Source organism: Sus scrofa, chromosome 5 (genome assembly GCF_054392235.1).
Source record: "Sus scrofa isolate SSC_HxYL_T2T_F1_AM1 chromosome 5, Sscrofa_HxYL_maternal_Yorkshire_Landrace_v2.0, whole genome shotgun sequence".
In the NCBI taxonomy this organism is placed as follows: Eukaryota; Metazoa; Chordata; class Mammalia; order Artiodactyla; family Suidae; genus Sus; species Sus scrofa.
This window is the reverse complement of record NC_139387.1, coordinates 85,496,148-86,072,863: the sequence shown is the minus strand read 5'-3', so window position 1 is coordinate 86,072,863 and position 576,716 is coordinate 85,496,148. Positions and strand designations below refer to the sequence as shown.

General features: G+C 40.3%; 15 protein-coding genes, 3 long non-coding RNA genes and 5 pseudogenes across 59 annotated transcripts; 15 read left to right on the top strand and 8 right to left on the bottom strand.

Annotated features, from left to right (window-relative positions):
* Positions 1-9,820: 9,820 nt before the first annotated feature.
* Positions 9,821-11,602, bottom strand: LOC100627368 (glutamate dehydrogenase 1, mitochondrial-like; annotated as a pseudogene).
* Positions 11,603-21,573: 9,971 nt separating this feature from the next.
* On the bottom strand, positions 21,574-38,658 carry C5H12orf54 (chromosome 5 C12orf54 homolog). Of its 3 annotated transcripts, none has more exons than XM_084957318.1 (9): positions 38,182-38,658; positions 36,445-36,559; positions 31,675-31,705; positions 31,143-31,181; positions 28,432-28,464; positions 26,353-26,377; positions 24,685-24,733; positions 22,907-23,085; positions 21,574-21,779 (listed from the first exon to the last, which is right to left on the bottom strand). In XM_084957318.1, exons 2-8 carry the CDS (start codon positions 36,507-36,509, stop codon positions 22,947-22,949), a joined length of 381 nt encoding a protein of 126 aa, XP_084813444.1. In that variant the 5' UTR covers positions 36,510-36,559; positions 38,182-38,658; the 3' UTR covers positions 21,574-21,779; positions 22,907-22,946. The 3 variants fall into 3 exon arrangements, with proteins under 3 accessions (XP_084813444.1, XP_003126685.1, XP_084813445.1); XM_003126637.5 differs by lacking the exon at positions 38,182-38,658 and adding an exon at positions 37,305-37,424; XM_084957319.1 differs by lacking the exons at positions 31,143-31,181; positions 38,182-38,658 and adding an exon at positions 37,305-37,415.
* Positions 38,659-68,602: 29,944 nt separating this feature from the next.
* LOC100156793 (olfactory receptor 8S1-like) lies at positions 68,603-69,520 on the top strand. The gene has a single exon (XM_005664176.3). It carries the CDS (start codon positions 68,603-68,605, stop codon positions 69,518-69,520), a length of 918 nt encoding a protein of 305 aa, XP_005664233.3.
* A 34,971-nt stretch (positions 69,521-104,491) lies between these two features.
* On the top strand, positions 104,492-105,451 carry LOC100155591 (olfactory receptor 8S1-like). Its single transcript, XM_021091249.2, has one exon. The coding sequence runs from the start codon at positions 104,522-104,524 to the stop codon at positions 105,449-105,451; it is 930 nt and encodes a 309-aa protein (XP_020946908.2). The 5' UTR covers positions 104,492-104,521.
* Positions 105,452-106,259: 808 nt separating this feature from the next.
* On the top strand, positions 106,260-129,844 carry LOC100517469 (olfactory receptor 8S1-like). The gene is made up of 3 exons (XM_084957307.1): positions 106,260-106,410; positions 121,572-121,695; positions 125,884-129,844. Exon 3 carries the CDS (start codon positions 125,903-125,905, stop codon positions 126,830-126,832), a length of 930 nt encoding a protein of 309 aa, XP_084813433.1. The 5' UTR covers positions 106,260-106,410; positions 121,572-121,695; positions 125,884-125,902; the 3' UTR covers positions 126,833-129,844.
* On the bottom strand, positions 121,348-282,547 carry LOC146403501 (uncharacterized). 3 transcript variants are annotated; one of them, XR_014804157.1, is made up of 5 exons: positions 282,230-282,547; positions 281,718-281,822; positions 141,297-141,396; positions 138,714-138,778; positions 121,348-126,763 (listed from the first exon to the last, which is right to left on the bottom strand). It is a non-coding gene; the product is annotated as an uncharacterized LOC146403501 (long non-coding RNA). The 3 variants fall into 3 exon arrangements; XR_014804156.1 differs by lacking the exon at positions 141,297-141,396 and having other exon boundaries at positions 124,608-126,763; XR_014804158.1 differs by lacking the exons at positions 138,714-138,778; positions 141,297-141,396 and having other exon boundaries at positions 124,393-126,763.
* On the top strand, positions 151,450-152,286 carry LOC100517280 (olfactory receptor 5BS1-like; annotated as a pseudogene).
* LOC100517094 (olfactory receptor 5BS1-like) lies at positions 177,587-178,533 on the top strand. The gene has a single exon (XM_003126653.3). It carries the CDS (start codon positions 177,622-177,624, stop codon positions 178,531-178,533), a length of 912 nt encoding a protein of 303 aa, XP_003126701.1. The 5' UTR covers positions 177,587-177,621.
* Positions 205,101-209,499, top strand: LOC100516910 (olfactory receptor 5BS1-like). Its single transcript, XM_021092624.2, has one exon. It carries the CDS (start codon positions 207,838-207,840, stop codon positions 208,765-208,767), a length of 930 nt encoding a protein of 309 aa, XP_020948283.2. The 5' UTR covers positions 205,101-207,837; the 3' UTR covers positions 208,768-209,499.
* Positions 222,904-228,010, top strand: LOC100516735 (olfactory receptor 5BS1-like). Its single transcript, XM_021092623.2, has one exon. It carries the CDS (start codon positions 224,635-224,637, stop codon positions 225,592-225,594), a length of 960 nt encoding a protein of 319 aa, XP_020948282.1. The 5' UTR covers positions 222,904-224,634; the 3' UTR covers positions 225,595-228,010.
* On the top strand, positions 249,689-260,138 carry ZNF641 (zinc finger protein 641). Of its 2 annotated transcripts, none has more exons than XM_003126632.7 (6): positions 249,689-249,855; positions 252,517-252,726; positions 253,321-253,412; positions 254,557-254,686; positions 255,314-255,427; positions 256,510-260,138. In XM_003126632.7, the coding sequence occupies exons 2-6, from the start codon at positions 252,543-252,545 to the stop codon at positions 257,262-257,264; spliced, it is 1,275 nt and encodes a 424-aa protein (XP_003126680.3). In that variant the 5' UTR covers positions 249,689-249,855; positions 252,517-252,542; the 3' UTR covers positions 257,265-260,138. The 2 variants fall into 2 exon arrangements, with proteins under 2 accessions (XP_003126680.3, XP_084813430.1); XM_084957304.1 differs by having other exon boundaries at positions 249,723-249,855; positions 256,019-260,138.
* On the bottom strand, positions 267,762-268,755 carry H1-7 (H1.7 linker histone). The gene has a single exon (XM_003126650.4). It carries the CDS (start codon positions 268,690-268,692, stop codon positions 267,874-267,876), a length of 819 nt encoding a protein of 272 aa, XP_003126698.1. The 5' UTR covers positions 268,693-268,755; the 3' UTR covers positions 267,762-267,873.
* A 105-nt stretch (positions 282,548-282,652) lies between the features above and the next one.
* On the top strand, positions 282,653-408,174 carry OR10AD5 (olfactory receptor family 10 subfamily AD member 5). Of its 5 annotated transcripts, XM_084957306.1 has the most exons (8): positions 282,653-282,927; positions 284,938-285,020; positions 333,288-333,409; positions 354,685-354,808; positions 378,849-378,942; positions 388,691-388,812; positions 390,161-390,223; positions 391,104-392,538. In XM_084957306.1, exons 7-8 carry the CDS (start codon positions 390,219-390,221, stop codon positions 392,065-392,067), a joined length of 969 nt encoding a protein of 322 aa, XP_084813432.1. In that variant the 5' UTR covers positions 282,653-282,927; positions 284,938-285,020; positions 333,288-333,409; positions 354,685-354,808; positions 378,849-378,942; positions 388,691-388,812; positions 390,161-390,218; the 3' UTR covers positions 392,068-392,538. The 5 variants fall into 5 exon arrangements, 2 of the variants coding, with proteins under 2 accessions (XP_084813432.1, XP_084813431.1); XR_014804148.1 differs by lacking the exons at positions 378,849-378,942; positions 391,104-392,538 and adding an exon at positions 408,042-408,174; XM_084957305.1 differs by lacking the exon at positions 378,849-378,942.
* Positions 334,899-336,307, top strand: LOC146403500 (olfactory receptor 10AD1-like; annotated as a pseudogene).
* On the top strand, positions 360,501-361,352 carry OR10AD1 (olfactory receptor family 10 subfamily AD member 1). Its single transcript, XM_013997985.3, has one exon. It carries the CDS (start codon positions 360,516-360,518, stop codon positions 361,350-361,352), a length of 837 nt encoding a protein of 278 aa, XP_013853439.3. The 5' UTR covers positions 360,501-360,515.
* Positions 389,681-406,766, bottom strand: CCDC184 (coiled-coil domain containing 184). 5 transcript variants are annotated; one of them, XM_084957316.1, is made up of 4 exons: positions 404,135-406,766; positions 398,429-398,548; positions 391,423-392,502; positions 389,681-390,108 (listed from the first exon to the last, which is right to left on the bottom strand). In XM_084957316.1, exon 1 carries the CDS (start codon positions 406,295-406,297, stop codon positions 405,710-405,712), a length of 588 nt encoding a protein of 195 aa, XP_084813442.1. In that variant the 5' UTR covers positions 406,298-406,766; the 3' UTR covers positions 389,681-390,108; positions 391,423-392,502; positions 398,429-398,548; positions 404,135-405,709. The 5 variants fall into 5 exon arrangements, with proteins under 5 accessions (XP_084813442.1, XP_084813440.1, XP_084813443.1 ...); XM_084957314.1 differs by having other exon boundaries at positions 389,681-392,502; XM_084957317.1 differs by lacking the exon at positions 398,429-398,548.
* A 10,274-nt stretch (positions 408,175-418,448) lies between the features above and the next one.
* Positions 418,449-433,338, bottom strand: LOC100621110 (ERO1-like protein alpha; annotated as a pseudogene).
* Positions 433,339-433,519: 181 nt separating this feature from the next.
* Positions 433,520-441,907, top strand: ASB8 (ankyrin repeat and SOCS box containing 8). Of its 8 annotated transcripts, none has more exons than XM_084957308.1 (5): positions 433,520-433,583; positions 434,460-434,520; positions 436,279-436,442; positions 437,891-437,995; positions 440,076-441,907. In XM_084957308.1, exons 3-5 carry the CDS (start codon positions 436,314-436,316, stop codon positions 440,706-440,708), a joined length of 867 nt encoding a protein of 288 aa, XP_084813434.1. In that variant the 5' UTR covers positions 433,520-433,583; positions 434,460-434,520; positions 436,279-436,313; the 3' UTR covers positions 440,709-441,907. The 8 variants fall into 8 exon arrangements, with proteins under 8 accessions (XP_084813434.1, XP_084813435.1, XP_084813437.1 ...); XM_084957309.1 differs by having other exon boundaries at positions 434,460-434,571; XM_084957311.1 differs by having other exon boundaries at positions 433,520-433,929.
* Positions 441,908-442,959: 1,052 nt separating this feature from the next.
* On the bottom strand, positions 442,960-492,556 carry PFKM (phosphofructokinase, muscle). 8 transcript variants are annotated; one of them, XM_021091206.2, is made up of 24 exons: positions 492,489-492,556; positions 490,441-490,527; positions 465,921-466,013; positions 458,128-458,201; positions 456,769-456,846; positions 455,143-455,332; positions 454,768-454,933; positions 453,989-454,033; positions 453,486-453,594; positions 453,276-453,371; positions 452,946-453,038; positions 452,101-452,226; positions 450,664-450,728; positions 450,163-450,226; positions 449,279-449,428; positions 448,252-448,322; positions 447,801-447,888; positions 447,560-447,712; positions 446,938-447,102; positions 445,650-445,711; positions 445,313-445,424; positions 443,922-444,021; positions 443,737-443,842; positions 442,960-443,495 (listed from the first exon to the last, which is right to left on the bottom strand). In XM_021091206.2, exons 2-24 carry the CDS (start codon positions 490,520-490,522, stop codon positions 443,351-443,353), a joined length of 2,433 nt encoding a protein of 810 aa, XP_020946865.1. In that variant the 5' UTR covers positions 490,523-490,527; positions 492,489-492,556; the 3' UTR covers positions 442,960-443,350.
* Positions 464,648-465,363, bottom strand: LOC146403499 (uncharacterized). Its single transcript, XR_014804160.1, has 2 exons — positions 465,250-465,363; positions 464,648-464,786 (listed from the first exon to the last, which is right to left on the bottom strand). It is a non-coding gene; the product is annotated as an uncharacterized LOC146403499 (long non-coding RNA).
* Positions 476,340-483,987, top strand: LOC146403498 (uncharacterized). The gene is made up of 2 exons (XR_014804161.1): positions 476,340-476,459; positions 483,842-483,987. It is a non-coding gene; the product is annotated as an uncharacterized LOC146403498 (long non-coding RNA).
* On the top strand, positions 491,824-548,389 carry SENP1 (SUMO specific peptidase 1). Of its 14 annotated transcripts, none has more exons than XM_013997976.3 (19): positions 491,824-491,875; positions 496,426-496,473; positions 498,213-498,343; positions 499,538-499,622; positions 500,439-500,480; positions 504,920-505,079; positions 509,103-509,274; positions 519,439-519,542; positions 519,625-519,911; positions 521,777-521,831; positions 523,384-523,422; positions 524,285-524,369; positions 524,853-525,008; positions 526,055-526,186; positions 539,081-539,284; positions 540,688-540,767; positions 541,676-541,760; positions 542,268-542,363; positions 543,327-548,389. In XM_013997976.3, the coding sequence occupies exons 2-19, from the start codon at positions 496,470-496,472 to the stop codon at positions 543,387-543,389; spliced, it is 1,980 nt and encodes a 659-aa protein (XP_013853430.1). In that variant the 5' UTR covers positions 491,824-491,875; positions 496,426-496,469; the 3' UTR covers positions 543,390-548,389. The 14 variants fall into 14 exon arrangements, with proteins under 14 accessions (XP_013853430.1, XP_020948272.1, XP_084813425.1 ...); XM_084957299.1 differs by having other exon boundaries at positions 491,853-491,904; XM_084957298.1 differs by having other exon boundaries at positions 491,853-492,198.
* LOC102162871 (BCL2/adenovirus E1B 19 kDa protein-interacting protein 3 pseudogene) lies at positions 513,921-516,333 on the top strand (annotated as a pseudogene). Its single transcript, XR_014804154.1, has 2 exons — positions 513,921-514,502; positions 515,176-516,333. The product of XR_014804154.1 is annotated as a BCL2/adenovirus E1B 19 kDa protein-interacting protein 3 pseudogene (transcript).
* Positions 548,390-576,716: the final 28,327 nt, after the last annotated feature.

Sequence of the window (576,716 nt, the reverse complement as noted above, 5' to 3'; positions counted from 1 at the left end):
TGCTGTGAGGGTGTGTTCTAGTTTCATTGATTTGCATGTAGCTGTCCAGGTTTCCCAGCAATTCTTGCTGAACAAACTGTCTTTTTCCCATTTTATGTTCTTGCCTCCTTTGTCAAAGATTAATTGACCATAGGTGTCTGGCTTTATTTATGGGATCTCTATTCTGTTCTATTGGTGTATATATGTCTGTTTTGGTACCAGTACCACACATTCTTGATGACTGTGGCTTTGTAATATTGCTTGAAGAGTTATGCCTCCTGCTTGGTTTTTGTTCTTCAGAATTGCTTTGGCAATTCTGGGTCTTTTGTGGTTCCATATACATTTTTGGATTGTTTGATCTAGTTCTGTGAAAAATGTCATGGGTAATTTGATAGAAATTGCATGGAATTTGCCGATTGCTTTGGGTAGTATGGCCATTTTAACAATATTAATTTTTCCAAACCAGGAGCATGGAATATCTTTCCATTTCTTTACGTTTAATTTCCTTGACTAATGTTTTATAGTTCTCAGTATATAAGTCCTTTACCTCCTTGGTCAGGTATATTCGCAGGTATTTGATTTTTTGAGGGTGCAATTTTAAAAGGTATTGTATTTTGTATTCCTTTTCTAATATTTCCTTGTTAGTATACAGAAATGCGACTGACTGATTTCTGAATGTTAATCTTATATCCTGCTACTTTGCTGAGTTTGTTGATCAGTTCAAGTAGTTTTTGAGTTGAGTCCTTAGGGTTTTCTATATATAGTACCATGTCATCATGCATACAGTGCTCTTCTCTTCCTATTTGAATGCCTTTCATTTCTTTTCTCTGATTGCTGTGGCTAGGACTACCAATACTATGTTGAATAACAGTGGTGAGAGTGGGCATCCTTGTCTTGTTCCAGATTTTAGTGGGAAGGCTCTCAGTTTTTCGCCATTGAATATTATATTTGCTGTAGTTTGTCATAAATGGCTTTGATTATGTTAAGGAATGTTCCCTCTATACCCACTTTGGGAAGAGTTTTGATCATGAATGAATGTTGGACTTTTTAAAATGCTTTCTCTGAATATATTGAGGTGATCATGTGGTTTTTGACTTTTTTTTGTTAATGTGGTGTATGATGTTGATTGATTTGCGTACATTGAACCATCCTTGTCAACCTGGTCATGATGTCCGATCTTTTTGATATGTTGTTAGATATTTAATACTGATTTTCATTCTCCTGTCAATTTCTCTTTTTTTCTTTTATGTATTTTATTCATTTTTTATAGTTTTAAAAATATTTTTATTTTTAATAAATATTTTTAGTTTATTTTTTAATAGTTATTTCTCCAATACAATTTTTTTTCTACTGTACATATAAGCATAAGAAATAGATTGTAAGAAAATTGGAATTCTCAGGTCCATTTTAGAACACTGTCTTTCTGCAGGAAACCTATGTGGTTACTAAAATTATTTTGTTTATACTATTTTTTATCATAAAATTAACATTGTGTATTTGAAATATTGATATTCATACAGAGGTATAATATTTTATTCCAGCCACTTGCCTTGGGACTCACTTGAACTCATCTGCATCATGATAGATTCACAGCTCAAGTACGTGCATCTTTTGCTTCTACAACAGAGGATGATCACTAGAATCATAGGATCTTGCTCCAAGCACACACTCAACCGGAAAGTCCAGGGAGCAAATTCTCATGGGGATCATCCTTAACCAATAAGAAATGGAAGCCACTGGATAAATGCCCCAACTTGTCTGTGGGAAGTTTCTGAGGTATGTTCTACATGGTTTCTCTGAGGGTCCTTGTTGGGACTGAACTCCAGTTTCCAACTATAAATACATACTCATTAACACATCTTTTATTGGTTTTCCTCTGTCTTGTCTCATGCCTTCCATTTACTTTCTTGTGCTACCTTGAATCCTCTCCAAAATACGCTACTAGTATCCAAGTCTGTGTGTCTCACTGTGTGCTTTTGAGAGAATGAATGAGAAGACAGTTGGAACTAGATGCAGTCCTGTAGAACAGTAGGATTCTGGTATTACATCGCCTGCTAGTTAAGTGGCAACAGGAACCATTTTTATAGGAGTAAGTAGTGTTGAGATAACCCCTGTACCCATCCAATTACTAGAATTCTTGCCTGTGGTGGATTTGGATGCTGTATATTCAGAAGAATATTGGCTCAGGCAATAACTATAACAATTAAAAATATGTAGATAATGATAATTATAAAGAATGTGGAAAGCCAATTTGTTATTTGGCTTACAAGCCTCAAAATAGAGAATTATATTTTCAGTTAGGACAGCTGTCAACTTAGTTAGCTATCCAAGAGTGTCGTATGGAAGCATTGAAGAAATCCTCATCTCCTGTTGGAGAAGAGGAGACTGTGCTGAACACAAGGCCCTTGATTTGATCTTAAGATGCCTGAGCCATAAGGAAATCTAAATATGCAGCTCTGGAAGGTCTCCTATGTTGAAACTAAGGCCTTGATATATAAGGGATTGATCCCTGAGGTCAGGAATGTAAATATTTTGGTGGACATGTTTGAGAACACTGAACCCACAATTCCTTTAAAGCTTCAAGCCTCCAGAAGAGATCCATGATTTTTAATAAGAGGGAATCATGTTAAATTATTGTATGTTGTCCTGGCCCAAACGAGTTCAAAATGAGTCCTGTGTGTTCACAGGCCTATGCAGCAATGATTTAATAAAGTTGATTAAAGTCTATTACTCTCTCATTGCTTGGATAAAAAGGCCCCACATGAAGCACATACTTTACAACTCTTCAAGCTCTGCCCTAACTTTTCCTCATTGCCTGTAGATCAATAATATGGGTCAGATTTCAGAACTGTCTAAATGGGAAAGTATGGCATCCTTATAAGAAGAAATAGCTTGCTCTCTGGAAGAACAGCAGGATATAGTTAATATGTACTAGCTGGAATTTGGGGAATACACAAGGGGATGTTCTGAGGGTGTTATGTGGGGAGCAATTAATTTATTTAAATGTCATCACTGTCACATAATTTAGAATTTATGTCCTGCAAAGACACAATGGAAGCATCCATACAGTGGAGTAAATTAGGTGGAGCTGCCATAACTGCCTTGCACTGAGGAAGGGAAGATGTGTATGTTAAATGCATTTAGTGTTTAAGACCAGACTACCCATCATCTGATTGTTCCTTTTTTCTAAAGCTCTAGGGAATTCATTACTGAGAAGGGCAGTGGAATCATCAAGGACCTCAGAGGAGTATGTCCTGTGTAGGCCAGGTTTGATGGTAGGAGATGCTGCCATGGAATTGGGCTTCTTATTGTTAATAGAGATGAGATTCTGGAATAGCAGAGGCCAGATGGTTGCTGTCATTAACAGTCAAATGCAATATGAACATAATTACTGTGATGGGAACCAAGATCATAGTGGTAACCAAGGTGTTTTGGCCTGCAAATATCTGTACTGATGTAAACTCACTGCAGTATTCCTAGGGGGATACAGACTGACAAGGAGGTATTTCTTAATAATGACAACCAAACAGGATCAAGAACATGTGATCAAAAGATTTATGTCATCTGCTGCAATGAAAGACTACAACCCATGTCAAGTTTCCAAATGTGGATCAGTTCTAAGACTCAGAGTCCATCTAATTATGGGAAAGCCAGTCACTCTCAAGAAAGGCCCCACAGTTACATATAGAATATTTAATAATATTACCCCAATTCTCTTCTCAAACTGTTCTCTGGCCATTTATCAGAGTAAGTATATACTGAAGCAAGCAAAACATCTAGATCTTTTGAGTGCCATTGTGTACAGGGTCTAAGGTGGACCCTGCTGCCTGAGAAATGAAACACCAAGTCCTCATGTCATAACAGGAGCATATGCAGACTAGGTGATGAATGTTGTACTGGCCCCAGTTATCTCAAAGTGGGTCTTAATTGGTCTGGGGACCTAACCAGTGTGATATCCTCAATCCCTGAAAGAGTAATTGAGGTGGACATACATAGTAGCTGACAGATTTCACACACTATTTCTCTGACCTATGTTATTTTAGCTTTTATAGTAGGAATAGCCAAGAAGAGCTCTTGAATCTGATATCCTTCTAACTTCAGCCAAATTAGTAAACCAAAACTAATATTTCATTCTGCTAGAATTGCAGAGATTAGTGCCTCTCAAGGACAGATAGGAAGGGTGCAAAAGTTGTTTCCATCTTATCTCATTTAATTCGTTGGCATTGACCCTGATTTTGCAGGAGTAGACTTTCTAAATACAGTCAAGGGTTAGCTCCAATCAGAGTCATTCAGTCAGTTGAGTTTCTTTATTAAAACCTATCCACCACAAACTTTGACACTTAATGTAAGGCTCTCAATCTGGGAAATGGACTTTTAAAATCCTTATCAGGGAAGAGGAACAAAGAAATTTACATTCATGTAGTAAAGGTAGAATTTCATTTCATTGCCTTTGATCTATGTTGGGCTACCCACCTGCCTCTGCCATCATAAGAGGCCTTGGTCCTCCTGACATTCTGTAGGACAACAAACTGGACTCCTAATAACTTATTTCATGGTAATTTGGCCTGGTGAAAAGTACCAGCTTCTATGAGCCAAATAATAAATGCTAACAGATTTGATTTCTGCTTCAACTAACTAGAGATTTTGTAGTTTATACTGTACCAGTAACTGCTACAGTTTTCAAAAGGATATCAGTTCTCCTTATGACCCAGTTTCAAAACCTCTCCTCATTGTCTCCAGATTTACAAATGCAGTGAGATCCCAGAATAATCTCAGGTTGTGGAGTGGGGCATAAAGTGAAATACAGGAGAAGAGGGCTCACAAAGGAACTGCAAGATTTTGCTAATTTGTATTGGCATAAACAAGAGTATATGTGGAAATAGATTCTGTGGGTTCTTGACCAAGGAAGGAGGAAGATAAATTAGATCAGGCTGTGTTAACTGGATATGATACCTTTACTCAGGATTCCTTATTAAGTTTATATATATTTTAAAAACCATATGATTGTTGAAGACACCTAGTTCTGAGAGTTCTGGGTAAAGGCATGGAGAACCTCATTTCTAACCTTTGTGATCTTCTCTTAGATTTGTTCATGATTGCACCCAAATTAGAACCATCAGAACCTCCATCTTTTTTTTTAACATTGAAAACATATTAATTTCCCTAAGGATTCTGATACATGACGTCTGTTATATTTGAAGAGAAATCAGAAAGCATATTCAGGGGCCCAAAGTAAACCTTGGGATGGTATGCTGATTCTGTGGCAGAAGGTACTAAGATTGAGTAAAAGTGTAGGCAAGGGAATGAGAAGTGAGAGATATCCTGTGGTGATATCACATTGACTCAAATGTATTGAAGAGAGATGATGCATGAATAGAGGGTCTTGCCATTACCAGCTTGTAGTCAAATGCTGGGCAAGTCCACCATTTGCTGGCTCTAATTATATGCTAAACAGGCTCCATTAGAATTGTCTGCACAGTCTCCTGTAGCAATAATTAGGCAGTATGCAAGAGGACAGTGAACCTCAGCCCTTGTTAAAAAGCAATAGAATGAGGAGTGCAAGTCCCCTCTACCTCTATATTCTTATATGGCTTATGAAAAACACTGCATGAATGACTAACTTTTCAATTTTAACAGTATTTCTTGCCATAGTCTTTGCTGAGCCAGTCAAGAGGAAAACATTTCAACAGTTCAGCAGGTTAAATGTGACTGATTTGCTTAAAGTGACTTGGCTTTTGTACCCCATTCTGGAAAGCAGGTCAAGTACAGTTCCTCTTCATGTGAGATGGACTCGATTACGTTAGTCACTGTCCTTCTATAAGGGTACCTCAATTATCCACCCTGCTGTCACAACCTGAACAGATTTAGATCTGACCACTCTCAAAAGCTGATTCATTACTTTGATAATATTATGATAATCTCTTTGGAAGAGGAAGCCAAAAGCATTTGGAAATTATAGTGTGAAGAAGTAGTTAAGGATGGCTGGCTTAGGGCTGAGGCCAATCAATCAAATATTTGAGAATATCCCAAATTGAGGCCCCTAGGGACATTTCATATATGGTAAAGAACAGATTACTCTCTGTTCTACTAATAAGAAAAGGGCACAAGGTTCTGTGACAAACATAGCACATTTGGGTATCCTGTCTTCTCTCATATAGAGTTAACTAGAGAAAATAGACTAAATTTGAGTAAATTGGAACAAAGGAAATCTTTGAAGATATGCTAAGGTTAAAGGACAAGCTGCACCTCTGTGTCTGTATTGGACCAATGATTTTATACATGTCTACTGCTAAAACTCAGGCAGACTGGAGTCATTAGCAAAATTCTGCCACCCAATGGCAGTTATTGGCATTTTGAATTAGGAAACTATGTATGATTAAGTACAACCCAATTCAGACACAATTACTGGCATGCCCTTAAGCTCTTGTGAGAAACTGCCCATATGGCTGAAGGAAAACCAATTACCAAGATATATATTTTAATATGAGTGATTTAAGAAAGACATTCACATAAAGAGAGCTGTACAACAAAGCTCCTTGATAAAATGTAATTGTTACACTTAGGAATATGCTGAGAGGGAGGGAGTGTATCATATTCATGAGTAGGCAGCCTCTCTCTACCTGCGGGATCAATGACGGAACACCCACTCATGCTTGTGAATGATTTGACTTTATCGCTCCCTTTCCACTGAACTGTAACAGGCTGTTTGCTTACCAATGGGAGCTCTTGAAAAATGTCACTTCATATGGAATTCTCCTTCTGTTTGCCCAGCAGATAGTAAATCCCTCATTGAAAAAATTCAAAGATAATTCTGCACAATGGGCTAAACTGAAAGCAATTCATAAAGCAGTACAAAATAACTTAATTTTGCTCTAGAACAAGGCCCTAAGTAATATAAAATGCTGTATGAAAAAATGAGGATTGGAATTCCCTGATGGCCTAAAGGGTTAAGGAACCAGTGTTGTCACTGCTGTGGCCTGGGTTTGATCCCTGGCCCAGGAACTTCTGCATGCTGTGGGTGTGGCCAAAAAATTAAAAAATCAGGATATCACAGATTCTTAGGCTATACCCTGTGGTCCAATGGTCTAGCTTATAAATGTTTGCTGGATGAACAATTAAATAATACTGTGTGTAAAGAACAGAGTTGTGGAAGGCCTATAGAATTTCAGAAAGAAAATTAAGGTAGATCATATGAGTGCTCACCAAAAGAACCCAATTACGGCTTGGAGAACCAGGATGCCGAGATTATGCAGGCAGCCACTTAGATACATGAGATGAGCAGGCATGGAAGTATCCAAGTCATGCAAAAATGCATGTTACAAAAACATATTCCACTGTCACCCACCAGTCATGCTGTGGAGGTTACTAATGTAATTTCCCGGATGTTAACAGGGAAAAATTACCCAAAACTGCCCTTGGGGAGAATCTCCCAAGAACAAAGAGTGACCTAATGCTGAAAGGTGGTTGACATAGGACCACTGCCAGTGTTTCTGAGGGACTCAAAAGGATTTAAATAAAAACAAGTGCTATTTCTCTTTGATCTTTGCTTACTCTTTAACTGAAACAGGAGCTAAAATACTATCAAGGTCCTGGAAATAGGTTATTTTAAGGACTCTTTAAAACCTATAGAGCAGTGACTTAATTGAACAATTAGAATGGGAAGTTCAGCCATATTTTTTAAAGACATAATCAAATCATAAAAGACTTCCTAGCTCAATTAGGTGGACATGCGTCTAATCTGAAAATGAGAAGATCTCTCCCTTTTAAGAGATTTCTGGATACTGTTTTTTTTTTAAATATTAATTTTAATGTTATTTGTTTTATCAGCTCCAGTGGTCCCAGGTCCACTACATCTGCTTTTTTGAGCCAAAAGAATGTTGCCTCTCAAAATACTATCTCTACTCTTTTGAGTTAGACTGCATATTTCCTAAGGCACGTCTTAGTAGTTAACTGATCTTGCCCTTTGTGTACAAACCAGAATCGATTGTAAGAAGCACCCCACTTCGCTCATCTTATGATGACTTACCTCTCCAACTCTAACATCTCTCCCTGGAAAAGGACAAAGGATAAGCTCTGACAAGATTCCTCTTTTGCTGCCTGACAAGTATTCTTTTTAAATTATTTGTAAGATGCAGCATTTTTCATCTTTTTTTCAACCTTTCTGTACCTGATACCTAAGGTGTAACTCTTTTAATCATTATTTGGTTTATTATCTTTTTGTCAGAGTATTTAGTCCATTTACACTTACTGTAATTACTAATGTAGTTGGATTTAACATCTCATCGCACTACTGTCATACCTGCTCATCTATATTCCTTTTCTTTGCCTTTATTGCTTTCTTTTGGATTAAACTTTAAAAAAAATCACTCAATTCTTTCCTTTCTACCAAGAGGAAATTTTTTACCCTTGTTTTAGTTTTTATCCTAGATATTACCTGGATATGCATCCTATAAATTAGCCTTTTATAGTACTTTAGGGGCAATATAGGGATCTTAACATAGTTTTAACACTTTTTGCCCTTCTCCAACATTTCGTGTGGTTACCATCATGTATTTTGATTATGTGTGTGTGTTTGTAGACATACATATGTGTGTGTATAATGCCTCAAGACATTGTTATTACAGAGCTCAATATACATTGAAAATTACCTTTCAGTTGGTCTAAATTTATTCCTCCATTTCAATATTTCCATTTAGAAATATATTCCTTCTATATGAAGAAATCATTTCAGTATTTCTGTTGCGAAAGTATACTGGTCCCAAAAGTCTTCAGCCATTGTTTGTCTAAAGATATCTTCCTTTCATTTTTTTGGGAAAAGGTAGACTTTAAATAACTGTTTTTATTACCAGGTTAAGTCGTGCAGTTACAAAGTAATTAGAAATTTCTCAAAGAGTATTATTGTTAAAAAAAAAAAGGCTCATTCATTACATAAATAATGGCCAGTATTTCATCGGCATATTGTTGTTCAAAAGGCCTTAACAAAAATATCCCAAACAAAACACGCAATCCAGTGTTTTAAGATCTACTCTGTTAATTAATCTTTAAAGGCCACATTTAAAAGGGATACAAAAGAAGGCAGATCTGGGGACATTAGCAATTCTTACAGCTGTCAGCCAGACTCTAGACAAGTAGTGTTTTCAGGGTTACTCTACTTGAATTATTGTTCAATCACTCAACACAATAGATCATTAGAGAAATGAAAATTAACATGATAAAGAGGTTATTACATTATTTGGACTACATGTCCTACTTACATTTAGCAAATTCAGTTAGCCATAACAAAAGCAGCCTTTATCATCTGCGGTTATGAACATAACAATTATTCATCTAGCTTTTTATGTTTGCTGGATAACAACACAGAGCTGATGATCTATAAATGATACTGTTTTATATCATTAAAATACTAGCTTTTAAAATTCATGTTTATAAGAACTCACTGCTTCAAAGTTAGGCTTATTAAGTGATTTGAGGCAATTTTTTTATGGTGTGTACCTACTTCATTGTAAAAGAATAAAATGTGTAAAGAGAAACAGCTGTATTTTTGTTTGCAAACTGTGTAAGTTATTTTGCTGATATAAAATAACAATAGCTTATTTTAGAACCATACTACTTTCTTAAAATTCAACAACCCACTTTTTAAATGCATCAAAGTTATAGCAGTTTCCATTTAAGACTTGGCCAGAGCAAAAGATTCAAGCAATGGATTACTCAGCTCAAACAACAGCTAACTAACATGCTAGGACCAAGCTTTGGAGCAAGGGAGCATACCTAGATGAAAAGTAACTTTTTACTTAAAATATACCAAATTGCCCTCTGGCTCAGGTAACGTCTATTTCCACACTCATCGACCTGTATATGATCTCCTAACTTCAATTTCTCTTTTCTTAACGGACTGATTTGGATGGACTTGTTGAGAATGATGTCCCTCAGCATTCAAGTAGAGACCAGAAATAACCACAGTGTTCCTCTCCAAAAAAATCTTAGATTCTGGAGCTGTTGGTCCATTGGCAACTTCAGCAATGACCTTGGCCTTGACTCTGAGTGCACTGGATTTGGTCAACTGCTTCTCATTGTTCTCAGGAATCAGTATGTCACAGTCTGCTTCCAAGATGCTTCCTTCCTAAGGCTTTGCCTTGGAGAAGCCCAGGATTGATCTATGTTGTAATCTGAAGTCTTTTAGTAACTTTGGGTCAATGCCATCTGAATTTCAGGTGCTCCCATTAGATTTACCAACATAAGACATTTAGCACCAGTATGGCGTAAATACACAAGCCCCACTGTCAAATCCCTGAATAATATGTTTTATCTCCAAATCTTGGTATCACACCTAAAATGGTCATTTAATAAGTTTCATTGAGAAAGTTTTCAATCCCATGGAAAATACCATGGCCAGTAGCAATGAAACATCTGTGGATACCACCCTGACTGATGGGTTACCAGTAACAACAGGCATGTGCATGGCTAACTAAGTACATGCCTAACGAAGTGCCCTATGGTACCACCACAGGTATCAACAATCCAGAAGATGTCTCATTCTCCTGTGCCCCTAACTGGAGAAGGCACATCAATGACAAGATCAATAAAGCCCTTCTTTGGTGAACTTCTCTGTGATCTGTTCCAATTCATTATCAGCATGGTTCTTAGGATTGACCTTAACACCAGCTTTAGCACCCCCAAATAGCACATCAACCACAGCACATTTATACATCATCAGACAAATGAAAGCTTTTATTTTATCCACATTCACATCTTCGCTGTAATAAATATTCCCTTTGCAGGACATGCAGTGCTGCCTATGCTGGGCCTGGTAGCCCTCAGTGACCTCCCAGGAGCCACTGTTGCCCATGATGAGGAAGAAGAGGATGAGCATGTGGTTGCAGGGCTCAGTGACTCTCCAGATGTTATACACAGGTCCTGCCTCTGTTCCTCACTCTCCTAGGTCTTGATGTCTTCCATCAGCTCATCCTCCAGGATGCTGGTGCCACCACCTTAGAAGCCCTCCAAAATCTTGAAGAAGCTAAGGTTGAATCGCGGTTGCTATGGTTGCTATCGCCCTGTTGGACGGTGGCTGCAGAGGCCAGAGCGTGTGTGGGCGGTGTGGAAGGGTTGAGGGAGGGCTGCACTCTCGGAGTCCTTGAGGCTGGCTGCCTTCTAAGCTTCCTGTCTTGCTCGCTACCCTTTTGGTTCCTGCCACTGGCCACCTGATCTTGAGGAGCTGGCTCAGTCTGCTGCAGCCAAACAACTCTTGGAAACAGAGGGGTGGAACATGCATGCCATTAGGGCCTGGGCCTCCTCCTATCTCTGCCTACCATCTGGGCCTGGAGCAGCAGTGGAGTTCTCCCTTCAATTTTCAGGTATGTTTTCTTTCATTTTGAGGTATCTTGTGATGTATAGAAACTCTAGTTTGCATTTATTTTCTTTCTTCACTTTCAGAATATTAACCTATAGTCTTAAGGCTTTCATCATTTCTGTTGGGAAATCAGTTTCAGTCTAAGATTTGCTCCATGGAAGGCAGGTTCACCCTTACTTATTTCCCTGGTCAAAGTACAAATGGAGGCCCTTAACCCAAAGCTCACTCTTTTCCCACCCTTGGGTCATTCATGAACTGGGAGAGCCTGTGCATGCTTCATAATTCAGCATGCACAATGGAGCTCCTTGCACACACCTCAGGCCTACACACTTGTGAGAGGAGGACTGTGAGACCTGAAAATGGACCTGAGGCTGTTTGGGCAGGAAATTCAAGTCCCTGATCTTTGGCATATGGTTTATGGAGCATTCTGGCTGTGGGTGGGTAGATGAACTGAACTCTGCAGGACCTGCACCTTGTGAAAAATGGAGGTTGGGAAGGAGACCAGACAAGCCCCAAAACACATGTCCAGTTCTGGGTGGCAATTGCCTGTGTCTAAAGGTAGTACTGCTATCTGCCTGGGTTCTTGGACTCTTTAATCAATAGAAATTGATAAGAAGCCAGACAAGAAATTCAGGCAAAGCTTCACTGGGACTCATGCTGTAGCAGGAGAGAGGGAAAACATGTAACAGTTGCCCTTGCTCATTTCCTAAGCAGGGGCTGGGGGGCAAGCTGATCCCTTAAATGGGGTGAAGGTATAGATGGACCTGGGGGTCAGGCAGGAGGGGTGGCTTTAGGTGGTCTGCCACCCTTGGTGGTGCTGTTTTCAGGGATCATGCATAGTACCCTGTTTTTATTCCCAGTACCTCAGAAGTGGCAGTTGGGTTTTAGTCTTTTTATATTTTGTTGCTCAGTTTTCCCCAACTAGACATGTGCACAGTTGTTTTTGTCCCTTGTAGTTTCTTTGTATTCTGTTGCTGGAGGAGATGAATTTCTGGGTGTAAGCACTGCAGCAGAGGGTCCCAGATCCCTGGTCTCATCCTGTATCAGTGCTATTTAAATGTGGTTTGTGTTTCGTCTCAGTCGATTTTAAAATTTTTCTTTCTGTCTTTAGTTTTTGGTAGTTTATTATGATTGTGTAGGCATAGTTTCTTTTGTATTTAACCTATTGGAGGTTCCTGGTGGTTACTAAACTACTCTCTTTTATCTCCAAACCTACCCTTATGCTTTGTGATGTGCGTAATATGAAAAAAAAGAGTGTATTTATTTTTTGACGTCAACTCCTCTGCAGTTGTGGCACTAAAGGGAGGTTACTTGCTGTTTCTGTTAGCATCACCCCAGCAATAGCTGGGCTTCCACTTTCAGCTTTTTCTCAGCACTCCTGGTACTAGGCTTCCCATGCCCTCTCAGACATAGCAGCAGCAAGAAAGCTTCCCTTCCTAGCTCTGTAAGACCCTCTCTCTGAGCTCCTGAGATGGCAGCACAGATCAGTAGCCCCCTCCTTCAGGATCTGAGTCCCAGCTTGGAGAGGAGAATCTTCTTCAGGCTTTAAGTTGTCAGTGATCCAGCCTCTTCTCTTTGTTCCCTTAGCTCTAATTCCTATGATTACTATCTCTGTATCACAATAATGTTCCTTTTGCTTTTCCAGTTTTTCAACTTAACTACATTGTCATATTAAATTATATTGCTCTGTTCCATTCTGCCTGTCCTCTCTTTCTACAACTCTAAATGTATATATCTTACCATTTCCAACAAGACTTTGATGATTTTATGCTGTATTTCTTAATTTTTTGACTTTGTCTTTCAGTCAGGATATTTTCTGTTGACCCACATACTAGTTTCATTAATAATCTCTCTTTCTGTTTCTAATCTGCTTAATTTTGGTTATTTTGTATTTCAATTCTAGAGTTTCTTTTTTTCTTGAATGTAGTTTTCTAGAGACATTCTCCATTTTGCCATATATTTCCTTGCACACGTTAAAGTTATTTAAAAATGCATATCAAAATAGATAACAAGTGTTACCAAGGATGTGGTGAAAAGGGAACCCTTGTGCAGTGTTTCTGGGAATGTAAATTAGTACAGTCATGATAGAAAACAGTGTGGAGAGCCCTCAAAATAATGAAAAATAGGACTGACATGTAATAAAGCATCCTACTTCTGGGTATATCTCCAAAGGAAGTGAAATCACTATTTTGAAGAGATATCTGCACTCCGGCTTCATTGCAGCATTATTCTCAATAGCCAAGACATGGAAATACCCTAAGTGTGTGCCAGTGAATGAATAGATAAAGAAAGTATAGCATATCTATACAATGGAATATTATACAGCAATAAAAAGAAGGAAATCCTACCATTTGTGACAATGTGCATAGACCTAGAGGGCATTATGCTAAGTGAAATAAGTCAGATAGAGAAAGAGTTAAATTCCATAGGCTCTCACTTATGTATAAAATCTAAAAACGCTGAACTCATAGAGGAGGTTGGTTGTTGCTGAGGGCTGGCAGTTGGGGAAGATGAGATATTCATCCAAAGGTAAAAATTTCCAATTATAAGATGAATAAATTCTGAGGACCTAATGTATAGCATGTGACTAGTTAACACTATTATATTCTTTACTTTTTCTGAAAGTAGATCTTAAATGTTCTCAACACACACACACAAAATGGCAATTATGTGAGGTAATGGATGTGTTAATTAACCTTTATCATTGTAATTATTTTGCAATATTTATGTATATCAAATCATCCTATTGAGTGTTTTAAACTCATATGGTATTATTTGTCAATTATAAAAAACTAGGAAAAAGCAAACATTTATTGAACAAATGAATGAATATTAAAACACACTGTCTAGTATCTGAGATCTTCAGTGGTTCTGTTACTTTTTTTAATTTTATTTTTAATTTAATTTTATTTTTCTATTACTCAATGAATTTATCACATCTGTAGTTGTATAATGATCATAACAATCCAGTTTCACAGGATTTCCATCCCACAACCCAAGCACAGCCCCCTACCCCCCAAACTGTCTCCTCCGGAGACCATAAATTTTTCAATGTCTGTGGGTCAGCATCTGTTCTGAAAAGAAGTTCAGTCTGTCTTTTTTTTTCAGATTCCACATGTCAGTGAAAGCATTGGATGTTGGTGTCTCATTGTATGGATGACTTCACTTAGCATGATAATTTCTAGGTCCATCCATGTTGCTAAAAATGCTGGTATTTCATTCATTTTAATGGCCGAGTAATATTCCATTGTGTATATGTACCACATCTTCTGGATCCACTCCTCTGTCGATGGACATTTAGGTTGTTTCCATGTCTTGGCTATTGTAAATTGTGCTGCAATGAACATCAGAGTACACGTGTCTTTGCGAGTCATGGTTTTCTCTGGATAGATGCCCAGGAGTGGGATTGCTGGATCAAATGATAGTTCTATTTTTAGTTTTCTGAGGAATCTCCATACTGTTTTCCATAGTGGTTGCACCAATTTACAATCCCCCCAGCAGTGTAATAGTGTTTCTTTTTCTCCACACCCTCTCCAGCACTTATTGTTTGTAGACTTTTTGATGATGGCCCTTCTGGCTGGTGTAAGGTGGTACCTCATAGTGGTTTTGATTTGCATTTCTCTAATAATGAGTGATGTTGAACATCTCTTCATGTGTGTTTTGGCCATCTGTATGTCTTTTTTTTAAAAATTTTTTTTATTTTCCCACTGTACAGCAAGGGGATCAGGTTATCCTTACATGTATACATTACAATTACAGTTTTTCCCCCACCCTTTGTTCTGTTGCAACATGAGTATCTTGACAAAGTTCTCAATGCTATTCAGCAGGATCTCCTTGTAAATCTATTCTAAGTTGTGTCTGATAAGCCCAAGCTCCCGATCCCTCCCACTCCCTCCCCCTCCCATCAGGCAACCACAAGTCTCTTCTCCAAGTCCATGATTTTCTTTTCTGAGGAGATGTTCATTTGTGCTGGATATTAGATTCCAGTTATAAGTGATATCATATGGTATTTGTCTTTGTCTTTCTGGCTCATTTCATTCAGGATGAGAGTCTCTAGTTCCATCCATGTTGCTACAAATGGCATTATGTCATTCTTTTTATGGCTGAGTAGTATTCCATTGTGTATATATACCCCATCTTCTGAATCCAATCATCTGTCGATGGACATTTGGGTTGTTTCCATGTCCTGGCTCTTGTGAATAGTGCTGCAATGAACATGCGGGTGCATGTGTATCTTTTAAGTAGAGCTTTGTCCGGATAGATGCCCAAGAGTGGGATTGCGGGGTCATATGGAAGTTCTATGTATAGATACCTATGTATAGATACCTATGTATAGGTATCTCCAAACTGTTCTCCATAGTGGCCATACCAGTTCACATTCCCACCAACAGTGCAGGAGGGTTCCCTCTTCTCCACAGCCCCTCCAGCACTTGTCATTTGTGGATTTATTAATGATGGCCATTCTGACTGGTGTGAGGTGGTATCTCATGGTAGTTTTGATTTGCATTTCTCTAATAATCAGGGATGTTGAGCATTTTTTCATGTGTTTGCTGGCCATCTGTGTATCTTCCTTGGAGAAATGTCTATTCAGGTCTTTTGCCCATTTTTCCATTGATTGATTGGCTTTTTTGCTGTTGGGTTATATAAGTTGTTTATATCTTCTAGAGATTAAGCCCTTGTCGGTTGCATCATTTGAAACTATTTTCTCCCATTCTGAAAGTTGTCTTTTTGTTTTCTTTTTGGTTTCCTCTGCTGTGCAAAAGCTTTTCAGTTTGATGAGGTCCCATGGGTTTATTTTTGCTCTAATTTCTACTGCTTTGGGAGACTGACCTGAGAAAATATTCATGATGTTGATGTCAGAGAGTGTTTTGCCTATGTTTTCTTCTAGGAGTTTAATGGTGTCCTGTCGTATATTTAAGTCTTTCAGCCATTTTGAGTTTATTTTTGTGCATGGTGTGAGGGTGTGTTCTAGTTTCCTTGCTTTGCATGCAGCTGTCCAGGCTTCCCAGCAATGCTTGCTGAATAGACTTTCTTTTTCCCATTTTATGTTCTTGCCTCCCTTGTCAAAGATGAATTGACCATAGGTGTTAGGGTTTATTTCCGGATTCTCTATTCTGTTCCATTGGTCTGTCTGTCTGTTTTGATACCAGTACCACACTGTTTTGATGACTGTGGCTTTGTAGTATTTCTTGAAGTCTGGGAGAGTTATGCCTCCTGCTTGGTTTTTGTTTCTCAGGATTGCTTTGGCGATTCTGGGTCTTTTGTGGTTCCATATAAATGTTTGGATTGTTTGTTCTAGTTCTGTGAACAATGTCATGGGTAATTTGATAGGGATTGCATTGAATCTGTAGATTGCTTTGGGTAGGATGGCCATTTTCACAATATTGATTTTTCCAATCCAGGAACATGGAATATCTTTCCATTTCTTTACATCTTCTTTGATTTCTTTGATTAAAGTTTTATAGTTCTCGGCATATAGGTCCTTTACCTCCTTGGTCAGGTGTATTCCGAGGTATTTGATTTTGTGAGGTACAATTTTAAAAGGTATCATTTTTTTGTATTCCTTTTCTAATGTTTCATTGCTGGTATACAGAAATGCAACTGACTTCTGAATGTTAATCTTATATCCTGCTACTTTGCTGAATTGATTAATCAGTTCAAGTAGTTTTGGGGTTGAGTCCTTAGGGTTTTCTAGGTATAGTATCATGTCCTCTGCATACAGTGACAGTTTGATCTCTTCTCTTCCTATATGGATGCCTTTTATTTCTTTTGTTTGTCTAATTGCTGTGGCTAGGACTTCCAAAACGATGTTGAAGAGAGTGGTGAGAGTGGGCATCCCTGTCTTGTTCCAGATTTGAGTGAGAAGGCTTTCAGTTTTTCCCCATTGAGTATTATATTTGCTGTGGTTTTATCATAAATGGCTTTGATTATATTCAGGAATGTTCCCTCTATACCCACTTTGGCAAGGGTCTTGATCATGAATGGATGTTGAACTTTGTCAAATGCTTTTTCTGCGTCTATTGAGATGATCATATGATTTTTGACCTTTTTTTTGTTAATGTGGTGTATGATGCTGATTGATTTGCGTATGTTGAACCATCCTTGTGAACCTGGGATGAACCCAACCTGGTCATGGTGTATAATTTTTTTGGTATGTATGTCTTCTTTGGAGAACTGTCTGTTTAGACCTTCTGCCCATTTTTTATGGGGTTGTTTGTTTTTTTGGTATGGAGCTGCAGAAGGTGTTTATAAATTTTGGAGATTAATCCCTTGTCAGTCGATTCACTTGCTAAGATTTTCTCCCATTCTGTGGGATGTCTTTTTGTGTTGTTTAGGGTTTCCTTTGCTGTGCAGAAACTTTGAAGTTTTATTAGCTCCCATTTGTTTATTTTTGTTTTTGTTGTCAGTACTCTGAGGGGTGGATCTGAGAAGATGTTGCTGTCATTTATGTCAGAGAGTGTTTGGCCCATGTTTTCCTCTAAGAGTTTGATAGTGTCTGGTCTTATATCTAGGTCTTTAATCCATTTGAAGTTTATTTTTGTGTATGGTGTTAGGGAGTGTTCTAATTTCATTCTTTTCCATGTGGCTGTCCAGTTTTCCCAGCACCACTTATTGAACAAGCTGTCTTTTCTCCATTGTATGTTCTTGCCTCCTTTGTCAGTGATTCTGTCTTGATGGTCTTTTTTCTTCTTCCTTTGGTCATTGGTCATGTCTTAAGGAATACTTACCATTTTAAGAAATGACTAAAAATGGCTGATTTTATCTTACTCTGGAAAAAAATGACTTTTGCTTTTGCAGGCAGAGTCAAATCATCTTAATCCAGTCTGTCATTGAACTGTTTCAAAACTGTGTTTCCAAATCGTTGTGAGGACTGTTCTGTTTCTTGTTTAGTATTGCTCCCTGTTAAACTTTTACCCCATTATTTTAATATCCTTTAATAATTTCTTAACTCATTCATTCCTTCTTTAATAGTTTGCATTCTTCTTCAAGTAGGGTCTTTCCTTTTTCCTGTCTCTGTATCTCTGTCTCTCTCCCTACTTTCTCAGTACAGACTCAGGGGTTCTTATTTTGGATTATAATCAATTACTATAATTATTTATCATTATGCTCAAATCATCTTAATATATGCCCAGTTGTTTCCCCTTTAAGTTGACTTGTTTTTCTTTATGCTATGTTCCATCATTGTTTAATCACTTACCTTTATACCACAAAAAGGCTCATCTTGTACTTTCCTTGCCATAGTCCTGAATCAGTCTTTATTCTAAGGTACTCTAGTTCCTTTAAATGGAAAATAGCATTTAGGAAACAAGATCTGGGTACTTGGTGAGCATATTAGTACTGTTAAGTCATGGCACCTATTTTACCAGATATAAATTAAAAAATGTATTTGTGTGTGTAGTTATAAACATCTGTATAAGCATATTATATAAACATACAGATATATCTTCTACCTTTTCATATTTGCTCTTCCTTTTTTTTTCAGCCACATGTGTGGCATATGGAAGTCCTTGGGCTAGGGATTGAATTGGAGCCGCAGCTGGTGGCCTACACCACAACCACAGCAAGGTGGGAACCAAACTGCATCCATTACCTAAGCCACAGCTTGCGGCAATGCCAGATCCTTAACCCACTGAGCAAGGCCCAAGGACTGAATCCTCAGAAATACTAGGTTGGTTTCTTAACCCACTGAACCAAAACAGGAACTCTGATATTTGGTATTCTCTTTTCTAACAGTAAGACCCTTGGCTCCTGTTTGTCTCCAAAAATCCGGAATACATCGAAAGGCATTTCAGAATTTTTGACCCACACCATAGTGAGAAACCTATTAACTAGCTCTCAGTAGTTATTTACCATTATTATTATTCTTTTAGGATTTAAATAAACTTTTGCAGAAGTTATTTTTATAAATAACTATTTAGAATTGTTATTTACAGAAAAATTTAAAAGGCAGTATAGTTTTCATGTTCCCTGCATCCAGTTATACCTGTTAACATCTTACATTAATACAATATATTGTTAGAATGAAACAATATTGATAAATTATTAACTGATCTCCATACTTTTAAATTCAAATTTCTTTAGTTTTTATGTAATGGTCTTTTTGTCGTTCCATGATCCTATCCAGAGACACCACACTATATTGAGTTGTCTGTGTTGCCATAGGATTCACATGGTTGTGACAGTTTTCTCAGGCTTTTCTTGTTTGTGATCACCTTGACAGGTTTAATAGTACTGGTCAGATATTTTTGAAGAATGTCCCTAAATTTGAGCTTGTCTGATGTTTTCATCATAGTTTGATCAGGGTTATAGGTTTTGGGGACCAAGACCACAGAGGTTAAGTATCATTTTCTTTCTTTCTTTCTTTTTTTTTTTTTTTTTTTGCTTTTTAGGACCACACCATCAGCATATGGAGGTTCCCAGGCTAGGGGTCAAATCGGAGCTACAGCTACTGGCCTATGCCACAGCCACAGCAATGCCAGATCTGAGCTGCATATGCAACCTACACCACAGCTCATGGCAATGCCGGATCCTTAACCCACTGAGCAAGGCCAGGGATCTAACCCACAAACTCATGGTTCCTAGTCGGATTTGTTTCCACTGCACCACAATGGAAACTCCTTAAGTACCATTTTCATCACATAATATCAGTACACACTATCAACATAATTTATCACTGTTATAGATAAATTATGTGTATACACATGGATTAGAATGCACAAATCTATTTCCTTGCTATCAACTGAGCAGTCCCATGTCTCAGGTAGTGTTTCTCAGAAGTATCCACTGTAAGTTACTTTTTCCTCCAAGTTGGCTCTGTTTTTGTTTTCATATTGTACCCTTAGGAAGGAAGTCACTAAGTGCAGCTCACAGATATGGAATGAGGAGATATACTTTATCTCCTTGAGGGTAGAGTGTTTTCATAAATTATTTGTAATTCTTCTATGTGGGAGATGTTTCTTCTCTATTTATTTGTCTGTTTAGTCATTTATTTATATCACTATGGTCTCATACATTTTGTGTTTTAAATACAGCACTAGTTTATTTATTGCTCAGATTGTTCTGGCTTTGGTCACTGAGACCTTTTTCAATTGGCTGCTATACTCCTTTGACAGTCACCCATCATTGTGTGTGTGTGTGTGTGTGTGTGTGTGTGTGTGTGTGTGTGTTATACCACTTTCTTACTCTTTGGTTCTATAAGATGTTTCAAGCTCATCTTGTATATTCAATGTCTTAGCCCTAAAATCAGCCAGTTTCTCCAGGGAGCCCTAGTTCCTTTTACTGGAGAATGTGTTAGAAACCAAGAGGTGGAGTTCCCGTTGTGGTTCAGAGGAAACAAACCCGACTGGTATCCATGAGGATGCGGGTTTGATCCCTGGCCTTGCTCAGTGGATTAAGGATCTGGTGTTGTCATGAGCTGTCGTGTAGGTCTTAGATGCAGCTCTGAGGTTTAGATCCTGTCTTAAGGGATTTTATATTTATCTGTTTTCAGAACTGGAAACCAACTGAAACCCTTTTAAATACTGTTGAAGCAGCATGGAAATAGAAGTCATCCTTGTGTAGTTTCTGTTTTCAGTACAACCCTGAAATTATGAGGTCTCTATCATGTGAAAAATTTTCATTACTTTTGTAGTCTTAATTTTAAAAAAATCAACATTTGTCTTTCAACAAATGCCCAGTCATCATCTAATGAGGTGATTTTTTAAACTTTTTGTTGTTATAATGTATTCTTATTATTTTGCTGGTATTGTGACAAATTCTCACTCCTAGGGTTTAATTCTGTGTTGCGTAATTTTTAATATGTTATGTTCTTTTGTCTAAATTTTGTTTGGAAAAGAACAAGTAAGAGCTAAAAACTCCACCCTCCCTGTCATGTCCTATGTGCATTTATATGTGCAAAGGTCACTATCTTTGACAAATATCCTAAATAGCTTTTTCTTGTAGGAAATATTTTGGATGAGTTGCCTTTTTCGTCGTCTTGGGAATAGCTCTGTTGGAATCATGGATTGTGAGACCATCTGGATCACAGGATATTAGAAATGAACCGATAGTAGAATTTTCCAGTTATGCCTCATTTACAGAGGAGGAAACTGAGCGCTGTGAAGCAGAATAACTAGGGTAAAGTCAAAATCCAGATCTTCTCTTAATCTCTTAATCTATGGTATTGTTCTCAGAATCAAATGCAACACTACGCTTGTGCCCAAGCACTCCATTCCACTACCCAGTAAGAACTAATAGGGAAAACATCTTTGGCACCACCTTTATTTTATCAGTTGTTCCCCCCTGGTTTCTTTGCTTGGCTGTTGTGACATGCGTAGGACTCACTTGATTTCCAAGTTCCCCGTTGGAGACATAGACCCTGGTATCGCTGCCCATGAGTATCACTCTTTCTTGTGGATCAGTGGTGATGTCTGCCTAGTAATTTTGTTTTGCAGGCAACCAAAGCTGTACCCTAGATGTTACAGTCACATGGATGGGAATAAAAGAAATTGAGTTTACCAGGCAGGTGACTCTGGAAGTACAATCAGTCCTCTTGGTGATACTTCTGTCCTCATGACCCCATGATCTGAGGATACCCAACACCCACTAAGGGAGGACATCCATTGGTATATACTGTCTTCTTTGTATGTCATGCCCACTCTGTGCTGTCCAACACTCACTGCCTGTGTTGTCCTGAAGAGGAAGGACGTTTCCTGCTTTAATTTACGAGTCAAAACTGAGTTTTGAATGACAGATGTTTTGTAAGTATGTATGTTCTTTCAAAAAGGTGTGATCTTGTTGCCAAAATATTGGGACATTTTGTGTATTTTGCTGGTATATGGGGGAAGTAAGATAAAGTATTTGACTGGGGACTATTCAAGAAAATACCCAGAGTCACTGTACTTAGGCACATGCAGGTGAACCTAATTTTCTCTGTCATTCATCACTCAGATTCGGTTTTCAAAAGGAATTACCAATAAGCCTTAGACAGGGCCAGAGAGAGGATGTTGCTGGCGTAGTCTGTGACCCAGGTAAGCATCTGAGATGGTCTTTTTCTCCTTATGAGATTAGGCATCAGATGAAACTAGTGAGTAGGGGAGTTAAAATGGCTGAGGAAATGACCTATCACTTAGGCAGTCCCTTTGAGGGCAGCATGCTCAAGGGCTTCATTAATGAGAATCCTGACAGTGTAGTCTGTTGTGGATCTACAGTGTTTGACTGCCCTGGCTCTGAATTAAGCCTTAAAGGTTTTGTACATTTCCAGAGCACTTTCCAGAAAGGAATAATGGGTCTCATGTTTCCTAGAGTGTTTTTAACCTTTCTATCTTTCTGTTTCTCTATCCCATAATTGCCTCTGATTCCTGAACACTCTTCCCTATACAGAACTACCCACATATAATATACCCTGACCAAAAGATCCTGGAGTAGCCATGTCCTCAGGCTTATGCCCTCTCACCTATTGCCCTTCATACTGGGCCACACCTGCTGGAGGGAGATGCTGCTCTGCTGTGTTGGGGTGAGAACTTATGAGTCTAGGTTCCTGTCTACAGTGGGATGGGCAGGGCAGAGCTTAGGGGAAAGGCCATCTGGGTGAAACACCTGGCAGAAGCAAAGATGGTCTTCTTCCTTGGTTGTAGGGTTAAGGCTTAAGTGGGTAGCAAGGTGATTGATCAGAGAACTGTCTTCTCAGGTTAGGGCCCTGGACCCCTGGATCTCCAGTGCTTGGCAGTGATCTTCCCAACTTTGGGGTCATCCCAGAATCTGGAGGCTTGACGCTTCTGAGCCAAATAAGAGGAGGTTGTAAATGTATAAGTGAGAGAGATCCCATCCCTGGCCCAACCCCCCCAACCCCCCCCCCCCAGCATCCACAGTCCTTAAGGGCTTTGTTGTCAGACTCCACCAGGAATGGACATCACTGGCTCTGGGAACTGCAGTTCCCCAATGATGCCGTGGCCCATAGGAAAGAGCTCTTGCTGGATGTTAGGGGATGCTATGTTTTAACTTAACAGAGCCTATGTTTTCATCAGGAAAGTCAGAAAAATTCCTCATGTTTGCCTCAGAGGAATATTACAATAAGGTAAAATTATTGATCCAATATGGTTTTGACCAATCATAAGTGCTGCTTATAGGTAAAGGTTTACAGTAATTTAAGATTTATGTAAATATGAGATCACTTATTGCCTTTCATGCTTTCAGTGCAAATCACTTTAAAGTATAATGATCGGAGTTCCCATCGTGGCTAAGTCGTTAATGAATCTGACTAGGAACCATGAGGTTGCAGGTTTGATCCCTGGCCTCGCTTAGTGGGTTAAGGATCCGGCATTGTCGTGAGCTGTGGTGTAAGTCGTAGACGTGGCTTGGATCCTGCATTGCTGTGGCTCTGGCATAGGTTGGTGGCTACAGCTCCAATTGGACCCCTAGCCTGGGAACCTCCATATGCCGTGGGTGCAGCCCTAGAAAAGACAAAAAAATCAATCAATAAATAAAGTATAATGATCTATCTCTTTAAGAGGAATGTTTTTTATTTCACCAGGGCCAACTGTCTAGGATAAGAACAAATTTGGTTGAAACAGGGATCTAGGGAATTCACCTTCTCTATTTCCTCGTTCAGGTGGAACCATAGCTGAAACATATCAAACTGATTTTTTGAAAGTAATTCTGAACTCCTCTGCAGAACATGATGCTATCTATGGTCTTGACGACCCACTATCCTGTTTTTCAATTCTCACTATTAGAAAAATATTCCTAATGCCCAAATTAAATCTCTGGTGTCATAGCTTGATCTTTTTTCTCCTGGGCTTTTTTTTTTAATGGAAAATAAATTGATATCTCCCAATGCTGCGGCATTGATCTTTCAAGTTTTTAAAATTTTCTTCTAAGTTCTCTTTCGAAGTTCCTGATTTTTGCTTCTTTTTCATGGCTTTCCTTTCTTATCCAAACTGCATCTGCAACCTATACCACAGCTCTTGGCAGCGCCAGATCCTTGACCCACTGAGCAAGGCCAGGGAATGAATCCACATCTTTGTGGACACTAGTCAGGTTCTTAACCTGCTGAGCCACAACAGGAACTCCCCATCATTCTATGTATCCATGTTCCCTCAATTGAATAAATAGCATCTCCCCAAATCTGTTATGGTCAAGTCTGAGACTGATCCTAAGATTCCAGAGATTTCTGACGGGGCTGAGGATGGAGGAGGAAACCCTGGCTCTGCGGCTCACCACTAGTTGAGAGTGGTAGACGACCACCTCCTGCCCCTTTAGAAGAGGTGTATATTGAAAGTACAGGCTAAGCTCAGAGTCAGCAATGTTTCTAGCCACTACACCCATATCTGGTGGATATCATCTCCCTTGGGGACTGTCAAAAGAGGGCCACTTACCCAGTCCTGGATACAGATGATATGGGTGTGGTGGAGCAGTTGCTCATCCCTGGGTGGGACACAGGAAGGAATCATTCCATTAGAGGGCTCTGGATATGTCTCCCTAGGAGACCTGAGCCCTGATCACATCCTTAGTTTGGAGTATAGCCAAAGTGGGAGAGGCCAAAACTTGTAGGTAAGCTAAAGACTTATAGGCCTGTCAGAGAGGCAGTTGCAGAATGCAGCACCAGATATCTGGTCACTTACTTATAAAACATATTGAATCATGGGCCCCAGACCCATGTAATCAGTTCTAGGTGTTAGAAGTTAGCCAAATGCCTCAGTCTCAGGGCACTGACACTGTTCTCCTTTTTTGTTTGTTTGTTTAGAAAATGGATATAATGAGACTTGAATTCTCATCCTATTCTGAATTCCCCCACACACCAACCTACTGCCCACCTTCTAGGAAGCAGAGATGCAACAATATCAGTTAAGATCCTACATCCACATTTTCACATTGGGTCATCAAACACGTGTTCTAGCGCTCTGCAGTGACCTATTTGGAAATCCACCTTCCTTGAACAAAAGAGAGCATCCTTCAAATTAATTTAACCTTGGCTCTTTTGATTTGTTGCCCCTTAGGGATCAGTAGCCAAGACAGTTTCCCCTGTCTCTCCTGATGGATTTTGCTTGACCGTATTTCCTTATCATTCTATAATGGAAGTGACTGACCAGGCTTGGAGAAAGATCACAGGGTGTTCTCTCTGGACTGGCCATATTTAAAGAGCTCTAAGAAAATTCAGACTCTTATGAGGTCCATTTTTTGAAGGAGCTAGAAAGGCATCTAGGAGTGCCAACATCCAGAGAAACCCCTTGACTCAGAATCTCCTTTTGATTTCCTCCTCTCTCATTCCTGCATCCATGTATTAAGTCTCCTCTGTCTTTCCAAGGGCCTTGGAAGTCCCTGAATTAAGTCTCATTCATTCTGATGTTAGAGGGTATTTCAGTGGGCTCAGTCATTTATATTCTTGATACTGGATGTCTGATCCCTGAACCAGCAGCTCTAGCATCACATAGGAGCCTGCTATAAATAAAGAATCTCAGGCCTACTCTAGACCTATTGAATCTGCTTTTTCACAGGGTATTCAGGCAATGTGTATACATGCAAAGTTTGAAAAGCCCTGATATCTAAGTTTCTTCTTGGAAAGGAAGGAGCTCCAGATAATGCCTTTTAATGCTATAATTTTAGGCTCTTGGGTGTTTTGAGTAATTTCCCTGAAACACTAAAATTTGCATCTGTGCATTTGAGAACTAAAAATTGACTACCCTGAATAATCATTCCATTCTGACCTCCCCGCTGTTCAGTCCTTCCCTATATCAGCTTTGCCAAACCCTTACACAGAGCTGGGAATCTGCTCACCTCTAATTGTCGTCTCTCCTCTCCTGAAAACTGCCATGTCTGACTGAGGGCTGAGTGTGTTCTCGGGCCCTTAACAGACATCTCAAGGGAGAAAGGGATCCTGCCCTCCCTGTCCAGATAACTGGACCAGACAGAGGAAGACTGCCGATGCCTTAATGCCAGCTTGCAGCCAAATAGAAGTTCCCATGATGGGACTTTGGTATGAACTCCTCCTTATTCCCTCCCACCACTCTTGGTTTATCCAAACCTTGAAATACTGTTTTTTTTACCTCGAGTCCGAGCATCTTCCTGAAGCTGAAAAATAATGAGAATTCAGAGAAAGTCAGAGACTCCGAGGCTGGTCTTTTTGTCATTGTACCAGCTATAGATTTGGTCAAGTGTAGGGATGTCTGTGTGAGGCATATAGGCTTCTTGGGTTTAGAATTAAATTCTAAGTTTTCTGAAAGAATTGTATTGGTTTTGTATCTTTTATACCAAACCACTCAATGTAATGCCATACATATAGCATATTCTCAATAAATGTTTGTTGAATAATGAATAAATAAAAAGGACAAGCTGTGGCCTCTTTAGGGGTGGGAGACACAATTCATTACCTAAAGTCGTGATTACTCATACATTTATTCTTTCTGGCCCCTTTCTGCTCTCCCTTTCCCAGCCCCTTTCACCCTCCTCATTGATTATGCATCGGTTCTCTGAGGTGAATCTTTAAGTATCTGTGAAGGACTTTTTAAAAAATTCCCATTTACTCATCCCAGAGTGAAAGTGATAAAATTTTGAGCCTCCTAAACTCCCACAAGCCTACTCGATGGTGTTTCTGCGTAACTGTGCTCTAGAGCAGGGTTTTAACATTTGCCTCATCAGAAAGAAAGTACATCCTATCTCTCCTGGCTGTTTTTTGTTTGACTTTCTTCTCTCATTATTTAAGTACAAAAATTGCCCTTATAATATGTTTGAGATCAGGGTGTCTGTCAGAGTGAGGGGATGACCTGTACCGGCCTAGGTGATCTGTGAGGGCAAGGACTGTGTCTGATGAACCCCATGAAGAAGCACTAGAACTGGAAGACAGCTTCAGCACAGAGGATGTCAGATCGGACTGGTAACCTTGTTTATAGCCCCTGAGAGGATAGCAATCACATACAAGTCCCACTTGTGGACAAGTCTCCCCCTCTCACTAGCTCAAGTCCTGCTTGGAGGACACTCAGGTCTCAGGGGACTAAAGTTCTGGGTAGGGCAGAGACACCCGGACCCCAAAGAAAACTTGGGTGAAAATATCAAGCTTCTGATCTCTGCCCCCTTTTACCCACGGCTGGGTAGCTGCAAAAGCTGCTGTAATTTTTTCTTACAGAAAGTCCCGGATACAGCAGCAGGATCCAATGGCATGCCTTCTTGGGCTATAGAAAAAGGCTTAGTCCAAAGGCTAAGAGTGGTCTAGATAGTAAAATAGAAGAAATTTCTTTTCAGTGCCTTCTCAGTATCTTTACCCATCACTTTTCTCCACATGGGAAGAGAGAGCTATTTTTCATAAGTCCATGGGAGGTTCATATTATTATTTTTTTTCTGTTATTTTTTTAGATTCTAATTTTAATTAAATAATATCTTTATTCACAGGAACGAAAGTTAAGAAATCTGTACAGAAGTTTCCTAGTTGCCCTAGTTTTATATTAGTATTTGTCCCAAGATATGTCTTTGCCTATGTAAATAGTAAGTTGATAAGTAATTGTGTAGGTAATGCCTATTGTTTTCTGCTCTAACAGACAGCAAAAAATTAAGGTGGGAGAGCAGGCTTGGTAGGACTGAGACATGTCAATACCTGGCACAAGCTAATGTAACTCAGTCTAGGGCTGGCCAATAATATATTGCATGATCGATTGTATTTTTAAATATTTGATCAGTATTTGTGTAGAAAAAAGACTGAAATCTGCATGAAAGAGGAGCAAAAGAGGAGGATTGCTGCACAGCAAAGTTTAGCTTAGTTTAATTTGTACTACCCTGTAATTGATAAACATATTCTCCTAATAAGGCAATTTATCAAGCCATTTGGGATTCTCCCAACCCAGTTATTTATCAGTGTTTCATATAACTACGTAAAATATTCTTGCTGAGAGTAGTTCCCGTAAATACAATTTTCTCTCTATATTATCATATTTTCGCAAGGGAATTGTTAGGCATCTTCTTGCCTTACTTTCTGGACTGACAGATCAGTACTACTCTTTTAAGGGAGAAATCTCTAGATAAAGACCTAAAACTAAAACCTTAATCGGAGGTAACATCACAGCAGGGTATGGGAAATACAGGGGCAAGGGAAATGATGTAGCCAGGGAATTTAGAGAATGGAAATTTAATCTCACCTCCTTTTGTATATCCTTAAAAGCCATTAGCACCTGACAGAAGGCAAAAAAAAATTATGGAAAAATTAATGTTATAGGCTTTACTACAAATGGATTTTATTTTTTTTATTACTCAAATGAATTTATCACATCTGCAGTTGTATAATGATCATCTTTTATATCTAGAATCTCCCGATTGTTATTAGGCTGTAGAGTGTCAATGCCAAGAGACTGTGGCTTCCTAGCTCTAAGCAATAAATCTGTTTAACTTCCACTCTACATATATTTCTGTGCCACCTTTTCTCTATTTGGTCAGTGAGTGAAATACAGGAAGTTATTTAAAGAGGACTAAATTGTGAAAGGAATGTAAATAATTTATTTCATTTCATTGGTCCTTGTTCTGAAGCTAACAACTGAACATAGCTGTGAAAAATCAGCACATTTGTATTTGGATTATAATACACAGGAAGAAAACATCAAGTGTTTATGAATATATAGAACATCTACAACTCTCACACATTGTTGGAAGGAACATAGAATTGTGTCATCACTTTGGAAAAAGCTCTGGAATTTCTTGTACCATGTGTACCTACATTCTCACCCAGACATAAATGGATATAGTGGATATTGGACATCTAAGGTTCTTCATTTGGGGGGAAGGATGAGGACTCGTTGACAGATAGCTGTATGTTATTTGGTGGAAATATAGGTATTTTTTCTTGGTATTCAGGAGTTTCAACATGCGTGTAAGGGTGCATATGGAAGCCAAATAGTCAGTGGGGTGGATTGTGCCAGTCACCAGCTTTTTGCCTCTTAGCAACTCTGTGTTCACCCTTTATCATATTCATCCTTTATTATGTCATAGATATCCAGTTATGTACTGGTTCCCAAAAGGATGGTTTTCTGACTCTTGTGCAAGCAACTTACTCTTTAGTAATATAATAATTAAAGAACATAAGTTATTCTAATGCTTTTCTGAACCTTACATAAGTGACTCACTCTTTAGTAATATAATTTAAGAACATAAATTATTCTAATACAGCATTTTAATTAAGAAGAGTATTTCTTTCTGTAAAACCTGTAGGAAGAGTCATTGAAAGTCACAGAGAATAAAAAACTTAATCACATTACTCATTTCATATAATACTGTTTAATGAGAACTTGCAGGAGAGGCTAGGGAGACTTTCACTTATTTTTTTAAAAAATTAAAAAATTCATAGTCTTTGATTTAATAAAATCTTGTCCTGCTTAGCTTCATATGGAAATTGATATTATAAGTTCAGAAGTGGTCACTTGTCCTCTAATTCTCATCTCTATATCAGAGTTTAAATATACATGCAAATAGAATGTCAAGATTGGAAAGTTGAGGTAGCTGGTATTTTAGGGAGGATCTCAGAAATTCCAACTAAATATCTGTGTTCTGTGAAACTCCACAACCATTTGCTTCAGCTGTCTAAGGGCATGGCTAACTTCTGCACTGGTACATCATTCAAATACAAAGTGAACTCTGGCATTTTCATGTTTGAGAACTGGTCACTTTGGTTGTCATTTTCCTATTTCCGGGAAACCAAGGACATTACATCAAAGTGAAAAAAAAAACACCCCTTTTACGGAATTAAAAGAATTTACTCTCACATCAGTCAAATATAAGTCTATTTTAAAGCAGTTTCAAAAAACAAGGCTTAATTATGTGGATTCTGAGACTAAGTGTTCATGGCATTGATTCAGTTAGAAGACTGAAGGCAACAAATTCCCATTGGCGACCTAATGAAACATACATTTCTTTTTTAATTCATGGTTTTCAGAACCCAAAACACTCTCTTGATAGGATTCAGCAATTTTGTTAATTATCAAATATAATTTATCTTCTACAAAGAAAGATATTTTTGACTAAATCTCTTTAAAACAATTTAAGTGATTTAATCTAATTATCTTGAAATGAAAATATTATCTTTTTTCATAACCACAAAAAGGGCAGTTCTTCATATCCAAGCACAAACTCATATTCTTTTACTTTCTTTTTTTGGGGGGGGGTGCTGTGCTTGTGGCATGTGGAAATTCTTGGGACAGGGATCAAACTGCCCCACAGCAGTGACTATGCCAGATTTTTAACCCACTGCACCACAAGGGAACTATTTTTACTTTCTTTTCAGCACTAGAACTCTCCCATAATGGGTCTGAATCTCTCAAATTTAATAAATTGAAGAACAGGAAAGCTCCAGAAATATTTTTCTACTGTTATCCATTATTCTCAAGGGCCACAGTTAATTATTTGTCAGATAATTTGAGTGGCTCCAGAGGTAAAATCACTTTCTTTCTGATTATAAATGGAGATAAGGTCTTTAATTTTCATAACAAAATGGTAACACTGCCTTCTTCTCATCTGAGAGTTAAAACATATGGCTTTCTGAGTACTTGCCCACTGGTGCTTCCTAGGAGATGAGATTTAAATTATTCATTATACAGTGCTTATTAAAAAATGGGCAGAGAAAACATATTTGAAAGGGCTTCTCTAATGGACAAGTGGGTGTTGAGAATGTGCCCTGAGATACACAGATTACAGGAGGATTTGGGACTAGGATGAGTAATAGAACAAGATGGGAGGGAGCCTGGAATCCTTTACCATCAATAAGCTGATTACTCAAGGGGGAAGAAGTGTGCTCCTTCCTGAAGCCCTCTCTCCCATCTCCCATTTCTCACCATACTGTCTAAGATGACCCCTCTGTACTCACATGGTCCCACAGGGTTTCTGTGATTGTTAGTTCTATTTCCTGTTGAAATAAGAGACAAGTTTTGGGAACATTACCCTGACTCTCCCAGAATCTGAACTGACACATTAAACTGATAGAATACAAGGTATTTTTTGGAATTGAGATAGACATTTGAAATCATTCCATTAGGCAGCCCAAAGTCTTCTTCAGCTCCATGGTATCATTTTCAGCTCATTGTCTATCATCTCTTGATCTAGCCAGTGGGTGAAAGGTGTAGACAGACTCATATGTTTACCAACCTTATTAATACCCCCACAGCCTGCTTGTTTCTGGAGCCATCCAGTATAGAAGTGGTACCAAAGTTGTTACCTAGTCTTGGCAGACAGTGACCCACCAATCAAACAAGAGCACTCTAAGCTATAGTGCCCAAGTCCTCCAAGATATAGTTCTCGTTAGGTAGTTTTCTTGCCTCCTGGCCCCAGCCTTTTCACAACTGCTTTCGCCAGGAACCAGGATCCCCAGAGGAACCAGTGTATTTGGAAGTCTCACCCACCTTTGGTCTCATTGTGTCTTCAATGGATTTTCTGGAAAGAAAGGCGATAAAAATCTGATGAGACACTGCGTAGGCAACATCAGCAAGATGACAAAATAGGGGGGATTACAGCCTTAGTATCTCCAACAGAAACATCAACTTCAACAACCATCTGTGGATGGAATACCTCTTTGGGGAAACTAGGAGTCCAGTGGAGAGATTCTAGCATCCCATTCAAGCAAAAAAAAAAAAAAAAAAATCCCTGAGTAGGTGTGTTGAAGAGGGTAAGAAAAACATTTTCACTTTACCCATGTCGTTCCTCCCCAAAGGCAGCATAGCATAGTGCCAGTAGGGACCCTCTCAGCCTGTAATTTCTCCCATGGGGGGAAGTGAGAATGGAATGAGCACCCTGATTTCCCAGCCTTGTGAGATGCTGACCAAGAGGCCCACTTCTGCCTCATCCCACCCAGGACACTGAGGTGACTGGCACAGCTGAATAGTGTTGGGGCAACTGGAACAGAGAAAAGGGGTGGGCAATGAGAGCTTCCACCACATGGATCTCAAAAACCAGCTGTAGATCCTACTAGTGGTCTGTGGGCTCTACCAAAAGGACTATGCATGAACACTCACCTGCAAAACACCCCCTCAACTGACTGACCCATGCCCCAGCACTTCACATGCACCTTGCAATGGTGCATATTAGCCTCTGCAGATGGAAAGTGCAAGCCTCTCAGATAGTATGTATTTATCACCTGCTGGCTCACCAGTGTGGGAATGGGACAAGGCACACATTCTTGAATGCTCCAGGGCAAATAAACAAGAGGCTTTCAGCTCCCAGACTGACTTTGTGGGATTAAGAAAAGCATAAAATCCTAACCTCTCCTCAAGGGGAAACAAGAAGAGAGTAGTGAGTGCACCCTAGAAAGGCCTGAGAGAACCCCAGAATCTTTAGGTGGGGCAGATGGTGAATATCTTTCACTCATGAAGCCAGTCAGTAAAGATTGAAAGAAAGTTTCTTTAAAGAAATAATGACAAAAACTTCTCAAACCTGCAAAGGGAGATTTACATCTAGATCCATGATGCTCAAAAATTACAAAGAGGCTGAACATCAAGAGATCTTCACTGAGACATTAGCATCGAATTGTCTAATATCAAAGACAAATAGAATTGGGAAAAGCAGCAAGAAAAGTGAATTTCCACATACAAGGGAACTCTCAGAGGACTATCAGGGGACTTCTCAGCAGACACTTCATAGTCCAGTAGGGAGTAAGGGTGATATAGTCAAAACCTGCGAACCAAGAATATTTTACCTGGCAAAGCTACTCTTCAGAAATGTAGAGACAAAGGCTTTCCCAGGCAAACAAAAGCTTTGTCCCCACTAGAATTGGAATTCAGCAGATGCTAAGGGGAGTTCTTCAAGATGAAAGGATATCAGAGAGCAGAATGAAAACATAAATAAGTATAAATCTCACTGGAAAAGGTAGGGTCTAATTTAGAATCCTTTAATACTGTAAGGGTAGTGCTTAAATCATCTTTAATGCTAATATAAAAGTTAAAACAAAAGGTATTAAAAGTAACAATAGCTATAAAAACTTTTTAATAGGTATATATTATAAAAAGAGGTAGGTGTTCCCACTGTGGTGCAGTGGGATCAGCAGCATCTCTGGAGAGCTGGGATGCAGTTTGATTCCAGCCTGGCACAGTGGGTTAAGAATCCGGCATTGCTGCAGCTGTGGCATAGGTCGCAACTGTGGCTGGGATCTGATCCCTGGCCTGGGAACTCCATGTGCCACAGGGCAGCCAAAAAGAAAAAAATAATAAAAGTAAAAAGATGTAAACAGTGACATCAGTAACATAAAATGTAGAGAGCTGAAAAAAATGTAGAGTTTTTGTATGCAGCTGCAATTATCAGCTTAAAAAAGATGTACTATAGAATGTTTTGTGTAAGCCTCATGGTAACCACAAACCTCTAGTAGATACACAAAGGTTTAAAAAAAAAAGGAATCCAACATACTGTTACAAACTTTTGACAAATCAAAAGAAGAGAGCAAGACAGCAAGAAAGGAACTACAAAATAGTCTGTACAATACAACAACATGATAATGGTAATTATTGATAGTTACATATTAATAATTATTTAAATGTAAATTAAATTCTCCAATCAAAAAGAGAGGCTAAGTCAATTTTTAAAAATTCAACTATATGCTATGTACAAGACACCTTTAGCTTTAAGGACATACAGAGGATGAAAGTAAAGGGATGGAAAAAGATAGTCCATGGAAATGGTAAACAAAAGCAGGAGTAGCTAAATTTATATCAGAAAAAAACAGATTTTCAGTCCCAAACTATCATATGAGACAAAGAACGTCATTATATAATTGAAGCAGTGAGTTCATATAGATAAGATGACAATTGTAAATATATATGCACTCAGCATTGAAACACATAAATATATATACATAGCACATATAAACAGAACTGAAGGGGGAAACAGACAGCAATGGTAATAAGAGCAGACTTCAGTACCTCATTTTCCACAATGAAAAGATCATACAGGCAGAATTATGAAGGAAATAACAGACTTGAATAGCATGATTGAAAAAATGGATCTAACAGACATACATAAAACATTATATCCACAGCAGCAAAATACACATTCTTTTCAGGCAAATAGCAAATTCTCTAGGAGAGATCATATGTTGGGCCATAAAGCAGGTCTTAACAAACTTAAAAGGATTGATATATCATCCATCTTTTCCTTACCACAATGGTGTTAAACTGGAAATCAGTTATAGGAGGAAATTCTTAACAACATGTAGAAATTAATACACTTCTGAACAACTAATATGTCAAAGAAAAAAAAGAACTCAAAAGTATAAATTAAAAAGATCACATCTGATACAGAAATAAAAAGATTGTGAGAGAATACTGTGAACAACTATGTGCTAAAAGATTGGATATCTTAGAAGAAATGGATAAATTGCCAGAACGATACAACCTACTAAGACTGAATTGTGAGGAAATAGAAAATCTGAAAAGACCAGTAAGGAGACTAAGTCAGTAATCAAAAACATCACTACAAAGAAAGGCTGAAAACCAGATGACCTCACAAGTGAATTCCACCAAACATTTAAAGAATTAACACCGGAGTTCCCATCGTGGCGCAGTGGTTAACGAATCCGACTAGGAACCATGAGGTTGCGGGTTCGGTCCCTGCCCTTGCTCAGTGGGTCAAGGTTCCGGCGTTGCCGTGAGCTGTGGTGTAGGTTGCAGACTCGGCTCGGATCCCGCGTTGCTGTGGCTCTGGTGTAGGCCGGTGGCTACAGCTCCGATTCAACCCCTAGCCTGGGAACCTCCATATGCCGCAGGAGCGGCCCAAGAAATAGCAAAAAGACAAAAAAAAAAAAAAAAAAAAAAAAGAATTAACACCAATACTACTCAAACTCTTCCAAAAAATTAAAGAGGAAGGTACACTCTCACACTCACTTTATGATGCCAACATTGCTCTCATATCAAATCCAGAAAAGGATGCTGCAATATTGCTACAGGCCAATATTCCTGGTGAACACAGAAGCAAAAATCCTCAACTAAATACTAGCTGAATTCAGCGGCACATTAAAAGGAGCATACACCATGAACAAGTGGGATATATCCCTGAGATGCATGGGTGATTCTACATAAGCAAATCAATAAATGTGAAACACGATGTTAACAGAATGAAGGATAAAAATCATATATATTCTAAATAGATGCAGAGAAATAATTTCATAAAATTCAATATCTATTCAAGATAAAAAAAAAGTGTCAACAATTAGGTGTAGAAGAAATTTACTTCTATTGTAATAAAGGCCACATATGACAAGTCCACAGCCTACATCGTACTCAATGGTAAAAAGCTGAAAGATTTTCCTCCAGAATTAGGAAAAGACCAGGAATCTTAGTCTCATCCTCTATTCAACAGGGTACTGGAAGTCCTAACCAGATCAGTTAGGCAAGAAAAGAAATAAAAGGCATCCAGATTGGGTGTGTTTTATGCACTTTCCTGTATAGAACTCTGAGAGACTCCAATATTTTCACTATTTTCTTCTCATAGTTCTTCAGCTGTCCTGGAGAGAATGCATATTCTTAGATTCCTCCAAGTTTCAGGCTTCTTAGTTCCTCACTGGCTTTCAGACTTGAGGCCCAGTTCATCATTATGAGAACCTTAATAAGATATGCAACCTAGAAACCTAGAAGAACTTTTCATTTTCTTCCTGAATTCCAGCAAACTGTTTCTCAAAACATCTCTTACATAATTCAAAGGCTCAAGCCATGTTTCAATTCCTTTCAGAAGCTTTCCTGACCCATAAACTCACAGCAAGCCTACGTTTTTTTTTCTGATTTTGTGGAGAAAACATTGCCTGCATCTCATATTCAGTCCCAAGCAGTAGATTTGGCCTTTCTCTCCACCCCAGGGTGAGGAAAGCATGGATTTGGGCGTCTGGCCTTGTTTATATTCTAGAGGACATAAGGACTTAGAGAAAGTTGGCCTTGAGATAAATAAATGTCCCATAACTAACTCCTGGAGGAATTTCAGATTGATGCCCACCCTATAAGCAGAATGACAGAGATTTGCTTTTGTTCCTTCCTTTAAGGAGGTGGAGAGAAGAGAGGAGACATGAAAGTGTCAGCTTTCCCCAACCAGGAAGTAGGTGCAGCCATAGGAGGGGGGAAGACAGGGGACCCTGATTCTTCTCGCATAGAGAATATCCTATCTAAAGACTTTTGAAGGTCATCATTAGCCCCATTTACCTTATCCGGTGCCTGGAGGTCCTCCCTGACCTTTGTCCTTGATCTTGGAGGGCATGCTGTGCCATTTGTCTTTAAACTGAGACTCTGAAGCTGAAGATGGAGATAGCTCCACGTCCTGGGGAAGCATAAATGAATAGAGGGAGAAGACAGGTGGATGATGAGAAGAGAAGCACTTACCCATCGGGGAACTACCAGGACAAATATCTCCATAGGTCAGGAAGCACCTGTGTCTTGAATGGGTCAGTGTGTTTGTGTGAATGTGCTTGTGAGAGAGGAGGAGGAGGAAGAAGAAGGGAGAGAAGGAGGGAGAGATTGTGTGTGTGTGCCTGTGTGTGTACACATATGGGCAAAGAAAGATAACGATCAGGGGAAGGAAGTGTTTGCATAAAGTCTCCCTGTCTTCTTTTTCAGTAAGGACCAAAATTCCAGTGTCAAGGTGGATGGAATAAATTATAGAGAAACTAAGTAAAAAATAATAGCTGGCAGGGATTTGGGGTAGGGAGTTGGCCAGAGGATTCTTGAGGTGAAGGTGAGCTCTAGGGCAAGGATAAGGAGTAGTGTGAAATGAATTCAAGACTGGATAATTCCCCATCCCATGCTACCTCACAGTCAGCATCTTCATGGTCAACTAAGGGTAACAATGTACGCTGGAGGTCTCTCAGCTCCAGCCTTCAAGCCCTTTGTAGGGAAGAGGGAAACCCTACAGTTGATACTGTTAAAGACACATGGGTCTGAGGTGTCAAATCAGTGACCAGATAGATTAAATCCTCCTTTTAGAAGTTGCTTCCCAGTTCCCCCTTCCATCTTTCCCACCTCCAAACTCCAGTTGGGAACTAGGCCAATTATGTCCAGAAGCTTACCCAGCTGGGCTCTCCAAATTGCTCTTCTTCCCACCCCTTTCCCCCCTAGAATTTCTCCTCCTTGAGCCCCATCTCACAACAGCCTCATCTCATCAGCCCTCCTACCAACCTAGCCCTTTTCAACTCTTCTGTGACCTCAGCAGTGACTTCATAGATCTGAGACAACTAGTTTTCTCCTCCCACCCTCAGCTTAGGCTTCATTTGATCCAGATGGTAATGATAAAACAGTGCGATAATATCATGAAATTTTAATTTTAACTTGTTGGAATTTTTGCTGCATCGTTGACCTCCACATTAGACATTCAGTACTTTCTAGAAACAAGAATGAGCCCAGATGAATCCATTTTTTTATTTTGAAATTTAAAACAAGGTCTAAAAATGTTAGGCTTTTGATTTAAAGAGCTAGGTCCTTGAGAGATGTGATTGTGTTTTGAATTCCAAAAGTCTGACTTGAAAGATCAATGAAAATTTGTTACTGAAAGCAAGTCCATATGCCCAATGCACAGTGAAGCCAAACAAACTGAAATGAGAGGTTTATTGCAAGGCCATGTAAGGAGACAGGGGGCTCATGCCTTAGAAACTCAAACTCCTCCAAGGTTTTCAGCAAAGCCCTGTTAGAGGAAAGATGAGGGAGGGATGTGGTTAGTTGTTGCAAACTTCCTGGTGGTTGACACTTTGTTCTTGCAGCTGTCCATGTGGGTCAGCTCACAATGTTCCTGTAAACCGCAGTCAAAACAAATGTTGTTCTCTGTTCTGCATCTTTTTATCTAAAGGTGTTATATAAAAGAAAGAGAAGAGGAGGCATTAAATTCTGTCTCCATGTCTCCTTGTGGCTTTTAACACTTAACAAATCCCATATGCAAATCAACATTATTACCTTTGGTCTTACTTGTTCCAGGTGCCAAGCATGGACTTTCACCCTCTGAGGTCTAGATCCTGGCTAAGGGGAGAGGGGCAGAGCACCGGCTGATCATCCTGTCTGGGAGCATTTGTCCTTGACCCAATCTGGGTCCTCCCATTAGCACCCAGGCCTGGCTGAAGAGGCAGATCTCAGCTAGTGGTGCCCTCTAGGCCAGATCCTCAGACCCTGCCCAACAGACAGAGAGGGAGTAAGGTGCCCAGAATCCAGCCAGACCTCAGGCTCCTTAGGCCAAGAAAACAATGGCCAGGTCCTGAAGATGGTTACCCAGGGAGATGGTTGCCACCATTAGATCACAGAGGTGGGCCTGGGCCTGGCCATTGGGCAGCTGTGGTAAGGGCTCTGGAGGTCTGTAGGACACAGCCCTTAGCCTTTCCCTCCCCCTCAGCTCCTCCACTGGCCTGAGGCTAGAGGGCCTGGAGGGCACCCAGGGACAAGGCTGAGATCTGCACCTCACCACTGTCTGCTGTGTGGACCACTGTTAGCAGAGCGGAACTGCTAATGATCACAGGCACTAATGTTCGAGCACTAATCTCACCAAAAGGCTTCACATGCTAAGGGCTGTGTACCTGCCCTGTCCCTGTTACATTTTTAAAGGCAATGTGAGGGAAGGACATGGTTAGTTGTTGTTGTTGCAAACTTTTTGGTGTCTGATTCTTTTTTTTTTTTTTTTTTTTTTTTTGTCTTTTTTGCCATTTCTTGGGCTGCTCCCATGGCACATGGAGGTTCCCAGGCTAGGGGTCGAATCGGAGCTGTAGCTGTTGGCCTACACCAGAGCCACAGCAACGCGGGATCCGAGCCGTGTCTGCAACCTACACCATGTCTCACAGCAAGGCCTGAGCAAGGCCAGGGATCGAACCTTAACCCACTGAGCAATGCCAGGGATTGAACTCACAACCTCATGATTCCTAGTTGGATTCGTTAACCACTGAGCCACGACAGGAACTCTGGGTGTCCGATTCTTTGCTCTTGAAGCTTTCCACATAGGTTAGGTCAAGGTCAGATCACGATGTTCCTGTAAACCCTTAGCAAGAGGTATGTTACTCTCTGGTCATGGTCAGGTGAGATGTTCCTATGTATTTCAAGCTATAGGCAACATTCTTTACAAGAGGTGAAAAGCATGACTAAGCACAGCCTGCAGAGTACAAAGGTTAAAATAAGGTTAGAGTAAAAGTAACAGGTGTAATATGGAGTCACATTTGTTCCTCCCTATTACAGATGGATGAATTATCATGGTTGTTAAGCCTTAGAGGGGATGAAAACACTTTTCCACAGCAAAAAAAAAAAAAGTGATATCCATAGATATTAAAAATAAGTGTAATAGTGCCAAAAAGAAGACAGGAAGTGAATATTAGAGAAAAGTTAGATGTAGGTGTGCATCTCTTGAGAGGGGAAGCTGCTTTTTGGTGACAGTATGTGTAAAATTCCCCATTGTTTACTCCTTCAGGGGAATTCTCCTGTTCTTTTAACTGGGAATGGTTCCTGTGCTTCTTCATTTTGCTTATATTTTTCTTTCTCTGCGAGTTTAAGGGAAGCAGTCTTGGGGGACTGTTTATATGCAGGAGCTTCCCTAAGCTTGTGTGGGATTACTATATTTTTGGCATGAAGGCTGCTTTTGATTTGGATGTTTGCATCTCTTCAGTGTCTGCAGGCTCTTATCCCCTTGATAGTGGGTGTGCAGGTGGATGGCCTGCAGGTGCTTCCAGGGAGGTGGAGGCAGTGGGCAGTGCCTGGTCACCAGACCCTTGGCAGTGGCAGTGACCCACAGGGAGGTGGATGGATTTTTTTTAATGATTTTTATTTTTTTCCATTATAGCTGGTTTACAGTGTTCTGTCAATTTTCTTCTTTACAGCAAGGTGACCCAGTCACACATAGGTGTATACATTCTTTTTTCTCACATTATTATGCTCCATCATAAGTGACTAAATATAGTTCCCAGTGCTATACAGCAGGAGCTCATTGCTTATCCATTCCAAAGGCAATAGTTTGTATCTATTAACCCTCAAGTCCTAGTCCATCCCACTCCCTCTACCTCCCCCTTGGCAACTGCAAGACTGTTCTCAATGTCCATGGTTTACTTTTCTGTGGAAAGATTCATTTGTGCCATATATTAGGTTCCAGATGTAAGTGATATTATATGGTGTTATCTTCCTCTTTCTGACTTACTTCACTCAGTATGAGAGTCTCTAGTTCCATCCATGTAGCCACAAATAGCATTATTTTGTTCTTTTTTATGGCCAAGTACTATTCCATTGTGTATGTATACCACATCTTCTTAATTCATTCATCTGTCAATGGGAATTTGGGTTGTTTCCATGTCTTGGCTATTGTGAGTACTGCTGAAATGAACGTAGGGGTGCATGTATACCTTTCAAGGAAAGTTTTGTCCAGATATATGCCCAAGAGAGGGATTGCTGGATCATATGGCAGTCCTGTATTTAGTTTTCTGAGGTACCTCCATACTGTTTTCCGCAGTGGTTGAAACAATTTACGTCCCACCAGTAGTGAAGAAGGGTACCCTCTTCTCCATACCATCTCTAGCCTTTGTTATCTGTGGACTTATTAATGATGGCCATTCTGACCAGTATGAGTTGGTACCTTATGGTAGTTTTGATTTGCATTTCTCTAATAATCAGTGATGTTGAGCATTTTTTCATGTGCTTGTTGGACATCTGTATATCTTCCTTGAAGAAATGTCTATTCACATCTTTTGCCCATTTTTCAATTGGTTTGTTGGCTTTTTTGCTGTTGAGTTGCATAAGTTGTTTGTATATTTTAGAGATTAAGCCCTTGTCTGTTGCATCGTTTGAAACTATTTTCTCCCATTCCATAGATGGTCTTTTAGGTTTTTTTTTTTATGGTTTCCTTTGCTGTGCAAAAGCTTGTCAGTTTGATTAGGTCCAATTGGTTAGTTTTTTTTTATTTTATTTATTTCTGTTGCCTTGGAGGACTGACATGAGAAAATATTCATAAGGTTGATGTCAGAGAATGTTTTGCCTATGTTCTCTTCTAGGAGTCTGATAGTGTCTAGTCCTATGTTTAAGTCTTTCAGCCATTTTGAGTTTATTTTTGTGCAGGGTGTGAGGGTAGGTTCCAGTTTTATTGATTTACATGTGGCTGTCCAGTTATCCCAGCACCATTCGCTGAAAAGACTGTCTTTTTCTCCTTTTATGTTCTTGCCTCCTTTATCAAAGATTAATTGACCATAGGTATCTGGGTTTATTTCTGGGTTCTCTATTCTGTTCCATTGGTCTGTATGTCTGTTTTGGTACCAGTACCACACTGTCTTCATGACAGTGGCTTTGTAATATTGCCTGAAGTCTGGGAGAGTGATGCCTCCTGCTTGGTTTTTGTTCCTCAGGATTGCTTTGGCAATTCTGGGTCTTTTGTGATTCCATATACATTTTTGGATGGTTTGTTCTAGTTCTGTGAGAAATGTCATGGGTAATTTGATAGGGATTGCATTGAATCTGTAGATTGCTTTGGGTAGTATAGCCGTTTTTACAATATTGATTTTTCCAACCCAGTAGCATGGAATATCTTTCCATTTCTTTGAATCCAATTAATGTCTTTGACTAATGTTTTATAGTTATCAGCATGTCTTTCACTCCCTTGGTCAGGTGTATTCCAAGGTATTTGATTTTTTGAGGGTGCAATTTTAAAAGGTATTGTATTTTTGTATTCCTTTTCTAATATTTCCTTGTTAGTATACAGAAATGAGACTGATTTCTGAATGTTAATCTTATATCCTGCTACTTTGCTGAATTTGTTGATCAGTTTGAGTAGTTTTTGGGTTGAGTCCTTAGGGTTTTCTATATATAGTATCAAGTCATCTGCATACAGTGACAGTTTTCTCTCTTCTCTTCCAATTTGAATGCCTTTTATTTCTTTTGTTTGTCTGATTGCTGTGTCTAGGACTTCCAATACTAAGTTGAATAACAGTGGTGAGAGTGGGCATCCTTGTCTTGTTCCAGATTTTAGTGGGAAGGCTTTCAGCTTTTCTCCATTGAGTATTATACTTGCTGTGGGTTTGTCATAAGTGGCTTTCATTATGTTAAGGTATGTTCCCTCTGTACCCATTTTGGTAAGAGTTTTGATCATGAATGGATGTTGGACTTAGTCAAATGCTTCTTTCTGCATCTTTTCAGATGATCATGTGGGTTTTGACTTTTCTTTTGTTAATGTGGTGTATGATGTTGATTGATTTGCGTATGTTGTACCATCCTTGTGCACCTGGGATGAATCCCACCTGGTCGTGGTGTATGATTTTTTTTTTATATGTTCTTGGATTAGTTTGGCTAAACATCTGTTGAGAATTTTTGCGTCTATATTCATCAGAGATATTGGCCTATAGTTTTCTTTTTTGGTGGTATCTTTGGTTTTGGAATTAGGGTGATGGTGGCATCATAGAATGTCTTTGGTAGTTTTCCTTCTTCTTCAACCTTTTGAAAAAGTTTAAGGAGGATGGCTATAAGTTCCTCTTTGCATGTTTGGTAGAATTCACCTGTGAAGCCATCTGGTCCTGGACTTTTATTTGCAGGGAGTGTTTTTATGACATATTCCATTTCATTTCCAGTGATTGGTCTATTCAGTTGATCTATTTCTTCTTGATTCAGTTTTGGCAAGCTTAAGTGTCTAGAAAGTTGTCCATTTCTTCTAGGTTGTCAAATTTGTTGGCATACAGTTGTTCATAGTATTCTCTCATGGTTTTTTGTATTTCTGCAATATCCATTGTGAATTCTCTTTCATTTTTTTGTTTTGTTTATTTGGGTTTTTTTTTTTTTTTTCCTCCTCTTCTTGGTGATTCTGACCAGGCATTAGTCAATATTGTTTACCTTTTCAAAGGACCAGTTCTTGGTTTTATGATTTTTTTCTATTGTCTTTAAGGTCTCTATTTTATTGACTTCCTCTCTGATCTTTATGATTTCCTTCCTTCTGCTGACTTTAGGTTTTACTTGTTCTTTTTTTTCTAGTTCATTTAGGTGGTGGGTTAGGTTGTCAATTTGAGATTTTTCTTCTTTTATGTTTTTTATTATTTTTTATTTTTATTTATTTATTTATTGGTCTTTTTGCCTTTTTTAGGGCTGCTCCCACGGCATATGGAGGTTCCCAGGCTAGGGGTCTCATTGGAGCTGTAGTTGCCAGCTTACACCAGAGCCACAGCAACTCAGGAACCAAGCCGCGTCTGCGACCTACATCACAGCTCATAGCCTCACGGCAGTGCCAGATCCTTAACCCACTGAGTAAGGCCAGGGATTGAACCTGCAACCTCATGGTTCCTAGTCAGATTCATTAACCACTGTGCCACGACAGGAACTCTGAGGTTTTTTTTCTTTTTGAGAAAGGTCTGTATCGCTATGAATTTCCCTCTGAGCATCGCATAGATTTTGAGTGGTTGTGTCTTCATAATCATTTGTATCAATGTTTTTTTTTAATTTCCTTCTTGATTTCCTCATTGACTCATTGGTTTTTTTAGTAGCTTGTTGTTTGGTCTCCATGTGGTTAATTTTTTCTCATTTCTTTTCCTGTGCTTGATTTCTAGTTTCATGCCATGTTGTCAGAGAAGATACATGATATGATTTCTATACTCTTAAATTTGTTGAGGTTAGTTTTGTGCCCCAGTATGTGATTGATCCTTGAGAATGTTCCAAGTGCACTTGAGAAGAATGTATATTTGATTTTGGGGGGGATGTAATGTCTAGGAAATGTCAATTAAGTCTAACTTTTCTACTGTGTCATTTATTGTCATCTATTGTGTCTGTTGCCTTGTTGATTTTCTGTCTGGAGGATCTGTCTAGTGATGTGAATGGGGTGTTAAAGTCTCCTATGATTATTGTATTCCCATCAATTTCTCCTTTTATGTCTGTTTGTATTTCTTGTATGTATCTGGGTGCTCCTGTATTAGGGGCAGATATGTTGGTGATTGTAATATCCTCTTCTTGAATGGATCCTTTTACCTTTAAATAGTGTCCTTCTTTTTCTGTATGGCCTTCATTTTAAAGTCTATTTTGTCTGGTATGAGTATTCCAACTACTGCTTTTTTGTCTTATTCATTGGCATAAAATATATTTTCCCATCCCCTCAGTTTCAATCTATATGTGTCCTTTGTCCTAAGTGGAGTTTCCTGTAGACAGAAGATTGTAGGTTTTTGCTTTTTTATCCAGTCTGCCACTCTGGGTCTTTTGATTGGAGTATTCAGTTCATTGGCATTTAATGTAATTATTGATAGATATGTATTTATTGCCATTTTAAACCTTGTTTTCTGGTTGATTCTATGTTTCTCCTTTGATTCTTCAATCTTTTTGGTTGGATGATTTCCGTTTATTTTATGCTCGAGTACTTTTCTTTTTAGTTTTTGTGAATGTAATATTTGGTTTTGATTTGTGGTTGCCCTGTTTTTTAAATGTATTAACCCTTCTATGTATCTGCTTGCTTTAGCCTGATAGTCCTAGGCTCAAACACATTATTAAAAAGAAAAAAAGAGTCTAGATTTTCTTACTTTCCTTCCCCACATTCTATGATTTTGAAGTCCTTTTTTAACATCTTCATGTTTTTCCTTTTGCTGTTCCTTGTGTTTATCGTCGCTTTTACAGTAGTTTGTTTTTGTTTTGTTTTGTTTTGTTTTTCCTCTTTTGGATCTGTATGCTGGCTTATTTAAGTGATTGCTTTCCACTTGTGGTTTCTTCCATCCTATTTCTTCTTCTTTTTTTATCTAGAGAAGCCCTTTCAGTATTTCTTTTAGAATGGGTTTAGTATTGCTGGACTCTTTTAGCTTTTGTTTGTTGGTGAAATTTGCTGAGACCAGCTCAGCAGGATGGGGCTGAAGAACGGGTGCTGTGGAACGTAAGGAAAAAAGTTAACATAAAACAAGACACAGAGACAGTAAAGGTGGGAACTGGGGGACTCAAGGTCTCAGGGACGAAGAGCACCGCCTCAAGAAACCACACTGCTTTTATTGTGCTCTTTAGATAACATTAAGTGAGGAGGGGCTATGGGTGGAAGATATGTATTTTATAAGTTCTTTTACTATTTTAAAAGCCACTTAGTTGGTAAAAGGTTAAGCTTTTACTCTGACCTTTAGGCACATAACAGTCTTTGTTCTTAAGCTTAAGTCATTTACCAGCACGGTGACTTTTTCAAGCAGGAAGACTGGATAAAGTAAAGAATGAAGATGGGATAAAGTAAAGAACAAGATGGAGTTTTCAAAGAAACATGTCTCGTGACAGAAATTCTTTATTTCCCCTTCTGTTTTAAATGCTCTTCTGGCTGGATAGAGTATTCTAGACTGCAAATTTTTTCCTTTCAGAACTTTGAATATATCTTGCCACTCTCTTCTGACCTGTAGTGTTTCTGTAGGGAAATCAGCTGATAGCCTTATGGGAGTTCCCTTATAGTTAATGGTTTGTTTGTTTGTTTGTTTTCTTGCTACCTTTAGAATCCTCTATTTATGTTTAACTTTTGCCATTTTTATTATAATATGTCTTGGTGTTGCCTTGTTTGGGTTCAATTTGTTTGGGTCCCTCTGAGCTTCCTGTATCTTGATATCTGTTTCCTTTAGATTTGGAAATTTTTCAGCCATAATTTCTTCAAATATATTTTCAGTTCCATTTTCTTTTTCTTCTCCTTCTGGAATTCCTATTATGTGTAGATTGGCCTGCTGTATATTATCCCATAGGTCTCTTATATTGGTTTCATGTTTTTTCATTTGGTTTTCTGTCTGCTGTCCTGATGGGGTGATTTCCATTATTCTATCTTCCACATCACTAATTCATTCCTCCACATTATTCATTCTGCTCTTTAGTGCCTTTAGCTCAGTTTGCATCTCTGCAAATGAATTTTCTAATTTTTCTATGTTCCTCCTTATATTTTCTAGTTGCTCTCTAAAGTAATCTGAGTTACTTTTCATATAGGCTCTTAATTCCTTGATATTCAGCCTTAATTCCTTCAGTATTTTCACTATCTCCTTTTTGAACTCAGTATCTGCCAGACTGCAGAGGCCTATTTCATTTGCTGCTTCAGGTGAATTCTCCTGTTCTTTTAACTGGGAATGGTTCCTGAGCTTCTTCATCTTGCTTATGTTTTTCCTTTTTGCTGAGTTTAGGGAAGCCAAACTGTGGTCTTGGGTGGCTACTTCTATGCAAGAGAACCCCTTTGTATTTTGTGTGGAGGTTACTATTTATTCTTGGCATGGGAGTATGGATATTTGCTGTCTCTTTCTTCAGTGTGAGCAGGCTATTATCCTCAGGGTGCTGAGTGTGTTTACAGAGAGAAGGAAGCAATGGATAGGGCTAGTAGTCAGCCTGGTTTCTGGGCTCCTAACAGCAGCAAGGACCTGCAGCAAAGTGGCGCAGGCTACTCCTAGTTACAGGGCCCTAGGAAGTGGTAATGAGCCTTAGGCAGATTTATGAGGTTCCCAGAGCATTTGGCAGTGGCAGCAGCAGGGCGGGTGTGTTCCCAGGGGTGCAAGAGCAACAACAGGTGGTGTTCAGTCATAATGCCCTCCTCTGTGATGCCCTCTGAGGTGGGTGGGGCTGCAAGTGGTGCAGCCCCACCTACCTGGTAGTGGTGGGCCACACCCACCTCTGGAGTCAGAAATAACTGTAGTGGTTTGCGCCTGCCACCTGTAGACCATACAGGAAGCACCCTGTCCCACTTAGCCCATGCAGGAGGTTCTGTACCAGCTGTTCCTAATTTCAGGGTCTTGGGAAGAGACAGTGATTAAGTGTTTGGACACTTCCAGGAGCATTTGACAGTGGCAGCAGTAGGGCAGATGTGTTGCCAGGGGAGTGAGAACAACAACAGGTGGTGCTCAGTTGCAGTGTCCTCTTTTTTTTTGCCGATCCCTGAGGTGACTGGGCTACAGGTGGAGACCATTCCTAGGCCCCCAGTGTAGTAGGCCACACCTCCCTCTGGCCTCCGAGATGACCACTGCAGTCCGTCCCTGCTACCTGTAGATCATGCAAGAGGCACCACATCGCACTTAGCCCCCCACTGCCCTTAGCCTACATAAGAGGTGCCTGGCCACCCACAGCCCACACAAGAAGCTCCTGGTCTCCTGTAACCCAAGCTAGTGGCTTCTCACCACCTGTAGCTTGCACCAGAGGCACCCCGCCCTCTGAGAGCCTGTGTGTGTGTGTGGTGGGGGGGGATTCCTATGGCTGTCTGCCCCTCCTCCTCTCACCCTCCCAAATAATGGCACCTTGCTTCTCCTGTGGGCCCAGAGCTCTTCCTTGGTTCCCTTTGCTGTGGTGTTCCACTACCCAACCCATAGCACACTGCTCCTCTGCCCATGGCACACCATTCCTTAGCCCCTCAGGTTGTCCCCACACAGCCAACCCTAGTCATCTCCCTGGGACTGACCTCCAGAGCCTGAGTCTCAGTGCCCAGCCCCACCAGAGCATCTCAGGCTGTCATGTCCGAGGCAGTGGTGCAGATGATCTGTGTGGCTCTCCCTCTGTTTTGCCCTCCTCAGTCCAGCTGCTATGCCTTTCTCGGTGACTTTGAGGTCCTTCCATCTCAGCTGATCTCCCTGTTGGTTAGGTGGATTCCCAGGGTGTGGATTCCTTTTCTCTTTCAAAGCTCCCTCGTGGGAATGCTAGTCCCATTCTGATTCCTTTTCTCTCTGTCTCTTTTTCTTTTGTTCTACCCAGTTATATGGAGGGTTCCTTGCCCTTTTTGGAGGTTTAAGTTCTTCTGCCAGTGTTCAGTAGATGTTCTGTGTGAATTGATTTACATGTAGATGTGTTTTTTTGATGTGTTTGTGGGAGAAGGTGAGTGTGAGTTGTTACTCCTCCACCATCTTGATCCTTCCAGATTTTTTTTCTTATATGCACATTTAATGCTATAAATTTCCCTCTGATTACTGATTTAATTTTATCCCACAAATTTTGAAATATTGCATTTCCATTTTCATTTAGTTCAAAACACTTTCTAATTTCTCTTTTTGATTTTTCTTTGATCCTTGGGTTGTCAGGATGTGTGTAATTTTCCAAATTTTGGAACTGTTCCAGATATCTTTTTGCCATCGACTTCTAATTTAATTTTCTTATAGTTAGACAAAATAATTTTATGGCTTGAATTTTTCTTTTTTTCCAATTTTATTGAGATGTAGTTGGCATACATCACTCTATAAGTTTAAGGTATAGGGCATAGTAGTTTTACATACATACGTTGTGAAATGATTGTCACTACAATTTTAGTTAGCGTCCATCCACCATGCACACACGCACAATAAAAAGAGGAAGAAAAAGAAAATTTTTTCCTAGGCTTTATTCCCTTTAACAATTTTCCTATATATCATACAGCAGTGTTAACCATAGTCATCACGTTGTACACTACTTAAAAGTTTTGTAACTGGAAATGGGTACCTTTGGGCTACTTGCCTATTCCCTCTCCTCTTCCCAACCTTTACCTCTGTTAACCACAAGTCTGATCTCTTTTTCTGTAAGTTTGTTTCTTGCTATTACTTGTTTTTGTTTTGTTTTTTTATATTCCACATATAAATAAGATCGTAAGATACTTATCTTTCACTCTCTCAAAAAAGGCAGGATTTCCTTTTTTGGCTGAATAATATCCCATTGTATATATGGTTTTTTGGCTATATAATATTCCATATACGTGTGTGTGTGTGTGTGTATCTGTTTATTCATCTGACTCTGAACCCTTATGTTTTCCTGTCTTGCTGTTGTAAATAATGCTGCTAAGAACATGGGGGTGCATGTATTTCTTGAGTTAATGTTTTTATTTCCTTTTGCTATATTCCCAGAAATGGAATTGCTGAATCATATGGTATTTTTAATTTTTAATGTTTTTGAGGATCCTCTGTACTCTTTTTCATAGCGGCTATACCAGTTTACAATCCCACAGGCAATGCATAGGGATCCCTTTTCTCCACATCCTTACCAACATTTATTGTCTCTTGTCTTTTTGATCATGGCCATTGTAATAGATGTGAGGTGATAACTCGTAATTTTGATTTGCATTTTCCACATGACTAGTGAAGTTGAGTATCTTTTCATGTACCTGTTGGCTTTTCATATATCTTTTTTGGCAGAATGTCTATTCGGGCCTTGTACCCGTTCTTAAATAATAGTATTATTATTATTATTATTTTTGCTCTTGAGTTTCATGAATTCTTTATATGTTTTGGATATCAACTCCTTATCAGATATGTAGTATGCAGATTTTTTTTTTACCATTCCACAGGTTGTCTTTTCATTATCTTGATTGTTTTTCCTTTTTAGTTTGATGTAGTCCTGCTTTTTATTTTTCATTTTGTTTCTTGTGCTTTAAGTGTCATATCTAAAACGTTATTGCCAACACCTATGTATAGCTTGAAACTTTGAAAATATTTTGAGACATGGTTTATGGCCCAGAATGTGGTCTCTATTGGAAAATGTTCCATGTGCATTTGAAAAGAACATGTACATATTATGCATTTATTAGGTGGAATGTACAGAAATTTCAGTTAGGCCAAGTTGATTCATAAGGCTTTTCAAGTCTTCTATATACTTACTGATTTTCATTCTACTTCTTTTGTCAGTTATTAAGAGAGGGTATTGAAAATTCTTAACTATTTGTGAATGTGTTTCTCCTTAGTGCTCTTAGATTTTATGTCATGAATTTTGTAAGATTCTCAGATATTCTAGTTATGAATTTACCATTTATCATTAGGAAATTACCTTCTTTAGCAGTAGTAATATTTTTTCTGAAATCTACTTTGTCTGATATTAAAATGGCTTCTCCAGTCATGAAATACCATTTTCCATCACTATTCCTTTGATATATTTGTGTTTTTATATTTAAAGTGGTTTTCCAGGAGGCAGCATATAGTTAGGTCTTGCTTTTTTTCTTTAACCTAATTTGGTTATTTCTGCTCTGTAATTGGGAAATTTAGTTTGTATTTGATGCAAATTTTGATAACTTTTGTTTAACTCTGACATTTTGATTTCTTTTGTCTTACCTATTCTTTGTTTGTTTCTCTTTTTGTGTGTGTGTGTCTTTGTGAATTGAGGTTTTTTAATGATTTCTTTTGATCTCCCATCTTAGATTGTTAATTATAACTCCTTGTGTTACTTTAGGGAATGCTTTATGGCTTATAGTTTATATCTTTAACATCTAGAGTCTACCTTCAAGTGATATTATATTCATGTGTAGTATAAGAATCTTACAACAATGTCCTTCCATTTGTACCCAACAGCCTTTGTGCTGTTGTTGTCATATGTTAAACATATGACAAAACATTATTTTCTGCTTTACATAGTCAATTATTTGCAAAGGAGATTTTAAAAGAATAAAGTCTTTCATAATTGCCCATGTAAATATCATTTCTGGTGCCTTCATTTCTTTATGTAGCTCCAGACTTCCATCTGGTATCATTTTCCTTATCCCTGAAGGACTTTTTTTAATTTCTTGCAGTGCAGATCTTCTGGTAATGAATTCTTTCAACTTTTGTATGTCTCAAAAAGTTGTATTTCTGAAATTTTATTTTATTAAATGTAAGTATATAAATTATTCTACCTTTCTGTATAGCTTTTCTTGAAATTTCTTAATTTTTTAGTATAACAAGTGCTTCAAAAGTGGAAGATGACTCAGGTACCTCTAATAAGCAGGAGAAGCTGTGTGACTCCAGGTCAACTCCCTGTGCAGGAAAGAATAAACTCAGCCGGCCTAGATTTAGCAAACCTAGCACATTCCAAAGAAAGGCCTATCTTCAGGACTGGTCTTTGGCTGCTTCCTGGGAGGTAATCTCCTAATCTTTGGAATATTATGGTTGATGAGAGTGTTTTCATAGCCTGAGGCTTTGAGCCGTGTTTAATCAGATAGGTATATACTTATGGTGAATGACTGGGTTTTGTTTTTGTTTTTGTTTTTTATATGGAAGTTCCTAGGCTAGGGGTAGAATTGGAGCTGCAGTTGAGGCCTGTGCCACCGCTTGTAGCAACTTAGGATCCTTAACCCACTGAGCGAGTCCTGGGATCCCACATCCTCACAGGGACAACATCAGGTCCTTAACCTGCTGAGCCACAGTGGTAACTCCTGATTGACTGTTTTTGATCTGGAGGGGACTTGAGTCTGAGTAGCTGAGGCCAGTCACCGCATGTGACTGACTCCCGATAAAAATGTTGGACCTCATGGCTTAGATGAGCTTCCCTGGTTCCCTTCCCTTAGATGTGCTTCACATGTGTTGTCACACATCCTTACTGGGAGAAGTAAGTGTGCCCCATGCAGCTCCACTAGGGGACACCTGGAGGCTTATGCCTGGTTTCTCCTGCACTTTGCCACATGGATCTCTTTCCTTGACTTATTTCTATCTGTTTCCTCTTCTTGTAATAAACTGTAACGATAATAAGACAGCTTCTGGTAATTCTTTAAGTCTGAGGTGATGATTTAGGGAGTGGACACAACCCCCAAATCTCAATAGTTTAAAACTGGAAAAGTTTTTTTTTTCCACATTATATGTCCTTTCTGGGTGGATTTAGGGGAAAGGCTCTGCTCTGTCCCCCTCACTCAAGTAATCAGACTGAAGGAGCTTCTTCATGCTTCAGCAGTTTTTGATGTAGGAAAACAGAAACATGGTGAATCATGCCTGTTTTTAAAACATCTTGCTAAACTGACACATAACTTCCACTCACATTTCATTGGCCCAAACAAGTCACTCCTAGCTTTGAGGTAAGTGAGATGTTGTCTCCCACATATGCTCAGTGAAAGAACTGGAACATTGGTGAATAGCATTGCTAATTACCACAGCATCTGCAGACTGGACAAGTCCTTGCTTCAGACTTCTACAGTTTAGACAGCAGGACCTATTAAGCAGAGAAAAAGAATTACCAGAAGTCTGAGGTAACTCAGAAAGTCCATTTTTATGGTATTCAAGCCATGTCAAGACATCAAAGGAGGGAAAGGTCCTTAAGATATGTCAAGAATAAGATTTTGGTGCATAAATAGTATTCAGTTCCTGAAGAGGAGGGTAGATGAAAGCCAGCTTCCAGAGGTAGTAGAGTTTATGAAAAGAATTGTTGGGGAGGAAATTGTATCAGTATACCTGAACATGCTTTTGAAAAAGCACAGCAGTAGAAATATGAGGAAAGATTTGATAAATTCTACTACACTGATTAGAACCTCTGTTTAAAAATCTAATTAAAGATTTACATGCTTCCGTGAAGACTAGAGGTTGATGCATCTGTTTGTCCATGCTGAGCAAGCTCAGTCTGCTTCTAAAATACAAAGAGAGGTATCACTACAATGGTGGTTTTGTTAAAAAAAACAAATAGGAGCAACTGAGGTGCCTCATGGAGAGGGTATCAGGGATAACACAATAATGACTAGAGATCAGGAAGTAGACATTAACATTAGTTCATTATTTTGTAACTGTTTATTGGGCACTTGCCTAATAATAAACACATTTTAGCACTAGGTTGGAAACTGGGAGTGAATCACTGGAGGAGAATGGTCCCAGTCCTTGAGAAGCTGTTTTGTACCTAAGCAGTAATGCCTGGGTGAGGCTTGCAGTAAATGACAAAGTTAATTGGGGATAGAGGTTAACAGACTGGTGACAGTCACAACAAAGCAGTAGAAAAGGTATGTGAACAATTATGGGAAGGAAGTCTATTCCAATCAAACAACCTGCTAATAAAATGCCATGTATGCTTAATTATTATATGTTTTAAATATTTATAGTTCAGAATCTTGACAATTCTAATTCCTCTCTGTATCAGTCAACAAATATTTTCTGAATCCAGAATATTCTCCCAGCTAGCTAATGAACAATTGCAGTGAGTGAGGCTGAGGGCAATTAGTGCATGTAATTGGCTGTGGCAGGTCACTAGGAAAGCCTCAAGGGTATACCCTATTTTTTTCTTTTTGCATTTCTGTTACTTTTGCTGAGAAGAAGCTGAAGACAAAGTGGGCTTCTGGCCAATTTCTTTGGAAGTCTCTAGATGAAGGAGACTAAAGTTCTCACCCTCAAGCAGTAATTCCTCGGCTCATACAATGAGGAGCTGTTTCCACAAACTTCCTTCAGCTAAGCCTATGATCTGTTGGAGGAGGCAGAAGCTGCAGGAGCCTGAAGTGGCAAGGGTGATTTGTAGCTATAACAGCCGAGACAGCTGGCAGAGTCCTCTTCCCCAATCATCTCTCCCTCTGGTGAATAATGCTCAAGTGGGATCACAGTTTCTTCTTCCCAGGACAATAGTTCAGTATCATTTTGAATGCAGAGAATGCCAGACACAAGAAGCCAAAATCAGAGGTTCACAAGCCTTCTGGGCCTTGAGACAGGCTTACCGGTCCCATTAGAGAGAGGGTCAGATGAGCCAAGGGCCCCAGTAGAAAAATTGCCACTGGCTGAGGCTCTGGAGCCTGCACTTTTTCCACTTAAGTAGTTTTCAAAGTGTGGTCCTCAGACCAGGTGCATCAGTACTGCTAAGAAGTGCTAGAAAGTCGAGTTATTGGGTTCCACTCTGGACCTACGGAATTGGAAACTCTAGGGGTGGGGTCCTGTAATTGGTGTTTTAACACATGACACAGATGCACGCTAGAGTGTGGTAACCACTGCTGCACTGGTTCCTTTTGTAGGATTACCTAACACACAGTGGGAGGGGGTGAGCCATCTAACAGCTATAAGGTTCAGACAAAAACCCCTTTTCTGGCATTCATTTGTCCTTGGCTCATTCCTTTGAGCTCTAGGATGGACCGTGATGATAACTTGTCACCCTAAACCACCCCCAAGTTGGTCAGATTCCATCTAATTCCATAATCTTTGGAATGTCTTCTATGTGCTAAAGACATTTAGACAGAGACCACATGAGGGGAAAAAAACTAAACATTAACCTCAATGTGTGATTTAAGAACTATAAAATGTCTAGAAGCCACCAATAAGGAAAAGATTTTAACAGTTGGGTCATATCTAAATATACAGCATGGCATTAAAAGTTCTTGGGGCGCTCCCTCTGTGGCTTAGCAGGTAAAGAACCTGACGTAATATCCGGGAGGATAGGGGTTCGATCCCTGGCCTCACTCAGTGGGTTAAGGATCTGGCATTGCTGTGGGCTGTGGTGTAGCTTGCAGATGCGGCTCAGATCTGGTGTGGCTGTGGCTGTGGTGTAGGCTGGCAGCTGCAGCTCCAGTTCAACCCCTAGCCTGGGAGCATCCATATGCTAAGGGTGCAGCCCTAAAAAGACAAAAAAATAAATAAATAAAATAAAATGAGAATTCATTAAAAAAAAAAAGTTCTTGGTGCATTAGTCCTCATAATGAGGATGGTATTCTTTCTTGATTCTAAGATGCACATTTTTCATAGTTTAATGTTTCCAAAATCTGATACATCTTACGAGCAATATGTGTGTTTACTGTGGTTAATTCTGCTCAACAAAAAAAAGAAAAAAAATCTAGCAATTAGTAGGTGTTTACTATTTACAGTGAATGACAGCTTAAAAGGAAATATATTAATAATCTAGCACTAATGAGCTACACAGTGTGCGAAGAGGTATGTGCACATCTCATTTAATTCTCACAACCAAGCCCTGATAAGGTATAACCATCAAGTCCATTTTCTAGGCAGGAGCAGAAAGAGACCTCGCTGCCCAAGATCACAAGGCAGGTGAGGAGCAGAGCTGGAATTTGAGTTCATCTGTGTTTCACTCTGAAGTTCCTGGTCTTAATCTCAAAGGTTACACATTCTCTCCCTTTGCTAAACTGTTTCTTCTGCCTGGAAGATTTTTTTTCTGATAGTTCTCTTCCCAAGACTTGGTTATCTAGACAAAGCAGAGTCAAATAGGATCTTTCCTATAAAGAATATCCTGATCATCTAATACAGATGATATTTTTTCCCTCCTCCTAACTCCAGCAGTAATCTGTCATACTGTTAGAATATAAATTACTAGATCGTATTATAGCTGTCAATACAACTTTATACCTTGTTACAGTGTGTAGGTTTTAAAGGCAGAGATGCTCTCTTACTCACCTTTATATCCCCAGAGTCCATCACAGTGTCTGGACAACCATCTTTGCTGGCTGAACTGTATAAATAAATATGTTCCTCCTACTTGATTAAGATATACAGAAAGCTTTACAGACTTTAAAAATATCATTTCTTGAGTATAAATTGCTGAAATAGTGTTAATGAAGAGCTTTACATGATTTATAAATGTCTTGAAAAGAAATATCATGACAAAATAGCATGTGGCACATCATAAAGATGCAAGTGTGTTAATTATTATTATCATTATGCAATGCAAAATTAACTAAACTGAGTAGCAAAACCTCACTGATGTAGTTGCTATGATTGTCAGTATTCTGTCCATAGGGAAACAGAGTAATAGAAGGTTAAGTAACTTATTCACATCCAAATAGACCACAAATGATATTTTTGGGGGTTTGCATATTTTTAATTTAATATTTTCCCATCTCTTAAAAAATAAATTTATTTGGAGTACAGTTGAGTACGTTGGAGTGTTAGTTTCAGGTGTACAGCAGAGTAAATCAGTGCATATATCCATTCCTTTTCAGACTCTTTCCCCATATATGTTATTACACAGTATTGAGTAGATTACCTTGTGCTATACACTAGGTTTTTTGTGATTATCTATTTTATATATAGTAGCGTGACTATGTCAATCCCAACCCTCTAATTTATCTTCCCCCATGTTTCCCCTTTGGTAACCATAAATTTGGTTTCAAAATCTATTTCTGTTTTGTAAGTTCTATTGTATCATTTTTATTGGATTCTACATATCAGTGATCTCATGTGATCTATGTCTTTTCTCTGTTTGACTTTACTTACTACAATAATTCCTAGGTCCACCCATATTGTTGCAAATGGCATTATTTCATGCTTTTTATGGCTGAGTAATATATATATACACTTCATCCAGTCCTCTGTAGATGGACATTTAGCTTGCTTCCATGTCTTGGCTATTGTAAATAGTGCTGTGATGGACTTCAGGGCACATGTATCTTTTGAATTATGGTCTTCTCTGGATATATGCCCAGGAGTGGGATTGCTGGATCATATGGTAGTTCTGTATTCAGTTTTTAAGGCACCTCCATATTGTTCTCCATAGCGATTGCACCAATTTACATTCCCATTAACAGTGTAGGAGGGTCCTTTTTTTTTCTCTCCGGCACTTATTTTTTGCAACCTTTTGATGATAGCCTTCTGCGTGGTGTGAGGTGACACCTCCTTGTAGTTTTTATTTGAATTTCTGTAATAATTACTGATGTTGCACATCTTTTTGTGTACTTTTTGGCCATCTATCTGTCATCTTTGGATAAATGTGTGTTTAGATCTTCTGACCATTTTTAATTGGCTTGTTTGGGATTTTTTGATATAACACTATATGAAATGTTTGTATGTTTTGGAGATACTAATCCCTTGTTGGTTACTTCATATGAAAGATTTTTTTTCCACTCTGTAAGTTGTCTTTTCATTTTGTTTATGGTTTCCTTCACTGTGCAAAAACTTCTAAGTTTAATTAGGTCTGATTTGTTTTTGTTTTTATTTTCCTTACTCTAGGAGGTGGGTCAAAAAAGATATTGCTGCAATTTATGTCAAAGAGTGTTCTGCCTACATTTTCCTCTAAGAGTACCCAATCTTATGTTTAGGTCTTTAATCCATTTTGAGTTAATTTTTGTGCGTGGTGTTAGAGAGTGTTCTAACTTCATTCTTTTACATGTAGCTGTCCATCAAAAAACATATTTTAAACCTGTAAGAAAGTAAGAAATAGACCAGTCTTCTGTGTGTGTGTGTGTGTGAGAGTGTGTGTGTGTGTGTGTGTGTATTACAGTGCTCACAATCTAGACATGATTTAGTGTCTGTTAGTTTTTCTGTATACTCATGCTGTGGATGCCAGTGTCCTTCTGATACTGCTCAACTCCAGGTTTCCTTCTTTATTTTTAATTGAAGTATATTTGATTTGCAATGTTACAGTAGTTTCAGGTGTACAACACAGTGATTTGATATTTTATAGATTATTTTCCATTTAAAATTATTATAAAACATTGGCTAAATTCCCTGTGCTGTACATTCTATTACTTCCTTGTATCTTATTTATTAAATATATAGTAGTTTGTACCTCTTAATCCCCTATGCTTATCTTGCCCTTCTCCCCCACTGGTCACTAATTTGTTCTGTTTATCTATGACTATATTTCAGTTTTGTTATATTCATTCCTTTGTTTTAATTTTTATTTTTTTTAATTTACCATGGTTGATTTACAATGTTCTGTCAATTTCTGCTATACAGCAGTTACTCATATATATATATGTATTTTTTCTCACATTATTCTCTATCATGTTCCATCACAAGTGTCTAGATATAGTTCCCTCTGCAATACAGCAGGATCCCATTGCTTATCCACCCCAAATGCAATAGGTTGCTTCTATTAACCCCAGATTACCAAATATCCCACTCTCTCCCCTCCCCCTTGGCAACCACAGGTCTGTTCTCCAAGTCCATGAGTTTGTTTCTTTTCTGTAGATAGGTTCATTTGTGCCATGTATTAAGTTCCAAGTGATATATGGTATTTGTCATTCTCTTTATGACTTACTTCACTCAGTATGAGAATCTCTAGTTCCATCCATGTGACTGCAAATGGCATTATTTTGTTCTTTTTATGGCCGAGTAGTATTCCATTGTGTATATATACCACATCTTCTTAATCCATTCATCTGCCAATGGACACTTAAGTTGTTTTCATGTTGTGGCTGTTGCGAATAGTGCTGCAATGTACATGGAAGTGCATGTATCTTTTTCAATGAAAGTTTGTCCAGATATATGCCCAAGAGTGGGATTTCTGGGTCAAATGGTAGTTCTATATTTAGTTTTCTGAGGTCCTTCCATACTTTTTTCCAAAAGGTTTTACCAATTTACATGCCTACCAGTAGTGAAGGAGGGTACCCTTTTCTCCACACCCTCTCTAGCATTTATTTGTGGAATTATTAATGACGGCCATTCTGACTCGTGTGAGGTGGTACCTCATGGTAGTTTTGTTTTGCATTTCTCTAATAATCAGTGATGCTGAGCATATTTTCATGTGTCTGTTGGCCATCTGGATATCTTCTTTGGAGAAATGTCTATTTACATCTTTGGCCCATTTTTTCAATTGGGTTGTTGGTTTTTTTTTTTTTTTTCTTTTGCTGTTGAGTTGTATAAGTTGTTTGTGTATTTTAGAGAGTAAGCCCTTGTCGATTGCATCATTTGAAACTATTTTCTCCCATTCTGTAGGTTGTCTTTTTTTAAAAAAAAAAACCAATTGGTTTTCTTTGCTGTGCAAAAGCTTTTAAGTTTGATTAGGTCCCATTGGTTTATTTTTGTTTCTATTTCTATTGCCTTGGGAGAGTGACCTAAGAAAACATTTGTACAGGTGATGTCACCAAATGTTTTACCTACATTCTCTTCTAGGATAGTGTCTTGTCTTATATTTAAGTCTTTAAGCCATTTTGAGTTTATTTTTGTGCATGGTGTGAGAGTATGTTCTAGTTTCATTCATGTATATGCAGCTGTGCCAGCAGCACTTGCTGAATAGACTGTCTTTTTTCCATTTTGTATTCTTGACTCTTTTGTCAAAGATTAATTGACCACAGGTATCTGGGTTTTATTTTTAGAGTTCGCTTATAAGTGAAAGCAAACAATGTTTTTCTCTCTCTGTCTTATATACATCACTAAACATAATATTCTCCACATCTATTCATGTTGTTGCAAATGGCAAATTTCATTCTTTTTTGTGGCTGACTAGTATTCTATTGTATACTAGTCTTTATCCATTCATGTGTTGATGAGCACTTGGGTTGCTTCCAAATCCTGATATTGTAAATAGTGCTGTTAAGAACACTAGAGTGCATGTATCTTCTACTGTACCATCTTCATATCCTTCCAACTCCAGATTTTCTCATTACTCGTGTATTTCCTTCAATCTCTTTGCTCCCATACCTGGGAATCCTGAAAGAAAAACCTGGATATTTCTTTGTTTTTGTGTCTGTCCAAATTTTCTATTCTTCTCATGCATCTCTGAGATCTGTAACAACCCTCTACCCAAAGCCGTGGCTTAGTTGTCAAAGATGTGACTTGAAAAATAAACTTCCGTTAAAAATAAACTTGTCATTCTGGAATTTCACCACAAGGAGGCAGTGGTATTCTAGCCATTAAGTCTCAACCAGCTGGCATATTTACTATTATGTTTCCATAGATTTATAACCTTAAGCTTTGCATATTTCGCTTATCAAAAAAATGTAAATCTCTGTTATGTGTTACTCAAACATTATTATAAAAACATGATATTTGGGGAGTTCTCTTCTGGCTCAGTGGTAAGGATCTGGCATTGTCAGTGGTAAGTGTAGTAGCTTAAGTTGCTGTTGTGGTGTGAGTTGGATCCCTGACCTGGGAACTTCTGCCTGCCACATGCCAGTGGGTATGACAAACAAACAAACAAACAAACAAACAAAAAAAAACCCTATATGATGTTTGGAATCAGTTATAAGAGGAACAAAGAAACAATTCATATGTTATCTCAATGGTGCAAAAAGGCATTTTATAAATTTAGGCACTTATTTAGTGCTTAAATATTAGCACTAAAGGTCTTTGCAATCTGGGAACAGTAGGGATCTTAATGTGATAGAGTAAATATAAAGCCTACAGTAAATTATTGCTTAAATAACTCATTTTGGAAGCTTTTCTTCAATTAAGACAAGACAAGGATGGCCACTCTCACTTCTACCATTTAATATTGGTGTTGAAAGTCCCAATTGATGCAATGAGATAAGGAAATGAAAGAAATTAAAACTTAAGAATTAGAAAGAAAGGGAACAAGGTTAGTTGTTTAAAGATGATGTGCTTTTTTCCCTAGAAAATCCTATAGAATCTACAGATAAACCAACACATAGTCAGATTCTTCTGTGCTCTAATCTTCTGAAAAATACATAAAGAATGGTATATTTATACAGTGGAACACTATCTAGTGATTGAATGAATAAACTATTTACATATCGACATGGATAAATTTTTAAAACATTGAATGAAAAAGAAAAACTCATTTCCGAATGTTTCCTATAGTGGGAGACATTTATAGAGAGTTTAAAAACAGACACATATGTAGTAAAAAAACATAAAAGCATGCATGAAATATATTAGTTTTCTACTGCTGCAGTGACAAATTACCACAAATTTAGCAACTTAATGCAATGCCTATGTATTATCTTAAGGATCTGTAGGTCAGAAATCCAAGTACAGTGTGCTCAACCTGGTCCTCTGCTGAGAGTCTCAGCAGGTGGAAATCAAGGTGTTAGCAAGCCTCCATTCCTCTCTGCAGGTCCCAGGGGTGAATCCATTTCAGGGCTCGACTGATGGCTGAGTTCAGTTTCTTGACAATGTAGGACTGAGGCCCCTTTCAGCTGGGGACTGGGCTCTGCTTCTAGAGGCTGACTGCATTATTTATCATGCTTTCTGTGTATCCCTCCTCATACTTCCAATCTCTTTGACCTCCATTTCTATCTTACCCCTTTTACACCAATGGGAGAAAGTTCTCTGCTTTTAAGAGATCATGTGATTAGCTTGGGATCACCTGGGTTATCCAAGATACTCTCCTTATTTAAATGTCTGCACCAAGTCCCTTTTGCCGTGTTCACAGGTTCCAGAGATTAGAAAGTGAACATTTGGGGGGGGGGGCATTCTACCTATCACAGGAGGCCACTTTCTTACATTAGGATGGTGGTTATCTACAGGTAGGGAGGAAGGGATTGGGGAATGGTTTAAAGAAGACTTCAAATCTATAATGTCCAATGTTTGAAAAGTAATCTGAAGTAAATATGGTAAAAATTAAAACTAGTTAAGTATACATGGTATGTAATGGATGTTATATTTTGAAGTCTTTTATGTAGGTTTGAAATATTACATAATAACATATTTTAAAATGCAAAGCAAAAAACATGGAAAAATACAGAAAATGGTGCTTTATTCACCTCAGAGTTTTAGAACAAATTCATACTGGCTTCAGAGATCATAAATAAACCATAGAGAAGCTTCAGAAGAGTGGTTGGTGCAGAAATGGTTGCCAGGTAATACAGTTATTCAGTATATTTGGGTGTGAGGAAATGAGAGAAGTCAGAAGCTGTAAGGGTGTATCAGACTGGGGAGTAGTTTTAGAAAATAATATATGTTATGAACACACACACACACAAATAGAGAAAATAGTTTAAATGTGCTAAGTGCTAAATGTAAAAGAGAAATGGAGAGGAAAAACTGAATACCAACTAGAAAAATAGCAAGTTGAGGGAGCTAGGTCCCAGAGGAAACAGAATGGGACAGTATCTAAAGCACAGGCAGAGGCATTTGTCTTGCACTGAGATGGACATTTCCTGTCCTGTATTAGCTCAGTCTTTTAAACAAAGTGCCATGGACCGAGTGGTAGAGATTAAAAGAGAGAAGGCTCTCCTGTGTCTGGTAACACACCAATCCCATGGTGAGGGTCCCAGCCTTATGACCTCATCTAAACCTAATTATCTCCCACAGGCCACACCTCCGGACACCATCACATTGGGATTTAGGACTGCAGCATGTGAATTTTGAGGGGACACCATTCAGTCCATAGCATCTACCAAATTGAAGGAGAGAGTAAAAATAGTTGTATATATGAGGTATCCAGTCACAGGAAGATGAGTGAACGTGTTATATATTGGCTGCCAAAAAAATGCATACAGTGAAGTATCCGAGCTCTTAATCTATAGCAAATAGAAAAGACAAATAGAAAGGTAAGGTTATTAATGCAAATTCTAGCATACTTCAGTAAAGACATTCAAAATTAGGAAGGAAAGAAACATGCCATATAAGAGTGGACACCCTTGTTTGCCTTATTTTGTCTTTTTACTTATTGACATCTCTAATTTTATTTAGAAACCCAGCAACAAGAGATGCTTTGTTATTGTCTAAACCATTCACGAAATTCCACTCTCCTTTCCCAGGTAATCAGCTTTCCAGTCTCCCTTGCAGCTAAGTTCTTAAGGTATCTGATACAGTATTACCCAGTGAGTCTAAGGGACACCCCCTGGTGCGATAGTTTGCCCTCCTCTCTAATTTGGATGTGATGTATAAGAATGCGATGCTGGGAGCTACTGAAGCTGTACTGAGACTGTGCAGCAAAGGGCAAAATAACACAGTCACACTGAAACAATAACTTTACTTATCATGGAATAAAATCACAATAAAACTCCCCTCTCAGACTTCTTAAGTAAGAATAATATTCTTATGGGTTATACTACGGCTATTAAGGTTTTGTGTTATTTTTATCCAAATGCATCCTAACTGATAATCAATGCAAAGACAGAGGAAGAAATGAGTCTTGCAAAAAAATTAAACTAAAAAATTTCAAATTCTTTGCATATGCGTCTTTTGATACTAATATGTAATAAGAACATTCATTTCTTTTAAAAAGGGAGGGGGGAGTTCCCATCATGGCGCAGCAGAAATGAATCCAACTGAGGTTGCAAATTTGATCCCTGGCCTCACTCAGTGGGTTAAGGATCTGGTGTTGCTGTGAGCTGTGGTGTAGGCCGGCAGCTGCAGCTCCGATTGGGCCTCTAGCCTGGGAACATCCATATGCCGTGAGTGTGGCCTTGAAAAGCGCAAATAAATAAATAAAATAAAAAGGGAAGGGGATTTCCTATTGTGGCGTAGCAGAAATGAATCCGCCTAGTATCCATGAGGATGCAGGTTTGATCCCTGACCTAGCTCAGTGGGTCGGAGATCCATTGTTGCAGTGAGCTGTGATGTAGGCCACAAAAGTGGCTTGGATCCAGAGTTGCTGTGGCTATGGCGTAGGCCGGCGACTGTGGCTGATTCAATCCCTAGCCTGGGAACTTCCATATGCCATGGGTATAGCCCTAAAAAAAGGAAAAAGTAAATAAAATAAATATAAGGGAGTTCCGCTTGCGGTGCAGCAGAAACAAATCCAACTAGTATCCGCGAAAATGTGGGTTCAATCCCTGGCCTCACTCAGTGGATTAAGAATCCAGGGTTACTGTGAGCTGTAGTGTAGGTTGCAGAGGTAGCTCGGATCCTGTGTTGCTGTGGCTGTGGAGTAGGCTGCCAGCTGTAGCTCCAATTTGACCCCTAGCCTGGGAAATTCCATGCCACAGGTGTGGCCCTAAAAATAAATAAATAGGGAGAGAGAGCAAAGGAAAAAATGTAAAAAATTAGAGAAAAAGGTAGAATAATAAACCAAATGAGGAGTAGAAAATTAAAAAGTCAGCATTATAAAATATGTGAATTAGCAACAGTAATAATAATAGAATAGGAATGGGCTAAAATTATCAGGGACTTCCACTTATGATAACTACTAGCTAGATAATTTGGGCCAACAAACATTTAAAATCTTTTAAAAAGCTGAACAGCATATTTTAAAGATCTGCTCTGAAGGTATTTGAAAGCTATGGAAGCAGTGAAGAATTATGGAGCCATCATCTCAAAGAAGAAGGAAGCTCAGAGGAATAAGCCTTGCATTTAGGGGTTTCTTTTTCCTGTAAAGGTATCTTGAAGAGGTAGTTGAAAATGTGAAGTTATCTTGACAATTTCCTAAAGTTAGTGGGGGGAAAATGGAATCCAAGGACCACCAAGGGGTGGGTTGGAACCTTAAGGGGCCACACTCTGAATAGGCAGAGTGGATTGGAAACAGGCCAGCTTTGTGTAGACTAGAGCCCGACTTCATTTCAGCCCCCAGTTTACATGAGCGATTTACCTGAGAGTCATCCAGGATCATCGCTAATGTCCTTTGCTCTCTGACCGAAGCAAGTAAAATGATTCTCTGGAGAAACAGAATATAATGCAGAACCTGAAGTTATTTCCATCATTTTTCATAATAACATTCTATTCTAAATAGAAAAAATGTAACAGGAATATGGGGAGACAAAAGCTAGAGGCAGTGAAAACATATTCAGACACGTAACTTTAAAATAAATAAAATATTCATGGAGATGAAAGACAAGATTGAGAATCTTGGCATAGTCCTCCTAGAAACTATTTTTAAAATTGACATGAAAATCCCAGAAAGGGAAAACTCAATGGGTGATTAAGATCTTAAAGGATAAATTCAAAGACAGTGTTGATGAGTGTACTAATAACTTGTAGGATGGACAAGAAGAACATATACAGTAAGGCATAGAAAGAATAAAGAAAAAACAGAAGAGTATGAGATACACAATGCATAGAAGGAGAAGAATAAGCATGGAGTCCTAAAGAAGAGAGAGAATTAGGTAATATATAAGTAAATAGGGCACTGTGTGAGGTAATGAATGAAAATGTTCCAAACTGAAAAAATATATCAACTACAAATGTTAGGAATCCTACAGCTAAATCCCAAGTATGATAAATAAAAAAGAAAGTCATAGTTTGCCACATTATAATAAAATTATGAAAATCAAAATATTAAAAGTGGCAAGAGGGGGAAAATAAGACAAATTAATTCCAAAGAAGTATGATTAGACCAACAACTGACTTCTCGAAACATTAAACAAGACAGAAGGTAACGAGGTAATATCTTCAAAGTACCAGATTAAAGAAAAAAACTCTCCCCTGTTAGGATTTTATGCCTGGTAAAACATCCTTTAAGGATGAAGGTAAATAAATATACCACTAGAAGACTAGCACTAAAGGAAAAATTAAAAGGAGTTTTTTTAAGGGGGAAGAAAATACAAGTGGAAGTTCTTATTTTCTTCAGGCCTATCTTCTGAGTCACTAATACCTCCTCAGCTTTGTCTAATTTGTGTTAAATTTATCCATTGATCTCTAGTTTCAGCTGTTGAACTTTCAATTATAGATATAAAAAAAATTGAGCTAAAACCAAAATGTCAAATATATAGGTAAATTTAAATTACCGTTGGCCTATAATTAATTATAATGTGGTATTTAATAATGTCTTTAATATCTGTAATGATTAAATATGTGACATTAACCAAATTATCTAAAGGTAAGCTATGAGTCACTTAGCTTCAATGGGAGTTCCCAGAGGGATCATCCGGTAACTGTTTTTAGCTAATGAGTCCAAAGTATGTATGCTTCAGACTGAGGTTTCCAGCAATCAGAATGGACCTAGATGTCCCCTGGGCTTTCAGGTAACACGTTGTCATCCCATTGGCCACCTTAACCCACAGGCCCTTCTGAATGGTCGACTTGAACCTCCTTGTTAGGATGATGGTCTTAGCAATGTATCAACGGTATTGGAGACGTGTAAAGAGGAGCTCATGCAGTTATTCTAGAGGACATATGAAAGAAGTTGCTTTATTACTTGTTAGGAATTTTAGGTTTTTCTTTTCTTTGTCTTTTTAGGGAGTCACTAAGGGATAAGAGTGCAGTGCTATCAAAGTTCGGGAGAGTTTTCTGAAGTCTTTATTTGCAGGGGCTTTTGAGGACTGAGCTTATGTATTTCTCTTTATGCACAGAACATCTTAAATAGAAAAATCAATGTCAGTTCATATGATGGGATAGTCATGGTGTATTTTTTCTCTTGTGAATTCTCCTGAGCTCAGAGCATGCCTGCCAGCTCAGAGAAACAGGATGTTTTGCACTAGGAAAAGAGAGTCTTGGTAACATTTTTTTTCCTGTTTTCTGATGTTTTGTCTGCCCTTGTGCTCCCTGTGTGAGACCCTCCTCCCCTCCATCCCCAGCACCTCCTAGTACCCTCATCAGGCCCTTCCTTTCTCTTTCCGTTCCCTCATCTTACCTTTGTTCCCCTGGGCTCAGGTAGTGCCCCTTCAAGCATCTCTGATAAGGTATTCACTTCTGTTACCTACAATGTTTTGATCTGCTGCTCAGAATTACTTCTGGTCCTCCTTTGGGGAAAATTAAACATTTGGATTAAAGGTGAAGAAAAGAACCTAATGATTCTTCAGCACCTTAGTTGTCTTCAGCACCACACTTCAGCTAGTAAGTTAAGTCTTCACAACGTTCCCAAGGTGATTATTTTCAGCTTTTGTTTCATTTATGGGACAATTAAGACAAGAGTTTTCCTATGTGGTACTGTATTCCTGTTTCTGGTGCTGAAAGCTCACATTATATCAAACACCTAGAAGTTTGGAGGAGCTAATACTTGAGAGCTGTCTATAAGAGGTGGGAGGAGATCAGGAAAATGATGGACTTTGGGCACCTCATGACTCAACAATAACCCTCTCGGAGCATCCAAACATATAGGGTCCAGAAGATAATTGTGCCTTTAATTACAGGTATTCCCTATAATTATGCAGTCAAAGGTATGTGGAAGTTTAGGATATGAAATATTGCATTGGGTAAACCTCTCCATTGGCAAAATGTTTCTCCAGTGCTCTTCCCACATCTGGTTTCATGCAAGCCCAGGGTGTCTAAATCCCTTACTGATTCCTAATCAGATATGTTTTCTATGGGTAGTAAAGCCCTAGACCATTCTCCTTCTGAGTTTCCTCCATTCACATATTCATCCACTCATTCATGCATTCATTTTAATTGTTAAATAATATTTTTGAACACCTCCTTTGGGCCAGTCACAGTGCTAGGTACTTTCATACGTCTCATTCTACAATGAGCTCAGGCCATCTTTCTTTGGAAATGTGATCTAGTCCGCTAAGTCCTAATTGTGAGGACAACTGAAAACTTATAGCAGTAACATTCTCAGAGCTGTTCCCATTCTCAGTTTGGATCCGAAGCATTCATTCTGAGAAAATGAAGAGTTGGTTATGTTCACTGAGTACAATGAAATTGTAGCTCCAGGTTAAAGAAAAATAATGTTTTTATTTATTTCTGTGACCGCCTCAAATAACACAGCTTACCAATACCTGTAAGGAAGTATGGCCCCTGATAGGGTACAGTTTCTAGGTCTGCCCTTCATGAAAATGCCATATGCAAGATTTTTCACTCTTCAGCTTTTATTTGTAGGATAATAAATTTCTCCAAAGTTTGAGGAATTTCTAGCACTAGTAAGTAGGGCTCCATTTAGAAATGAGTAAAAAATGGAAGGGACCTTTCTTTTTGCTGCCCTCCAAAATTATAATGGGTGATTCTCTGTATGTATTTAATGACTTGATTTCCAGTGTCTCCTGGCAACAATGGGATATTCTCAGGATGAATCCAGGTTGCTGTAGCTAGAGCTACAGTGTTGAGTGAAAGGGAAAAAAATAATAATAGGAAATTATTATAATGCCCACATAAGAGGAGTGTTGAGATTTTTAGAAATAATATGCACAACTCATGCTTTTATTTTCCTTTTTAGAAATCAAGAAAGAGCTCTCTGTCCAACAGGAATTTTCAACTCCATCTTAACAGTGAATTCTCACACTGACATTCAGACTTAGTCATCTTCTGGATCACTGGATATAAAAAAGTTTTTAATTCTGTGTTAGTTATTGCTCAACTAGGTGAGAAATATGAATCTCATTTCTAAGAATAGCCCTAATTCTGGGCATTGTCTGGATAAACATGGGAGAGGACTCAAGTCCTTTAAGAAACTGAGTGTGTGGGTCTTGCAGTGTGAACATGAGAGACAGAGCAGGACGGGAAGGGTCGAGGTGATGGAGTCATAGTGTTGAAGGGTTATCCTGAGTCTGGTTGTAAGTTGGAATAGAGAATAGAGGAAAAGAAGGCCAAACTTGAGAAAGTTATGGATGGCCTATATTTACAAATGGCACGAAGGCACAGGCAAGGGCTGATTGTAGTGCAATCTGCATAGATTGTACATGCTGGGCATGGAGATTGTGAGCAGAGTATGTTCCCATCTTGGTCAGCAGTTTCCTGTGATCAGTTATATGACATCTGGGATATGTCTATGCTGTTTTCGCTCTAATTAATTCCCTTTCTCCCCACTCTGCAAATCTCCAGCCACTGCCCCTCTTCACTTTCCATTAATGACCGTATTTAAAAATTTAGTGAAAAACAAAAGCCATTAGGTGAGAACTGCTTCCTTCCTAATGCCAAATCTCCTGGCTTCATGCACATTTGATGAAGGAAACCCTCTCCCACCTTTGGCCTTGCTCTGCTTCTACTCTGAGACCCAACTGCTTTTGGAGACATCATTTCTGCAATTTTCTCTTATTCTTCCTGCAATTTTCCCTTCTCTACTAGTTTATTCTCAACAGTTTACAAACATCCAACAGTAATTTTTAATAATGAAACAATAACAAACTCTAATACATTAAAGAAAGAACAGTCATGGTGGTAAGGGAGTTGATCTAGGGTTGGGATCCCACAGAAAAGATTCTTATAGGTTTGGTAAATCTAGATACTTAGGGAAGTTTGTCATTTTGGAACATAAATTTTTGAGCAGGCATGAAACTTTGTGAATGGAGAGAGTTAATACACGTAGGTATATGTTAGACCTAGGAAGAGACTTCACTTGATTTTCTTCTTGCATTCCAAAGACAACACTGAAGGCAATGGGAAACCACAGCGTTGTCTCAGAGTTCATCCTCCTTGGACTGTCTGCTGACCCCCAAATCCAGGCTCTGCTCTTTGTACTGTTCCTTGTCATTTACATCCTAACCCTGATGGGGAACCTGATGCTGCTGCTGGTGATCTGGGTGGATTCCCAGCTCCACATCCCCATGTACTTTTTCCTGGGACAGTTGTCCTTCCTAGATCTCTGCCACTCCTCTGTCACTGTGCCCAAGCTGTTGGAGAACCTCCTGTCAGAGAAGAAAACCATCTCAGTAGAGGGCTGCCTCGCTCAGGTGTTCTTTGTGTTTGCCACCGGGGGCACCGAATCCTGCCTACTCACGGTCATGGCCTATGACCGCTTTGTTGCCATCAGCTCCCCTCTGCTCTATGGCCAGGTGATGAATAGACAGCTGTGTATGGGGCTGGTGTGGGGCTCCTGGAGCTTGGCTTTTCTGGATGCTCTCATCAATATCCTTGTAGCTCTCAATTTAGACTTCTGTGAGGGTCAGAATATCCACCACTTTAGCTGTGAGCTGCCCTCTCTCTACCCTTTGTCTTGCTCTGATGTATCTGCAAGTTTTACTGCCCTGCTCTGCTCCAGCCTCCTACATTTCACTGGAAATTTCCTCTTGATATTTTTCTCCTATGTTCGCATTTTGTTCACCATCCTGAGCATCAGCTCCACAAAAGGCAGAAGTAAGGCCTTCTCCACCTGCTCCTCCCACCTCACTGCTGTGGTCTTCTTTTATGGCTCAGGTTTACTCCGATATCTCATGCCAAATTCAGGATCCACTCAAGAGTTAATCTTCTCCTTGCAGTACAGTGTGGTCACTCCCATGCTGAATCCCCTCATCTACAGCCTGAAGAACAAGGAGGTAAAGGCAGCTGTGAGAAGAACATTGAGAAAACGTTTCTAGTACTTCAAATCATAGACTAAAAAAATCAGAATGATGAAGAAATTGGATAGAATTGGCATAAATGGTGCTAAATCTTAAGAAGAATTCTCAGATACAAGGGTCTGCAACATGCCATACAGTTTTTCTTAAAAGTACTTACAAAAAGGTAGTTATTTTCTGGAATAATACCAGTTCAATCCAAGTTAGAGGAAGGAGGATAGATAAACATTTTATCTGGCAGCTTTTCTTACAAAAATATCTAATTTATTACACACAGTATGGTAGACATTGTTATTGCCAGTTTAGGTTATCTTTGTCATTCTTCCAGTAACTAAACACCATGTGTTCATTATGGTTCCAGAGAGATTGTTGGTCACGGCGTCCTCAAATCTTCCCCCTCCTCCTCTCATTATTCACTCATTCTTCCTGACACAGTGGCTGGTAGAGGAATGAGCACATGGTCAATGCGGGACCATTCATTCTCTTAAGATATTTGAAATTGTTCATTGAACTTACTCGTGTCCAGTAGAGACTACAAATAACATATTTATCTACTTCAAACCATTTACCTAATGGCCAACCAGCTCTGGCTGTAACAAGAGCAGATTCCTGGCTCTTACATACTGCTCCACACGTAGCTCTGCCACTCAGCCCTGACAATGCTGCAGAAAAGGCAGATTGTGAGCAAGTCAGCTGCAGAGCAAGTCCTGCACAGGGCCTGTGACAAATGCCAAGGAAAAAATCAAAAGAATTTTGGCAAAGACCCCTTAGATCATGAAACATAGATCACTAGGGAGAAAGAGATTTAGGAGAGGTGTATGAAGTAAAATTATCATGGTCAAAAAAAATTTTTTTTTCTGAAATTACCTTTGGGTTTTTACAGACCATCAGCTGTCATCCTCCGCTTCAGTTTGCATTCCCAAGAAGCAGAGGGTATAAACCCAAGGAGATCAAGGACATTTTCTGGCATCTCCACTACTTTTGCAAGAATATTAAAATAGTTTCAAACATTCTTGTTGCACAATAAATATATTTTGAATGTATAAATCATGAGCAAATAAATGGAGAATATATTTAGCATGAGTTCTCTCCAGAGGGGCCCTACTGCCAAAGCAGTTTGAAATCATTCTATGAGTAGAATAGTCTACTGTGTGAGTGCCATTGTCTTCCTTCCTAGGGAGCCTAGTTCAGGTCCACAGACTCACACATGGTATGGCCGTGGTTCGGCAAGGTCGTGGTTGTGTGAAGGTCCAACAACATTTTCATTCACCAAGGCTGATTTGCTGTTGCCGTTGGTGAAAATTATTTTGCTGAAGAGCACACACGAATTTTGTTAGATGTGTTAAATGTAATTATCAGATATCTTCTATTACTTGTTTCTGTCATGAATTAAAGATTTAATTACATTCATGCTTGGTTACTTCTAGTATATAGGAATGCTGTGGCATTTTGTATACATATATTGTATCTGTCAACTTTGTTGAACTATCTTCCTAGTTCTAGTGGCTTCTTTATGGATACTGTTGGATTTTTAAAATCACATTTTAATTATTTCATCTTAAATAATGAAAATTTTTCTTTCTTTCTTTCTCTCTCTCTACATATGCATAATTCAGTGGTCAGGACCTCTACTACAAGTGTTTATCTATTGGTGTTAATAAGAGTGCTTCTAATGTTTCCACATTAAGCATGTTTGTTCTGTTTCTAATACCTTTAACCTATTACAAGAGTTCTAACAATATTTTGCTAAGAATTGGTATGAAATCTTATCAAATACTTTTCCTGTTTCTCTTAAGGATCAAGAAATTTTTCTCTTTTGTTTACTAATGTGTGGTGTATATTACAGAATAGGCATGCAGTAATACATGTTGATTAAAAACTAAATTGATTAAAATAGTCATATGGTTTTTATGATTTAATTTTTAATAATAAATTGTATTCTGGTAGTAAAGAAATCTTACATTCCTGGAATCACCTTCCCTAGCTAGAGTAGTAAAAATTGAATTAACTTTTGCCAATATTTAACTTAGGAATTTCTTATTGATGTTCGTAAGTGAGATAGTATAATTTTTTTTCTTGGCTTCATCTGGTCTGTTCTTTTAAACAGCTTTATTGAGATGTTTCACACATCACAAAATTCACCTATTCAAAGTGTACAATTCAGGGGCTTCCAGCAAATTTACAGAGTTGTGCAACCATCACTACAACACAATCTCAAAACATTTTTATAACCCAAGAAGAAACCGTGTACCCATGGGCACTCATTATCCATTGCCAACCTGTAACCCAGGCCTCCGCCCTAGGCAATCACTAATCTACTTTTGCTTATATAGATTTAGCTATATTGCCTATATTGGACATCTATCTTGACATCAATAGTAAGCTTTCTTTCACCTTTGTATTTTCTTAAAATACTTGTAAAAAAAAAGGGATTATTACTTCCTTGAAGGTTTTAAAAAATTCACCGATAAAATTTTAAGGATTTCGTGTCTTTTTGGTGTTGTGGAGGAAAAATTTTTTGATTGCCAGTTTATTTCCTAGTAATTAGTGATGTATTGAGTTTTTTATTTGTCCAAGAGGTAGTTTTAGTGATTTGTAATTTTTGGCTGTTATTTATTTAGTGGGTTTTTTTTTTTTTTTTTCTGTTCTTTTTTCCTCCCCTTAAGGGGGTGAAAAGGAATAAGGAAGAGCCAACATTCTTTTTTTTTTTTCCCCCTACAGTGTCTAGTTTTGCTTTAAAAGTCATAGCACAAGCCCTTTGTTTGTTTCTCTAAACCTAAGTCTATGCTGAAGAGAGAATGGCAGGTTTGCCCAGAAGGCCACACGCCTTTTCTGGCCTTCAAGGCCATGTGCCTTCTTTAACAAGCAAAGATTTTTAACACATGGGTCGGAGTGGTGACCAAAAGCGAAAAGAGTTTCCAGTCCAAGCCTCCCAGAGACATTCCTGCCAACCTCCGCTCCCTCTCCCGTCCCAATGGAGGCTGAACGACTAGGAAGCAGATTCCCTGCAAGGCCCTGGTTCTGGGACAGCTGTAATTGGAAAGGGAAGTGAATTGGGAACTTGAAGGTTCCATCCTGCCACTTCCCCCTACTCCCTCACAGAATTTCTCTGTAAAGCCAGATGGGGTTGGGGGATGGGGAAGGGAAGGGGCGAGGCACACCCCCACCCCCTCCCCACCCCTCTCCCCATACCCACCCCCAGCTCGCTGCCAAAACTTGCGGCCCACCCTCCAGGCTTTCTTCCCAGGGTAAGCAAAGGCCCAGAGGACGACCACCTGCCTCTTTCCTGCCCCTTTTCAGGGGACCCAGGGCTCAGCATGCTTTCCCTGCAGGGAGGGGGAGAAAAGACCCTGCCTGGTTGGTTATCAAGTGATGTCAGGAGGCTGGGAGTACTTGCTGGCCTCTGTCCTCACCTGTGAGGGTATATTTATACCTTAATACCACTCTTGCCCCTGCTGCCCCCCACCCCAGCAGCTTTCTTTGATCAGTTGAAGGAGCTGAAGTTTGAGTAATTCCTTTATGGGGTCTTGAAGTATAAGTGCAAGTATTTATTGCGTGTGGCTCAAGGCCTCTGCCTCCAGGGAGGCGGAAATCAGGAGGTGATTGTCAGGGACAGGTCTGCTCCAGGAACACTGTACTCAGCCCGAGCGTCATCCATTGCGCTGGGCAGTTTCGAGTTTGCAATTGGGGTTTTTCAGTGAGCTTTTCTTCTTCCCCCAAGCTAATTAGACATTCTCCTCAACCATCCCTTCCCTCCCCTTTCCTCACATACAGTAGATTGGCTATTAATTACAAGGGCTATTGATAAGGTAGGAGGTGCCCTGGCCTCTCCTAGTTGTCACCTGCCCCAGTCCCCGCTTTTCCTCTGCCCTACCTTCCTTGGCTTCCTTTTGTTGTAGCAGGAATGCTTCCTAATGGGGGGAAAAGCTAATCTGCCTGGTTACAACCATTGTGCAGTGGCAGGAGATCCAGAGCTATTGGCTGCTATTGGCTACTTAAATAGAGGGAAGAGGGACCCATTTAATGTCTAATTTAATTGGCATTTTGCTGGTTATAATTTTAAAATGCTTTTTCAACATTTAATTTAAAAATTAAAAACTTCAGACATACAGCCAAGTTGAAAGCAGTCTACCAGTAAACATCTGTATAATCAAAATCTTAATTTTACGTAAATGCCTTATCACGTACCTATCCATCTATCCGTTTATCAATCCACCTTTTTAGTTTCTTTCTTTCTTTTTCTTTTTTTTCTTTTTGGCCTCACCCTTGGCATGCAGAAGTTCCCCTGCCAGGAATCCAACCTGCACCAAGGCAGGGATCTGGGGCCACACAACCCAGGTATTTAACCTGCTGCCCCACAGGGAACTTCAATCCACCTTTTTCTAGTGCATTTCAAAGAAAGTTACAGATATCAGTACACTTCACTCTGAATACTTCAGCATGCATATCATTAACTAGAGTTCAAATTTTACTGCTCCTCTTCTTTTTCTTTTGAGGTAGTTTTACATCCTGAAGTAGTAAGAGTGTTATTCAATGAGTTTTGATGAATTCAAACTGCTGTGTAATTCAAATCCCTATTCATATATAGGGCGTGACCAAGGCCCAGACTATCTCATGTCCCTTTCCAGTCAATTTTGTCCCCACTTCACTTGTAAACCACTGTTCTTTTTCCACTATACATTAGTTTTGCCTATTGCAAAACACCATATAAGCAGAATCATATCATTATGTATGGTTTTGTGCCAGGCTTCTTTCACTCAGTATGTTTTTGAAATTCATCCATGTTCATGTGTCAGTAATGTGTTTTCCTTTAATTGTTGAGTGATATACCGTTGTATAAATGTATTACCACATGTTTATTCTGTAGGGTTGTTTCCAGTTTGGGGCTACTATGAATAAAGCTGCTATCAACTTTCTTGTAAAAAGCCCTTTTTGTGCACAATTATTTTCATTTCTTTTGGAAATATCAAGTATTAGAATTACATGGTCATAATACGTATAAGTTTTATAAGAAACTGTCAGATATTTCCTCAAAGGGTTATGTCATTCTATGTCATTCTACCAATAGTGTTTGTGAGTTCTGGTTGCCACACATTTTACCAGCATTTGATGTGCTCAGTCTTTCTTTTAGCCATTTTTGTGGATTTCTGGTGAAATATCCTGTGATTTTTAGATGGCATTTCCCTGATGGCTAAAGATGTTGAACACTATTTCAGGTGTTTAATAGGCCTTCATATACTTCCTTATATGAAATAGTTGATCAATACCTTTGCTTGTTTTTGAATTGTATTTTTTATTAAGTAGTAGGAGTTTTTAAATATATCTTGGGGAGCAGTCCTTGTCAAATCTGTTTTGTATTTTCTCCCAGTCTGTGGGTTTTTTTAAAAAATTATTTTGTATTGTCTGTATTGTCTTTTAAGCACAAACTTTTTAATTTTGATGAAATCTAATTTTTTTCCTTTTTTTATTTTAATGATTTTTATTTTTTTCCATTATAGCTGGTTTACAGTGTTCTGTCAGTTTTCTGCTGTTATAGCAAGGTGACCCAGTCACACATACATATATACATTCTTTTTTCTCACACTGTCATGTTCCATCATAAGTATAATTCATTTTTTTCTATTGTACTTCCTATTTTTTTCTACCTTAAGAAGTCTTTGCCTAGCACAGGGTCACAGAGATTTTCTCCTGTGTTTTTTCTAGAAGTTGTTTGTTTTTATTGAGATATAATTGACATATATCATTATATTAGTTTCAGATGTACAACAAAATGATTCAATATTTGTATATATTGAAAAATGATCACCACAATGTAGTTAGCATCCATCACCATATAGTGACAGTTTTTCTTGTGATGAGAACTTTTAAGATTTACTCTCTTAGCAACTTTTAAATATGCAACACAGAATTATTATTAACTTTAGTTGCCATGTTGTACATTACATCCCCATGACTTATTTATTTTATACCTAGAAGTTTGTATCTTTTGACTCCCTTCATCCATTTTGCCTACTTCCCATCACCTCACTCAGGTAACCATCATTGTTTCTGTGTATTTGTGAGCTTGATGAGTTTTTGTTTGTTTGTGTTGTTGTTATTGTTTATTTATTTGTTTTAGAGTCCACATGTGAGTTCCTATAGTCTTTCTTCATCAAACTTATTTCACTGAGCATAATATATATTGTCACAAATGGCAAGATTTCACTTCTTTTTATGGCTGAATAATATTCCATTGTATATGTATATATACAATGTATATACTACACCACACTATCTTTATCCATTCATCCACTGATGGACACTATGGTTGTTTTCATATCTTGGCTATTGTAAATAAGGCTGCAATGAACATGAGGGTACATATATTCTTTTCCAATTAGTGTTTTAGTTTTTTGGATAAACACCCAGAAATGGAATTGCTGGATCATATGGTAGTTCTATTTTTAATTTTTTGAGGTGCCTCTATACTGTGTTTCTTAATGGTTGTACCAGTTTACATTCCTACCAATAGGGCCCACAAGAATTCCCTTTTCTCTATTTGCCAGTACTTGTTCTTTCTTGGCTTTTGATACTAGCCATTATAACATGTGTGAAGTGGTATCTTACAGTGATTTTGATGTGCCTTTACCTGATTATTTGTGATACATTACATGTACCTATTGTCTCTTTGTATGTTTTCTTTGGGAAAATGTCTATTCAGATCTTCTGCTCACTTTTAAAACTGGATTTCTTGGGGTTTTGTTTTTTTTTTTTTTTGCTATTGAGTTGTATGAGACCTTTATGTATTTTGGATATTAACCTTTTATCAGATACGTGATTTGCAGGTATTTGCTCCCCTTCATTAGGTTAACTTTTCACTTTGCTGATAATTTCCTCTACTGTGCAGGCTTTTTAGTTTGATATAGTCTCACTTTATTTTACTTATTCTTGATGTAAAAAGTTTTCCATCACTTTATTTTCTTGTTAGTAATATTTCTATACTCTCCAAAAGCTTTTAACATTTAAAAAAGTCTTTGATACTACTGTTTCACACCCATTAGAATGGCTGTTATCAAACTGAGAAAATGACAAGTGTTGACAAGGATGTAGAGAAATTGGAACACTTATGCTCTTTTGGTGGAAATGTAAACTATTACAGACACTATGGAAAACAGTATGGATGGCAATTTCTCAGAAAAAAATTAAACATAGAGTTATCATATGATCCAGCAATTACAGTTCTGGCTGTATACCCCAAAGAATTGAAACCAGCGCCTTGAATGGATTATTTTACAGCCATGTTCATAGCAGCAATATGCATAAGCATCAAAAGTTTGAAGCAACCCAGTCATCTGTTGGCAAAAGAATAAACAAAATATGGGTATGCATACTATGGAAAATTATTCAACCATAAAAAGGAAAGAAATTCTGACACATGTAACAAAATGGATAAATCTTGAGTACATTATCCTGAGCTAAATAAGCCAATCACAAAAGGACAGATATTATATGATTGTGCTTATGTGGGGCACCTAGAATGGTCATATTCATAGAGATAGAAAGCATGATATTAATTGCTAGGAGGTGAGAGAAGGAAGAATAGGGAGTCATTGTGTGAAAGTTTCAGTTTGGGAAGATGAAAAAGTTCTCCAGATGAATGGTGGTGACAATTGCATAACTATGTGAGTGTACTTAAGGCCACTGAACTATACTTTTAAAAATGGTTAAAATAGTTTAAAACAATCTTTGATATTTGTCAGTTTCAATAGGATATACTTTACTATTGATTTATATTTATCCTGCTTGATATTAATAATATACTTTCCAATAAATAAAATGTCTTTATTTATATAAAGATCTGTGGTTATTTATTAAAATATTTGTTCTCTGCTATTCAGTTCCGTTTTGGAGTTTTTGGAGTCTCAATAGGGCCATATAATATATGCAATTTCCCAATCTTTTTTTTTTTTTAGGCCCACACCTGTGGCATATGGAGGTTCCCAGACTAGGGGTTGAATTGGAACTGCAGCTGCCAGCCTACACCACAGCCACAGCAACATGGGATCTGAGCTGCATCTACAACCTGCACCACAGCTCACAGCAACACCAGATCCTTAAGCCACTGAGTGAGGCCAGGGGTCCAACTTGCCTCATCATAGATACTAGTCAGGTTCATTACTGCTGAACCACAATGGGAACTCCTCAATCTATTTTATATGTCTCTTAAATGTTCTTCCTTTTTAATGTTTTATTTTTCTATGTTGCATTCTCAGAGAATTTTTTAGTACTATCTTCAGAGTCACCCATTCATTTGTAACCAAATTTTATTCTATTACAGTTTTAAATCTTAATGAGAATAATTTTAAAGATATCTAATCATTTATTTCATTAGCTGTTTGATCTTGGTTCATTTTTAATTCTTCCAAAAAATATTTGTAATGTTTAAACTGTATTATTCATTTAATCCCTTTAGTATCCTAAAAGCATGTATGCTAAAGTCTATGTTAAAGGGTTCCAAAATTGTAGTGAATTGATGATTTTGTTGGCTAGATTTTTAGTACTCTTTTCGTGTGTTTTAGAATTTTGGTTGGCAAACTCATTTTAAGAGTCAGAATTTGATCCTTCCCTCCCTCCCTTCTTTCCTTCCTTTTTCTTTTTCTTTCTTCCTTTCCTCCTTCCTTCCTTCCTCCCCCTCTCTCCCTCTCTATCTCTCTCTCTTTCTCAAGATGAATGGGCTTCTTAAGAAGTACATGACAATGTCCACTATAGGGTACCCATTACACCACTCAGATTTACACAGGTCTCACACTAACTTAATTCCACCATATAGACCTCTTTCAAAATTATTTTGGTCATAATTTCTGTAGGAAAAATTTATATCACAATTTGGGTTCTCCAGAAGTGAATGCTGAGTTGGAGCTTGCAGTGCAGGGTAGTTTATTAGAGATTAACACCTGTGACAGCAAGAGAGTAAGCATAATTGGGCAGAGGGAGGCGTTGAACTGTGATGCAGGTGTGATAAAGCTTTAGACGATCCATAGGAATCCTTGGAGTGACTACTGACCATTAGAGTTGTCCCCCCTCAGGCCAAAACAGCCAGGCCTTATACAACTACCTCACTTAACCAGTGGTGCAGTCTGTCCCTAGAAGAACATAACCTTGGGCAAGGTCGCTCCTTGTACCCGAGGCAGATACTGAAGGATTTCACAGCTGGGAACTGTCTGCTAACTGCACTCCCTGCATCTGGGCAGCAGGTCTTATTAAAGTGGAATCTGGACAGTTTATCTTTGTGTCTGCCACAACTACAAAAACAAGACTAATGGGAATTATAGCTCTTGCTGCTATGGTTAGTCCCTAGACCATAATTTATATTCCTCATTCCCTTCCCTAACACATCTGAGGTTCCCTTCACCATCAGCTCACATTTTCCAAACAAAGCATATGAGCCCTAAATTTCTGACCTTGCCAAGTTGGACTCTTGTAACTGCTGTGCCAAGAGACATTCCAAGGACTCTTGAGTGCCTCACATTTTGTTCATTATTCCTGTTGTAGCAACAGCCCTACCTCATGGTGATCATTGGTAATCGCCCTGCCATTCCTTCCTGCATCTCAGAGCTTTCACCTAGGATTAGTGCCCTGTTGCTTCAAGAACACTTCTTAGGTAAGACTTTAACTGCAGAGCTGTTGGTTTTAGAGTCTCTGTTATTTGTTTGTCAGAAATTGCCTTAACTTTACTCTCTGTTGAGAGTTAATTGCATTGAGCCTAGAATTCTAGATATATACTCTCTCTCAGCTTACTGTCATCTGGCTTTTGCTGATGTCTTGGAGAAGGTAAGCTTGGATCTAATGGCCATTCCCATGTAGATAATTGGTCATTTATTTTCTAGTTGCTTTGTTATACTCCATGCATTTGATATTCTATGGTTTCACTATCATGTGGCTATATTTACATTTTTTAAAATAATCTGCTTGGTATTTATTGGAATTCCTAGAATATTATAAAATCTTACCTCTTCTTCATCCTCTTGTGAACTTCTGCAACTCTAATTAGGCATGTTATATCTTCTCACCCTTATCATTGATGTCTCTTACCTTCTTCCTAATATTTTTAATTTGTTTGTTCTTAGAACTGCAGTCTAGCTCATTTCTTTGATTTAATAACACAATTTATCAGTTCTGTCTAAAACTGTATTTAGTCAGTTGTTTAATCCGTCCTTGAAATTTTGAGCTTTAATTATATATGTATGTATGTGCATGTGTGTATGATAGTTCTGTAATTTGTTTTTTTTTCCTCAAATGACTTCATTGTGTTCAATAATTTTTATTCCTTGATTACATCACCAACTTTTCTTATTTATAAAAGTATATTTTATATTTGGTAATTAATAATTACAGCATCAAATATCTTGGTACTTCTGATTATTGATTCTCATTCATGGTGGGATTTTTGTCAGTGTGTTTGATTTTTTTTTTAAATATGTGTCTCATTTTTCCTAGAACTTTATCTGTGGGAATACTTTGAAACTTGGAGTTGTATCACTCTAGTAAATTTGCATTTGTCTCTACAAATTGTCCCAGGATACAGTCAACTTGGAACTACTTAAAATCAAATTTCTCACTTGATATATTTAGAATCACATAAAGAAGCTGCAGTTTAGAAATATACTTTGATGTTATGACCATAAAATTTTCCTTTCCACTGAGAGCCAGTGGTGATACTGCTGCTTACTGAAACTTTTGGGTCCATTTTATACATAATTCTAAATTAAAATCCCCACCAAGTGTAGGCCCCAGGCTAAGGATAATCATTAAAGTAGAGCATATGGAGTTCAACAGAAACCCGTGGGATAAAAGTCAGATTTTGTACTCACATCATTGGGTTCTGGCTTTCATTTTGCTTTGACTTTGCAGAATCCTTCTCTTTTTATAAACTCAGAAATAAATTTTAAATGGTAACTTTAAAATACTATGTCCAGTGATATAACTTTTCCAGTTTCAGTAGTCATTGTAGGTATCCAATCTGCTATACAGCAAGGAAAAGGGATCCCTCTGCTATCAGAAAACTGTTAGAGCTCATCAATGAATTTGGTAAAGTTGCAGGATACAAAATTAATACACAGAAATCTACTGCATTTTTAAATACTAACAATGAAAGCTCAGAAAGTGAAATTAGGGAAACCAGACTCAACCAACCAGCAGGTGGACACCCCTTGTACGAAAACCCCATCCCCACTGCCTGTGGACCCCACCAACCCACCAGAAGGGCAGCACCAGCCTGGCTAGGCCCTAGCCCCACTCACTAGTAAGCCAAAACAAGCTTTGAGAAATGCCAGACCCTGCAGCTAGCTTGTCAGGAACCAGCCCCACCGCCAGTGGTCTGACACCACCTCTGGGACCTCTGGGACCTCTGGAACTCAAGACTTGGTTCTGCCCACCAATGGGCCAGCACTAGCCCCAGGACTTGCTTCACGAATCAGTGGGCAGGGAAAAGCCCCAGGATTTTCTGTATCCTGATTCCACCCACCAGTAAGCCAGCACTAGCCTAAGGGGCCTCCCAGGGTTCAGCAGCCAGCCTCCTTGTGACCCAGCCCCATGAATGAAGCTTTAATCCTCCACCCACGGCAGGGCCAGGTAATCATCTAGATTGAGAGCCAGTCAAGCTACCAGACTACCCAAAGTCATGAGCTTATCACTGAAGAAGGACCCATGCAGCCCACATGGGAGGCACCCCTAGAGCATATTGTTCTGGTAATGAGATAGAAGTGTGCTACTGAGACACATAGGATGTCTCCTACAAAAAGCCACTCTCCAAGGTAAGGAAACATAATCAACCTACCTAATACATAGAAATAAAAACATCAAGTTAGGAAAAATCAGGCGGCAAAGAAACATGTTCCAAACAAAAGAATAAGATGAAACCCCAGAAGAACTGAATGGAGGTAGACAATCTACCCAAGAAATAGTTCAGGGTAATGATCATGAAGATGATCAAAGAACTTAAGAATAGAATGGATTCACAGAGTGGGAAGTTAAAAGTTTTTAACAAAGAGTTAGAAAATGTAGAGAACAACCAAAAGAGGTGAAGAATCCAATAACTGAAATGAAAAATACACTAGAAAGAATCAACAGGTGAATTGCACCAAACATTTACAAAAGAGTTCGTATTTGTCCTTCTGAAACTATTTTTAAAAATTTCAGGAGTTCCCATCGCTGCTCAGTGGAAATGAATATGCTAGCATCCATGAAGACGCAGGTTTGATCCCTAGCTTCACTCGCTGTGTTAAGGATCCAGCATTGCTGTACACTGTGGATTAGGTCATAGATGCAGGTGGGTGGCTATAGCTCCAATTCAACCCCTAGCCTGGGAACCTCCACATGCCACAGGTGCAGCTCTAAAAAGACAAAAGACAAAAAAAAAATCCAAAAAGAAACACTTCCAAAAATCATTCTACAAGGCCAGCATCCCCCTTAATACCAAAACCAGATAAAGATTTCACAAAAAAAGAAAATTACAGGCCTATATCACTGATGAACATAGATGTGAAATCCTCAACAAAATACTAGAAAACTGAATCCAGCAATATATTAAAAGGATCCTACACCATAACCAAGTGGCATTTATCCCAGTGATGCAAGAATTTTTCAATATCTGTAAATCAATCATTATGATACATCATATTACCAAACTGATGAATAAAAACCATATGGTCATCTCAATAGATGCAGAAAAAGCTTTTGATAAAATTCAACATTCATTTATGATTAAAAAAAAAACCTCTCCAGACAGTGGGCATAGAGGGAACCTACCTCAACATAATAAATCTATATATGATAAACCCAGAGCTAACATCATACTCAGTGGTGAAAAGATGAAAACGTTTTCTCTAAAATCAGGAATAAGACAAGATGGTCACTCTCACCATGTTTATTCTACATAAATTTGGAAGTACTAACCATGGCAATCAGAGAAGAAAAAGAAATAAAAGGAATCCAAATTGGAAAAAGAGAATTAAAACTGTCACTGTTTGCAGATGACATGATATTATACATAGAAAATCCTAAAGACACCACCAGAAAACTACTAGAGCTCCATCAATGAATTTTATAAAGTTTCAAGATATAAATTTAATAAACAGAAGTCTATTGCATTTCTATATACTAACAGTGAACTATCAAAGAAAAATTAAGGAAACAATCCTCTTCACCATCTCATCAAATAAAATATAATACCTAGAAATAAACCTGAGGAGACAAAAGACCTATACTCTGAAAACTATAAGACACTGATGAAGGAAATTGAAGAAAACACAAACAAATGGAAAGATATACCATGTTGGTGAATTGGAAGAATGAATATTGTTAAAATGACCATGCTACCCAAGGCAATCTATAGATTCAATACAGTCCCTATCAAAATACCAATGGCATTTTTTCATAGAACTAAAACAAGTAATTTTAAAATTTGTATGGAAACCCCAAAATCCCTGAATAGCTAAAACAATCTTGAGAAAGAATAACAGAGTTGGAGGAATCATGCTCCCCAAGTTAAGACTATACTACAAAGCTACAGTAATCAAACAATACAGTACTGGCACAAAAACAGACACATAGATCAGTGGAACAGGATAGAAAGCCCAAAAGTAAATCCATGCACTCATGGTCAGTTAATCTATGACAAAGCAGACAAGAATATATAATGGATAAAAGACAATCAATAGTGGAATTTTTTGCTATTATATTTAGTAAAGGAAGTCAGAGGAAGACAGATACTATTATATCACTTGTGTGTGAAATCTAAAATATAATACAGATGAATCTATATACAAAACAGAAACAGACTCACAGACATAGAAAACAAACTTATGATTACCAAAGGTGAGGGAGAGGGACAAATTAGGAGTGCAGGCTTAGCATAAACTATTATACATAAAATAGATAAGCAATAAGGATTTACTGTTTTGTACAGAGAATTCTTATAATAGCCTATGGAATATAATTGAAAAAAATGAAATCATTATGCTGTATACCTGAAACACAATATTGTAAATTAACTGTATTTCAATATGAAAATAAAAAATAATAATACAAGAAAAAAATGTTATACTAAAAATCCTACCCAGGGGAGTTCCATGGTGGTCTAGCAGTTAAGGATTCTCCATTGTCACTGCTGTGGCTCAGTTTCAGTCCCTGACCTGGGAATTCTGCATGCCACAGGAATGGCAAAAAAAAAAAAAAAAGTATCCACTATTGAATTATTGAATTTACTTGCTCAGGGTTAATTTGGCAAGATGTAAAAAAAAAAAACAAAAAAAAACAAAAACAAAAAACAAAAAACTACTCGGTTCAGTAAGGAAATTTTAAAAAGACATAAAGGTGCAAAAATAATGTCTTTATCTTCAGATGACATTTTTGAATATACAGAAAATATAGGAGTTCCTGTTGTGGCACAGTGGGTTGAGAATCTGACTGTGGCAGCTCAGGTTGCTGCTGAGGCATGGATTCAATCCCTGGCCAGGCACAGAGGGTTAACAGATCCAGCATTGCTGCAGTTGTAGTGTAGGTCATAGCTGCAGCTGGGATTCAATCCCTGGCCCAGGAACTTCTATATGCCACAGGTTCAGCCATAGAAAAAGAAATTCTAAATCTAAGAATTATTACAACTATTTAGTGCATTTAGCAAGACAATATACAAAAAATGTTTGAGAAAAGGCATAAGAAGATGGTGGAATATGAACCTCCAATAATTACCTCCTCCAAATAAGCAATACCAGCACTGGTAAAAACTGTCAGGATCAGTTTTTATCAGAACTCTGGGAATTAAGCAAATGTTTGCAGCAATCCAGAGGGTGCTGCAGTCCATGAGGATGTGAGTTTGATCCCTGGCCCTGCTCAGTGGGTTAAGGATCCTGCATTGCTGTGAGCTGTGGTGTAGGTTGTGGATGCAGCTCGGATGCCACGTTGCTTTGGCTGTAGTAGCTCTGATTTAACCCCTAGCTTAGAAACTTCCATATGCTGCAGGTGCAGCCCTAAAAAGAAAGAAAGAAAAGAAAAAATAGGCACTCTCAAATAGAAAAGCAAGGTTTGAGATTTTAACTTGTACCGTTTCCATCCTCATTCTCCAGGTTTACGGTACTCATGAAAACTAATAGTCCATAATTGCAGTTAAAAAAACCCATCAACCTGGTAGAGGGCAGGATGGGATTGCAACGTCTTCAAAGCCCCATTTCCAGAGAATTTTTATTTCTTGAATTGTCTGGTGGTGCCCCGGAAGATGCTATTTGTGAGACTATCTTTATTTGACCTGAAACGGTGCTTTCCTTGTGTCAACGGCTCTCCCTGGACATGTTTGCCAAAACCAATTAGATTATATTGTTAGTGATGAAATGAAAAAAACAAAAAAACAAAAAACAACAACAAAAAAAACTAACAAACAATAACATTCTATCCGGCAAAGGTGTCATTCACATTTGAAGGAGAAATAGTTTTACAGACAAGCAAAAGCCAGAAGAGTTCAACACCACTACTTTATAAGAAATGTTAGAGGGGCTTCTCTAAACAGAAAAGAAAATGCTACAAGTGGAAATATGAAAATTACAAAAGGAGAAATCTTAATGGTAAAGGCAAACAAACAGTAAGGATAATATAAGCACCCCTTATAATTACTTGTGGGAAGGTTAAAAGGCAAAAGTAATAAACTCATCTATATCTTCAATAAGTAGATAAGGGATGTACAAAATGAAAAGATGTAAATATGATGGCAAAATATTAAATGTGGCAGGGGAGCAAAAATGTAGGGCATTTAGAATGCATTTGATCTTCAGAGATCATAAATTTAAAATAATCACATATGTATAGGTCATTATATATAACCTGTGGTAATCACAAGCCAAAACCCTATACTAGACACACACACAAAAGAGAAAGAAATCCATATATAATACTAAAAATAACCATCAACACATAAGAGAGCAAAAAAATAAGGAATAAAAATAACTACAAAATAACAAGAAACAGTTACCAAAATGGCAATAAGTATATATCTATCAATAATCACTTTAAGTGTAAATGAAGTAAATGCTCGTTAAGAGATATAGAGTGGTTGAATGGATAAAAAACAAAAAACAAGACCCATGTATATGCTGCCTACAAGAGACTCATTTCAGATTTAAAGACTCACAGAGACTGATAATGAGAGTGTGGAAAAATATATTCCATGCATATGGAAATGAAAATAAAACTGGGGTAGCAACAGTCACATCAGACAAGATAGACTTTAAAGACTGTTGAAAGAGACAAAGAAGGCTGTTATATAATAATAAAAGGATCAATCCAAAAAGAGGTATAAATTATAAATATATATGCACCCAATATAGGAGCAACTAAATACATAAAGCAAATATTATCGATGAAGACAGAAATTAACACTAATACAGGAATAGTAGGGGACTGTAACACCCCAATTTCATCAATGGACAAATCATTCAGATAGAAAATCAATGAGAAAAAAATGCCCTTAAATGACACATTAGATCCTATGAACTTAATAGATGTATATCAAACATTCCATTCAATAGTAGCACAGTAACATTCTTTTCAGTTGCACACATACCATTGTCTAGGATAGATCATATGCTAGGCCACAAAACAAGCCTCAGTAATTTAAGAAAACTGAACTCATATGAAGCATATTTTCTGACCACAGTGCTACCTTAGGTGTGAGTTGCCTCCGAGTCTCATGGCTCAGCTCTTTCTTCAGTCATAGCTGCCCTCACTCCACTGTGGAAATGAACATAAAGCAAGAAATGGCTGAAGCATTTGTTCAACTCAGGATGGGCACATTAGGGAAGTCATGGGAAACTGGGTAGCCACTCTAGCAGTCTACAGTCCACCCTCTCCATCCTGCTTTGGGATTAAGCCAGTGCACACAGGCTCCTCACAAGCAGAGTCCAGCCTTCCCGCAACCTTCCCGTTAGTCCCACTGGCTTTCCAACCAGCCAAGGTGGTTTTCTTCCCTGTGTCAGACTCCAGGACTGGGGCAGCCAATATGTGGCTCCAACCACTCATTCCTCATGGCAGGTGTTTGCCTTTTCATCTGAATCATCTCCCAAGGGCACATGTCCCAAATTGGTGGCTTCCTTCCTTTCCTACCTGATTCTGTGTGGATCTTTCTTACAGCCTTGGTTATATAAGAGTCTTTCTGCAAGTTTCCAATCAATTTTCAGTGAGAATTATTCCACACATAGGTATGTTTTTGATGTGTTTGTAGGGGAAGGTAAGCTCCAAGTCCTGCTGCTCTGCCAGCTTGGTCAGATCCTCTCAACTTTTGCCCTTGCTTTCATGTTGTATGAAAACTGGAAGAATGATTTTTTCTGATGCAAATGGTTAATGACCCATGAAAAATAAGTCATGTGACTCCCAGAGGGAGAATAAAGCCCTGGTTCCCATCAGTGTGGATGTGCTTCTCCCTTAGTAGTCAGGTTGTATTTTTAGCTTTGGCCCCCTTATGTCCCCCCACTCCCGTTCCCCTTTTGGGTTGTGAAGTATAGCTGTGAATGGTTCTGGATTGTCATCTGCCCAAACCTGCCTTTATGTAAAGTTACCCACAATAAACTTCATAATTACACTTCATGGAATTGCTTGCTTCATTTTTTGGTCCCAGTTCAGTGGATATTATTCAGTAACACTGACTTCAAACACAGTTAAATCACAATGAATTTCTTCTTCGCATACCTATGATTTGCTAAAATTTAGAAAGACTACAAAAGATTAACAATAGAGAATGTTGCAAGGATATGAAGCAACTGAAAGCCTCATACACTGGTACTGAGCATGCAAAATTTTACAACCATTTTGGAAAACAGTCAGTTTATAATAAAACTAAACATGTAGGTATGCTATGACCCAGCAATTCCATCCAAGTAATATACAAGGAAATTGAGTACATATGTCTACATAAAAGATTTTTGTAATAATGTCCATAGCTGTATCCATATCAGCCACAAAGTAGCATAATTTAAATATTTATTAGCAGAATGATAGATAAGTTAACTGTGAAATATTTACAAAATTCAATACTATAAGATCAGATTTCAAGTAAGTGGCAAGTTATTTATTTATTTTTATTTATTTTTTTGTCTTTTTAGGGCCACACTCATGGCATATGGAAGTTCCCAGGCTAGGGGTCAGATCGGAGATGTAGCTTCCAGCCTACACTACAGCAATGTAAGATCGGAGCTGCATCTGTGACGTGTTATGTACCACAGCTCACAGCACCACTGGATTCTTAACTCACTGAGCTGGGCCAGGGATTGAACCCACGTCCTCATGATTACTAGTCGGGTTTGTTACCGCTGAGCCCCAGCAGGAACTCCTGGCAAATAATTTTTGTGCTTTATCTGTCATTGCTATGTGTTTGTAGTAGAATAGTGTGTCAAATAAAAAGTGCTTGGTTTTCATTGGAAATCCCTCTTGCAGTTGGTATTGATCTGTGCCAACTCTGATAATAAAAAATAATTATTATGACAAAGTATAAAAATTATTATATCATTTTTTCCTGGTATTGTGCTGATTTAAATATATTGGCTCGGTATTACAGGTCCTCTTTAAGCGGTCTTGTGCTGTAACTGTGGATATATGCAGCTTCCTATTCTCCCCCAGAGGTGAGGAGTTCTCCTTTGAGAGGCTAAATGACTTCACAAACAGGATCTGAGCTTGTGTATTTTCACATTCCTCTTTACATGTTAGCAGCATAAAATTACCATTGATTTTAGAGCAACAGGGCTCTTGTCGAGCCCATACAGACCTCACACTGAGATGAGATAAATGCACAACTAATACACTGATATAACTGAGAGGTGGAGTATGTGAACTATCAAACCAGGTTTTAAATATACATCTCTTTGATAGTGAAGCAGGAATTATAATACAATGCTCTAGATTACAAAATCACTAGCATACATATCCAAAAAATATGTGCAATAATACTCAGTATAATGTTAATTATATTAGATATGATTTGGAATCAGCTTGAATAACTATCAATAGGAGAATGGTTAAATAAAATAAATTATGGTAGATCTAAATTATGAATATCATGCAGGTGTAAAAAAGAATAAGCTGGATATTATGAGTATGCATGAAAAGATCTCCAAAGTAAATAATTAAATGATAAAAACCAGCTGGATCATATATATGGATCCCATGTATGTAAAGAAAGTGCCTCTGAGCATATCTGCTAAATCATTATATCTAGGTGGAAGAGTATAATGTCTGATGATATGACAGGAGATGGTTTCATAAATTCTTGTATGATGAAATACTAATGAAAAGCAAATTTGTCTTGTTTTTATTCATTTGACTATCCGGATGCTCAGCTTAATTTACAAATCTATATCACATACACATGGGAAGATTATCAAGAGGTAAACTCACTCATTTCTCAGCTTCCATGCTAAACCCCAGAGGGTTTGTATTTGCCCTGTGGGAAAATCCTGGTTTCCTACACAGGGAACTAATTTCCTTCTCCCTCCCTATTCCTCTGGAACCCTCATCAGAATTGCAGGATTTGTCATTAAATAGTTCAAAGTGATTGCTTCAACTCAGAATTTCCAAAGACCATGCATAATAAAGTCCCCTGTTGCTCTAAAAAAAAAAAAAAGTTCTTTTTAGTTAATGAGTCCAAAGTCAAACTTTTGAACTACTCCAGGGAGTGCCTAAAATTAGCTAGCTTCCTCTTTGACTCTCCATTTAATTCTTCAAGCTTAGACAGTCTAAACCCAGCTGTTTTCCTCAAGTAAGTTATACTGCAAGATCTTTTATTTGGATAATGCTAACAACAAAATATTAGGTATAGAGGAAATTAAGTGGACAAAAGTTCGTGTGATCAGGATGAAGAAAAATGAGAGAAATTGCTCAAAACTCTGAATATTTCAAGATTATTCTCAGGCAGAATTTAGAAAAAGATTCTGCAAGATTTGTCTACAGGTCTTTTGGAGCCTGGGTAAACATACTTCTTTCTTATCCAGCTTTATAGATTGAAAACCATATCTATTCACAGAGTCGAGAAGTCGTTGTATATCCTCTCTTGATGGAAATCACCTGAGCTGAAATAAGTTTACTTATCATCTCCAAACTCCAGAATACAAGCCACGAGTATAATATTGTTCTCCCTAAATTCTCTGATGTTTTTGTGGCTTTTGACTGACTCCTTGAGCTATTTTCTTCTCCCTTCCTTCCATCCTTCCTTCTCTTTATGGACTTCTGGGATGCTGATGTCTGATTAGAATGTCTGATTCCCCTCATCTAAATTCTTTTTTACAGCCTTAGAGCTCTCCTGCAGTGCTGTGTCCTGTAGGATGACTAGTTTATTTCTGTTCTCTAAAATGTTATGTTCAGCCTCTCAGATGTGCCTTTTTTCTTGTTCCTTTGAAATACTAAATACTTAAATTGAAAACTGACTTTGTGAACGTTCTTAATATATGTAAATTATCCAATCAAATTCTTATAGCAGAAAACAGGATACTGTCATGCCCACATATAGAAGGGTAATTTAAAATTTAAAAAATATATATTTTCAAGCCTCACATATTTAGAAAATAGCAGGGTAGGATAGGCTTCACATATGTGTGCCTCCAAGGAGGTCTAACATGCCTCTGTTGCTTCTCCTTTCCTTTTGGCTTAAAGCCTGCATTTTATCAGGACCTGCAAAGGTTGATGTTATTAAGATTACCATGTGGGCAGGTAAGGACATCAAGCACATAGTTCTAATATTTATAGATTAAAATTTCCTCTATACCCTGAATTCCAGAGAGTTGCATATTTTTTTTTTTTTTGGCAATTAAAAAAATAAATCATAGTATGAGTTCCATGGTGCCTCAGTGGGCTAAGGATCTGGCATTGTCACTGCTGTGGCTCAGGTTGTGGTTATGTGGTGGGTTCAATCCCTGGCCCAGGAACTTCTTTGTGCCTTGGGCATGGCCAAACCAAAAAAAAAAAAATCAGAGTTTGTGTCAGATATTATAGATTTATTCCATGTGAATGTATGCGTTGTCAGTATTTCCTTAAAAACTAACACTATAAAATAATATTTTAAGAAGTATATTTGGTGGGTCTTGTTCTGTAAATGAAAATTTTGCCACTCTGTATTCATATATATTTATAAAATCAAGAAGTAAATAAAGTCAAAATTGGTTATATAGCATATAGTACAATGGCAATGATAGACTTCTAATTCCTTCACAACAGAAGTTGGAATTATTGTCAGCATTAATATATCCTTTCTGGCAATGTGTAGTATTTCTGATATCAACATAAAATGATAAACACAAGAAAAACAATAGAATACATACCAAAAACCCCCACAATACTATAAAACTCGCTCATATGTATTTATGGAGTAACAGAACAATCATCTATTTGTAGGCTTCTAGTTCAACATTTTCTTTTATTCTATACCTAAAAATTATTTAAAATATTTAAAAATCATCAAGACAACCAAACAGTTCAGTAATTCAAAACATGTTTTCCATTTCTGCGATTGACCTTAGTTGCCACTTTTGGACCATTTTGACTGTGAAAATATGGGTTTAAAGCTGCTAACTAAAGATCCCAAGGCTCAGCCGTGTTGAGCACCACAAACTGAGCATTCATTACACCTGAAGATGAAAGCAATTGGTCCAGATACTTGGTTGACATATGCAGGACGAATAACTGGTTGGATTTTCCCTCCACCAGTTGACTTTGTATCCCATTAACATAATGTTAGATCTCTGTTGTTTCAGCTGTAGGGATTTGAACTGTGATTCCTCAGTTGCTTTTCTATTTTGGTCACTTTACCTAGTATGTATTTTACATACATTGGGCAAGTTGCATGTATTGTTTATTCTTGTTTCTAATAGAGATGAGAACTCACAATTTTCACCTAACAAAAACACAAGGAAAAGTACAAAAACAGTTGTCTTGATTATGTATTTGAATACATACTTTGTTTTCATTGTGTTTGGTAGGTATAGAAGGAGTGTGTTTTAACCAAGAATAATGTTTTACTATCAGATTTACATTGCAAACATAAAGGCCTTATAATCAAGAGAAATACACTATAACTGTTTTCTATAAATTATTGTATCTTATGAAATATTATTTAAATTTGAGAGTCCATAGTAGAAAAGTCTATTTAAGTAAAATATAGCCATTACATTTGTTGAGGCTTTTGTTGAAGTATTTTAAAAACATTTGTAATTTTGAAAATTTTTGAACATTTATGAAGTTGAAAGAGTAATACAGTAGTATAACTTTCACCTAGATTCACAAATTGTTAGCATCTTACTACATTTCCTTTATCATCTTATCTCTCTCTCCATATTTATGTAGGTATCTACTATCCATATATTTCCCTATCTATCATGTATTCTTCTGAATCATTGAAAGTAAGTTGTGACACCATGACACTTCATTCCTGAATACTTAAGCTTTCATCTCCTATAAATAAGGATATTTCTCCTACATAATCCTAATCCATTGACACACCTGAGATGATTAACAATAAATCAGTAGTATCTAACATTGTATTTGCGGGGGTTTTGTTTGTTTGCTTTTTAGGGCCGCACCAGGGGCATATGGAAGTTCCCAGGCTAGGGGTCGAATCAGAGCTACAGCTGCCAGCCTACACCACAACAACAGTAACGCGGGATCCTCAACCCACTGAGCAAGGCCAGGGATCAAACCCACATCCTCATGGATGCTAGTCAGATTTGTTTCCACTAAGCCGTGATGGTAACTCCTGGATTTGTGTTTTAACAGATGAGACTTGAAGCCTTTCGAAACAAAGTAATGCTTCCTTGTCCTCTGAGATAGTATTTCAGCTCTAAAGAACTGTGTTAGTGTAATTCTTTTTGTGTTATCTTGTCCATGCTACTAGGGCAAATGTGCTGCTGTAGGGTACCATGGATGTAAATTGGTATGCTTTGTCATTTATTGCTCGTCCTTGTGAGCTGGAACTGGAAACTCCATAAGGTAATCTTAGTTACTGTATAACATATATAGCTAGTCCTCACTTGTGTGGAGTACTGTTAAAATTTTTGTCAATTGCTTGCACAGTGGAAATCATGATTTGTATGTAAATCCTAGGTAATTTTTATTGCAGTCTAATTTGTATAATAATACTATGGATTTCCAGGTCTGTTTGGCAAAGCTTTGCAAAACAAAACCTAACAAAATACCTCCCTTAACCCACCACAGAGAATATGAGATGTCTAACTAAGCAAGGTGCAGATATAAAGCAAATTCAGGACACATTTTTAAATAGACGGTGGTTATCTTTGGCACCTCTCATTTTATGCTTTCCCTTAGTGCCAAGTGCCCCTCATAAAGTGAGAGATTTTAAGCTCATACAGACCATTTAGAAGACTGTGTCTTGGTTTGGCTTGTCTTCCAAAAGCTGTGTCTTTCGTTCATTCACTCATTCATTCATTCATGTTTTTCATTATCACATTCTGAGCAGCACAGGGATTATTATGCTTGATACCCTTTGATTCTAAAATTAACACTTCTCTGTAGGCAGGAGCCAGGAGCCAATTAATATCATCCACATAATGGTGTTAATATTTAGAAAAAGACATACTATGTTCACAAGCTTTTTATTTTAAATTTTAAAATAGAGATTGAAGAAATGAATCAGTAATGGTGGTATTTCTGCCACAGTAAAAATGGAAGTTTTAAAACAATTTTAAAAGCACTTTATGAGGTGTAATTAACAAAGAAAAAGCTATGCATATTTAATGTTTATGACGATGCGTTTGGAGATAAGCGGGCCTATGTGAAACCATCATAACAATTTATGCCATAAACATATCTATAAACCACCAAAATTTGCTCCTACCCTCTATATTATTATTGTGATTTTGTTTGTTTGTTTGTGATAATAATACTTAAGATCTATGCTTGTAACCAATTTTTTTTTGTCTTTTTAAGTCTGCACCTGTGAGCCTCATCTGCGACCTACACCACACATTTCACTGCAATGCCACAACTTTAATCCACTGGGCGAGGCCAGGGGTTGAACATGTGTCCTCATGGATACTATTTGGGTTTGTTACCACTCTGCCATGAGGGAACTCCCTTAACCAAATTTTAAGTATACAATACAGCATTACTAACTGTAGTCATTATGCTGCATAGTAGCTCTCTAGGACTTACTAATGTTGCATAACTAACTTTTTACCATTTGACTAATCCCTCCATGTTTCCCCTTCTTCCCAGACCCTGGCAACCCCATTTTAATCTCTGGTTCTATTATTTTAGATATTTTAGATTCCTCATATAAGTAGTATCATGTAGTATTTTTCCTTCTCTGCTTGGCTTATTTCACTTAACATACAGTTAGTCCTCTAGGTTCATCCATGTTGTTGCAGATGGTAGGATTTCCTTTTCTTAAGGCTAAATCATATTCTACTAGATTTATTTATTGAATTTTTCTTTATCTATTAATCTGTTGGTGGACCCTTATATTGCTACCGTGTCTTGGCTACTTGGGAATAATATTGCAATGAATATGGGAATGCAGATATGTCTTAAAGATCTAGATTTCAGGGGTTCCCTGGCAGCTCAGTGGGTTAAGGATCCTGCTGTGGCTCTGGTTACTGCCGTGGTGCAGGTTCAATCCTAGGCCTGGAAACTTCCAAAACAAAACAAAATACCCCAAAGATCTAGATTTCAGTTCCTTTGAAAATATACCCAAATGATTGCTGGATTATATGGTTGCTCTATTTTTAATTTTGTGAGCAACTTCATAGTATTTTCCTAAGTGACTACCAATTTATATTCCTACCAGCAGCATGCCAAGGTTCCCCTTTTTCCATGTTTTTGCCAACAATTATTTATTGTTTTTCTGATAGTAGCCATCCTAACTGGTGTGAGGTGATACCTCTTTTCTTGTACCTATCGGCCAATTGTATGTCTTCTTTGAAAAAATGTCTATGCAGATTCTTTGCCCATTTTTTAAAAAATCAGATGTTGACGATGGTGATTTGCTCATGAGTAATAATATTCCTTATATATGTTGGATATTAACCCTTTAACAGATCTATGGTTTGCTTATATTTTCTCCCATTCCTTAGATTGTCTTTTCAGCTTGTTGATTTTTTTTTCCTTTGCTGTACAGAGCTTTTTAGTTTGATAGTCTCACTTGTCTATTTCTGTTCTGTACAGAGCTTTTTAGTTTGATAGTCTCACTTGTTTATTTCTGTTATTTCCTGTGTTGTATTTGGGAAAACTCTGCCAAGACCAAAAACAAGATTTCCTGCTGTTTTCTCTGAGTAGTATTACAGTTTCAGGTCTTATATTTAAACTTTTAATCCACTTTGAGTAATTTTTGTGTATGGTATAAAATAAGAATCCAGTTTCATTATTTTTTATGTGGATATCTAGTTGTATTGATGCCATTTATTGAAGAGACTATCCTTTGCCCATTGTGTACTCTTGGCACTCTTGTTGGAGGTAACTGACTTTGATGCATGAGTTTAACTTTGGGCTCTCAGTTCTCTCCCATTGGTCTATTTTTTTTTTCTGCCAGAACTGTACTGTTTTTAATATTGCAGCTTTGTAATATATTTTGAAATGAGGAAGTGTGATGCAAATAGCTTTGTTTTTGCTTAAAACTGCTTTAGCTATTTAGGGTATTTTGTGGTCCCATATGGATTTTAGGATTGTTGTGTTTCTGTGAAAAATGCCACTTGTATTTTGAAAGGGATTGCATTGAACCTGCAGATAATTTTGGTTAACATGGACATTTAAAAAATATTAATTCTTCCAATCCACTTAAATAGAATATCTTTCTGTTTAACTGTGTCCTCGGTTTCTTTCATCAAACTCTTGTTTTCAACATAAAGATCTTTCATCTCCTTGGTTAAATTTATTACTAGGTGTTCTGTTCTATTTGGTGCTATTATAAATGGGATTATTCTCCTAATTTCTTTTTCAACTAGTTTGTTGTTTGTGTATAGAAGTGCAATATTTTTTTATATTTATTTTCTATCCTGCAACCTTACTTAATTCATTTATTAGTTCTAACAGTTTTTTGGTGTTCTTAGGGCTTTCTGTATATAAAATTGTATTATTGGAGTATCCATTGTGGCTCAGTGGTTTAAGGACCCAGTGTTTTCTCTGTGAAGATGAGGGTTCAATACCTGGCCTTTGTTATTGGGTTAAGGATCCAGCATTGCCACAAGCTGTGGCATGGGTCACATATGTGGCTTGAATCTGCTGTTGCTATGGCTGTGGTGTAGGCTGGCAGCTGCAGCTCCATTTCGGTCCCTGGCCCAGAAATTTACATATGTCACAGGTGCAGCCATAAAAAGAATTTTAAAAAAAGGTTGTATTATCTAGCAATAGAGACAATTTAAATTATTTCTTTCCAGTTTGGATGCCTTTTCTTTTTCTTATCTAACTGCTCTGTCTAGGACTTCTCATACTATGTTGAGTAAGGGTGGCAAGAGAGGGTGTCAAGTGTTCCTGATCTTAGAGGGTTAGCTTTCAGTTTTTCACCATTAAGTTTGATGTTAGCTATGGGTTTTTCATATATAGCCTTTATTACTTTGAGGTATGTTCCCTTCAAACTTGGTTGAGAATTTTATCATAAAAGAATGCTGAATTTTATCAAGTGCTCTTTCTGCATCTATTTAGATTATCATGTGGTTTTTAATCCTTTATCTTGTTAATGTGGTTGATTTGTATATATTGAACCATCCATGCACCCCAGGAATAAATCCTACTTGATCCTGGTATATAATCCTTTAAGTGTTGTTGAATTCAGTTGCTAATATTTCGTTGAAGATATTTATATCCATGCTCATCAGGGATATTGGCCTATAGTTTTCTTTTTTTGTATTAACTTTGTTTGACTTTGGAATCAGGGTAATTCTGGACTTATAAAATGAATTTTTAAGTATCCTCTCTTCTATTATTTGGAAGAGTTTAAGAAAGATTGGTACTAATTCTTCTTTAAATGTTTGGTACTAATTCTTCTTTAAATGTTTGGTAGGATTTGCCAGTGAAGCTATCCTACCCTGGACTTTTCTCTGTTGGGAGGTTTTAGATTGCTGTCGCAATCTCCATATTTGTTATTGGCCTGTTCATACTTTTTATTTCTTCTTGATTCTTGGTAGGTTATATGTTTCTGGGAAATTATACATCTCTTCTATGTTGTATACTTCATTGGCACATAATTATTGGTAATAGTTTCTTATTTTTCTGGTATCAGTTATAATGTCCTTTCTTTCATTTATGGTTCTATTATCTCTTTTCTTTCTCACTTAGTCTAGCTAACAGCTGACTTTTATATTTTTCAAGGAAACAGCTCTTATTTTGTTGATTTATATCTTTCTATTCTGTATTTAATTTATTTCCATCTACTCTTTAGTATATCCTTCATCTGTTGATTTTAGACTTAGTTTTTCTTGTTTTTAATTCCTTTAAGTGTAAAATTAGGTTGTTGGTGATCTTTCATTTTTTAAAAAGATGTAGGCAATTATCACTATAAACTTCCCTCTGAATACTGCTTTTGTTATATTCCTTAAGTTTTGGTGTGTTATGTCTTTGTTTTTGTTTATATTGATATATTTTCTAGTTTCCCTTTTAATTTCTTCTTTAATTCATCGATTGTCAAGAGCGTGTTGTTTAATTTCCAAGTATTTTTGAGCTTTGCTATTTCCCTTTTGTTATTGATATCTACTTTCATACCATTGTGACTGAAAAAATAACTTGATACGATTTCAATCCTCTTATATTTGTTAAGATGTTTTAACATATGATCATATGTTCTAACATATGATCTATCCTGGATAATGTTTTATATGTGCTTGAGAAGGATGCCTAGTCTATTGCTTTTGGATGGGATATTATTTATATATCTGTTAGGTTCAGCTCTATTTCCTCATTTTCTGTATAGATGATGTATCCATTATTGAAAATAGATTATCAAAGCCTCATACTATTATTCTTTTGCTATCTGTTACTCCCTTCAGGTCTGTCAATTTTTGTTTTATAAATCTGTATTATCTGATGTATTTATAATTATTATATCTCTCTATGCATTGTCTCCATTCTTATTATGTAATCACCTCTTGTCCCTTCTGACAGTTTTTTACTAAAAACTATTTTTTTTGATACAAGTATAGCTATCTCTGCTCTCTTTTGATTACCATTTGTTTGGAGTATCTTTTCCCATCACTTCATTTTCGTCCTGTGTGTGCCCTTTAAGCTAAAGTGTGTCTCATGTAAACAGCATATAGTTTAATTTTTTTGTTTTTGTTAATCCATTCAGCCACTCCATATCTTCCCACTGGAATGTTTAATCCATTTAAATTTAAAATAATTACTAACAGGTAAGGACTGTTGCAATTTTGTTCATTGTTTTCTGTCTGTTGTGCAATTCTTTTGTCCCTTTCTTCTCTTTTGTCTTTGTTTTTCATTTGATGGGTTTTTTTTTTTTAGTGATATGCTTTGATTCTTTTCTCTTTATTTTTTTTGTATCTACTGTAAGTTTTTTCTTTGTGGGTAACATGAGGCTTATAGAAAATCTCTTCTACTTATAATGATCTATTTAAAGCTGATAACAACCTAATTTTGATAATGTACAGAAACTTCACTTTTAATTCTTTTACTTTAAACTTTTTACTGATGTCAGAATTTACTTTTTGCATTGTGTGTTTATTAACAAATTTTTGTGGTCATCATTATTTTTAACTTTGAGGAATAATTTAATATATATATATATAAAGTATACAGCATGATAATTTGATACATATACATTGGATCAGGATAATTAATTCCATTACCTAATATAGTAAGCACAGATAACTCTGTGTGTGTGTGTGTCTACACAGCAGGAATGCGTAAGATCTACTCTCAACAGCTTTCAGTTATACAATACCATGTTCATTAGTCTTAGTACTTTTATCTTTTAACTGTTATGCTGCAGTTAAAAGTGATTTATGTACCACCATTACAGAATCACATTATTCTGTGATTGTTTATATATTCATTTTATCTATGAAATTAATAATTTTATATGCTCTCATGTTGCTGTTTAGCATTCCTTTGTTTCAACTCAATGAAATTCCTTTAGTACTTCTTGTAAGGCAGTTTTAGTAGTGATGAATTTCCCCATTTTTGTTTGTCTGGGAAAGTCTTTATCTCTCATTTTTAAAGGATATTTTTGCCACTTACAATGTTCTTGATAGGCAGATTTTTTTCTTAAGTACTTTGAAATATCCTCCTCCTCTTTTCCATTCTGCAAAGACACTGCCGAGAAGTCTGCTGACAGTTTTTATGGGGATTCCCTTTTATGTGATGAGTTGATTTTCTCTCGCTGCATTCAAAATTCTCTTTGATTTTGACATTTGATTATAATATGTCTCAGTGTAGACCTCTTTGGGTTTAACCTTTTTGAAATTCATTATGCATCATAAATCTGAATGTCCATTTCTTTCCTCAGATTTGGGCCTTTTCAACTTTATTTCTTTAAATAATATTTATGCCCTATTTTTTTCTCTTCTAGTGGGACACACTTAAAATGCTTTGATATGCATGATTGAGTCTCTTATGTCCCTTAGACTTTCTTTACTATTTTTCATTATTCTTTCTTTTTATTCCTCTTATTGGATAATTTAGTTTGATCTGTTTTCAAGTTCACAGTTTCTTTTTTCTACTTGGTTGAGTCTACTGTTCAAGCTCTTTATATTTCAGTTAGTAATTTTATTCTTCAGCTTCAAAAAATTCTGTTTGATTCTTTTTTATAGTTTCTGTCTCTTTTAATATCAAACTTCTCATTTTGTTCATCTATAATTTTCCTGATTTTGTTCTCTGTGTTCTCTTGAGGTTTGCTGAATTATTTTGAATTCATCGTCATTTCATACATTTCTTTTTTTAAATTGTAATTTCCCCAATACAATTTTTTTTTCTACTGTACAGTATGGTGACCCAGTTATACATACATGTATACATTCTATTTTCTCACATTATCATCCTGCATCGTAAGAGACTAGACATAGTTCCCAGTGCTACACAGCAGGATCTCATTGCTAATTCATTCCAAAGGCAATAGTTTGCAACTATTAACCCCAAGCTCTCAATCCATCCTGCTCCCTCCCCTTCCCCCTCCCCTTGACAATGACAAATCTTCTCAAAGTCCATGATTTTCTTATCTGTGGAAAGGTTCATTTGTGCTGTATATTAGATTCCAGATATAAGTGATATCATATGATATTTGATATGGTATTCGTCTTTCTCTTTTTGACTTACTTCACTCAGTATGAGAGTCTGTAGTTCTAACCATGTTGCTGCAAATGGCATTATTTTGTTCTTTTTTATGGCTGAGTAGTATTCCATTGTGTATATATACTACATCTTCCTAATCCAATTGAGGACATTTAGGTTGTTTCCATGTCTTGGCTATTGTGAATAGTGCTGAATGAACATGCAGGTGCATTTGTCTTTTTCAAGGAGAGTTTTAAGCCATTTTGAGTTTATTTTTGTGCATGGTTTGAGGATATGTTCTAGTTTCATTGATCTGTATACAGCTGTCCAGGCTTCCTAGCAATACTTGCTGAAAAGATTTTTTTTTTCCTATTTTATGTTCTTGCCTCCTTCATCAAAGATTAATTAACCATAGGTGTATGGGTTTATTTCTGGGTTCTCTATTCTGTTCCATTGGTCTGTATGTCTGTTTTGGTCAGAGTACCACACTGTGTTAATTACTGTAGCTTTGTAATATTGCCTGAAAACTGGGAGAGAGGTGCCTCCTGCTTGGTTTTTGTTCCTCAGAATTGCTTTGGCAATTCTGGGTCTTTTGTGGTTCCATATAAAATTTTGGATTGTTTGTTCTAGTTCTGTGAAAAATGTCATGGGTAATTTGATAGGAATGGCATTGAATCTGTAGATTGCTTTGGGTAGTATGGCCATTTTTTATAGTATTAATTTTTACAGCCCAGGAGCATGGAATATCTTTCCATTTCTTTACATCCTCTTTAATTTCCTTGATTAATGTTTTATAGTTCTTGGCATATAAGTCTTTTACCTCCTTGGTCAGGTGTATTCCCAGTTATTTGATTTTTTGTAGGCAATTTTAAAGGGTATTGTATTTTTGTATTGCTTTTCTAATATTTCATTGTTAGTATATAGAAATGATACTGATTTCTGAATGTTAATCTTATATCTTATTACTTTCCTGAATTTTTTGATCAGTTTGAGTAGTTTTTGGGTTGAGTCCTTAGGGTTTTCTATATATAGTATCATGTCGTGTGCATACAGTGACAGTTTTAACTCTTCTCTTCCACTTTGAATACCTTTTATTTCTTTTGTTTGTCTGATTGCTGTATCTAGGACTTTCAGTACTAAATTGAATAACAGTGGTGGGAGTGGGCATCCTTGTCGTCTTCCAGATTTTAGTGGGAAGGCTTTCAGCTTTTCTCCATTGAGTATTATATTTGCTGTGCGTTTGTCATAAGTGGCTTTCATTATGTTAAGGTATGTTCCCTCTGTACCCATTTTGGTAAGAGTTTTGATCATGAATGGATGTTGGACTTAGTCAAATGCTTCTTTCTGCATCTTTTCAGATGATCATGTGGGTTTTGACTTTTCTTTTGTTAATGTGGTATATGACGTTGATTGATTTGAGTATGTTGAACCATCCTTGTGCACCTGGGATGAATCCCACCTGGTTGTGGTGTATGATTTTTTTTATATGTTCTTGGATTAGTTTGGCTAAACTTCTGTTGAGAATTTTTGTGTCTATATTCATCAAAGATATTGGCCTATAGTTTTCTTTTTTGGTGGTATCTTTGTCTTGTTTTGGAATGAGGGTGATGGTGGCATCATAGAATGTCTTTGGTAGTTTTCCTTCTTCTTCAACCTTTTGAAAAGGCTTAAGGAGGATGGATATAAGTTCCTCTTTGTATATTTGGTAGAATTCGCCTGTGAAGCCATCTGGTACTGGACTTTTATTTGTAGGGAGTGTTTTTATGACATATTCCATTTCATTTCTAGTGATTGGTCTATTCAGTTGATTTGTTTCTTCTTGATTCAGTTTTGGCAGTCTGTAAGTCTCTAGAAAGTTGTCCATTTTTTCTAAGTTGTCAAATTTTCATAGATTTCTATTTCTTAGGATCAGTTACTGAATTTTTATTTTGTTCTTTGTTGGTGCCATGTTTCCCTGACTTCCTGATCCTTGCAACCTTGTATTGCTGCAGTAATAGTCATCTCTGAGTCACCCTGAATAAGGAGTCACCTCCTTGAATCTTTATACTTCAGCTTCAGCAAGGAAACTTCTTTACCAGTCAGACTGGCCTGAGATCTGTGTGAGCTGGTTGGTAGGGACCATAAGCAGGAAGCATGTTGCTAGGCTTCATGAGCAGGTAGGCTTGGTGCCACATCTGAAGATGGGCTTGCCCAGTGCTAAAGTCTGTAGGTGGGTAGGCTTGATGCCAAAGTCCACAGGCAGGCCTGCTCTAGGGGGTTGTGGTTTGACCCGGTTTCAGGAAACATTAGTAAACAGGCCTGGTGCTGGGATCCACTGGCAGGTAAACCTAGTGCTAGTATCAACAGGTGTGCTTGCTCTCTTTCCCTCCTAGAAGAACTCATAATCAAAGGTGTCTTTTGTGCCTTCTCTGTGCTGAGTTGGTGAGAGGCTTGACATGGGTAAAATGAAACTTTTTATTCCTTGCCCTTTCAAATGTATCTTTTCTCATTTCTTTGTTCCACCAGTGTCCTATAACCTCTTACTTGGATTCCAGATCTTTCATAAAGGTACTTTTGTCCATATATGATTGTTAAATTGGTTTTTCTTTGGGAGTATGTGGCCTGGGACATTCTAGTCCACCATCTTGCTCATATCACTCCTTAATTTTACTTGAAAAGGATTGCTCTGTGAATCCCTAAATAACTTTAAAGAAAAAAAAAAGCTTGCTATAAAATCAAACCTCTAGCATTGACTTTTATCACAGTGGTCATTTCTATGCAAAATATTGCCTTGACCCAAAGTTGGGATTTCTCTACAGTTTTTGGAATCTCTGGCTCTAATTGGTTGAACGATGTTTGTTGGTGCCCAAGAGGAATGGATTTTATGTGTGTGTGCTGGCCCTGAAATCATACAATACAGGCCTCACCCCTGACTACTGTGAACACTTACTTAGGTTCCCTTCCAGGTTTCAGTGCTCTGGGGTGATCTCAAGATGAGCACTGGGGGGGGGGTGCTTCCCGTGGTGGTGCAGCAGAAACGAATCTGACTAGGCACCATGAGGTTGCAGGTTTGATCCCTGGCCTTGCACAGTGGGTTAAGGATCCAGTGTTGCCGTGAGCTGTGGTCTTGATTGCAGACATGGCTTGGATCTGACATTGCTGTAGTGTGGTGTAGGCTGGCAGCTACAGCTCTGATGTTACCCCTAGCCTGGGAACCTCCATGTGCTGCAGGTGCAGCCCTAAAAAAGACAAAAAAAAAAAATGATGAGCACTGGGAACCCCCATCCACAGTGTTGCTATAGACCAAGAGTGAAAGAGGTAGAATTTAATAAGTTAGCTCCTTTATCCTGATGCTGGATTACTGTAAATAAATGTCCAGATACTATCTACAATTTATCATTTTACATTGTTAGTATTGTATCCATCACAAATGTTAATTTTAATATGATTTTATGTTTCTTCCCTATAGCAGTATTCTCACTGTTGACTTCAGCTTCAGCAGCTAAGCAGTTTTATCATTTACTGGGTCTGAAAATACTGTTGCCACAAACCAGTGTACCACTAACTGAGAATTCAGGTAATTGGGTTATGTTCCTCACCTGAGCTGGGTCGTTCAGCTAGTTAGTCAATAAATGGATAAAAGGATAGGTTTCTGGGTCTTCAATGATGAACTAAATGAACCAGTGTTGAACTAGGACATAAAAGCCCAGGATAGGCCTCTAGATTGAGGCAAGAGGATTGAATAGCTATACTGAGACCCAGGTGAAGTCTAGAATATCAAGACAGTATGGGAATATATATACAAGTATTAAAGTATGAGGACAGAGTTTATGTAACTATGGGGGACATTAAACCTTGCTGTCATGGCTTAAACAGGTGTGATGACTACATCTCTTGGTGGATATATATGTTTTTAGGGTGTATCTACCCAGAGAATTTTTCAGGGAACAGCTGTTAGAGGGAAAGCTTCTCACAACTCATTGTAGTCACAGCATTGCCTAAAAAATCCTAACTAAAAATACTCCTGGGCATGTTAATCTAGGCTACCAGGGTTTTTTTAATTTATTATAATTGTATTAATAAATTTCAAAATTAAATGAAAACATGCCATTAAATAAAATTAAATTTAAAACAAGAAAAATCCAAAGCAATCTAATTCCATATCCAGTCTTTGAATTATTTCATGTCTTATTGTCTGCCTATCCACTAATGGCTTCTTACACTTCACCTTGGCCTCTATTTCCTTGGCTGCACACTTAATTCTATCATTATCAATGCCTTTATAATTTCTTGTGTGCATATGGACATGCTCACATACATACACATGCATGACTAATAAACTCATTTACACTTTATTGAAGACAAATGGAAGCAATTAAATAGAAATTCCCTTAATTTCTTGCATTCTTGACATAGAATAGACAAAGTGCCTCTAGGCCTACTTAAGTCCTTTGCATCTAGATTTAATATGCTCTCTCCATTCTTCAAGTAATTCACTCCTGAAATTTTTTTCTCCACCCTCCTCTCATGTCAGAAAACTTTTTTTTTTGAAAAGTATCACTCTGAACCACTCAAAAATACTCTAGCACCCCAAAAGATTTTAATCAAAAATAATAATATGGTTGATTTAAAATATCAGTGGTATAATGAACCAGGAAGTGAACTTTTAAATATCTGAATATGGATTGTGGGACAATAGTGAAAAAATATTTATGCAGAATGAGACCTAGGTGCTGAGGTAACTGAGAGACATTGAAGAGCTTTTGATGGATCTTACTTTTTTGTTTTCCAGAGAGAACACTTCTCTATATAGCAATGAAAAACTACAGTGCTACCAGTGAGTTTGTACTCCTTGGACTGTCTGTTGACCCCCATATTCAGGCTGTACTCTTCATGCTGTTCATTCTGATTTACCTCCTCACTCTGATGGGAAATTTCTTGATGATGCTGATGATTAGGGCTGATTTTCACCTCCACACACCCATGTACTTCTTTTTGAGACAGCTGTCTTTTCTGGACCTCTGCCACTCATCCGTCACAGTTCCCAAGATGCTGGAGAATCTACTTTCTGAAAGTAAAACCATCTTTGTAGAGAGCTGCCTGGCTCAGGCCTTCTTTGTGTTTGCCACCGGGGGCACGGAGGCCTGTCTGTTGGCAGTGATGGCCTATGACCGCTATGTAGCCATCAGCTCCCCTCTGCTCTATGGCCAGGTGATGAGCAACCAGCTCTGTGTGGGGCTGGTGTGGGGCTCCTGGGGCCTGGCCTTTGTTGATGCTCTCATCAATATCCTCCTGGCTGTCAATTTAGACTACTGTGAGGACCACACTATTCCCCACTTCAGCTGTGAGCTGTCTTCTCTCTTCCCTCTGTCTTGCTCTGACACCGCCACCAATTTCACACTCCTGCTCTGCTCTTCTGTCTTGCATTTCTTTGGCACCTTCATTATGATTGTTTCCTCCTATGCCCGCATTGTCTCCACCATTCTGAGCATCAGCTCTACTTCGGGCAGAAGCAAGGCCTTCTCCACCTGCTCTTCTCACCTCACTACCGTGATCTTGTTCTATGGCTCAGGCTTCCTCAGCTACCTTTTGCCAGCCTCAGGTTCCCCCCTGGAGATGGTCTTCTCCTTGCAGTACAGTGTAGTCACACCCATGCTGAATCCCCTCATCTACAGCCTACAGAACAAGGAGGTGAAAGCAGCTATGGGAAGAATGTTTCGAAAATATTTTCATTCTCTCTTGTAGGGGACACAAAGTGATAATAAAAGAGAAAAACTGATTATGCTACATGATCAGACAATGGACTTTAAGGAGAGTTTCTTGATTTCCCATGATGACAGATGTTACTGGGAACATAGTGGTATTTACTTTCTTGGAAATGCTTCTGAAAAGGACAGAAAACTCTTATTTTAGGTGGGTTCAGATTCTTATTCAGAAAAGGAGAAATGAATCAGATAATCCTTTTTTCAAGGGATCATTTTGTGGATAGCTGTTGCCATTATAGCTCATTATTTCTTCACACTTCTTCAGATAATTATGCTCCAGATCCCTAGGAAAACTGATTCTCTCAAATTTACATCATATGGTGAGATGATTCCATACCCCAGGGGTAACCATTCTGCCCCTTTCTCTTGACAGTTTATTGAGGCCAGGAGTGAAACAAAGACCCAGGTGAGGTTATTTAGAATTGTTTCTCTAGAAAATTCAAATATGGAGTAGGAACAAGAAGAAGAGCTTTCAGAAGAAAAGCAATCTGACTATAGTTCCTGAAGAGACTGTGAAACTCTGTTCTCCTGGCCATTGTCCTTTCTGAGGTCATATTTTTAATAGATATAATGGAACTCGTGAATTTGTTCTGTGGCAAAAGGGACCAGGCAGAGAAAGAAGGCAATAGACCTTAAAAGAGGAAGAGTAGCATAGGTTTTCCAGGTGGGCTCAATGTAATCACAGGACTCCTTAAAAGCAGGGAAACTTCTCCAGCTGTAGGTAGGAATGATGAGGCAGAAGGGGGAAGGTCAGAGATAATATAAGCACGAGGAAGACTCAACCCATCATTGCTGGCATGGGTCCACGAGCCAGAGAGTGTGAGTGGCCTGCAGAAGCTGAGAACCACCACCAGCAAAGAAATAGGAACCTTGGGGCATAGAATTCATGGAACCGAATTTGGCCTTCAACCTGAACAGCATCTTCCCCAAATCCTGCAGGTAAGGCCTGCTGACTTGATTTTTGGCCTTGTGTGATGACCCAGAGTAGTAAAATTGGTTGAACCCACCCATTAAATCATATTTCTGACCTAAAAAACTGTCAGAAAATATATTTGTTGTCATTGGAAACCATTAAGTTTATGGTCGTTTGTTACGACATCAATAGAAAATGAATGTAGTTCCGAAGTTTTATTTTCCTGCTTAATTATCTCAACAGATATGAGACAGAGTTATTATTAGTTTTCATTTACTGATGAGGAAATGAGACTCTGGGTGTCTGTACACCTGTCCAGTGATTAACATCAAGGAAATGGTGGAGCTGGAATTTTAACCGCATGCAATTTGAATCAAGTACACATTCTCAAGCACTGACGTGGCCCTTCCATTAAATCTTTGAGGCTCTCAAGTCTTTTCTATAATGACATTTACTATTGGATTCAGTTGCGTACAACCGAAGCATGGTAACTATTATGGGTATCAATGGTGAAGTTCAAACAACAGAACTTTGGTGAAATGCCAAGTATTTAGAATTAGATATTTGGTTAAGATTTGGGAAAATACAGCAATCACTATGCTTCCCTTTCTCTTCTATTTTGTGAACTATCCTTCCCCCAGCCCCCAAAGACTTATTTTCTCCCTTCAATCAGGTTATCTATAGTCAGTTTCTGTTTCTTTCAAAGATAACTGATTGGTTTTGAAATTGGAACTAGATTGATTTGTAGGCAACAACACTCAAGGACGTGAGGATATGCAGAATTCGTGGTTGTGGTAAGAGGTGCACAGTGAAGTGAGTCAGCAGTTCGTCGTTACTGCTAATGATATGTAATTGCCACTCCTATTTTAAGACCCAGTGCCTGATACCATGGATACTGTGCTAAGCCTTTCAACAAGGAAAAGTTGGTAAAATGAAGCAAGTACAAGAAAAACAGGAATGCCAATACCACAGGGTCATCTGTTTCAAGATAATTGCTTCATTTCTTGACTTGCGATTTTTTTAATTTTTATATAATTTTAAAGTTGCTTTCCATTTGCAGTTATTACAAAATATTAGCTATATTCCCCATGTTGTACAATACATCCTTAAGCCTATCTTATACCCAATAATTGGTACCTCCCAGTCCTCACCCTTCTATTTCCCCTTCTCCCCTATCCACTAGTAAGCACTAGTTTGTTCTCTACATCTGAGATTGCTTCTTTTTTGCTATATTGACAAATTTGTGGTATTTTTGTAGATTCCTCATATAAGTGATATCATACAGTATTTGTCTTCATCCAACTTATTTCACTTAGCATAATGCCTTCCAAATCCATCCATGCTGCTACAAATGGCAAATTTTTTTTCTTTTTTATGGCTAAGTAGAAGTCCATCGAAGAGACTTAAATTCAGTCATTTCACTAGCACAGCAGTTTGCGTATGGGAGAAATGGATGTTGACCAGGAAATTATATAACCTCAGCATCATGGAATAGTAGAATAGTGATATCATGAAGAATTTTGAGGACTTGGAGAACAATGAACCTTTAGCCTGTCTAAAATCACCATGTTTCTCGTGTCTCAGCATACTGTGACTTACTAATAGATAAAAGCTAGTTACTCTGTGAGTCCCGTGTGCTTCCATGTTGCCCTGTTTAGGTCCAGGATTCAAAATCAACATGGCCTAAAAGGTGAGATCTGAATTAGAAGGGAATGGATTACATTGAAAAAATACAGTTAAAGATGAATTTTTATCTCTAATAATCTAGAGAATATTTCTGGGAATAAATTTTTTTTTCTTAACTATGGAGAGTAAATTTAATATCTATATAGTGTTTTTTGAACCATATTTACATATCTTTTTTTAATTAAGTGAATTTTATATTTATAATTGCACAACCATTATCACAATGTAATTTAGAATGTTCCATCCCCAAACCCCAGCCCATCCCTCCCTCCCAATCTGTCTCCTTTGGTAACCATAAGTTTTCCAAAGTCTGTGAGTCTGTTTCTTTTGTGAAAATAAGTTCATTGTATCCTTTTTTAAGATTCCACATATAAGTGAAAGCCGATAATGTTTGTGTCTCACTGTCTAACTTCACTTAGCATAATAATTTCTAGGTCCATCCATGTTGCTGCAGATGACATTATTTCATTCCTTTTACAGCTAATATTCCATTGTATATATGTACCACATCTTCTTTATCCACTCCTCTGTCAGTGGACATTTAGGTTCTTCCATGTCTTGGCTATTGTATATAGTGTTGCAGTGAAAATTGGGGTACATGTATCTTTTCAAGTCATGGTTTTCTCTGGGTAGATGCCCAGGAGTGGAATTGCTGGATCATATGGTAACTCTATTTTTAGTTTTTTGAGGAATTTCCATATTGTTTTCCATAGTGGTTGCACCAATTTACATTCCCACCAACAGTGTAAGAGGTTTCCCTTTTCTCCACACTCTTTCTAGCATTTATTGTTTGTAGACTTTGATGGTGGCCATTCTGGCTGGTATAATGTGGTACGTCATAGTAGTTTTGATTTGCATTTCTCTAATAATGAGTGATGTTGAGCATCTTTTCATGTGTTTTTTAGTCATCTGTATGTCTTCTTTGGAGAATTGTCTGTTTAGATCTCCTTGCCCACTTTTTTATGGGATTGTTTGTGAGTTTTTTTGGTGTTGAGCTGCAGGAGGTGTTTATATATTTTGGTGATTAAGGCCTTGTCAGTCACTTCATTTGCAGATATTTTCTCCCATTCTGTGGGTTGTCTTTTCATTTGGTTTGGGGTTTCCTTTGCTGTGTAAAAACTTTTATGTTTAATTAGTGCCATTTCTTTATTTTTGTTTTATTGTCATTACTCTAGGAGGTAGATGTGAGAAGATAGTGCTGTGGTTTGCGTAGAGAGTGTTGTCCTGTTTTACTCTTAAGAGTTTTACAGTATCTGGTTGTATATTTAGGTCTTTATTCCATTTTGAGTTTTTTTTATGTATAGCATTATGGAGTATTCTAATTTCATTCTTTTACATGTAGCTATCCAGTTGAACCAGTACCACTTATCGAACGGACTCTTTTCTCCCATGTATTTTCTTGTCTCCTTTGTCATAGATCAATTGACTGTAGGTGTGTGGGTTTAATTCTGGACTTTCTATCCTGTTTCACTGATCTATATTTCTGTTGTTACTTCTCTTTTTTCATTTCTAATTTTACTGATTTAAGTCCTCTCTGATTTTTTTCTTGAGTTTGGCTAAGGGTTTATTAATTTTGTTGATCTTTTCAAAGAACCAGCTTTTAGTTTCACTTATCTTTTCTGTGGTTTTCTTTGTTTCTATTTCATCTATTTCTGCTCCAATTTTGATGATTTCTTTCCTTCTGCTACTTTTAGGTTTTGTCTCTTATTCTTCCTCTAGTTTCCTTAGGTATAAAGTTAGGTTGTTTATTTGAGATTTTTCTTGTTTCCTGAGGTAGGCTTGTATTTCTATAAACTTTCCTGTTAAAATGCCTTTGCTGCATCCCATAGGTTTGGGATTGTTGTATCTTCATTGTCATTTGCCTCTCAGTATTTTTTAATTACCTCTTTGATTTCTTCAGTGATCCATTGGTTGTTTAGTAGCATATTGTTTAGTTTCCACGAGTTTGTGTTTTTTGCTGTTTTTTTTTTTTTTCTCGTAGTTGATTTCTAGTCTCATACCATTGTGATCAGAGAAAATGCTTGAGGTAATTTCAATTTTTAAAAATTTACCAAGTCTTGATCTATGGCCCAAGATGTGATCTATCCTGAAGAATGTTCCATGTGCACTTGAGGAGAAAGTATATTCTGCTGACTTGTGGTGAAAAGTTGTATAGATATCAGTTAAGTCTATTTGGTCTAGTTATCATTTAAGGCCTATTGATTTTCTGTCTGGATGATCTATCCATTGCTGTAAGTGGGGTGTTAAAGTCCCCTACTGTTATTGTGTTATTGTAAATTTCTCCTTTTAAGGTTGTTAGCAGTTGTAAATTTCTCCTTTTAAGGTTGTTAGCAGTTGCCTTGTATATTGAGGTGATCTTGTGTTGCCTGCATATATATTTACAATTGTTATGTATTCTTCTTGGATTGATCCTTTGATCATTATATAATGTCATTCTTTGTCTCTTAAAATATTCTTTATTTTAAGGTCTATTTTGTCTGATATGAGTATTGCTACTCCAGCTTTCTTTTAATTTCCATTTGCATGGAATATTTTCTTCCATCCTCTCACTTTCACTTAGTATATTTCCCTAGAACTGAAGTCGGTCTCTTGAAGACAACATATATACACGTTTTGTTTTTGCATCCATTCAGCCATTTTATGTCTTTTGGTTGGGGCATTTAGTCCATTAACATTTAAGGTAATTATTGATATGTATGTTATTGCCATTTAATTGTTTTGGATTTGTTTTTGATGGTCTTCTTTTCTTCCCTTCTCTTGTGGTTTGATGACTATCTTTACTGTTGTGTTTGGATTGCTTTTTCTTATTTGTGTGTGTATCTATTGTAGATTTTTGGTTTGCAGTTATCATTAAGTTTTGATACAGGAATGTATATATGAGATTGTTTTTAAGTCGTTGGTGTCTTAATTGCAAATGTGTTTCCAGTACCCTGAATTTGTATCCTTCTCTTCCTGTGATTTCCGGTTTTGATAGCATATTTGTGTGTGGATGATTTCCTACCTATATGTATGACTTTACTGGTGAGCCTTGTCATGTATAATGCTTTTGTTTCCAGTTGTGGCCTTTTATTTTCCACCTAGGGAAGTTCCTTTTGTATTTGTTGTGAATCTGGTTTAGTGGTGCTGAATTCTCTTAGCTTTTGCTTGTCTGTAAAGCTTTCAGTTTCTCCTATAAATCTGAATGAGAGCCTTGCTAGGTAAAGTAATCTTGGCTGGAGGTTTTTTCATCACTTTAAGTATCTTATGCCACTCTCTTCCGACCTACAGGGGTTTTGCTGAAAACATCTGCTGATAACCCTACTGGGGTTCCATTGTATAAAAGGTTATTTGTCTCTTTTCCTTAGCTGCTTTCATTATTTTCTCTTTGTCTTTAATTTTGTTCAGATCAATTAATGTGTCTTATGGTGTTCCTCCTTGAGTTTATTTTATATGGTACTCGTTGTGCTTCTTGGATTTGAGTAATTCATTCCCCATGTTAAGTAATTTTTTGGCTATTATATCTTCAAATATTTTCTCTGGTTCTCTCTCTCTCTTATCCTTCTGGTACCCCTATAATATGGATGTTGGTGCATTTAAAGTTGTCCCAGAGTTCTCTTAGACTGTCTTCACTTATTTTCAATCTTTTTTCTCTTTTCTGTTCTCTGTCAGTGATTCCTACCAGTCTGTCTTCCACCTCACTTGTTTTTCTGCCACTTGTATATTGTTGTTGGTTCCTTCTAGTGATTTTTTATTTCAGTTATTGTGTTTTACCTCTCTGCTTGCTTAATCTTTATATCTTCTATTTCTTTATTCAGTGTTTCTTATAATTTATCAATCTTTGCCTCCAGTATATTTCCAAGATCTTGATTTCTCTTTACTATCATTAGTTTAAAGTCTTTTTCATGGAGGTTGGTAACCTCCAGATCACTTAGCTATTTTTCTGTGTTTTATTCTTTTTCCTTTATCTGAGTCATTATTCTCTGCCTTTTCATTTCATAATAGGTTTTTAGTATAGTCTCCTTTTTGCAGACAGTAGGCTTGTAGCATCTCTTGTTTCTGATGTCTGCCCTTGTTGCTGAAGTTGGTATGAGGGCTTGCTGCAGGCTTCCTGATGGAAGGGACTATTGCCTGCCCACTGGTAGATAGAGCCGATTCTTATCCCTCTCATGGGTGGGGCTTTGTCTCTGGGTATTATTAGAGGTGCTCTCTGCCTGGGTGTTCCTTAGGCTACTTGTTTGCTGATGGATGGGGCTATGTTCCCACCTGGTTTGTTTTTTGACCTGGGGCTTCTCAGCCCTGATCGGTGGGGCCAGATTTTTCTTAAAATGTCCACTTATAGAGGAGGTCATGTGATGATTATTCCTGAGAACTTTCCCTCCAATGCCCTTCCTCCTCAATGAGCCACAGTCACCCTGTTTTCCTAGGAGATCCTCCAAAAAAACACAGGAAGGTCTGACCCAGATTCCTATGAAGTTTCTACTTTGCCCTGGGACCCAGAACAAACAAGAGCCTATGTGTGCCTTTCAATCGTGGAGTCTCTGTTTCCCCCAGTCCTGTGGCACTCCTGCATACAAGCCCCAATGGCCTTCAATGCTAAATCTCCAGAGGCTTCTTTTCCCAATGCCAGATTCCCCAGGCTTGGGAACCTGACGTGGGGCTCAGAGCTCTCACTCCTGTGGAGAAGCTTCTGTGATTCTGTGATGTAGTTACTTTCCAGTCTGTTGGAAACCCACCTGGGAGGTATGGGGTTGCTTATATCATGTAATCTCCCCTTCTACCATCTTGATGTGGCCTCCTCTTTGTCTTTTGGAGTAGGATATCTTTTTTAGTAGTTTCCAGTCTATTTTGTGGAAGGTTGTTCAGAAGTTGATTGTAATTTTGTTGTTTTCATGAGAGAAGGTGAGCTCCAGTCCTTGTACTCCACCATCTTAATCCTGTCTCCCAGTTTTACATACTTATATTGATTTATTCAGACATCATTTTTCAAAAACATCTAAATGGGGTCCCATCATACAATTTATTTGTTGGTGATTTTTTTTTGGCTTGCCAATATTTCCACATTTTTTTCCTATTTATTCCCCACTCAAGGTAACCCATGTTAACCACAGAGTGTATATATCTATATCTACATCTATATCTTACTTTCTCTGGGTATATAGTCATGCTCAAACTTCTGTGTGTGTGTGTGTGTGTGTGTATATATATATATATATATATGTTTGTTTAAAAACTATATACAATGTACACATTTTTATTCTGTTTGCTACGCTTCATGAGCAGGTAGGCTTGGTGCCACATCCGAAGATGGGCTTGCCCAGTGCTAAAGTCTGTAGGTGGGTAGGCTTGATGCCAGAGTCCACAGGCAGGCCTGCTCTAGGGGGTTGTGGTTTGACCCGGTTTCAGGAAACATTAGTAAACAGGCCTGGTGCTGGGATCCATTGGCAGGTAAACCTAGTGCTAGTATCAACAGGTGTGCTTGCTCTCTTTCCCTCCTAGAAGAACTCATAATCAAAGGTGTCTTTTGTGCCTTCTCTGTGCTGAGTTGGTGAGAGGCTTGACATGGGTAAAATGAAACTTTTTATTCCTTGCCCTTTCAAATGTATCTTTTCTCATTTCTTTGTTCCACCAGTGTCCTATAACCTCTTACTTGGATTCCAGATCTTTCATAAAGGTACTTTTGTCCATATATGATTGTTAAATTTGTTCTTCTTTGGGAGTATGTGGCCTGGGACATTCTAGTCCACCATCTTGCTCATATCACTCCTTAATTTTACTTGAAAAGGATTGCTCTGTGAATCCCTAAATAACTTTAAAGAAAAAAAAAATGCTTGCTATAAAATCAAACCTCTAGCATTGACTTTTATCACAGTGGTCATTTCGATGCAAAATATTGCCTTGACCCAAAGTTGGGATTTCTCTACAATTTTTGGAATCTCTGGCTCTAATTGGTTGAACGGTGTTTGTTGGTGCCCAAGAAGAATGGATTTTATGTGTGTGTGCTGGCCCTGAAATCAGGTGATACAGGCCTCACCCCTGACTACTGTGAGCACTTACTTAGGTTCCCTTCCAGGTTTCAGTGCTCTGGGGTGATCTCAAGATGAGCACGGGGGCGGGGGGGATCCCGTGGTGGTGCAGCAGAAACGAATCTGACTAGGCACCATGAGGTTGCAGGTTTGATCCCTGGCCTTGCACAGTGGGTTAAGGATCCAGTGTTGCCGTGAGCTGTGGTCTTGATTGCAGATATGGCTTGGATCTGGCATTGCTGTAGCTGTGGCATAGGCCAGTGGCTACAGCTTCAATTAGACCCCAGATTCCTTGACTGTCTGCACCAGTGGCAGCAGCTTTTCCTGTATGGCAAAGGAGGGTTTCTAAAGGATGGGTGCATTGTTAACTAGGAGATCATCCTTATGCCTGCTCCTCTAGCCCTTCTTGATGATATTTGTAAGCCCCCATTCCTGTATCAAATGTCTTTCTGTGATTGCAGCTGAACCCAGATGATGCAATAAGTCACAGTTCCAAAATCTTATTAACTCTGTGTTTTCCTTTTACTATAATTGCTTAAGTTTCTAGATATGCAATTATATAACCAAAAGGAAAACAAGAGATACTTTATAGGCTTCTTTTTCAATATCCATATAGTAATTTCATTTCTCTTTTTATTTTGTGAAAACTTCTAAAATAATATTTAATAATTATATCAATGAGCATCCCTGGCCTATTCTTGAATTTAACTGATTTTTTTTTTAGTGTTTAACATTTGCAATAATAACTTCCTGTAATTGTTATTTATAATTTATTTTATTTTAGTAGTTTCTTTCTATCCCTATTTATTAGCAATAGATGCTAAACTTTACAAATTACGTTTCAGCATCTGTTACTATTGCCACACAATGTTACTTCTTTGATACTTATTGTTGTCAAAGCAAAAATTGCACTAAATAAAATACAGAAGCAAAGAAGGCTGTATTGAAGGCCATTGCAATAGGGAATAGAGACCAGAACTGAGTCTGAACTCAGCTCCACTGAAACAAAAGGCGGTAGGATTTTAAGAACTGGGGTGAGGGGGAGATCCTAGGCCATCTGTTCTTCCTTTGGCTTTACCCAAGGGAAAAGTAAACTTTTTTGTATCTTCATGAAGGAAATTGATTTACAACTTTAGAAGTCAGGCTCCTCCCTCCCACAGGAATGGAGAAATAGTTGCTTATCTTTCTTTCTTTTTTTTTTTCACTTTTAAAAGTTTTATTGAGCTTGTCTTTCTTGATGCATGCATTTCAGAGATGGTTTCCAGGTCTTTCAGAAAGACATTCCTGGGTTGTAAAATTGGCAGGACACCTTTCAAAAGATTCACATCTCAAAGGGGTAGAGAAGTGATTCTTAATGACAAGTCTTCTAAAGTAAAATGTCTAAGAAAAGGGAGATAAAGGGAGTTCATCAGGCAGGAAGAAGCTCATCTAAAGATTAAGGCTGTCTTCATCAATGTAATGTTTTTGGTAGTAGACTTACTGATATTGAACCATCCTTACATTTTGGTATTAATCCTTGTTTAGTCTTATTGAATTTTAATTTGATGCATTGCTATGTTCCTTTTGCTAATAGTTTACTCAGAATTTTTGCATAATATTAATAATAGATATTATTCTACAGTTTTCTGGTTATCTTTTTGCATTTTATATTAATAGTATGCACTGTATGTGGTAGAAATTGCTTGTTGTTGCCAAATATCTGTTATCTTTTTTTGCCTCATCACAGAATTATTAAAGTTCTTTATCTAGGCACAGGTGTATGTGGAATAATTCTTTAGCCAGTCTTTCTTGGAGCTATGTGTGACAATGTATTTAAAATCATACCAGTGAGGTACACTGAAAGTTTCAAGGAGTTATCCTTGAAAGAGTGCTGTATATTGCTCTTTTCCATTTTCTTATTCCTTTCTCCTTGTTGTTGCTAGACAGTATTTGTAATGCAGAAGCTGGAATACCCATGTTGTCCACTACATGACTTTGGAAATGGGGGTCATTCATATCAATACACATATGAATTGGTGAGATGCTGAAGATTTGGGGCAGTAGAGCCATCATACCCACCCTGAATTAATTGCAACGTCTAGACTTTTACATAACTAAAATAAATTCTATATTGTTTAAGCTATTATCATTTGAGTCTCAGAGACTTGTAAATTAATTTTAGTCTACGTAATATAGAATTTGATTCCAGGGAGTGTAACAAAACGTATAATATGTGTCTTCAGTTTGGCACAAGCAGTTAAGCAACAAGAAATAAGAAATAAATATTTTGAGACTGCAGATCAGAAAGTACAGCATCCTGGTTAAGCTATAGTAAATTATTTGATCAAAGTTTCATCCATGGAAGCTTGAAGCACAGTCCACATGCTGACTGATGACAAGCATTAGAGAAAATAGTAGAAAAATATAAGATATTTCTGGGGGTTGACTGCCTTCTGCAAATTTTAACAAAGTCCTATAAAAAAATATGTTCTGGCTAGGTAGAAATACCTGCTACCAAAAGCTTACTTTGCTACTAAGGCAGGAGTCTTCACATTCTTTTTTATATTCTTTTCCCTTGTGGCCTATCCCAGGAAATGGGATATAGTTCCCTGTGCTATACAGTAGGACCTTGTTGCTTATCCATTTTAAATGTAATAGTTTGCATATACTAACCCCAAACTCCCAGTCAATCCCTCTCACTCCCCCTCCCCTTTGGCAGCCACAAGTTTGTTCTCTACATCTGAGTCTGTTTCTGTTTTGTAGATAAGTTAATTCATGCCATATTTTAGATTCCACATATAAGTGATATCATATGGTATTTATCATTATCTTTCTCACTTATTTCACTTAGTATGATAATCTCTAGTTGCATCCATGTTGCTGCAAATGGGATTATTTCATTCTTTCTTATGGCTGAGTAGTATTCCATTGTATATAGTACCACATCTTCTTAATCCATTCATCTGTCAAAGGACATTTAAGTTTTTCCATGTCTTTGGCTATTGTGACTAATGCTGCTATGAACATAGGGGTGCATGTGTCTTTTTGAATTACAGTTTTGTCTGGATATATGCCCAGGAGTGGGATTGCTGGATCATATGAGATTCTATTTTTATTTTTCTGTGGAACCTCCAAACTGTTTTCTATAGTTGTTGCACTAACTTACATTTCCATCAAAAATGTAGGAGGTTCCCTTTTTTCTACAATCTCTTCAGCATTTGTCATTTATAGACTTATCAATGTTGGCCATTCTGACTTGTATGAGTTGGTACCATATTGTAGTTTTGATTTGCCTTTCTCTAATAATTAGCAATGTTGAGCATCTTTTCAGGTGCCTGTTGGCCATCTGTATATCTTCTTTGGAAAAATGTGTATTTAAGTCTTCTATTTTTGGATTGGGTTTTTAGTTTTTGCTGTTGTTGCCTTGTATAAGTTGTTTGTATATCTTGGCAACTAAGCCCTTGTTGGTTGCATCATTTGCAAATATTTTCTCCCATTCCATAGGTTGTCTTTTCTTTGCTGTGTAAAAGCTTCTAAGTTTGATTAGGTGCCATTTGTTCATTTTTGTTTTTAACTCTATTGCCTTGGAAGACTGACCTAATAAAACATTTGTACAGTTGATGTCAGAGATTATATTCCAAATGTTCTCTTCTAGGAGTTTTATGGTGTCATGTCTTATGTTTAAGTCTTTAAGCCATTTTGAGCCTTTTTTTGTGCACGGTGTGAGGGTGTTTTCTAATTTCATTAATTTACATGCAACTGGCCAACTTTCCCAGCACCACATGCTGACAGAGGCATTGTATATTCTTGCTTCCTTTGTCAAAGATGAATTGACCATAGGTGTGTGGGTTTATTTCTTGGCCCTCCATTCTGTTCCATTGATTTGCATGTTTGTTTTTGTACCAGTACCACACTGTTGTGATTACTGTAGCATTGTAGTATTGTCTGAAGTTTGGGAGAGTTATGCTTCCTGCCTTGTTTTTTTCCCTTGGGATTGCTTTGGCGATTCTGTGTCTTTTATGATTCCATATTAATTTTTGGATTACTTTTTCTAGTTCTGTGAAAGATGTCATGGTTCACTTGATAGGAATCACATTAAATCTGTAGACTGCTTTGTGTAGTAGTGTCATTTTAACAATACTAATTCTTGGAGTTCCCGTTGCAGCTCAGGGGGTTAAGAACCTGTCTGGTATCCACGAGGATGTGGGTTCCATCCCTGGGCTTGCTCAATGGGTTAAGGATCTGGTATTGCTGCAAGCTGCAGTGTAGGTTGCAGATGCATCTTGGATCTGGCATTGCTGTGTCTGTGGTGCAAGCCAGCAGCTGCAACTCCAATTTGACCCCTAGCCTGGGAACTTCCATATGCCACAGGTGCCACCCTAAAAAGGAAAAAAAAAATGCCAACAACAACAATACTAATTCTTCCAATCTAAGGGCATGGGATATCTTTCCATTTCTTTGAATCCTCTTTAATTTCCTTTATTAATGTTTCATAGTTCTTAGTATATAAGTCTTTTACCTCCTTTGTCAGGTTTATTTCTAAGTATTTTCCTTTTGGGTATAGAATTTTAAAAAGTATTTTTTTACATCCCCTTTCTGATATTTCATTGTTAGTATACAGAAATGCAACTAACTTATGTGTTTTAATTTTGTATTCTGCTACTTTGCTGAAATCATTGTTCAGATATAGTAGCTTTTGTTTGGAGTACTTAGGCTTTTTATATATAGTATAATGTCATCTGCATATAGTGACAGTTTTACCTTTCCTTTCCAATTTGGATTCCTTTTATTTTTCTTGTCTGATTGCTGTGTTAGGCAGACATGATAACCACTGCAGTGTGGAAGCTCTGCCCTTGTCTGATTTCTGTGGCTAGGACTTTCAATACTCTGAAAGTGAACTGGTAGAATGGGCATTTTGTCTTGTTCCAGATTTTAGCAGGAAGGCTTTTGGCTTTTCTCCAAGGAGCATTATATTAGCTGTGGGTTTGTCATAAATAGCTTTTGTTATGTTGAGATATGTTCCCTCTATATGCACTTTGGTAAGAGTTTTTATCATGAATGGATGTTGATTTTTTTTGTCAAATGCTTTTTCTGGATCTATTGAGATGATCATGTGGTTTTTGACTTTTGTTAATGTGCATTATTACATTGACTGATTTGCATATGTTGAACCACTTTTGTAAACTAGGAATGAATCCCACTTGATCATGGTATATTATCTTTTTTATATGTCGTTGGATTTGGTTGGCCAAAATTTTGTTGAGAATTTTTGCATTTATATTTATCAAAGATATTGGACTATATTTTTCTTTTGGTGGTATCTTTGTCTGGTTTTGGTATGAGGGTGATAGCAGCTTCATAGAATATCTTTGCAAGTGTTCTCCCCTCTTCGATCTTTTAGAAGAATTCGAGAAGGATGAGTAAAAGTTCTTCTTTGTATGTTTGGTAGAATTTGCCTGTGAAGCCATCTGGTTCTGGACTTTTGTTTGTAAGGAGGCTGTTCTTTCTTTTTCTTTTTTTAAACATTTCCTATTTCACTTCTAGTGATTGATCTGTTCAAATTACTTCTTGGATTCAGTTTTGGTGGGCTGAATATTTCCAGGAAGTTGTTCATTTCTTCTAGATTGTCCAGTTGGTTGGCATATAATTGTTCATAGCATTTTCTTATGGATTTTTGTATTTCTGTGGTATCAGTTGAGATTTCTCCTTTTACTGGTTGGCCATAACCACAGCATGTGGAAGTTCCAGGGCCAGGGATCAAACAAGAGCTGTAGCAGTGACAACACAATGTAGCTTGGACAGAGGTTTATTTTGTTTACCCTTTCAAAGAACTAGCTCTTGGTTTTATTGACCTCTCTCTCTCTCTTTTTTTTTTTTTTTTTTTTTTTTTGCTTTTTAGGGCCACAGCCACAGCCATGTGGGATCCAAGTCACATCTGCAACCTACACCACAGCTCACAGCAATGCTGGATCCCCAACTCACTGAGCAAGGCCAGGTATCAAACCTGCATCCTCATGAATACTAGTTGGATTTGTTTCCACTGCACCACAACAGAAACTCCCATTTTTTTTCTCTATTTTTTAATCTCTATTTTATTTATTTCCTCCCGCAATTTGCTTAGATATTTAAAAATCACTTATGATCATTCTCTGAAGCACTTATTTCATTAGAAGTTTCAAAATGATAATTTTCTGATTTTACTATTCTTTCTGCATTTATTAGCTGGAATTCATCTGAATAAAATTTAAGTGCTCAGAGTTTCCATAATGGGGCAGCAGAAGTCAATACTTGGAGTTCTTGTCATGGCTCAGTAGTTAATGAATCCGACTAGGAACCACGAAGCTGCAGATTTGATCCCTGGCCTCGCTCAGTGGGTTAAGGATCTGGCATTGCCATAAGCTGAGATGTATGTTGCAGACACAGCTCAGATCCCACATTGCTGTGGCTCTGGCCTAGGCCAGTGGCTATAACTCCAATTAGACCCCTAGCCTGGGAACCTCCATATGCCGTGGTTGCGGTCCTAGAAAAGGCAAAAGAAAAAAGACAAAAAAAGTCAGTATTTTATAACAAACTACGTTCAAAGCAGTATCACTTTTATCCTTGTTTCCTCTGCCCTGTTTATTTTCTCCATGCTCTTGTATGTAATCATTTTGTTTTTATTTTATACCTCCAATATTTCTTGTTTGAAAATTAAGCAGACTATGTGTCTTGTACACACATGGGTATGTGTTTGCTACTCAGAATCAGCATATTATGCAGACTGCTCTACATTTTGCTTTCTTTGTATACTGGAGGTCATTCCATAGTAATACATAGCTTTCCCACTCCTTTCTACAGCTTAAAAGTACTCTATCATGTGTGTTCAATACTGTATTCAGCACATTAAAAAATGTCACGCTGGATTTCCTGCTGTGGCTCAGTGAGTTATGGACCCAACTTGTATCTGTGAGGATGTAGGTTTGATCCATGGCCTGTTTCAGCTGTGATCTGTGGCATAGGTCACAGATGTGGCTCAGATCCAGTGTTGCTGTGGCGGTTGGACAGGCCTGCAGCTGCAGCTCTGATTCTACACCTGGTCCAGGAACTTCCATATGCTGCAGGTGTGGCTGTAAAAAGAAAAAAAAAAAGCCATTGCTGCTCCTGTGTTTCATGGGTCCAGCACCATTCTGATTCCTATGGATATTTTCCCAGTTGCTGAGTATAGTTAGGCCAGGTATCTTCCCCACTATTGGCTCCCTGATCCATGAAGTAAGGTAAGAACAGGAGAGATCACAGAAAAGCTATTGAAACACATTCTGTTTGTACACTTTACCATGACAATGTATTTCTTGTATGATAAAATGCTAATTTAAAAAATGACCTCACTTGATTAATAGTAATACTGATTAACATTAAATCCAGTTGAATTTCTCATACACACGTGAGAAGATATTCTGGTTTAGCTCATTTCAGATCTCAAGTGAATTCTGCAAAGGTCCATGTGGTCTCTGTGTTCCTAAGGGAAATTTCTGTCTTCACAGGTTCCAAATTTCCTTCTTTCTTGCCTCTCTTCAGTTCCCAGAAGACTACGAGTTGAAGTTGATTGCTTCAGTTCACAAGTTGCAAAGGTCACACATGAGAAAAATCCCACATGTCTTTTTAAAAGTACGAGCTTCTTAGCAAATTAGTCTAGACTTTAGCTTCAAGCTGTAACTACTGGGAATATAGATTACTGGGCCAGTCCTCTGGGTTCCTTAGTCCAGCCTAAACCAACTGCTCTCTTGATTGGCTAGATAACAGAATCATTTGTCTACCTAATGCAATCAGCACCATATTTAGAGGAAAACGTGTGAACTAACATTCGTGTACTTATGCAGATCCAGCTTGAGACAGTATGAGACAAATTAGCACAACTTATCAAGAACTTGAAATTTTCAAGACATTTCTTGTTTTTTCTTCAAAGCCATGATGGGGTAAGAGTACAAATAGGATTCTGAACACTTTCTCTGCAAGTAACATTTTTTTTTGAGCCTGAGCTAATGTATTTCCTACCCCCCCACACCACCACTCAGCCTTCTAGAAAGAAAATTATGTCTATTCCCAGAGTTGGGAAGTTATAGTACATTTTATTATTTAATGAATATCACTTGATCCTTGATCTCTGTATCTACTGACCCAAAGCTCCAGGACCCAGAACACCAGGAGAAGCCAAGAGCATGGACATGTTCTACTGAATCCTCTGGTGCTTTATCTCCTCCTAACCTTCTCTTTGAGGTACTTCCTTCCCCCCTACTCTCTTCTACTCCTCTTGCTTCCCAAGAGACTTAGCTTCCCTTTGAAGCCTCTTATCTCCTCACTGTTCTCCAGTGTAAACAATCTCTCCAGATCTAGGGACAGCCTTCTGCATTATGACTTTATATCATCTCCTCCCTAACATGCATTCCCCTGAAGGGTTCCTCCTCCTCCCTTCTTCTTCTTACTCTTTCTGGTCTGCAGTAACGTACTAAATATGAGCAATCCTATTTTCAGCTCATCATGTATAGGCTAATTCAGCCACTTCACATGTAAAATAGATTATTTCCCCCACGTTTACTGTTTACATATGGAAAATTATAATTTAAAAGATCAAACAATATCACAAAAGTTAAACATAGTAAATGACATAACTGGGTTATACCACACATAGATTTGTCTCTAAATTGCAGGATGTTGGCAACATTCTGCTGCACTTACTGAACCTGAGGCAGAAAGCCTGTGTTTTGTCCTAGAGAAGCTGGGTCCACCATCTGAGTAGCTCAGATAGGGATTGGTAGGATGGTAGGAACATATACTATTCTTCATGCCTTAAAAGGCCTCCTCATCAACCATAGTCTTATGAACTTCAGGGAGTTGCTTTATCTACAATTAAAAATAATCTTGTAGGGCAGGATCATGGCACAATCTGAGCAAGATTATAAATACGTTACACCCCTCTCTAATACCTGCTTAGCTCTGGTTTTAGAGTTTTTTCCCTTCATATCAGGCACCTCTTCATAAACCCAGGACTAGAAGCTCCTTCATGACCAGGCTTGTCTTCCCAAGTTGATAATGCGCTGAGCCACTTTCTCCTTTTCCTATTTGTTCATATACTTACTAATATTCTTTGCTAATACTTTCTGATCAACATTATTAAAGTCATATTTCATTTTGCAATGACCAGTTCTTAACTGCTTTTCCTTTGTACCAGATGCAGTGACTGCACTCCATCTAATAATGTTAATATCTGGCAACAAAACTACTATGTCATGCTTTCCAAAGTTTTTAATAATTTATGTTTAGAAATAGCAAAAGAAAGAAAGCACTAATGGTGACACTCTGGGCATTAGCCACAGTAAAAAAGAATTGTTTTTATTATTTTATTTATTTTAAGGGAATTCCTCTGACACTCTGCAAATTCCCTGAAAAGAAATCTGATGCAATGCTTATGCGAAGGCAAGCCCCATGGACAACATTTCTTCCTATCACTGAATTTTATGTGTGCAAATATACTATGCATGCTCATCCCATCTTTCACCTTTTTGCAAGGATTAAATTCTTTCCATAATTCCCTGAATCTTTTGGAGATAATAAGTAGGGATATATTTGGAAGTGGGAGATAGGAAAAGAGGTTTTTCTTTGTATTGCCCTGAAATCACCTCACAGAGGCATGGTAGTCCCTCCCCTTCCACAAGTGGGTAATGTGTACCCTTTACCTGACAAAAGGGATTTCACATTTCATTTCTTTACTAGTTGCTTTGCCCTTATCCTCTGGAGATAATGTGCTGATAAGGTGCCCAAGTGGACACTATAATCAGATCTAAGTTAATGAGCAAAATATGAAAAATTTAGTGATTATTTTCATATTCTATTCCTCAAAAAAAGAAATAAATATATAAGAAAAATGATATAAATAATTCATCCTTATTGCCAGCATAGTTCACCACAAATATTAACAGAATTCTATTTTCAATAGAATTCTTCCCAATTCTGCCCTAAGGCAGGATTCTCAACACTAGCTGCACAAGCTGAATAATTTTCCCTGGATATGAATAAAGTGTCACTGGATGTCAAAGTGTTGTTGCCACCACTTGGTGCTACTGGTCATTCAGACAGGTAATTGAATTTAGCCACCCAATGCTTGGTTAGCAAGAGAAACCCTAATTCTATGTGATCAGCTGTACATAGTTGTCTTGAGTCAGAAGGTGCCAGATTTGGACAGGATTATAGAATTGTTGAACCTATGTAGAACATATATATGTAGAACTTCCTGAGTCTGGGGTTACAAGTCAAGGGTGTCAGAACAAAGCTGGAGAACACAGACAAGCCTTGGAGTGTGAAAATGTAGGTTGGGTTGGCATGTGGACTTCTAGAACTGCCTGAGGCATTGGCAGGAGCAGAGCCTGGTTCTAAAAACTATTAGAAGGAGTTTATACTAGTCATGGAATATGTGACCAGATACTACCTTGTTTGAGGGAACAGGCTTCTCTTTTCAAATGCAAAGAGGTGCTTCCTCCAATAGCACACTGTTATAACTCAAGTGATTTTGTTAAACTGAAGTATTTTTTCATTATATTTTATTTAAATGTTAAAACTGATCTCCAATAAAGGAAATGGAATAAAATTAAGAAAAAAAACCCAAACGGAAAAAAATTCCTTACCAGACTAACTCAGCACTCTAGATTTTGTTCTCTACTGTGCCAGAGACTGAATCTTCTATCCTATCCTAGCCCCTGCTCCCACGAAAACAGCCATCACTTTCTCATCAATACTTATACCCACAAAATATGAATTTCAAGCATCCCTCTAACCACTATCTCCAATTCTTACAACTCGTTTACCCAAGTGTCCCTACAGAAGCAATTCTTCAAACCCAAACCAATGATTTTATGATTTTTGCTCTCATCATAAACCTCTGTATGTCCCCCCATTTAATTCCTTGCCCAGCCTTGTTTCTGTGATTAATTCACTTCCTTGCCTCTACTTTTTTCTTTATCTTTTAATATGCCTGGAAAATAACCAAACCCCATTTAAAACCAAGTATCTAAGCAGTTAAATATCTGAGACATTTGCATACTTGTTCAGTGTGGTCTCAGAATTTCAAATGGGCAAATATATTGCAAGTTTATCCTACTGTATGTCCTTATTAAATTAGCTTTCGACTTGATACACCTGAATTGTGTGGTACTGGTTCATCAAAATCCCTCGCTGCCAACTCAACTAAAAATACATTACCATATACACAGCGTAGATAGGTAGATAGGTAGATGGATAAACTCTGCTCATGGTCTCATCTCACAATTCTTCAAAAGCTTTGCAGCAATCAGTTAGAAAGTCTTTCATACTCCAGCCATAAAATCCTCTAAGATAACTGCTCAGTCTTTACTCTCTTGACCTTTCATGCTATTTACAAAAAAGTAAAGGGCCCCTCCTTCTATCTATAGACAAAACTCTACCTGTGCTGTCTGGATCTCTTTCCTTTTCCCTTTCTCAAAGACTATACTTCTACTGTTAATATCCTATTCTGCTGCATCAATAAATTCTGTTTCCATCAAGTATACAAAATGCTCTTTGCATTAATACCCATCTTAAAAATAAAAGAAACCTCTGGAGGCATAAGACAAGGATCTACAAAATAACATAGGGAGTTGATATTGGGGTGGTAGACTGCCATCCAGTATCAAAGTTAGCATGATGATTCAGAAGTTAGCCTAGAAGTATGTGATCGTGGCTTCCAGTACAGTTATGAAATGATGTATATGAATAAGAGGGCTAATGCGCTGGGGTAATCAGGAGGCACAAAAGGAGTTTTAATGTTTCTCTTTCTTGGATTCCCAGGGTAAATCTTTTTATCACCATGGAAAACCGCAGCATGATCAGTGAGTTCATCCTTCTTGGGTTTTCTGCTGACCCTCAGACCCAGATTCTGCTCTTCGTGTTATTTCTGGTGATTTACCTCCTGACCCTCATGGGGAATCTGGTGATGCTGCTGGTTATCAGGATTGATCCCCACCTCCACACACCCATGTACTTCTTTTTGAGACAGCTGTCTTTTCTGGACCTCTGCCACTCATCCGTCACAGTTCCCAAGATGCTGGAGAATCTACTTTCTGAAAGTAAAACCATCTTTGTAGAGAGCTGCCTGGCTCAGGCCTTCTTTGTGTTTGCCACCGGGGGCACGGAGGCCTGTCTGTTGGCAGTGATGGCCTATGACCGCTATGTAGCCATCAGCTCCCCTCTGCTCTATGGCCAGGTGATGAGCAACCAGCTCTGTGTGGGGCTGGTGTGGGGCTCCTGGGGCCTGGCCTTTGTTGATGCTCTCATCAATATCCTCCTGGCTGTCAATTTAGACTACTGTGAGGACCACACTATTCCCCACTTCAGCTGTGAGCTGTCTTCTCTCTTCCCTCTGTCTTGCTCTGACACCGCCACCAATTTCACACTCCTGCTCTGCTCTTCTGTCTTGCATTTCTTTGGCACCTTCATTATGATTGTTTCCTCCTATGCCCGCATTGTCTCCACCATTCTGAGCATCAGCTCTACTTCGGGCAGAAGCAAGGCCTTCTCCACCTGCTCTTCTCACCTCACTACCGTGATCTTGTTCTATGGCTCAGGCTTCCTCAGCTACCTTTTGCCAGCCTCAGGTTCCCCCCTGGAGATGGTCTTCTCCTTGCAGTACAGTGTAGTCACACCCATGCTGAATCCCCTCATCTACAGCCTACAGAACAAGGAGGTGAAGGCAGCTATGAGAAGAATGTTAAGAAGATATGTTAACATTTTCACATAGGGGACCAGAGAAACAGGACCATGGAGAAGCTAAAGTATTCTATAAGAAGATAAACATGGAAATTAAGGTGTTTTGGGTTTTTTTTTTTTTTTAGCACTCTTAGAAACATTTTTATTAGAGGTGTTCTTAAATCCTTCACTATATGCATTGCAGAATGAGGATCACTTCCATTTACTGATATAATTCTGGTCTGAATGTAGCTTGCAAATAATGTTCTTAGAAACAAGTGATTATTTCTTGATTGACTATTTGCCAGATATAGAAAGATACGTATGTGTGAGCTTCTTAATGCATGCTTATGAAGGCAGCAAGCTCTATCATAGGATTACCATAGGATGTTTAATGGTCGGCTCTCTTCAGAGGCTGAGAAATGGGTCAGGTAATTTTCCCAAGTATTGTTTATCTATGTATGTTGTCGAGAGCATGTTATTTTTGCCTGCTTAGCATACTTCACCCTTCTTCCGGTAACTGCATGCCACTCTTGCTTAGGGAAATGAACACGTCCCCATTCTATGAAGCCCAGTGGAACTCTCCATGGTATCCTCTTTGTCCCCACTCACAAGACATGTGACCTGCAAAAGGTCAGTCATTAGCCCTGCATCCTAACAAGAGACTGCCCAGGCCCTTCTGCTACTAAGATCTCCAGTGATTCCATGCCCACTGGGCTTCCTCCCAGGAGGCTTTTCAACAAGCAAGATAATAATAGCAAACTTTTAATAAAGACCTCTGCCTAAAGGGCTTTACACATATAATCCTCTTTAATTATCTCAGCAATCTTGTATGAACTAAGTACTATTATTCCTGTTTATAAATAAATAACCCAGAACCAGAAAAGTGGCTTGCAGGTGAGGAGGACTAGAATTTCAAGCCAGTAAGTTTGAATCCAGAGTCCATTTCCACAAACCCTTTCTAGAGTCTGGTACTTTGGAAAACATCATTTTCTTTATTAGTGTGAACCAAATTCAAATTATGCTGATAGGGAGAGAAGTCAAAAGTACTCAAATTGGCATAAAAATTAAATTATGTCCTTCAGTTGACCCCAAGTGGGATTTTTTTGATTAATATGCAAGGAGGTACAAAAGACAACAAATCTTCTATTTAGATTCTCTGATGGGAATGTACACACCATGATATTCAATGGCAAATGTATACTTACACCTCTGATCACCTAAAACCATGCACCACCTAGAATGAAACTATAGTGATTAAGAAGCTGCTGCCATCATCCAATATGGTAGGGATAAAAATATTAAGAACTAAGATTAACGTCAAGCAAGACAAGTTCAAATCTGGAAATTTTGACCTTACTACTTGAGCCTAGAGATGACCTAAAGCCAAACTCAGAGGTTGATTCTCTGGCTTGCTGAATTACACCTCCATGAGAATGAACTATCATATTGGGCTACATAAGGAATTAATCAAGATTGAACAGTAATACTTGGGAGTATTTGAGGACTCAGAATAGCAAACCTCCAAACAGCTCAAAACTACCTCCATTGTGTTCCCCTCACCCAAGCTCTTCCTTCCTTGATGGAAAAAGCACATGATTCTTTTCATGTCTATCCTTTCGTGTTACTACGCTAGTTTCCAGCATTCAAAATTAACATGACTTGTGCTAAAGTGAAGAATCAGAAAAGATATTAGGAGCTTTGAATTTAAAATAACAACAGCAGTCCATTAATTTCTATTTTAATACTATGGAGGTAATTTGTGGAAAATGATTTAAAGTATGTTCAACCAAGGAGTGTGGACCTGATGTTTTAAAATTAATTTTAAAATCTTTATACACATAAAGACATGAGTACAATTTTATGAGATCATTTCATGTATAGTGCTTCATGGTAATTCAGTCTTATTTTTTTTTACTTATTTACCCCCAACTTCTATTCTCCATCCAATCTCACTCATCACTTCCTTTTCCACAACCCCATGTTAACTGAATATATTTTGTTTAGTAATTTTCTCTATGCTCATATAATCATACATAAGTGTTCATATATACAGATATATTCATTATTACATACGCATGGCTGTTCTGTTTCTAAAACTACCTTTCGATATGCAGGCTTTATCTTGTTTTTTTCACCAAACAATACTCTGGTAATATTAATCTAGGTCAAATGGTTTAATTGTAATTTAGTCTCTCAAACTGTCTAATATTCCGTGGTAAGGACGTGCCATAATTTATACAGATATCTTTTATTTGGGTATTACCTTTGCATCCAGACACAAAGAATAATATTTCAGTAAACATACTTATATATAAATCCTTAAATTTTGGATGCTTTTGTTTATATAGGAATGATTCTCAAGAATGAGATTCTAAAATCAAAGTGAACATGTATTTTAATTTGAATATATGTTGTTAGATTGCCTTCTGGAATATTCATATTTCTCTGTGTACTCTCTAGATATAGTTGTTACAGATCATTTAAAACTTTCTGCCTTCTTGTGGGCACAAAGTGGTGTCTTTCTTTAGCTTATTCTACATTTTCCTTACTACCAGTGAGAGTTACTATTTTTCATGTGTTTATTAACCATTTGGATTTATTCTGTAAGTTTCTCATTTATGCATTTTGCCTGTTTCTCTTTTGTGTTTGTCTTTTTCTTATCCATTAGCAATATTTTGTATGTTAGCTATATGTGCAGTAGTTTGTAATGTATGTTGGAAATATTGATCCAGATTATTAACTTGTCTACTTCTTTTGTCATAAGAAAGTTTAAATATTTACACAGTCAAGCATGTCTGCCTTTTCTCTGAAAGCATGCAGATGTCCTGTTTTGATTAAGACTTTCTCCAACTACTCAATTGTACATATTATTTCTTAATTTTCTTGGTTTATATTATATTAAACTATTTAACCATTTGGAGTTTACTTATATTCTGGTATAATATGAATGTCTAAATGTATTATTTTATGGATTTAAAGTCACTTAGACAATATTTATTAAATATTACTTTCTTTCCCCTTGAATAGATGACATACATTAAATTCTGTGATCTTTATCTGATTTTTTTTTTGCTGAGTCAATTATTTTTTTCCATTACATTTAACACTGATTAATCTGAAATATCATAGGCCGTTTCATACATCTCTCATTTATCTTTTGTTAACAGCTTTATTGAAGTGTAATTTATATACTATACAATTCACTCCTTTTAAGTGTAAATTCCATGATCTTAGTACATCTACAGAGTTATGCAGCCATCACCATAGTCTGATTATAGAACATTTCTATAACCCCAAAGATCCTTTGTACTCTTTTGTAGTTACTCCTTTCAGTATGCAAACCCAGATACCATTTGCCTTTTCTGGACACTTCATTTAAATGGGACTGTGTAATATGCGATTTGCATCTAGCTTCTTTTACTTAGGATCTGCTCATTTTTTGTTTTCATTTCTTGTTTTCATCAACATATTCCTTTTTATTGAAGTATAATGGGTTTACAATGTTATATTAGTTTCAGGTGTACAATATAGTGATTTGATATATTTATAGATTCTACCCATGTGAAGTTATTATAAAATATAGGATATATTCCTTGTACTGTACATTATATTATATATTAATTTTAGACCTAGTAGTTTGAACCTCTTAACCCCTTCCACTATATTCCCCCCATTCCTCCCACTCCCCCACTGGTGATCACTAATTTGTTCTCTATAGCTATGAGTCTGTTTGTTTGGTTATATTCATTTGTTTGTTTTATTTTTTAGGTTCCACATATAAGTAAATATAAACAGTTTTTGTCCTTCTCTGTATGACTTGTTTCACTAAGTATAATGCCCTTCAGGTTCATCCATGTTGTTGCAAATAGCAAAAGTTCATTCTTTTTTATGGATAGGTAGCATTCCATTTTGTGTGTGTGTGTGTGTGTGTGTGTATCAATCACATCTTCTTTATCCATTCATCTGTTGATGGACACTTAGGTTGCTCCCATGTCTTGGATACTGTAAATAATGGTGCTATGGACATTCGGTACATGTATCTTTTTGATTAGTGTTTTCATTTACATTGGATATATACTGAGGAGTAGAATTGCTGGATCACATGGCAGTTCTCTTTCTAATTTGTTGAGGAACCTCAATATCGTTTTCCACAGTGGCTACACCAATTTACATTCCTGCCAACAATGAACTAGGGTTCCCTTTACTCCATATCCTCACCAACATTTATTCTCTTTTTGATGATAGCCATTCTGACAGGTATAAGGTAATATCTCATGGTGGTTTTGATTTGCATTTTCTAGATGATTAATGATGTTGAGCATCTTTTCCTTTGTCTGTTGCTCATATGTATGTCTTCATTGGAAAATGCATATTCACGTCTTCTGGCCATTTTTTAAAAAGGATTGTTTATTTTTTAATATTGCATTCTATAAGATCTTTAATGTTTTGGATATTAATCCCTTATCAGAGATGTCATTTGCAAATAGCTTCTGCCATTTAATAGGTTGTCTTTTAATTTTATTGATGGTTTCCTTTGCTGTGCAAAAGCTTTTAAGTTCAATTAAGTCCTATTTATTTCTCTCTGCTTTTGTCTCCATTGCCTGAGGAGACAGATACGAAAAATTTTTGCCAAGACAAGGAGTGTACCTCCTATGTTTTCTTTGGGGATATTTACTTTCTAGCTCTACTTACACGTCTTTAATACATTTTGAGTTTATTTTTGTATGTAGTGTAAGAAATTGTTCTGATTTCACTCATTCACATGTAGCTATCCAGTATTCCCAGCACCACTTATTTAAGAGATTATCTTTCTCCATTGTATATTCTTGCCTCCTTTGTTGTAGATTAATTGACCATAAATTTGCAAGTTTATTTCTGGGCTCTCTATTCTGTTCCGTTGATTTTTGTCTGTTTTGTGCCCACACCATACTGTTTTGATTACCGTAGCTTTGTGTAGTGTATTCTGAGGTCAGGAAGCATTTTATCTCCAGCTTTGTTCTTTTCTCAAAGGTTGCTTTTGCTATTGAGTCCTTTCTTGTGCTATAAAAATTTGAGGATTATTTGTTCTAGTTCTATGAGAAATGTCAGGGATATTCTTAATAGGGATTGCATTAAATCTATAGGTTGCTGTGCATAGTATGGAGTTTTAACAATAGTAATTCCAATTCACAAACATGGGATCTTTCCATTTATTTGTATCATTAGTTTCTTCATCAGTGTCTTATAGTTTTCAGATTGTAGTTCTTTCACCTCCTTGGTCAAGTTTATTCTTAGGTATTTGTTTTAATATGATTATATATAGGATTGTTCTCTTTGTTGGAAGTTGATTACTGATTCAATGTCAATACCAGTAATCATTCTGTCCAGATTATCTCTGTCTTCCTGATTCAATCTCAGAGGATTATATGTTTCTAGTAATTTATCCATTTTTTCTAGGTTGCCGAATCTTTCGGCATATAACTATTCATAGTATTTCCCTTATGATTGTTCATATTTCTTAATGTCTGTCTAAAGGCTTATCAATTTTATCTGTTCAAAGAAAGAACCAGCTCTTTCTTTAGTTGATCTTTTCTATTTTTTCCCTATTTTATTATTTCCTCTCTGATCTTTATATTTCCTCCTTTCTGCTGACTTTGGGCCTTGTTCTTCTTTTTCTAGTTTCTTTACATGGTAAGTTAAGCTGTATATTTGAGATTTTTATTTTCTTTTTCAGCTGCATCAGTGGCATATGGAAGTTCCTGGGCCAGAGATCAAATCCAAGCCTCAGCTGTACCACAGCTGAGGGATAGGGATAAAACCCATGCCTCAGCAGCAACTGAGCCACCACAGAGACAATGCTGGATCCTTAACCTGTGGCACCACAGCAGGATCTCCTGGAATTTTTCTTGTTTTTTTTTTTTTGGGGGGGGGAATCATTTACTCTTTTTTACTTTTTATTTGAGCTATAGTTGATGTACAATATTATATAACTTTCAGGTGTACAACATAGTGATTGACTATTTTTAAAGGTTGTATTCCATTAATAGTTATTCTAAAATATTGCCAGCATTCTGTTTGTGCTATATATCCTTGCAGCTTATTTTATATATAGTACTTTGTACCTCATAATCCCCTACTCTTATCTTGCCCTTTCCCCTACCTTCTTCCCACTGGTAAGCACTAGTTTGTTCTTTATATATGTGAGTCTGTTTATTTTTTGTTACATTGACTAGCTTGTTTTATACATTCCACATGTAAGTAATATCATACAATACTTCCTTCTCTCATTTATTTTACTTAGTGTACTACCCTCCAGGTCCACTCATGTTACTGCAAATGGCAAGATTTAATTATTTTTATGGCTGAATAGTATTCCATTGTATATACCTGCCACATCTTATCTATCCATTTATCTGTTGGTAGACACTTAGAATGTCTCCATGTCTTGGCAACTAAAAATAATGCTGCTATGAACACTGGGGTTGATGTATCTTTTCCAATTATCTTGTTTGGTTTTTTATTTTTTAGATAAATACTCAGGAGTGGAATTGATAGCTCATATGGTAGTTCTATTTTTAGTTTTTTGAGAAACCTCCATACTGTTTTCCATAGCAACTGCACCAATTTATATTCCCATCAACAGTGTATGAGGATTTTCTTTTCTCCGCATCCTCACCAACATTCTTTTTGATGATAGCCATTCTGACAGGTGTAAGCAGATACCTCACTGTGGTGGTTCCATTTTTTTTTTTTTTTTTTTTTTTTTTGTCTTTCATCTTCTGTCTTTTGTCCTTTTATGGCTGCACCTGTGGCATATGGAGGTTCCCAGGCTAGGGGTCTAATCAGAACTGTAGCTGCTGGCCTGTGCCACAGCCACAGCAATGCCAGATCTGAGCCACATCTGTGACCTATACCACAGCTCATGGCAACGTCAGATCCTTAACCCACTGAGCGAGACCAGGGATCGAACCCACCACCTCATGGTTCCTAGTCAGATTCGTTTCCGCTGCACCACGATGGGAACGCTCCTCACTGTGGTTTTAATTTGCATTTCTCTGATGATTAGCAGTGTTGAGCACTTTTTCATGTACCTACTGGCAATCTGTATATCTTCTTCAGAAATATGTCTATTCAGTTCTCCTGACCTTTTTTAAAAACTGGGTTGTTTGGTGTTTTGGGATATATTATTGTCTGAGCTATTCATATATTTTGGATATTAACTCTTTATCATATAATTTTCAAATATTTTCTCCCGTTCAGTAAGCTTGTCTTTTTATTTTGTCAATTGTTCCCTTGCTATGCAAAAAGCTTTAAATTTAATTAGATTCCCACTTACTTATTTTGGCTTTTATTTCCTTTGTTTTAGGAGATAGATAGAAAAATATTGCTGTGATTTATATCAGAGTGTTCTTCCTATGTTTTCCTCCTGGAGTTCTATGGTTTCTGGTCTTACATTTAGGTCTTTAATCTATTTTTAGTTTATTCTGGTATATGGTGTTAGAGAATGGTATATAGTGTATTCTTGCCTCCTTAATAGACCATAAAGGCATGGGTCTATTTCTGGACTCTCTATTCTGTTCCATACTGTTTTGATGCCTGTAGCTTTGTAGTATAGTCTGAGGTCAAGGTACACGAAGCTTCTAGTTTTTTCTCAAGATTGTTTTGGCTATTTGGGATCTTATGTGTTTCTATACAAATTGTAATATTATTTATTCTAGTTCTGTGGGGAAATGTCCTTGGTATTGATAGGGATTGCACAGAATCTATAGGTTGCTTTGGGTAGTTTTATAATTTTAAGAGAAACTCATTTCTTTTTTTTTTTTAACCACTCAACTCAAACTTTATTAAATGCCTTTTTTTTTTTTTTTGATTGCCCTCACATGTGGAAGTTATTGAGCCAGGAATCAAACCCACTCCACGGCAGTGTCAAAGCCAAATCTTTAACCTGCTGAGCCACCAGCAAACTTCGTAAATGCTTTTTTAATAAGCAAAGGCAGTTACCTTGTGATTTGTAAAGGAGTTGTCTTCCCCCAGGCTTAACTTGGTTGGTTATTTCTTATTGTAGTCTTTTTTACATAATATTTCTCATAAGGTTGGTTTCATATTGATAAACTCTTTTAGTTTTTGCTTGTCTAAGAAACTCTTTACCTCTCTTTCAGTTTTGAATGTTAACCTTCCTGGGTAGAATATCCTACATTGTAGATTTTTTTTCCATTTAGCATTTTAAATGTATCATGCCACCCCCTTCTGGCCTGCACAGTTTCTCCTGAAAAATCAGCTGGTAGCCTTATGGGGATTCCTTTATATGCGACTCTTTTCTCCTGCTGCTTTTAAAATTCTGTCTTTAACGTCTGCTGTTTTAATTATTATTATTATTTTTTTTTTTGTCTTTTTTGTCTGTTGTTGTTGTTGTTGCTATTTCTTGGGCCGCTCCCGCGGCATATGGAGGTTCCCAGGCTAGGGGTTGAATCGGAGCTGCAGCCACCGGCCTACGCCAGAGCCACAGCAACGCAGGATCCGAGCCGCGTCTGCAACCTACACCACAGCTCACAGCAACGCCGGATCGTTAACCCACTGAGCAAGGGCAGGGACCGAACCCGCAACCTCATGGTTCCTAGTCGGATTCGTTAACCACTGCGCCACGACGGGAACTCCCTGCTGTTTTAATTATAATATCACTTGGTGTAGGTCTCTTTGAGTTCATCTTGTTTGGGACACTACGTGTTTCCTATACCTTGATATCTATTTCCTTCATTAGATCCAGGAAGTTTTCATTCATATGCTGATGAAATATATTTTCTACCCCTTTCTTCTCCTTCTGGGATCCCTAACATGAATGTTAGTATGCTTGATGTCCTGGAGGTCCTTTCAACTATTCTCTTTCTTTAATTTTGTTTTTCTTTTTGCTACTCTGATTGGGTAACTTCTATTAGCATATGCTTTTGAGAATCACCCATGCATGGAATATATCAGTATTTCTAGTCCTTTTTTTTTTTTTTTTGCTTTTTTTTGGCCGCACCTGTGGCATCTGGAAGTTCCCAGGCTAGCTATAGCTGCCAGCCTGCACCACAGCTCATGGCAATGCTGGATCCTTAACCCACCAAAGGCCAGGATGGAGCCCACATCCTCCTGGATCCTACTTGGATTCATTTCTACTGTACCACAGTAGGAATTCTAGTACTTCTAGTCCTTATATTGTTACTGTTTTAGGTATATCTTTCCCCACCTTTTAATTTTCAATCTGTGTCTAATGTGTTTCTTTTTTAGACAGCATATACTAGACCTATATTTCAATCCAGTCTGGCCGTATCAGACTTTTGATTACACTGCTTTATCAATTCACATTTAATATAATTATCAACATGGTTAGACTTAAGTCTGTCATTTTGCCATTTGTTTTCTAAACCTCATGCCTTTTTTGTTCCCCTTTTCCTCTTTTACCACCTTCTTTTGTCTTAGTTAGATATTTTCTAGTTTCCCACCTTGTTTCTTTTGTTGATACCTCTGACATATTTCAAACTTTTTTCTCAGTTGTTGCTCTAGGGTAGTATTTCTCAAAATTCTTCCGCTAAGGGGACACTTGACAGTGTCTTAAGATGAAATACAGAGTTTTTCAAACATAGGAAAGCTGAAAAAATTCATTGTCAGTAGAACTGACTACAAGGATGTTAAAGTAAAATTTTCAAGTAGGATATAAATGATAGCAGATGGAAACTTCGATATACACAAAATTTCCCAAAATGACAAATATTAAAGGCATTTATCTCATTTATTAATCTTCCTAAAGCCTAGATGAGGAGTTCCAATTTTGGCTCGGCAGGTTAAGAATCTGACAGTGTCCATGAGGATGTGGGTTCAATCCCCGAACTTGCTCAATGGGTTAAGGATCCAGCATGACCACAAGCAGATGTGGCTCAGATCCAGTGTTGCCATGGCTGTGGTGTAGGCCTTCAGCTCCAGCTCTGATTCAGCCCCTAGCCTGGGAACTTCTTTATGCTGTGGTGTTGTGTAAAAAGAAAAAAAAAAGTAGTTGGCTGCTTAAAGCAAATATGGTAATTATGTATTTGGGGGGCATATAATTTATGTAGAATTAAAATGTATGACAAAAATAGCATATAAGACAAAAAGAGGGAAATGAAAGTGTGGTATTGTATCTACACCATACTTCCATTAGTAGTAGTTCAGTACTACTTCTGAATTTGTATAATATTATTTATAATAAGTTAAAGACACTGCTAGCATCATAATGCTGAGAAACTCAAAGTAGTCCCACTAAGATCAGGTACAAGGCAAGAATGTCTTCTCCCCTCACCACTCCTTTTCCACATCATACTGAAAGTCATAGCTAATATAATAAGAAAAAGAAATAAAAGGTATACAGATTGGGGAGGAAGAAATAAAACTGTCTTTGATCATCTATGTAGAAAATCCAAAACAATTGACAATAATAGTCCTGGAACTAATAGGCATTTACATCAGAGTTGTAAGATACAAGGTTAATATGCAAAAGTTAAATTGCTTTTTTTAAAAAGAAAAAGCTATGAAAAATTGAAATTTGAAATTAAAATACTATGCCATTTAAATTGATACCAAAAACTGAAATGCTTAGGTATAAATCTACTAAAATATATATAAGATCTGTATGATAGAAATGATAAAACTCTGATGAACACAGTCAAACAAGTAAATAAATTCAGTGATATTCCATGTTCATGGATAGGAACACTCAATATTGCCAAAATGTCAGTACTTCCTAATTTGATATATAGATTCCGTGCAATCCTATCCAAAATTCCAGAAAGTTATTTTGTAGATATTGACAAACTGATTCTAAAGTTGGCATGGAAAGGCAAAGGCCCAGAATAACAAACAAGATACTAAGAGAGAAGAACAAAATTGGAGTACTGACACTTGTTTCAAGACTTACTATAAATCAACAATAATAAATACAGTGTGGTATTGGTGAAATAGACAAATCAATCAATAGGATAGAATAAAGAGCTCAGAAATAGACATATATATGATAACTGATCTTTGCAAAGGAGCAAAGGCAATAGAGTGGAGCAAAGATAGTCTTTTCAGCAAATGGCACTGAAATAACTGGATATCCACATGCAAAAATGCAAAAAAAAAAAAAAAAAAAAAAAAAAAGAATCTAAACACCGACCTTACACCTTCACAAAAATTAATTCAAAATAGATCACAGAACTGAATGTAAAATGCAAATTATAAACATCTTGGAAATTAACATAGTAGAAAACTTCTAAGAGCTTGGTTATGCCTATGACTTTTTTGATGCAATACCAAAGACAGTATTAATGAGAGAAATAATTGATAACCAGACTTCATTGAAATTAAAAACATCTCTGTGAACAATGTCAAGAGTGAGAAGACAGGGCACAGATTATTTGCAAAAGGCATATCAGATAAAGGACTGTTATCCAAAATAAACAAAGAATCCCTGAAACTAAACAATTAAAAAAACAAAAAACAAAAAACCTAATTTAACAATGACCGAGGAGTTCCTGTTGTGGCTCAGCAGGGTAAGCATCCGAAATAGTATCCACGAGGATGCAGGTTTGATCCCTGACCTCACTCAGTGGCTTAAGGATCTGGCATTGTTGCAAGCTGTGGCATAGGTCACAGATGTGGCCTGGATCAGATCTAGCATTGCTGTGGCTATAGTATAAGCTGATAGCTACAACTCTAATTCTATCGCTAATCTGGAAACTTCCATATGCCTCAAGCATGGCTATAAAAAGTAAGTAAATAGGAATTCCCATCATGGCTCAGAGAAAAACGAATCTGACTGGCATCCACAAGGATGTAGGTTCAATCCCTGGGAAACGTAATTTAAAAGATAAAAGATGATATAGTTAATCAAGAGCACAAGTGATAAAGAAGGTGTTGTCAGTGTCTCACTCACAACTCCTCAGGTTTTACCTTCTTACCATTGAAGTAAGGCCATCCTGATAGAGTCCACATTTGATCTAACATGGGGTGTCAGAAACAAAGCCTATAACAAAATGGAAATTAACATATTTGAATTCTCTGAAAGGCAAAAAAAGTACCTTTCCTCAAAAACCATCCCGGGACTGGGGCTTCCACTATTGCAAATGTTCACACTTTCTAAGAAAGTGGTACCTTAAATACCACTTTCTGAGAGATTCATCCTTAGGTGTATATGGCTTTGCCCTAACAAATATGGGAAAACATATGGCCAAAATGACTTCTTAATAGATGTTTCCCATTTGTGTTTTAGTTAATAAGACATGTCTTTCAGGTAGTTAGCAAAGAGTGACTGCTATCCTGGTTACACTAAAACCAAAATTTTCTCTGTCTGCTTCCCTTCCCTTATGCCCCTGTATGTCTCTGCTATGACATATGGTCTCTGACAATGGTGACGTAGTTCTAACCGAACAAAAATTGAGTTTATTCAGTTTGCTTGAAATAACTTATGCTAGAATGATTGTTTCTTCTATTAATATTTTATGTGTTTGGCTGATGCTCTGATAATCCTATGGGTCCTATTAACTCTTTACAGTATTCAACAGTGGAGCCAATGGGAGATTAAGTCAACTCGTCAAGTTCAGAAATCCCAATGGATTTCACTTTAGAATACAGCTGTTAAGACTTTACCTGAAACCACCTTCTTATACAGATCCTTCCCTACACTGGATATAATGGATTCCCTCACTAACTTAACTGATCTCTCTCCAGAGCATTCTCCTTTAAATTATACGCACGTGAACACCTCTCTCAAGTCTCTGGTTCTCTGGAACCCAAGCTGATACTACCTAACCCTCAGTCACACATTCCAAACCCACCAGAGGGCAAGTTGCTACCTGACTGGTGAGTTAGGGAAAAGCAGCATTGCTCAATCCCACCTTTCTTCTCTTTCCCATCTGCCCGTAGAGAAGGTACATGCTAGTTTATTCATGTGGCCATGGGATAAAATTAATGGAGCAAGTCTTGCTCTGTTGAGACATGTCTGTTAACCTGTGCTATCTATGATGGGATGTATAAATAAACCTAATTCAGGGGGAATTTTAGCTACTTGTGACTCAGTAGAGCCATGTGTGTGAGTGTGTGTGTGTGTGTGTGTGTCTGTGTGTGCACATGACTTACGGGTTAGGCCATCTGTATTTACTAACTGTTGTCCACATAAATTAGACTCCTGTCCTCCCACAGAGATTGAGAGACAGGATTGCTGCCTCCTTCAATGTTTGCTTTTCAAAGAGATAATTCCCAGGTCCTTGAGAAAGACAGGCAAGAGGCTGGGAGATTTACATCCATTTTAATGAGGAAGAGAAAGAATTTAAAATCTGACTTTTTTTTTTTTTTTTTTTAAAGCAAATACTCTAAGAAAAGAGAGATCAGGGATCTATACTCAGGAAGAGACCTGTTTAAAAGTTTAGTCAAACCAGGAATGTTAGTACTACATTTCTCAATACACACATACATGCATATAAGGAAACTTCTAAGATAATGAGGTCAAAAATTTGCTTCTGGCTGAATTCAAAGGAATTCAAGGAATCAGCTCAGCTGTGTCCTGGGCTTGTAAGCTCAGCTGCCACCATTGGCTATTTAAATCTAGGAGCTTTTCTGAATGGTTAGATCTGAGAAGACTTTATTTGCATAAAGTCCTTGGAAAAATGTTTAGAGCAGTAAAATAGTGAAAACCAGCTGTATAATTGGGTTTGAAATCGTTTGAGTAGTTGCTTAAAATTTTATATGCTGAATATCAGAATTTTTCAAATTGTACTTTTTTTGGATTCAGAGCAACCTGAGTTTATAAGAATCTAGGAAAAGATTTTGAAACCCTAACCAGAAGGCTGCTGGCCCATAAGCTAATACAATTTCTTCTTTTACTACTGGCATGTAGATAGACAAAAGTGTTTCCTTTGAGAAAACGGTTGCTCTTTTCTTCCTGTATGGTTTATTGAGACAATCAGTTACAGGTCAGAGCATGTAGAGGCCTCTCCCTATTAAAGAAGAGGAGAGCTAAGTCTGTTTTGATAGCTCCTGGGCCACATATCATTTCTCTTTATCCCTTCCTCTCTGTGTTTCTTTTGCTCTGTACTTTGTCTTTTTTTTTTTTTTTGACTGCACCTACAATACATGGAAGTTCTGAGGCTAGGGATCAGACCTGAGCCACAGCAGTGACAATGCAGAGTCCTTAACCCTAGGACACTAGGGAACTCCTATACTTTGTCTTTGAGCTTTCCTGAAACCCTGCCCTTACAGTGAGATTCTCCTGCCCCCCATCCATCTCCATCTCTCCCTCCTTGATGTGTGTGTGTGTGTGTGTGTGTGTGTGTGTGTGTGTGTTTAGGGCCACACTTACAGCATATGGAAGTTCCCCCGGTAGGGTTCAAATTAGAGCTGCAGCTGCTGGCCTGTGCCACAGCAACTTGGGATCCGAGCTGCATCTGCAACCTATACCACGGCTCCCAGCAATGCTGGATCCTTAACTCACTGAATGAGGCCAGGGATCGAACCTGCATCCTCATGGATACTAGTCAGATTCTTACCTGCTGAGCCACAGCGGGAACGCTCTGGTTTTTATTTCTCTGTTTACTAATATGTTCTGATCTGCCCTCAGAATTAACTCTTCTCCTCTCCTTGAGAACACTGAGGGATTAAATTAAGGCAATGAATTACATAGATGTTTAATCATAACCACTGTATGCTGAGCACTGCACATAAGTTTTATAACTAACTTCGTTAAAACCATATAAGAGAAGTATTACTATATACCATTTTATGGATCAGAAAATTGAGATAAGGCTTAAAAAAATTCCCAAAGATCCTACAACTAGTAGGAAATAGGACTAGGCCTTCATTACTTGACCTTAAATATGTCTCAGGCCATGGAAAAGACACAGGAAAGGCTCAGGAAAACAAAATCACAGTACTCACAGGTACTGGAAACAGCAGGCATGGTGGGCCACATAGTGCCATGTGGGGAAGCACCAGCATTGGTGAGGAGACAGAAGGGAAGAAGAGAGAGAGCATGGCCCAGAGCCTTTACTGGGATTTTCACTGGAAGGGCAAGGCAGAGGAAACAGTTTGGGACTGGCTGGTTTGGTGGGGTTTTTTTTGTTGTTGTTGTGTTTTGTTTTGTTTTTTGTTTTTAGGGCTGCACCGGCGGCATGTGGAGGTTCCCAGGCTAGGGGTCGATTTGGAGCTGTTGCTGTCAGCCTACAGCATACCCACAGCAAGCAACTCTAGTTCCGAGCCACCTCTGTGACCTACACCACAGCTCAGGGAAAACACCGGATCCTTAACCCACTGAGCAAGGCCGGGGATGGAACCCGCAACCTTATGGTTTCTAGTCGGATTTGTTTCCACTGTGCCACAATGGGAACTCTGGAACTGGCTAGTTTAAATAATTTCAACAGGCTCTACATTCTAGGGGTGGTCCCTAGTTGTCTCGTACCTGGATCTGGGATGATTAAGGCAGAGAAATATCATTTCCTGGGGTATAATGGCCACATAGAGGAGATATGGCTTGGAATTGGCTAGTGTGATACTAAAGGCATTCCTCCTGCTGACTCGTTTGCTGTATCTAAGAACTGGCTACTCCTGGTGAGAGGCAGCCTCTCCCAAGCCGGCCAGTTTTTTTAAGATGTCAAAACATCACATTATACAGAAAACAAAAAAATATAAACAGTACACTGAGCCAACTCTTGCCTGGCAGTTCTCAATGCAGATTTTACAAGCCAATTAAACATCGTCACTGGATCTGAATGAATTCTGCCAGCTTGTCTACTGATTGCTTCATTGGCTTATGTTTACAGGTTAATTTGGACCTGGTATAGAATAAGGGCTTGATTGCTGTGTAAAGAAACAATAGGAGAATCTCAGTCTTCCTTAAGTAATTAATTGTGCCAGCAACAAGACAGAGGAGGCCAGAATGAACCAGCTGAGCCAACAATTTTGAAGTGATCTTTTTTTTTTTTTTGAGAAAAGAGAACTTTAATACAATTAAAACCTTATTATAAGGAATTTGTTAGAATGTTACTGTTAAACATATCATTGCAGTTACATTAGTATATCGATATTTCCATTTTCCTGTTTACATAGTTGTCAGCATACATGTGGGCTATAATAAAATAATTTTTTCCTACCATTTTTGGTATGGGAAGAATAATTATACTTAATGGTCTTGATATAAATTGGAGTTACAAGATATGTATGAGTGAGGAAGGATGCTTTGAAGATATAATAATTATTTTATTTTATTTTAGAAATGGGCATAATTTCTATGTCTCTACTTACTGGTTTTAATTACTATGTTCTCTTTTTTTATAGTGATTTTTATTTTTTCCATTATAGCTGATTTACAGTGTTCTGTCAATTTTATACTGCACAGCAAGGTGACCTAGTCACACATACATGTATATATATATTTTTCTCACATTATCATGCTCCATCACAAGCAGACATAGTTCCCAGTGCCATACAGCAGGATCCCATTGCTAATCCATTCCAAAGGCAATAGTTTGCATCTATTAACCCCAAATTCCCACTCCCTCCCACTCCCTCTTGGTAACAACCTTTCCACAGAAAAGAAAATCATGGACTTGGAGAACAGACTTGTGAATAGTGATCTTGAGGCTGAGTTTGCGTCTCTGAGTTTCAGGTCAGGGCAGGAGAACTTGGGCAAGTTCTGGGTTAGCATAAGTTAGCTAATCAGGTATGAGAACACAGAAAGCAGCAAGGTCTGAATGTAACCCTATGAAATAGAGCTTAGTTATGGATCTGTAGAGGGGAAGAAGTAATCATGACCCACTGAGACAGATCCCTTCCCACAGAGGAACATCTCTGGGCTACCTTCCTGCGCTCTGCTTTTTAAATTTTAAAACTTTAACATATTTTAAAAGGTTTTGGAGTTCCCACCATGGCACAGTGGGTTAAAAATCCTACTGCAGTGGCTTCAGTCACTGCAGAGGTACAGGTTTGATCCCTGGCCCAGCACAGTAACTTAAAGGATTCAGCGTTGCCACAACTGTGGTATAGGTCTCAGTTGTGGCTCAAATTCAATCCCTGGCCTGGGAACTTCTGTATGCCACAGGTGCAGCCATAAAATAATAATTACTTAAAAATGTTTTAACATCAAGTGACTTCTAGAAGGGGAAAAAATGAACAACTGAAAAACTTTTCATCTCAATTAAAATACCAGGTCTCTGGTTTCCTTATGTCCCTCCTTCCAAGGATGTTTTCCTTCACACATTCAGCCAGGATCTTCAGAAACCTCAATTTCAAATACTCTTCTACCACAGTTACCTCTCTATCTGATTCATTCAATTTACTGTTCCTAAACCAACTGTTTTTCACATGCATTGAAAACACTAATCCTTATGTTGACTACATTTTCATTCTTATGCCACTCTTATCCTTACTGCTGTCATTACCCAGGCAAGACTTGTTCATTTAATCACGTGGGAAATGTCTTAACTCCATAAGCCGTCTCTGCTCTATTTCACATGTCTGATGTAAATGCAGTGACTTACTCTCCACATATACCAAACAGGAGGAAATCACATAAGAGTGATTGCTGGACTCAAGGTTGTAACCAAAAGGCTTGACTAGATTTCACCACTGCAACTTAAACAAAGTAGTTATCTCAGACACCAGTCTCCCCTCTGCACACTCCCAGTGATTACTTTAACTTTCATCTTATCGATGACATAGAAGGAATAAACAGGAAAGTCCCTTCCCTTCCAGACAATGATCTCCCTGTATCTTTCCCAACACCCTTGGCTTTCCTTCCTCTTACAATGGATTAAGCATCCCTGTTCCCAAGGGAAACTGTTCCATTCATTCTCCACATCTCATTAACATTCCCCTTTGCAATAAACTCAGCCCTTCAACCTGCATTAGCAGTTTCTTCCTGCATCAGCAAATACTGTAATCTATCTTCTATCTAAATATTTTATTAAAGATTGAACAGCATCAGATTGATCTAAGGTTGAGGGTATAGAATATAAGAAAGTCAAAGATATTATTTGAAGTTCTGGGGTGAGGACAGAGATAATACTTAGGATATAGGAAACAGGAACCAGTAGCCACTGAGCAAGAAAATCTGGAAGTTTTTGTATCACAAAATCCAAGGAAAAGAGAATGCCACAAGGAGGATATAGAGGTCAGATGTGTTGAATGCCACTGAAAATTCAAATAAGAAGAAAACAAAAAAGTTACTGTTGGATTTTGGAACACTGGTTTTGGAAGTGGTTGAAAATATTGACGAGAGAAGTCTCAGCTAGCTGGAATAAAATGAGAGAATGGCAAGTGAAAAAGTATAAAGAGCAACCTGATAACTTTATGAAAAGTTGCTGTGAAGGAGATTGAGAAAATGGAGCAGTACATTTAAGGAAAATCAAGGGAGTTTTTTGTTTGTTTTTGCTTCTTGCTTTTGATTTTGTTTTTGAGAGGAGAAATACTAAAGCTTGTTCAGGTGTTTGCAGAAATGGTCATATAAGTAATAAAATATCAAGATTTGGGGCAGGATGGAGGCAAACAAACTTTTAAATCAGTTCCACAATAGCTATATGGGGCTCATTCATCAGATTGGAGATTGAAATGAAATGATCCATGTGATCCTTTATGCTCCATACACTCCTGTGATTCTAAAAGTCTGGCTTACCTGTTTGCATCAATGTGAGAGAGTGTGGATAGGAGTATGTGTGCATGTAAGCATACATTGAGGGTGGAGTTTTGTCACACCTGAGGAAGACCACACTGCTCTCCAGCTAACAGAAGAGTTTATAGAACCCCACCCCCACCCCCCCATATGCTCCTCTTTCCCCATTCCACAATAGTGGCAGGAGTTTGTGGGGGTTCAGATAACTGCTGCTATTTCTTCATGAATACAGATAACTGCCCAGATCCCTGAGGCCCTCGTTACTCACTCTCAGTCTTTAAGACCCTGCCTGGCATATGGGTACCAAGCAGAGAAAGACTAGAAAAAATGATAAGAAATCACACTTACTGGCCAGGAACCCTCATTAGAACCAAAAGAGATAAGGGAAGAAGAAAAGGAATATGGCCAAAGCTTCTTAAAGGTACTGACTCAAACCAGAGCCCATGCATACCAACACTTTAGGCCTTATTCAAACTCAACCCCAGGTGACTATTTAACTGCCTTAAGCACACAGTTTTCAACTGGTTGGGAAAGAAAACCAGCTTTTCCTGAGACCTGAGTTCTTTGAGCATTCCACATCATTCACTCTCAAAGTGACACGGAAGGCAATGACTCAGGTCTCCAGGCTACAGGTAGACTCAACAATCCTTCTCAGTGCTTCCCATCCACCAGATGTGAGGAATATTATTAGGCAACTGTTCATACCTTTCATGGCACAGTAGAGGGAACTGAGCTTAAAAAGAAGCAGCAAAAAGTACCTTGCCAAACTCACAAAAGTAGGTTATGACAGAGCTGGGAGGAGATATTTATGAGGTTGAGCAGTTTGCCAGTTTATTAATTTGTAATCTGTCCTTTCCCTTCATTTATAAAACAAAGCTTAAAAGTCCTTTGGGATTGAATGGAGTGAGGGAGCTACAACTCCTGGATGGGCAGCTGAATGGAGCATTTCTGAATTATGGGTAACAGTGAATTTGGAGTATTCCATGGTGGGAGATTTCCTTGCTAAATGCCAGGATCTTAAACTGAAAGTAATGTGAAAGGTCATTTAGTTCAGGACCCCGTCTCCAAGCAAGACCACATCTGTAGAAAGTAGAGCCTAGTTGTGCAGCTCCTTAGAATTTTTCAGAGATAAATTCCTTAGACTTTTTCAGAGATAAATCAAAATCTCTAATTTTCCTTTACGTTCTTGTCAGAAAACAAGATTTTTTGAAAGTTATCATTATCTAAAAGCATAAACACCTTGTGTCTACAAAGACTTACTCAGGGAGACCACAAAGTCTGCAACTGGGGTAAGAAATGGAGAAGAACGAACCCCTTTCATACCTCTTTGTTCTGACTCCACAAGAGCATAGCATCCTTCATTTCAAGACTGTTTCTTCCCTTAAAACACTTCCTGTCCTTCCTTAACAGGGGCCTTTCAATGCAGAGAAACCCTAGCCTCCAACCTGTCCGGTGGCCTCAGGACCACATCTTCCAGTCACATTTCCTAGACCACAAATCTGGGATTAAAGAGCTAGTAGACAAAAGGCAGAATTAACTAACAGAAAAGTCAAATTACTTGAGCCATATCCATTCTCAGCTGAGCATCCAAGACTCCTTCTTGAAGAAATGGCTGCTCAGATCAAGTTCCGTTTTGTTAGAGTATAGACAGCAGAAAGAGAATAGGAAGAGAAAGTGGTTACAGGTATTTTGCTGGAACTTAATTAATTGCTGAGTTTGAAGCAAAAGGGTAGAATGTGGATTCCATATTACTTCCCCCATAAAGATATTTTTCAATGAAAGTAAAACAAGACAACTGTCTATTCTGTTCTTATCCTAACAACTCGGCTGTTTATTTTTTCATTGTTAATTCCACATAAGCCCTTATTGTGTGCATATTTTTACATAATTAATGAATTTATACTAATCATGTATTCTGATCTTTTTTACTAGGTATCATGAATATTTTATGTTTCTGTCTCTCCTCTATAATTATCATTTTCATCATTAGATAATATTCTGTCATGTATTTCTATAAAAAATATAGTAGGTGTTGCCCAGTGATTAGATCTTTTAGGTTGATCCTTGTGTTACTGTCTTTTAAAAAACCCTGGAATATATATTTTCACACACAAGCTTTTTCTCTTCTTTTGAATCATTTATTTATTTAAGATAAAGTCCTAAGAGAGAGCTTAGATTTCATATTGCCAAAATTATTATACCAAATATAATGCTACTAACAATGTATAGGTTCATGTAAGACTAACCAAATCTCATCAGCACTGTGTATTACAATTTAAAAAATATTAATTTCCATATAAATTAACAAATATAAAACAGTATCATCATCTGACTTTAATTTGCAAATAAAGTAGAGATCTCACATATATATTTCTAGTATTTTCATAGGAGTTTAGAATAGTCATGCATTCACTACTTTAATTTTGCCCCAGGAATTGCAGCAGAGAGAAACTGAATACAGACAGGCCACATAAAACTTCTGGAATCAATGCTAGATGATGAATCCGAAAGGAATTCATACAGTAAATACTGTAAATATTGTAGAAGGTCAGGGAAAGAGGGAAATTTTTAAATATTGAGGAGACAATTAAAAGAGTAACAGAAATACGTTAGGTGGAACCTAGGGAGACTGCCCTGTGCCCCGCATCATGTTTAGACTAAACCTAGAAAAATCAATTGACTTGTTAAAGATCATGGCTGGTTAAACTCGTTCTTAGCAGAAATAGAGTTCATATATAATAAATTACTTTTGTTTTTCAATCATTTTTACTCCATTAAGGAAATGTTGTTATCTCTATTTTTTCTAGCAGTGTAACCAATCCTAAGGTAAACTGACAAGTCCAAGGTTCCCAATCTAAGCCAACTGGGGTTGGAGTTAGAACCAGAAACCAGACTTCAAGGCCTGTCGTTATATAGTTTGTCTTGTAAATCTGGGAGATCACTCTAGTGAGAAAACTTTAAGATTCAAATTTGCTCCTCAACCAAAGTCTGACTGCCCCGAGAGTAGGTGAGGCTCACATCAAGTCCTCTGTCTCTTTGTACAGCCCCCTTATCATCAATTAAAGACTGCGACAGAGACCTCAAGCTGCCCTTTCTTTACAAGAGGACACAGGCCATAGAGTGTATGTGACATTTCCCTTCCCAAGGGAGCTTATGGTCTCACTAATGCAGTTGCCTAGGAATCATATAATTATTTATTTTTTTCATTCTTTTACATATTCGATAATTAAAAAATATTTTATGATCACCTATGTGTGGTACATTAAAAATAGAATAGGCCTGTGTGAAAGCTAGCCTTATGGTGCTTTTATACATTTATTTTATAAACTTCTACTAAGTACCTACTAAATGCCAGGCACTGTTGCTACCTTCTGAGGAGATGATGAAAATACTGACATAGTCTGTCTTTGTGGAACTTACTCAAAAATCAGACAAACATGAAACAAATTCATTTGGTCACTCAACAAATACCTACTGAGCACTTTTTACATGCCAGGCACTCTTCTAAGTGCTAGAGATATAGTAATGATCAAAAGAGACAAAAATCTTAAATAAATGTGTTAAGTATCAGATGCTGTTAAGTGCTATGAAGACAAAGCAGGGTAATAGGATAGAGGTTGTCTACAGGAGAAGGATACAGGTGGAGGGAGGCTGGGGAAAACTTTCTTATATACTCTAAAAAGTGGGTTTTTAATTTTTTTAAGGGTGGTGCTATTTTTGATTCCAAATTAAAGTTGGCAGGAAATAAAGTATCATTAAAATTAACAATTCGAATATAAATGTTTTCATCAGTCATGTTGCTCTTTTAAGTCAACTCACAAGTCACCTTCCAGGACCTGAGAGTGGGCTCTTGTCTAACACTAAGAAATGCATTGTCCGAGGAGATAAACGTGCTGACAAGGCAAAAGACTTTACCAGGAAGGAGTGCCTGGGTGGAGAGCAAGGAGCAGGGTGAGGGAACCCAGGAAAACTGTTCTGCCTTGTTGTTGGCAATTTCAGATTTTATGGGAATGGGATTAGTTTCTGGGTTGTCTCTGGCCACTTGTCTTACTCAGCCCATACTTGGTCTGGCTCAGGGTCTTTTTGGTGGTGCGCATCTCTTACCCCTGTTTTTTTTTTTTTTTAATAATTATAACAAGCAAAATAAAAGAGAAACAAGTATACCAAAAGAAAATTACCATGTCAGGATGGAGAGCAAGGGTTTCCCCCATGTCTTGAGCTGAGACATGACAGTTGTTAACAGGATAGGCAGAAAAAGAGAAATGCAGTTGATGGATGGGTTGGTAAGTGCTGGAAGAAGGAGTTACAAGTCATGTCTCCCTCACTGGGCCTCAGTCTCCTCACCTGTAAATACAGAACATTGGGCTCCATGACCTCCAGTGGCCCTTCAGATCAGAGAGGCATAGGTCTGTAATTGGCCATGCTGAATGAGTGCAGGGGTCCTTTGTGAATTTCTCTTCCTCTCTTTTCATTAGATTTTTCTGTTCTATGAAACTGTCCTAGACCATCTTCAGTTAGAAGTCAGCTCTTTCTGGGTAAGCTTGTTGATGATTTTTTTATCGCACATATTCAGCCCAAAATTTTCCTGAGCTTCAAGGACCCAAGCTGCAAGTGCCTCTTGGATATCCCATCACTGTCTCAAAGGCTTATCAAACGCAACAGATTCAAAACTGAATTTATCATCTTTCCCTCAAACATGCTCATTTTCCTGGGTCACCTATTTTAATGAATGGGAACACTTAGTCACTAAAGACAGAAAATTTAGAATCATTTTTTATTCACTTTCTTTCACTCTAACATCTAACTAGTGATGAAACCCTTTTGAATACAACTAATAATATCTTTCAAATCTGTCTCCTCTAATCTTCCCTCACTGCTACAGCCTCTGTTAGCCCCTCACTATCTCTGACCAGGGATACTGCAGTGCTTTCCCAGTTCTCTTTCCACAGATGTTTTTATGGATTACGACCTCACTTCCTTCAAATTTTTGTACAAATGACACTTGGGAAGTTCAGCTAGTCCTTCCCTGACCTCTCTATTTTAAACTGAAAACCTCATGGCCTTCCTCTATCTCCACATTAATAGTCTTTCTTTCCCTGATCTATTATTTTAAATAGCACATAGCATCTCCTAACACATTACAGTTTTGTCTTTAATTTTTCACCTGTCTTTCCCAACTAGAATGTAAACTATATGAAGACAGAGATTTTTGTCTGATGTGTTCAATTGTGCATCCTAGAATTCTGTAACTATGCTTGTCACATAGAAGATACTTGGTAAATGTCTACTAAATGAATGAATTCATTGCCTCCAGCTCACCTTCTACATGTCCAGTGGGTGAATGTTTCTAAATTACCAACCTGATCACATGGCTCTCAGGCTTGGCATCACATGCCCCCTTTTATTACCCCATACCCACCCATACTAAACTGATGAAGTCCTCAGAGAGGTGCTATTATCACATCTCCCTGTATTTGATGACATCATTTCCTCTGCCTGGAATGCCATCTTCCACTTTGTCTATTTAGTGGGGTGAGTATTAGTCAGGCTTAAGCATTTTGCATCTCTAAATGTTTACTAGGTCATTCAGAGGTAACAATTCACATTTGTGCCATCACTGTATCTTGTGTATTATGTTATTATAGCCTTTATTTTGCTTTTTTATGTATCTATCTGCACCTGTCAAGTTCTAAGCCCTTTAAGGGCAGAAGTCATGTTTCATGCAATTTTGTATCCTCAGGATCTAGTACAGTGCCCAGTACTTAGATGCTTTTTAAATATTTCCTGAATAAATGGGTATTAAAGGTGAAAGAACCAATTATGGAGGAGGGACTTTGGAATGCCGCATGCCTCCAGAGTTGAAGTAGTGATAGGGGTGATGGGTGTGACACAGAGGGAAACTCCTTGGCTTCGTAGTTTTTATATTTATACTGTTAAGCTGGAAGTCACATTTTTTTCATAAGAGGCAGTACTTTTCATCTGGAATGACTCAACTGAATTTTATTTCTTTTTAGGGCCAGTATCACTAATCATGAAAAAATCTCACCATCATTACTGAGATTGTCCTCATGGGATTTTCCAGAAATCCCAGATCCAGAGTATGCTTTTTACATTGTTCCTGGTGATATATTTCTTGACCCTGATGGGGAACCTGATGATGATCCTGATTAGAACAGATTCTCACCGTAAAACACCCATGTACTTCTTCCCAGGTCACCTGTCATTTCTGGATCGCTCCCTTTCTTCAGTAACCATGCCAAAGATGCTGCAGAACTTATTAACTCAAAAGAAAACCATCTCTTCATGGGGCTGCATGACTCAGAGTTTTTCTCATATTCTCTGGGAGCACAGAGGCCTGCCTACTTTCTGCCATGGCCTATGGCCACTATGCTGCCATCTGCCACCCTCTTCTCCACACTGTAGTTAAGAACAGGCCTCTCTGTGTAGGGATGGTGATTGCATCGTGGGCAATAGGGCTCTTAAACTTGTTACCAAACAGTCTCTTCACTTACAACTGAAATTTCAGTGTCATCCCTCACTTCTGCTGTGAGCTGCCTTCACTCTTCCCTCTGTCCTGCACAGATCCTACTGGCAATGAGGCCCTTCTTGCTGGGCCATGTGCACAGTTAGGATTTGTAACACTTCCCCTGATCCTCTTCTCTTATTCTATAATCATCTCTGCCATTGTCAGCATCCATTCTTCTGCGGGCCAAGTCAAAGCCTTCTCCACATGTTCTTCCCCCCTCATGGTGGTGCTCTTGTTCTATGGGACAGCTCTATTTAGGTACATGACCCCTCTCTTGGGCTTCATGTTGGAGTGAGTGGTCTCCATTCAATCAGTTGTGATCACATCCTTGCTCAATCCCCTCATTTAAAGGCAGCTCTGTATAGAATATTGAAGCAATAAATGTGCCCCTCTGTGTATGGAGGATTCATGTTGTCTTTGGTCTGAAGACAATGAGAAAACATGGTCAGGGGATGTAGAACATTAATGATTAACTTGATCACTTTAAAAAATTTGCCATTTGGTGAATATAAACTCTTAGGTCTGGGTAACAGAAGTTTAAGTGTTTCCTTATTTTATTGTATTTGGTAAGAAAATAAAATAAAGAAAAATAAAGTGAAGACTAAGAAAATAGGTATACTGGGATAGAATAGTATAGATAGAGTCCAAATCTGTTTGCCTTGTTTTCCAAGTAGTGTGGAGCTCTAAGCACTAAAAGAAAGAAAACAAAACAAAAAGGGAGTTCCTGTTGTGGCTCAGCGGAAACGAATCTGACTAGTATCCAAGAGGAGGCAGGTTCGATCCCTGGCCTCGCTCAGTGGGTTAAGGATGAGGCATTGCCATGAGCTGTGGTGTAGGTTGCAGACGTGGCTCAGATCCCATATTGCTGTGGCTGTGGCATAGGCCAGCAGGTAGAGCTCTGATTGGACCCCTAGCCTGGGAACCTCTATATGCCGTGGGTGCGGTCCTAAAAAGACAAAGGAAAGAAGGAAAAGATGGGAGTATGAAAGTCACTTCAAAGTGAGAACTAGTTACTAATTGAAGATGGATTGAATGAGAGTTGCTTCAGTCACCTCACCCAGAGAAACCTAAAATGTTGATGTGCCTGATTAGAGTTACTAACTTTCTAGTTGCCAAAAGGCAAACACAGCAGTTGGCAGGGACTGCCCTAACCCAAAGGAGTAAGAACTGTGTCACGCGTGTTGGTGGTAACATTTTGAGTGTTTGGGAAGGGATCTAGCTGTTTTGCAACTAGATTGGAGATATCCATAGAGGAGTCCCTGTTGTGACTCAGTGAGTAAGAACCTGACCAGTATCCATGAGGATTCGAGTTCAATCCCTGGCCTTGCTCAGTGGGTTAAGGATCTGGTATTGCTACAAGCTGCAGCTCGGATACAGTGTGGCTTGTGGCTGTGAAGTAGGCCGGCAACCACAGCTCTGATTTGACCCCTGGCCTGGGGATTTCCATATGCCACAGGTATAGCCCTAAAAAGCCACCCAAAAAAAAAAAAAAAGAGAGAGAGAGATCCTTGGAAAACAAAGTAGCGAATGTCTGTGCTGCTTCAAAACCATGTTTTCATTCAACCCAAGAATACCAAATCAATTAATCCACTTGGTGTCTGATGGTCCAAGTCAGCCAAACCCATCTTGAGCCCATTGCCCATTATTGCTTTGACAATTAATGTCATTTGATACTCAATCAAATAAATTAGTTTCTTGTCACAAAAGTTTCATGGGTGAGGGGACAATAAGCTCACAACCCAGGCTGGCTCATATGACTCCTTTAATGAAATAAAATGCATCACTGTGTTTACCCTTGTAGGCATTAAACAAAAGTAAGATTTTTTTTTTCCATTAGCATCTTCTTAATTTCTTAAAACTCAGTAAATATTGTTGGTTTGCTTTTTGTTTTTATCATGAACTTTTAATCTTAAACATATAATAAGTTCTATAAAATTAGTAGGGGGGTGTATACTGGATGAACAAGAGAAGTACTTTTAAAATAATAATTTCAGAAAAATGTATTTCATTTTTAAGTATACTTGTGAAATATGGATAATGGTGATGTATCAATAGTAATTACCTCTCAGGTCAGTTATTCTAAGGATTAATGTCATCTGATTTTTGTCAATAAAAAGGAGTTTTTATACAGATTATAGCCAGTACCTCAAGTGAAGCATCTTGTTCTCCCTTAAGTGATCTGATTTCAAGATATAGTTAGGAGAGAGAATTAACATGACTTATTGACTCCTCAAATAAAGGAACAGTTACTAATAACATCATTCTGCTCCCCCTCCTTTTAAAAAATATTCTTAAGAGAAGGTCTCCAAAGTGGACCTATTTAGGTATTTAGGTATAGTTTATGGACATAATGGGAACGGCATTCTTCCCCAGACCAAACCCTAATAAAGGATATGAAGTCACTTAAACTGGCATCAATAGTATATCATCTGCATCTTGCAACCATTCCGTTCCTCATCTGCACCTTTGAGAGATGGGTCCAAGGATTAATCTATACTTAATCTCCCCTCACTTAGGAGACTGAGACAGTTATTGGCACAAGTTTCTGTGTGTGCTTGCCATCTGCTTCTTTATTTTCAATTCCTCCTATAGGTCTCTATACAATAAGATCCCTCACCAGCCACTCACATATACATTATGAATTAGGTTGGCAAGCGCATGACTTACGCTCAAACTGTGATCCCTTGTCACTCTCAGTCTCCCTCCTATCTTTCCACTGTAAGTATTTTATAATCTTGATTTATATTGCCAATTAGCTTGCATAAATATTGGTATTAATTCACAGTCCAACCAGCAGTATATTAGAGGGCTTGACAGTATATCTGCCAGGCCTGAGAATAATTTTTAAGTCATGTTTAATATTTATCAATTTGAAATGTTTAAGATGCTAATTATTTCGTGTATTTGCATTTATTTTTCATCATAAATAATATTTAATATTTCTCAAATGTCTGTTAAATATTGATATTTCCTCTTTTATTATTAGCATGCCATTTTCCTATTTTCTTACTGCATTCATAGTATTTTTTATTTGATGTGTTTAAGAAGGATATTAATTTTTGATATAAGTTGTTGCACCTTTTCAAAGTTTGTTCTACATACTTTACTTTTTAAATTGTGTTATGTAGTCATTTGTGTTATGTAGTCATATCTATTTATCTTTCCTTTAGTGTAATTTTCTCTGCTTTTAAGCTTAAAAGTCCTTTGCCATCTGTGTCCAAAATTTTTCTTCTAGCTTTTAGGTGTGCTTTTTTCCATTTAATTTATCTGGAATTTCTCTTGCCCATTCCAAACAAACAATTGGTTCAGGGTGGCAAGGCTAGACACAGAAATGAATGAGGAACCAAGAAGAGGCATCCAAGAGCTAAATACACTATTTGATTTCTCTACAGCAGGTTTGCAAATAGAATTAGGAAGAGGCTGCTTAAATAGATCTGAAACACAACTTCTGAATTATTCCCTTGACTTATGTAAGGGTAGGGAGGAAAAAGTGAAGTATGTTTTGATCTACTCCTAGGTCTTAAACTATCAACTATAATCTTAAGATTCCCCCAAACTATAATTCTTTTTTTTTCCTTTTTTAAAAAAAATTTATTTTTATTACTCAATGAATTTATTACATTGATAGTTGTACAATTCAGTTTTATAGGATTTCCATCCCACACCCCCAGCGCATCCCCCCACACCACAACCTCTCTCCTTTGAAACCATAAGTTTTTCAAAGTCTGTGAGCCTGTGTCTATTCTGAAAAGAAGTTCATTGTGCCCTTTTTTCAGGTTCCACATGTCAGTGAAAGCATCTGATGTTGGTGTCTCATTGTTTGTCTGACTTCACTTAGCAGGATAATTTCTAGGTCCATCCATGTTGCTAAAAATGCCATTGTTTCGTTACTTTTAATGGCTGAGTAATATTCCATTGTGTATATGTACCAAATCTTCTTGATCCACTCCTCTGTTGATGGACATTTAGGTTGTTTTCATGTCTTGGCTATTGAAAATAGTGCTTCAAAGAACACGGGATTACATGTGACTTTTCAACTCATGGCTTTCTCTGGATAGATGCCCAGGAGTGGGATTGCTGGATCAAATGGGAGTTTTCTGAGGAATCTCCATACTGTTTTCCACAGTGGTTGCACCAATTTACAATCCCACCAACAGTGTATTAGGGTTCCTTTTTCTCCACACCCTCTCCAGCAGTTATTGTTTGTAGACTTTTTGATGATGGCCATTCTGGCTAGTGTAAGGTGATACCTCGTAGTGGTTTTGATTTGCATTTCTCAAATAATGAGTGATGTTGAACATCTTTTCATGTGTTTTTTGGCCATCCATATGTCTCATTTGGAGAACTGTCCGTTTAGATCTTGTGCCCACTTTTTGATGGGGTTGTTTGTTCTTTTGGTATTGAGCGGTCGGAGGTGCTTAAAAATTTTGGAGATTAATCCCTTGTCAGTCACTTCATTTGCGAAGATTTTCTCCCATTCTGTGGGTAGTCTTTTCATTTTGCTTAGGGTTTCCTTTTCTGTGCAGAATCTTTTAAGTTTAATTAAGTCCCATTTGTTTATTTTTGTTTTTTATTGTCATTACTCTAAGGGATCAATCTGAGACGATGTTGCTGTTGTTTTATGTGGGAGAGTGTTTGGCCTATGTTTTCCTCTAGGAGTTTTATAGCATCTGGTTTTATATCTAGATCCTTAATCCATTTTGAGTTTACTTTTGTGTATGGTGTTAGGGAGTGTTCTAATTTCATTCTTTTACATGTGGCTGTCCTGTTTTCCCAGCACCACTTATTGAACAGGCTACTTTTCTCCATTGTATATTCTTGCCTCCTTTGTCATAGATGAGTTGACTGTAGGTGTGTGGGTTTAATTCTGGGCTTTCTATCCTGTTCCACTGATCTATATTTCTATATTTGTGCCAGTACCATATGGTTTTGATATCTGTTGTTTTGTAGTATAGTCTAAAGTCAGGGAGCATGATTCCTCCACTCCATTTTTCTTTTTCAGGATATCTTTGGCTATTCTGGGTCTTTTGTGCTTCCAAAAAAACTTTAAAATATTTTGTTCAAGTTGATAGGGATTGCATTGAATCTGTAGATTGCCTTGGGTAGTATAGTCATTTTGATAATATTGACTCTTCCAGTCCAAGAGCATGGTATGTCTTTTGATCTGTTTGTGTCATTTTTTATTTCTTTCATCAGCATCTTACAGTTTTCAGAGTACAGGTCTTTTGCCTCTTTAGGTAGGTTAATTCCTAAGTATTTTATTCTTTTGGATGTGATGGTAAATGGGATTGTTTCCCTAATTTCTCTTTCTGATATTTCATTGTTAGTAGATAGAAATGCAGTCGATTTCTGTGTATTAATTTTGTATCCTGCGACTTTGCCAAATTCATGGATGAACTCTAACAGTTTTCTGGTAGTCTTTAGGATTCTCTAGGTATAGTATCATGTCATCTGCAAATAGTGATAATTTGACTTCTTCCTTTCCAATTGGATTCCTTTTATCTCTTTTACTTCTCTGATTGCTATAGCTAGGACTTCCAAAACTATGTTGAATGGTAGTGGTGAGAGCAGACATCCTTGTCTTATTCCTGATCTCAGTGGGAATTCTTTCAGCTTTTCATCATTGAGAATGATGTTCACTGTGGGTTTGTCATACATGGCCTTTATTATGTTGATGTGTTCCCTCTATGCCCACTTTTTGCAGGGTTTTTATCAGAAATGGGTGTTGGATTTTGTCAACAGCTTTTTCTGCATCTATTGAGAGGGTCATATGGTTTCTATTCTTAGGTTGCTAATGTGGTGTATCACACTGAGGGATTTGTGGATATTGAAGAATCCTTGCATCCCTGGGATAAATCCCATTTGATTATGATGTACAATTCTTTTAATATATTGTTGAATTAGGTTTGCTAGTATTTTGTTGAGGATTTTTGCATCTATGTTCATCAGTGAAATTGGCCTGTGGTTTTCTTTCTTTTTTTGTGGTATCTTTGTCTGGTTTTGGTATCAGGGTGATGGTGGCCTCATAGAATGAGTTTGGAAGTGTCCCTTCCTCTGCAATTTTTTTGGAATAGTTTCAGAAGAGGAGGTGTTAGCTCTTCTCTAAATGTTTGATAGAACTCACCTGTGAAGCCATCTGGTCCTGGACTTTTGTTGTTGGAAGTTTTTTCATCACAGTTTCCATTTCAGTTCTTGTGATTGGTCTATTCATCTTTTCTATTTCATCTTGGTTTAGTCTTGGAAGATTATACTTTTCTAAGAATTTGTCCATTTCTTCTAGGTTTTCCATTTTATTGGTGTATAGTTGCATATAGTAGTCTCTTGTGATCCTTGGTATTTCTGTGATAACCATTGTTACTTCTCTTTTTTCATTTCTAATTTTATTGATATGAGTCCTCTCTCTTTTTCTCTTGGTGAGTCTGGCTAAGGGTTTATCAATTTTGTTGATCGTTTCAAAGAACCAGCTTTTCGTTTCATTGATCTTTTCTTTGGTTTTCTTCGTTTTTATTTCATTGATTTCTGCTCTGATCTTAATGATTACTTTCCTTCTGATAACTAGATCTTGTCTATTCTTCTCTCTCTAGCTGCTTTGGATGTAAAATTAGGTTGTTTATTTGAGCTCTTTTCTTGTTTCCTGAGGTAGGCTTGTATTGCAATAAACTTTCCACTTAGAACGGCTTTTGCTGCATCCCATAGGTTTTGGAGTGTCGTAGTTTTACTGTCATTTGCTTCTAGGTATTTTTCAACTTCATCTTTGATTTCTTCAGTGATCCACTGGTTGTTTAGTAGCATGTTGTTTAGTCTCCACATGTTTGTGTTTTTTGCAGTTTTTTTCTTGTTGTTGATTCCCAGCCATATAGCATTGTTGTCGGAAATGTTGCTTGATATGATTTCAATTTTCTTAAAGTTACTGAGGCTTGATTTGTAGCCCAAGATGTGATCAATCTCAGAGTTCCGTGTGCACTTGAGAAGAATGTGTATTCTGTTGCTTTTGGATGGAATGTCCTATAAATATCTATTAAGTCCATCTGGTCTAGTGCTTCATTCAGGGCCTGTGTTTCCTTGTTGATTTGTGTCTGGATGATCTATCCATTGCTGTAAGTGGGCTGTTAAAGTCCCCCCGTATTATTGTGTTATTGTTGATTTTTCCTTTTAAGGTTGTTAGCAATTGCCTTGTATATTGTGGTGACCCTATGCTGGCTGCATAGATATTTAAAATTGTTATATCTTCTTCTTGATCATTATGTAGTGTCCTTCCTTGTCTCTTAAAATATTCTTCATTTTAAGGTCTGATATGAGTATTGCTACTCCAGCTCTCTTTTGATGCCTGTTTGCATGGAATATTTTCTTCCATCCTCTCACTTTCAATTTGTATGTGTCCCTAGAAGTGAACGGGGTCTCTTGAAGAAAGCATATATAGGGATCTTGTTTTTGTATCCATTCAGCCAGTCTGTGTCTTTTGGTTTGGGCGTTTAGTCCACTAACATTTGAGGTAATTATTCATATGTATGTTCTTATTGCCATTTTATTAATTGCTTTGGATTTGGTTTTGTTGCTCTTTTTTCTTCCTTTCTTCTCTTGTTCTCCCCTCTTGTGGTTTGATGACTTTCTTTAGTGTTGTATTTGAGTTGATTTTGCTTATTTGTGCATCAGTTGCAGAGTTTTGATTTGGAGTTGCCCTGAAGTTTTGACATAGGAGTCCTTCTCTCTCTCTCTCTCTCTCTCTCTCTCTATATATATATATATATATATATATATATGAGATTGTTTTAAGTTGTTGGTCTCTTAACTGCAAGTGCATCTCCAGTGTCCTGCATTTGTACCCTCCTCTTCTCACGATTTCTGATTTTGGTAGCATAATTGTGGGTGTATGATTTCATATCTTTACTGCATATATGCCTTTACTGATGAGCCTTGTCATTTGTGGTATTTTTGTTTCTAGTTGCGGCCTTGGCTTTTCTGCCTAGAGAAGTTCCTTTAGTGTTTGTTGTAAGGCTGGTTTAGTGTTGCTGAATTCCCTTAGCTTTTGCTTATCTGCGAAGGTTTTGATTTCTCCTTCAAATCTGAATGAGAGCCTTGCTAGGTAAAGTAATCTTGGTTGGAGGTTTCTTCCTTTCACCACGTTAAGTATATCATGCCACTCCCTTCTGGCCTGCAGAGTTTCTGTTGAAAAATCTGCCCATAACCTTATCGGGGTTCCCTTGTATGTTATTTGTTTCTTTTCCCTAGCTGCTTTCAAGATTTCCTCTTTGTCTTTAATTTTGGTCAGTTTGATGAATTTGTGTCTCAGGGTGTTCCTCCTTGGGTTTATTTTATATGGTACTTGTTGCACTTCCTGGATTTGAGTGAGTGGTTCCTTTCCCATGTTGGGGAAGTTTTTGGCTATCATCTCTTCAAACATTTTTTCTGTCCCTCTCTCTCTCACGTCTCCTTCTGGCACCCCTATAATATGGATGTTTGTGCATTTAACATTGTTCCAGAGTTCTCTGAGACTCTCTTCATTTCTTTTGCATCTTTTTTCTCTTTTCTGTTCTGCATCCGTGATTTCCAGTAGTCTGTCCTCCACCTCGCTTATTCATTCTTCTGCCTCCTGTATTCTCCTGTTGGCTGCTTCTAGTGAATTTTTTATTTCAGTTATTGTATTTTGCATCTCTTCTTGCTTAAGTTTTATATCTTGTATTTCTTTGCTCGGTGTTTCCTGTAAATTATCCATCTTTGTCTCCAGTTTATTTCCAATGTCTTGCATCATCTTCAGCATCAACAGTCTAAAGCCTTTTTCCTGGAGGCTCAGAATCTCCTCATGGCTTAGCTGTTTTTCTGGGGTTTTTTCCTTTTGCCCTTATCTGAGTTATAGTTCTCTGTCTTTTAATTTTTGTAGGTTTTTGGTGTGATGACCTTTTTGCAGATAATAGAGTTGTAGCCTCTCTTACTTCTGGTGTCTGCCCCTCTTGTGGCTGAAGTTGGTATAGGGGCTTGCTGTAGGCTTCCTGATGGAAGGGACTGGTGTCTGTCCACTGGTAGGTGGAGCTGATTCTAATCCCTCTGGTGGGTGGGGCTTTGTCTCTGGATGGGATTAGAGGCGGCTGTGTGCCTGGGGGGGTCTTTAGGCAGCCTGTTTACTGATGGGTGGGGCTGTGATCCCACCTGGATTGTTGTTTGGGCCTGGGGACTCAGCGCTGATGTGCAGGGCCAGACTTTCCCAAAATGGCCACCTGCAGAGAAACGCACATTGATGAATATTCCCAAGAGCTTTGCCTCCAATGCCCTTCCCCACAACAAGCCACATTCACCCCCTTTTTTCCCAGGAGATCCACCAAGAACTGCAGTCAGGTCCAACCCAGATTTCTATGGAGTCTTTGCTTTGCCCTGGGACCCAGGGCATGTGAAAGTCTGTGTGCACCTTTCAAGAATGGGGTCTCTCTTTCCCCCAGTCCTGTGGAGCTCCTACGCACAAGCCCCAATGGCCTTCAATGCCAGATGTGCCAGGGGCTCTTTGTCCCAGTGCCAGATCCCCAGGCCTGGGGATTTGACATGGAGCCCCAGAACTCTCACTCCTGTAGGTGAGTTTCTGTGATACAGTTACTTTCCAGTCTGTGGGGCTTCCCACCAGGGAGGTATGGGGTTGCTTATATCATGTAATCACTCCTCTTACCTCTTGTTGTGGCCTCCTCATTGTCCTCTGAAGTAGGATTTCTTTTTGAAAGTTTCCAGTCCATTTGGTTGAAGGTTGCTCAGCATTTGGTTGTAATTTTGTTGTTTTATGAGAGAAGTTGAGCTCCAGTCCTCAGGAATAAGGTTTGTTTGTGTGTGTGTGTGGCCATTTTCTTGAGCTGCTCCCACAGCATATGAAGGTTCCCAGGCTAGGGGTCCAATCAGAGCTGTAGCCACCAGCCTACACCAGAGCCGCAGCAACACGGGTTCTGAGCCACGTCTGCAAACTACACCACAGCTCATGGCAATGCTGGATCCTTAACCCAATGAGCAAGGCCAGGGACCGAACCCACAACCTCATGGTTCCTAGTCGGATTTTTTAATCCACTGTGCCATGACAGGAACTCCAGGAATAAAGTTTTTAAATTAAATATGTACATCGTATTTTAAACATAATGGTATTACACACTTAATAGACTGAAGTATAGAGTAAATCTAACTTTTGCATGCACTGGGAGACAAAAAATTTGTGTGAATTGCTTTATTGTAATATTCTCTTTCTTGTGGTAGTCTGGAACTGAACCTGCAATATCTTAGAGGCATGCCTGCATACTAGAAAAAGGTAAAGACCTCAAAAAAATAAAAATAGAACTACCATATTACTCAATAATGGCTCTACAAAATAACTACAAAGCATTTAGTAAGATGACATTTAAATACATATCAAAAATAACCCTAAATATATGGGTTGAATTCACCAAGTAAAAGGTACAATGCAGCTGGATAGATAAAAACAAAATCACACCGTATGCTGCCTACTACAGACTCACTTCAGATTTAAGGAGGTACACAGGCTCAAAATAAGGGTTGGAAAAGATATTCCATGCAAGTGGAAACCAAAGGAAATTGGTAGCTGTATTTGTATCAGACCGAATAGGCTTTATGCCCATCACTGTAACAAGAGTCAAGGGAAGATCATTATATGAAGAGGTAAATTCATCAAGAGTATATTACAATCATAAATTCATACATACACACACAAACAACATAGAGCACCTAAATATTTTAAGTAAATGCTAGCAAATTTGAATAGAGACATAGAAAACAATGAACTAATAGTAGAGTTTTTCAGTACCCCATTTTCAGCAATGGATATGTCATCCAGAGCCCCCCAAAAAATCAACAAGGAAATGTTGGATTTCAGTTGAACTTTAGACCAAATGGACTTAACAAACATTTATAGAACATTTCATCCAACAGCAGCAAAATACACATTCTTTTTTTTTTTTTTTTTTTATTATTATTTTCCCACTGTACAGCAAGGGGGTCAGGTCATCCTTAGATGTATACATTGCAGTTACAGTTTTTTCCCCCACCCTTTCTTCTGTTGCAACATGAGTATCTAGACAGAGTTCTCAATGCTATTCAGCAGGATCTCCTTATAAATCTATTCTAGGTTGTGTCTGATAAGCCCAAGCTCCCGATCCCTCCCACTCCCTCCCCCTCCCATCAGGCAACCACAAGTCTCTTCTCCAAGTCCATGATTTTCTTTTCTGAGGAGATGTTCATTTGTGCTGGATATTAGATTCCAGTTATAAGTGATATCATATGGTATTTGTCTTTGTCTTTCTGGCTCATTTCACTCAGGATGAGATTCTCTAGTTCCATCCATGTTGCTGCAAATGGCATGATGTCATTCTTTTTTATGGCTGAGTAGTATTCCATTGTGTATATATACCACCTCTTCCTAATCCAGTCATCTGTCAATGGACATTTGGATTGTTTCCATGTCCTGGCTCTTGTGAATAGTGCTGCAATGAACATGCGGGTGCATGTGTCTCTTTTAAGTAGAGCTTTGTCCGGATAGATGCCCAAGAGTGGGATTGCAGGGTCATATGGAAGTTCTATGAATAGATTTCTAAGGTATCTCCAAACTGTTCTCCATAGTGGCTGTACCAGTTTACATTCCCACCAGCAGTGCAGGAGGGTTCCCTTTTCTCCACAGCCCCTCCAGCACTTGTTATTTGTGGATTTATTAATGATGGCTATTCTGACTGGTGTGAGGTGGTATCTCATGGTAGTTTTGATTTGCATTTCTCTTATAATCAGCGATGTTGAGCATTTTTTTCATGTGTTTGTTGGCCATCTGTATATCTTCTTTGGAGAAATGTCTATTCAGGTCTTTGGCCCATTTTTCCATTGATTGATTGGCTTTTTTGCTGTTGGGTTGTATAAATTGTTTATATATTCTAGAGATTAAGCCCTTGTCCGTTGCATCATTTGAAACTATTTTCTCCCATTCTGTAAGTTGTCTTTTTGTTTTCTTTTTGGTTTCCTTTGCTGTGCAAAAGCTTTTCAGTTTGATGAGGTCCCATGGGTTTATTTTTGCTCTAATTTCTATTGCTTTGGGAGACTGACCTGAGAAAATATTCATGATGTTGATGTCAGAGAGTGTTTTGCCTATGTTTTCTTCTAGGAGTTTGATGGTGTCCTGTCGTATATTTAAGTCTTTCAGCCATTTGGAGTTTATTTTTGTGCATGGTGTGAGGGTGTGTTCTAGTTTCATTGCTTTGCATACAGCTGTCCAGGTTTGCCAGCAATGCTTGCTGAATAGACTTTCCTTTTCCCATTTGATGTTCCTGCCTCCCTTGTCAAAGATTAATTGACCATAGGTGTCAGGGTTAATTTCCGGATTCTCTATTCTGTTCCATTGGTCTGTCTGTCTGTTTTGATACCAGTACCACACTGTTTTGATGACTGTGGCTTTGTAGTATTTCTTGAAGTCTGGGAGAGTTATGCCTCCTGCTTGGTTTTTGTTTCTCAGGATTGCTTTGGCGATTCTGGGTCTTTTGTGGTTCCATATAAATGTTTGGATTGTTTGTTCTAGTTCTGTGAACAATGTCATGGGTAATTTGATAGGGATTGCATTGAATCTGTAGATTGCTTTGGGTAGGATGGCCATTTTCACAATATTGATTTTTCCAATCCAGGAACATGGAATATCTTTCCATTTCTTTACATCTTCTTTGATTTCTTTGATTAAAGTTTTATAGTTCTCGGCATATAGGTCCTTTACCTCTTTGGTCAGGTGTATTCCGAGGCAAAATACACATTCTTAAGTGCATGTGAAACATTCTCCAGGAAAGATCATATGATAGGCCACAGAGGAAGTCTTTGATTTAAGAAGATCTAAATCATACCAAGTATCTTTTCCAACCACAATGATATGAAACTAGATATCAACAACAAGAGGAAAGCTGGAAAATATGCAAACCTTTGGAAACTATAAACACAATCCTGAACAATCAATTGGTCAAAGAAGAAATTAAAATGAAAGCACAAAATATCTCAAATAAATGAAGATGGAAATAAATTCTCAAACACTTCCCAAAAAAAATCATAAAAGAGGAAACACTTCCAAACTCAAAACATGAGGCCAGCATTACCCTGATATCAAAATCACATAAAAATACTATAATAAGACTAAAGCCCAATATTTCCATTAAATACAGATGCAGAAATTATCAATAAGATATTAGCAAACCAAATTCAAGCACATATCAAAAAGTTCAGATACCCTGATCAAGTGGGATTTGTTCCTGGAATGCAAGGATGCTTCAACATAGGCATATCAATAAATATTGTATATCACATTAATAGACTTAAAGATAAAAATCATATCATATCAACAGAAATAGAAAAAAGCATTTGATAAAATTTAGCATCCTTTCATGAAAAAACCGTCAAGAAATTAGTTATAGAAAGGAACATCAATATAATAAAGGCCATATATGAGAAAGCAAGAGCTAATATCATAATCACCAGTAAAAGATTGCAATCTTTTTTTGTTAACCAGGAACAAGACAAGAGAGGCCACCATCACCACTCTCAGGACAGTATTGGATGTCCTAGCTAGAGCAAGTAGGTAAGGTATAGAAATAAAAGGCATCCACATTGGAAAAGAATTAAAATTTTTGTTATTTGCAAATGATATGATCTTATTTATAGAAAATCTTAAAGACTCAACCAGAAAACTGTTGAAACTAATCAACACATTCAGTAAAGTTGCAGGATATAAAATCAACATATCATAATTAGTTGCATTTCTATAAACTAACAGTGAAATAGCCTAAAAAGAAATAAGGAAAACAATAGCATCAAAAAATAAAATACATAGGAATAAATTTAACCATAGAAGTGAATGATCTATATAGTGAAAACTACATATTTTGACAAAATAAATTAAAGAAAACACAATCAAATGTAAAGGGATCCCATGTTCATGGATTGGAAGAATAAGTACTGTTAAAATACCCATACCTCCCAAAACAATTTATACAGTTAATGCAAACCCTACCAAAATTCCAGTGGCATTTTTTCACAGAAATAGACAATTCTAAAATTTGTATGAAACTATGAAAAACTCAAAATAGCCAAAGCATTCTTTTTTTTTAATTTATTTTTTTATAATTTTTTTATTTTCCCACTGTACAGCAAGGATGTCAGGTTATCCTTACATGTATACATTACAATTACATTTTTTCCCCCACCCTTTCTTCTGTTGCAACATGAGTATCTAGACAAAGTTCTCAATGCTACTCTGCAGGATCTTCTTGTAAATCTATTCTAAGTTGTGTCTGATAAGCCCAAGCTCCCGATCCCTCCCACTCCCTCCCCCTCCCATCAGGCAGCCACAAGTGTCTTCTCCAAGTCCATGATTTTCTTTTCTGAGGAGATGTTCATTTGTGCTGGATATTAGATTCCAGTTATAAGTGATATCATATGGTATTTGTCTTTGTCTTTCTGGCTCATTTCACTCAGTATGAGATTCTCTAGTTCCATCCATGTTGCTGCAAATGGCATGATGTCATTCTTTTTTATGGCTGAGTAGTATTCCATTGTGTATATATACCACATCTTCCGAATCCAATCATCTGTCGATGGACATTTGGGTTGAAATAGCCAAAGCATTCTTGAGAAAGAACAAAGCTGGAGGCCACACTTCCTAATCTCAAACTGTACTACAAACTCTAGTAATTTAAACAATATGTCATGGGCATAAAAACAGACACACAGACCAAAGAAGAGAACAAAGAGCCCAGAAATACATCCCACATATATGGTCAACTAATATTTGACAAGGGAGCCAAGAATATTCAATGGGAAAAAGATAGTTTCTTCAATAAATGGCATTGATAAAATTATGTAACTACATGTAGAAAAATGAAACTGGACTCCTATCTTAGACCACTCACAAAAATTAACTTGAAATGGAATAAAACTTAAACATAAGACATGAACCTCTTTAAACTCCCAGAAGAAAACATAGGGGGAAAATCTCTCTGACATTGGTCCTAACAACATTTTTTTGTGTGTATATGACACCAAAAGCACAAACAACAAAAGCAAAAACCAAGAAGTAGGACTACATCAAACTAAAAAGCTTCTACACGACAAAAGAAGCAATCAAAAAAATTGAAAGGAAACCTATGGAATGAGAGAAAATATTTGCAAACCATATATCAGATAAAGGGTTAGTATTTGAAATATATAAAGAACTCGTATAATTCAAATACAACAACAAATAATGATTTTAAAACAGCCAGAGGAACTGAATAGACATTTCCCAAAGAAGATATCCAAATATCCAACAGGTATGTTAAAGGATGCTCAACCTTACTAGTCATCAGGGAAATGCAAGTCAAAACCATAATGAGATATCATCTCATGCCTGTTAGCTTGGATCATCAAAAAGATAACAGATAACAAGTGCTGGTAAAGATGTAGAGAAAAGGGAACACTGTGCATTGTTGATAGGAATGTAAATAGTGCAGCCACTATGGAAAACAGCATGTATGTACCTCAAATAATTAAAAATAGATCTAGCAATCCTACTTCTGGGTAAATAACCAAAGCAAATTAAACAGGATATTGAAAAGATATCCATACTTATGTGCTTATTGAAGCATTATTCACGATAGCCAAGAAATGGAAACAACCTAAGTTCCCATCAACAAATGAATGGATAACAAGTATGTGGTATGCATACAATCAAATATTATTCAACATGACAAAGAGGAAGTCCTGCCATTTGGAACATGGATAGACCTTGATATTATGCTAAATGAGATCAGATAGAGAAAAATACTGTATGATATCCCTTATATGTGGAATCTAAAACAGCTGAATTTATAGAGTATTATTATGGTAGTCACCACGACAAGGAGGTGTATGAATTGGGGGAGATATTGACCAAGATGTACAAACTTACAGTTAGAAGATATATAAGTTCTAGAGATCTAATGCACAGCATAGTGATTACAGTCAACAATTATGTACAATGTACTTGAAAGTTGCTAAGAGATTAGGTCTTAAATGCTCTCAGGACAAAAAAAGAAATGACAGTTATGTGACATCATAGAGATACTAGGTAATACTGTTATAGTAATCATATTATAACATGTAAGTGTATCAAGTCAACACTTTGTAAACCTTAAACTTACACAATATGTCAATAATATCTCAATTTTAAAAAGTCATTGGATAAAGCAGTGCTTTGAGAAAAATTAGAGCTTTAAATGCTTTATATTAGAAATGAAAGAAGTCTAACATCAATGATATAAGCTTCCACCTTAAGAAGCTAGTAAAAGGAAATTATGTTCAAAATAATCAGAAAGAAGAATATTGTAAGGATAGGAATTGAAGTCAAGGAAATACATAATGAACAAAAAAAAAAGGAAAAAATTAAATAAAAACCCTTTCCTTTAAAAAGATCATTGAAGTGATAACCCTTCAGCAGAACTGGTCAATATCAACAATGAAAGGAAATTCAATACAAATTCCACCAGTATTAAAACAATAATTAGGGAATATTTTGAACAACTTATTCTATCAAAGTTGACTACTTAGGTAAAATAGAAAAAATCCGTAAAATATGTAAATTCTCAGAACAGGGAAAAGAAGAAAAGAAAATATCAATAGTCTGATGTCTTTTTTTAAAACTTGAATGAGTAATTAAAAACCTTCCTGCAGTTCCCATTGTGGCGCAGCAGAAAAGAATCCGACTAGTATCCATGAGGATGCAGGTTCCATCCCTGGCCTTGCTCAGTGGGTTGGGGATCTAATGTTGCTGTGAGCTGTGGGTGTAGGTCACAGACGTGGCTTGGATCCTGCATTGCTGTGGCTGTGGCATAGCTGTGGCATATAACTCCAATTCAAACCCTAGCCTGGGAACTTCCATGTGCCATATTAAAAAAAAAAAAAAAAAAAAAAAAAAAAAAGCCTTCCCACAAAGAAAACATCAAGCTCAAATGCCTTCGCTAGTGAATCCTATTAAACATTTAAGGATGACAAAATACCAGTCTCACAAAAATATTTCCAAAAATAGTGGAGACACACACACACTACTGTATCATGCTATTTTTAAGGGATTTTTAAGTATATCAGATTTTGGTATCCATGGGGTTCCTGAAATCAACCCCTGGGTTGGATACTGAGGCATGATTGCTTGTAATATTTGGATGATCATTTCCTTAAAGACTTGGCAGAAATCACAATGAAGTACCCCGAGCTTACTGCTTTTGGAAATGGGAGAGGAGGAGAGACAGGAATGGGAGAGGAGGAGAGGCAGGACCGGGGACAGGAATCAATGACAATTCTTTTCTAATATTTATATTGTAATTATAATATTATAGTGTCTGTTTCTTCTGTATCTGTGGTTAGTTACAGATTATCATTTTTCATTTTGGTGATTTTTTTTTCCTTTTTTATTGAGTTAATTAGGTTTATCTGCTTTCATCATAATTTCTTCATAAGACAAACACTTGGATTTATTAAGATGTATCTTTTAATTGATTTATTTCAGCTTATACTTCCTGACTTTCTTTTTAGTTTCCTCTATTTATTTTGGCAGTGTTTATTTTTATTTTTTGGTCTTTTTAGGGCTGTACCCCTGGCATATAGAGGTTCCCGAGCTAGGGGTCAAATCAGAGCTGCAGCTGCAGCCCTACACCGCAGCCACAGCAATGCTGGATCTGAGCCGCATCTGCAACCTATACCTGCAGCTCACAACAATGCCAGATCCTTGTTCTTTCTTCATGATTAAGTAATTAAGGCTATGAATTTTTCTTTCTATTTCCACATATTAATATTCCGTCATAGTTGATATAAAGTGCTTATCAAAACATTTGCTAGATATTTTCAAATTTTGGTTTTGATTACCTGACACAAGTCTTTATAAGAATTGTACAGATGGCAAGAATGGTTTATTAGTTTGAAATTAAATTCTTGTTTTATTGCATTTGACAAAATGTCATCTATTTTTCTTTTTTTTTTTTCCTATTTGGGAAATTTTATTAAGATATTCTTTCTAGCCAAATAAAATATATAGTTCATCTCTAAAAATACACTTGAGTTACAGAGTTCTAAATCTAATTAGATTTCATTACAAAGATCATCTACATTTTTTTCTTTTCTGGGTCTAGGATGAACTGAATAGTTGAATTAAAGTCTCCTTTTATTGTTTCATTATATTTCTGATATTTATAATTATTTTGGAGGTTTTATTGTTTTTTTTTTTTGAAACAGCTACTCAAGATAATTCTTTATCATGGGGAATAGTCACTGTTAAAAAATGCTCCTTTTTGACATGAGTAATATTTTTAAGAACAATTCAACATTATCTGTTACTAAGATCTTAACTTTCCATTTGTTTCAATTTATTCGGTATAACTTTATCTATCCCTGTACTTTATTATGGAATAATTTTAATTGTGTATATTTCTTGACTATACCGCATCTTTAGGTCTCACTTATAACCTAAAATGAGGCATTTTTATTTTAATAAGTGAGTTTACATTGTTTACACTTATTGATATTGTTCAGGAATAGGATCCTTTATCTGCCTCTAAAGTAGTCACTTTAGTTGTTTGCTCTAGACTCAATTTCCCAACCACTCAATGGTTCTATAAAGACTCAGGATAAACTCTGTTGAGCTCCTTAGTATGACATGCAGAAGGGGTAAGCAAACCTTTTTCTAAAAGGGCCAGATGGCAAACATTTTATGCCTTAGAGGTCATATGTACAGTCTCCACTGTCACCACACAACTCTGCCATGTGTGAAAGCAGCCATATAGCTTGAATAGCTATAAGTCAATGGATTATCAAACCTTGTGCCAGTAAAACTTTATTTTCTTAAAAACAGGCAGGTGAGGAGTTCTCATTGTGACTCAGTGGGTTAAGAACCAGACATAATGTCCATGAGGATGCAATTCCATCCCTGGCCACACTCCATGGGTTAAGGATCCAGCGTTGCCGCTAACTGAGGTGTAGGTTGAAGATTCGGCTCAGATCTGGTGTTGCTGTGGCATAGGCCAGAGCCTCAGCTTCAATTCAAATAGGTAGTATATGTATTAATATGTAAATAATAATGCTGTATGTAATATTTCTAAGCCTGATCCTTAGACAATGTGAATTATTTATACCCAAATGCTACTTTTATAAAATATAAGCATGTCTAAGTTATCCATTCACAATTGGTGTCCTCCAATCTATGAAGAAGTAAAACCCAAGTGCACATCACTGAGGGAAACCACTGCTCCTCCTGATCTGGTCCCATTGGGGAAGAATTCTAGACTCCTTCCAAAGATATACCTATCTAAGGGTTATTTTCATGATGGCCCAAGAAAAAGAATAACTCCCTCTTCCCAGCTTTTTCTTAACTATGTAAAGAGTCCAGAGATTAGATGTCCAATCATCCAAAAGATGAGGACTGAAACAGGTGTTCCTTGCATCCTAGTATCAGGAGAAAACTTCATACTGGTTGTAGAAGTCACCAGGAACAGGAAGAAAAAAGAATGGTCGGTGCAGAAGTCAGAGTGTTGTGTCATGGTAAGTAAGAAAAGCTTGGAGGCAGTATAGATAAATTATACTTTCAGTAGAAGTGGCTGTGAGAGAAGTAGAGTAAGACAATGTAGATCAGTGAAACATGGCGGGGGGAGTCTGCTGGATACTTTTAAATATGGAAGACTTTTTTTTTTTTTGCTTTTTAGGGCTGCACCTGTGGCATATGTAAGTTCCCAGGCTAGGGGTCAAATCTGAGCTACAGCTGCCAGCCTACACCATAGCCACAGCAACGTGGGACCTCACCTGCATCTATGACCTACACCACAGCTCACAGCAATGCCAGATCCTTAACCCACTGAGTAGAGCCAAGGATCGAACCTGCATCCTCATGGATACTGGTCAGATTCGTTTCCACTGAGCCATGATGGGAACTCCCAGGAGACATTTTAACATATTTGTATTCTTGATACAAATGAGTAAGAGAAATAAATTGATGGTGAAAATGTAGCATAGTTGAAAGAGAAGGACCCAGAGGCTTGGGATGGGATGGAGTTAAAGTACAGGTGCCAGTCTTGGATTAAAGGCAGATACTTCTATCAATAAATAAAAAAGGACAGAGAATATATTTATAAGTAGAGTATCAAGAAAGTTAGAGCTGGAGTTCCCGTCGTGGCGCAGTGGTTAACGAATCCGACTAGGAACCATGAGGTTGCGGGTTCGGTCCCTGCCCTTGCTCAGTGGGTTAACGATCCGGCGTTGCCGTGAGCTGTGGTGTAGGTCGCAGACGCGGCTCAGATCCTGCGTTGCTGTGGCTCTGGCGTAGGCCGGTGGCTACAGCTCCGATTCAACCCCTAGCCTGGGAACCTCCATATGCCGCGGGAGCGGCCCAAGAAATAGCAACAACAACAACAACAGACAAAAAGACAAAAGACAAAAAAAAAAAAAAGAAAGAAAGTTAGAGCTGCTTCTTCTTCATGGCTCAAATTTCTCTTACAGGGCCATATGATGAATATGTGCAAAAAGAAAAACTACATATATATAGCACATTTGAAGTTAATTGAATTTGAAGTAAATCCACAACTAAATAGAATGTTAATAGTTTGTAGGTAGCATGTGCATGCATGTGCAGATGAACGCTTGTGCCTCTTTGTGCATACATTTATAGGTTGGACACTGAGTTTTATTTGTCAGATTTTACACTGTCCCTTTGCTTCTTCTTCCAAATCATAGCTAGCCCTTTAAAGTAATCACCAGGTCTCAAATGATTCTGACTGTTGCAGCTTCCCCCACGAGCAGTGAGCAGTTCTAGGCTCTCTGGGGTCCTTACTCTTACTCCTCTCCCAGGGCTATTTTGGCAAAGAAATAGCCAAAGAGAACAGCACTGGAGGAATAGAAGACTCCTACAAATTGGTTAGGAACTCTTCTCAGGACTGAGGTAGGTTCTCACAAGGAGACTGGCAAGAACTGATTATTTTTTTAGCAAGGTCCATGCAGAAACCACTGGCCCTTTAGGATTAAGCTGGAACTGACCACACAGAGTCTGATCCTATAAGCTGTCAGGAAATAAAATTGACTTTTCCTAAGGTTTAGCTAGGGCCCTCTCTAACTCCATGTGCTCAGCTGTGAGGGCAATAGGCCAACCCCAAAGAGGAGCCAGATTTAGAACAGTCCATCCAGCTCACCAACAGGGGTGAAGAAAGAAACTTTCCTAAGTTTTTGCAATTCAGATTCTAACCCAAATTCCTCATGGCAGTGAAAAAGAAACAGAAGTAGTCATAAGGGAGACATCATGGCCAAAGTAAACAGGTAAGACAGGTTTTTTTCCCCCAGGAGTAGACTCTCATGAGTTGTTGATCTTTGTGCACTTCCGTCTATCTGGGATCTTTCTATATCCCCCACTTCATGTCCCTGGTCCCTGACAGAAAAGATCATGTTTTGGTATGGGGTTGGCAGGAGGCACCCTGAAGGGGGACTGGAGGATCATTTCCTCAAATATGTGCCATGGCAGGAGTACAAGAAACAGGAGAACTTCTCATTCCCTCTTGCACAACTTTTGCTAAGAGTTCTAAGAGCTTATGGCTTCAGGGACAGCAAATGATCATGAAGTTGTATCCCCTGCTTCCAAACAAAAATAAAACTGCAGAGAGGACAAAGCTGTAGAGAGGAATTAATCTGGCAGTGCAGTCTTTTGGAAAGTTTCAGAGTGGAGATTTCTCCTAACACCTGCTATGATTGTCAGAGCTGGGAATGAGAATTGAAATCTCTTTATCTGAAAAGCCAAGACCAGTGTTCACAAATATTCCCTAAGAATACTGGGAAATCTTCATGTGCTTAGGGCCGGAAGGGCATAGCTTGCACCTTCTTATTCTCTTCCTTTCTGTTTCTTAGGTAGTCAGTTTCTTTCTATTAAAGCTCCTCTCCCTCCTCAGAATAGTTTCTCCATTGTTCCTTGCCCTGGAATTCCTCCCAGCCATCCTGTCAACTCACTCTGTTCCCTCCCACCAAGATGTCTGAACCTCTCTGGGAAGAATGATTCTGGTACCCAGAAAGATGACTTCAATCTAGGGGACCTCATCATGAGTGGACACCTTTATCTCCTTCTTTAATAAATTGATCCTCTTAAAATTAAGCAAAATGCTTTAGGAGCAAATACATTGTTTGGGTGCATCATCAAAGGAGAAAGGGAAGCAAGTCTGTTGTTAACTAGGTGCACTTTAAGCCAGGGATTTGATGGGGTGTTTGAAGGAAAAAGAGCTGGAGGCTTGAGGAAGATCATGGGGAAAGTCTTGAAGACCAGCTCTAATCATACCAAAGAGAAATTTCTTATTTTTTGCAGCTACTATTGCTACAGCTAATATGGCTATGTTCACATGTTGCCACAGTCTTCATGATTATCATTTTATTGTCTACATAATCTATCCAGTTGGTGTTTAGACATTACAGAATATGGAGATATTAATTTGTTTCAGTTTTTATTGAACATATAACAAGGCAGTGTGAATTAGTTTATTTATCACATCAGTATTTTGAGTTATAGTTTTAGCATAAATCCAAGGGCTGCTGACTCATAGTATGCAGTTTATAATGCCACTAACAATGTATAGATGTTGTTTTAACTGGTTTCCCTAGGATGATTATTGTACACTTTTTTGAAAAATCACATTGGATTCATCTTTTTTTTTCTTTTTTCTTTTAATGACTGCACCCTTGGTATAGGGAAGTTCCTGGGCCAGAACCTAAGTTGTAGTTGTGACCTATGTCACAGCTGTAGATATGCCAGATCCTTTAACCCACTGCACCAGACCAGGGATTGAACCCAAGCCACAGCATTGACCTAAACTGCTGCAGTCAGATTCTTAACCCACTGTACCACAGTGGGATTTATTTTATCTTTTAAAACACTAACTTGATGGACTTCCCACTGTGGCACAGCAGGTTAAAGATCCAGTGTTGTCTCTGGCAGCACAGGTTCAATCACCCGCCTAGCACAGTGGGTTAAGGATCCAGCATTGCTGCAGCCATGGCATAGGTCACAGCTGCAACTTAGACTCAGTCCCTGGCCCAGGAACTTCCATATGCTGTGGGTGCAGCCAAAAAAAAAAAAAAAAAAAACTGAGTTGAACATTTTCATAAATGCTTATCTCTGGAATTTCCTCTAGCATAACTTTTCTATTTATGTCATCATTATCAGGCTTTTCAAGAACCATGGCAATATGGTCTGAGAAGAGACAGAGAGGCTGTGGGTGTTGAGACTAGTTCTGAAAAGACTGCTGAGGAGGTAGTTATAATCCATTTCAGGTTCCAGTGAAAAAATGTGAACATTTTTAAAAGTCCTAGTCTAATGAACATCTCCTCAGAAAAGAAAATCATGGACTTGGAGAAGAGACTTGTGGCTGCCCGATGGGAGGGGGAGGGAGTGGGAGGGATCGGGAGCTTGGGCTTATCAGACACAATTTAGAATAGATTTACAAGGAGATCCTGCTGAATAGTATTGAGAACTTTGTCTAGATACTCATGTTGCAACAGAAGAAAGGGTGGAGAAAAAAATGTAATGTATACATGTAAGGATAACTTTATCCCCTTGCTGTACAGTGGGAAAATAAAAAAAAAAATAAAAGTCCTAGTCTGGACATTTTTGGGTCAGTAAAAAACAATAACAATAGCAAAGTGAAAGGAAGGAAATGAAATACTTTTTTTTTTTTTTTTTTTTTTTTTTGCTTTTTAGGGCTGCACCCATGGCATATGGAGTTCCCCAGGCTAGGGGTCCAATCAGAGCTACAGCTGCCAGCCTACATCACAGCTGTAGCAACTCCAGATCCAAGCTATATCTGTGACCTACACCACAGCTTATGGCAACGATGGATCCTTAACCCACTGAACAAGGCCAGGGATCAAACCCACATACTCATGGTACTTAGTTGGATTCATTTCCACTGTGCTGTGATGGGAACTCCTGTAAATGAAATACTTAATAAGCACTTGATTGTCAGGTTGTAAGCTAAAACCAAGATAGAATAAGCTGATGTCAACCGTGTGAGATAGATAAAATTGTTCCATTTTGTTGAAGTGAAATTTTACCTTCTGAAGGGATAAGTCTTTTGCTCAAGTTCACATACATAGCTTTCATTTTTCAGGTTTAGCTTTTTTTATTTTAGGGACAGTGCTATGTTTAAGATACAGATACTTTGACTCAAAATATATATTGTCCATCTGTTGGGTGTGCTGTGGTGGAAAGCACACTGGACGGAGAACAGAGCATTCAGTTTAATTGCTGGATGTTCTGCTGATAAGCTGTGTGATGTGGAGCAAGGCATTTCACCTCTGTGATCCTCCATCCCCCCTACTCTGAGATGCTGAGAGCCTGACCTTACTGGCCCAAGGATGGAGCAAACTTTCCTGAACCATTCCTACCCAGTCCCACAAATACTTCTCCAGCTAATACATCTTTGGAGAGATAGGGTACTCCTGAAGTGGTCCTGAAATGTTTGGAAAGCCTCTTGCAACCTCTAGTAGCATTATTCAAGTCCCTTTCCCTATCTTCATCTGAAACCCAGAACATCTATGATAAGATGGTGAGTTCTACAGTTCTTGTTTTTATTATCCAAGACTAAATATAAAATAACTTGCAACTAAATGTCTATTTTCTGAAATAGTTTCATTTGAACCACACTGTTTATTCTCATAAGTATACTCTTAATGATTAAATCTTGTCATCTGATTTAGGTTCTAAAGATATGTGCTGTATTCACTGACAGAATTAGTGGGACCTGTTGGGGAGAGCCAAGAAGCAAAAAACTCTTAAAGTCACTTAACGAAGTACTAGAAACTGGGTGGCTTAAGTCAATAGAATTTTGTCTCATAGTTCTGGTCTATAAATTGTCTAAAAGTCTGACAACAAGGTTTTGTTAGGGCCACATTCATCCTGAAACTTGTAGGGAAGAATCCTTCCTTGCCTCTTCCCAGCTACTGGTGATGGCTGTCAATCGTGGCTTTTTTTTTTTTTTTTTTGTCTTTTTGCTATTTCTTGGGCCGCTCCCGCGGCATATGGACGTTCCCAGGCTAGGGGTCGAATCGGAGCTGCAGCCACTGTCCTACGCCAGAGCCACAGCAACGCAGGATCCGAGCCGCGTCTGCAACCTACACCACAGCTCACGGCAACGCCGGATTGTTAACCCACTGAGCAAGGGCAGGGACCGAACCCGCAACCTCATGGTTCCTAGTCGGATTCGTTAACCACTGCGCCACAACGGGAACTCCTCATGGCTTTCTTGACTTGTGGGTGCATCACCCAACTTCTGCTCTGCTATCACATGGCTGTCCTCTCTCTGTGTCTTCTTCACAAGGCTTTCTCCTCTCTCTGATAAGAACATCAGTCATATTGAATTAAGAACCCATACTATGCCACTATGATCTCATATTTACTACATTTGCAGTGACCTGTTTCCAAGTAAGATCACATTGTGATCTACTAGGGGTTAAGACTTCAGCATATCTGCTGGGGTTAGGCACAATTCAACTCATAAAAGTCACAACTGGAATTACTCAACTCCTTTTCCTTTTCTATTTTTAAGCTGAAAGAAGTACTGCTGAGACGTTTTAGGGTGTGGGGATGATATTCTGATCACTAAAAAATTACTAAGATTCTGAAGTGCAGAGGATTTCTTTCTAGGGGTGACATTTATAAACAACCATGAACAACTTCACTTTCTTCACCGAGTTCATCCTCCTCGGGCTGTCTGATGACCCCCACAGCCGGGCTCTGCTCTTTGCGCTCTTCCTAGGAATTTATCTCCTGACCCTCATAGGGAATCTGGTGATGATCCTGGTGATCAGAGGGGATTCTCACCTCCACATCCCCATGTATTTCTTTCTTGGGCACCTGTCCTTCATAGATATCTGCTTCTCCTCAGTTACCATGCCCAAAATGCTACAGAACTTCCTGTCTCAGAAGAAAAGCATCTCAGTGTGGGGCTGCATTACCCAGAGTTTCTTTTTTCTTCTCAATGGATGTACCGAAGCCAGTCTTCTCTCTGCCATGGCCTATGACCGCTATGCTGCTGTCTGCCATCCTCTGCTCTACACCATGGTTATGAACAGGACTCTCTGCAATGCAATGGTCAGTGCAGCATGGGTGATGGGGTTTCTGAACTCATTAGTAAATAATATTTTCATCCACAAGTTACATTTCTGCGGATCCAACATCATCTCCCATTTCTGCTGTGAGCTACCATCACTATTCCCTCTGTCCTGTACAGATCCTGCTGCTAACGAGTTCCTTCTGTCAGGGACCAGTGCATTTCTGGGACTTCTGACACTTCCCCTGATCCTGTTCTCTTACTCCAGAATCATTCCTGCCATTCTGAACATCCACTCCTCTGAGGGCCAAGGCAAGGCCTTCTCCACCTGCTCCTCCCACCTCACAGTGGTGCTCCTGTTCTATGGGACAGCTCTATTCAGGTACATCAGCCCTGCATCAGGCTCAGTGTTGGAGCAAATGGTCTCCATTCAGTACGGTGTGATCACATCCTTGCTGAACCCCCTCATCTACAGCCTCAAGAACCAGGAGGTAAAGGCAGCTCTGCAAAGGATGCTGAGGCAGTGAATGTGCTCCTCAGAGAAGGGATTCTCTGTGTGGTGTTCAGTCAGAAAATGGGGAGGGAGGATACTCAGAAACACTTTGAGAAGAAAAAAAAGACATTTGAGGCCAGTTGTTCTTAAAGTGTCACCCACAGACCAGCAGTATCAGAACCAGCAAGCTTGCTAGAAAGACAGATTCTCAGACCCAACCTCTGATCTACTAAATCAGGAACCCTAGAGCTGGAGCTCAATAATCTGTGTTTTATTAGTCAACCAGGTGCATGATGCATGCTCAAGTTTGAGAAACAATGTTTTAGACCAACTAATGTTTGAGAAAACTGTCCTTGGAAACAGATGGAATACTGACATCTCAACGTGAAGAATCCTACATAATTGAGAAAGGTAGTCAGTGGAGTAGTCGAGAAGAGAACATTTGTCATCTCATGATCTGCTTCACTCTGCAAAACTGTAGTGGTCACTATAGGTGAAACTATTGGGGGGGACTGAAGAATTGAGAAGGTGGGAATAACATCTATACACTGCTGTATAAGACAGATGATTAAGGAGAATCTACTGTATAGCACAGGAAAATCTACTCAATAGTTTGTAATAACTTAATGGAAAAGAAGAATGGATATATTTATATGCTGTACATCTGAAACTATTACATTGTTAAGTCAACTATACTCCAATAAAATTTTTTTAAAAAAAATTGTAAAAGAAAAAAAGGAAAAACCTACATTATTTTAGGGCATTGAAAAGAAGGGAAGAGCTGGACTGTCCACAAAGGCAAACACAGCCTGTTCCTTCGGCCACCATCTGAAGACTGCCATTTTAAAAGATTCTTCAGCACAGCATAAAGCCAAGAGACAGATGCTCCAGAAAAGTGACTAGCAAGCACTTCCTTCACCTCACCTGAGAGGAGCTGAGGGCATTCAACAGCCAGTTTTCCTGCTTAGAGGTCACTAATTTGTCCCAGAGAGCAAGTACAGTCTGAGGCTATGGTGGAAGCAAGATTCCACATGAGACAGCCCCTCAAGTGGGAGCACTTTAACCTAGAAACTCTGCTTCCTGATCTGGTTGCCTGAGCCATGCTGACAGACGCTCTGAGGATTGAATTCTTGCTTCTGTACTTTTGGCCACAAGACTACTTTTTTTTTCTTTTTTCTTTTTTGTCTTTTTAGGGCCATACCCATGGCATAAAGAAGTTCCCAGGCTAGGGGTCAAATCAAAGCTGTAGCTGTCAGCCTACACCACAGCCACATCTGGATCCTTTACCCACTAAGCAAGGCTAGGGATTGAACCCGCAACTTCATGGAACCATTAACCACTGAGCCACAACAGGAAAGTCCCTATTTTTATCTTGTTCTTCCTATAGGACTATAGGCCTCTCTCAATCTTTAACTATGTATGATTGTTACAAAATTATATGTACAATATAAAAAAAACAAAAATAAATCAACTGTGTACTCATTCCTCTACTTAAGAAACAGAACAATTTCAGGGCCTTAAAAGCTATCTGTGTAGCCCCCATCATATTGCATTTTTCCTCTCCCCAGAGGTAACCGATGTCCTAAATTGCATAATCCTCATACTGTTGCTTCTATTTGTAGTTTATCACTTATTATCACTAAATAAGATTGAGTTCTGCTTTAGCAGTTTCTTAACTTTATACAGTAGAATCATACTGTTTGTTTTCTTCAATGACTTGCTTCTTTCACTTAACATTTTTTATTGTGTTTTTAGGTATGTCTTTGTAATTAGTATATAACTGCATTCTGGTTTTCTTTTTAAGAAGAGAGTTTAATAATTATGGTAATTATTGGTAAATTCAGATTGGTTTCTATTTTTTCCCCACATTTTCTGTGTCTTCCTTTTACTTCCTACTCTTTTTCCCATTACATTTTTTCACTCTGCTTAATTCTTTTTTTTTTTTTTTCCTGGCAGCTCCTGTGGCATGCAGAAGTTCTGGGCCAGGGATCAAACCTGTGCCACAGTTACAACCCAAGCTGCTGCAGTGGCAATGCCAGATCCTTAACCTGCTGCACAACAGGAGAACTCCTGCTTAATTTTTCAATGGCTACACTATTTTTAAAATCATGCTGACTTTGCTCAAGAAACCCTAAAGTTAATGTCTTTTTTTTAAAAAATTGAAGTGTAGTTGATTTACAATGTTGATTAGTTTATTGTGTACCCCAAATTGATTCAGATATATATATATATATATTCTTTTTCATATTCTTGTCCATTATGATTTAATACAAGATATTGAATATAGTTCCCTATGCTATACAAGAGGGCTTTGTTACTTATCTAATTTTTATATAAGAGTTTGTATCTGCTAATCCCAAACTCCTAGTTTATTCTTCCCCCACCTTCCCCTTTTGGTAACCACAAGTTTGTTTTCTGAGTCTACTCCTGTTTTGTAAATAAGTTCATTTGTGTCATTTTTTAAGATTCTACATATAAGTGATATATTTTCTGTATGACATTTCACTTAGTATGATAATCTCTAGGTACATTAATGTTGCTTCAAATGGCATTATTGCATCCATTTTTAAGGCTGAGTAATATTCTATTGTATGTATAAGCCACATCATCTTTATCCATTTATCCTGTCAATGGGCATTTAGGTTGTTTCCATGTCTTGGCTATTGTAAATAGCCTGCATCGAACACTGAAGTGAAGTGCATGTATCTTTTTGAATTACGGTTTTTTCTAGATGTATACCCAGAAGTAAAATTGCTGGATCATATGGTAACTATTTTACTTTTTAAAGGACATTCATACTGTTTTCTGTAGTGGTTGTATCATTTAACATTCCCACCAACAGTGCAGGAGGGTTCCCTTTCCTCCACATCTTCTCCAGCAATTCATTATTTGTAGACTTTTTAATTATGGCAATTCTGACCAGTGTGGAACAGTACCTCATTGAGTTGCATTTCTCTAATAATTAGCCGTGTTGAACATTTTTCTTGTGCTTATCGGCCATCTGTATGTCTTTGGAGAAATGTATATTTAGATCTTCTGCCCATTTTTTGATTGTTTTTTGTTGTTGTTGAGTTGTATGAGCCACTTATATATTTTGGAAATTAAGCCCTTGTCAGCCACTTCATAATGCAACTATTTTCTCCCATTCCATAGGTTTTCTTTTCATCATGTCTATGGTTTCCTTTGCTGTGCAAAAGCTTGTAAGTTTAAGTCCAATTTATTTATTTTTGCTTTCATTTCTACTACCTTGTGGAAGTGACTAAGAAATCATCAGTATATTTATGTCAGAGAATGTCTTGCCTGTGTTTTCTTCTTTGACTTTTATGCTGTCATGTCTTATGTTTAAGTCTTTAAGCCATTTTGAGTATATTTTTGTATAAGGTGTGAGGGAGTGTTCTAACTTCACTGATTTACATGCCACTGTCCAGCTTTAACAACACTAACTTTTTTTTTTTTTTTTTTTTTGTCTTTTTGCTATTTCTTTGGGCCGCTCCCACGGCATATGGAGGTTCCCAGGCTAGGGGTCTAATTGGAGCTGTAGCCACTGGCCTATGCCAGAGCCACAGCAACACAGGATCCGAGCCGCGTCTGCAACCTACACCACAGCTCACGGCAACGCTGGATCGTTAACCCACTGAGCAAGGGCAGGGACCGAACCCGCAACCTCATGGTTCCTAGTCAGATTCGTAAACCACTGCGCAACGACGGGAACTCCCAACACTAACTTTTTGAAGAGAGTATCTTTTCTCCATTGTATATTCTTGCCTGCTTTGTCAAAGATCAATTGACCACAGGTGTGTGGGTTTATTGCTGGGCTCTCTATTCTGTTCCATTGACCTATATGGCTGATTTTGTGCCAATACCACATTGCTTTGATTACTGTAGCTTTGTACTATTATCTGAAGTCTGTCTGGGAGGGTTATGCTTCCTACTTTGTTCTTTTCCCTCAGGATTTCTTTGGCAAATCTGGGTCTTTTATGATTCCATATAAATTTTACAACTATTTGTTTGAATTCTGTGAAAAAATGTCATGTGCAATTCGATAGGGATCACATTAAATCTGCAGACTGCTTTGGGTAATATGGCCATTGTAAAGATATTACTTCTTCCAATCCAAGAGCATGAGATACCTTTATATTTCTTCAAATCATCTTCAGTTTCCTTTATCAATGTTTTATAGCTTCTCAGCATGTAAATCTTTCACCTCCTTAACTGTATTCCCAAGGTTTATATTAGGGGTTTTTTTTTAATGTGATTTTTTTAAAAGGATTTTTTTTAACTTTCCCTTTCCAGGATTTCATTGTTAGTGCTAAGAAATGAAACCAATTTTTGTAAGTTAATCTTGCATGCTGCTACCCTGCTGAATTTGTATATCAGTTCTAGTATTTTTTGTGTGGAATTGTTAGAGTTTTCTATATATAGTATCATGTCATCAGCATATAATGACAGTTTTAACTTTTCCCTTCCAATTTGGATACCTTTATTTGTTTTTCTTGTCTAACTGCTGTGGCTAGGACTTTAAATACTATATTGAATAATGGTGAGTGTGGCCATCTTGTCTTATTTCAGCTTTTCACCATTGACTATTATGTTGACTGTGAGTCTGTCATAAATAGCTTTTATTATATTGAGATATGTTCTCTCTATACCTGCTTTGGTAAGAGTTTTTATCATGAATGGATGTTGAAATGTGTCAAATGCTTTTTCTGCACCTTTTGAGATGATCATGTGGTTTTTGTCTTTCCTTTTGTTGATATGGCATATTGCATTGTTTGATCTTCATATGTTGAACCATCCTGGTCACCCTGGGATGACTCTAATTTGATTATGGTGTTCAATCTTTTTTTATATGTTGTTGGATTAGTTTTGCTAACATTTTGTTGGGAATTTTTACATCTATAGTCATCAAAGACAATGGCCTATAATTTTTTTCTGGTAGTGTCTTTGTCTGGTTTTGGTGTCAGCATTATAGTGGCTTCATAGAATGACTTTGGGAGTGTTCGCTCATCTTCAGTCTTTTGGAAGAGTTTGGGAAGGATCAGAGTCAGTTCTTTGTAGGTTTGGTAGAATTCAACTGTGAAACTATCTGGTTCTGGACTTTTGTTTGCAGAGAGTTCTTTTATTACAGATTATATTTCATTTCTAGTGGTCAGTCTATTCAAATTATGTTTAGTTTTGATTCATTTTTGGTGGGCTGTATGTTTCTACAATTTTATCCATTTCTTTTAGGTTCTCCAATTTCTTAGCATATTATTGTTCATGGGTTTTTGGGTTTGGTTTTTTTTTTTTTTTTTTTTTTTTTTTTTTTTTTTGGTATTTCCACAGTATCAGTTCTTATTTCTCTTCTTTCATTTCTTATTTTGGTTCTCTCTCTCTTCTTGGTGAGTGTGGCCAGAAGTTTGTCGAATTTGTTTACACTGCCAAAGAACCAGTTCTTTTTTTTATTATTGTTTATGTAACCTCCATTTTCTTTATTTTATCTCTGATCTTTATTATTTCTTTCCTTCTGTTGACTTTAGTCTTAGTTTGTTCTTCTTTTTCTAATTCTTTTAGGTGGTAGGTGAAGGTGTTTGAGATCTTTCTTTCTTTTCTTTCTTTTTTTTTTTTGAGGAAGGCTTGTATTGCTATGAACTTTCCTCTGAGAACTGTTTTTTTTACTGCATCCCATGGACTTTGTATGGTTATATTTTCACTGTCATTTGTCTCAAGGTATTTTTAATTTCCTCTGATTTTATTGTTGACCCATTTTTTTAATTGGCATGTTGTTTAGTCTCCATCTTATTTTTTCCTCACTTCTTTTCCTATGGTTGATTTCTAGTTTCATGTAATTATGGTCAGAAAAGATGATGGAAATAATTTCTATCCTCTTAAATTTGTTGAGGTTTGTTTTCTGTCCTAGTATGTAGTCTATTCTAGAGAATGTTCCATGTGCACTTGAAAAGAATGTGTATCCTTTTTTTTTTCTGAAGGTAATGTCCAGAAAATATCAATTAAGTCTGTTGTGCTGTGTCATTTAGGGTCTCTGTTGCCTTATTCTATGTCTGGAATATATGGCTGTCACTGTAAGTGGGGTAATAAAGCCTCCTACTCTTACTGCATTCCCATTAATTTCTCCTTTTATGTCTGTTAGTATTTGCTTCATGTGTTTAGGTGCTCCTGTATGGGTGCATATATGTTAATGAGTGTAATACCCCCTTATTTTATTGATCCCTTTATCAGTATATAATATCCTTCTTTGCTTTTCTTTATGGAATTTGGTTTTGTTTTTGTTTTTGTCTTTTTAGGGCCTCACCCACAGCAAATGGAGGTTCTCAGGCTAGGAGTTGAATTGGAGCTGTAGCTGCTGGCCTACACCACAGCCACAGCAATGTGGGGTCCGAGCCACATCTGCAACCTACACCACAGTTCATGGGCAATGACAGATCCTTAACCCACTGAGCAAGGCCAGGGATCAAACCTGCATCCTCATGGATGTTAGTCAGATTCATTTCCACTGAGCAAGAATGGGAACTCCTGGACTTTAAAGTCTGTTTTGTCTGATATGAATATTGTTCCCCATGCTTTCTTTTTATTTCCATAGTCATGAAATATCTTTTTCCATCACCTCACTTTCAGTCTATGGGAGTCCTTTGCACTAAAATGGGTCTCTTATAGGCAGTATCTTGTAGGCTCTTGGTTTTTTAACCAATCTGCTACTCTGTCTTTTAATTGGAACACTGAATCCAATGACATTTAAGGTAATTGTTGATACATATGTAGTTATTCCCATTTTAAACCTTGTTTTCCAGTTGATTTTGTATTTCTTCTTTATTCCTTTTTATCTTTTGCAGTTTGGTGAGTTTCTTTTGTATTATGCCTGTGTTCTCTTCTTTTTGGTTATTGTGAATCTCCTTAAAGTTTTTTGTGTTTAACCTGGTTTTTGAAATTGTTAAACTCTTCCTATATTTATTTGTTTCAGACTGATAGTCATATAGGCTCAAATACAACCTTTAAAAAACTATATTTTCTTACTCTCTTCTTCATTCTCATGTCTTCTTTTACATCTTCATATTTATCTTTTTTCTGTTCGTCATGGTTATCACTTTCACAGAGTCTTTTTTAAATTGAAAACCTTGTGTACTTTAAAGAACCTCCATACTGTTTTCCACAGTGGTTGGACCAATTTACATTCCCACCAACAGTGTAGGAGGTTTCTCTTTTCTCAACAACCCCTCCAGCATTTATTCTTTGTAAACTTTTTGATGATTACCAGTCTGATTAGTGTGAATTGATACCTCATAGTAGTTTTGATGTGCATTTCTGTAATAATTAGCAATGTTGAGCATCTTTTCATGTATTTTTTGGCCATCTGTCTTCTCTGGAGAGATGTCTATTTAGATCTTCTGCCATTTTTTGATTGGATTGTATTTTTTTAATATAAAGCTGCATGGGATATTTATGTATTTTGGAGATTAATACCTTGTCTGTCACTTCATTTGCAAATATTTCCTCCCATTCTGTGGCTTGTCTTTTTGTTTTGTTTATGGTTTCCTTTGCTGTGTAAAAACTTTTGTTTAATTAGGTCCCATTTGTTTATTTTTGTTTTTATTTCCATTAGGAGTTGGATCAAATAAGATATTGTGCAATTTATGTCAAATAGTTTCCTATATTTCCCTCTAGGAGTTTTGTAGCTTCCAGCCTTATGTTTAGATCCTTAATCCATTTTGGGTATTTTTGTATATGGTGTTAGAGAATGTTCTAATTTCATTGTTTTTTTCAATGCAGCTTTACAATTTTCTCAGCACCACTTATTAAAAAGACTGTCTTTCCTCCATTGTATGTCCTTGCCTCCTTCATAAAAGAGTGTTCACCATAGGTGCTTGGGTTTATTGTTGACCTTTCTATACTGTTCCACTGATCTACATTTCTGTTTTTGTGACAGTACCATACTATTTTGATAAATATAGCTTTGTGGTGTAGTCTGAAGTCAGAGAGCCTGATTACCCCAGTTCAGATTTTCTTTTTTAAGATTGCTATGGCTATTCAGGGTCTTTTGTGTTTCCACGCAATTTTTAAATATTTTGTTCTAGTTCTGTGAAGGATGTCATTGATAATTTGATAGGAATTGCATTGATATATGCACCTCAGTGTTCACTGCAGCACTATTTACATTAGCTAAGGCATGGATATAACCTAAATGTCTATCAACAGAGGATGGACAAAGAAGATGTTACATATATACAGTGGAATATTAGCTTTAAAAAACAATGAAATAATGACATTTGCAGCATCATGGATGGACCTAGAGATTATCATACTGAGTGAAGGCAGACAGAGAAATACAAATATAATATCACTTATGTGTGGAATCTAATAAAAATGATACAGAAGAACTTGTTTAAAAAAACAGAAACAAACTCACAGATTTCAGAGCCAATCATGTGGTTACCATAGAGGAAATGATGGGGAGGAGGGAGGAATTAGGTGGATGGCAATAATACACACACACTACTGTATAAAATAAATAATAAATAAGAACCTACTGTATAGCACAGGGAAATCTACTCAATAGTAATAACCCATATGGAAAAAAAGAATATTATATGTATATATGGTTAACTTTGCTATACAACTGAAACTAATACAAGTCAACTATACTCCAATATAAATTTTTTTTAAATATGTATACTGACTTATTTTTGTCTCAAGTGATTTCATTTCTATTTGTGTTCTTTCTCTTTACTGTACATCCTGGCTTCTTTCCTATTGAGAGGAGACCTTTCAATATTTTCTTTTTTTATCTTTTCTTTTTTTTTTTTTTTTTTTTGTCTTTTTGAGGGCTGCACCCGTGGCAAATGGAGGTTCCCAGGCTAGGGGTCTAATCGGAGCTGTAGGTGCCAGCCTACACCACAGCCACAGCAACACCTGATCTGAGCTGCATCTGCAAACTGCACCACAGCTCATGTTAATGCCAGATCCTTAACCCACTGAGCAAGGCCAGGGATCAAACCTGCAACCTCATGGTTCCTAGTCGGATTCGTTTCCACTGCACCATGATGGGAGCTCCCTCAATATTTTCTTTACAACAAGTTTAGTATTGCAGTATTCTTTTTAGTTTTTGCTTGTCTGAGAAATTCTTTATCATTTAGAATAAAGGGAGAGATAATCTTGCTGTGTAAAGTATCCTAGCTTGCATATTTTTCCCTTTCAGGACTTTGAATATATCTTGGCACTCCACACTGACCTGCAACATTTCAGCAGAGAAATTAGGTGATAGCCTTATGGGGGTTTTCTTGTAATTAACTCTTTGCTTTTGTCTTGCTGCCTTTAGAATCCTCTTTAAATTTTGGCATTTTAATTATAATATATCTTGGTGTAGGTCTCTTTGGGTTCATCTTGTTTTGTACCCTCTGTGCTTTCTGTACTTGGATATCTGTGTTTGGGAAGTTTTCAGCCATAATTTTTTCAAATACATTTTCAATCCCCCTTTCTCTTCCTTCTGCTTCTGGGATCTCTGTTATGTATACACTGGCATGCTTTATTTTATCCCATAGGTCTTTTATATTGATCTCCTTTTTTGTTTTTTCTTTTGTCCATCTGCTGTTCTGATTGGGTTATTTCTTTTATTTTGCCTTCCAGATAACTTATTCTTTCTTCTGCATCATTCAATCTACTATATATTACCTTAAGCTCAGCTTTTGTCTCAGCAAATGCGTTTTCTAATTTTTCTTGGTTCCTCTTTATTTTTTAAATTATTTTCCCAATACATTTTTTTTTCTACTGTACAGCATAGTGACCCAGTTACACATACATGTATACATTCTATTTTCTCACATTATCATGCTCCATCATAAGTGACTAGACATAGTTCCCAGGGCTACACAGCAGGATTTCATTGCTAATCCATTCCAAAGGCAATAGTTTGCATACATTAACCTCAAGCTCCCAATCCACCCCACTCCCTCCCCACCCATTGGCAACCACAAGTCTATCCTCCCAAGTCCATGATTTTCTTTTCTTTGGAAAGGTTCCTTTGTGCCATATATTATATTCCAGATATAAGTGATTTCTCTGACTTACTTCACTCCAGATGAGAGTCTCTAGTTCCATCCATGTTGCTGCAAATGGCATTATTTCATTCTTTTTTATGGTTGAGTAGTATTCCATTGTGTATATATACCACATCTTCCTAATCCAATGATCTATCAGTGGACACTTGGGTTGTTTCCATGTCTTGGCTATTGAGAATAGTGCTGTAATGAACATATGGGTGCATGTGTCTTTTTCAAGGAAAGTTTTGTCTGGATATATGTCCAAGAGTGGGATTGCTGGGTCATATGGTAGTTCTATGTATAGAATTCTAAGGTACCTCCATACTGTTCTCCATAGTGGCTGTACCAGCTTACATTACCACCAACAGTGCAAAAGGATTCCCTTTTCTTCACACCCCCTCCAGCCTTTGCTGCTTGTGGACTTATTAATGATGGCCATTCTGACTGGTGTGAGGTGGTATCTCGTTGTAGTTTTGATTTGCATTTATCTAATCAGTGATGTTGAGCATTTTTTCACGTGCTTGTTGGCCATCTGTACATGTTCCTTGGAAAAGTGTCTATTCAGGTATTTTGCCCATTTTTCAATTGGGTTGTCTCTTTAATTTTTAAGTCCTTTTTACAGTCACCTGAATTTACATTGATAGCCTTTCTTAATTTCTTCAGTGTTTTCATCATCTCCTTTTTGAACTTGGTATCTATTAGACTGAAGAGGTCTGTTTCATTGTTTTTTCAAGGGAATTCTCTTGATTGTTTAATTGGGAGTGGCTCCTCTGCTTCTTCATATTATTTATATTTCTTTTATTCTATGAATTTAGAAAAAAAATTATCTACTGTGTTATTGGAAGGCTGTTTTTATGTAGGAATACCCCTATGTAGCTTGCATGGGTTTAATACTTTGGTCCACAGGTTGTTTTTTAATATATATACCTGCCACATCTTTCTTCAGTGTGTGCTGGACATTATCCCCTTGATAATGGGTATGATTGGTGTTATGGTGACCAGAGCCTACACTGGATATTAAGCAGGGCCTCCTCTTTTCTCTGTGGTTGTAAAAACTATTGGGGGCAGCGTCTGATTCCTGGGTTGTTTGAGTAGATGCCCCCATATCTGTTTCTGTGCTGTGGTGTAAGTTAGGCAGAATTGTAGTGCTTCAAATGGGAGAGTATTCCTCTGCTGGTGCTATCCACAAGAGAGGGCACTCTGTGGTGTCACCTGTCAGCCACTGTGCAAGCTCACAAATACACTCAGTTGCACTATCCTCAGCCCTACCTCCACTGTCAGAATGTCAGCAATTGGTCCTGTTTCATAAAGCCACCAGCACAGATCCACAGGTGTCAATCCACTGAAGTCAGTACCAGAACTGTAACAGTCATACACATGGATCTGCCAAAGGCACTATGGAAGCAGCCCAGACCCTGGCCCTGCCTCCACAAGTGAACACCCACAGCACACAGCTATTAAGGCCAGACCCATCCTAGCCACAGAAGCATCCATTTCCCACTTGAATGTCCTATGGGCACTGAGTTTACAAAGCCAGCAGTGGTGGTACAAATCCACAGATTACACAGCCACAGGAAGTGGGCTCTGAGCTCGGCCTCCACATGTGGACAATCCATTGGCACTGGTGCCTGAAAACTCCCGGAGCTTGTGCAGGCAGTGCCAAGAAAGGCTGCTATCACAGGCCCCATCTCTCCCTTCACTCATGCTTAACAATGGCACTTTGCTTATGCCAAGTACACCTTGGGCTGCAGCCTGTACCATACTCCAGCCCCTTTAGGCTTTCTCTGAAGAACTTACCCCAGGCCTCTAAAGCCCAGATTTCAGCACACAATACCTGCATGTCCAGGCAGGCATGCATCTTGGGCTGGGGACTTCCATGAAGTAGCACAGATCCTCTGTGCCAGGATCTCTCTTTTTTCTACACTCTCCTCTGCCTCTGAAGCTCCCTTCTGTTCTAGCTGATCTCCTCACTGGTGAGGGGGCTTCCCAAGATGTGAGAACCTTTCCTCTTTTACAGAGTCCTTCCAGGAATGCAGGTTCTGTTCCACTTACTCCTTTCTTCTTCTTTTTTTTTCTTTTTTGTAAGTTCATCCTACTCAGTTACATGGAGATCTTTATTGTACTTCTAGGTGTCAGGTATTTTCTGACAGCATTCAGTTGGTATTCTGTGAGAACTGTTCCACATATAGATATATTTTATGATGTATTTGTGGGAGGAGGTAAGATCCATGTCTTTCTATTCTGCCATCTTGATTGCAGCCTCATATAACATTTTAAAAAATATGTTCAAACAAGAGAAAATGTAACTTCCTTACTTATAACATGATGAAACCAAACCAAACTTTTAAATTAAACATAACAAAATTTTATAAAACTGTAAAACTCCAACTGACTACATTAATGGGATGGATACTATCATTTATTGTATTTGCTTGCTTTATGTCTGACTGGCCAGATTTATTCATTTGATTCAGAGTATGATGGATCAGCATTTGAAGGCACCGTAGTTATCACTGATATTTTTTTTTTATGGCTGCACCCATGGCATATGGAAGTTCCAGGGCCAGGGACTGAATCCAAGCCAAGGCTATGGCATGCTGGATCCTTTAACCCACTGTACCAGGCTGGGGACTGAACCCACATCTCCACAGCAACCTAAGCTGCTGCAGTTGGATTATTAACCCACTGCGCCACAGAGGGAATTCCTATTTTTAACAATTGATTCTTTTTAGCTCCAATATGCTATTTTGATGAAATAGTCAATTTAATGTAATTTCAGTAAAGTGCTAAAAAATGATTAAAAGTCTTTCATTCATATTTAATGATGCAGCTACTGCTAACTAGCTTTATTTTTTCACTGCACTTCGATGTCTCTCACCCTCCGCTTCTTCCAAGAAATGATTAGTCATCAGTATTTTATCTCATTTGTCTTTGACAATTAAAATGTCCCCTCACTGTGGAAAGGTCTTTTAACTGTAAATTATCACTGTAAAAGAGAAATACATTCTAACTAATAATTAGAAAAGTATTTAATCATGAATAAAACAGTGGGAGAGGATAATTTTATAATTTTTACATTGAACCTGCAAACCGAATAGCAGCTAGATAGCTTAACATATTAACTTTCATTGTTATTTCTTCTCTGATCTGTGGGTTATATTAGATGTATTGCTTTTCCCCCAGATATTTAAGGGTTTTCTAGTATTTTTATTGATTTCTACCTAAATTAGAAAATATATGTGTGTATGTAAATATGTATGTATGTATGTATATACACACTCTGTATGTACATATATATATCCATATATATATATGATATATATGATATATAGATATATATGATATATGTGATATATATAAGATATATATAATGTCATATATATCAGAAGACATTATTGTTTTTATGTTACACAGTCGGTATTCTTTTGGATTTAACAGTGTATTTACCTCTTCTTACTAATCTTTATTCCTTCTTGCTTCTCTGCTTCCATCTGGAATCATTGTCCTTTGTCCAGAAGGACTTGCCTTAAAGGTGCTGGTGATGAATTCTCTAATCTTTTTATTGTCTAAACATGTCTTTAACCTTGGTTTTTAAATAATATTTTTATGGGCTATAGGATTCTTGACAGTTATCTTCTCCCAGTGATGTGAGAATCACAAGACTTTGTCTTTCAGCTTCCACTAAAAGGTTAGCTCCAAGTTTTAATATTGCTAATTAGAAGGTACTGTATCTTTATGACTGCTTTTATTATTTTTTTCATGGTCAGCTGTTTCACTATTTGTCTTGTTATGAGATTCTTTGTATTTATACTGTTGGAGTTTGGAGCTATTCTTAAATCAGTAGGTTGATGGAAGCTTTTGTCAGTTTGGGATAATTTTCTTCAAATATTGCATCTACCTAATTCTCTCCTCCATCCTCTTTTGTGCATTAGATGTTTTCACCATTACTTCCATGTCATTTATGCTCTTCTCTGTATCATTTTCTATTGTATTTTTCTCAGTGCTTGGGTCTGGATATTTTCTTCCAACCCATCTTCATCAAACCTCTCATGTTATGTCTAATATCTAATATGCACTTATACATATTCATTAAGTTATTACTTCAAGTTATTTTTGTTTTCAGCTTGAAAACTAAAATGTGATTTTTAATAGATTTCAGGTCAATCCTAAAAATGTCCATTTTGTTGTCAAATTTCTTAAACATTAATTAGTTATATGTGAATCCATAACTGATCATTTCAACATCTAGATCTCCTCTGGTTCTATTTCTTTTTGTTTTCCCCTTATTTTCCAATCATGTGATATTGATTGGCATGCCTGATACTGTTTTTTAAACTGAATTTTGAGGTTTTTTTTTTTAATTTTAAGGCTGCACCTGCATCATATGGAAGTTGCCAGGCTAGGGGTCAAACTGGAGCTGCAGCTGCAACCTATGCTGCAGCTTGTAGCAACGCTGGATCCTTAACCCACTGAGCAAGGCCAGGGATTGAACCTGCATCCTGAGAGAAACTATGTTGGGTTCTTAACCTTCTGAGCCACAGTGGGAACTCCTGAATTCTGAGTATTTTTAAACAAACTGTGGAAATAATTCTATGCCATGTGATGTTTTCTTCCTCCAAAGAGAGTATGGCAATTAAGGTAGGCAAAAGATAACGTTAATTCAGTCAAATTTGTGCTGCACTAAAGACTGACCATTAATCTTTAATGAGACTGGTCTACTTAGCATGTAGCTCTTTCAAGGTCCTAACTAAAAATCTGGAGTGTTTACCAGATCCTATTTTCTTTTGCTGGTGCTAAGGTCAAATTTTTGTCCTCCTAGACTTATAGGACTGCTTTGGAGTTTGCTTTCAGAATCAACAGATGCCTTAAGGAAGAAAGCAATACCAAATATCATCATACTTCATTTCAGTTATATTGACCACTCACATTTCAGTGGTTTTGCCATATCTCTGATGCCTTCAAAATTCAAAAAGGTGTATATTAATGTATTTATATTTTGTTTAATTTTTAAAGTTGTTTTTGGAAGATTTGGTCTTAAATGCTAGTCTCCTACTACCAAATAAGATATCAAATTTAATTGCTTTGACTTTAATTTGGTATCCTTGCCATAATGAAATCAGAACGCAAACTCAGGTGCTAATATCAAAATCCAATATTCAAATGATTTGGAATTCAAATATTTTTTCTATTGCCTTTAACATGAAAAATTACAATTAAAAATTGTTAAAAAGACATACAGAAATATCAGCCAGATCAGAGAGGAATGCCTGATCTAGGAACTGTTGGTAAGAATACTCCATTTGAAGTGGTGATTTAAAAAACCTGATTAGGAGTTCCCATCGTGGCTCAGTGGTTAACGAATCTGACTAGGAACCATGAGGTTGCGGGTTCGATCCCTGGCCTTGCTCAGTGGGTTAAGGATCTGGCATTGCCGTGAGCTGTGGTGTAGGTTGCAGACATGGCTTGGATCCGGCATTGCTGTGGCCCTGGCCTAGGCCGGCAGCTACAGTTCCGACTTGACCCCTAGCCTGGGAACCTCTTTATGCCACAGGAGCAGCCCAAGAAAGGTGGCAAAAAAGACCAAAAAAAAAAAATCTGATTAGATTCTCCTAATTTATGGAGACTGAAGATAAAAGACATAGGGTCAGTGTTAGAGAAATAATATCCATGAAGAAAGTGATTAGGGCTGCCTCCAATCTGGGCATGCTCCATTTCCAATCCAACAACCCCTTTTATCTTTTCATCTTTTTTTTTTTTAAGTATAGTTGATTTACAGTGGTGTGCCAATTTCTGCTGTACAGCAAGGTGACCCAGTAACTCTCTCTCTTTCACTCATACACACACATGCGCGTGCACACACACACACACACTCCATTTCTTATGTTATCCTCCATCATGGTCTATCCCAAGAGACTGGATATAGTTCCCTGCACCGCACAGCAGGATCTCACCGCCCATTCATTCTAAATGTAACAGTTTATATTTACTAACCCCAAACTCCCAGTTCATCCCACTCATTCCCACTACCTCCCTGGCAGCCACAAGTCTGTTCTCTATGAGTCTGTGTCTGTTTTACAGATGGAATCATCTGTGCCGTATTTTAGATTCCACATATAAGTGATATCATATGTTATTTGTCTTTCTCTTTTGACTTACTTCACTTAGTTATTGTTTATCCTTGTATCCACTGCTTATATCCATGTTGCTGCGAATTGAATTACTTCATTCTTTTATGGCTGAGTAGTACTCCTTGGTATATATGTACCTCATCTTAATTCATTCATCTGTTGATGAGCTTTTAGGTTGTTTCCATGTCTTGGCTGTTGTGAATAGTGCTGATATGAACATAGGGGTGCATGTGTCTTTTTGAATTTTAGTTTTATCTGGATATATGCCCAAGAGTGGGATTGCTGTATCATATGGTACGTCTAGTTTTAGTTTTCTGAGAAACCTTCATAGTAGTTGTACCAATTTACATTCCCACCAGCATTGTAGGAGGGTTCCCTTTCCTCCACAACCTCTTCAGAATTTGCCATTTGTAAAATTATTAATGGTGGCCATTGTGGCCAGTGTGAGGTGGTACCTCACTGTAGTTTTGATTTGCATTTCTCTATTAGTGATGTTGAGCATCTTCATGTGCCTGTTGGCCATCTGTATGTCTTCTTTGGAGAAATGTCTATTTAGGTCTTTTTGACCATTTTTCGATAGGGTTGCCTTTGCTTGTTGTTGTTGCTTCGTATCAGTTGTTTGTATATTTTGGCAATTAAAACTTTGTGTGTTGCATCATTTGCAAATATTTTCTCCCATTTCATAAGCTGTCTCTTCATTTTTTGTTTTAGTTTTTTAAATGGTTTCCTTTGCTGTGCAAAAGTTTATTAGTTTGATTAGGTCCCATTGGTTTATTTTTGCTTTTAACTCTATTGCCTTGGAAGACTGACCTGAAAAAACATTTGGATGGTTTATGTCAGAGAATGTTTTGCCTATGTTCTCTTGTAGGAGTTTCATGGTCTTCTGTTTGTCTTTAAGCCATTTTGAGTTTATTTTTGTTCACAGTGTGAGGGTGTGTTCTAATTTCATTGATTCACATGTAGCTGTCCAACTTTCTCAGCACCACTTTGCTGAAGAGACTGTTCCCCCCACCCTTACCTCTTTTGTCAAAGATTAATTGACCATAGTCATGTGGGATTATTTCTGAGTTCTCTATTCTGTTTCATTGATCTGTATGTGTGGTTTTGTACCAGTACCACACCTTCTTGATTACTGTAGCTTTGTTTAAAGTCCAAGAGAATTATATTTCCTTTTTTCCCCTCAGGATTGTTTTGGCAATTCTGGGTCTTGTATGGTTCCATATAAATTTTTGGATTATTTGTTCTAGTTCTGTGAAAAATGTCATGGGTAATTTTATAGGGATTGCATTAAATCTGTGGATTGCTTTGGGTAGTATGGCCATTTTAACAATATGAATCCTTCCAATCCAGGAGCATGGGATATCTTTCCATTTCCTTGATTAATGTTTTATAGTTCTCAGTGTATAAGTCTTTCACTTCCCTGGTCAGGTTTATTGCTAGGTATTTAACTTTTTGGGTGCAATTTTAAGATATTGTTTTTATATTCCTTTTCTAATATTTCATTGTTAGTAGATAAAAATGCAACTGATTTCTGACTATTAATCTTGTATCTTGCTACTTTGCTGAATTATCAGTTCAAGTAGCTGAATTTTTATCCATTCAAATGGAGTCTTTATGGTTTTCTATATATACTATCATGACATCTTCATATGACAATTTTAACTCTTCCCTATCAGTTTGGATACCTTTAATTTCTTTTGTTTGTCTGATCGCTGTGGCTAGAACTTCCAATACTATGTTGAATAAAAGTGGTGAGAGTGGGCATCCTTATCTTGCTCCAGATTTTAGCAGGAAGGTTTTCAGCTTTTCTCCATTGAGTATTATATTGGCTGTTGGTTTGTAATAAGTGACTTTTATTATGTTGAGGTATGTTCCCTCTATATCCACTTTGGTAAGAGTTTTTATCATGAATGAATGTTGGATTTTGTCAAACGCATTTTCTGCATCTGTTGAGATGGTCATGTGTTTTTTGACTTACCTTTTGTTAATGTGGCATATTACATTGATTGATTACTGTATGTTGAACCATCCTTGTAAACTTGGGATGAATCCCACTTGGCCATGGAATTTAATCTTTTTTATGCGTTATTGGATTTGGTTGGCTAAAATTTTGTTGACAATTTTTGCAACTATATTCCTCAAAGTATCTGTCTATAATTTTCTTTTTTGGTAGTATCTTTATCTGGTTTTGGTGTTAGGGTAATTGTGACCTAAAGAATGCTTTGGGGGTATTCCTTCTCTTTAGTCTTGTGGAAAAATTTAAGAAGGATCAGTATAATTTCTTCTTTTTATGTTTGGTAGAATTTACTTGTGAAGCTATATGGTCCTGGACTTTTGTTGTAGGGTGCATTTTTGTTATATATTCAATTTCATTTCTAGTGATTGGTCTGATTCAAATGTTTCATTTCTAGTGATTGGTTTATTCTTGATTCAGTTTTGGTGGGCTGTATGTTTTTAGAAAGTTGTCCATTTCTTCTAGGTTGTTAACTTTGTTGACACACAATTGTTCATAGTATTCTTTTATTTTTTTGTATTTTTGCAGTATCCATTGAAATTGCTGCTTTTTCATTTCTTATTTTGTTTATTTGGGTTCCTTCGCTCTCCTTCCTGGTGAGTCTGGCCAGAGGTTTGTCAATTTTGTTTACCCATTCAAAGAACGAGCTCTTGGTTTGATTTTCTTTTGTTTTTTTAATCTTTTTATTGATTTCCTCTTTAACATTTATGATTTCCTTCCTTCTACTAATTCTTTTTATTATTTCCTTCCTTCTACTAATTCTTTTAGGGGCTAGGTTAGGTTGTTTGCGTTTTTTCTTTTTTGAGGAAGGCCTATATCACGATGAACTTCCCTCTAAGAACTGCTCTTGCAGCATCCATAGATTTTGTGGCTGTGTTCTCGTTATCTTGAGGTATTTTTAAATTTCCTTTTTGATTTTCTCATTGACTCATTGGCTTTTTAGTAGCATGTTGTTTAGCTTCCATATAGTCAATCTTTTTCTGTTTTCCTGTGGTTGATTTCTAGCTTCATGCCATTGTGGTCAGAGAAAATGCTTGAAATAATTTCTGTACTCTTTAAATTTGTTGAGGTTAATTTTGGGCCACAGTATGTGGTCAGTCCTAGAAAATGTTCCATGTCCACTTGAAAAGAATGTATGTTCTGTTCCTTTTTTAATGTGATGTCCTGAAAATATCAATGAATTCTAACTGTTCTACTGTGTCATTTAGGATGTCTGTTGCCTTACTGATTTTCTTTCTATAAGATCACCCCATTGATGTGAGTGGGTGTTATTCTCTTACTATTGTATATTCCCATCAATTTTGCCTTTTATGTCTGTTAGTATTTGTTTTATGTATTTGGATGCTGCTGTATTAGGGACATATATATTGATGGGTATAATATCCTCTCTTTGAATTGATCCTTTCGTCATTAAATAGTGCCCTCCTTTATCTTTATAACCTTTTTTCTTAAAGTCTATTTTGTTTGATAAAAGTATTGCAACTCCCACTTTCCTGTCATTTTCCATTTGCATGAAATATCTTTTCCAATCCCCTCACTTTCAGTGACCTAAGGTTGGTCTCTTGTAGAAGCATATTGTAAGCTCTGTTTTTTTTTTAAATCCAGTCTGCCACTCTGTCTTCTGAATAGTCTGTCCATTTGACATTTAAAGTGATTTTTGTTATTATTAATGCCTTTTTAGGGCCACACCTATGGCATATGGAAGTTCCCAGTGTAGGGAGTGTAGGGGTTGAATCAGAGCTGAAGCTGCTGGCCTACACCACAACAGCCACAGCAATGTCAGATCCGAGCCATGTCTGCAACCTACACCACATCTCACAGCAACACCAGATCCTTAACCCACTGAGCATTGGGGCCAAAGATCAAACCCATAATCTCATGGATACTAGTCAAGTTCATTACCACTGAGCCACAATGGGAACTCCAATTCTCCTATTTTAAATAATAATCTTGGTGGATAGATCATTCTAGGTTGAAAATTTTTTCCCTTTTGGAATTTGAATATATCTTGCCACTCTCTTCTGGCCTGTAGTGTTTCTCTAAGGAAATCAACTGATGGCCTTGTGTGGGGTCCCCCCTTATGTGGGTTCCCCCCTTATGTGGGTTCCCTTATAATTAACCCTTTGTTTTTCTCTTGCTGCCTTTAGAATTCTCTCTTTAACTTTTGACTTTTTATTATAACATGTCTTGGTTTGGATCTGTTTGTGCTCAACTTGTTTGGGGTCCTCTGTGCCTCTGGTATCTGGATATATGTTTCCTTCTTTAGATTTGGAAAGTTTTCAGCTGTAATTTATTCAAATACATTTTCAATCCACTTTTCTTTTTCTTCTCCTAGAATCCCTAATATGTGGAGATTGGCATGCTTTACGTTATCCCATGGATCTCATACTGCTTTAATTATCTTTTTCATTTGGTTTTCTGTCTGCTTTTCTGATTGGGTGATTTTTACTATTCTTTCTTCCAAGTCACTTATCCATTCCTCTGCATTATTCATTCTGCTCTTCAATGCCTTTAACTCAGATTTTGTCTCTTCAAATGAATTTTCTAATTTTTCTTGGCTCCTCCTGTTTCCCAGTTCCTTTTAAAAGTAATCTGTGTTACTATTTATATCTACTCTTAATTCTTTCAGTATTTTCATTACCTCCTCTTTGAACTCGGTGTCTGTTAGACTAAAGAGATCTGTTTCATTGTTTGTTCCTTCAGGGGAGTTCTCCTGTTCTTTTAGCTGAGAATATTTCCTGTGTTTTTTCCTTTTGCTTATATTTTTCTTATTCTGTGCGTTTAGGGGAAACAATTGTCTACTGTGGTCTAGGAGGGATATTTATATGCATCAGTATTCTTGGGTAGCTTGTGAAGGCCTATTATTATTATTATTATTATTATTATTATTATTATTATTATTATTATTATTATTTGCTGTGAGGGCTGCTTTTGGTTTGGATGCTTGCTATCTTTTTCCTCAGTTTGTGCAGGCCATTATCCCCTTGACAGAGGATGTGAAGGGAGGCTGGAGCAATGGGCAATGCCTACAGGTAGCACCTGCTTGCAGGGCCCTGGGCAGTGGCAGTGACCCTCAGGGAGGCAGGGGTGGCACCCAGAGCCCTTGTAAGTGGTAATGGAGGGACGTGTACATTCCCAGGGTCATGACAGCAACAGGTGGGTTTGGTTGCAGGGCCCTCTGCAGCAGTGACCCCTGAGATGACGAGGGCTGCAAGCAGTGACTGTTCACAGGAACTTTAGTGGTGGTAGGCTGCACCCACCTCAGGAGTCTGAGATAGCTGTGGTGATTTTCACCTGTCCATGTAGCCCCCACGGGAGGCACCCCACCACCCAAGAGCCCATGTATGCACAGAGAAAGATGTTCCTATGTGTCCCACCCATCTCCTGTCAATGGTACCTTGCTTCTCCTGCAGGCCCAGGACTCCTTCCTCACTCCCTTGGTTGTGATGCACCAATCCCTGTCCCCCTCATGGCCAACTCTAGTCCTCTCCTGGGAACTGATCTCCATAGCCTGAGTCTCAGTGCCCAGCCCCCACCCAATTGTCTCAGGCTGTGGTACACCTGGCAGTGTGGTACTGATGGTCTGTGGAGCTCTCTCTCTGCTTTGCCCTCCTCAGTCTGGCAGCTGCACTTTTCTCCAAGGCTTTGAGGCTCCCCCTCCATTCTGGCTGATCTGTCAGGTGGCCTCCAAGGATGCAGATTCCTTTCCTCTTTCACAGATCCCTCTTGGGATGCTGATCCCATCCTGATTCCTTTTTTTTTTTTTCCACTTCTTTTTTTCCCTTTTGTTCTACAGTGATGTGGGGTGTTTCTTGCCCTTTTTGGAGGTCTGTGGTCTTCTGCCAGTGATCAGTATATGTTCTGTGTAAATCATTCTACATGTAGAGATGGGTTTTTTGATGTGTTTGGGGGAGAAGGTGAGCATAACATCTTACTAATCCATCATTTTGATCCCCCCCCATTTTCTCTCAAACTAATCTGAGATACTTCTTGTCCCTAATGATCTTAATATGATAGAAATTATATTATCAATAAAAAAGCAAATTAGGTGTCCTCCTTTCTCATCCTTGAAACATCCATTTCTATTTTTGATGTAAACTAGTAATTTCTTAACTGGAAAAAATAATAAATTCAGCATTTAGCCATGTTTTGTTTCTAATTTTAATTTAAAAATGCCTCTGACAATTCACTATTAGTATGATATTAGATATCAGTATATAGCTCATATTCTTATCAAGTTGTAGGTATTCATTTTTAGTTGTGGAGATACTGTCAAAATAGATATCAAATTTTGTAAAGTAGACTTCCAGCATTTATTGAGATCAAGTATTTCTTCTAATTGGAACAATTATAAAAATTTCTAATCTTAAATAACCACTATATTCCATGAGAAAACCTATAATGGATACACATTTCATATATCATTAAATTAAATTAACATATATTCGGGAAGGGCTCACATATATTTTTACATTTAGAAGTGACTGATATTTAGGTTTCAATAGAAAGATTTTCTTATTCTATTTATTACATGCTCAAATTGTTTGCAGTGTTGTTGACTTTCATTTCATCTGTCAAAGACTAAAAAAGTTTGTTTGCCACCATAATTGTGCCTCTGGCTATACTGCATGGCATTTCCATGTTTTTGCTTCATCCATTTTGAAACTGAACTTTGTAGCTTTAAAAGATCATGATAGCTTTGTCTTCATTGTGGGTTATTTTATAGCTTGTTTTTTCTTTGAATGCCATTTTCTGTGATGTGAGTATTTCCATTTGTTCTTTCTTTTCAGATATTTTCACATATATGTCTTCGCCTATCATTGTAGTTTTAGGGTTTCTATATTATTTTGTTCTATGTAGATTATAAAGCAGCATACCATTAGCTTTTTATTTAGTAAACCTCTGCCTTTTAATGAGACCACTTAAAGCATGTATGTGTAACTGGGTCACCATGCTGTAGAGTAGAAAACTGACAGAACACTATAAACCAGCTACAATGAAAAAAAAAATAAAAGTCATTATTAAAAAATAAATAAATACGGGGTATTTAATACTACTATGATTTTCACATTCACTGTCAGAAATTATTGGTTTACTTTATTCCTAATGTGTTATTTCATAATTTGTATTGTAAGCTTCCTTTCTCTTTTATTTTTGCCATAAAAATAGATAAAAGAGGTATAATTTATCAAGGTATAATTTAGCCAGCAGTGTTCTATATATACTATTTTTTAAAAACTCCTTATTTATTCATTCCAACAACTTTGTAACGTAGAAGTTTCCATTTCATAAACAAAGAAACTGAGGGATACAGAGGCCCTTAACTCGCCTAGTCACTTAGTCAATGAGTGATAGAGTCAGGGCTGATATCCAGGACTTCTGTATTACAAAATCCAAATTCATGACCAATGTGTTTCTCTTTCTCTTTCTCTCTGCTTCATTGTTTTATAATCTGCAGTGAATTGGAAAATATAGATTGTAAGGCTTTGATTATAAAATGGTATACTCAGCATATGATTCAGTCTTTCTTCCAAGAACCAAACCCTGGAAAAATATAAAAGAGGAATTGCTAAGTGAATTCATCTGTTGGCAAATCAAAAGGGTGATTTCTTAGAAGACCAGAAATTAAGACTTACTAAGAAACTTAAAGGAGAAAAACAGATCTGATGAAATTAAAGTGGGAAGATATGGAGGGGCAAGTAGGGATGTCCCAACACAAAAAGGTAGGAGTGACAACCAGGAAGTTTCCTGAATGGAAGAAGAGAAGCCAGGAACAGGGGAAAGTCAAAGGGCACCAAAAGGGACTTTGGCTGGAATAACACCTCAGCAGATACTTATGACATAGAACAGACAACTGCAATAGGGTGACACGTTTCCTTTGCAGGAGCAGAGTTTGAGATGAAGAGAGAGCTCAATGCCTCCATGTGGCTGATGATGTCAGGGAAGAGCAGAAAGTAGTAGTGGAGGCCAGAAGAATAGTTGCTAAAGCACACTATCTGGCAGCATATGCCCGCTTATTATAATCCACTTTCTCTAAAAAGAGTATGAAGCAAAATCCTTGGAAGCTACTTCTACATAGCCCTAAATAAACCTGAATTGCCCAAGCAGAGGTGCATGAGTATGAAGTTGGGAATCTCAATGGGAAAGATTCTAAATAAAATACCAAAAAAAAAAAGTATACACTGATGAAAATGCCTAGGGCCTATGTGAAGCAAAGAAAAAAACTACACTGCAAGAAAAAAAGACTCAAAAGGAAAGAACAAATTATAAAGCTTACTCCTAAATTAATATATTGGTTTAAAAAAAAAAAAACTCCAGTTGAAATCTCAAGGAAATTCTTTTCAAACTAAAAATCTGATTCTGAAGTGAAATTATAAGAAAGCAGTAAGAAAGCAATACCATAAAATACAAAGGGATTGGCACTACCAGATATTAAAGCATATATTAAATGTAAATCATTAAGATAGTATAGCACTACTGTAGAAACAGATCAAGAAAGAAAGAAGAAACCTAGAAATAAAAGTCAGTAAATACAGAAACTTAAAACATGTTTATAAGCCCTCATCTCCAATTTAAAAATCTCTGAAAACCAAACATTTTTCCCAAAACAAATTTGGAGGCAGGCTGGAAATTGACTAATATAAGGCTATTTGTAGCCTTTTAAAGTCCCATGTAGGAGGGTACTCAGAAGTTTAATTATAGAAATTGTAATGTGTTTGACTACAGGTTGTACAGAGGCGTCTCATAAGATGTGGTATATTCCATATGTATTTTTTCTGAAGAATATGGACATCCTCAGAACTGTTAAAATCTGGATGGCTAGGAGTAAAATTTTCACTAACTTTTCCCTTTGTGTCTCAAACAGAAAGGTATCTAAATCTTAGTGTGTCTATGTGTAAAAAGTCTTTCAAGGCAACTGACTTTATCACTCGAGGATGGGCTCCAACAACACTATATTTAAGGCTTCTTATGGAATAAAGGGAGTTAATGTTTCTGCTCTATTTTAAATGCATAAACATAAGTAGTTTCTATGTGTATTAACTGGGTGGAAAGGCTCAAAGAAAGGGGAGGGACAACAGAAGAGAGAGAGCATGGTTGATTCAGAGAGATGCTCAAAGAGAAGGGTCAATATGGGATGCAGAGCAGAGAGAGGCACTGGCCAGAGATGAAGGAGAAGGGTCTCAACCCCAAATTGCAGGAGGGGAAAGAAGAATGTGTAGGGATTAGGGAGTTAGACACATAGGAACAGGGACATTTCCTCTGTGAATTTCAGCTGAGAGTTAAGAGTGTTTCGTTAAAGTAGATAGATTTCGGAGAGTAATGAAATTATTGAATGTGTCACAGTGGGAAAGGATAGTGAGAAAGGATAGTAAGTATACTTGGATGGAGAAAGACAGAGACTGTGTGTGTGTGTTTAGGATGGAGAAAGACAGAGACTCTGTGTGTGTGTGTGTGTGTGTGTGTGTGTGTGTGTGTGTGTGTGTGTTTAGAACCCCAGGACTATCAGGGACTAAAGAAGCCCTGGAATTTACCTGTTCCCTGGTCCCATATTAGCAAAGACATTTATAGCTAAGAACATGCTGCAGTCCTGTGTCCTCCTCTGACCATGACAGTACTAGTAACTTGTCCATGTCTGAACTGATTCTAGCTACTGGAGCCTCTCCCATGGGCAGTGAACTGTTCCTGGCTCCTAGGGGACATCCTTCTTAACATTCCTCTCCTGGGCTCATCTGATACAAGATTACAACAGTTTGATGAAGAAAGAAATATAAATCACATGAACTGGGAAGGAGATTTCCTCAGGACTGAGGGAGAATAAACAAGGGTAAAATGACAAGGAAGCATACTAGATTCTCTTAGCTGAGACCAAAAGACTCAAAACAGCATCAACTGGATGCCAGGACACTTTAGCCTTTACCCAGAACTGACCTTGAGGTAAGCTGCTTTGAGACTGAACATGACTCTAGACCTAGCATTGACTGGAAAATAAGTCAATGCTAGGTCTATGCCAATCTAGCTGGAGCCTTCTTCAGAAAACCCCCACTGCTGAGATTTTTTAATTACATCCTGGAGCCCTGTTTTGTAGGCAGTTGTTGTCAGCCTGGCTCAAATAGAAGAGTATGTTTTGGACCCGGGACAGCCCTGCTCAGTGAGGAGGTAAGTGAGCCATAGATACAGCTAAATAAAAGGATCTTAATGGGCACCAGTTCTAAATTTCTTAGCAGAACTGGCAACTGAACCCAGGACAGGGAACATTACTGCTCAGAGTCAGAAAACTAGGTAGTAACTGTCCTACAAGTTTGAACTTTCTACTCACTTGCCTGTTTGGGATCTTGTTCTGTTTCCTCTTGTACCAGAGGTCTGGACCACACACACAAGCTAGTTTTTTTGGTTTTTTTTTTTTTTTTTTTTGTCTTTTTTTGCCATTTCTTGGGCTGCTCCCATGGAGGTTCCCAGGCTAGGGGTCTAATCAGAGCTGTAGCCACCGGCCTACACCAGAGCCACAGCAACACAGGATCCAAGCCGTGTCTGTGACCTACACCACAGCTCACAGCAACGCTGGATCCTTAACCCACTGAGCAAGGCCAGGGATCGAACCCGCAACCTCATGGTTCCTAGTCAGATTCGCTAACCACTGAGCCACGATGGGAACTCCCACACACAAGCTTTTTTAAGGAGAAAATGGGTGGAGTGGAATGAATACATAGACCAAAGACAGACTCTTTCTCCCTACCTCTGTGCAATGTCACTTGTTTCTAATGTTAACTCATTACCTACATATTTTGTTCATTGAAAAAAAAAAAACCCACTGAATAAGCTACATATGTATCAAACATAAGAGCTCTGGTGTGATCAGAGTACTCAGAGATGGGGTTAGGGAAAGACCCACATACCCGACTAGCTCCTTGGTGCCTATGGTGACCCCTGAAACACTGGGGCAGCACAACTGGGCTCCAGGGAATGCAAAAAATACTCTGGAAAACTTTTGCTACAGTCTGGGATCCTGACAATTTCTAAGGTCATTGACCAGTGTTCTGCCTCCAGATGGGATCAAAATGTAAGCATAGGGCTGTTGGGGAAAGAGTACAATAAGAGTGGGGAAATTTTTTTTTCAGTTAAAGATGCTGCTGTTTTTAGGAGAGAGGAAAAGAAGAGAGTTTCTTTTTATCAATAAATCCTAATCCTTTATGTCTACAATTACTTCCTTGATGAATTAGTGCTAGAACTTCCTCAGAGGCTTCAAGTAGGGAAACAAGGGAGAGAAAAATAGAAGGGCCACCTCTGCTACCCTAATTCCTCTACCTCTGCAGAGTTCTGCTGCTTTTAGCCTGAATTGCTCATAGTCCTCAATCTGGTTTTGCCTTAGTCTTCTCTTCCTGGAATTTCCCCTGGCCCAGAAGCCCCCATCTCTGATCCAAGAGGTCAAATCCCTGAAACCCACATCTCTGTGAGCAGCAGGACATCCTGGGTAAGGAAAAATTTTAGACATGGTCAATGGCCCAATTCCCAAAGCCACCTCATATTTTTGCCTGGGTTCCCAAGTTCCCTCAAGAGAAAAAGCATAACCTCCAAACAGGAAATATTTTCTCATAAGCAAACCTTTGCAGAGCCGCAAAATAGGAAAAACACAGGATTTTGAGTCACAAGAGTTTGGATGTGAGTCCCAACTCCACGACTTTGTAAAGTCTATGACTGTGTATGTCATTTACCATATCTGACCTTCAGAAATGTAAAATAGGTTGGAAAGACCTATTTTACAAGGTTGTGTAAGGATTAAATGGGATCAACACCTTGTTATAGTGTCTTGCAGAAAGACTGAAAGAAGGAAGGAAAATAAGGTTTTTGCTGATGGGTTTCAATATAAAAATGCAAGTGGTCAATCAGTGTATCCCGGCAGGAGATAATGTCTGGGGAGAACAAATAAAGCCTTGGAAATCAGGCTGAGAGGAACTGGGAGCTGGAAATACATTTCCTATTTTAAAAAAATACATTCAGTGAAAAAAATTTCATAGCAATGATTATTCGATTAGGAAAAAGCAATTAGTGTGGATGCATAAGCTTGACATTCCACAGATGACAAATTTTCATTTATCATAAACTGTTTCACTCTTCTAACAGCAAGTGCTGTAGAGACTTAGGGCATATTGCAAATTCAAAGGACCAAGGAAAGTGGAGATCACTCCTGTCCCCCACAAGCCACACTAGTCTCACCCTCAAACTCCTTGAATCCACAAATATTTACTGTCTGGCTGTAAAACACTAGTAAGAGAATTGGTTGTAAAATCAGATCTCCTGGCCTAGTCCTGGCCCTGAAACATCTAGTTATAGTGTGAGACATGTCATCCCCTCTGTGCCGCATTGTCCTCATCTGAAAATATGAGGTCAGATCATGTTTCAGTTGACATTTCAGATGAGATGTACTAAGAATTTAAGCTATAATTGTTCTGACAAGCAACCTCCCACAAAAAGATGCCTCTTGCTTCACCTATGGGTGTCTTTCTACTTGTTCCAACTTCTAGGGTTCAAGAGGCCTTGGATGATATGAGGTATGGAGGAAAAGCTGGGGAGAGCATAAGAGGATAGAGGTTGTGAGGGGTCTGTGTTCTAAGAAGTCAGAAGGATGGTAGCAAAGGGTTAAGAGAAAAGGGATAGCTGAGGAAGCATTCATTCTTTTATTCAGCAAATATTTATTTAGAGCCTTCCAGCTGGGCCTGCTGTAATTTCTGTGATAATTTCCTGATCTTCTTCTCTTAATTAAAAATTGTGCAGCCAGTCACAATTAGTGAGACTTAGGAATGCATCCTTGTTTGGGCACAGGTAGGAGTGGATGAACAGACAATGATCCTTGACTGTATATAAGATAAATTCTAAAGGGAGAGAGAATTTTTAAGTATACCAAATCTATTACCCAATATGTTAGAAAGTTTTATGGGGAAAAATATGAATTCAATAAAGAATACTTAGGCATGAGAAGGAGAACTGTAATATTTAAGAGGTTAATAGGATAGATAATTCTTTATCCTCAGATTCAATTTCTGCTTGAGCCTAAAAAGTGGATCCTTTATAGGTTAAAAAAAAAATATTCACTGAGAATAACTCAGATTATTGTCCCACCAAATAAAAAAGTATTTATTTCTTTCCAGGGATAGTATAGCTAAGAAACCATGAAAAATCTTAGCATTATTGAGGAATTTGTGCTTCTGGGATTGTCTGATGACCCGGATATCCAGACCCTGCTCTTTGTTCTCTTCCTGGGGATGTACTTCCTGACCCTGATGGGGAACCTGACGATGATCCTGGTGATCAGGGCTGACTCCCACCTCTGCATGCCCATGTACGTCTTCCTTGGACATTTGTCTTTCCTAGACATGTGCCACTCCTCCGTCACTATGCCCAAGATGCTGCAGAATTTCCTGTCTCAGAAGAAAACCATTTCTGTGTGGGGCTGTATCATGCAGAGTTTCTTTTTCACTCTTTCTGGAGGCACTGAGAGCTGCTTGCTCTCTGCTATGGCCTATGACCGCTATGCTGCCATCTGTCACCCTCTGCTCTACACTGTGATCATGAATAGACCTCTCTACACGGCAATGGTCAGTGCAGCATGGGTGATGGGTTTTCTGAACTCACTAGTGAATAATCTTTGCATCCAGAACTTACAGTTTTGTGGTCCCAATATAATCTCCCATTTTAGTTGTGAACTGCCTTCACTCTTTCCTCTGTCCTGCACTGATACCACAGCTAACACGATCCTGCTGGCTGGGTCTACTGCATTTCTAGGACTTCTGACACTTCCCCTAATCCTCTTCTCTTACTCAAAAATTATTTTTGCCATTCTAAGTATCTCTTCCTCTAAAAACCAAGGCAAAGCCTTCTCCACCTGTTCCTCCCACCTCACTGTGGTGCTCTTATTCTATGGGACAGCTCTATTCAGATACATCAGCCCCTCTTCAGGATCAGTCCTGGAGCGAGTTGTCTCTATACAGTATGGTGTGATCACATCCTTGATAAACCCGCTCATTTACAGCTTCAAGAACCAGGAGGTAAAGGCAGCCCTGCAGAGGATGCTGAGGCAGCAGATATGGGTCTCAGGGTAAGCAAGGACAAAAAGACCTTTCTATTACAAGGGAAGAAATCTATAAGGAAAGAGAACTTTATAAGCCTAGGGCTCTTGTGGAACTTGCTTTTTAATTAAATTCAACTATACTTGTTTGTTATTCAAAGCGAAGTGATTTCCAAAAGCTGAAAGCAATATAGTCGGAGAAGAACTTGGCCAATCCTGGATCTGAGGGGAAAAGTTCAGAGACAGTAGCTCTTACCACAGCCTTTGAAAACTGATCCAGAAGGGGTAATTTCACTATAGTTGAGTAGGCTGAACAAAGGCTCTGGCAAGAAAAAGATGCATGAGGCCAGAACTTTTACCTGGGAATTACAAAAAGGAGCCCATTTGTAAAAGGGCACAGAACAAGTAAAGTAAACACATATACTCTTCCAGAATGAGACAGTTCAGTACCCTTCATTCACCTTATCTGGGGGCACCACAGGCGTTAAATGGAATGTGTGCCTGCAAAGAGTCAAAGAATAGGGCAAAGAAAAACCATATTAAATGTTCGTGAACATATGAATGGATTAAAAATAAGGTATATACACACAATGGAATATTACTCAGTTTTTAAAAAGGAAATTCTTGGAGTTCCCACTGTGGTATAATGGGATTGGTGATGTCTTGGAAGCACTGGGATCTGGGTTTGATCCCTGGCCCAGCACAGTGGCTTAAGGACCCAGCATTGCCGCAGCTGTGACTTAGGTTGCAATTTTGGTTTGGGTGTGATCACTGGCCTGGGAACTCCATATGCCATGGGGTGGCCAAGAAAAGAAAAAAGAAAATTCTGCAGTGTTTGACACCATGGATGAATCTTGCAGATATTTGTTAAGTGAGATGAGCCAGTAACTGGAGAGAAATCTGTGTAATTCTACTTATATGAAGTATCTAAAGAAGTCTAACTCATAGAAGCAGAAAGTAGAATGTGGAAGGGGCTCAGGGAAAGGGGAATTAGAAAGTAGCTATTCAATGGGTATAGCATTTCACTCATGAAGATAAAAAAGTTCTAGAGAACTTCTATGCAGCAGCAGTGTGCATACAGTCACAAATACTATATGCAGAAACACAAAATTTGTTAAAAGAGGAAAAATCTATATTATGTGCTTCTTACCACAGTAAAAAATAAATAACTAAGAATGAGCATACTGTTACAATAAATATCGGTACTGCATCTTACAACATCCTGCCTAAAGATATTCATAAAATGTAGCAAGTATATTTAAGGTATATACATTTGTAAGCCAGAAAAAATCAGTAGAAAGTCCATAATGTAAATTAAAACATGAAGAGAGAGAACTGGAGGAGACATGATGGTGGAGACAAGAAAGCTCACCTCCACTCACAAAAACATCAAAATCACAACTGCTGAAGAACCATCATCAAAAAAGACTAGAACTTACCAAAAATATATTCTACACCCAAAGAGAAAGAAGAATCCACAATAAGACAGTAGGAGGAGCGATTTTTTTGCAATATAATCAAATACCATAACTGCCAGGTGGGTGACCCACAAACTAAAAAATAACTATATCACAGAGCTCTTCTCACAGGAGTGAGAGTTCTGAGCCCACCATCAGGCTCCCCAGCCTTGGGGGTCTGGCATGAGGAGGAAGATCCCCCAGAGAATTTGCCTTTGAAGGCCAGCAGGACGTGAGTGCAGGAGTGCCACAGGAGTGGGGAAAACAAAGACTTCACACATGGAGGGTGCAAACAAGGTTTCATGTGCACTGGAATACAGAGAAAAGCAATGATTCCATAGGACCCTGGGCCAAAGCTACCTATATAGGTCTTGGAGGGTCTACTGGGGAGGTGGGAGTCAGCTGCTGCTCACTGTTGGGCAAGGAACCTTAGTAGCAGGGGCCCCAGGAAATACTCATTAGTGTGAACTATCCTGGAGGTTTCCATCTTAGCACTATGACCTGGACCACCCAACAGGCTTCAGGCTCCAGTGCTGAGGCACCTCAGGCCAAAACCACCAACATAGTGGGAATACTGGCACCCCATCAGCAGAAAGGCTGCTGAAAGTCCACAGCTACCTCTAAACCCCTTGACATGGAGCTGCTCACCAGAGGGACAAGATCCAGCTCCACCCACCAGTGTGCAGGCACCAGTCCCTCCCACTAGGAAGCCACACAAGTCCATGAACCAATCTCACCCATCTGGGGGCAGACACCATAAGTGAGAAGGACTACAGTTCTGCAGTTTGTGGAACAGAGACCACAGAAGCAGGAAGTTAGACAAAATGAGAAAGCAGAGAAATAGTTTCCAGACAAAATAATAGGATACAACCACAAAAGAACAAATAAGTGACATGAAGATAGGTAATCTGCTTGAAAAAGAGTTGAGACTAATGATAGAAAAGATGACCCAAGATCTCAGAAAAAGAATGGTGGTGCAGATCAAGAAGTTACAAATGTTTAACAAAGAGCTAGAAGGCTTTAAAAAAAAAAAGATGAATAATACAGTAACTGAAATGAAAAGTACAATAGAAGGAAGGAATCAATAGCAGAATAAATGAGGTAAAAGAATAAGTGAGCTGGAATACAGACTGGCAGAAATCACTGCTATGGAACAGAATAAAGGAAAAAGAATGGAAAGAAACAATAATAGTCTAAGAGACCTCTGAGACATTACATGCATCAAATGTAGAATTATAGGGGTTCCAAAGAAGAAAACAGAATAAAGGGCTTGAGAAAATATTTGAAGAAATAATAGACAAAAACTTCCCTAATGTGGGAAAAGAAACACTCATTCAAGCTCAGAATAAACCCAAATAGGAACACACTGACATGTAAATCAAATGGACAAAAATTAAAGACAAAGAGAAAATATTAAAATGCAACAAGAGAAAAGCAACAAATAACACACAAAGGAATCCCCATAAGTTTATCAGCTAATTGTTCAGCAGAAATTCTGCAGGAAGTGGCATGAAACACGTGTAGGGAAACACCTACAGCCAAGAATACTCTACTCAGCAAAGTTCTTGTTCAGACTTGATTGAGAAATAAGAAAATTTATAGACAAGAAAAAACATAAGAGAATTCAGCACCACCAAACCAGCTTTAAAGCATGCGCTAAAGGAACCTGTATAGGCAGAAAAAGAAAGGCCACAACTAGAAACAAGAATATTAAAAATCAGAAGGTTCACCAGTAAAGGTAAACATAGGGTAAAGGTAGGAAATCATCCACACAGAAATGTGATATCAAAACCAGCAATCGTGAGGAGAGTACAAATGTGGATATTGGAAATGCATTTGAAAACAACAGACCAGAGCTTAAAACAGCGGTGGGTGTGTGGGGGGGTGTATTCCTATATCAAAACCTTATGGTAACCACAAACCTAAAATCTACAATACATACACACACACAAAGATAAAGCAATCCAAACACAACACTAAAGATAAGTAATCAAATAACAAGAAAACAAAAGAGAAAGAAAAAAAGACCTACAAAAACAAATCCAAAATAATTAACAAAATGGCAATAAGAACATACATATAAATTACCTTAAATGCAAATGGATTACATGCTCAAAGACACAGACTGTGGATAAACACAAAAACAAGACCTATATATATGCTGTCTACAGGACACTCAATTCAGACTTAGACACACATAAAGATTGAAAGTAAGAAAATGGCAAATGTATTCCATGTAAATGGAAATCAAAAGACAACTATACTAGCAATAAAGAGATAAAATAAACTTTAAAATAAGGAAAGTTACAAGATACAGGGACACTATGTAATGGTTAAATCTGCTTCTAATTTGATCCTTTAACAATTGTAAATATATATGCACCCAACATAGGCACATCTCAATATATAAGGCACCTACTAACAGACATAAAAGGAGAAACTGACAATAACAATAACAGTGGGAGACTTAATACCCTAGTTATCTCAATGGACAGATCATACAGACAGAAAATCAATAAGGAAACACAGGCCTTCCACAATTTATTAGGCTAGATGGACTTGACTGGTATTTATAGAACATTACATCTGAAAGGAATGGAATACACATTCTTCTCAAGTGCACATGGAACATTCTCCAGAATAGATCACGTGCAGGGCCACAAAACAAGCCTCATTAAATTTAAGAAAACTGAAATCATATCAATCATCTTTTCCAACCACAAGGATATGAAATTAGAAATCAACTACAAGAAAAAAAAAGTAAAAAAAGAAACAAAACCCAAACCATGGAGGCTAAACAAATGTCACTTAAACAATGGATCACTTAAGAAAGCAAAGAGGAAATCATAAAATATCTAGATACAAATGAAATTGAAAACATGATGATGCAAAACCTATAGGATGCAGCAAAAGCAGTTGTAAGAGGTAAGTTTATAGCAATACAATCTTACCGCAAGAAACAAGAAAAGTCTCAAACAACCTAACTTTATACCTAAAGCAGAGAAAAGAAGAACCAACAACACTCAAAGTTAGTAGAAGGAAAGAAATCAAAGATCAGAACAAATAAATGAAATAGAGATGAAGAAAACAACAGAAAAATCGATGAAACTAAAAGCTGGTTCTCTGAAAAGAAAAACGAGTACAAATGTTTAATTAGGTCAATCACCCAAGGGAACAGAAATAAAAATGAAAACAAACGGGGAGTTCCTGTTGTGGCGCAGAGGTTAAAGAATCTGACTAGGAACCATGAGGGGTTGCGGGTTGGGTCCCTGCCCTTGCTCAGTGGGTTAACGATCCAGCGTTGCTGTGGCTCTGGCGTAGGCCAGTGGCTACAGCTCCGATTAGACCCCAAGCCTGGGAACCTCCATATGCCGTGGGAGTGGCCCAAAGAAATAGCAAAAAAAAAAAAAAAAAAAAAAAAGAAAAAAAGAAGAAAAAAGAAAATAAACAAACAGGATATAATCAAACATAGAAGTTTTTGCACAGCAAAAGAAACCATTAAAAAAAAAAAAGACAACCCATAGAATAGGAGAAAATAGGTGCAAATTATGCAAGTTGTTTGTATAAATCTCCAAAATATACAAACAACTCTTAAAACTCAACAACAAAAAAACAACCCAACTGAAAAATGTGAAGAAGATCTAAACAGACATTTCTCCAAAGAAGATATACAGATGGCCAACATCGCTAATTATTAGAGAAATGCAAACAAAGACCACAATTCACACAGGTCAGAATGGCCATCATTAATAAGTCTACAAATAACAAATGTTGGAGAGAGTGTGGAGAAAAGGAGAGCCATCCTACACTGCTGGTGGGAGTGTAAACTGATACAACCACTATGGAAAACAGTATGAAAGTACCTCAGAAAACTAAAAATGGAACTACCATATAATCCAGCAATGCCACTCCTGGGTATATATCCAGACAAAACTATAATTCAAAAAGATAAATGCACCCCTATGTTCATAGCAGCATTATTCACAGTGGTCAAGACATGGAAACAACTTAAATATCCATCAACAGATGAATGGATTAAGAAGACATGGTACATATGTACAGTGGACTACTACTCAACCATAATAAGAACATCACAATTCCATTTAGCAATATGGATGGACCTAGAGATTCTCATACTAAGTGAACTAAGTCAGAAAAACAAACACTTATGATATCACTTATATGTGGAATCTAAAATGTGGGGCACAAATGAACCTATCTACAAAACAGAACAGACTCACAGACATAGAGAACAGACTTGTGGTTGCGAAGGCAAGGGGAAGAGAGTGGTATGGACCAGGAGTTTGGGTTTAGTACATGCAAACTATTACATCTAGAATGGATAAACAATAAGGTCCTACTGTACATCAGAGGGAACTATACTGAGCCTCCTGGGATAGACCATGATGGAAGATAATATGAAAAAGAAGTTACAATACACACCACAGAAATACAAGATAAGAGACTATTACAAGCAACTACTGCCAATAAAAAGGAAAACCTAGAATAAATGGACAAATTCTTACAGTGGTACAATCTTCCAAGACTGAATGATAAAGAAATAGAAAATAGGAACAGACCAATCACAGGTACTGAAATTGAAACTGTGTTTTTAAAAGTCCAATAAATAAAAGGCCAGGACCAGATAACTTCACAGGTGAATTCTAACAAATATTTAGTGAAGAGTTAATATCTATCCTTCCTGGAACTTTTCCCAAAAATGCAGAGGAAGGAACACTCCCAAACTCATCCTAAGAGGCCACCATCACCCTGATACCAAAACCAGACAAAACATCACACAAAAGAGAAAATTATAGTACTACTTACAGACATAGATGCAAAAATCCTTAACAAAATACTAGCAAACTGAATCCAATGATAAAAAGGAACATGCATCACGATCAAGTGGGATTTACCCCAGGGATGTAAGAATTTTTTCAATATCTTCAAGTCAATCAGTATGATACACCACATTAACAAATTGAAGAATAAAAACCATATGATCATCTCAATATATTCAGAAAAAGCTTTTCACAAAGTTCAATGCTCATTTATGAAAAAAAAAAACTCTCCAAAAACTGGCCACAGAGGGAACCTACCTCAACATAATAAAGGCCACATACCACAAATCCACAGCTAACATACTCAATGGTGAAAAGCTGAAAGCATTACCTCTAAGATCAGGAACAAGACAAGGATGTCCACTCTCACCACTTTTATTCAACAGTTTTGTAAGTCCTAGCCATGGCAATCAAAGAAAAAGAAATAAAAGGAACATAAATTAGGAAAGAAGTAAAACTGTCACTGTCTGCAAATGACATGACACTATACATAAAAATTCTAAAGACATAAGCAGAAAACTACTAGAGCTCAACAATGAATTTGGTAAAGCTGAAGGATACAAATTAATCCACAGAAATCTCTTGCATTTTTTTTACAACAGCAATGGAAGATCAGAAAGAAAAATTAAGGAAACAATCCTACTTACTATCACATCAAAAAGAATAAAATACCTAGGAATAAATCTACCTGAGGTGGCAAAAGACCTATACTTCAAAATCTGTAAGACTGATGAAATAAATCAAAGATGACACAAATAGAAAGATATACCATGTTCCTGGTTTGCAAAAATCAATATTGTCAAAATGACCATTGGGTCTACAAATTCAATGCAATCTCTATCAAATTAACAATGGCATTTTACACAGAACTAGAACCAAAAAATTAATTTGTGTAGAAACACAAAAGACCTTGAATATACAAAGCAATCCTGAGAAAGAAAAATGGAGCTGGAGGAATCAGGCTTCTTAACTCAAACTATACTACAAAGCTACAGTCATCAAAACCATAAGGTACTGGCACAAAAACAGAAATAAAGATCAATGGAACAGGATAGAAAGCCCAGAAATAAACCCACACACTTATGGTCAACTAATCTTATGAGAAAGGAGGCAATAATATACAATGGAGAGAAGACAATCTCTGCAATGAGCTATGCTGGGAAGGAGTTCCCTTTGTGCATCAGTGGTTAATGAACCCAACTAGTATCCATGAGGATGCAAGTTTGATCCCTGGCATTGCTAAATGGGTTATGGATCTGGCATTGCCATGAGCTGTGGTATAGGTCGCAGACATGGCTTGGATCCTGCATTGCTGTGGCTATGGTGTAGGCCAGCAGCTATAGCTCTGATTCAACCCCTAGCCTGAGAACCTCCTTTTGCCATGTGTGTGGTCCTAAAAAGACAAAAAAAAAGTTGTGCTGGGAAAACTGAACAGCTGCAGGTAAAAGAATGGCATTAGAACACTCTCTAATAGCATACACAAAAATAAAATGGATTAAAGATCTAAATATAAGACTGGATACTATAAAACTCTTAGAGGAAAACATAAGCACAACACTCTTTGACATAAAATGCACCCATATCTTTTTGGTTCCACCTTCTCGGGTAATGAAAATAAAAACAAAAATATACAAGTGGGATCTAATAAAACTTAAGCGCTTTTGCAGAGCAAAGGCAACCATAAACAAAAAGACAACCCACAAGATGGGAGAAAATATTTGCAAATAAAGCAACTGACAAAAGACTAATCTCCCAAATAGAAGAACAACTCATGCAGCTCAGTATCAAAAAACCAAATAACCCCATCAAAAAAACAGGCAGATGATCAAAATAGACATTTCTAAAGAGACATACAGATATCCAATACACACATTAAAAGATGCTCAACATCACTAATTATTAGGGAAATGCAAATCAAAACTATGATGAGGTACCATCTTACATCAGCCAGAATGGCCATCATCCAAATCTACAAACAATAAATGCTGGAGAGGGCGTGGAGAAAAGAGATCCCTTTGGGACTGGCATATACACACTGCGCTACATGGAATGACTGGCCAACAGGGACCTGCTGTACAGCACAGGGAACTCTACCCAATATTCTGTGACAATCTATATGGGAAGTGAATCTGAAAAAAAAATGGATGTGTGTATACATATAACTGAATCACTTTGTTGTATAGCAGAAATTATCACAACACTGTAAATCAACTACACTTTAATAAAACTTTTTAAAATTTTTATTTATTTGTTTGTTTATTCATTTTTGTCTTTTTGCCTTTTCTAGGGCTGCTTCCACAGCATATGGAGGTTCCCAGGCTAGGGGTCTAATCGGAGCTGTTGCTGCCAGGCTACACCAGAGCCACAGCAACACAGGATCCAAGCCGCAGTCTGCGAGCTACTCCACAGCTCACGGCAACGCCGGATCCTTAACCCACTGAGGAAGGCCAGGGATCGAACCTGGCCAGGGATCGGATTCATTAACCATTGCGCCACAATGGGAATTCCTAATAAAACTTTTTTAAAAAAGTCTATCTTGCTATTACCTTGGTGTCCTTTGATGGGCATTCATATGTGACACAAATATCTTCATATTCCTTGACCATTCTGAGTATTTCATCCATACATCTCTTCCCCAGGATACCTTGTACCAAACTTCCAATGGTGTTCCTTCCAAGTCTCCGACTACTCAGCAAAATCATTAGTAGCAATCTATAAAATCAGCATTGATCCACATGTCTAGCCATCTCTCATCCTAGACATAGTGGACAATTAAGTGCAGTGTTTAAATTTTTCCCCACCAAGAGGATTTTCATTTATGATTGTTTTTAGGGCCATGCAGCCTGAGTGGGGCTATGGTGCTTTGGTTGTCTACTTTCAGGTGGTACCAGCATATTATGCACACCCACCTGTAAACTAGATTTGGGTTTTTTTAATCTTAAGTCAACTATTCACATTGAATACTCCAGGCATGGACTGAAGGAGAGGAGGCAATGTAGGAGGTACTGGTATGAAGGAGTCTAAACTACATTTTCATGCATAATACTCATGCCATTCAGATTTGTCCAAGCAGTCTCTTATGAACCATTTCCAGATGATAATAAATTGCTGCTTCATACTTAGTCTTAGGAGTCAGGTGACACCTAGTTCTAGGTGAAATGCTCAGACCAAATACATACCTGAGGTCCATGATTAAGCATTTATTTTCTACCAATGCCCAGTCCCAAGCAAGAGGGTGTTTCAAATAAGAGAATAGTTATTTGAAGCAAAGCATAGAGATTTGCTTCCAAAGCACAGAAAGCTATACTATGATTCCTCTATTGGTTCCATATGGCATCCCTGTTTACCATATGGATGCTCCGAGTATCACTGGATCTTCTAGATCACTAGGCCCAAATGGTAGGCCAGATATATTACAGTTTTAACTTTCTGTAGAGTCAGTCTTCTCTTGCAACTGGCAAGAGAAACCGGCAGTCTTATGGGTGGTTCAGGACCTGGGCTGAAATAGCACAAATAAATATGGCATATGTTGTTTCCAAAATCCAAAAAGGCCTATAAAAACATTGTGTCTCTAATTTGTGGTATAGAGTACAAAATGAATTAACTTATTTTTTGCTTTGGAAGGCATATCCCAACATTTTCCAAACCACCAAAAGACCATAAATTTAGATGGAAGTCACCTAAATTTTTGTGGGTTTAGTCTCCCTTATGTTCATATAGTCTTACTAAGGAATATGAAGTATTTGCTACTTCCTGCTGATCAGATCCAATTGGCATAAATGGATCATGACCAAAAGTCATCAGTGTGGTGGATTAGGATAATTCTTTAAGGAATGTCAATATAGTCAAGGTCCATGCATACTATTTTTGTGACACAAAGTAGAATTGATATGGCCCCAAGGCCAAGTATTCTGTTAGCCTTCCAGGTCAAATCAAACTATTTTGAAGGCCCTTTCAAGTTGGTATGGAGAAAGAGTCATTAGCAGATCAATAACTCTACACCAACTGTTGAAGGCATGTTCACTTTCTCCAGCAAAGATTCTACAACTGTCACAGCAGTTGAAATTATAGGTACTGCTTAATTAAAGTCATGATTAATTAAAGTCATGATTATTTGCAGTCATTCTCCAAGATCCATTTGACATCTGCACAAGTCAAACTGATTAGTCAAATGTATATTTGATTGGTATCACCACTCCAAATTTTTTCAAGCCTTTGATTAAGTCATTAATCTCTGCTATTTCTCCCTGAGATGCAGTACTGCATCTAGGTCCCACTCATGGTAGAGAGGAGAAGATCTAAAGACTTCCACTTGGTCTTTTCTGCATTAGCCCTCATCATCTTAAATAAAAGAGACAATGTGGGTGGTGGGATTCTGCCACCTTACCAAGTATTCATATTCCAATTATATGTTCAGAAGCTGGAAAAAAAATGACATTGTATTGTGGACCAAATGGGTCAACTATAAATCAGCCTTGGGCTAAGAGTCTATCTATCATCTCACCATTTTCAGCTTTCAATTCGCTTTGGGTCCTGAGGAATTTATATCAACATAGGGCCAATGTCTAGTAATCACACACACAAAAAATCTGGTTATTTTCTTTTTGCCAGTGTACAGTCGCTCCAATAAATGGTCCCTCTAAGGAAGTCTAAGGAGAAGATTTAAAGTATGTACTTAGAGCAGTGGTACAGGAAACAGGGAACTTTCAGTCAAGAGGTTCTGTGCGCCAAAGATATCTGAGAGCAGTCTGATTACAGGTACAACCCTGCTGCCCACCTTGTGTTTGGCAGTCAAGTGCTTCCACTTAGGCTCTGTTGATCTGGAATCTCATATTCCCACTGAAATCAGGGATTCTACTTTAATACTAGCATATCTCATAATCACACCTCATTTACAAAGTTATTTTCTCAAACAGAGAGTAGCAATGACTTCAGTATTCCTCTTACTAATGTATTTCTCAATGCTTTCATAAAAGGAATATATTTCTGGCCTTCTCACTGGAATACAGTTGGACCTTGGGGTATCACCCATGACAAATTCAGTCCTAAATGTGTCACTTACATATCATACCAAGGAAGCACTGGCATTTCAACATTATTAAATGTAGCCCATTGAGTTCAATATTCAGGCAGCAAAGTAAATGGCTAGAGCTACCCTCAGTTGCATGATCTTACCTATTAAGTCCAGAATCTCTAGTAACTGTACCCATAGAAATGAAATTGCTATGTATAACCTATTTTTTTATTTCTTGATCCAACATCCTCAGAAGCCATTCCCACACATGTTCTTCTGATGACATATGTTAGCAAAGTTTGCAATTCTTTTGGTGTATAATCTGTTTCCTCCTGGGTCACACTGTGGATTTGTCACTGGGGCTCACCAAGATTTGACCTGAGGTGATAGCTATAGTAGATTTTGAGGTAACCCTTGAGGTCACCCCAGTGTTTTTAAATAAAAGAAACTAGTTTCCTCAAATACTAGGGGGTAAATGACTCCATGGCTAGAGGCTCAATATGACCTGCGGGGGCAATGTTGTCAATGTCATCTAGGTCCCACCATATGTCCCCTTTCCAAGTTTCAGGATTCTATGATTGCATTCTTTTATAATTAATCCTCTTTCACTTTTTACATTACAAAGTTGCTAAGACTGTGAATGTAACTGTCACTGTGTTTCAGCAACCTAAACAGATAAATTTTGTTTGATTTTCAGCAACATGATCCCCATGACTACAAAATATAGGAGTTTCTTTTAGAGCTGGCATGGAGGCACTGTGGTTCTGATATTAACTTGAGTAGAGAGTTAAAGGACCTGAGCTGTCATTTCCACACTCCAAGCAATTAAGTGCACTCAGAAGAATCCATCCACACCATAGAAATAATCATCATGACTGCCATAATGGTCAAGTGCAGCAGCTACCTGAGCTCCTAAGGCAGTTCCTTCACTTGGCACTTCATAATCAATTATGATAATAGCTTGATTAAATATAGTTGCCTCATGCTATCGATTACTAGCACCCATATTCCACTGGCTAAATGCTCAACACTGAGCTCAAACACAAGAGCATGACCAAACCGATCACAAAAGTCAATCTTTATGGTCTTATCTCTTAGGACTACTCTAAGTACGAATCCTTTATCAATCAGGTTCAATTAAGAGACAGAAAGCACACAGTAATTTTCAAAGGAAAGGTTTATTATAAAGAATTACTAACTATAACAGAGGATTGGCATAATGGGGGGGACTGACTAGAAAGAAGTAAAGACAATTCTAAAGAATAGAGGAATAGCATATACTCCTAGGACTGAGATAGAGCAGCAAAAGAAACAACAAATCTGGAATAGCTTATTTCCCTCCTCCATCCCCCATCAACCTACCAGGGCAAAGATCCAGACCTCATTTGAAAGGGAATAGCAAGGCTCACAGGATGTCAGAGAAGTTCACCAAGACAGCAAAGCCACCTGAGTGGATGCCAGAAGAAGCCATTAACAGGATGGTGTCAGGCCTGTAGCACTCTACTACAAAAATGTGCAAGAGTTCTAAGGAGGCCATTCATGGGAGTCTGTACTACCATGTTTCCTTAGCATAGGAGGCCCTTCCCTGTCAATTCCCAGGAAAACCAAGGCTGGTTCTAGGTAAGCTGACTCATTCTGGAAGAAGAAAGGATACTAATTCTGCTCCCTACATTTTTAAATTGGAAAAACATGAGGGATAACCAGTGCTAAAGCCCAACAGAGAGAGGGAGAGATAGAGATACAACAAAATTAAAATAAACATAGAAACATTTCTTCTCTGAAGCAGGATGCAATTGCCTGAGCTAAGAGCTAGAGAAACAGTGTTGAGAAAGGAATAAAACAGCTTCATGGGAGCGGTAAACTTTTCAATTGTGTTGACCTGTGTATATGTGTCTGTGTGTGCACACATGTACTCAAAATCCAAGAGCTGTCATAGATAAGACAAACCCCTTACAAACCCTCCTGATCCCCTCCTTCTTAATTTGTAGAGTAATTTGTGGCCAGGAGCTTTCTCCTCAGCCCTGTCAGTAACCACTCTTTCCCAGGACTAGTGGCTCCTTTGGCTGTGGCTAATGCTGCCTCTCCCGTGGGCAGTGAACACTTCCTGACTCTCTGGAGCCTCTTCTTACCATTCCTCCCCAGGGCCCACCTGGCACAAGATCCCAGGGATTTGATAAAAGAGGAAATACAAGTCACACAAATTAGCTATGAGCTCTCCTCAGGGCTGAGGCTACAAAAGGAGAAAAAAGAAAAAACCTAAGTCTTAAGAGAGCCAGCTCCAAAAGACGCACACCAGAACACTTTGCCCCTTAACCACTGTCTGTCTCTGTCTTTGGTTATATTTTGTTTGCTGGGAAACAAAATCCACTTTTCCTGGGACCTGTCTAGAAGCCTCTCACCTTCAGTTGCTGAAGCCAAGTCTACTTCCAGCAATGGTGCCTAGTGGCAGGCAGCCTGGCTGGAAATCCAGAGGATGTATCAAAACTCTGAGCAGCCCTGCTCAGTAAGGCTGGTGAGAGACTTAGGGGCACACAATTATATGTAACTAGTGAGATATGTACAGACATCTGGTCAAGCCCTTCAGTTTCCACAGGGGGAAACTAGACCCGGATTAGCAAATTGTCTTCCTCAGAGTCAAAACACTGCTACCTCCATTCAGGTAATGGCTGAGCTGGAAGATTGAGCCTTCTGCCCTTTGTCCACTTGGAACCTTCCTTTTGTTCCTTTATGTATCCAGTTCTGGACCACTCCAAAAAAGTTAGGCTTTTATTTGAAATGGGAAGGTGTTACTGTTTGCTTTGTCAGATGAAGAGTAGGAAGGAGATTTCCTGGAGAATAGCAAGAGAGACTTCTTTTTTTTTTTGGCCATGCATGCAACATGTGGAAGTTCCCAGGCCAGGAATCTAACCAGTACCACAGCAGCAACCTAAGCCACTGCAGTGACAATGCAGGATACTTAACTTGCTGAGCCACAAGGACATTTTTATTTCTTCTGGCCATGGAACCCCCAGTTTGCGGAGTTTAGAAAGTATATGGTAATGGAACCCTTTGCTTTGATGAAATCCTATCTCCAAAATCAAATATGATTAAATAGACAGAAAAAGTGAGGCAATCGAGATGGATGTGGGAACACAAAACACCCTTGAACTGTTCACCCTCTTGATACTTCGGGTAGACCCTAAATAACTACCACAGAATATATATGGTTCTATTCAACACACTTTGAAAACACTACCTTGTAGTGTTCTGGGATCCTAGGTCTAGAATATTTCACAGCGGCATCAGGTTCAATCCCATGTACCCAGGTAAAATCACATTACTGAGATGCCCAACAATAATGGGGAAGAGATCACAAAACGATTTGCTCTTTTGAGTCCAGCTTCCTTTGCCCTGGGGCTTCTCTCTCTCTCCATTCCAGTTTTTCCTTTGCCTTTTCTCTCGAGAAAACAAAGCTAAGTTGAGAGTTTCTTGAGAGCCTCCAAGTCTTCTCTTTATTAAAAAAAAAAAAAGTAATCGAAGGGAAAATAATTTTATAACTTTAGAGAAATTATTTAAAAGAAAAAAATGCCCATAGGTCTACTAACCAATAGAGAAACCACTTCTAGTTTTCAGTATTGTTGTCAATCTTTGTTCATACACACATAAAATTGATTTTTGTGCAGTGTATCATGGGCTATATAATTTGCAAAAGTATTTTTTTTCATTTACTCATTTCATAAATGAACAAGGTAAGGCTTAAAAAAACTGAGTAACATTTCCCAGATAACACCATGAGAATATTTGAAACAAGTCTCAACTAAGCTTGTTACTCCAAAACTAGTACTCTTTCCACTGTAATAGCAGCTGTAACATAACTATACAGACCACTGGCTAAATATCAGAGCCAAGGAATCTTGGATATATTTTAGGTGAACTCTCTACTAGAAAAGTTACTTATGACCCCAAATCCACACAAAACTCATCTGAAATAATCAGTTCAAAAACAGTAAGGGTGAGGTGCTAGGATACATAACAGTCAAGTTGGAACATCTGGTCTAATTGCAACCTTGGCTTCACTTTGCTGAGACCTTAGGCAATGCATTCTCCTCATTTTTAAATGAAGGGGTTAAGGTCCATTATGGCACTATTCTGGCATACTGTGAGTCTATGTTCTTACAATTCTAAGAAGGAATCACTTTCCCATGGACCTACCAGCGCTTAACCATACAGGGTTTTCCAGGCTTTACTATGAGGCTGTTCCTCTAGTTTTGTCCAGAACCTACATGTTTTCCTGTGTGTGATATGTTATTATTATTGAATGCATGTGATTTATGATGATGATGATGATGATGATGATGATGATGAGTGATAGAGTAGGGTGAAGGAGTAAAGATCATAAGACAGTGCTAGTATTTAGAAAAGGAGAGCAAGTGAGGAGACTGTATCTGAGAAGATAATTCCTTATCCCGAGTTTCCCATTTTGGTCTATAGGTAAGATGGCATACTGTCTTTGAGTAGAAAACTCCTGTTCACTGATAACCATTCAGATTAATGTCTCACCAAGCAGAGGATCATTCATTTCTTTTGAGGGACAGAATCACTAAGCAACCATGAAAAATGTCAGTATTATTACAGAGTTTGTCTTTCTGGGATTGTCCAGTGACCCCCATATCCAGACTATGCTCTTTGTGCTATTCCTGTGGATTTACCTCCTGACTTTGATGGGAAACCTGATGATGATCCTGATCATAAAGGCTGATTTGCAGCTCCACACACCCATGTATTTCTTCCTAGGACACCTATCCTTTCTGGATCTGAGTTTCTCCTCAGTCACTGTGCCAAAGATGATAGAGAACTTCTTGTCTCAGAAGAAAAGCATCTCAGTGTGGGGATGCCTCACTCAGAGTTTCTTTTTCACTCTCTCTGGAGGAACAGAAGCCTGTCTTCTCTCTGCCATGGCCTATGACCGCTACGCTGCTATCTGCCACCCTCTGGTCTACACCATAATCATAAACAGACCTCTCTGCATTGTGACTGTGAGCATAGCCTGGGCAGTGGGATTTCTGATTTCCTTAATGAACAGTCTCTTCATCCACAAGTTACATTTCTGTGGATCCAACATCATCCCCCACTTCAGCTGTGAGCTACCTCCACTCTTCCCTCTGTCCTGTACTGATCCCACTGTCAATGAGATTCTTTTAGCTGTGTCATGTGCATTTCTAGGGGTGCTGACACTTCCCCTGATCCTGTTCTCTTACTCCAAAATCATTTCTGTCATTCTGAACATCCACTCCTCTGATGGCCAAGGCAAAGCCTTCTCCACCTGCTCCTCTCACCTCACAGTGGTGCTCCTGTTCTATGGGACAGCTCTATTCAGGTACATTGGTCCTGCCTCAGGCTCAGTGTGGGAGCAAGTGGTCTCCATTCAGTACGGTGTGATCACATCTTTGCTGAACCCCCTCATCTACAGCCTCAAGAACCAGGAGGTAAAGGCAGCTCTGCAAAGGATGCTGAGGCAACAAGTGTGCCACAGAGTAAGAAAAAGCTGTGTGATTCTGCTCAGGAAATAGAAAATTTGTCTCTAAAGGAGAAATATTTTTAGAAGTAGAAGGCATTTGGGGAAATTGGACCTCAATTAAATCCAAGTATTTGTTTGGATTTTGAAGTAAATAACCTGCAGAGAGAAACAGACAGGCAGGCAGACTAGGGGAAAAGAGTTTGATGTACAGCCTCCTATCCAGCAGCCCTTTCCAAAATAATCTGAAAGAGGACCCTTGGCTCCACTTGAGAAGATCATGGGGCTGACAAAGATGAAGTATGATGAAACAGAACAGGATCTCTGGCCAGAATGCTGACTTTTTCTGGGCTTTTTCACAAAGGTACACAATAAATACAGGAGCCTATAGTAAAGAAACCAGATATAAATAATAATCCAGAATGGAGTTGCAGTACCTGGTGGTATCATTGGCATCAAACAGCTAGTGTACTTGCATAGGCTTCGGGGATGGTTAGTTAATTTTATGTGTCAACTTGACCAGATTAAGGAATGCCCAGATAGCTTGCAAAACATTGTTTCTGAGTATGTCTATGATGGTGTTTCCAAAAAAAGATTAGCTTTTGAATCAGTGGACTGAGTAAAGAAGATCACCCTTACCAGGGTAGGTGGGTATCATTTAACTGTTGAGGGCTCAGAGAGAGCAAACAGGGTGAATCTGCTTTCCCTGCACTCAGACATTGGTGCTCCTTCAGACTCAGAGTGGATTGTCTATCACTGGCTCTCTTGGTTTTAAAATCTTTGGGTTTAGACTGGAAATATACTGCTAGCTTTCCTAGGCTTCTACCTTGCAGACAGCAGATCATGGGATTTCTCAGCCTCCATAATTGTGGGAGCCAATCTCCCACAATAAATCTCGATTTATCTATATGTATATATAGTCTACTGATTCTGTTTTTTCTCAAGAACTGTGACCAATATGGCAAGGGAAAGTGAAAAAAATTAAATGATTGTCATATTGGATATCAGTATATCATGCCCAGTTATTTTTCCTAAGTTCTCCTACAGCTTAAAAAATATAACATGTGCATTTGATCCAGATACATATTGTTTACTAGTATATGGAGTGAGGGGTAAGCATGAATGATTATAGAAATAAAATTAAAAGACCAATAAGGTACCTCTTTGCATTTATTTAATAAACATAAATATATAATTGCTGCCTACTGAGAAACATTAAAGAAAACCTAAATAAATGGAGAATAATACACTCTTATGATCATAGACTATTGTAAAAATGTCAATTGTTCCCATATTAATTTATATATTTAGTAAAATTTCAATCAAAATTCCAGAATAATTTTTATGAATTTGAAAAGTTGATTCTAAACTTTATTCAGAAGTAAATAGTCCAATAAATGCCAAGCTACTCTTGAAATTAGGAAAATATCAAGATTTATTATATTGGAGTTCCCTTCGTGGCGCAGCAGAAACAAATCTGACTAGGAACCATGAGGTTGCGGGTTCGATCCCTGGCCTCGCTCAGTGGGTTAAGGAACCAGCGCTGCTGTCAGCTGTAGGTCGCAGATGTGGCTTGGATCTGGCGTTGCTGCAGCTGTGGCATAGGCTGGCAGCAACAGTTCCGATTAGACTCCTAGCCTGGGAACCTCCATGTACCAGGGGTGCAGCCCTAAAAAAAGGACAAAAAAAAAGATTTATCATAAAACTGTGTAATGAAGGCTTTATATTACTGACACAGAGGACAAATGTACCAATGGAAAAGGAATAGAACTCAGAAATGGACCCCAAACACAGAAGTGGACAGTGAGATGGCAATTAGTTGAGGGTGGACTTTTCAATCAATACTGCTTGGATGATTAGCTGTTCATGTAGAAAATTAATAAAATTTTATCCTCACCCACCATAAACAAAAACAATTCCAAGTAGGGTCAAGCACTGAATGTGAAGAGCAAGGCTAAAAATCTTTTATAAAATAATATAGGGCAATGTATTCATGTAGAGAAGGATTTACAAAACAAGATACAAAAAGCACTAACTACCAAAAAAGTTGATAAATGCAATTATATTAAAAGTTGGTACTTTGATTTATTAAAAAAACCTAAGAATGGAAAGACAAGCCACAGTGGGAAAAATATTTGCCACACATATGAGCAGCAAAATCCTAGTATCCTACATTATTTTAAAGGATCATTCTGATAGGAAATCGGCAAAAGTCCAGAATAGGAACTTGACAAAAGAGGAAATCCAATTTCCAAATTCTCAGCGTTGGAGTTCTCATCGTGGCACAGTGGAAACGAATCTGACTAGGAACCATGAGGTTGTGGGTTCAATCCCCGGCCTCGCTCAGTGTGTAAGGATCTGGTGTTGCTGTGAGCTGTGGTGTGGGTCGCAGATGCGGCTCAGATCTGGTATTGCTGTGGGTGTGGTGTAGGCTGACAGCAACAGCTCCAAATCGACCCCTAGCCTGGGAACCTCCATATGCCATGGGTACAGCCCTAAAATGACAAAAGATAAACAAACAAACCTAATTCTGAGCCTTAATAGTCATCATGCAAATTAAAACCACAAGGAAAAGTACCATTAAACAGATATCAGAATGGCAAAAATTAATAAGTCCAATAAAACAAGGTATTGGCAATAATGTACAACAATAAGAACTCTCATTTGGGAAAAAGGTTCGATCACCCATTATGTGGTAAAGTTAATTCAGCCCCAAATTCCACTAATAGGGATTTATCCTAGAGAAATTCATACTCACTGAACAAAAATAAATGTACAAAAATGTTCATGGTAGTATTGTTTGTAATAACCAAATACAGGAAATAACTCATGGCCAACTATAATAGAAATTAAAAGATAAATCTTTGTGGGGGTTTTTTGTATTTTTTTGTTTTGTTTGTTTGCTTTTTAGGGCCACACTTGTGGCATATAGAAGTTCCCAGGCTAGGGCTGAATCAGAGCTATAACTGCCGGCCTACACCACAGCCACAGCAATGCTGAATCTGAGCCAAATGTGCAACCTACACCATAGCTCATGGCAACAACAGATCCCTGACCTGCTGAGCGAGGCCAGGGATGGAACCTGCATCCTCATGGATACTAGTTGGATTTATTTCCACTGAGCCATGACAGGAACTCCCAAAGATAAATCTTGATATACCAATACTATGAAGTGAAAACAACCAACAAAAATGAATAAACTATAGTCACATGAAGTACGTGGATCAATCTGATAAGTAAAGCATTATTCCATTCATATAGAGTTCAAATAAAGACAAACAGGACTATATTATTTAGGGATGCATGTATACATGGTAAAACTATTAAGAAGGCAAGGAATCAGTAAGAATGTTAGAGCAGCCCACGTTTTCATTAAGAGGGGAAGGAACAGGGTTCTTATAGCAGAGTGGTATCCATTTCCAGTGCTGGTAATGTACTATTTCTTAGCCTTTAAAACTTCTTTTCTTATATAGTGGTCACATAGTTCTTTGCTTTACAATTATTTGTTAAACTGTACATATATGTTACATGTACTGTTCAGTATAAAAAACTTTTTAAGAAAATGTAAACAAAATAAATGATGAAATACTGAAGCAATTTCTATTAAACCAACAATTGTGCAAAGATGCCTGTTTTCTCCATTATTTCCTAACACTGTTTTGCAGATTATAACTAAGTTAGTAAGACATGACGATGAAATACTTAGAATAAGCATAAAATACCAAATTACTTATTTTGTATGTAAATAATATGATTACAGTCTTTGATTCAACAGGCTGGGGGTGGGGAGTATGAGAATTAGTAAGAGAGGTTAAGTTGGCAACACACAAAATAAATACACAAAAACAGTCTTTCTCTACCCTATCAATAACAACTTTGAACTGAAGGGGGGGGAAATCCATGCACATTAGTAACAAAATCATAAAACATCAGGCGATACATTTAAAACTACATTGAGTGAGGGAGTTCCCATTGTGGCACAGTAGTTAACGAATCTGACTAGGAATCATGAGGTTGCGGGTTCGGTCCCTGCCCTTGCTCAGTGGTTTGAGGATCTGGCGTTGCCATGAGCTGTGGTGTAGGTTGCAGACATGGCTCAGATCCTGCATTGCTGTGGCTCTGGCGTAGGCCGGTGGCTATGGCTCTGATTAGACCCCTAGCCTGGGAATCTCCATATGCTGCAGAAGTGGCCCTAGAAATGGCAAAAAGACAAAAAAAAAAAAAAACCTACATTGACTGACATAAAACAAGATCTGAGTAAATGAAAAGACACACATAATGACCAATCCAATCAAAAAATAAAAGAATCTGAAGAACTTGGAGAATGTCATGAAATCAAAGAGAAAGCTAAAAAGCCAGGCTTTGGGATGTTCATGAACCAGGGCACCTCTAGAGATCTGAGTCATGAAAACCAATGGATGATCTCTTCAGATCACCGTCTGCTGTACATCTAAAGCCTTTGCTGATTCAAGTTCTTGGGTGAAAGGGTCCAACTGGCCTAGATTAAGTCACCTCTTACCTAGGAAAAGACATATAAAGTTGCTCTGTAATGTCGTTTTTTTAAATCTAATCCATCTTTTTAACCTGCCCTTTAGAAGAATTTATTTATAAAACAGAAACAAACTCAGAGTTCAAAATCAAACTTTTGGTTACCAAAAGGGAAACTGTGAGGGGGGAGGGATAAATTGGGATGGTGGAATTAACACATACCCACTCCTATATATCAAAGAGATAACAAGGACCTATTGTACAGCACAGGAAGGTCTACTCAAGGTTCTGTAATAACTTATATGGGAAAAAAAAAACTGGATATTTGTAAGTGTATAACTGAGTTACTTTGATTTAAATCTGAAACTAATAAAACATTATAAATCAACTATACCCCAATAAAAATTTTGTAAATAAATATGTTCACCCCCCCCAAAAAAAGGATCTATAATTCAGCAGTTACAAAAAAAGAGAGCATGGCTGTTTTAGTGAGTGTGAGTTGGCTCAATGCCTAACTTTGATTTGGTTCATGAATCTCAAAGTGAGAAAGTTATAAATTATGCAGCCTTTACATACTTTTCTCAGGCTTTAAAGCTTTTTTTTTTTTTTTTTTTTTTTGTCATTGCTTTGATTTCTGCCAGCTATCATATTCACCTATTTTTCTCAGCCTGCCCGGATGGCCATTATTTCTGGAAATGATCCTGCTGGAAGCCTCCTTGAGTGGCCATGACGGGCCTCCTTCACCTTTCACTTCATCCTTTGAGCTGTGAACAATTTCAAAGATGCCCTTTGCCTTCCTCCTAATCACCAGGATTAGGCCTCCTTAACAGTCCACTCTCCCTACTGCATTTTTTGTGCCAGTAAAGGTCCTACTACTTCCAAGGGCTCAGTAATCTTTTAACTCTCCTTGGCACATAGGCAGTCAACGAGACATACTTAGCAGGCTTCCTCTTGCCCAGAAACAAGATCCCTTCTCTGCCTTGAGATTAATGTGCCTCTAAGAGTCTGAAGGCACAGACTTAGCCTTTCCAGTCCTGGATGTGAATGAATGTGATGCAGCACAAACTGTTATTCTTTTGCTTCACCTCTGATTCTTTTCTCCAATACCCTGTATCCTCAGGCAATGTGTTTAAATTAGGGTTCCTGTATTTCTTTTTACCTCTTACCAAATGAAGTTCTTTTATATTTTATTAGAAATGCAAATGCCATTTCTTGATGAGGCAATATGAAAACACCAAGTTTGGGTGACAATGATTGTGATCTACTCCTCCACAAACCTTGCTTAGTATCCCCAAGTGTTTGCTAAATAGAGTTGATGTCTGGAAACTGATAACCCTTGGAGCCCTGAGAGGTATAGGCTTCAAAAGATGAATAACTTGATCTAGGCTAGGCAGCTAGACAGGATATATAGGTTAGGTTAGCTCTGGCTACCAAATTTGCTACATACATTTCCATGAAAATAGAAATGACAGGAAAGTGGAAATTGCAATACACATATCAAACAAAAAAGACTTTAAAACAAAGGCCATAAAGAAAGATAAAGAAGGACATTATTTAATAATAAAAGGATCAATTCAAGAAGAGAATATTATACTTGTCAATATATATGACCCTAATATAGGAGCACCCAGATACCTACAACAAATACTAACAGACATAAAAGGAGAAATTGATAGGAATACAATATTAGTAGGAGACTTTAACAAACCATTCATATCAATGGACAGATCTTCAAGACAGAAAATCAATAAGGCAACAGAGATCCCAAATGACACAATAGAACAGTTAGAATTAATTGATATTTTCAGGACAGTACATCAAAAAAATAGAATATACATTTTCTTCAAGTTCACATGGAACATTCTCAAGGATTGACCACATACTGTGGCACAATACTAACCTCAACCAACTTAAGAGTACAGAAATTATTTCAAGCATCTTCTCTGACCACAATGGCATGGAACCAGAGATCAATCAGAGGAAAATAAATGATAAAAACTGACTACATAAAGACTAAACAAAATGCTACTAAAAACCAAAGGGTCAATGGGGAAATCAAAAAGGAAATTTAAAAATACCTTGAGATAGGAATTCCCATTGTGGTGTAGCGGAAATGAATCCGACTAGGAACCATGAGGTTGCTGGTTTGATCCTTGGCCTCACTCAGGGGGTTAAGGATCCAGCATTGCCATCAGCTGTGGTGTAGGTTGCAGACAGGGCTCGGATTCTGCGTTGCTATGGCTTTGGTGTAGGCCGGCAGCAACAGCTCCCATTCAACCCCTAGCCTGGGAACCTCCATATGCCATGGGTTCGGCCCTAAAAAGACCAAAAAAAAAAAAAACCTAGCGACAAACAACAATGAAAACAAAACCACACTATATCTATGGGATGCCACAAAAGCAGTTTAGATGGTAGTTCATAGTGTTACAGGCCTTCCTCAACAAGAAAAATCTCAAATCAACAACCTAACCTACCACCTAAAAGAAACAGAAAAAGAAGAAGAAAACCTAGTCAACACGAGAAGGAAAATTATAAAGATCAGAGAGGAAATCAATAAAATAGAGGTTCAAAAAACAAACATTTGATTTTTTCATCAATCAAACCAAGAGCTGGTTCTTCAAAAAGGTAAACAAAATTATCAAACTTCTGGCCACTCACCAAGACAGTGAACCCAAATAAACAAAATATAAAATGAAAAAGGAGAAATCTCAATGGATACTGCAGAAATACAGAAAACCGTAAGAGAATTCTAACAATTATATGCCAACAAATTTGACAACCTAGAAGAAATGGACAAATTTCTAGAGACACACAGCCCACCAAAACTGAATTGAGAAGAAATAGATCATTTGAACAGATCTGTCACTACAAATGAAATTGAATATGTAATAAAAACACTCCCTACAAACAAAAGTCTAGGACTAGACGGCACAAGTAAATTCTACCAAACATACAAAGAAGTGATACCGATTCTTCTTAAACTTTCTCAAAAGAGTGAAGAAGGAACACTCACAAAGACATTCTATGAAGCCACCATCACCCTAATACATAAGCAGAAAAGGATACTACCAAAAAAAAAGTATAGGCCTGTATCTTTGATATAGGTATAGACGCAAAAATTCTCAACAAAATTTTAGCCAACTGAATCCAACAACACATCAAAAAGATCATACACCATGACCAAGTGCAATTCATCCCAAATTCACAATAATGGTTCAATATACACGAGTCAATCAATGTCATACATCACATTAACAAAAGAAAAGTCAAAAAACACACCATCATCTCGATGGATGCAGAAAAAGCATTTGATGAAATCTGACATCCATTCATGATAAAAACTCTTACCAAAGTGGATATAGATGGAACATACCTTAACATAACAAAAGCTATTTATGACAAACCCACAGCCAATATTATACTCAATAGAGAAAAGCTGAAGTACTTCCTGCTAAAATCTGGAACAAGACAAGGGTGTCCCCTCTCACCATTTTTATTCAACATGGTATTGGAAGTCTTAGCCACAGCAATCAGACAAACAAAAGAAATAAAAGGTATCCAAACTGGAAAAGAAGAGGTAAAATTATCACTATGTGCAGATGACATGATTCTACATATAGAAAACTCTAAGGACTCCACATAAAAACTACTTGAACTGATCAACAAATTCAGCAAAGTAGCAGGATATAAGAATAACATTTAGAAATCAATTGCATTTCTGTATAACTACAATGAAATATTAAAAAAGGAATACAAAAGAAAATACCTTTGAAAATTGCACCCAAAAAATTAAATACCTATGAAAACTGACCAAGGAAGTGAAAGACTTATATGCTGAGAACTATAAAACATTAATTAAGGAATTGAAAGAAGATTCAAAGAAGTGGAAAGATATTACATGCTCCTGGATTGGAAAAATTAATAGCCATACTGGATTTCCTGTTGTGGCTCAGCAGGTTAAGAATCCAAATAATATCCGTGAGGATGCAGGTTCAATCACTGGCCTTGCTTAGTTGGTTAAGGATCCAGCATTGATGCAAGGTGCTGCAACAGTCACAGATGAGGCTTGGATCCAGCCTTGCTGTGGCTGTGGCACAGGCTGGCAGTTGCAGCTCTGATTCGACCCCTAGCCCAGGAACTTCCATATGCTACAGGTGCCGGCATTGCCAGAATACACCAGCCAGAATGGCCATCATCAACACTCTACAAATGATAAATGCTGGAGAGGGTGTGGGGAAAAGGGAATCCTCTTACACTGTTGGTGGGAATGTACATTGGTGCGACCACTATGGAGGTTCCTCAAAACACTAAATATGAACCTACCATACGATCCAGCAATCCCACTCCTGGGCATCTATCTGGAGAAAAACATAATTTGAAAAGATACATGAATGCAGCTCTTTTCAAAATTTACAGTAGCCAAGACATGGAAGCAACCTAAATGTCCATCAACAGAGGAATGGTTAAAGATGTGGTGTATATATATATATATATATATTTATATATTTATATATTTATATATACACACACATATACACACATATACATACACAATGGGATATTACTCGGCCATAAAAGAGAATGAAAAATGTCATTTGCAACAATATGGATGGAACTAGAAACTATCATCCTAAGTGAAGTTAGTCAGACAATGAAAAACAAATATATGATGCCATTTATATGTGGAATCTAAAAAAAGTATACAGGAGTTCCTGTCACAGTACAGCGGAAACAAATCCAACTAGGAACCATGAAGTTGCTGGTTTGATCCCTGGCCTCACTCAGTGGTTAAGGATCTGGCATTGCCATGAGCTATGGTGTAGGTCACAGACACAGCTCAGATCCTGCATTGCTGTGGCTGTGGTGTAGGCAGGCAGTTAGTTGTAGCTCCAATTTCACCCCTAGCCTGGGAACCTTCATATGCCATAGGTACGGCCCTAAAAAGCAAAAAGTAGAATAAAATAAAATAAAATAATTTAAAAAGGATACAAATGGACTTATTTGCAGAACAGAAACAGGCTCACAGACTGAAAAACTTATTATTACCAAAGGGGACAGGTGGAGGGGTGGGAGGGATGGACTGGGGGTTGGTATTGGCATATGCAAACTGAGGCATATGGAATGACTAGCCAATGGGGACATGCTGTATAGCAGAGAGAACTCTCCTCAATATTCTGTGATAATCTATGTGGGAAAGGAATCTGAAAGAGAATGGATATGTGTATGTATATGACTGAATCACTTTGTTGTACAGCAGAAATTATCACAACATTGTAAATCAACTATACTTCAAAAAAACTTAAATTAAAAAATGGCCACACTACCCAAAGCAATCTACAGACTTAATGTGATTCCATTATTTATTCATGTGCAAATTACCCATGACATTTTTCACAGAACTATAACAAATAATCCAAAAATTTATATGGAACCATAAAAGACCCAGAATTGCAAAAGCAATTCTGAGGAACAAAATCCAAGCAGAAGGCATAACTCCCCCAGACTTCAGACAATATTACAAAGCTACAAGACAGTGGAGTACTGGTACAAAAACAGACATGGGTATCAATGTAACAGAAAGCCCAGAAATAAACCCAGACACATATAGTCAAATAATCTTCAACAAAGGAGGCAAGAAAATAAAATGTGAAAAAGAAGTCTATTCAGCAAGTGCTGCTGGTGAAACTGGATGGCTGCAAGTAAATCAATGAAACTAGAACAGACCCTCACACCATGCACAAAAATAAACTCAAAATGGCTTAAAGACTTAAACATAAGCAAGATACCATAAAACTCCTAGAAAAGAACATAGGCAAAACATTCTCTGATATAAACTGTCCAAATATTTTCTCAGGTCAGTCTCCCAAGGCAATAGAAATAAAAACAAAAATAAATCAATTGGACCTAATCAAACTTACAAGCTTTTGCATAGCAAAGGAAAGCATTTTTTAAAAAAAAGAAAACACAATGTATGGAATGTAAAAAAATAGTTGTAAACGATGCAACTGACAAGGGCTTAATCTCCAAAATATACAAACAGCTCATACAACCCAACAACAAAAAAAGAAACAACCCAATCAAAAAAATGGACAGAAGCCCTAAATAGACATTTCTCCAAAGAAGACATATGGATAGCCAGAATACACATGAAAAAAATGCTCAACATCACTAATTATTAGAGAAATGCAAATCAAAACTACCATGAGGTACCACCTCACACCAGTCAGAATGGGTATCATTAATAAGTCTAAAAATAACATGCTGGAAAGGGTGTGGAGAAAAGGGAACCCTCCCTCACTGCTGGTGGGAATGGAAAATGGTATAAAGCTTCCACAGAAAACTAAATATAGACCTTCCATATGATCCAGCAATCCCACTCCTGGGCATATATCCGACAAAACTATAATGCAAAATGATACAGGCAAAGTTCTTCCTGTGGCACAGTGGGTTAAGAATCCAACTGCAGCTGCTCTGGTTGCTACAGAGGAGCAGGTTCAATCCCCAGCCTGGCACAGTGGGTTAAATGAGCTGGCATTGCTGCAGCTTTGGCATAGGTTGCAGTTGGGACTCAGATTCAATCTCTGGCCTGGAAACTTCCATTTGCTGTTAGTGCAGCCATTAAAAAGAAAAAAAAAAGCATTTTTTTCACAGCTGCATTAATCACAATAGCCAAGACTTAGAATCAATCTAAATGTCTATCAACAGATGAATGGATTAAGAAAATGTGTTACATGTATACAATGGAATACTAATCAGTTATAAAAAATGAAATACTGCCACCTGCAGCAACATGGACATAACCAAAGATTTTCCTAATAAGTGAAGTAAGTCAGAAAAAGAAAGACAAATACCATATGATATCACTTATATGTGGAATCTAAAATATGCCACAAATGAACCAACATACAAAACTGAAACAGACTCACAGACAGAAAGAACAGATCTGTTGTTGTCAAGAAGGAGCAAGAAGGATGAACTAGGAGTTTGGGGTTAGTAAGATGTAAAGTATTACGTTTAGAATGGATAAGCAATGAGGTCTTACTATATAGCACAGTGAACTATATCCAGTCTCTTATATTATGATGGAAGATAATATAAGAAAGGGAATGTATGTATATGCATGACTGGGTCACTTTGCTATACAGCAGAAATTGGCACAACATTATAAACCAACTACAATTTTTAAAATGGCAATGGACTAAATGCTCCAAAGACATAGGGTGGTTGCTTGCATTTGTAAAAAAAGACCCATCTATATGTCGCCTGCAAGAGACTTAATTCAGAGATAAAAACACAGACTGAAAGTATAGGGATGAAAAAAGGTATTCCTTGCAAACATAAACAGAAACCTGGATTAGCAATACTCATATAAGGCAAAGCAGACTTTAAAACAAAGTCTATAACAAAAGACCAAGAAGGGCATCATATAATGACAAAGTCACCAATACAAGAAGAGGATATAACATGCATAAACATATACACACCTAATATAAGAGCACCTAAATATATAAAGCAAATACTAACAGACACAAAGGAGAAACTGAAAATAATACAGCAAGAGGAGGAAATTTTTAATACCCCTCTTACATCAATGGACAGATTATCCAGACAGAAAATCAACAAGAAAACAATGGCCTTAAATGACACATTAGACCAGTGGGACTTAATAGATATCTACAGGAAATTTCATCTAGAACCAACAGATTACATATTCTTTTCAAGTGCACATGGGACATTCTCTGGGATATCTTACGTGCTAGACCACAAAGCAAGTCTTGACAAATTTAATATGACAGAATTTATATCAGGAATATTTTCCAGGAGTTTCCATCGTGGCTCAGTGGTTAACGAATCTGACTAGGAGCCATGAGGTTGTGGGTTTGATCCCTGGCCTCACTCAGCGGGTTAAGGATCCGGCGTTGCCATGAGCTGTGGTGTAGGTTGCAGACGTGGCTCGGATCCCGTGTTGCTGTGGCTGTGGTGTAGGCTGGCGGTTACGGCTCCGATTCAACTAGCCTGGGCACCTCCATGTGCCATGGGAGTGGCCCAAGAAACAGAAAAAAAAAAAAAAAAAAAAAAAAAAGAACATTTTCCAAACAATCGTATGAAACTAGAAATCAATCACAGGAAGAAAAATGGGGGAAAAATATGTGAAGACTAAACAACATGCTACTAAAAACCAATGGGTCCATGAAAAAAATCAAAGAGGAAATTATAAAATATCTTAAAACAAATTAAAAGGTCAACTTTCCAAAATTATGCAATGCAGCAAAAGCAGGTTTAAGAAGGAAATTTATAGTGACATGAGCATTACTCAAGAAACAAAAAAATCTCAAAAAACTTCAACTACCACCTAAAGGAATTAGTTTACATAAGAAAAAGCGAAGCCCAAAGTCAGCAAAAGGAAGGTAATAATAAAGGTCAGAGAGAAAATAAATTAAAGAGAGGCCAAAAAAAAAAAAAAAAAAAGAAAGAAAGCAAAAGAAAAAGATTAATGAAACAAAGAGTGGGTTCTTTGGAAAGATAACCATTACTGATAAGACTTTAGCCAAGCTCACTAAGAAAAATAGAGAAATGACCCAAAAAATAAAAAATGAAAGAGGATAAATTACAACCAACATCACAGAGATACAAACAAGAGACTACTACAGCTACATGCTAACAACTTGGACATAGTAGAAAAAAATGGATCAATTCCTAAAAACATACAATCTTCAAAATCTGAATCAAGAAGAAACAAATAATCTCAATAGGCTGATTACTAGTATTGAAATTGAGTCAGTAATGAAAAAATTCCCAGGAAACAAAAGTCCAGGACCAGACAGCTTCGGAATGGAAATCTACCAAACATACAAAGAAGAGCTAATACCCATCTTTCTCAGGCTATTCCAAAAATTTGGAGAGGACAGAACACTACCAAATTCATTCTATAAGGTCACCATTAACCTGATACAACAACCAGACAGACACTATAAAAAAAAGAAAAAAGAAAATTATAGGCCAATATCCATGTTTAATATATATGTAAAAATCCTCAACAGTATACTAGCGAGGAGAATTCGACAATATGTAAAAAATCGTATACCATGATGAAGTGGGATTTATTCCAGGGATGCAAGGATATTTTAATATTCACAAATAAATCAGTGTGATATATACCACATTAACAAAAACAAAGGATAAAAATAACATAATATCTCAACAGACACAGAAAAGGCATTTGTAAAATCCAACATCATTTATGATAAAAACCTTCAACAAAGTTGGTACAGAGCAAATGTATCTCAACATCATAAAGTTGATTTATGACACAACTAAAGCTAACGTCATATTCAATGGTGAAATGCTGAAAGCTTTCCCTCTAAAACTGGGAATAAGACAAGGATGCCCCCTCTGAACATTTCTATTTAATATAGTATTGGAATTCCTAGCCACAGCAACCAGATAAGAAAAAGGAATAAATGGCATCCAAAGTAGGAGAGAAAGAGTTCCCGTCGTGGCACAGTGGAAACAAATCTGACTAGGAACCATGAGGTTGTAGGTTCAATCCCTGGCCTCACCCAGTGGGTTAAGGATCTGGCATTGCTGTGAGTTGTGGTGAAAGTTGCAGATGCGGCTCAGATCTGGTGTTGCTATGGCTGTGGCATAGGCTGGTGGCTACAGCTCCAATCAGACCCCTAGCCTGGGAACCTCCATATGCCACGGTTGTGGCTCTCAAAAGACAAAAGACAAAAAAAAAATTGGAAGAGAAAAAATAAAACTGTAACTATTTGCAGATGACATGATGCTATATATAGAAAACCTTAAAGTCTCTATCAAAAAAAATTAGAATAAATTTAGTAAAGTTTCAGGATACAAAATTAATACACAGAAATCTTTTACTCCTCTATATACTAATAATGAACTATCAAAAAGAGGAAATTAAAAAAAATTCTGTTCAAAATTGCATCAAAAAGAATTTTTAAAACCTAGGAATAAACTTAACCAAGGAGGTGAAAGACCTATACTCTGAAAAATATGGCATTAATGGACGAAAGTGAAGATGATACAAAAAAAATGTTAGGATATCCCATGCACCTGGATTGGAAGAATTAATATTGTTAAAATGGCCATACTACCCAGAATAATCTACAGATTTAATGCAGTCCCTATCAAAATATTCATGACATTTTTCATAGAACTAGAACAAACAATCTTAAAATTTATATAGAACCACAAATGACCAAAAAGCCAAAGCAACCTTGAGAAAGAACAAAACTGGAGGTACCAAGCTCCCTGGCTTCAGACTATTCTACAAAGCTACTGTAATCAAAACAGTATGGTACTGGCACAAGCACAGACACATAGATCAATGGAACAGAAAAGAGAGCCCAGCAATAAACCTACACATGTTGTTAATTAATTTATAACTAAGGAGGAAAAAATATACAAGGGTAATAAGACAGTCTCTTCAAAAACTAGTATTGGGGAAATTGGACAGTTACATATAAAAGAAAGAAATCTGAACATTTTCTCACACCATATATAAAGATAAACTAAAAATGCATTTAATACCTAAATGTAAGATCAGAAACCATAAGAGGAAAACATAAGTAGTATACTTTTTTGAAGTAAGTCTTAGCAAATTTTTTTTTAATCTCTCTCCTTAGGCAAGAAAAATAAAAGCAAAAATAAACAGGTGGGATCTGATTAAAAGTAGAAGCTTCTATATAACAAAGAAAACCACTGACAAATAAAAAGGGTAACTGACTGAATTGGGAGAAAATATTTGCAATAGTATGTCTGATAAGGGGTAAAATCCAAAATATACAAAGAGCTCACACAAATCAATATAAAAAAAACACAACAACCTGATTAAAAATGGGCAGATTTCCTGAAGAGACATTTTTCCAAAGAAGACATACAGATGGCCAACAGGAACATAAAAATATGTTCAATATCACTTATCATCAGGAAACTGCTAATCAAAACCACAATGAGTTACCACTTCACATCTGTCAGAATGACGATCATTAAAATGACAACAAATAATAAATCTTTGCAGAAATGTGGAAAAAGGGGAACCCTAGTACACTGCTGGTAGGAATGTAAATTGGTACAGCCACTGTGGAATCAGTTCCAATTCCACTCCTGGTTATATATTCAAAGAAAATGAAAAAAATAAAAGCACTAATTTGAAAAGATATATGCACCTCAGTGTTCATAGCAGTCTTATTCACAATAGCCAAGATAACCTAACCTAAATATCCATCAACAGATGATTGGATAAAGAAGCTGTGGTATACACAGCTATAGATAGATAGAGGGATAGATAGATAGATAGATACAGACACACACACAATGGCATGTTACTAAGCCATAAGAAAAAGAATGAAAATTTTCTACTTGCAACCACAAGGATGGACCTGGAAAGTATTATACTTAGTGACATAAGTCAGAGAAAGACAAATACTGCATATTTTCACTTATATGTGGAATCTTAAAACGAATGAATATAATGAAACAGTAACAGACTCAGAGATACAGAAAACAAAGTAGTGGTTACCAGTGGGGAGAGGGGCAAGGAGAGGGGCAAGATAGGGGAAGAGAGTTAAGAGGCACAAACTAATAGGTATAAAATAAATAAGCAACATGTATACATTGTATAGCACAGGGAATATAGCCAATATATTATAATAACTTCAAATAGGGTATATCTATAAAAATATTGAATCACTATGTTGCATACCTGAAACCAATGTAATTGTAAAGCAATTGTACTTCAATTAAAAAAGACCAAATAAAGAAACTATACTACGTCAATGAGAAATCTGCTTGGAGTAAGTTTCTGTACTCTAAAAAAAAATGGCAATTTGAGATTACACCACTCTGAAGCTGTCCCAGTGTAACATGATATTTCATAAGTGCTTGACCTAGTCTTGCTGTCATAACTAAAACTCTATTCCCCTTAAACTGCAATTTGTCAAGCCCCCATCCCAACTACTTCAGGCTCTTAACACTCCTGGGTTACAATACATACACACCCAATTGCCATAGAACTTCAGTCATCTATACCCAGGGACAGCACCTTCTTTCTTAGACCTAAAGAATTATTCAAAATACCCAAGCCCCAGGAAGCCTGTGAAACCTAGCTAACTCCATCCTGTTTGCACACATAAGCAGTTACAGCTTATTCTTTCTTGTCCCTGGGTGCAAACCCCTGTGTGACCCTGTGTGACAGCCTTCTCTGGTTTGGATCTGTAAGTAACAAAGAGTTCTGCCTTTCATCTATCTGTCTTTGATTGTGTCCCACTATCAAAAAAAAAAAAAAACTTTAAGTCTTATAAAATATCTAGCCTTTACCCTGATTGCAACACAGCTGTCACTGACAGCTGCCTCTACTTGGTCCACTATTTGCAGTGACTACAAATTATTTCTGCCAAGTAATGCCAATTGCCAAGATCTTGCCTTTGAATAGTTCTTTATAAGTTTTACACCATATACCTACATTTTTACTTTAGTCCTCACAACAGCTTTAAAGAAAAAAAAAAAAGAATATTATTCCAACCTGATGAATGAGATTGAGGCTCTGATCTGTCACCCAGAAGCAGTCAGAACTAAAAACAAATTTTTTGGTTCTTAGTTTAGTGCTATTTCTAGCACAACTTTGTGCCCACTATTTAATTTACAAACATTTTAATTAAAATTTTACTACTTAAAGAATACACAGAATTCCTGTCATAGCTCAGTGGTAACAAACCTGACTAGTATTCACGAGGATGCGGGTTCAATCCCTGGCCTCCCTCAGTGGGTTAGGTATCATCCAGTGTTGCTGTGAGCTGTGGTGTAGTTCATAGAAACAGCTCAGATCTGGCGTGACTGTGGCTGCGCTGTAGGCCAGCAGCTGCAGCTCTGATTAGATCCCTAGCCAAGGAACTTCCACATGCTGCAGGTCCAGCCCTTAAAAATAACAACAACAATGACAACAACAAAAACACAAGAAATGTTTACATCCTTATAAGACCACTCCTCTCCCTCTCAAAATCAAGGACAATAGGATTAAGATTAACCACAGAACTCAATCCTTGACACCATCACACTATTGCTAACCATGATTAAATGACTTCTGGAAAGAATATTCCGCTTGTCTTAACTCAGTCCACAATAGGGCTGAAAGAGAGTCTATGAGTTCAGCACACTTCTAGTGAGGCCCTCATTCTACCGCACCCCCCAAAAAAGCCTTACATCTCACATCACCACTGACAAGCTGACCAAGAGACCAGTACCAAGAAGGGGGCTATAATTAGAATTGATTATCCACCTTCCCCCCCTCCCCCCCCCCCCCCCCCCCGACAGTACTAATCCCATGATATCCTATATCTCTGCTTGTAACCACAAGAATCCTTAGCCTCCAGATCATCCCTCATCATAGAGATTCTTACCCTGTCACAGTCTTCCACACTGCCTAATTGGAATGAGACTCCAACAGCAAAACACCTCTAACTCCTTCCACTGTGACCTCTGGAATTCAGTATCTGTCATTAATAAAATCCCCTTGCTATGTATTGAATGCTTGTGCCCTCCCAAAATTCATATTTGAAACCTAATTCCCAGTGGGATGATATTTGAAGGTGGGGCCTTCAGGGAAATGTAATCACCTAGTGGTCATGAGGGCAGAGCCTTCATAAATTAGATTAGTATTAATTCCCCTATAAAGGAGGCCTCAGAGAGCTCCTTTGCCCCTTCCCATCACATGGAGACACAGCAAGAAGACACCAGAAAGCAGTTTCTCACCAGACACTGAATCTGTCAGTGCTTCAACCTTAGACTTCTCAGCCTCCAGAATTGTGAAAAATAAATATTTGTTGTTTGTAAGTTGCTGAATCTATGGTATTTTATTACAACACCAACAGACTAAGACACCCCTATATCATTCAACCTCTTTGATAGATGTTTCTTTCACCTCATTTATCTAACTGAAACCTGGCTACGCCTTGAGGAAAAAGCATGCTTCCTTTGCAGTCCTCTCAAGGGGTGGCTATTTTTTCTCCTACAACTTACATATCAATGCTTTTCAAATGGTAAAGTGCAACCCATTAGTGGTTTATGAAATCAATTTAGTGAACAGAAAACTTTTAGAATAAAGTAAGAGAATAAGAAACATCAGTATATGCTATATGTGGTTAGGGTGAGTATTGTTCCATGAAGTTTCTTTCTTTTTTTTTTATAAATGATGGCTTTCAAATATATACATATATTTTTTTCAAATGTTTCTCATATACAATATACGAAATTTGAAAGCCATTGCTTTATACCCTCTAGGGTTAGAAATGGAATATTCTTCACTCTTCATTGCTGCCTCAAGTACCAATATCCTCCTTCCTCCCTAGATAATGTCCTGCTCCCTGAAGCACATGCCATCAAGCCATTCACACACTACCCTTCCTTGTTATTATCACCTAGTATACTAGTAGTCATTCTCCTTCTTTCATTAAAGACTCCCTCAACTGACTTGCTTGCCTACTCTTCATAACCCCATCATCCTTCCTGATGACTCCAATATCCATGTGAACGATCCATCTTATGCCCTGGGTTACAGTGTACAAGTATGATCATTAAAATATGGAAATATTTTCATAGCCACTAGGGTGTCCAGAACCCTGCACAGCACTACAAGCTACATTCATTTCAATAGATCCATGCCCACACTAGCACGGAGATTCAAATATTTCTATTACTATTCCTGCTAATACCCAGCCTCTCAGCTTGACTTTCTCTTACTTTAAATGATGTTGTCTACCACCTCAGCCACTCTCTTACCTTAAATGATCTTGTCTACTACCTTAGCCACTCACTCCCACAGTCATAGTCTATGTCTAGTTATTGCCAACAATTACAACCTCCACCCTAACTCTCCAGTTAAAGCAACCCACTCTGCCACCCACACCTTTAGCTCACTCTATTCCAAATAATTTGTCTACCTCACTGAGATCCAGGAATAAAATTGACCTTCAATACCATCTTTGTTCTATCCATCACCCTACTAAAGTCCTATTTTCACCCATTATCCAGCTTCAACTCATAGGACTTATTATTTATTGAATTCTTATGATGTATTAAATTGCTTATTTTGTCAACTAAAAAAATGCCCAATTTGAGAGCCGTAAGTTAAGACTTACTGGGGGCAAAATGAGGACTACATCCTGGGAGACAGCCTCTCAGATAGCTCTGAGGAACCACTCCAAAGAGATGGGGTGAGGGAGGTCAGTATATATGTGATTTTGGTGAAGGGGGATTTGTTCAATAAAGCACATATTTTGGTAGAAGGTTGCTGCTAGTCATAAGGAGCAGATGTCTCCATTAATGATTTTAGTGCTTTCCTAGATATGAGACGATACAAGAAATTGGGCTCATAAAATTCTTCTCCCGAAACTAACTATCTGAAGGCCTGTTCTGCCAGTTTTTCCCAGAGCATAGAGGGCCTCATTCCTGATCTCCACCCCAAATTCCTTTCAGGGTATGTTGAAGGTCAATGACTGCAGTGACTGTGACTTAATCCTTGTAGAGGCAGATGGCAAGCAACAACTTTCAGGAGAAAGAGAATGAAATTAGAACATTTTCTAACATCATACACAAAAATAAACTCAAAATGGATTAAAGACCTAAATGTAAGGCCAGATACTATAAAACTCCTAAAGGAGGAGTTCCCATTGTGGTGCAGTGGTGAACAGATCCGACTAGGAACCATGAGGTTGTGGGATCGATCCCTGGCCTTGTTCAGTGGGTTAAAGATCTGGCGTTGCCATGAGCTGTGGTGTGGGTTGCAGACGCAGCTCAGATCCCGCCTTGCTGTGGCTCCGGCCTAGGCCAGCAGCTACAGCTCTGATTAGACCCCTAGCCTGGGAACCTCCACATGCCATGGGAGCGGCCCTAGAAATGGCAAAAAAGACAAAAACTCCTAGAGGAAAACATAGGCAGACCACCCTTTGACATAAATCATAGCGACATCTTGTTTGACCCACCTCCTAGAATAATGACAATAGAGACAAAAATAAACCAATGGGGCCTAATTAAATGCAAAAGCTTCTGCACAGTAAAGGAAACCATTAATAAAAGGAAAAGACAACCCACAGAATGGGAGAAAGTCTTTGTAAATAATTCAACAGACAAAAGCCTAATCTCTAAAATATACAAACAACTCATACAACTCAACCAAAAAAGCCTAAACAACCCAATAGAAAAATGGGCAAAAGACCTAAATAGACATTTCTCCAAAGAAGACATACAGATGGCCAGCAGGTGCATGAAAAAATGTTCAACATTACTAATTATTAGAGAAATGCAAATCAAAACTACAATGAGGTACAACTTCACACAGGTTAGAGCATCCACCATTAACAAAAGTCAACAAACAACAAATGCTGGAGAGGATGTAAAGAAAAGGGAACCCTCCTTCACTGTTGGTGGAAATGTAAATTGGTATAACCACTGTGGAAAACAGTATGGAAGTACCTCAGAAAACTAAATATGGAACTACCATATGACACAGCAATCCCACTCCTGGGCATATATACAGACAAAACTTTCACTCCAAAAGATACATGCACCCCTCTGTTCATTGCAGCACTATTCACAATAGCCAAGACATGGAAACAACCTAAATGTCCATCGACAGATGAATGGATTAAGAAGAGGTGGTACATATATACAGTGGAATACTATTCAGCCATCAAAAAGGATAAAATAATACCATTTGTAACAACATGGATAGAACTAGAGACTTGTACTAAGTGAAGTAAGTTAGAAAAAGAAAGACAAATCCATATGATATCACTTATATGTGAGTCTAACAAATGACCTATCTACAAAACAGAAACAGATAATGGACATGAAGGGCAGACTTGTGTTTGCCAGGGCAGGGGGGTAGAGAGCAGGGCTAAAGGAGAGTTTGGGGTTGGTATATGCAGACTGTTACATTTAGAACAGATGGGTGATGGGGTCACTATGCCAAATGCTCCTAAACCCATGCTAAGACCATATCTATACCTCAGAGTTTAATTGATAGTTAAAGAAATAGCACTTTAAAGCTAACAAGCTAAATTAATAATAAGCTAAAAATAAGGTATTTTACATTTTTCCTGTGTAATTTTAAAAAACAAGGTTCTGGGGAGTTCCTGCCATGGCTCAGTGGTTAAAGAATCCAACTAGGAACCATGAGGTTGCGGGTTCGATCCCTGGCCTTGCTCAGCGAGTTAAGGATCCGGCATTGCCATGAGCTGTGGTGTAGGTTGCAGATGCGGCTCAGATCCCGTGTTGCTGTAGCTCTGGCATAGGCCGGTGGCTACAACTCCGATTAGAGCCCTAGCCTGGGAATCTCCATATGCCGAGGGAGCGGCCCCAGAAAAGGCAAAAAGACAAAAAAAAAAAAAAAGAAAAGGTTCTGGCATAAAATAAATGTTTATTACAATTGTGCCCTTAGGCCAAAGATGAGAATTTTGCCTCCTTTTTTTTTCTTCTTTTTTGATGTAATCTTCCAGCTTTCCCCAAGTATCTCTTTCAAGTAAAGTCAGATTCAGGTGTTTGGTTTATTTAATTTAATTACATGTGTGACAGAGGCAATGCTAATTGTTCATCAAATCCCATTTCCTTTTCTATAGGGGTACACACACTTTACCTTCCAGTCACCCCTGTGGTTAGGTGGAGCCATGTGACCTTGCACCAAAATTTTGGCTAAGGAAATGGGGTGAAAACGATGTATACCACTTCAGAGCTGGCCCCTGATATCTCCCCACAAGTCAACCACAGCTTTCCTCCCTTATCTGAGGCCCATAGTTTGGATGATTCTAAGACAACAGGGGATGGCAGAGCCACAGGATAAAAGAAGCCTGGTCTCTCCATGATTGCAAGGAGCAGACACCCCATGCACTGGCCCCAACTAGCCTGCTGCAAACACTGTGACTTATATGAAACATAACTTTTCACTATGTTAAACCACTGAAATACTGGTATTGTTAACCCACCTAGATTAACACACCTTATATATCTCACCTGTGATAACACAAATGAAAAGAAACTCTGGACTTAGTTCCAGGACCTAAGATACAAATTCTGGCTCTATCATTTCCCCCATATACCTACCCTAAAATTTGCTTTAGCATATGGTCTATACTGTTTCCCAACTGCATGTCTAGTACATTCTCCTCTTTCTCATTAACGGAGCCCTCTTCACCCTTCTCTCTCAAGACTTCTGTCAGACCTTCTCTGACCCCCCCATACATACACGTTCACGTCTCTGCTCCTAATGCAAAGCTTATCCCTCCATTTTAGCATCTGTTACATTTTATTGCAAATATTTATTGGCCTGTGTTTCCATAGACTGAGTTCTTGAATCGACAATTCATTTGGGATCTTTGACTTCCAGGATTTAGTTACAGTGCCTGGCATGTGGCAAAAAGTAAATTTATGTTACATGAATGTTTGTCACCTATGACCTTAGATAGGTTACTTATTTTTTAACTCTATAAAAGAAAATTTTACAGAACTGTTGTGATGATAGAGTAATGAATGGGATTGGTATATTATAAACAGATTAATTATCACAAAATAAAACTCACTTTTTGGTGCATAGTTTTATGAATTTGCTTTGTTTTTTTCAGCCGCATCCCCGGCATATGGAAGTTTCCAGGGTAGGGGTTGAATCCGAGCTGTAGCCGCCAGCCTACACCACAGCAATTCAGGAATCCGAGCTGCATCTGCAACCTGCACCACAGCTCAGGGGCAACGCCAGATCTTGGACCCACTGATCAAGGCCAGGGATCAAACCTGCAACCTCATGGATACCGGTCGGATTCATTTCTGCTACACCACAACAGAAACTTCCAGTTTTATGGATTTTAACACAGTCATGTAACCAGCAGTACAGTTAAGTAGAGTTTCATAACCTCCCCCTCCCAAGGCAAACTCCCTCATTGCATTTTAACCATACCATCCCCTATCCCTAAATCCTTAGCAACAACTGGTCGGGTCTCATGACTATAATTTTGTCTTTTCAAGAGTGGGTTTTTAATAGATTCATTTGGTAGGCCCTTTCTCATCTTGTCCAGTCAAATCAATCTATTAATGTTTCGAGGTAGCTCTGTCCATTGTCCTATAAATCTGGTGTATATGTTACAACACACCTGTATTCAGACTGTGGCTGGTGGCTCCTGCAAACTGGACAAAGCAGCCACAAGACCTACTTCAGACACAGATCTTAGTGAGGTCAACCTTGACTACTGCTCCTTCAGAATTAGTGACTCCTCAAAGCTCTCGCCAGCCCCTTATCATCACCCTCACTATCTGGAAGCCTAGAAGGTGACCTCCTTGAGGAATTCCAGACCAGACCATAGAACTCGCTCGCAAAGCGACTGTTGGCATGTGAGGAGCGGTGATTAAATGTCCAAGTAATTAATGAACCCGAGCGCAAAAGACCCCGTGGGAGGCCGAGTGGCCAGGACTGAAAATGGTCAGTCAGGGAGAAGGCGGGACAAGCGGCCGAGGCTGGCCGACCGGGCGCCGGGAGCCCGCGGCGTCCCCGGGTTCCCGGGGCGGCGGGTGCGGAGGGGCGCGCCGGGGCTGGCAGGGGGCGGCGGCGCTGTGGCCCACCCCCCCTCGCGCCGCCGCGGCCGCCGAGCCCCGGAAGCGGGCGGGGATTTCCTGTGCCCGCCCCGCCCGCGCCCGCCGGGCCGCTGTCTCCGCCTGCCTGTCGCTGCCTCAGCGGCCGCCAGCTCCGACGACGAAGCGAAGGGCGGAGGGGAGGGGCAGGCGGCACCGGGGAGGGCGGCACCGGGCCGCAGGCCAAGCAGACGGGGTGAGTGGGGCCGGCCCGAGGGAGCCGCGGCTGGAGGGAGGGACGCCTGGCTTCCCGGGCGGCGAGTGGGGCCGGTCACCCGTGGGGGCGGGGAGGAGGGTCAGCGCGGCCTCTGGGTCGCTGCCTTTCCCCGGGGTCGGCCCCACTGACATTCCGCGCCCACCCCTCGCCTGTCTCCCGGTCCCCGTCAGTGCTGTCAGGCCCTGCGGATTCCCGCCGCTGTCACCGAGCGCACGTTACCCCTTGGCTCGTTTTTCTTCACTTGCTCCTGCCCCAGTTCAAGGAAACCTTTTTCTGACCTCACTTCCCCTGCTCCAGCCCTGCCTCTCTTGGGTTCTCTGAAATCTGACCCTCTCCAGGGGCACTGTGACAAGGAGGGAAGAAGCAACCTTACTCCGGAGCGGGCGCCCGTCCCACCCACGCCCCGCCCAAGGCAGGGGCCAAGCTTCTCTGACAGCGCCACTGTCCCTGTGCCCTTGGGCTACTCATTTCAATAACCTGGCCCTTTCTCTGTCCAACAGCACTTGCTGCAGAAATCAACTTCTGCGGGTGCCATGCCCTCCAAAGTGTGAGGAAAAGGGGGGAATAAAAGCCCTGGAACCCTGCCTCTAGTAGGCGTGGGATCATTCTGGAACCAGGAGAAACCTGGTTAAGCCTGACACCTCTACTGCCCAGGTGCTGGCTCTGAGAGAGGGAGCATCTTAGCACAGGCAGTCTGAGTACAAGTACCTGCCCCCTCCTTTGCTGAGATTTCTGCTAGCACTTCCACAGGTTTTCTGTCAGTCGTCTAGAGCGGCTCACATCTGGCCTGCAAAAGAGGCTTCCTTCCCCTCAAGGTACTCTGCTGCTAGGGAGGTGGAAAAATGGGTTTGAGACAGGTGTCCAGATATTTAGCAGAAGTAAAGCCCTGAGGGAGGACTTTCCAAGGGAGCTAGAGAATAAGGAAGACTTCTGGATTAGAAGAGGAACCCATGCTTCACATGTTAAAAGTGAATACAGGGGCTGGCATTAAGAGGAGAGAGCTAAAATGGAACTTTCCCTTTATTGCTTTATTGGGATTTTTTCTTTCTCATGAGAATTCTCTGAAAAGGAAACCTCTTAAGCTGGGAATCAGTCCAGGATGCTCCCATGAGGCCCAGAAATGTCTTTGGATTTCTGAGATGAAAGGGAAATTTGTTCTCATCCTATGCACTGAGCTTAAGTTTCCCACCTACCCTCTTTTGTCAAATACAAATGGGTAAGAAAATAAACAACTTGGCATCTGTCATTACCTATCCCGGGCTCCTGGGTTCTTGCAAATGTTGTTAGATGGATGTGAGTGAGCCAGGATAGTTAACCAAGGTTCTGACCTGTTTTGGGGAGCCATCACTGACCGCTTGGGTATTGAATAAGAATCACAAAAATATGATGCTGCCAAGCAAAAAGGGACTCTGCACAGTCCTATAGATGATTTCTCTGCTGAAAGGCAGGGAGACTTCTATCATAACAAAAGTGAGACTTGTCTTGCTCCTAAGATATCCCAAGAAAAGAAGAGCTCTCAAGCAGGTCCTGTGCACTGCAGGATTATTATAATTTTTTTATCTAACCTGTCTTCTCTTATAACCGAGATTTATATAGAGTAGAAAACATCTCTCTTTTTATTCATTGGTAGCGTCATTCATCAGCTTTCTTCCCTAGGCAAGAGAAAACTGTCTGTTGTTTTGAACTTATCCCCAATGGTCATATTTCCCATCCCTTTCCTCAGTTTTGTTTCTTCTGATGGAACACACTCTGGCTTCACCATATCCTTCTTTAAAATTAAATACATTTTTCTAATGAGATCTGCTTCAAGCCTAAGTCAGGCTCTTTCCTGTGTTTTAAATCACAAGGCCGATAATTCACCCCAGGGTCATGTTAACAGCAACTGCTTCCCCTTTTTCTATGTAGGCCAAACTCTTTCTGTTCTTTTTTTCTTTTCCCAATTAGACATCAGCTCCTCACTGACCAACAGTTTTTCTTATCTGTTAGGGTTGCTTTAGAGCCTTATAATTGTTTTCCAAGTTACTGATCTTTCTACCATATTTACTACCAGTTCTCATTTTCTACAACAAAATGACAAGTTCCATGTCTCTTTATTGAGCCCTATCCTAAATGAGGCACTATTTAGTTCAGCTTCATAAAAAAATATACCCTTTGGCTAGAACTTCTACTTATAGTAGTCACTTCATTCTAAACTAACTGATGAGAATGGGATTTGTGGCAGAAAATCTTATGTATAATTACATACATTTTTGTTGAGTGCAAGCCTGTATGCATTCCTTCCTACATATTTCCAAATTGCTTACTCTACTGTATTTTCAGTGGTTGAAATTAATTGATATCTTTTGAATTTCCAGGATTGTTCTTTTTTAAATGAAGTTCTTCCAGCCTTCAGGGATTTTTTTTTTTTTTTTTTTGGTACCATGGGGTCCCCAAAACAACCATTAGTGACTTTGCTATTAGCACCTGCTTATTTCTGGCTCAGGTTCAGTTGACTGGAACATGTTGAGCTTTTAAAGCGCATCTTAGATCAAGCTCCTCTTATCCAGTTTCATCTTTTATCCCTGGCCTGTTCTCCATAATTCCTTAGGAATACCACCCCTTTCCATGTTCATAGACATAACTTATATAAATTTGTTCCAGGTCACAATCTGAGTTTGCAGCAAAAAATGCTTTCAGAACAGACAGCAGCCCTGGGGACAGGATGGGAGTCAGTAAATGTCCAGCTGGATGGAGCAGAGCCCCAGGTGGAAAGGGGAAGCCAGGAGGAGGGGCCATGGAGAACAGCACCAGGGCCACTGGAACACCTGTGCTGTGACCTTGAAGAGGAGCCTCAGTCCCTTCAGGAAAAGGGTGAGAGCCCAGAGCATGGGTGTTGTGGGGGGGAGCACAGTATTGAAGAAGCCGCATTAAAAATCCCCAAATTGCCATGGACTGAACAGCATAGTCAATACCAAGACTAGGCCACAGAAATATAAGGAACTCCTGGACACTGGTCACAGAAATATAAGGAACACTTGTTTTCTGCAAATCACATAACTGGCCTTCTCCTATTTCTTGCACAATCACTCCCTCCACATACTACATAGATACTGGTAGTGAATATGGGAGACAAAGGAAGTGACAGAAACACTGACTACTGTTGGAAAATACACCCTGTAAAGTGCACTTTACAAGATGAAAATTACATTCAAATAATCTAAATTCAAACCACACCTAGTCTAGTAGAGATGGGTAACATAAATGCTCTACTAAAAACCACTCAATGCCCTTTCAGGACATTTTGAGGGAAGATCTCTTCTACTACGTTTATGCATTTGAGTCTTACCAATGGGCATAGATACAAGGGGAAAATGTGACCCTTTAGCCCCTCTAAAATAGGGCACAGGCTCTAATTGGGAAAGGGTGGATGTTCCATCTCTAATGGTTCCCTTCTCTTCTCACCAGGTCAGTCGGCTCCCTGGGCTCCTACCATTCCTCAGGAAGGGAGCACTGGAGATTGGGAGATGGCAGCTGCACTTCTTGCAGCTGGATCACAGGTGGGCTGTGTTCTTTGGCTTCCCTCAAGAGTCTCATTACTTCTGCCTTTCTGTAGCTTCCCATTGTCTGTCATTTCCCATGACCACTAATGGTATGTTCATCTTATATCTGAACAGATTCTATCCCTCTCCAAGGGGTTCATAATACCCTTTAAAAAAAAATGAATGAATGGAGGCACGATGAGAAGAAGGGAATTCCTAGAAGTTAGGTTGTTTGTTTTTTGGCTGTGCTATCCACAGGGGCATTTTAAGAACAATTCATTAATGTCCTTGAAGAAATAAATCTGCAAGGACTAGAATAGAGAACCTGAAGGAAGCTTAGAAGAACATAAAGATGACAAGATTGGGTGGATTGGGGAGCATTTACAGAAGAGAAGATAGAAAGACAGTGAGGCAGACCCCAAGAGAGAGAACATTTAGATTCAGAAGGCAAGGGGAGAGCCATGGGAAGATAGTAAAAACAGTAGTAGTGATATCCATACTCCAGAGTGCTTACTCTGCTTGCTGTTCTCCAAGTGCTTTAGGTATATTAAGTCTTTTAACCCTGAGACAACTCAATTGTCCCCATGTTAGAGATGAGAAAATTAGACAGGAGGAGATTAAGATCCTTGTGTAAGGTCAAACTGCGAATAAGTGGAGAGCTAGGAGTCATTTGGCTTCAGCATCTGGGCTCCTAACCACCACTGCCTTAAAAGATAAGGATATGGAATAATAGGGGGAGGGGGCAAGAAAGAGCATTTTTGTTGATATTCTTTTGTGCTATGAAAGGAAAGGTCAGGTGGAGGAAAGAGGAGCTAGTACAAAACTTCTGCAATGAAATATTTAAGTCAGATGAGAAAAGACTGGGCAGACACCTGTAACTAAACAGAGAGACCAAGCAGTTTGTGGTGTCTCCAACTTATGGTCCCAGCTTGGGAAGCTCCTCTACAGACATTATCCTGGCTCACTCACTGACCATTACCTTTACCCCTTTCCTCATTTTCTCTTCTGCAAAACCATGTGCCCTGCTCAGGGACCTCTGGGCAGTTCTTTTTCTAGATCTTCTCTTGCCCTCTCCCCTCAACTATGACCTCAGCCTTTTATACTGAGATCTCATTTTCCTTGAGGAATAGCTGCTGACAGATGACGCTACATTTTGTTTCAGGGCCTGGTAACCATCAAGGATGTGTCACTGTGCTTCTCTCAGGAGGAATGGCGGAGCCTTGACCCTTCTCAGACAGACTTTTATGGAGAATACGTCATGCAGGAAAACTGTGGGATAGTGGTCTCTCTAAGTAAGTACGACCCTCCCTAGCCACTAAATGATTATAGTATGGGAGGATGGAGCCATCTGCTCCAGGGATGTTGGATGGAGTCTATCTGGGGTTCTTTTCTTGGCAGGGAATCTGCCTAGGCATCCACTAGAGAAAGAACACTAGGGCTAATCCAAAGAGAATGAAAGTAAGATGTCACTTTTTAAAAAACAACCACAAAATGTTGCTGAAGAAATAAAGAGAACTTTAGGCTCTTCTTGGTTGGGAATTGGGAGGTTCTTTCTAAGCATACAGAGGGACACCTAAGAGACAAAACTGAGTCCGTGAAAACTCAGAAACATCTAGGGATAGATGGGAGTGTGGCGAATAAGACAGCTGTACTTGGGCTAATTAAGTGAAGTTATGACCAGAAAGGAGAGTTGGCTGGAAGTATCTAAAATGTGAGAGGAAGAGAACACTCATTGGGAAGAGAGTATGATTTTTCTGGCAAAAAAATGTAGAGGGACTTAACAGAAATGAGAAGGGGGAGAGGGAAAGGCTTATATCTGGCCTTTATCTAGAGTTCTAAGGAATAATCTAGGAAACAGCTTTTTTCGGAAGTGAGAATTACAGTTGAACTAACATCTCTGTTTTCCGTTCCCATGGCAGGATTTCCAATTCCCAAACTGGATATGCTTTCTCAACTAGAAGGGGGGGAAGAACAATGGGTCCCTGATCCCCAGGACTTAGAAGAGAGGGACATCCTGAGGGTCACATATACAGGTAATGACACAGAACAGACTTTGGACCATGGCCTTCACCCCTTCCGAGTTTCAACATTACATGTTCCTCGAATCCCTTCTCTGTCTCAGAGAGTTATAGTATTGAAAAGCTTAGAGGTATTTTTCTTTAAAAACAATAAAGAATGGTTTAGAGTGAAGGCTCTGAAGCCAGACTTTATAAATCTGAATCCAGGACCATATCTTTGGAACCCTGGAAAAATAATTAACCTCTCTTTGGGCTCCTCATCTATAAATTATTATGAGATTTAAATATGTTAACATAGTAGAACAATACCAGGCATGTAATAAGCCCTCAATAAACGTTAGTGCTTTTGTTATTCAGCCTCCCATCCACTGTGGAAACGCCTTCCACAATGTCTCTAGAATTGCTAAAGGTGGTCACCCAGCTAGTGATGACTGCAGCATAGTCCTTAACTCTCTCCATTTGTGCGTAGGCAGAAAGATGGTGATTAACAGGTTTTTTAAGTGCTAAATAAACAACAGTAATAAGCAACAACAATAACAGACCATTTACTAAGTGCTTACTATATTCAGACACTATCCTGTCTTGTTTTTGTTTTTGTCTTTTTAGGGCCACACCCACAGCTTATGGAAGTTCCCACACTGGGGGTCAAATCAGAGCTACAGCAAGGTAGGATGAGCCTCGACCTACACCACAGCTCACGGCAATGCAAGATCCTTAACCCACTGAGCAAGGCCAGGGATTCGAACCCTCATCCTCATGGATATTAGTCAGGTTTGTTACCACTGAGCCATGATGGGAACTCCTATCCTATCTGTCTCATAACATCTATCTTATAATTATTCCCATTTTACAGAAGAAGAAATGAAGGCCTACAGAAGTGGGAAAGCTGAGATTCACAATTGGGTATCTGTCTCCTCAGCCTAGGCTTTTAACTGCTGTACCCCTTGCACAGTCTTGTTCAACATTAAAATCTGTTTTCTCAGCCCTAATGGGGTGAGGTTTAAGCCCTAACAGGCATCATACAGCCTCACCTATCACCTGGGTCCTGGGGTACTCTCTTGTGACTCCCCTCTTAGGGTATTTCCCTTTCTCCACAGGAGATGGAAGTGAGCATGAGGGGGATACCCCTGAACCAGAAGCAGAACCTCCCAGAATGTTATCCAGTGTGTCTGAAGATACTGCTCTCTGGAGCCCAGAGCAGGATGAGCGCTGGGATTCCATGCCCAGGAGCTCCAGAGGCATGCTCCTGGGCCCACCTTTTCTTCAGGAAGATAGCTTCTCAAACCTCCTGTGTAGCACAGAAATGGATTCCTTGTTAAGACCACACACATGCCCCCAATGTGGCAAACAGTTTGTGTGGGGCTCCCACCTTGCCAGGCACCAGCAAACACACACTGGGGAGAGGCCCTACAGCTGCCTCAAGTGTGAGAAGAGCTTTGGGCGAAGACATCACCTGATCCGACATCAGAAAACCCACCTACATGACAAGCCCAGCAGGTGCTCTGAGTGTGGCAAGAATTTCCGATGCAACTCCCATCTAGCCAGCCATCAGAGAGTGCATGCAGAAGGCAAATCCTGCAAGGGCCAAGAGGCTGGAGAGAGCCCTGGGGCTAGGAAACGGCAGCGTGCTGTGCCAGTGCCAAAGTGCCACGTGTGCACCGAGTGTGGGAAGAGCTTTGGCCGACGGCACCACCTGGTGAGACACTGGCTGACCCACACCGGGGAAAAGCCCTTCCAGTGCCCTCGCTGTGAGAAAAGCTTTGGCCGTAAACATCACCTGGACAGGCACCTGCTGACCCACCAGGGACAAAGTCCTCGGAGCAGCTGGGACAGAGGGACATCTGTCTTTTGAAATTTGTTTCTGCTGCAGTTGTAGTCACATCTGTCAGCTGGTGCTATCAGGAGTCTCTGCCAGAGCTGCCCCTCTCCTGTACCCAGTGGCCAGAATCATGAGTCCTGGCCCCATCCCTAAAAAGATGAGGTTCCAGCACTGGCCAGAGCACTTCTCACCAGTTCTGTGAGATGTCACATAAAAGAGTTCTTAGGGCAAAACTTTGGGAAACAATGCTTTTACTACCTGGGCTGATATTCAGCCTGAGCCCATTCTACAGGGTATAGTGGTACCAGCAGTTTGTGGCTAAGGCCCATTCTGATTGGTTGGAGCCTATGCCATACCAGTTGTTAAATATTTTGAGTATTACCTTTGTATGATTTTCTCTCTCTAGATATATATATATACACATACACAGAGAGAAAGACCATATTAGCATATTAAAGGCTCTGAATACTTATGCAGTAGAGCAAATTGTTAAACCCCTTTTAATGCAGTGTTTCCTAAATGTATTTGACCTCAGTATGCTTTTTATCTCACATCCCACAGAACTGGTGACTCCATGAAACACACTAGTGAACACTGAGTTAGAGAGTAACAAGGAAACAGGAAAGAGAAAGTGATCAGGCACCCAGAGCCCCTTTTTTATCCAAATGAAAGCTGAGGGGGCCTCATTCCTGTGTGGGCCCATCACCCTTACCCTGATCATCTGAATACACATCCACACCTCTCACCCCACATGTTGAAAAACAGAAACAATAACCTCACCCCCCCATTTCCTGCTCCCTTCACCCTGCATATACATATATCCAGCTGAGAGATCACATTAGACTGCTAAGAGATGGACCTTATACCCCCAAGTAACCCAGGCCCACACAGAACAAAAATACTGTATCCCCTTGAACAGACCCCTCTCCTCTTGACAGTGTCTATGTGTCTGTGTATCTGTGTGCAGGGTCTTTGAAGAGAGCATGCAAAGTGCTAACTGTATAAGCTAGATTTTCTAGGGGCTGTGTTCTGGGGATGAGGGTAGTGGGAATTGTATGGGGTTTTTTGTTTTGTTTCAAGATAGTAAATAAGCTGAGCGATTAAGGGAGCCCTAGTAGAAAGGGATAGGTTGTGGCAGTTGAGGTCTAAAGTCTTCCCAGTATCACTGAGATCAAGACAACTGTGGACAAATATGTCTAGGTCTGAGTCTCTGGGCCACAGATTCCTTTTGCCTGGGTGGAGAGAAAAAGACAAGTTCTCAGTGGTAAGGTGAGCTGTTTCTTGTTGATTTCAAGCAAAGTGCATCTATAGAAGCTTTGTGCTGAGTGGGTTTTTCGGTCTTGTTTTAAGTGCTGGGAAATTATAGCAGGAGTCACAGTGCCTGCAGGTTGTTGTCATCACTCTTGTTGGACCTTGATAGCCTCATCAAGGGGGAGAGTTATTCTTGAGGATTTCATTCTCCTAGATAAACAGAACTTTAGGGAAAAATGGCTGTGGCTTAGCTTTTCAGCTGATGCAGGGTAATGAGCTTTCCAATTGGTTTTCTTCCCACCTCTGCGAAGATGTCTGCACTAAGACTCTTAACCCCAGAACTTGTATAAGTATTCTAGCACCCATTAGTTGATGAGTTGGTCATTGTTTCTCTTTATTGATGATGTGTTAATACCAATCTTTTTTAAAAATTTTCTTGTATGTCAGTGCAGATTGTAGGTAGGGAGGGAAAAAAGCAAAGAGGATGGAAGTGGGATAGTTCTCTTTAGAGCTTAGAGTCTGGTTTTTCCTCAACACACTTATTTCTCAACCACAGTTGGTGGAATTAATGATAGAGGCAAGAAGAAGTGAGCCACAACAATCTAGTTTAATGACTGTTCCATTTGCTTGGGAAAAGCTAGGTGAATCACAGCTCGTTAGAGTCCTGGGCCCAAATGGAGCCAAAAATAGGGTCATTTCGCTGACTGGGCTTCTTAAGAGTGGATATGACTTGAGCAACCCAGCCCCCATCTCCCCTCTGCTCAGAGCAGCATTCCTTCTTTGCCTGGAATACACTTCTCTTGCTTATGTTCCTATGAACAGAGCAAAATGACCAGCCCCTTTGTAAAGTGTCCCTGTCCCAGGTCCTCAGAGACAGGAGCACTAGGATCAATGTTAGGAGATGCCGCAGGATGCAGGAAAATATTAGACTCCATTTGTAAAACTGGACTATGCCATTTCTTCACCATCCCACATTGCCTCACTCATTAATACAGATCAGCTTTATGGGAGCAATGGTTCAGAACCTGTTTTGGATTAAAACCCTTTTGAGAATCTGATAAAAACCAGAAACTCACTTTTGGGAGAAAAAGACACTGGCAATTTGTTCAGTTTTGCATACACATTTATCAGTTTCGGAGCCCATCTATAAATGTCACTAAATGGGAGTCAAAGAAAGGGGGTTACCCTTACCCAATATGGTTGTTATGTATTTGTGTCAAGAATTTACAAGGCAAGGAAGGATCATTTAACATTTTAAGGATTAAGATACTAGAGGCAGTAGGATATAAGGGGAGAGCCCAGTCTTAATGACCTGAAAGGTATTGCTTACGTTCTACTCTATGAAACAACATGTTTGACATACTGACAGATTTGCTCCTCACAAACCTTGTTTTAAAGACTTGTAGCAGGTGACTCTCCCTATCATCAGCTCACACCTCTTAATAACCAGATGTTAACCTCCAGACTTTGATCTGTTTTAGTAACTGTAAAGAGAGAAAGTGAAGTCCCCCAAGTGTCGGTGCAGCCACGGTGCACCATGGCATCACAGAGCCTAAGGGGCATCCCTTTAGGTCATTTCTGGCATACCACTATCTTCTCTACCTCCGTCCAATACCACTTCCCTTGGACGAAAAATAAAATAAGCAACAGCCATCAGCTGGGTGTAGAGATTGATTTTTTCCCACAGGGAAAACTCCCATTATCATTCCAACTCCCTCTGCCACATGTCTACCTTATCCTATCCCCTTTAAATAAAAATGTCTCTGTGTTCTCTCTGGGCACAAGGTAAAGTAGGGACGTCCATCTTCAGGAACCTGTCACCTTTTTTCCCCTCTGTGTTGTGCCTCTACCCTGTTCAGGGCCCAAGTATCCTTGCCTTTCCACCCTATCAGCAGAGAGTCCCTTGCAATGGAGGTTGTGACTAACCCAAAGGGTTAGCTTTTGGAGAGCCATTTACCTTTCAAGCTGTAGTTCCAATGTGGAAGTGGAAGAAAAAGCTTTTCCCTTGTTAAAGTGATGTTTTCCCTTCAGGGAGCAAAGGGGTGATCATTTGAGATGAAATCCTTCCCTTTCCATCACTCAATCAAACTGTTGTTTTTGCTTCCATCAAGGGCAAAGTGAGCCCTGACCCAGAATCAGAGATGCCAGAAGACAGATTCTTCCCATCTCCATTCAGATGAGTGCACTGCATGAGGGCGAGTGGGGCTGGGCAACAACAGAAAAGTGAAATCTATTCCCTTATGCCCCTTAGAGATCCTGAGATGGCAAAATCTTTTTGTATGGTTTTGATGGTGGTACAAGGCCACTGGTCTCAAAATGCAGTCTTTGGACCAGCAGCATCAACATCATCTGGGAACTAGGCTTAGAAATGCCAATTCTTACCCCAGACAAACTCAATCAGAAACTGTGAGGATGGAACCCAGAAATCAGTCTTTCAACATGCCTTCCAGGATATGTGATGTAGGCTCAGGTTTGAGAACCAGTGGCTAGGATACTGAAGCTCCATTTCAGTCAGTGGTCCCTCACCCTCTTCATACCCCTGTTCTCAGGTTTATTTTCTGCAAATTCCCTAGGCTAGTTGCTCCTCAGTTCTGTTCCTCTTGAGTCCCAAAGTATTCCTCCACACTTAAGTCACTGAAAGAACTAGGTTAGTCACCAATTTTGGAAAAAGTGGTGGGGTAACTAATTGCTTGGGGCTAGAGCTTCTAAAATGGGTACTGAGGATTCACAGGTCTAGAAATCTGAAGAGATAAAAAAGAGCAGACACCTCAAAGAAAGTAAGTCTAACATAAAGCTGAAATGTGGACATTCGAAGAAACGGTCCTCTGCTAGTTATCCGTTCCTTTTTCAGGCCTAACAAGTTGTCCTGGAGGCAGGTGGGATGCGCATTCAGCACAGAGGTAGAGAGAGTAAGGCCAGCTGTCCCAAGCCCTTAAGGACCCCTGTTACCTCTCAACTGCATTGGAGACCAATAGAGTGCCATGCAAAGGATTTCTAACCATGATTTGGCCTACCCGTGGGCAAGGGCAGCAGGAGTATCGGGACATAAGAAGAAACCAGGCTCATTTAGTAAGATATGGCACAAGCAAGACTTGAACCCAGACTCTGTTTATGTGGTAGAGGTTGTAAACAGTGAAGCCATGGCACCTATGTCAAAAATGCATTGTCCTGCTTTGAAGATCCTATACAATTCAGGCTACATAAAGGGATCTGTCTTGCAGGCCATAGCCCTGATTCCTCCACATCCTCTCCTAGCCACACCCACGAGGACTGACTGAACTGACAGTTACAAACCTGCCACCTCTATGGGGCTCTACAAGGTCAAAAGCTTAGGGTGAACACAGGTTTCTTTGGCAGAGGGGATCAGCCCTTCTCCCTCCAGGCAGGGAAGCTTGATTACAATTTTCTTCAATGCCAGGCCTCAAGCTCTCCCTCTCTCCTATCACTTGCCTCCATTTACCCAATAAGCAGAGCTCTTCCTCCATTCCTTGCTCCTACTTCTCTTTTTCAGTGGGTTTGACTTTCTGGTTTGTTTTGCCTGGGGAGTGCCATACCTTCCCAAGGGTATTTGTTCTTCACAATTCCTATCCCTCTTCCTTCACAGTTTCTCTCTGCAAGACTAGCCAGTTCCATTCCATTGTGAGCCCACATGCTACCTGTCCCTCTGCCTATTGTCCAGTTTCCTTTTTGTCATCTTTAGCCTATTAAACAAGGTCCATTCCTCATACTTCCCACTTTCTTCCCTCAGATTCTTGGCTTGGCTATAGCAGCTCAGCAGCCATCTTCACTCCACCCCTCTCTCCTTCACTCCTCCCCACATCTGGACTTGGCCAAGACTGCCTGTATGCCAAATCCAGGCCTTTTACTCCATTCCCCATAGGCTCTTCTTCCCTTGATGCAGTTTCCAAAATGGCTTTTTACTTCTTGCTATCCTGATTTACTTAGTCTCTCTGGTCTTTTTTGGCTCCTTGCCATATATCCACTTGTGATCCGGCTCAGCTGCCCCATGCCTGCCAGATTTCTAGCTATTGTCTAACTTGGTTCCCTCTGATGGACTATGAACTTCCCATGGGTTACCCAATGAGGACCTTCATCTGCATCCTTAGGGATCTATGGTCTTTATGGTCCCTGTCAGTTGAGCAAAGGATGAATTAGCTATGTCACTGATTTCCTCTCTCCATCCTCTCTTCTCCTCTTCCCTCCATTCTCTGCTCTTCTTTCCTAATAAAAAGGCTACAACAGAGTGAGGAATGCAAGACAGCTCCAGGGGGAGTCATGTAGCCATGCAGGAGCCTCCTCACTGACCCTCCCAAAACACATACCTCAAGACCCAAGATAGGCCTCCCCATCTTCCCTCTGGCATCTTGGCTCTCAGATGTTGCTCCTCTGTCAGCTGGGGATACAACCCATTCTGGAGATTGGGGGATCTGAGTGCTGAGCAGGCTGGGCCAGGGTGAGGTGAATGAGGGCCTAGCACATGAGTTTTAGGAAGGCCTTCCACCTCAGGGTTGTTTAAGTACAGACCTACTCTTGGGAGACCCTTAGAGTGCTGAGCCTGAGTCTGGAGACTGAGGTGGTGGTGGTGGTGACTGAATTGACCCCCTAGGCAAGTTCTCTATAATTGGAAGTTTGGGAGGAGCCAGAAGAGACCTGCACAGATGGGGTTATACAAGAACTGGGTCCACCAGATGCATTTACCTTTGAGGGTGCAGAGGATGGGCATCTAATAGAGGGGATCAAGAGGACAGGGTAAGAAACAGTGTAACAGAAAATAGGGAAAGCTGTCATAGGGAAACCCCACCAGCCCGTGACCCACTGACATGGCCTCTCACCCATGGAGCTTTGTGGGGATGGAGAGAGGGAACTGCTTTGTAGGCATTAGGTGCAGCCCAAAGGCTTTGTTCTTCTTCATGGGAGTAACCTTCAAGAGCTTCAATCTTACTACTTTGGGGGTGAACTCCCTCTGCAGCTTTCTGAACACTAGCCAGGCTGTTTTGCCACTTGCCTTGTGCTTCATATGTTTCCCTATTTTCTTGTGTTCACTCTTACTTACCCATGGTCACTTAGGGTAAAACTGACAAGTCTGATCTTTCCTACATCCAAAAAGGGGAAGAGGCAAGTAACTGACAAAAGGGGGAGAAGAAACACAACTGTGTTTGTTCACTGATGGGCCTGTTCTCTCAGCCAGCTCCAGTGGAATACTGAAATCCTGACTTCCTTTTTCTTACTCTCCTATCAATGTCTTCCTCAGCATTGACAGGACTCATGCTGACACCTCGTCAGTCTTCATTCTTCTCTTTCAAATCCTTTGGCTTTTTTTAAAGTCCTTCGTGGACTTTCACTATATTAATTCCCCAAAGACAGGACAGGACCTGTCTTCCTATCCTTGCTAGGCATTTAGGTTTTAGCTGGAGTGATATACAGCCCAACCAGTTTTGTCATGTTAGGGGTCCCCAGAGGAGAAAGAAGAACAGAATAAATCTGCAACTTTGAGACCACTGACAAATGAGATGTTTCATGTTCTAAAAACACACCTCCTCCAGTGTGTTTGAGTACACCTTCCCCTGCAAGAAACCTCTAAATTATTAAAACACTCGAGTATATAAATGAATTCTAAACTTCTAGCCTATACCTATATATATAGTTAATGAGTAGATGGTGAAGCCCCATTCAACATCTATAACTATCTTGACAAGCACACTGGATTTGCAGTTAAAAGTTGATTTCTAAATTGTACATTTTATAAAAATTAGCTTTTTCACTTAAAAACCTAAGAGACTATAGAGAAGTTAAATGAATTAATGTGTGCAAAACTTTATAAAGGAAAGAGCTATAATGGACAATTATGTGTAAGTTTCTACCTTATTTTTGGACAAGTTACAATTAACATGATTATAAAAACAAATACAAAAAAGATATAGTACAGGGTCTTATTTCTAAGTATCCTCTAGAATTCCCATCATTTCCCCCTCACAATAGAGAACTACTTCATTTTTCTGTGTACCCTTCCAGAGTTTCTTTATACAACTGCAAAGAGACATACCTTTATTTTACACAAAAAGTAGTTTGGTATTTTCAACATCTTGAATTTTTTTCACTTTATCTTAGGAAGCTTGTCATAACAAGACATAGAGACTCTCCCCCATGCTATTTCACTTTCACTGTATAGAAGCCTCACAGTTTAATCAATCCCCTAGCAATAGATTATTTCCTTTTTTTTTTTTTTTTTTTTTTTTTGTTACTGCACTGAGTGCTGCACTAAATACCTTGGACATAAGTCTTTTCACAAATGCAATAATATCTAAAAGGCAGATTCCTAAAAATGGTTCCACTGGGTCAAAGGTTATTTGCATTTGTAATTTTGAAAGCCAAATTCCCTCCATTAGAGTCATGGAGAGTTACACTCCCAGGAGCACTGTATGTGTCTATTTCCCCATAGCCTTGCCAATGGAATGGATGTGGAGATTTTAGACTGATTAAAAATGCTATCTTATTGTCCTAATTTGCATTTCTGAGTAAAATTACACTTTTTCATATTTTTAAAGGCCATTTGTATTTGTTTTTTCTTTTGATGGTTGCACCTGCAGCATATGGAAGTTCCCAGGCCAGGGGTCAAATCAGAGCTTCAGGTGATAGCCACACACCATAGCCACAGCCACACCAGACTGAGCTGCACCTGCAACCCACACCACGCTTGCGGCAATGCCAGATCCCCAACCCACTAAGCAAAGCCAAGGACCGAATCCACATCCTCAGAGAGATGATATCAAATCCTCAACCTGCTGAGCCACAGCAGGAACTCCATGTACTTCTATTTTTTTCAACAACCACTGAATATTTGATGCTAAGGGGCATCTAAGGTTTGTTACAACTCTAGAGTCTAACAATTTTCTTATCATCATTACTCTAGGCAGCTGAGATAAAAGGAAAGCAAAGAATTGAGGTCAGGGATGTTCCATTTGCTCTGACTAAAGTTAAATACCCAAATAAGCCACTAGACTGTGGGTGATGAAAGGAGGAAATTATATTTTATCCATCTTTATTCCCAACAAAGGGTTCAGAATCTTGCAGGCACTTAGTCACTAGTGAACACTAAGGATGAGATTAGCTATTCTTGGGAATTTCTTCCACGGAAGTACCCAGTTAGCATTACAACCTAGATAATCTGGGTATTCTATGAGTTAAGGTTATTTCTTATGTTTCATCAGAGTACAGTCACTCTAAAGCTTAACAATGAAAAATAATCTGAAATGACCATTGTTAGCTAATAGTTCAGGGTATGGCACGTAATGTTTGATAAGTTTACTGAGTAAATGAAAGAAATTTGCTTAAACAAAGAAATCATCAGGAGCTCCCACTGTGGCGTAACAGGATTGGCAGCATTTTGGGAGTGCTGGGACTCAGGTTTGATCCCCAGGCTGGGACAGTGGGTTAAGGATCCAGTGTTGCTGCAGCTTTAACTTAGATCTGATCCCCTCAACAGGGAGTTCTGTATGCCATGGGGCACCCACCCCTCCAAAATGAAGAAATCATCATAATACAAACAGAAGCATGATGATTCTTAGGAAATCTAGAAAACAAATTGTTACCAGTGTCCTTTCCATCCTAACTTAGGGGGAAAGGCCAATTCTAGACCATCTGGTTCTTTAGGTAAAAACATCCTGGGACTATAAAGGGGAAATACATCAGGTGCCCATAAGGGCATTGATTAACTTTGCTCTGATTGTGTTCAATAGACAATTTTTGTTACTGCCTCTCTCTTTTCTAGTGGCTATTTTTTGATTGTTTGCTTCATTCTGCCACTCACAGACAATTCAAGTGCACAGTAAACCTAATTATGGCAGGGGAGAATTTCAAAGTTCAGGTCATCTAGAGATGAGATACACTGCAAGCATTCTGCCATTACTCACATTGTATAGGCTTACAGCAGTGATTCTCACCTTAAGGGTATGAGAGTGAATATTAGTATCACCTAAGTTTATTTTAAATACAAATCCTGTGGGGCCCCCCTGCCCTAGAAGATATCACTCTCTCCTGGAAGAGCTTGGTCAGCTATACTCTGAAAGAGCTCCCAGGCTATTCTAACACCTTCCCTCCTCCCACCTTCACTCTCCTCTTTTCAAGAATCAAAAGCACCTCCCAGATGCTTTCCTTTTCCCTACTCCTCTGGCTGCAGCTAGAAACAGCCATTTCCCTGAATCAGCTAATACTTGATGTTCCTAGGGAACCATTTCTGTGTCCTGTCATGCCCTATAGTTTGAGAACTACTCACACTGTGCTTAACCCCTGCTTTCAGAACTAAAAGAAATCATACATTTGCTCCATATTTGGTCTATACTGCTTAACATATGTTGTTTTTCAAGAAGAGCAAAATACCTAGCTATTCAATATTTAGCCTTTCTCATTTACCTATATTTCTGATACGCATTCTGTAAGCTTAACAGTTTCTTCACTAGGTGCTAGTATTTTCCCAGTTGGTAATTCCCTTAATGAATTTTGTCAAAGCATATGCCATATTTAAGTTCCTCTTAGCATTTTAGTTTCACTTCAAACTACCTAAAATAATCCCAGTCCAATCCCCTCCCCCCCCCCTTTTTTTAACAGAGAAGGAAACCAAGACCATGAACGATTAAATAAATAACTCAGCTAAGGTTAGACCTTTGACTAGAATCCCTGTCTCATTAAGTGCTGATCCAGTATAGTTTTCTACTGTAACACATAATCACTCCATCATTACTTATTCATATTTAGCTCAGCGATAAGCACCTACTGTGTGCCAAAGTCTGGGCTAGATGCTTTCACACACACACTGTCATTAAACGAGGATTAGCATATCAGACCTATCTTCTAAATTAAAATGGTTATTAAGTTAGGGCAAAGACTACAAACCCATTACAATCAATTTTGGGTGAAGGGTCTTTTTCCTAAAAAGAATTTCTGGTAAGAACACTTTGGATGAGTGAGACCACTCAACCTAAAGACTGTCAAATCTTCTCTCGCCCCAGTAATGCTCTCATTTCTCTCCTTACATGCTCTTCTCCCCAAAGCTTAATCTGGATTCCCGAAGGTGTCTAACATTAATTTAACACTTCATCTAATTCCATTAACTTGCTGGTTTTCTTCTACCTGTTTCTTTCCTTCTGAAAGGCATTTGCCTGGCTCCTGCAGCAGGAACTGAATCCTAACTCCTTTTACTCTCTTCACTCTACATGCTTCTGCTACAGGTCTCAACACCCACCCTTTCCCTTCCAGCGCGGCAAAGAGAAAAGAGACACCATGTGGTGGAAAGGTCTTGTGAATAGCTTTTCCATTTCAATGAGTGTGGCACTGCTCTCAATGGGGCCTCTGGGGAAAGGCATCTGTGCCTGGAGGAAGGGAAGTTGCTCCCACACTATGGATTCCCGGCTGCATTCCGAGGCCCTTCAGATTTAATGGAATTCTTTGTGCGAGCTGGCCTTGAGTCATGGCTCTTCCCCTGCACATTCGAGGTCCGGTCAGTTTTAACTGAGGATGACTTCTGGATGGTCCGTTTTACCGGCTTCTCTGGGTCCTGCTTCTTCTCTTCCCTGGGCTTCGAGCTTGGCCTCTTCTCCTCTCGGGTCCTAGGCCTGATGTCTTCCTTCTTGGTCCGTCGTCTCCCCTCGTCCACTGCCTTGGCTTTACAGTCCTCCCTGGCTCTGTAATTCACCGAGTCCTTGACCCTGGGCCTTACCCTCCTCATCCTCGAGTCTGCCCTCCAGCCCCGTCTCCACACTTCCCTGGCCTTCTTGGCAGCCCTGCGACGCCCGCAGCAGCGCCTGCGTGGGTTGCGTGTCCCGAGAGGGGTCCTCCTCGGAGCGCGCAGGCCCTCCTCCAACCTCGGGCGTCCTGGCTTTCTCTTGGGCTTTGGAATCTTCCAGACCCTGAAGTAGCCGGCGACGTCGCTGCCGCTAACTCGAAGGAGGGTGCCCTTCACATCGGACTTGGAGGCTTCACCTGAGTGGCGGCCACACTTCCTGCGCACTTCGTAGCCGGCATTCCCAAGCTCCTTCTTGAGAGTTGCCAGAGTCAGGCCTTTGTGCGCAGTGATGGCTCGTAACAACAGCTGGGACACTTTGAGCACAGAGCGGCGGCTCCGCCTCAGCTGCCCCCCAAGGCATTTTTCTGTGGTCTGCTGTGTTTTAACTTCAGCACCTTGGGATTTGTGCATGGGCTCGGCCTCCTCAGCCATGGCCCAGCTCCCGCTTCTGCGGGGCTCTGGCTTTAGACCTCACTCACCAAGGTGCGAGCTAATAAGGCTGAGGGCCCCTGGGCCACGTCACAAAGGCAAGTCCCAGTAAGAGGGTTGCGGATCCCACCCAGGTAGGGGCCCTCTTACTTTTAATAACCAATCAGACTCCACTTCCTTCTAGGTCTAAACCAATCCCGATTTTCAGAGCCTCCGCACACCTAAGAATCACCTTTCTAAATCTGCTCTTTTGTTCACACTTCCCCTTGCTCTTCTCAAATGCTTTCTGAAGGTGACTGTTTTTCTGTGGTCCTGCCCACCCTCCATCCACATTCCTCCAAAGTGAGAGAAACTGCTCCCAACCATCCACAAGTAATGCCACGCCCTTAAAAGTAGATACTGTATTCTAGGAAGCAAAACTCCCCCTTCTAGGTCCTGCAAGATAGATAAAGGCAATCATTCTCCCTGATTCTCTGCGTGGTGGATTTTGTGCAAGAGTATCAAATAAAGTAAAAAACCACTGTGGTCCTCTATCCTGAACATAATTGCCACACCTGGGAAATTCAGATGCCTCATTCAACTGGATTGGAGCAATCCAGATTCCAAATAGCCTAAGAACACTGGTCTAATCCTTACTCTTTGAATAGACTTTGTCTTTCTTTGATTCTTGTCTTCTAGAAGTGCCCATCCCCTCTGTCCAGATAAATCCTGCTCATCTTTCAAAGTCCTGCTAAATGCTTCCTTCACTGAAGACTCTTCAGACTCTAAGGATTTCTCTTAACTACCACAATTACTTCTGCAATCCTGTAGTCCTTTTTATTTTTAATTAATGTGGTATTAGAGGGTACAATGAGGCACAGTATTTTTTTAAAAAAAGAAACCTGGAAGATATGGATACGTATCCTAGCTCTTTAACAGCCATATGACATTAATAATCCTTTAATATTTCTGAATCTGATTTCTTTATCTAAAAAAAAATGCTTAATAATCCCAACCTACCATCATCACAGAATTATTACAAAGGGTCAAAAGGGGTGATGGGAGATGACAAAGGATTACTCAAATATAAGGCATAAAAAGCATAAAGTTATTTTACTCTGAACATTTATATCTTCCAACTAAATAAAAAAGTCCCTGAGAGCCAGATAGTCTTTGAATTTCTATGCCCCAGGCTGTACCTAATACTATTCATTATATACTGCAGACATTTGATTGAGTCTGCTTAAGCTCCTCCCTGGTGAGAAGACTTTCAGAAGGAAACTCCCAGAAAATCAGGAGAAAAGAGCAGGGTGAATTTCAAAGGGCTGGAAGTGAAGGCAACCAAGGAAGCTAACTACTCAAAGAACTCAAATTTTGTACACAGTTTAGTTGGAAATAATTCAAAGAATTATTCAAAGAATATCTCAAATTGCAAAGGATATCCTACTTTTTGCAGAGGACATTAACATATAATCAGCAGTCAAAGGCTGAACCATGGCATAGTTTCTTCCAGGAATCAAAGTTCTAGGAAGCACCGCTTAGACCAGTGCTTCTTCTTTTTTTTTTTTTTTTTTTTTTTTTTTTTGTCTTTTTGTCTTTTTGCCATTTTCTTGGGCCACTTCTGCAGCATATGGAGGTTCCCAGGCTAGGGGTCGAATTGGAGCTGTAGCCACCGGCCTACACCAGAGCCACAGCAAACACGGGATCCGAGCCGCGTCTGCAATCTACACCACAGCTCACGGCAACACTGGATCCTTAACCCACTAAGCAAGGCCAGGGATCGAACCCGCAACCTCATGGTTCCTAGTCGGATCACTGAGCTACGAGGGGAACTCCCAGACCAGTGCTTCTTAAACTTCAATATGCATTTCATAAAGTACAGATTCCAGTACATTAAATCTGGGATGGGTCTAGAGGTTTTACCTTTCCAACAAACTCCCGGGTAGTTCCTGGTTAAAACACAAATGTTGGGAGATGGGGGAGAGTAGACAATGATAATAAGAAGGGAAGTGGCAAGAGATGAGACTGAAAAGGTGAGTTAGGTACAGATATCATAATAATGACATGGTCACACAGCAGTAAGTGGTAGTTTGTATTCAAATCTACGTTTACCTAATTCTACAGCCTGAGTTCTTAACTACAATGGTAGGTTTCCTTTCCTCCAAGGTTAATCCTCCACACCCACTTATATATCTCCATTATAGAGCAGAGGAAAGTTTATACTAACAGCTCAGAATCAAGAATATCTGCAAGCACTCACTATACCTTCTCCTGGTCTTTCAATCAGGGCAGAGTACTGGGATGCTGAGGATCTCCAAGGGCAGGGGCTAAAACATCAGCATAGGGACAGTATACCAAGGAAGAACTGCCAGATGGAGAGGCAGAACCACATGGTACTGGATTTCTCCCATTTCTGTAGTTTCCTGGGCTGGCTATTTTTCCTGGTTGCCTAGGCCAGTGGCCACAGGATGGCGCACCCACCAGAGGAGAAAGAGAGACAAAAGTGTTTGCTTTGCGAATAGGAGGAAAGTAAAGGAAGTCTGACCTTCAAATCAGCTGACCTCAGGTTAAAAACAGGTTGGCTACACACAATGGTATCATCACAAAAGACAAGAACCAAATCAAACAACTGTGTTTACTGTGAATCAGAAAGTGAAGCAGGAGATAGATGGGTCTCAGGCTGAGCAACTACAGTTCCTGGTGGACAGATAACTTCAAGATAAAGATTATGGCAGAAGCAAGGAGGACCTGCATCCTGCTTGAATAAAAGATATAGAATACCAATTTCCCATTCTTGAGGTCAAGGAGCCCTCCTGAACTAAACACCCACAGAAAGGTTCCTTGGTGTTCGAGAAGGGAGAGGCAGCAGACCACAGTACATCCTGTCAGCTCCCCAGAAACCCTGGCAGTAGAATCAGTCTTGGCTAAAAAAATGTACCTGCACACAGGGGAGGGCCCTGAGTCAGGCCAAAGTGGGCTCAAGGCCAGACGAAACAAGATGATTGGCCAGAGGAAGCCTGAAGGACTGCCCCCATGTGAGTGATTTAAACCACCTCCAAAGCATGTGTTGCTCTCTTCTCTTGCTCTGTCTGACTCTCTCTGCACACCTCCCTCTGCCACCTACCCCATGCTTTCTCCACACCTATCCTCTCTCTCTCCTCTCCTGATAAACACTTTATTTGCCTCACTACTCTCAGGCTCTTTGCTGAATTCTTTCTCCAAAGGGACAGGTACTGAGGACCTACATCAAGTGGTTAGGGTTCAGTGTTCTTACCCCACAGCCAATGGAGAACAAAAGGAGGCCAATTATAAATCTTTGGGAGAGGCTAAAATCAAAGAAAAAGAAATACATGAAAAAAAAATCAAAAACACCTATGGCAAAAAAAAAAGAACTTTTTTTTGCTTTGTTTTTTTAGGGCCACACATGCAGCATATGGAAGTTCCCAGGCTAGGGGTCAAATCAGAGCTATAGCTGGTAGCCTAAGCCACAGCCACAGCAGCAACTCGGGATTTGAGCCACATCTGCGACCTATACCACCGCTCATGGCAATGCCAGATCCCCAACCCACTGATCAAGGCCAGGGATTGAACCCATATCCTCATGGATACTAGTCAGACTCATTTCCGCTGCACTTAAGAACAAACTCCCAAGAACAAACACTTTTATTTATGTGTAAACATTCATTTCATTTAGATTTCTGTATAAATATGCTGTGAGTAATAGAGGAATAATAAAAAAAAAAAAGAAAGAAAGAAAGAAAGAAAGAAAGAAAGAAAAGAAAGATTAGGAAACAAATGCCCCACCACCACTCAGCTGGCTCAGAGGACAAGAAAGCCAGACAGATATTTTTCATAAATAAATAAATCTACTTGCTAGCCCTCTTCTTCTGACACCCCAAATGGGAAAGATACTTCAAAAAATGATTTCTTTAGGAAAACAGTACAAACCAACATCATAACTCTAATCAGGTAACACCAAACTCAGCTCCAGAAAGACTGAACTATCCTTTCCAATTGTAATGGTCTATGATTATAAACTAGAAGTTAGCACCCAGAGAGAAGAGCACTACCTGTTGTGAGAAAGAGCAATAGATCTTAATTTCTGGAAGTCCTGGGGGTTGGAGGAGGAGTGGAGGAAGGGAGGAAAAAGGATACCTGGGAATAATGTCTAGCCTAAATCCTTCTTGTTTCAAGAGCAAGATTTTGTTCTCAGTTGGTGACAAGAGTCTTCCTCTAGGGTGTTCATGCCTATGAGGTGTCTAGGGGAACTTGATTTACACAATAAGAACCCTTTAATTACTACACTAAATTCAAAGAACAACAGAGGCTTTATCAATCTCACTCCCTCATAAAGAGTTAAATAGTTCAGCTCTAACTTCACCAAGGATAACTCCATCCTAGAGCACAGCAACCAATTTAGTAGCACACTGTGAACTAACTAACCTCAACTGCACTCAATCTAACTTCAACTATATCTCACTGCCCCTCCCTGATCCACAGGCCTGGGGTTCTCAGGGACTATGTCTTTCTGACTCAATTATCCTTGCATTGATTCAATCTATTTCTCTCCAAACAGAATGACAAAAACCTGTTTAACAAACTCCCCCACCGACCTTAAACTGCCAGGTCTTTTTTCCCCCACAAGTAACTTTCCCTCTCATTTTTGTTTTATATTCTAAAACCCCTTTCCTCTCCTGAATTACTATCATGTCTTCCACTTTACTGCAAATGACCCCACAACAGTCATCTGAGCAAATAAGCCCACCAGTCTACTCATGGCTTTGTGTGTGATACCACACAAAGGAATACAAAAGTAAAATATCAAAATTCCTAGAGTTCCCCTTGTGGCTCAGTGGTAATGAACCTGATTAATATCCAAGAGAATTCGGGTTCAATCCCTGGCCTCACTCAGTGGGTTGAGGACCTGGCATTGCCGTGAGCTGTGGTGTAGGTCACCGAGGAGGCTCAGATCTGGCCTTGCTGTGGCATAGGTCAGCGGCTGCAGCTCCAATTCAGCCCCTAGCCTGGGAACTTCCATATGCCCCAAGTGCAGAGGAAGGATGGAGGGAAGGAAGGAAAGGAGGAGGGATGGACGGACAGACAGACAGACCTTATTAGCATGGAGACAATGTGGCAATTGGGTATTCTCCCTTTTAATCCTCAGCACAATTTTTTAGGAGTACAGAAAATCTAGATCCAGATGATCTTACTGGAAGACCAGGCAAATCTCTCAGCAATTAGCCTACATATATGAAGATCTGGTCTTCTGGACACTTCTCAAGAAGCTCAAAACACACTGTAAAGCTTTGGTAGCACTAAAATCCTAACCCAAACAAAGGTATGCTACATACACTAAGCCTGTCATCCAAGGCTTATTAATAGTTAAATTTTCCTTGGGTCTAAAATATGGCACCTCTAAGAGCCATTCTACTACAGTCAGTTAAATCTCAAGCTGAAAACCCATTTCTCCGAGGATTTATACTTTTAACATGAGGCTTGGGAAATCCCCAGACACAAACTGCAGCCCCCTGATAACACTACATTCTGGGCACCATTCAATTATGTTATAGTAAATTCCAGTCATCCACCACTTTTCAAATTCCCAGAATACTGTACAAACGAAGACAAAGCAGAAACATAGGAAACTGAAAAGTAGCAATCATTTACCATATATATTTAACTCTTGTAGTCTGAGAACTAAAACATCCCAGACCTACATGCCTAATTTGATATACTAATCCTACCGCAGAGAATCTTGTGGCTTTATTTTATTTTATTTTATATTTTGGCTTTTTAGGGCCAAACCCACGGCATATGGAGGCTAGGGGTCTAATCAGAGCTGTAGCTGTTGGCTACAGCCACAGCCACAGCCACACCAGACCTGAGCCTCATCGGCGACCTACACCATAGCTCACGGTAATGTTGCATCCTTGAAACCCGCAACCTCATGGTTCCTAGTTGGATTCGTTTTCGCTGCGCCACGACGGGAACTCCCCAGAGAATCTTGTTTCTATCCTAATCTCTAAAACACCTAAAATTCTACAACATCTCAATTCACTTATTAAAAATTGTTCACCACCAAATTCGGTAACCATGTGAATAAATGTCCATGCTAAAGAATAGAGCCAAAAGGAAGCCTTAGTTGCATTCCCAATATACATTCTAGTGTTATACTGTATAACTTCCCCCATAAAATTCCAGTTTCAAATATTTCAATTCAAAAAACACTTAATCTTCCATTTCCTGGGAAAATCATATGTATTTTTTTAAAATTTTAACCCAACTCTTTTCCCATGGATTTGTCAGCCTTTGATCTACCGAGAGAAGAAAAGCTACTATTTATTGAAGGCCTATGAACCAGGCATTATAATTAGTTGTAAATTATTACCAATTCTCTCAACAACACTGAAATGTGTAATAATATTATTCACATGTACAGATGAAGAGGTAAATGGTATACCTAAGGAAAAATTCAGAATGAGAATTCTCTGTACTTCACAAGTAAACCCAACAAGGATCCCTATTTTTCCACTTCCATCTAGAGAAGAGAAATTGCCACATTATCTCTTTTCTTGTATCATCTCACCAATCAAAAATTTGAGAAAGCAATTCATATCCTCCTTTTCCCACTATAACTTCTACCACACTGGCTATGCCAGTTACCAGTTTATCGCCTCTCATCACCCAATTCACCCTTTCTTGCCAGACACGTGAAAATGGACCTGGACCTTCCAAATATTTTTCTTTTTCCAGCTGGCATGATGTTAAGCTTTGTCAGTAGAGGGCACTGGAGAGACAAGACAGGAGCGAAGGGTTTTCCTCTATGGTTCTGGTTGTCTCTGCCCTCCCCTTCACCAAGTTTCTGGAGCAGATGTGGGAAAACTGGGGCCCGTAGGCCAAATCCAGCCTGCTGCCTGTTTCTACATGGCTTGTGGGCACCACCCAAGTGGACTAGCACTTTAAGCTACAAAGATGATGACAGAATGTCCCCACCTCTATTTCACCCTCCACTCTCTGCATATGCCTCCCTCACCTCAGGCCATGCCTCACTACTCTCTAAGGCCTGTGCCGGTTGCCACCTACATGTTCCACAGGTGACAACTGCCAGGCACCAAATTGTGGAATCTCAGTCCAGGAGTCAAACTTGTAAGTTACCTCACCTTCAGCCAATTGCCCAAATTGATATGACTTGGCTCTTGGGGAGGAAAGAAAGGCATGTTGGGATCTAGGCATTACTGAGGCAGAGAGTGAACTGCACACCACCCCACCACCTTCCTGTCAGGTCCCTCCTGCTTGGGCTGATTGCTTTTTGTCCCAAAAATGTCTCCAGCTGATGGCAAACAGGAAAAGGCTACATGAGCTGAACCCCTATGTCAAATTTGTCCTTCCTTGTTACTCTCCTATAACTGCTTTAAAATTCTTTATATTGGGAGTTCCCATAATGGCGCAACAGAAACAAATCTGAATAGGAACCATGAGGTTGCAGGTTCGATCCCTGGCCTCGCTCAGTGGGTTGAGGATCCGGCATTGCCGTGAGCTGTGGTGTAGGTGGCAGACACAGCTTGGATCTGGCATTGCTGTGGCTGTGGTGTAGGCCGGTGGCAACAGCTCTGATTTGACCCCTAGCCTAGGAACTTCCATATGCCGTGGGAGTGGCCCAAGAAATAGCAACAACAACAACAAAGACAAAAAGACCAAAAAAATAAATAAATAAAAATAAAAAATAAAAAAAAAAGTGAAAGTGAAAGATGAAAAGGAAGAACTGAAAAAAAATTTTATTTCAGGCCCTTGATGCCCACTGTCATAATGCATCACTGGGTGCAGGCCTAAAAAAAGACAAAAAATAAAATAAAATTCTTTATATTAATTTTCTGTTTAAATTACTGTGTCTCCTGACTGGACCAGACTGAAAAAGAACTTTCTTAACAGAGGAATTTTGCAACAATGGGCTGTTCACTACATTCAACTTGAAAAACAAATTTCTACCTTTAAAATAAAGTCCAATACTCAAAATTACTTTATATTTTTAACAAAGACCTTGGAGATTTTATCTGTTTGTCATTAGACCTAATTTTTAACAAGTTAGGAGTAACTTTTAATGAGAAATATATAGGATATAACAGTTAAAAACTGTAAATTTTTTAAACAGAATATTCGTGTTTGACCACATAGTAACAAATTTAAGATGGATCAATGAGTTAAACACAAAAAATGAAAGCAGGGAAATATTTATATGAGTATTTATCTGACTTTAGGAAGAAGAAATATTTTCTAAGGATAAAAGCAATGAATCACAGAGAAAATTTCTAAGAGATGATTATATAAAAATCTTTAAATTTTGTACATTAAAAAATTAAAAGTAAAAAAAGCAAACCGAGGAAAACATCTTTTTTTTTTAAGCCTAGGGGTTACTCCAAAATTAAGAGTAAATCACAAAATTAAGCAATGTGTAAGTGAAAACAATGGTTAACATAAGAAAAACAAGCTCTACCCTCAATCATACTAAAAATACAAAAAAGTTAGAATTTTTGACCTATCGAAGTAATAAAGTAACAAAAGGTTATTTTTTAATAACAACACAGGGGTATGAGATGTCTATTTCCAAAAAAGGCTGATTAATCACTCTCCACTCAACCTTTCCTACAACTAAAAATCTTGGACTACAACACATAAAACAACTACCAGAAGACTCTGAAAAGTACGTAAAAGCAGAAAGATGATATTCAGGATCTCAGGACTTAAGAGACAATGTAGCTGTAAGTTGCTTGGGTTTTCTGTTTTGTCTGATATGTATCCCACCCTGGACACTGGAGCAGCCTGAAAACCTGAACTGCCAATGACCCAGACAGGAAAAACAAAACAAAACAAAAACAAGAAAAATCTACTCTCTAGCTGCAGGGACTGGGAAATGGGAGAGGGAGGACCCTGGGATGGAATTCGACTGATTTTCACCCATCCTATTCCAGTTAATTATGAGCAAGCAAGCAGCACTCCTTCTCTCCCCCACCAGCAGGGAGTGTGGTCAGAGCTCTACAGACTCTCCCTCATCTACACCAAAGAGGTATCAGCAAAGAAACCAGGTCCCTCTCTCTCCCCATCAGCAGTAAGGTGGTCTGCGAAGGGCAAAGCCCTGTTTCCTCCTACTACTCCATAGCTGGCAAGTGCCAGTAAAGAGGTAGAATCACTCTTGCTCCCCACTGCGTGGCAGTGGCAGATTCTGCATAGCAGAACCCTGGCAACAGTGAAAGGAAGGTAATATCCTGGTTTTCTAGCCAGAAGACCTGGAACGGGAAGCCCTGGGAGCCAGAAAGTAAGCAGAGGATCAAGGAAGCTGGAGAAAGAGAACATTAAAACTTGAGTATGGAGTTTGATCTCACCTCCTAACCACATTTGTGAAACTGACTGGAATCAGCAGGGCAAAAGCTCTAAATAAATACCTCATTACACTGAAGACTACCCTCTCCTGGTTTCATACTGGCTGCTGAGGGGGTGCACAAAAAGAGAAGACCAGGAGTTCCCTTGTGGTACAACAGGTTAAGGATCCAGCATTGTCAAGCAGCAGCCTGAGTAGTTGCTGTGGTGTGGATTCGATTCCCTGGCCAGGGAACTTCCACATGTGGCAGGCACAGGTGCCAAAAAAAAAAAAAAAAAAACAAACAAACAAAAAAAAAAACAAAAACACCGCAAAAAGAAGAGAATACCAATGCAAAAGTTTTGAAAACAAAATTAAAAGCTGAACCACGGCCCACAGAAAACAAGCTAAGACATGCGATCAAAACATAACCAGGTTAACTGCCTGATGAAAAAAAAATAAATCAATATTTTCCAGAAGATTTAAATAAGACCCAGAGTCTCATAACATAATATTCAAAATGTCCAGGATAGGATCCAAAATTACTCAACATACTAAGTAGAAAAGCTAAGCAATTCCCAAAAGAAAAGGCAACCAACAGATGCTCATTGCAAGATGACCTGTGTCAGAATTATCCAGGACTTTAAAACAGCTGTTATAACCATGCTCCAAGAAGTTAGGGCTACTGAAATGACTGGAAAGATAGACAGTCTCAGAAAATAAAGAGAAGTTATTTAAAAACAAGCTATTTTTTTTTTTTTTAGGGATGCACTTGGGGCATATGGAATTTCCCAGGCTAAGGGCTGAATCAGAGCTGTAGCTGCCAGTCTATGCCACAGCCACAGTCAGGCTGGATCCCAGCTGCGTCTGTGAACTACACCACAGATCAAGGCAATGCTGGATCCTTAACCCACTAAGCAAGGCCAGGGATTGAATCTGAGTCCTCACTGACACCAGCCAGGTTCGTTACCACGGAGCCACAACAGGAATTCCAAAAGAAACAAATTTTAGAATGAAAAACTTCAGTAAAAGAAATTTTAAAATTCACTAGGGAGACTCATAACAGAATGGAGATGACAGAAGTCACTGACCTTGAAGATACTTTGTTTTATTGCACTTCACTTTTTTGAACTTCACAGTGCATTTCGTATAAATTTAAGTTTGTGGAAACCCTAAGTCAAGCAAGTCTACTGACATCATTTTTCCAATAGCATTTGCTCACTTCAAGTCTCTGTATCACATTTTGGTAATTCTTGTAAAATCTCAAACTTTTTCATAATTATATTAGCTATGGTGATCTGTGATCAGTGACCTCTGGTGTTACTACGAAGGCATTTATAATTAAGGTATGTACAATGCTACTGCACACTTAATAAGACTACAGTGCGGTGTAAACATAAATTTTATATGCACTAGGAAACAAAACTCTCTCCTGACTTATGTTAATGTGATATTTGCTTTATTGCGGTGGTCTGGAACTGAACCCTCAAGTATCTCTTAGGTATGCCTGTGTTCAATTTAAATTAGAGAAGGAAAACAGAGTGAAAAGAATAGAGACCTGTAGGACAGTATCAAAAGGACCAATTTATTGGCACATTTACACAGAAGTTCCACAGGGAGAGGAGAAAGAGATTGAAGCAGAAAAAAAAAATACATACATATAAATACATATTTGAAAAAACAATGGTTGAAAACTTCCCAAATTTGGTGAAAAGTATAAATTTACAGATCCAAGAAGTACAGTAAAATCCAAATGGATAAAGAAACCATAGATACATCACAATAAAACTTTGAATGTCATCAGTGTGAATGAGCCTTCTATTTTGCGCAAGATAGATGACACAACAGGAATACGTAAGGAATGTGTACTCCTCCTCTTTTACACTGGAGAAAATTTCTCTAATGTAATTAGCAGCACTAGCTTCTCAGGCATGTGACTAATGCGGTCACACAGGGCTCCATGCTTGAGGTTTAATACTGAGACTGCCATCTTAAAATTCTTAATTTTATTTTTGAGTTTGTGTTTTGTAAGTGAAATTATGAGATGATGAGGCATGTGCTGGAAGCACAGACGCTCATGCATAGTTCTGTGCCCTGCCCCCCCTTCACACTCACACACACATACACACACACACACACATATATATATATATATATATATACCCTTGGTCTCCTGGGAACAAACTCAATAAATGTAAGAGTTTTGAAATTATTTTTACAGCTAAGTATTATACCAAAAAGTCTCCTTTGACACTAATATACACAAATGTTAAAAAGATGTGCAGCCTTCTCTACAAATTCTAAAAGAAATAAATATGTAAACCTGTGGACCGAGGTTAGAAATCTGGATTATTTACCAACATTATAAACTGCAAGCCAGCTACAAAATAAACAGATTCAAGAGCTAACTTTACAAAGCACTTAAATTGATTCAGAATTTATACTATTAAAAACATAGAATTATATTCATTTATTTTTTATGTATTTATTTGCTTTTTAGGGCCATACCCGAGGCATATGGAAGTTCCCAGGCTAGGAGTCGAATCAGAGCTACAGCTGCTGGCCTACACCACAGCCACAGCAAGTTGGATCTGAGGCGTGTCTGTGACCACAGCTCATGACAATGTTGGATCCCCGACCCACCAAGCTAGGCCAGGGATGAAACCTGCATCCTCATGGATACTAATCGGCTTCGTTTCACTGTGCCACAACAGGAACTCCAGAAAAGCATTTTTTTTTTTTTAATTCCATGGCCACACCCATGGCACATGGAAGTTCCCTGGCCAGGGACTGAAACTGAGCCACAGCTGTGAATGATGCCTCAGCTGTGACAACTTCAGATCCTTAACCCACTGTGCCTGGTGAGGGATGGAACCGGTACCTCCACAATTATCCAAGCCACTACACTGTGTTTCTTAATCCACTGCACCATGGCAGGAACTCCTAGAGAAGCATTTATCTAGCATAAACTGACACGAAATGACAGCAAGTGCTAGGAACAAATCTCACAGTTCAACCCATACCCCCACCACCACCAGAAGTAGTTTTGTCCCTCAACAACTAGACTGCTTTCCTAAAACAACAGATGTAATAATCTAACACCTCAAGGGATAACTCCAACTTAAAACTAACCCAAAGTTTTCACTATGCTAAAATATCTGGCAAGTTTTTCCTCTTACACTGGATTTCTCTTGGCCTAACAGTTTCCACCTTTCTTAAATTTTGAGAAAACGGAGATGCACTTTCTTTGCCACTCATTTCCAGTTTCCCTTATTGGATGCTTGGGAAACATTCCCCTTCCTAGTTCCTGCCCCACTTTCTTATATGCTGCCTCCTTCAACCATCAAAAGAATAAAGTTATAATTTAATTTTTAACTATTTTTTAAATGGGTAAAAAACCTCTAGGGCTTCTATCAAACTTTAGGAGAGAAGAAAGTATGTTAAGGATTAGGGGGGAAAAAAGTTAGGTTTCAGGATTAGTATCCAAAAGCCTTAATTTTCCAGAAGAGGATCCAGTTTCCTTCATCTCATATACCAGAATCTTAAAATATGACGTTCCAGAAGAAAAGGCCCAGACTATAGGTAAAGTGCCTAGTTTGCTGAGAACTATTCTGGCACTTTACAAACTCTCAGACACAGCTGCTCCTTCTTCCTAATCCACTAGTTTTTTTCTAGCCATTCTTCATACACTCCTCACCTGTGTCCTTTTTCCAGGATTCAGTTGCCTTAAGATCCTTAAGATACAGGTACCAAGTCTCTTTGTGTCTGCAGTTGGATAAGGTTTAAGAAGACCCCCTGAGTCCTAAAAAATTGAAACAATATGTTAGATAAACTAATTCTGCCCTGTCTGCAGCCTCTGAACTTCAATAGTTACTTTTCCTTTCAAATAATACTTATATCCTATTTTTCTGATTCATTAATATAGGTGCATTGTAAAGAATGTGACAAATACAAAAAGTGCAACAGACAAATAACAGTGTGAGTATCCCCAAAGGAGCATCCACACTGAAATTGGGGCAGGCCTTTTTTAGAAAGAGAAAATTAAGGGTAAGGCAGGAATGCCCAAATAATACTCCAAGGAGGATTGCTCCTGAATTGTTCACAACAAGTAGGGATTTACAATCCATAAAAGAAAGGGTAATTTTCCCAAAGAAAATGTAATGGGCAACACTCTCCCTGCTTATTCTACCTTCCTCTCTTTCACTTTACCTGCACTGGGCACGTAATGGATCCCCATCTGCCTCTTTCATTCCTGGGGAACTTGCATCTTCATCAAACCTCCATTACCTGGTCTTCTAAAAACCATTTTCAAAAAGTCTTATTCTCTCCCACCTCCAGAAGTAAAGAAGTCTCTGAGTGATGGAGGCAGAAGGCCCCGCCAGGGAGGTTGCGGGGGCCCTCAGGAGATCAGAGGAGCCACATTAAAATGATGCTTCCCAGTAAATCCTTAGAGACAGGGCAGAGCTTCCCAGAGCTCTAACAGGGGAAGGTAACGCCTGTGCCTTGAGGGCGGGAAAACCAGGAGCCCAGGAGCAGCGAAGCCCAGGGGCTAGGCTTCTCCTCCCAGGAGCCCTTGCGGTGGCGGAAGCAAACTTTGGCCAATGAGAGCGGCGTTCCCCTGGCCCCGCCCTTGCTGTGTTCCCGCCTTCCCCCGCCGCAGGTGGGAGGGAGGAAGCCCCTCAGAAGCAGGCGCTTGTGTTGGAAAGGAAATTGGTAACTGCTGGCAAACAGCACGTGAGGCGAGGGACTACCTGGAGCAAAAAGAGACAAATAGTTAAGGGGTGAAAAGTGTCTGTTAGGGTAAGGCCTAAGAGCCTAGAACCAGGGTTATGTCTGCGAGGTTGGGGGAAGACCACGCTGCCCAAGTGGACTGCTGAGGAGACTCCTGAGGTGCGGAGACTCCTGAGGTGAGGAAGAATTGCTTCTCAGAAGACCGGGGTGGGCAGAAAATAGGAAGTAAGGCATTTTAGTCAGAATGGATGGCATGGACGGAGCCACAGGACAGGCTTTCTCCAGCGCATAGACATTTCTGACTAATTAGCAAAAAGTACCCTCTCCCTTCCCGTGTTTCCTCTGTTTTTTGATGTTTTTTCCTCCCGGCGGCTTTCCTTTTAGCATGTTTGTTCTGGCCTTGCGCACTTTGGCTTTCTCCTTACTTCATTCCCCTGCCCATCAGGAAGTTTTTGACCAGCTGTGTTATTGAAATGAACTGCCAGTAATACTGCTTGCTAATGCCTTTGAAAATGTATAAATGATAAACAAGAAACTTGTAAATATAAATATCTTTAAGAGAATTTCCTTTTTTGTTTTTGTTATGGTGGGAACTAATTCTCAAACTTTGGCTCTGCATATCAGAAGCAGTTGAAGAGCTTCTTAAACAGATTGCTGGATTCTACTCCAGAGTTTCTGATTCTGTAGGTTTAGGATGAGGCCTAACAACTTGCGTGTTGTTTGTTTTTGTGTAGTTAACACAGCATTACATTAGTTTCAGGTGTACAACATAATGATTTGGTATTTGTATATATTGTGAAATCACAGTGTAGTTTCCACATGTCACCATATATAATTATTAAATTTTTTTTGTCTTTTTTTTTTTTTTGTCTTTTTGTCTTTTGTTGTTGTTGCTATTTCTTGGGCCGCTCCCTCGGCATATGGAGGTTCCCAGGCTAGGGGTTGAATCGGAGCTGTAGCCACCGGCCTACGCCAGAGCCACAGCAACGCGGGATCCGAGCCGCGTCTGCAACCTATACCACAGCTCACGGCAACGCCGGATCGTTAACCCACTGAACAAAGGCAGGGACCGAACCCGCAACCTCATGGTTCCTAGTCGGATTCGTTAACCACTGCGCCACGACGGGAACTCCTAAATATTTTTTCTTATGATGAGAACTTTTAATATCTACTCTCCTAGCAACTTTCAAATATGTAATACAATATTATTAAATCTAGTCACCATGCTGTACATTACATCCCCATGACTTATTTTATACCTGGAAATTTGCACCTTTTTAAATTTTATTTAATTTGCTTTTTTCCTTTGTCTTTTTAGGGCCGCACTGGCGGCATAAGGAGGTTCCCAGGCTAGGGGTCCAATGGAGCTGTAGCCGCTGGCCTACACCACAGACACAGCAACGCCGGATTCAAGCTGTCTTTGACCTTCACCACAGCTTACAGCACCACTGGATCTTTAACCCACTGAGTGAGGCCAGGGATTGAACCTTCGTCCTCATGGATATTAGTCGGGTTTGTAACCACTGAGCCACAGCAGGAACTCTGAAATTTGCACCTTTTGAGCCTTTTCACTAATTTCAGCCACACCTACTCCATACTTAAGATGGTAAACTCTATGTTATGTGTATTTTTATTTATTTATTTATTTGGACACACCTGAGGCATGCAGAATTTCCTGGGCCAGGGGTCGAACCCAAGCCACAGCAGTAACAATGCCAAGTGCTTAACCACTGGGCCACCAGGGAACACCTATGTGTTTTTTTAACACAGTAAAAAAAATTTGTTAACTACCTTTGCTGAACTGCGTTCCCTCAGAGAGTAACTTTGGGCATATAATTTCACCTTTTTTAAGCCTCAGTATTCTCAAAATGGACAGGTTGGACTACAGCAGTGAGACCATCAAGAAGAACCCTAATTTGTTACTATTTTTCCTTTTCGGGTCTCATGTTTTGAAAGATTTTTGTCTGGTAAAGTACACATTTATTAAGAAACTATTTGTTTTCTGTTTCTTATTAAAGACGCTTTTGTTTCTGATTAGCAGAAGATAACCATGATTGCCACCTTGAGTTTGTATGTCAGCCAAAAGAAAAGAAACAAGATTTTATTTAGCATGCACAGACTTAGGTAGCTCTAGGATTTCTATGAGAACATTTGAAATACTGAAAATTGTTTGTGAACTCCTACAGGTTTGGAGACCACTGGCTTGACATCCTAGAAATGGTTGATTTTCAAAGTCCTTCTTCCTAATACTGTGATTCTCTTCATGAAGGTATGGCTTCCTATGGGCTTAGTGCTGAAATAAGGTTATGGAAATTTGTACTACATCAGTTATAATTGATTTGACCAAGGCTTGAATCTGTAGGATATCTCTATTTCTTTACTTTAGCCCAGAGATGAAATAGGAATGATAAGTGAAAATGGAGTTCATGAAAATGAAATGCAGTTGATATTAACACACTGCTTGGTATCTGGAGCCCAATTTAAAGAGTCAGAGCACAAACTGTGTGGTCCTGAGGCCAGATTCTTGGACCTCTGTCATGTGTGATAAATGGTCACTGTACTTAAGCCAGATACATTTTTTTGAAGTAATTATATAATTTTTAATGAATTATACAGTGGAACATTAGATAACAATGGAAAAAACCTTATTAGTGTGACTCTCACAGACATTATGTAGAGTGAAAAAAGAGACATGAATATGTGTGAGGTTTAAAACAGATAAAACTAAGCTGACAGCATATGCCCAAAATGTTTAGTGTTTCCAATAATCATTATGGTAGTAGTTTTAGTATTGATGTGGAACAAAACAAATGAGTAGTTATGAGATTGTCTAATTTTATCATATCTTCATCCTTAATAATAATCAGGATTATTAATGTAGAAGAAAGGAGATGTTACAGTTGTAATACCAAAAGAGTTAAAAACTCTGCAGTCTTGAATTTGAACTGGAAAAAAATAGTATGAAATCATACGATACTTTTGTATATGTAAATACCCATAACTGCTGTGTTCACCAAAAATACCTAAAAACAATGAGCAAGAGGAAAAAAGCAAAACACAATAAGCAGTGAGCATCCTTAGCATCTATATTATAGTCTTGAAACACCTTTTCATGTTAGAAGAAACCAGGGCTTCTTAGAAAAGTAGCCAATTCTAAGTCTGGAGCAGGAAATGTATGAGATAAGCTTGGAACAGCTTGACACACAAGATAATTAGGAGGCTCTCAGAGACTACTAGGGTCATGTCAAAATGTCAAAAATATACTAAGGAGCCCACTTGAAGGTGCTATACAAGCCAAAGAAGGAATCATTTGAGAGTCAACAAAGACAAGAAATAACATAGATTGAAAGCAATCAAATATGTTTAAATCCATGAGTTCATAATGCTGTTTTAAAAAGAACTAGTCACTCACAAAAATAATAGGAAACCAGTTCACTATCTTGAATGCTGGTAAATGAAAGGATCAAGCATTTATCTGGCCTTTCCCATATGAACTGTACACTGCATAACCAGCTATTAGATGAAATCTCTTTATATAAAAGTATTCCAGGAGTTCCCGTGGTGGCGCAGTGGTTAAGGAATCTGACTAGGAACCATGAGGTTGCAGGTTCGGTCCCTGCCCTTGCTCAGTGGGTTAACGATCCAGCGTTGCCCTGAGCTGTGGTGTAGGTTGCAGACGCGGCTCGGATCCAGCGTTGCTGTGGCTCTGGCGTAGGCTGGCAGCTACAGCTCCGATTCGACCCCTAGCCTGGGAACCTCCATATGCCGCGGGAGCGGCCCAAGAAATAGCAAAAAGACAAAAAATAATAATAAATAAATAAATAAATAAAATCAACTTTAAAAAAAAAAAGTATTCCAATTAAGACATGGAAAAAACCTGAAATAATATCGTCATTTCTCAACTCTCAGTGAATTAAGAGATATATACATGAAGCATCAGTGGCTACTAACATTACAAAGAAACAGCTGGAATCATTTGCCTTCTATAGTCTTGCCAATTACTACGTATATCTTTAATATTCAGATCAAACCTGAGTTTGAGTCTCTAGACCTATCTGCTAATTTGCAGCAAGTGTAGAAGATAAAGGAACATGTGAGATTAGACATGAGTATACAATCAGCAAAATCTAAATTATGTGAAACTGTAAGGCAAATGGGCCTGGGTTGTCAGCATATACATTGTAAGGAAAAAAGATACAGACAGCAGCTCCAAAGATTAAAAGAGACCTAAATGAATGACATCAAATAGTTTTTTAAATGTACAAGACCAAACTGTAGTGACTAGGGATGCAAATTTGAGTGATAAAACTATTATTTTGAAAAGCAAGTGGTGATTACTATAAGTCAAGATAGTGGTTACATATGGAGATACAAAGAAGATTATGCTAGGGACAGGGCTAATAGAAAGGGTTTTTGGAGTGAGTGACAAAGTTCTTCACCAGGATTTTGCTCGTTGTAGTCTGTAAAGTACTGGTTCATATTGTTGTCTACATATGCTAGTCATATTAAGTCATATAGTTTGTGTAATTATTTAATTTGTGTAATTATTTAATTGATGTTGAATTAACATAATTAATATTACAGTCTCAAGAGAGACATTACACATTAAGGGCAAAAAGTACCTAGGAAGATGCTAAATTTTCCCGCCACCTATTACGCACCTAGTTTTAAGGGGTTTTGATGTCTGAGGGACACTTGCCTGTGTGTGTATTAGGGAAAGGTAACACAATGACATATGTTTTAATTTTTAACAATAAAGTTATAAACTTTAAATTCGACTGAGTCTTTGTCATAAAGGTTAGTTTCTTTTTAGATTTAGTGACACATTAAATTCCCTTAAATATTTAACACCATTTACAAACTTTATCTCCCAAGTTAAAATCTATTATACATTGAAAGTGTTCCGAATCACTTCTCTGACCTGAAATTATACCACTTTTCTCTTTCATAATTCTGATGTATCTCATGAACCAACATTTTCTGGTCACTTTGTTGAAATCTGCTTCCTTCAAAAGTAAATTATTTCCCTGGCCACCCTCCCTAGAGATCCATTTCTTCCCATGAAGAGCCCTTCCAATTAGAGTAGACATTGATTATTAGTGGGTAAACTGTATTGGACCTTTCTCTGGTCAGTGTAAATTAAGTAGAATATTTGTCTTTAAAAGTACCTTGGGGAGTTCGTGTCATGGCTCAGTGGTTAATGAATCTGACTAGGAACCAAGAGGTTGTGTTCGATCCCTGGCCTCACTCAGTGGGTTAAAGATCCAGCGTTGCCGTGAGCTGTGGTGTAGGTCGCAGACACGGCTCGGATCCCGGGTTGCTGTGGCTGTGGCGTAGGTCTGCGGCTACAGCTGCGATTAGACCCCTAGCCTGGGAACCTCCATATGCTGTGGGTGCAGCCCTAGAAAATGACAAAAAGACAAAAAAAAAAGGAAAGTTCCTTGGTTACTGGTATCCTCAAATATCTAGAACTCTTCCATGTATTAAATAATTACAATATTCTTATCCAGACTGGCCAACTTCTTTTTCTTCCTGTTGTTTGATTTGTTTGCTTGCTTGCTTCTTTTTAACAACTAACTGAGTTCAGTACATAAGTGGTTTAAATTGTAGCTGTTAGGTCAACACTGGAGGACATCAAGGCAGAGTTGCCATGACCCACAAAGCCTGACTTGCACTGTTGTAATGGTTAAGAGGATAGACCTTGGAGTCAAGCAGACTTGAGTTTGAGCCATGGCTCTGTCACTTATTTGCTGTGTGACCTTGGGGCATGTGACTTAACCTCTCCCAGTTTCATCTATAAAATATAGACATTTTGAGGAATAAATAAGGCTAATATTTCTAGAGCACTTAGTACTTTGTATACAATGTTATCAATTAAGAAAGCAAATATAAGTCTTTTATTTTAGCCCTTAATATCCTCTAATTTCCATATGTAGAAATCATAAATCCTCTTCAACTTTGGAACTAGTCTCAGAATCCACCTCTTCATGAAATTGTCCTGATTCCCTCAATATAATATAACCTTTGCTTCTGCTTAAAATTCAAGAATTCTGTGCCTCATTGGTGTGCTTATTTATACCTCAGCAGATTATAAGCTCCTTGGCACAAATACTGCCTAGAACCTAATACATTACCTTGCATATAATAAAGGCTCAATAAATGTTTAGCAGAATTTATTACCAGTTACTTTTTTAAATAGAAATTAAATAGCATTTATCTAAAGTTTCGAATTAGAGTATAGGAGAAATCACCTACTCAGTAAAAATGCAGTCTGGGGGAGTTCCCGTCGTGGCGCAGTGGTTAACTAGGAACCATGAGGTTGCGGGTTCGATCCCTGCCCTTGCTCAGTGGGTTAACGATCCGGTGTTGCCGTGAGCTGTGGTGTAGGTTGCAGACGTGGCTCGGATCCCGCGTTGCTGTGGCTCTGGTGTAGGCCGGTGGCTACAGCTCCAATTGGACCCCTAGCCTAGGAGCCTCCATATGCCGCGGGAGCGGCCCAAGAAATAGCAAAAAGACAAAAAAACAAAAAAAAAACAAAAAAAACGCAGTCTGAATTTTATTTACAATAGTAAAACTTCAACCTAAATACTTCAGAAATGGAGGATTTAGTTGATTTAACTTTCCTAATTAAAATTTAAATATTAATTATAATTAATTAATATTTAAATTAATTATAATGCCTATTCTTGAAATGTCTTTTTTTCCTCAGCAGTTACTTTTATATTTATGCTGTTAATGTCCTTCAGCCAAAAGCTACAGAACACCAGCAGTTAAATAAGTTGAGTCTATTACTCATTGTAGCAAGAGAGAACATACCATGGGAAGGTCTGTGGTGTCTCAGTAAAAGGATGTTAGAACTTATTCTGGGATTTAGACTTTGATTGGATAATTTTGGGAAGAGTTTAAGGAAGCAGACTTTCTAGATTTGGTGGTGTCAAAAAGCAAGGGCAACACTATAATTGGATATCGCAATAAATTTTATCTATAGGGAGAGCAGACTAGAACAAAGATAAAGCTATAATGGTAAAGAGATAGCAGTCATTCATTTAGGTGACAGGGAAATATTTGGCATTTTGTGGGGTTATAGAATAATCTTATCTGAATTGTATATTCTTGTGAGATTGTTTTATGTCCCAGGACAACATAGCTTAGCTATATCAAATCAGTTCCTAGATACTAAGGGTAGTTTTTTTTTTTTTTTCTTTCTCACCTCATTTGATGTTTCTCATTCAAAAATTATATAAGGTAATTTTGGAGTTTCCACTGTGGCACAGCAATAACGAACCCAAGTAGTATCCATGAGGACTCAGGTTTGATCCCTAGCCTCGCTCAGTGGGTTAAAAGATCCATCATTGATTGATGTGAGCTCTGGTGTAGGTCAAAGATGTAGCTCAGATCTGATGTTGGTGTGGCTGTGGCATAGGCTGGCAGCTACAGCTCTGATTTGACCCCAAACCTGGGAACTTCCATATTCCCTAAAAAAAAAAAAAGAAAAAAAAATTGTATAAGGTAATTTTGCTTTGCTCTTAGTTTTGAACTCTAAAATTCAGCTATCACAAATAAATGTTGGAGGGCTGTCTAATTGGTCTTAGACCCAAGAATAATTTTTCCTTTTAAGTTATGGTTGGGAACATCATTCCCTCTTCAAAGGATACTGCATTTTGAGCAGTATACAAAGTCCTTAATGAATTCCTACTATGGCGCAGCAGTTAAGATCCAGCTTTATCCATCCTCTGCTGTAGCTATGGTATAGGTCACAGCTCCAGCTCAGATTCAATCTGGATTCTTGATCCCTGGCCTGGGAAATTCTGTATGCTGTGGTGCAGCTGGGGGAAAAAAAAAGTCCTTGACATATATGTAGATAGAAATATTTTATTTGCCTCTATCATTAACCATGATCATCATAAAGGTTTTAAGGTGACCTTGGGGTCAGATTACCTAGGTTTATTTCTTGACTCTGACACTTGCTAGCCTTGTGATTTTTAGAAAGTTATTCCTCTGTTCCTCAGGTAACCTCATCTATAAAATAGGTTCAGTAGTACTTATGAGATATTGTTGGAAGGATTATACAGGAAAACTCATGAGATATACTAGAAAATAAGCCCAATGAGAGCAAGAATCTTGTCCAACTTTTTAACCACCCTATTCTTAACTAGCACAGTGCCTACTAATACATACCAGGTACTCAATAAATATTGGTTAAATGAATGAATGTAAAGCATTGATCATAGCTTTACAACAAACATTAAGCACACAAAAAGTTGGTTCTTTTATTTATCACTATTACTATTCTCATAAAGATATGAGAATATCCTTTTACTCAGATGAAACTGCTGATTTTATCTCACCCATTAGAGTTGTACCAGCAATATAATTAGAACATTGTTTGGGTCCAGTCATATTACAGCAGCGCTACTTTGTTTATATCTTCTAATTGGATCTAAACTCTTGAGTATGCTCTTAAGCTTTCTATCATCAAGTTTACCTGTCATCACAATGTTATATAGTGAACTTCAGCAAAGTCACTGAAGCCCCCACTCTTATCCCTCTCTTTAAAACCAGTTCAAAGTCTATGTGGCAGTTTCACTTGAGGCCCAATCCTTATCACACCATAACCTTGAGATATGTGTAAATCCTGCTCTAACTCCTCTTTACCAGTTGGACCTCCTTGTACTTGCTTCTTGATTATATTTTTAATTCCCTTCTTCTTGATGGTGGATTTACTAGATGAGATCTGCAATTTGTGGAATACCCTTTTGTCATAATTTTAAAAGATCTAGAGTTTGATCCCATTATTTTCAAAGTTCTGTGTTAATTATTAAATAATAGTTATTCTGAGAGGAAATAATATATTTAGTTTTGAGCATTTTGAATTTGAGTTAATAAAAGGAGATATTCCAGAAAAAGTAAAAATATGAAAGTGAAAGTGAAGCCTATAGAAAGTTTTAATTTTTTTTTTTTTTTTTTTTTTTTTTTGTCATTTTGCCTTTTCTCGAGCTGCTCCCGTGGCACATGGAGGTTCCCAGGCTAGGGGTCTAATCGGAGCTGTAGCCACCGGCCTACACCAGAGCCACAGCAACGCGGGATCCGAGCTGTGTCTGTGACCCACACCACAGCTCATGGCAATACCAGATCCTTAACTCACTAAGCGAGGCCAGGGATCGAACCTGAAACCTCATGGTTCCTAGTCGGATTCGTTAACCAATGTGCCACGATGGGAACTCCCCAAGAAAGTTTTAAATATTTTATCACGAATAGATTTATAAGTATATTACACATTTTCCTCTGACTTCATCCCTGCACTCTCACCCAGTCCTTGACCCTTTCTGGAGAAACTCGGAATTAAACCAAGGTTTCAGGTAAGGCTCAGCAATAAAATAAGAGGACCTGATGCTTGGTAATTAAAAATAAAAGCTTTTAAAAGCAGTACTAACATGTCAACAAGATCACTAAATCAGCTTAGAACATGGTAGCACCTGTGCATAAGAGTAGCCAGACTCCGAAGTTCTCCTGTGGTGCAGCAGTTTAAGCATCCAACAGTGTCACTGCAGCAGCTCGGGGCTGCTATGGTGTGGATTCGATCCCTGACCCAGGAATTTCTGCATACCCAGGTGTGGCCAAAAAAAAAAGAGTAGCCAGACTCTTCTTGGAAGCCTCTCCAGTAATTTTAAAATGGGTAACAGAGGAGCTCCCCCTGTGGTGCAAAGGGATTGGGGGGGGTGGCTTGGGAGTTCTGACAATCTTTTAGCCAGGCCAGCTAGGGTAGATTAGTGGATTAGTACCTGCTGACATAATGGAGGCTGCTACATTTGTTAATGTTGTTATTCATTCTGAAGAAAAATGCATGCTAATAAATCACAGTTTAGAAATACTGAAAATTAAGAAGAAGGGAAATGATTACCCATAGTCCCACCATCAAAATATTATACTATTCATATTTAGAAGTATTTTCTAAATGTTCTTTTCCTTTAGAAAGTGTTTTTAAAAACAGAATCACATATAATTATGAGTGCTACTTTATTAAACATTATGTCATAATTATGTTCCTTTGTTGCTACTTAGAGACATATTGACTTTCAGTTTTTTTAAATTATATAACAGGTTTAGATCAAACTTAAACTACTGTGTAATATTCTGGAGTTTATTTAATATTCTCCTTGTCAGTTATTTAGGTTTTCCAGTTTTTACTTTTATAAACATACTATAATAAATATCCTTTATATTCTTCTTTGTGTACATGTGCATATAATTCGCTAGGAGAGATTTCAAGAAATGTAATTCTTGTTTGAAAGGTATATTCATATAGTCTGGTATATATAATCAAATTACCCTCCAAAAAAACTGGACAAATTTAAATTAACACCAACAGTGTTTTACTATTTTAATTTGTATTTTTCTATTAGTGTAGCTGAGCATCTTTTCATGTGTTTAATTACCCATTTTTATTTCTTCTTTTGTGAGTTGTTGCTCCTATCTTTCCCTAATGTTTTATTGGGTTGTTTATTGTTTTGTCACTGATTTGTAATTCTACAAAGAACAAAAACAGCAGGTATCAGATATGAGGAGCTAGCCTGCAACTAGTACCTAAACAACTTATCATAAACAACTACAGAGAACTCCAAAATTAGACAAGGTTATTCTGTGACTCTGATGGAGCAAGACAAACATTTAGCCACAGTGTAATCATGTCTGAGCACAGATTAAAAACAAGAACACTGTACAAATCACAAAAAAAGGACCAAACATCCCCTTCTCCAAGTAACAGGAGGGCCTATTGCTGCTTTACCAATTATAGCTTTTGCTCCATTTGATTCTTCTCACTTCCTAGATAATAATTAAGATACCCAATCATAGACTTGCCCTGACTTCTGACAGACTCTCCCCAAACCTATCACAAGCCTAAATCACAAAACAATCCCTTCTTAACCCGCTCTTACTGAAATGTCCCACAGGTTCCCCATGGTGTGCAGTCCTTCTTGTTACAAGTATTAGACCCAATTCCATTTACCTACCATTGGTTTCCTGGTACTTTTGGCTGGTGGGAAGATTTCTAAATCTTGATTGCTCTCATGCATGACACACACATTTTTCCCTTGTCTTTCTCTTGTCTCTTAACCTTGCTTATGGTATTTTCTGTTACTGATTAGTTTCTAATTTTATCAGTTTTATCGATTGTCTCCTTTATGACTTCTTAGTTTTGTGACTTGTTTTTTGCCTTAAATCATAAAAATAGTATCCTATATTATCTTTTAATACTTTTACTTTTTATGTTTAGGTCTTTAATCCACTTGGACTTTAATTTTGTGTGCAAACAATGAGAGCTAAAGTTCTTTCCAAATCTCGGACACGTGGGGGTTTAATCACACCCATCACTTTCTCTGGACTGCTTTCCTTGTCTCTTTCCTCCTCCATTTCAACAGACTGTGTTAGGAGTCTTTGAGCTCTGTTTCCATACCACACATCACAGCAATTATCGCTTTTGTCTTAGAATAGTTTGCTCCAGAGCAAGGAGAGCGTTTCACTTATTGTTTTACCTCCTTGGCTAATATGTTGCCTACACAGGAGTTTAATAAATATTAATGATTGACTGTCCTCTTTACTTTGTCTCCTAGAGAACAAGGGGGAGATCTTATTGGAAGGGCTAATACCAGTGTTTGTTGATTTGAGAATGGAAGAAAAAAATTTTTGTCCTTGGGCTATTTTGGTTGCCATGGTAATGGAGCGGGTTTTTCAGGCCTGCCATAGCAGTTGTACCTTAGGATTGGATAAGAAATTGAGTGCATATCTCACTCCTGCTAACAAATTTCTCCCCACCTACTATACTTAAAGCTAAAATTATGCAGGCTGCATGAATAATTTCCTTCTTTTTGCCCTAAGCTGAGAGGACGTATGCAGTGAGGTCTCCTCTTCAAGGGACAACAGGCATCGAAAGGGGGACCATATGGAGTCCTGGGGCCACCAAATGAGGAGGTGGAGAAATAACAGGCACCTGAAGTGGGTAAAAGCCAACAGGTCCCTGGTTGTTGCTCACCCCTTTCCGGTACTCTGAAGGCTAGATGGGTCTAGTATGTCTAGTAATCCAGTGGGGGGCGGGAGGGAAGGGTGTGGAGGTTCTGGGAGGGGGTGTGTAGAATCTGGGGCTAACGTCAGGATATGCAGCCCCTCCTCAAAAAAGCTTGACTGACTTGGAAGACCTGAGTGGAGCAGTATCTTCTTGGAAGTGTAGTCTCAGGGCTTCTTTTGTCTTGTGCCTGAGATGGAGCTTAAGAGGCTGCTAAGCCTCAAGATGCTGTTGTAATCATCTGCCTCTGAAGGGAAAGGCTTTTGTGCTCCTTATTAATGAGATATAGAAGAATAATAAGTGGGTGAGAGGACAGCTATAGATAATCTGGAGTAGAATTTGGAAGCCTCCTAAATCTAACCCTTTTGAAGAACAGACCCTACTTTCTCTTTCACTCTCTTTCCTTGAAACTGCTGAGGGTTCCAGAATCTGACTAGGACTTTTATTTTGTTCATCTAAGCATTATAATGGGAAGGAGGTGGGAGTTTAGTTTTTGTTTCTTTCTCCCTGAGAGTGCCAACTGAAAGGCCCCAAATATGTGAAGAAGCTCAGCATAGTACTCGGCACAAAGAAGCTAGTAGATAATGGTGTTCAGTGAATCTAACATGGTAAAAGACTCTGGGAACAAAAGTGACTACCCATTATGAGTTAGAGACTTGGAAGGAAGGCATATATGGTGTGGGCCAGAGGCCTTATGGGTCTGTCCTTGTCTATTGCTTGGCAGTAAGTCTTGGCCAGCTCTCTCACTTCTGAAACTGAGAGATAAAAGGCCCTGTCCGAGATTCCACTACTATATAGCAAAAACATTGAAATGAGTACCCAGGGCTCTCCCTCCAGTGATTTACCTCCAAGTGAGCCAATGGAGTATGGAGGTAAGCTTCTCACACCCCTGAGGATGGATAAAGGCCCGGTAGGCAGTGTCAAGGAAAGTGATTTTAGAATCTGGCCTTTCCTCCTAGATAAATGGAAGTCTCCTGCTTGTAGGGAATATGTTGTGTAGCTTAGCTGTACAAAGAGAGCTTATCCTTCCTTTGAGCTTCAGGTTGGGAGGATTACCTTTTTGAATTCCCAGGGACAAGGAGGCTGGGACCTGTGAAACTGGTAAAGTGGACATATTCAATTATATCATACAGTCCTGCCTAAACTATACTATCTCTTCCATTCCATTTCTCCTCCTCATAATGATTATTATTTTCAATTCTAAACCCACCTCTGAAATGATGGAGTTAGAAGATTTCATTCTTTGCTTTCTAAATACCTTTAGAAATTGAATTCCTAATTAACTGATGACCCCTGTCATGAAAAATAGAAAGAACCAGAGGCTTTGGCCTTAGAAAAGCCTATATTCAAGTCCCAGCTCTATTGTTAAATCTGACATGTTACTTCTCTGAGTTTTCTCATCTGTTAAATGGGAATACTTCATAAGGCTGTGGTAGAACACAATGGTATTTTTTACCAATGGTATTTTTTCCCTAACCTGCAATCCATGAACTGTCCCCTGGCCACCTGTGCCACTTCTCTCCGTTTTGCTCACCCTGCTCCATCACTCTAGTCTTTCTGTGAACTCACTAAGCTCTCTATTCTTTCTGCCTATAACCCTCTGTTCCAAAATCTTCGTATTTGCTCCTTCACATCATTCTTGTCTCAGGTCATTCCCTGACCACACCGTCTAAAGTAGTATAAAATTTTTTTTTTTTTTTTTTTTTTTGCTATTTTTTGGGCCGCTCCCACGGCATATGGAGATTCCCAGGCTAGGGGTCCAATTGGAGCTGTAGCCACCGGCCTACACCAGAGCCACAGCAATGCAGGATCCGAGCCGCATCTGCAACCTACACCACAGCTCACAGCAACGCCGGATTGTTAACCCACTGAGCAAGGGCAGGGATCGAACCCGCAACCTCATGGTTCCTGGTCGGATTCGTTAACCACTGCGCCACGACGGGAACTCCAGTATAACATTTATTATTAGCTGAATAATATCCTATGTGTTTACTTATTGATTTGATCGTTAACTTCCCCTTCCTCTAAAATCTACAGTCCAAGGGACTTGTATGTCTTCTTCATTGACTTGTCTGTCTTCTTCATTCTTCAAGAGCAAGGGACTTGTCTGTCTTCTTCATTGCTTCATTTTAAATCTTCATTTTAGATCTGCATCTAAAAGAGTGGCTTGAGCACAGTAGATGCTCTTTGAGTATGAGGCTGAATGCCAAATATTTAAAGTTCTAGAGAATATGGTGGTCTAGAAGCCCAATCTTCACTGCCCCCTAATGGATGGATAAAGGAGGGAGCCCATAAATGTGGCAGCATGTCAAGACTTAGGGATGTCTTTCTTCCAAAAAGAATGCAAGAACAAAATTTCTCAATCAGAACTAAGAGGGCCTCAAACAAGAGACCTGGTGAGATATTGTTTCACTGGATAATGATTTGTCCTAGCTTTTTTTCATGAAGCAAGAGCTGACTTTCATTTTCTGTAAATCAGAGAGAATGGCCTATGACTAGAAAAAGAATTATTAAAAATTTACTAGAAATAATTGAGCAGTGATTAATCATTAAGGGGAAGTCTATGACAATAGAAAGTCTCTGCCCCTTCTCTTCACTCTTGACTTTCCTTAAAACTTCTTACCTTCCATTTGGCATTCACCTCTTTTGCTTGCTGCTTCTTTGCTTCCTTTTAACTAGATCCCTTTCCATTACTTACACAACAACTACTTGAATTATAAAGAGAGATTTGATTTATCTGTTATACAGCATAGGAGTCATTAAATACTACTGTACTCCTGAAGTGTTAAATCTCAAGTTGATTTATCTTTGTGCATTAAAAAAAAAAAAAAATTCTGTAGATATTTGCCTTTCTGCTACTTGAGGAAAACATCCAGCTAAGGAAAGAAAAAAATAAGGAATTTTTAAATACTATCAAGATTGTGGGCGGATCTCACATGGGGGTCAGTTGTAAATCTTGTGGGATAGTACCAGGCAGGAACTATCTAATGTTGATCTTCCTTCTGAAACTTCATTGGGCCTATTCATGACTGACTTCATCTAAGACTCCAAAGGAAGGAAAGTGACAGAATGGGAATCATTAATTAGTTGAGTCAGTGTCTAAAAACTCCTATTATAGGACTTTCTGGTAAATTCTGGATTATGAAGGATGTCTTAGGCAAAAGGCTTAAATGGGGGCTTTCTCTTTCTGCTAATCCCCAACTCTAAAATTTTTGGAACCTAAAGTTGCAAGTGTGCTTGCAAAGAGAAAGAAAATAATGTGGCTCCCTGAGAGGAGATCCTAAGTCCACTTTTGCATTTAGCTCTGTGTTAGTAAGAAATGTTAGTTAATAAGGGTAGCTGGCCTGCCCTCTAGGGACTAAGGTCAGTGGAGGAAAGAAGATGAGAGGGTGCATGGGTCATTAGAGCTTATATAGTTTCCACGGTTTCTAAAGTTTCATGCATAAACATGAAAACAAAGGCTTTTTTTTTTTTTCTACAGACAATGAATACACACTTCTTTGACTATCATATAATAAGAAAATCCCTACTATCATTATAAAACAAACTTGCAATAACAAAATCCATGTGATGGGCCGTTGTAATGTATCATGGAAGGAAAAAGTGGCCAAGACCCCTCAAACTAAATTCTGAAGTTGGGCTAGAGAATTAATAGATCCCTGAGGTAGGACAGTGAAGGTGTATTGCTTGCCTTGTCAGCTGAAAGCAAAGTGCTCTGATAGTCCTAACTAACAGGTGTCAAGAAAAAAGCACTTGCCAGATCAATAACTGCATACAAACTTATTTTGGTCAAGCAGTGAAACCACATCTGGTACAGCAGCTGCAATTGGAGTCACCACTGGTTAAGCTTATGATAATATGCTCTCATTCTCCAGGATCCATTTGCATTCTGCATAGACCACATAGGAGAGTTGAATGGGGCTGTGAAGGGAATCACCACTTGAATTCTTCAAGTCCTTGCTGGTGGCACTAATCTTTGAAATCCCATCAGCAGTGTGGCAGTGCTTTCGATTCAGTATTTTCATAGGTAAAGGCAGTTCTAGTGGCTTCCAATTTGCCTTTCGCATCATAATAGCCCTCACTCCACAGGTCTGGGAACTAAAGTGGGGATTCTGCCAACTGCTGAGCATGTGTTTTTGAAATGGAGAAATAACCACGAGGTTGGCTTGACAATACACTAGATGGATCTGAGCTCAAACTCCATTGCTCACCTAAGCTCTGTAAGCCCCTGTTCTGCCTGGTGGACCACAGTGATGTATTGGATCTCCTGGAATTTGTATCAGTTCAGAGTTAGTGTCCAGTAATCCCTGAGAGATCTGATTATATCATTTTCTCCACTGCACAGTAACTCTGGTAAAAGGCCATGAGTCCCTTTGGGGAAGACTGGGAGAAAGGTTAACAATATAAATTTTGCATATCTTAAGATGTTTATTATGAGGAACTGGCTCATAGGATTATGAAGGCTGAGAAATCCCACAATCTGCCATCTACAAGCTGGAGACCCAGGAAAGCTGGTGGTGTAGTTCTAGTGAAAGTCCAAAGGCCTGAGCACCAATGATATAAGTCCTAGTATAAGGGCAGGAAACGACCAGTGCCATAACTCAAACAGTTAGACAGAGAGAATGAATTCTCTTTTCCTCCGCTTTTTTATTTTCAGGCCCTCAACCGATTGAATGATGCCCACCCACTTTGAAAAACACTATCTGCTTTACTCAGCATACCTATTCCAACGCTGATGTCTTCTAGAAACACCCTCACTGACACATTTAGAAATAACACTTAACCAAGTATCTGTACATCCTGTGGACTAGTCAAAATGACCCATAAAATTAACCATCACACTTCCATTGCTCCCTGTTGCCCCACTAGCCCAGGTTACCACAGCAAGCCTCTCACAATCAGATGTTTCAAGGCAAAACATAAGCACACATCTTTAGGAACATGTAAATGTGACAATCTCCCCCCCCAGATATGATGGTAGCATCATCAGTTCCACCATTCTGTGAGCATCCAATCAGAATTATGCACCTGCTTCCCATTTCTAAATACAGCCCCTAAAACCTACTGGCAGTTTTCCTGGGATCTCCCTCCTCACTTATCGTGGGGTGTTGGTGGAGAAGTTGCTTTGTCCTCTACGAGAAAGAAGCTGCTTAGGATGAGAATAGCTGGAAGAGGGACTAGAGCAAGCAGTCACAGGCCTGGGATGTCTGCTTATTTCCTTTCAGTGTTTTTCACACTCTTGATCTAACCTCAAGGTAATACCAGAAAAACAGTCTAAATTTGTGAGGATGGGAGTAGGGACTAGGAGCACAGATCTGCTGCTAATGTGCATTTCCAAGTACAATTTAGAAAACACACCAAGATCTCTCTCCTCTGCAGTTGAGATGCCTAGCTGTAGATCATATTAAAAAGTTTTTTTTATTAATTGCTGAATTTTTGTTCCTCTGATTTTTCAAGGCATTGTTGGATATTAAAAAAACAGACCCTCTCTCACTGTTAGGAATTTATCATACAGAAATAGTTGTTTAACTGTATCAAGGAAATGTGTACAAGATGTTCATTTATTTGTAGCAGTGAAAGTTTAGAAAACTAATTATTAAAAAAACTTAATTGTCAAGTAATAGAAGAATGGTTCAATAAATTCTGATCCATCTGTGGAGGCAGTACATGAGCTCTGGAGCTAGAATGTCTGATTTATTTATTTATTTATTTTTTGTCTTTTTGCCATTTCTTGGGCCACTCTCATGGCATATGGAGGTTCCCAGGCTAGGGGTCGAATAGGAGCTGCAGTCGCCGATCTACGCCAGAGCCACAGCAACACAGGATCCAAGCCGCGTCTGCAACCTACACCACATCTCACGGCAACGCTGGATCCTTAACCCACTGAGCAAGGCCAGGGATCGAACCTGCAACCTCATGGTTCCTAGTCGGATTCATTTCCACTGCGCCACGACGGGAACTCCTAGAATGTCTGATTTCGTATTTTGGCTTTACTATTTCTAGCTGTGTGACTAAACCTCGATTTCCATATTTATAAAATATAGATACATTAGTCCCTACCTAATGTAGTTATTGTGACTTTTATATATTATTTCCATCTGCTTGATCCCATTTTTTCACCTGTAAAATAAAAGTGGTACTGTCTATCTCCTTGGAAAGAAAATAATGACTGTGTAAGTTGCCTAGTTTAATGTCTGACAGTAATAATAATATCTCGGAGTACCCATCGTGGTGCAGTGGAAACGAATCCAACTAGGAACCATGAGGTTGCAGGTTCGATCCCTGACCTTGCTCAGTGGGTTAAGGATCTGGCGTTGCTGTGAGCCATGATGTGGGTTGCAGATGTGGCTCAGATCTGATGTGGCTGTGGCTGTGGTGTAGGCCGGTAGCTGCAGCTCCGATTTGACTCCTAGCCTGGGAACCTCCATATGCCTCAGGTGTGGCAGTGAAAAGCAAAAAAATAAAAATAAAAAATATAATAATATCTCACAATTATTGCACACTTGCAGTGTGTGCAACATTGTTCACTTTATGTACATCAATGGATTTAATCTTCACAAGAGGTATATGACATTGATATTATTATTAATCCCATTTTGCAAATAAGAAAACTGAAGCAAAGAGATTAAATAACTTGCACAATGTCGCAGACTTTTTAATAAAAGTTAGATACTCTGCATGAGATGGCTGCTGTTTAACAAATAAGTCACACTATTATCTGTTGGGATACTTTTAGTTGAATGTAATATAAATTCAACTGAAAGTGACACAACAGTGAATACATTGTTAAATCATATAACAAGGACTATAGAGGTGGATGATCCAGGGTTGGTTAATTCAGCAACTCAGTAACTACATCAGAACCCCCGGAGTCTGCTAACTCTTTCTGCTCTGCCCTCTTCATTTGGTATTGGTTTGCCTTCTTAGTCTGGATGCCCACGTGTCTCCAAGATGACTGATATGGTTCCAGACATCAAATGCAAAAAAACTGCATTCAGAGGGGCGGGAAGTGTCCCTGTGTTTGTGTCCCTTTTAAGAATGAGGACAGTCTTCTCCTCCCAGGAGATTAGCTTCACATATATTTTACCAAAATTTTATCATACTCTATACTTCAAGTAACTCTTGGCAAGGTTTACTGGAAGCATTTAATCATTAAGAAGAGGGGGAACAAAATTAGGAATCTATAGAAAGAAAGGGAGCATTTTGCTCACATTCTAATTTAATTCCTTCCCCTTAAGTGTGGACCGGACCTACTGACTTGTTCCTAATGAATTCAATACAGGAAAAACGATGGTATGACACATCCATGATTGGGTTATAAGAGACTCCAACTTCCATCTGGCTCGGATTTTCTCACATATGGAAGTTCCCAGGCTAGAGGTCAAATCAGAGCTACACTGCCAGGATGTGCCACAGCAATGCAGGATCCGAGCCATGTCTGCGACCTATACCACAGCTAGCTGCAATGCCAGATCTCCGACCCACTGAGTGAGGCCATGGATCGAACCCACATTCTCATGGATACTAATTGGATTCATTTCTGCTGCACCACAATAGGAACTCCTTTTTTATTTTTTTTTTCCTCTGGCTCTTCTTGAGTTCTTAACTTTGATAAAGCAAAGAGAGGCCAACATGGCAAGGAACAGCCTCTCAACAACTACCAAGGAGGAACTGAGGCCTCAGTTCAAACACACAGATATCCCTAACACTAAATAAATATCCAGTGTTCTGCATAGCTTCGTTTTGCCCTTAAAAGTCCATTCCCCACCCTGCTCAGTGTTCCCAGGGGATGATGTGTATGGTCTTTATTATAGGTTCCCTTGCCTTCTGGCTTTCATTTGGGTTCTACCTTTTGGTTAGAGATGAGAAGAAGAATGGAGAGTAAAGTGTGGGCATTTATTCTCCAGGCAACCTCTGTGCATGTGACCTTATTTGGAAATAGAGTCTTAGAAGACTTAGTCAAGTTAAGATGAGGTCATACTGGATTAGAGTAGACCCTTATCTAATGACTGGTGTCCTTGTAAGAAGAGGAAGATTTGGACACAGACACACATGGAAAAGGCCATGTGATAATGGCCACAAGCCAAAGAATGCCAAGGATTGCCAGCCACCACCAGAAGGAGAGCTGTATGGAACAGATTCTCTCTCAGAGCCTCTGGAAGGAACCAACTCTGCTAACACCTTGATTTTGCACTTGTAGCCTTCAGAACTGTGAAAGGATAAATTTATGTTGTTTTAAATTACCCAGGTTTTGGTAATTTGTTATGACAGCCCTAAGAAACAAATACATTAATCAGTCTTTTTTTTTTTTTTGAAGGTATGTTAGAAAATCCTAACTCTGTGCTGAATGACTCCACTACCATTTTAATGTGATTTTCCTGATTATAATAGTATTATATGCTATTGAAATTTTAGAAAAGTTTAAAGAAGAATAACACGTAGGAACTAGTATCCATAATACTTCCGTGGTTATCATTTTGGTGTATTTCAATTTATTCTTTGCCTAAATGTGATTTTTTCATAGCTTTTTCATATGATATATAGAATTTTCCCCCTGACTTTTCACTTACAATTATAGGTAAATAGGTGTTCATGGAGTAAACATTTCATCATAAGTATTTTGATGACTACATAAAATGTCATTATATAAGTGTTCCATATTTTACTCAACAGTTTCTCCATTGTTAAATAATTGTATGCTTTTACTTTTTTGTTATTAGAAACAATCTGTGATGCAGGGTGCAATGAGATGAAAGTCTTGTTTACAGAGGGATTTAATCTGGCTGTTTGTGATTGGGATAGATTAGAGAAATTCACTTTACCAGAGATATCCCAAGGTCAGAGATCAGCCTCTTCCAAATAATACAAAAGTGACTGCAAAAGAAAGATTTAAATTTAAGATGAGAGTAGAGAGAGCCTTTCAGGGATAATTTTTAAGTTACATAGCAGGGAAAGTTTGCCCTGGAGTTGCCAGGCTACTCAGGATGTTTGGAACAAGATCTGCAGGGACATCCTGGACCTAAGCCCTTTTCTCACTCTTTTAATAAATCCCAGCCACTCCTGATCCTCTTTGGTCTGTCACTCTGGGAGTTCCCATAGGCCTCTTCCTAACTAACCTCTTGAGACTCATTTAGAGTAAAAGCAACACTCAGGCTGGCTTTAATTGTTCTGAAATAATACTAACTGTTGGGATGTCCATACTTGGGACCTCTGGGAATCTGTAAGTAACAAATGCTAATGAGTCTCTAAGGATCTCAGTTGGACTCTACGTTCTCCTCCCCTTAAACCTATTCCCATACACACCAAAGAAGGAGGGAGGATGAGGGGCTCAGCCTAGGCAGAGACTGGCTGGGACCCAAGTGCTTCCTCAGAGTGTGTTCAACACTATTACTAGGTTTCCCCAGGGAGACAAGTTTGCAAGTTCACTGTAATTTCTATTGGTCTTACTGGGATGTACTGGGAAACACTCTGTATCATAATTCATTAGGGGAAATAGCAAATTTTTTACTTGAGATTATTAAATCTTTTTTATTATTATTAAAGGTCAATTCATTATTTGTATCTTCTTTGGTCTACTTCAGAAAGTGATGTATGGCAAGCTCGCGCCCTGGGCAAAGAACTTTTGTAATGAGACTGGAAAACTTTCAAGCAGGATGGGCCCTTCCCCAAGAGGCTGAGTCACAGGGAAGTTATTCACGTACCCAGTCTTTGAGGATCCCTTTCCCTCATCCTTTCATTCAAAATGCATAGTCCACTATTTGCCAAATAAAGTGCTACTTATTATGGGAGATAGATAAGTAAAATATAGTCTTTGCCTTAAGATTGGTAAAAATCTGACAGATAAGTCCAAGACAATCTGGACTTATTGGACAAGAATTAGGGCATGTTAAGTTCCACAAATAAGGCACAAACAGAAATTAAAGGATGTTCAGCCATGGCAGGAATACTATACTCAATTTTTTACTGGAGAGAAAAGGGGACGCCTCAGGAAGGAGTGTGTATTTAACCTGAGTCTAAAAAGTTTCGAATGTTCTTCCTTTCTTTCCACATAGCCACTGCACTGGATCACATCTTCGTTATCTCATTTATTCATTAATACACTCAGTCAACATTTTTTTATTTTTTAACATGTGTCTGTACCCACAGCACATGAAAGTTCCTGGGCCAGGGACTAAACCAGAGCTGTTGCAGAGACAATGCTGAGTAGTTATGCTGTGAGCCACAGAGGAACTCTCAACATATTTTTAAACCTACAAAGTACCAGGTCACAGCCAGGTATGGGCATACAACAGTGAGCAACATAGAAATGGTTCCTGTTTTCAGTTTGCTTACATTCTAGTTGAGGAGATAAGTAAACCAACAAATAAGAGTTATGATAGAATCAAACAAAAAACCTAGGCAGATAATAACAGGGGGACCAGCTTTAGAAAGGAGTGTCACAGAAGGCCTATCTGAAAATGATACATAAGCTAAGACTTAAGGGAGATAATGAGCTTGTCATGGAAAAAATCAGGCAAAGAGCATTTTAGGGAGATGTAAATTTTTTTCTAAATGCATAGAAAGCCATTTTTTGAGGGAATGAGCAGTCCAAACTGATTTACATTTTAAGATGAGTCTTGCTACAATGAGGAAAATTGACAGGTGGAAGGTAAGAGTAAAAGTGAGAAGACCAGTTAGGAGACTCTTGAAGCCCAGGCAAGAGATGATGGTATTTTGGATTAGGGTGGCGGAAAAAAATGTTTGGATTCTGTATTCACTTTGATAAATGATTCAACAGGATGCCATAATGAAGTAGATGTGGGGAGTGGGGAAAATGGAGGAATCAAAGGAGACTCCTAGGTTTCTGGAATGGCAATTGCATAGATTGCATAGATTGATTTAATAGACTAGTTCCTGTCTCCATGCAATAGAATAAAAATTCCCTTCCATTGTCATGTGACTATACATTTATACTCCTGTATCTGAACTTGATTATATGACTTTATTTGACCAATAGAATGTAGCCAGAAGTGATAGTATGCTGGTATCCTCAAGGTCTCCTTGTTGCAAAGAGCTTTTGTTGTCAGTGGTTTCAAGAAGGGAAGAATAAGCAGCTTGAGGGGCCAAATAAAATTAGTATAGATAAAAGAACATCTACATTGTTGGAGACTTTAAAGAAAACAGTTCCAGAGGAATGGGGGATGGAAGCCAGACTACAATGAGCTAAAGAAAGAAACATGGGGAAGTAGAGATAACTTATACAAGATAATCATTTAAGGAGAATTCCTTTTAAAACTGAAGGGGAAGTTCCCTGGTGGCTCAGCGGATTAAGGATCCAGCATTATCACTGCTGTGGCTCTCATTACTGCTGTGGTATGAGTTTGATCTCTGGCCTGGGAACCTCCACATACATACCATGAGTACAAACAACAGCAACAACAAAAATGAAGGTAATAGCTGTAGGGAATTGAGGTAGTAAGTGGAGGGAGAGTGATGTCAGTTGAGAATTTTTCCAAAATTATGAATACTAGATCGTAGCCATTTCCAGGTATAATACTATTTACCTCAGTCTCTTCTACCCTACACAAATGTCTTGCTTTCAACCAATAATTAGAAATCATGTTTAAAAAAAAAAAAGAAAAAGACAATCAGAAGATGAACCCCAGAGGTTTACTTTATCAGATAGGGAATTTGAAATAACTGATTAATATGTGAAAAGCTGTAGTAGAAAAGGTGGGCAATATACATCAACAGTTGGGTAATTGCAGGACAGAAGTGGGAACTATAGGAAAAATGCAAATAAAATACTAGACAAAAATTTTAAACCATAGTAATTATGATGAAGAATGCCTCAAATGGGCACACAAGTAGACTTGACATCATCAAGGGGAAAAAAATCAGTGAACTGGTAAATAGGGCTCAATAGAAATTACAAAACTGGAACATAAAAATTTTTTTAAAAGTGAAAAATATTCAAGAGCTGTGTGACAATATCAAACAGCATAATTTATATGTAATTAGAATTTTAGAAGAAGAGAGTAGAAAAATATTTGAAGAAACAATGACTGAGAAAATTTTTTTAATACTGAAAGATGACAAACCACAGACCCAAGAAGCTCAGAGAAATATGGTGTGTACACACACACACACACACACACGCACACACACACACACAATTGGATTCATATATTAAACTATGGAACTCAAAAGATCAAGAAAAAACTTTGAATGCAGCCCGAGAAAAAGACATTACCTACATACATAGGAACAAAAGGTTAAAGTTGCAACATACTTCTAATCAGAAATGAAGACAGCAGAGTGACATATTTAAAGTGCTAAAGGAAAAAACTGTTAACAGAATTCTATATCAAATGAAAATATCTTTCAAAATGAAGAAATAAATACATTTTTTTAAAAACAAACAAAAACAGAGACTTCATTTCCAGCCATTCTACACCATAAGTAATGTTAAAGGAAGCTCATTAGGAGGAAGGGATATAATTCCAGACATATACTTAGAACCATACAAACATCTCTGGAAATTGTTAATATTAAGGTAAATATAAAATATTTTTTCTTATTTTTCATCACTGTATAAGATAATTTACTGTCTAAAGAAAAATTGCTAGCAATGTACCGTGAGTTTAGTGCATATGTAAAATTAAAGTGTATGACAATAGTACCACAAAGAATGGGAAAGAAGAATTAGAAGTATACTGTTATAAAGTTATGATTCTATACATGAGGTGGCATAATATTATTTGAAGGTAGACTGCAATAAACTAAATGTATCTATTAATAATTCTAGCCCAATCACTTTTAAAAGATTAAGGTATAAATAATAAGCATCTGGTGAAGGTAAAATGGAATCATGGGAGTCAGCATAATGACAGGCTGAGGTATTCCCTTTGTCCCTTCACTTCAGTCTACAGTGAGTAAAATATCCATAACTCAACAAATGTTTCTATGCCCAACACAGCAAGATGTCAAAGGGTTCCACACATCTGTACATCTGAAGATTGGGGAGGCAGGGGACTGTAACATAAAGGAGGCAGACTAAGGGAAAAGCAGAGGCAGTGTCTGTGATCTCAGCCCACCTCAGTAGTACCTTAGCCTTCAGCCACAGAGAATCTGGTAGCAGTGACAAAGGTGGTACACATAACTCCAGCCTCTCAGCCACGGAGGGGTCCACAGTAGCAGCACTGGATTCCGTGATGCCAGTCCCTTCAGCTAAACAGCATACACGACTCCAGTCCCCCCACCCTCAAACCCATGGCAACAATACCCAGAAACCTGCAACCCTGGAGGAGGCAGAGGCACCCATGACCCCACCTCATGGGTGCCTCCATCCTTTTTCTCCCTTGCACCAAGGGGCATGCCTGCAATCCAGGTGACCACAGGTTATACCAAAAGTGCCTGCCACACTAATGTCCCAAGCAATAACACCAGTGAAAGCAGCAACATTGGCAGCAGCAAGGCACAAGTGAACCCAGGGGCACATGCAGCAACATCGAAGTCACTGGCGATGCTCTGGCAGAGGCAGAGGAGTGTGGAAAGTGTTGATACTGAAATATAGCCAGAGGCAGCTCAGATAAGAGAAGCCAAAATGTATGCTATTATGCCACCTACTAAAAAACAAAAGTAAGACCTCTGATTACAAACTTGTTGAACTGTTAAAATCAAAGTAAACAAAGTCTTACCTAAATAAGAAAAGTATTCACTACTTAAGATGCACTAGCAAAGTAACACTTAATAAGCCACATGAAAAAGAAAATCACAATAACATAGTATCACAAAAAGAAAATTAGGTCTCTAGAAACCAAACTTAAATTCACAGAAGATTGTGATCTAATTGATAAAGAATTCAAAATAGCTGTCATGAAGTAACTTAAGCTACAAGAAAACTCAGGCAGTTCAATGCACTCAGGGGTAAAATTAATGAACAGAAGGAATATTGTACCAAAAAGATTGAAACTCTAAAAAAGAACCAAACAGATTCTAGAGCTTCAAAACTCAAGAAATGAAATGAAAAATGCACTGCAAATAGTTCAGACCATACAGAAGAGGGAATAAATGACCTTGAAGTTATAAATTTAGAAATGATACAGGTAGAAGAGAGGGAACTAAAGTTTCTTAAAAATGAAGAAACTAGGAGTTCCCATCGTGGCTCAGTGGTTAACAAATCTGACTAAGAACCATGAGGTTTTGGGTTCAATCCCTGGCCTTGCTCAGTGGGTTAAGGATCTGGCATTGCCATGAACTGTGGTGTAGGTTGCAGATGCGGCTCGGATCCCGCATGGCTGTGGCGTAGGCTGGCGGCTACATCTCTGATTAGACCCCTAGCCTGGGAACCTCCATATGCTGCGGGAAGTGGCCCTAGAAAAGGCAAAAAATAAAATAAAATAAAATAACTAAAAATGAAACTATTAGAACTATGCGATTCCATTACAAAAAGCCAACATAAAGATAATAGACATTCTATAAGGAAAAGAGAGGGAGATGAGAGAAGAGATCTTAAAGAAATAATAGCTGAGAACATCTCAAAGCTGGGGAAGGAATTGGATATACAAATCCACAAAACCAATAGAATACCTAATTATCTCAACACAAAAAAAAAAATTCTCCAAGACACATATTAAAACTGTCAAAATTTCAATGGTAGGAGTTCCCATCATGGCTCAGTGGTTAACCGAATCCAACTAGGAACCATGAGGTTGTGGGTTTGATCCCTGGCCTTGCTCAGTGGGTTGAGGATCCACCATTGCCATGAGCCGTGGTGTAGATTGCAGATGCTGCTTGGATCTGGCATTGCTATGGCTGTGTGTAGGCGAGCAGCTACAGTCCGATTAGACCCCTAGCCTGGGAACCTCCATATGCTGCTGGTGCGGCCCCAGAAAAAAGACAAAAAAAAAAGTTTCAGTCGTTAAGAGAGAATTTGAAAGACAGCTAGGGGAAAAAGTAACCTTAAAAGTACCCCCAGTCCAGCTATCAGCAGATTTCTCAGCAGAAATTTTACAGTCCAGGTGAGAGTGGAATGACATACACAAAATATTGAAAGATTAAAAACTGCCAAAAATATCCTGCAAAATTATTCTTCAGATATAAAGGAGAAATATAGGCTTTCCAAGAAAAACAAAAGTTGAGGGAGTTTATCACCATTAGACTTTTGTTACAAGAAATATTTAAAGGAGCTCTTCTACCTGAAATGAAGCAGCAACATTACACAAAACTTTGAATAAGATGATAAGCAGACAGATAGAATTAGAAAATTCCAACTCTTTATCAGAATAGGTTGTTAAACATTTTATTATAGCATAAAGATTACAGGGGAAAACTTTAAAAATAACTAACTATTTCAATTTGGTAACAAATTCACAAAATAAAAAAGGATAATTGTTACCAAAAAACAAAATGGAAAGAGGAAAAGGACAGTGCCTATATAAGTAAATGAAAATAAGATGCTATTAGCACAAAGATGACAATTTTACCTATAAGATATTTTATACAAACTTCACTGTAACCACAAAACAAAAATCTGGAGCAGGGACACAAAACAAACAAACAAAAAAGATGAAATGAGAAAAACATCACTGAAAACCATCAAACTAAAATGGAAGACAGAAACACAAGGGAAAAGGACAAGAGAGAGATAGAGCAACCAAAAGACAAAAAAATAAAATGGCAGCAACTATTACTCATATATCAATAATCACCCTAAGTGTAAATGCATTGAATTTGCCAATCAAAAGACACAGAGTAGCTGGATGGATTAAAAAGCAATACCTAACCACATGCTACCCCCAGGAAACTCATTTCATCTCTAAAAACAAACATATACTCAAAGTGAAGGGATGGAAGATGATACTCCAAATTGCAGCCAAAAGAAATTCTCATATCAGACAAAATAGTTTTCAAGCCAAAAAGGTAACAAGAGACAAAGACAGACATTATATAATGTTAAAAGGGACAATCCATCAAGAAGACATAACATTTACAATAGATGTAATATACATATGCACCTAATATGAGAAGAACAAAATATGTACAGCAATTACTAATAAATATAAAGGGGAAAATTGATGGCAATACAATAATAGCAAGGGATATTAACACCCCACTTAAATCAATGGATTGATCATCCAGACAGAAAGTCAACCAAAAAATAGTGGCCTTAAATGAAACATTAGACCAGATGAAATTAATTGGCTTGTATGAAACATTCCTTCCAATGCGGTAGAATGCACATTCTTCAAAATGCCTATGGAATATTTGCAAGGATAGGCATATGTTGGAACACAAAACAAGCCTCCATAGGTTTGAGAAGATTGAAATCATATCAGGCATATTTTCCAACTACAATAGTATGAAACTAGAAAGCAACCACAGAAGAAAGCTGAAAGAATCACAAATATGTAGAAACTAAACAACATGCTACTGAACAACTACTGGGTCAATGAAGAAATCAGAGGAGTAATTAAAAATACCTGAGGAAAAGTGAGAATGAAAACGCAGCATAGCAAAATTTACAAGATGCAGCAAAAGCAGAACTAAGAGGGAAATTTATAGTAATACAGGCCTACCTCAAGAAACAAGAAAAATCTCAAACTATTTAACTTTACACCTAAAGGAACAAGATAAAGGGGGGAAGAAAAGTCCCAAAGACAGTAGAAGGAAGGAATAATAGAGGTCGGGTGGAAATAGAGAGTAAAAAAGAAAATGAAAAACGTTAATAAAACTAAGAATTGATTCTAGGAAAATATAAACAAAACTAACTCATTAAGAAAGAGAGAAGGCATAAATCAGTAAAATTAGAAATGAAAGAGAAGTTACAATAAATATCATAGAAAAAGAGAATACTGTGTTAAGCCATACACCAACAAATTGGACAACCTAGAGAAAATGGATACGTTCTTAGAATCATACCACCTTTCAAGACTCAATTTTGAAAAACTAGAAACATTGAGACAGTTCACTAATGAATATATTGAAACATTAATCAAAAATCTCCCAAAACGAAAGTCCAGGACCAGATGACTTCACATGTGAATCCTACTAAACACTCAAATAAGATTTAATTTGAAGATGAGGGAAGGCTACCTAATTCATTTTATGTGGCCCATGTCATGATACCAAAACCAGCCAAGGACAACATGCACAGTATAAGCCAATATCCCTGATGAACATAGATGCAAAGAATCCTCAAAAAAATTAGCACATTAACTACAAAAATACATTAAAAGGATCATACACCATGATGAAGTGGTATTTATTCCAGTCTAACATTTTCAGATGTTAGATGGCCTAACATTTTCAGATCAATCAATATGATATATCACATTAACAAAGGAAAAAATAAAAATTATACGATCATCTCAATAGATGCAGAAAAGCATTTGACTAGATTCAACCCATTTATGATTTTTTTAAAAAACTCAATAAAATGGAAGGCACCTCAACATAATAAAGGCCCTATATAATAAATCCACAAATAACTTTATACTTAATGGTAAAAAACTAAAGCCCATTCTTGCCACTCTTACTCAATGTAATATTGGAAGTCATAGCCAGAACAATTAGGTAAGAAAAAGTAATAAAAGTCATTCATATTGGAAAGGAAGAAGTAAAGCTGTCACCATTTGTGGATAACATGATTTTAAATAGAAAACTCTAAAGACCCCACCAGAAATTCTTAAAAATAATAAATGGAAGGAGAGATCAAGAAGGCAGAATAAGACTTGAAGATTACCTCCCCTAATGAACACATCAAAAATACATCTACAGTGGGAATAATTCTCACTGAAAACTAACAGGACTCCTGTACAACCAAATCTATAAGAAAGATGCACACATAATTGTGTAGAATGGGAAGAAAAGTGATCAGGTCAGAACCTATGCCCCTGAGAGGGGACTCAGAGGAAATGGGGATCATATGAGGTAGACACTTCCCTGGGGAGTGAGTAGGTGAGCCATACACTGGATGTCCCAGTCTTGGAGTCCAGTGCATAGGAGACAAGCCCCCTTGATTGGTTGGAGAACCACTAAGAGAGATAGAAAGGCTGAAGAAGTCTGAACTCCACTTGTGATGAGTGAGTGGGTGCTCGCTTGCCTCAAAGCAGAGTGCAGAGAGGTCTGCCCTAATGGTTTTTGGTTTCCTATGACCAACTTGCCATTTTTTTCAGTCCAAGACAAGCAAACACTCTAGTCCCATTCACTCCACACCACAGTATATTACTGGATCTGGGATAGCCACAAGTGGGGATAAGACACAACTGTGGCCTTTGTCTGAGCAGAGCCACTGATGCCTATATACGTACCATATCTCTGTATATTCATGAGACCCTTGTGCTTCAGTACCCCCTTCCTGTGGACTGAATGTCCCAGGGCAGGGAGAAGGAAAACACATACTTAATGTGAATATAGCTAGCTCAAACCTGACCCTCAGGGTTTCTGCTCCAGCAACTTGGGATCAGACACCACCTCTGACAGGACCATTATGGCCACCTAGCAGAGAGGAAGTCCCACCTCACATCTTGTGCAGGCTCTAACCCCTTGATCTCCATCCCAGCCACTATCCAGATGTTAGGTGCCAGCACACCCTGAGGAAAAATGTGATTCGCATCCCCATCAAATCTAACTCTCCCACGAAAAGCTCTGGTCTATATAGAGTCTATATAGAGATCCTCACACATAAGAACACCACTTAAAGACCGCAATAGGGAACTGTTTCACCTAAATTCATAGAGGCAGGTAAAGTAAGGTAAAAAGGCAAAGGAACTACTCTCAATTGAAAGAGCAAGAAAAAAAAAACCTGAAAAATTAAATGGAACAAAAAAAAATAATATACTAAATAAAGAATTATAAATATTGATCATAAAAATATTAACTGAATTAGGGGGAAATGATCACAATGGTGATAATTTTAATAAGCTATAAAATATTTAAAAGACCCAGGGAGTTCCCATTGTGCCTCAGTGGTTAAGAACCCAACTAGGGATTTCCCCTCATGGCTTAGCAGTAACAAACCTGACTAGTATCCATAAGGATATGGATTTGATCCCTGGCCTTGCTCAGTGGGTGAAAGTATCTGGTGTTAACATGAGCTGTGGTATATGTCAAAGACATGACTCAGTTCCAGCATTGCTGTGGTTGTGGTATAGGCTGGCAGCTAAAGTTCTGATTCCACCCCTAGCCTGGGAACTTCCATATGCTGTAGTTGCAGCCCTAAAAGACCCCCCCCCCAAAAAAAAAAAGAACATGGCTAGTATCCATGAGGATGTAGGTTTGATCCGTGGCCTCGCTCAGTGGGTTAAAGATCCTGCATTGCTGCAAGCTGCAGTGTAGGTCACAGATGCAGCTTGGATCTGGCATTGCTGTGGCTGTGGCATAGGCTGACAGCTAAAACTAATTCAATAGCCTGGGAACTTCCATATGCTGCAAGTGCAGCCTTAAAAAGGAAAAAAAGACAATCAATAAATAAAATTAAGAAACCCAATCAATAAATAAAATTAAGAACAGGAGTTCCTGTCCTGACTCAGCGGTTAATGAATCTGACTAGGAACCATGAAGTTGTGGGTTTGATCCCTGACCTTGCTCAGTGGGTTGAGGATCCAGCGTTCTGTGAGCTGTGGTGTAGGTCGCAGATGCAGCTCAGATCTGGCATTGCTGTGGCTCTGGTGTAGGCCAGCAGCTACAGCTCCGATTTGACCCCTAGCCTGGGGACCTCCATATGCCACAGGAGCGGCCCTAGAAAAGGCAAAAAGACCAAAACAAACAAAAAAAGAAAGAAAGAAACCCAATCAAAAATATAATTCAATATCTGAAATAGATGCACTAGGATGTATGAATAGCAGGCTAAATGATACAGAAGAACACATACGTAATCTGGAAGATAGAATGATGGAAATCACCCAATCAGAACAGCAGAGAGAAAGACAAATTTTAAAAAATAAAGGCAATCTATAAGATCTTATAAATAACATTAAGCATATCTACATTTGCATTATAAAAGTTCCAGAAAGAGAAGAGAGACCTTGTAAATCAACTATACTTCAGAAGAACTTTAATGAAAAGAAAGGAGAGGGAGGGGGATTGAAAATGTATTCAAAGAAATTATAGGACAAAATGTCCCAAACCTAAAGAAAGAAAAAATACCCAGGTATAGGAAGCACAGAGTCCCAAACAACATGAACCCAAACAGACCCACCCCAACGAATATCGTAAATAAAATGGTAAAAGTTAAAGAGAGGGATCTCTAAAGACAGCAAGAGAAAAACAGTCATATACAAGGGAATCCAATAATATCAGCCGGTTTTTGCTGCCAAACTTTTCAAGTCAGAAGGGAGTGGCATGAAACATTCAAAGTGCTAAAAGGGAAAAACCTGGAACCTACTCTACCCAGAAGGGCTATCATTTAGAACAAAAGAAGAGATAAAGAAGTTCTCTGACAAGCAAAAATTAATCCATCAATACTAAATCTACCCTAAAAGAAATGTTAAAGGGTCTTTAAATGGAAAATAAATGACAATCTATAGGAAGGGGAAAGTAGGAAAGGCAGATACATAGTAAGAATTGAAGATTACTTAAGCCAGCATGTAAAGTAAAAGACAAAAATTGTCAAAACAACTACAACCTCAATAAACAATTAAGGGATAAAGATGCAAATGTAAAATATAACATAAAAAGCAAAATATGGAGGAAAGGAGTGAAAAATGTAAATCTTTTAGAATGTATTTGAACTTTAATGACTACCAGTTTGAAACCAGTAGATATAGTTATAGGTCAACATATATGAACCCCATTGTAACCAAAATCCTGCAATAGATACACTAAAAACAGAAAGAAGCTTAAGAATACTACAAAATAAAATCATCAAATCACAATAGTATAAACAAAAAGAAGAAACAAACAACTACAAAAACAACTGAGAAATAAATAAAATGGTAATAAGTATATACCTATCAATAATTACTTAAGATCAATGGACAAAATCCTCCAATCAAAAGGCATAAGATGGCAGGTTGGATAAAAAAAAAAAACAAGACCCTTGGATATGCTGCATACAACAGATTCACTTCAGGTCCAAAGAAACACAGACTGAAAGTGAAGAGATGGAAAAAGATTTCATGCAAATAGTAACAGTGAGAAAGTGAGGGTAGCAATATTTGTATGAGACAATATAAATTTTAAAATAGAGGCTATTCCAATGACATCTTCACAGAAGTAGAACAAAAATATTTTAAAATTTGTTTGGAAACACAAAAGATCCTGAATAGCAAAAGCAGTCCTGAAAAGGAAAAAGAGAATTGGAGGAATCGGGCTTTCTGACTTCAGACGATGCTACATAGCTACAGCAATCAAAGCAGTATGGTACTGGCACAAAAACAGAAATAGAGACCAGTAGAACAGGATAGAAAGTTCAGCAATAAACCCAAGCACCTATGGTCAGCTAATCTATGACAAAGGAGGCAAGAACATACAGTGGAGGAAATACAGTCTCTTCAATAAGTTGTGCTGGAAAAACTAGACAGCTGCATGTAAGAGAATGAAATTATAATATTCTCTAACCCCATATGCAAAAATAAAGTGGATTAAAGATCTAAACATAAGGCCAAATACTATAAAACTCCTAAGGGAATACATAGGCAAAACACTCTTTGACATAAATCACAGCAATATCTGGCGGTTTAATCCACCTCCTAGAATAATGAAAATAAAAACAAAAATAAACCAATGGGATGTAATTAAACATAAAATCTTCTGCTCAGCAAAGGAAACCATAAACAAAATGAAAAGACAATCCAGAGTGGGAGAAGATCTTTGCAAACAAAGTGAGCAACAAGGGATTGATCTCCAAAATATACAAACATCTCATGGAGCTCTATATCAAGAAATAAAAAAGCCCAATCAAAAAATGGGCAGAAAATTTAAACATATGTTTCTCCAAAGATAGCCAAAAAAAGAAAAAAGAAAAGAAAAGATGCTCAACATCACTAATTATTAGAGAAATGCAAGTCAAAACTACAATAAGGTAACATCACCTCACACCAGTTAGAATGGACATCATCAAAAAGTCTACAAGCAATAAAGCTGGAAAGGGTGTGGAGGACAAAGAAGCTTCCTACACTGGTAGTGTAAATTGGTGTGACCACTATGGAGAACAGTGTGGAGGTTCCTTTAAAAACTAAATATAGAACTACCATATGATCCAGCAATCTCGCTGCTGGGCATATATCTGAGGAAACAAGGCTCAGAAAATTTTTTTTGCGGGGGAGCTTTTTAGGGCCACAACCACAGTTTATGAAGTTTCCCAGGCAAGGGGTCCAGTCGGAGCTACAGCTGCAGGCCTATGCCACAGCCACAGCAATGCCAGATTTGAGCCATGTCTTCAACCTACACCACAGCTCATGGCAACGCTGGATCCCTAACCCACTGAGCAAGGCCAGGGGTCAAACTCACATCCTTATGGATCCTAGTCAGGTTCGTTAACTGCTGAGCCACGGTGGGAACTCCCTCAGCAAATTTTAAAGGATAGAAATTATATTAAGCATAATTTCCAGCGCAGTGCTATGAAACTAGAAATCAACTACAGAAAGAAAAATGGGAACAGAACAAATGCCTGGGGATTAAACAACATACTACTAAAGAAAAAAAAAAAAGTAGATCAATAACGAAATATAAGAGGAAGCAAAAAATACCCTGAGACAATTGAAAATTGAAACAAAACTTTCCAAAATCTATGGAGGTTGCAAAAGCAGTTCTAAGAGAAAAGTTCATAGTGATGCATGCCTTCTTCAAGAAAAATGGAAAATCTGAAATAACCTAACCTATCGTCTTAAAGAATTACAAAAAGAAGAGCAAACAAAGCCCAAAGTCAGCAGAAGGAAGGAAAGGGTAAATGCCAGATAAGAAATAAATAAAATAGAGATTTTTTAAAAAATGGTAGAAAAGATCAATGAAACAAAGTACTATTTGTTTTTTGGGTTTTTTTGGAAATGATAAACAAAATTGATAAATATTTAGTCAGGCTCATGAAGAAGAAAAAAAGAGATGACTAAAATAAAATAAGAAATAAAAGAGAAGCAGTAAACCATTATTACAGAAATACAAATGCTTATGAGATTACTATACACAGTTATAATACAATAAATTGGACAACCCAGAAGTGGAAAAATTTCTAGATACATACAACCTTCCAAGACTGAATGAAGGAGAGACAGACAATTTGAACATGCAAGTCGTTAGAAGTTAAATTGAATTGATAATTTAAAAACACCCAGCAAACAGAAGTCTGGGAAGGGACAGCTTCACAAGGCAATTCTACCAAACATATAAAGAAGAAATAATACCTATTCTTCTCAGACTATTCCAAAAAATTAAAGAGGAGGGAACACTCCAAATTTATTCCATGAGGTCGCCATTACCCTGATACCAAAACCAGACAAAAACACACAAAAAAGAAAGAAAGAAAATTATAAGCCAATATCTTTGATGAATGTAGATGCAAAAATCCTCAACAAAATATTAGCAAACTGAATGCAACAAAACATAAAAAAGATCATGGAGGTTCCCTTGCAGCATAGTGGGTTATGGATCCAGCATTGCCAAAGTTCTGGCACAGGCTAAAACTATTGGGGCAGCTCCCTGGCCCAGGAACTTCCACATGCCATGGGTGCAGCCAAGCACACACACACACACACATACACACATGCACACAAAACTTAAAAGGTATACACCGTGATTAAATTGCATTTATTATAGGGTCACAAGGGTGGTTCTACATTCACAAATCAATTAAAATGATAAATCACATTAATAAAATGAAGCATAACAACCACATGATCATTTCAAAAGATACAGATAAAGCATTTAACAAGAATCAACATTCATTAATGATAATTAAAAAAACAACTTTTATCATCATGGCTCTAGAGGCCATTTGCAACAAACCCACAGCCAATATCACACACAATGGTGAAAATCTGAAAGCTTTCCTGCTAAATTCAGTAAGGATATAAGGATGCCCACTCTTGCCATTTCTATTTAATCCAGTATTTGAAGTCCTAGCCACAGCAATCAAACAAGAAAAAGAAATAAAAGACATCCAAACTGGAAGGGAAGAGGTAAAACTGTCCCCTTTTGCAGATAACATGATATTCCATATAGAAAACCCTAAAGTCTCCACCCAAAAACCATTAGAACTAATCAATGAACTCAACAAGTATGTAGGATACAAGTTTAATATACAGAAATCTCTTGTGTTTCTCTACACTAATCATGAACCATCATAAATAGAAAGTATATAAACAATCACTTTGAAAGTAACATCAGATAGAGTAAAATACCTAGGAGAAAATTGAGATGAAAGACATACTGTCAAAACTATAAAACATTGATGGAGGAAATTTAAAATGATACAAAGAAATGGAAAGATATCCTGTGCTCTTGGATTAGAAGAATTCATATTGTTGAAATGGCTATACTATCCAAGTTATCTACAGACTTAATGCATTCTCTATCAAAATACTAATGGCATTTTTCACAGAACTAGAATAAGTAACCCTAAAGTCCATATGGAAACACAAAGGACTCCAAATTGCCAAAACAATCTTGAGGGGGGGGAGGAACAAAAAAAACAAAAAAACAGAGCTGGTGGTATAACTTTCCCAGGTTTCTGATTGTACTACATAGCTATAGTGATCAAAACAGTATATTAGTGCAAAAAAAAAAGGCACATATATCTATGAACCGGAACAGAGCACCCAGAAATAAATCCTTGCACCCCTATGGTCAATTAATCCTGCAGCAAAGGAGAAAATAATATACAATGGATAAGAGACAGTCTCTTCAATAAGTGGTGCTGGGAAAACTGGACAGCTACATGTAAAAGAATGAGATTAGAACATTCCCTCACATCATATACAAAAATTAACTCTCTCTTTGGCCATGCCCACAGCATGCAGAAATTCCCAGGCCAGGAATTAAACCCATGCCGCAGCAATGACTAAAGCCATAGCAGTGACAACACTGGGTCCTTAACCCTCTGTGCCACCAGGGAACCCCTTCACTTCTCTTTCTGATAGTTTATTATTAGTGTATAGAAGTGCAGCATCTTTGTGTATACTAACATTGTATCTTGTAGCTTCACTGAATTAACTTATTAGTTCTAATCATATTTTGGTGTAATCTTTGGAGTTTTCTATGTATAAACTCATGTCATCTGTAAATAATGACAGTTTTTACTTTTTCCTTTCCAATTCAGATGATGCTTATTATTTTTCTTGCCTAATAGCTCTAGCTAGAACTTCCAATACAACTTCCTAGCCTGGGAACCTCCATATGCTGTGGGTGAGGCCCTAAAGAGCAAAATTAATTAATTAATTTTTTAAAAATTACCAGCCAAAATCCTTGTTGAACATAGATTTAGTTCTCAACAAAATATTAGAAAACTGAAGTGAACATTAAAAAAATCATACACCATGATTAAGTGGGATTCATTTCAGGGATGGGAGGGTGGTTTTACATCTCTAAATTAATCAATGTGATAGATCACATTAACAAAAAGAAGGAAAGAAGTCATTTGCTCATCTCGATGGATGCAGAAAAAGAATTTGACAAAATTTATTTTCATTTATGATAAAAACTCTTAACAAAGTGAGTGCAAAGGGAACATATCTTGGAGCTCCTGTCATGGCTCAGTGGTGAACGAATCCGATTAGGAACCATGAGGTTGCGGGTTCGATCCCTGGACTTGCTCAGTGGGTTAAGGATCCGGCATTGCTGTGAGTTGTGGTGTAGGTTGCAGACGCAGCTCAGATGCCACGTTGCTGTGGCTGTGGCATAGGCCAGCGGCTACATCTCTGATTAGACCCCTAGCCTGGGAACCTCCATATGCCGCAGGTGCGGCCCTAGGAAAAGGCAAAAAGAGAAAAAAAAAAAGATTTTAGCTTTAGATAGAGGCATTCCTTGTTTTATTGTACTTTAAAGATACTGTGTATTTTACAAACTGAAATTTTGTAGTAACTCTGTGTCAAGCAAGTCTATAAGTACCATTTTCCAAAAGCATTTGCTCACTTTTTGCCTCTGTCATATTCTGTTAATTCTCACAATATGTCAAACTTTCTCATTATTATGATATTTGTTGTGGTAATCTGTGATCAGTGACCTTTGATCTTACTACTACAACTCACCAAAGGCTCAGATGATGGCTAGAATTTTTTAGCAGTTAAGGTATGTACATTGTTTTCTTAGAAATAATGCTATTGCATAGATAATAGACTATAATATAGTGTAAACATATATGCACTGGGAAACCAAAATAATTGTGTGGCTTATTTTATTGAAATATACATTTATTGTGATGGACTTGAACCAAACTTTCAATTTCTTAGATGTATTTATACACTAGAAAAGAAGGAAAGACATCAACTTTTATTTTTTTTTTTTATTTTTTTATTTTTTTTGTCTTTTGTCTTTTTGTTGTTGTTGTTGTTGTTGTTATTGTTGCTATTTCTTGGGCCGCTCCCGCGGCATATGGAGGTTCCCAGGCTAGGGGTTGAATCGGAGCTGTAGCCACCGGCCTACGCCAGAGCCACAGCAACGCGGGATCCGAGCCGCGTCTGCAACCTACACCACAGCTCACGGCAATGCCGGATCGTTAACCCACTGAGCAAAGGCAGGGACCGAACCCGCAACCTCATGGTTCCTAGTCGGATTCGTTAACCACTGTGCCACGACGGGAACTCCGACATCAACTTTTAAATGATGATTTTGATACCAAAACTTGACAAAGACAAAATAAGCTAATCTCGCTCATGAACATAGTTGTAAAATTCCTAAACAGAATTGTCTTCTACAATATATTAAAAAGATAATAGCTTTGATAACCGTAAGTTTGTTTTCAAACCATAAATTTGGTTTTGGGTCTGTTTCTGTTTTGTGAACAAGTTCCCCTGCATCATTCTTTATTAGATTCCGTATATTAATGATCTCATATATTTGTCTTTCTCTATCCGACTTATTTTACTTAGTGTGATGATTTATAAGTTCATCCATGTTGCTGCAAATGACATTATTTTGTTTTTTATGTCTTATTAATATTCCATTATATAAATGTACCACACATTGAGGTGAGGGATAAAATGGGAGGTTAAGATTGATAGATATACACTACTATATATGGAATGGATGAGTAATAGGAACTAAATGTATAGTACAGGGAAATCTACTCAATACTCTGTAGAGACCAATATGGGAAAATATGAAAAGGAATGGATATATATATATATATGTATAACTGATTTACTTTGCTATACACTTGAAACTAACACAACATTGTAAGTCAGCTACAGTCTAATAAATTTTTTTAAAAAGAATATACCTTGAACAAAATTGAGTCTATCCCAATACATTCAAAGTTGACTTTAACACCATAAAATGAATTAATGTAAATCACTACATTAATGAACTATAAGGAAAAGCTACATGCTCATCTCAGTAGATGGAGGTAAGTCATCTTTTTTTTTTTTTTTTTACTTTGGTCTTTTTGAGTCAAGACACAAGCATCATAAATTTCAACTTAACAGAATCCAAGCACTCTGACAGAAGAAAGAAGAGTTCTAGAGGATTGAAGGAGTGAGAGAATTACTGAACTTCTTTGAGTTATGCAGAATCTATTGGTACCAGGCAGGAAGAACAGTGAGGAAGAACAGGGGAAAGAAAGTTATTACAGATTTGAATAATAGGATTGTGGTAATAAACAGGTAGAGGATGGAAGTCAGTACGGGAGCATGTCATCATATACATATGCTCCTTTAGGGAGAGCTTTGGACTGTTTACCACTCTATCAGCTGTATTTAATAAGGTGATTGCTTCATTTAGGTATTCAACCAATATTTATTGTTGTGTTGAACATAGTATAATGATATGGGGAAAAAATTGAATTGGGGGCAAAGAAGTGGTACATAAGTCATCGGAAACTCTGGAAAATCAATCAAAATAAAATTGGGAAATAGGTGGTCAAAAGTTAAAGATCCCCCAGATTTGATGCTGAAGACACAGGGATAATGATAATTCCCAAGCTCTCTTATCTATTCATTCATTTAGTAAATGGTACAGAACTTTCCTGAGGAAACTTGAGACTTTTCTAGGTCTTCCAGGCCACTTGTCATGGACATAGCCTCACAAGGGACCCATAGATTGGACCAGTATGAAGGTATCTCTAGGGATCCAGTTAAAATGGTAATATTTCAAGAAGAGAGAGTTGGCCTTACTACAGCTGGTTTCCAGCAGTAACCAGTTAGGTGCTTATGCCTCACTGTGTTTGTGTGTGTGTCCAAGGAGTCCATACTCTTTTCCTTATAAATGAGCAGCTGGTTTGCAGCAGAACTCAATGTCCTCACTCTGTGCTTGGGGATTCCTCCTCTGGATGGGAAATCAGCACAGGCAATGTCATCACCAGGGTGTGCCAAAGCCCATGGAGAAGGTCAGTAAATGTGCTCACTTCTTCAGTGAAAGCTGACCCTGACTCTGTTGGCATCCACCAGAAATGAACACCCCCTGGCTCCCTCAGTGACCACGTGTGTTTAGATCACACCAGGTCCCTGCGCACAGTGGCCATGGAGGGGACGTCACAGATCTTGACTCCTTTAACCTCCACCTTACTCCATTTCTCCCTCTCTAGTTGACTAACTCTGTCTCTGCTGATCAAACTCTCTCCAGCTAGTCTCTTCTCCCCATCTCCCCTCTGAGTTTCCACCAAGCTCTCAGAGACTGCCACCTGCCCTCCTGGCTCTGGCTGAGGGACAGATGGCTTGGATGTGTCTGACAGGGCAAACTGGTTGGCTAACACCTGTCTCCATTGTTGCAGAGAGGGATACAATCCAGAGGGTCAGTCATTCCCAGAGCTTGAGAAGGCAGAATTCATGTACCTGGTTATATGGTTCTAATTCCACATCACCAGGGAATGATGCTCACCCTGCCTGGTCAGCCTCTCAGTCTCTTTCCCACGTTTGGCTTTTCTTCTCTCATGGGGGGGGGGGGGGCAGGGGCAGAAGGTTCTTAGTGTCTATATATGTGGATGTGCTTCCCTATATTACTTCTCTTAGCCTACACATTTGTCACATGTTCACAGTCTTTTCCTATCTCTAGTTCGCTCTCTCTAATTCTCTCTTTAGCTTTAATCCTTTTCTTTCATTTTTGTTTGTTGGAGCTGAGATCTCCCCTATCTTTAGGATTATTTTACTCAGTGCTCTCTTTTTTCAGCCATCCTCTTTATGTTTATTCATGTTTGTATTTTCTATTTATCTAGCAATTTTTTTCTTATTTCCTGGATTAGGAGGAGCTGAAAAGTGTCTCAAGGATAAAGCTCTCTCAGAGATTATGATACAAACCTTGAGGTCCATGTTTTTTGCAATACTTCTGGCAGCCAGATTAAGAGAAAATGGGACTTAAATAAGTCAGGGGGAAAAACTGAGTTAGATGAAAAGAACCTCCTGACAGGGAGGGAATATTAGGATGGATTATAAAGTGTGGATGAGATCCTCCCCTCTCTCCAGGTTTCTGCAGGGTCAGTTTGGCTTCCAAGTGGGATGCTAGCTAAATCCTTACAGAATTCCTTCACTGTGAAGTGAAATCATGGGGAGAGGGAGAAGAAACAAATTCCTTCACTGTGAAGTGAAATCATGGGAAGAGGGAGAAGAAACAAGAGATCACAACTATGTTTATTGATTGACCAATCAGTACTGGCCACTGGTTATATCGTGTTATTTAATTCTCATTTTATACTGGAAAAAAAAACTTGAGAATCAGCTAGCCAACTCCAAGTATAGTAAATGACAATACCAAGGTCGAATTTCAGATATGCCTGCCTTCAAATCTCTATACTTTACTGCCTGCCTTACTGCTTCTCTATAAGCTGATGAGATCAGGTTCCAGGGGTGGTTGGTTTTATAATCTCTAAATATGTACCTAGCCATCTCTTAAAATCATTTATTTCTTAATCCAGGAATCTCTCTGGGTTTCAGCTTTTCTCTTCTACTGATACATGTTTCTCTTGTATGTCTCTGTCTCTCATTTCCCTCACTTTTTCTCTCTTTTTATTCTCTTCTCTGAGTTATTTAGAATCATTGAAAATTTTTTTCATGCACTTTAAATGACAAAAGAGCTCAGATTAACTAATGCCATGGAACAACTCGAGTTATCCAGTCCATTGATGTTCAATAATTCTTCCTGATTGTTAAATTCTCCCAGATTTCTTATTCATCAGTCTTTAAACATATACACAGGGCCCGAATATTCAAAGGAAGATCATTATGAATACTTTTGTGTATCATTTCCTCTCTCTCTCTCTCTCTCTCACTTGGTTGTCTGGTTGTTTTACTCTTTTTAAGTCTCCATATTGAAGGTGATTGTGAGAAGGGAGAGGAGGAGCAAGTCTAGTCTGATTTCATTATAACTTCTAATGAAATAGTGAATTCACATTAGGACTCATCTAGAGAACAAATAGGGAGGATAGAAGGAGATCAAGTCACAAGAGTTGGAAGGAGGCACTTTATGGAGTTAGAACCTCAGCTATAAAATTATTTTATTATTCAGTATTTCAGTTATTTTCAGTATTTCCATTAGTGTATATAAACAAAAAGGGTCTTCTGGGAGAGTCTGTGACCTAAGTTTACCCTTTGGACATCACAGAGATCTGGCTCATCACAGGCATCTGAAAGGCCCAACCTTGGCCTATTTATAACACTTGGTCCTGGCCAAGCCACTGTCCAGGGATCCAGGTACTTCAGAGATCCTCAGTTTCTGAAAAATATAGAGAAATTGAAGTGTATCCAGTAGCAAGGAGGCAGATGGAGCAAAAAGAAGGCAGAAGACAGAAAGAGAAGAGAATTTAGGACACTTCTATAATTTAACTCAATTGGATGAATCTCTGTTGCCAGCCAGTTATTGGCAAGGCACTAGGAGGAGTAAAGGATTACTTAGTGTCCATCTTGGTTTAAAAAAAAGGGAATTGGAGCTCCCGTCATGACTCAGTGGGTTAAGAACCTGATAATAGTATTCATGAGAGTGTGAGTTCAATCCCCTGGCCTTGCTCAGTGGGTTAAGGATCTGGCATTGCCCCAAGCTGCAGAATAAATCATAGATATGGCTTGGATTCAGTGTTACTATGGCTGTGCCTTAGGCTGGCAGCTGCAGCTCTGATTGACCCCTATCCTGAACTTCCATATGCCTCAGATGCAGCCCTAAAAAGAAAAAAAGGGGGAAATGGAAATTAAAATAGAAAAGAGGAAACAGGTAGGCCTATGGAAACACTTCTAAGTGAATTTGTAAGAAATTGAGGTGGGTTGCTAGGTTGTAAGAGAGTGACCAGCAGAGGCCTCCAGGGACTCAGTAATGATTAGCTGTCCTTCCATAAAAGTTATTTACATCTGTCCTCCAAATACCTTTCTAACCATGGATCCACATGCTTTTGTCTAAACAACTTTGTTAGATAATACACAGCAAAAGTTTATTTCCTGTTGTCTCCCAGTATGATTTCTAAATTCCTCAAAGTTTATGTAAATATGTTAGTGAAAATCATGGAGTTCCAAAGTCATGTCTCACATTTTAAAATCTTAAAGATTAAATGCTGTAATTGTAGGGCACTTTGAATAATATGTGCAATCAGCAAGGCAAATAATTATTTTTTTTGCAATTGGTACTTTATATATTATATTAAACTTTTTGCCAGCTGAATTTTTCTTCCATTGTTATTGAGATATAATTGATATACAGCACTGTATACAATATAATGGCTTCACATACAAACATCATGAAAGTTTTACAATAAGTTTAATGAATATCATTTTACCTAAATATGAAAATAAGGAAACAGAAAAAAAGTATTTTTCCTCCTGTTGAGTACTCTTAGAATTTACTTTCTTTACAACTTCTATATATAACACATAGTAATGTTAATTATTTTATCATGTTGTACTTATTTATCTTAAAATTACATAATATTGTGATTTGATATTTCTGTACATTTCAAAAGTATCACCATAATAAGTCCTGTCAATATTTGTCACCATACAAAGATATTATATAGTTATTGACTATATTCCCCACACTGTGCATTTTATACCTAAATCATTTATTTTGCAACTGAAGATTGTAACCTCTTATTTTCTTTCACCTGTTTCTTTTCTCTTCTCACCCACCTCCCTCTGGCAACCACTTGTTTGTTCTAGCTACTCTGCTTATATTTCATTGTATTTGTTCGTTATTTTTTAGGTTCCATATATATTTGAAATCATATTTTCCTGTATGACTTATTTCACTTAACATAATACCCTCTAGGTCTATTCATGTTGTCATAAATGGCCAGATTTCATTATTTGTATGGCTGATATCCCTTTCTACATATAGGCCACATCTTCTTCATCCATTCTTCTATTGATGGGCATTTGGCTTGCTTCCATATCTTGGCTAATATTAATAATGCTGAAAAAAAATAGATGCATGTATCTTTTCTAATTAGTGTTTTCATTTTCTTAAAAAAATTCTCTTCCCAGAAGTGGAAGTGCTGGATGATATGGTAGTTCTAGTTTTAACTTTTTAAAGACTCTCCCTAATGTTTTCTATAGTGGCAACATCAATTTACATTTCTCCAAATGGTGTACCAGAGTACTTTTTTTCCTCTGTATCCTCACCAGCACTGATTGTTTGTTGCCTTTTTGATAATAGTCATTCTGACAGGCATGAAGTGATATTTCACTGTGCTTTTGATTTGCATTTCCCTGGTGATTAACGATGTGAGCATCTTTTCATGTGCCCATTCCATGTCTTCTTTGGAAAACTGTCCATTCACATTCTCTGTCCATTTATTAATTAGGTTCTATGATTTTTTGAAGTTGAGTTTTTTAATATATTTTGGATATTAACCCATTATCAGATATATTGGAAAACAATTGTTCTCTTCCAACCATTTAAGGATTTGGTAAGGGCTTGGCATGTTTTTCTAATGTTTAGTTAGTGCAATAGGATGCAGGGTCAGAGAGGCCTGGAGGACAGGGACTCTGGTCTTACAAGTTCTTGCTAATTTCTCTCCTTTTTGCTCCTCGTGAAAGGACCCACTGCAATTTCCTCTTTCTGAGATTCCTGACATGAGACACCACCCAATTAGATACAATTATTTGGTTCTCTCCCTGCACAGATAAGCAGACAAATCTTCCAAACAACTCCAAAATTTTGCATTCTCTCTGATCTTGAGTTGTGGATTATGGGGTCTCACTAACCAGGATCTCTGTAGATCCCGATTGTTCTTCTTAACAGGGCTAGTTCAGAGCTCATCCCTCATTAATTTCTAGGGCTTGTCATCATGTCTTTATTTTTGAATGATTAATGGCCCTATTTTTGCTTTTTAAAATCTGATTCCTAGATTCTTTAGTTTTCCTATTTAGTAAAAATATGTATGTTCTCTCATTCTTAGTTAACAAAGAGAAATTGATTATCCACTTTAGGGCAAACCATGCATTTTCTGAGCTAGAATTAGAACAGTAGATGCCATTGCCTTCTTCCTGCAGGCTGCCTGTTAATCTAGTCTTATTTGATTAGAATTTTCAGAGATGGAAGACGGAAATAAAGCTTTATAAATTCTAAGGGCTGGCTTTTCGTTCTCAGCCTTGGGAAGCAAGGGAAATCTTCACTCTCTCAAGCCCCAAAGAGTTTACACTTTTTATCGTATATATTGATTTCAAAATTATTGCATATTGGCCATTATGGAATTTGGCAACCTCATCTATTTATACATTGTTAAATGAGGACTAGGAATTTTTATCATCCCTATTAAAGATTGAGGAGAAACTGCGTTTTATCTCTAATCAGTCCTTTATATCACAATAATGACATGTCCACTAATAATTCAGTGTAGTATAAGAACATCTTTTTATGGTTACTTTCTGCTTCTTAAAGTTTTCTCAAAGTTTAGATAGAATTTCAATGTTATACTGAACCTGCAACATTTTTGCCTTAATTTAGGTTTTCACGTAGTGACCTTTTTTTTTTTTTTAAACAAAGGTGTCTTTTTCCAAGAACAGGTTTTTTTTTAATCTGTTGATCATAAGAAAATATTTTTTGTGTGTCTGATGTTTTTCTTCTTATGCACATCCTTTCCTAAATATTTTATTATTTCATTACTCTTCAGAGCCCCCACTATTTTATTGAAGCCTTATTGGAGCTTTCGACAGTTTGGTGTAATATTTAATTTCCTGCCATCAACTACACTGTGTGTGCACTACCAGAAATGTGTAGCTTAAGATATGCATTTTAAATTTGCAAATTCACTTTTTAAAAGGCTTCAGGCATTTTGAGGATTACGGACATTTAAAAACATGAATGTCTGAATTGATATTCTTCATTTATCCAGTGACCTAGAAAAGGGAACGGTAAATTAAACTTTTTGAGCACCTCCCATATTGCAGATACTATTCTAAGAAATGTACATGTATGCATACACACATATTTTGGATTGAATAAGTAAATTTCTTCCTAATCTTCACAACAGCCCTACAAACAAATATGCTTTCTTCATTTTACAGATGAGAAAACATATTTATAGGAGTTGATTTCTAAACTTGATGCCGCTGGCAATACATTAAATAATGTAGAGAATTGGAACTAAATTGGTCATTTATCCCACTCTTCCTTCAACATACATATATTGTGCTGCCAGAAGATAGGGATGTAAAAAAATCTCTGTATTTAAGGAGCTCATAATTTAGAGGGGAAGACATGTGATGAGTGTTTCCTCTTGCAGAGGCAGGAACAAGTGCAACTTCAGATGGGCTGATGTGAGAAGAGTTACTGAAGACTTCACTATGGATGCAAGAGTGGATATTGGTCTTATAGAAGCCGGAGTTTGTCAAATAGAGAAAATATCTAATGAATGAATTCCAGAAAGAAGGACTGGCAGACACTTGGAGGCTTAGAAAACTAGAGTTATTTGGGAAACAAAAGATGTAGCTGGCGTATAGGGTGTCTGTAGGAGATTGGAGAAGATAAAGAATGTTTATTAACACTTCAAGGCAATATAATATGGAAGTTAGAAAAATGGTTGTGGAAGGTGACTTCATGGTTTCTTATTTAGGTTACTAAGTGTTCGATACCGTTAACTAAGGAGGAGATTAGGATGAGGAGACATAGATGCTGTTGGGGGTGCTGGTAGCTGTGCAGGCTGCTGTCTGTCCTTTGTCTTTTATTAGAACAAATCTAAACCAAACTTAACACATTGAAACTTTGATTGAAAAATTCTCAAAAACCTGTAGAGTGGGAAATTATACATTTTAGCCAGTCATATCATTGTTTAAAAACCCTTGTTGGACAGAAAGTTCCTCTAGCTACCATATCTGGTTTCCTTAACCTTGAAAGAAATGGGAAACCTCTGGCCACCATAGCAATGTTTTCCAGGGTGAACTTCAAGTGCTTTGAAGTTCCATGTCAGTGCTTTTTTGCTTCCAGCACCTCCTCCTAATTCCACTCCCCCCCAAAAAAATATTAGTATTCTCTGTGTGAGATCTGGTTACTCATATGGCCAGAGGCACTGCCACCATGGTGATTTAGATTGTCACTTTCTGAACTGGTACTATAAATTCCCTATTTAATTGCTCATCTTACTGCACTCTCCACCCACCACAAACTCAATTCTCTATGCTCTTAGGTCAGCTTATTCTCACTTTAGTTATGATGGCAAGATTGGAGTATAGGTCTGGGGAACAGCATCAAGGAGGCTTCTCAGCTATTTTTATGATTGTAGGCCTTAGGCTACTAAGTGGCCCAGGAAAAAAAGGTTACCATGTGGTCCCCCAACATGAGAGCTAGGATACCATCTCCCATAAAAGGGTTGGGAGCAAAAGCCAGAACTAGTAATAAACTATTTGCCTGGATTTCTTTGAAAGATCTTGTGTCAAAACGTTATCTGTGGTGAAATTGGGTGCTCAACCATCACTCAATCATTCTGCATAGGAGAAACTTTTGAGGAAACAAACAATTTTGTAAGATAAAAGAGTACTTTCATTTTCAGTCTTAAGAAAAGAAGTCTTTGGGAATTTAGTGACTTCATATCTCTAAATCACAAGTGTTTAACCCTGTAGCGTTCCAGCTACCTTTTAGAAGTTGATTGAACTGTGTACTCTCCAAGAAAAAGGCTCTTGCACAACTTTTCCTACATTTCAAACATACATGACATTCTGAAATACATCCATTGATTTGCTGAGGTCCATGAACCACAGGATAAATGTATCTACCATAAAGTTTTTCACCCAGAAAAATGATGCTTTACTGCTTTAAGGTCATGAAATGATATATTTAATCTAAAAAGTAAGGAATTAGATTACACAGAAGAGAAACCAAGTTTCAAGCTGTGTAACATTTGAAATTGCAAAAGGCACATTTTATTTAAGGCCGAACTGGAAGATTGTTAAGCCTCACCTAGGCTGAAGTTCTCAGAGAAGAATTTACATGATTTTAAACAAAGTTGGTGAGTTCTTTTAAAACTTAAGTGAACACACCTTATCCCTAAAAAAAATACACAGAATAAATGAGCAATAAAATGCTAATGCTGTATTATAATTTCTTTCCTGTGGTCATGGCAGGCTAGGAAGGCAACAGCAATACTGGGGCTACTTGTTGATAATTCAGAAGTGTCCTGGTCCTCTTCAGTAAACATCACAGGAGCCAGAGTCATACTTTATAATGAGACATTTTCCCACCAGTCTAGTCTACAGTAGCACACTTTGTTCATTGAGATCCTGTGGTCATGGAATGAAGACTTCTCTCACCTCATCGGCACTGTTCTTTGAGAATTCAATATACATGTATGAGCAGGATTCTTCCCCTTCAGGAGCTGCCAGACACCACTGTGATTCACAGTTTCTTTTTGTTATACCCAAAGCTCTATCATGTGTCTTGGTTTACAATTTTATTTCCACATACGTGATAATACTATTACTAACAATTGGGACTTTGATGGGGTACAGTAAATAACACCACTCCTCTCTGCACTTCTTAATCAACTGAGAAATAAGAGTCAGCCAATGGAGGGTAAAATATCACCTTTATTAAAAACAAAGCAGGAATTTGAGCAATTAATTGGACTTCCTGACACAGAAGCACAGAGGTAGACTTATTTCCCTGTATCTGGCAGCTACAACCACACATTGCCTCCCTAAACTGGGGCAGAGCCTGCCCTTAAAAAGTCCACTCACTCCCAAGGGGAAGGTTTGGCAGGAAGCCTGGGGAGGAAAGGAATGGACACATGAGCTCAGTTTCTCCTTCTAAGATCACGAAGCAGGGAACTGCTCCACCGCACATGAGATGGTGGAAATGAAGACGGAAAGGGTCCAGAGTGTGTCACTACTACAGTTCCATTCACGTGCAAGGAAGCATCAGGAATGTGGAAGAAGTTATTCCCCACCTACCCTACCCCTAGCCATACCTAGCCTGGTGGTCTCTTGCCCCATTAAGTCTGTGGTTATCCAGGGCTTTGGTAGACCAAGACAGTCCTACTTCCACCTTCGTGTGGCTGCTCCTCCAGTACTTGGAACTTTTCAGCAGTTCTGTTTTACTGGCAGACAGTTCCAAATAAGATCAGAACAGTAAGTAATTAAATCCAGTCTGAAGGGTCTCCAGCTAAAAATGCATCCCCTATTCCTTTCTCCTTACCAAACCGTTCAACTACATTGTCCCACGTAACATAAGTTCTTCAATGCGATTAAATCACGTCATTAAATTACAGTAATAAATTTGAGGTTTGACTGTGATGGTGGGTGTAAACTATTTTATTGTCAAGTTAAAGAGGTTACAGACCCTTCGGTCTTTAAATAAGAAATCAAGAAGTCATGGGTGGTTATTTATTATTCTCTGTTCTCTTGGCAAAAGAAAATCCCATGATCCTCTTCTGGTTTAACAAATAATCTCACAAGTATATAGACAAGTTTTCTGTTCCAGAAAACAGAGAGGTATCCATTTATATATTACCATGGCCACAATTAAGAACACCAATAAAGATTACATATTAGAGGTTTGACATAAGCTTTACAGCGTTTAGCAACAATTTCTGACGTACACCCTTAGTAGAATCTTTGTCAGAAACCATATTTGAAGGACATGTTTTATGTTACAGAATAATGGGAGCTTATCTGAAGCCAAAGGAGAATGAATGTCTTCTTATTTTCTTACTGGTATTTCTTCAGCTAACAGTTATGATTTTCAAGTCAAGGTGTTAGAATTCAGTTAGTTACCACAGACAAAATTAAAAATCCTAAGAAAATCAAAACCTACACTATTAAAAAGTGAGGACAGAATAAGATTCCTAACAAATGGAATATGTGAAATGTAAAGTTTTACACTTATTCTAAAAAACGCAGCACGCATATAACTTAGTGATATTATTTAACGCAACATTCATCATCTAAGGTACAGATGACGAAGAACAAGGTCAATCAGACAAAACTTCTCTTCCAGAGTGGCCCACCAGGTCGGACCATCCTCTGTGGACCAGTTCTGCAAACACCATGAGAGTTTCTCTGTTATTTGCCACAGCGATTCAGTGACAAACATCATTACCAGCCAAGCAACAGAATGAGGTAAGTTGTGATTTTCAGGGTATTGTCCCATTTATCTATACAAATGTTCGATTGGTTAACCCCTAACGGTACTTAACAAAGCACTAGAGGTCAAGTATCACAGAATATTCTTTCTGGCACAATGAACCACAAATAAGCATTTATACTCCTTTCGAATATGCTGCTGTCTTAGTGATTCCTTAGGTTGAACTTTAGTTTCTTCTTGGCCAAGTCCCAGGTGTCTGAAGCGTTGCTCACTTACTTCTTTTGCCCAGTCTCTGCCCTCAGCTTCAACAAGTCCACTGGGTCCAGGATTCTGAGCCACATCTTGGGTTAAGCAGTGTTCTCCGCCCTTCCCTTTTCTTTCTGGGCCCCCAAGAGGAGAAATTCTAGGGGATATTCCAAAGCAACGATTATGGGAATGGCCTACTGCCTGGACCTGTCAGGAACCACCAAGAGGAATCCAGAGCTGAAAGGGGTGGCAATAATGGCATAGGTATCTTTTGAAATTAAGATAGACAACATGAGAGACTTAAAGACATGGAGAATAGAGGGGATTCAGCTGGAATTATCTCAGTGGTAGACACCCATCACCAGAGATGAGAAAGGGAAAGGAAGAAGAAAAGGGTGAGAAATGGAAATAAGTGGGCAAATGGGAAGGACAAATGGGGGAAGGGATGGTGAGTGTGCATGAAAGGGAGTAGGAAAGGAAAGAATGAAGAATAGTGGTAGACAGAACTGAAAATTGAGAAGGAACATACTGTGCATAAGCAGCTAAAAGTGGAAGGGATCTGATATACCCTAACTCCAAAACAAGATGAAAAATACAAAAGAGATTTAACATGAACATTATGACTTAAAAGTTACAAGAATGAGAAAAGAGCATGAAAATTTTCAATGCTTGTTCACTGAAGATGGACAAGATTTAGTCCTAGAAGTAAATGGACAGATTGAAGTTCTCTGAAGGTCTATTCAGAAAGCTTGAATTTGTGCCCTGCTCATAACTTTCCCTTTATCATACGGATGGTTGGATCTTTCTCATCCAGTGACGTATAGCCCTCAATCCCAACCCCTGGAGGAACAGTATCTCATATTAGGAAGCATTCAAGAGCTCACAACCAGGCCCTGCTTTCCATCTCCAGCATGCACAGCAAGGGTGGTTAATGCAGCAGCAGCAGCAGCAGCAGCAGCAACCACTGGGAGAGTGAGTCTGGAAAGAGGTAGGATGGTTGGGAGGAGCTAAGCATGGTTGTTTCAAGTTGAGCAAATCTCTCTCTCCTAAGCGACAATCCTGAGGGTTAGCATGTTTTTATTTTTCGCTAAAAATTCAGCTATTCAATGTTTTCAACAGGTACTAGACTTGAGCTTTTATTTTCTAGAAACACGCATCTCCACATGTCTCCCAAGTGCTTCAACAATACCATCTTCTATAAGCTAACGACCACGATGCCCTCCCCTCAAATACTCCACTCATCTGTTTGGTGTGGATTCCAAACCCAGTTATCTTGTTTTTTTCACCACTGAATATATTTTGTTTAAGGCTAATCCTTCCATTTAGAGGGTCCTGAAGCAAATACTTTACTTCATTTGACACCTAATCAAACTAGAATACAGTATGATCACTACTTACTTAATTTGTGACATTATGATTCCATCTATACAGCTTATGGTGATCCTGGCCTTTTCTTTGCCCCACAACATCACCAATTACCTAATGTTTATTAAATTTCCCAAACATTTACCACCCCTTACCCTCTTTGTGCTGATATACCTTCATGTCTGTGCCCTTGTGAATTCTTTGCATTACCCCACAGCTGTCTCTCTTGTGCCTTCCTCCTCAAGCAGGTCCAAGCCAGCAGACCTAAGGAATGGCAGCACAGTGACAGAGTTTGTCCTCGTGGGCTTTGAGCAGAGCTCCCCTTCCACACGGGCTTTGCTCTTTGCCCTCTTCCTAGCCCTCTATAGCCTCGCCATGGCCATGAATGGCCTCATCATCTTCATCACCTGGACAGACCCCAGGCTCAGCAGCCCCATGTACTTCTTCCTTGGCCACCTGTCCTTCCTGGATGTCTGCTTCATCACCACCACCATCCCACAGATGCTGATCCACCTGGTGGTCAAGAACCACAGCGTCTCCTTTGTCGCTTGCATGACCCAGATGTACCTGGTCTTCTTTGTGGGTGTGGCTGAGTGCATCCTCTTGGCTTTCATGGCCTATGACCGTTATGTTGCAATCTGCCACCCACTTAACTATGCCCAAATCATGAGCCGGCAGGTCTGTGTGAGGCTGGTCAGTACTGCCTGGTTCTTCGGGTTGATCAATGGCCTCTTTCTTGAGTATATGTCTTTCCGGAATCCCTTCTGCAGAGACCACCACATAGAAAACTTCTTCTGTGAGGCCCCCGTAGTGATTGCTCTCTCCTGTGGAGACCCCAGGTTCAGTCTGAAAATGATCTTTGCCGATGCCATCCGTGGTGCTGCTCAGCCCCATGGTGCTCATCGTCATCTCCTATGCTCGCATCCTGACCTCCATCCTGGGCAGAGCCTCCTCCTCTGGTCGGGGGAAGACCTTCTCTACTTGTGCCTCCCATCTGACTGTGGTCACCTGTCTCTACACTTCGGCCATGTTCTCTTACATGAACCCCCGTAGCACCCATGGTCCTGACAAAGACAAGCCTTTCTCTCTCCTCTACACCATCATCACCCCCATGTGCAACCCCATCATCTACAGTTTTCGAAACAAAGAAATGAAGGGGGCTATGGTGAGGGCCCTTGGGAGGAGCAGCCTGGCCCAGGCACGGTCTGTCTAGTGGGAAGACCCCTGGAGGGGAGGCTCCCTCCTCCAGCCCTGACAGGTGGGTAACTCTCCATGCTCAAAGGCTCCAGGGAAGAGCATCCTAGCTTCCTTGGTACTAGCATCCGACCCGGAAGAGCCTCCTGATGTCTAATGCTCATCTGTCTAGGTGACGTTAAACACCATTTTCTCGGAAGTTATTCGGGAGAACTTGTGACTTTTCTGAGTCATTTTCTTCTAAATTCTCACAACAGAAATGCATAAGCACATAACTGCACTAAAATCCATTTCATTTTCTTTGTACAGCAAGTTTACATGCTCTTCCCAGCAGGAGTTCTGCATGCACATTTAGGAATAAACAGTTTTCTCTTTCAGTGTACTGTTTGTATTTGTTTTTCTTTCTCACACTCCACTCTCACTTCCTGAATCTGCCTTCGTCCACGCTGCTCCTACATGAGAAACAGTAGAGGAAGAAGTAAGAAAAAGGAAATTAGGGAGCAGCGTTGAGATTAAGACAAGTTGGTCAGAGAAAGAAGAAAAACTGAGGATCACCAAGCTGAATATACCTTTTTAGCCTCCACTAGCCCATGAGGGAGAATTTGTGGTGGCATGAAATTACCAACACTGCATTCAATGTTTGTTTAGGTTCCTGTGTGTTGAGGAAGGGCAGGACAAGTGGGAGAGCCCAGGTGTCCACACCTTCTCCCTGAGTCCTCTAACTTCCTTAAGTACATGAGTATTTGATGTTTCCTTCAGATCCAAGTAATAAGTACCTCTATCAAGGTTCTCAGAATACCAGTTTCCTTCCCTGTCACCCATCCCCCTAATTAACTCCCCTCTCCTGACTGCCTTCCTTTTGAGTAATCATCTAACATCTCAGTCCATTCAATCCTATTCCACCTTACCTCCTCATCTTAAATGGAGGCATTTCATTCCCTGCAGTTTTAAGGAACGCCCCCTCCACACTACTTCCACTGTTTCTGAAGACTTTCTCTTGGTAATCCTGACCTCTCTACCTCCATGTAGCTTCTCTCCTTAGTCAAACTCAGCATCCCTTGAGAGGGCGTTATGTTCTCAGCTGATGCTCTTTCTTTGAAAATTGCATCCTTCTGGAGTTCTCTGGTGGCCTGATGGTAATGATCTGGTATTTTCACTGCTGTGGCATGAGTCATTCCCTGGCCCAGGAACTTATGCATGCCATGGGTGCAGCAAAAAAAAACAAAAAGAGAGAGAGAAAGAGAGAAAGCAAACTGCATCTTTCTTAGGTCTCTTTCATAACAGATGGGAAACAAAAGGGGCTAAGCCTGTGCTTCGTTTTCTGGTGCTACTTCCATAAGATGAATGCACCTCCCTTAGGATGCCCTCAAATAGATATACTACCCTTTTCACATCCTCCATAGCACATACTACCCTGCAGGGACTTAAAGCAGTGGCAAAGCTCTACTCTTGAGTCCCAATTGGGGAAATTCTGGATATCAGAGGACATGTAAGAAGCACTTCTCAGCACAGAGGAAGAAATGAGACACCACTGTAATCAAGAAGAAACAATAAGCAGAGAATCTAAACGGTCATTATCAAAGAAAAATTGCACCATGGCAAAGTTAAGCAGGCAAAACAAACAACTTTAATACGATTGCCATAGGAAGAGATTGAATTCAACTCTGGTGAAAGCAGTAGCTAGAGAGTTTTTAAGAGCTTTAATAGCGGGATCTTAGGCCACCTGTCCCTGGTAATTGATCTTACCCAAAGGAAAAGTAACTTACCTGCTGCAATTTACATTTTGGAGCAAGACACCCACTAAAGTTAGGCTCCTACTTGCCCACAAAGACTAGGGAACAGGGAAGCTATCTTCCTTGAGGATTACACTTCAGTGGGATGGCACCCAGGTCCTTGAGTCTTAAAACTAGCAAGAGGCTTTTACAGAGATTTCTATACACTTCCAAGGGGCAGAAAAAGAATTTACAATTGCCAAGTTTCTGAAGTAAATGCTCTCAGAAGGGAAAAAAAAGAGCTCAGGGACAATAGTCAAGGAAAAACTTGGACGATCCCTTGTGGCACAGTGTGTTAAGGATCTGGCGTTGTCACTGCTGCGGCTTGAGTCACTGATGTAGCACGGGTTCAATCCCTGGCCTAGGAACTTCCACATGTCCTGGGTAGGGACATTAAAAGAAGAAGAAGAGGAAGAACAAGAACTTGGAGAAAAAGAACTAGAAGAGGTAGGGGGAGATGGGAGGAGGAGGAGAAGAAAATTGTCTGAAGTGTAGCAGAGGGGAAAGGGCAATGTTAAAAACATCCCTGGTCTCTATGGAAAAAAATGAAGTACTTATTTTTTCCGCAGGACATCAGCTTCTTCTTCAAGCCTTTTAAAGGTAAAAAAGAAGGATGGGGGGAGAAGGAAAAAAGGGAAAGGAGAGGAAAGAATGCTTTTCAGATTCTTCTGAGAAATAATTTAGCATTTCCCCAGCACTGTTGTACGCTGACATTCTAAACAAGACACTTTCCAGCTTTCAAATCTAACAAGGCAGATTAGAATCAATAATGGTAATACAAAGGGCAAACATATTATAACATGCCTATACAAAGTACTAGAGAGGACTATAACAGTGCTCGCATTCATTAAATGTTTCGGTTGCTTCATTCAAACTTCACAAAGCCCTTTAAGCACACGGACTGCCTTCATTTTGAGATGCAAACCGAAGAGGCTCAAAGAGGTTAAGGAAATTGCTCAAAATCATTCCGCATCAAAGGGCATAGATGCAACGCTAACCTGGGCAGTTGTTCCCAGCCTGCACTCCTTAAAAGGTATTCAACTACTTTCCCGAAAAATGGGGCAGGCTTTATGCTGAGGAGGTGATAATAGGACTAAGCGTTAAAGAATCAATGAATTAGGATTTAAAAGGGGAGGGGATGTAGTGTCAGTGAGGACTAGTAATTGCAGGCAAGAGACACTGCCTAATTCATCATGTAAACGGTGCGTTCAGCGTGGATGGCGAGGGCGAGTATGGCCAGGCATGCTGGAAAATCAGGCTGAGTGACCTAGAACGGTCTTCTAGAGGCCAAACACTTCTCACTCAAGGTGCTGGGCGCCCAGGAGCCCTAGAGGCTAGGCGAGAACCGACGCAAGAGAGTGGAGAGAGAGAGATTACCACAGCCTGGCCCAGGGGCCGAAAAGGGGGAAAGGGACCCAGGAATTCTACCCAGGATCCTGGCTCGGCCTTGACCCGCCCTAGCGCCAGGTTCCCCAGCCCAGGTCGGGTTGCAGCACTTTCCCCAGGAGGCCGCCGGGCCACTACTGTATTACAGCAGCTAGAGGAGGTGGGCTTGATCCGCCCTAAGAACCTGTGGCCAATCAGCAGTACCCAGGCTGTCCCGTATCGCAGCTATGGCAACCAGTGAGTGCCTGCTCCTTGGCCGCCCCGCCCAGCCCTAGCGCTCCAACCAAATCTCTCTAGCAGCGGCAATCTATTCTGGGAGACTCCTACTAAACAGCCCAGCTCCACTGGTGGAGATCCTCCAGATTGGGATTCTCTCCCAGCCAAATGCTGTTGTTGAAAAGCAGAGCCCCTTTAGCCGAGGGTAGAAAGTAATCGAGGCGGAGCAAGGCCGGAGGGAGGCCTGAGCAGAGCTCCTTAGGCTTCATTCGGAGTCACCCTAGCTTCCAACCTTGTCCAAAGATCTGTAGGATAGCCCACCTTTCAGCGAATTGCATAATCGTTGGGTTCCTCGTCCCTCTTTTGGACAGCAGCAGGGTTCACTGATCGTCCTTGACGCCCCCATTCGTCGGCTTCGGGAAACCGTCCTTGATCCTTTGGCCCTTCTGGGTTCACTGGACTTAATTCGTTAAGTTCCCTTCATAACCTGTCCGTTTTCCCAACACTGTACTGTTACTTACTTTTCTGTCTTCCGCATTAGTCTGCGATTCCTTTGTGAGTCCTTAGCACAGTGCCTGACTATAGGTGGTGCTGTGGTACTGTTTCCTCAATGAAATCTCTAGCAGAATCCTGATATATTCACCCAGTATAAGCAAAGCTGTTCTGATAGGAATGGAAAGTGAGTATCCAAAGCCCTGGACCTCCAAGGAAGCCTCTGAGGCACCATAATTAGTGACTTCAGCTGAAGCACTCAGTTTAATATATATAGTTTACCCACAGAGGTGAAAATTAAACATATCTAGGGCCTCTAGGAACACCATTAAAATCTCACCTTTTTGGACTTCCAATCTGGTTACATATGTTTGTTTTCATTTTCCAATCTAAAGACCTAAATAGCCATTTGCCTCTTCAGATCAGTTCCTCACTCCACCTAGCTCTTGGATGTGGAAGCTAACCTGTATGGACCACATCAACAGATTCCCTTATCTCTGGCTTTCTATTGGATTCTGCCAATGAGTAGCATAGGCAGAAGATCAGGGGGAAGTAGAAGTGTGAGTTTGAGGTGTTTAACCTCTGACTCCTTCCCTGTGATGGTTTGCGGACTCACTTGAGTCCCCTTGCTAAGATCTCACTCCTGTCATATGACATCTCTCTATCTAGTTCTCTAAGTTTGAACCATCATCTCCCACTACCTCTTCAGAATTAGCTCCTCTAATGCTAGATTCTGGATACTGTACCCCCACCTTGAGATTTCCCTACACCCCACCTACCACTTTGTATACAATCCTTTATTAAACTCCTCAGACTATTGTAATTTGATTATGCCATCTATCTCCTTGGGATATCCTGGTACAATCTCTTATGCTGAGGTAGTGTAAACAGTTATCTCAAATGTAAAAATTAGGAAGGCTATATGATATAGCAGAAAGCTTGGTCTTTGAAGTTAGGGAAAACTGAGTGTCATGTCATCCAGTCATTTGGCAGATGTTCAACAGTCCTATTAATTGTGGTAGAGATTTTAGAGAGTGTCTGCTATGGCATGCAGCCCATTCTCCAAAAACCCTCTTCTCCCACAGGGGTGAGCCCTGGCCACTAATTTAGTAAGTGCCATGAGACAGCACTCTCCCAGAATCACCATAATCAGTGCAGTCAAGCTGTATCAATTAAGTCCTCATTCTTGGGAATTTGGAAGTGGTATGCAGTAAGAATAATCATTTCTGGCCTGGAACAAGCAGACACTCAGCTGTGGAGCAACTGTCTTCTGCCATGTACTTGAAGAAACAGAGAAAGTTGGCAGGGAGAATAGGTTGAAGTCATAGGAGAGAAGGAAGCAGAGATAAGATACCATGTCTTCAGAGGAAGAGCCTAAGATAATGACTGCCCAGGTTTGGTCAGCTTTGGAGGCCCACCTGCATTCTTGCTCTTGGGTTTTGTGAAATAGCCTTGTATCCTTATGATAAACTACTTTTTTTTCCCCCTCGAAACTATTATAGATGGGTTTCTATTTCTTGAAACCAAAAAAGTCTTCACTAAGACAATATCTATCTCAATGTGGTTATAAGGACGAAATGAGGCAAAGTATTTCTTTCTTTCTTTTTTTCTTTATTGGCCACCCTGCAGTATATGGAGTTCCCAGGCCAGGGATCAAATCGAAGCTGGAGTTACAACCTATGCCACAGCTGTGGCAATGCCAGCCCCTTAACCCACTGTGCCAAGCCGGGGGTGGAACTCGTGTCCTTGATACTGCAGAGACACCATCGATCCTGTTACATCACAGTGGGAACTTCAAGGCAAAGTATTTCAAACATCTAAATCAGCATCTCCAAAAGTGTTACTTCCTCCTTTCTAACTGTAAATACTATACCCATGTGCTCTGAGCATCAGATTTATATTTTTACACTGTTGGTGGCAATGGAGATTTGTACAACCACTATTGAAAATAGTATGGAATTTCCTAAAAAAAAAAAAAAACTTAAAATAGAAATACCATATGATCCAGAAATCCCACTCCTGGACATCTATCCAGAGGAAACCATAATTCGAAAAGATACATGCACTCAGTGTTCATAGCAGCACTATTTACATTAGCCAAGACATGAAAGCAACCTAAATGTCCATTGACAGAGGAGTGGATCAAGATGTGGTACATATACACAATGGAATATTAGCCACAAAAACAAATGAAATTTTGTCATTTATAGCAATATGGATGGACCTAGAGAATACTATGCTTAATGAAATAAGTCAGACAAAGATGAATACTGTATTGTATCATTTATCTGTGGAATATAAAAGTAATACAAATGAATGTATATGGAAAACAGAAACAGACTCAGAGATATAGAAAACAAATGTGGTTATCAAAGGGAAATGGAAGGAGAGACAAATTCGGGGTATGGACTTGCAGATACCAACTACTGTATATAAACTAGATAAACAACAAGGATATATTGTATAGCACAGGAAATTATACCCATTATCTTGTAATAACCTATAATAGAATATTGTCTGCATAAATACTGAATCACTCTTCTGTACACCTGAAATTAACACAATATTGCAAATCAACTATACTTCAAATTTTTTAAAAGTCTACAAATAACAAATATTGGTGATGATGTGGAGAAAAGGTAACTCTGGTACACTGTTGGTGGAAATGTAAATTGGTGTGAGTGACCACTGCTGAATATAGAGGTTCCCTCAAAAAAACTAAAAATACAATTACCATATGACCCAGCAATTTCACTTCTGGGCATATATCTGGAAAAAATGAAAATATACATGCACCCTAATATACATGCAGCACTATTTACAGTAGCCAAGATATGGAAGCCACCCAAGCATCCATCAACATCAAATGGACAAAGATGAAATTTCTTTGAGCCATAAATAAGAATGAAATCCTGCCATTTGCAGCAATGTGGATGAACCTAGAGAACAGTATGTTTAGTGAAATATGTCAGAGAAAGACAAATACTGGATGAGATCACATATGTGGAATCCAAAAATAAAGCCAATGTATATAGCAAAACAGAAGCAGACCTAACAGATACAGAAAATGAATTAGTAGGTGCCAGTGGGGAAAGGGAAGTGGGGAGGGGCAAGATAGGAGTATGGGATTAAGAGATATAAACTGCTATGTGTAAAGTAGATAAGCAAGAAGGATAAGTTGTACAGCACAGGAAATTGTAGTCATTACCTTGTAATAACTTTTAATGAGTATATTCAGTAAAAATACTGAATCACTATACTGTATACTAATACAATATTGGAACTCAAATATACTTCAATTAAAAAATAATGAAGTAAAGAAAAAAGGGATATATCTACTTAATAAATAAAAATCCTGGTTCTTTGAAATGAAATAGATAAACTATTAGCTAACCTAAGAGGAAAAAAGAGTGAACACACCAAAGGGAATGATAACTATTGAAACATGGGAAATTTAAAAATCTTTAGTGGTATATTACAAACTTTGAGAAAATTCTAAAGCTTCAGAATATAGGAAAATATTTACATGATGTCAGAAATGCTAGATAAAGGTAGAATCCCTCAATCTAACAAAGGGAATCCAGGAAGACAAATAAAACAACAAAAAAACCTATTGTTCCTATCATACTTTTTAAAGACAAAATCTTGAATATATCACTTAATGAATAAAACAATTATTTCCCCTCTTAGAATTTTAATCACTATTACACTGGATTTATACCCAGTGCAATATGGTAAGAAAAAAAGAAGTTGAAGACATAAAGAGTGAAAAGGAAGAATTAAAACTGTCTTTACTAACAAACAGCATGATTGTGTACATACAAAATTCACACATTTATAGACACAAGATTTATAACTAAGGTGGCACTGCAAAGCAGTTGGGAAAGAAGTTTTTTTAAATTAACGATGCCTAGACAACTAGTTATCTATATAGAAAAAAATTGACATCTGACTCCTACTTGATGTATATCGAATACAAAAACAGTTTCCACTTACTTTATAGGTCTAATTGGGAAATAAAACAATAAACCTGCAGAATATAATATAGGAAGACATTTACATGATGTCAGGGTAGGGTAAATGTTCTTAAATAAGACACACAAAAAGTACCAACGAAAAAGGGGGAAATCTTAAATATGACTATATTAAAATCAAGAACTTCTGTTTACTATTTCCCAAAGAAAGGCACAGACTTTTGTGAATTGTGCATAGTAATCTGTTAGTTGTTATACTTCTCTACCATTTGTTAAATATCAGCTTGGTGCTCAGGCATAAACTCCAGCTAGAACCTTCACAAGAACTTCATAAAATGTGGTAAAGACAAATATTACAATACTTGTAATAAAAAAATAATAATAAGTTGGGAGTTCCTGTGGTGGCTCAGCAGTAATGAGGACATGGGTTTGATCCCTGGCCTTGCTCCATGGGTTAAGGATCCCGGGTTGTTGTGAGCTGTGGGGTAGGTCACAGACCCAGCTTGGATTCCGCCTTGCTGTGGCTATGGCGTAGGCCGTCAGCTATAGCTCTGATTCAAACCCTAGCTAGGAACTTCCATACGCCATGGGTGTGGTCATAAAAATAAAAAATAAAATAACTAAAGGTTCAGGGTTATTCCTATAGAGAGGTCTTTTTGTCACTCACTTCAGAAGCACTTTTCCTCAAGAATGAATCCAAGAGCATGAGGAAAGGTCAGCATATCTTGATTCAAATCTAAATGGAAATAGATATAAGGCTATCTCCATACTACCTGTATTGGAAGCTGATCATTGTCTTCATTTCATGGATCAATTCTAAAATATCAGTCCTTTCCTAAAGATGCTCCTAGAAGAGGCTGACCCTGTTTCTCACTGTGTTCTGTAGGTGACAGTCTCCTGATTTCCAGAAAGGTAAGGTCTTTGTTTGCCTTACCATCTTTCTGGTTTCTCCTTTTATTGTACTAATGTCCTAAGCATAAGCAGTCCTAAAGAAAGGTTTCTTTCAGCACCCATATAGACTGTCCCTTGGCACAGGGTATTGAAGAGGAAGTGAAAATAGACAAAGAGGCTTACATATGGCACCCTATCACATTCTCAGCCCTGTAGTCCCTGACCAAGGTCACTGAAATGCTTCTTCTATAGCTTCACCCTGTACAATTGCTAGCCCCTATGAATAAGGCAAGGGAAAAAATGAGAAATTAGGCTCTGCCAGCAGAGGTGTGCAAAATTAGTCTTATTGACATGGCCCATTCTCCCATGCTGTGCTCCTTATAGGGACTAGGTCTTGTTTAGATTTCCATTCTAACAAACCAATTACTTTTTAAAGAGTATCTGAGACAAGTAGGAAAATTTGAACATGACTAGATATTTGTTCCATTTAGGAACTGTTCTGAATAAACATTTTTCCAAAGAAAACTTACTATCCTATTCATTTCCTGGAATCCCACATTGAACTGGATCTTCCTAAATCCCTTGGGTTGCGGGTGAGGGTGATAGGTTCTAGGTAGATTCTACCTCTGAGGATAGGCATTCTTTGTTCTTTGTTTGGCATAAGGTGGCAAGAAACACAAAAACATCATGACCTTTAGTTCTTCCAAACAGCAATCTTGGGTGGGGAAAAAAGATTCTGCCTGAGAAATCTGAAACGAACCCAAAAATTCCAGGGCCCTTTGCCAATGGACACATCTCCCTCAGGATCCTTAGACTGCTCACTCTTATCTGCTGTAACTCCAGAGACCTGGTCAGATGAAGGCAGACCTCAAAAATGGACTCTTCATCTGTTACAGTAAGTTTCCTATCAGTAACCAGTGAGAAGCAGCCTCTACCTCCCTGATGTTGAGAATCTATTTGACGCCCTGCTGTATGGGTGTGTGTGTGTGTGTGTGTGTGTGTGTGTGTGTGTGTGTGTGTGATTATAAAGTGAGAGAAACACTATGGAGAGTACGTATAGAATCAGGAGCTCATACTCTATAAAGGGGTAGCTGGTTTATAGCAGAACTCACTGCACCTTCACTCTGGGCCTAATATCAACAAGCCAATGTCCTCATCTGCATTTGCCAAAGCCCATAAAGAAGGTCAGTGAACATCCTCACTTCTGTGCTGAAAGCTGACTATGCCTCTGTTGGCATCCATCAGAAATGAACACTTACTGTCTTCTTCAGAAGCCACCTATGTTCAGGTCATTCCACAGCTCAGCACTCAGTGGCCATGGACAAGATGTCCAGATCTTGACCCAGTTAACCCCTTGCTTTTTCTCCCTTTCTAGATGTCTAGTTAGATTTCTGCTTTCACAACAATCTATGGTTAGTTTTTTCTTCTTCAATATCTCCCCTCTCTGTTTCTGTCAGGATCTCTGAGTCTGCCCACCTCCCCTCTGGCATTAGCTAAGGGGCTGATGGCTTGGATGGGAGAGCCAGTCTGGTTTTGAGGTGACCAATCTAAAAGGCAGAAAGAACCCAGAGACCAGTCCAATCCTTCTAAGTCAACTTTGAAGTGAGAGGGTTCCAAACTCCTAGACTGGGAGGTCATTTCTATACATCCAAGGACAGGTGCCATTATGCTCATATGGGCCTCTCAGTTTTTTTCCTATTTGGCTTTTCATCTTTCTGGAAGTTTTTTATCTATCCCTTTTCCTGGCTCTCTGTCTGCCTTTGCCATGTGCTTCATCTCCCATTCTCTCGATCCCCAACTTTAATAATTTTTCTGTCCTCTTTCAGCACAGAGTGGAAAATGTACTGTTCCAGGAGCCAGAAATTTTCTTTTGGTCTTAATACTTTATTGATAAATAGCCTTAATACACAGAGGTTTTGGCTAGTTCCCTGTGCTGTACAGTAGGACCTCATTGCTTATCCATTCTAAATGTCATATTCTTTCACTTTGTTTCCCTATTTGACTTTGTCTTCTGTTTTCTGCCCACCTAGCTTTTTTCTTTTCTTAGCCTCACAATGTGTTTCTCTCCTCCTTTCTCATTGGTGCTTTTCCCTCAGTTCATTTGCCTGCATGAATAGTTTTCTTGCGTATCTGTGCATTTTTCTTTCCTGCTCAGAGAGGTTTGTGAATATATCACAAAATAAAACAAATAACATGAAGATTCAGGTTTGTCCCATTTTCTCTAAGATCTACAAAATAAATAAAATTAAAAGGAGGTAGGGCAAGGAGTCAGAGACAAGACAGGAGTTTGATATACAAAAGAATTTCCTGATCCTGAAGAGTGATTCTTTCAAAGCTGCAGTTTCTCCCCAGGAGTTTCCCATGGCAGTGAAATATTGGTTCAAGATCTTAAAAAATCTCTTCCAGCATATGAAGTACAAAGAAGAAAAGAGAAAAGAATAAAGGAGAAGGTAATGAATGTGTACCAAGCAACTGCTGTTTGTCAGTCACATTGAATATTGTAGTTTCCTTGTCAATTAATCTTTACATTAATCAAGAAAATGCAATTAGTAAGTAGGAAAGCTGAGAAGCAATGGTTTATCTAATTCCACACCCTAAGCTTTTTCCATACACCTGCCATATATATGTATATTTCACATGTGGATGTTAGATCTCAAAAAAATATCTATATCACCCCTAAATACTGTCATTGATCATATAACTCTCTAGTTCTATCCAAAACTTTCATGGGTACTGGTCTCACCTCCCTATCTTTGTGTTCCTGATTTTTTTTTTAATCAGTACAATTCTTCAAGACAACAAAAATGACACTGTAGTGCTCATTAACTGTGGCCGTAAGACTGCTGGAAAGAGCCAATCTACTGCTCAGTTTTGACCTCATCAATTGCAAAGTGCCTCTGTATAATTTCTGAAAAACCTCATCTTTTACTAATAGTCAAACCCTTAATATCCAAGAATTAATCATTCTATATGTGGATTATTTGGTCACCTTTTCATCTTGTTTTCCTTCTACCTTTTAGGGTATTGGAGGGTAGAGGGGTTTGTTTATTTGTTTGTTTTTTGTTTTTTGAGGTGTGGACTTTTTTCTCAAATTTTTTAAACCCCCTTCTAGGGGTGGCTATTGTCAGGAGGAAAAACGTATTCTCAGTATTATTTGATTTTTGCTTTATAGCTTAGATTAAGCCTCTGGAGGGGAGACTCTGAACAACTATCAAGTGAAAAGGATAAGCAGATAGGAGATCCATCTAGAATTAAGAAAGTAGATTGAAAGAAAGATCTAAAATCTACATCTCTCTTGTGAATGTCAGAGAAGTTTCCTTATGACTACATCCTGTGCTTCTGTCTTGTCCATTGTAGCAAAGATCTGTCATGCCAAGCAAGGGCCCTCAGATGTCAGTCAGACCAGAATTAGATGGTCAGGGTCCCTCAACTACAGAAATATGGAGACTTAACAGTCAATCTAAATATAAGAGGACAGAATCTAGAAGAGACAGATTAATGGGGAAAAGCCACATTTACCTTGAAAAAATATCTGATAACATAATTGAAAATATTATTATAATTTGAGAAATTGTTGAATTTGTCTACTACATGATAAAAATTGAACATAAACCTTCATTTTTGCTGAGGCTAGGACAACATAAGTTGCTTTGTAGTAGATGTAGGTTAGACCTAGCCAGGTGTTTGATAACCATGTTCTTTTTAATTCCAATAAAAATCACAAAATCTACTTAGATATTAAGTCCACCAATCCTAAAACCAATCCTCCTGTGAGATAAATATCCTAAAACCAATCCTCCTGTGAGCCTAGTGATTAATTTTCACAGTGAGATTCACATTTATTAACTTCACAAAAAATTGTATGCAATTAGGTTATTTCAGCTTTCCGTTTGTTTGTTTGTTTATGCTGCACATGTGGCATGCAAATTCCTGGTCTAGGGATTGAAACCGCACCAAGCAGCAGCCCAAGCCACAGCAGTGATGCTGCTGGATCTTTAACCCACTAGGCCACCAAGGAACTCCATATTTCAGCTCTTTAAAGAGTTTTCTATTTTTGCCTCTAACTTTCTTTCTCTTAATTTTAACATCCAAGGAGATGAGCTCAGAATATGATTGTCTAAAGTTCCTATGTCTAGAATTATTCAATTTGATGGCTTTGGCTAGTTATATGGTGAGTTTAACCCTTCTAACTCCTTTTTAGTCCTTTGACATGTCTATTTTTAGACACACTTCAATATTCTTTTAGCCAAAGCCATTCCCTCTTCATTTTCTTGATTCTAACAGAATGGAAAGATCATGAGGAAAATAACCTTGGAGTTGCCTTCTTGGCTCAGTGGTTAACAAACCCAACTAGGAACCATGAGGATGTGGGTTTGATCCCTGGCCTCGCTCAGCACGTTAAGGTTCCAGCGTTGCCATGAGCTGTGGTATAGGTCGCAGATGTGGCTCGGATCTGGCATTGCTGTGGCTCTGGTGTAGGCCGGCAGCTACACTCCAGTTTGACCCCAAGCCTGGGAACCTCCACATGTGGCGAGTGCGGTCCTAAAAAGACAAAAAGACAAAAAAAAAAAAAAAAAAGAAAAGAATCTTGATCACTTGCTATTTCCTGAGTATCTAAAATAGGGTATGGTTCAAAATAGGCTCCTAGTCAATATTTTTTGATTGAATATAAATTAGATATTTAGTTGATTTATCCCTTTTTTATATTTTCAATGTATTTGAATTACATCTATAACTTTATTTATTAAACAAACTAGTAATACACAATATTTGCTCAATTTAAGAAGAGTATTTTAAACACTAAGAGTAAGAAAATGTAATGGGTAAATGAAAAGCGTGTTCATCTTTGGTACACTTTATAAATCATAGAAAAATAACATTATTGCACACAATATCACTTTATACCTTAAAAATATGTATAAAGCAGTATATAAAAGTAAAACGTGCTGAGTTTTAAATAAATATAAAATAGAGAAGAGCGGGGTTCCCGTCGTGGTTCAGCAGAAATGAATCTGACTCGTATCCATGAGGACGCAGGTTCGATCCCAGGCCTTGCTCAGTGGGTTAAGGAGCCAGCATTGCCATGAGCTGTGGTGTAGATCGCAGACTCGGCTCAGATCTGATGTTGCTGTGGCTGCAGTGTAGGCTGGCAGCTGCAGCTCCAATTCGACCCCTAGCCTGGGAACCTCCATATGCCAAGGGTGTGGTCCTAAAAAGACCAAAGGGAAAAAAAAAAAAAGGTATTAAAAAAATAGGGAAGAGCATAAAAAAAATCTTTCATGAGTTCCCATTGTGGCTCAGTGGGTTAAGAACCCAACTAGTATCCATGAGGATGCAGGTTTCATCCCTGGCCTCACTCAGTGGTTTAAGGATCCAGCATTGCTGCAAGCTGTATTGTAGGTTACAGATGCATCTCAGATCTGGCGTGGCTGTGGCTGTGGCATAGGCTGGCATCTGCAGCTCCAATTGGACCCCTAGCCTGGGAACTTCTACATGCCTCAAGTGTGGCCCTTAAAAAAAAACTTTTATAGTACCATCTACAAGTTAGTGAACTTCCTTCAATCTCATACCAATGCAAAGGAAATTGCTTTTTAAAAAAAAATTATTATAGTTGATTTAAAGGAAATTGCTTTTTAATTAATGTAGTAATGAATATACCAAATATGCTGGTTTATATTTTGCTTTTTGTTTCGCTTAAAATTATAATGTATTTCAACATCATTATACAGAGTTCATAATGGTAATGACTGCATATTTCATTAATTTTCAATGATATAGTTAATCACTTCCCTGTTACAGCTTGTTATTTTTTGCTGTTATAAATAGTGCTATGATTTGCAATTTTGTATATAAAGCTTTGGTAGTTAATTTCTTGGAATAAATTTTTAAAGTAGTTGAATCTATTCACATTTAGAAAACTAATTTAGCACTATGTGCCAGGCACTATTCCAAAAACTTCTCAAGTATTGACTCATTTAATCCTCATAATGATCCAATAATATAGGTACTATCATTATTATCCTCATCTTAGAAATGAGTAAGCTGAGGTATGTTAAGTCACCTCAGTTTACACAGTTGGTAAGTGTTGATTTTGTGTGAAGCTGCATAATTGGACTCCAGAGTCTGTATTATTAAAGAGACCTTACATTAAAAGGAATAAACATTTTTAAAGCTTTTGGTATATATTGTCGAACTGCTTTCCAGCCAAAATAGAGTGCCATTTAACCATCACTAAAGTTATAACTTTAAAATTTAATTTAATGGATTGGGAATGTTATCTAATTGTTTTAAAACTGCTGTTTGATTATTAATGAGTTTGAATGCTTTGGGATTTTTTCCGTTTTTATGAATTATAAGTGCTCATCTTTTTATTTCTTAAGATCTTGGTGTTTTTGATAAGCTCTTTACCTAACAAATTTAATATATTGTTCTCTCTTATATTTGCTTTTTTTTGTTTGTTTGTTTCTACCAAAATTTTCTGTTTGATGTGGTCAAATCTATCTTCCTTTTCATGATTTCTTGAATGATGTAGACAAAGCCTGAATTCCTATAGTAGTCAGATAGATGCTACAATGGAGTGATAATTAGGAATCTTGAGACAGGGAAGGACTTGAAGCTCGTCCAAGCAAGAAACCACAACTAAACTCCATTAGTTGTTGTTGAGACTAGGCATAGTACAGCAAGATATTCTGGTTGCTGTTCCCTGAGAAGTTAGCATCTAGAGTTTTACGTAAGAGGAAAGACTGTGGCTTAATAAAACTCATCTGTATGGGCCAAAAGGCTGATGATTTAACACCTTTGGCTCAGAAGTCCCCCTTCATTCAAATTCAAGTCTGTTTTCTTCCAGTCTTTCTGTGGGCTTCTGAAATATACTCAAAATTTTATACAACTATAATTAGGTTGTGGTGTGAAGCTTCCTTAAACTAAAGGAAGGAAATAATTTACATTTCTCGGTTCTCTTGCCTCAAGTTTCTTTCCTTCTTAGAAAGCAGAGGGATCAATGAAATAATGAAGAAGTATTAAACATTATGATGGTGATTTCTCTAATTTTAAAGGAACAGTTTCCCTTTTTCTTTATAGTGGACTTACATTGAATGCTCTTATTTCTTAATTAATAGAGTATATCTTTGTTTAAAATTAAGGTAGGAGGATACATGGATAAATTGGAATTTAAAACTCTTGGAAATGATTTAAAAAAGTTAAATAGAAAGGGAAAAATAGAAGTTCTCTCTGTGGTACAAGGGGATCGGCAGTGTCTATGCAGCTCGGGAACACAGGCTTGATCCTTGGCCTGGCACAGTGAGTTAATGATACAGTGTGGCTGTGGCATAGGGAATTCCATATGCCACAGGGCAGCCAAAAAAAAAAGAGAGAGATGAAAAAAAGGGAAAAGTATGCAAAGAAATGCAAAATTTTCAGATTAAAACAATCAATCTAATCATATTAAATATTGAAATTTGATAAATATGAATTTCAGGAAGATTTCAGTTAGTCGGTTACATAGCTAGAAAGTGAAAAACAAAAATCACACTTTAAATATTCATTTACTTGTTTGAAAACCATTAATCGAAAGCTTACTTTGTGCTGGAGAACCAGTAGATGTTTGAAATCTCACTATTATGATTCCATAGTTACTTTTCTATCACTATACTAGCCCTTGGATTTGATTCTATGTTAGTGAATAAAAGCATTTAAATCAGAATTATACCAGCACCAATGAATTATTGATATGAAATTACTCTTAATAAGTAATTCCATTAACCCAAATTAATTCCTTGATCAGTTTTCTAGTATAATACTTTAAATATTTCCAATTTTGTCAATGTGAATACAAATACTGAAATTATTTTGATTCAGATTAATTCATTCATGTTTAACTTATCAACACAGTTCTTTTAGTCTTTTGTCCAAATCACTTCTGCTACTACGTGATTTCTTTTGTGTGCATTATTTTTCCCAAGTCAAAATGTATAGATCTAAATCTTACCACATATAATTTTACCAATTTTCAGTTTTATTGTATATTGATTATTTCTATTATTTTTGTCTGGTATTGATTTCTTTGCTAATCCATGATAAATTGTTAAATATCTCAGTATTGGTCTGTTGCCAGAATTGTCTATTATAAAGCTAATTTAATTCTTCCGATTATTTGGGGGGGACCTTGTCCACAACACTTGTGGCTCAATGAGCAAATAATGGGATCAAAAGAGCTTACATCTAAAAAAATTAAGCAATTTTCACTAAAAGAATTCAGGGGTCGGCGTGGGATGATAGGTTATAGGGGAAGGCTTTGCTGAGCAGGCAGCATGTGATTTGCATTACAACAGATGAGAAAAAATTCACCAGATGCCAGTAGGGGTGAAGGACAGTGCATACAAAAAATGACCAGTATGTGTAAAAGCATGGAGGCAAGGAATAGAATGTGTGCATAGTAAGCACCAAATAAAGATGAATGAGCAAATAAATGGGTTAGTGTGTGGTAGGTAAATAGTAAATGGAGTGTAGGATGCAAGAAGTGGATAGAGAGGATGAAGTCAAAGGATGAAAGGCTAATTGCATATGAAGATGAGTGAGGGAGAAGCGAAAGAGATCATTCAGTCTCCCACTTTCACGAGTGGCTGTATCTTGATGCTATCATACAAGAAAGCAAACACAAAAGGCTCCAGTCCACTCTGCTTTCGGACCATTTTGACCTGAAACGAAACCTGATGCATTAGAATCTGTCTGATTGGTAAATTAGAATCTGTCTGATTGGTAAAGACCACAGAAAAGATTTTTCGTTACTCCTTGGTCAGTCACTTTGATGCCTTCAAATTCTTCATTAAAATCAGTAAAGTATTCCTTTAGTCTAGGCTACTCTTGTTGCCAGAAACTTACCTCTGTTTCCTATTGTTCTTTCTTGTGAGAGCTGGAGAAGAGCTGGTCAGCATATTTGACTGTATTTAAATAGGCATATTTCCTAGAATGTTCCTTCTGGGCCTCTTAAATCTCTCAGTGTTCTTCTGATTCAATGCCCTTTATAATATATTCTTTGTTTCAGAGATGCTCTGAGGGGCCTGTTGACCCAGGGTATTATATACACTGAATTTTTTTTAATGCAAAATGTATTTAATTCATTCTTACACTTTTCTCCATGTCTCCAGTCAATGTCTTCTTTAGTTGTTTCTTTTCTTATTTATGGAAACCTTAAAGGTAATGAGGAAATAAGGATAGCAAGGCATGGTAAAAAGGCCTGTAATGTTTAGCCTAAGGAAAAAGGATAAAATGGTTGATCAAAATATCCAAATTTCAAACAGTTTCCCTCTCATAATCAATCATTCTTTATTAGTGATTAATTTCAAAGACTGAAGCCTATAGCTCTTATGAAATGTGCATTATAACATATGGTTATGTGTAGATTTCTGACTAAATGGAACATTAGTTAATAGTGTGACCTAGAGGAAATTGTGACATCTCTGCCCTAGGCACCTTGGTATAGTGGAAAAGGCATTCTAAGGACTTTAAAGGCCCCATTGGAATGGCCTTTGGGCCTTGGGCAAGTTACTTTAGCTCTCTGGGCCTCAGTTTCCTCATCTATAAAATGGAGATAGTATCTGCTTCATAGGTTTTTTGTAAGAGTTAAGAGAGGTAATATATGTGAATATGCTTTGAAAACTATCAATTACTATAAGTGGGTAAAGAACTTTTATCTGAGTAGATATTCATCTGGAATGATTTGAGAAATTTCATGTAAGGGGTTAAAGAAGCTAACAGGGGCACCATCTCTTCCAGAAAAGACCCCACATCAGATGTATTCCTGGACTGGCTCACTCTCAGGCTTCATGAGACATCTTTCTTACCTGTTGCAATGACTTGGTGACAAACAGACCACTTCCAGCTATAGCAACAGAATGAGGTAAGAATGACTTCTACAAGATTTTCCCATTTTATGTGTCTACCATAATATATGTAACAACTGATGGATATTTTTTATTGCCCAACTGAGGGATATTTAAGTTATTTCTAGAGCAAAGATCAAAAATGGGGCCAAAGGGGGTTCCTGTAACATTATTCCCTCCTAGGTAGAAAATCTGTCCTCCTGATGGGCTGAGGCAGAAACAGAAAGGGAGAAATTCACTCTAATCCTAGAAATACCTTCTGCAAATAATAATTTTGCCCTTTCCTTTTCATTCCAGTGGTGTACCAAAACCAATTGGTGGTATCAGCTCTCAAGAGCTAATTGTTAAATTTTCAAGGACTTTAAGAACAGGTTGTTTAAAAAGCCACAAAAACAAATCATAACAACTACTAAATATATTACAAAAACAAAAGTAACAGATATTCAAAATTCATCACTTCCTAAAGTTTTCACGCTTTTTTACTACTATCTATGCTTTCAAAGTTCTGTATTTATATCTATTGTATCTATATGGTTGGAAAACCATACAGTAATGCCATAATGTGCTTCTCTTCCTAACTCCATGTTTATTTACTTATTTATTTTTTGTCTTTTGTCTTTTTAGGGCCACACCCATTGCATATGGAGGTTCCCAGGCCAGAGGTCTAATCAGAGCTACAGCTACCGGCCGTGGCCACAGCCACAGAAATACAGGATCAGAGCTGTGTCTGCGACCTACACCACAGCTCATGGCAATGCCGGATCCTTAACCTACTGAGCGAGGCCAGGGATCAAACCCTCAACCTCATGGTTCCTGGTCGGATTTGTTTCCGCTGCGCCACGACATGAACTCCTGCTAACTCTGTGTTTAGTAGTGTCATCTTTCCAGCTTGAAATAGGTTAATACTCCCAATGGTGGGAGTATTTACACCATGGAAACTGGCAAATGCTATAAATCAGGTGTCCCTATGAGAACCATCTGTTAAACACATACCAGCACACTACTCCCTCAATTCATTTGTCAAAATACTTTGGCTAATAATTGTAGGGCATCCAAAAGCCTGAAGCTGTGGAGATAGTTGACAATGCAGCTTCTGGAATTGGACTCCCAAGATTTGAATTCAAGCTTCACTACTTACTCACTGCATGACATTGGGTAAATTACTGACCATTTCTGGTGTATTTTTAAAATGATGATAAAAGAAAGATTATCTACTCCATGTGTGGTTTTGAAGCTTTAAAACCTTACTACCTATAAACACAGCAGAATAAATAATACCTAACACATAGTAATTATTATAATTAATTTAGATAAATTTCTTAATTATGACATGGGAGCCTCTTTCTAGTACTGTTTTACTAAGGAATTTTAAAAATCAGGTATTACTCTTGAATTTTGTCAAATGCTTTAACATCTCATTGATTAGAATTTTCTCACCTTTGACATATTAATGTGGTAGTTATAGTACTAGAATTCCTAATATAAGCAAAACCTTAAATCACTGGAATGGGTTTCACTTGGTCAAGGTGCATTATCCTTTGACTGCACTAATAAATTCCATTTGCTAATGACTTATTTTACCAATTTCATCATTATTAATAAATTATCCTGGTTGCAATTTTCTTTTGCATACTTTTTCAGGTTTGGGATCAATGGTTTGATGATTTTGTAGAAGTAATCTGGAAGCTATCATTTTTTCTGTTCTTATAAACAGTTTCAGTAGCTTCAAAAAGATCTGATTGCTGCAACATTAGAAAGAACTCATTTAGGGAATTGTCGGGGTCTGGAGCTATTTGGGGCTCCAGAACTAAAATAGTTCTCAAGCTTGGCTGCACATTGGAATCACCTAGGAAACTTTTAAAACCACTGATGCCTGAGTTCCTCTCAATATGTTGTTTTAACTACTGTGGTATGCATGCTGGGCATGGGGACATTTAAAAACTCTTGAGCCAGCTATGCTGTGAAGCCAAGGTTCAGAACTACTACATTTCATTCAGTTTATCAAGATGTTAGCTTAATGTGATTTCTCTGTTTACTTTAATAAATTTTAGTGACTTTTATTTACTTAGAAAACTGTCTTTGCCTCCAGACTTTCAAACTCATTGTCATAGTGTTTTGCAAAATATTGTCACATAATTATTTGTAGCTGTGATAATTTTGACTTTTTAATTTCTGATTTATATATTTGTGCTTTCTTCCCCCACCTCATGTTTTAATTGTTGTTATTAGATAAATCGCAGTTTATCTGTATTATTTGCTTTTTCATGACCAATTCTTGAATTTATTTAACTACTTTTTTTTTCTGGTTTTGTATTCAGTAATTTCTACTTTGATCTTTCAGTATATTCCTGTTCTGGTCTACCTTAGGTTAATTTACCTGCTTCCAACCTCTGAAGCTATTTCATTTTGTTTCATTTCATTTACCTTTATTCCTTTTTCTTAAGTAATACAAGTATTTCAGGCTATTGACTTTTCCTCTAACACATATCTCTGTGTGTATTAATATATGCTACTTCTATTATCAGAACTTTTAAATAGTCTGTAATTACCATTTTGACTTCCTTTTAGTTGTAGGAGTTGTTTTCAGGGAGTTTATTGTTTTCCAGTTTTCAAGTACGTAGGTATTTTTCATGATCATGTCTAGTTTCATTGTTGTCAAATCCCTTCTAAATTCTTCCAAAACTTCTGCTTGATCTTCTTTGATCATGCGTAACAGTGGTTACTTAAGAAAGGAAGAGCAACTGACAGAGTAAGTTTAATAAACAGAAAAAAGAAGTGGCACCAGCTGCCCTTCCTTCCCGAGCCAACTGATTTAATGTGAGTCTTCTGGGGAAGGAAGTATTGAGACTCAATGCACCAGAATCCCAGGTGTGTGATGAGAACTAAGACCTTTCTCATTGCTTCCTTTACATGCTCCTATCTATCAGAAGCAAGTCCACTCTACAAACATAGCATTAAGCAAGAGTCAGCAAACTTTGTTTGTAAAGGGAAAGATAGTAAATATTTTAGGCTTTGTGTATTAGTTTACTAATATTGCATGCAACATATTTATAATAAAAAATTATTCATTGATTGTCTGAAAATCACATTTAATGAGGATCTAATATTTTTATTTACTAAATCTGATAGTCCTATTTTCAGGCTATCTGGGTGTCAGGCTACTCAGCTCTGCCTGTGCAGAACTGAGTAGCAAATGAGTGTGGATGTGTTCTAATTGAACTTGATTCAAAAAATAGACAATGGACTGGAGTTCCCTGGTGGCCTAGCTGTTAAGGATTTGATGTTGTCACTACTGTGACAACATTCACATAATTTCAATCCCTGGCATGGGAACTTCTCCATGTCATGGGCACCACACACAAAAAAAAAAAAAAAAAAAAAAAAAAAAAAAGGCAATGGACTATATTTGGCTTGAGGGCTTAGTTTGTTCACCCTTGCATTAAATATGTATACATTTAATGTGCCTTAGAATCACATGCAGGCCTGTTAAAACACTGATTGCTGGGCACCATCCCCACAGCTTATAATTTCTGTGGATCTGGGTGAAACCCAATAATTTGCATTTCTATTAAGTTCCCTGCTGCTGGTGGTGGTCTAAGGACCACACTTTGAGTACAACTGCATTAGAAGAAATACCTATTGCCTTTTTATTCCTAAAACCCACTCCGTGGAACCCAGGCTTATTTATTATTACCCATTCAGAGACTCCATCAATTTTGTAACAAAAAAAAAAATCAAGCGCTGAATGGTAAACATTCTCCTAGCCAGATCTTACTTGGTGTTACTTTTAAAAAGCCACTCCATTCCAGGGAAATATTAGAATAAAAGCACCACTTTCTCTGAACTCTCACAGCCCCTCACAAGGGTAGACTGCTTGGTAAGTTGAGAACAATCTAGACTTCACCATCCACTCTTTCCTTCAGGAGGCTTTGCACATGCGCAAAGTGGCACAACACTCCTGGCAGCCCTGCTGAGCAAAAGAATGTTATCAACAATTTATTTATCAAAATAATTACATTCTAAATTTTAACATTCAGTAAGAGTTTACTTCTTTTCTTGAACTAAAACAAATATGTAATAAAACAATATTCTTTTTTTTCCACTTGGATTTGATAGGCTTTTTTTTCTTTCAGCTTTATTGAGGTATAATTGAAAAGAAAATTGTATGATATTTAAAGTATGCAATGTGATGATAAAAAATATTCTTAAGGAAAATCCCATACACAAATAGATACTTGTGCTCTTTTTCTTACCTTCAGGGGGCAAAATAAATAGAATTTTAAGAAATTTCCTCTACATGGAAATTTAAGAATTTCAGTGCCTAGTTTTAGTGTAGTGAGTATGGTCTGGACTGTTTGGGATCTTTGGAAATCATCTAAGAGTTGGTATATATTGGTATATACTCTAATATACCAATATGTTGCAAGTGTTCCCTGACCCTTCAAAAAGATACATTCCCTGTATGGAGGCAATGAAGTTTGAAATATATCTGCTTATACATGTATGCTTTTCTGTTACTATTATCCATATGTTATATGGATTCTCAGTACTCTTACTTACCCCCTGATCTAATGACTTAGGATAGTATAAGTTCCATGAGGTCAGGGAGGAAGTTCTCACGCATGATTTTATATCTTTGGCACCTAATTCAAATTACAGAGTACAGCAGACCTTCATTTATTAAATAAATAAGCCATCTTTGTCTGTAAAATGAAGTGGAATTGTTCCCAGTTCCCCATTCAAATAAAGAATGAATTTTTATCCTTTTTACTTTCTTCCTGTTGGAATTGTAGCAATCCTCCAACTTAGAATATGCTGTAATTATTGCATTTCTTCTTGAAAATCTACATCTCCCCCTCACTTAAGTTCTTATGGATGGTTTGTCTCAGGCCTTGTGTTGGTCTTAAAAGCTTTTAAAATATAAACAAAGAAAAACTACTGAAAAGACATGAACTAAGACATAGATGTAGTTTCCCTCTGGTTGATTATTTTTATTTATTTATTTTGCTTTTGCTTACTGGTATTTTCCAAAGTACTACAATGAGCAGGCATTAGTCTTATAGTTAAAATAACAAAGAAAATTTATAATGAGAAATAGCAGTCATTTTTTCTCTGATATTTCTACTCCCTGGCTCAAGTTCTACTCATCGAGATTACCCAGAAAAAGTAAATTCTCTCTTATAGATGAAACACCTATGAACATTTAAAAGGTCCTCTCTGATTCTCCCTAAGTCTTTCAAGTTTCCTTTAAAAGTTTGCCATGTGGTTCTTAAATTCTTTACCATCTTGTCCCTGAACTTAATCCCATTGGTGGATGATCATTTAAAAGAAATACCCCAGCACTGGATAAGTGTTTCAGGTGCAGCCTGATTCATACAAAATGCAATAGAATCTCCCTTGGTTCATAATATGGTTCCATTGTTGCAGCCTACAACAGTACTGGCTTTTCATTGCCCATAACACTGCTGACTCACTGAAATTTACTGAAATTCCCATCTCTTTCACTCATTTACTCTTAATCTATTTTTATACAAGTGGCTAAAAACCTGTATACAACCCACTTATCTGTGCTTTATCTATCCTCTCTTCTCAAGCAGCCCCCAGGTGATGGACATAAGGAATGAGAGCACAGTGACAGAGTTTGTCCTAGTGGGCTTTGAGCAGAGCTCTCCTTCTACACGGGCTTTGCTCTTTGCCCTCTTCCTAGCCCTCTACAGCCTCGCCATGGCCATGAATGGCCTCATCATCTTCATCACCTGGACAGACCCCAGGCTCAGCAGCCCCATGTACTTCTTCCTTGGCCACCTGTCCTTCCTGGATGTCTGCTTCATCACCACCACCATCCCACAGATGCTGATCCACCTGGTGGTCATGAATCACACTCTTGCCTTTGCCTCCTGCTTGGCCCAGATGTATCTGGTTTTTGGTGTGGGTGTGGCTGAGTGCATCCTCTTGGCTTTCATGGCCTATGACCGTTATGTTGCAATCTGCCACCCACTTAACTATGCCCAAATCATGAGCCGGCAGGTCTGTGTGAGGCTGGTCAGTACTGCCTGGTTCTTTGGGTTGATCAATGGGATCCTGCTTGATTACATGACATTTCGTGGTCCATTCTGCAAAGACAACCACATAGAAAACTTCTTCTGTGAAGCCCCCATAGTGATCACCCTCTCTTGTGGAGACCCCCAGTTTAGTCTGAAAATGATCTTTGCCGATGCCATCGTGGTGCTGCTCAGCCCCATGGTGCTCATCGTCATCTCCTATGCTCGCATCCTGACCTCCATCCTGGGCAGAGCCTCCTCCTCTGGTCGGGGGAAGACCTTCTCTACTTGTGCCTCCCATCTGACTGTGGTCATCTTTTTCTACACTTCGGCCATGTTCTCTTACATGAACCCCCGTAGCACCCATGGTCCTGACAAAGACAAGCCTTTCTCTCTCCTCTACACCATCATCACCCCCATGTGCAACCCTATCATCTACAGTTTTCGAAACAAAGAAATGAAGGGGGCTATGGTGAGGGCCCTTGGGAGGAGCAGCCTGGCCCAGGCACGGTCTGTCTAGTGGGAAGACTCATGGAGCCTCCCTTAACTTGCTCCTCCCCCAGTCCCAACAAGTAGGAAATTCACTGGCTGTCAAGCTCCAGAAAAGAGTATTCATGGCTTCCTTTTACTAGCATCAGACCTGGAAGATCCTGTTAATATCTAACAATACTCATCTATCTAACTTCATTTCCACCATAGATTGATCCCCCCAAGCTTCTCTTTGTTATGCATTTTCATAATGGAGGATTATGAAATGGAGAAGTGTGTTCAAAATTTGGGGAAATATAGTATGGTCCTCTAGAGAAAGTCTATGAAGAGGATGAGCAGTCCATTCTTTCCAGGTCAGAGTCAATGGTGGGAGCCTTAGGATTGGGAAAGGAGCAGATTGAGAGCCATGAGGGGAAAAAAGTTATATGTAGAAGATGGGGGGAAAGCAATGGGTTGGAGAAATAAGCTGTAAGATGGGTGATATTGTTCCTCTATGGTAGCCTCAAAATTGTCCATGAAATCCCTCCAAATTAAGAACTGATTAGTAGGATTACTTCTCAGAGGCACAAGAGGAGGAGCTATATGCCTGATACATGTGGATTATTGATGGAGAGGAGGCAGGGCAGAAGCAAGAGCAAGAGGTCTGAGGAGATGCCCACTTCCCTACGTTGAAACTGGGGGTGGGTTCTATAGATCAAAACCTCCTAGGGTCAGGGAAGCTTTGAGTGATATCTGAGTTGTACAAGAGTATAAAAATAACACTTTACCTTATATTCATTTACTTGCTTCCACTTGTCACTTTTGCCACCAGCCCGGATATGACTTGTGCAATTTAAGTGTACCCTTTTTTTCCCCATGAAGATTCCTTACTACCTCTTACTTTACCTATAATATATTACATGTCCTAAGATGTCCTACTCACATCTTTGTCTGCTTTCTTCCCTACCACTATTCTGTTACCAAAAGTCTAGAGCAGAGTTCTAAGTGGGGATGATTTTCTCCCCCAGAGGTATCTAGCAATATCTGAAGACACTTCGTACTTGTCACTACTGTAGGAAGGAATATGCTACTGGCATCTAGGACGCAGAGGCCCGATATGCTGCTAAACATTCTACAGTATTCAGGACAGCAGAAACAAATCTAACTAGTATCCATGAGGATGTGGGTTCCGTCCCTGGCCTCACTAGTGGGTAGGGGATCCAGTGTTGCCCTGAGCTGCGGTGTAGTTCACAGACGTTCCTAAGATCCCAAGTTGCTATGGCTGTGGTGTAGGCCAGCAGCTGTAGCTCCAATTAGACCCATAGCCTGAGAACTTCCATATTCCGAGGCTGCAGCTCTAGAAAGAAAAAAAAAAAATGCAGGACAGCCCCTAAAATAAAGAATTGTGTGGCCCAAGATGTCAATAATGCTGAAGTTGAATGTGTCCCTGATCTAGAGATGAAGTACAAAAAGGGCAGAATCAGAAAGATGATGAGAGGTATTGATATGGGAAGGGAAGAGATAGGAGGAAACCAAGAAGAATTTAGCATACAAAATTCTATCTGCAAAGTCATTTTCTGCTGGACCCTGTTCAGGATTTCTATTGGCACTGCCATGACAACCATCTACATAAGCACTTGTAATAAAACCTTCCTAAAGCCTCTGTGTTTCACTCTAATTGAGCTTCTCCCTATACCCTCTCCCCAAATTTTTCCAAGTTCTAGAAATTTCCTATCCAGTCATGTCTTTCTGTGTATCACTAGTGTAGACTCCTACTTAAATACGGCCCTTTTCCTCTATTACTTCCAAGAGAACGTCATCTACCCAACAGTCACCCTTCCCTTGTTCCCCCCAATCTCACATTCCTGCCTAGTTCGGTCTCACCCCTCATCACCTCTGCCTGTTTTAGAGAGACTTGTACAAATGCCATTTAGTGCAACCTGTGGAAGCCATATTCCCTCTTATGGAAATGCTCCCTAAAATTTCAACAGTTTTTCTCATCCACTTTAACCAATCTCTTCATTTACTAATGCTTATATTTCCCCACCCATAAGCTCTACCCATTCTGAAGGGTCTGCTCTACTTTTCATGTGTGCTGGATATTTTCTTTTGCTCCTTTAGAACTAAACACACACACCCTCACCCCAACCTGTGTCCTGGTAGGCAGACCTTTATTGACTATCTCAATGGGCTTCATTACCTTCTGGGCTCTGGTTGGGTTCAGCTAATAAGAATTACTTAATAGGACAGAGGAAGGCAGAAAGAGAGTGAGCATCTGTATTTTCTACTTTTTTTTTCTTTTTAGGGCCACATAATGTGACATTTAGAAGTTCCTGGGCTATGGGTTGAATTGGAGCTGCAGCTGCTAGCCTACACCACAGCCCCAGCAATGCCAGATCCCAGTCATATCTTTGACCTGCATCACAGCTCGTGGCAATGCTGGAACCTTTAACCCACTGAGCAAGGCCAGGGATTGAACTCTCATCCTCATGGATACTAGTTGGGTTCTTAACCTGCTGAGCCACAACAGGAACTCCTGAGCATGTTTATTTTCCTGTCCCCTTCCCTGATGTTCCAGTGCCCCTGTCAGGTGGTCTTCTCCTACAGCTCCCTTCCCTGACCTCATAAGGTAGTACCTGATGCTGCTTTTGAGAGCCCAGGATGCTTTATCATCCCTATTTGATTCCCCTTAACCTTTCTCCATATGTTTGTAAGTTCCTTCATTTGTCCTATTTTTAAGGATGCCAGCTGTTTCCTCCTACCACACTGACTGGCTCAGTAACAGGTACCAGGCACCTAGAAGCAAAAACAGATGGAAATTTTCTCAAAATAGACCATGTGTTGGTCCACAAAGAAAATCTTAAAACATTTCAAAGATACGGAAGCATAGAAACCAAGTTGTCTGATCATAATGCAGTTAAAATAGAAATCAGTATAAAAAAGATAACTGAAAAGAAACCCACATGTTTGGAAATTAAGAACCATAATTCTAGGAGTATCCTGGTGGCTCAGTGGATTAAGGATTGGGCATTGTCACTGCAGTGGGCTGGGTCGCTACTGTGGCACATGTTTGATCCCTGACCAGGAACTTCCACATGTTGCGTGCATGACCAAAAATAAGAAAGAAAGAAAGAAAGAAAGGAAGGAAGGAAGGGAAGGAAGATGGAAAATTCTAATTAACCTACAAACCAAAGAATGTATCTTAAGTGCAATTTTACATAGAAAGAGTATAGAGCTTGGAAGTTGTCACTTCCACCTTCTTCAATGACAAAGAAAAAAAGAATGAACAGGAGTTCCCATCATGGCGAAGTTGTTAACAAATCCGACTAGGAACCATGAGGTTTCGGGTTCGGTCCCTGCCCTTGCTCAGTGGGTTAACGATCCGTCAGTTGCCATGAGCTGTGGTGTAGGTTGCAGACGCGGCTCCGATCCTGTGTTGCTGTGGCTCTGGCGTAGGCTGGTGGCTACGGCTCCGATTGGACCCCTAGCCTGGGAACCTCCATGTGCCACGGGAGCGGCCCAAGAAATAGCAAAAAGACAAAAAAAAAAAAAAAAAAAAAAAGAATGAACAAGCCAAAAATCAATAACACTTCTTAGATCCATCAGAGAATTGAGTTCACAGGGCAAATCATCCCCCCAAAACTGGGGAACAGGTGAACACTGAGGATCACAGCTTCCTTAGGAACAGAAGCTGCAGTTGGAGACTAGTCAGAATACTTAAAGAAAAACTGATTTGTTTCTGGAGACTGAGCATAGACTAGCTTCAGATAGAAAAAAAATTCCTGGGGAGTTCCCGTCGTGGCGCAGTGGTTGACAAATCCGACTAGGAACCATGAGGTTGCAGGTTCGGTCCCTGCCCTTGCTCAGTGGGTTAACGATCCGGCATTGCCGTGAGCTGTGGCGTAGGTTGCAGATGCAGCTCAGATCCCGCGTTGCTGTGGCTCTGGCGTAGGCCGGTGGCTACAGCTCCGATTCGACCCCTAGCCTGGGAACCTCCATATGCCGCAGGAGCGGCCCAAGAAATAGCAAAAAAAAGAAAAAAAAAAAAAGAAAAAATTCCTGTAGGCTCATAGTGCGATGAGGTTTATTCCCAGTATCCCCATCATATTCTCATGACAAAAGTCAGAAAAATGCCCCCCTATGCTTCAGCAGTGGGAAGGGGAAAATAACCATTCTGAAATAAGCCCAGAGAACTGTTCTCCTTAACAGCCTGCCCTTGAGGAAGCCTAACTTTAGAGACCCTAAGATCCAAGGAGGAGGGGAACTATCTGAGAAGCACTTGTGAAGGTCACAGCCCAGGGACACATGCTGGCTAGAAGTCTAAGACCTAATTGTAGGAATACAGAATGCTTCCACTCCCCCATACCCTACTGCCACATCATTAGAGCTGGTGGATTTCAAGGGTCATAGCTGAAAGAAAGGCAACCCTCAGACCCTATTTAAGAAGCAAAAAGGCAGGAGTTCCCATCGTGGCTCAGTGGTTAATGAATCCGACTAGGAACCGTGAGGTTGTAGGTTTGATCCCTGGCCTTGCTCAGTGGGTTAAGGATCCAGTGTTCCCGTGAGCTGTGGTGTAGGTCTCAGACATGGCTTGGATCCCAAGTTGCTGTGGCTCTGGCGTAGGATGGCAGCTATGGCTCTGATTCCACCCCTAGCCTGGGAACCTCCATATGCTGCGGGTGCGGCCCTAGAAATGGCAAAAAGCCAAAAGAAAAAAAAAAAGGAAGCAAAAAGGCAGCAGAGGAGACAAAATCAAGGACACTAGAGGAAATTTTAGTTTCTGACACCACAGCTACAACAAACATTAAACATTGCCTAACACCTACCGAGATTAACATAAAACGTCCACTAAAGATCTATTTACCTCATGTCCTTCTACCTGATACCTCATGTCTGATTTTTAACAATAGAGCCAATTATGATTTAAAAAATTATGAAATTTCACAAATTCCAAAATAGTTATGAATCTACATCCAGTTTGGAGATGTAGCTAGAGCAGTGCTTTCTTTTATTAGAAAAAAAAATTTTAATAAATTAAACTACCAATTTAATCACAGAATTATAGATCTTACAAGGAAAGTAGGAGAAAAATACATATAATAGATTGATTCAACCAAATCCAAAGGTTAACTAAACTAATAGAATTAGAAGGAATTAATAATTTGAAAGGGCTGTGGCATGACTGATCAAAAATAAACAGATTTAAGCTATACTAAGAATTAAAGGAGCATGTGATTTCAGATATTGCATACTGAATTATAAAATAGCTCTTCTAATATTGATGGACTAGGTAATTTGGACCAACTATCTCACTAAGAACAATCAAAAGCAGGACAGTTATTTTAAAACATCTTGAGGCGTTCTCCTCGTGGCTCAGTGGTTAACGAATCCGACTAGGAACCATGAGGTTTCGGGTTTGATGCCTGACCTTGCTCAGTGGGTTAACGATCTGGCGTTGCCGTGAGCTGTGGTGTAGGTCGCAGACGCAGCTCAGATCCCGCGTTGCCGTGGCTCTGGCGTAGGCCGGCAGCTTCAGCTCCGATTAGACCCCTAGCCTGGGAACCTCCATATGCTACAGGAGCGGCCCAAGAAATGGCAAAAAGACAAAAAAATAAAAATAAATTTTTTAATTGAAAAAAAAAGAAGGAGTTCCCTTGTGGCACAATGGAGGAAGGATCCAGCATTGTCACTGAAGTGACTCAGGGTGCCACAGTAGCACAGGTTTGATCCCTGGCCCAGGAAATTACACATGCTGTGGGTGCAGCCAAAGACAAAAAAAAAAAAAAAAAAAAAAAAAAAAAAACAGCTAATAAGAGAACTGGCATATGAGATATGTCATAAAGAAGATGGAAGAATGGATAGAGCAAAATAACTTGAAGAGAAAATAGCCAAGAATTTTCCAAAGTCAAAAAAATAAAAAAAGAGACACCAGTCCACTGATTAAGGAGCCCCTAAATATACAAAAAATGTGTGATTTATAAAATGAAAAACACTTCTGGTTATGCCATTAAAAGTTCTGAAAATGAAAAAAAAAAAGCCATCTAAATAAAAAGACAGATTCCTTTCAAAGGAATCACAATTAGGTGGAAAGCTCTCTTCTCAATAGTGAAAGTCAAATATAAAATTTATCTCATATCAAACTCCATCATAGCAGACTAGAGAGGAGTTGGAAGTCAGAAGAGAAAATGCTCCAGACAGCCTGGCAGAAAGCAAGCCTCCACGCTGTGAACTGCCTGTGGGGGCCATGTGATAAGGAACCGTGGGCAGCCTCTCAGAGTTGAGAGCAATGTAGACAGGCAGGTACTTCAGTGGTACAATACAAAGAAAGGGATTTTTCTAATGATCAGTGACCTTGGAAAGGGACCCCCAGTCTCAGATAAGAATCACAGCCCGATTGACACCTTCGATTTCAGCCTGTGAGAACCTGAGCAGAAGACCCAGCTAATCATACCTGTTCTGACCCAAGGAAATTGTAAGGATAATAAATTTCTTCTACTTTAAGCCACTGAATTTGTAGTAATTTGTTACACAGCAATAAAAAACTAATGCACATTTTTAAAATTCTAAGAGAATACTACAGAAAAATTTATGACATTAAATTTTCTAACTTAGATGAGTGAAAAATCACTAGAAAAATAACATTTTTCAAAACTGACAGAAGAAATAAAAAACTTTTGAAAACACCTAGACACATGAAATTAAATCAGTAGTTTAATTTTTTCTCTAAATAAAGATAAAAACATACAATTTTAAGGCAAATACTGCCAACAAGAATTTTTATTTTAGACAGGAATTTCTTGTTTTATTGTGCTTCGCAGCTATTGCAGTTTTTTTGTATGGCCACATCCACAGCATATGGAAGTTCCTGGGCCAGGAACTGAATCCGAGTCACAGCTGCAACCTGCACTGCAGCTATGGAAACACTGGATCCTTTAACCCTCTGCACCAGGCCAGGGATTGAATTCACACCTCCACAGCAACCTGAGCTGTTGCAGTAGGATTCTTAACCCACAGTGGTAACTTCCAATTATTGCGATTTTTACAGTTGAAAGTTTATGGTAACTCTGTGTTGAGCAAATCTGTCAGCAGTTTTTTTCCAACAGCATTTTTTCATTTTGTGTGTCTGTGACTCATTTTGGTAATTCTTGCAATATTTCAAATTTTTACTTATTATTATATTTCTTAAGGTTGTCTGTGATCAGTGACCTTGATGTTAATACTGTGACTCACTGAAAACACAGATGATTGCTAGCATGTTTTAGGGAAAAAGTTTTTTTTTTTATTTTACTATTATCAGCTATTTTTTAAAATTACTTAATGAATTTTATTACATTTATAGGTGTGCAATAATCATCACAACCAAATTTTACAGCATTTCCATCCCAAACCTCAGTGCATCCCCCCACCCCCAACCTGTCTCATTTGGAAACCATAAGATTTTCTTTTTTATTTGTCTTTTCTAGGGCCACACCCAAGGCATATGGAGGTTCCCAGGCTAGGGGTCTAATCAGAGCTGTGGCCACAGCCACAGCAACACAGGATCTGAGCCGCATCTGTAACCTACACCACAGCTCACGGCAATGCCGGATCCTTAACCCATTGAGCAAGGCCAGGGATCGAACCCCCACTCTTAGGGCTCCTAGTCCGATTCGTTAACCACTTAGCCACAATGGGAACTCCGGAAACCATAAGTTTTTCAAGGTTTGTAAGTCATTATCTGTTATGCAAAGAAGTTCAATCTGTCCTTTTTTTAGATTCCACATGTAAGTGATAGTATTTGATGTTGGTGTCTCGTTGTCTGACTGACTTCACTTAGCATGATAATTTCTAAGTTCATCCATGCTGCTGCAAATGCCATTTTTTCTTTCCTTTTAATGGCTGAGTAATATTCCATTGTGTATATGTACCACATCTTCTTGATCCACTCCTCTGTCAATGGACATTAAGGTTGTTTCCATGTCTTGACTATTGCAAATAGTGCCGCAATGAACATTGGAGTACATGTGTCTTTGTGAGTCATGGTTTTCTCTGGGTAGATGCCCAGGAGTGGGATTGCTGGATCAAATGGTAGTTCTATTTTTAGTTTTCTGAGGCATCTCTAAACTGTTTTCCACCAATTTACAGTCCCACCAACAGTGTAAGAAGGTTCCTTTTTCTCCAAACCCTCTCCAACACTTACTGTTTGTAGGCTTTTTGAAGATGGCCCTTCTGGCCAGTGTAAGGTGGTACCTTATAGTGGTTTTGATTTGCATTTCTCTGATAATGAGTGATACTGAACATCTTTTCATGTGTTTTTTGGCCATCTGTATGTCTCCTTTGCAGAATTGTCCGTTTAGATCTTCTGCCCATTTTTTGATAGGGTTGTTTTTTTTTTTCTTGATATTGAGCTGCAGAAGGTGTTTATAAATTTTGGAGATTAATCCCTTGTCAGTCAATTTATTGCAAAGATTTTCTCCCATTCTGTGGGTAGTCTTTTCATTTTGTTTAGGTTTACCTTTGCTGTGCAGAAACTTTGAAGTTTGATTAGGTCCCATTTGTTTATTTTTGTTTTTACTGTCATTACTCTAAGAAATAGATCTGAGAAGATGTTGCTGTCATTATATGTCAAAGAGCGTTTGGCCTATGTTTTCCTCTAAGAGTTTTATAGTATCTGGTCTTATATCTAGGTCTTTAATCCATTTTGAGTTTATTTTTGTGTATAGTGTTAGGGAGTGTTCTAATTTCATTCTTTTACATATGGCTGTCCTGTTTTCCCAGCACCACTTATTGAACAGGCTGTCTTTCTCCATTGTATATGCTAGCCTCCTTTGTCATAGATTAGTTGACTGTAGGTGTATGGGTTTAATTCTGGGCTTTCTATTCTGTTCCACTGATCTATATTTCTGTCTTTGTAACAGCACCATGCAGTTTTAATGACTGTAACTTTGTAGTATAGTCAGAAGTCTGGGAGCCTGATTCTTCCAGCTCCATTTTTCTTTTTCAGGATGTCTTTGGCTATTCTAGGTCTTTTGTGCTTCCAAACAAACTTTAAAATATTTTGTTTGATTTCTGTGAAAATTTTCCTTTGTAATTTGATAGGGATTGCATTGAATCTGCAGATTACCTTGGGTAGTATAGTCATTTTGATAATATTGACTCTTCCAGTCCAAGAGCATGGTGTGTCTTTCCATCTATTTGTGTCATCTTTGATTTCTTTCATCAGCATCTTACAGTTTTCAGAGTACAGATCTTTTCCTCTTTAGGTAGGTTAATTCCTAAGAATTTTATTCTTTTGGATGTGATGGTAAACGAGATTGTTTCCTTAATTTCTCTTTCTGATCTTTCATTGTTAGTATATAGAAGTGCAGTCGATTTCGTGTATTAATTTTGTATCCTGCGACTTTGCCAAATTCATGGATGAGCTCTAACAGTTTTCTGGTAGAAGCTTTAGGATTCTCTAGGTGCAGTATCATGTCATCTGCAAATAGTGATAGTTTGACTTCTTCCTTTCCGATTTGGATTCCTTTTATCTCTTTTACTTTTCTGATTGCTATGGCTAGGACTTCCAAAACTATGTTGAATGGTAGTGGTAAGAGCAGACATCCTTGTCTTATTCCTGATCTCAGTGGGAATTCTTTCAGCTTTTCACCATTGAGAATGATGTTCACTGTGGGTTTGTCATACATGGCCTTTATTATGTTGATGTGTTCCCTCTATGCCCACTTTCTGAAGGGTTTTTATCAGAAATGGGTGTTAGATTTTGTCAAAGGCCTTTTCTGCATCGATTGAGAGGATCATATGGTTTCTATTCTTCAGTTTGCTAATGTGGTGTATCACACTGATGGATTTGTGGATGTTGAAGAACCCTTGCATCCCTGGGATAAATCCCACTTGATCATGATGTACAATCTTTTAATATATTGTTGAATTAGGTTTGCTAGTATTTTGTTGAGGATTTTTGCATCTATGTTCATCAGTGAAATTGGCCTGTAGTTTTTTTTCCTTTTTTTTTTTTTTTTTTGTGGTAGCTTTATCTGGTTTTGGTATCAGGGTGATGGTGGCCTCATAGAATGAGTTTAGAAGTGTCCCTTCCTCTACAATTTTTTTGGAATAGTTTCAGAAGGAGAGGTGTTACCTCTTCTCTAAATGTTTGATAGAACTCACCTGTGAAGCCATCTGCTCCTGGACTTTTGTTTGTTGGAAGTTTTTTAATCACAGTTTCCATTTCAGTTCTTGTGATTGGTCTGTTCATCTTTTCTATTTCATCTTGGTTTAGTCTTGGAAGATTACACATTTTTAAGAATTTGTCCATTTCTTCTAGGTTTTCCATTTTATTGGTATATAGTTGCATATAGTAGTCTCTTATGCTCCTTGGTATTTCTGTGATGACCATTGTTACTTCTCCTTTTTCATTTCTAATTTTACTGATTTGAGTCCTCTCTCTTTTTTTCTTGGTGAGTCTGGCTAAGGGTTTATCAATTTTGTTGATCTTTTCTTTGATTTTCTTTGTTTTTATTTCATTGATTTCTCCTCTCATCTTTATGATTACTTTCCTTCTGATAACTAGATCTTGTCCTTCTCTCTCTATCTGCTTTAGATGTAAAATTAGGTTGTTTATTTGAGCTCTTTTCTTGTTTCCTGAGGTAGGCTTGTATTGCAATAAACTTTCCACTTAGAATGGCTTTTGCTGAATCCCAAGGTTTTGGAGTGTCGTATTTTTGTCGTTTGCTTCTAGGTATTTTTCAACTTCATCTTTGACTTCTTCAGTGATCCATTGGTTGTTTAGAAGCATGTTGTTTAGTCTCCATGTGTTGGTGTTTTTTGCAGTTTTTTTCTTGTTGTTGATTTCCAGCCATATGGCATTGTTGTCAGAAATGTTGCTTGATATGATTTCAATTTTCTTAAAGTTACTGAGGCTTGATTTGTAGCCCAAGATGTGATCAATCTCAGAGTTCCGTGTGCACTTGAGAAGAATGTGTATTCTGTTGCTTTTGGATGGAATGTCCTATAAATATCTATTAAGTCCATCTGGTCTAGTGCTTCATTCAGGGCCTGTGTTTCCTTGTTGATTTTGTGTCTGGATGATCTGTCCATTGCTGTAAGTGGGTTGTTAAAGTCCCCCCGTATTATTGTGTAATTGTTGATTTTTCTTTTTAAGGTTGTTAGCAATTGCCTTGTATATTGTGGTGACTCTATGTTGGGTGCATAGATATTTAAAATTGTTATATCTTCTTCTTGATCATTATGTAGTGTCCTTCCTTGTCTCTTAAAATATTCTTCATTTTAAGGTCTATTTTGTCTGATATGAGTATTGCTACTCCAGCTCTCTTTTGATTCCTGTTTGCATGGAATATTTTCTTCCATCCTCTCACTTTCAATTTGCATGTGTCCCTAGAAGTGAACAGGGTCTCTTGAAGACAGCATATATATGCATCTTGTTTTTGTATCCATTCAGCCAGTCTGTGTCTTTTGGTTGGGGCATTTAGTCCACTAATATTTGAGGTAATTATTCATATGTATGTTCTTATTGCCATTTTATTAATTGCTTTGGATTTGGTTTTGTTGCTCTTTTTTCTTCCCTTCTTCTCTTGTTCTCCCCTCTTGTGGTTTGATGACATTCTTTAGTGTTGTATTTGAGCTATTTTTCTTATTTGTCTGTGTATCATTTGCAGAGTTTTGATTTGGAGTTGCCCTGGAGTTTTGACATAGGAGTCCATATATATATATATATATATGAATGATTGTTTTAAGTTGTTGGTCTCTTAACTGCAAGTGCATCTCCAGTGTCCTGCATTTGTACCCTCCTCTCATCATGATTTCTGATTTCAGTAGCATAATTGTGGGTGTATGATTTCATATCTTTACTGCATATATGCCTTTACTGATGAGCCTTGTCATTTGTGGTATTTTTGTTTCTGGTTGCGGCCTTGGCTTTTCAGCCTAGAGGAGTTCCTTTAGTGTTTGTTGTAAGGCTGGTTTAGTGTTTCTGAATTCTCTCAGCTTTTGCTTATCTGCGAAGGTTTTGATTTCTCCTTCAAATCTGAATGAGAGCCTTGCTAGGTAAAGTAATCTTGGTTGGAGGTTTTTTCCTTTCACCACGTTAAGTATATCATGCCACTTCCTTCTGGCCTGCAGAGTTTCTGTTGAAAAATCTGCCCATAACCTTATCGGGGTTCCCTTGTATGTTATTTGTTTCTTTTCCCTAGCTGCTTTCAAGATTTCCTCTTTGTCTTTAATTTTGATCAGTTTGATGAATTTGTGTCTCAGGGTGTTCCTCCTTGGGTTTATTTTATATGGTACTTGTTGCACTTCCTGGATTTGAGTGAGTGGTTCCTTTCCCATGTTGGGGAAGTTTTTGGCTATCATCTCTTCAAATATTTTTCTGTCCCTCTCTCTCTCACGTCTCCTTCTGGCACCCCTATAATATGGATGTTTGTGCATTTAATATTGTTCCAGAGTTCTCTGAGACTCTCTTCATTTCTTTTGCATCTTTTTTCTCTTTTCTGTTCTGCATCCGTGATTTCCAGTAGTCTGTCCTCCACCTCGCTTATTCATTCTTCTGCCTCCTGTATTCTCCTGTTGGCTGCTTCTAGTGAATTTTTTATTTCAGTTATTGTATTTTGCATCTCTTCTTGCTTAAGTTTTATATCTTGTATTTCTTTGCTCGGTGTTTCCTGTAAATTATCCTTCTTTGCCTCCAGTTTATTTCCAATGTCTTGCATCATCTTCAGCATCAACAATCTAAAGCCTTTTTCCTGGAGGCTGAGAATCTCCTGATCACTTATCTGTTTTTCTGGAGTTTTTTCTTTCGCCCTTATTTGAGTTACAGTTCTCTGTCTTTTAATTTTTGTAGGTTTTTGGTGTGATGACCTTTTTGCAGATAATAGAATTGTAGCCTCTCTTACTTCTGGTGTCTGCCCCCCTTGTGGTTGAAGTTGGTATAGGGGCTTGCTGTAGCCTTCCTGATAGGAGGGACTCATGTCTGCCCACTGGTAGGTGGAGCTGATTCTAATCCCTCTGGTGGGTGGGGCTTTGTCTCTGGGTGAGATTAGAGGTGACTGTGTGCGCGGCGGGGGGGGGGGGGGGGGTCTTTAGGCAGCCTGTTTACTGATGGGTGGGGCTGTGATCCCACCTGGATTGTTGTTTGGGTCTGGGGACTCTCAGCGCTGATGAGCAGGGCCAGATTTTCCCAAAATGGCCACCTGCAGAGAAACACACATTGATGAATATTTCCAAGAGCTTTGCCTCCAATGCCCTTCCCCACAACAAGCCACATTCACCCCCTGTTTTCCCAGGAGATCCACCAAGAACTGCAGTCAGGTCCATCCTAGACTCCTATGGAGACTTTGCTTTGCCCTGAGATCCAGGGCATGTGAAAGTCTGTGTGCACCTTTCAAGAAAGGGATTTCTGTTTCCCCCAGTCCTGTGAAGCTCCTACGCACAAGCCCCAATGGCCTTCAATGCCAGATGTGCCAGGGGATCTTTGTCCCAGTGCCAGATCCCCAGGCCTGGGGATTTGACATGGGGCCCCAGAACTCTCACTCCTGTAGGTGAGTTTCTGTGATACAGTTACTTTCCAGTCTGTGGGGCTTCCCACCAGGGAGGTATGGGGTTGCTTATATCATGTAATCGCTCCTCTTACCTCTTGTTGTGGCCTCCTCTTTGTCCTCTGGAGTAAGATTTCTTTTTGAAAGTTTCCAGTCCATTTGGCTGAAGGTTGCTCAGCATTTGGTTGTAATTTTGTTGTTTTTATGAGAGAAGTTGAGCTCCAATCCTCAGGAATAAAGTTTTTTAATTAAATATGTACATCATATTTTGGACATAATGGTATTACACACTTAATAGACTGAATTATAGAGTAAATATAACTTTTGTATGCACTGGGAGACAAAAAAATTGTTTGAAATGCTTTATTGTAATATTCTCTTTCTTGTGGTAGTCTGGAACTGAACCTGCAATATTTTAGAGACATGCCTGTATACTAGAAAAAGGGAAAGACCTCAAAAAAATAAAAATAGAGCTACCATATTCCTCAATATTTCCACTCTGGATACATATTCAAAAAGGAATGAAAACATTTATTTGAAAAAATGCACCCCAATGTTTATAGCAGTGCTATTTATAATAGCCAAGACATAGAAGCAACCTAAGTGTCTATCAACAGATGAGTGGACAAAGAAGATATATATGTGTATATATATATATACACATACGCACAATACACAAACATATACATGCACAATTGGATACTGCTCATCCATTTTAAAAATGAAATTTTACTATTTGCAGCAATATGGATGGATTTAGTGGGTATTATGCTTAGTGAAACGATTCAGACAGAAAAAAACAAATACTCCATGATATCCCTTGCATGTGGAACCTAAAAAAAAAAAACTAGTGAATATAACAAAAAAAGAGAGAAAGATCTCAACTTTTAAAATAACTTTGATATCAAAACTTAAGATAAAATAAGTTAATCTCACTCTCATGAACAGAATTGTAAAATTCTTAAAACAAAATTGTGTCCTACATTGTATTAAAAAGATAATGCCTTATATCATGAACAAAATTGAGTCTATCCCAATACATTAAAAGTTGACTTAACATCAGAAAATAAATTAATGTAGGAGTTCCCGTCGTAGTGCGACAGAAAAGAATCCAACCAGGAACCATGTGGTTGCGGGTTCAATCCCTGGCCTTAAGGATCTGGCATTGCCGTGAGCTGTGGTGCAAGTTGCAGATGTGACTCAGATCTGGCATTGCTGAGATTGTGGTTGTGGTGTAGGCCAGGAGCTACAGCTCCAATTAGACCCCTAGCCTGGGAACCTCCATGTGTCACAGGTGCGGCCCTAAAAAGCAAAAAAAAAAAAAAAAAAAAAAAAAGAAAGAAAGAAAAGAAATTAATGTAAATCACTACTTTATCAGACAAATGAAGAAAAACAACATTATATCTCAGTAGATGCAGGAAAAGGCATCCATTTTTATTGAAAATTCACACTGGTTAATAATATTTTATTTTATTTTATTTCATTTCATGTCATTTCATTTTTTTTGCTGCACTATGGCATATGGAGTTCCCAGGCTAGAAATCGGCTCCAAGCTACAGTTGCGACCTATGCAGCAGCTGCAGCAACACTGGATCCTTAACCCACTGTGCTGGGCCAGGGATCAAACCTACATCTCAGCACTCCAGCGATGCCAATCTGATTGCACTACAGTGGGACCTCCTGGTTTTTAATTAAAAAAAAAATTCTCAGCCAATCAGGAATAGAAATGCTATTAAAGTGATCAATCACCAAAACTCTATAGCAAACATCATCCTTAATAGTGAAACATTAAAATTACCTTTAGATCATAAAGAAGCCTAGGGTAGCCATTATCCCTACTTTAACTTAAGACTATATTAAAAATTCTAGACATGACAGTAAAGCAAGGGAAATAGATAAATGATATATAACTAGAAATGAAAGAACAAAACTATCTTTATTTGGGGGATTTTGGGGTGCTTGTTTTGCATGCTTTTGGCTGATCCCAAGGCATGCAGAAGTTCCCAGGGATCAATCCCGTGCCACAGCAGTGACTTAGGAACCACTGCAGTGACAATCCTGGATCCTTAACCTGCTGAGTCACATGAGAACTCCAAAACTGTCTTTATTTATGGATGGTGTGATTGCCTTAATAGAAAAACTAAAAGAAGGCACAGATGATTTATTAAGGTTAATAGACTTTAACAAGATTCCTGGATATAAAATCAATATGCAAAATCAAATCGCATTTCAATGTTCCAGCAAACAAATTAGAAAAATAAATTTTAAGAACATTTTAAATAATATCCAAAATCTAAAGTACATAGGAAAAACAGTAATGAAAAAGGACAAGCCTTCTTAGAAAAAGGCACATGAATTTATGGACTGTCCTAGGGAAAATCTAAATAATTGGAAATACATAGATACTTAATTCACGAAACATCCATAGATACATTAATGTCCTAATGACTCTTGAAGTCATACTACTTTTGGACAGCTCTTTTTTGGTACAATTATTTTTTCACCCACATTTGAATCGCACGTCATGTTTGGGTTGAAAGTGTGTCAACAAAATGCTGTGAACCAGAGATTATAGAGAAGTGAGGAGACCAATGTGCTTCCTTCTTAGCATTTCAAGGAATGATGTACAAATAGATGCTTTCAAAGAGCTTGATGAATTCACTTTTCTTCATAAGTTTTTGAGTGGATATCTGAAAGATCATCAAAAATCTTTACTGTAAAGGTCAATTTCCTGAAGTTTAGCTTTGGTGTCATATGCATAAAAATCATGCTTTCCTCCAAACTCATTTATGTTACAAAAATACTCCAATAATGGAGTTCCCATTGTGGTTCTGTGGTAGCAAACCTGACTAGGATCCGTGGGGACTAAGGTTCAATCCTCCGCCTCGCTCAGTGGGTTAAGAGTCCGTTGTTGCTGTAAGCTGCGGTATAGATCGCAGATGCAGCTCAGATCTGGTGTTGCTGTAGCTGTGGCAAGGCTGGCAGCTGCAGCTCCAATTTGACGATTTGACCCCTAGCCTGGGAACTTCCATATGCTGAGAGTGCAGCCCTAAGAAGCAAAAAGCAAAACAAGCAAACAAACAAAAAAATTATTTAAGACTGAAGTTTGGAGAATGGTAGTGGAGGTATATGTTATATGGTGGGACCAGAGGTGAAGCCATCCCAGACACTTAGAATGAGTCAGGACACAAGCAGCATAAACTTCAGCTTTATAGGAAGCCAAGCACTCTAAGAGTAGAAAGAAGAGGCGCTGCAGAGGATTGAAGGAGTGAGGGAAATACTGAACTTCTTTGAGTCATGCAGAATCTAATTTAGTACCAGGCAGGAACAACAGTGAGTGAATCAAGGGAAAGAAGGTTATTACAGGTTTGAATAATAGCATTGTGATAAAGAAGAGGTAGAGGATGCAGGTCTGGAAGGGAGCATGTTATCATATACACATGCTCCTTCAGGGAGAGCTTTGGACTATGTGTTCACCACCCTATCAACTACATTTAATACCGTGACTGCTTCATATAGGTATTCAGCCAATATTTATTGTTGTGTTGAACATAGTATAATGATATTGGAAAGGATTGAATTGTGGGCATAAGGAGTGGTACCTAAGTCATAAGAAACCCAAAGTAGAAAATTAATTTGCAATAAAACTGGAAAATAAGTGGTCCAGAATTAATGGGCTCCCAGATGTAATGCTGAGGACATAGGGGTGACACCTGCCTTAACTATCAACTTACAACCAGTATAGAACTTCCCTGGGAAACCATGAAACTATTCTAGACCTTCCAGGCCACTTGCCGTGAACAGAGCCTCACAAGGGGGCCTTGAATGAACCGGTATGAGAGTACCTCTAGGGACCCAGTTAAGATGGTAGGATTCCAAGATGAGACAGTTGGCCTTTATTATAGTTGGCTCCCAACAGTAACCAGTGAGAAGTTCATGCTTGCGTGTGTGTGTGTGTGTGTGTGTGTGTGTCTAAGGAGCTCTCATACTCCCTACCCTATAAATGAGCATCTGTTTTGCAGCCGCACCCTCGCTTCTGAGTGTGGATCCCTCCTCTTAGCCTGAGATCAGCACAGGCAATGTCGTCACCAGGGTGTGCCAAAGCCCATGGAGAAGGTCAGTAAATGTGCTCACTTCTTCAGTGAAAGCTGACCCTGACTCTGTTGGCAGCCACCAGAAATGAACACCCCTTGGCTCCCTCAGTGACCACCTATGTTTAGATCACACCAGGTCCCTGCATACAGTGGCCATGGAGGGGACGTCACAGATCTTGACTCCTTTAACCACTTTACTCCATTTCTCCCTCTCTGGTTGCCTAACTCTGTCTCTGCTTTTCCAACTCTCTCCAACTAGTCTGTTCTCTCCATCTCCCCTCTGAGTTTCCACCAAGCTCTCAAAGACTGCCACCTGCCCTTCTGGTTCTGGCTGAGGGGCAGATGGCTTGGGTATACCTGACTGATGGCCCTTCTGAAGGCAAAGGCCTATCACCAGTTTCTTCAGAGAAAGAGACAGTTCTAACTCTGGGACTACTTTTCTCAATTCTTTTCCCAACTTTCCTCTTCTTGTCAGTGCATGTTGCTGTTTTCTATTTTTCTTGCATTTTTCTTATTCCCTGGAGAAAGAGAGGCTTAGAAGTGACTCTAGGATGATCCTCTCTTAGAGATTGAGATATAGAGCATATTTTGCAGTGTTTTGGGGAGCCAAATTAACAGAAATGGGACTTAAATATATCAGGGGGAAAAAACCTGAGTTAAATGGAAAGACTCTCCTCACAGGGGAAAGCAGGAACCATTAGCATGGATTGTAAAGTGTGAATGTGATCCTTTTCTGTTTGTGGGTTTCTGCATGGTCAGTTTGGCTTCCAAGTGGGATGCTAGTCAAGTCTTTACACTATTCATTTCACCTGTGAAGTGAAACCACAGGGAGAAGGAAACGGAAATCACAACTAATGATTATTTAGTGTCCAATCTGTGTTGTCCACTAATTACAAATTATTTTAGTTAACCCTCAGTTTATTGGAGGAAAAACTTGAGAATCAGCCAGCCAACTCCACATAATAGTAACAATGTCAAGGTCAAATTTCAAGTATACCTGCCTCTAAATTGCCTGTACTTTACCCTCTGCCTCACTGCTTCCCTATAAAGTGATAAGATCTAGTTTCGGATGTGGTTTTTAAATTTCAAGATATATAAATATTCATGTTTTTAAATCATTTATTTCTTAGTCTAAGAATCCCTCTAGGTTTCAGCTTTTTTCTCTTCTGTTGTGTTGGTACACACCTCTCTCTCTCTCTCTCATTATCCCTCATGTTTTCTCTCCCTTTATTCTCTTCTCTAAGCAAATTAGAGTCATTGCAAATCTTTTCACACATTTTTAAATAGCAAAATAGCTCAGATTAATCAATGCCATGGAACAGCTGAAGTTATCCAATCCATTGATGTTCAATAATTCTCCTTGATTGCCAGGTTCTCCCTGATTTCATATTCTTTCATCTTTGGTCATATACACAGTGTCCTTAATATTCAGAGGAAGGTCATTATGGATACTTTTATATATCATTTCCTCTCTCTCTCTCCCAATAGGTCATCTGGTTGTTTTACTCTTTGTTTAAGTCTCCATATTGAAAGTGACCGTGAGAAGGGAGACGAGGAGCAAGTCTAGACTGATTTCATTATGCCTTCTAATGAAATAGTGAATTCACGTTAGAGCTATGCTGGAGAACAAGTAGGGATGATGGAAGGAGATCAAGACTCAAAGGTTGGAAAGAGAGTTAGAACCTCAACTGTAAAATGAAATTGAGTTTATTTTGAGTATTTCCGATACTTATGGTGTCTCCTATTAGTGCTAATCTACAAGAAGGGTCTTCTGGGAGAGTTTGTGACCTGCGTTTTGGACGTCACAGGGATCTGGTTCATCACAGGCATCTGAAAGGCCCAACCTTAGCATATTTATAGCATTTGGTCCTGGCCAAGCCACTGTCCAGGGATCCAGGTACTTCACAGACCCTCAGTTTTGGAAAGATATAGAGAAATTGAAGTGTATCCAGGAGCAAGGAGGCAGATGAAGCAAAAAGAAGGCAGAAGACAGAAAGAGAAGAGAATTTACAAAACTTCTGTAATTTAACTCAATTGGATGAATCTCTATTGCCAGCCAGTTATTGGCAAGGCACTAGGAGGAGCAAAGAATTTCTCAGTGTTCATCTTCTTAAGAGAATTGGAAATTAACTTAAAATAGGAAAGAGGGAAATGGGTAGGCCTATAGAAACACTTCTAAGTGACTTTGTAAGAAATTGGGATGGTTGCTAAGTTGTAACAGAGTTGCCAGCAGAGGCCAGGAGGCACTCATGGTATTGATTAGTAGTGCTGCTTCCTTAAAAGTCATTTACATATGTCCTCTAAATAATTTCCCAACCATGGATCTATATGCTTTGTTAGGTAATACATGGCAAAAAGAGATTTCCTGTTGTCTCCCAATGTGATTCCTAAATTCCTCAAAGTTCATGTAAATGTGTTAGCAAAAATCATGGAGTTCCAAAGTTACATCTCACATTTTAAAATCTTTTAAGGAGTTCCCGTCGTGGCGCAGTGGTTAACGAATCCGACTAGGAACCATGAGGTTGCGGGTTCGGTCCCTGCCCTTGCTCAGTGGGTTAAGGATCCGGCGTTGCCGTGAGCTGTGGTGTAGGTTGCAGACGCGGCTCGGATCCCGCGTTGCTGTGGCTCTGGCGTAGGCTCTGGCGTAGGCTGGTGGCTACAGCTCCGATTCAACCCCTAGCCTGGGAACCTCCATATGCCGCGGAAGCGGCCCAAGAGATAGCAACAACAACAACAAAAAAAAAGACAAAAAAGATAAAAAAAAAATAAAAAAATAAAAAAATAAAATCTTTTAAAATGCTGTAATTGTAGGGCTATTATTAATAATATGTGCAATCAGCAGGGAAAACAATTATTCCTTTTTTTGCAATTGGTGCTTTATTTATTATGGTAAACATTTTTGTCAATTGAAGTTTTCTTCCATTTTTATTGAGATATAATTGACAGATAGCACTGTGTAAGTTTAAACTATACAGTATGATGATTTGACATACAAACATCACAAAATTATTATCACAGTAAATTTAATGAACATCCATCATTTCATGTAGATACAAAAGTAAAGAAATAGAATAAAAAGTTTTTTCCTTCTGTTGAGAACTCTTAGGATTTACTCTTTTAACAACTGCCATATGTAACTTACAGCAATATTCATTTATCATTTATTACTTATTTATACTTATTTATCTTAAAGTTACATAATATATTGATTCAATATTCTACACATTTCAAACTGATCACCATAATAAGTTCAGTCAATATCTGTTACAATGCAAAGAGATTACACAGTTATCGACTATATTCCCCACACTGTACACTTCATACCTGACTCCTTTATTTTGCAGCTGGAAGATGGTAACCTCTTATTTTCTTTCACCCGTTTCTTTTCTCTCCCCAACCCCCTACCTCTGGCAACCCCCTGTTTGTTCTATCTATAACTCTACCTCTATTTTGTTGCGTTTCTTGTGTTATTTTTTTAGATTCCATATATATTTGAAATCATCCAGTACTTGTCTTTTCCTATATGACTTATTTCACTTAGCATAAAACCCTTTAGGTCCATCCATGTTGTCACAAATGGCAAGATTTCATTACTTACATGGCTGGATAATATTCCATTGTATATATACCCCACATCTTTTCTATCCATTCTTCTCTTGGTGGGCATTTAGGTTGCTTCCATGTCTTGGCTATTGTAAATAATGCTGGAAAAAACATAGAGGTGCATATATCTTTTCTAATTAGTATTCTCATTTTCTTTAAAAAATACCCAGAATTGGAAGTGCAGGATGATACGGTAGTTTTAGTTTTAACTTTCTGAAGACTCTCCCGAATGTTTTCTATAGTGGCAGCACCAATTTATATTCTCCCAAACAGTGTACTAGAGTACTCTTTTCTCTACATCCTCACCAGCACTGGTCATTTGTTGTCTTTTCAATAATAGGCATAATGTGATATTTCACTGTGCTTTTGATTTGCATTTCCCTGATGATTAATGATGTTGAGCATATTTCCATATGCCCGTTGACCATCCATATATCTCTTTTGGGAAAATGTCTGTTCAGATTCTCTTCCCATTTTTTTAATTGGGTTCTGTGAGGTTTTTTGTTGAGTTTTATGAGTTTTTTAAAATATTTTGGATATTAATACATTATCAGACATATTGGAAAATAATTATTCTTTTCCAATCATTTAAGGATTTGGTAAGAGCTTGTCTTTTTTTTAACTCAATGAATTTTATTATATTTATAGTTGTACAACAATCATCACAACCCAGTTTTATAGCATTTCCATCCCAAATCCCCAGCAATGAAAAGACAACCCACAGAATGGGAAAAAATATTTGCAAATGAAGCGACTGACAAGGGATTAATCTCCAGAATTTAGTCTGTCTTTCTAGTGATGGGATTGGTGCAATAGGATGCAGCGTCAGAGAGGCCTGAGGACAAGGGCTCTGGTCTTATAAGTTCTTGCTAATTTCTCTTCTTTTTGTTCCTAGTGAAAGGACCCACTGTAGTTTCCTCTCTTTCTGGTGTTCCTGACCTGAGACACTACTCAATTAGATACAACTATTTGGTTCTCTTCCTAAACAGATAGGTGGCCAAATCATCCAAACAACCCCACGATTTTCAATTCTCTCTCATTTCTGGTTGTGGATGGTGGGAGGTCTCACTGACCAGTATCTCTGTAAGTTCTGGTTGTCCTTCTTTTTTAACAGTGCTAATTCAGATCTCATCCCTCATTGATTTCTAGGGCTTGTCATCATTGTCTTTATTTCTGAATGATTAATGACCCTACTTTTGCTTTTTTTTAATTTTTTTTTAAATTTGGGGGGTTTTTGGGGCCTCATCTGAGGCATATAGAAGTTCCTGGGCTAGGGGTCAAATTGGAGCTGCAGCTACCAACCTATGCCATAGCCACAGCAATGCCAGATCCAAGCCACACCTACAACTCACGCCAAAGCTTGGCACAACACTAGATCCACAACCCAGTGAACGAAGCCAGGGATTAAACCAGCATTCTCATGGACAATGTGTTGAGTTCTTAACCCCCTGAGCCACAACAGGAACTCCCAAGAAATGCATTTTTAATATGCAGATTCAGTTTTTAAACAGCTTCAGGTATTTTGAGGATTACAGACATTTAAAAACATAAATGTCCTGGAGTTCTCATTATGGTGCAGCGGAAACAAACCCAACTGGTATCCATGAGGATGCGGATTCGACTCCTGGCCTTGCTCAGGGGGTCAAGGATCCAGTGCTGCCCTTAGCTATGGAGTAGGTTGCAAAAGCAGCTGCAGTTTGAACCCTAGCCTGAGAACTTCCATATGCCACATGTGCAGCGCTAAAAAAGCAAAAAAACCCAAAAGCATAAATGTTCTAATTAATATTTTTCTTTTATCCAGTGACCTTCAAAAAGGAACAGTAAATTAAAATTCATTGAGCACTTTTCCTATTGCAGATATTATTCCATGGGGTTTACATATATATTTTTATATAAAATATTTTTTGATTGAATAATTTCCTCCTAATCTTCACAACAATCATACAAACAGAGTTTTTTTCATTTTATAGATGAGAAAATGGGGTTGCAGGAGTTGATTTTTAAAGTTGATGTTACTGGCAACATGAAATAATTTAGAAAATTGGTCATTTATTCCACTATTCCTACAACATACACATATTCAACACTTACTATATGTTAGGCAGTGCGCCTGGAGATAGGGATGTAAAAAAATATCTCTGTATTTAAGGAGCTCATAATTTAGAGGGGAAGACATGTGATGAGTGTTTCCTCTGGCAGAGGCAGGAACAAGTGCAACTTCAGATGGGCTGATGTGAGAAGAGTTACTGAAGACTTCACTATGAATGCAAGAGTTGAGATTGGTCTTGTAGAAGCAGGAGTTTGTCAAACAAAGAAAATACATGAAGACTGAATTCCAGAATGTGACACTAGCATACTCAGTCTTGGAGGCTTAGAAAATTATAGTACGGAGGGGTGGGGGTGTCGGGGGCGGGGGGGAACATGAGTATAGCTAGAAACAGGTTGTCTATAGGAGAGTAGGGGAAGAAAGGGGTATTTATCACACTAAAAATATGGATGTTAGAGAGAGGGGAATGGGAAGTGACTTCATGCTTTCTGACTTAGGTTACTAAGGGTTCAATTAATACCATTAACTGAGGTAAGAGATTAGGACAAAGAGCCATGGATGCTCCTGGGGTCACTGATAGCTGTGCAGACTGCTATCTGTCCTCTTTCTTTTACTAAAACAAATCTGAACCAGACTTGACATACTGAAATTTTCATTAAAATCTTCTCAAAGACCTACAAAGTAGGAAATTATACCCCTTAGCTAGTCATATTGCTATTTAAAAGAGCTTTGGGGACTGAAATTTCCTCTAGCTACCCTTACAGCTTCCTAATCTTGAAAGAAATGGGAAACCACTGGCCACCATAGAGGTGTTCCCCAGGATGAGACCTAAGTGCCTTGAAGCTCCTCTTTAGTGCTTTTTTTTCCTTCCACCATGTCATCCTACTTCCACTCTCAATTAAAATATATATATATATGAATATGTATGTATATATGTATATATATGTATGTATATATGTATATATATTCTCACTGGATAAGATCTTGGCTACCTGTATGGCCAGAGGCTCTGCCTCCATGGTGATTTAGAGTGTCAATTTCTGAACTTGTACCATAAATATGCTATTTAATTACTCATCTTACTGCACTCTCCTCCCACCCCCAACTCAATTCTCTATGCTTTCAGGTCAGCTTATTCTCGTTTTAATTGTGATGGCAAGATTGGAGTGTAGGCTTAAGAGAAAAGAAACAAGAAGGCCTGTCAGCTACTTTATGGATTGTAGGCCTTAAGCTACTGAGTGGCCCAGGAAAAAACCTAAGTGTAAAAAAAACATGAGTGCTAGGGTACCTCCCACACAAGAGTTGGGAGTGAAAACCCCAGCTAGTAACAAATTGTTTGCCTGGAATTCTTTGAGACATTTTGGGGGTAGCTCCAGTCTCAAGAGTTTATTGGTGGTCGAAGTGGGTGCTCGACCATCACTCAGTCACTCTCCATGGGAGACATTTCTCAAAATGTCTGTGAGAACAACAAAAAATTCTGTGAGATAAAATTTGAGTTCCCATCATGGCTAAGCAGAAACGAATCTGACTAGCATCCATGAGGATGCAGGTTTGATCCCTGGTGTGGATCAGTGGGTTAAGGACCTAGTGTTGCCATGAGCTGTGGTGTAGGTCACAGACATGGCTCAGATCTGGCGTTGTGGGTGTGGCGTAGGTCAGTGTTACAGCTCCGATTTGACTGCTAGCATTGGAACTTCCATATGCCTAGGGTGTGGTCCTGATAAATAAATAAATAAATAAATCAGGAGATTTTTTCATCCTGAGTTCCAGCTGCCTTTTAGAAGTTGATTAAATTATAGACTTTCCAAGAAAATAGCTCTCACACACACAATATTTCCTACAACATTTCAGAGATGCAAGGACAATCTGAGCCATATCTATTGATTCCCTAGCAGCCCATGAACTCAAGTATGAATATTTCTACCATAAAAGTTTTTCACCCAGAAAAAAGGAAATGGTGCTTCTTTGATTTAAGGTCATGAAATGGGTATTTTTTAAAAAAAGTAAAGAATTAGAATATATAGGAGAGGAGGCAGGTTTCAAGCTGTTATGATCTGAAATTGCTAGAGGAAAATTAAATTTAAAGCAGAACTACAAGAAGATAGCCAAGCCTCAGAGAGGCTAAGAGAAGAACTTACATGACTTTAAACAAGACTGGTGATTTCCTTTACAACTTATCCGTAAAACAAACATATTCTACAGAAAGATGAACAATACAATGCTGTATTATATTTTCTTTCCTGTGGTCATGGCAGGCTAGGAAGGCAACAGCAATACTGGGGCTACTTGTTGATAATTCAGAAGTGTCCTGGTCCTCTTCAGTAAACATCACAGGAGCCAGAGTCGTACTTTATAATGAGACATTTTCCCACCAGTCTAGTCTACAGTAGCACACTTTGTTCATTGAGATCCTGTGGTCATGGAATGAAGACTTCTCTCACCTCATCGGCACTGTTCTTTGAGAATTCAATATACATGTATGAGCAGGATTCTTCCCCTTCAGGAGCTGCCAGACACCACTGTGATTCACAGTTTCTTTTTGTTATACCCAAAGCTCTATCATGTGTCTTGGTTTACAATTTTATTTCCACATACGTGATAATACTATTACTAACAATTGGGACTTTGATGGGGTACAGTAAATAACACCACTCCTCTCTGCACTTCTTAATCAACTGAGAAATAAGAGTCAGCCAATGGAGGGTAAAATATCACCTTTATTAAAAACAAAGCAGGAATTTGAGCAATTAATTGGACTTCCTGACACAGAAGCACAGAGGTAGACTTATTTCCCTGTATCTGGCAGCTACAACCACACATTGCCTCCCTAAACTGGGGCAGAGCCTGCCCTTAAAAAGTCTACTCACTCCCAAGGGGAAGGTTTGGCAGGAAGCCTGGGGAGGAAAGGAATGGACACATGAGCTCAGTTTCTCCTTCTAAGATCACGAAGCAGGGAACTGCTCCACCGCCCATGAGATGGTGGAAATGAAGAGGGGAAGGGTCCAGAGTGTGTCACTACTACAGTTCCATTCACGTGGAAGGAAGCATCAGGAATGTGGAAGAAGTTATTCCCCACCCTACCCCACCCCTAGCCATACCTAGCCTTGTGGTCTCTTGCCCCATTAAGTCTGTGGTTATCCAGGGCTTTGGTAGACCAAGACAGTCCTACTTCCACCTTCGTGTGGCTGCTCCTCCAGTACTTGGAACTTTTCAGCAGTTCTATTTTACTGGCAGACAGTTCTAAATAAGATCAGAACAGTAAGTAATTAAATCCAGTCTGAAGGGTCTCCAGCTAAAAATGCATCCCCTATTCCTTTCTCCTTACCAAACCGTTCAACTACATTGTCCCACGTAACATAAGTTCTTCAATGCGATTAAATCACGTCATTAAATTACAGTAATAAATTTGAGGTTTGACTGTGATGGTGGGTGTAAACTATTTTATTGTCAAGTTAAAGAGGTTACAGACCCTTCGGTCTTTAAATAAGAAATCAAGAAGTCATGGGTGGTTATTTATTATTCTCTGTTCTCTTGGCAAAAGAAAATCCCATGATCCTCTTCTGGTTTAACAAATAATCTCACAAGTATATAGACAAGTTTTCTGTTCCAGAAAACAGAGAGGTATCCATTTATATATTACCATGGCCACAATTAAGAACAACAATAAAGATTACATATTAGAGGTTTGAGATAAGCTTTACAGCGTTTAGCAACAATTTCTGACGTACACCCTTAGTAGAATCTTTGTCAGAAACAATATTTGAAGGACATGTTCTATGTTACAGAATAATGGGAGCTTATCTGAAGCCAAAGGAGAATGAATGTCTTCTTATTTTCTTACTGGTATTTCTTCAGCTAACAGTTATGATTTTCAAGTCAAGGTGTTAGAATTCAGTTAGTTACCACAGACAAAAATCCTAACAAAATCAAAACCTACACTATTAAAAAGTGAGGACAGAATAAGATTCCTAACAAATGGAGTATGTGAAATGTAAAGTTTTACACTTATTCTAAAAAACGCAGCACACATATAACTTAGTGATATTATTTAACGCAACATTCATCATCTAAGGTACAGATGACAAAGAACAAGGTCAATCAGACAAAACTTCTCTTCCAGAGTGGCCCACCAGGTCGGACCATCCTCTGTGGACCAGTTCTGCAAACACCATGAGAGTTTCTCTGTTATTTGCCACAGCGATTCAGTGACAAACATCATTACCAGCCAAGCAACAGAATGAGGTAAGTTGTGATTTTCAGGGTATTGTCCCATTTATCTATACAAATGTTTGATTGGTTAACCCCTAATGATACTTAACAAAGCACTAGAGGTCAAGTATCACAGAATATTCTTTCTGGCACAATGAACCACAAATAAGCATTTATACTCCTTTGGAATATGCTACTGTCTTAGTGATTCCTTAGGTTGAACTTTAGTTTCTTCTTGGCCAAGTCCCAGGTGTCTGAAGCGTTGCTCACTTACTTCTTTTGCCCAGTCTCTGCCCTCAGCTTCAACAAGTCCACTGGGTCCAGGATTCTGAGCCGCATCTTGGGTTAAGCAGTGTTCTCTGCCCTTCCCTTTTCTTTCTGGGCTCCCAAGAGGAGAAGTAGAGTTCCAAAGTAGAGATTATGGGAGCACTGCCTGGACCTATTAGTAAACACTTAGAGGAAAATCCAGGGCTAAAAGGTGTGGCGTACCGGCATAGGTATTTTCTAAAATTAAGAAAGGCAACATGAGAGATTTAAAGACATGGAGAAGAGAGCGGATACAACCAGAGGTATCTTGATGGCAGACACTCATCACCAGAGATGACAAAGGGAGAGAGAGAAGGGGTGAGAAGTGGAAGTGGGAAAACAGGGAGAAAGACAAACGGGGGGAAAACTGAAAGTATGTACACAAGGGAGTTGGAAAAGAGAAAATGAAAAAGAGTGTGTGGCATAACTGAATGTCAATAAGGAATATACTAACCATCTATAAGCCTCTGAAAGTGGAAGGGATCTATCTGATATATCCTAACTCCAAAACAAGATGAAAAGCAGGAGAGGGTTTTTTTGTTTGTTTGTTTTGTTGTTGTTGTTTTTATTGTTTGGGTTTGTGGGGGCGGGGTTGTTTGTTTTTGATTGTTTGGGTTTTGGGTTTGTTTGTTTTTTTTTTTTTAACCCCACCTGTGATTTGTGAAAGTTCCCTGGCCAGGGATTGACCTGTGCCATAGCAGCAGCCTGAGCCACTGCAGTGACAATGCCGGATCCTTAACCCACTGTACCACAGAGGAACTCCAAAAGTAGAAGATATTGAATATGAGCATAATGACATCCTAAAAGTTTCAATAATAAGAAAAGAACATGAGAATTCTGAATGGTCATTCTCTGATAATAGAAGAAGAACAAGAGTTACTTCTAATAGTCAAAGGACAGATTGAAGTTCTCTGAAGGTCCATCTGGAAAGCTTGAATTTGTGCCCTGCTCACAGAGATGTTTGGATCTTTTTCACCCAATGACATATAGTCCTGAATTCCATCCCAGCAGGAAAAATATCTCCTGTTAGAAAGAATACACAAATTCACAACCAGGCCCCATTTTCTATCTCCAGCATCCACAGCATGGGTGGTTAATGCAACAATAGCAACCACTGGGAAAGTGAGTCTGGAATGAGGTAAGCTGATTGTTTCAAGTTATTCAAATCATTCTCACCTCAGGGACAATCCTGAGGGTTAGCATGTTTTTAGTTTCTCTAAAAATTCAACCTCTTCATTGTTTTATTTTTTAGTTTAACCATATTAGAGTATAGATCACTTACAATGTTGTATTATTTTCAGGTGTATACAAAGTGAATCATTCATACAGATAAATATATCCATTCTTTTTTCCCATATAGGTTATTACAAACTATTGAGATTTTCCTGTGCTATGCAGTAGGTTCTAATTAATCACCTACTTTATACAATAGTGTGTGTGTGTTATTCCCACCCTTCCAATTCTTCCCTTCTTCACCATTCATTATTTTAAATAGGTACACTAAGAGATATTTAACATTGAGATATTTTTCTTCTAAAAAATAACATATTCAAATATCTTTTAAGTGCTTCTTCAACATGATCTTGTGTAAACTAATAGCTATCATACTCTCCCCTCACATAATCCATTCCTCTGTTTGGCATGGATTCCAAACCCAACTATCTTATCTTTTCACAGTTTAGTTAAAGGCTAATTCTTCAATATTGAGGGTCCTGGAACAGATACTTTACTTCACTTGAGGCCTGACCAAAGTAGAATAATGAACTAAAATAACCACTAGTTTCTTAATTTTTTGATATTATGATTCCTTATCTGCAGCATATGATGACCCTGGCATTTTCACTGCCCAATAACATCGCCAATTGCATAATGTTTACTTAAGTTCTAAAATATTTACAACCACCTATCCATCTTTTTATTTTACATCATATCCATCTATCTTAGCTGGGTTCCTATGCCCAAGTGAGTACCTTGCATTGCCCTACAGCTGTCTCTCTTGTGCCTTCCTCCTCAAGCAGGTCCAAGCCAGCGGACCTAAGAAATGGCAGCACAGTGACAGAGTTTGTCCTCGTGGGCTTTGAGCAGAGCTCCCCTTCCACACGGGCTTTGCTCTTTGCCCTCTTCCTAGCCCTCTACAGCCTCGCCATGGCCATGAATGGCCTCATCATCTTCATCACCTGGACAGACCCCAGGCTCAGCAGCCCCATGTACTTCTTCCTTGGCCACCTGTCCTTCCTGGATGTCTGCTTCATCACCACCACCATCCCACAGATGCTGATCCACCTGGTGGTCAAGAACCACAGTGTCTCCTTTGTCGCTTGCATGACCCAGACGTACCTGGTCTTCTTTGTGGGTGTGGCTGAGTGCATCCTCTTGGCTTTCATGGCCTATGACCGTTATGTTGCAATCTGCCACCCACTTAACTATGCCCAAATCATGAGCCGGCAGGTCTGTGTGAGGCTGGTCAGTACTGCCTGGTTCTTTGGGTTGATCAATGGCCTCTTTCTTGAGTATATGTCTTTCCGGAATCCCTTCTGCAGAGGCCACCACATAGAAAACTTCTTCTGTGAGGCCCCCGTAGTGATTGCTCTCTCCTGTGGAGACCCCAGGTTCAGTCTGAAAATGGTCTTTGCCGATGCCATCGTGGTGCTGCTCAGCCCCATGGTGCTCATCGTCATCTCCTATGCTCGCATCCTGACCTCCATCCTGGGCAGAGCCTCCTCCTCTGGTCGGGGGAAGACCTTCTCTACTTGTGCCTCCCATCTGACTGTGGTCACCTGTCTCTACACTTCGGCCATGTTCTCTTACATGAACCCCCGTAGCACCCATGGTCCTGACAAAGACAAGCCTTTCTCTCTCCTCTACACCATCATCACCCCCATGTGCAACCCCATCATCTACAGTTTTCGAAACAAAGAAATGAAGGGGGCTATGGTGAGGGCCCTTGGGAGGAGCAGCCTGGCCCAGGCACGGTCTGTCTAGTGGGAAGACCCCTGGAGGGGTGGCTCCCTCCTCCAGCCCTGACAGGTGGGTAACTCTCCATGCTCAAAGGCTCCAGGAAAGCGCATCCTAGCTTCCTTGGTACTAGCATCCGACCCGGAAGAGCCTCCTGATGTCTAATGCTCATCTGTCTAGGTGACGTTAAACACCATTTTCTCTCGGAAGTTATTCGGGAGAACTTGTGACTTTTCTGAGTCATTTTCTTCTAAGTTCTCACAACAGAAATGCATAAGCACATAACTGCACTAAAATCCATTTCATTTTCTTTGTACAGCAAGTTTACATGCTCTTCCCAGCAGGAGTTCTGCATGCACATTTAGGAATAAACAGTTTTCTCTTTCAGTGTACTGTTTGTATTTGTTTTTCTTTCTCACACTCCACTCTCACTTCCTGAATCTGCCTTCGTCCACGCTGCTCCTACATGAGAAACAGTAGAGGAAGAAGTAAGAAAAAGGAAATTAGGGAGCAGCGTTGAGATTAAGACAAGTTGGTCAGAGAAAGAAGAAAAACTGAGGATCACCAAGCTGAATATACCTTTTTAGCCTCCACTAGCCCATGAGGGAGAATTTGCGGTGGCATGAAATTACCAACACTGCATTCAGTGTTTGTTTAGGTTCCTGTGTGTTGAGGAAGGGCAGGACAAGTGGGAGAGCCCAGGTGTCCACACCTTCTCCCTGAGTCCTCTAACTTCCTTAAGTACATGAGTATTTGATGTTTCCTTCAGATCCAAGTAATAAGTACCTCTATCAAGTTTCTCAGAATACCAGTTTCCTTCCCTGTCACCCATCCCCCTAATAACTCCCCTCTCCTGACTGCCTTCCTTTTGAGTAATCATCTAACATCTCAGTCCATTCAATCCTATTCCACCTTACCTCCTCATCTTAAATGGAGGCATTTCATTCCCTGTAGTTTTAAGGAATGCCCCCTCCACACTACTTCCACTGTCTCTGAAGACTTTCTCTTGGTAATCCTGACCTCTCTACCTTCATGTAGCTTCTCTCCTTAGTCAAACTCAGCATCCCTTGAGAGGGCATTATGTTCTCAGCTGATGCTCTTTCTTTGAAAATTGCATCCTTCTGGAGTTCTCTGGTGGCCTGATGGTAAAGGATCTGGTATTTTCACTGCTGTGGCATGAGTCAGTCCCTGGCCCAGGAACTTATGCATGCCATGGGTGCAGCCAAAAAAAAGAGAGAGAGAGAGAAAGCAAACTGCATCTTTCTTAGGTCTCTTTCATAACAGATGGGAAAGAAAAGGGGCTAACCCTGACATTATCCAAGAAAAATTACCCCAAGGCAGCGTTAAGCAGACAAGAAAGACTTCATTTCAGAGTATGGCAATAAGAAGGCGATTGAATCCAACTCTGCTGAATCAAGTAGCTAGAAAGTTTTTAAGAGATGCACTAGGGGGATCTTAGTCCACCTGCCCCTGGTAATTGCTCTTACCCAAAGGAAATGTAAACTTACCTGCTGTAATTTACAATTTGGAGCAAGACACCCACTAAAGTTAGACACCTACCCTACCACAGAGACTAGGAAACTGGGGTGTTATTTTCCTTGAGAATTACACTTCAAAAGGATGGCTCCCAGGTCCTTGATAAAATCATTCCCTGAGTCTTAAAACTGGCAAGAAGCTTTTTAAGGGGATTTTTATACATTTCAAAGGGGCAGAGAAAGAATTTGCAATTACAAGTTTCTAAAGTAAATGCTCTGAGAAAAAGAGAAGTCAGGGGCCTATGGTCAAGATGAAACCTGTTTACAAATTTGTCAAGTTCAAAGGGGAATGTTAAGGCCTTCTTAGTCATCACTGAGAACAAAAGAAGTCCTTATTCTTCCCTCAGGATCTCTGTTCCTTTTCCAAGTTCAAAAATCCCTGTCTCAAAGAGCCTTTAAAAGTAAAAAGTGAAGGAAAGAGAAAAAGGAAAAGGCAAAAAGAGATGAAAATGTGGTTTTAAGTTTTCTGAGAAATAACATTTCCCCAGCACTATTGTACACTGACATAAACAAGACACAGTTACAGCTTTTAAGCTTTAACAAGTAACAAATAATGGTAATGCAAAGGGCAGACTAATATAGGAGGGCTATACAAAATACACTGGGAGTACAGATTATAACACCGCTTGCAACCATTAAGCACTTAGGTTCTAACAACTTTACGTTTAATCTTCACAAAACCCTTGAAGTACTAGTACTAACTCCATTTTGAGAAGCAAAACTAAGGCTCATAGAGGTTATTTTGCTCAAAATCATAGCTCATTTCAAATGACATAGCTTCAATTCTAACTGGGCACCACTTCGAGAGCCTGCACTCCTTAATCAGATAACTATCCCAAAGAATGGGTCAGGCTTTTACACCAAGGAAGTGATATTAGACCTAAGCCTTAAACAATATATAGGGAATTAAAAGGTAAAATGGAGCAGGGTGTGGCATTGCCAGGGACCAGTAATTATAAGCAAGAGGAACTGCCTGATTCATCATGCAAATGATAGGTTCAACATGGATGACGAAGTATGGCCAGGCATGCTAGAAAATCAGGCTCAGTGACCTAGAACTGTCTTCTCCAGGCCAAACACTTCTCATTCAAGGTCCTGGGCTCTCAGGAGTCCCGGGCTCCACGTGGGAACCAACGCATAGAGACCGGGGTTGGGGGTGGGGGCGTCTTGCCGGTGCTCTGTCCGAGTCTCCCCTGCCGCTGCCTCGGGGCTGGGGCTCGAAAAGAGCCCATACATACGACGAAAACCCAAGTAAACGCAAAAACTAGAAGCCATCCATTAATGCACGTCCATTCTCATTTCGGGATGCAAAGCCACTGGCCCTCCGCGTGACAGGCTTTAGGGTTACCACAGCCCGGCCCAGGGGCCGAAAATGGAGGAAAGAAATCCAGGAATTCTACCTACAGTCTCGACTCAGCCCACCCTCAGCCATGGCCGAGCCCTCGGCTCCTTTCATTTAAAGCCTGCGCCATGTTCTCAGCACCAGATTTCCCGCAGGTTCGGCGCAGCAGAGAAATAAACTACCCAGGAAGCCGCGAGGCTCTGACCTAATTACAGCTAGCAGAGGAGGTGGGCGTGGTCCGCGCTAAGGCCCTGCGGCCAATCAGACTTCCCCAGCTTCTCGGATCGTCGCTATGGCAACCAATGAGCGCCTCCTCTTTCGCCGCCCAGCCCTGATTGAGAGCTCTAACCAGACCTCTCTGGGTGTGAGACGCTAGCTATTTTGGGAAGCTCCGCAGCCCCACGCCCCAGCTGGTGACGCATCCTTCGGCTTGGGATATCCTCCCAGCAGAGTGCAATTGTTGAAATGCCGCGCCCCTTTGGAGGAAGGCGGGGCGGGATGGGGGCGGAGCAAGGCTGGAGGGAGGCCTGAGCAGAGATCTTTGAGCATCACTAGGAGTGACCTTGTCCAAGGATCTGCAGCCTAGTTCTTTCCAGGTGTTAGCACCCACACCCCCGCCGCCCCTTTCAGCGAATTGAGTAATTGTTGGATCTTCTTCCCTCCTTTGGACAACCGCAGGGTTCTCTGAGCGTCCTTGACTCCCTTTGCAGTTATCGACTCCAGGAAACCTTCCTTGATCCCTTCCCATCCTGGGTTCACTGGACTTTAAGTTCCCTTCATAACCTGCCCGTTTTCCTAACACCACTGATGCTTTTCTGCCTTCCTCATTAGTCTGTGATTCCTTTGTGAGTCCTTAGCACAGTGCCTCACTGTAGGTGGTGCTGTGGTACTGTTTCCTCAATGAACTCTCTAGCACAATCCTGATGTATTAACCAAGTATAAGCAAAACTGTTCTGATAGGAGTGGAGAAGGAGTGTCCAGAACCCTGGACCTCCAAGGAAGTCTCTGAGCACCACAATTAGTTACTTCAGGTGAAGTAATCAGTTTAACATATATAGTTTACCCACAGACATGAAAATTAAACATAGAGCCTCTAGAAATACCCTTAAAAATCTCTTTTTGGACTTCCAATCTGATTACATGTGTTTGTTTTTATTTTCCAGTCTTAATACCTAGGTAGCCATTTGCCTGTTCTGCTTAATTCCTTACCCTCTTCCCCCAGGTCTGGGCTTTGAAGCAAACCTGTGTGGACCACTTCAGCAGATTCCCTTCTCTGCCTTTCTGTTGGATTCAGCCAATGAGTATCATAGGCAGAAGATCAGAGGGAAGTAGGAATGTGAGGTTGGGATATTTAATGCCCTATTTCCCTAGGAGGGTGTGGACTCATTTGAGTCCTCTTGCTAAGAGCTCACTCCTGTCATGTGACCACCCTCTACCTAGTTCTCTAAGTTTGAACCAGCTATCCCATTACCCCTTCAGGCTTAGCCCCTCTAATAGTAGATTCTGGGAACTGCTCACCACTCTTGTGATTTCCCTACACTTTGCCCACACCTTTCTAAATAATCATCTATTAAATTTTCTCAAATTACTGTGATTCGACAGTGCCTTCTGTTTCCTGGGGATGCCCTTATATAAGACCATTTTCTTTTACTGAGGTAATGGAAACAGTTATCTCAAATGCAGATATTTGGAAGGCTCAATGATGTAGCAAAAGAGCATGGGCTTTGAAGTTGGGAAAAAAAATGGAGTCTCATGTCATTCGATCATTTATTTATTCAGTTGAACAGTACTGTTAGCTGTAGTAGAGATTTTAGAGAGTGTCTGCTATGGCACACAGCCCATTCCCTAAGAACCATCTTCTCCCACATGTGGGAACCTTGCCCATCAAGTTAGTAAGTATCACGGGCCACAACTCTCCTCAATCACAGTCAGTGCAACAAAGCTAGATTAAGCCCTCTTTCACAGGAGTTTGCAATTGGTATGCAGTGAATATAATCAGTTCTAGGCTGGAACAGGCAGACACTCAAACTATGGAGCAGTTGTCTTCTGCTCTGTACCTGAAGAAACAGTTAGCAGGGAGAATAGGTTGAAGTCAGAGGAGAAGGAAACAGAGATAAAATACCATGTCTCCAGAAAAAGAGCCAAATAACGACTCCCCTGGTTTTGGTCAGCCTTGGAGGCCCACCTTCATTTTTGCTCTTTGCTTTTGTGAAATAACCATGCATCTTTGTAATAAACTCCTCTTTTCCATCAAAACGATTACAGATAGGTTTCTATTTCTTGCAACCAAAGAAGTCTTAACCGAGACAATATCCACCTCACTGTGGTTATAAGAACTAAATGAGATAACATATTTCAAACACCTAAATCAGTGCTCCAAAAATAAATTGCTTTTAGAGATCCTTCGTGGCACAGCAGGTTAAGGGTCCAGCATTGTTACTGCAACACCTTGGGTCACTGCTTGATATGGGTTCAGTCCCTGGCCTGGGAACTTCAACATGCCATGGGTATAGCACAAAAATAATAATAATAAAAGTTACTTTCTTCCTTCCAACTTTAAATGGCACCCATGTGCTCTGAGTATCAGACTTACTGTTTTTTTGTATTTCTTATTTGGAATGACAAGCCACTATTTTTGCAAGATTTTCTTCATTCATGTTTTTCCTCTTACAGTTGCTGTTCTGTTCATTGTCTAGGTGCTGATGTATTTGTGTTTGTGTTTCGTTATGTTTTGTTTTGAAGTTTTTGTTCTCAGTGGATTGAATGTTTTGTTCCTCAATGGGTTTTAATCATATGCCTCAGTTTCTGACACACCATCATGGGTCTCTGTGAGGAAAGGCCCTCTTGTTTTATGTGTTTATTTATTTCTTTATTCTATCTTTATACCCTTTATCTCCTCTCCCTCCACCTTCCAAAATAGGCGGTTTTCTAGTATGTGTATTTCTGTTAAACGTGTCCTTGGAAAATAGTATTATTTTGCAGGCATGAATTTTCTTTCTTTTTTGTCATACCCACAGCATGCAGAAATTCCTGGGCCAAGGATCAAACCTGAGCCACAGCAGATTCTTAACCACTAGACCACCGGAGAACACCTGTAGGCATGTATTTTTAAATGTGCTCCAAACTACTATTATATGTCTCATTCTGTGCCTTTTTTCAGTGAGCACTATTTTTTATCTCCATCCACATTGCCAGATGCTAGCATTTAATCTGTTGCTTCACACTAGTGCCTACTCTTCCGGGCTCTGCACTATGCACTCACAATGTTGTACCTCCATTGATGAACACCCACATTGCCCCCGACTCAGTGACACTGCTAATAACACATCCCTAACAACATTAGTAATTATCTAGATTTCTGATTTTTGCTGTTTTGATAGATATAAACTGATGTCTCATTGTTGGTTTAATTTGCATTTTATTATTAATGGTTTTGATCAAATTCCCATATGCATATCAGCTTATTCTATTCTGTAAATTGTCTGTTGATATTATTTGCATCTTTCTTTACCTGTTGAGTTGCTTTTTTCTGTTCATTTGCACGAGTTCCACGTATATTCCGTCTTTGTCAGTTTTAGACAAAGCAAATATTTTCTTCATTCTGCCATTTATTAACTTTGCCCATGGTCTCCTGTATAGAACATAAGTCTTTGTATTATAGTCCAATTTCTCAGTTTTTGCCTTGTGGTATGTGCTTTTGAGAGTGTTGAAATATATGGACTACTCTCTTAGTTATGCCCACTCTCTGCCTCGTTCTCTGAGGTCACTGGAGAGGCCCCTGGGGTCACTGCATCCACTCCTCTTCATTGGACGCCACAGTATTTGGACTACTGAGTTTCATTCTTAAGAGAATCCCATCTTCCCTGAGCCTTTTCCCACACAGAACCTCAGGCTATGAAAATCATATCTTTTAATTATTTGAAGCTGGGCTTCCCATAATCCTGGACACACATAATCTCCTTGGCTATTGGGGAGAACCAAATCACCATAGTTACTGTCTTTCAAGAGTTTCCTCACTCCCATTTCTCTAGTCACTTCCATCTCTGTGAGTCAAAATTAGGCCCAGTTTGCGATCTCTGCTCTGCCATCCTCTTCCTTAATGAATCACTAAATCACCTTCTGGAACTTGGCATTGTGCCTATTTTATGATTTGTTCCTGGGACCTACAATCCAGTTTATCTGTTTTGGCAGACTCTAGCACATTTTTACAATGATAGTACTTATTTTCCTCTACTTTACCTTCACCTGAATAATTCCTTGTTTATTTCTACTCTCAGGGACATACAATTCCATTAAAGCTCCTCATGATGTAAAGTACCCTGACTTTTCTTCTATCATTTTCTTTTGTTTTTATTCCTCCTACTTACTTCCTTGTGTTTCTTTCCTTTTTTCCTTCCCTCCCTGCCCTTTTTCTTCCTCATTTCCTTTCTAAATTTTACCAGTGCTGAAGGCCAGGACTGACTTTCTATAGATCACAGCAAAGAAGCTGTTTCTATCCCAGAAGCAGGTTCCCCACAAGCATGTGGTATGTGCCACATGACCTGCACTTCCTTTCCAGTTGCACATCAGAACCCATTTCTGTTTCTTTGGAACAATGTACTGCACCTTTTCTTACTTCTGTGGTCCAGGCATGAGTCCTGTCCTACCAAGTTTCTTTTTTTTTTTTTTTTTTTTTTTTCCATTTTTAGGACCACACCAGCAGCATATGGAAGTTCTCAGGCTAGAAGTCGAATCAGAGCTGCAGCTGACAGTCTACGCCACAGCCACAGCAATGCCAGATCCGAGCCGAGTTTGATATCTACACTGCAGCTCACAACCACGTCGGATCCTTAACCCACTGAGCAGGGCCAGAGATTGAACCCACATCCTCATGGATACTATGGTTCACTATTGCTGAGCCACAATGAGAACTCCCCAAATTTCTTTACATTTGTCACATTTTATTTTCCTCATTGTGTAAAAACTCAAGTTCTATTTTTATCTTACCTGCACTTTGTGGATTAGTGTAGAGACCGGAAGTGCTTTTTTTCCCCAACCCTTTTCTACTTACTTTTTCCAGGGAATTATGGGATGCCACCTCTCCTACTGCTTTTCTTCCAGTAATTATATTTGATATCCCCTGTGGCATAAAATTTTGTGAATTTTCTCAGCATTTTTTTCACTTTTGTCTTCTCCATTTTGTCTTGTCATCCCCACCACTGACAAACCACACAATCACATCCCCAACACACACACACACACACACACACACACCCCATTCCCATTTTCAAATGGAAGTGCTCTTAATTCAGTTGACAGTGCTCACAGGAAATGAGTTTTCCCTTCAATCTTCTGTCCCAATTCAAGAACGTAACATTCTCTCATCATCAGACTGTGAGCAACATAAGGGCAGAGACCATCCCTTCCTGGAGTCTACCCCAGAGCCTACCAGTTGATAAATACGTGCTAGAAGATTGAGTCAGTCGTGTTTCCCTTCTTGGATGTCTTTTTCCATCATCCTTATAAGAATTATTCACCTACTCTAAAAGGAATTTTGACTTTCTCTTTTTATTCTCAAAGCAGAATGTAAGCTACTTAAACTTCCCTTAACATACTGCAACCACTTGTAGCAGAGTAAGATGAAATACTATTTAATAAGCCTTGCAGGGCACCCCAGAAGAAGCTGGTGCAGGTGATCAAGACTGCAGAAGTGCCTTTTCTGAAGGAAAAACTGGGCTCTGACTGCATTTGGGAAGAATGACTAAGAGACATGGAATCAAGGGCCAGAGGGACACATTGAGATTAAAAGAGCAGGGATACCCTTGGGAATCATTTCTAGTTGACTGCATTATGGGCTTCCAACGGATGGTATAGTAGAATAGCTAGAAAATGTACCTGGGAAAGGAAATGTATAGGTAAAAGAAGTATGCCAGGTGCTTATTGGGCGGAACTTAACTCCACCCAACCACTGTATTTTATACTTAATTCAGGAAATAATGGCACATGGTGCAGATTTCTGAAAAGAATGAATGTTCAGAGCTGTAGTTTAGGAAAATCAGTCTTCAGGATTATAGGTATATGAGCAACCAGGGGAGACCATTTAGGAGCTTATTGCAGTTGGGTTTTATATCATTCAAATACATTCTATTTATTCAGTTTCCCCTTCTGTCCTTGCCACCCACTATTTGGCCAGGCTGTTAGTAAGCATTTGGTAGTGCTTGCTAGACTGAAAAACATAAATTTACTTTGAGGGTCCCTTTGTAATGTCCCTGTTCCTCACCAGGTGGCACCATTACAGCATTATTTACAGAGCAGGCCTTCCTTCTATAAGCACAGTGCTCCCACGCAGAAAGGCTGTGTTGCTTCGTGGGAATTCACCTTCTGGGAACAATCTAGAGGTGTGGAGTTGGGAGAGGAGAACAGGGAGGATGGTAGCTGAGATGAAAGATTCAATAATATTCTTTTTGTACTGTAAATCAATTAATACCTCAATTTTTTAAAGTATTTCTTTTGTATTTCTATGTCATTTCTTACTGTAGCAGAGTATCCTGGCTAAATTTCTATTCCTAGGTATATATATGGGGAGAGATGCTTAGGAAAACCTGCCTTTTCAAAGATGCAAGCAGTTTTCTATCTTGCGCCAAGTACTAAACTTAAGTATATCTGGGAAAGACCTGTTTCTTAGTTCTGGGAATACTTCTAGATGAGCAATTTCATTTACATTTCAAGCAAAAACTATACTCTGTGGTGATACTGAGGCCATATAAAAGGACATATTTATGTTGGAGGCCAGTTTGCATCTCTAAGAGAAATAACTATTTCTCTAGAACAGACTTTATTTAGCTGTGCCAGAGTAAAGTTGTAGCTTATTTCTAGAAGTTGTATGTTTTCATTTTGAGATTAAGAGCTAACCCTGAGAGATTGCCTGATGAGAGACAGAAGTGCCAGAACCTGAGAGAGTTGTGATGACTTATATGCAGCTTTATTGGGCCGACGTAAAGTGCAGCACGAAGTTTGGAGAGGACCATCACCTCACTGCCACACATCAGCAGTGCTCTGACAAACTCCCAAGTACTAGAAGGCTTAGAGACAATGGGAGACAAGATTCTTAGCACATTCTAATGGGTGTCAATATAATTTGAATTTGCTGAATTAGTGGTGAGTAATCAGATTTATGCAAAGATTTCAATTCACTGTAGGAAATACTCTGGAGGCCCCAGGAGACAAGGATGTATCAGTTCAGATAGGGTAATTTCTTCTTTGGTATTTTTCAAATTAAAAAGTCTTTTAGCTCAGTGATTCTTACCTTTTTATGTAATTCTTACCTTTAAGAATTAAGTTGAAACAATGGCTCTTCTCTCTAGAGAATATATATATATACACATGATTTTGCATTCAATTTCAAGGGGCTGTGGTCCCGGAAATTCAATAGTGACTCTATTGATGAGTTGTAGGTTAGAAATCTCATCTGAAACTCACTCAACAGAAGCATTGCAAAGCAGAAATGCCAGAGAAGAGTGAGAAATCTGGAGAAAGGAGGAGGTGGGAGAAAAACCCCGAGCTGTATCCCTCTGAGATGCTGGTGCAGGTGACTGAAGAAAACTGAAGACTGAAGAAAACTGAGTATCGCTTTTTCTGGGGAGATTTTTATCTATCTGACTTGGGAAGAATAGCTTGAGAACCTTTAGGAGCCCTGGGCTAAGAGACTGACGACACATTTAGGACAGTTGGCAGAGGAGGAGGAACTGAATTGGAGTCAGGGGTTAAAGGGCTCAACCAGACCTTTCTACAGGTGCAAAAGCAGTAAGCTGCCTTGAGATTCATGTCATATTCTGCAGAATCTGAGCTACAGGAAAGAGGCACAAGAACGGAGCTGTGTCAGGGAGTATCTGGGAACATCAGCTTCTTCCTCTCAAGGAGCAAGCCCAGAAGGCCATCTTCTCAGTGCCATTATTGTATTATCACTCACTTGACTCTGAGAAGGGTCACTAACCAAAACCTGAACTGCAATTACTTGTTCAAAGGTGACAGGTGAATAAAACTAACATTCTTTCCTTTTCAGGACTCTTAGACTCTTGATTGGGGAAATAAGGGATTTCCTTTTCCAAAGATGAAATAATATAGCAGTTGGTGGAGTAGTTCCCACCTAGGGTTCTTTAAGTCAGAAGATCTAGGTTTAAGTCCTGCTTCTGCCAAGTACTAGTTGTGTGACCTTGACCCAGTCTTGGAGTCTGTTTCTGGAACTAAGTGAAAATAATAATAAAGCCTACTTCCTAGGGTTGTTGAGAGATAAAATTGGGCACAGTGTCTGGCACATAGTAAGTGTTCAATAAGAGTTATCATTGCTGTTATTGATGCTGAATGCCAGAACTGTAACAAGAAACTATCTCCAGCCCTCAGGGACACTTTCCCACTAATACATTTTAGCTGCCTTCTCCAGGGCTCCAGCACACATTCCCCAGCCACCCACCACTGCACAAATCAAGGCTTCCTCTGGTCATCCTATGTGTACAGGGCTGGCGTTAAAATCTTTTGACCCTTAACTGTATGGAATTTGTGAGGAAAAGACATGTCAACTTGGGAATCTCATCATCCCCTTTACTTGACTATCCTGAAAGATAAGAGTTCTTTAGATCAGGAAGAATTATGTTAGAAGAAAGCTTCTAGAAACTTCCCTAGGTAATTGTGTTTTGCCAGAGGAGACAGTCGCCATCATCACCCCTATCCTGAGAGAACTATACAAAAACTAACATTTGCACAAAACTTCCCGAGGGGCTTAGATATTTTTCTCCCCAACAAATTTTGTCCCCATTTTACACAAGCAGAAACTAAGTCTCAAGCAAGAGACCAAGTCTCAAGCAGTCATTTACTGCTGGAACTGAGATTCAGTCCCAGAGCTCTTTCCATCTCTCTGTAGCAAGCAGCAGGAAGAACACACACACACACACACACACACACACGCACGCACGCACGCACGCACGCACGTGCGGCACCCCAGCTCATTCTTCTCCCAAATTTTGTTCAGGGAAGTCTTCGGAAATCTCCAATGCCCAAGGGAGCAGACTAGAGTTGATGTCACTATAAGCTCCGGGGAACACCTTACCGGCATTCTCCACTAGAGGCCTGAGGCAGTTATTGTGTTTCCTTTGTGATGTGTCACTATTGCCAGAGATCCCAGGGCAATCCCTCATGAGCAATCCCCCTCCCTAGCCCTCCCATGGAACAGATGTCTGCCTACCATTGCAGGTCTCAGATTTGGAAATCATATCCCAGAGGCCAAGTGCTTCACTGAAGAGAAGTCAACTGAATGTCTGGAGTCTAGCTACTAAAAATCCTTGTTAGTTTGGGAGTCTCAAAACATACCCTCTCCCTCTTCAGTCCAGCTTGAAGTCAAGGTCCAGGATGGAAGGGAAAGCAGGTAGAGTTGGCAATGCATATACCGACCAGGGTAAGGACAGTCAACTCCTTGGAACCCGAGGCGAGAATAGAGGAGGGAAAGCCTGGTTCCTATAGTTCCCACTAAGTCTTTGTCCATGCAGTGGGTCCAGAAGCCCCACCCTGACATTGCCTTAGTACCAGTCAGCAAGGAGGGGAGATGACGCCTCTTTATTCAGGTTAACACCAAGGAAAGCATCGAGAAGGAATACACAGAGGAGGAGGAAGGGCACACAAAGTCACCACTTGAGGAGGTGGGAGGGAGGCGCATCAGTTAGGAACCTCAGGACAGCCACATGCTCCATGCCCTGGTTGTGGAGGAAAAGAGGAGAGGAAAGGGGACAGCGCCATGAGAGCCTGGGGCTCACAGAAGGGTCTGAAGCCCCCTGAACCTAACACCAGAGCCACAAGCCCTGCCCCTCAGGGCTCACACACTACTACACAGGTCGACACACATAACACACACAAGACATTATGGAGGTAACACCGAGAGGCGGCGGGCAGGGACGTATTGACAGGAAAAGGAACTGAAGTTAAGCGGGTATAGCCAGGAGAGAGACAGTTTTTGGCTGCAGCCCCCAAGAGTCCCTCAAATGTCCCCTAAATCTGGGCTGTTGCTGAGCACCCTCAAGTCTGTGCCTGTGAACTGGGCTCTTTGTTCTCTAAGCCCCAGTGAATGGATAAAACAATCCCAGATGAAGTCAGTGACAAGGCAGGATCCGCTCTGCATGCAAAATCCTAGATGTTGAGCTATTATGTCTTCATGTACATTCATAGCCAGCTCCTCCCAGCCCAGGGGCCCTTGGAACCCCATTCACCCAGTTTCCTAGGGCTGCAGTTCCCTCCTCAAGCTTCCTTTACCAATCAGCAGCCGCAGAGATCTGTGAGGGGGAGAGGCTTCTGCAGAACGCTGAATAGCTTGGATTTCATCAGAAGGGTAAATTTTCTGTTGCCAGAACAGAATACCCTCAATTCCTTAACTTCTAGGTAAATCGTTAGAGATTATTTGCCATAGTCCTAGATAAGTCCTTTTTCAGAATAGAAAAGCAGAATTTTATTTACACAGTTCAGGGGTTCTCCTGTTGGCTGGGGAGGGGAAAAGGGCAGGGTAGGGGATTGGATGGGAGTCCAGAGATGGGCGCTTCCTCTCCCGGAATCTCACCTTTCCGCAGTTTGCTGCATCTCGCTTGGTTGGGCAGAAAGAATTCTTGATGCTCCCAAAGTCCTTTACCCTATAAATCCTTCCTCGAGGGAGTCTCTTCTGCTTGACCAACAAGAGCAGCGTGAAGCATGTTGCACCGCGCCGTTCAGTCCCCTCACGTCATGCACTCGGAAACCCAAAGCCAGTCCGGGAAAATAGAGCCCCCTCGGAGTCCCCTCACAGAGAGGCCTCGGCCTCCAGCTGCAGCAGGGTAATGTCGGGCAGATCGAGGGGCTCCACAAGTGGCCCGTCCCCCCCAAGGTGGCCAGCACAGGGGCTCTCGGGGCGCTCACAGTGACTAGTGGGTGTGGCGGAGCTGGGCATCTCCTTCTCCTCTTCATCGTCGTCCTCCTCGTCTTCAGGATCGCGACCCAGCAAACCGCTGTCCCCGATCCCAAGCGAAGGGGTCTCCCGCTCTTGGGGGGCGCCGGGGAAGCTCCCCTTGCCGCCGACCACGCCCAGGCCACCCTGGCGGGGCGCGGTGGTCATAATCCGGCACATGGAGACGATGGCTCGCTGGTTGGCGCACACGTCGTCCGAGAGCACCTGGATGTGCGAGGCCTGCTCGTCCAGGGCCCCCCGCATGGCCCTCACGTCCTCAAACAGGGCCTGCAGCTGGGCTTTCAGGTGCTCCATCAGTTCCTTCATGCCGCCGTTGTACTCCCCGGAGATCACGTCCCCCACCGCCGGCACGGTGGACACCTCCAGAGGTGCGGGCATGTCTCCGCCGTCCTTGGTCATGATCTCCAGCAGACCGTCCTCCATTGAATGGCAGAAGCGGGTGATGGCTGCTCCGGGTCCGGTCCAGCCCGGCCTCGGGGTGGGGGAGGGTACGGGGAGGGGGAGAGGTGCCCAGAGGGCGGGGAGGAGCCGAGGAAAGAGGAGACTCTTGAGAGGGGCGGGGAGCCGACGTGAGGAGGTGAGTCCCGGGCAGAGGGCACAGGCAGGATCGGGGCAGGCCGGGAAGAGCCGGCGGGACGCGGACCCGGTTACAGTCCCAGGGCCGGCGTCTCTCCGGCTCGCACAGGGGCGAACGCTCCCTGCCCTGCCTCGCCTCCCGAATTGCACCCGAATCAGCGCCGCCCTCTGGGCGCTAAGGACGGCAAGTAGTCGCCCTTTCCCGGGGTCACAGAAGCGCCTGTGGTGGGACCCAGGTCGAGGCCGAGGCCAGCAAAGGGTCGAGCTCGGGACTCCCCCCAGTCATAACCAGCTGGCTCGCGAGTGTGGTTGGAGTGACGGGGCGGGTCTCCCAGCCGCGCCACGGATGCTCCTCTGTTTCCAAGGCGACGCACGGCACGTAAATGACGTGTGTCTCCATGGCAACCAGGAAGTGGAAAAGAAAAGGGAGGATGGCTGGGAAGCTGCAGTGGGGCTCTAGAGTCTCAGCTAGCGGGTGGGGGCGGGTAGGGTGGGGATGCTGCAGAGGCTTCAGCTGAGGCTGAAAGAGCGTGTGGCCGCAGTGTTTAATAGGGAAGCATGAGAGAGCAGTTTGCTGCCTAAGTCCCCAGGTCGGGGGAGACGTAGTCCCTCTCCTGGCCTGGGTGGTAGACACTGAGCGCTACTGCCTTGGAAGGATTTTCACTCGCCCGCAATCTTTTCTCTGAGGATGGCGCTAGAGCCAGGTCTGCTTCTTTGTCCTCCAGCAGGAAAACAGAGAGGATAGTGAGGCCGATGCTATTAATCCCAGACTTGAGTTGGAGCGCTGCGCCGCTTTGGAGCCGGCCCCGCCAGCCTTAGCGGTGCGGAGGCGCAGGCTGTCACTACAGAGGTTTCCGCCACTTCGTTTTGTTTCTGCAATAAATCAGCCCTCGCCGTAGATAGTTCAGGAGCTGAGAAAAGATGGGATTCCCTCCCATATGAGACCCAGCCGCTTCTACCCAGGGCACTGGGAGTTCTAGGGTGGTGAGGCAAAGCGCTTCAGTTTTGAGAAAGACAGCTGCGTTAAGAGCAGAGATTTCTGTCTCCTCTGTGTCCTCTAGCACGGAATCCCCAGCACCTAAAATAGTACCTGGGGCGTAGTAAATAATGCTCAATATGTTTGTTGAATGAATACTTTACAAGAACTGCTGTGTACCATACCTTCATCCAGAACTCTCTAGCTCACAAGTAGTGGATTTTAGGAACCTGAGTGCAATTTCGTTTCTGTCATTTATTAATTCAGAGACCTTGAGTAAATCACTTTCCTGATCTGTTAGGGGATTGGACTGGGTATGGAGTAACATTATTGTATTGAGTAACATCATTGAGTTACTCATAATATTGAGTAACATTATTTCTAACTCTGAGTAACACTTTGCATCAGCTTACAGATGAAAGTGTGAACTGTTGACAATGTGTGGAAGGGATGAATGAGGGGACTATGTACCCTTAATTCCTTCTCAGCAGGCCCTGCACCCATGTACAGACATGCACTGAGTGTCTCAACCTTTGTAACAATGCATTGCCCTTTTTGAAGAGTGGAGTGGGAAGCAGGGAGGAGGAAGAACAATTAAATTTAATACATTTACAGATGACTTCGACTGAGAAGACAACAGCACCTGGGCAGCAGCATACTAACTAATAATGACCTCAGTACATTGGAAAAGCCAAGTGGTCAGAAACCAAAATGAAATTCACAAGAAATAAACCTGGAGAAGAGAAAAGCTGTATCACTTCAAGATGGGGAAGAGCTAGGTATGGGTAAGTGTTTCATATACTAGTGGTTCAGTGATAGCAAATGTGTTACCTTTGTTGCATTCTCTGGTGATGAGGAGTGGGGCTGGCCCAGAGAAACTGTAAAGAGCTGTTTAGCTTATTCCATGTCTTACTGCTATTAAAATGGGGAAATATCCTAAACAGCAGAATGTTTAATCTAAGGCATTATTGGTATAACAAAGTATTATGCAGCCATTAGAAATTCAACTTCTCAAAACAAATATTTTTTTGTTTTTAAACCTTCAGTATTTAAACCTTCAGTATTGCATTTTCTAAGATTCAATCCTATTTGCTTGCTCATTCTGTCCTTCCTTCATTCCACAAATTTGTGACTCTCACCTTAGTTATCACTCCCACCTCTACTGTGTGCCCCAATAAGTTATTCCTAAAGCTCAGAAGAAAACGGAAATGCGTTTCCTTGATTTCCCTAGGCACAGCTGAATTGAACTGGTATTCACAAAAAGACTTTACCCGAAAAAGAACAGTAGGAAAACTAGAAACAGAAAACACACACTCGCGCATACACACACACACACACACACACATACACACACACACAAAACAACTGAGCTTACACAGCCTAAGTTTCTGATTATACTACAGCAAGTATATTCTAAAGGCTTATGGGTTCAAGGCTGTTCATCTTTCCCTGGAGAACTTTGCCATAGTCAGAAAATACTGGCATGATTTTCAGGGTTTTTGCTTGGGTCTGTTACTTCACATCTCTTGACCAGCACATCACATGGATGATTTCATCTTGCCAGCTCTCTCACCCTTCAGATGGGTTCCTGCCTTCTAACAACAAGAACCAACCCTGTCCCTAATACAGGACCTCCCATCTTAGCCTTAACCTTACATTAAACATAGCCCCTATACAGTAGGAGCTGGGTTATGCCATCATACAAGGCCCTTTGCCACTATTGTTGAGGATATCATGTATGTCAAGGCTTTCAGCATAAGATTACATCATGCTGCCCAGAGGTGCTGGCATGAGGTCTGCTGAGAGCACAGGGGGTCTGAGCCTCAAGGGAGGGGAAATTTTATTGGAGAAGCACAAAAGAACATGGGAAACAGTGCAGAGATCAAGGGGTGTGGCTGATCCAGTCAAGTTCCAGGTCAGATATTTGAGAGCCAAGGGTAGGTGGGATCTGGGGGTCTGGACTAGTAGCAGGACTTGAAAATACAAGAAGACAGTTAGTCCCTCAGATTCAGAGCCAGATAATTTTAGGAATTCCAGGTAAAAATGAGACAAGGGAAAATAAAAGGGTCTGGTCTCAGAAAAGTAAGGAGCCAGAGTGCAGATAGTAGAGCAGAGCTTCAGTCAGCTGGCTGGGTTACAGTGCTGGGCCCTCTGGAATCCAGTGCCCTGGGGTTTGTTGAGTGGGTCCCTCCCCAAGTCAAATGGGTACTCTGGCCATGGCTCCAGAGTATTCACACATAGAATGTTTGCCACATAGCAGGAAAAAATAACCCCTTCACACTGCTCTTCTGCTTCCTGCCTTTTTCTTATCCTCTGGGAATCACCTTAGCTGTTCTATTGCTTCATCCCAATCTCAGAAGCCCAGAGAGGTGCAGAGACTCCATGCTGCATAGATATAGGTCACCCAGTTTCAAGCCTCGCATTCTCACTAAAATTTTGATTTTTAGTAGTCTTTGCCATTTTCCTCTACCTAGTGTTTAGTTTATCTCCAGGGTCTGTTTTATATAACTGGTGTGCTTTTGCACTATAAATCCAGTAGTCATAATGAAGGTGCTTACTTAACTCAGATCTAGAAAGATGGTCAAAATCAAGGTACAAAATCAAGTTTGACTGCCACACTTAGGTCTGCAATCCCAGACAGTACTCCCCAAATGTAATTTTATAAAGCTGAGCTGCCTTGGGTCCCATCTTAGCATTCTATCATATTCAAAAGAAACACATCTAATAACCAAAAAGAATTAAAAGCAATTTAGATTTTTATTATGGTGTCTGGAAAACTCTAGGGGGTTTACATTTTTAGCACAGAGCAAAAATCTTAAGCTTCTTGCTTCATGTTGCTCATAAGGCATAAACTGTTGCTGCCCTACTTTCTCCCTTCTCCCCAAACACCCCCAGACTTTCTCAGAAGTCTGGCCCTTGATTTTTCATTCCCCCATACCCATCACTACTTCTTCTCCTTCTCCTCCTTCTCCTTCTTCTTCTTTTTTAAGGGCTGCACAGGTACAGCATATGGAAGTTCCTTCCTAGGCTAGGAGTTGAATTAGAGCTACAGTTGCTGGCCTATGCCACAGCAGCATCAGATCTGAGATGCATCTGAAAGCTACACCACAGCTCATGGTAATGCCAGATCCTTAACCCACTGAGCAGGGCCAGGGATTGAACCCACATCCTCATGGATACTAGGCCAGTTCCTTTCCTCTGAGCCACAATGGGAACTCCCCCATCACTTCTTGAATGTATTTTTTTTCTTTTCTGTAGAAAGAAACTCCTTGTCCTTGTTTTAGCTCCTTTTATTCTGTCCCTCATTCCTCTGATCTGCATAGGTACTAGGAGCCCTAGCTGTCAATAACAGAGTCTCTTCCAAGAGGGTAAGAAAGACTGAGGGGCTAAGGATAGTCTTGTTGGAGTTCCCTGGTGGCTCAGTGGGTTAAGGATCTGGCATTATTACTACTGTGGCACAAGTTCAATCCCTGGCCCAGGAACTTACCCATGCCGTGGTTGTGCCCCCCTAAAAAGAATACTCCTATTGTTATGGGTTTTGTGTGACTAAATTTTTTCAGCATGAGAGGGTTGTTTGCCTGGTATTCCAGCCCACCTCCTTTGCTCATCTCCATGCTTGTTCAGAGAAGTGGGCATGCTCGCTAGCAAGGATCCTAAACCCTTATGAGCCTCTGCCTGGAGAGGGGGTCCAACTCTTCACACTCTCAAGAATCTCTACTTCACAGAAGTGGTCATGAGGTCACACACACCCCTCAGTTAAAGCCTGATCAGGGCTTTCAGTTGCTTGCTTTGTGCCCTCAAACAAATTTTAGAAATCCTAAAGGCCAGAGTTCCCATCATGGCTCAGTGGTTAACGAACATGACTAGCATCCGTGAGGTTGTGGGTTTGATCCCTGGCCTCACTCAGTGGGTTAAGGATCCGGCATTGCCGTGAGCTGGGGTGCAGGTCGCAGATGAGACTCGGATCCCACATTGCTGTGGCTCTGGTGGAGGCCGGCAGCTACAGCTCCAATTGGACCCCTAGCCTGGGAACCTCCATATGCCGCAGGTGGGGCCCTAAAAAGACAGAAAAAAAAAAAAAGAAGAAAGAAAGAAAAGAAAAGAAAGGAATCTTAAAGGCCACCCCTCCTCATTTCTTTCTCACCCATATTAACGGTACTCAGAGCAAGAATTCCAGGGGATCTTCCAGCTTCTCATGCAGTCTGCACTTCCACTGGAAATAACTTGTCATTTCAATTAAACCTGCTTTGCTGCTTTTCACCCCACCTCCCCTTTCTTCATTGCTCACCACAACAGCTTCTCTTGTAGCAACACTTGCACAGAATTTCCTCCCTCTCAGTGCATGTTTAGTCATTTATCCATGTCTCTCTGTACATAAATAGTTCCAGTCCAAGTGTCGTTGGACAGTTGGCCACAGACACAGACAACTCCAAACTCTAGAGCTACCCAGGACCCCTTGTGCAGGGCTTCATGTACCCTCCATCCTCTCTGTATATTTTCTTTCTTTCTTTTTTTTTTTTTTTTTTTTTTTTTTTTTTTTGTCTTTTGTCCTTTTTAAGGCTGTACCCATGGCATATAGAGGTTCCCAGGCTAGGGGTCTAATCGGAGCTGTAGCTGCCATCCTACACCAAAGCCTCAGCAACACCAGATCTGAGCCACATTTGTGACCTACACCACAGCTCATAGCTTAACCCACTGAACAAGGCCAGGGATCAAACCTGCAACCTCATGGTTCCTTGTCGGATTCATTTCTGCTGTGCCACAACAGGAACTCCTCCCTCTGTATATTTTCTGCCCCCAGAAAGTTGCACAAAGCTCAGGGCCTGATTTGTCTCCAAGTCAGAATCCTCATCAGGCATGGATAATGCTGCACTGCATGAGAATACCCGCATTTTCTGGTGTCATGAGGCAATTTTGCTTGGCAAATTGCCTCTCTCAGAGTATCAGTGCAATGTGGAGGAAATTATGTGCAAGTATCTGGGGAGATTATGGACTGTGGTATGTCTGCCATAGACTTCTCTGCCATTTAAAAGAATTTTTAGAAATTCCGTTTCACAATACCAACTTATGCAAACTTCCCTATCCCTTCTCACCTGTCATATCTTGGGAAGTCTCTGGTATTCCATCATGGACAATACATACAAAATTTTGTAGATCTCCCTCTTTTTTTTTTTTTTTTTTTTTTTTTTTTTGTCTTTTTGCTATTTCTTGGGCCGCTCCCATGGCATATGGAGGTTCCCAGGCTAGGGGTCGAATTGGAGCCATGGTCTCCGGCCTACGCCAGAGCCACAGCAACGCAGGATCCAAGCCGCGTCTGCAACCTACACCACAGCTCACGGCAACGCCGGATCCTTAACCCACTGAACAAGCGCAGGGACCGAACCCGCAACCTCATGGTTCGTAGTCGGATTCGTTAACCACTGCGCCACGACGGGAACTCCTGTAGATCTCCCTCTTGCTAATATCTCTACTTATGCTCTCTCAGGACCTCTCAGAGGCCCTAAAAATACTATCAAACATTGTTTCTTCCACTTCCCTTTTTCTATGAGGTGGTATTCCAAGAGCCAACAAGACACTGTTAGCTCCACTATTATTTGGGGGTTGCCAGGGGAAGGGCTGCATCCACAGCTTGTGGAAGTTCCCAGGCCAAGGATCGAACCTGTGCCACAGCAGCAGCTCCAGCTACAGCAGTGACAACACTGGATCCTTAACCCGCTGAGCCACCAGGAATTTCCAGCTGCACTATTAGAGCAGCCACCATGAGGGTACAGTATTCTGTTCAAAACACAAGTAAGAACCACACTAGTATTCATGACTGTGGTAGACACAGGTCCCCAAAATGCAATCCACATCTTCATAGTAGCACAACGATTCTGGCTCTTAGGCAGAAGTAAGAAAAGGTCTTTCTCCAACTTTTTCACCAAGACCCTGAAGCCCCTGTTTTACGAGGTCTTACATGAAAAACAGCTCCATCTTCTATAGTCATCCACAGTTTATAGGCACAATGCCTGCTTCATCTGTTTTAAGGCACAAGGATCCCCTTCACTCTGGGACTCTCTCATTCCTTTACTTTGCTTTATACTTCTCCACAGCACTCATATCTGCGGTACTATTTTTTATTTTTTGGTCTTTTTTTTAGGGCCACACCCTTGGCATATGGAGGTTCCCAGACTAGGGGTTGAATTGGAGCTGTAGCCGCTGGCCTGCATCACAGCTCATGGCAACGCCAGATCCTTAACCCACTGAGCAAGGCCAGGGATTCGAACCTGCATCCTCATGGTTGTGAGTCAAAGTCTTTTCTGCTGAGCCATAACAGGAACTCCTGTGGTACTATATTTTTACTTAATTATTTATTTGTTTATATAGGTATTTATTGTCTTTCACCTCCAGCTAGGTGTAAGTCCATGAAGGCCAAGGTTTGGTTTTGTTTATTGCAATATCTCTAGCACTAGAATAGTACCTGGCACCTGGGAGATGCTCAATAAATATATGTTAAATAGATGGATAAATGAGACCTGAATCCATACCTAGAAAAAGAAATGTCTCCCTTAAAAATATGTACCTACAGAGCTCCAACTCTGCCTTATCTTAGAGAGCAGGTTACCTTCTCTGATTTCAGCCGTCTACTTTGGAGATCTAGGACTTATGTTCACACAATTAAAATGACCCTTTTTAGTGGCTATTCTTGAACAAAGGAATACTTACTATAAAATACGTGGACGTTCCCATGTCTTGCAAAACAGAAAAGTATTTGTAGCTTTGAAATGAGAATTATGCCACCCCTTGGAACCCTCAGCAGTATATTCCACCACTGTCTCCATCAAAGTGTCAAAGATTGGGGTCAAGTTTTTAGTCTAACTTCAAGGTCAGAGGATGGCATGCTCTCCCCCCACCTCAAATGTTGAGAATGGAATGATGCCAAGCCTGCATCCCCATCCTGAATGTCACAGAACTCCTAATTTATACTCTTATACTAGTAGAGACAGGCTCAAAAAAAGTACTGTGGTACTGGTTATAATAAGATTGGTAGTTAACTGAGAAGGGATATTATGAGTAGAAAGGTTACTATGGTTTAAAGCTAGTGTTTCTATTCCCTTTGAGTTCCTGAACTGATAGACTAATAATTTAGTGTAATGTTAGCCCAGGGTACATTATACTGTAATAAAACTGAGGATTTTTTGTCCCTTGCTTACACCTTCCCTGCTTCTGTTCTAAAACCAAACAAAAACTCCCCACATTGATCAAATATATAACAAAGGAGCTATAAAAATCAGTTTTTCCAGGATAGGAAAAATCAAATTAAAAACCAAACATCACACCTGGATCAGAAAACCAGTATTCCAGGAACTGAGATTAGTCTTTAAACAACCTCAGTAGGACAATTTCAATGAGAACTTACTATTCTCAACAGTGTTATCTGAGTCTCTAGGAAGCAGAGGGCAATTTCACTGGTAATTGCCCAGATGAAATGCATTAAACTGGGACTTAGTTCCCCTCAGAGGGTGATCCTGAGTCACATATCTAATCTTTTATTCATCCCAGCTCATCCATCACCACATCACACACCAGCTTCCAGTTGCTTCATGTATTATTAAAAGTCAGTTCCCTCTTAACAAGGACATTAGTGGCTTCTGCTACTTAGCAGAACAATGAGTACCATCCAAGACACTTGCAGGTGTGATAAACAATAAACTGCCCACGATTTCACATTATTAGAACATTGAAATCACTGGTGTTTCAAATTGTAATGAGATCTCTGGGACATAGGCTTCTCTGCTTCATACTTGTGGATTTTTATTAGTGTTTCAGGGACAGTCTCTTCATAAAAAAGAGTGATTAAGGAGACAGGTTCTAAAGAGATGGAGATGGAACACAAAGATGCTGCCAGGGTTATAATTTGAGTCTAAAAGATGTAATCAACAGAGATGAGAGAGAAGGAAAAGCTAGAAGGAGATTCTCAGTAGATTTTAAACTCTGAAACAAATCAGCATCACCCTTTGATTCCACGATGAGGACAAGAGGCAGGGTGAAGCTTTTTTAAAAAAAAACGGCGGCACCTGCAGCATATGGAAGTTCCGAAGCTAGGGGTCAAATCAGAGCTGCAGCTGCCAGCCTACGCCACAGCCACAGCAATACCAGATCCAAGCCAAATATGCAAACTACACCACACCTCATGGCAACACCGGATCCTTAACACACTCAGCGAGGCCAGGGATCAAATCAACATCTTCATGGATACTAGTCAGGTTCTTATCCTGCTGAGCCACAATGGGAACTCCAGGGTGAAACATTTAAGCAAGATTTCTTTTTTCTTTTTGTTTTTTTTGTTTGTTTATTTGTTTGTTTTTTGTTTTTGTCTTTTTGCCTTTTCTAGGGCTTCTTCCCTCGGCATATGGAGGGTCCCAGGCTAGGGGTCCAATCAGAGCTATAGATGCCGGCCTACACCACAGTCACAGCAACAGCAATGTAGGATCCAAGCTGCGTCTATGACCTACACCACAGCTCACAGCAACGCCAGGTCCTTAACCCACTGAGCAAGGCCAGGGATCAAACCCGCAACCTCATGGTTCCTAGTCGGATTTGTTAACCACTGCGCCACGACGGGAATTTCCAAGATTTCTTAAAGGACTTCTTGAGAGTGCTTGGATAGGTGAGAGGAAGGGGCTTGAATTTCCCTTCTAGGAGAACTTGAAAACTGGGAAAATCTTACTTGTCTGGGTTTAGCTTCGAAATAAATAGATTTATTTACCCTTTAGACCAGCTCTGTACTATGTTAGCACCCTACTGCCTGTGTTTTAACCACAAATCCAAAGCTGAAAAACACGTGACGTGATTGTGCATTTTTCAAAATAGAAAGATTCACCTGTAATCTCTGATCCCACAGATCCTTCTCTAACCCATTTCCTCCTCCCCTTATCTCATTATCTCCTGCCTGGAGGGTGATGACAGTTCCCCTCTCAGCCTTTCCTCTCTCCATCCCTTTCCTCCTTACTGTACAACCCTCTCCTCACAGCATTTAGAAGAATCTTCCTAGAATTCATGTTTAAGCCAGTATGGTAGCCACTAGTCTCAAATGAGTAAGACTTAAGTATAGCTAATATGACTAAGGAACTGAGTTTTTCGTTTTCTCTAATTTTACTTTTAATTTTGATGGCCCATGTGTGGCCAGCAGCTACTTACTGTATTGGACAGTGCAGTTCAAGAATTTACAATATACATCCTCAACTTGTCACAGTCTACCCTCAAATAGTGTAAGAACCTTACAACAACATACTTTTATTTCTTTCCTTAGGTCTTTTGTGGTTTTGTGGTCACATATATTACTCCTATGTAAGCTAAACTCCCAAATGTACTTTAATTATTTTTAATTTAGTCATTTATTTTTCAAGAGATTAAAATATGAGGAAAATATTTTAAAATATTTTACCTACTATTTATCACTTTTCACACTCTCTATTCCTTTGTTTTGTTTTGTTTTATTTTGGGTCATACCTTCAGCATGCTGAAGTTCCCCAGGCCAGGGACTGAACTCAAGCCAGAGCAGTAACCTGAGCCACAGCAGTAACAATGCCAGATCCTTAACTTGCTGAGCCATAAGGGAACTTATTCCTTTGTGTTGATCCAAATTTTCAAGTTATTTTTTTTCTACCTAAAGAACTTCCTTTAATATTTCATCTTTGGGAGTTCTCTAGTGGCCTAGAAGTTAGGACTGGCATTTTCACCGCTGCAGCATGGGTTCAATCCCTGGTCTGGGAACTGAAATCCCACATCAAGCTGCTACATGACAAGGCCAAAAGAAACAAGTTTTCATCTTTTGTTGGTTTAAAATGTTTTTGTAGCTCCCGTTGTGGCTCAGTGGGTTAAGAACCCGACATAGTGTCCGTGAGGATGTGGGTTGGATCCCTGGCCTCGCACAGTGGGTTAAAGATCCAGTGCTACTGCAACTGTGGTATAGGTGACAGATGTGGCTCAGATCCTGCATTGCAGTGGCCATGGTATAGGCCTGCAGCTACAGCTCCTGGGAATTTCCATATGCTTAAAAGAAAAAAAAAGTTCTTTATTTCATCTTTACGTTTGGGCAAAAAAATTCTGGGTTGACCCTGTCTTCTATCTTGCATAGCTTTTATAAGAAATCTGCCTTCATTGACTTCTCTATTCTTCAATAGCTGGTGATGGCATACTTTCCTGTAAAGGTACAGATAGTCCTTTAGGTTTTGTAAGCCATATAATCTGTTGAAACTACTCAACTCTGCCATCATAGCACAGAAGCAGTCATAGCGAATACATAAACGAATTCATGAGGCTATGTTCCAACTATATTTACAGAAACAAGAGGTGAGCCAGATTTGACCCATGACCATAGTTTGCCAGTCCCTGTTCTATATGTAATTTGTCTTTTTAATCTGGCTGCTTTTAGAATATTTTCTTTATCCTTTGTTTTTACCAGTTTGATTACAATGTGCCTTGGTATAGTATTCTTTAAGTTTATTCTGCCTGGACTTCATTAAGTTTTCAAATTTTGAAAATTTTTAGCCATTATTTCTTTAAATATTTGTATAGTCCCCAGCTTTTCTGAAACTTCAGTTACATGTATGTTAAACTTCTTAATATGTCTCACAGATGACTTTTGCTCTGATCTTTTTCAATCCTTTTTCTCTCTGCTTCATTTTGAATAGTTTCTATTTCCATGTCTTCAAGTTCTCAAATCTTTTCTTCTATAGTCTATAATTTACTATATTTCTCCTGCAAAAATTTTAAATTTTATTCATTTTTAAAATTTGAAAATCTTTATTTTAATTCAATACTAAACTTTAAAATCTGTGCCAAATTATCAAAGTATTACTTTGACTCACAATGACATTATACATATTTAAACTCAACACAATTACAAAATAAAAACTGCTTATTTAAACAATATAATTCTCCTCTAATTAAAAATAGCTTTAAAGAAAAGGCTGGATTTCCAATTTTCATTGCTATTCCACTCTTTGGCCTCCATTGTCCAGAAAAAACAGGCATATTTCAACTCATTTCTTTAATGGAATTTTGCAACAAATTTCTGAAGTTTTCCAGTTCTTTCATATTTGTAGAAATTCTTCCAAATGCATTAAATGGTGACACTCTTTCTTGTCTGCTTAGATGGATTTCATAACTGGGCCAACTTTCTGGTATATTTGCTGTCACTTTCTCTGAAAATGAGACCTTCAAAGCAGTGCCCAAACCCTGAGTCAGAGTATTTTCCACAGTCGACATTTAAACCAACCAACAAAAATCCATAATTCTGGGGAATTCCCATTGTGGCTCAGTGGTAACAAACCTGACTAGTATCCATGGGAACACAGGTTCCATTTCTGGCCTTGCTCAGTGGGTTAAAGATCCGGTGTTGCCCTGAGTTGTGGTGGAGGTCACAGACCCAGCTCAGATCTAGTGCTGCTGTCTGTGGCTGTGGTGTAGGCCGGCAACTACAGCTCTGATTGGATCCCTAGCCTGGTAACTCCCATATGTCTCAGGTGCGGCCCTAAAAAGATCAGCAAACCAAAAAACATAATTTTGGAGACATTTCTGCAGTGCAGCCTAAAGTGTGCCTGTGATTAGCTTGCTCCTTTTTTTATCCCAAGCGGAAAAAAAAAAAAATTCATAAGAATGCAAAGGAAACAATTTGTTTTAATGAAATATTTCCAAGAGTAATTTCTGAATCTTGTTTTCCGAATCTTAAACTTCATTTCCAGGAAATAGTTGGAAATCTGGGTGCCCAAAGAATGGTAGCACTTTAGATAAAGGCCTTAAATCTTTTAAGTAGAGACCATACATGTTCTTAGGCCTTCTTGAATCTTCTCCTTTAGTCAAAATTCCATCAAACCCACTGGTGAAATTCTTTAATATGTATCCCCATTTTTTTTTCCCAAACAGATATCTTGTTAAAACTGTCACACTCAAATGCACATTAGTTATTGCTTGCATGTAGTCCAGGTATAAGTCTGTAGAATACCACTTCTTTTACACGGAGACCATCATTTGTGAAAAATGTTCTTGTCACATTTCCCTTGACTAGAAGCCAAAATATTTAAATGTCTTTTGTCTGTAGCTTGAAACAGTTTTCTTTGTAGATAACGATATTCCCTATCTTCCAAGCATCAGGCCCCTGATAACTGTAATGCTTAGGCTTAGAACAGTCTATCGGAGTTCCGTCACGGTACAGTGAGTGGTTAACGAATCCGATTAGGAACCATGAGGTTGAGGATTCGATCCCTGGCCTCGCTCAGTGGGTTAAGGATCCGGCATTGCCATGAGCTGTGGTGTAAGTTGCAGACACGGCTCGGATCCTGCGTTGCTGTGGCTCTGGCGTAGGCTGGCGGCTACAGCTCCGATTGGATCCCTAGCCTGGGAACCTCCATATGCCGCGAGTGCAGCCCTAGAAAAGACAAAAAAAAAGGGCACTATATGTCATCAGCTTCACAAAGGTTGTGTGGGGAATCATCAGACCTGGCCCACGGAAAGACAGTCTTTTTTGTTTCCTCAGAGACTCATCCCAAACTCCATGTCACTCAGCTTCAGTGAGATTGTTGGCTTCTTCAGAGTACCTGTCTTGCAAACTTGTTTTTAATTTAATGAGAACACTGAATTTTTAACATTTAATTTCGCATCTTTATTATTTCTTACACTGAACTTATTTGCTTTATCGTATAACACACATAAAACAGTTTCACAATACCAGTATTAGTACTAATGATAAAACTACAGAATATAGTTTGAGTTCTCTGCAATGTGTTTTGTTCTTAGAATGTATGCCACTACAGAAGGACAAAGTCCTGTGTTTAAAAGTCATCTGAAATAAAGTTTTGCCTTTTTCTTTTTGGTTATGTTACCAATATCATACACATTTAGGTCTATTTTGCTTGTTTTAGATTTTAGGGCTTTTTTTTTCTTTTTTGAATATATAAAGTAATTACAGGATCCTAAAATCAAAAATACGTTAAAAGGTACACTCAGAGGCATCTCCCTTCCATTCCTATCTCCTGACCCCAGTTCCCTCTCATCACCTTCTATAAATAACAATTTTCATTAGTTTCTGGGTTATCTTTCAAATATTTCATTTTGTTCAAAGGGTAGCTACCATATACATTGTTTTGCACCTTGCCTCACATGATACATGATGATAATTATCCTATAGCAGCGCATAGAAGTATTCCTCATTATGTTCACAGCTTCATAGTATTCCATTATATACCTATTCAACTCCCTACTGTTAATAGTATTCAGAGTGTTTCTAGGTTTTTTTTGTCATGAAAAACAATGCCACAATTAATAACCTTGTATGAATGTTATTTCAAGTTTGTGGATATGTACTTTTAGTACATAGATTTCTAGAAAATGTGATTTCTGGGTTAAAGGGTGAATGTATTTACTTTATAATTTTGCTAGATAATACCAAATTCCACTCCTTAAGAGCTGTATCATTCAACACTTCCTCCGGTAACATACCAGTGTCTCTTTTTCCAGAGTTTTGGCAACAAATTGTTCTCTCAAACTTTTGAATTTTTGCCAACACAGTAAAAACTTCTATCTGATTGTAATGTAATTTACTTTTCTTTCTTTATTGAGTATGTTTTAGTATTTTAAGGGCTACTTGCATGACTTTTTAAAACTATCTTCATGTCTTGAGATCATTTTTTCTACTGGATTTATGTCTTTTTATTTCTAGATCTTTATGTATTACAGAGATTAGCTTTTCCCTGTGATACAGTTGCAGATATTTTGTCCAATGAATTCTTGGTCTTACTTTGTCTATGGTCCTACTACTTATGGTATTTGGGTCATACAATTTTAAAAATTGTTTATAGTAGAATTTATCAGTCTTTTATTGATTCTAGATTTTGAGTCCTATAAATGCTTTCCCCCCTACCCCCAAAGGTATATTATATAGAAATCTACTCATGTTTTCTTCTACAACTTGTAGGGTTTCCATTTTTGTTATGTTTTATTAACTGATCCACTCGGAGTTCATCTAGGTGTGGGTATAAGCTATAGATACAATTTTATCTTTTTCCAAATAACACCCAGTTGTCTCAATAGCATTTATTTAAGACTCCATTTTTCATTATTTTGAAATGTCTTTGTCATATATGAAATCTCTTTATGTATTGGATTGATGCCTAGGCTTTATGTTATATCCCACTAGTGTATGTCTATTCTCGGACCAATTCCACAGCATTTTAATTATGAAGGCTTCATAGTATTTTAAATGCCAGTAAGACTGGCCCCTCCTCATTGTTATTTTTCTTAGGATTCCCTGGAAATACATGTTTTTTTTCTGTATTTATCTAACTAAAAAAACAAATTCAAAACTTATTGAAATTCTTTTTTGTCCTTTTTTATTTATTTTATTTATTTTTTTTTAGGGCCCCACCCACAGCACATGGAGGTTCCCAGACTAGGGGTCTAATCAGAGCTACAGCTGCCAGCCTACGCCACAGCCACAGAAACGCAAGATCCAAGCCATGTCTGCAACTTACACCACAGCTCACAGCAACACTGGATCGTTAACCCACTGAGCAAGGCCAGGGATCAAACCCCTAACCTCATAGTTCCTAGTGGGACTCATTTCTGCTACACCATGATGGGAACTCCCAAAACTTGTTAAAATTTTTATTGGAATTATATTAATTTTACAAATTCACTTAAAGTATGTCTTTCATTTGCTCAGGTCTACTTTTGTGTCTTAGGGATATATTATAAAAGTTTCCTCATATATTGTTACATATTTCTTCTTAACTTTATTCCTAGGAGTTTTGTAATTACAGTTGCTATTAAACGGGATGTGGGTGTTCTCAGCTATGTTATATTCTAACTGGTTCATCCTTGTTTCTATGAAACCTACTGACTTCTGTAAATTGATTTTATATCCTGCTACCTCACTGAATCATCTTTTTGTTTGCAGTAGTTTTTCCATTGATTTACTTTCATTTTCTAGACACACCATGAGATTATCTACAATCCTCATACAGTGAATTGCTTTCTTTGAACAATACTGTGGCAAATACCTCCAACATCATGTTAGATGTTCTAGTAATAATATCTAAGCCTCACTTTGCTTAGACATTGGCCAGGATGCTTCCAGTGTTTTCCCACGAAAATTGTAAGATAGATGTTGATAAGCAAGATACTTTATGATGTAAAGAAAATGCTCTCCTATTCCTCTTCTGAAAGTTATTTTTACTAGGAATACATCTTGAATTTTCTTAAGTATTTTTTCAGCACTATGGAGATAATTACATGATCTTTCTTCTTATATATAATAAAATTATTAAATATATTAATGTATTTTCTAACACTGAACCATCTTTATATTCCTGAAGCAATTTCCATTTGGTCATGACATTTCATACTGTTTGATTCCATTTGCTAATATTTTATTTAGGATATTTGCATTCATATTCATAAGTTGGATTGGTCTGTAGTTTTCCCTTTGGTACAATCTTTATCAGATTCTGGTTTCAATGTTATATGCATTTCTTTAAAGAATTTTTAAAGTTGTCCTTCTTCTGAGCTTTGGAATAGAATTGAGCTTATAGGTCTTTAACTCAAAGATATAAAGAACAAAATGGTGGTCACCAGGGGGAGAGGAAAGGTAGGAGGGGAAGGATAGGGGTAGGAGTACAAATTACCATGTATGAAATAAATAAGCTACAAAGATATATTGTACAGAACAGGGAATGTAACATATATTTTCTTTCTTTCTTTTTAGGGCTGCACCTGTGGCATATGGAAGTTCCCAGGTTAGGGGTCGAATCAGAGCTGCAGCTGCCCGCCTACACCACAGCCACAGCAATGCCAGATCCTTTATTCTACTGAGTGAGGCCAGGGATCAAACCCCCATCCTCATGGTTACTAGTCAAGTTCTTAACCCACTGAGCCACAGTGGGGACTCCTAGCCTATATCTTATAGTCACTTTATTTTTTTTATTTTTTTAAATGTTTTTATAATAGTCGATTTACAATGTTCTGTCAATTTATAATCACTTTAAATGGAGTATAATCTATAAAAATATTGAATTACTATGTTGTACACCTAAAATTCATGCCATATTGCAAATCAACTATATTTCAATTAAAAATAAAGAGATTATAGGTCTTCGAATAATCCCATTTGAACTTTGAAAAATTTATGGTTTGCAAATAGACAGGTTTTTGGAGGGGATGCACTGGGGGTTTGGGATGGAAATGCTATAAAATTGGTTGTGATGATCATTGTACAACCATAAATATAATAAATTGAGTAATGTTAAAAAAAATCCCATTTGAAACCATATTGGATACTTTTAGGGAGTTTTTGTTTTGTTTTGTTTTTTGGGTTTTTTTTTTGTCTTTTTGCTATTTCTTAAGCCGCTCCCGCGGCATATGGAGATTCCCAGGCTAGGGGTCTAATCGGAGCCGTAGCCACCGGCCTACGCCAGAGCCACAGCAACGCTGGATCCGAGCCGCGTCTGCAACCTACACCACAGCTCACAGCAACGCCGGATCCTTAACCCACTGAGCAAGGGCAGGGACCGAACCCGCAACCTCATGGTTCCTAGTCGGATTTGTTAACCACTGCGCCACGACGGGAACTCCTAGGGAGATTTTTTTTAAATATTCTATTCAGGAATTCCTGTCTTGGTGCAGCAGAAACGAATCCGACTGGGAACCATGAGGTTGCGGATTCGATCCCTGCCCTTGCTCAGTGGGTTAAAGATCTGGCGTTGCCGTGAACTGTGGTGTAGGTCGCAGATCTGGCATTGCTGTGGCTCTGGCATAGGCCAGCGGCAACGGCTCCAATTAGACCCTAGCCTGGGAACTTCCATATACTGTGGATGCGGCCCGAAAAAAGACAAAAAGACAAGAAAAAAAAATTCTATCCAGTATTTTAATTGTTTTCAGCAGAATAACTGGTCTAAATAGGCTATTACTACTTCTTCCTGAGGAAAAACTCCCAGCTTTCTTTACCTTATTTATCCCTTCTAATCCTTCAAGACTTTGTTCAATTATCATCTTCTCTAAAAAGTCCCCCCCCCCCCCGCACCCTGCCTTATGCTAAGGTGCCTCTTTTCTGGGCTCCTTCTGGAAATTCTCTCTCTTGCATAGTTACATTTTTAAAAGTAATCTAGTAGTGGTATCATTATCCTCTATTAACCAGAAGTTTCTTGCAGACAAGGATCCTGCATTGGCTCCACTTTTTCACTTCTGGTGTGTAGTGCTAAACATGGTGGCTGACATATAATACGAGTCTCAATACATATTTGATGAACTGATCTTTGATTAGATTCCCCCAATCCCCCACCTGTTTATTCTCTAGTTCCTGTATTTGTAAACGGCTGCTCAATTCATCCAGGAGCTCACAGCAAAATCTAGGACTCATTCTTGACAAACTGTAACCTCTCCAATCCTCTTGCAATCAATCACCAAGTTCCATCAATTCTAGCCTTAAAATATTTCAAATTTACCCACTTCTCTCCCTTTTTGTGGTCACTACCCTAGTCCTAGTCCCCATCATTTCCTGCCTATATCTCCTAATGCTGCTTTCCCTATTTTACTCCTTACTCTACCCCTTCTATAATCCATTCTTCATCAGAGAGTCAAAATAATCCTTTAAAAACACAATTGAGATCAGTGTCACTTGCATAAAACCTGTAGTAGCTACCTATTCTCTTGGGATAATGTTTAGAATCCTTCAGATGGTCCCCAAGGCCCCACCCGATCTGGAGCATCCCCCACTACCCCAACTTGAGCCCCTTATTCTGACCCCTTTCACTTCTTCCACCTTCCTCAGCTCTTTCCCTTTTGAGGTCTTGAGATACTCTTTTCCATTTGCTGGAAGGCCTGCTCCCTTCACCTCCTCCACACTTTGATCCGGTGATATCCATTCATCTTCCAGATACCCAGGGAAGTTTTCCTTGCTCTCCCAGTGTGATCGAGGTCCTCTATTGAGTGGTCGTATTATCCTCCATACTCTTCCTTAAAGTAACTTATCACTGTTGTGATTATTTAGGTGTTCGGGTGATTAATGTTCATTTCCCACAGTAACCTTTAATTTCTCTGGAGGCAGAGATAGTGCTGATCTTATTTTCAGCTAGATCTTCAGCATCTATCATAACAAAAAGCAAAGTAATAGGATTAAATAAGTAATTGTTGAATGGGGGGTGGGGGGAACTAATCAAACACAGAGCAAGCCTGAAGGAACAAATACTCTATTTCCCCTCCAGGGGGAGGCATCCTCCTGCTAGAAGTGGCACAGAGCTCAAGAGAGCACAAAATTCTGAGAGCAACCATAACTTGCTTCTCAAGCCCCTAATACTGATCCAGAGAATCTGATAATTTCCTTGCCAGTAAGACTCAACTGTTCAGTCTGAACCATGTACTGATACCAGGCAAGTGGGCATTTCCTCCTAATTTCCCTTTCTTGAACAATCTTAAAAACTCTCCTGCTTGGAGTTTCCTTGTGGCAAAGCAGGTTAAGGATCTGGTGTCACTGCCGTGGTGCAGGTTTGATTCCCTAGCCTGGAAACTTCCACTTGCTGCAGGCGTGACCAAAAACAAAAAACAAAAACTCTCCTATTAGAGTTTGTCTGCTCCAGTCTTGGTTTGTTTGGAAATTTAAGTATAACTGTCATGATCTTGAAAAAATAGTGTCATGTATATGTAATTAAATTTTATCATTAATATTGTTTTGTATTTTTATGTAACTTTTTTTTTCAGAATCCCTCAGGCATCTTTCTCTATCAAGTCTCAAAATGTTTCAGAATTATTCTGACAGTGGAAAATATTGGTCATCTGTAGGGACAAAATATAATAAAATATTAATGAAACGCTAATGTTAATTAAAAAAACAGAGATTCATTAATTTCCTCAAGCCTTGGGGAAATTTAAAAGGAAAAAGAAAAAGAGCAGAGTTTGAATACTGAGAGCGTGTCTGCCTCTGAGCAATTTCTGAAAGAAGCCCTTGTTTAGTCCAGATGACATGTCTTGGGAGACTCCCCTGCTGCACATTAATACTGTTCTTTTCTTTACTGAACTACTTTCTCTAGGACAAGGTTTAAGTCTATAAAAAGTTTCATGAGGTTTACATTATCTTTATCTGAACTTTTTTTTTCCTTTCCTTTGCTCTATTTCCAAAGTTCTCTTTCAACTTTCCTTTTAAATATGCCTTTCCTTTTAAATACGGCTTTGAGAGGTCAGTTCACTTTAGTTCCATTCAGTTTGCATTTATCCAATACCTATTGTGTGTTTGGGACTGTTCTGTGGGGAGACATGAGTACAGGAAATCTAAGTGCCTACCTTAGAGGTGCTTACAGCAGAACTGAGAGGCCCAGACATTTGGTAACTTCCTTGAACAGGTACAAAGATGACATAGATAAGAATATTTACGGAGTTTACAAAACCATTTTTCAAAAATATGATCTAGGTTTTGTGAAATTAACTGTTGGGGTAATTGTTACTCTTAGCCTGTTGTATAGTCATCAGTAAACCGAGACTTAGATAGTGTAACTTGCTCAGACAAGTGAGGTAACTAGAGCTACTATCAGAACTGGAACCTTCGTCCCTATGCTGTTTGCATGAATATCTCATCATTTCTAAATTAAGGAATATGCTATAAGTGATAACCCTAAAAATTAAAGAAATTCAAAATAAAGAGAGAAAAATTGACTATTATACCTAGGAAGAAAAGCTATATTTCCCAACAAGTCTGACTCTTGGATCTTATTTTTTTCACCCCACGTTGCTGATTTTGACAGGTCTCCTCTCTCTCCTTCACTCTTAGGGCATCTCAAACTTTCTTTGGTTATTTTCTTTTCCTTTGGTGATGGGGAAGAGCTTCTTTGGAAGGAATCACTTCTTACTTAAGTCATCTTTTTCTAGGAAGTGTGTCAGGAAAGCTTTGTCATCAACATTAATCAAGCAGCCCCTGAAGAAGGATGAGGGCTTTTTTTTTTTTTTTTTTTTTTTGGCTTTTTGGCTTTTTGGCTTTTCTAGGGCTGCTCCCTTGGCATATGGAGATGCCCAGGCTAGGGGTCCAACCAGAGCTGTAGCCACTGGCCTACGCCAGAGCCACAGCAACGCGGGATCCGAGCTGCATCTGCAACCTACACCACAGCTCACAGCAATGCCGGATCCTTAACCCACTGAGCAAGGCCAGGGATTGAACCCGCAACCTCATGGTTCCTAGTCGGATTCATTAGCCACTGTGCCACAATGGGAACTCCGGGATGAGGGCTTTTTAGAAGAAGAATTGATGAGTTCTGGCCAGAAGCCAGAAAACTGTTGTGATAGGTTTCATGTTACCACTTAGAAAGGCTGCAAGGCATAATTCCTCTCCTCCAGCACACTGTCCCTCTGGAAGATTGTACTCAAAATCAAGAAAGGGTTTGGAGCCAGCTGTTGAAAAAAGGAGTTTTTCACTCCCAAAAGGAGTTGTACAAAATCCCATGACTGTAAGGTTGCCATAGCACTCAAGGAGCGAGACACCCATATCTGCAACCTGAGACAGCTCAATGGCATCTACCCACGGAGGCTGGATACTAATCCGCATTGAACAGTGATAGCAGCAATTATTACAAGCAAAACATCATTATCGAATTTCTAGTCCAAGTTTATGCCAAGGTCTGAAAATAGGAACACTAGTTGTACTGTCATTCAGTACCATCTAATGAACACTTCTTCAAAACAGAACTAGAATTAGCAGAGAAGAGAAAAAATAAAAGTCTTTTGAGAGGGACACGACATATTAAAACAAAAATAACTCAGGGAGTCACTTGTAATCAAAGCATGAAAATCAGAAGTAAACAACTGAGATATATAGAGATGGAGTTGGGATGTAGAAAGCAAGGTTCATAGGATGTGATCAAAACATGGCTTTTCTTTTTGGCTTTTACCATTTTTAAAAAATATTTGTTGGGAGAGGATGATTTTCCCTTTCCCTGAATGGAAAACTAGGCAGATTTCCTGACTTAGCTCATTCTTCCATAATGGACAATACTTTGAGTAACAATCATTTTAAATCAAAAAAGAGTCTTGATTTAGTAATTAGAATGTTTCCAAATTCCCAGTGGTCATGGCTCAGTGGTTAATGAATCCAACTAGGAACCATGAGGTTGCAGGTTCGATTCCTGGCTTTGCTCAGCGGGTTAAGGATCCCGCTGAGTTTGTTTCGTTGCACTTCCAGTCCCTTCCCACCCAGAGGGAGAGGCAGTGCTGGTGCTGCATCCTTCTTCTTAAGCCTAAAGAGTAGCTTGGTGGGACCAGAGAGCTAGGGGTCGAATCGGAGCTGTAGCTGCCAGTCTACACCACAGCCACAGCAATAAATGATTAAAATGATTGTTACTCAAAGTATTGTCCATTATGGAAGAATGAGCTAAGTCAGGAAATCTGCCTAGTTTTCCATTCAGGGAAAGGGAAAATCATCCTCTCCCAACAAATATTGCTGTGGCTGTGGTGTAGACTGGCAGCTACAGCTCCGATTCGACCCCTAGCCTGGGAACCTCCATATGCTGCAGGAGAGGCAAAAAAAAAAAGGCAATAAATAAATACATAAATAGCCGCACCTGTGGCATATGGAAGTTCCCAGACTAGGGGTCAAATTGGAGTTGCAGCTGTTGGCTTTCACCACCTACAGCAATGCCAGATCCCAGCTGTATCTGTGACCTAGGCCACAATTTGCAGGAATGCCAGATCCTTAACCCACTGAGTGAGGCCAGGGATCAAACTGGAATCCTCAAAGACATTATTTTGGGTTCTTCACAGAGGCACAACTGTAACTCTTGCCTTTTTTAATTTATATGCAAGACTCAGTGCAATTCTCTGTTTTTGACACCTATGGGAAACAGTTTCCAAGCTCTCTGGTCCCACCAAGCTACTCTTTAGGCTTAAGAAGAAGGATGCAGCACCAGCACTGCCTCTCCCTCTGGGTGGGAAGGGACTGGAAGTGCAACGAAACAAACTCATTTTTCCACAAGAACCCTCTTTACAGACCCTCCCTCTCTACACTCTCTTGATCTCACCCTGAAGTAGAACTGTTCTTCAGCATCAACTTTGTACATAAAATTGTATTGAGGAGTTCCCGTCGTGGCTCAGTGGTTAACGAATCTGACTAGGAACCATGAGGTTGAGGGTTCGATTCCTGCCCTTGCTCAGTGGGTTAAGGATCCGGCGTTGCTGTGAGCTGTGGTGTAGATTGCAGACGAGGCTTGGATCCCGCGTTGCCATGGCTCTGGCGTAGGCCAGTGGCTACAACTCCGATTAGACCCCTAGCCTGGGAACCTCCATATGCCACGGGAGCAGCCCTAGAAAAGCCAAAAAGACCAAAAAAAAAAAAAATTGTATTGAAATAATGATCTTTAACTGCAGTTAACTGGAAATCTGCCTCCCATCTCTGTCAGTTAACTGGAAACAGGTCTTTTCATCTCTGTCTTCCCTGCCCTGCTGAGCACAGAGCTTGGAAAAAAGTAGGTGCCCAACAGATGTCTGATGAGCATATAAATGGGCCTGAAACCCCCTTTGGTTGTGCAGTGGATTTTCAAAGACACTATAAAATAATCTGAATGAGATGGGTTATTTTACAACTCCTTGGGAGACTAATCTTTCTTATATTTATAAGCTGCTGGGAGTTCCTCAGAATTTCTATACCTTAGTATTTAGAAACCAAGAGATTCTGGGGACAAAACAATGTAGAGGAAAAAAAAAATCATCTTTTTTTTTTTCAAGAAACAAATGGATAAATAACATGAGATAGTACAAGTTTTTAGAAATTTTATGAGCTGTCAAATAGAACTTCAGAAAAAATTTCCCCCAAAGCCATGGGAACTATGGATATTGTCTGAGTGGTTTATTTTAAAAACCCTAAAGCTGAACAAAACAACAAAGAAACAAAAAAATAAGCTTTAAAATATTTGGCAAAATGTTAATATGTTAAAAAGGTAATACTATAAAAAGTTAATCACGCTATTCTCTCTAGTTTTCTGGTATGCTTGAACATTTTTTATAATACAAATAATTTTTTTTTTTGGCCCTGCCTGTGGCATGTGGAAGTTCCCTGGCCAAGGATCGTACCTGCACCACAGCAGCGATCCAAGCCATTGCAATGACAATGCCAGATCCTCAACCTGATGCAATACGAGAGAACTCACAAATAGCATTTTTAAACTGGAGCTGGGAATGAGCACTGCCTTTACCCTGCTTTAGAAATGAGGTGCCAGAGAGTTCCTGTTGTCACTCAGCAGGTTAAGAACCCAACTAGTAACCTTGAGGCAGGTCGATCTCTGGCCTTGCTCAGTGGGTTAAGGGTCTGGCATTGTCAAGATCTGTGGTGTAGGTCCCAGATTCAGGGTTATTGTGGCTGTGGCATAGGCTCCAGCTGCAGCTCTGATTCGACCCCTAACCCAAGAACTTCCATATGCCACAGGTGGAGCCCCTCCCCCCAAAAAAAGAAAGAAAGAAAAAGAAAAAAAAATGAGGTGCCAGAAAAAGCAAAAATGGAACAGAAACTATGTAGTCTTTATCATCTTATAATATTCATGGGCCCATGAATATAGTAGTATTACGACAGCCATAAAGCTGTTCTTATTTGGACTAAGGAGTAAAAATTTTGGAAGCAGTATTTTTTTTTTTTTTTGCTTAGGAATTTGGTAAATTCAGAATTTATAGAAATAAAATGATATTTAGAGGTTATTTCAGCCAACACTCTCACTTTACAAATAAGAAAACTGATACAGAATGAAATAACTATCACTATTAGAGCTAGGACAAAATCCTGCGTCTTCTGTACTCTGGCTTCTCTTCCTACCAACCCTGTTTTTTACATATCATTGAACAAGAGCTTCCAAAGCGTGGAACCTCTGAAAAGCGATAGATGCCACCCTTCAGGTACAGTACTTTCACTTGCTAGGTCCTTTGTCTCTATCATCTTTTGCTATGCACAAGTGGGGACTTCTTTTGGGCAGGAGATTCTCTTAGAATGGTAGACCCACTAGAGCTAGATTTAATAAGATGAAGATCAGACAGGCAGTTACCAACCCCTTCATAGACAGGTTAGTTATGTGGAGCTTGTGTTCTACTTTGAGAAGGCTATGGGGAGTGCCAAGAAGAGCATCACTTTACTTGATTTAGAGAGAGACTTAACAAGCCTGGGCCCACAGCATCATGGAATGGAATGTGTTGCATCTCTACCTCTCACCTCATTAATCCGCCAGCCAATTAGAATTGAAGGGGGTTGAGGCAGAATATACCATCAGGCTATTCATGCTCTGGACACAGGGACAGGAGTGTGAGGGGTACTGAGTAGACTGTTTTTAGACAAGACAGGTAACGTGGTTTTTCCTATGATATTGCCTGCTGGTGGCCAGGAAGTACAGGTTCACAGAATGAACTCCCTCATTTTGGATCAGCACCAACACAAGTATCTCTTGCCCCTTTGTTGAGATGTTTAATGCTAATTTCTGCTTTATAAGCAACAGGCACAGAGTCAAGCTGTTTCCATTCACTAAATTTGATCAAATACCTTAGATTCCTTCAAACTTTCTGAAGTAAACATATGAATTTAAAACAATGTAGTTAATAGGTAACTACAAATTCAAATCAACTCCCCAGACACCTTCCCAATCAGAGGGCTGCCCAAAGTCACAATTCCAGAGCTGCCAATGACCAAAGCTTCCTTTAATCCAGAGCCTAGAATTGGTGGCTTGCCTGCTTTTAAAAATGATTCTTGAAAACCAATGTTGCCGACATTTGCTATTTGGGAGAAATGGCTTTTTTAAAAATCTGGACTTTAGCTTCTTTTGAAAAACTGAACAGTCTCTCGATAGCAAAGTGGTGGGAGGTGGGAGACACATTCCTGCATGGAACAACTCCTTGAGTTTGAAACTCAGAGGAGGCTCACGGAATTTACCCAGTTACACCATTTAACTTACAACGTTTCCTCACTGATATACGTACCAGAGCCCTGCTTTACTCTCAAACTGGTTAGACTTTGTTGCTTAGAGCAAGCTTTAGGGAGTGGGTGCTGTAATACTTTTGGTTAAACAGGTATGAGGTAGATCATGGTACTTAACAGTCAGCCTCTGTGGGCTGATTCACTCTTTGCGTGCACCACTACATGCTGCTGGCTCCGAACTCTGTGCTTTGCATGGAAAATTCATCACTCAGAGGTGTCAGCATCTCTCTGGGTGGGAAAGGTTAATGTCAGCATGTATATCTTATTCAGTCCTCAACATTTGGGCTAGTATCCCTCTTGAGTGGCTGTTTATCTTTGGTATAGTGTCCTTTGAGGGAGGGTGGACAATATCCAGAAGCGTTCCGAAGAGCACAGATGCGTGCCAATGTTATGGAAAAAAAAAAAAAATGCGGAAAGTCTTTTATTTGCCAAAGACAGTTTTGTTTTGTTTTTGTCTTTTTCTAGGGCCGCACCCGCGGCATATGGAGGTTCCCAGACTAGGGGTAGAATCGGAGCTAGAGTCGCAGGCCTACGCCACAGCTACAGCAACGGGGGAACCGAGCTGCGTCTGCAACCTACACTACAGGTCACGGCCACGCTGTACCCCACTGAGCGAGGCCAGGGATCGAAACCCCAATCTCATGGTTCCCAGTCGGATTCCTTAACCACTGAGCCACGAGGGGGAACTCCCGACACTTCTTACTAACGGTTGAATCTTCTCACCAACCCAATCAGCGTAGGGAGTTTGGGAATAATCTGGGAATTGAGTGCTCAGGTCCGATATAAAATGCCAGTGGGAAGCAGCAGAGGGCTCGGATGAACTCGTTGCAGACCTGGTCCAGCTGGCGTAGCCCCGCAGTGCAGGTCCAACAGCACGGGAGCGGTGAGCTCTTTGCCTCTTTGCACACTATCGCGGCGGACCGGAGCCCCGGGGTTGCGGCGAGGGCGCCGCATTGAGTTTGCAAGCAAAATCTTTGGTGAAGCTTGAAAGTAAACCGGTTAACTAAGCCTGGGTAGGACGGAGGCAGTGTCACAAGTCTACGCAGGCGCGTTCCGCGTTCGGACACTGGTGGGTGCGCAGGCGCTCATTCTAGTCACTCCTCACATCCTGTAAACAGAGCGGCCCGCCGGAGACAACTTCTGCTTCCGGGTCACGCCTTGACAGCGGCTTTCACCACCCAGGTCAGCCCCGAGGTTCGGTGAGTGTCTCTCCGCTGCGGCCGCGTCTGCAGCCAGGTTCCCTAGCCCGGGGCACCACGCTCAGTAACGCTTCCTCCACTTTCCGCTCAGGGTCCGCCAGCCCTAGAGGGACCTCGTTCCGGGCCTTGGGGAGATCAGGGCGGGGGTTGGTCCGCTTCTGGGGCTCTCCTGGTGGAGATTACGCGACCCTGTTTCAGTACCTGCCCCAGGAGACCTGCTGTGATTGCCGCGGTCTCTGCTGAGTTCGTGCGGAAAGTGACACCACACACCCATCGCATTTTGTGCAGTCGCCCTCTACTCCCTAGACTCGGCAAGACCTAGCTGCTGCGGGCCCTCTCCTAGCAGGTGCAGTGGGGTGAGGGCGCCCCTGGCTGGGCCGCGGGTCCCCCACCCAGGTGGGCGGAAGCCGGGTCTCTAGCACCAGAGCTGTAGAATGTCGCCTTTCTCCTACCTTGGCGTTTTCTCTGAATACGAAGTGAAAGAAAATGGGAGAGAAAGGACTTTCAGCTGCAGCGAGGGAAGGGGCCGCTTGGGGTCACGTGCAGGGGCTGCTGTCCCGAGAAAGGTCGAGTTTAGAATTCCTTGACCCTTCCTGTCAGTGTTGTAAAAGTGCCCCGAAGTTTTCCTCTTTAGTAGGAGCTTCGAGGCAGCAGCAGAGGACCACTAGTCACATTCTCAGGAGTTCTTAGCCTGGAGTCCAAGAGCGCTTCGAAGATGATTGCAGGGTCAAGTTTCTTCAGATTATCATACCCCAGAAAGAGTTAACAGAGCCACTTCAGTCTAAGCCTTCAACCCTGGGTGCTCTGTTTTCTGCCCCTGTTCTTGGAATCGCTGACTCAAATGCATCTATGCCTTTTTTCCCTTTTTCTTTGCAGCAAAGTATAGATATAGACTCTTGTCTCTGAGGAGTTTCATGGCTGTTGGAGAGATTAAAAAGTATGCCAACTCTAAAACTACCTAGAAAATTTCAGAGAGGCCTATAAACAAGTGTGTAAGCTTATTCATTCATAGTAAACTAAGGGAGAATAATACCCAATTTGAATCATTGATACCTGTGAATTGAATATTTTTAACTTGCATTCTATTAATTAGTACTGTATGTATTTTAAACAGATAAATGGCTACTGATTAGAAAAAAAGGTTAGAATTTATAGCGTATTACATAATGTGTAAGGGAATAGTCCATCACAAAAAACAAAACTTACCTTGTATGAAATTACCAAAATAATTTTAGGATTTCCCTCTTAGTAATCATCCTGTGTGTAACATATTTAATTACTGCAAGTCTTGAATTTTTTTAGGATCCTAAGTAATAAGCTTTACATTGGTTTAACAAACGTTTATTGATAACATGCCATGTGCCAGGAACTATTAAAAATAACACTGTATTTATCCCCAAGGAGCTTATAGTTTGATAAGAACGTGGATTCCTAAACCGTTATGCCTAGAGAGCTGATATGGCATACCATATTTTCTCTAGTTTTTGATATATACTTTTTCAGAGAAATTCTCCACCTTCTTTGCTGTAATTTAAAATTTTCCCCAACTGGTATACAGCTCTTATACAGCCAAAAGTGTTATCATAGTTCAATTTAGGTATACTTCATTTTCTTCTTCCATCACAGAACTTTCTGTTGTGTTGTAGTTTCAACGTATATTTGCCCAAATTTTTTTCTCAGTTGTCACAAATGGCCAATTATTAAAACGTTAAACTCATTTTGCACTCTTAAATCTGTTTGTTTTCCTGCAGTTGCAAGCATATGTCACTGATGTCAACTTTGGAATTTTTTTTTCTAATCTTATATAGATGACCCCAGAGTAATTATACTTTGGCGTTCTTTCCTCGTTGTAGAATATTACCTCAAAAACTTACATTTTTTTTCTTTGCTGAAGACACTTTAAACTATTTCACAGATACTTTGTCATTATTAACATAGATCTATTTGCTCCATAGCCTTTTCCCTCTCTTCTCATAGGTAACCAATCACTTCCATACCCTTTAGTCAATCAATTAGTATTTATAAAATATCTACTTTTTGTGAGACTTTATGACTGGGCAAAAAAGTGGAAGACAGGGAGTTCTCTTGTTGCGCAGTAGGTTAAGGATCTGACATTGTCTTGCTACTGTGGCGCAGGTTTGATCCCTGGCCTGGGAATTTCCACAAGCCAAGGGCATGGCCAAAAAAAAAAAAGAGAGAGAGAGAGAGAGAAATGGAAGACGAAGACCTTGCCTTCCAATTGATTACAACTTAGGTGGAAAAACAATGTGAACGTAACTATATTGCAAGGCCAAATATAACAGATAACCTAAAGGAGGACTGATGATAAAGACCACATAATTCAGAGGAGAAAAAGAATGTTTTGTGGCATCTTTAGCTTAAAAAAAAAAAAAATCCTCTTCCTTGCGTAATCTTTTTCCGTGGGGATCTTGGAGCCTCTTAGGGAAATCTTGTGCTAGACTAGGTCAGAGAGTAGAACTGAGATTCTAAGGGTCAGAACATTTGCATTCAGGTTTATTCAGATGCCTTAGCAACTATTATAATCTATTTCCTATAATTAAGAAAGAATGATATTAATGAATTATCGATCACTTTGAAATCTGGTTTTAGTCATGGGAAGGCCTCAGAGAACTCCCAACCCTCAGGACAGGTATGCTCAGTGATACTACATTTGCCTAAAACATCTTTGTTTCAGGCAGTTTGGAGCATGTGAACATACTTTGAGCCTTGATGAGTTCCAGTATGTGGTATATTATGCAGAGCATTCAGAGCAAATACTCTCTCTCAGAGCGCTTAATCCGAACAATCGCTGCCATTCGCTCCTTCCCACATGACAATGTAGAGGACCTCATCAGAGGGGTGAGTGTGCTGTATTGACGCAGGAGTACTTGGGGAGGTAAAGTGGGAAAGTTCCTGGGGAATCCTAAATGGTTTACAGATTCGCAGCTCTGACTCAGCACAAGATCACAAGGAGTTTTAACAGTCTTCTAAAATGTATTAACTTGACCATTAAGTTTTATTTTCCTATGTTTTGCTTCTCTTCCTTTCTGCCTTTCACTTTGTGCATATACTTTTATTCAGGAAATATGTTCTAGATAACCCTAGTCTCATGGTCTTGGTAAAATCTTTGTATATATTGCATTTGGGATCCAGCAACTCAAAGTCTTCTACACATATTGTACTAAGGGAGGAAGGAAGCAAGCAAAGCATAAGTGGTTTTCAAATCCTTGTGGTTTATAATTACATGAAGAGATATCATTTGCCTTCTGTCTTAACAACAGCTACCACTTATAGTTCTGTAGAGAATATCGATTCCTAAAGTATATGGTAATTTTTGACTCAAGAAAGCACCTTAACTATCTGATATCTATAGTTATCCACTACTATTCAGTAATTCGGTTAATGAGTAGTATCCTAAAAGGGTCTTGATACCTTTTTCTGTATATTATTCCCCTTGAAGTTACAGAGTAATTTTTTTTTTTTTTTTGATCACTAGAGAATGCATCCAGATGGTTATTCCCGAACATTCTTTTTAACAACTTTAGAATCCCTGTTTACAGTCTGGAGCTGCTTCAGAGTTGTGTGGCACAGTTTTAAGAAGAAAAAGTCATACAGCATTAGCTTGTTCTCAGCAAAGGTGGTATTAGAAGACTCAGCAGTAGAGACTTTGTCACGTTCTAATTCTAGCTCTGCTGCTGAGTCATTCCATGACTTTTGTCTGACTGTGTATCGCCACCTCCTTTGTCTGATCTGAAATGGAAGTACCAGTGGGGTCTAGGTGGCAGAGAATGCTGATGCTAAGAGGCTACTTTGAAGATGTTTATAAACAAAGAGATAGCATTAAGATGACCTTAATATTAGTGTTGGTTGTCTATCACATGCCAAAAAGAGCCAGTTCTCCTGGTGTCAGTCTGAAAGACTCACTTTCCGGACTTTTTCAGAGTACGGTGGCCATAGAAAGTTGATTGCTTCTCCAGCTTTCCTGCCTGATGAGAAGGTTCCACTGCTTTTACATATAAGGTTATGTCCTCAGGTGATGTTCAGATGACCATCTGGCAGGCTAGCCTTGGAGAAACTTAATCACTTGATCTAAGGAATTGACAGTCCCTTTCATTCATCTTCAGTGTATTCTATTGATTTAGTTACTGGCATTATAAAATTATTTAATTAATAGGAATAGAAACTGGGACAGTGGCATGTTTACAGTACAAGTCAGAAATAGAACCCCCCTGGACCTAGTTCTGGGTCTTGTTGTGCGTGGTGAGCCAGAGCTGAGCACACTGACTGAAGTTTCCTCCTGCCCATAGGGAGCAGATGTGAACTGCACTCACGGCACACTGAAGCCCCTGCATTGCGCCTGCATGGTGTCAGATGCCGACTGTGTGGAGTTACTCTTGGAGAAGGGAGCTGAGGTAATGTTTTTTGAACACTGCCGTATCAGTGACTCTCTAAAACTTGAACTTCACATTTTCTTAAAATTTGTCTCTTCTCCCATTTCTTCCCACCTTCTAGCTCATGGTAACATTGGCATAGCCAATATTAAAGCAAAGTGTAGTGGTAAATGTATAAATCACCTGAAGGATTTCATTCCTTTGCCTTTCTTTCTTACCCTGTCCATGGCTCCAGGGAGAGGGAATTTTTATTCCCCCTTTCTCTCCCAGCCTACCTTCTGGAGTTGTTTACATTTGCATTTAACCCTCTCATTGCCTGTTGACTATCCAGGCACCTCAAGTATGATTCAGTCTAAACTATTTGAAATGTGCTACCAGATGTACACTTCCAGTACCTCTGTTACTGGAAAATGAATCCTTAGGCAATCCCTTCCTCAGGATTGAGCTACTTGTGCTATTTCTACCCACTAATGTTTTCTATTTTAGTATACCTTATGCCTGTCTTCTTTCTAATATATCTTAACATTGAAAAGTAGATTAATTTTTATTGGCATTAATAAGAAGCAGCGTACTATAGTGAATGATTAAAAGAATATATTCTGGAGCCGGTCTTTGGGGGGCTTGAATTCCAGCCCTGTCACTTCAAGCTGTGTGACCTTGAACAAGTAACTTAACCTTTCTTTGCCTCAGTTTCCCCATATGTAAAGTGAAGATGGTAATGATGTCTTCTTCATGAGGTTGTAAAGTGTTTAGAACATTGGCTTGTAGTAATTATTAAGTAAGTGTCTGTTAAATAAATGAATTTTTGGCAGTTTTTGAGGAATCTTCAAGGTACACGAGCTGTAGCACTCATCTGAATCAAGGATGTGATGAAGCTGGGAGTTCCCATTGTGGCTCAGTGGTACTGAACCCAACTAGTATCCATGAGGATATAGGTTCAATCCCTGGCCTCGCTCCATGGGTTAAGGATCCAGCGTTGCTGTGAGCTGTAGTGTAGGTCACAGATGGGGCTCAGATCTGGTGTGGCTGTGGCTGTGGCGTAGGGCAGATTCAAATCCTAGCCTGGGAACTTCCATGTGCCTTTGGTATGGCCCTAAAAAGACAGAAAAAAAAAAAAAAAAAAGCATGCCATGAAGCTGGTCAGTAGTCTTGGCCAGCACCCAGCACCCCACCTCCACACAGCCATGTTGTACTCTACTTGTCAGTAACTATCCCATAACTTTTTGAGTGGACCTGAAGGGAAAACCAGTGGTAACTCTCAGTGATGAAGGTGAAAATATCCTGGGATGGGGAAAAGACAGTTTTTAGCCAAATAGAAGGTTGAACTCAGTTAAATATTTCAGTTTTTCTTTAGCGCATTTTATAGGGGAAGATAATATGCTGTTAATAAACTTGGGATTTGAAGTCTTTGTAGCCTTCAGAAATTATAGGTGATGCTGCCCACTAGCGAGCCAGATGCTGTTCCAGCACTGGAAGAGCACTGGATGTGTGCTCTTTCCTCCACATGCTTTCCTCCAGCTTCTATTGTGACCCCACAGCATATGTTCGCAGGGGTGACTTGGATTAACAATTTGAGCTTCTCCGTTTGGTTAAAAGACACAGCAGAGCTACGTTAGCAGAACCTTGTTTGGCCTCATGATTTTTTAGTTTGGTTGCCATTCGCCACAGGATTCAGTGAGTTAGGATAAGTAAAATGAACCAAAACCTTTACTCTGGCCAAGATATTCAAGCTGCTTTCCAGTAAGTGTCCTTCAGGGCAGTTAAAAGCGCTTAGACTTCATCTTCTCTTTCTTTCCCCTTCCTCTGTGGTAGAGGTCCCAGCGAATAGTAAGTAAGATGGCAGCAAAAACCTCAATAATGCAGGCAAGCTAATCAATGCACGTAATAGAGTGTTGGTTGTTTGGGGACAAGACTTTTCCTATTTCCTCTTCGGTGCCCATCCTATCTCTGTCCTGATCAACACAACTCCCTGGGAATTGCTTGTTGACCATCATATTCAGATGTTACGTAACAATGGTGGATAAACACCTGCAAGCTTCTTTGCCGCCTGTCCTCTTCTCAGTCATTTAGATACTGTAATGTAGACGCTCCCTCTTTGCAGGTGAATGCCCTGGATGGTTATAACCGAACAGCCCTCCACTATGCAGCCGAGAAAGATGAGGCTTGTGTGGAGGTCCTGTTGGAGTATGGTGCAAACCCCAATGCACTGGATGGCAACCGAGACACCCCGCTTCACTGGGCAGCCTTTAAGAACAATGCCGAGTGCGTGCGGGCACTCCTAGAGAGCGGGGCCTCTGTCAATGCCCTGGATTACAACAATGACACTCCGCTCAGCTGGGCTGCCATGAAAGGAAATCTTGAGAGCGTCAGCATCCTTCTTGATTATGGCGCAGAGGTCAGAGTCATCAACCTGAAAGGCCAGACACCCATCTCCCGCCTGGTGGCTCTGCTTGTCAGAGGACTTGGAACAGAGAAGGAGGACTCTTGCTTTGAGCTCCTCCACAGAGCTGTTGGACACTTTGAATTAAGGAAAAATGGCACCATGCCACGAGAAGTGGCCAAAGACCAGCAGCTTTGTGAAAAACTGACTGTTCTGTGCTCAGCCCCAGGGACTCTAAAAACACTCTCTCGCTATGCTGTGCGTCGGAGCCTTGGACTCCAGTATCTGCCGGATGCAGTGAAGGGCCTTCCACTGCCAGCTTCTCTGAAGGAATACCTGTTACTTGTAGAATAGCCTGGAGGAGACGTTTGACCAGCATGCTGGCAGCTCTGGATGAGGTTTTGCCCTGCAGTACTGTCTCTGTCTTAGAAAACAGGAAAAGCACTTGTTCCTGTTGTGTGGTTCATATTTACGAGGCAACATGTCACAACAGTAACCTCCACATCACTTCCCCTCTCCAGCCAAGCAACCAAACAAAAAACCCCTCATTCTTGTTTCTGTTTTTTGCTTCCTTGGCTTTTTATATTGCCCCCTGCAAAAGAAGAGGTCTCCTCTCCCTCCCCTTTAGTGAAAAAGTCAACAGTGCAACTAAATTTTTCTAGGAAGATGAGGAGTATTTATAGAATATGCATTTGGTTTTCCTTTGGGATATGATTAACGTTTCAGAAGAATCCCTCTAGAAACATTGCAGTTCATCTCTGAAGAAGTTTAAGAAAATGTGGGTAACAATTCCAGCCTGAAGATGAAGATACGAAACAACTGCAGATGGTGCGCAGGTTCTGAGTTGGGCTAGATGATATCCCTAGAATGCCATCATGGGCACTCAGAGGGGACCCTCGCCTCAAAGAGAGGCGCAGTCTTTGCTGCTTTTCCTTGGGTTTGTTGCGGGCTAACAGTAGTTCAGTAATGTTATTTCAGGAAGATTGTCTTGCTGCTTTCTGGATAAAAGCCCTAGGAACTTTTCTTTCTAAGGCAGCTCTTTCTCTCCCTAAAAGCCAGTTTGCCGGAATGGGCTTGGCAGGCACTTTTTTTTTTTCCCAGGAAGGGGCTGGGCAGGGCTGCCCTTTATCATGGGCCTTTTTTCCCTATGGGAAGCTCACGCTGCTAAGAGTTGGGAGTTATTCTTTTCAGCTGTTTGGAAACTGCTTTTCTGATCTATACAAGACATTGGTGGAAGGGGCAGCGTTGGGGAGCAGGGGAAAGAGCATTATAGGAGCTTCCTCTGAGATGGCCCACCTAGACAAAAAAGATCTGTTTTAGTGAATGATGCTCTATAGTACTTTCCCTTTTCATGTTCCTAAACCAGATCAAGTTGTTACTGATCTTAGATGACCTCATGAAAATCTGAAAAACTTTTTTTTGATTGGGAAATATAAATAAAAGTGAACAGAATCTGCTGACACAGCTAATTCGGAAAAGTATGTCTGCTTTTGTCCTTTTGCTATTGGTGTTTTTTGCTCACTTAAAAAAAAAATAAACAGTTCTAAAAGCAATTTGGCAATTTGTCCTGTTGCTAGTTTTCTGTACCTTAATGAATTCCCCTGAGCCCCAGTGTCCTCATTTCTGAAATGAAGCTGTCACCAGCAATCACACAGCCTGTTTTGAAGAATCAGTAATAACAGTGTGATATTCATTATTAATTTCTCTTTCCCTTAAAGCACTGTACAAAGAGCATTTGGCTGCTTTAATGCTGGACACTGACAAGCCTTCTTGGTTATTTTTTTAAGAACTGTTTTCAGAGTATAGCAGTTATGCTTTGGACACTCAGCAAAAGTGAAGTACCAGAGATAATCCTTTCCTCCACTCTTTGTAAAACCTCAAGCCTTCCTGCCTCAGTAAGTGAGGAAACTGCAGGTTGGGAGGAATATGTATGCCTGTGCCAAGAGCCCAGATGTGACTGGAGACTAATCTCAAGCCTGGCATTGGCAGGGCAGGATCCTGTCAACTGGGACATAGTCTGTAGTCCCAATCCTGAAGACCCACTGCCTTACATGAGCCCTTGACTAATGAAGAGGAAGAAGTCGTTTTGGAACAGAAAGCAAATTGAGCTAAGAACAATTTTCCAAACCAGTATTTCAACCAGCTCACAAAACTAAGTTCAAGACTAGTGTGTTTCCCAGGCTTTCACACTGTACATGTCGCCCCATCCTTGGAGTCTGCTTTTATCCAGGAAGGAGCACAGGGGAAAAGTTGAAAAGGAAGAGCCCTGGGTTGTCAGCAGTAGAGATTGTGGGATGTCTGGAAAAAAGCAATGCTGGGTAGTGGGTATATAAACAAGAGGTAAAACACAACTTTATGCTTAAGGAAGAGAAGAGCATCCTATCAGCTACGGAGGATGCAGGAGGGACCAGTCCTGGGATGAGGGTAAGGACAGTGTACTATGTTCTAGGACCCTGTGTACAGAGTCAAGAGATGTCCAAGAATGGAGAGAAGGACATGTGGTTATCACATGGGCTGCATTCTCCCAGGTGTCCATCTGGGCAGAGTCTGGCGCTTGGGGCTGATAGGAATGCACTTGTGAAGATGATAACAGGAGAACCAGAAGCACAGTGACCAGTTGGCATTTATTAGTGTAGTTATTGTTTGTCACTGTGGTAAAAGTAGTAGAGGAACCAAGACTTTGTTATCACAAAGAAATAAATAAAGCTTATTTTTAGGAAAATTCTAACCGAGTAACTGAAATCTAGCAGTAGCACTAGAGGAGCTCAGCCTTGTGTGACAGATGAAGCAGGGGTAGAAGCATGACAAATTCTACCTATAAGGAGCTTCCACTTACTGCCCCTGCCCCAGCTCCCTGGCCAGAGCTGACCATGGCTTCAGCATAAAAGGAAACCTAATGAAAAATGAGCTGAAATACTTGAGAATACATGGACTTGGATCTATCGGGGATGAGCTGATGATGATCAGACAATCTGTTCCCCACACTGCAGAGAGGTTTAGATGGTAGCTTCTCCAGACCGCTTCCGAGTGATGTGCTCCAGGTGGGCATGCTCTGACGTATCCAAGTCAATCTCATATTTGGCCAGGATTTTGAGGATGGGCCTCAGCTTCAGCCACCACTGTTCCTTGGGGATACGGTGCCTGCGGAGGAACAAAGTAGGTGTAAATTTAATCTTTAGCACCCCAGTCAGCTTCTATCAAAAGCTTTGGGAAGATGTTGAGCAAAAGAGGCTGGATTTGGGGCATGGGCACCAGATCTGAAGGAGGTACCACTACAGATGTTACTCTGAAGAGAAAAGGACTGAAGACAGGGAACAGGCTGGGAAGAGTAGATCTTGAAACCGCCAAGGAGGGAACCAGCCTAGGAGGTAGATGTACTCACTCAAAATCCGTCTGTTCCTTCAGCTCAGTCACTGGTTGAAAGACCAAGGCCCTCTTGCGCATGCCCAGAACACAGCCCGAGTCTGGGGTATTGGCAAAGATCCGCCCTGCAATGGGGGCAGTCAGTCAGCTTCTATACTGGGAGCCAGCTTCCAAGAAAGGGGCTCACCCTCTTACCCCACCTACCATTGCGGTAACTCTCTTTGATTTTCCCAGACATCCAGTTCATAGCCTTCGCACCCATCTTAGTGGCAAAATTCCTATCAAATGGAGTTGGGCTCCCACCCTGGAAAAACAAATCATAAAAATTCCACAGGGAAGGACTCTAATGAAGTACCCACGATGTTGAAATACACAGAGAAAAGAGAAAAGAAGAGGCCAAGGTTTACAGCCAGAAACAGGAATCAAGAAGCCTAACCATGGAGGGAAATCCTGAAACAGGGCCAGGAACCAGGGTGAGCTGGCCTAGCATATTTAGCTGTTAATCAGCTATGAGAGTAAGTAATTAGTACAAGGGGATGACTGGTCTCACAGTGCCTCTTCTAGCTCCAGAGCTGTGTGACCCTGTCCATTTCCTTCTAGTCTTACTGGCCACTCGGTCAATTCCCTGCTCCTCTTCAGCCAAATGGCTTTTGTCAGTCACCATCTCAATGACACAAAGTGTGCCTTGTGACCCCATCTGGATGCCCTTGGTAGCACCTCAGAATAATACAAAACGCTGTGCAGATTTTCTCTGAACAAAGCAAAAGTTAAGTGGGAAAATGGGAAGAGAGGAAACACAGAATATACGCCTTTACACTTTATCCAATAGGACCTCATTCCTGCAGGGGCGGATAAGCCAATTCAGACTGAGATAATGAGAATTCATCTCTGGGTCAAAGGTCAATGCTTAAACAGCACCAGCAGGGGACATTTGGGATGGGGGAGGCCTCAGACCACTAGTATCACTGGAGGTGATTGAATGTGGATGATAGGAAGGGATTCCTTTCTCCTCGAAACCCCAGTGAATGGAGACAGAACCCAAGGCCAGCAAGGTGCCTGTGCTCCGCCCTATGAAAGGCAGCATGGTGTGATGGGAAGAGCACTGCCCTAGCTCATTCTGGCCTCACTCAAGCTAGATGAGTGGCTCTGAAAGCATTATTTTCCTCTCTGAGCTTCATTTTTATCTGAAGAAGTGGTTCTCAACTGGAGGTGATTTTGCCCCCGAGGGGACATCTGGTAATGTCCAGAGATGTTCTTTTAGTTGTACAACTGTGGAGGGAGTGCTGCTGGCATGGTGAGTAGAGTCCAGGGATGCTGCTAAGCCATCCTACAATGCACACAACCGCCGCAAAGAATTTTCCAGCTCAAAATGGCAAGGGTGCCAAGGTTGAGAAACCCTGCCCTACATGGAGAGGATGAACACAGAATCTCTAGGGCCATTTCCAGGGTGGAGATTTCTGACTGTGACTGTAAAGGCCGCAGGCCTGAGCTCTGGGCAGCACTGATAGCTTCCGGCAGGTTGGGGGCCAGCACGGGCTCAGTGGCTGTGGGGGGTTATGGCTGCTGCTGCTGGGCATGCTGTGTGTCTTCCCCACCTGCTGCATGTGGCCAAGCACATTCTTCCTGCTGTCGAAGATGCCTTTCCCCTCCTCAGAGTACAGGTTGAAGATGAAGTCAGTGGTGTAGTTCTCATTGCACTTCTCGTTCCTGTAGGAGAGACCGAAGCCTGTGCAGGGCCTTGTCCCCTCCCTCCACCAGCCTTCTGCCTTCGTCGGCCGTGTCCCTCCCAGTTCCACCTCCTCCCACCATCCAGGCTCTCTTGCTTGGCAGCCACAGCTCCCTCAGGGTGTCCGAGCTGCAGGTGCAGTCTGACTCAGGCCAGAGCCTGGCTGTTTCTTCTCTTCATCCAGGAGCAAACCAGGGAGGACATACCTTAACACCAAGCCCCTCTTCACAGTTGTTTTCATCTTTTGCACCAGATGTTCCACATTCACCTGAGAAGGAAACAAAATCCTAAGCCCAGCTGAGAGCGGATAAGGCTGGGCGGGTGCACAGAGCCTGGCCTCTCCAGGAGGGGAGAGGGTTGGCAGGGGTTGTTTACAGCCTAATCCCTTAAGAAGGTCAGGGCGGGGTGAAATTAAGTGAGACTCCAGAGGAGACTGGCAGAACAGGAAGAGGGAGTTGGAATCAGGATGGTAACTGTCAGTTTTCAGCCCCTCCCCACCCCCTCCTAACCTCCTTTCCAGGGCTTTCTGGTTCTGCCTCCCTCAGAGGGCTGACTCTGCTCTGGGTGTTGGACTCTTTAAGTTGCTTCCATATGCAGCAGTGACCCGCGCCCCCTGTGCCCCTGCCACCGCCACCCTGGAGGAACCATCCTGTCATTTGGGCTTTGAGTTGGGGTGAAAGAAGGAGAGGGTCACTACAGGCAGGGTGGCTGAGTCCTTGGATTAGGGGGTTCCCTCAGCCTGCAGACTCCACTTTGTGGCTCGTTCCCCTTCCAGTGAAGGGGGATCTTGGAAAACAAGGATCATGGAATGAGAAGAGCCCAGTTTGGTAGCAAGGGGAGTCTGGAGGGGCGGCGTGACTTTCTCAATCAGTTCATCTGCCTACCCACTAAGTTCATCTTTTCTTCTTTTTTATCTTTTTGGGGCTGTATCCGTGGCATATGGAAGTTTCCAGGCTAGCGAGTCAAATCGGAACTGCAGCTTCTGGCCCACACCACAGCTGCAATGATGTGGGATCTGAGCCATGTCTGCGACTTACACCACAGCTCATGGCAACACCAGATCCTTAACCCACTGAGCAAGGCCAGGGATCGAACCCGTGTCCTCATGGATGCTAGTTGGATTCGTTACTGCTGAGCCATAACAGAAACCCAGGCCTACTCACTAAGTTTAGAAAGGTTTTGTAGCCTCACTAAACCTTTCTTATTTGTAATACAGAGAAATTATCTCCCTTACATGTCTATTATGAAAATAAAAGGGGGGAAAAAAAAACACACATGTAAAGGGCTTAGCAGCCTGGCGCCCTTCAAAAGAAAGCTCCACCAACAGGAGCTGTGGCCTGTATGGGAGTTTACACCAGAGAAGGCCTGCCAGGTGCTCGCTTTCCAACTCCACAGACCATCAGCTGTGTCCTGGTCTTGAGCTCTTATTGTGGGGACAGTAGGGACAGACTGGGGCAGGGGACAGCCTCCTAGCAGGCTCCCGTAGCTCTCTACCTGCAGGTCCCGAATGGTGAAGGGCTCCTCAAAAATATAGGCAGCATCGGCCCCCGCTGCCAGTCCCGCCATGGTGGCCAGGTAGCCACAGTAGCCGCCCATGGTTTCGATGATGAACACACGGCGCTTGGTGCCCGCCGCGGACTGCTTAATGCGGTCACAGGTCTGCAAAGACAATGGTCAGAGAAATTCAGGGTCAGGGATGTGGTTCTTGTCACTGTTCTGGCCCTGGCCATCGCCTAGCTCTGGAGCAACATCCTCCCCCCAGCCAGCTGGGCCCCTAAGCCCCTCAGGTTTCTGCCTTCAGGGACGGCAGGCACACCTGCCAACCACCCTGTGGCCCCTTTCCAGAGAAGAAGGTTGTCCCTACCCTTCCTGTTGCTCCGCAAAGGGGAATTAGGCCATCTACAGAAAAACATTTGGTATGCGGAGAGCAGATGCATGCTGAGGTCAGAGGACCCACAAGGCACGTAGAACAGACACTAAAGGTTGAGCTCAATGCAGTCTGTGTAAATGCTGGGCTTGAAGAGGCATTTTTCTAACACTGCCACTTGGCTGGGACAGAACAAGCTCACTTGCTAGGCCCAGGCTCATCCAGGGCTCACAGTTGCGGCACACTCACCATGCAGATGGTGTTGAGAGCTGTGTCGGCCCCCACGCTGAAGTCTGAGCCCGGCACGTTGTTGGAGACCGTGGCAGGGATGACCACAAACGGGATGCAGAGCTCGTCATACTGCTTCCTGCCTTCCATCAGCTCTAGGCCCCCTGTGTAAGCCTGAGAGGAAGAGAGCAGCAGGGGTAGGAATCACGGGCGAGGGAAGGTGGGGGAGGGTGAAGGGAGATACGGGCTGGAGGACACTCACCTCAAAGCCCCCAATGATCACAAGGCCCTGGATGTTAAACTTAGTGATGTTGGCACTGATCTGTTCGAAGCTCTTCTTGGGGAGAGTCCTGGTTGGTTGGGGCAAGGGCCAGGGGTGGGAGTGATAGAATTTGGAGAAGAGACAGCAAAATTGAGGGAGAGAAAAGCTAGAGTTATAAAGCTCTTTATTTATCATTTCTTGCTTGTGCCCCCTTCCCTACCCCACCTCTCACCCACATCCAAGGATACACCTGGGGCTCTACATGGCCAGAGCTGCTAAAAGGTGTCTGGATGGGAATGTCCGCCTCACTGAAGCTCCTGTGAGCTTGGGAGTAGAGGACCTAGATGACAGCACTGGTCCAGGCAGGCCCTGAGCGAGTGAACTGATGCCCAAATCCCAAGGGAGACCTTTAGAGGTGACTAGAAGGAGGTGCTCCTGTAATGCCACTCACCTTTTAGTCCCAAGTTTAGAACCACCTTGGCCAGTCCAGCCCCCAACATAGCTCCAGCCAGCCTCCTCGATCTGTGGGGCAAGGTCACACAGGTCTGCACTGGGCCTGACACCACTTCCTGCGTGCTGACCCCGCCCAGAGACACCTCTCCTTGGAACACCAGGCGTCACTTTTTCCCCACGTCACTGAACTTCCACCCTTACTGCTCATTCACTGGCATTAAGCCCCTGCTTATGCCAGGCACTGCGCTGAGCTTCAGGATGGAGAATTAAATACGCTGTTTGCAAAGGATTCATTTCAGTGGCTCCTGCCCGTTCCTACTGCCCTAAAATTAAATATAGTGCCCCCCTTATCCATGATTTCATTTTCTGAGCTTTTAGTTACCCATGGTCAACCTCAGTCCAAAAATATTAACTGGAAAATTCCAGAAGTAAACAATTCCTAAGTTTTAAATTGTGTGCTGTCCTGAGGAGTATGACGAAATCTTGTACCATCCCGCTCCATCCCACCTGAGATATGTATCATCCCTTTGTCCAGCATATCCACGCTGTATATGCGACTTGCCTCTTAGTATAGCAATAGAACAGAGTATACATTGACCCTTGAACAGTGCAGGGGTTAGGGGCATCGACCCTCCATGCAGTCAAAAATACACATATAACTTTAGCCAACTCTTATATCCATGGCTCTGCATCCATGGATTCACCTGACCCGGGTCAGAATACTGCAGTGTTTGCTATTGAAGAAAATCTGCATGTGAGCGAGCCCATGCAGCAGCAACCCAAGTTGTCCAAGGATCAGCTGTGTACAGGGTTTGGTGCTATCAGGGTTTCAGGCATCCACTGGGGATGTGCCCTTGTGGATAAGGGGGGACCACTGTATCTACTTCTGCTTGCGCCCTGAGAGAAGAGAAAGGTAGCGAGGGATAAGGAAGGCCAGAGAACAAACCGGTCACCGAGCCACACTTAATCCCACCATGCTGCTCCTGGGCCCTGGAGTAAGTGCCCGCTTTCCTTTTATCCCGTACCTGACCCTTGGCTAAGCCCTCGAAGCCATCGTGCACAACCAGCACTCGGTTGCCCTGGATGAGGCCAATTCTCACAGTGGAGCGGACAGCGGCATTCATGCCTGCGGCTGGGGCCCCCACGTTCATCACGGCCACTGTGTAAGAGCCACTCTAGAGAAGGAAGAAGAGAGGGAAAGGGGAGGGGGACAGCAGCAGGATGGGGAGACTCTGAGTCCCAGTGGTCCTGACAGCACACCCCCTCCCAGGGGATGCCGGCACAGCCTGTTCCCTCCCTCCCACGAGGGAGTGAAAGCTGTCATCACAGGTCAATCAACAAAGCCTCGGTCTCTGATCCCAGCTCTCACTGCACAACGAGTACGAGCCCTTCCAGGGCAGTGTTTCCCCAACTTGGATCCTCGGACCCCCATGTCAGTCCACTCAGGGAGCTTGTTGAAGCTGCATATTCTTGGCTCTGGCCCCGATCTGAATGCCCTCTGAGGGAGGGGAATAGCATGTTGAATAAGCACCAAGATAACGCCAGTATACAGTGAATATTAAGAACCACTACGCCAATGGAAAAGGTGGCTTAGAGACACAGATGTGACTATTGCAATGTGCTCAGAGGAAATAATACATAAGCCTCTTTCCCATTCCTTGCACGCCATCCTGTCAGCCCTGAATGGGATGTGGTCCCGGGTTAGAGACATCCAGGGCACACTACAACATGGGGCTTGTACCTGGGTGGCTGAGAGATAGTTATCTGAATGGGGTCTTGGACTCAGCACTGAAGATTAGAGGGGGGCAGAGAACTTGGCAAGACCATGGGTTGTGTGGACTGAGGGCAACACTTTTTGACAGGAGAACGAGGGAGGAAGAGGGAGGAGGGGAGAGCAACTTGCCGGTACCTTAGTCACTGGGGGTCTGACGTGAGCCAGAAGCTTGTATACCTCCCAGTTGTTCATGAAGCTCCTAAAAAAGTACCGAGAGAGAGGGCGAGGGAGAGAGAGAGATGTCTTCAGGCCATTCTCCAAGACCAGCAGCCAGGGAGATCTGGTCTGAAGTTTTGCTCCCTGAGTGAAGTTCCACAGGGCAACTTCTAAGGCCAGAAAAGGCAGAGCAGGGAGCAGGCGGTGACTCATCAACACCCCCGGGAGCACGGCCCCCCTTGCCTAGGGCTAAATACAGAAATAACAGACAGGAAAGCCTAAGGCCGGGGAGAGAATCCCCGGGGTGCACCGAGCCTCCTGGTCACCTCACAACTAATTCTCTTGGGGAAGAAACTGCTGCAAGGACAGTAAGAAGAGAAAAAAGCAGAAGCTCCTATTCCAGGTCTGGAGTACATCGATTTGGGGCTTCCTTCTAGCATCTGATTTCTGCAGCTAATAAGCTCCCAGCTATTTCCTCACCGGCCTCTCAGCTTCATGGCTTCATCAAATCTCTTCTCATTCATGGCCTTGGTCACGTCTTTGGTCTGAGGGAGGAGCAGAGCAATAGTCAGGCTCCAGGGCAGGGTTCCGCACAACTGGACTCTTACCCCTACCCCACCCCAAGACCTGCCTGTCTCTGGGCTTGTGACTAGATCCTGCCCACCCTGTACCCCACCTTTCCAGTGCCCCCACAAACTTTCACAGAGGAGAAGTATCTGCTTTTCCTTAATTTTCTGAGTAATGAGCAGCAAAAGAAAAAAGCTGATTCAATGCTCTATTTATTAGAAGATGAGCAGAGTGGAGGAGGAACACACACAGATACAACAGCACCAGGAGTTCCCATTGTGGCTCAGCAATAAAGAACCCAACTAGTATCCTTGAGAATGCAGGTTTGATTCCCAGCCTTGCTCATAAGCATCCGGCGTTACCATGAACTGTGATGTAGGTTCTGATCTGGCGTGGCTGTGGCTGTGACATAGGTCGGCAGCTGCAGCTCCAATTCAACCCCTAGCCTAGGAACCTCCACATGCTGTACAAGTGGCCCTGAAAAGCAAAACAAAAACAAAAAAAAAACCCAGCACCTTCCTCCATTCTACACCCAGAGAGCCCCAGCCTCAAAGCAGCCTCTAAACTAATGAGTAAAATAACCAAGTAACCAGCCAGGAAGAAAGGCTGATCCCTGTCCTGTGCTTCCCAGCTATGCTTTCTGCTCTGCCAGCCAGTGCTTTAGCTTAGTGATGTGATGCAGTTCTAGGCAAGGCTGGAGCCTGTCCAGGCTGTAGGGCCTTAGGACTCCTGAGTCTCAGAGAGAAGCAGCCTGGAGACAAGGAGCCAGCCCTGAGAACCAGCCAGACACCTTCCCCCCCGCCCCCACACATGCTGGCTCTGGGGCATCAAAGGAGTGGTTCTCAATAAGCAGAGCCACCAGTTCCTGAGCATCAACCTCTTCTGGGTACAGCAACAGATCACTTACCTGCCTTCTCGCCAATCCCTATAATGGCCCTCGGGGTGAGTAATTTTTAGTAACCTCATGTTGGTTTAGAGAAACATGTTCAAGGAGGAAATCAGAGAGACAGATAAGCTCCCCAGCGAGAACTGCATAACATCCCCTGCTTTTACTAGGGTCTGGAGAGAGGTTGCATTTCTCCCAAGGCTGGCTGGTATAAGATATCTGGTCTCTACTGGGTAGGATGGAAGTTTTGCATCTTCTTTAGGAAGATTTGGCAGATGAGAAAACTGAGGCTTAGTTAAGAGAGGTGACAGCTCGTATGCACAGCATCCTGTGCTCCTCCCCGATGAACCTCTGGCCTAACCGCACACCTCTCCACCCACCTCGCCTGGGCGGCTGCGCTCTTCCATTAGCTCAGAGACCGGGGCTTGGGGCTGGGAGGGAGGCAGCCTGCGGTCAATACTCACCACCTGGACGCACTCCATGAGGGGCAGGCGCACAGCCTGGTTACCAGAGAGGCTCACCACACAGGCAGGGGTGTCCGGGGTCCCCTCCAAAAGTGCCATCACTGCTTCCACACCCATCCTGCTGCCCTGCAGGTAGCAAAGACAGTCTGCTTCAAGCCTCCCCATCTAGGCTAGGCCTGGAGAGCCTGGGCACCCAAGGCCTTTTCCAAATCTTGAGTTGAGTTCCGCATTTTTTGGCCACACCCATGACATGTGAAATTTCCCCCACGCCACGGATCAAACCCGCACCACAGCAGCAGCCCAAGCCATGGCAGTGACAGCGTTGGATTCTTAACCTACTAAGCCACCAAGGAACTCCCTGAACTTCACAATTAAGGACTGCAGCCAAGAACTCTGGCCTTTACCTCCCTCCTCAGATCTCATCCAAAGCTTGACGACTCTTAATCCTCTTGCCATCAGAACCCTAAGGAGTCTCCCTGGTTCCAGAGAAACATGTCCACTACAGTAAGTGAGGGGATTACTGGGGCTGAATAATATTTCCTTCTTGAATTGATAAAACAAGGAAAGTAGGAATAAGAGGGTACCAACTGTGTGTCTGAGGTTAATCTAATAATCCTGATAATGCTCAAAGCTCTAAGATACTAGACCTTAGGGGAGCATTTTTTGCAACAAAAGAGAACTCTTGCGTGTATGGGAAGGGGTCAAGGGCCACTGCAGTTCAGAGGCTGGTGGCGGGGTGGCACAACCAATGGTTGAAGCCCCTGTGCTGTTAAGTGCAGTCCTGCTGGGAAAGGACCACAAGCTGAGGGTCCATGGTGTGAAGATCGCTCAGCCTCATGACTTACCAGGATTCTGTCAAAGGCCGACGGTGTCCCACCCCGCTGCACGTGCCCCAAGACGGTGACCCGGGTGTCATATCCCAGACGCTTTACCACCAGCTGAAGGGACCAAGAGGGGCAGACAGAGATGACGAGTCAAGGAGAGAGACAAGCAGGGACCAAGGTAAACCAAGGATGACTTGGCCTCTTATCTGGCAATGATTCCCGGGTAGGAGGAAACCTGGGGGCAGGAACCTGGGGAGGGACAGGAGAAGGACTCAGGGGAGACTCAGAAAACAGCAGGGGATGGGCCGGGTGGGCAAAGTGTCAAGGCTGCTCTGGCTCCATCATACTAACGTCTTTGATATTTTCTGAGGTGATTGGCTGTCCATTCTTGTCAATCGCACCCTCAGCCACAATGATGATGTTGAGACGAGAACCCCGGGTCCTTGTCTGGTCAAAAACAAAGGAGAAAATGGTCAGAGCTACGAAACTGATGGACAGGAAAGGGATCAGCAGTGGAACAGGGTGAGGGACGCTTCAAAGGGCAAAATAAAGGGCCGGTACCTCGCTGAGCCGGCGACAAAGATGCTCCTCCCAGGCATCATCCGGCGGACACTCAGGAATAAAAACCCAGTCGGCCCCACAGGAGAGAGAGGTGACAAGGGCCAGGTACCTGAGATGAGAGCCAGAAGCATCGCGCACAGGCTACGCTCCACCAAAGCCTCACCCCTTCCCAACAAGCCCACCCAGCCCCATGGCTGTTGAAAGGTCTGAGGCTCCATTTCACTCTTGGGGTGCAGGGAAGAGCCCCTTGTATTCATGCTCATCTGCCACAGTGGCACCCAACCTCAGAGCACTGTCCATTCTCTCACATTGCGTGCATGCTTGTGCTGAGCCCTCTTGCACCCGTGCACACACAGGTATGTAAGGAGGTGGAGGGGCGAAAGGCGGCCACACCAAGACAAGCACGGACACCACCAGATCTGCACCCCTGGGCGGCCTCTCTAGGGAAGAGGACAGGGCTACTGCTGGGCTCACGAGATAAAGGGGTCAAACAGGGATCTTACCCACAGTGCCGGCCCATCACTTCTAACACAAATGTCCTCTGGTGGCTGCAAGAGACAGACATAGGGCTGACATAGTCGAAGTATCCCTGTGGCCAGGACCAAGCCATCCCCGATCTTGAGGCCAAGCAACCTCTCTCTGAGATGCATTTATGCCCTGGGACTGCCAGCAGGTCTCCTGAGAGACTAGGAACACCCAGGGGAAAATCTTTAGCCCCAGGGTGTCCTTCCCAGGCCTGAGAAAACACAGCAGAAGAAGGTGTCAGGATTGAGGCTCTGTTCCCAAGAAGGAGGAGACCCAGGCAGGGAAGGGGTGAAGGGAAAGAGCTGAAGGGAACGCCAGCCTGGAATCCTCCAGGATCACCGGGCAGGAGACTGTCAACCCCCACGCCCCCATTCCTCCCAGCTCTGCCTCCCCCGAGGCCCCTCCCTACTGTGCAGTGTTAGTAATGGCCTCTACAACCTCTGTGATATGGTTGGACAGGTTTGGGGCTCCCTGGATTTGTCTCAGCCTGGTCACTAATGATTTAGGAGACTTCACAAGTATTAAAGACCTCAGAGCAACATGTCTGGACAGAGGGCTAGACAGTGACCAGAGGCAAGTCTTAGAGCTGTGCAATTCAGTGCTCCAGGGATCACTGTTAGTTAAAAATAGTGTTCTAGCCCCGGAAAACCAATCGTTAGAGTCACCACAGCTCAAGTGCTTTAATCTTCCCTGTTTCCTGGTCGGTCAGCCTGTCCCAGCCACCATCCTCCCACACTGCCTCCCACCAAGCCCTCACCTCTGGGCGGTAGTAGTGATGGCATCTACGATCTCTATGATCCGGTGCAGGGCCGAGTCCGTGCCAATGGTCATATCGGTGCCGCAAAAGTCATTGTCAATGGAGCCCACCAGGCCCACGATGTTCAGGTAGCTGGACTTGTTAGCCTCCTCCGCTGTGATCTTACCTGACAAGGGGAAGCCAAGCAGAAGCTACTGGGTGAGGACCCTGGTGTGCTGAGGAACAGAAGCCAGGAGAGGGAAGGGGCTGAAGCCGATGGCAACTGTCAACAAGGCAGGAAAAGGAAGCCAGAGACTGCCCTCCGTGCCTCCCCTGGGAGGAGATGGCTGTGTGTGCGCATGCGCAGAGGCCACACTGATGAGAACAGCATCTCACCTGCTTTCTGGAGGTCGTTCAACAGGTCACCCCACTCAGAGCGGAAGGTGTCGGCCCCAGTGAGGCTGCCATCACCCCCAATGACACACAGGTTGGTGATCCCGCGCTTCACCAGGTTGTGAGCAGCTCGCAGCCGTCCCTCTCGTTCCCGAAAGTCCTTGCACCGGGCGCTTCCAATCACTGTGCCGCCCTTTGGGGAAGAGGTGCAAGTTAGATCCCCAGATGACACTGCCAAAGCTGGGCTCAACATGCTAAGATTCCCCCTGTTCCAAAACCTCCATGGGCTGACATCACCACATGACTCCCTAGGAGGTTCCCTGACACAAAGCCGTGGCCCCTTCTAAAGGACAGGGAGGTGGTGCTGGCTGAGATATCACAGGGTGGACCCCACATTCTGCTACCCCTCTTAGAAGATGGCTCAGACGGACCCATTTCATTGAAGGCTTTGTCATCAACCTGATTATCCTGGAGAGAACTAGGGAGTGCACACATATCTGCAGGCTTTGGAACTAATCTCCATCTTCTGAGTCTTGGAAGTGTAAGAAGGAGCAGTGGTAGAGTCCCGGATGTGGCACAGTGGGTAAAGAATCTGACTGCAGTGTCTTGGGTTGCTGTGGAGGTGTGGGCTTGGTGTGGTAGGTTAAAGGATCTGGCGTTGCCATAGTTGGGGCATAGGTCTTAGCTGTGGCTCAGATTCAGTCCCTGGCCCAGGACCTTCTATATGCTGTGGACGCAGCCATTTAAAAAACAAACCAAAAAAAGGAGCAGTGGTGACTTCAGCAGGGACCAGGCATTGTCAATCCTTTCCCCTTCATGCTGGCGATCCATGTGCTATTAGGAGGAGCCACAGGAACCAAGCATTCACCAGAGAAACAACTCTGAGTATGAAAAGGGCTCAGAGATACCCCAAGAGAGGAAAAGACACTTAGGGTTTTCATAAATCATATAAACTCCTGGCATCCAAGACTTTAGGGGTATTGATTGAGAATTCTGGGTCATTATCAGACTACTTTATGGAGGCACCATACAGAACCTTCACTAAGTTGGACTTTTTAGGAGATTGAGGTAAAAGAATGGGGATACAAATGTAATGTGTACATTTTTCAGTAAATCAGGAAATGGATGTATATAGAATGACAAGAGAAAATAGCAAAAATGGCTGTGGATACAGTTGGAATAATCTAAACTCTAAAAGGCTCTCTTAGTCCCTCCTCCCTTAAAAGGTCTGGTTTCAGGTCACCTCCTCGCCATCACATGAGGACTGGCAGACTTCAGCTCTACTTCTGGCTCTGGCTCCAGTCCTCGGGTAAGGTTATTTTCAGGGCCTAACCTTCCCTGTGACCCCAGAGCAGGATCTGCTTATGTACCAGTTATTCAAGTCTTGCCTTTGACCTTTCTATAAAGAGCATAGTGTCCCGTAATCACATCCCCACCCTCCATCCTGCCCCAGGAAACTAGGGTGATGTTTTCAAAGTCAAAGAGTAAAGGGCAAACGGAGGCCCTCTCTCGTCACAGAATCCCTTCCCACCAAACCACATGGCAGGGAATTCGGTAAACCATGAGCCCAAAGCTGAGTGGAGTGAGACAGGACAGGACAAATAGGAGACAGGAGTCCTCTGAACATACCAGCTGAAGCATCATGGAAACGCTCTCCCAGGTGGCCTCCCTGATGTTATCTCCGCCATCCACCAGGCCTTGGTAACCCTGTGGGTACATCACACCTGTTCAGCCCCTGCCCGGCTTCCCCCCAACTCCCAGGGTTATGATAGGATCCCTGGGAAGAGGTCCCTAAGAACCTAGTCACCCATCCCACCTCCTGTTACTGATGCCTGGGTGCTCCTGAGGATAATGCCGTCCGAGGAAGGAGATTCAGCTTTTTCAATACCCTCTTTTAGTTGCTCTCATTCTTGAAATATCAGGATGCCCTCCCTAACTTTTAATCTGGATTCCTCTTATTTTTGGTTCATCCCACTTCTTTCCAGGGGTGTTTTAATAACTAACAATAGAGGAAACAGGATGTTAGAGGGAGAAGGGAGAGACATGTGACTTGAAAAGGTAAGAGACAATAAAATTTGAGAGAAGAAAGGCAGCTAGACCTGATGAAAAGAAGAGTGGACAAAGGATGAGAGGAAAAAGAGAGAAGGCAACCAAAGAAGGGTTAGCACCTCAGAGAGTTAGGCCAAGAGGAGAAACGTCGTGGGCCTCTCCCCTCCTAAGGCTCTCTTTCTGGATGCCCTGTATTTGCTATGAAGCACTAACTCATTTCAGCTTCTCTCTCTGTTTGGGGGGACGTGAAGGGAAGGCAGAGTTTCTTTTTACTTTAAAGTGAACAGGAATTCCCGTTGTGGCGCAGCAGAAGCAAATCTGACTAGGAACCATGAGGTTGGGGGTTCGATCCTTGGCCTCGCTCAGTGGATTAAGGATCTGGTGTTGACGTGAGCTGTGGTGTAGGTCACACACTCGGCTCAGATCCCGAGTTGCTGTGGCTCTGGCATAGGCCAGCAGCAACAGCTCCGATTAGACTCCTAGCCTGGGAACCTCCATGTGCCATGGGTGTGGCCCTAAAAAGCCAAAAAAGAAAAATAACAAAACAAAAAGTGAACAGGGGGAGTTCCTGATGTGATGCAGTGGGTTAATCTGACTGCAGTGGCTCAGGGTGCTGTGGAGGTGCAGGTTTGATTCCCAGCCTGGCGCAGTGGGTTTAAGATTTGGGCATTGCCAGAGCTGTGGCTTGGATTCAGTCCTTGGCCCTGGAACTTCCATATGCTATGAGTGCAGCTATTAAAAACAGTGAACAGGCAACATAAGGAACCAGTCTGCAGATCCCTGGTACCCACCACCATTATGGGAGCCCAGAGTAGGGTGGAGTAACTCATGGAGATGGAGAACCAAGACAAATCAGACACAGCAACATAACAGGGAGGTAAGGAAAGAGAAGAGCAGGAAACCGAGAAGGAATAATGAGGAGCGAAGCAGAGAACCAACCTCATGGACAAAGAAGACACGGGCGCCAGTATAGATGCCAACTCGAACCACAGCTCTGACTGCAGCATTCATTCCTGCAAGGATGAGAGTCAGAGACATTACTCCTGAGGAAAGTGGCCCTGGACTCCAAGATCTGAGACAGTCCTTTTCTTGGGCTTTTCTCTGAATCTAGAATACTCCTCTCACCCAAGTCTTCTGGCCTCCCCATTAATACCAAATTACTTCATTCAATGGTAATATAGCTCCAGATACCTCCATACATCTCCCCTCCCCTCAAAACCCTGTCTTTCCCAAGATCTTTCCTTGCCAGGGCCATCTGGGGACTAATAATCCTGCAAGCTCATTGTGGGGGTGTCAAACATCAACTCATTGAATCTTATCCATAACCCTGGAGTGGCCTCCATTTTACAGACGTGGAAACTGAAATTCGGGGAGGTCGGGGTCACAGAGCTAGGACCAGCTTAGCTTTTAATCCAAGGCCTAAAATGTCTAAACCCACACTGCTGACCTCCATGCAAATCCCATGGCTGTACTAGGTTTTTTCTTGCTTTCTACACTGAATCTAGGCATCCCATTTGTGTGGGCTTCATGGGACAAAGACATGACTCTGGGGCTCAGTGACCTGACCAGTCACCATCAGTTTATGCGTACATCTACTACTGGCTGGAGAATTCTCCCAGTCTCCACACATACACAGCTTTTCAGTGTCCTTGAGGTGGCATATGTCCTAGCATGTACCACCCAGTTACAGACTCTACGCTCTTCCTTCTCCTGTGCTGATCTCTGCTCGTGACCCTGTGTGTATGATGCGTATGAGGAACTTAAAAATTGTGCCGTTGGTTACACTGGGAGAAACAATTTGGGCTAAAACTGAGAGGAGAGCCTTTCACCCTTTTCCCATGTGAGTATGGTCCTTCTACGAGTATCTACTCAGTGACAAGAACTCTGTCTCCTGAGGGTCCAGGAGGAGCTGACCTGTCACAGCACACAGCACATGGCGGGCATTGTGAAGACCCCTGCAGCAGAAACAGTGCCACTGCTCCTGCACTCAACACAGCTTCACCAGGGAGACATTCCTGGGCCTTGATTCTGGTAACCCTGTCCCACCTCATAATGTGAGGAGGGGCTCATGGTGATGCCCTAATGAGTCAACTTCTTGTGGGCCTTTTTCTTTTTCTTTTTTTTTTTTTTTTTTGCTTTTTAGGGCCGCACCTACGGCATATGGAAGTTCCCAGGCTAGGGGTCGAATCAGAGCTGCAGGTGCTGGCCTACACCACAGCAACGTGGGATCCGAGCTATGTCTGCGACCTACACCACAGTTCATGGCAATGCCAGATCCTTAAACCACTGAGCAAGGCCAGGGATTGAACCTGCATTCCCACGGATACTAGTCAAACTCCTTGTGAGCCATTTTAATCCTCTCCCTCAGACATCCCAGTACACATTTTTGTTTCAATCTAAAATCTATTCATTTGGTCCTTAACACCGCCTGGAGAAATAGCATGTACCCATGAGCACTAGAGAAACCAGGAACTGGAAGAATCTATAGCAGCAGACTAAAATCCATCACTCATTATCCAAAGTTATCTGGAATGGGATAGAATCAAAAAGACCAAGGCATCTAGGGTTTTTTTTTGGGGGGGAGGGGAGGGTTTGTTTGTTTGCAGGCTGACAAAGATTGGTATTACATGGCTATAAGCTCTAAATCAAATTGAAGGTACACTCACATACTGAGTAAATATTTATTGAATATTTATCATGTTTCTGCACTAGGTAGGCACTGGGGACATCAGGGAATGATGGAAAGTTTGGGGATACAAAGATAAAGGACTTGGGAATGGTCCTCAAGACTTGGGAAGAATTATAGTGTGGTTTCAAATTGGATCCATATGGAGGGGATCTGTACAAAGTACAGTGGGAACAAGAAGGAAAATCTAAGCCACCAGGAGGGAGTCAGGGAAGGTGATACAGAAAAGACAGCATTCAGGAGTTCCCACTGTGGCACAGCAGGTTAAGGATTTGATGTTGTCTCTGCAGTGGCTCAGGTCACTGCTGAGGCACTGGTTCGATCCCTGGCCCAGCACAGTGGGTTAAGGATCCCAGTGCTGCCACAGCTGTGGTATAAGATTTGATCCCTGGCCTGGGAACTTCCATGTGCCATGTGTACAGCAAAAAAGGCAGAGGCAGGGAGGCAGCATTTGTCCTGAGACCTAAAGGATAATTTCCTTTCAAATCTTTTTATCAGGTGGGGGAATTGTGGAGAGTGTTGTAGGGAGGGAGAATAACACAAATGTGACAGTCAAGAAACAGCCTTGGGGAGTTCCTGTTGTGGCTCGGTGGTTAACAAATCCGCCTAGGAACCATGAGGTTGCAGGTTCAATCGCTGGCCTTGCTCAGTGGGTTAAGGATCCGGCGTTACTGTGAGCTGTGGTGTAGGTCGCAGACGTGGTTCGGATCCTTCGTTGCTATGGCTGTGGGATAGGCTGGCGGCTACAGCTCCAATTAGACCCCTAGCCTGGGAACCTCCATATGCCACGGGTGTGGCCCTAGAAAAGACATAAAAAAAGAAAGAAGGAAGGAAGGAAGGAAGGAAGGAAGGAAGGAAGGAAGGAAGGAAGGAAGGAAGGAAGGAAAGAAGAAAATGCCTTAGGTAATTCCATATTATAGATAAAGAATAAAATGTAAAATGATTGAGAGATGAAGCTGCACAGGTAGGCAGACACCTGTGTGCCCAGTGAGCAAGTTTGGCTTTTATTCTGGAAGCCAGGGTTCAACTGGGGACCCATGGGCGTTGGTTTCAGGGAATCCATAAACCCCATGACACCATGAAACTGTATGAAAAGCTTTGTAGGCACATGAGTATTTATTCTGGGAGAAGGTCCACAGCTTTCATTTGAAGGGGCTTGAAACCTAGAAAAAAGTTGCAGGCAATGGAGAGTCTTCGAAGGATTCTGAGAGAGGGAGGACATGATAAGATCTACATATCAGAAAGATCATTCTGGAAGCAATGTGGAAGGTAGACTGAATGAGGTGACACTAGGATTAGATGGCTATCTGGTGGCCTACAAAAATGGTGAGGGCCTGAACTGGAAGAGTGGCATTTGGGACAGAACAGAGATACTAGACAGGAGTCAGAAGCAATAGGGCTTCCACTTAATCAGCAATGTGATTCGACTTTAAGGTGTTGGAGAGGAGGACAGAAATGCCCCATGACTGACTTACGCCACAGGGAAGACTGGTGCAGTTAACTGAGCAGAGGTGGGTCTGGGTTCAGGAAGGTAGGGTGGGATGATGTATTTATGTTTGGATCTCTTGAGTTTGAAGCTCCTGTGGGACATCCATGTGGACTTGGAAGAGACTGTCTCAATAAAATACATAAAATTAGAGGGGAAATGGCAAGGAATGGAACCCTGTAGCAAGCCAACATGGAAGGAATGGGCAGGGAAAGAGGGGTTCCAAGACAAAAACTATAAGGAGCAGCAAGAAAGACAAGAGGAGAACCAGGATTTAGCAATATTTTGGAAGCCAAAGAGGACAGTTTCAGGAAGTGGGAACAGTGCCAAATGCTTCTGATAATTGATCTAAGAGGAGGACAGGAAGGCTGGGCTTGACAACAGGAGGTCACTGGTAAGCACTGACGTCAGAGCTTTTCTATGACATCACTAGGGCAAAGTCTAGAAGTCTAACTGAAGGAATCAAAACTGAAAAATCTGTGAAGGGAGCAGGCTTCTCATAAGCTTGAGGGAAGGCCTGTGTGTATTAAAAAAAAATAAGGTCAGAGTCAATGCAAAGCCATCAGTTTTAGAAAAGATGAATAAAGTCAACTTAATAGGATCAGAACAGATGTGAACCTGTGGTTTGTTTTATTTATTTTCTAGACTTTCACAAGGCCTATGGAATTCTCTTTTGGATACCTGGAGTCCTGGAGTATAAGTCTGTAATCTTAAGAAATAAGGAAAAAAACCTTCTGAAATGTATAGGTTGGAATGCTGCTTCCTGCTCCAGAGCTGAGTAAGGGTAGAAGAGAAAAGATTTAAGGAAAACAAATCACTTAAAAGGTTTTAAGTGTAAAGCAAACAATGGATGGTGGGAAGGAAATACCTGAATCCATTGGGCAAAGGAAAAATCCCACGAGAAAAGAAGATTTTCTTTTTTCTTCCCTCAGCCTTCTTACCTCAACCCTCTCAACTTCCAGAGATTGTCCTTCCTACCTCTGAGTTGGATATCTGAGTGTTTTCCTAAAAGTCAAGTTTTAGGACCCCTTTTATGTATTTGTACCTGTGTCTCCAACTCCTAGTTCCCTAGAAATCACAGACTGGGCTATATAGGTAGCTTATACTAGAAAGTCCCAGCAATTCTTTGGGCTCTTGTACTTAACATCACTGGCCTATTCTGGCCCCAGGCCAGTCCTTGGCTGTTCCACATTGCCCTAAATAACCCTCTATGAGCAGCTGTTGGACTTATTAGAAGCAAGACGAAGGATAAGATTACAGGCACTATCCAGGGGTACTCTGGGTACAGCCAGGAGGGGCTCTGGAGAGCATCAGAAGCACGCACTTTGGAGTCTCCGATTACAGACTGTCGGGAAGAGGCTTTAGGGAGAACTACAGGTGATGGGTCTCTATGACATGTGGTAGAAAAAAACTCATAATTGACTTAGTCACTCTCTTTTTGCTAAGAAGTTTCTTTCTACCTTAACTGAACCTTGAAAAAGAAAAAAAAAAGGGATATGAGGAACAAATATTAGATGTGAATTACACTTTCAGATGAATGTGTAATTAAAAATTGTTTAGTCCTAGAAAAGCAGTCCACAGAAGGACTAGAATCCTGTTCCTATGAACCTTTAAAAATAGGATAAATAGGAGTTCCCGTCGTGGCGCAGTGGTTAACGAATCCGACTGGGAACCATGAGGTTGCCGGTTCAGGTCCTGGCTTTCCCCAGTGGGTTGGGGATCCGGCGTTGCCATGAGCTGCGGTGTAGGTCGCAGACGCGGCTCGGATCCCACATTGCTGTGGCTCTGGCGTAGGCTGGTGGCTGCAGCTCCAATTCGGCCCCTAGCCTGGGAATCTCCATATGCCGTGGGAGCGGTCCAAGAAATGACAAAAAAAGACAAAAAAAAAAAAAATAGGATAAATATGCATTTGGAATGGACTGCCTGTTTGAAGACAGAGGGCTGGAGGAGATGACTGAGAGCCTTTTCAGAAGAATGTGCCAATTTTATAAGGCCAGGTGTAGCATGGTTTTAAGAGGACTGGGACCACTTTGGGGCTGGAAAGGGAGTTAGGATTTGGTAGCTAATCAGCCCAGCTTCCTCCCCTCCTGCCACCCAAGCCACACCCACTGCATGCAGAAATTCCAAGGCTAGGGATCAAATCCACACCACAGCAGCAACCTAAGCCATAGCAGTGACAATGCCAGATCTTAACAGCTAGGCCAACTTCTGGGTCTGGGTTGTCTGATTCCTGGCTACTCTTCTACTTTAAGAGGTTATTAGCCTTGCTAAGCTCAAGGAATGACAGAGCTGAGGCCCCTCGAGATCCTATAGAGCCCACAGCCTCTCGGGGTGAAAAACGTTTCTGCGCCCTCTCCCTGGGAGAACTAGGGCCCTAAACCTATCTTGGAGCAGGCCACTTCAGCATTTGAGCTGCTCTTTCAGTTAAGACCTCTCAGCTCTACGTTGTTTTCTGTTTTGCTTCTTTCCTCTCTGGAATTCCATCCTCTACCACTCAGTCCCTACTGACGTACACCCGTGATGTTATGTGGCTTCACGGTGGGATGTTACCCTGGGTACACTGAGCCTGTCACAGAGTCCCATAGGTCTTGGTCCATCCAGTTGGACCCTCCAGAAACCAGCTTTACCCATAGCCCCTGCCTCCAGAGAGGATCTTTCCCTTGGAGCAGGTGATGGTCATCTCTAGGATAAGAGGGTCTCTCTGCTCAGGATCAGAAGCTGGAAGGGCTCTGCTGCTCTCGGACCCAAGTTAATCCTAGACCTCTTTTTGTTTTTTTAACCTCGATCTCCAGAGAGCTCTACTTTTTTATAAATTCATAACTGTGTGACTCACCTGGATTTTTTTTTAGCAGGCTGTTGCTTCCCCTACTCTGACAATCCAATTCCACAGGCCATCCTACCAAAATTTTAAACTCACCACTCAGAGTTCATGTGGAAAAACTCAGTATGGTATGAGAATCTTTCCAGGAGAGAAGAGAGCAGCAACAGAAACCAGGTCAGCAATCTCTACAGCTTCAAGGAGGGCTCCACATTCCTAATCTGGCCACTAATCCTATGCTCAAGCCTCTGTGCCCTCCTTCCTCAGCTTCTTCATCCTAGCATTCTCCTGTTCATAACATATATCACAATTATAATTAAACATTAGTTTAAAATATAGTTAAAGTCTAGTTTTACTAGTATATTAACAGGAAGGATCATAGCAGCAAAGATGATGTGTGACTTTTTCACTAAGGTAGCCCTAGTGCCTACCATCCTGTTTGGCAGACAACAGACGCTCAACAATACACTTTTTACTTAATTAGTAATGCATTTATTAAGTACTTAATAGGTACCAGGCACTGTTCTAGCATTCTCTTTACTTGAGTGAAGAGTTCAGTTTCTTGAAATCTTTTCCATGAAGTTTTTCCTCGTTAATCCAAGCAAGGCCTATCATTTCATTATATAAAGAGAATAGGAATCAGATGAGGTCTGGGGCACTGAGAACCAGCAAAGTAGAAGCAGAAAAGCAAGGATAGGTTGGGTTATGGTTAAGACACACTTGATTATGTGTGTCTTATGTGTCTTAACATAAGAATTCTAATAATGTATGATATCTTTCCTTATTAAAGATCCCAAAGGAAATCAGCTTCACAACACGTAAGACAGGGCTCTATACAAAGTGGGCACTTAACATTAGGTCTAGGAAAGCCAAGGGAGAGGGGAGGGGAGGGGAGGCTAGTCTCCTTTCTCTCTTTTTCTCATCACAGCCTCCATGTCCTAGTACCCCCTTCAAAGAGATTCTGCCTTCTTCAATGTCTTATAAATCAGGATGTATAAGAATTTACATCAAACAGGTAAAAATAAAAAAAAAAAAACAACCCACAACCCCTACCTTCATCTTTCCATATACCTGATATTTATGACTCCCAGGTTTCTTGGACTTAACCCAGAGATGGGTTCTCCAACTTTGCTTTCTGGACCTGCTCCCCCCTTGGGTATGTACTGATTAACTGCTGCTGTTCCTGTTTGTTTAAGGGTTAAAGGGATGAAGGAGAGAAAAGGCCAGAGAAAACAGAAGATGACAGGATGGCACAGAAGTGTGCCTAGTAGAAGGAAATGTGCTGTGAGAGCAAGGTGCCGGGCCCTGGTCAGTGTAGCTTTGCAGACATCAGAGTTGGTGCCTGCAGATTACCAATTCCAGATCTCCTTGTCTCATCCTTTCCAAGGTACTTGAAGTGAATCCACCCACTGCCTTCTCAACCATTTGATCTCTTTAGTCTCCTTTCAAATGTTGCTTGAGAAAACACTGGTTTTCCAGGTACCAAGGGACCAAAATGGTCCCAAATCTTTAGAGAGACTTGGAAAGAAGTTTTATACAGATTTGAGTAAATAGAAATCCAAAAGCACTTGAGGACTTAGACCTAACAGATTGTTAGGGAAGCCCAAGGCTCCAGTGTGAATTTAGAGCAGGAGGATCTTAAGGAGCATGGTTCTGTCCTATAGACTCGGAGAGTCAGGAAATTCAAAGGCACCTCCCAGCCATAGTTTTTGTCTCTCCCCAAGCAGGGCCCTCCTGCTTACCTTGGGCATCACCACCAGAGGTTAACACGGCGATGGCTTTGCCAACCCCCAGGGATTTGGCTGCATGGTGCTCTTCATGGGTCATGATCCACTCTAGAATTCAAAAGAATGATCGGTTAAGACACAGCTGGATCAAGGTGCCACAAGCTCAGAGAATGGCTGTTAGACTGGCTGGAGCCACCTCAGTCAGGCTCTCCACTGAGTCTGGGCTTTACAGCCTGGCACCTCTGGACTTCTTCCAAAAGGGAGCCACACCCCCTCAGAGTGACAAGCTAAAATGTCACAGAAATCAAGCCCAAGTCTGCAAAGGTCCTGGCTAATCCCTCCCACCCCAATGGAGCCTATTTGGAGAATGAGATAAGGTCAAGGAGAAAGGGGTGGGGGCAGTGACTGAACCGAAATGAGAAAGGAAGGAGAAAAGTTAGGTTAACCTCAAAGATTCCTCCCTTTTAATGACAGGAAGGGCTGTTGCAGAGGATAGGAATCAGACGGGGTCTGGGGCATTGAGAACCAGCAAAGTGGAAGCAGAAAAGCAAGGGTAGGTTGGGTTATGGTTAAGATTAGGGTTGGATGTTAGGGAACTGAGCTAAATCGGAACTGGAGTTTGAGGTTATAATGGCACATTAGAGCTCGGGCAAAATAATGGTTCAGGCTCAGGCATGGTTAGGGACTTCCTGTGTTTTTTCCCATCTCTTTCAGGGTTTTCTGCCTCCTGAGTATATCTTGATCTTCAGGCCTTGCCCCTCATACTAAAAACCATCAAACAGGAAAAGTAACACAAGATCACTGCCACATACACACAGATATGTACACTTGACAGGTGAATACCTTCATATTTTTGTCTTTTGGGCTTATCTCTCTCAAAGGAAAACATACTTTTGTATCCATAAAATGCCAAAGGAATCATCACAATCCCAGTTGTCCAGGCTAAAAGCTGTTATTTTTACAATTTATCTCCTCCCAACTCTCAGAACCCAAACCCTTCCCAAACTCTGTTATTCTCCTTCCTCATTATCTTCCCTTATCCTTCTCTTCTTTTCTATCCTCTTGCCTCTTTCCATCTGAATTGCTTACTACAATAGCTGGTCTCCCTCTGCTGGCGCTCTCCTTCTCCCCTCTATTTGAGACACAAAATAAATCTCCATGGGAAGGTCACAGGCCTGTTAGGCCTCTGTGGAAAGAGGATTCATTCACAGGAACAGGAGCTGATGACCTTTAAGCACAGCTCATGTTTCTACTGTGAATCCGGCGAAATCAGGGTAGCTGCTGATAAAAACATAGGTCACATCCACACACAAATCCACATACGTGCCAATAAAATACATGCAATGAGATACTCATGAAGAAAAACAGACACAAACACACAGTGTTCTTAAGAAACACATATTCACAGACATGCTACACATAATCAATGCTGACAGATAAAGCCCAAACTTCTTGGGCTGGCATTCAAAGCTTCCTCGATCTAGCTCTGGCCTCGAGCGTCAACCTTAGCACCGATGAATTCTCTGTTGCATTATCACCTGAATGTTACTTTGTTCCTCCCCATTTTGTGCCTGTACACACTGCATCACTTGTCCAGAAGGCCATGCTGGCTCGTTCCACAGATCAATATCCTACTCCATTATTTAAGACCAGTGCCCATCACATCCCTATTAAGCCTATTAAGCCCTCACTGACAACCACAGGTCAAAGAGGGCTTCTTTCTGGTCCTCCTCTAATCACATATTGTCTGGAACTGAATCATTCGTTTAGCACTCAAGTACTACTTTATGTGATATTTTAATTGCTTCTTATCTATTGAAAAAGTTTCACTAGATCGGGGTTAACAAACTATAGCCCACGGGCCAATTCCAGCCCTTTTAATGTTTTGTGTATGGTGACAAATTAAGAAAACTTTCTAAATTTTAAATGGTTGAAAAAACAACTTCATGACATGGGAAAATTATATGCAATCCAGATTTCAGTACCCATACTTCACACATTCTTTTGCACATCATCTTTGGCTACTTTTGTGCTAAGAGCACAGAGTAGTAGATTATTGCAACAGAGACCTTATAGCCAAAGCCTAAGACATTTACTATCTGGTCTTTAACAGAAAAAGTTTACAGATACCTGGACTAGATGATTGCTAAAGTCATTTCCCCTAACTAGACTGAAAACCTCCAGGGATCATGTTCATTTTTTAAACTCTCCCACAGCCTACCAAAGCCTAACGAAGTCTATGCACATAACAGGAGTCCAATAAATTCTTGTTGGAAGCACTGGTAAAATAAAAAACAACACAAAATGTACACAAATATAGGGAAAATTTTAAATATGCTTGGATACAGATATACCTCCATATTCTCTCTACTTCTAACACATGCAGATAAAAATAGGACTTAAGAAAGCAGACAGTGACAAATAGGGAAAGAAATATAAACACACACAGACCGAGTGTCTAACTAGAGTGTTCATGTCCAAATTTCTGCAGTTCTCAAAAAAAGACTAAGTGGCTAGTGCAAATAGGAAGGCAAAAATTTGGAAAGAACAAAACATGAGTACTATGCTGATCCCTTTTCCCCTGAGTTTTTCCTTCTCATTCACTGTGGGAGCTCATCACTGATAGAAACCCATACAGGGATCTTCAGTGAGACAGAGAAAATTCATCATAAAGGAGGAGGGGAGGAGGGCGGGGGAGGAAGAGGGGAGGGAGGTGTTAGGAGTGCTGACCTGCCAAAAACAGCCCAAATTCTTCTTCTGCATCTCTAAAATTGTTATGGAGGCACAGGACACAGATATGCATGCAGATTCATAAATAAATAGATCCACAGCAACACACTCATAGAAACAGAGATGTTAAAGCCTATCTATAAAATCACATGTGTGCAGATAAGCACGCAGGAGAAAGACAGGAGAGGCAGCATCACTGGTGCACTGATTTGAATTGGATGAATGCCAGGGTAGGAGTCGGGCAGCCGAGGGCAAAGAGGTCCAAACACCACCCAACCATCCCTGATTCCCAGGGAATGGGCCAGCGCGTGCAAGCCAGGGGAGTCCAGCAAGGGGCTAGGATTGGATTCTTCCCGACTGCCCATCCCCCTCTCAGCTCCTGCTTCTGATGCCATACACCTCTTCTTTTCCCTTCTGCTCTTTTCTGTTCTCCTCACCGCTTCTTCCCAGTAAGTACGTTCACTCCCACCCCGCTCTCAGCTTTCCCCCTGCTCTTTACCCAAGGGCCCCTCTTGCCTTATAGTCTCAGCTCTCCTCCGCCCCGGCTTCCTTGCAGATTGTCCTTGGGGAAGGGGGGAGGGGAGCTTGGCGAGCACGGGGAGGAGCCAGGTGGAGGCTACAAGGGAGGGGAAAGAGGAGAGGCTTTCCAACCTCCACTAGCTGATGCTGCCCAGGAGGCTCCGCCTTCTCCTGCTCGCCTTTCTCCTCCCCTTCCCCCTCCCACAAAGAACACAGCTCAAATACGATACTGGCTAACTTTCTTCTCTCTCTGCAAGGTTCAGGAGTCCCCGAATCTAACACGGCTCCTGTGTACATGAGCTCCTGTGTACAGTGGGAATCAAAATTTCTTTAGTCGCTTTCCTTCTTGTCAGCAGAGACTTTTTTTTTTCTCTTAGCCGGGGCTGCCTGAGACTCCTTGCATTCAAACATCCTCAGCAACTAATAGCAAAGACTCCATCTCTGACACTCTCCATTCTCTCCCACCTCCCACTATTTAAACAAACAGGTATGGAAAGTATATGTGCCAGTTTTGTATTAGGTTCTCAGAGATGAAAAAATAAATGAAACAAAATCTCCGCCCTTGAGGAACATCAATCACTGGTATTTTCTATAGAGGGACCCCAAAATTCCTCTTACATTTACATACCTTTCTCAGAGAAAATACAGAAAAGCTAGCTAGGAATCAGAGTGGCAAGAGGCAAGACCCCTGCCGTGATAGCTCCATTCTCAAGCCTGCAGTAGAGGGGGTGCAGGATTCTGACAGTGTCACAAGCATTTCTGCTGGGCTACAAAGCAGGCAGAATCCAGACTGGGAGCATGGGTCAAGCAAGAGGTGCATTCTTCACTCAGCTCCTCTTTACTCTTTCCACTGCTTCACCCATGCCTTGTTTCTTTTTGCGTGTGTGTCTTTTTAGGGCCGCACCCCTGGCATATGGAAGTTCCCAGGCTGGGGGCAGAACTGGAGCTATAGCTGCCAGCAACGCAGGATCCAAGCCGCATCTGAGACCTACACCACAACTCACAGCAACATCAGATCCTTAACCTGATGCGTCGGATCAAGGATCGAACCCAGGTCCTCATGGATACTAGTCCGGTTTGTTACCACTGAGTTACAAGGGGAACTCCCACCCATGCCTTGTTTCAGTGCCTCTCCACAGTCAGCTCTCATCTCCTTGCTGTTTCTACTGCCCTTCCTCTTGCTTACTTTTGTTTCTGCACCTGCACAGTCTGCAAACGATAAAAATGCAAGTGATTAGAAGATAAAACATAAAATTAAATGTTACCATCAAAAAAGTGAAAAGACAACCCATAGAATGAGAGAAAATACTTGCAAATCATATATCTGATAAGGGACCAGATATCAAGAATATATAACTTGCACAGCTCAATAATAATAAAAAAATAAGCCAATTTAAAAAATTGGCAAAAGATCTGAACAGATACCTCACCAAAGAAGATAGACAGATGGCAAATAAACATATGAAATGATGCTCAATATCCTATGTCATTAGGAACTGCAAATTAAAACTGAGATACCACTACAATCTATTAGACTGGGGGAAAAAAAGAAAGAAAGAAATGACAATACCAAATACTGATAAGAATGAGTCTCATTCTTTTTTGGTGCAAATGCAAAATGGTACACTCACTTTATTTATTTATTTATTTTCTTTTTAGGGCGGCACCCACAGCACACAGAAGTTCCCAGGCTAGGAGTCGAACTGGAGCTGCAGCTGCTGTCCTATGCCACAGCCACAGCAACCATATCCAAGCTGCATCTGCAACCTACACTGCAGCTTGCGGCAACATCCGATCCCTTAACCCACCAAGAGACGCCAGGGATCAAACCTGCATCCTGGAGTTCCCGTCGTTGCTCAGTGGTTAACGAATCTGACTAGGAACCATGAGGTTGTAGGTTCGATCCCTGCCCTTGCTCAGTGGGTTAACGATCCGGCGTTGCCGTGAGCTGTGGTGTAGGTCGCAGACGCGGCTCGGATCCCAAGTTGCTGTGGCTCTGGCGTAGGCTGGCAGCTACAGCTCCAATTAGACCCCTAGCCTGGGAACCTCCATATGCCATGGGACCGGCCCAAGAAATGGCAAAAAGACAAAAACAAAAAACAAAAAACAAAACACCTGCATCCTCATGGATACTAGTCAGGTTCTTCACCCACTGAGCCACAATGAGAACTCCAAGGTATAGTCGCTTCATCAGTTTCTCACAAAGCCAAATATAGTATTATCATATGATCCAGCAATCATACGTCTAAGTATTTACTCCAATGAGTTGGAAACTACATCCATATAAAAACCTGCACATAAATGTTTACAGCAGCTTTTACTGCCAGAAACTGGAAGTAACCAAAATGTCCCTCAAAAGGTGAAAGGATAAACAAACTGGTACATCTATATAAGGGAATATTGCACTAAGAAGAAAAGACATGGAGGAAACATATATTTTTCAGTGAAAGAAAGCAGTCTGAAAAGGCTACATACTGTATGACTCCAACTGTATGACATTATATATGCAACTATAAAGTGTCTGCAGTAGCAAATCTACAGAGACAGAAAGTAGATTTGCAATTGGTTGGAATGCAGAGAAATGACGAGTATAGAATTTCTTTTTTGGTTGCTGGAAATATCCTACACTTAGAGTGACTGCACAACTCTATAAATATACTAAGAGCCGTTTAATTGTACACTTTAAATTTAATGAAGTTGAGTTTATCAATTATCCATGGATTGTGTTTTTTAAAACATATCACCATACCCAGGGTCATCTGGATTTTTTCCTACACTATCTTTTAGGAGTTTTAAAGCTTTGCATTTGACATTTAACATTTAAGCCTATGATCCATTTAGAGTTAGTTTTTGTGACGGGCATAAGGTCTGTATCTAGATTTTTTTTTTTTTAACACATGTATGTCCAGTTGTTCCATCACCATTTGTTGAGGAGACTGTCTTTGCTTCATTGTATAGCTTTGGCTCCTTTGTCAAAGATCAGTTGACTATAACTATGAAGATTTCTTTCTGGACTCGTTATTTCTTTCCATTGATCTACTTGTCTATTCTTTCACAAAAACCACACTTGCTTGATTACTGTAGCTTTACAGTAAGTCTTGAATTTCAGCAGTGTTAGTCCTTCAACTGAATTTCAGCGGTGTTAGTCCTTCAACTCTGTTCTTCTCCAATATTGTGTTGGCTATTTTGGGTATTTTCTTTCCATATAAACTTTAGAATCAATTTGTTGATATCTATAAAACTACTTGCTAGGGAGTTCCCGTTGTGGCTCAGTGGAAGTGAATCCGACTAGGAACCATGAGGTTGCAGGTTTGATCCCTGGCCTCGCTCAGTGGGTTAAGGATCTGGTGTTGCCTCAAGCTGTGGTGTAGGTCGCAGACGTGGCTCGGGTCTGGCATTGCTGTGGCTGTGGTGTAGGCCGGGGCTACAGCTCTGATTAGACCCCTAGCCTGGGAACCTCCATATGCCACAGGTGCAGCCCTAAAAAGACAAAAGACAAAAAAAAAAAATTACTTGCTAGGATTTTTATTGGGATTTCATTGAATCTACAAGTCAATTTGGGAAGAACATCTGGACATTATTTATTCTTCCTATCTATGAACATGGAATATCTCTCTATATATTTAGTCCTTCTTTGATTTCATTCACCAGAGTTTTTAGGTTTTCTTCATAAAGATCTTACATATATTTTGTTAGATGTTATCCCTATTTTATTTTGAAGGATGCCAATATAAATGGTATTGTGTTTTTAATTTCAAATTCCACTTGTTTCTTGTTAGTATGTAGGAAAGTATTTAACTTTTGCATATTAGTTTTTCATCCTGCAACTTTGCTGTAATTGTTTATTAGTTCCAGGAGCTTTTTGTTGGTTCCTTCAGATTTTCAACATAGACAATCATGTCATCTGTGAACAAAGACTGTTTTATGTCTTCCTTCCCAATCTATATACTTTTTTATATCCTTTTCTTGTCTTGTCACACCAGCAAGGATTTCTAGTACAAAGTTGAAAAGGAGGAGTTCCCGTCGTGGCGCAGTGGTTAACGAATCCGACTAGGAACCATGAGGTTGCGGGTTCGGTCCCTGCCCTTGCTCAGTGGGTTAACGATCCAGCGTTGCCGTGAGCTGTGGTGTAGATTGCAGACGTGGCTCGGATCCCGAGTTGCTGTGGCTCTGGCGTAGGCCGGTGGCTACAGCTCCAATTCAACCCCTGGCCTGGGAACCTCCATATGCCGCGGGAGCAGCCCAAGAAATAGCAACAACAACAACAAAAAGAAAAAAAAAAGACAAAAACAAAGTTGAAAAGGAGTGGTGAAAGGGAACAACCTTGCCATGTACCTAAACTTAGTGGGAAAACTTCAGTTTCTCACCATTAAGTATTATGTGAGCTGTAGAGTTTTTTTTTTTTTTTCTAAATAGTCTATCAAATTGAAAGTTCCCCTCTATTCCTAGTTTACTGATAACTTTTATAATGAATGAGTGTTGTATATTGTCAAATGCTTTTTCTGCATCTATTGATATTGTCATGTACATGATTTTTCTATTTTGGTCTGTTTATATGATGGATTTTTACTTATTTATTTTGCTTTTTAGGGCTGTATGTGCAGCATATGAAAGTTCCCAGGCTAGGGGTTGAAGAGGACCTGCAGCTGCCAGCCTACACCACAGCCACAGCCACACTGAATATTTAACCTGCTGAGTGAGGCCAGGGATCAAACCCACATCCTCATGGACAGTGGTCAGGTTCATTACCACTAAACCACAATGGGAACTCCCTATATTAATTGGTTTTTGAATGTTGAACAAGCCTTGCATAACTGAGATAAATCCCAGTTGGTCATGGTGTACAATTCTTTTTAGACTTTTTATGATTCCATTTGCTAAAATTTTGTTGAGGATTTTTTTTTTCTTTTTTTTGGCCTTTTGCCTTTTCTAGGGCCGCTCCCATGGCATATGGAGATTCCCAGGCTAGGGGTTTAATCAGAGCTGTAGCCACCAGCCTACTCCAGAGCCACAGCAACGCAGGATCCGAGCCGTGTCTGCAGCCTACACCACAGCTCACAGCAACACCAGATCCTTAACCCACTGAGCAAGGGCAGGGATCAGACCCGCAACCTCATTGTTCCTAGTCAGATTCGTTAACCACTGAGCCATGACAGGAACTCCTGTTGAGGATTTTTGAATCTATCTTCATAAGAGATACTGATCTGTAGTTTTCTTTTTTTTCTAATGTCTTTGCCTGGTTTTGGTAGCAGGAGGATAATGCTGGCCTCATAGAATGAGTTAGGAAGTACTTTCTTGGCTTCTATCTTCTGAAAGAGATTGTAGAGAACAGGTAAAATCTCTCCTTTAATTGTTCGGTAGAATTTACCAGTGAATCTACTGGGACCTGGTGCTTTCTTATTTGGAAGATTATTAATTATTAATTCAGTTTCTTTAATGGACATAGGCCTATTCAAATCATTTGTTTCTCCTTGTGTGAGTTTTGGCAGATTACATCTTTCAAGGAATTGATCCATTTCATATAGGTTATTAAATTTATGGGCGTAGAGTTGTTCATAGTATTCTTTTATGACCCTTTTAATTTCTATGGAATCTGTAGTGATGTCCCTGCTTTTATTTTGGGTGTTAGTAATCTGGGTCCTCTTTTTTTCTTAGTTAACCTAACTAGGAATGTATTAACTTTACTGCTGACCTTTTCAAGGAGCTAGCATTTGGTTTCATTAGTTTTCTCCACTGCTTTCCTGTTTTCAATTTTATTGATTTCTGTTTGAATTCTTACTTTTTTCTATTTACTTTGGATTTAATTTGCTCTTCTTTCATAGTTTCCTAAGTTGGAAACTTAGATGATTGATCTAGATCATCATCTTTTCTAACATATGCATTCAAAGCTATAAATTTCCTTCTAAGCACTGCTTTCTTTGCATCTGACAAATTTTAATGAGTTGTTTTCATTTCATTTTCTTCAAAATATTTAAAATTTCTCTTGAAATTTACTCATTAACTCATGTTTTATTTAACCTTCAAGTATTCAGAGATTTTTCTAGTTATCTTTCTGTTATTGACTAGTTTAATTCCATTGTGGTTTGTGAGAAACCACTGTATAATTTCCACTCTTTTAAATTAGCACATATATATATTTGTTTTTAATGACCACACCTGTGGCATAGGGTCAAATCAGAGCTGTAGCTGCCAGCCTCCACCACAGCCACGGCAACACCAGATCTTTAGCCCACTGAACGAGGCCAGGGATTGAAACCACATCTTCACGGACACTATGTCTGGTTCTTAATGTGCTGAGCCACAATGGGAACTCCCAGTTAAGATACTTTTAATAATCTACAATATGGTTATCATGTATGAATGTATAAATTAATATGTATGTGTGAATCATGTAAACTTGAGAAAATTTTTACTTGGTAATTGTTGGATGAATTGTTGATGTCCATTATATCCAGTTCCTGGGCCAGGGATTGAATCTGAGCTGCAGCTGCGGCCTACACCACAGCTGCAGCAAATGCTGAATCCTTTAACCTGCTGCACTGGGCTGGGGATCGAACCAACACTTCCACCGAGACAAGCCAGGTCATTAATCCAGTTCATTCAGAGTGGTGAGTTCAACTACATCCTTACTTATTTTCTGTATGCTAGGTCTGTCCATTTCTGAGAGAAGATGTTGGAGTCTGCAATTTGTGATAATGGTTTCATCTATTTCTCCTTTTAGTTCTATCAGTTTTTTACCTCACATAGTTTGATGCTGTGTTGTGAGGCACATACATATTAAGAATTATTATATCTTCTTGGAGTTCCCTTGTGGCACAGTAGGTTAAGGGTCTGGTGTCATCACTGCAGTGGCTTAGGTCACTGGTATGGCAGGGGTTCCCTGGCCAGGAAATTTCTGCATGCTGCAGACACAGCAAAAAAAAAAAAAAAAAAAAAAAAAATTGTTATATCTTCTTGGTGATTTGACCTCTTTATCATTATGTAATGCCCTTCATTATCCCTGATAACTTTTCTTTGAAGTCTGCTTGTCTAAAATTAATATAGCTACTTCTTTCTTTTGGTTAGTGTTAGTGTGGGATATATTTTTTTTATCCATTTATTTTTTTCTTTTTCAGCCACACCCACAACATATGGAAATTTCTGGACCAGGCAGCTGCAGCCTACACCACAGCTGAGGCAATGCCGAATCCTTTAATCCACTGTACTGGGCTGGGGATGGAACCAACACTTCCAGAGACAAGCCAGATCATTAATCCACTGTACCACATCAGGAACTCCATCCATCCATTTACTTTTTATCAACAGGTATCTTTATATTTAAAGTGGGGTTTTTTTTTTTTTGTAGACAACACATAGTTGAGTCATGTTTTCAGGTGAACTCTGACTATCTGTCTTTAAATTGGTACATTTAGACCACTGATGTTCAAAATGACTATTGATATAGTTGGATTAATAGCTACTATATAACTTATCATTTTCTATTTGTCACCTCTGTTCTTTGTTCCTATTTTTGTCTTCCACTCTTTTTCTGTCTTTTGTAGGTTTAACTGAATTATTTTATGTGATTCCATTTTCTCTCCTTTCTTATCAGCAATACTTTTAAACTTTTTCTTAGTGGTTGCCCTAGAGTTTGCAAAACACACTTGCAACTAATCCAAGTCTATTTTATTTTATTATTGTTTTTGCTTTTTAGGGCTGTACTCGTGGCATGTGGAGGTTCTCAGGCTAAGGAATCTAATCAGACTATAGTTGCCAGCCTACACCACAGCCACAGCAACACAGATCCGAGTCACATCTGCGACCTACACCATAGCTCACGGCAACGCCAGATCCTTAACCCACTGAGCGAGGCCAGGGATCAAACCTGCAAGCTCATGGTTCCGAGTTGGATTCGTTTCTACTGCACCATGACAGGAACTCCCACAAGTCTATTTTAAAATAACACTATACCATTTCACAAGTGGTGTGAATACCTATAATAATAAAATAATCTTAATTCCTTCCTCCCATCCCTGTATTGTTTCTTTTATTTCACTTATATACAAACATAATTAGGCATATATATGATATATAAGCATACATAATTGAATACATTGTTGCTATTATTTTGAACAAAATGTTATCTGTTAGATTCATGAAGAATAAGAAAAATAAAAGTTTTTATTCTGTCTTCACTTATTCCTCCTCTGATGCTCTTCTTTCTTTATGTAGATCCAAGTTTCTGACCTATATTATTTTCCTTCTCTCCAACATACTTCTTTTAACATTTCTTGCAAAGCAGGTTTACTGGCAAAAAAAAAAAGTTCCCTCAATTTGTGTTTTCCTGAGAAAGTCTTTATTTCTCTTCCACTTTTCTTTTTTTGGCTGCACCCATTGCATGCAGAGGTTCCTGGGCCAGGGATCAAACTGACACCACAGCAGGGACCCAAGCAACTGCAGTGACAATGTTAAATCCTTACCTGCTGATGCACAAGAGAACCCCTCTCCTCCACTTTTGAAGGACAATTTTACAGGGTACAGAATTTGACATCAGTGTGTTTTTCTCTCAACATTTTAAATACTTACTCTATTCTCTTCTTGCTTGCATGGTTTCTGAGGAGAAGTCAGATATAACTCTTATCTTTGTTCCTCTATTAGGTAGGTATGCTTTTTCCCCCTTTCAGGACTTTCTATCTTCAATTTTCTATAACTTGAAAATGATATCCCTAGGTATAGGGGTGTTTTTGTTTTTGTTTGGTCTTTAACTTGTTTGGTATTCTCTGAACTTCCCAGATCTATGGTTTGATGTCTGACATTAACTTGGAAAATTCTCAGTCATTATTGTTTTAAATATTTCTTCTGTTCCTTTGTCTGCTTTTTTTCCTTCTGGTATTCCCATTATGTGTATATTACAACTGTTGTAGGTGTACCACAGTCCTTGGTATTCTGTTGAGTTTTTTTTTTTTTTTTCCATTCTTTGTTCTCTTTGCTTTTCAGTTTTTGAGGATTGTATCAATATATCCTCTAGCTCAAAGATCTTCATTCAGCCATGTCCAGTATAACAAGGCAGTTTTCAATGCTGTTACAGTAGTTTTTATCTCTACCATTTATTTTTGGTTCCTTCTTAAGATTTCCATCTCTCAGCTTATATTGTTTGTCTGTCCTTACATGCTCTCTATTTTATCCATTAGAACCCTTAGTGCATTAATCATAGGTGTTTAAAATTCCCGGTCTGATAATTCCAACATCCCTGCCATATTTGATATTGATGTTTGCTCTGTCTCTTCAGTTGTGTTTTCTGGAGTTTCCATTGTGGCACAGTGGTTAACGAATCTGACTAGGAACCATATGGTTGCAGGTTCAATCCCTGGCCTTGCTCAGTGGGTTAAGGATCTGGCGTTGCTGTGGCTGTGGTGTAGGCCGGCGGCTACAGCTCCAATTAGACCCCTAGCCTAGGAACCTCCATATGCTGTGGGAGCAAGTGTAGAAAAGGCAAAAAGACCCAAAAAATTGTGTTTTCTGCCTGTTTATATGCTTTATAATTTTTTCTTGATAGCCAGATGTGATACACCAGGTAAAATAAAGTGCTGTAAAAAGGCTTTAAAGATGTGGTGGTGAGGTGTAGGGGGACATATTGTCTTGTCATTAGACTGAAGTGTTTTTTTTACTGAGCCTATGCCTCTGGACTATGAATTTCACAAGTGTTTCTTGGATGTTTTTTTTTTTCCTCATAACTCCCTGGAGGTGGGATAGGACTAGAGTGAGTTGGAGTTGGGTATTTCCCTTCCTCACGTCAGTTGAACTCTGCCCCCACCCCCACTTTGCCTGGATCCTCTGAAAGTTTTTAACTCTCAGAGTTGTCTGCCCTGAGCCTCCAGCAACTTGTCAATTTACAGTTCAGGTTTTCCTACTCCTTTATTGGTTCTCAAGGAGGTTTGCATTTGTGGGTCTCTGCTCCAGGAAGCTGTGATAAACTATATTTACCTGTTTGTCTCTCCAATTTGGGAGTCAGCAGTTTGCCCTGTGTCCTCTCCTCTCTTATGGATTTAAGAAGCGTTGTTGATTTTTCAGTCCTTTTACTTGTTGTTAGCATGGAATGGTGACTACCAAGTTCTTTACATGGGGATGGAAGCTAGAACTCCAAAGTCCAAATTACACATTTTAAATGGGTGAATTTTAGGATATATGAATCATATCTCAATAAAGATGTTTTTAAAATTTAGAAAAGGAGAAACTGGAAAATCTCCCCATATATTCCTGGGTTTTTAACTCCAACAATGAATCTAAAGGCTGAAACTTAGAAGTCAATCAATCCCTTCCCCTTTCTACCATTACCAACTCCTGTGTCTTCATGAAAAGTGTTCTTAATGACTTACTGCATTAACGCATCTATCGCAATTAGGTGAAGACAAGAAAATGTCACTTGCTCATAGCCTCATCCCAAGACACTCAATCCTTTAGATATCTTTTTCTGTCCAGGGATCAATCATCCCTAGGAGTTCCCAGAAAGTTATATGAACACAATTTAAAGAAATGCCATCTCAAAAGGCATCTAGGGAACCTTCAGATCAGTTGGAGCTGGGGAGGCATAGAAAAGAATTTTCTCAGAAGTACTTAGGTCTTGACTATGGTCATCCTAGCTCAATCCCCAAACTTGAAGATGTTACTTTCTGAGAGCTAAATTAGTGAAAACCAACATAAAATAGAGATTTGCTAATGGAAGAAATTTGTCATTTAAAGAAATGGCTGTAAATGTCTTCCTAACAAGAATTTTGAGAAACCCCTATTCGTCATTAATTTACTTATACATTCCCCAAATATTTATTGACTCATTATGTGCGAGCCACTGTGCCAGGTACTGAGGTATAATAAGCTCTCATGGAACTTATCATCTAGAAGTGCTGTCAAAGGAAGTTTATATTTCATTGGACCTGGGGTACAAGTGAAGAAATTAATAACCCGGAGTTCCTGTCATGGAACAAATCCAACTAGGAACCATGAGGTTGAGGGTTTGATCCCTGGCCTCGCTCAGTGGGTTAAGGATCTGGCGTTGCCGTAAGCTGTGGTGTAGGTCGCAGACGCGGCTCAGATCTGGCGTCACTGTGGCTCGGATTAGACCCCCTAGCCTGGGAAGCTCCATATGCTGTGGGTGTGGCCCTAAAAAGAAAAAAAAAAGAAAAAAAATTAATAACCCAATTTATAACTGTAATACAACAAATTCTTATGACATATATTTGTTAGATGAGGGTAAATGGAATTTAAAAATGGGACCTGGATACTAAGAACTTGGCAGTGTTTATTTAGTACTGTTTGAGAAAAGAACACCAGTGGATGTACATTCCAGCGTTAGAAAGAAGAGTGAACACAATGGAATACTATTCAGCCATAAAAAAGGATGACATAATGCTATTTGCAGCAACATGGATGGAACTAGAGAATCTCATACTGAGTGAAATGAGCCAGAAAGACAAAGACAAATACCATATGATATCACTTATAACTGGAATCTAATATCTAGCACAAATGAACATCTCCTCAGAAAAGAAAATCATGGACTTGGAGAAGAGACTTGTGGCTGCCTGATGGGAGGGGGAGGGAGTGGGAGGGATCGGGAGCTTGGGCTTATCAGACACAACTTAGAATAGATTTACAAGGAGATCCTGCTGAATAGCATTGAGAACTATGTCTAGATACTCATGTTGCAACAGAAGAAAGGGTGGGGGAAAAACTGTAATTGTAATGTATACATGTAAGGATAACCTGACCCCTTTGCTGTACAGTGGGAAAATAAAAAAAAAAAAAAAAGAAAGAAAGAAGAGTGATATGATAAAACCATGAAAGCTCCTTATAAATGGATTTTCCTTAATTTTAATCCTAAACTCCAATATCATACATTTCACTTTTTCATAATTTTCTGTTTATTTTATTTTATTTTATTTTATTTTATTTTATTTTATTTTATTTTATTTTGTCTTTTTGCTATTTCTTGGGCCGCTCCCGCGGCATATGGAGATTCCCAGGCTAGGGGTCTAATCGGAGCCGTAGCCACCAGCCTACACCAGGGCCACAGCAATGCGTGATCCGAGCCGCATCTGCAACCTGCACCACAGCTCACAGCAACGCTGGATCGTCAACCCACTGAGCAAGGGCAGGGATCGAACCTGCAACCTCATGGTTCCTAGTCGGATTCGTTAACCACTGCACCACGACGGGAACTCCCATAATTTTCTGTTTATCAAACAACTTTTAAATTTCAAACGTAATTCCCCAGGAACCTTAACAATTTGGAAGGAGCACTTTAGTGAGCTATGGTTGACTTATGAATCAAAATTTGTATGCATAATTTGATGGTGGACTGATTAGAAGAGAATGTTTGAGATCTGGGAAGTTCTAGAAAATAGGGCATATCTAATCCTCAGGCCTCTAATGGGGGAGGCTGAAAAGCATCCCTCATGGCAGGGTTTAGGTGCAGGAAGCCTGCAGGTAAACACATTATGGTGACTAAGGAAGAAGAGGTTGAAAAGGGGGACTAAACATCACCATACAAGCTAGGCTGCCTAAGCAAAGTATCAGGAATTAAGTGCACAGTTTAGCAGAGTTAAGGAGTCACGAGAGCAAAGCAGCAAGTTAGTCAAATAAGAGATGTTATCAATAAATCTCAAGGCAACCAAACTAAGCCAGCGGCTGAATTTGCCCTCATTCCAAAATTATTTTCATTGCTAGTATGGTTTAATGGGGCTGGAAAAGGACACGCTGGACACTTCCTCCATAGGAAGAGCCAAAGTGTCCTAGGTTTGCACTGGAAAAGAACATAGGGCCCTCAGATAGGCTTCTCAAGGGGGCTTATGTCCATTCTAATGAGTCAAGGATAGGAATTAGCTAGGGTACCTCTAGAAATCTAGAACTTTGTCCAAAGTATAATCAGTTTTCTTTAGTTGTTGAGATTGGTAGTTAGAACTCAGGCTTTAGGGGACTTGGCAGAGAGTGAGGGGAAAAAAAGAATTGAACCCATAAGAAGGTCAGTTGGACCCAGAAGGCCATGTGTTAAAGTCCACTATTTCTTCTACTGTGTACTACCAGATGGTGGTCTTGTTTTTAGCACATCAGATAAAGCTCATGTGCCAACTTCCTTATATGACAGTTCACCTTATATGTATAGTCAGGTACCAAGTAACGAAAGACACATTCTTTATACTGAGCATCAGAGTACAGGAAAGCATTTAGAAGGTCATCTTAGATTTCTCAGAGCTCTCCAGGCACAGACAGCTATTAGGATATTGGCATGAAGTCCAGGTAAACAGTTGGGACAAAGATTATAATTATTACAAAAGAGGGCATTCTGGGGGAGAGAAGTTTAAGATGTTTAGAGAGAATTCTGCAGCAGCTAGATAGGAAGAGCACTTGAGTAAAACAGTTGAGATAGTCTAAAGTACTTGGTTCATATGCTCTGCCCAATAACTCTGTTAAGTAGTAGTAGGTAAATGAAGACAGAGAGAGGTTTGGAGAGTATGCTCCAAACCAGGATAAAGTAAAATATCACTGCCAGGAAGTTAAGTAGTTCACCAAGACAGAAGATCTCTTTGACAATGATCTAAAGGCTGGTATAGACGAGGGGCAATGAAGAGGACGTGGTATGCCATACTCAGGGTCCATTTACTACCACTCAGATGGTGTCGTGACTATGAAATGGGTACAGATCCATATTTAGACCACTATGATGAGCAGATAAAGATGATGCTAATGGTGATATACCAGGGCATTTAGGAATAAGAAGTAGGTATGCCAGTTATCCAGGTATGACTCTAACCTAGGAAAACAGGAAATAGCATAGTATGGCCCCATGTATTCAGTCAACAAATATTGAGCACCTATTACATATTAGGGACTGTTCCAGACTCAAGGGTATCCAGGATTGGGAAAAATAAACAAACAAACCTGTCTGTCCTCAAGGAGGTTACACCACAGTGAGGAAAGTAGATAATGAAAAAATTAGTCAAGTAGTAATAAACGCTGTGAAGAAAAATAGGAATTCCGTTGTGGATCAGCAGGTTAAGGACCCAACATTGTGAGGATGTGGGTTTGAACCCTGGCCTTGCTCAGTGGGTTAAGGATCTGGCATTGCCACAAGCTGCTGCGTAGGTCGCAGATGCAGCTCAGATCTGGTGTTGCCGTGGCGTGGCGTAGGCGGGCATCTACAGCTCCAATTTGAAACCTAGGCTGGGAACTTCCATATGCCACAGGTGTGGCCATAAAAATAAATAAATAAATAAAAATTAAAAAAATAAAAAAGAGAAATAAAGCAGGGCAAAGAAGCAGAGCAACAAGAGTGCTATCTTAAGTAAGGAGTTCTGGGAAAACCTTGCTAAAATGATATTCTAGGAAGAAGTCTGAACAAATAAGACAGAAAACCAGGCTACCATTTGGAGGGACAGTTTTCAGATGGGGAGAATAGCAAATGCAAAGATTCTGGGACAAGAAGAAGTTTGAGTCATACCAGAAGAGCACCAAGATTCCCCCTGGACCAGAATCAGAATCGTAAATGGGTCACCATGACTAGGTGGGATGATGTTGTGAACCATAGGCAGCAAGTAGGTACGGGTCTCTTCCTGGGTTAAAACAAGTATCTGGTCCTCTCACTTCCACAAAACCCCTGGATCTCATCAAGTCATTACCTGACTAATACGCTCTTATCTGTTTTCCTCCACTAGAATGTAAGCTCCTTGAGGACAGACCCTGGGCATGAACACAAAGCCACTGTCTGCGCTGGAGGACCATCCCTAACTGGGGTACGATGACCCTTGGAAACACCGCAGCCTCTGTTAGCCACTAATATTAAAGTTCCTGACACAGGGCACTGGATTAAGACAAAGGTTCTTGGTTTCAGTCCAGCAGATTCAGCACCACCTGGATCCTTGTCAGAAATGCAAATTCTTAGGCCCTACATGGGACGTACTGAATCAGAAACTCTAGGGGTGGGGCACAGCAATTTTTTTTTCTTTTTAGGACCCCTGCAGCATATGGAAGTTCCCAGGCTAGGGGTCTAATCAGAGCCATAGGTTTCGACCTATGCCACAGCCACAGCAATGCCAGATCTGAGCTGCGCCTGTGACCTACACCACACAGCTTGCAGCAAGGCAATACCACATCCTTAACCCACTGAGTGAGGCCATGGATTGAACCCGGATCCTCATGGCTACTAGTCAGGTTCTTAACCCACTAAACCACAACGGGAACGACAACAGTGTGGTTTAACAAGCCCTCCAGGTGATTAAAATGCACAATAAAGTTTGAGAACCATTGTTCTCAGTTGTGGAGGTCTAAGAACACCATCACTTGCATGTCTCAAAGAGCTGGATGGTTCCTATGGAGTAATTTCTGCCAACTGGGATCAAATTCTTGAGAAAGTTAGCTCAGGGAAGAGATTACAGGTAACAAAATGATCCCTACTACATGTTGAAGCACAACTTTTTTTTTTTTTTCTGTCTTTTTAGGGCCACATCTGGGGCATATGGAGGTTCCCAAGCTAGGGATCGAATTGGAGCTACAGCTGCAGGCCTTCGCCGCAACCACAGAAATGCAGGATCGGAGCCGTGTCGGCGACAAACACTACAGCTCCTGGGAACGCCAGATCCTTAACCCACTGAGTGAGGCCAGGGATTGAACCTGTGTCCCCATGGATACTAGTCAGGTTCCTTTCCACCAAGCCATGACGGGAACTCAATGAAGCACAACTTTCAAGTCATGATAAGGGCAGAGATAAATAAAATCTTCAGCTGAGGTACAGAGACTCAAGCCTGGACCAGACACACTTTTTCTTTTTGTAAAGAACAAGTTTTGAGGGATAGCAGAGAAGGCAAATAATCACTATATGAGACAATCTTGGGTGTCTTTCACCTCAGACCTGTTAACATCTCATGGAACATAATGTGAAAAGCCTGGCTGTTTAGCAAGTCCAAGGGATATAGTTTAGGCTCTTAAATACATTTCCCTGGGTTAACTGATTTAATAGGGGACAACCAAGAGATGGGTGGTTTAAGAGGATAAATAAGATAATCTCCATTAATCAATGGAAGATGAAAAATGTGTTTTATAGGTTTACCAGTATCTCTTTTTTTTTTTTAACTGGTGTCCTTGCATATTCAACTGGAAGAAGAGCATCTATAAAGTTATTTTCCCACTCAATGATGTTTCCAAATTAGTTGACATTATAAAAACCCTGAGCATTTTAGCTTCATGAAAACTCAAGTTCTTTGGAGCTGGTCCTAGAAAGTTGGGCTCAAGAGGTCAATGATGAATAGTGACTAGGTTGAGATTAAGGCAATTTTGATTGAGGAAGAGCTCCCACTGACTTTCCTTCAGCAATACAGGCTTTTGGGTTACTTTAGCATAGTCTGGATCTCTGATGCAGAAAGCAAGTATACCTGTTTGGAGGGAGCCTGAGCTGGGGGAAGCGACCATCTCCACATACCACTTGTACTCACAACGTTGGGGTTACTTTGCATCCTGGTCTGCATAACCACCCAGGTGTGAGTGTACTACCAAAGGAACAGAAAGTTGGTTGGGGGGGGGGCATGGGCAATGCTGGTGACAGTAGCCTAGATTAAGCAAAGAATATGATAGGAAGGTCTTATGCTTGGGCAGGGAAGCTGTGAAACAAAAGACAGATGGGTGTAACACTATTCTCTTGGCACACTCCCCTGTTTGCAGCCCAATAAGAAGAGGGGAGGAACTTCTTCTGTGGTGGTGCGGCGAGTCCAACTAGCATCGATGAGGGTGCGGGTTCAATTCCTGGCCTTGCTCAGTGGGTTGGGTTACAGTGTTGCTGTGAGCTGTGGTGTAGGTCACAAATGTGGCTCGGATTCCACGTTGCCGTAGCTGTGGCATAAGCGAGCAGCTTTGCTCCGATTTAACACCTAGCCTGGGAACTTCCGCACGCTGCAGGTGCAGCCCTAAAAAAGAAAAAATAAATAAATAAATAAAGGAAAAGAAGAGGGGAGGTTTCTGCCCAGGGGAAGCTTTAGGTCTAGTGGGCAGCTGGATCTGCTGGACCAAGGACTGGCCCACAGAGCTGCCTGCTCCCCCTGAGCATTTGTCCTGGAGATAGTTGTCCCACATTCTCAGCTATCTGGGAATATAAACCACCATCCTTTACAAAGGTTAGGGACCTAGGACCCCTTGCTGTGCCTCAGTGCAGGACCAAGTGACTTCCTTATGTTGGGAATTGATCCTCTATAGGCCAGAAACACACACACACACACTCACACACACACACATACACAGCCTACCTCAATTTAGTACAGGATGATCTGTCTATACTGATGGTCAGGTAGTTAGAAAAAAGGAGCTGCAGCTGTTTCCCTTCCAGGTGTGAGGCCTAGAGCTCAGCCCCTCCATACTGGCTTCACTTTACAGAGCAAGGAGCAGAGTATCCTGAATGGAGTCCCTATAAACTTTTTCAGGCTAGCACCAACAACAGTGGGACATCAGGGCAGGGTTTTGGGGGTTTGGGGCATCAGTATCTTTGGGCTCACCTCTGCCAATCATACTATTTGAGGCATACTATTTGAGGCTCACTCATAACCTATAGAGCTGCACTGCCTAGACTGAGGAATGGAGCAAGGCAGTGCCATTAACCATTCCACCAAAGCAGGTAACCACTCTTGCCCCCTCAAATCCCTCCCCAACCCAGGAGCCAAAATGATATTTTTAAAACATAAATATGATCCTGTTACTCTTCACTGACGTCCCATGGCTTGGGGATGGTAAGACCTAGAAGGCATGACAGGTTTTGCCTCTTCTACTATCTTCATAGTCAGCTCTCCAGCTACTCCTTTCCTCTCACTCAGGTCATACTGGCCTCTCTACTCCTCCAGTGAACCAAACTCCTCATTCAGAGCCTACTGTCCCTTTTTCCAGGAAGCTCTTTCCCCTTTGCCTGGCTAGTACATGCTCATCTCACAGGTCTTCCTGAGAAAAGGTCTCCCTGACTTCTCAGGCAGGTTCAGTCCCCTGTTTTACACTCTGACTGCATGGTACTATTTTCCTTCATTGTACTAGCTTTATTCTGGTTATCTAACCATGGGTGTGATTATGTGATTCCTGCCTTACTCCAACAAGACTATAAACTTCGTGAGGGCAGGCAATGTACCTGCTTTGTTTACTTTATTCCCAGTGCCAAGTACAGTGCCTGACACAATGTGTGCTAAACAAGTTTTCCTGTAGGACCGAAAAGAAGGAGGGAGAGAAGGAGGAAGGTAGGAAGGAATGAAGAAAAGGAGGGAAGGAAAGAAGGGGGGAATGAAGAAGGGAAACAGCCAGGGAGAAAGGCAGAGGAGGAGGAATGGAGGCCCCAACAGTGTGAACTGGGAAAATATCTGATTCCCCATCTCTAATGGAGAGCTGGAAGGGTTAAATGTAGCTCTTACCTGAGGCCTCAATGCTTAAAGGCAGAAGTTGAACATCAAAATTTTGTCCATAGGATAATGCTGAGTTCAAACCACAGAAGCAGGTCCAATTGGGTCACCAGAGCAATGGAGGTCTGAGGTGAGTATGAGGTGCAGAGCAAAATGAGAATGGGAAAAGCAGGGAAGAAGAGGGCAAATAAATAATCTACACAAATTCAGGAAACTGTAGGACAAGTCCACCAGCTGGGCTTTTTCTTTACCTAGCAGCTTTTTATGCATGAGCAAAGCAAGCCTGATTAAAGGGACACAGACCACACTCAGTTGCCATATATAGATACGATTGTTCCAACAGCTTAATAAATTGGGATTCTTGGATATAAACCCTCTTCTTGTGAGTCTGGTTAACTCTAGGTACACTAAGGAGACTGAAATAAGTTAGAGCGTATGCCATTTCAAAGCTTAGGACTGGATCCTGGACCATGGTGCCCTGCTACAGGCTGGACTCAGTGGCGCTCTGCTTAAGCAGTTACCTGGCCCCTCCCTTTCCTACATCTCCAAGGCTTCCTCTTTTAGAAATGCAACATTTTTGAACCAAAGTTATCAAGCTCTTAACTTACACACTGTCTCCTATTATCTCCCTTCTTGATTGTCATCTCTGGGGGGACAGGGCAAGCATCTAGTTCATTTTTTCATCTACTGAGTCTATACAGTGACTTCAAATAGTAAGTGCTCAAAAAATTTGGAATAAATATCTGTATTTCATAGGTGGTAGGAGTGCTTACTCCAATGAATTTGTTAACTTCTGGAGGAAAATCTTTTAGACTCAAATTCTTTCTGAAACTACAAGGAGTTGGGCTAAATAATCTCTAAGGTGTCTCCAAACTGTAAACTACTGGGACAATGACAAGGTTATGTTGTGTGTGTGTGTGTGTGTGTGTGTGTGTGTGTGCGTGTGCGTGTTTGTGTGTGTGTGTGTGTGTGTGTGTGTGTATTTAACAACCTATCATTTCTAATGCACTATTCGGCTCATAGTGGGAACTCAATAAATGTCTGCAATGAACTGACTGCAATACAAATATATACATATAAATAAATATAGATGTATACTCCAGTACAGAGATATATATAATTATATATAAATACATATATAATTTTCTTTTTTAAGGCCATTCCTGCAGCATATGGAGAGTCCCAGGGTAGGGGTCTAATCAGAGCTACAGCTGCCAGCCTACACCACAGAAACAACAACCAGATCTGAGCCATGTCTGCGACCTATACTACAGCTCGCAGCAATGCCAGATCCCTAACCCACTGGGAGAGGCCAGGGATTGAACCGGCAACTTCATGGTTCCTAGTCAGATTCGTTTCCACTGTGCCATAAGAGGAACTTCTGACTCCAATACAGATATATTAAGTTGAGAAGAAACACAGAGATAAATTCCTGAAGTTTCATACAAACTGCATAAGAGTTGGACACTACAAAGTATATAAGAGAAATTTGTTATTTAATGGATTCTGAAGGTGAAATTTTTTTTTTACAGTATCTGGAATCACTTTGTAATATAGTAACTCCTTAATTTGATCCTGTTTTTTTTTTTTTTTTTCTTTTTACAGCCACGCCCATAGCATATGGAAGTTCCAGGGCCAGGGGTTGAATCAGAGCTGCAGCTGCCAGCCTACACCAAGGCTTGTGGCATCACTGGATTATTAACCCACCGAGTGAGGCCAGGGATCAAACCTGCATCCTCACGACACTGTGTTGGGTTCTTAACCCACTGAGCCACAACAGAAACTCCCCTTAATTTAATCCATTTTTAAGTTTCACAGTTTTACATATCAAGGTAGCCAATAATAGGATAAACCAGATTAGCAGCTTACAGTTATGAGGGTGCCAACAGACTTAGCCCTGACCAAGCTATTCTTCACAGAGGGAAGTCCTTCTTTACATAGTTTTGCAGATGTTCAGCACCCCGCCCCCAGCACACAGACATTTTCTCCCTCTTGTCTTAACTCTTATTTCAAATCTGGTAGATCTATCCTACTTTATAATGCTGTGCATACATTTTTCACTTTCCAATACTCCTTTCCACATTCCTCCCCCTTGTTTAGCTACATGCCTCACCATTTTCAAAAACATGTATGCCTTCCACAGTGTGTGGATCATCCATAGTATCTAGACTCTTCAAGGTGTCTGTCTTGGGTGACTTTTGAATGAGCAGGCTGGAAGTTGAAGCTTCCCCAGATGAGAAGCACTATATCTAGGTCACCCTCAAGGTGGGATTCAGGGAGGGGAGTGCTCCTTAATCTCTTTCACTTTCTCTATGACTCTCAGCTAGTTGTCTAGGGATGTTTTTCCCCCACCCCCAATAAATCCAGGGAAAAATTAGAGAAGTACTGACTCTTATCAACAACTATCTTACCTCAAAAAGGTTCTAATCCTTTGACATAATTGGGGTAAAAGCAGAACACATAACTAGGAACTTTGAGACTGAGGTGGAAGAGAAAGCCATTTTTCTTTGGGACACTATTTATCTTATAGGTTTTGGAGTATCAATTAAAGTGGCAACAAGGGCTCTCACAAATGAACCTGGAAAGGTTGAAATAATTCACAAAGGACAGAGAAATCAAGTACAAGCTCAATACTATAAATCTTGTTCTCCCTCAACTCCCGAGTCCTCCCTATCTGCTTGAGGCCTATCCCCACATATCATGCCAAAATATCACCTGATACTTATACAAGGAAAAGACCATCATAAATGTTTTATCATAGTGGGGATGGAATACCCAAGGTCAGTTGACTGCTAAAGCCCGCCTCTACACCAGTTAAGTGTCATCTCCTGTACTGAGAGTCCCTGCAAGTGAACCCATTCTGTCACTGGAATATGATCAGGAGACAATGGTACCTGTTCTCTGAGGAGTCCTGACTAACTGGCGAGACTGAATCACACACATGAAAAATTTCAGATGGACTTCCTCTTTATGCATGCCTCCTAGAAATAGAGACAAAGTTTAATGCAAATCAACAGATCTGTGCAATGATTAAAATGGACAAAAGTGACATGGACCAGGTACATTTAAGACTAATAGGCCTTAGGACTTGACACTATAAAATGTCAGCATATGAACTGATACATATAATCTACTTTTATATATTTGACAGGACAAGATATCCTAAAGTCAGCAAGCACCTCCCCACCCCACCCCCAGCGGCTGAGAGTAGCTAAAAGGCTGGGGGCCTCCAGAGGCTTCCCTTCTTCCAGTCTGAGGTCACAGACCAGGACTGTCACCTGAGTCTAGAGAGCTTACTCAGAAGCATTTCTCTAAGGCTTCTAGACATGGCCTGGGTTCCAAGGCCCACCAAGCTGATGGGCTTGGTAACAAGTCTGAATGAACATACATATTTCTTCTCATTATTTTCTCTTAAAAATTACAGCACAGATTAAGTTAATTGATTCAGTCCAGCAACAGCAGCACTGGCCATTTAATTCTTCAGAGAGCAGAATCCTGGGTTGTTTCCCTGAGAGCTTTCCTCACACCTCCTGGAGGGGCATTTCAAACTGCTCCAAAGTTCTGGAAGTTTCTACACGTTTCCAGCATCTAACCTAAGCCAATTCCAAGCAGGTTTTTTTGTGCTTTTTTTTGTTTGTTTTTTGTTTTTTCTTTTCCCCAATGGCCAATCAAGCTTGATGTGGTGCAAAGGAGAATATAGAAGTGCAAGTTAAAAAACTCTTGTTTCCTAGTCTCAAATCTGCCATGTGCTTTATAGCCTTGCGAATGGTTCCATTTCTCTGAAACTCTTAGACTAAATCATCTCCAATAACCTCTGCAAGCAGTAATGTTTTGTGATTCTCAATAAAACATGACATAGCCTCAGCTATATTTAGCTCCTCAGGTTTACATCTGTCAAGGTGGCCACAGGTTGCCGCAGATCGAGGGTCAAAGCAACGAGCTGCCATGGAAACCAGAGCCTAAGCAAAAAACCGCCAGGCGGAACCAGAAAGCAACGGGTGAGGGGGCCGAGGGAACAGAGAAAAGCGTAGGACGAAGGGCACACTAACAGTATTCCAAGAACCAGAAAAAGCTCAAGATGAAAGGGAAACGGGGAAATTATAACTACAGCCTTAGATGCTCCCTTGACTTATCAGGCCTTACCACACTGCGCAGGCGTTTCGTAGGTCCTCAACTCTGCTCTTTGACCTCCCGCCCCCACCCCTCCCCCGCAGGCCACCGAGCAGCCCTTCCGGTGTTGAGGAGGCGGTTCCGGTTCGCGGCGGTTCCCGGGTTTTGCGTTCCGCGCCCGGCCGGAAACCCCTTCGTATAGCAGCCGGTTCCGGTTCGGTGAGTGGCGGCGGGAAGCTGGGGGAGGGGTGAGGATGGAGGGATCCTGGGCTGGGAGGCAGTGTGGGCCCGGGCCCGGCAACCTGGGCTTGGCTGGGCGGAAGCGGGGACGGCTGTGGGGACGGTGCTTTTTCCTCTGCCCCGCCCCCTGGGACCACCTCCCCTCCCCCCTGCCGTCCGCCGGCTGCGATCTGGCTGGTGGCCGTTAGTTAGGTTTCCCAAGGCCGTTCCTTCAGGCTTCTCCTCCCGCGTCGAGGAGAGGCGGTTTCCTTGCGGTTACGGCCGGTTCCATCTCAACGCCCAGCCCTCGTTGTGAGGAACAGGCAGGTTGGGATTTCGGGGCTTTCCCGCCAGAGCAAGGGCTTCTCTCGGGGGAAGCTGTTTTCACCCGGAAGCTCAGCCTTTCTCTTATACTTGCTTCACCTCCCGCCTTCCTTGAGACCTGAATGGTATTTCTCCGCTACTTCTGCGTCTCACGTAAACATTTCTCCAACTCTTTTACTCTGTGGTATCTCCCTGAGATGTGATATCGCTAGTGCCACCAACAGAAAGAAACGTCGGGACCCTCCTGCCCAGGTTATGAAAATCCCCTTAACTGCCACTGTTTGCTTACCTGGCTCATCGCCTCCTGGTAATTCCCTTGAACCGTCTCTTTCTTGGTGTACCCTAACCTGATCTCTCTGGCTACGTGCCCAGTTTCTCTTGAGCTTGGTGATTTCTGTTTATCGGTGCCTCTGCAGTATTTCCACTATCTTGTTAGCACTAACTTGCTCCTTTATCACTTTCACGTCAGCCTTGTTAAAGTCATTTCACTTCACAGTTGGTACGCTTATTTGGGTGGTGGTGATTCTTGCAAAATTTTTTATAAAAATTTTATAAGCCTTTGATTGGCTACCAACCATTTGACTTAGGGTGTTCCAGTTATGTGTTTTGGTTGGAGTAGGTCGCATTATCTCCTCAGTCTTTATTTTTTATAGAGATAATTTCTAAGGACTCATGTTGAAAGATAGATTACAGAGTTTGAAATTACAGTTACGGTGAAACCTAGAGCATTTCTTTAAGCGTGATCCCCTAATCTTCCAATTTAGAGACTCCCTTTTCTTGATCTAGTCCCATTTTGAAAGCCTCATTTGTTTTTATCTTGAGAAGCCTCATTCACTTTTACCTAATCCCCATTAATTATACCAAAGGTAAAGATGGTGTCCATATCAGTCATCTGATGACAAATCTAGAGGAAGCAAATGAATTAAAAAAAACAGGTTCTTCTACCTCAAGCTAAGGTGATGTAACTCAACTACAGCTTTGGGAGTTTTTCCTTTTCTTTACCCGACTCCTACATCTCCTACCAATTGCACCGGCTTTATTGTCTTGGTGTAAGTGTCTGTTGATGGATCTGGTTTCCTCCAGGGGCCAGTGAGATTCTCGGCCGCAGGGACCAGTTCTTATTCAGCTTCGCAGCCGCAGGACCCTATATTACTGGTGCACAGTAAATGTTTGTATATGAGGAAAAGCGAGTCCTTTCTGTTTAAGGTGTTAGAGTCTGGAGAGATTTCATGTAAAAAGGTGGGAAAAAACACGTAATTATATAGTACAAACTGTTTCATAGACATAATGTTCCAGAGTTCATAGTAGGATGATTCATATGATTCCTTCTACAACTTTCTCATATAAATTGTTCTGTAAAGCTAATTTTACAGCACCCTCTCCTCAGTATATACTTTCGGTAATTTCATCATAGCTCCAAACATTCATTTTTATTTTTTAAATTTTATTTTATTTATTTTTTGTCTTTTTAGGTCTGCACCCTTGGCATATGGAAGTTCCCAGGCTAGGGGTCGAATTGGAGCTGCAGTTGCTGGCCTATGCCACAGCCACAGCAATGTGGGGTAGGAGCTGAGTCTGCAACCTACACCACAGCTCATGGCAGTGCCCGATCCTTTAACCCACTGAGCGAGGCCAGGGATCAAACCCGACTCCTCATGGATACTAGTAGGGTTCATTACTGCTGAGCCACAGTGGGATCTCCCAAACTCTTTGCATGTATGTAAACTTATAAATGTTTTACTGTGCTTACTACATTCCGTCATTGTTAGGACTTTGCCATCTTTTTTTTTCCTTTCAGATTTCCTATTGTTTTGTGTTCAGCTACTTTACCTGACTTCTCCTGAATATCTCTAACTGCCTATGTTCTTTTAGTAAATTAAATGACCAGTGTAAAGTAGGAAATGAGTTACTAGAATACTCATTTTTTAGAGAGAAAAAAATTCTTATGCTTGAAAAAATTTGGTAACATCAAAGGTTCCAGGTCCGGCATTTCATGTTGAGTCTTGGGGTGAAATATCCCTTCTCCCATTGTAATTTCAAAGTGGCATAAAGAAAGTAGGATAAGCACACTGAAGAAGCAGCATGGATTTGTATTAAAATGTGAATATGGGGCTTTAATGATTAAAATTATAAAATAGTGTGGATTCCCAGAGTTAGCTAGGGATTAATTTTATCTTGCTAAAGTTGTATAAATCCTTGTATAAGGATATGTTAAAGGATGTGAAATTTTGTAATTTTTGTTGAAAGAACATTTGCTTGGAAGTGAGGATGCCTGGATTTTTGTCTTCCCTTTGCCCCATCTTTGTGATTTCAGGCAAGTCACTTAACCTTTCTGAACATAATCAGTAATATTCTGTGATTTTTTGTTTACTCTCCTCTTCACATCTATCTCAGCAATGAAAAGGAAGTTAAAATGGGATTGTTCTACTGGGCACCAGGCTTTCATTTTTTTTATGGCTGCACCCACAGCATATGGAAGTTCCTGGGCCAAGGATTGAATCCGAGCCCCAACTGCAACCTACACTGCTGCTGTGGCAACACTGGATCCTGTAACCCACTGCACTGGGCTGGAAATTGAACCCACACCTCCACAGTGACCTGAGCCTCTGCAGTTGGATTCTTAACCCACTGCACGGCAACAGGAATTCCAAGTTTTATTTTATTTTATTTTTTTGGTTGTGACATGCAGTGACTTGATGTGAAATCTCGGTTCCCAGACCAGGATTGAACCAGGCCATAGCAGTAAAAGCGCTGAATCCTAACCACTGACCATCAGGGATCTCCCAACCAGGCTTTTAAGTTGGCAATCTTCTAAATACAACAAAAAAGACTAGTGATGTCTCCTGGCCCCTGAGCCCCCAGCTCTGGGGGTGGCGGGGACAGGGAGAGAAGAGAGACAAAGTGTCCCAGAGACCTTTGGAAATGCTGAGTTGATTGGACAATAGAAAATGATCAAATATTTTAAAACTAAACCTGAAAAAACTGTCCTCCCCACCCCTCCACACCCAAGCAAGACATCTGTTTTGAAACTTTAAATACGATAAATATTAAAATTGTAGCCTTAAAAAAAAAAAAAAAAAAAAAAGGCTAGTGGTAACAATTACGGAATGGCCTGAAAGAGAAAATGTGAAAAAGCCACAGCTAGGTTATTGGTTGATAGGATTTTTTCCCTTAATATGGGACCCAGGGGATTAAGCTTTATTAAAAAAGAAGGGGAAAGAATGACCTGGAGAATTACCAGATAGAAACTTTTTAGTAGGTTGAGCATTTCAAATACATTTGAAGCCTAAATCTTAGACTTAAATTCTTTGGAGATCCTCCTTGGCAAGACTAGGTAATCAGATGATTATTCTGCTTAATCTGTACCTAGGCCAAGAAAAGCTCAAGCAGCCCCCTCCTTTGTGTATGCACTTTGTTATTAGAATCATGAAGGATACCTGTTATCATCATCCAGTCTCCTTAGATTGAAGGCCTGATAGTGCTGTGTAATTGATAAAGTGCTCAATCTTTTTAAAAACATGGTGATAAGATTATGAATATATAAATGTACCATCCCTAGTCTCCTCCTCTTAGAAATCTGCCAAGGAGCCTGTGTGTCAAGGATACATTTATTAACCAGGTTCCTCCAGTTAGGCTTTTAACTTCTTTTTCTGGGCAAGTAAGATATATCAGAGGGGAAAGTAATTTCATATAGGCAAAGGGGGTTTGGTTTACAACCATTTGAATAGGGGAGAAAGTGTTTAGTACAACCACGAGGTATTCCTTGATTGTCCTCGGAATACAGGTAGCTTTATGTTTGAGTGAGTCTTAATAGGACTACCACAAGATCTGGCGCTTGTTAATAAAGTGGTTTAGCCTGAGGTAATAGAGCAGTGGATTGGGATGAATTTTTAGGTTGTAATTTCAGTACAGTCACTAACTTTATGATTTCATGCAAATTAATCTCCAAAGGTTGGCTTTCCTAACTGCTTCTTGCTATGATATTCTGTGATTCTTTATGTAGTCCATAATTGCTGTTTAGTATTGCCCAGGTTGCAGAAGTGCTTGCAACTGCCTCAGGCTAGTTTTAGTTCCCGTTCTCTTCCCATCAACTTGCCTTATTACCACCTCATATTTTTCTCCGCTAAGAATACAGGTGTCACTTCTGAGTGGCTTCCTGTTCTATAATTATATGAAAGAGATGTTTGAGAGTGTAACATTTCTATTTTCTGTCTTTTTTTTTATAGGACTTTGTATCTTTGCTAAAGTCAGTGATGTGAAAACACCTGACATGGGTAAGACAGACTCTGAAGTAGTGGTCAATCCTTTTAGCTACTCTGCTTAGTTAAACTGGAGTGAGAGAATAAGTTTTCCTAACATTTTCAATATTTGCACCTTTGTGCTATAGTTTTAAAAGCAATCTCATCCTAATCACGTGATACAGTATACCAATTTTCTTTTGTTTAGGGTAGTGTTTATAGCAGCACTTTAAAGCATTTTCTCATTCATTATATTGAAAAAGCCAGGTATACAGTAGCAAGCATTACTATGAGCCAGGCCTTGTTTTAAGTACTTAAAATATTCTGTTTCATTTAATTTTTTAAAATTGGAGTTCCCTGGTGGTACAGTGGGTTAAGGATTCAGCATTGTCACTGCCATGGCACCAGTTTGATCCCTGGCCCAGGAACTTCCACAGATGCGGTCAAAAAAAGAAAAACAGAACCTCCTTACAAGGATACCTAATAGTACCTAGTAGGTACTATTATTATCTCCATTATATTGCCAAAGAAACTGAGATGCAGAGGTTAAGAGACTTGCCTAGGGTCACACAATTATAACTGGCAGAGCTAGGATTTAAATTGAGGCAGACTGGTTCCAGGATCCTTGTTCTTTAGTGCTAGGTCATACTGCCTTCTATATGATAAATAATGTGATTAAGGTAAATTTAAATTTCATTTAGCTAGTGGCATTGAGAATTATGATTGGAACATTTTCCACTGTTCATAGTACTTTATATCTGTAAAAGGGAATAATAGAAGGTCAAGACTAGTAACCAATTTAGGAATAGGTTGAAAAATCTATACAGTAGGTCTTTTTTTTTTTTTCTGGCTTAAATTCCATCAATGAGTTTCTTTCTTTTTTTTTTTTTTATATAGTAGGTCTTATAATAATCCCTATGCTCCCTTTAAATCCACATTAGTCTTCTACTGTTGTTGTTTTTTAATTTTTTTTAATTTTTATTTTCCCACTGTACAGCAAGGGGATCAAGTTATCCTTACATGTATACATTACAATTACATTTTTTTTCCCCACCCTTTGTTCTGTTGCAACATAAGTATCTAGACAAAGTTCTCAATGCTTCTTCTATTGTTTTTTGCTTGGTGTACCTTCTTTTTCCTAGTCATTTGTTTCTCTTTTTTCTCATTGCTGGTATCAGTGTAAGTCAGTGAGTTCCCTTGCTCTCATTTGTTCCTGTTCTAGCTCTTGTATAGTGACAGAGGTCTCAAAAATGAATATCAAGCTTCTGTGACAGTATTATAGTAATTGAGCTGGTCTCTATTAAGAGCTATATGAATACATTATGCTTTTTGCAGAAGAATTTTTAAGGTGGATTGATTTTTAAAGCACCTTTTTGAATTGAAACAGAAGAATAAATCAGGGTTAAGAGTTATGAATGGTGAAATTTTTGCCCTATTTTTTAATTTTTTTTTTCCTACAGTTAAAAAATAGTCAAAATTTTCTTTTGGGAAAATTTCGTTATTTTAAAACTTTGAGTTAAAAACATGTACCATTTGGAACCATTATAAGTAGGTGATTTCAGTCAATTCCAAATTAACCAATTTCTGCACACTGGCCTCTTTTTTTGACAGTGACATTTTGAGATTTCTTGCCAATAATTATGAAAGAGGTTTCATTTGACTGTAGAGCTGTCTTTTGGAGATCATTTTTTTTGTTTTAGGTGAAATGATTGGTTCATAGGAAAGCAGCCATCAAAGAATTATGTGACTTGTACTAATCCAGACTCTTTCCCCAGATGATATTGCTGATAGGATGAGGATGGATGCTGGAGAAGTAACTTTAATGAACCATAACTCCATATTCAAAACCCATCTCCTGTCACAAACAGGTTTTGCAGAGGACCAGCTTTCACTTTCTGACCATCAGGTTAGTAATAATTTTCTTTCCCTAATTAACGCATTATTTTGGCTTAAGTTTTCATCTGATATAGTTTAAATGCCACACTCAAAAGCACAAGCATATGTGTAAACTTTTTAGAATCAGTAATTCTAGTATTTGGTATTCTGTTTGATATGTTAAAGTTAAGGACCAAGCTATGTATGAAGTCCTGGAGAACAGTACCTTTTAGAAAACTCATTATTATTCCTCTATTACAATTACCAATACACAGATGAATGTTCTTTTAAGCTGGGGACTTAAAATTATTGAGCATTAAATGGGGGAAACTGAAAATATATAGCAGCTCTGAGATTTCTCTGTTCTGTAAAGCTTAGTTTCTTGAAGGACCAGCAGCATCAGCATCACCTGGGAGCTTCTTAGAAATGCAGAATCTCACACTATACCTACTGAATCAGAATCTACACTTTATAAAAAGTCTCCAGTTGATCTATATGTACAGTAAGGTTTGAGGGGCACTACTAGATACTCATGTCGCAACAGAAGAAAGGGTGGGGGAAAAAACTGTAACTGCAATGTATACATCTAAGGATGACCTGACCCCCTTGCTGTACAGTGGGAAAATAATAAAAAATAAATAAATAAATAAATAAAATAAATAAAACAGTCTTTCTCAGTAGGAAGCTATTACTAATTCCTATTACACCATTCTTTGTGGTGTGAATCTTCCCTGAATTGCAGAATGTTTAGCATCCTTGGCCTCAAGGCAAGGATGTGTAGCATCTGCCCCCAATAATCATTTTGATATTTGAATGTCTATCCACATATTTCCAGATTTGTGCTGGGGTGCAGGACCACCACTGATTAAGAAATGTCTCTGTAAATTATCAAGAGTCAAAACCAGGTTGATTTTTGTCAGCTACTTTGGCGTATGATACAAATGGCTTTCAGAACAGGATATGCTAAATATGTATTACCTTCTAATGAGCATTCTTTGAATTAAGTTGTATAATAGATATTTTGTGCATTTTCACCTTAAATCCTTAATCATTTTATGAGGTTGTATATGTGTTTTCCTTGTTAGTATGTAGTTTAATTTATTTTTAATACATATTAATATAATTAATTATATTAAGTTCTGAAATGTAGTAGTTCCTAATGTAAATTTTTATTCCATTTTTCTGTCAAAAATATGATTTAAGAAAAATCTTTTGTTTTCTTTAGATTTTACCTTCTAGGCAAGGAAATTTGGACCGCTCTTACACTTGTTCTGCAAGAAGTACCGCTTATAATGCAAATTATTATTCAGGTATGATATATTACTTGGAATCAAGGCATTTCTACCTTTCAGACTCCTAGTAAATTGTGTTTATTGTCTCTAGAAGTGAAAACATTGTCAAAAGCAAAATGGTATCTTTAAAACATCATTTTAATAAGCACTCTCTGTGTGGTTGCTGTAATACTTTACTGATCTAGTCTCAACCAGATATTTTTTAATGAAGAAGGTTTTCTTGGAATCCATTCTCCTGCTTGTCTACTTTGCCATTATAAAAAGCAGTGCAGATTTTTGGTTTTGGTTTTTTTTAAGATACGTGTATCCGATGTAAAGGTTATTTGTTTTGTGCTTGTTTAAAGCACAGAGCTAGCCTATTTGTATTCTGCTTAAAACCATAAATCCTAAAAAATTTATTTCTACCCCAGCTTGTCCCTCCATTAGGGCAGGAAATGTTACCTACATGTTTCTGTCTAGCACCTGCCACAGCCATGCTTGCATATTCAAGGGCTTGCCTTTTAACTTGTGATCCATGACAGAAGTCAGCATTCTCTAGGCTATTCCTAGCCTCTGGCCTGCCTGACTTTGCATCTACCCCCTTTCTAAGGTTTGGATTTCCAAAGATCTGGCTCTGTTTTGGGGAAACTAAGAGTTTTTTGATAGTTAGCTTCTTGACAGTATGACCCAAGATTATAGTGGTCTTTTCACTCCTCATGCTTTAATCTCCTTACCTGACCAAAGGTATGGGAATATTAGCCATACCATTGAACCTGTCTCAATGAGATTTTTATAAGTTGAGATAATAAATATGAAATGCAAATAATAATTATTGTTGTTATTTGGCTTCCTCAGGATTCTTTGTCAGCAAGATGAGATCTCCTCCCCTAAAAAGACGTTAGTATGATGCTCTTTTAGATTTGTATTATATTTAAATATCATTTAGGTGGGTGGTACTTTACCCTGGGCACTGGATTTCCTCTCCTGGGGTGGGAAATGGCCTCCACATAGTATGTGCATAATTGTATAGAAAAATCAGTTAATTTTTTCAGAAAGTAACTCTGCCATCATTATTGTTGAAAAGGCCTTTCTGATGAGCAGAGAGCCTAAAATATGGTTTGATAGCTCATTATTATTAATCCTAGGGGAAGGACAGTTGAGTGGATAATGAAATAAGATCATTAGTATTTTCTTTTGAATTTAGGCTGTGTTGACTTATAATTTTGTATGCTTATTTACCATTGGACAGAATATTTGGTTTTAGTTTAAAATAACTGCTCAATAATAAACAATCATATATTAGAAAATTATACTCAAATTGATACTCAAAATCTCCTGGCTAACTCAACTCTTACTTAACTCTGTGGTCTTTTCTGTTTTTTATCTGATTATATATCCATGTACACATTGTATGATTCAGAACATAGAGTCTTTTGTTAGCCTAGTAATTTTTTTTTTTTTTTTTACTTTTCTGTTTACCTATTATTCTTCATGTTTACCTTTTTCTATTGATTTCTAATAATCCATGGAATTGATATACACATTTATAATCTTTTATGTACAATTCCAAAATCCTAAAAGCTCTGAAAATCAAACTTTTTTCATAATTTACTTGGCATCAAAATCTGACCTGAGCTGAATTCATTACTTGGCGAAAGCTTCATGAACTAATGTTAAACTATTTGTTTTGTCTTTATTTATCCCTGTAAATATGAATATTTATACATTTCACTGTAGATATATCAGTATGTTTGATAATAGGGTGCTGCTTCAGATTATACTTAGAAACACATTTAGTATATACCAGGTTATCCTTGTAAAATTCCAGAAATCTTTAATGTAGAGACACAATTGGATCCAGGGAGCTGTGATTTAGGATGATGGGCCTGTACCTTCATTTCCTTCATTTTCTCTATGATTTAGGTCCCCTTCATCCTCACCACTTGCAGCTTTTATAAGTAACATAATTTACAAATATTTATTTTTAGCATTTTTTCTTTTAAATTTCAGTAGGCCTTTGATATTCACAAAGGATATATCTGAGATCATCTCAGAGTCCTATTTTGACTATGGTGATATTTAACCAGATTCCTGGCTTCCTACTCAGTTACATGATTCTTGAGGGTTATATATATTTTTTTCTATGTTTTTCTTCATACCACAAGTTGATCCCTGTATCAGAATCTTACACCAAAGTTATTATCTCTCACTTAAAGCCCCTTTTTTTAGGAAAAGGAAAGAAAACTAATTCATAACAATTACTTTATACATGATGTTGACTAGAGAATACCAGCTGTTTAATCCATATTGAAATGGGGATGCTGAGCTATTAGATTAATTTTCTAAATTACAGCCTGAAGCAAAGGATTCAGATTTATGTCTCTGCCGAATTTAATCTAGTCCCTAGCCAAACCACCTTACGGTATGTCATAGACCTCCAGGGTTGCTCCCTGCAATTAGACTTTTAAATCCATGAATGTCAAGGGTCCAGCTACTTTTTTCTTTTATAAAGACTTTAATTCAAACCTTTAAACTTTATTCCTTTGCCACACCCAGTCTAGTTCATTGCAAGTCCTACAGAATATTGTCTCTGCTGTCACCTATTCTTTTCCGATAATTATCACATTGATTTCTCTGGTCAGTCTCCTTAAACCTTACCTCTTGATTGGGCTAGACAGGGGTCCCCAGTTTACCTCCCTTAGTCTTCTCATTCTCCCTATGCTGGTATTTGTCTCCTCGCTCACCTTACTCCTATCTGCTCCTCCACTAAGATGAGAGCAAACCCAAGAAAGTGTTAAACTTTAAAACCTAGAGTCTGGAGCTTTCATTTATTGATTTTCTTGATCTGCCTTTCTATATCAAGCTTTTAAAATATTTGCTTCTCAATCCCAAGATTAGAGTGTTAAAAACATTGATTTCTTTTTTAATTTAGAAAGCAGAGAAAATGCAATACTTTTATTTTAATAAATTAGTGCTGGTCAGACTTTAAGACCTCTTGATTTTATTATGAGAACAATTAAAAAGAAAATTAAAACATTTTAAACCTTAAAAGTAATTTAAGATGAAAAGAAATGATTTTGCTCATGCTTAGAATCATTATTAATGTCTTATCTTTGTAAGATATGTTAAATTAGGTTGAAAAACAGGCATTTAGTAGGTGAGGCAAATTAAAGTATCCTGTATTTATGGTAACTAGATAAATCTGAAAGTTAACAGGAGCAACTGATGATTAATAGTAAGTGATTGCTCGACACACTTTTTTTTTTAAATATAAAGTTTCATTATTTCCATAAAAGTATTGCCTGTTCTTGTAGAAAAATTGTAGAGAAAAGTAGAAAAATACTCATCATTCCATCATTGGAACACAACCAAAATTAAAATTTTGGTGTATTTTCCTGTAGTTTTGCGTGTGTGTGTGTGTGTACACGTAATAAATAATCTTATTTGGGCATTTGCAGTCTGACTTCTTAGTGATGACAGAATGCTAGGTTAAACTGACACTAAAAAACAGTGTCTGCAGGAGTTCCTCTTGTGGCTCAGCAGGTTAAGAACCCGACCAATATCTGTGAGGATGTGGGTTCAATCCCTGGCTTTGCTCAGTGTGTTGGGTGGGAATCCACTGTTGCCACAAGCTGTGGTGTAGGTAGAGGATGCAGCTCAGAGAAAAAAAAAAAGTGTCTACAGCTCTCTGTTGGTCCCTCTCTAGCTTTGCTTGATCTCATTGACCACAGAGCAGTATCCAGTGATTTCACTGAGTAGGGATGGAACCACCTTATTCTGATGAAATAGATTGCCTGATCCTGTACTTTTCCCTTGAATTTTAAAGCCAGAGTCTCTGTCAGGTGCCATTGAGGCAGCTATATTGGCTTATCCTTAGTCTCAGATTTTATTTGCATTTATTTGCATTGTCAGGGTATTTGCATTTTTGGTAGACTTACTCCTCAAGTAGACATCTCTAGTTAGATCATTCCCTAGTCAAATTTTAGCAAAAAAAAAAAAGTGTGACAAAGATTTCTACTGCTGTCCTTTGCATTTAAAGATAATGATTTTCAGGTCCTTTAATGAAACTCATTTTCATTAGCCTCATGTTTCTATTCTTGTAATAATAGTGATAGATGTTAAGCATGGGTATTGATACCAAGGGAAAAGATTATGATTCATTTTGAAAGTAAATTTAATTTAATTATTAGATTAGGTCATTCACTACGTCAGCTAGTATTAGTACCAGCCAAGCCAAGCACTGCTACTTTTTTTATACCTTATTTCCCCTAAAGTCTGATATCCTGATCAGCAAAAACAAAAACCCATTACACCAAACTTAACGTTTTTGTCAGTTGCCTTACTTTTTGTATAGAATACCAAAAACTACATTATGTATTTTGAATGACATAAGTACATAATATTGTGCAAAGTTCTGTAGTAATATGTTTTGAAAGAGGATCTTCAGAATAATGTTGGCATTAGACAAAAATTCAGGAAGTAGAAAATTACATTGTTACCTTTCCACTGGTGCTCCTCAGAGGTCTGTAGCCTAACTTTTGAAGTTACTTTGAAGATACTGTTTTAAATTGTTCAATCCTGCTGTTAGGGAGGGGAGGGTATAAAAATTATTCTACTCCTAGCTGAAATTTTGAAAGATTTTTATCACCCCAGTTTGTAAGCCAGAAGTCAGAAAATTCAAATAATAATTAATCCTCACTCAGTCTGACTGCAGTAGCAAGCATTGGAGTATTGATATGTCTGACAATCATAACATTAAGTGACTAAAGGTTATCATGCCAGAACCAAATGCATATGACAGGTCCTTCCTGCCATAAGCCGGCCAGAATAAGCAGCAATTGGGTTATCTCTGCTCTTATACAGAGCCCTTGAGTCGTGAATATGGTAATTTAACACAAGAAAGTGACACCAGCTGCTTATTAAGCAATAACTGTTGTTCATTTGAATTACAATTCTCCTTGGCCCTCCACTGCTTTCTTACTGGTCTGGCCTACCTTCTTTCAGGCCCAGGCCTGGGAGTGCTTGCAAGATATAGTTGGGGTAAAATGTTGACTTTTGGTGGACACCACGGAGTCACATTGATGCAGATAAGGCACATGGCTGTGGCAGGATTCAGCTCCTTCATCAATTTTCAGGTTAGTATGGCTGAATCAATTATAGTTTGTAGAAGTTCCCTTACTACAGACTTTACTGGCAGTTGAGACTGGGATCTTTCTTCCGTGAGAGACATGGTGATATGCCACATTGCTTTGGAATACAATGTTGGACATGGTTGCAGTCATGTGGAGAACCACTGTAGGTATTTGTTTAATTTATTCCAACTTTTCTTCTTTTAGACAACCCTTCCTCAGACAGTTTTCTTGGCTCAGGAGACCTAAGAACCTTTGGCCAGAGTGCAAATGGCCAGTGGAGAAATTCCACTCCGGCATCAGGTTCAACTTTACAAAAATCAAGAAACAGCCGAAGTCTTTACCTCGAAACCCGAAAGACCTCAAGGTAAGTATTCTGGCTATTTAGTTCACAAGCCCTTCCTCCAATATAAGAGAAAATGGCTATTAAGATAGTTGTTATATTGGCATTTTTTGAAAGTAACACCGTTTTTGAGCTTTAAACCATAGAGATATGGACAAATATATTTTGAACTTTCAACTCTTTATTTGGTGCTGAATTTTGGTGATAGCCAAATTTTATCACTAGAGGGAGGAAAAGAGTTTTCAGGAAATCTTGGTGGATATCAGCATATTGGGACCCTTCAAGATCAGTATGGCTGTTATGAACCTTAAAGTGTAAATGGATCAGCTTCTGCAACTTTAGTAGCAAAGAAACCACATTTCACTTTGTAGGCTCTCACATGAGCAGAGACCTTATTTTAAACCAAATCAGCCTTATGGCTCATGGCCTTAGACAACTACTTCTATTAGAAAATACAATCACAAAAACTTTATCCTATTTTGCCCAACTTAGTAAGCCCTGCCTATTCCTTCACCAAACTTATACGGATTATTAAAGGCAGATGAAATTTGCCTTGGAAACTTTCCCTCAAGTACTTTATTATATTAATATAGTAAAATATTTTTTCTCTCTTAATATGGTATTTGTGACTTCTTAAATATTACTCTGGTAATGGATTTTAGGAATGTGGGATCAGTTACTACTTAGTAAAAGCTAAGCTTTCTGGTGTTGATTAAAACCAACAAGATGGTTTTTATCTTATTTTATGATTATCAGCACATGGACTCTGGAAACGTGTGAGAGTACTCCCAGAGATTGTCTTCCCCACTTCTTAATATTTTTAAAAATTATGTAAGAATTCATTAATACTCTCACATAAAAATTAAAGCATTGCAGATAAAGCCAAAGATCCCTTGACCACTACTCGCAGTCTTACTCCCTTCACCACACTGTGTTTCCTTCCAAATCTTTTCCAATGCTTATTTCTCTTCACTCTTTCTTACTTATATATAGCATGATATATATGCTATGTAATTCTATAACATGTATAATATTTTGTCTTCATTAAAGATATTCTGTACACATCATTTGGCAAGTTTCTTTTTTACTCAGTAATGCCATACTGTTATTTTTTAAGTAACATTGTTACAGAAACATCGCACATGATTTGTATAAAATTAGAAAACACAAATAAGCACAAATATAAAAAAAGTCATATTCCCACCTGTCAGACATCACCTCTGTAATGTCTTAGTACATCTTTTTCCAGATACTTTTCTCAGTTTACACACTTTTTTTTTCCAAAAATAAGTTCATACTATGCATACTCTTGTAATCTGCTTTTTTTCTTTTCATTTTTCTTTTTACGGCTGCACCTGAGCTATATAGGAGTTCCCTGGCTAGGGGTCACATCTGAGCTTCAGCTGTAGTCCTCTGCCACAGCCACAGCAACCCCGGATCTGAGCCACATCTGCGACCTACTCCATGGTTTTTGGCAACACTGGATCCTTAACCCACTGAGGCAAGGCCAGGAATCAAACTCACATCCTCATAGAGACTACATGGTGTCTTTAACTGGCTGGGCCACAATGGGAGCTCCATAATCTGCTTTTTCAATCAGTCGTCTTCTCTTTCTCATTCACTCAGTAAATTTTATCTTGTACACTGAATAAATTATATTTAAATTTTTCTAGTTGACCCAAAAGTATCTTTATAGCTAGTTTGTCTAAACCAGTATCCAGTCTAGAACTGCATCTGGTAGTTAATCACCCTTAGGTCTCATACAGTCCAGAACAGCTTCCTTTTTTTTATGACAAAACTTTTTATGCATTATGTTCCACTTTTTGAATTTGACAGGTTGCTTCTTCATAATATCATTATTTTGTCCTCTATCCTCTATATATTTTATAATCTATATTTTTGACTTGAATAAAAACCAGTGCTGTGTTACATCACATTAGAAAACCTACAATGTCTGATTCCTATCACTGATGATGTTGGATTGACCTCTAGGTTAGGGTGATAACACTCTGGTTCTTAATTGTACAGTTAAGTTTTTTTCTCTCTTGTGACTAGAATGTATTCTAAATGATGTTACTTTGGTATTATATGAATGACCAGTTTCAAATCAGACTTAAGAGTTAATAATGTCAGTTGATAATCCTTATCTGATAATTTTTAATTGAGGTATAATTGACATATAGCATTAGTTTTCAGGTGTGCAGCATAATGATGCAATATTTATATATATTGTGAAATGATCACCACAGTAAGTTTAGTTAACATTTGGTACCAAACATAGTTATAAAAAAATTTTTTTCTTGTGATAAAGAAATTTTAAGATCTGCTCTCCTAGTGACTTTCAAATAGGAAATATAGTATTAACTGTAGTCATCTTGCTCTACGTTACATCCTCATAACTTATGTTACCACTGGAAGTTTGTACTTTTTGTCCCCCTTTGCTCTGATATTAGAGTTAATGAAATAGTGTTTTTCTAATATTGTCATTTCTCTTACACTTATTAATTGGTACTCCTCTATAAGGGAGAACTTTTTTCCTCATTAGCTGGGGCTATTTGATTACCCTGAAATACATTTCCTGTTGGAAAGGCAGAATATGTGATTAGATCTTTCTTTTTCATTACCAATTTTCAAAGTAAATTTTTTTAAGTAGCCACTGCATGTGGTTCAAATGAATTTTTCTGTTCTTTTTTTAGTGTCATCATAGATTCACTGTGTTTCAATCCACTACAGCTATTATTCTTTTAATGCTTACATTCTCACAGCTTTGGGTAGTTGGAACTCTTTCAGGCTTATGTCTCTGTGACTCAACCTCTTTAATTGTTGGTAGCACCTTTGCTTTCTGGTAATGCAAGATGCCCTCTTGCATTAAATACTGTCTTGCCTCATACTGTCATTAAACAAACACATATGCACACACATACATTCTCTCTCTAAAGCATAAATACAGAAAACATTGTGGGGAATTCATTATATCTTTACCAAATTATATTCCCCTTGCCATCTTTTCCTAGCTGCATCTACCCATCCTAAGAAAAGAAGCCTCTTTCTGAAACTCCAAGTTCTTGTTCCTCTCCCCATTTGAATACATACAGAGGTCATTAGTGTTTGAAGAGTTAGAATATATGTATGTTCTAATTTTCTTTAGACCTAGACTGATTTCATTTGAATCCAGAACACATATACTGGTTTAAATAGTTGACTTCATTAAATTCAGTCTAGTCAGCTATGTACTTTATTCTTCATCATCAGCAGAAAGAAAATTAATTATGCGGAGCACAAGTACCTTTGCTGCATAATGATATATGAAAAAAGCACATAGAAAAAAAATTAAATTATTAACCTAGCCTTAGAGATAAAGCTCAGTTTTGAATCCACAAAAATATTTTTCTTGCCAAATTTTTTCCCATTATTTGAGGCACATACAGTATTAAAAAAAAAAATTTCCTTTGAAAGAGGTAAATAGTGAAGCCAAAAAGAGAAGTCACAGTGATCCAGCCTCATAAAAAAGTCTTCTGGTTGTTTTTAATGAAGGATGGGAGCCCTCTGTTGGTCTTTTAGGAAACTTTAAATTCAATTGAAAAACAGTTGAGAAGCTTCAGCTTTATCCATCTTTGCATATTTAATCTTAAAATAATTCCCTCCAAAATGCTGGGGAAAGGATGCTACAGGGAGTAAATAGAAAGTGTGTGCATATTAGCATACCTGGTACCCAGCTTGTCTGAAAATGTCCAATCTGATATGCTTTCTGTCATACAACACAGGTCTGTGGTTACTGACCAAAGGAACTTAAAAGTTTGCAAAGCTAAGAAATACAGTTTTTAGTTGTTTGATAGTTACGTAGCTTAGCAATTTAAGACCTCCTAAGTGGTAGAACCTGATGCAGCAACTCATGTATCATTTCTTATGTATTTCCCTCCAGGGTTCATCTGTCATTCTGCCTGTTAATTTTTTTGTTTTTGTTATTTCTTGAAAGTGAAAATAATCACTAGGTTAGATTTTCTTACTTACTGTTCTTGTCTTTTCTTACAAACTTTTTTTTTTTAGTGGATTATCAAACACTTTTACGGGAAAGTCAAACCATCACTGCCATGTGTCTGCATATGAAAAATCTTTTCCTATTAAGCCTGTTCCAAGTCCATCTTGGAGTGGTTCATGTCGTCGAAATCTTTTGAGCCCCAAGAAAACTCAGAGGCGACATGTTAGTACAGCAGAAGAGGTAAGGAAAACCTGAAACAAAAGCTACTAAAAGTTAGATTCTTTCCCTACATTCAGCCATTTGTTCCCTCAGATTTGGATATTTATTAACCATTGCATTTACTCAATCCTTTCTGTGTTGTTTTTTTTTTTTTTCTTTCTTAATTACTCTTTGAGTGCTATCATCTGTTCTAAAGAAAGTAAGGAGATATTTTCTCAAGATTTTAGTATTTTTCTTACCATCTTCTATTCCTGTTGGACAGCAGGCTTAATCTTCAGTATTTTCTGAATGGCTTCACATACATCAGATTCTCTCTCTTCTCTTTTGGACCCTACCTAAAACTCTAGTTTCATATGGCAAAACTGTTAACCTTGCTGGATTTGATAAAATACTTGCCCTTATTTCTTACTAGGACAGTTATTCTTCCATATAAAAGAAAAATCAAGAAACCAGCTTAATAATTTATATCCTTTCATTATGAGTAAGATCTTTGAGATCATAGACTTTCTCCACAAGAAAGATGTGTTGACACTGTGTTGTTATATTTATTCGACTTAAAGGAAAAAGTTAATTCTGTAAATATAACATAATACATAATTTATGCAATAAGGAAATGTGCTTATACCTGTTCAATTAAATATTTATTATGCATCTAGTGAGCTTCGGACCATGCAGATATAAATGAATAACAATGACCTCACATTTAAATGGCATTAGAGTTTCCAGTATTCTTTCCACACGGTTTATATTCTTTTAACCCTGCGAAATAGGTAGAGATGAGATAATAACCACATTTTACAAAGTTGGAAAGTAAAGATCAGAGGTCACACAATAATAAATGGCCAGCCTGCAGTCCAGGTCTTCTGAAGGAGCCTAGTGTGCTGTGCTTTCTGTTACACAATATGTGATTCCTGCCTATTGGGGCTTATAGACCATGGAGTCAAGAATATAGCATTATGTGCTAAATAATTACATAATTTGGTGGTGAATATCTCTTAGGTGGCAAAACTTGATTATTTGTGACATGGTTAGTAAAAATGTTGTATGTTTTAAATTTGTATTGAATCTAAAATATCCAACAGAGGATGGCAGAACTAGTAAATCATATTTAGCAGGGGGAAGGACAGACAAGAGTTGCCTTTGGTAGTAAGAGCTGAGCAACAGTTATGAAAGATTTATTTTTCACTGTACCTTTTGTAACATTGAATTTAGTACCATGTATGTATCAGTTGTTATATACATAAATAATTTTTTTTTAATTGCTGGAGTTGTGGGGGTTGTGCTTTTGCTGAAGTCTAGGCAGCCTACATGGTACAGAGAAACTTGTGGAGAGGGAGACAGCAGCAGCATGGCAGCTGGATTCAGGCTTCCCACACCCTTCCCTGCCCCATGTGGCACTGCTGGGATCAGGGTCCTTTAGACTGTGTTCATTGTAAGCCCACCATTCGCCCCCTAGCCAGCCAGTCCTTGGGGCTGTTCAGCCCCTCCTCCTTCACCTTCACTTCCAGCCTGAGGACTTAGGCTGACCAAATACTTTCATCCTTCTAATGTACCCTCCAGGCCACAGACCGGGCCAATGGAGGACATGAAGCTATAGAGTTCTCTTTCCTTTTATAGTGCCAAGAAGATACCAAGGGTTGAACCTATCGTGTAGAACAAGAGATGCAAGAAATTTTGCCTCAGTTTTTTTAGGTCTATAAATCTGCTTTGAAAAGCAAGTCACTTGTAGTGTAGAAATATGAATAATCCATATTATATGAATAAGACAAAATATTGGATCACATTTTATTAAATGAAACTTTCAACAGATAAGATATTTAGTTTTAGATATTACAATAATCCAGATTAAAATATATTATTTTCCTGGGCCTCCCGGGACTAAAGGATTTATTAATGGATGCTTATAAACTAGAGGAAAAGTTATATTCTATGGAAATACTAGGATCTCCAAGGGAGATGCTGTTGCTTATGTAGAGGAGAATTATGTATGAATCTCACTTCTGGAGTTGTCTAACAGCTTCAGGAATATGAAACCATCTACACATCAACATATTATCACTGTACTCTTGAGGCTTAGAACAGGGGTTTGAAGAGAATACCTGAAGAAGAATTTGGAAATGTGCAAGTGGTAGCTGTACCAACACTTGGCTGATGGCTGATTCAAGGGCAACATTAAAGAATGATGCTATCCAATAGAGAAGCCATTAGCTACATATGCTATTTAAATTAATTCAAATTAAATTAAAAATTTAGTTTCTTAGTCACACTAGCCACATTTCAATTACTCAGTCATATGTGGCTAGCGGCTGCCATATTTTGGACAGTGCAGATATAGAACATTTCCATTATCACAGAAAGTTCTGTTAACACTGTTACAGAGAATGTGAGTTTGTAATGAAAAAATACTAGGGACATTGGAAATGATAAATAATACAAAGACAAGTCTTTTCTTTTCAATTATATTTTGCTTCCAGACATGCTTTTCTACAAAATATTGTGCAACATTTTAAGATACTATACTTCCTTATAGATGATACTGATGGTTTTATTCTTTAAAAAAAAATACTTTACAATTTTGTTATAAACCAAGAATTTTTGACTTAGAAAATTGTTTAATTATACACTTTTCATACTTGAAATTTATTTATATGGTATAAAGCTGTTACTTTAAACAAAATCAGAGTGGGATTTATAAAGTATTATTTGGGGCTATAGTGAAAGGAATTACTTGTTTGCTAAAATTTATTTTGTGCTTTCTGTTAAATTTCTTTTTTTGTTTTTTGGGGGTTTTTTTTTGGCCACTCCTGGGGCATGTGAAAATTCCTGGGCCAGAGATCAAACCTGAGCCACAGCAGTAACCCAAGCCAGAGCAGTAACAATGCTGAGTCCTTAACTGTTGGGCTACCATGGAACACCATCTGTTAAATTTGTATAATTTTGCACTTCAGTTTTATGATGGAACCTCTTATAGAGGCATCTAAATGCAAGAATATGCCATATTTTATTCTTAATAGAATTCAGCACCTTAATTATCCTTACACTTATTAAACTTCCTTTGATCCTTTATTAGGTTTAAAATATGACATTGGTGAACTTCCTTTAACATTTTATCCAATTATTTGCTCACTCAATAGAAAATAGTTTAGTAAATAATATACAGAAAGGGTGTTTTCTTTTACTTTAATAGTACCAGGTGCTTCAAAAAAGTATTGTCTTTGAAATTTCAAGTGACTTACCTCTGCATTTTGTATTTTCTTTTGGTAAAGCCAGAAGTTTTATGTTCCTTTTCTTTCTTTTTTGGTTTTTGGGGTTTTTTTGATTTTTAGGGTCAGCATGTGGCAGATGGAAGTTCCCAGGCTAGGGATCAAATCAGAGCTGTAGCTGCCAGCCTACTCCACAGCCACAGCATTGCAGGATCCAAGCCACGTCTCACCCTACACCACAGCTCACATCAATGCTGGATATTTAATCTGCTGAGAGAGGCCAGGGTTCGAACCCAAATCCTCATGGATGCCAGTGGGGTTCCTTACCACTGAGCCAAATGTTATATGTTCCTTTGAGAGTTGCGCAGACTATTTTTTCTTTCTCCAAAACAGTTCTAAATAAAGTGTAAAATACCCAGTGTTTCTTGTTTTAATGAAGCCGAAAATAGAAATGTATCTTTCATCATTAAAAATAAAAACAAAAAAGATGAATTCTTATAACTTCCAAATTAAGATGTAGAATAGTGAAGGATCCTTAATGCTTTTTCTATCACTTCTTTTTTAAACCATAAGTTAGTTTAAGTTGGAAGTATGGGGCATGAAGAGACTGCAGATAATTATTTGGAATATGGAACAGATAATTATTTGGAACTATCTGGAACCTTTATTTCTGTTCATTTTATGTTCTCTAATGACTTTGAAGTTGTTCAGGCTCAGACAGAAGCTTTTCTTTGAAGATATATTTCCTGGGGAAAATGATTCGTGGGCAACTTTTGTGTTAAATTGATTTTTAAAAATCAATTATTGAAGTTCCCTTGTGGCACAGTGGGTTAAGGATCCAGCATTGTCACTGTGGCAGCTTGGACTGCTACTGTGGTGTGAGTTCAGTCCCTGGCCCGGGAACTTTTATGTGCTGTGGGTGCAACCAAAAAGGAAAAAACAATAATTAAAGCCTGATAAGTGTTTTTGTAAAAATCAATTCTTTGTATTGAATTAATTTAGATTTCTTTATTTTTATTTATTTATTTATTTATTTGGACAATTCAACCATTGCTCTTCATACGTTCCCATAGTTTTGTTTTAATTTTGTCTTTTTAGGGCTGCACCCATGGCATATGGGGTTCCCAGGCTAGAGGTCGAATCAGAGTTTTAGCCACTGGCCTATGCCACAGCCACAGCAACACCAGATCCTTAACCCACGGAGCGAGGCCAGGGATTGAACTCGCAACTTCATGGTTCCTAGTTGGATTTGTTTCCGCTGCACCACGATGGGAACTCCAATCTAGATTTCTTATAATTTGCATTAGCTGAGTCACTTATTGACATCTTGGTTCTTAATGTTTTATTTATAAATATAAAAGCTTATCCCAAGAGGAGTTCCCATTGTGACTCAGTGGATTAATGACCCAACATGGTATCCACAAGTATGTAGGTTCCATCCCTAGCCTTGCTTACTGGGTTAAGGATCCAGCATTGCCACAAGCTGCAGTGTAGGTCACAGATGCAGCTCGGATCTCGTGTTGCCCTGGCTGTGGTGTAAGCAGCAGCTGCAGCTCTGGTTCAACCCCTAGCCTGGGCACTTCCATATGCTGCAGGTATGGTCATAAAAAGAAAAATATATACATCCCAAGAAAACATTTTGCTTTGTGATGTGAGGAAGGAGGGAAATGTTTCTAACTTTTTATGGTTGAAAGCTTTAGTGTACCACCAACAAAGGACCTTTCTATGTCACTGTTCTTAGTGTTCTCTTGAGGTCTTTGGGATATTTCTTTACTTTCCCTTGGTATGCAGAGTAACCTCTTAGACCAGTATATCTGCTTTACTTTCCTCCCTATGATAAGATGATACAGTCAAAGCTTTTTAGAATGTAGTTTGGTGGACAGTGGGAATGAACTAAAATGACTAAGAGTTGATTTCAGAGTTCCTGCTATGGCTCAGTGGGTTAAGAATCTGACTGCAGCAGCTCTAGTCATCATGGAGGTACGGATTCAATTCCTGATTGGGTGCAGTAGGTTAAACATAGGTCTCAGCTGTGGCTCGAATTCAGTCCCTGGCCTGAGAAATTCCTTGTGCAGCAGGTGCGGCCATTTAAAAAAAGAAAAAGTTGGAGTTCCCGTCGTGGTGCAGTGGTTAACGAATCCGACTAGGAACCATGAGGTTGCGGGTTCGGTCCCTGCCCTTGCTCAGTGGGTTAACGATCCGGTGTTGCAGTGAGCTGTGGTGTAGGTTGCAGACGCGGCTCGGATCCCGCGTTGCTGTGGCTCTGGCGGAGGCCGGCGGCTACAGCTCCAATTCAACCCCTAGCCTGGGAACCTCCATATGCCGCAGGAACGGCCCAAGAAATAGCTAAAAAGACAAAAAAAAAAAAAGTTAATTTTGGAATTCACCTTGTGGTGCAGGGGAAACGAATCCAACTAGTATCCATGAGGATGCAGGTTTGATCCCTGGCCTCAATTAGTGGGTTAAAGATCTGGCATTTCTGTGAGCTGTGGTGTAGGTTGCAGATGAGGCTTGGATCCCACGTGGCTGTGGCTGTGGCTGGCAGCTGCAACTCCAGTTCCACCCCTAGCCTTGGAACTTCCAGGATATGGCCCTAAAAAGCAAAATAAATAAATACTTAAAAAAAAAAATGTTGGGAGTTCTCTGATGGCCTAGCAGGTTGAGGCTCCTATGTTCTCACCACTGTGTCTCTGGTTGCTGCTGTGCGGCATAGGTTCAGTCCCTGGCCCAGGAATTCCCACATACTGCCTGTGTGGCAAAAAAGAAAAAAAGAGAACCTGAAATAAAAGTTGCAACTCTCATTTAAAAAAAAAGTTAATTTCCATGACTCAGGTGTGGTATTCCTCCATTTTACCACCCCTGAAAATAACAGCATACTCTTAACCCTGTTACACTGTGGATTAGGTTATCTGGTGTAGTGGAAAAATGGAGTCAAAATTTACATTGAGGGGTATTCAAAAATTTCAGGTATTAGTCAGGCTGTGCTTGAGCTGCTGGTCCCTTGCAGCTGCCACCTCTCCCTCTACCCTGGTGCCCTCGCCACTGCCATGCCACAGAGCAGCCAGGCCCCTGGGCTGCAGGAGGAAAGCCTGCATGGCTCCTCGGTAGAGTTATACTTTGGCAATAATGGGAATGGGAGCATCATTCCAGACTCGGTTTCTGTTTATAATGGCAACATGGAAAAAATACTGCTGGATGCCCAGCATGAATCTGGACAGAGCAGCTCTAAGAGTTCTCACTGTGACAACCCACCTCGCTCACAGACCCAAGACAATAACAGAGCTTCTGAGACAGACACACATAGTGTTGGAGAAAAGAACAGCTCTCATTCCAAGGAAGATTATATGGAGAGAAGGAAAGAAGTCGAGAACATCTTGAAAAAAAACTCAGACCAGATTTGGAATTGGTCAGGTCAGCCAGAAAACATCCCCCCCACCAAGGAGTTCCTCCTCTTTAAGCACCCAGCGTGCATGACCACGCTCAGCATGAGGAACACAAGTGTGATGAAGAAAGGGGGCATTTTCTTTTCCGAGTTCCTCAGAGTATTTCTTCCATCTCTTCTGCTGTCCCACCTGCTGTCTGTCTGCATGGGAATCTACAACAGAAGGTGCCTGATGACATCCCCCAGTGGCTTTTGATGAAGAGCCGGGGCCCGATTCTCCTGTCATGGGGTGTATGTCGGAGCCTGCAGCACAGCTCAAGGAAGAAGCTGCAGCACTGGTCCCATCTTCTGTAAATGCCGAATTCCTAACTCAGCAAAATACAGACAGCAAGACTCTGCTTGCCTGTGATCACACAGGTTCAAGTCCTAAGCATGTCATTGGTTTATAGCTCCTGTTATCACCTGCTAGTGACCTGTCTTTGGACATTATAAAAATCTAAGAATAAATAATTTTAACATACCTAGTCTAGTATTTTAACAAATTACCTGAGACCTTGAGTTACACACTTGATCTTAAAACGACATGAGGGGTTTGTTTATCCCCAGTAAACGCTGTGGCCTTACTACTGTAGACGCACTTGAAGTGGACACCTCTGTCTACCGCAGACCCCTCGTCCTGGCTGTGCTGGTGACTCTGTCACCTGACCTCTAGAATCCAGGCTGTAGATCTGCTTGCGCTGGGCAGTCCCCACACCCACATGGGATTCCCTCTGAGACTTGCCCATTTCCTGGGCGTAACCACTGGGACAGTAGGAAGCTACTCTCTCTGGATTGCTGAATTAGTTTGTGCTCAGTTTTTTAAGTTCCTATGTCTACGTTAAAAGGCTGGAATAGGAAAAAATAAATCTTTGCCAAATTAAAAAAAAAAAAATTCAGACATTAAAGTGCCAGACATCACAGGTTTCCCGTATATAGATCACTATGGATTTCACTGTCAAAAATCTCTCTTACAATCTAATAATGTGTAATGATGCTTCACTCAGATTATCTACTTGACAAATTTTCATAATAGTAAATTTATGTGTTTTTTTTTTTTTTTTTTTTTTTTTGTCTTTTTGTCTTTTGTTGTTGTTGCTATTTCTTGGGCTGCTCCCGCGGCATATGGAGGTTCCCAGGCTAGGGGTCGAGTTGGAGCTGTAGCCACCGGCCTACGCCAGAGCCACAGCAACGCAGGATCCGAGCCGCGTCTGCAACCTACACCACAGCTCACGGCAACGCCAGATCGTTAACCCACTGAGCAAGGGCAGGGACCGAACCCGCAACCTCATGGTTCCTAGTCGGATTCGTTAACCACTGCACCACGACGGGAACTCCAATTTATGTTTTAATAAAGCATTGCTTTTAAATTTTTTTTTTTTTTTTTTTTGACCATGCACGACACATGGAAGTTCGAAGGCCTGGGACTGAACCCAACCATAGCAGCGACCCTAACGCTGCAGTGACAATGCCTGATCCTTAACCTGCTGTGCCAGAAGAGAACTCCTAATTACAGTTTTTTTTGCTTCGTTTTATGGCTGCAACTGTGGCGTATGGAAGTTCCCAGGCTAGGGGTCAAATCAGAGCTGCAGCTGCCAGCCACATCCACAGCAACTCAGGATGTGATCTACCTGCAGCTTAGGGCAACTGCAGATCCTTAACCCACTGAGTGAGGCCAGGGATCAAACCTGAATCCTCATGGATACTAGTCAGGTTCTTAACCCAGTGAGCCGCAATGGGAACTCCATAATTATGGTTTCTAATACTGTAGACTGTCTCCTCACAAACACTAAAAAAGAGGACCGCCATCATCTCTAGTATAATGGTAATGTCTAAGGGCTTATTTTCTTCATATAGAGCATGGCAAATTTGTTTCTTCTCTTTTTCTGTTTTGATACCAAATGCTCAACTAATTCTACCTTTTCTGATTACTCAACTGTGCAAATTTAAGGATATTTTTTCTTATAAGGAATTAGCACGACTCATAGTGCAGATGTATCTTGTTAGATCAGTAACATAATGACAGTGTGATTGAAATTTACCTTGTAGCAAAAAAATGATTCAAGGAGAAAAAAATTTAATGTCTCTTTACCTTTTCATAGATAATTGCATTGTGCTTTTACCAAACATTTGTAATTGAATAAAATGCTATGTGTGTGTTGAAATGTCACAGTTTAGGATGTTGCTAGCTCTGGCACAGAGTATTAAAATTGTTTTGTGAAGACTGGTGGTTGTACTAAACTTTTTATAAGATTTTGCAAAATACCAGGGCATGTTATTTAGCGAGTGTAGCCCATTGCTTCAGGGGATCTGCGCAGAGTAAATACTTTAGCATGGTTATAGTGACAAGTCCTTATGTGATCTGGTTCTCTGCTAAGTGACCTCATTTATTACCACCCTTCTCCTCATTCACACGACTTTACTGTTCTTTGAACATATATTCTGTCTGAGGGCATTTGCATTTGCTCTGCCCCTACCTGGAATGCTCTTTTTATAAATTTGCATGACTGACTTCTTCCTTTGATTTAGGTTTCTGTTGAAATAATCACCTTTTTAGAGAGATCTTACCTGTTCTTGCTGTCACCCCTCCATCGCTTTTTATTTTATGTGCTTCATACTACTTGACTAGTTTTTTGTCAATCCTTTAATTGTAATATAAGCTCCACAGGGGCATGAACTTTATTTTATTCAGTGCAGCATTTCTAGCATAGTAGGTGTTTGAGTCAATAAGTGAATTATGTGCTTTTCCCTAAATTCACTATTGGGACTTAAGGAAAAAAGTAAATGCTGGTGATGAAAACACTTACACTCTTACAATAGGAATAGTAATATGATTGGAATAGGAAACTTTAGCTAGATGTCCCACTCTAATCTTGCCTCTTCTGGGAGTTCCCATCGTGGCTCAGTGGTTAATGGACCTGACTAGGAACCATGAGGTTGCAGGTTCAATCCCTGGCCTTGCTCAATGGGTTAAGGATCCAGTGTTGCCTCAAGCTGTGGTGTAGGTCGCAGACGAGGCTTGGATCCCGCGTTGCTGTGGCTGTGGTGTAGGCTAGCAGCCACAGCTCCAATTAGACTCCTAGCCTGGGAACCTCCATATGCCGAGGGAGTGGCCCCAGAAAAGGCAAAAAAAGGCAAATCATCATCATCATCATCTTGCCTGTTGTGGTTACTTCCTTGTGATTTTTCTAACAGGTATCAGGAGTCAAGAGATATATTGGAATAGTGTTTAGAGATCCTTAAATGTTTTATTTCAGGGACTCTATCAGTTGACTCAAAAGTGATTGCCTACTGGCCTTTCTGGTTTCACATTCTATAGTTTCTCTGTTCTGTTATTCACATATATGCCCCATAATTTTCTAAAATATACTGTCTGGTATTTACTTCACTCAGTTCCTCTTATAAATACTTTATAATTTTCTAGAATATTATTAATGAACCATAATTCTTAATTATCATGAGGATACTCCCTGGGCTTCGACAGAGCTTCTGGAAGTCTAGATGCTACTCTGAGAAACATTTGCCTCATTGAATGTGTTTAAGATTTTTTGTTTTCTTTTATAGACAGTTCAAGAGGAAGAACGAGAGATTTACAGACAGCTGCTGCAGATGGTGACAGGGAAACAGTTTTCTGTAGCCAAACCCACCACACATTTTCCTTTACACCTGTAAGTCACAGAAACATCTTTCACATGAATTGAATTCTACATTTTGTTATTTGGTACTGAAACTATACTCTTTTCTTTCTAGGTCTCGATGTCTTAGTTCCAGTAAGAATACTTTGAAAGATCCCCTGTTTAAAAATGGAAACTCTTGTGCAGCTCACATCATTGGCTCTGATACTTCATCATCTGGATCTGCCAGCGTTTTAACTGCCCAGGAACAACTGTCCCACAATGTGTATTCCTTATCATCTTATACCCCGGATGTTGTTGCATTTGGATCCAAAGATTCCGATCCTCTCCATCAACCCCCACAACAGCACTCACTTCCACATCAGCCAGATAACTTACCAGCTTCAAATACACAATCTGAAGGTAAAAATGGTATTGTATAACTGTATTTTCAATTCTAAGAACCAACTAACTATTTGATCTCTGTGGATTACAGGCAAGGTAGTAATACACATGAAACTTAATTAAGATGTAAGATATAAGATGCCTTAAATACATTTAATTCAGTTAGCCATGCCACAAATAAACTAAACATATAAGTAACTTGCTTTTTTCTTACATGGAGATGCAAATGATTTCATATGATATTTTATTTAAAAATTAACTTCCTGAACAATCTTGTGTCAGATAGCCCAATTACTTCAGTACATTCTCTGTTTCTAGTACTATGCAATGAAAATTAGGTGCTCTAAAGTTATAGGAGATGTGAAACATCAATTAAGAATTGAAGTAAAAGTTCTTTGGGTAGTACTTAGAAAACCTGGCATCAAAGAGTTTTCTACCTAACCTTCAGCTAACTAAAATACTCACTCTTTTAGCATTCCAGTTAGTTAGAAGTTTTGCTATGATAATTTTTTTTTTGTTTGCTTAATTTCCCATCTCTCTAGGTAAGTGTTATATGTGTGTTAGGCATGTAACTTAGAACAAATTTTATAAATGGTTTGACATTAGGGATCTTTCGCTAAATCAGTCTCTAAGCTCTCCTCTCCTTCAGGTCATTTAAGATTTTTTGGTGTTTTTTTTGTCTTCTAGGGCCGAACCCGCGGCATATGGAGGTTCTCAGGCTAGGAGTCCAATTGGAACTGTAGCCACCGGCCTACACCACAGCTACAGCAATGCCAGATCCGAGCTGCGTCTGTGACCTACCACAGCTCATGGCAGTGCCAGATCCTTAAGCCACTGAGAGAGACCAGGGATTGAACCCTAGTCCTCATGGATGCTAGTCAGGATTGCTAACCACTGAGCCACAACGGGAACTCCAAGTTTTTTCTTTTTTTTTAATACCTATTCCTCAGTTTTCTTAAAATTCTTACTTGGGAATTAAAAATGTTGGTGACATCATTATGTAGCTACGCATATTCATGAAAATTTGTATTAAATTTTGTGTGAGGTGATTTACTAAGAATTCATTAAAAGCCTTTAATTTCAGAAACATGCATTGTGTGGCAGATGCTTAGAACAAATATACCATGCCAAACTGTTTGATTACTTTCCTTATATGTTTATTAAATATTTTAAGTGAGGTTCTAATCATAGCGCTTTAGAAGGACATGATTCTTACCTTTATCAACATAAAATAAATTCTAGAATGCTAGAATTTGTTCCCTTTAGACTCTGCTACTTTTTTTTAAGCTATGCCTATGGCATGTAAAAGTTCCCAGGCCAGGGATCCAACCCGTGCTGTGGCAGTGAGCTGAGCCGCTGCAGCTACAAAGCCAGATCCTTTACCTGCTGCTCCAAAAGAGAACTCCCTGGACGCTTCTACTTCTGCCTTAGCTGCTGCTCTTTCTTTCTGCCTTCCCTCCTCTTGTATTTCCCTCTCTTTCCTTTCTCTTTCCCCTTCTTCTTCCCTCTTTCACCTTCTTCAGTCTCCTGGTAGTTCATGAACTAAAGACTTTGGAAAATCTTGGCATGTTCTTAATTCCCAGGAATAGAAAGAGGAAGCACAGGGAGCAAGCACAGCCTGGGAGGAGATGCTGAAGGGCATATATACTTGCTTTAGAGTGATTGCTTTATTTGTGAGGCAAGCTCTTCACTAAGGCCTACTTAGGGCTCAATGAAAATGGACCTGCCCCTCTTTCTCTTCCATCTTACCTTTATCCCTATGCTGTATTATTTTATGGAAATAGAATATAACAAAATGTGGGAACTTAAACTACAGATATCTAAATGGTACAACTGCGTGGAATTTTGTTAGTAATGATAACCTCTTGTGTTTCTTTGTTTAGGATCAGACTCTGTGATTTTACTCAAAGTGAAAGATTCCCAGACTCCAACTCCCAGGTAAACTTTGATTAAAGGACATTTTTAAAAATTTTGTTTTCTCTCTCTTTAATCACAGTTTCTTCACTAAGAATTACATAATGTTAAAGTAAAACGGCCTAAATTCAGGCCTCTCTCGTGTGTTGTTTGAATTATTTCAGTGACTTCCTAATTGATCTTTTTTTCTTCAGCCTCCATTCTGTTCTTCATTCCATCTTCCATTCTGCAGAGCAATCCTTCTAAAATGTATATCTAATCGTTCATTATACTCCCTGCAGGGTGCCTTATCAGATGTAGAATCAATCCCAAACTCCTAGTATGGTTTCCTATACTATGCATTCTTCCTCCACTATGCATTCTTTCCTTTAACAGGTATTTATTTGGGTGCCAGACAACAAGAACTCCAAATGTGTTCTTACCTCCACTTGTTTTCAGTATTGCACACTAAGTAGCCCCTCACAGTGCTTCCACTGATCTCCCCGACTTTCTTTGTTGTTGTATCAGTTTACTGCATTAAGGAAATAGGTCACATCCTCTTTGTTCTCTCCTTACTAACCTCAGTGACAGTAGGGAGGTAATAGAATAGCATTTTCATCATCAATGATGATGGTGATGGTTGAGAATACTAATTCTCAGAAGTTAGGCTGAGGAGCAAAGGATAACCTTTGAGCCCTTGTTCTTGTCTTTACTAGGACAGATTGCAGAAATTTAAGAACTGAAAGGGACTCCAATCTCCCTATTTATAAATCAAAGGCCCATGGAAAGGAAGTGACTTGCTAAGTGTCACAAATCAGGGCCAGCTCCAGGAGATCCCAATCTCTTAACTTCCAGTTTGATGCTCTGTTTACTTGTTCTGCATATCTGAAAGTTTTCTTTGGAAAAGTGTTCACTCTTCTTTCATTTGGTTCTGTGAGAACTTCTTCAGTTAAGGGGGCTGGCAAGGAGATAAGGAAGTTTCAGAAGAACAAAAGGCTCTAGAACATGCCTGTGACTCTACAAAGCATTATTCCCAAGAGCTGCATGGAATAGAACTGGTCTTTCATCTTAGGAATGGAGTTATACTGCTGATTATCCACTTTGGTTCCTTGGCTTATTAGCCATTTGATGTGACTGTTCTATGGGTGGGGATTTTCAGTATCAGCTGTGATTTGGTTGAATGTATTTTGACTCAAGTAGAGAGACAAGAAGTCCAAGAACTCATTGAGATTTTATATAACTATGAGTAAATCTGTCAATTGGAGCCATTTGGAAAGAGGACTATTCTAGCTTATTACCTTGACAAGTTATGTCCTCTTTCATATCATGTGGGTCTCTTTTGCAAGTAAGAAACTATGTTCAACTTATTTCTCTGCTGAATGTTGGGTCATCTTTTTAACAGCATGTGGCCTATGACTCATATTTGTATTCCTTTAGCTACTATTTAAATTATTTTATGTAATTTATGTCCTTTTATTTATTCCATACTTGTAAAGCATTCTTGTAAACTATTTAAGTGATTAGTTTTCTTAATGAAAATATTTGATTTTTTAAAGTCACCTACACATTTGTCACATTTTTCTTTTCCTACCCATAGTCCTACTTTTTTCCAGGCAGAGCTGTGGATCAAAGAATTGTAAGTTATTATTTTTGATATCTTTTTTCCTTCTCCATCACTTTCTTTTCAGTTAGAAGAAGTCATTTAGCCTGTCACTCTGCCTGTTTTTAGTCAGTAAAAATCCTTTTTATATCTGTTTAAAAAATATCTTTTAACTTACTGTGTTTTAAAAGTTCTTTGGGGGTTGGGATATTGCTATGCTCAGGGTTGTTAAATCTACAACAATTATTAAAGCTAAATTGAGAAAATATTTTAAAGTTAGCTATTATATGTAAAGGAAAATAAATGCCCTTATTTTCACATTGATAAAACTATTTTTTTTTGAGTAATTGGTGTTTTTGTAATTTGCAGTATCACTGAAAGTTTAGTTTCTAGTTTTAAGAACTCACTTTGAGTAGCCAAACCCCTGGTCTTGTTGTTTTGTTTGTTTGTTTGTTTGTTTGTTTTAAGAAAAAGAGAAACCTATAGTTCTTTTATATCATAAATACAGTATTTGAACTAAAACCTCAGTGATATCTTGTATTATCTTCTGCTTTGGGTCAGTCTCAATTTTGAATTTCCAGAATGAAGCTTCACTTTCTCCATAATTTTAGAAGTACTTTTCTATTTTTTTAAAGACTGCACATTTACGGATGTCCACAGAAGTCGCTTGTTCATGTTTAGCAACAAACTAGTAATTTTTATCATTTCAAAAAAATAAAATAATTTCAGTAACACCTTGTGGTTTCACTTTGTCTTAAAGTAAGTGTAGTGATAAGTTAGTATAAGGATTTTTATATTTTCTGTATGAGGGTTTTATGTGTAATGCTCATTGTCTATCAGCAGTGTTCTTGATGTGAGAGTGGTCTGAATTTGTGTCACATTCCTTTGAATTTCCTAGAACTAGTGTTTATGATTCTCGAGCACGGGAGAGATTGCGCCAAATTGAAGAGCAGAAAGCATTGGCATTACAGCTTCAAAACCAGGTAAGAAAAAGTTTTTGAGATAATAAATGAATAGCACATCCAAGTTGAAACTAATTTGTAAGGTCACCTGGATTTGGGATCAAAACAGTTGTAATTGGAGTTCCTGTTGTGGCTCAGTGGCTAACAAATCCGACTAAGAACCATCACGTTCTGGGTTCAATCCCTGACCTTGCTCAGTGGGTTACGGATCCGGCGTTTCCGTGAGCTGTGGTGTAGGTCTCAGACGCGGCTCAGATCCCACGTTGCTGTTGGGCTGTGGCTGTGGCATAGGCCAGTGGCTACAGCTCCAATTAGACCCCTAGCCTGCATATGCTGCAGGAGCAGCCCTAGAAAAGGCAAAAAGAAAAAAAAAAAGTTGTAATTGCAAGATACAGTGTATGGTAAGGGGAATATGTTCCTGGTCTCTCCAGTTAGTACTGTTTAGTGTACAGAGACAGATAGTATATTTCTTTATTCCACTTATTTTGAAGTTCTTTCTCTCAGAGACTGCAGGAGCAGGAACATTCAGTACATGATTCAGTAGAACTGCATCTTCGTGTGCCTCTTGAAAAGGAGATCCCTGTTACGATTGTTCAAGAAACAGGAAAAAAAGGTCATAAATTAACTGATAGTGAAGATGAATTTCCTGAAATCACAGAGGTAAATTATATATTATAAATTCCTGCACTTTCAAGTGTTGAGTTCAGAGAGAATTCTTTGGGGAGTTTCCACCACAGTGCAGTGGGTTAAAAATCTGACTGCAGCAGTTCAGGTTGCTACAGCAGCTCAGGTTGCTACAGTAATGCGGGTTCAGTCCCTGGCCTGGCGTAGGGGGTTAAAGGATCCAACGTTGCTGCAGCTGCATCATAGTCAGAGCTTCAGCTTGGCCCAGGAACTTCCATATGCCGCAGGTATGGCCATTAAAAAAAAAAAAAAAGAGTTCTTTGGACAAATTTCAAACATTAATAGAACATCTGGATTTAAATTGTATTGTGTATCCCTGCTTTTATTTGTATTGTGTACTAGTCTTGGCTTTATTTTAAGGGATTATTGAAAATTGAGGAAGGAATTATGGAGTGACTTTTAATGACTTTAGTGAAAAAGTGTGTTTCATTTCATGTATATTTTAACTTAATGCGTGTGTACAGTACTTTGACATCAAATAGCAAGCTGAGCCTTACCCTTTTTCTTAAGTAATAAAAACTCAGTATAAAAATTTGATAAATACATAGAAGTCTGCATACATTTAAAGATAATGTGCTCCTTAATTCATTCTTCTGTTTGGAAAACTCTCTTATTGCTGGTTAGTGTAACACGTTATAGCTGTACTGAATTCCACATTTTTACATTAAAAAAATAAAAGAAATTTTTCTAGAAAAATGTGTCTGAAAGACATTACCTTTACTCTCTTATTACCCTTTGAGAAAGATTCTATTTCTGAGAAAATTGTTTGGCCAAAGATATAAAATATAATACTTTCAGGATTATTATGAAACGAGGGTCTGAAATATTCTGAAAAAAAGGGAAGACAGGACAGGTTGGGAAGAAGTAATCAAGGAATTTACTGGAAGAAACAGAAACCAAAATGTTAGAAGTAAACAGTTGATTAGGGACAGATAAAAGCTGGGGATTGCATGGGGCTTGGTGAAAAACTGCTATGTCTGAGGCCATGTATGCTTGATCTCTGACACTTCTTGGTTCCATAGGAAATGGAGAAAGAAATAAAGAATGTATTTCGCAATGGGAACCAGGATGAAGTTCTGAGTGAAGCATTCCGCTTGACCATTACACGCAAAGATATTCAAACTCTAAACCATCTGAACTGGCTCAATGATGAGGTAATCTCACCCCTATTTTTATATCCAAACAGTAAATGAACATCAAGTGGAAACCAAGGCATTATCTTACTGTTTCTTAAAATGTGGTCCTCAAATGACCTGTTTCAGAATCAGCTCCCACTGGCCTCTCCATTCTCCTGAATAAGTACGAGGCAGTGTGGTAGAGATATGCATTTTTAAACAAATATCTTAGGTGATTTTTTTATATACCTTAATGTCTGAGAACTGATGATTTACCATTTTATGTGTTGAAGATTGGGACACTGAGGGAGAGGACATTCGCTCATTAGTATTCTCACTCTCTTTAAGGTACCTTCCCTGCATTTCATATCTTTTGAGCAAATATTTAATAGCTGACCATGTTGCAGCATGCAGGAATTCTTTGGGATTTCCATGTAGGAACCCATTTCTACCCTTCTATCTCCACTTAGGTGATGAGTGATAAGATTTCCAAAATAGCCTATATTTTTACATGATTTTTCTTGTCTTTTTATGGCCGCACCTGCGGCATATGGAGGTTCCCAGGCTAGGGGTCTAATTGGAGCTGTAGCTGCTGGCCTACACCACAGCCACAGCAACGCCAGATCCAAGCCACATCTGCAACCTACACCACAGCTCACGGCAACGCCAGATCCTTAACCCACTGAGCAAGGCCAGGGATCAAACCTGCAACCTCATGGTTCCTAGTCGGATTCGTTTCTACTGCGCCATGATGGGAACTCCCTACATAATATTTTTTAAACTGACATTGAAGAGGCTGTGTTATTAAATATTTGATGTATTGGGTTAAAAAGAGTTACAGCCCTCGGCTCCTGAAAGTTCTAATTATTTTAAGTAGATTAGTTATATATTAATTAAGTAGATTAAACTGATCTGTCCTGTTCCTAAACCTGTAGGAGTGTGTTATATTTCAGAAGGATATTTTCACAGCAAAAGAAGAGAACTGGATTGGGGTTTTTCCTTAAGTACCTGCTTCCTTCCTTAGGCCCACTAGGAGCATCCCTGCTTGATATATCAGGTGTACACAAGCTTCGTAGTATGGAGAATTTTTAGATACTTAATATACTAAGCACTAGATAGTCTAGATACCTGTATCCTGGTCTTGTATGTTTAAGACCTTCCAAATATAATATTGGCTAATATCTATAGGGCATTTACCACATGTTATACACTATTCTAAGAGTTTTATATATCATAGTCACCACAGTCACCACAGTCCTTGGAGGTAGATATTACAGCTTTGTCATCTCCATTTGACAGGCATAGAAAGATTAAGAAACTTGCAAGTTTACATGAATAGTAAGTAGCAAAGCAAAGATTCAGACTCAAGCATTGGGTCTTATATATTGTATTATACTGCCTTAGAATCTTTAATTGGATCCTGTTTCAAGATTAGATGTATAAAACTTGAGACATGTATCTGGTCCAGTAATTTGATTTTCTGTGGAGCTAGCTGGACTAGTCCCATTCTCTTTGCCACTGGTATGCTTATAAGATATAAATTTCAGAAGTTCATCACTCCCTGAATAATATCTTTGACCAAGAATAGTAAGACGGTACAGTTTGATACGTCTTGCCTTAGGGGAAACGAGAGCCCTTGCTTCTTGTGGCTCAGAATAGTGATATTAGAACATTGAATCAGATAATGAGGGAAAAAAAGAGTTCACCAAATCAAAGGGCAAAATGAAAATTAACAGGAGTTCCTGTCGTGGCACAGTGGTTAACGAATCCAACTAGGAATCATGAGGTTGCGGGTTTGATCCCTGGCCTTGCTCAGTGGGTTAAGGATCCGATGTTGCTGTGGCTCTGGTGTAGGCTGGCGGCTACAGCTCCGATTCGACCTCTAGCCTGGGAACCTCCATATGCCGCGGGAGCAGCCCTAGAAAAGGCAAAAAGACAAAAAAAAAAAATTTAAGAACAATCAAAAGCAGGCGTTCCCATATTGCTCAGTGGGTTAAGTACCTGACTAGTGTCCATGAGGATGCTGGTTTTATCCCTGGCCTCCCTAAGTGGGTTAAGGATCTGGCCTTGCTGCAAGCTGCAGCATAAGTCACAGGTGCCGTTCAGATTTGCATCTAACATTACTGTGGCTGTGGCATAGGCCAGCAGAGCTGTAGCAGAGCTAGGCTTCCCTAGCCTGGGAACTTCCATATGCCGCAAGTGTGGCCCTAAAAAAAAGCAAAAAAAAAAAAAAAAAAAAAAAGGTGCAGTCAAAAGTATCCATCGATTAAGTGTTTTTGATTTGGAGATATTAATCTGTGGTCTCTCACCTTTTTTTTTTTGGCCTGCCACTGCTAAATGGGAAGGATTGTAGCTTGTTTGTTGTACATTATGCAGAACCTTCTAGGGGGCAGCAATGAGTAGGTCATGAGCTGAGTTCTTACTATATTCTGTGGCGTTTACCTCATTGAGCTCCCTTACAGAGGCAGCATTCATCAGGACATATTTTCCATTCCCTGGGCCCATCAGAAAATGGGTTTTTTTTTTTTTAGCAAGCAAAGTTAATGGAAATTACGTTATTTAGAAGAGTCGAGGGGAAGGAAAGATTCCTCATGTACTTTATCTCTACCACACCTACCCATAACTTTGGTAAGGAGTGCTTTTCTCCTGAGTTTAGAATAATGTTAATCTTGAAAAGCAGGTGCCAATTCACATGTCCATGATAATAAGAACTATTTTAATAACTACTTTAACGCTATTTTAACTATTTTTAAAAGCACCATTTTCAAAGTACCATACTTCTCAGGGTTATTACCCTCAAAAAGCTGGTAATATTTTGATGGGGAATTAGTAGGTATTCATACTCATTTAAAAATACTTAATTTTGCTTCCCAATTGTGAACTCTCAGTCTTTTGCAAGTAATTTGCCCTCTCTTCTATACTGTTCTCCTTCCCTCAATAGATATTTTCATTAACCATTTCTTTTCTTTTTGTATCTCATGTCAGTTTTATAGGCTGCATTAAAACTTTCTCCAAAACAGGGAATTCCCTGGTGGCCTAGAAAGTTAAGGATCCAGCGTTGTCATTGCTGTGGCTCAGGTCATTGGTGTGGTGCAGGTTTGATCCCTGACCCAGGGATTTCCCCATACCATGGATACAACCAAAAAAATAATAATAATAAAAAAAACTTTTTCCAAAATAAAGTGATTGACACGTTATTTCTACCATTTTATAGACAAGGAATATAAGATCCTAGAAATGAAAGTGTTCAGATTTAGTTTATAAGGGTAATAAAATCCAGAAGGCCTATATTTGGGATATGTACAGAAAGCCATTAGGCCACCCTTTCTCTGGTCTCTTTCGTAAAAGAAGAGTAGGCCACAATAACTGTTCATACAGTAGGCTTTCCAACTTGTTTTCAAAAATGGATTGGTATATAGGCAAATAGTTAAATTCTCTTAGCTTCAAAGGATTAATGATTGACAGATTAACATTTTACTTCACTGTAAGAAAATGAAACTTCTCAAAATTGGAATGTGGGAACTGGCTGCCTTGTAAAGAATACAAAATGAGGGATTTCCGTACCAGGTGATTAGTTATTAATAGAAGTATCTAGGAGTTCCTCTCATGGCACAGCAGAAACGAATCTGACTAGGAACCGTGAGGTTGCGGGTTTGATCTGTGGCATTGCTAAGGATCCAGCGTTGCCATGAGCTGTGATGTGGGTCACAGACGTGGCTCAGATCTTTGATGTTGCTGTGGCTGTGGCGTAAGCCAGCAGCTGTAGCTCCGATATGACCCCTTGCCTGGGAACCTCCACATGCCACAGGTGCAGCCCTAAAAAGTGAAAGAAAGAAAGAGAGAGAGAGGGAGAGAGAGAGAGAAAGGAAGGAAGGAAGGAAGGAAGGAAAGAAGAAAGAAGGAGTATCTAATTAAGGGAAGGAGGACAGAGTTAGAGACTAAGGGAGAAATTAGTTGCAAAAGTAGATTGAAAGTCACAATTAAGAAACAAAAGGAAATAGTTTAAAATGGATGTCAATATTAGAATTATTTATTATTTCCTGGAGATTGAGTTGAATAACTTCTGGAATCCAACCCTAAGATTTTAGGTTAATGATCCTGAGGAGAGAACTGTTTTGGGCGTTATGTTTCTCTTATGGTCTCATGATTCTCCTTCTTAGAGGGCCTAGTTGTTTCATTAAGCATCGGATACATTTAGAAATACGTGGAAATTATTTAGGCATACAAGTAAATGAATCTGATATCAGCTTCTGGCCACAATAGAATAAAATGGATCAAATTTACTCTTTTCAACTTGGAAACTAGATAAAACATGACGTTACAATTTGCAAACGCTAGATAACAGTGGTTCCTGAGAGAAGGGAAATGAAAAGGATGAGCCTATAATTTCTCCTGCTTACTAGGGTGGTGTACAAGGAAGTACCTAGCAGTCTTGCTAAGCGGAGGAGAGTTCAGAGAGGCCAGCGTGGCTAAGGTTTGTGAGGTAAATACTGGAGGGGAAGTTGCTCTACAAAGCAAAAGCTCCAGAGATGTGCAGAGGGCTCTCCTTGAATCTTTAGCTGAGTACCGATCTGTGCATATATGGGAAGAAACTACCGGAAGCTAGGGAAAGAGCTACCAGAAAGAAGAATCAGAAGTCTGAGCACTAACACAGGTGCCAAGCATAGTTCATGTTCCAACCAGCTAGAGTAGGAAAGTCCTGGGACATTGAATAGAGTCCTCAAAAGGGCATGGCCTCAAGAGTGAGGCCAAAGTGGCCATGGAGTAAAGGCTGCTCTGAATCCGTGATAACAAGCCTTGAAAGCTTGAAACTGATCCAATAACTTAACCATACACAGAATGAAGCCCAACAATGTTTAAAGGAATACAGCAAATTCTAATAACAATAAAATCCAACAACATGAAATGCATAATGTCTAGCATCAATTTAAAAATTCTCAGGCATGCAAAGTGGGAAAAAATGTAACAGGAAAGAAACTGTAGCTGTAGAAATACCCTGAAAAAGATAAAAATGATAGAATTAGCCATCAGAGGTACTAAAACAGGTATCATAAACATATTCCATGTGTTCAGGGAAATAGAGGAAGGTGGACATTATGGGGAGAAAAATAGAAGATTTTATTTATTTATTTACTTATTTATTTATTGCTTTTTAGGGCTATACCTGTGGCATATGGACAGTCCCAGGCTAGGGGTCACATCAGAGCTTCAGTTGCTGGCCTACACCACAGACACAGGCAACACCAGATCCCAGCCATGTCTGCGACCTATACCACAGCTCACAGCAATGCCAGATCCCCAACCCACTGAATAGGGCCAGGGATCAAACCTGTGAGTCCTCATGGATACCAGTCGGGTTTGTTAGTGCTGAGCCATGACAGGAACTCCAAAAAAATGGAAGATTTTTAAAAAGACTCAAATTGAGCTTCTAGAGATGAAAAATACAGTGTCTGGAATAAAAAAAGAAAATTCATGAGATGAGATGAATAGTAGATTAGACACCATGGAAGGAAAAATTAGTGAACTTGAAATAGGGTGATGGGAACCATCCAAATGAAACAGAGGAGTTCCTGTCGTGGCGCAGTGGTTAACGAATCCGACTAGGAACCATGAGGTTGCGGGTTCGGTCCCTGCCCTTGCTCAGTGGGTTAACGATCCGGTGTTGCCGTGAGCTGTGGTGTAGGTTGCAGACGCGGCTCGGATCCCGCGTTGCTGTGGCTCTGGCGGAGGCCGGTGGCTACAGCTCCGATTCAACCCCTGGCCTGGGAACCTCCATATGCCGTGGGAGCGGCCCAAGAAATAGCAACAACAACAACAACAACAAAAAAGACAAAAAGACAAATGAAACAGAAAAAAAGGCTGAAAAAAAAGATGATCAGAGCATTAGTGAGCTCTGGGACAGTGTCAAGCAGTCTAAGCATGCACTCGAAGTCCCAGAAGGAAAGGGAGGGTGTAAGTGGCATCAAAAGAAGTGTTTAAAGACATAATAGTGTAGGATTTTCCAAATTTGAAAACATAAACTGAGAGATCCAAGAAATTCAGTATACCCCAAGTAGAAGAAACACCAACTGAAATATATAATAACTCAGTTGCTGAAAAACACTGATATAGAGAAAAATGATAAAAGCAACCAAAAGAAAAGAAACATATTATGTATAGAGGAACAAAGACCTGTCAGAAACCGTATAGGCCAGAAGAGAAGGTAGCTACATCTTTAGTACTGAAGGGGAAAAAAAAAAACAAACTTGTCAACCTAATTTCTGTACCAGCAAATATGTCTCAAAAAAATAAGGCTGTACTTTTCTAGGCAAACATGCTGAGAGAATTCATCACCAGCAAATCTCTTCTATAATATTAAAGGATATTTGTCAGGCAGAAGAAAAATAATGAGGTAGAAATTTCAATCTCATTTTTTACTATCTCTGAAAGACAAAAAAAATGAACATGCTATGGGGCTTGTGACATGTTGAAGTAAAATTTGTAACAACACAAAGAGGGGAAATGGAAGTATATACTTATATTCTTGCACAATACATGAAGTGGTATAATGTTATAGGAAGATAGACTATTGTAAGTGAAAGGTATATAAATCCTATAGCAACCAGTTAAAAACAAAAAGGTATCGTTAATAAGCCGGTAATGAAGGAGTTCCCTTGTAGTACAGCAGGTTAAGGATCCAGGATTCATCCCTGTGGCATCTTGGGTTGCTGCTGTAGTGTAGGTTTGTTTGTTTATTTGTTTTCATTTTTGGCCGACCCATGCTTATGGAGCTTCTGGGCCAGGGATTAGATCCAAGCCGGAGTTGTGACCTAAGCCACAGCTGCGACAAGGCTGGATCCTTGACCCACTGTGCCAGGTTGGGGATTGAACCTACATCCTAGGGATCCCAAGACATTGCCAGTACCATTGTGCCTCAGCAGGAGCTCCTGTAGTGTGTGTTTGACCCCTGGGAACTTCTACATGCTTCGGGCACAGCCAGAGAAAAAAAAACCAGTAATGGCAATAAAATGGAATTTAAAAATCCTCAATCCTGGAGCTCCCTAGTGGCCCAGCAGTTAAGGATTCAGCATTGTCACTGCTGTGACTCATTCCGTCCTGTGGCCTGGATTTGATCCCTGGCCCAGGAACTTTCACATGGCACGGGCATGGCCAAAAAAAAAAAAAAAAAAAAAACCTCAATCCAGAGGAAGGCAGGAAAAGAAGAGGCAAATAGAAAAATAGAACAGTTGGGACAAATAGAAAAAAAGAACACGGTGGTGGATTTAAACCCAACCATCTCAGTAATCACATTAAACATAAACGGTCTAACCGAGCACACCCAATGGAAATACAATATGAGCCATGTATGTAATTTCAGGTTTTAACCTAGTATATCTAAAACGTTATTTTGGTATGTAATAAATACGAAACTATTATTAATGAGGTATTTTACCTTCTCTTTAAAATGCGTGTATTTTATACTTACAGCACATTAACACAGTACAGTTTGGGTTTTTTTGTTTTTTGTTTTTTTGTCTTTTTGCCTTTTCTAAGGCCATTCCCTCGGCATATGGAGGTTCCCAGGCTAGGGGTCTAATCGGAGCTGTAGCCGCCAGTCTACACCAGAGCCACAGCAATGCCAGATCCTTAACCCAATGAGTAAAGCCAGGGATCAAACCTATACCCTTTATGCCAGAGCCACAGCAACGCGTGATCTGAGCTGCGTCTGCAACCTACACCACAGCTCATGGCAACGCTGGATCCTTAACCCACTGAGCAAGGCCAGGGATCAAACCCATGTCCTCATGGTTCCTAGTCGGATTCATTAACCACTAAGCCATGATGGGAACTCCCACAGCACAGTTTGGATTAGTCATATTTCAAGTGTTTTATAGTCACTTTGACTAGTGGCTGTCATATTGGACAATATAAATTAAACAACCAGTTAAAAAGCAGAGATTGTCAGATTAGGTTAAAAAATTTGTCTTCAAGAAAGTTTTGTTGTTGTTGGTGTTGTGCCCAGAGCATGCAGAAGTTCCCAGGCCAGGGATTGAACCTGTGCCACAGAAGTGACCCAGGCCACAACAGTGATGATGCTGGATCCTTAACCTGCTCGGCCACCAAGGAACTGCAAGAAACCTATTTTGAATGACACAGATAAGTTAAAAGGATGGAAAAATACGCCATGCAAACACTAAACAAAAGAAAGATGAAGTAACAATATTAATATCACACCAAGTAGATTTCAGAACATGGAATGTTCCAATGAGAGACATTTCATAATGATAAGAGGATAAACTCATCTAGAACATTAACTGTCCTATGCATCTAATAACAGAACTTCAAAATACAACATGAAGCAAAACGTAAAAAAACACAAAGGGGAAATAGACAAATCTATAATTACTGTTGAAGATTTCAGCACCTCTCTCCCAATAATTTATTTTGTTTCCAAGGAGAAGTTAAATCTAAATGATGCTCAGTAAGAGAGGAAATGGCTTGCAAAACATTAAGTCCAGCTAGACAAAACTAGCACAGGGAATAGGTTTTCCCTAGAAAATAAAAAATGATTGTGAGAAAGGGGAAAAAAATTAGACAGAATGAGATAAATTGGTTTAGTGAATGAATAGGATGGGTCTCCCGTATGCTGTGCACCCCTACATGTAGAATAAGATGATCAGAATAGGAGTTAACAGTGTTTCTAACATGACTCAGAGTCCACATCATTTTAGTTTACCTCTTTCAAGTGTTTCTTAATAGAACTAGTTCTTTTGATAAACAGGGATTTATGTGAGGTCACAGGGAGAATAGTAATTACAGTTGTCATGGCTCCATAAAAATAGATGTTGCCTGCCTGTCTTTCTCTAAAATTTTGGCAGTAATTCTAATAATTTGTTACTTGAATTTGCACATGAGAAAAATCCTGGGCACAGTGAGAGATGCAGTAACAGAGAGATTGTGTGAAGTCTGCCCTCTTGGTTTCTATGATGTTCTTAGGTTAGATCTTAGTGACCTTCTGAATCATAATATTCAGGTGCTGTTGCTTGGTAAGTCTTTTGGGTTTTGTGGTTGACAAGGTTGACAGTGTGGTTGACGTTCTAATTTAAAAAATCAGAATGAAGAGGCAGGAAAATCTAGAAGGGTAAAATAGGAAGAACAGCTTTTTCCCCAAAAACGTAATCTTTTCTTTTCTTTCTTTCTTTCTTTCTTTCTTTTTTTTTTTTTTTTTTTTTTTGTCTTTTTAGGGCTACACCCAGGGCATATGGAATTTCTCAGGCTAGGAGTTGAATCCAAGCTGCACCTACTGACCCATGCCACCATGGCCCCAGCAATGTCATATCCGAACTGTGTCTGCGACCTTCACCAAGCCCCACAGCAACGCTGGATCCTTAACCCACTGAAGCGAGTCTAGGGAATCAAACCTGCATCCTCATGAATCCTACTTGGGTTCATTCCCACTGAGCCACAAGGGGGACTCCCCCCAAAAGTAATCTTGGTTTCTGCTAAGAAGCACTGTCATGCCCAAGACTTGTAGTACATTTTTTTCCTAAGCTAATTTTAAGTGTCAGAGTGTGAAATTGGGAAGGATTAAAAGTCAGGACTTGACTGTTAGTGAAATTTTTACTTATTTTAAATGCATGAGAAAACAGTAGTTTGGCTGGTTTACTACATGAGAAGGAAGATACAAATAGCAGTAGTCATTTATGTCATTGTGGTAACATACAGGAAAAGGATTGAATCCTTAGTTTGAAAACATTGTAGGCTTTTCTTTTAAAGAGAAGCTTTTTTCAGCTTCAGCCTGGCAGCTCTTCAAATAAAATCACAAAGAAACAAGACACTGTAAACAACCATTCCACTCCCAAACAGGACTGCATAGACAAGCAGGCGCTCATGGCCAAGGCTGTGAAGGCAGCCGGAAGGGCAGCTCTTTAGAAGCCACAGCAAAGAGAGGCAAGTGTGGGCCCCCAAAAGAGTGACAAGTGCAAGACCAGTAGGCACAGGGCTGATTTACTACTCTTAGCCCCCTATTCCAAAGGGAATTCAAGATCTTCTGGAGCTAAGAGAGCCCTGTGTGCAGAAAGGCTCTCACCACGCAAGGGGAGAGACCCTTGTCTTCATACAGTACAAGCAAATGCTGTCACTGCTTCTCTTTCATCTTAAACACTGTGATCTCTTCTCTCATTTTGGTTTTCTTCATCTTCAGCCCTCCTCTGTGAGAAGATGTGTAGGAATCTTTTTGTTCTCCTAATTCCTAGCTTGTTTTTTTGGTATGATTGTATCTTGGCAGACCTATGGCAGTTTTCCTCATTTGGACAGAGTAATAGCTAAAAAACTGAGGAGAGAAACTTGGATCTAAAATCTGCCTCAGATGTCAGATTACACCTCCTTGGCTAATAGGAGGGAACATTGAAGCCACCAAACTCCCTCCTAATGGGATACAGTGTAAATGAAAAGGAACCCAGATCCTCCCTAGAGCTAGTTTAATGAGCTGACTTTGGAGGAAGCCATTTCCCTCTCAGTGGAGAAACCTTGGTTGGAGGCAGAGCTAAAGCAATGGAAAAAGGTCCTGATCCCTAGGTTCCTGTTCAGCTGGTTTGGTCTTCAGCGTTATAGTCCACTCTCAAAATAATAAAATAAGAAACAGCTCAAGCTAGACTTAATTGTTTTCTGGAACGCTTTCCTCCTGAAAAATGTGATAGCCATGTGTGGTGTGACACTCATTTATGTCATCGTTTTCACTGTAGGTTAATGATCCCAAAGGCGATATACCCCGGCACCTGGGGAGATAGATCTCCATGGCTCTGATGTGCTTAGCTGTCCTTACATCTCTGTGATTCCTTCCACCTCCACCTCAAATCCTTATTGTCTGTTGTAATATATAACTTATCTGCCCCATGGAGGGTTTGGCTTACAGTGACTGACAGATTGTCTGCCTGTTCTCTTCACCCCTTGGATTGGAGGGTTTAGCCTCATAACATGGCTAATATTGTGGGGTAGAATACCAGAGGAGTCAGTCCCTTCTTGCTGATTTTCTTTCACTCGGGAATTCAGATTATAGCCAGGAATCTGTGCTTGTTGGGCAGATCTTCCTGTAATCCTGGCTGTCTTCACAAGCCTAGAAACATCCTTTAGCACCATTGCCTTTGGGGCAGAGTTAGATTGAAAACCTCGATTTGAGAAATCTGTGATCCTGATTGTCTTGATTCATTATCATTTAAATAACTCAGCTCCAGTTACTTATTGGCTATCACACCAGGCAGAGAATTAACCACAACCTGGGTTTTCTGGGCCTATAGCTCAGTCTTTAGAGATGCAGGCAGAACAGTGTCTTTCTTCAGTCCTAGCTTTCCCCACCACCACCCTCAGAGCCCGGCCTCATGGTGAATGTGGTTTCCTTGCAGCTGCCTAGGCATCCTCATCTATAGGCCCTTTCTCTAGTCTAGACCATGCTCCGGTGTGTTCCTGGCAGTATTCCCTGCTGCCTACCCAGTATGTAGTTGCCTACTGTTGGGCAGTAGCTCACTGCTCTGGCATCCTAGTGTGTAAATATTTGTCAAAGGACGGGGGCGTTTTCCCATTCCCCAAAAAGCATTCTGAAAAATGTGCCTGTTTTCTTAGTCATATTTCCAAGCCGTGGATCAGTTAGCCCATTCATTCCTTGTAGTTGACAGACACTAGTGCCTGACCTCAGTTGGCCACATAAAGTAAGTATGCAGTAACTTCCGGCACAGTAACTTCCAAGCTTTAGTACCGAGGAGCCTTGGACCTAAAGGAACCATGGACAACATAGTCACTATTAAAGAACACATTATTTCATTAGCATGTTTTAACATATCTCTGCTAACATGACATTAAGCATTTTAATTTATTTCACTTGTACTTGCCTCATATTGAAGGCGTAAATGAGTCAACAAAAATGGGAAAGCTAACCATACAGATTCTGGGGGAGAATGTTACTCTTCATGTTTGTGATTTTACTTTCAAGTCTCATGTAATATAGGTTATACTATATCCATGTCTGCCTCTATACAAACAACATTGCTAAGCTGCTGTCACTTTAGAGATGTTTTTCCAGTAAGTTGATGGTTTATCCTGTCACACTCAAGTTCTACTTGAGACCAAAACAGTTTGCTTTTGCTCAGTGGCGTATTAGGCTGAAAATGCAGTCTTTAGTCATTGAGCAGTTTTCTATCTTTGTGCAAAATCAGGAGGCCTTCATAGAAGGATTAACTGCTGATCTTAGCTTTATTAACAGTAGATTTGGACCTCAAGATTTATTTAAATGGCTCACACAGACCCAGCAGATTAAAGGAACTTCTTGTACTCTTTCCTTTCCTTTTCTCTTGAGTCTCACCTAAAGGGGCGCTATAGCGCCCCTTCCTCCTCATTCTCTAGTTGTTTTTTTTTACCCTAATCTTCAGTATTCTACCGATCTGGCCAACATCTGCCCATATATATCCTGAGCCATGCATATATGTAAATATATAAATATATATATGTGTGTGTGTATATACGTCAACTTTCCCTGTTTTCACTCTTTATAACCCCCTCAACTCTTGTTCCTATGCTATGCAGTGTAGGAATGGTGTTTCCTTCTTACAACATAACTGTTTTCGAAGGCTTGAGTATCTATTTTTGTCTTTTTTGTCTTTTTGTCTTTTGTTGTTGTTGTTGCTATCTCTTGGGCCGCTTCGAGGCATATGGAGGTTCCCAGGCTAGGGGTTGAATCGGAGCTGTAGCCACCAGCCTACGCCAGAGCCACAGCAACGCGGGATCCGAGCCGTGTCTGCAACCTACACCACAGCTCACGGCAACGCCGGATCGTCAACCCACTGAGCAAGGGCAGGGACCGAACCCGCGACCTCATGGTTCCTAGTCGGATTCGTTAACCACTGCGCCACGACGGGAACTCCCTTGAGTATCTATTTTAATATATATACCTTCTTCCCACAGATCATCAATTTCTACATGAATATGCTAATGGAGCGAAGTAAAGAGAAAGGAATGCCAAGTGTACATGCATTTAATACCTTTTTTTTCACTAAGTTAAAAACGGCTGGTTATCAAGCAGTGAAACGTTGGACAAAGAAAGTGGATGTCTTTTCTGTTGATATTCTTTTGGTGCCCATTCACCTGGGAGTGCACTGGTGTCTTGCTGTGAGTACCTGTTTTATTTTTGTTAAAAGAAATCTATGTACTTCTAGAATACACAGAAAGTAGTGAATATTAGTTCTACACTTTCACTGGATGATTGAGGAAGGAGTAGCATTTAGTTGTCTAAAAATTGGATAGATCAGGGAGTTCCTGTTGTGGCTCAGTGGTAATGACCCCGACTAGTATCCATGAGGATGCCAGTTCCGTCCCTGGCCTCAGTAAGGATCCGGTGTTGCCGTGCGCTGTGGTGTAGGTCACAGATGAGACTCAGATCCCAAGTTGCTGTGGCTGTGGTGTAGGCCGGCAGCTGCAGCTCTGATTCAACCCCTAGCCTGGGAACCTCCATATGCCTCAGGTGTGGCCTTAAAAAAGCAAAAAAAAAAAAAAAAAAAAATTGGATAGGTCAATGAGCTTCTTGCCAAGAGTGGGGGGTACTTAGGTTTTGAAGAAAGCTGTGGAATTTCCTTTTCTGGAAATATTTAAAAAGGGAGTTATGAGTCAAAGCAGGCTTAAGGCAAGGCATAGAGAGAAAAAGTGACTTCTTAATGATGCTGCCAACTCAGATTCTATGATTATTATTTTCTGCCTAATCATGACTTGCCTTGCATACTTGGTAATTTAATATTTTTATGACTCAGAAAACATGGATACATTAGCTTAAATATTAATAAACGTATAAAAGTTATTTTGCAGAATTACATTTGAAAAGCATAAAGCCAAAAGGAAATTCTCCAGGTAAAAGAAACAAAAGCTAGGAGTTACCATTGTGGCTCAGTGCATTATGAACCCAACTAGTAGCCATGAGGTTATGGGTTCAATCCCTGGCCTTGCTCAGTGGGTTAAGGATCTGGCGTTGCCCTGAGCTGTGGTGTAGGTTGCAGATATGGCATGGATCCCACATTGCTGTGGTTGTGGTGTAGGCCGGCAGCTGCAGCTCTGATTCGCCTCCTTGCCTTGGAACTTCTGTATGCCACAAGTGCAGCTCCCCAAAAAAGGAAGGAAGGAAGGAAGAGAGAGAGGAAGAAGAAAGGAAGAAAACAAAACCTAGAATCTTTTACCATCTTTCTGAAAATGTGTGGAAATGATCCCACTCAACTTCTTTCTCTGAAGAGCACATTATGTCTTCAGTGCTGCCCACATTGCAGATGGAGAACCTGAATACTAGAAAAAGGTTTTAGGGCAATGAATAGGGCCACTTATCAGTGAGCCCCCACCATAGTTCTAAGTAAATAACACCCCCCCATTCTTCTTTCCTCTGCAGATTAAGCAAGGTATAATGCAAAGTATCCATCAAACTTGTCATGATTTCATAGGAAATTGGTGGAAGTTTCCAAGTTCCAGGGAAGGGAAAAGCTGAGAAGTCAATTTTCTTCACTTCATAAACACACAGATTTTTTTATTCCTAGGTTGTGGACTTTAGAAAGAAGAATATTACCTATTACGACTCTATGGGTGGGATAAATAATGAAGCCTGCAGGATCCTCTTGTAAGTAAGGAGTTGAGGACAGAAGAATTTGGTGTTGGGTATGTGTTGTGTTTTTTTAGTTGTTGAATTCTGTTTTCTGATCCATTCAATGGAGTAATAAATAAAGGAAATTTTTATATTGAGTAAGAATGGATAGTTTCCATCAAAGAAAGTAAAGTTTAATAATAGTATAATAATACCAAAAGTATGCCCTAATGGGGATAATTACTGTCTTGGTGTGCTGAAATAGAGAGTGGGTACAGAGAGAGAGAGAGAGAAAGAAACTACTTAGGAATCATATTCTCCAACCTAATTTTTCAGATGAAGAAACCACAGGTGATTCTGATTTGCTCAGGTCCCACCAGTTAGCAGCTCAACTGGGAACCAAAATGCAAATCTCTTTACACATGTCTATTTCTCTTTCCGAAATGTCTGTTTCTCACTGTACCACTCTGGTGGCCAGGCGGAAGTAAGTTCCAGAAGAGTGAGCAGTTTGCGCTTAAGAAGAGTGCTCTGTATGGGGTGTGCACTCAACACATTGTTTTGGATTGAATTTTCACACCAGAGAATCAAGACTATAAATATAAATAAAGACCTCGATATTCCCAGGGAAGCATTTCTTTTTTATTAGATTGAGTTCCGAAGGACCATGTAAACCAAGGGAAAAGAATGAAAACTTGTTCTTCAGAAAGGACAGTAGATAGAGGAGCCTGGGTATCAGAGGCACTGGTTATGTTTCTCAGAGCGGGCGTGAATTGTGGGACTTCCAAAGGAAGCTTAGCAGTCCAGAGATTCCTTGCCCAGCAACATATACTGTGTTCCGTAGAAGTGCAGATGGAAACTTCCTAAGGATTGTCAGCCCCATTCTTTGAGCAGCAGGTGTCATCAGTGTTCCCCAAGCTCACCTCATTCTCTCCCAATACCTGTAGGCAATACCTAAAGCAAGAAAGCATTGACAAGAAAAGGAAAGAGTTTGACACCAATGGCTGGCAGCTCTTCAGCAAGAAAAGCCAGGTACATTTCACCTTGATGAGATGGAAATTCTGAGATTAGGGTATGGGAAAGAAAAGGATTTCACTGTTTAGTCCCCAGGGACCTTCTGTTTGGTCGTGTGGTTCTGTGGGAAAGTTAGAGTAAACTTCTGTGGGAAACCTAGTAATGTGTTTCTTATGAAGAACTAGGTTTTCTAAATGTCCAGCTATTTTGCCAAGTTTTTCATTTCTGTGGGTAATGTTTGCAGATTGTTTGGCCCCTGTGGGAGGGACCTGTTTTTACACACTGGGTATCGTGGGAAGTCTAAGGTATTCTCCTGTATGATTAATAGGACATACACAAGCCTGACTGAGAAGCTGTATTTTTTTTTTCTCTGAGCCTCTGTTGTTCTGAATGGGGAATCGGAGTAATCTCTTCAAAATTCAGGGAAACTTGTAAAATTCATGTTCTTTGGTTCTTATTTATAATCAAATAAGGAAAAAGGAAGCTTGGAAAGATGTCACCTTTTTGTTGTTTTGGGGCTTTCAGGAAATTCCACAGCAGATGAATGGAAGTGACTGTGGCATGTTTGCCTGCAAATATGCTGACTGCATTACCAAAGACAGACCAATCAACTTCACACAGGTGAGCTGAGCCGCCTGGAGGAAGCTCTGTGACCACCCTGGCTCTGGGTTGCCCGACAGATGTTTTTCTCTCCACTTGTACCACTCAGGGGGCTCCACTTCCGCCTATATATAGCTCATAACATGGGTGGAGATGGCCTGTGCCACGTCACAAGAAGAAGAAGGCTAGTGATAGGCCACATCCCAGGTTACCATACATCAGGTTACCATACAACCCTGGGCAACAGCAGAGCCTTCTTCCCTGCCTGTCTCCCCCACCTGCCTCAAATCCTATTAGAAGCAGAGAACTGGAACCAGAGCAGGTTTCCTTCAGTTTCCTTTTATTTGGGCAGCAGTTAAATTTTGGAACAGGCCACACCTCGATCTCCCAATGTAATTTGTTACGCTGCCTTCCTGCCCTGCCCCTCACTTGATGCAGCCGATTTGTCTTCTCGTAGTTTGTGATTGTTTATTTCTGTCCACATGGTCCTTCGGAGAACAAAGTGGTTTGAGACTAGAGATTATGGTGTAATCTTTGTCCTCTACTTAACCCTTTACTTCTGTTTAAATTAACACTTTACCAGATTTTTCCATCATAGCCCTTGGATGGAGCTGACTCTTGCCATTCCCATAACTTTTCCCCTAAAAGTGAGTTTTTGATTTTCAGGCCTCAAATCTCATATCCTTTTAAAAGTTCGACATAGAGGACTTGATAGACACCATTCTCAAAATTCTTGGAGGCATTTGGGTATAGCCTGGTGATGCCCAGTAAAACTTCTATGGTGACAGCAACGGAAAACAATCATAGAGATGGTAATAAAAAAAAAGAGCAATAGAAAGAAAAAAGTCATGTGTAGTCAGGAATGAGCAGTTGGAAAGACCAAGAATGCAGCTGAGACTATTTTAGTTAAAAACCTCAGGAAGAAAAAGAGTGTTGGGTCTACGTACAAGAAATGAAAATTAGGGTGTCTCTGTGTCCCTACAGCAACACATGCCGTACTTCCGGAAGCGGATGGTCTGGGAAATCCTCCACCGAAAGCTCTTGTGAAGACCGTCTCAGTTAGCAGACATGGACTTGTGGGGGACCAGCTCTTTGTTGTCTACATCCAGAGACCTTGGAAACAGCTGCTCCCAACCCTCTGTTCTTGTAAAGTCCTTGATCCTGGACCAGGCCCTGGAGAGATGCACTCACAAGCACATCTGCCTTTCCTTTTGTATCTCAGATACTATTTTTGCAAAGAAACTTTGGTGCTGTGAAAGGGGTGAGGGACATCCCTAAGCTGAAGAGAGAGACTGCTTTTCACTTCTTCAGTTCTGCCATCTTGTTTTAAAAGGGCTCCAGCTTCACTCAGTCCCTTATTAGGGGCCTGAGCGAAGCTTGGATAGACTCTTGGTTTCATAGAAACTCTTGTTGTTAGGCCTTATTAAGAGGTAGGAAAGGACGTGGGCAAAAAGGTAGGGATGAAAACCACCAGCATATACACGCACACATACATACAGGATTTACAAGATGTGTCATCAGGAAAGTGACAGTAAACTGGACCTTGGGGCACCTGCGTAAGTCCTTCCTCCAGGACTTGTCCTGTTTATATGCCCCTTTGTGAAATCCGTCTGGTTCTTCATAAGGCTGTTTTATCATCGTAGCTTCTTCTTCCCCTCCTGAGGCACAACACATGAGCCTTGGGTGGACCCCAAAGTCTCAGTCCTTTCCTTAAAAGCAGAGATTTGCATGTGCTCACAACACATGATACAGGGAAGTCCCACCCAGGGAGTGGTTTAGTGGAGCAACAAGGCACCACTTTTACTGCTGCCTACTTCTGACCAAGAAGAAGGACCTCAGTCTTTAGCATAAAATTCCAGCATTGGATGAATGCAGGTCTAGTTTGGTCTGTGGCTAGCTAGGTTAAATATGTTTCTAACCACAGAGAATTTAATATATATATATATTTCACAGGAATATGCTTTTTTTTTTTTTTTTTTTTTTTAAGGCTAAATGTGTTCACCATTTTAGCCTGTAGATTTATTACCATTTTCCAAATTTAGCTCCCGGCACGCACAGATCCCACCCCCTATGTGTAGGGTGATTGTGGACTTCCTAACAGAATATTTTGAGGCCTGGATGAATTTTGGCTTAGGGGTAGAGGTTACAGAGGGAGGCAAGATTTTCAACTGGAAAAACGGGTGGAATTTGGACTGATCAACTTGAGATTGAAAAACTGCTATTCCTTTTGTTCTTTGTAGCATCTCCCCCAACCCTGAGCGATCCTCAGGCTAGATAGTGAAACGATCCAATGCCAGTGTCATTTTGTACGTAAGTTCCAAAACGGAACATTTTATACTTTTTTCTGTATTGTAATAGGTAGTTTTGTATGAAATCTTTTCTTCTCTTCCCTTGTACCTCATCCTTTCCAACATTGTGCTTACTCCCTGGGCTTATTTGAAAATTTTACTCTGTTTTATATCAAGCTTGTTTAGTACATTTTTCTATGTGTTACCACAGGTTACAATTTGAAAAGAAAACTATTTTTTTTAAATATTCCATTGTTAACTGAATGTTACTGTTTCCACTCCAGCAACCAGATGTTCGACCTTTTTCATACTGCCTGCCTTTTGGGGGAAGACCACCTTTCGTTTGTTTGTTTTCTTTTTCCTTTTTTTTTTTTTTTTTTTTCCCTTCTCTCTTTCTTGCTTTTTTTTTTTTTTTTTTTTTTTTCCCTCTCTCTCTTTTTTTTTTTTTTTTTTTTTGGTGTTTTCTATAGGAAATAAATAGCTTTCTATATATGAGTTGCTGGGACTTTTCACATTCTCTTTTAGAAAGCTATGGCATGCAGGCTCATTGTGGGACTCCTGAACATTGATTCTTGGTACTGAATGTATTTAAGTGACAACTGCAAAGGTGGCAGTCTGGCGTCGATTTGGACCATGAATCAAAAGACTTGAGTCTTCCAGATGCTCTTGCTATTGTCTGGGGAATTCAGAACAAGGTAGTTGTCTGTATTGATTGTTTGTCCATTAGATAACACCTGTCTTACCCTCCTCACAGAATTTGTACAGACCAAAGCAACAAATATTTATTGCCATGTATAGCAGAAAATGAAACATGCAACAAAAGCACTTTGAAAAATATATAAGGAATTGTTAAGCCTCTCTGAACTTGGCCCCGATTTCTGACCAATGCAGTTTTCTACAAGGCAAAGTTAGTGATCCTGAGACCACCCTACATGAGTGGGCCAAGCTGAGACACAGGTTGTGGTCCAGAGTGGGAACCAAAAATACTTATATATAGTGGGGCCCCTTCTTTCCAGAGAGCTGCCCCCAGAAGAGCAGGACTAGCATCTGGAAACTTTCTTCTTCATTTAAGGGTGGGCCTTGATGACCAGGTTGAAATAAAATGTTCCTACATTCCATGGCCAAGGGCATGTTACCAATATCTTATTTAACTTACTTTTAAGCTAAAGCCTGTTGCTTTCCTCTTCTTCAGTCTTACCCTCTTTCCTGTGCCCAGTGCTCATAATTACCTACCTCCCCTAAGAAAGGAACTCTTGATTCATAATAAGCTCTAGATGCCAACTATGAAAACTTCAGCAGAAATCACAGTCCCAGCAGTCCATCCTGGAACCTATACAGAGAAAGTCAGACCATTCCCACCCATTTGAGAATACTTGATTCAAGGCACAGAGGCTACTTTCATCCCCTTTGTCACCTGGGACCCACCATTGCTCCCAGGAGACCTGTTTAGGATTGAATGCAAGAGTACTTTTCCCTCATCTGCCCTGGAGACTTTGTGTAAATTGACTCTTCTATATATGAGGTGCTTCAACCTCTCTGTGGTATCAACCTCTCTCTTCTTTAGCCCCTGTAACTGTGCTGGCATCTTCTTCACTGCCCCTAGCAATATTAGGCCCAACGTTTTATTAGTGTTCTGGGGTGAAGCAGGTAACCTGGAAAAGCACTGCCAGCAACCATATTCCGTAGTCTATCGCCACCTGGTTCTGCATGGCCCATAAAAGATTTTAGTGGACAGAGAGGGAGGGTTCACATCAGAGCGCCAATGTTTTTAATGTTTTAACCTCTAGTCTTTCTGTGCCATCCCTTCAGCTCTCAAATATGTCTTGCCCCAGAGTAAGAGAGACGACTGACACTTGGGCTTTGTCTTCTCCCTTGCTGCGCCCAGATGGGCCAGGGGGACATAGGATATGATGCTCTCATCTGGGGAACTCATATACCCAAGAGAGTCGGAAAAGGACACATAAGGCTATTTATCAGGCCCTGTTGATGTACATGCTGAGCTCCTAGCAAAGTGATCATATTTCCCTGCCTAGGAGCAGTCTATCCACAGCTTCAGATTCATCCTAAAATTTGGAAAGGGACAAGTTAAGGCTCAGCCCAGCATCTTTCCTAATAGCCCAGAGCTTTATTTCACCTGTGCTGAATGCTATTATCTGTCTTTCAAGAGTCTGTAATACCTATTCCTAGCTTTGGCAGCACGGAAGGACATAACATAATGGTAAGTGGGGTCGTGCTGGTCACCACTAAGAAAGGAGTGCTTAGACACATCTCCCCTGTGAGAGAGAAACAAGAAACTAGGAGATACTGAGTCAGAAGATAAACCTTGAGGAAATGTTAGTGCAGGCTGCTTCTGGCCACACAGGGAGAGGTGGGGATAATTCTAATTGGGAGTGGTTGGACCAGATGTCCAGGGTCTTGCAAAGTCTAAAATTCTGAAATGCTATTGAGGACCATAATGCTGCTTGGAATACAAACTGATCAAGGTAGAGATTCAAAGTCAAGTTGAAGGCCAGTGTTAAGACTGGCTTGATCTTAGAGTTAGGGCCCCGGTCAGTCTTCCCTAATGGAGCAGGTCATAGCTGCTGACTTTTTTCCATTCTCAAGTGAAGAGTAACCATCAGCTGCTTAACCTCTGGAGATGGTCCTTCCAGCCTTCGCAGAACTTCGGGGAAGGAATATGTATGGGAGGGAGGAGCACAAGGAGCCCAGCATCTTCCACCTGCTGGGCAACCCTCATCCGATTTGTTCTTATTCCTTTCACACATACACAGCACCCACACCCCCAAATCCCACCACCTTGAAGCCTTCCCTGATCTCATTATCTTAAAATCCCTTGTCTGGACATCTGCAGCCCTTAGAATCAGAAAAGTAATACAATCCACATCATATACATATTGTAATCTGTCCTTACGTCAGGAATGGGCTGAGATGCATGTTGCCACTTAGGGCAGATGGGTGATTTGGTGCTTTTGTTTAAGCCAGGAGTGCAAGCTGCTGCTCTCTGGCCTCCTGGGGAGGAGTAGAGATAACTGACTGAATATTGAGGCAACGTACTGGGGGTCAAGGGAAGAAGGTCCACACACAGCAGCCTGCTGTGAGGCTGTGCCTCCTTTATGGTCCCAAACCTAATGCCTCCTGCTGCCTTTAACAAACCCCCTTCCTCGGCAGTTCGGCATGTCCTTCAGGGGTCTCGGTCCCTAGCCCAGGGGGCTGATTGACATATTTTTTCCCCTAACCACAGATCTTTCTGTTATATACCATTTTCTCCATCTTTTTTATTTCCAGTGGTGGTGTACACCCCAAATTGATTGTAGGTCCTCTTCTGACTACCCTGTCATTTAAATGGGCTGTTTTGCATGATGCCTTGTGTCTTGTCTGTTGGCCAAAGGAGGGCATTTGCCTCATGTGATTCTTCTGGGGAGCCCCTTATGCAAGGTGTTTAATGAGCCCGTGTTTAAACATTGGGTTTGGGGGCCCTGAAGAGTGGAGTGGAGAGATGGCTTGACCAAGGAAATAAAAGCCACCCATTCTCTAGGACCTTTAAGTTTAACTAATTTAGGAGGCCAGGAAGATACCAAGCTATGGACCTCATCAAGAAGGCAGACTCAGGCGTGTGGTCCATTTTGAAGCTGGGTATGGATGATGGAGGGGCAGAGGTGGAGATAAGTCAAGGATGATGCCTTTATCTGACTTTGTCTATCTGTGACTCTACCTAGTTTTTAAAGGTTGATTTATTTAAAATAAATTCTGTGAATTTTGCTTTCTTGCCTTGACTGGAAACTCCCTGGTAAAAAGGACTCGATGGTATTTGTCTCTCTGTCTCTTTGCCTGTTTGTTCTGTCTCTGTCTGTGTCTGTGTCTCCTGATCCAAGCTGGACCAGTGATTGGGTCCTCAATGTGGTCTGGATTCCTGAGTCCACCCCTTAACCAGGAGTCTGAATACTGGTCATTCATTCATCTCGTTCCACATACCTGGAATTGAAGCCTGAAACGCAAATAACATGTAAATCTGTGGCTCCCTGGCACTTTTTAAAACCAGACCTGTCTGTGGAGCCAGCCAGAGAGCCCTCCTGAGCCAAAAACACCAGTCGGGACTTCCAGCCCACCCCACTAACAGCACCCCTTGTCTCCTTGTCCCCTCCCATGCCCCTTTCTCCTCACCACCTAACCTCAAGGAAGTGCTCCTACTGCTCTACCTGTAAAGTTCACACTCCAAAGAATAAAACAAGAAAGCACCAACTTCTGAAAAATCTTCCACTATCTTGGTGAAACAATTGCAACTGTGTTGAGCTAGAGGAGCTTGGAGTCTCTTGGACTTGTAACATGTTTCTAACGTGGTGAAGATTTTTCAGCCATTCAAATATGATGGGGTGCAGAGGGAAGCCTTCAAGCCACTCTTACTTTCTGATTCCCCAGGGTGGTTAAAGATAACTGACGATTGCCTGGGTCTAATGTCTCTCCCCAGGTGGGGAGAAGACCCCCTCAAAGTGGAGACCAGGACCCAATCGTGAGTCATAGTCAGCCTACCCCTGGGGCGCCTGGGTTAGTCTTGGGCATGGCTTGATACTTTCCATGGGGAGGGAATGGGGTTCATGTTTCTTAAGGACTTGTGTTCTGAATGCTCTTTTTTTTTTTTTTTCCAGATTCTTTTCCATTCCAGTTTTACACTAAGATACTGACTCTAGTTCCCTGTGCTATATAGTAGGACTTTGTTTATTTTATATGTAATAGTGTGTACCAGATGTTCTTCTGAACCCCAGGAAAAAATGTTTTGCCTTCTTGTATACCTGTGCCCCATTTCCTGTCAGCCCATCGCCAGCCAATTATCTGTGCCATGAGGCCCTCCAGGTCACCGTTGGCTCTGCCTGGGCTTCCTGGTCTCAGCTGCACAGGCCTCCTTGGTGTTCGTCTAACAAACCAACCTTGCTTCCACCTCATGGTCGTTCTGTTTGCAGCTTCCTAGGCCTGGAGGACTTCTCCCCAGACACCCTCCTCCCTCCCTCCCTGCTTCCTCCCTCCGTCATCCCCACAGCCCAGGTCTCCCATGCCCTCTGTAGCATTTCATATCTGACTGTGTTATTCACTCACTGGCTTGGTCTCACTAAAATGACTAATCTGTTTACGCTGCATCCCAGATGCCTAGAACAGCTGAAGGAGAGAACTACTGAGGGAGTGAAGAGCTTACAGTTACTCAGCATCTGTGAGCAGTGTCTCCCTTCCAGATTTTATTTTTATTTGCTTATTTTATGGCCACATCCATGGCATATGGAAGTTCCCAGGCCAGGGATTGAACCTGAGCCCCAGCTGCGACCTACACTGCAGCTCTGGCAACTCGGGATCCTTTAACCCACTGAGCCAGGCCAGGGATTCTCCCTTCCATAGTGATAGCCTCCATCCTATTCAAGTCCTCACTCTTCCTGGTGTATGGTTTACAGGGCACACCCCCTCTAGGGCCCCTGGCTGCAAAGTCATCGTCCAGTTAGCTCCATGAACACTCCCGGTAATAATAAGAGTAAGCGTTTATTTATTGAGACCCTGGCTGCAGCCTTATGTGCCGTGTCTTTATATTTAGATTATGTTATATTACCTTATTTAATGCTCACAAGGGTATTGATGTGGGTGCGATTATCCCCAATCCTATAAGGAGCATAGAGATGGAATAACTTGCCTGAAGTCTCACAGATTGTCAGTGTTGAAACAGGGACTCCAAGCCAAGAGCATGTGTCTCGGAAGCCTGTGACCCACCACTTCACACGGCCAGCCTGCTGGCCCAGCAGGGGTCACAGGGCTCCACCAACACGAAGCCAGAGAGCCTCCGACGAGGTCCGCAAAGGTCCGTCCTCCGTCTTTTCTCTCATGAGCAGGATTGAGGCCCTTACTTGTCTCTTCCCCTTAGTTTGGAGGGTCAGGAGGAATGGCAGGCACCTCTTCTTTGAGGTTCATTTCCTCTGGACTTCTCCAGAAAGGGGTGCCAAGGAATCCCCTCACTCTCCCTCTGACAGCTCTTTCCCCAACTGCCCTTCTTGCTGCCTCCCCCTCTTGTCCCCAGCCCTAAGCCACCGGCATTAGCAGCACTTATTCCTTTGAGGCCTCTGGTCCTGACCCCAGAAGGGGAAGGGCTGAGGAGTGGCAGGTGGTGAAGAGGGAGACACCCAGCAGTCTAGCGCATCCCCACAGGGTCTCAGGAATCAAGAGGTTGTGGGGGCGGCGGGGGCACGTTGGGACACACTTGGGGTCTCCGCAGTGCTCCATTTTTTATCTGTTCACTTTTGTCCCTGTCTCAGGCTCTGTCCCCTCAGTGTGGAGTTTCCTCTGCCCTTCCTTTCCGACTGATTTGAGAATCTCAGGAATGCAGAGCCCTGTGCCCTCTCGCTCGCCATGCCCCCCTCCCCCGCCCCACCTCCAGACGTGGAGCCCCTATAGGGGCCGAGGGGGGCGGAGCCCCGCTCTCTCCCTGGAGAAGAAAGACAGCACACACTCTCAGCCCTTCCTCCCACCCTCTGATTTTTCCCAAAAATCGGTCTGCCACTTTCAGCTTCCTCTTAAACAGACGGCCTTTCCCACCCTCGCCCCTCACCAGGAGGGCCTCTCTTGATGGTAATTACTCCTAATTGTTTTCCTTTGGCTCAAGAGGCCTTTTCTTGCCGGCCCTGAGCCAACAGTTGTGTGTCTGCTCAGAAAATGGACTCAGCCCCGACCAGAAGCAAGCCCCCTCAGGCCTCACAGCCCAGGCTTTCTAGGTCTAATTCAGAGGGCAACTCTACTGGATAAGCTTTAAGGGGAGGTTCTGCTCGGACTCTCCCAAGCCAAATTGCCCCAGGGAAAAGTGATGAAACTTCAGGAGCTCTTCCAATTTCAAGGGCACTGGGGAGCGCTGAGTATTTCCTTCCCTGAAGATCTCAGCATCAGGGATCTATTGGGTCTAGCCTGGGGACAGGACCCCTGAACGGGGTGTCCGAGCCCTGCAGCTCTGGGCTTGGTAGTGTGGAGCTGCCCATCTCATCAATCAAGCCCCCTCCCCGCAACCCTCAGTCCCATCTTCTACCCCAGTCAGTGGAGTAAGGAGGCCTTTTGTTGGAGCTTGAGAACACCACAGCCACTCCTGCACGGTGGTTTTGTGTTGCTCTTTCCTGCACCTCCAGCTTCTGAATCACCTTAGTAGCTAGTGGTGGGGCTGGAGAAGGGGGAGGGGTAGCAGGAGGAGGTGTGAGGAGCTTGGATGAGGGCAGAGGTGCCACTGTCTGTTTTTCCCTCAGCAGGGCTGCTGACCCTGTTTCATTTTACCCCCAGAGGGAGGCCCTTAGTGGACCAGAGCTCTAAGAATTCTGCATGCCCTTCGGAAAAGGATTTGGGGGTGTTCTCCACAGAGAAGAGGATATGGAAGTGTTTTATTCATTCACTCATTCAACAAATACTGCAATGTGCCTACTATGTCAGTCTCCTGTGTTAGGCGCTGGAAACCTTCTCCACCCCCTGGTCCCAGCACAGAACCGTTTGCTCTAGCCCCAGCCAAAAACATTTTGTCCCCAGGGTCCTGTTCCACGGCACCGCTATCAACCTGAGCCTCATTTCTTCCCATCCGCCTCCTCTCTGACTCAGTGCTATTTGCCCGGCCACACCTTTTCTAGTGAGTTGGCTGTACCTTCTAGACTCAGTTTCTCCCTTCTTCCCTACATTCAGACCAGGAAGTCAGATTAGGTTTATCAGAAGGTCTCCTTGGATCTAAGAGGCGTCATTTATTTATTTATCCCTCTACCCATTCACCCATCTACACATCTGCTTATCCAGCCAGCCAGCCAGCCATCTGTCCATCCATCCATCCAATATTCACTCACTCATTCTTTGAACCAGGCACTGGGGAGAAAGGGATGAATATGGTACAGTCATTGGTTTCTGTTTACTTATTCTTTTGTCCTCTGCATATCTCTCCGTCTCAGCTACTTTCTCAGAACCCAGATCTCCCTTTTCCCCTCACCTAAGAGGCCAGACTCCTACTGGGGAAGTCTCCCAATGGGTAACTAAAAGTCCTAAACCAGAGACCACTGGTAATCAGGGCCAGTGAGGGGAATGGAGGCCAGGCTGGTGGTTGAAGGATGAGGAAGGCACCCAGCCAGGCCACTGAGCCCATCACTGTGGTTTGGCTCTTTTGATGAAAAAATAGCAAGTTTGGACAAGTGTCTCCCTGTGTCCTGAGCTCTGAGTTGCTCCCAGACAGGAGTCACTCCATTAAACAAACCACAGCCAAGGGCAACAGGGGCCCAGAGAGGACGAGAAGGGGGAGCGGGAACATGGGGCTCAGGACAGGGCCTGGGCCAAGCCAGTCCGTCCCAGGCACAATGGTGCAAGTGAGGCCTGCTGGATGGGTTGGAGATCAGAGCACACACCGCGGAAGCTGCAGGTGGGGCTCGGGAAGGAGAAGCCACGCCCAGACCCACAGACAAGGGGAAGACAGACACACACAAAAGCAAATAGGGTCAGCTCTCTAGAATCTGTTTTAGGGTATTAGCCAAAGATTGTTCCCTCAGAGTCCCCAGATGGGTAACAGGATGTTGGGACAATAGGGCTGAGAAGAGAAAGTTATGACAGGGCACCAGAGCATGCAGGTGCACATGTATGTGAGTGTGTGTGTGTGTATATGCACATATGCACACGCACACACACGTGCACTCTATTGATATGAATTTGGGCTGGTATAATTTTTTCTTCTGCGTCTTCTGCTTCATTCTAAAATCAGAAGGACTCGGAGTGGTTTGGGCTTCTCCGGGCCTCTCCTCCCCTTTCCACATGTGGCCGAGGGCGAGTTAATGGGACCTGCACACACAGAGGCTCACACAGCCTTGAAGACAGAGACCCATTCATCCCAGGACACTGTGGCACCTCTCTCCCAGGCTGGCCTGCAGTCCCAGTCCCGTAGCTCCCACACGCGCGAGTGAGAGACGTGCGCCTTTGCACACGCCACCTTGCCCTTGAGCACACACACAAAGCCACACTCAAGCTCTGTTAACCCTTCATCTCCATGTGCGGGGGGGCTGGGGCAGGGGTGGCCTCTCCACTCCTAGCCTGGGCTCTGGATTTGCCTTTCTCAATCCCTTTTACCCAAGCCCAAACCCACCTGAGTTAACCCTTGAACAACCTCCACAGGATCCCCAGGGAGACCACCAAGGGTCAGCAAAGCCTCCGTGTAGCCGGGAAGGGAAGTGAATGCAATCTCAGCCAAAGAACTGGATGGAGGCGTTCCTTCCAGTGGAGGAAGAGAGAGGACTGTGAAAGCTATGCCACCTACAAGCTGTGTGTCCTCAGACAAGTCAGTTAACCCCTCCAGGCTTCAGTCTCCTAACTACAAGAGGTTCAGAGATGAACCTACTAAAGTTAAATGCAAAACATGTAGAATTCTATATTTTGGGGGAAAGAGGTTTCACAAGTTTAACGTGCTTGTCGAAGGTCCCTTGAACTCCCTCCAGATCTAAGAACCAGTGAAATGTCTTGAATGTCAGGACTTGATGTGTGCGAGGTATATGCACTGTAACTGATGCATTGTAATGCATCTAGGTCAGCGTCAGCCTCACCTGCCCCTGGTGCCTGAAGTTCTCCCACGTGACTCTGATTCCTATCCCACCAGGTTGTGGAACCAAATACCCATCACCTCCAGGAAGAATCAAGCTCAGCCTCAGATGGAAGTGCTCTCATCTGACGAACTCATTTGCTGGGATGGGGTCAGACAGGTCGGGTTGGAGGGTCAAGCCAAGTAGGGGTCAAGGGGCAAGAGAGAATGAAAGATGGGATGGATATTAGAAATAATAGCCAAGTCATACTGATGTCTAGTGAGTGCTTTCCATGTGCCAGGCATTGTGTAACCAACTGGTGAAGCAAATAATATCATTATTCTCATTTTACAGATGAGGAAACCGAGGCTCCAGGAGACTGTCAGCAGCACAGGGTCACTTAACAAGTAAGTGGTTAAAAACGAACACTGAAAGCAGGACTGACTCCAAAGTCCTTACTCTTAAAAGAGAAGGGCATTGAGGGGGGCTTTCCCTGGTGACATTTCAGATGAATTGGGCACAGCACTGGAGCTTTGGGGGAGCAAAGGAATCCCCTTTGGAGAGAAGAGTCAGAGCCAATAGTCTGCCTGAGCCAGTCCTTGGGGGTATGAGGGCAGCAAGGGGGCTGAGCCAGAGGCCCTGGCTCTTCAGAGGTTCTGCCAAGGCCTGGCTCAAAGGTCTCTTTGTTCACAGCTCTGACTTCTGCAGGGTCCTCCATCTCCATCCTCAGGGACCTTGGGCTGCTTCACCAGCAAATTGGTGTCTCCAGTCCCTCCCACCCTCAGAGAACAGCTAGCGCCCATCATGCCACAGAGTCCCTAAGAGGTCGGGTGGCTCAGGGATCAGGAGCAGGACCACTCGGGAGACGGGGTGAGCAGCGGGGCCGCATCAGGGAGAATCAGGATGGAGGGACTGCACGCCTGCTGCTCCCCAAACAAACACATGTTGCTTCTTTTGAGGCAGAGAATCAAAGACTTCTTCGCTGTTTTTTTTTTTTTTTTAATTATTTAAAAGAGTTTTGCAAATTTTTATTAATTTGCTGTGAAAGGGCTCAGAGTTCTCCCAACCACTTGTTCATATTCCTCCCCTGTCCTCTTCTCCCTACAATCCTTCGCATTGCTCCCTCAGGCTCTGCAGTAGCAGAAAGAGAAGGGAACATGCCGCAGTGTGGTGGCTGGATTAACCCCAGCTTCCTCACCCCCAGACTGGAGTCTAGAGGGAACCAGAGAATGTAGGAAGGAGCCCTACCTCCAGGGAAATCTGGACGGTGGATGCCACCCCACTAGGGACGGAAGAGTCAGGGGCTCTCCGGCCCCTTTCCGGGGCCCCTTGCTGGACACTCCTAAGACTCCATTCTTCTCACCTGGGTCCTTCTGGGTTTGGGCTCCACCTCCTTCCTGAGGGTAGAGACATGTGCATGGGTGCATTTCCTGAGCCCAGGACCAATGCGAACGACAGCCCTACAGAAGCCTCCATGTCTGCAGCCTCATTTTCCATTTCTGCTGCCTCTTTCCCTTGCCCTTTTTGCCATGGAGGACATGAGGCTGTTCCCAGAGACGCTTTGTTCCTCCTGCTTACCTGGGCCCCTCAGAGAGCACCTCCCTCAGATGACCCTGGTCTCAGCTTGGCAGGCACCTTCTGCTCCAGCCCAGGCATCTTCCTGCCCTGGCAGCCTGACCCAACTCTAGAGATTTCCTAGTGCAGAGCAGTGTGGGGCCTGGGGGCCTACTGACCTGTGAGGGTGGGATGTCCTTGGGGCTGAGGGGTTCCCAAGGTGAGCTTGAAACCACCTGGGACACCAGTGGACCAGGATCACTAAATATGAAGTTAATTATGTCATTTCAGATATTTGATTTTTTTAAAAGCATACAAGTAGTCATCATGGTAAAAGCCAAAACTTGGCTGGACTTCTTTTTGCTTGCTCTACTCCTAGAATTGCTTATATTTTGAATACCAGTCTTTTCAAAGCTGGCACTTGTAAAGGTTTTCATCCAGCTCCAAGTGTTCTGCATTGTCCCTAAGCAAAAGAAAAATGAGCCAGAAAAATCAGCCCTCTGTGGCCCCCAAAATGGAGGTAGAGGGATGGCAGTGGCCCGAGGAAGAGGGCACAGGATTGAGAGCCAAGGGGTTTCGGTCAAGCCCCAGAGCCAGCATGTGCTACCTGAGGGACCTTTGGCTTACCCTCTTTGAACCAACGCTCTCTCCTCTCTAGGTGGTATTATCTGACTCTACTTCAGTGGATTGTAATGAAGGTCAGATGGGACTGCAGATGTCCAAGCACGTTGAAAAGAGCCACTCTATCAGTATCAGTCCTCATCAGAGCAAAGGGTGGAGGGAATGTCCCAGAGAGACCTTCAGAAGCTTTGTGATGATATCTTGTCCTCCTCTCAGCCTCTAGTCCAACCCAGAGATGCCCAGAGAAGGAGACACCAGTCCTTCTCTCCATCTAATTCTGCCCTCAGCACCTCGGGAGCGTGGTCTCTTCATTGCTGGAAGAAACACCTTTGGTTTCCTGAACAACGTAATCGTTTAATGGCTTAACTCAAGGCACATTTCCAAAAGGACTCCCTTTGCTAATTATGAACACAACCCCAGGGGGCCTCCAGAGGGAGTGGACCCCACTGTAAGGAGCCCCTCGCCAAGGAGGGCTTCTTGGTCCCTGTGGTGTCGGTGGGAACTGTCATCTCCAAGGTCACCCTCTTCCTCTGGCTGGGGCAGAGTACAGCCTCATCTGCTCTGTCTGTCACTGGAGTGCACTGTCACAGCCTCCTCGTTGAAAACCGGCTCTCCTTGCTTGGATGGCCTTCAAGCCTTGCATTTTTTTTTTTTTTTTTTCAGAAACTCTCACCAGACCCACAGATGAATTTATCTACCCTGTGTGCACCGTTTGGCTGTTTCTGTTTCAGGGCACCACTCGCTCAATGAGCTCCACTGTTCTTCAGAGCTGGACAAACAGCCTCGTCTCTGTTCTCTCAGCCAGACCCTGGGGCCTGGAGTCCTGCCTCCGGGAATTCCAGAATTCAAGAATGTTAGAGCTGGATGACACCTCAGCCCTCCCCTGGTCCTGCCACAACCTCTGTATAGATGGAGAAACTGAGGCTCAGGGAGGAGAAGGCTTTAAGAAGCACAGAAAGCCAGCCTTTCCTTTACGTGGTGCAGGCACCATCTTCCCCTGACCTGCTGGCCTCTCGGCCGTGGAGAGTGCAGACTCCATGGCAGCAGCCCGCACCCACTGCGGGAGCAGTAAGAATGTTCTTCCTAGTATTGGGCTAAAACTGACCTCTTGCCTCTTGGTTGCTCATCTTTTTGTGCAGTCTCCATGGCGAGGTAGGACCAACCTATATAGAACAATTTAGAAATCAGTTCATCCTCAAAGGGAGTGGACCACGCCGTCCTGGGCCTTTCCCCGGCACCCTCTGGCCATCAGATCGGAGAGAAGGCCCAGCATCCTCCTCACAGACACTTGGATTCAAATCGCACTCTGTGGCTTTAGAGCGATGCGATGGTGAGCATGTTACTTAACCTCAGCTCCCTCATCTGTAAAAAGAGGGATCTTCGTAGGTTCCTCCTTTAAAGACTGTGGTGAAGATGCAATGAGATAACATGAAAATTAATTAAGCACAGAGCTGGTGTGTGGACAGAATGCAACCAATGTGGATTGATTGATTGATTGATCGATTGATTGATTTTGCTTTTTACAGCCACACCTGCAGCATATGGAAGTTCCCAGGCTAGGGGTCAAATTGGAGCTGCAGCTGCAGCCTATGCCACAGCCACGCCAGATCTGAGCTGCGTCTGTGACCTATACCACAGCTCATGGCAATGCCGGATAGTCACCCACTGAGTGAGGCCAGCAATGGAACCTGCATCCTCATGGATACTATCTGAGTTTGTAAGCTGTTGAGCCACAATGGGAACTCCCCGATGTGGTGTTGGAAGAGCATAGGCTTTGAATTCATACTGCTTTTGTTTAAATCCCAGCTCCTTCACTTATGTAAGTCACTTGACTTTGGACAAGTTACTTAACTTCCATGGGCCTCATATTCTGCACCAGTTTGGATACTTGCAAGTTACACACACGCGCACACACGCGCACGCACACACACACTCGCACAAAATCCCAACTCAACCATCTTAAACAAAAATGGACTTTATTAATTCAGGTAACTGAAAATCCTAAGATCATGAAGGTTTCAGGAATAGTCTGATCAGGGCTTTGGCTTGTTCTCTGTGATTCTCTTGGCTTTGCTTTCCTGATATGTTACTTCATCCTCAGTATGGCTCGCCTATGATCCTGAGGTGGCTACCAGCAGTTCCAGACCTCATACCCACACATATCGCAGTCTAACACCAAAGGGAAAGAGAGGTCTTTTCTTTCTTTATCATTAAATCAAGTTCTGCCCTACGGTTTGTTTGGACTAAGCTGAAGGACTAATCTGGGATGGATGATAACATGGCCCTGATTGGCTCAGATTGACCTGGTTCTACCCTTGGAACTGGGCCTGTTGTCAGCCCTACCAAATTCCAGGGCTGCTGCATAGGGAGGGTGGGGTGTGGTAGATGCTGGGGAGGTAACCACCAGGTCTTCTGCAGGGGACATTTGTCAGGGCTACACTAGATACTGTGTTGAGAGCAGCATGGGACACCCAGTAAGTACTAACCATTTATCAACTATTATTGTGTGTGGGTGTGGTTTTTTGTTTGTTTTGGGTTTTTTTGTTTGTTTGTTTTTTGTCTTTTTAGGGCCACACCCACAGCATATGGAAGTTCCCAGGCTAGGGGTCAAATCAGAGTCGTAGCTGCCAGCCTACACCACAGCCCCAGCAACACCCAATCTGAGCCGCATCTGTGACCTATGGCTCAGCTTGCAGCAATGCCAGATCCTTAACCCATTGAGAGAGGCCAGAGATTGAACCCACATCCTCATGAATATTAGGTTCTTAACTCGCTAAGCCACAACAGGAACTCCAATGATGATGGTTGTTAACTTCCCAAGCACATGCCGTGAATCAGTTTTCAAATGTGTTGGTTGGGGGTCCAGTCCCAGCAGCAGCATCAGGCTTACTCCCTATTTCTTCCTCTCTCGGGACTCCATTCAGCCTCAGGCCCCTGGGAACCCTTTAGGCCCTACAGTGCCAACAGCCGCTTGTGACCACGGCTTCTATAGGTCCCTAGCCCTCTCCTAGCTTTGGTGGACAGCTGCACTGTGCGGCTCTTGGTTCCTAAAGTAAAGCTTTCTTTAGAGTCTCTCCACATTTTAACTGCTGCCTCCAAAAGTTGCTTTGGGGCATCCTGGACCCCAGCTCTATTCTCCCCTTTGATCTGTGTCACTCAAAGAACACTAGCTCTGGAGTTCCTGTCATGGCTCAGTGGTTAACGAACCCGACTAGTATCCATGAGGATGCAGGTTCGATTCCTGACCTCGCTCAGTGGGTTAAGGATCTGGCGTTGCTGTGAGCTGTGGTGTAGGTCACAGATATGGCTGGGATCCTGCATGGCTGTGGCTGGCAGGGGTAGCTTTGATTAGACCCCTAGCCTGGGAACCTCCACATGCTGCAAATGATGCCCTAAAAAGCAAAAAAAAAAAAAAAAAAAAGCATCAAACCTAAGTGATGAAAAGCTGTGGGAAATTTCTTACAGCAAAGGTTAATATTAGAACCTACACTTTTCCAGATGGCTGGTGCTGGGGGCTCCTCTTTGACCTTCTTGCTGCAGCAGACAGAGCCCCTTCTGCGCCTTCCAGGTGGTTTGACTGCTCTGGTTACTAAGACTCTGATGCCTCCCGCGTCAGCACCAGCCCATTGTCAGTGCCTGGGAAGTGTGTCCAAATGGATCATCCCCTCTTGTCCTCTTGCTGGCATTGTGCAGCTTAGATAGACCACGGGATAGCTTCTGCGGATCTGCCCAGGGGCCCTGGGAGGAAAATAAAACTTGTTATTTTCCTCGTTCCCAGATAAGAGCACCAGGCTGGAAGACTTTAAATGGTTTGTACAACACCACCCAGCTCAAAAGCGGGAGAGCTGGGACTTGAACCTCAGCCCCCTGAATCTAATGCCAGTGTTCTTTTTATTCCTGCAGATTCATTTCTTGCCCTGGACCCAGCGCTGGGGAAGGAACACCCTGAGAAACCTGAATCAGGCTTGCCTTCATGCCGGGCCCAGCCTGAGCCAGCAGGGGAGCTGGGCGGTGCAGCCCAGCAGGCATGGGCCCCAGAGCCCAGCTCTGCCCCCACCTTCGGTCTCTTTGGGGGCAGGCAGGGGGGTGGGGTGGGGGGCACACCGTGGGGATCCCAGGAACTGGAACGTGGCTGCATCTGTAAACCTAGCCCCCGTCTTCTGTTCCCTCAAGCTCCCTATCTCTCTGGGCAAACATTTCTCACTGTTTTCTTTCTCCTTTAACTTCAGTCTCCTCCCATGTCTCTTCCTCTCTATTGGACTCGACTTCCCTCTTTCGTTTCTCTCTTGATATTTTATCTTTGCTGATGGCTTCATATTTTGCTGATGTCTTCTTGCTCCCCTCTCTTTCCCTCCCTCCTTCTTCAGAACGGGCTGGGTTAAGCAGGCAGGAAGATGCTTCAGCCCTGCTGGGGGGAGGCTGCCGAGCGCTGCTGCCTTCCCCTCCCCCGCCTCATCCCTCCCCTCCCCGCCCCTGCCCCCACCTTCCTTGGCCAGCCACCCTGCACCCCTCTCACTTGGGCCCTGGCCCCTCATCACCCTAGCCAGTTCCTCCTTGATGCGTGGGGCTGACACGAAGGTACAGGGAGGCCGTCAGAGCCACTTCTCTGGATACAAAAGCCTCTTTCTCCCCCTCGGAGATGAGGTTTCCAGGCAGGTTATTTTTATAGCAGGGCTCAGGCAGGATCCTTCAGCGAAAATAAACAAAGTCACACACACCCGTCCTTCACACCCCTCAGCCCCTTCCCTGGAGAGGGGCCCGGCCTGGCTCTGCCGACACAGGGACGCCCACCGCCCCAGAGGGGCTGCAGAAGCCGCTGCCCGGATGAAGAGAGGGAGGTCGTGGTTGGGGGAGGGGCTCCTGGGAAGGAGACAAAGTTCCCCTAGGGCTGGTCCAAGGGGGTCTGGGAGGAGAGGGGTGAAACCCGAGGGCCCCATCGCACAATCTGGGCCAGGGTCTCGGCCTCCGCATCTGCAGAGGAGTCAGATTCAATTCAGGTTTAACTCCGCTTTTCTAAATGCCTGCCACTGGCCAGACGCTGTGCTTGGAGGTTTCAAACACACTTCATTTATTCCTCATCATTGATCCCAGTAGAATTCAGTTCGACAAATTGCCATTTTGTGTCCACTGCTGCGTGCCCTGCGTCAGGTGCACACGGGACGCGGGCCATCCATGGGGGGCTTTCCAGAGTGGGGAGGGCTGAGCTCTGGGACCTCAAGAGCCTGAGGTCGTGGGGGTCATCACGCTTACTTTGCAGATGAGAAAACCGAGGCTCGAATGAGATAGAGAGACGGGTCCAAGGGGAGCCTGGGCCTGGGAGATCAAGGGCATTGGCCATCTCTCGGGGCAGGTTCCTGCTCGGAGGAGGAGGCGGGCAAGGAGCCTGAGCAGGGATGGGGGTCGAGGCATAACTCCACATCCAGCTTTCCTAGGGCCCCAGAGCCCCACATTCCAGACCTAGAGTGGGGCACACACGCTTCCCAATCCTTGAGGGCAGGCAGGCTGGCAGGCGGGCGGGCGTAAGACCTTAACCAGCTGCCCAGAGAGGAACCTTTCTTAACTAGGTTCCCTGTAGTCTCCTCAAAGCTCCTTTGAGGCAGCCTCGGGTTAAAAAGGCTTCATAAATCAGGCGCATTCCCCGCTGGGCAGGACAGACGTACACAGCCCTCGGGCATCCCGGTCCAGGGAAGGCAAACAGCCCACGGCCGCGCCCGGCCGGGGAGTCCACCCAGGCCCGTCCGCCCGCCCTCGGCGGCGCCTGTCCCTGACTCGGGGCAGCCCTCCCCCTGTGGACAGTGAATTCCAGATCGCGGCGTCCACACTAATGACCCTTCCGGAGGAGGGAGTTTCAAAGCCGCCTCAGCCCGGGTACTCATTCCGCTCTTCATGACTAATTGCGGAGCGGAGGAATGCGTCCCCAGTTCAGAAGTTTCACGTATCAGCAGGTCGCCTTCTAGTGAGTTCTTGAAGAGCCAGAGGAGCCCCAAATCACCCATTCTGGTATCTGTACTCCCTTATCTCTGAAATGGAGCGAATGATACTTTGGACGGGGTGTTACTAAGAGCTTCTAGATAGGCAGGGATTAGCCCAGCGCCCGACACCCAGTGAGGAGGTCTGAGCTCTTGCTGGCTGGCCTCGCCGAGGACCAGGCTAAATATCCATTCATTCTGCAAATGGTTGTTGAGCACCTGCTTGTGCTGAGTACCTGCTGGGGCCAGGCCCTGGGGGCTCAGAGTCCCCCGAGGCTCAGTTTCCATCCCCCAGGAGTTCACGTAATGGAGGCTGTTCAGACCTCACCTCTGGGGCTCCCAGGGTCAGACAGGAGACGCTGGGGGCCCTTCCAGGACCCAGGGCCTTCCCTTCCCAGCTTCAATACAGGGCATCCCCTTTGAACCCCCTGGTTTGCTTCCCACTCCCTCCCGGGTCGCTGTTTATTATTTTCTCTGAGCGAGGGGCTGACCTCAGTATGGTTTAATGGCCTTTTCCTCCCGCGGCCACTCTCATCTGACACCTGGAATGCTGCTCTGAGCTGCCTCGGGCCTTTCTGTCGCTGCTAATGAGGTTTGCGAACAAAGCCATGCATGGCTGGAGTCTGCTCACAGAGGGACCGCTGGACCGCCGCCTGGGGACCCGGGCTCTGTGGGAGGAAGGGGGTGTGGGGGGAGGGCTGAGGGAACAGAGGGTTTCTTTCAGAAAAGGCCTAGGACTGGGGTGGGGGTGTGGGGAGGGAGGGCAGGCACGCTGCTACCTCCAGGCAGGCTCCAGGGTGGCCACAGTTGCTGGAGAATTCGTCCCAACCCCAGGCTCTGGAGCTGTCTCTGTCATCAACCCGAGCAAGGACTGAGGGGCCAGGCCCTGGACCTGTAGGGCACACCCAGCACAGAGCCTGGCAGAAGGAGCCTCTGGGTCAGTGCCACCTGGGGGCCTCTCTCTCTCCCCGCCCCATCCAGGCACATGACATTGCATGTACCCAGGCACTGTCCTGTCTCCACCCATCCGCTCTGGGGACGTCTCACGTGCCACCTCCCCTGCCTCACCCGTCCCTGGGAAGACTCCAGCTATTCTGCCAAACTTGAAAGATAAGAGGTAGGTAGATCCACAAAGAGCCCTGGAGACTAAAGATAACTCAGTCCAGAGAGGAGAAGCCCATGAGACGGCCCAGAAATAGACACTCTTCAAGCCTCCAAAAGGTCCTTAGACCCAGGAAAGGGAACTTGGCTCTCAGGCTCCATGGAGCCTGTGATCAGGAGCGTGTGTAGAAAATATAGCCCAGGACAGCCACGATCAATCAACCACCATCTATCAAACCCTCCTGGGAAAAGGAGCGCCTAAAGGCTGCTCTTGGCAAGAACTAAATTCAAGTTCAAGGAGGGTGCAGCCCCTGCCATCTACTTGCTGTTCCCGCGTACCTGGTACTATGCCAGGAGCGTCTCATTCTTCCAACAAATCTTCCAGGAGGTTGATGTCACTGTCATTACCCAGTTATTACAGATGAGGCGATTGGGTAACAGAGAGGGTAAGACACTGGCTCAAGGACACACAGCTGGTAAGCAGTAGTGCCAGGATCAGACCTTAAAGCCTGCCCATGAGCCTTATGCTGTACTGCCCTTTTTGCAGGGAGAAGGTCTGGGGTCCCCAGAGGAGGTTGAGGAGGAGCAGGACAAGTTGGAGTTCCCTTCAGTGAAGCGGTGTAAGCAGAGGGGAGGCCAAAGGCAGGAGACAAGTTGTCCGAGGAGTGAGTACCCTGGGCCTGGGGCAAAGACTGGAAGGATGGGTTAGGAAGGGCTTCGAGTGTCGGGCTGGGGAGTCAGCCTCCTTCCTGCAGGCCAGGGGGACTCACAGAGGGCTTCTGAGAGTTTGAGTGAGACGTGATGAGAGAAGCATTTCAGCACAGCAAGTCCGGCCAGGGGCAGACCACAGGGGACAGACAGAACCACCACCCACAGCTGTGACATGTCCCTGGAGCTCTTTCGACACAGAACAGCCCCCCTTTCTACCCAGCCCAGGGTGGGACCCTCCTGGTTAGATCAAAACCTTGTCCATCAGGCTGCCTTGTCCAGGAAGCTGTAGGTGAGGGTTGCCATCAAGAGTGCAGTGTTCCCAGATCAGCGTGTCGGATCCGAGGACCCCTGCACTACTCCCCATCATCGTTTCCTTAAGTCAATGCTCTCATTCTCTTCCTTTTTGTCTTTTTATGGCCACACCCACAGTATGTGGAGGTTCCCAGGCTAGGTGGCTAATTAGAGCTGCAGCCGCCAGCTTAAGCCAGAACTCCAGCAACGCAGGATCCCAGCCGTGTCTGCGACCTACACCACAGCTCACGGCAACACCGGATCTTTAACCCACCGAGCGAGGCCAAGGATCGAATCCGCAACCTCATGGTGCCTAGTTGGATTCATTAACCACTGTGCCACGACGGGAACTCCCCTCTCTTTCTTCTTTACTCAAGTTTACTTGAAAGGAAAACTCTCTCTCATGCAGCAATGGTCTAGCTTTTCCTCCAATGCACATTAAAATAGATACATTACCGAGTTCCCGTTGTGGCACAGCAGAAACAAATCCAACTAGTAACCATGAGGTTTCGGGTTCGATCCCTGGCCTCACTCGCTCAGGGCATTAAGGATCCTGTGTTACCATGAGCTGTGGTGTAGGTCGCAGACACGGCTTGGATCTGATGTTGCTGTGGCTGTGGTGAAGGCCAGCAGCTACAGCTCCGACTTGACCCCTACCCTGGGAACCTCCATATGCCGCGGGTGCGGCCCTGAAAAAAAAAAAAGAAAAGAAAAGAAAAGATACATTGCCAAAATGTATATCTATTAAAATGAAAAACGCTTACCCACGTTCCACCTAAAATCAGCCCAGGGACCTGTGCACTTAGGAAATATTAGTGACCCTCCCCTGGCTCCCCAACTTGAAGTGATCTCATTCAAAGATTTCACATTTGGAAAAAGCAAGTCAGAAGTCACTCCGAGCCAAAGGAGGGGAGGAGGCCAGGCAGGAGGTGGGAGTGCAGCTCTAAACCGGGCCCCGCAAGGGATGCTGCTGGTGGGTATGAGACAGAGGGGCCGGGGGCAGCCCAGGGAGCTGCCTGGGGAAGTGAATGAGGCCTTGTTGAGAGCCATGGCAGCTGGGCCGTGTGCGGAGTCCGTACTGCAAATGTAAAATTTCCCATAAATTTCACGGATGATTTCTTAATAAACACTTGAGCCATCTGTCTGGACGGGGCCATGGATGGTCCCGGGCACCTGGAGATGGGGCTGGGTGGGGGACTGCGGTCTCCTGCACCCTCCCACGAAGTCCCCTCTCCCCGTCCTCGCCTTGTCCCCTTGTTCTTTTTTGTCCTACATAGAACAGCTTCCATTTTCTGAGCGCCACTGAGCCCAGCGAGGTCCGTGATGGCCCACAGTCCCTCTTTCTTCGTTTGTTTTGCTTTCCTTTTTTGGCCACCCTGTGGCAGTTAGAGTTTCTGGGCCAGGGATCAGATCCTAGCTGCAGTTGGAACCTAAGCCAAAGCTGAGGCAAGGCTGGATCCTTAACCCGCTGTGCCAGTCTGGGGACCGAACCTGTGTCCCAGCACTCCCAAGATGCCATCAATCCTGTTGCACCACCGCGCAGGTGACACTCCACGTTCTGTCTTATTTAGTGCTCATAATTTCCTTATAAGGCAGGTGCCACTTTCCCATGTCAGGAAACACGTGAGCACAGCAGGTTGCAGAACTGTTAAGTGGCAGGGCCTGCCTAGCCCTTTGGGCCTGGATCTGTGTGACCTTCAAGCCCGTGCTCTGAGCCGCTGCACCCGGATAATTTGTGCTGTCTTCCTCTTCCTCGCCCACATCAGCACACTGCCCGCCCTTCCCTCTGCATCTCCTTCCACAGCCAGTCTCTGCTGGTGTCTCTCCTCTCAAACGTCAATACCTCATCCCCAGGTCACTCTGTCAGAACCGGCACCCCTCAGGAAGACAGCAGGTCAGTCCGTAGAGCCGCTGACCTTTCTGTGATAAGAATTATTATTATTATTATTATTATTATTTTGTTATTATTTTCTCTCTTCTGGGGCCGCTCCTGGGGCATATGGAGGTTCCCAGGCTAGGGGTCTAATTGGAGCTGTAGCCCCTGGCCTACACCAGAGCCATAGCAACGCAGGATCTCAGCCGCGTCTGTGACCTACACCACAGCTCACGGCAACACAGGATCCTTAACCCATTGAGCAAGGCCAGGGATCGAACTCGCAACCTCATAGTTCCTTGTCGGATTCATTAGCCATTGAGCCACGACAGGAACTCCTCTGATAAGAATTATTAATCTGATGTTGAGAAACCCTCTTAGCCACTCGGATTATTGCTCTGGCTTCAAACAAGTAGGATAAACTTCAGCCAGAAAGGAAATAGTTTCTGGGATCTTTCTCTGAATTTGGTACATCAAAGCCATCCAAGTTCTAGTTGAACTAGGACTAGAACTAGCATGAACAACCAGCCAAGTTCTAGCATGATCTTCTTACAAGCACCTTCCAGCAGCGTCCCTTGCTTTGTTTAATTGACGTGTATGAATTGTTAATAGTGTTCTCAAAAAATTGTCCATGCTCAATGGCCTTGTTGGGTCTCTCCAAAGATAGACTGCTGTAGGAGAGGAAAACCCCTCGAGAAGGAAAGTTCCTGGGTGTCGAAAGGCGGGAATGGCAGCCTTAAGCCTTCCGTCGTCGACAGCCCTAGCAAATCCTCAATGCGTAGCTAGCTCATGACAAATCAATCCGCTTCTTTGCACCTAATTCGTTAGAACTTACCAAACTGATTTCAACCTGTGTTTCTTGGGTTTGGAGCTTTGGTAGGGACCATTCGATCTGCAAATATTTAATTTTCAAAATACCTCAGTGTGGAAGAGGCCAGGTGGTAGTTATAACCCACAAATAGGAATTCTGATCCTCTGTGCAGAAAAAAGTCAATTTAGATTATTCAAAACCCTGGATCGACCGATGCAGGTGTGTGTACATCCAAATGCTGCCTCATGGCCTCTCTTATTTTATATTTGCACGTCGATTACAACCTCCCTTGGGGCAGGGACCGTAGATCAGAATATCCTTTTCCTTCCATGACGGAGACCAGGGCAGAGAGGGCTTCGGGCTACATGGAGGGCCGAGTCCACACTTCGCGCTCTGAGTAGCATCTGGCTCTCTGGGCTTGGAGCGCCCACGTTTGTCCCACCCCCACGTGGTCGAGAAAGAGAAAAGACAGATAAAATGTCAGCCAAGGAATCTCAGCAGCTGATGAGCCCAGGGACCAGCCACCCACTGGATGGAGGTAAAGCCCCGGCCAGGAGGCAGCCTGAGAACTGTTCAGTTCCTGCCTTCGCCTCACCTGTGAAGGCTGCTCAGAGGGAAGAGGGGTGGACCCAGGCTTCCCTGAAGGACAGAGAGCGCTTGTTACCAGCCGTTCCTCAGGGTTGAAATTCCACTTCAGGTCTCAGCACCGAAAGTCATTTTTCTTCCTTATTTGTGTTTCCTGTGGAAAGTCTGAAGAAAAATCTGTGGAGCATCTTTTGAGCTTGCCTTTGGAAGGGAGAAAATATGCTCCCTCTCTGCTGGGCAAACACAGCAAACATTGGTGCTTTCACAACCCAGACACAAGCTGGTTTTCAAAGCCTCCCGCTTGGCAGCCCCGCGGAGCTGGGGAGCTGGTTGGAGGGGTGAGGGGGTGCAGCACCTGGCTGAGGAGGTTTGCTTTGGGAGCAGAGCTTGGAATTTGTGAATTTTCTACTCCAAGCACATCCAAACAGAGCAGCCACAGCCTCCTTCTGCAAAAGCTCCCTCAGGCAACTGGGGCTCCTTCTGCCTGGGAGGGGGCTGGAGGGCCAAGGGCCTTGGATGACCGGCTCCCCGCCCCCACGAAGCCCGTGCTGGGGTGTTGGAAGCTTAACAGAGAGGACACAGATGAGCACAGATGGCTTCGGGGACTCTGGTCCCTCTCTCTGGGTGATGCTGAGGATAGAGGGTGGAGGTGAGAGGGAAGGGGACAAGCTTCTGCACCCGCAAATGTTTCCAGATTTCCAAATGCTAATTAGGGAAACCACTGGGCAAAAGTTATTGCTGTCAAGCTAGCACTGTGACACTGCAGGTACCCCCTGTGGCCTGCCTGGTTCTTTCAATGTGTCTCTAACAAGGATTTCCTCCCTCCCTCCCTCCCTCCCTTCCTTCTTTCCTTCGTCCCGCCCTCCCATGAGAGAATAATATAATAAACTCCCAAACACCCCCTGATCACACTAGCAAGCATCAAATCAACTCAGGGCCAGTCTTGTTTCATCCATAATGACACATACCATACCCACTCCATGGCCTCCAAATGGAAAGTTTTGAAGCAAGTCCCAGACATCGTTTTATCACCGGGACCTAGGTTTTCTTTAAGTGTTGCCCTCGGGTGAACATCAAGGACCCTCCTCCCCCAGGCCCGTGTATACATTTTGCAAATCACTGCAGGGGTTCGGGGAACCTCTGAAGCACATCCGAAGGCCTCGAGTTTAAAAGCTCATTTAGGAGTTCCCGTTGTGGCGCAGTGGTTAACGAATCCGACTAGGAACCATGAGGTTGCGGGTTCGATCCCTGCCCTTGCTCAGTGGGTTAAGGATCCTGTGTTGCTGTGAGCTGTGGTGTAGGTCGCAGACGTGGCTCAGATCCCCCGTTGCTGTGGCTGTGGCGTAGACCAGCGGCTACAGCTCTGATTCCACCCCTAGCCTGGGAACCCCCATATGCGGTGGGAGCAGCCCTAGAAAAGGCAAAAATACACACACAAAAAACCCCCTCAGTTATAGGGTTTATACTCTCTATCTCCACATCTCCGTTTCCTTTTGAGACTTTGGAGCTATTAGCTATTAGCAGTTCCTTCTCAGGAGATTTACTTTCTTCTTCTTTTTTCCTTTTAGGGCCACACCTGCAGCATATAAGAGTCCCAGGTTAAAGGTCAAATTGGCCCTGCAGCTGCCGGCCTACACCACAGCCACAGCAACACCAGATCCTTAACCCTCTGAGCGAGGCCAGGGATTGCGTCTGCATCCTCATGAATGCTCGTCAGGTTCTTCACCCGCTGAGCCACAACGGGATTTCCAGGAGGTTTACTTTCTGGTTTTATTTGCCGTGGCTGCTCATTGCGTCCGAGGACGTGCTGGGTGAGGGGAGGGTGGAAGATGCCAGGGCAGGCAGCTGTCTTCCTGGTGTTTTCTGTCCAGTGATGGAGGCAGGAGCGGGGAGCCACGGGAAGGAGCCTGGGGGCCGAAGGAGCAAGAACTCAGCCTTGAGATGGGGAGGAAGCTCTTCTGGGGGTTGTTTATAGGCGGGCAATAGTTAGTCTCTCAGGGCTGTTAATGTGTTTGTTTAGGGTCTGTTGTAATGTTGCTAAGATAAGGACCGGCTCAGTTTACACTCCACCTTCAAGTACTGGGCTCGGGCTTCAGGGACCCTTTGAGGGAAGCAACTGCACTGATCAAAGGCCGTCCCTGGCTCCTGAAATTGGGACAATGGGTGAGAAATCAGGGGAGAAATGCTTCTCTCCCGGCTGGACAAATAGCCAGCTATTTTTAATGAGGACACAAACTTCTTTGTCCTCTTTTTGATTTTCTTATGAGAGGTGGTATGGGAGTGAAGTCATTTTTGATGCGGGGTTCTTTGGAGAGAGCTAGAAGTTTTCTGACCTTAATATCCGAACTTTTGCCATTCCGCCACCCCGCCCCTCCCCAGTGTCGGCAAACCCAGGGACCTGCAGTCAAGTCCAAGTGGCCCCTGAAGGGAAGACAGAGCATGGGGCTGGTGCTCAGGGCCCTGGGCCAGGGGGGCTGCAGGGGAAACGCCGAGACAGGTGCAGACACGCTCTGCAAGTGACCACAGACTGAAGACGGCATTTCAACCAGTGAGCAAAGGTAGAGACTTCTCCGTAAAAGTTCTGGAACAACTGCGTAGACATGTGGAGGAAGAAAATAAAGTCAAACTCATACCTCACACCTTAAAAGGAAATAAATTGTATGTGGATCAAATGTTTAAATGTAGACCTACTCTATAGCACAAGGAGCTCTACTCCACATTCTTTCTTTTTCTTTTCTTTTTAGGGCTGAACCTGCAGCATGTGAAAGTTCCCAGGCTAGGGATCAGATCGGAGCTACAGCTGCCAATCTATACCACAGCCATAACCATGCCAGATCCGAGCCATATCTGTGACCTACACCACAGCTCATGGCAACTTCAGATCCTTAACCCAGGAGCAAGGCCAGGGATCGAACCTAAATGCTGATGGATACTAGCAGGGTTCTTAACCTGCTGAGCCACCATGGGAACTCCCAGTGAGAACATTTTTAATGTGTCCATATGAAATCATTTCCAAGAGCCCCCCCCCCCAAAAAAAAAGAAGTTCCACGTAGAGCAGGTGTGTGGAGTGTGTTGCCATTTGTGCTAAGAGACAGGAGGGATGGTATTTACCATTTGTGATGGGAGGGGAGCACAGTTGCTTAGCTACAGCTTGGAATCTCTCCGGAAGGATCCCTGAGAACTAGTCATGTTGGTTCCTTCTGGGAGGGGACGTAGGTGGCTGCAAGGGAGACTTTACTTCTTGTACCTGTGGAATTTTGAGTCATGTGAATGAATTACCTATTAAAGTCAAATTAAAGTTATGGGTTTTTTTTTCCCTTAAAAAAAAAAAGAAGAGAGGGAGGAAATGGTACAATAAAGGAAGAAGAGAAAAAGCAAGTGCCCTTTCCTCTCTTTGGAGCTGATGCAAAGCTGCCCCAACCTGGTTCAGGGGACGATGGCCCCTCTCCTTCTCCCTGGGCTCTCCCAGCAGCCGTGCTCACAGAGATTTTCTGGGAACAGATGCCTGCAAAAGCTCATCACCAAACCATGATTTCCATACATTTGGGTTTCCCAGACTTTCCTTCGAAAGGGCCACCGTTGATTCTATAGCTGGAGACGTGAAACGCAAGCAGCACTGATTCTGGGCAGGGGCTGTGTACTCTGAGAAAAATGCATGCTTTACATGACTGAGCCATGGAGACCCAGGAGAGGCAAACGAGGGGCTTATCCCCAGCCAAAAAGTTAAGGGGGAGCGGGAACGAGAGATGGGGGGTTGGGCAGAAGGAAGGAGAAAGAAAACACAAAGAAGCCACTGAGTGCCAGCACCTGACTGGGGCGCCGCGTTGCATCCGCACAGAGGCACGCCACAGTGAGGAATCCACACGGAGGAATGGTCACACAACGAATGAAAAGGTGATCCCGGGTGCCCAGTGTTGAAACTGTCCGCTCTCCATGTGCCCAAGCCTGTGCTCTAAGCCACAAGCATGGGGTGAGTCGAACCACAGGTATGGGGAGGCTTGATCAAAGAAACACAACCCTTGAAGCATGCCAGCTTGGGTTTGGGAAGGCTGGAAGGGGTTTCCCTGCTTCCAGAGTAGTGCAGAGGAGAAGAGGGCTGGACAGAGGAACTGGTCCGCATTTTAGCCTGTGTTCGTATGTATCTTGTTACCTCACTGCTCTATTACTATTTTGATGCTATCATCAACAGCAGTTTCTTATTTAGAGAATCGCTTTGCAGTTTCTTTTCTTTTTTTCTTTTTGTAGCCATACGCACCACATGCAGAAAGTCCTGGGCCTGGGCTCTAACTCCAGCCATGGCAGTGACAACACAGCATCCTTAACCAGTAGGCCACCAGGGAACTCCCATTTTTGCATTTTCTTGAATTTGCAAATACTGCTTCTCTTATGGGCAATAAACAAGGAAGAGTGTTATGATTCCACGAGTACAGCTACCTGCCCTCTGGAGCACTCCACTTATTTGGAGAAACAGAGGCTTGCACTTGCATTCGGCAGAGAAGAAAGAGGCAGACATAACTGGAAGACCCAAGCCCTCCTTTTGCCTCTCGTCAAAGCACTGCCCTGGGCAAGTTCCTCCCTTTCCTGCCAGGGCCAGCCTGGCAAGGGTGAGAGTCGAGTAAGGCATTTGCCTTCAGTGCAAACTTTGGAGACACACAAAATAAAAATTAATGCAAAAAATACATGGTGAACATAATGTCACCCTTTTTTTCTTTATCACATGAAAGCGAATCAGAGCCACAGCTGCTGGTCTATGCCACAGCCACAGCAATGCCATATCCTTAACACGCTGAGTGAGGCTAGGCATCAAACCTTCATTCTCATGGCTTCTTAACCCGCTGAGCCACAATGGGAACTCCAGAATGTCACCATTTTAAATAAAGATGGAAGCAGCATTACTGATTTCTCCTTTAGCTTTAGGCTCTGTTACGGCTCACAGCGCTGCTTCCTAGGCCTCATTCCTCCATCTCTAAGTCAGGAGGGTTGGACCATTTGACCTCTTGGTAGCCTGCTGGGCCCTGATGCTTTATGGCTTGGTAATGAATTGCCTTCGAAGAATTAGGGAGCATTTAGCAGAGTGCTAATTGTGCAGCCTAGACCACAGTAGAGTGGGTGACAGGGAGTCTTCATCAGGACAGAGGGACAGCAGTGGAGTTGAGATGTTGGAGGAAGTAACATTTAGCCAGCTTTCTCTCCCGCCCCACCTCTCTCTCTCTCTCTCAGCACTGGGCACAACCTAACCTACGTAGCCACAGAGGGAAGAAACCCTCCCCTTGCTTCTTTTCCTGATTCTCCTCTGGAAATGGATTCTCATCCTGCTGGAGCAGAGAGAGCTTCATTCAGATGTGGCTTGTGGCCAGGGCCTGCTGGCCGACGAAGTTGCTGAAGGAGGTCAGGGTGTGTGCAGGGTGCTTGCTGACCTGCAGGTGGAGGTGGGCCTGGAGGAGACAGCAGCAGAGGCACTTGCTGGGGCTCTCCTAGGACACCCCCCGAGCCGGCCCTCTCTCCTCCCCTGCCCGCAGGGGGCAGAGCATCATGGCTTGTTCTTCCTCTTTCCCTTTGTTTCACATGTTTGCCATTTATATCCACAGGCAAAAATTCGTGACTATTATTTTCTATTGCTGAAAAGAGTCCATTCTATAGCTTCTCTATCCGACTTTTTTTTTGGGGGGGTGTCTTTTTTGTCTTTTTAGGGCCGCACTCAAGGCATATGGAAGTTCCCAGGCTAGGGGTCGAATTGGAGCCATAGCCCCTGGCCTACGCCACAGCCACAGCAATGCCAGATCCTAGCCACATCCACGACCTAGGCTGCAGTTTGAGGCAATGCCAGATCCTTAATCCACTGAGCGAGGCCTGGGATTGAACCTGCATCCTCATGGATACTAGATGGGTTCTTAACCCGCTGAGCCACAATGGGAACGCCACTCTATCTGCTTTTCTACGGATATTGTATTTTACAAAAACTCACCTGCCTTCGTGTGCACACATCGTGTTTTCTGTTTGGGCCGCATCATGATCCCTGTAGTCCTACCTCCCCTCGCATCCTCAGGGTATTCCCATCAGACCTACCTCCCCGGCACTTTCATTGCTGGTGATAAAGCCCTGAAGCAGTCATTTGAGGCGAATGGGCTCTAGTCAATTCAAGAATGTTTTGACCACTAACCTTCAGTTTGAAGTTTCAGGGGACTGCAAACTAGTCTAAAGGAATATTGATCTACCTCTACGAAATGTGTCTTAAAGAGGTTTTTAAACAATTGATGCTCTCCGGATGTTGGGATAGTTCCTCTTCAGTGTTTCTAACTTAACAAATTACATGTAAAAGCCATAAACTCTTTTATGTGATCCATAAACATAGTAAAAATGTCACACCCCATAACTGTGATTTAGTCTACAATTCCAGGCTCATAGCTTGTTTTCTTGTAACCTTCGTGAGGGCACCCTTGACTTGACGGAGTCTTCTAAGGCCAGCATGGGATGCACGAGCAGAGTTATGGATCCAAAGCTTAAGGGAGTCTATGGATATGTCGGCACAAAGGATCTAATCATCATTGAGCTATGAATCCTATTTGTTCCTTCCTTCCCTCCCTCCTTCCTTCCTCCCTTCCTCTTTCTTTCTTTCTTTCTCTCTCTCTCTTTCTTTCTCCTTCCTTCCTTCCTTCTTTCTTTTTCTTTCTTTCTTTCTTTCTTTCTTTCTTTCTTTCTTTCTTTCTTTCTTTCTTTCCCTTCCTTCCTTCCTTCCTTCCTTCTTTCTTTTTCTTTCTTTCTTTCTTTCTTTCTTTCTTTCTTTCTTTCTTTCTTTCTTTCTTTCTTTCTTTCTTTCTTTCCCTTCCTTCCTTCCTTCCTTCCTTCTTTCTTTTTCTTTCTTTCTTTCTTTCTTTCTTTCTTTCTTTCTTTCTTTCTTTCTTTCTTTCTTTCTTTCTTTCTTTCTTTCTTTCCCTTCCTTCCTTCCTTCCTTCCTTCCTTTCTTCTCTCTCTCTTTCCTTCTTTTTTTCTTTCTTCCACACCAGCAGCGTGTGGAAATTCATGGACCAGGAGTCGAATCAGAGCTGCAGCTGAGACCAACACCACAGCCACAGCAACACCAGATCTGAGCTGCATCTCTAACCTATGCTGACGCTCACGGCATCACTGGATCCTGAACTCACTGAGCGAGGCCAGGGATCAAACCCATACCCTCAGAGAGACAGCATAGGTCCTTAACCCACTGAGCCACCATGGGAACTCCTGTGGATCCTGTTTCTGCAGTGCATCACTCGCGTCTCCACATCACCCAAGTCAAGGATGCCACTCCTTGGTGAGACGTTAGAAGTCAATGCTCCACGCAGGGGCTGCAGAGCCATCACTTGGGACAGCCATGCTGCTCAGGGGACCCAGTTTTCTCAGAGCCTGATTTCAGATGTGCTTTTCCTAAGGCCTTGCCAACTGGTTTCATCTCTGAAAATGTCCTTCATCACTAGAAAGTGGCTGAGGCCTTTGAGGTCCGATTCGAATCACCAGGATGAGAGAGTCCGGCTCTTCAGGAAAACCCACCTTTTCTCTTTGGCCCCAGTGACCCTCAGACGTTTGCTGTGCTGCAGGGAAGGGCAGCTGAAGACAAGTGGCATCAGAAAAACCAGCTGCCTCCACCCTGGATGGGAAGAATAGCTCCCTTCATGGCCCTGCTCTGGGAGGCCGGGGTCATCCAAGTCCAGGGGTGAGGAAGTGAATCAGCCCTTCCCAGCCCTTCAGTCACCAGGTCTGTTCAATACCCTCTGGTGGTGTGGCATTTGGATGTGTTTTGTCAAAAATTAATGAACATCTCACTTAGGCATTGGAAACAAACACAAGCCCCGGCCAGTTCTTACACTTGCTCAGGATGAATAACTCCCTTTGGCCTCCCAGCCAGTGGGGCCCAACAAGTGAATTTAGAGGCTGAGAAGTGAGTCGCTGGCCCTCACAGCAATTCATCCATCAGCCTACGACCCAGGCTGGCTGTAGGGCCCAGGCGCAGCCATTCCTAACCCTGAGTGCACATCAGTATCACCTGAGGAGGAGGCTTAAAAAGCATGGGTGTGTGGGTCCCACCTCCTAGAAATTCCGATTTAACTTTTCTAGGGTGCAGTCACAGCATTGGGAGTTTTAAAAGCTCCCCACATTAGGATCTTAACATACAGTCAAGTTTGGGAAGCACTGCTCTGGACTAGTGCTTCTCAAACTTAATGTGCAAACACGTGACCTTGGGGTTATGTTAAAATACAGATTCTGACCCAGTAGGTCTGGGATGGGGCCTAATGTTGTGTATTTCTTTTATTTTTTTTCTTTTTAGGGCCGCTCCTATGGCTTATGGCTGTTCCCGGGCTAGGGGTCGACTCAGAGCTGCAGCTGCCAACCTATGCCACAGCTCACAGCAATGCCAGATCCTTAACCTACTGAGCAAGGCCGGGGATCGAACCTGCATCCTTGCAGCTACTACTCAGGTTTGTTACCACTGAGCCACATTGGGAACTCCACATTCTGCATTTCTAACAGGCTCCCAGGTGACATGATGCTGCTGGTTTGCAGACCACAATTTGAGTAGCAAAGATGTGATGCGTGGTCCAAGATGGTAGCTACTAGCACATTTAGCTAATTAATTAAAATTAAAACCAATTAAAATTAAGCAAATTTAAAAAGTTGGTCCCTCAATTGCTTTAGCCACATTTCAAGTTCTCGATCATCACAGGTGGCTAGTGGCTACCATATTGGATAGCACAGACTAGAATAGTTCCATCATCATAGAAAGTTCTGTGAGGCAGCTCTGCCTTAGAGCATCTCTTTGTTTCTGAGGCCATGTCAGAGCAGCCTTCTTTTGAAATGTGGGTTGAAGCTTTCTTGGTGTGGGGACCACAAAATTCCTCTTTTGCACTCCTCACTCCCATGCATTGGGCCTGTGGAAGGTGCTTGGTTAACTCAGGTTAGTGAACTCATGCTTTTGTCCACAAACAAGTGTCACAAAAACACTGGCTGATTGACTGATGCTACTTGGGCATCAGTTAGCATTCTCATGGAGCTG

Coding starts and splice junctions, on each gene's coding strand:
- C5H12orf54 (XM_084957318.1), bottom strand. CDS start 36,509: ATGGCACAGCATGCCCTCCAAGATCAAGGACAAAGGTCAGGGAGGACC. Junction 26,378..28,431: donor TTAAGGATATACAAAAGGAG/GTGAGATTAAAT, acceptor ATTATTTTTCAG/CTTCAGGAAGATGCTCGGAC. Junction 24,734..26,352: donor GGAAGATGCTCGGACTCGAG/GTAAAAAAAACA, acceptor TGTCCCACCCAG/GGATGAGCAACTGCTCCACC.
- LOC100156793 (XM_005664176.3), top strand. CDS start 68,603: ATGGGAAACCACAGCGTTGTCTCAGAGTTCATCCTCCTTGGACTGTCT.
- LOC100155591 (XM_021091249.2), top strand. CDS start 104,522: ATGAAAAACTACAGTGCTACCAGTGAGTTTGTACTCCTTGGACTGTCT.
- LOC100517469 (XM_084957307.1), top strand. CDS start 125,903: ATGGAAAACCGCAGCATGATCAGTGAGTTCATCCTTCTTGGGTTTTCT.
- LOC100517094 (XM_003126653.3), top strand. CDS start 177,622: ATGAACAACTTCACTTTCTTCACCGAGTTCATCCTCCTCGGGCTGTCT.
- LOC100516910 (XM_021092624.2), top strand. CDS start 207,838: ATGAAAAATCTTAGCATTATTGAGGAATTTGTGCTTCTGGGATTGTCT.
- LOC100516735 (XM_021092623.2), top strand. CDS start 224,635: ATGAAAAATGTCAGTATTATTACAGAGTTTGTCTTTCTGGGATTGTCC.
- ZNF641 (XM_003126632.7), top strand. CDS start 252,543: ATGCTTTCAGAACAGACAGCAGCCCTGGGGACAGGATGGGAGTCAGTA. Junction 252,727..253,320: donor TCAGTCCCTTCAGGAAAAGG/GTGAGAGCCCAG, acceptor TCTTCTCACCAG/GTCAGTCGGCTCCCTGGGCT. Junction 253,413..254,556: donor TTCTTGCAGCTGGATCACAG/GTGGGCTGTGTT, acceptor ATTTTGTTTCAG/GGCCTGGTAACCATCAAGGA.
- H1-7 (XM_003126650.4), bottom strand. CDS start 268,692: ATGGCTGAGGAGGCCGAGCCCATGCACAAATCCCAAGGTGCTGAAGTT.
- OR10AD1 (XM_013997985.3), top strand. CDS start 360,516: ATGGCCATGAATGGCCTCATCATCTTCATCACCTGGACAGACCCCAGG.
- CCDC184 (XM_084957314.1), bottom strand. CDS start 406,297: ATGGAGGACGGTCTGCTGGAGATCATGACCAAGGACGGCGGAGACATG.
- ASB8 (XM_021092616.2), top strand. CDS start 436,314: ATGAGTTCCAGTATGTGGTATATTATGCAGAGCATTCAGAGCAAATAC. Junction 436,443..437,890: donor TAGAGGACCTCATCAGAGGG/GTGAGTGTGCTG, acceptor TCCTGCCCATAG/GGAGCAGATGTGAACTGCAC. Junction 437,996..440,075: donor TCTTGGAGAAGGGAGCTGAG/GTAATGTTTTTT, acceptor CCCTCTTTGCAG/GTGAATGCCCTGGATGGTTA.
- PFKM (XM_021091206.2), bottom strand. CDS start 490,522: ATGCATAAAGAGGAAGTCCATCTGAAATTTTTCATGTGTGTGATTCAG. Junction 456,847..458,127: donor GTGTCTTCTTTGTCCATGAG/GTTGGTTCTCTG, acceptor ATGTACCCACAG/GGTTACCAAGGCCTGGTGGA. Junction 454,934..455,142: donor GAACGACCTCCAGAAAGCAG/GTGAGATGCTGT, acceptor TCCCCTTGTCAG/GTAAGATCACAGCGGAGGAG.
- SENP1 (XM_013997973.3), top strand. CDS start 492,455: ATGAAAATCCCCTTAACTGCCACTGTTTGCTTACCTGGCTCATCGCCT. Junction 499,623..500,438: donor TAATGCAAATTATTATTCAG/GTATGATATATT, acceptor TGGCTTCCTCAG/GATTCTTTGTCAGCAAGATG. Junction 541,761..542,267: donor TCTTCAGCAAGAAAAGCCAG/GTACATTTCACC, acceptor TGGGGCTTTCAG/GAAATTCCACAGCAGATGAA.